The sequence below is a fragment of the Phascolarctos cinereus genome, unplaced genomic scaffold, assembly GCF_003287225.1.
Source record: "Phascolarctos cinereus isolate Bilbo 61053 unplaced genomic scaffold, phaCin_HiC Scaffold_5;HRSCAF=322, whole genome shotgun sequence".
Taxonomy (NCBI): Eukaryota; Metazoa; Chordata; class Mammalia; order Diprotodontia; family Phascolarctidae; genus Phascolarctos; species Phascolarctos cinereus.
This window is the reverse complement of record NW_027555958.1, coordinates 101,121,842-101,645,362: the sequence shown is the minus strand read 5'-3', so window position 1 is coordinate 101,645,362 and position 523,521 is coordinate 101,121,842. Positions and strand designations below refer to the sequence as shown.

The following is a 523,521-nucleotide window of genomic DNA, read 5'->3' as shown; positions in this document are numbered from 1 at the left end:
CCTTTTTTTCCAATGCAATTAAAAGGAGCAATCTCATTGGATGAGCCAAAAAATTTGATATGCCTTTGCAGGGTAATAAACAGCTAACTCCTCAAGGGGGTGCCAACCAGAAGTTCAAGTTTGGGGGCATGGAGGTGACTGCTATAGTGAGATTGGGAATGGGAGAGAGAGAGAAAGGGATTCCTCAATCCTCCCTCCCCCTCTCACTCCTACCAGCCCCTAGAAACTTGCCCAGAGGGAGATGTCCAATGGCTGACTGTTAGTCAGTTTGAGAGAAGTTGAGACATGATGGACTGGTCATGACCTCCAGACAGACACAAATACAGAGAGGCAGTCATTCAAGGAGGAAAGCAGCTTTGAAGAATGGGGTTCCTATGCACTCATGATAAAGCCCTAGCAATTCAGCAATTGACCTATGGAGAAGTGTAGACCTTAAGAGATTGTGTTAAGAAAACCCAGAATGACGAAAGTATCAGGGAGAAGAGGGTCACCAATAGTGTCAATGGCTGTAGAGAGGTCAAGAACAGTGAGAGAACTGAGAAAAGATAATTAGATTTGGTATTTAAGAGATCATTTGTAAGTTTGGAGAAGTAGTTTCAGTTGAATGATGAGGTTAGAAGCAGAATGTATAAAGTTAAAAAGGAAATGGGAAGAAAAGAACTGGTGGCACTGATTATAGATGTCCTTCTCCAGGAGTTTAGTCACAAAAGAGAGGATAGTGGAGATGGCTGGATCAGTAAGGGAGACGGCTATAGGGAAGCAGACAATAGATAAGGAAAGATTGAAGATAAGTGAGAAAGTGGGGATAAAAGAAGGGCAATTTATTGGAGAAGACCGAATACAATAGGATCATTTGTGCGTATTAAGGGGTTGGCCTTGGAAAGGAGAAGGGCCACCTTTTCATGTGAGATAGGGATAAAGGAAGAGATGGTAGTAAAAGGCATTTGATCAATGTGAGATAAGGAGAAAGGGAGAAAAGAGAGCTCTTGAGGAATGGCTTCAATTTTTTTCAGCGAAATATGAAGCAAGATTCTCTTCTGGAAGGAGAGAGGTTTGAGGAAGGATGAAAAGATTTAGAAAAGCTGCTGTGATGACAGACAGTGAGATAATTACAGAGATAGAAAAAGATTGCTTTGCCCCAGTGATGTAACATAATTTTGTAGTGGACTTAGCACAGTTTTGTGATTTTTCTCCCACTTTGTTCAGCCATATGCTCTTACACAGTAACATGTAAGAGCAAAGGTGGTGGATGGTGGGAGTAATCCAAGACTGAAGCCAGGTAGTGCAAGATCAGTAGTAGGATAAAGGGGTAAGTCACTCAAGAGAAGAGGACAGTGTTAGAGTTCCACTGGTTCACCAAGGGGTCGAAATGAGGAAAGGAGGTAAGTATGGGATTGGAGGTCATGATGAGGACAAGCAAGGGTTTATGGGTTGCCAAGCAGAGGGAGAGGTGGAATCAGATAAGGCAATTTCAGAGTTCACGAACATGGAAGTGGTGCATTTGTCTGATCAAGGGTATGACCATCTCTCAGTTTGACTGAGGAAGGGTAGAGGAGGAAGTCATGGGAAATGAGTAAGCTGAGGAAGTCAGAGATTAGAATATTTGAGGGAGTATTAATAGTACAAGGGTAAGAGTTGTGCAGAAGAGAAAGACTGTGAGCCAGGCACTGAACTCATTGAAGAAAGAAGGTGAGTGTCCTAGAGGTCTGTAGACCACAACTACCAGAATTTTGGTAGGGTGGAAGATATGGATTGCATGAACCTCAAAGAAAAAGAAGTTAATGAATGATTGTGGTGTAGGGAGTATCTAGAAATTGCAATGGGGAGTAAGGAGTATTCCAATGCCTCTACCTTGACCAATATACCAATGTGAAATTGCAAACGGTATTAGAAAGGGTAGTCAGGGAGTGTGAGTTAACAGGAGGGATCCAGGTCTCAGTGAGAGTCAAAAGATAGAAGGAATGATCATGGGAAATATTTAAAATGAAAGCAAGTTTGTTACCTATGGAACAGGCATTCTAGAGAGCACAGTGGAAGGTGTGAGTGGTTTTAGAGTGGGACGTGAAAGAAGGGGAGTATTGGAGTGGACATTGGGGGGATAGAAAATGAGGTTTGATTAATAACAGTTCAGAGTTCAGAATCTATGGGATGGGGAAGGTATGATAGGAAGGGAGTTTGCTAATCGTTGAGGAATGAGTTCTATTATCAATCAACCTCCCCAGGGGTTCAGCCTCAGGGTACAGTCTTCTCAGAATGTTAGGCAACAGTGTGTAGCTGGAAGGGGAGGGAATAGGCACTACTGTGAGGGTAGATCTGGCCAGGTGACAAATGGGGAATGCTTAACGGAGTACCAATACTTTTTTCCCAGTAGTCAGGCACAGGTAGGCCCAGAAAGGCAATGATGGAGGGAGGATGATGCAATGGTATTTCTCAACTTCCAGGCTGGCAGGCCAGGCCAGGTGACTCTTGGAGAGAGGGTGATAGAATGGCATTTCACCTTCTGGTGGAGATGATTTTCTTTTCAAATCATGCCACTATAATAGTGAATGCCTATCTCAATGCCTTTCCATCCAATTATCTGCTCAGAAACTACTACTGGCTCATATTCAGATAAACCCTGGTGAACATATTCTCTTTGTGAAGGGAAATTGCAAAAAAAAAAAGATTGATAACTATTCCTTTTAACTAGGAGTTATCAGTCAGAAGTCTCATTTTGGCAAATAAAATAGATGTAAATCTCTTTCCTTTTCTCTAAGTTCCCCATAATTCACTAAGTTGCATTCAAGCAATAACACACTTTTTTAAAAAAGCAAGTCACTGGCAATGCAGTTTTACATCTGCTGAAAATAATTTTTTATTTTTATTTTATTTATTTAGGTTAGGCAATGGGGTTAAGTGACTTGCCCAGGGTCACACAGCTAGTAACCTTGGCTCTTGATCAGAATAAATTTCAACAATATAGGATCTGCTTCCATTTGGCTTGTGTATTCTTTGTCCACATGGCCTTGGCTTCAAAGGTCCTGCCTCTGTATCTCTAGCTGCATTCCTTCTACCACTTCTAACTCCCCCAATCCAAGCATGGAGGGGGTCAGAACTTGTAAGTCAAAGTGAATCTCTTTACCAGTCTTAAAATCAGGGCAAAATGAGGAGGAAACTGGGAAATGCCTACCTGAACCATCAGGTTTCCATCTCTTGCATCCTACTCTTGATAACTCTAAGTGCTAAACTTTTAGCACCTTCCCTCTCAATTATTCCCTATTTATTCTGCATACAGTTTGTTTTTATGTATTTATTGCTTTCTGTCTCCTCCATTAGATTGTGAGCTCCTTGAGGTCAGGGACTGTCCTTTGCCTCTTTTTGTTTCCTCAGTGCACAGCACAGTGACTAGCACATAAATATCTATTGACTGACTGGTATATTTAAAACAAACAGGTTTTTAACAAGATGAACCAAAGTGAATTATTACTCCTTTATAACTACAGCCCCTTAAATAATGACAAAAAAAATCCAAATAGGAATCTGATGTGTCATTAAATATCCTTAAGAACTCTACAAAAGAAAAGATTTGTTTCCAGAAGTAATTGAAGTTTTAATAATAAGTTGTCAGCCATTATTTACATTCCCATTTACTAAGTGAGGAATCTGATGTTCAGCTCTCAGTGACTTGCCTCTTGTCAGTCACATGGCTAGTAAGTAATAGATAAACAAGGACTTGAACCCAGGTTTCTTTGACTTCACATCTGCTACATCACTTTAATTTTCTCCCAGTGTCTAGCTTCTTATGGAAGGGGAAACCTTCAGATTCAGATAGTAGGGCTTAGATGAGAAAATCAAGCCTGATCTTTCATGGAAATCCATTAGTTATATCACATTCCCTAGAGGGAACTCTCATTTCCATATAAATTATCTGAGCCCTGGAATTAACCACTATTATTCTGTGTCAGTCAACTATGTACACAAGGTAGTAAATGGAATTTTTGATGTCAGGATGCTATTTGATAGAGCTCCACTGACTTGTTTTTGCATCTTTTTCTCTTGATAGTTTTATAAAACTTATCATCAGAAGTTCTTGGTAGTCAGGAGCAGAGCAAGCAGGAAAAAGGCCAAAGTAAAGGGAAATTAACGCAAAAAATGAGTTGGTAGGAACATGCCAAGGGTTTGGGCACCAGAAGTCAAGGCAGAGGTGGAAAGGTGTAACTAGGTCTCAGTAATCACAGCAGACAAGGATATAACATCCAGGAGGTTGACTAGCTCAAGAGAGCTGCTCCAGCACAAGGAATATAGACATGAGCCGGGTTTTGGTGCAGATATGGCTTACCCTCTAACCACTTTCATATTTTTATATTTCCTGTTGAGTGCAGGTGGCTATGTGGTAGGAGTAATCAAAGCTGGCTGAGGAGTGGGAGCACTGAAGCTGATTGTGGCTCAGAGAGGCGGTAGGAGATATGGGACTGTGGTCAGAAACCCATTGTAGGGCATGCCAACAGCAGAAGTGCTACTCTTTGCTGCAACTGGAGTATCCTGACCAGAAAGAGCACAGACTGGTGATCAGACAAGGACATAGGAGTCAAGAGTTTGAGGCTCTTTTGTATAACTTAACCTGTGGTTTTGTCAACAGAAGCCATAGTTCAAAACACATTGAGGAAGAAACGATTGCTGCTATTGGTCAGCTGGTGTAATTATTCCCTTTGGTATTATTTTTGTAGAAGATGCTGAAATATGTGCTGGTTTCTATAAAGAATTGGGTTATATGACTCAAAGCCTTTGAAGTTTTCACTGTGGATATTAACATCAGATGGATATTATGTCATGCGTAAATAAATAATCCTATTGCCCAATTATTTCAGTGATGGCCTTGTTCTGGTAAATTATTTGCTTGACAGTAATGGCATTTGAATGAAAAAAAGCATTAACATGTGGTGTGGATAAAGTTCTTTTGTCCTAGGTTGTACCCTTATAATGTTTTATCTGATCAGACACGTGGATGGCAGCATCTCCCACATTCCAAGAATGGCAACATAGTTGTCTGTGAGCTGTCATATTCATTTACACAAAAGGCCACTTCAAACACAATGGATTTTTTGTCAGTTAACCTGGGTCCCATTGACTAGTAATGATCAAAAAGGACACATGCCAGTTATAAGAAAATTGGGGCAGTCCACAGACATGTCTCAGGTACTCCTGTTTGCTGGATTCTTTGAGTTAGAAGGGTTAGCTTAAATGGGTACTACTAAGGGTAATATAGTAACACAAACTGGGTATCATATTAGTTAGAACACTGGCTGCACTTCTGAAAGGAAATATCTTTGAAAGAAAAAAAAGCATATGTACAGAAAAATAACACTAATTATAGGTGTCACTAAGAGTTCATATAAGTCAGATTTGGGAGGAAAATGTGACTTGTGTTAGTACAGCATGCATATGTATGTCAACATATATGTATATTAGCATATATATATATATATATATATATATAATAGAGCATATATATGTATAATAGAGCATATATATGAAACTACCTCTTGTTGAATTAGTAGAAACACAATACAAAGTATTTGTGACTTCCTTGGAAGCGATGCTTGGTCCTACAAATCTAAAGCTGATATAGGGTACTGCATATAAATATTGGAGTTTATAGAGTTTTTGATACTCACCTTATAGACCACAAGGGCAGAGCCAGAGGAAGGGAATTACTACCACTTGGGAGATTGGGGATGAAGACACTGGGAACAAGTAATTTATAGAAGAGACTTAGAAGAGAAAAGAGAGCTCTTTTTAAACATTTGGAGGACTTTCATACGGAAGAAAAACTTCTTAAAACAGTATTTTATTTTTCCAATTACATGTAAAGGCAATTGTAAATACTCATTTTTTAAACAAAATTTTGACTTCAAAATTTTCTCCCTCCCTCCTTCTCCTCCTTCCATCCTTTCCCTCCTCCCTAAGATGGCAAGCAATTTGATATAGGTTATATATGTGCAATCATGTAAAACATATTTTCTTATTAGTCACATTGAGAAAGAAACAGAACAAAAGGGAAAAAACCTACAAAAAATAAAGAATGAAAATAGCATGCTTTGATCTGCATTCAGGCTCCATCAGTTCTTTCTCTGGATATGGGTAGCATTTTCCATCATGAATTTTTTGGAATTGTCTTGGATCATTGTATTGCTGAGAAGAGCTACGTCGATCACAGTTGATCATTGCAGGATGTTGCTGTTACTGTGTACAATGTTCTCCTGGTTCTGTTCACTTCATGTTGTAACAGTTCATGTTAGTCTTTCCAGGTTTTTCTGAAATCATCTTGCTTGTCATTTCCTATAGCACAATAGTATTCCATTACATTCATATACTGCAGCTTGTTTAGCCATTCCCCAATTGATGGACATGCCTTCAAATTCCAATTTTTTTCCACCACAAAAAGAGCTGCTAGAAATATTTTTGCACATGTAGGTCCTTTTCCTTTTTTATGATCTCTTTGGTATACAGACCCAATAGTTGGTGTTGCTCCATCAAAAGATATGAACAGTTTAATTGCCCTTTGGGCATAGTTCCAAAATGTTCTCCAGAATGGTTGGATCAGTTCACAACACCAACAACAAAGTATTAGTGTTCCAATTTTCCCACATCTTTTCCAACATTCATAATTTTTCTGTTTTGCCACATTTGCCAATCTGATACGTATAAGGTGGTATCTCAGAGTTGTTTTAATTTGCATTTCTCTAATCCACAGTGATTTAGAACTTTTTTTTATATGACTACAGATAATTTTGATTTGGAAGAAAAATTTTCTAACAGAGCCATGCAAAAGTGGAATAAACTGCCTCAGGAAACAAAATGTTTGCATTACAGTTTCAGGATTATGAAGCATTTCATACTTAATAGGCCTGTGATGAAAATAATGCAAATATAATTAATGGTGCTTTTGCAGATGATGAAATGGAGTTTCAGAGAGGTTCTGTGACAAGACTACACAGCTAGTATCAGATTCCAAGATTTCAACCACTATCATCTTGTCTTTAGGTTAAGTACGCTTTCCATTATACCTCACTGCCTCCCAAGTAGTAGAGTCTCTATTACTTGAGACTTTTGAAAAGAGACCAGAAGTACTAGTTAGGGCTTTTGTAGAAAGCTCCATTTTTGGGTGTAGACTAGGCATGGCTCTGTCAGAGAATCTCTGAGGGTCTTTCCAGTTTAGAGACCCGAAGTCTCTGGACTCCAGTGGAGGGGGTACACCTTTGATTCTCTGAATTTGGCAAGTGCTAAGTTGATGAAAGTTATCTGAGCCTTGGGCTCCCTAAAACATAAACGTTTACATCCAACATTCAAAGCTTGAGGCAGCAGGGACATTGTGGGTGAGGATCAGAAGGAAAATCAGTGTACTCAAAATAGCAGGGATTATGATAACAAGTTTTAACCCCTTAACTTTCTGCTTACATTTTAATTTCATATTTTTAAGTAAAATAAAGCAAAATTTAAAAATCCAACAATCACTCTACATCTAGAATTTAACGGTTAGCTCTTCTGAGTCAGTACAAGCTGGCTCCAATGGATCCTTGATTTTTGGTATTTTTGCCAAGACCGCAGGATCATAGGTCACAGATGTAGAACTGGAAGGTGGGGGAAGTAAGGGAAGTAAATATTTACTAAGTGCCTACTGTCTGCCAGGCACTATAATAAGCATTTAAAAAATATTATTTGATCAGTGATCATAGGGACATGAGAGGCCCTCTAGTCAAATCCACTCATTTTCAAATTAGGAAACAAGCCCTGAGAATTTAAGTGACTTGCCCAAGATCACAAGAATCTGAATTGTCATCTGACTCATATTAATCTGAAAATAATTTGTGCATATGTGCCAGGACTGCAGCAGTACGCACTTGTCTTTTGTATGTGGATTACGAACTTTGTTTCTTGATTGTCACATTTATTTGTAACTAAGTTGTTTTCACACACAGCTAAAAAGAGATTATTCAGCCTGTAAAGCCAATGGTACAATTTTCCTGAGTGATGTTTCATCAGGGAGAGATTTCTGGGCTAGATAGGCTGATGTGCCATCTATAAATGCTCATCACAGTTTGGTATGAACAAACATGGCTCAAGGATGAGCACACCAACTAAGAGCCAGGAGATCTGAATTCTACTCCTAGCCAGTTACAACCTCGGGCAAGTCATATATTCTATGATTCAGCAACACTAACCTTCTTACTGTGTTACATAAAATACTCCATTTCCCAACTCCATGACTTTTCACTGGATGTCCTTCAGCTCTGGAAGGTTCTCCCTCTTTGCCTCTGCCTCCTGGCTTCCTTGAAAGACTCAGCCCAATCCCTCATTCCCCTGTCTATTAATGCCTTCCCTTTGAGATTACCTCCCATTCTTAAGGGTACATTCTTAAGTCTGAGTGTTGTCATCCTCCACTAGAATGTAAGCTTCTTAAGGGCAGAGCCTGTGTTTTTGCCTTTCATCATATGCATTCATTGCCTTTCAGTTATATTTCATTGTATATATCCAGAAGTTAACACAGTGCCTGGCACATAGCAAGTGCTTAATAAATGTTTGACTGACTGAGCCTCAGTTTCCTCCTATGTCAAATGGGAATAGGAATATTTACACAAAGAGGTAATGTGGCATAATTTTAAGAGAACCCGCCCTGGAGTGAGGAAGACCTAGGTTCAAGTCCCATTTATTGACTGGGCAACTCTGAGCAAGTCATTTCAGAGCTGCAAATCATATTAAGACCACATTAAGACCATATTAAGATCAGCTAGTAATTTTCACTGACAGAGGGAATTTCCTATACTCTTGAAATCATTGGTTTAGATTCAATTCTCTCCCTCCCAAATCCACTCCAGGTACCTCACAAGGTTGTTTTTGAAGATAAAGTATGATAGAACACTTGAAAGAATTTGACTTTATACATATATTTCTATATATAATATATAGAGAGATATGATTCACACAAATATATATGCATGGAGGGGAGAAGGCTTTTAATTGTCTGAGCAGCACTTTTAATTGCTCATAAACAATCTTGTAATCGAAGAATGAGAAAGGGTGCTTTTGAACTAAAGACTCCTATCTTATTTTTTTCTCTCTATAGAGACTTTATATGAGGAGAAGCTGATAAACAAAAAATCTGGCTGGTCAAAGAATCAAAGTTGGGCATGGCTGGTTCAGGGAAAATAATGCTGGAAAGTCAACGTCCAAAAATAGGTGGTGTCTATTATTATGGTTGGAATAAGAATAGTAACTAACATTTTTATAGTTCTTTTAGTTTTACAAGGTACTTTATACATATTATCTTATTCATTCCTCACAATGATCCTGAGAAGTAGATGCTTTTATTATCCTTATTTTACAGATGGAGAAACTGGTGCTGAAAAAGTTTAGTGACTTGTCATACAGTTAGGAGAGATCTGAGGCAGGATTTAAACTCAGGTCTTCCTGACTCCATCTAGGCACTCTATCCACGGAGCCAATTCTGTAATACCAGATCTTAAAAAATGGATCCAGGACTACTGCCCCAGAAAGCCCCTCATCAAAAGGAAGGGGAGAGTACTTTAAAGTAACAGGCCCCTTTCCATTGCTAGTATGATTAAAAATGGATAAAGGCATCTTCTCTGAGTTTATTTTTTTATTTTGTTTTTTGCTTAGGGAGCTAGTATTTGTGCTTCTTCAGCTTGTGCATTAGTATTAGTGACCCAGAACTACGTTTGTTTCTGGCCAAACATTTCTCCCCGCTTCCTCTCATGTAAATGTCACATCAAACCACGTTATAAAAAATACTTACTGGATGGCATTCGGAAATGTTCTGTGCTTTCTCTCAACAAACAGTAACTATCAGAATACAGAAATGCTTCCTGAAGGCATGCCACCAGGGATTAAACAAAGTATTTAAGCTTTGTCCAGAAAAAAAATTTGGTTAATTGATTTTATTGTAGTAGGTTCTAAACCTGTGAGATAAATAAAACTGCAACTTACAATACCCTGAGAATCTGATATCTTCCATAGCTCATTAGGGATCATATTCTTTAGCTTTTCTTCCCAAACGGTAAGTTCTAATTTTTTTTTTTACTGCCCTATTTGTCTCTCATTGAATGTAATTCTACTTTATAATTAATGTGGCCTGGCTTTTCATTATTAACCAGAGCATTACAATAGGACAACTGACAGATCAGAGAGGAATCCATTTAGTTTTCAAAGTGATGCCAATATGTGAAACATTGAATAGTGAGGGGTATGGCTAGTTGACTTTTTCAAAGCTTTGATATGTGATCCATAAACTTTGAGCTTCCAAATTTGGATTCACTATCACAATATTTTTCTGATGGAGGAGCTTCCAGACAATGACATGGTGGCAGCAAAATTTCTTGAATAATTAAGAGCAGAATTGATAGGGGCAATGAATGAGACCATTGCAGGCCTGCCTCAGCTGTGAGGAGCTTCCAGACAATGACATGGTGGCAGCAAAATTTCTTGAATAATTAAGAGCAGAATTGATAGGGGCAATGAATGAGACCATTGCAAGCCTGCCTCAGCTGCCTCAGTGATTTTTCATACTTTGGGCAGCACTGCACGAATCTATCACATTCTACAGAGAATGATGCTGTCCTGTTAGTTTTTTCTGAACCCAAGTAGATTGCCCCATGCTTCTCTTTTTACAAAACTTTGATTTTTCTTCTCATGATGGGAAAGTTTCCAATAATTTAATTCTATCATAGAGATTTAAAATTGGTTTGGAAAAAATCCTTTAACCCATCCATCTATCCATTCATCCATTTAAAAGAGAGTTAAAGAGGAACTACTCATCCTGTTCTGAGTTCAGATGTCATTGTTTTCATCAGAAACATGAATCATGACTTTAAAGAATCATTGTTCTATTGAAAAGACATCATTTACCAAGTCAAACAACTTTAAATACACCTGTTTCCTAAAAAGAAGTTTTCAACCCTGCTATTTCACAGTAGACATTTTTGACCCCAGAGATGTATGTAAGTAGTAACTGGTAATTATGAAATATATTGGGTTCCAATTCTATTTTATAGATCCATACTCCTACCATTTTGTAAACATACTTAGTTCAAGTGATGAAATTTTTTTTGTAAAAATGAATCTGAAATTTTTCTATTAAGTAAGTTCATCCACATGGACTCTTTTTAGACTTCACACTGTATTTGTTTTTAAATAATTAAACCAGTTGAGTGATATTTTCTGCTTCACAGATATACTTTAATTTTTATTTTTTTTGGTAAAGACCTGTGAGGAAACTTTATCTACCAATGCTCATTAATAGCTGTTCTGCATCTAAATCTTAGAGAATTAGCTAGGGGGCATTGAGACATTCAATGACTTGCCCAGGGTCACCCAGCCACTACGAGTCACAAGAGGGATTTGAACACTGATTTTGCTGACTCATATCAATTCTCTATCCAGGGTGCAATGCTGTCTCTCCATTTTTAGTATACCAATTCAGATTTTATTCTTGTGACTTATTCCTGAATGCGAATCAATTAATCAGTATTTGTTAAACATCTATGGTGTGTATTGCTTAGTTAGCAGAGAAGATTCTGACCTATATTGGTTCTCTATTCCAATGAAATCACAAATCCAGTCCCTGTGTGCCAATTACTACAGTAGGTGCTGGAAACTCTCTCTCTCTCTCTCTCTCTCTCTCTCTCTCTCTCTCTCTCTCTCTCTCTCTCTCTCTCTCTTTCTCTCTTTCTCTCTTTCTGTCTCTGTCTCTCTCTCTTTCCATCTATCCATCCATCCATTTATTCTATCTATCTAATCTGTCATATCATATCAATCTAATCTGTCGTATCCATGTAATCTAACCTAATCTAGTTATCTCATTCTCCACAAAGATCTTAGAAAACCCCAGAGAGATTAATGTGATCTCCCATAGACAGAGTATAAGTCTTTATATGGACATGTTACAGCTGTAAAATGTCTCTTGGTGGAACAACTAGATGTGGACTTTGCTAAGGGTCTTGTCAAGAATTTTGCCAAAGTCTTTTGAGTATCATTTAATTTATGTGTGTTCTCTCCTGTTAGACTGACATTTCTTCGGGTCAGTGGTCATCATATTTTATACTTTGTTGTATCTCCTACAGCAACAAACACAATGCTGATGATAATAATGCTAAAATTAGGTAAGGACAACTTAAAATTTTTTCAGTAAAATAGGTTTTAGGAAAATTATTATAATTATTAATTATTATTAGTAATAACAGCATGCATTTATATTGCACTTTGGGGTTTACAAAACACTTTACACATATTATTTCATTTGTTCTTCATAACAACCTGTGAAGTAGGTGCTATTACTATCCCCATTTTACTTTTGAAGAAATTGAGGCTAAGGGAAATTAAATGACTTGCCTAGGGTCACACAACTAGTAAGTATCTGAAGCAAGATTCAAATTCAAGTCTTTCTGACTTCAAATATTTTATCCACTGTTCCCCATAGCTGCCCCCAATTAATTTGGATCTTCAGGGTTATTTTTCTATTTTTTAAGCTCCTGTAAATACTTAGCCAGAATTAACAATAGTCTAATGTCAAAATATTTTTTAGTAAACATACATTCATAAAAATTTTTTGATAAGTAAGTTCTCCCATGGCCATTTGTTGCCATTTCTGCTCACTACCTTGTCCTTTTCTGAACATCTGTGCCTTCCAAATCTTTTTTAAAGTAGGGAAAGTAGTCACTGCAAACTTCCATTTGCTGCATTCCACTAAAATGCTCTAATTACTGCCTATCCCTATTTCTTATAAAATGGCTCCTTTTTTCTCCCTCCCTACTTTCATTCCATTCTCTCTGCACACCATTATTTCCCTCAATCTCTACTTTCTTACAGTCAGAAAAGCTTACTTATTAATCTCCAGCTGGTTCCATTTTACATGCAAATCTTTCCCCATGTCTTGAATCCATTCTTTTCTTGCTGACTTTTTGGTCCTGTGTTCCTTCCTCCCCTTCCTTACTCCATCCCACCCACTTTTGGGTCTATTCTTTTTCAATGCTACTCTCTGCTGTCATATCTCCACACCATTATTCCCTTCTCTTTCTTCCCACTTTCATTCTTGCACAATCCATGAATGTATCTTGAAACAAAATAATGCTTCCCAACCCTCTTTCTTCAATTGTGGTTCCTTATCCTCTCCCCCCTTTAAGCTTCACATTTGCTTTTCTTTCTCTAATATTTTGAGCTTCTCTTTAGCTTGGCCTTTTTGCAGAATACCTTTAAAAGTAATATAAAGAAAATAACAAAAAATGAAATCTACCCTGCTGTCCTTTTCTGTTGGCTTTATTCTGTCTTTAAGATGTTGAATCTATTTTCTCTTGCTTTGCAGTCCTATCTCATTATGGAAAATCGAAAGATGAAAATCTTGTGTACAACTGAAGAAAAGAGAAGAGAAATATTTAATTAATTAAGCAAAGTTTTATTAAATATTTCTATGTTCGAAGCACTGTGCTAGGTATAGAGGATACAGAAATAAAACAGTCCCTGCTTTCAAGGAGCTAGGATTCCACTGGGGTAGGGGAGAATTATAAAACATATACACTGTTATATAAATACCAGGGAGGAAGCACTACTTATTGCAGACATCAAAAAAATTCTTCTTCTAGATTTTGACACTGGAGTCATAGCTGAAAGGAAGTTAAATTATGAGGAGTGAGTGTTTTCCAGATGTAGGGGACAGCCTATGGGCACAGAGACTAGAAAGGAAATTAGAATGTGGAGTTTGTCAGACAGCTAGTAGACCAGTTGGACAGAAATAAAGCATACATGAAAGTGAATAATAAGAGCTGAGTCAGATAGTAGAAAAGGACTCTAAATGCCTGAATGAAGAATTTGTATTTTATGCTAGAGATAACAGGAAGTCATGGGTGATGTTTGAGGAGGGCAGTGACACCATCAGAGGTTCATATCAGGAATATTATTTTATCAGCTGAGTTGGAGAGGAGAGGAAAGTGGAAGCAGGAAGACCAATATAGCAAAGTCTTGGTGAAGATCTGAATTAGGGAAGTGATCACCTTAGTGAAGAGGAGACAGATAAGACAGATGTGGGGGAGGTAGAATCAACAAAATTTGTCAACTGATTGGTTGGAGGAGAGTGGTAAGGAAGAGAGAGGGTCAAGGATGATTACACTTTAAATTTGTGGTGACTGTAAATATGGCAGTTTTTTATGGTAGATGATGGGTTTATGAAGGAAGATAATAGATTTTGCTTTGGACGTATTTTGTTTAAGATGCCAATAAATCATCCAGGTGAAATGTCTAGTAAGCAGTTGACAATATGGGCCTAGAGTTCAGGAATAAGATCTGGGCTGGATATATAGATTGGAGAGTTATATGAATTGAAATGATACTTGAAACCATGGGATCTCATGAGATCACTAAGGGAAAAAGTATAGTGATAAAGAATACAAGATGGCCTAGGGAGAGCATTATCACACTCCACGTAAAGGACAAGAGGTAGTGACTATCCTGCAAAGCAGACTGACAAAGAATAGTTAGCCAGGTAGGAGGAAAATTGGGAGAGAACAGTTACAGAGGAGACGAGAGAGAATAAATTATTTGGAAGGGGGGAGTGGACAGTAGTGTTAGTAGCAAGTAGGGTGAGGACTAGGGAAAAAAAACCTATTGGATTTAGCAGTCAGGAGATCACTCTTTACAAAGAAGAGAACAGTTTCTTTCAGTAGTGTTTGTGACTGAGAGGATAGAAAATGGAGGCAAAGAGTATAAATGACATTTCTAGGAATTTGGCTAAAAAAAGAAAGAAGAAACACAAGATGTTGTAGGCCAGAACTATCCATTGCTTTCAGTTTGGCAATGGAACTAAACAATATACTCATAGACCATCTAACAGTTGACAAATCTCAAGGATGCTTTTAATACTTTTAAAGGAAAAACTAGCTGATCCTACGTGACAAATATTATTTCTATTGTCACATAGGATAATCTCCTAAAGGGATAGATAAAATGAAAGCTGTTTTTGAGAATGGAGGTGATTTACTCATGTTTGTAAGCCTCAGGGAAAGATCCAACAGATAAAGAGATTGAAGATGAGAGGAGGAAAGGGAATGATAGAAGAGACAATCTCCTAGAGGAAATGGGAGGGGATAGAAATAAGGGCTTGATCAAAGGGTATGCATATTTTTATAGCCCTTTGGGCATAACTCCAAATTGCTCTCCAAAATGGTTGGATCATTTCACAACTCCACCAATGATGCATTAGTGTTCCAATTTTCCCACATCTTCTTCAACATTTATCATTTTCTTGTTTTGTCATCTTGGCCAATCTGATAGGTGTGATGTGGTACCTCAGAGTTGTTTTGATTTGCATTTCTCTAGTCAATAGTGATTTAGAGCATTTTTTCATGTGACTACGGATGGATTTAATTTCTTCATCTGAGAACTGACTGTTCATATCCTTTGACCATTTATCAATTGGGGAATGACTCATATTTTTATAAATTTGACTTAATTCTCTATATATTTTAGAAATGAGACTCTTATCAGAGACACTGGTTGTAAAAATTGTTTCCCAATTTTCTACCTTCCTTCTAAACTTGGTTGCATTGACTTTGTTTGTGCAAAAACTTTTCAATTTAATGTAATCAAAGTTGTTCATTTTGCTTTTCATAATGTTCTCTATCTCCTGTTGGGTCATGAATTCTTCTGTTCTCCATAGATCTGATAGGTAAACTATTCCTTGCTCTCCCAGTTTGCTTACAGTAGCAGCCATGATATCTAAACCATGGACCCATTTTGACTTTATTTTGGTGTGAGATTTCGATCAATGCCTAGTTTCTACCATACTCTTTTCCAGTTTTCCCAGCAGTTTTTGTCAAAGAGTGGGTTCTTATCCCAGAAGCTGGGGTCTTTTGGTTTATCAAATAGTAGATTACTATAGTTATTGACTACTGTGTCTTGCGTACTTAACCTATTCCACTGATCCACCTCCCTATTTCTTAGCCGGTACCAAGCAGTTTTGATGATTGTTGCTTTATAATACAGTTTAAGATCTGGAATAGATAGGCCACCTTCCCCTGTTTCTTTTCATTAGTTCCTTTGATATTCTGGACCTTTTGTTCTTCCCAATGAATCTTGTTATTATTTTTTCTAACTTCATAAAATAATTTTTGGTGGTTTGATTGGTATGGCACTGAATAAGTAAATTAGCTTAGGTAGAATTGTCATGTTTATTATATTAGCTCGGCCTACCCATGAGCAACTGATATTTTTCCAATTATTTAGATCTGATTTTATTTGTGTGAAAAGTGTTTTGTAATTTTGTTCATATAGTTCCTGGGTTTGTTTTGGGAGGTAGACTCCTAAATATTTTATAATGTCTACAGTAATTTTAAATGGAATTTCTCTTTCTATCTCTTACTGTTGGGCTTTATTGGTAATATATAGAAATGCCGATTATTTATGTAGGTTTATTTTATAGCCTGCAACTTTGCTAAAGTTGTTTATTATTTCAAGTAGTTTTTTACTTGGTTAGCTAGGATTCTCATCATGTCCTCTGCAAAGAGTGATGGCTTTGTCTCTTCTCTGCCTATTCTAATACCTTCAATAACACTTCTAGGGCTATATTCCAAAGAGATCATACAAATGGTAAAAGGACCCACATGTACAAAAATATTCATAGCAGCTCTTTTAGTGGTGGCAAAGAATTGGAAATTGAGAGGATGCCCATCAATTGGGGAATGGCTGAACAAGTTGTGGTATATGAATGTAATGGAATACTATTGTGCTATAAGAAATGATGAACAGACTGACTTCAGAAAAACCTGGAAAGATTTGTATGGTCTGATGCTGAACGTTGTACACAATAACAGCCACATTGTGTGATAATTAATACTGATAAACTTAACCCTTCCCAGCAATACAAGGATCTAAGACATCTCCAGAGGCCTCCCGATAGAAAATGCTATCCACATCCAAAGAAAGAACTATGGAATTTGAATGCAGATTGAAACATACTATTTGCTAGTTCTAATTCTTACTTACAACATCACTAATGTGAAAATATGTTTAGTAGGAATGTAAATGTATAGCCTATATCAGATTGTGCACCGTCTTGGGGAGCGTGGTGGGGAGGAAGGGGGAGAAAAATTTTAAACTCCAAAGCCTATGGAAGTGATTGTTGATAAATCAAGATAAATTAATAAAAGAAAGGAAATAAGGGCTTGAGGACAGGAGATGATTTTGGGAAGAAGGGCCACTTGTTTTTCACATAACGGAGCAAAGGAGGAGACAATGGAGAATTTTTAAGAGGAGTTGTGAAGGGTGGAGCAGTACAAAGGAGAGATTTCATTCAGATTACCAATATATTCTCAACAAAATAGGAGGTGAGGACCTCTGATGAGAATAACTTAGAGGAGGAGTTAGAATCTTGGGAAAAGTTTTGTAATAGTTGCTACAGGGGAGTGTAAAGAATGAAGAATGGGAGAATAAAGTGATCGCAAGCATGAGGACTCATTTGAGATATTCTATTAGATAACATAAGTTTATTGGGGGTCCAGTTGGATGGTTGTGTGGTTTTTTGGTGGAAGGGTGGAGAAGGCAGATGATAGGGAATACCAAAATCGGAGTTTGGCAAAGTGTGAGTGCTGACAGGGCAAGGGGACCAGGGATGCAAAGGTTGAGAATAGTTTGGATTTGGATGTGGCCAACTGAGAAAAGGTTAAAAGCTATTAAGGAAAATGAGGCCAAAGCAGGGGTGATGGGAAAGAAGAACAGGAAGAGCTAGAGGGAATGATAAGGACAAAGAATAGGTTTAACAGAAGGGAAGTAAAAGAAGAAAGGACGGACAGAGGTTGTGATCAAAGAGGGGCATTGTAAGGTTTGAAATTATGGAAACAGCATAGGTTGGGTGAGGGTGAGATAGAAGATGCATCTATCCCTGTGAGTAGTTGACCCACTCAGGGTGCATGAACTTGTAGAGTGAAGAGGATGTAGGCCATGGAGGATGAAGAAGTCGAATGAATTGAGAGACCAGAGTGTCTGAGGGTCAAGATACATCAATTTGTATTTTGAATGCCCTAAGGAGGAGCACCAGTGGGGTCTGGAGTGCAGAGGAACACTGATCCAGGTAGTGAACTCCTTGAGAAAAGAAGGAGAATGACTTTAAAGCTGTCACAAGGATCTAGACTAGGTGATATGGCTGTATAGAATAAGCCTGAAAACAGGAGAGATGGCTAAGTGAAAGTGGCAAAGGTAGAGGCCTGGAAATGGCAGTGACAATTGTTCAAGAAGCATTCCTACTTCCCCCTCTTAACTTCATGTGTTAGAATATGAGTGGAGAAGCACCTAGTAGTGGAGAGAAGAGTCAGTGATACAGTTTTTTTTTTTCAGAGGGATCTCAGTTTCCATGAGCATGAGAAGATGGAAAGAAAGCAAGAAGGAAGTCTAAGATGAAGAGAAGTTAGTTAAAGCTAGGGCACCATGAAGGGAAGAGTAGAGGAAAATGGGGCCTGAAGAGGTGGTAGGGCTAACGTGAATGGGGTTGAGACATTGGGGAGTAGTAAAGGAAGGTTCTTGTTTTGTTTTGTTTTTGTTTTTATCTCAGCAGGTGACTGAATCATAGGGATTAAGGGAGGAGGAGGTCTGCTAACTGTAGGAATAGAGAAGTGCCAACTGGCTGGTGCTTTCACACTTAAGGGACCCATGATGATAGAAGACAGCATCAGGGTATATACTTTGAAACACTAAGGAAGAAAGGGTTGGACCACGATGGTGATCAGGCTAGGCATCTGGTTCAGGAAATGCATGGTCAAGGCTGCTCTTGTTTCCTGGTTAGGGGTGGTGACTTAGACCTAGTCCTGGATATGCTATTGGTGTTGAGAGGTTTAGAATGACTGCTTGGCATAATTCATACAACTTGCTCATTCTAAAGCTAATTTATCAGACAATATTGTATGCTTAGTTCCAGAAAGGGCCATTTAAAAAGCAGCACATTCATAGATCAGTAGAAGTCTAAATCTTCGTTCTACTCCATCTTTGAGAGGACATGTCTCCAAAAATAGAAAACAGTATTTGCTATTAAGTCATGAATTCCTACTAAGTTATTGTTTGTTTTTCATGTGTGTGTGTTTAACAAAGCAATTTCATTTCATGAACAGTGCCTTCTATTTCCTTTTGTATGATTCCATGGTATATGTGTACTCTGTGGTTGATCCAGAAGACTGTGTCTACCCAGAAGCCTCAAAAGTGTTTGAAAGTGGAATGGTTGATTTTGACTTCAATTTTAGCCTTGATAGGATTGACCACTATTTTAAAAATCCAGAAACAGTAGATTTCAACCAAATTGATGGTGAAATTTGGTTGATTTTTTTCTCTTTTCCATTTCTCTCACTTACCAAGGGCTAAATGTCTTCATTAGCTTCCAAACTGGTGTGAGCTCACTGAGAGAGTTCTGCTAGGCCAAAGCTATGCAAACAACCCTAGTAGAATTGCTTTTGGCAAAAGTAATTAATGATTATGTAAATATAAGACTTAGGCTAAATACTGTGCTTGAACACAATGTTAAAATTTTTTTGGTAGCCTTTTTTTTTTTCAAAAATAATTCAGTTACTACTCAATATTATGGTCCAACTATCTGCCATCTTCCTTTATAAAAAAATAAAAAAATCTCAACCAAACCAACCTACCCAACTACCTGGTTGGACTAAATAATCTCCTTTCCAGATCTAAATACAATCAATGTGATAAAATAACCCATAATTCTGACCTGAATATTATTTTATGATGAAATTGGTTCAGGGTGCTACCATAGAATGTTCCCTGAATGATTTTGCAACTAGGAAACTTTTCTCCTTCTCAACCATGATGACCCATAAGGGAAGATGGTTTCTTCTTCAAAGATTGTCTCAGTTAACAATTTAAAGGACATTTCTCATTTCATTTGCTTCCATGGGTTCAAGGATCAACTCTATCCAGATGACTTCCAATTTGTATGTAGGTAGCCCTAATTTCTTTCTTGAACTTCAGTCATATATTGTAAATTGCCTGCTGGACATCTCCTGGATGTACCATAGCCATTTTGAATTCAGTAAGTCCAAACAAGACTCATTATCTTTCCCCTACAATTTATACTTCTTCCAATTTCCCTATTTTTATTGAGGGCATCAACTCCTTAGCCTGGCATTTAAGACTCTCTGCAAGGGCAACTATGTGGTCCAGTGGATGGATAGTGTGCAGGGGCTGGAGTCAGAAAGACCTGAGTTCAAATCTGGCCTCTGACACTTACTGATGGTGTGACCTTGGACAAGTCACTTAACCTTTGTCAGTTTCCTGATTGTAAAATGGGGATAATAATAGCACTTATATCCCAGGGTTATCTCAAAGGAGATAATATTTGTAAGGTATTTAATACAGTGCCTGGTACATAGTAGATGCTATATAAATGCTATCATGATTGTTAATTCTAGTTCTTACTTACCTTTCCAGCCTTATTTATGCTATTACACTTCATAAATCTAATGGTCCAGCCAAACTGGACTACTAGGTGTTTACTGAAATCGACATCCTATATTCTACCTCTATGAATTTGTACAGGCTATTTATTTGCCTGGATTGTACTCTTTCCTTATCTCTGAGCCTTACAATCTTAATGTCTCAGCTCAGGTGCCATCTTCACTGTGAAGTGTTCCTTGATATCCCCTTCCCATATCCCTCTCCCTTATTAATGAACTCTCCCTCCTCAATTTATCATTGCCATACTTATTTGTGTATTTATTATATCCCCCCAGAAGAATGTAAATTCCTTGCAATTAGGACCGATTTTACATTTCTCTTTACATTCTCAGATCCTTGCACATAATATGTCAGTAATACATGTTTATTTCATTTTATTTTTGAGTTTGAATATCATAAAATTTATTTGAAAATGAAACAATTCTAAACATACTTCATTTTCAAAGACACTTTGGAATCTTGTCTTGCTTTGGAGCAAGACAATCATTAGAAGTATGATTTTATACTTTTTTTAAACAATTAATTAATTATTTTTAATTTTCAACATTCATTTCCACAAGATTTTGAGTTCAAAATTTTCTCCCCATCTTGCCCTTCCCCTACCCCAAGACTCATGCATTCTGAATACTCCTTCCCCTAATCTGCCCTCCTTTCTATCACTTCCCTTCCGATTCTGTTATCCCCTTCCCTTTCTATTTTCCTGTAGGGCAGGATACATTTCTATACCTCACTGCCTGTATAATATCTATTTCTTGAATTGAAAATATAAAACCTTTCTTTCTGTCTCTGTCTTGTGTTGGGAACATGCCCAGTAGTGGGACTAAAGGGTTACAAAGTTTAGTGATTTCTTTCACATAATTCCAAGTCATTTTCCAGGATGATTAAACCTATTCAGAGTTCCACCAAAAGTGTATTGGTGTTCCTGTTTTTCCGCTGCACCTTTAAAGTTGACTATTTTTGTTTTAGTATCAAGTATTTAAGTCTAAATCTTCCCAGGATGGATTCAGTCATTTTTTAGCATGTTTATTTTCTTGGAAAATGTTTAGTTTTGTTTTTGTGATCTGGGGGGTGGTGGTGATGGTGGTCATACAATTGGGTAACCCAAAGAATTTTTGTTTAAAACATATGACTTGATAGCCTTGGGTAAAGATTCCCTCAATGTTTTTGATTCATGACTGCCATCAGTTGACATTTCTCTTTTTAAATCAATCATCAATCAGCCAATCAATTATTCTTGTTTTTTATTGTTCTTTATGACCCCCTTTTGGAGTTTTCTTGGCAAAGATACTGGAGTGGTTTGCCATTTCCTTCTCCAACTCATTTTATAGATGGGGAAACTAAGGCAAATGGGTTGAGTGATTTGCCCAGGGTCATACAGCTAGTAAATATCTGAGGCCAGATTTGAACTCAGGAAAGTGAGTCTTCCTGACTCCAGGGTTGGCACTTTATCCACTATACCACCTAGTTGCATGTAATAAATCATTCAACTTTTGCTTATTAAGTACCAGGAATGTGCCAGGAACATTGTTAATTTTTAGACATATAAACACAAAAGTGAGACAATCTTTGCCTTAAGGGAGCTTACATTTTAGTGGACCTGTTTACTTTCCATTTATAGAATTAGATACATAATATGGTTATAAAATATACCTACATACACATTTTCAAAGTCATTGTATGTCAACATGTTGGAAAAGTCCTTTATTTATTTATTAAAAAAAAAAACCCCAAACAAACCTGAGAATGCATGTATCTCTTCTTTGGTTGTGGCCATCATTCTTGGTCATTTTGCCTTTTCATTCCTGTGGCTGCAAGGAAGCTTTGCTCACAATGAACTTTGCCAGTTTTTGATGCTGTATACCAGTGATAGGATGGTCTGTTTGCCTATCATTCTTATGGGTTGTTGACTTTGTCACATTCCTTGAAATTGTGTTTATATTGCTTGGTTCATATTTTAGTCATATTTTATATTGATTTTTAAAAAAAATTAACATTTGAACTGGCTGCTAGATATTTATCCTGGTCACGTTCAAACAATATCCCAGAAATATGTAAGCTTCTGAAGAGCAGAGACAGTCTGTCTCACTTTTGTAGTTGTGTCCACATAGCTCAGTACAGTGCCTAGTACATTGTAAGACCTTAATTGTTGATTGTTCATTTTCCTCCCTTGCGTCTGCCACTCCCTCTACAGGTCAGATTATAATCCCTCCATGCTTTTGCAGATAATCTTTGTAAATTGCTGTGGCTGAAATAAATCATTACTTGGTGGCATAAATGTTTTTGTGTTTAGCTGGGCTGGTTCTAAGCAAATTTAGCCAGATGTTTCTTTAAACCCTTTCATCTTGGTAAAAACAGCCAGATTTCCCATTCCACTGAAATAATCTTCAAGAATCAGGTTTAGGGGAGGGAGCAGTAGAGCTGTCTTTATGTATTTAAAGAGTGGAAGAGGAATTCAGCCTGAGTTGCTTCACTCCATAGGGCAAAGTGAGTAATAACTGGCTGAATATCATAGAGATGCAAATTTTGGCTCCCTGTAAGGAAAACTTCTTAATATCCCAAAGAAGAACATGTTACATGGGAAGATAATGGAGGTCTTGAAAAAAGACAGTAAGTGACCTTTTGTTGTCAATGTTGATCAGGTCCAGATATTTTTTGGTCTCAGGATTCGCTTCCATTCTTAAGAGCTTTTGTTTATGTGGTTTATATCTATCAATGTTTACCATACTAGAAATTAAAATGTCTTAGTATTCTTATGAAATTAGTTTTGCCTTTGCAGGTTCTGGAAGGGATCTCAGGGATGCCCAGGGGTTCCCTCGTATTTTGAGTACTACTTGACTAGATGTTCTCCGAGGTCCTTTCCAACTCTGTGATTCTGTGAAAATTCTGGGTTACCTGCATAATCAAATTAATACTGCCATTGTTCTTGTGTCAATTGACTCCCTCCTAATGACTCCATTCTTTATTCCAGTGACCTCCCAGACCAAAATGCCCTTCTCTGGCTTACTGCTCCATGTCCCATATATGTCTATTAGAATGTAAACTTCTTTAGGGTAGGTACAATTTTACTTTGCTTTTGTATTCTTAGCACATAACACAGTGCTTGGCATAGAGTAAGATTTACATAAATATTTCTCATTCATTCATTCATTCATTCATTCATTCACTCATTCCACCATCAAATATCACTCTGATAGAGTAATATGATATAATAATATTAATTGGAGTTATTAATATTAAATGGAATAATGTGATATATTAATATAATGTGAATAAAATATGATATAATAATATAATATATTAGCATACTATATTAATATTAATTGGTTATCTTTGAAAATTTAACAAATCCTAAACCAATATGTAAAAGGCACTGTGGCATAGTAGATAGACATCAGGCTGAAGAGTCTAGTAGACCTGAGTTCAAATCTTGCCTTTGACACATATTGGTTATCTGACTGTGGACAAGTCACAAAACCTCTCTGTGTCCCAGGAAATACTCTGAGGCTATAAATTGCAGAGCAGATGCTGATTAGCATTGGTAGAGGGATTTTTTAATTGGGAGTTCCACTATATCAATGAAATTGTAGGTCTGGTTTCCCCCTTCACAAAAAATATGCACACAAATTTCATTTTCTTGACCTGGATTAATACATTTTCTTAATAAATGATATTGCTTAATTTGTGCTCACAAGGATGAAATAAACTCTTCTTTAGAGATTTTATGTCTGAGATTCTTCATAATAGAAACTGTTCTCACCCCTCTCTCCTTATTTCACTTGGGTACAACCCAATATCTAGATAATAAGCTTTATAAATATTACTTTTAAAAAAACAACAACCAAATTGTGATTTCACGAGCATAGGGAATACCTGGAGAGGAAGTTCCTCTTCTTTGAGATTCATGGCATTAGAATTGCCTGGGAAATTAAGAGGTCAAAATTTTTATAGATAGTTTCTCAGCTGAAGGTCTTATTTCTCAAATACATAAAGAAATTTGTCAAATCTATTGGAATATAAGTCATTCCCCAATTGATAAATGGTCAAAGAATACGAACAGGTATTTTTTTAATGAAGAAATCAAAACAATTTATAGTTATATGAGAAAATGCTGTAAATCATTATTGATTAGAGAAATGCAAATTAAAACAGCCTTGAGATATCATTTACACCTACCAGATTGGCTAACACGATTGAAGGGGAAAGTGACACATGTTGGAGGGCATGTGGAAAAATTGGGACACTAATTCATTGTTGGAATTGTGAACAGATCCAACCATTTTCAAGAGAAATCTGGAATTATGTCCAAAGAGTTATTAAACTGCCTATACCCTTTGACCCAGCAATACCATTATTAGATCTATTTCCAAAAATGATTAGGGAAAAAGGAAAAGAACCTTTATGTTCTAAAATGTTTATAGCAGCTCTCTTTATGGTGGCAAAGAACTAGAAATTACAGGGATGCCCATCAATTGGGGAATGGCTGAACAAATTGTGGGATGTGATTGTGATGGAATACTATTATGCTGTAAGAAATTATGAGCTCACTGATCTTAGAAAAATATAGAAAGACTTGCATGAAGTAATGAAGGAGAATGAGAAGAAGATAATGAAGAAGAAATGAGGAAAATCAAGAGAACACTATCTATTAACAGCAATATTATTTTAATATATTTTTACTTTGAGCAAATAAGTCATTTTGACTATTATAAATATCCAAATTAACTCTGAAGGACATATGAAGAAAGATACTATCTGCATCCAGAGAAAGAACTGATAGATAGAAATAGAAATAGTATACATATGTATACTATCTGTGTCTAATGTAGTTATCTCTGAGGGGGGGAAGGAAGAAAAAAAGGAAAAAAACAAGGAAATTTACATAATGACTTTGTTGTGTATGTAAAAGGAATAATGAGTTGTATATAGTGAATTTACAGTTTCATGTGCAATCATCTTTTTTTTTATTGTACTGTATTATAATGCTTGTTTTGTTCCATAAATTAAAAATACGTAAATAAATAAAAAAGAGGCCACGTGTCTTGCCCAGGATCAAATATCCGGTATGTGGCAGAGACAAGGCACCAACCAAGATCTTCCTAACTCCAGGCCAACTCTCTATCCACTATGCCACCCTGCTTTTCAAATTCTACCATAATGATCAAGTTGTATCATAATATTTGAAATATTTTCAAACTTTAGTGGGGTACACTGACCAAAGTTAATGCATTGCTTTGTCTTTGTGACTCTTCAATTTGATATTTGTTTCTTTCCTCTTTGGACTTGAGCATTTCTTTCTCCTTGAGGGATATATAGAGACTGGACCTATGATTTCTATCATTGCAACTTGGCATCTTTAGAACTTACGATCTTTAAAAAAAAATTTTTTTTTTTTAGGCAATTGGGGTTAAGTGACTTGCCCAAGGTCACACAGCTAGAAAATGTCAAGTATTTGGTTTGATGTCACACTTGAACTCAGGCCCTCCTGACTTTAGGGCTGGTGCTTTCTCCACTGCGCCATCTAGCGCCCCTACAACCTATGATCTTAAAGAATTGCACAGAGGACTAAAAAGTTAAGAGACTTTTCCAGAGTCACAGAGTCAGTGGTATCAAAGGTAGGACTTGAACTCAGGTCTTCCTGATTTCAAGGCCAGCTCTTTTCCCATTAATACATGTTGCTCTTCTTCAGAGAGCAAAACAAAACAAAACAACACAAAACAAAATTTCAAAATTTGTTTAATTTCTGAGCAGCATCTCTAATCCCATACAGTAGTTTGTTGAATGAATGGAACTGCTCCTATCTTGTGAATGGATAGAGGAAACAGCTGTTCAATGTGGTGTGATTTGAAAAACAGAGAGAGCCAGGCACAGCAAAATATCCTTGCTCTCACTGATCACAGTGCCTGAAATGGCAACATTCAATAATTTGGATCTTAAAGGCTCTTTTAGAGCCCACTATTAATATGCGAATAACTCTGAGAGAACAAATAACACCCCAAGCCTGTAATCTGGGGACACCTAAGTGTGGATTAGTTGACTCTGACAAACTCTTCGTGGCTTTTTTATGCACATTCTCAGGTGAATTGATTCATTGATGTGGGAAGTAGCATGCAATACCGTTTTATCCTTCACTTCTTGTCCATACCCTCCCATAAGTCCTGAACAGGGGGTCTACCTAATGGCCTAGAAGCCTTTCTCTAGGCCTTCTGTTATATGGATAGTAATGGAGAATGGGTATACTAGTCAGTAGTCTTATCTTTCTCTGGACAAATGACCAGTCCACCTTCTCTCATGCATCCTTTAATCAGGGCTTCTTAAACTTTTTCCACTTGTGACCCCTTTAGCACCACATTCAGATCTTATTTGGGGTCACGACCCACAGTTTAAGAAGGGCTGCATAGGTTCTCTTATGGAATTTCTGGTTGGCAAAGTGTTGCTACTTACTCACACTGGCATCTCCATGTCCTTTGGGTGTTTCTTAGCTTTAATGCTTTGTGGCATTCTATGATCACGTTCTACTACTCGTAGTATTTGCGTACATTCATCTTCCCTAAAGTATTTGAGGGAAGCAACCCTATATCTTTGTGTCAGCCTCAGACCTAACATAGTACATTTCCTCTAGAAGTCACTCAGTAAATCACAGTAGCATAGAATTTTGGACCTTGAAAGGGACTTGGAGATCATTAATGCAAATCCAACACCTTCACTTTACATTTGAGGAAACTGAGGCCCAGAAAGGCGAAGTGATTTGCCCAAGGTCCTGCAACTAATTAGTGAAAGATGTTGAATTAAATTGAATTGCCTAGGAAATGGGGTGTGAGGTGGTGGGGTGTGCAGGGGTGGTGGTAGTTGAAAGTGAAGGACCAAGCAAACAAAAGCTCTATGACATGGAGAAAGTGCTACTGAAAAGGTCAAAGGATACCAAAGTTAGAAATCATCTACTTAGCCTAGTTTGGCCCAAGGTCAGCTCTACTTTCGAGTTTGTCTTTAAAATTATGGACTTAACATTTGGAGAAGTCTTTACAGGCCTATACCTGTAGACAGTTGTATTCTAAAAGAGGTAAATGCATAGTTATAATGATGATATATACGTAATAAGCAATAAAATATATAATAGGTCTATTTGTACATATTTACATATTTGACTTAGATCTCTTCTTTGTCTTTGCCCTGTTCACTTGTATCACAGTTATTTAAGTACATGTCTTGCCCCCTCTTACATTATATCCTCCTTTTGAGATGTATCTATCTTCGTCTCAATCAATTGATACATAAATATTTATTAAGTGCTTAGAATGGGCCAGTCACTATGCTAGGCACTGGGGATCCAAACACAAAGAATGAAATAATCCCTATTCCTAATAAACTTGAATTCCAGTGGAGGAAACAATACATATGTATGTGTGTGTGTGTGTGTGTGTGTGTGTGTATGTATGTATACATACACACATATATTTGAATATTTGGCACAGATATAAAAATATAATAAATGCGTAGTTTGAGAAGGTCTAGCAGTTGGGGAGATCATGAAAAACTTCATGAAGAACATGGTGCTTGAGCCATATCTTAAAGAAAGAATATCCCCAGCACTTAGGGCTTCTCTTACAGCACTGTGAGGCAGGCTGTGAAAGTATACATAATAGAATAGGTTACATGGTTTATTATAGGATGTGGTCTAAGATGAATATATATATATGTATATGTATATGTATATGTATATGTATATGTATATGTATATGTATATGTATATGTATATGTATATGTATATGTATATGTATATGTGTGTGTATGTATATATGGTAACCATCTATGGTATATATAAATAGTTATTCCATAATTCATGCTTCTGAACCCTCAATATCCTGGGCAGTTGAAACAGGGTGGAAGGAATTTGAAGGCGAGGTTTTACTTTCACTGTCTTCTTTACCTACCATTATGTATTACAAGGTAAGTGGCTTCTGAAAGACCAGGACCTAGCCACAGAAAGTAAGGGGCTAATATGGAAGTTTTCAATTATAAAACACAGCAAAAAGTTACATGGAACTGGGATGGAGGAATCTGGGAAGCTGCCTCTTCTTTACCTTCCTACATCTTCTCCCTGTCTCAAAGGGATCTGGGTTCTTTGTTGAGATTTTTTAAGCTGAGATAGAATGGACTGATTTCAAGGGGTCTGTGATCTTGGATAGGAAAAAATGAAATCTTTTTTTCACTAGCCTCTAACTGAAATTTCACATGTCAATTATGAGTGAGAATATTATTTTAAGAATTTTCTGGACTGACTCTGGAATCATTCCATTGTCCTTTGAGAATTATGCAGAGGCTCGAGCAATCATTCCTTGTCCAACAGCAGTCTTCCTTTTCTAACTGACTCAAGAGACTTCAGAGGCATTGCAGAATAGTGGAAAGAGAGGCAAGTTGGTAGTCAAAGGACCTTGGGTCAAATCTCAGTTCTATTACTTATTACCTGTATACCCTTGAAATATTACTTAACCTCTCTGGGCCTTAGTTGCCTCATCTATTAAATGAACATTCTTCCTCACAACCCTAGTCTCCATGTTAATTACCTTCACAGCCTCATACAGACGAGGTAAATGGCACTCTACTGGCCAATTGCTATAGGGAAAACAGAAAAATATGAGACATACGCCTTGGTAATACATAGATGTCCTAGAAAGTCATGTAGAACTTATGTAGAAGAATTGGAACCATGGGACTGACCTAGACAGTTCACTACATTGGAGACTCCTTCCAAACCTCTCATACCCCTACTGCACCTCATTGTCATTGCAAAATGATGTTGACCAGTTTTGTAATACTAGCAACCTTTAGATGCTGACACTGGCCTTGGAGCAACCCCTGGTTGATGATTGACAACTGCCTCCCTTTTCCCTATCCTCCAGGGTCAGCATTCCCAGGTGCTATCCATCTTCTAGAGCAGGTCCATGAATAACTTAGGTCCGTGAACTTAAAAAATTTTTTTTTGATGACTGTATTTCAACATAATTGATTTCTTTTGTAATTCCTTGTCTTTCATTTTGTGCATTTAAAATCGTTATTTTTAGAAGTGGTCCATAAGCTTTACCAGGCTGCCAGAGAGGTCCATGTCACAGAAAGAATTAAGAACCCTTGCTCTAGAGTTAGCATTTGTACCCCATCAATCAGCCACTTAACTACATTTTGCTCACTTGAGCTCTTTTTGTTTTATCCTTCTTGACTTTTCAGAGGCATTTAATTCAGGGAATCAACCCTCCTCCATTTTGATATTCCATTCCACTGAACCGTCGTGGTTCTGCCCGGACCTTCCTATTTTGTTATCAGCCTCCTCCTACTTCTCTCTCTACCTTCTCTCCCTTGCCCATCTCATCATATCACACATATTCAGATGGTTCTCAGGTTGATATCTCCTCCCCCAGCATCACTTTTGAACTCTAGCCATACACTTCCGACATGCTAGATACTCCTACCCAGGTATCCTATTGGCCCCTCAAGTCCTACATGTCTCAAACTGAGCTCATTATATCTTCTCAATCTTACTCTTACCTCTAATTTATCTGTTTCTGCTAATGCTACCTTCATCTTGCAATTCATCTCACCTTTTCTCCTTGGAGTAATTTAATTTTTTCCCCCTATTGATCAACCTCTTCCATACCTGCTCCCTTCCTCTCAGTTTCCTATTGAACTGCTCTTCTTCAGGCCCTCATACTATCTTCCTGTCTCTAGTCCATCTATATCCTCTTTAGCCACCTGTCATGACACTGGCTGAGTTTTCTTCCTTATGCTATGCTCTGGTCTTGCCAGTCTTCTACTCAATAACCCTTCAGTCACACCCCCAAGTTGACCAAATAAAGCATAAACTTAGTTCTAATCTTGCCTTAGGTACTTGCTATCTGATGACATGGACAAGTAATTCAAGATCTCTCAGTCTATTTCCTCATTTATAAAATGGGAATAATAATAATGATAATTTCACAGAATTGTGAGAGTCAAATGTAAGTCCAAACCTTAAAGTACTAGCATCAATTTTTATTGTTTATTATTATTATATTAAGCCATTAAGCTTACTAAGTTGCGCTAAGACTTTTGGGTCCCTGCATTTATGTAAGTTTATATTTAAACTCCTGAATCCTAGCATTCAAGGCCTTTCATAACATGGTTTGAACCTATCCTCTTTCTACGAAAGAAATAGAAAGGGTCTTCATGTACTATTATGTTTCAGAAAACTGGACCAGCAGCAGCAGCAAAAACAACAAATATTTATACAATACTTTCAGGTTTGCAAAATGCTTTACATAGATTATCTCATTCAATCATTTGGCTACGCTCCATCCCCTATTCTTGTCCGATTCTCTCCAGGCTCCATATCTTTGCTAATGTGGTCTCCCATGTTTACAATGAACCCTCCCTACCACACTCTGTATCCCTCTACCCCACACCTAGTTAAAATGACTTTTTTTTAAAAGTCCAATTTAGATGCTAACCACTCCATGAAACATTTCTTGACCTTCTGCCTTCCCTGTAAAATGAAAGGGATCATTCTCTCTTTAAAAGTTCCATGGAGCTTTTCTGGATTTCTCCTTTTGTTGACTTGCTTCATTTGCCCATGCATCATTTTTGTGTGTCTTTCCTCTCTGTTGGATGATAAACACTTTGTCTCATGATAGACACAGAACAGCATGTTCTGTGCTGTAGCTCTCTCAGTAGCCTCTCAACACCTGGGGCATAATATTGAACATAATTAGGGCTTACTCAACCACTCAGTCAACAAGCTTGTGACAGGCACTGTGCTAAGCACTGGAGATACAAAGAAAGGTAAAAGACAGTTCCTGCTCTCAAGGAACTCATAGTCTTTGGGGGAAGTAGGGTGAGACAACATAAAAACAGTTAACTATGTGTAAATTTTTGTTATTGTTTTTAAATGGATCATAATGATCCAATTCAAATGGATCATTTGATCAAATGGATCAAATCATCATAACTGGAAGAGACTTTCAAGGTCATCTAATACAACCCCATCGTTTTACATTTGCAGAAACTGGTGCCCACTGAGGTTGTGATTTGTTCAAGGTCACACAGGTAGAAATGAGAGGAACTAGGATTTGAACCCATATCCTCTGACCACAAAATCTGCACTCTTTCCACTGTACTACCCTGCCTTGTTTTCTTCCTTCACAGGGTTATTTTGAGGATGTGAAAGCTATGTGAAAATACTTTGAAAAAGGATAGAATGCTGTATAAATGTAAAGTATTATTATTATTGCTATTTCAAAAGTGTCTAATAATAATAATATTATAAAATTTTCAAAACACTTAAAAATATTACCTTGTTTTATCCTCACAGCTCTGAGAGGTAGGTGCTATTGTTTCCCCCATTTAACAGATGAGGAAACTGAGACAGATAGTTAAGTGACTTGCTAAGGGTCATATAGCTAATAAGTGAGTCAAATTTGAACTCAGGTCATCCTGACTCCAGTGCCATATAGCTACAATTATATCATCTCTATCAGAGAGAGAGACAGAGAGAGAGACAGAGAGAGAGACACACAGAGAGAGAGAGAGAGAGAGAGAGAGAGAGAGAGAGAGAGAGAGAGACAGAGAGACAGAGAGACAGAGAGAGAAAGAGAGAGAGGCATACCTCAGATAGGAATCATTACAATTTGAGGTACAGGGTAAGGAAACATCACCATCTGAAAACAAGGATAACAACATAAAGTAGATGACAGGAATCATCTAAAGAAGTAGCCTACTGTAAGTTAAAAATTTTAAATGTATGAATGACAAAAATCACAGAATCACACAATTTTAGATACCCACAACATGCTGAATTAAATATCCCACACCATTCAACTAACTCCCTGTGTTCAGATTATTTTGCTCACCAAGTGACCTTCTGAGGACACATTAAATTCTTCAAAGTGGCTAGATGGCACAGTGGATAGAATACCGAATTTGGAGTCGGGAAGACCTGTGTTCAAATTTGACTTTAGACACTTGATAGCTGTGTGATCTTGGGCAAGTCATTTAATGAGTCTTTACCTTAATTACTACCTGTAAAATGAAGATAATAGTAGTGCCTAAATTGCAGGGTTGTGAGGATCAAGTGAGATAATAACATTTGTAAAAAGTACTTAGCACAGTGCTACTATGTAGTAGGCACTATGCTTATTACCCTCTCCTCTTTCCTTAATGTTGCAGTCGTTGGAAAGATATAGCCTTTATCATAAAGAATGACTTTCTTTTTCATATATCAATCTTTTGTGCCTTTGAATAGTATGAATTAATTATACCCCAATTGCTCCTGAGTAAACTGATAAACAGTTCTTGAAATTCATCGATTCATTCAACAAATTCTTATTAAACACCTATTATGTTTACTGTACTTTGCTAGCCACTGAGAAAGATATACACAAGAATAAAACATGTCCCTTTCCCTCAAGGAGATAATGATCCAGTGGAGGTGTTAAGACATGTACACAGACAAATAGGATACAAATCAAAGTATGATTAATTACATGAATGCAAAGTACTTTGAAATTCAGTGAAGAAGATAGCATTTCCAGATAGAGGGAGATTAGACAAGGCTTTCTGGAGGTGATAATATTTGAGCTGGGCCTTGTGGAATTGGGAGAATATCAATAAGAGAAGATGGGACTTGGCAGAGGTAGCAGTGATGGGGAATGGATTTCAGGCATAGTAAATGGTAAGAGCAGAGAGGTGGAGATAGAAAAGTACAGGACATGTTTGGAGGACAGAGAGTCATTTGGCTTGAGTGGATTGCACCCTGGATCTGTGAGAGCCCTCAGTCATGTCGAGTCTTCATAATCCCATTGGGGGTTTTCTTGGCAGGTGCTGGAGTGGTTTGCCATTTCCTTCTCCACTGGGTTAAGGCAAACAGAGATTAAATGATTTGCCCAGGGTCACACAGATACTAAATGTCTTGAGGCTGGATTTGAACTCAGATTTTCCTGACTCCAAGACAGGCATTCTATCTACTGTGCCACCTAGCTGCCTGTACCACAGGTGCAAACTACTCAGGAGGTCCTGCCTGAAATAGCCAGGAATCTGGGCTTTTTAACTATCTTAAATACGACCATGGCTACTGTTATTTTCACTAGGCCTTGTGAGCAAATTAGAAGTGGAAAACATGGAGAGGTGAGCTGGACTCAGCTTGAATTGGCTAATGAGATTATTCAGTTTTCGGTATGAATAGCTACACCTTAAAAATCTGCAAATGCTACAAATCAAGGCTTGATTTGCTGTTTAGTTGATTGTCTAGAGTAAGAAAGTAATGGGGAAAATCTTAATAGTGCAAATTAAAATTAAAAGTGTTTCATATGCACATTTTTTTGGAGGAAGAGAGCCAGTCCATTGTTAAACATTTACTAGCACACTCTGGAACATGGTTCCTGCCTTCAAGGAGCTTACAATCTATATTGCTATATTGCTAATTTTAAGAAGTTCTCCACCCCTGGTATAGTGAGTCCATAAAGCTAGAAAGATGTGGGTTCAAGTCCCACATGTGACACATATTAGTTGTGTGACTATGGGCTAGTCACTTAGCCTTTTGATGTCTCAGGTCATTCACTAAGATTAAGAGGGTGGTGAAGATGAACACGTGAGGGCGCGTTGTTTTATAGTTGTGATGATTGCATGGTTACGTAGGTATTATAACTTGCTAGCTGAAAAAAAAAAGGGGGGAGCAGTTAGATGGCAAAGTGGATACGGTGCTGGTCCTGGAGACAGGAAGACCTGAGTTCAAATCTAGACTCAGACACTTACTAGCTAGGTGACCCTGGGTGAGTCACTCAACATCTCTTTGCCTAAAAAAGCCCATCCTAGATCATTGCCTTGTGGTGGCAGAAAGGCTGGCATAGCTCAATGAAACTATGAGGTAGGCTATGCAGCTACTCAAAATGGACAAGTCATAGTGGAGAGCTCTGACCACAAAAAAAATAAAAAAAGATGATTCATTGGAGAAGGAAATGGCAAACCACTACAGTATCTTTGCCAAGGAAACCCCATGGAAAAATAGGCTTATGCAGAAAATAATTAGAGAGATTCCATAAAGGACTCTGCTATTTGTGCATTATGTTATAAATTAAAATCTAAGGTGATGTGGACAGTAGGAGTCTATCCTTATGGGTATGGACAGAACAGGAGGTCACCAATGTAAACACTCCAAGTTAAAATAGTTTAATTTCAAGGAAATACTTGAGGATGATATTTTCCATTGGCATATTCTTAGAACACATAGGTGCCTTTTGGGCATTGGCTCTGCTCTGGGAAGAGTCAATTTTCTAAGTCTTTGCTGTTGTTGTCATTCAGTCATTTCTGACTCTTTGTGACTCCATTTTGGGTTTTCTTGGCAAAGATACTGGAGTGCTTTGCCATTTTCTTCTCCAGCTCGTTTTACAGATGATGAAACTGAGGCAAACAGAGTTAAGGGACTTCCCCAGGATTACCCAGCTAATAAGTGTCTGGGGCAAGATTTGAACTCAGGAGGATGAATCTTCCTGACTTCACACCCAGTGCTCTATCCACTGCACCACCTATCTAACATTAGGCATTAGAGTAGCATATGAATGAATGGTCTTTACATAGTGTTTCCTGCTGCCCTTTGTGTATAATGCCTGATTTCCTTACCTATTAGACCATACTCTTCTTTAATGAGGAAATAATAATAATCTCAGCAAGTTGAGGCAAAGTGGTACAGTGGAAGGAGTACTGGTTCTCTAATAGAAGATTTGTTCAAATACTGCCTCTGCTGCATAATACCTGTTATGTCCTTGGGCAAACCACTTAACCTCTCAACTTCCTCTTCTGCAGAACCCGCAGGTTGAACCCTACATCCTCTGAGGTCCCTTCCAGTCCTGGATATATGGTACCATGATCCTAAGCATAAACTGAAGTCAAAAAGATTTAAATGGCAACAGAGAAAGTGAGGAGACATAAGCATACATAGATATTAAGAGATGCTGGAAAATTCAGGGCTCCAGTTACCAATAGATGGGATCGAATATAGAGTTGAGGACTTTTTAAATTTTTTTTGATTACTTGGAGAATTCTGGCCACCCTTCAGTAACAGCAACTAAACAGGAACATTGCCACTGAATTTATTTTCTCAAGTGAGTTAAATACGGGAGATATGGAAACATACAGATTATTAAGTTCCTGGCAGTGACAAGCAGTAGTTTTATTGACTTAAAAAATTATAATCTTGCAGTCAGTTTGGTAGCTTAATAAAATAAACAAACAAACCTATGGAGAAATAGCTATTTAAAATATCAAGTTTTGATAAGAAGAGGCCTGAGACAACATGTAAAGATATTATTTTTAGGCAGAAAAATCCTGGGCACAGATTGGTCTTTGACAAAGTGACCTGTCAAATCTCTGCTAGTCAGCCAATCTGATAAAGGTCAACTATTGAACACCCAAACAAATTCATACATGCAGCACCTGCCTGAATAAAGTAGTTAAATTATTTTTTTCTCAGTGCAAAACTGTCTTTTTTTTTTCCACTCTGGAAAAGAAATCATACATAATACTATTGGATATTTAATGTGGGATCTTTCCTTTTTACTCCAAAGATAAATAAATCCTTTTTGTCATGAAAACCCAGTGAAGAATTGTGCGACATATCTATTTTCCACTTTTTGACCTTGCATTCTAAACACTTGTGGTAACTCTACCACATGCGAATTTGCTGAGAAAAAGGGAAAGTACGACTGTAAATCATTCTGAAAATAACCTTGATTCAATAAAAAGAGGAATTAAAAGGTCTCTTAAAAATAACTAACACTTTGTTACAAAGTAATAATTGTTTCTTCTCTCCATTTCAATGCACTTAATTCCCCCCCCAATTACATGTAAAAACAGTTTTAGTGTTCATTTTTAAAAATTTTAATTACAAATTCTCTTCTTCCCTTCTCTCCCCGAGGCGGCAAGCAATTTGATATGTTATATGTGAATAGTCATGTAAAACATGCTTCATATTAGTCATGTTGTTGAAAAAAAAAGAGCAAAAAAAAAAACAGCAAACCACACACACAAAAAAGTAAACTATAGTATCCTTTGATCTGTAGTTAAATTCCACCAGTTCTTTCTCTCAATGCACTTCAAGGTTTAAAAAAATGCTTTCCCCACAAAAACTACTGCAAAGTAAAGTAGGCAATAAATACGTTATTACATCTATTTTATAGATGAGGAAATTGAGGCAGAGTGAGGTTAAGTAAGGTTATCCTATGGTCACGCTGATCTCCGACTGTGACAAATTCAGTTGAGCAGAGGTTAGAAAAACTTAACCTATTTAAATGTCCAAACTTTTATGACTAATACAATTTTATTTTTTGTAACATTGTCAAGTCAACGCCACGGAGGAAGGCCATAAGGCCCGGTCATTCTTAGAATCTCAGGAAAGGACCTCAGAAGTCATCAAATATATGTTAAGGCACAAATTCAATTTTTGTGAAAATTAAAATATTTAGTAGCCTGCATTCTAATTTCACATGGATCCAGCACAATTTCTTCAGTATCTTGGGCCTGTATTAATTTGTCTGGTTTGTATGACTTTTCCCCTTCCTATCCCTTCCCCTCACCTTCACAAATAAAGGAAATGAGGAAATGATTTACAGAAGTAGCCTTGGCAGGTAAACAATAGAGCCTGTACCTAAATCTTTCAAATCTAGTCCAGTGCTTTAGTCGTAAAGTTGATCTATTATACTATTTCAGTTTATTTTTGATTTTAGCACTAAACTGGCTCCATTATGATTATTATTTTAGAAAGGGAAGACAGTTGCAAAACTCAGTCCTAGAATTTCAGAGCTGGAAGAAACCCAAGTGATCATTTGGTCTCTCCTTTACCCCATCTTCTAGATGACAAAACTGAGGCCTAGAGAAGTTAATTGACAAACCCAAGGTCACCTGGCTAGTCAGTTGCCAAACAGAAATAAGACTTCTAACTCTTAGTCAAGTGCTCTCCTGTCAGACTACATATCCTTTCTTTAGAGTTCCCCTTTTTCTTCACCTTTCTCTGTGCTTAAATGGTTTCAACTACAAAAATGATTTCTAAATCACCTCAGACTGTTAACTTAAAATGTTTTTATCACATTTCTCAAAGTAAATTGGCATATTAAGAAATGATTCATTCTTATTCCATATTCTCCTTTAGGCTAGTAGTAGCATTTTCTCTGAATTATTACCCTGAGGACACAAAGACAGGAATTTTATAGCGTTCTAGTTCTCAAATCATAGTGGTTTCATTTTTTTTTTTGGTTAAATCTCTTGGGTAGTTATTTTCTTCTATATTTTTCTTGTATCACTTAAAAATTATATTGTATTTTTGTAAAGGTCTAAGGAATTACATTGAATAACCTAGGATTACAGATAAAATTCCATTACTACAACTACAGTGATCAGAAGAAATCGGCTAATTTCATTCTTTCAGCTTTTCATGGAAAATTGTTGAAATGTGTATGTTGTAAGTAACTGCCATTGTGAAACTGATGTAAAGCAGGGGTAGCGAAGAAAAACTACCCCGGAAGAAATAGAATTTCATTCCCGAGTCTCAAGGATTTTAAAAAGAATGTCCATAGAGTTCATAGAACATTGGCTATGGAATCTTTCTTTTTCCTTCCAGCAGTCAAGGGACTAAGAAAACACGCAGAACTGAGAGGGAAGGAGTGATAATCCTTCCCCTTTATTTTAACTATTATCAACCGCACAGCCTTTAAAATTAGATCTTATGTTCCTAATGCCAACCTGTGTCAGTAGTGATTTCACTGGCCTGGGCGTTATCAAGGGCCACCTAAAGGCTGCAGGTACACACTGCATGGACATCCGCAAAGGCCAGTTGCTCTGACATTTCAGGCAATGGCAGGAAGGGGGCGCTGCTGTAACATACACTGATCCTGCTGACTCAAAGTTCACAAGTGTAGCACCAGCATAGCATTTATGATATGACTTTATCTACATAGAACTCTGCCAGACTTAGTGTGCAATTTGTTCTAAAAGGAATGAAGGCTGCCTGAGAAGGGCTTATAGTCCAAAGTGCAGATGTCTCAGTAGTGGCAACTTAAAATGTCCCTATGGATTGCTGTAAGCTGGATCATAGATCCTCTAGACTAACCCCTTCATGTGATCCTCTAGACTAACCCCTTCATGTGACCCTATGGCATTGCATTGAGTATAATAGGTGCCTAATATATTTTTGTTGTTGTTGTCAAATGGATCGTAGACTTAGAAATGGAAGGGACCTTAAAGGTCATCTGGTCTAACCTACCCATCTTATTTAATTATTTTTGGTGATGCAATTGGGAATAAGTGACTTGCCTGGGGTCACACAGCTAGTAAGTGTCAAATGTGTGGTCTAAGATGGGATTTGAACTCAGGTCCTCCTGACTCCAGGGCTGGTGCTCTATCCACTGTGCCACCTAGCTGCTGCTAACCTACTCATCTTATATTTGAGGAAACATGCTCAGAGAAGTTACGTGACTTGCCCAAGGTCATCTGGTAAATGACAGAGTCAGAATTTAAGTTTAGCTCTTCTGATTCCCAATTAATTTCTCTTTCCATTCTACCATGTGACCTCCCTAGTGATTTAGAGTCTTTTGATTTATAACTCATGAGGAGGGCTTCGGGAAGGACTAGTAGAGCAAAGTAATGTTCAGTAAGATGGAGGTTGACATGATAAGATGGACATTCTGAGACCACCTATGTCTGTAAAGTGGTTTGTAAACCACAATACGCAACAGAAAGTGAGAATTTATTATTATGTTAATATAGTGTTAAAGTAGGATATTAGACAATTGTTATGGGAAAGTACATATGCCACCAAAAATTGGAGAAATCAGTCACAGACAAGGTTTGCCCTTGTAAAGTAATAATGGCCAAATTAGAGATAGAATGTCTAATTATGTTAGTCAGACTGGTGTGTGGTGATGGGTGGAGCTGGGGAGTTGGGTGATCAAGGTCCTGCTTATGCTGCTGCTAGTACTACAAGGCAGTCGCTTATGGGAACAGTGTCAGCTTACTTTTGTTCTCTTCCAGTTTTCTGTTATTGCTCCCGTGGGCTATCAAAAACTTGGAGACAACATGTGGTAGCATTGGAAAAAGGGCATTGGAATATGATCTCTTATCCTGCCTTTGCCGCTTATTAGCTGGGCAAGTCTCTGAATCTCAGTTTCCTCATCAATAAAATAAGCACAAGAATGCTTGTAATACATACCTTGTTGGGTTGCTCATCACATAGCTAGAATTTATATAACACTTTAACGTTTGGAAAGCAATGGACATATGCTATCTCATTTGATCATAAATTCATAGGCCTGGATTGGAAGGGGATTAGAAGTCATCTAGTCTAACTCTATCTTTTTACAGATGAGGAAATTGAGGTTCCAAGGTGAAGTGACTTGTCCATGGTTACACAGCTAGTAAGTGTCATAGTCAAGATTTCCCATGTCAGGAAAACTCCCGAATCTAGCCCTGATATCTTAATAATCATGTACTCATGCACGAAACTTTACACAAGCTCAACAAACTTCAGATATCAGCTTTCCAACTTCTGAAGAACAAATTCATTACAATGGATCCCCAAATGCCAAGGGCCTATCTAGTGTTTCTCAAGTTATTGAATTTTATTTCACTTGAATTGAGCCATCTTTGTCCTTTTCAAGGGGATATTGCCATAATATATCATTGTTCCTTCTCTTAAATGTGAGTTATTATTAGTCTTGTAAAGCAATTGAGTCAGGATGCTCTTCTTTTCTCTTGTTGCTTGCTCTAAGCTTAGAGTTTAAAGGTCTGTTGGGGACAAATGGAAACTATGGAGCTGTCCTTAGGCACACTTACCTCATTCTATCACTTCTACGCCTTCTTACTTTCCTTTGCTAGTCTTTCTCTGGGATCTGACCGCTATTGTTGAATTCAAAGGTTCAGATATTGGCTGTGCAGGAAAGAATAAGAATTTCATTATATCTGATTAAAATAGTGTAATATCACTCTATTGGGCTATTAGGCCAATTATACTTCATGTCTTTGAGACAACACATCTCAATCTTGAATTCATTTAGTTTGGAGTGTGACTCAAATTCGATTAAAACATAATTGGGAAATATTTAGCAAACTGAAGAAAAAATACAATAAAACATAGATACATTATATTTAAAAACTAAGTTAATATGTGACTCGCATAGATACTTATGCATGGATTACTGGCTTCCATTTCTATTTGAGATTGGTACCACTGATCTTGATGATCCATAAAAGCAATTTACTTAATGTACTTCCCAAGAGTTTACTTGAGTTTTTGATCTCCACGTGCTTGATGTTGGCTTTAGATTTCTAACCAAATATTCGGATTTTTTATGGTTCTGAGGCCACTATTTCCTTCTTCCTTTTCCTCATACATAGGGCTATATGGTTACTTGCTCCCTTGTTTCCCTTTTCACACACCTCTCCAAGAGAATATCAATATCTAGACACATGCCTATAAAATTGTATATATCTATATATTTGAGTGTGTGTACGTGTGTGTGATTTCGTGTGTGTGCATTTATCTCCTCCAACCATTTATCCATACGTAGCCCCTCCCTCTAATCGTATTTGAGTATTCAGATGTTTTCACTCATTCATTCAACAAGTGCTTATCAAATGCCTCTTATGCTACGGTGATAGTCAATTCCCAGTGAATTGACTTTTTAATGGAAATGCTTTTTAAAAGAAAAAGGATCATTTTATAGTTGTCACTGTTGTGGTTATGCAGTTCTGCTTGTACTTTTCCTTTGGGTCACTAGGAAGAAGTGAAACCCACAGGTTTCTTTCCTCCATCTTCTTCTTGAATCTTTTTTACGTTAGCTTGGGAAATGCTGAGGTTCAGCATGTTTGTTTACTCAGTAGGACATTATACTTGAAGTAGCGATGTGTGTGTGTGTGTGTGTGAGATCTTATGATGACTGTTGAATTGTTCTCAGCAGAACCAACACATCAGTTGTTTGGCAGCCTACTTCACTGAATTGAAGACCCTTTTTAAAAAAAAAATTTTACTGTTTATTTGTGCATTTTACAATTAGATATGCAACATACAGTTCAGTGCAAAATAAAGAACAATGTCTCACGGCAATTTGTTGCTTTAAACACGTAGTTTCATGCTTCATAGAATGATCAAAACAAGAAAAAATCTGAAGGTCAATAAAATGAATAAAAATATGTATTTTAAATGTTCCATTCCACAAAAAAAAAGGAAAATGGAGCCTAGCATTAGACACATAATCTCAATTTAGTTAAGGAGAGAGATCATAGTCCATCATAGTTTTATTGCATTGATGAAATGTCTAAGAGTCTTTAGAAGTACAACATCAATTAGAATTGTTAATTCACAAATACTTCCTAAAATAAATGCAATACACAAAAAAGTTCAGTATGTAGAACATAAATATTTGTAAATTTGGATACAAAATCATAGAGTGAGTATGAATTTTGCAAAAGAGCCACTGTTAGGGATTATTTCCTTTTATCTTCTCCAGCTGCTAACCCAGGGTCCTGGACTTAGTAAATGCTTTATGGATGCTTAATTGATTTCAGACCTCTTCATTCTTCCTTACAAAATCTTCTACAATGGCTTTTAAGAAAAAACTTAATTACAGAATAAGCTTATAAGCCTTACCCATAGCAGATGATGTGATTATTACTAGTTAGGTTATTTACTTTTTTGAAAACAAAAATTGTCATAACTCCTTCATTTTGATTGGCGTAACTAAGTGAATATAAAAATGTAAGTATGCACAGATACCCTGTAATCTATAGTCGGGTCTATAAGACCATCAATATCAGACATTGATTTTTTTTGGCAATTTATATGCACAGAACCTCTGGGAATACAACTTTCAAAATGTGAAAGTGTATTTTTAGAATTTCTATTACAATCAATTATAACATCTATTTTGCCAACACCTTCCTTGCTACAGAGCCATTTGCGTATTTGGGCAATGAGCTGCTAATTACATTCGTATAATGAATTTGACTGCAACCTTTTATTTGCATTTGAGAAACCAAAGGTTTATTTTTATGAAATCTCCATTTTTCAAGCACATTTAATACTTATAATTGTAGCTCATTATCTGTAACTTATAAGAAACCTGCATTTTACTTTACTTTTCACCATTCCCAATCTACTTTCCTCAACAACAGTGAAAGATGGTATATAGAGCAGATCTTTACTCAATTCCTCCAAGAGACCACAAAGGGCATTTTCCTTCCTCAGGCTAGCCATTCCAGTATTCCAAGAGTACGATTCCCATCTCATTCATCCTCATTCATCTGTAATTTTATATCCATAAGCAGCTAGTTGACCAGCCATATATTCTCCATCTGAATTATTGGGAGGACAACCCTACGTCCGTATCCAAATTTTCTGAATACCAGGAATAATACTATCGTTTGGTGGAGCATCTTCCTCTTGCAAACATTTCTGGGTATTACGTATTCACACTTTTGGAACAATGCTTTTTCTTGAAAAATATCTATCACGAGGCTTTGAATTGAAGACCCCTTTTGGAAGCCTCTCTGATATTCCCTTATTTTACTCCCAACTTGATTTACCTACAAAGACATGTTGCTTAGGATTATTATGTAGGTCAAATCTTATTACTATGGATATCATGGCAAAGAATAAAAAAAGACCAAGTTCCAAAATACTAATACTGATAATTAATGTTTACATAACACTTACTATGTGCCAGGCATTGTGCTAAATGCTTTACAATCATTATCTCATTTCATCTTCATAACAACCCTGGGAGGTAGGCAATATTATTATCACCATTTTACAGATGAGGAAACAGAGGCCAGATGATGTGCCCAGGGTCATACGGTTAGTAAGGGGCTGAGGCCTGATTTGAACTTCAGTCTTTCTGATTCTGGTTCTGGTGCTCTATCCACTGGGCCACCTACCTCCCCCTAATGGAACACAAGCTGCACTTAATTCAGGTTAACATTAGTAAAAACAAATCTCAATACTGTGAGAGACATTTAAACAGTCTCTTGAAGTTAATTGCAACAGCATGTCCCGCACATAAGGCAATTTAAAGAGAAAGGCAGAATATGGTAAAGAAAAGAAAGCGGAAGGGAAAAGAATTTCTTGAACAGGGGAAGGAAAATGAGGCTATTGTGCCACGAATAAATTATTGCTGCTGATGTGTTCTTGTGGGAAAATAGAAGGGAAAAATCTATGCTTAGCTGAAGGATTTTACTTATAACAACTTATGATTCCGAATACAAATATTCAAAATTTATCCTAGTACAGATACCAACAATTGGGAATCTTCTTTGAACTTTCCATCTTTGCCTATGGCAATACAACTGCCATAAAGTTGGGCCAGTTACTTAATTTCCTTTTTTTTGTTCCCCTTGGAAATTTAGTTTTCCAAGGTTTGTTTGTAATGCTTTTTTTAAAAATTGAAATGTAAGAAAAAAATATTACTGCCATTGCAAAGGTTTTCTAGGCAAGAAGGTCACTGTGAAGGAAGGCAAATGAATGAGAACATTTTTTGTTAATGTAGTTCAACATGTCCAGTAGCTCCTTGGGTGAATAAATGGATACCCAATAGATTTGTCTCCATTTTCATTGTTCTCTTTGGCTGTGTGTAAATCTTTGCAGTGATTACGTGGTGTTTATTTTCCATTGTTTGAAACCTTCTCTTGAAAAGCTGAATACATAACTTTTTTCCCTACTGTTTTTTGTTCTTTTCCACTTGGCAAAGGTTGATTGATTTTATTTTGCTTTTGGCCTGTGATTCTCAGCAGCTTGAAAAGAACGTGGCTTTTTTTTTGGGGGGGGGTTGTTGTTTACTTCTGTACCCACATTGTCAATAATAGAACTATCCTGGCAAAGGGGTTTGTAATTTAATTTCTACCGAGAAGTCAGCAAATGGAGGAGGGCTTCTTTGGTGTCTGTATTGTTTTAGCTGAAAATATCATTTTCTCAGATGCTAAGACTCTCTTGGGGACTTTTCTTTTTCACTAAAAAAGAAGTCTCTTAAAGAGCCATATTAAGCAGGTCAAAAGCAAATTTGCTGAAAAAAAATAGGAAAGAAAAGGGAAAAAATAGCAAGTAAATGCATATCATGTATATAAAGTGCTTTGTAAACCTTCAAATGCCATATAAATGTCAGCTATTGTAATTATGGGGCAGCTAGGTGGCCAGTGGATAGTGTGCCAGACCTGGAGTCGAGAAGGCTCATTTTCCTGAATTCAAATCTGGCCTCAGACATTTACTAGCTGGGTGATCCTGGGCAAGTCATTTACCCTTATTTGTCTCAGTTCTCATCTGTAAAATGAGCTGGAAAAGGAAATGGCTAAGCACTCCAGTATCTTTGCCAAGAAAACCTCAAATGGGATCACAAAGAGTTAGACAGGAATGAAAACAACTGAACAAATTATAATTACATATAATATTATCATATGATTATCATTACTACTACTACTACTGCAATGAGTACTACAACTACTATTGCTGCTACTACTACTACTATTTGGGAATATACTTTAATACAGAAAAATTAGTAGGGTGAATAGACTTTGTTAATCCAATGGCATCTTTGTTAGTAACTGTGTGTGTTTTTTTTTTGCATGGTTACGTGTACATATGAAAGGTGAAAGGAACTGGATACCTAAGAATGATCAGGAAAGGGAAGCTTAGCAGAGTCAAGTGCTTACAACTAGATTGTAAACTCCTTGAGAATGCAGACGTATTTCTTTATATCCCCTTTAAAGCCTAGCACAAAGCCTCTCATCTAGTGTGTATCAACATAGTCTTTTGAATTGACTTGATTTCTAATACCTCAGTTCTTTTGGCACTGACTCTTTTATTGAATAGGAAGTCATTGATTTAGGGTTTTTAGCCTCTTGTGGATTTACTTTCCCTCAGTAATATTTCTGTAATCAGCTGAAAAACATTCAGGACTTATGTCAGCAGGCACAATCAAAACACTAAATGAAACAAATGGTGAATTAAAATGAAAAAAAAAAATTCTTAGTTGAAAGAATAGGCTTTGTGAAATAAATCATTACCCTGGGAAAAGATGGAGGGGGCTCTCCCAGAATACAAAGATTCCTGTAACCTGCAAGCATGATGAATAGATAGAGCCATGGTCTTAGAGTCTAAATTCCTGGGTTTGAGTCTTGGTTTTGGTATTTACTAGTTGTGTGCCCTTGGACAAATAGCTCAACGTCTCCGAGGCTCACAGTAAAATGGTGCAGTCCACTTTGCCAGGTTATTGTGAGGAAGGTATTTTGTAAAAGTCTTAGAGTGTGATAATTAAGCCAAGCTTGATAGAAGGATTTAGCTCTGCTTGTCTCTTAGTGAGGTGTTTTTTTCAGAGCTTTTTCTCCGTTTCCCGTCCTTAAGCCTTGTGGTATTGGAAATTTCAAGTCAACAGCTCTGTGGTCACTTGTCTGTTTAAAAAACAAGTCGAACAGGACCACAGATCAAGAGGGAAACTGATTTGGCCACCTAAGTGTGCTACAAAAACAGTAAACAGCTTAAATGGAGAAAAGCAGGATAAATAGATATGACTATCTTCCTCCCCTTCCCCCCTTAATAATCCAAGCCAACCCATTCAATAAATTCCAGCATTTATGAGGTCCCTTGGTCTGAGGCCCTGACCAAAATCATATATTGCAATGATGTGATCTTTGTCTTTTGCCTTTTGGCATTAATTCTGAGAATTAGTGCTATGAAGTGAATACTGAGAATTTTTGTGTGTGGTTGTCTGCACTTAATCCTTTCCTAGGTTGGCAACAATACCAGGGGATGATACAGAGACAGAAAGGTAGGGTTGGCATTGATATTGCTGTGGAAATTTACGAGATACCTGATTTTACTAGGGAAAACTCTCCCTCCCCCATTCATCACTTTTCTCTCTCAATGAGCTATTTGTTTTTTTCCCTTAAAAGTACCAGCAGTAGGGCCAACTGCTCACATTCCCCTAAAGTCTTAATTGCTGCTCCTTCCTCAGATCAGCTTTACCTTTGCCCTTTCCACTCTGGCATCCTTGGCATCCCAGTTACTGGGGTTGAGGCATGCCTTTAAAACTTTAGAAGTTCCCTGCTAGAAGGCACATCGTTTATGTAAGTACTTTGTAAACTATAAAGTGCTATATAAAGGTCAGTCATTATTGTTATGATTACTACTACTAATGATAAATATCGTTTTTTTCCTTGGAGAATTAATACATTAACATGAATTAATTGATTGGACTGTTATCTATCAGAAGACAGGGTTCCAAGAGGATAGGATATAGGAAAAGCAAATTTTGATGAAGGAGAAGAATGAGGTAAATGTATAGACTATGTTTCCGTGCCCCAGAAAGGCAGACCCAGCTAGAAGCACTGTAGTGGGACACCAGAGACAACTAGAAAATACGAGATACTGAGAGCCTGGGGTGGTATAGGGATGGACATTCAAAACAGATTTTACTTATTTCATGTAGAGGTTGGCAGTCATTCAGTCAATAGGCAATTACTAAGTGCTTACTCAAGCAGCTAGGTGGAGAGATAGAACACTGGGCCTAGAATCAGGAAGATTCATCTTCCTGAGTTCAAATCTGGCTTCAGACACTTAGTAGCTGTGGGACCTTGGGCAAGTCACTTAACCCTGTTTGCCTCAGTTTCCTCATCTATAAAATGAGTTAGAGAAGAAAATGGCAAACCACTCGAGTATCTTTTGCCAAGAAAACCCCAAATGGAGTCACGAAGAGTTGGATGTTACTGAAAACAGATGACTTAAAAACTGTCTACTATGTGATAGACACTATGATAAAAACAGGGGATTGAAAGAAAGGGCAAATTCAGTCCCAGTTCTCAAGGAGCTCACAGTTGAATGGGTGAGACAACGTGACAAACAGCTATATACAAAGAAGATATTCTTGGGTCTCTGTCTTTGAGGTCTCCTGATCCTTGAAGCGGTGGTCATTTAATCTTTTTCTATAGGTCGAACTCCATTCTGGGATCTACTTGAGGAAGCCTAGGTATGCACCAATGGCTCAGTATTATCTACGTTGACTGTCTTGTTCTGGCCTTGGTAAACCAATGTTTGGGCTTCTGCTTTTTTCCCCTTTAACCAAACTTCTTGTTAGCAGCAGAAGGATCACTGGGGTTAGCAAACAGAAGTTCTGATCTTGACTTTGCCTCTTCTTAGCTATATAATCTTGGGGAAATCATTTAGCTTCTTTGGGTCTCATTTCCCTCAAGGGTAAAATCAAGGGCTAATCGAAATGATCCTCAAATTGTTTTCCAACTTCTAACATTCTATGAGGGTTTCTTTTTCCATAGAAGACCAAATCCCTGCCTGTTGCCTCAGTGACCCTCTGATTTTGGAATTAATTCTCAGATGTTTAATATTCTGCCCCTGAGCCTCAGCCTCCCTGTGACTGATAGGATAGATTATTTGATCTCCCTAGTGCTACTCAGCTGTTTAGTTCTTTTGCTTGTTTCCTGCTATTTGGACCTTTCTTGATCTCCTACCCTTTGAAATCAAACAAGGGAAAGGAAGAGAATAAGTATTTATATAGTATGTGTCATAGTATCTACAATATGCACGATTCCGATGGGCTGGCCACATTGCTAGAAAACCAAATGTAAGCTTGCCAAAAAGACTATTTCATGGAGAACTCACACAGGGCAAGCGCCTACATGGTGGTCAGAAAAAGTGATACAAGAACACTCTCAAGGGCTTTCTTAAGAACTTTGGGAATTGATTGTGTGACATGGGGGACACTCGACCGCCCAGTATAGCGTGCCCTCATCAGGGAAGGCGCCGTGCTCTACGAGCAAAGAATTGAAGTAGCTCAAAAGAAATATGAGATGCACAGATTTAGAGAATCCATCCCAATGGTTCACATGGACTATTTGTGCCTGTCCTGTGGTAGAGCCTTCTGAGCTCTTATTGGTCTGATCAGCCATGATGGGACACACTGTAACTTGACTCTAACATAGTGAAGTCATCTTGGTCCTTTTTGAGAACGAAGGGCAACACCCAAACAACTATGTGCCAGGTACTATGCTCATCACTTTACAAATATCTCATTTGTTCCTCACAACAACCTTGTGAGGTAGATAATATTCTTTCTTTCTTTCTTTCTTTTTTTTTTTGGCAAGGCAATTGGGGTTAAGTGACTTGCCCAGGGTCACACAGCTAGTGAGGATCATGTGTCTGAGGCCGGATTTGAACTCTAGCTTTGATAATTATGTACTTTGAACCTTGAGCTCAGTTTGGGTCTTTTGCTGCTTAGAGTCAGACATTCCTTAGCCTGTCCACTATGGACTCATCTCTTGGTTTCAAACCTCCCTTTGTACTCATATTCCCACATCTGAGTCACTAGAACGACAGCTCTCCTGCCTTGTTCCCAAATTCAGATACCTAGCCTTTGCCTGACTTAATGGAATCATCTCCCTACCACCTGAGCCCTAGTTGTGACACTTTTTCAATCATGCCTAGTTGTCGTCCTGGGCTGCAGTCTCAATCAAAAATGAACCCTTTCTATTGCACTGAAGTGTGAGAAGATAGAAAGACAGTTTGAATGATAAATGTGAAGTTTATTTTGAACAGGTTGTTGAGAATGATATGGCAAAAGTTTTCCATTCTCTTGATCTGTTGTAATTATAGTGAGGAGAGGGAAAACAAGATGTCCTTTTCATGCAGGTTTGAGAGCACAGATGATCTCTATTGGCTATTTCTCTTTCTGGTTTCTGTTTCTAAGACTCAAAGGCTTCTCTGTCTGTGAGGGAGTTTTGCACATCAGACCAACCCTGTGAATTAGGTTTTTCTTATTGATCTTATGATAAAGGAACCCTTGGGGGAAAAGGAGGCTGGTGGCTATGCCTGTATCCTTTCACAACATTGTACTTCTTGGGGAAAAAAAGCCTCTCTCTCTTCTTCCCCAGTATTACATAACTGAACATTCCCTCTTGTTAGTTGAAAGGAAGGACTTTTTTTGTGCCTGAATAAACAGAGAAAACAAACTCCTCAAGGAATAGTCCTTCTTCTGCTTTAGCTCTCTTGATGGCTCTAGCCACTTTGAGTGGTTTAGTGGGTGGCTACAATTCAAGCTGATTCCAGGCCTCTATTCATTCTGCAGGCCTTTATGGTAGCTTCTTCTGAGACTGGGGAATCTATCAACGCAACAGACAATTTTTTCCTTCAAAGCAAATGGCCAACATGCAGTCTTTAGTTGACAAAATTTGAAGAAAGCATAGAATGGCACTCTGGAATCTAGGGTCAGTCTAAGGTCTTTGCTTCCATCTCACAAAGGGTCAATGGGCTGGTCAAGTGGGTTGTATGGCAAGCAGCCATTGGAGGACAAGAACCAAAGATAGATGCCCCAGGATCAGCAGTTAGGGTGGAACCATCTAGGATGGTTTGTCAGAGCCCTAGAATGAACATAGGTCTGGATCCAGTTCTTAGAAGCCAAAGGACAAAAAGATGGATGAGGCAAGAGTGAATATACTATTTGAACAGACAGAGGACAGGCAAGACAACATTGGCACAGGAAGTCACAGATCAAAAGCCAGAGCCAGGCTTGCTGGGGGTCATTGTCTAAAGGTAAGGTCAGAATAACCTAGGATACTGGGGTCAGGTCATAGAGAAGGGAATGCGTGAGCAGTTAAGGCAGATAGATTGTTGTGATAAGGTCTGGAGTGACTCTGCCTCTTTTTGAAGAGTAGGATTTAAAGGCCCCTTCACAAAGGAAGAGAAGCTTTGGGAATCTTCACACCTTCGAAGGCCTTTCCTACTATAGAATCCCAAAGTCTCTGAATAGGGCTAAAAGTAAGAGACCTCAGAGGGCATCTAATCTAATCTTCTTATTTTACAGATGAAGACACTGAGTCCCGATTGAGGTTAAATGATTTGTCCAAATCACACAGATAGTAAGAATCTATAGTTCAACCACCATCCAATAATATTAATATAATACTTGTAGATGTGGTACTGAGGTGAGGTCAATTAAACAAAAAACCACAACAATTAAAAATAATCCAGAGTTAAAGGGCCCAACATCTGCTGTTGCCTGGGTGTGTTAACCTGGTTTTCATCTTTAGGCACATTGCTTCTCTCCTCTTAATCCTATCTCTTTTCTTAACCCTAATCTGAAGTTTTAGATCTATAATCCTATTCTAAACCCCAGTAATAGTACATATAGTGTAGGGTTATTTCATTTTCACAAAGATGAAGAATAGCTGTCACTGATTCAATCTTTAGTGTAAACACATTAGTCAATAAACAAGCATTTTTTAAGTCTCTGCTATGTGCTGGATACTGTGCTAAGCTCTGGAGATACAAAGAAAGGCAAAAACCAAGGAACTCTCCAAGTGACTGCAGGCCTGAATAGGAATTACAGAGCAGCTTACAGAGAACTGACAAGCTCATTTCTCTCTCTCTCTCTCTCTCTTCTCTCTCTCTCTCTCTCTCTCTCTCTCACCAACTGCATTCTTCCCCTCACACAGACATAGGGCATTGACCTCCACCAATGAGGAGAGAGTTCCATAGCCGTTGCAACTGGGGTTACACCTGCATCACTGAATTTAAAAAGACACCACGGTTAGAGACCTGCCTTGTGAGTGGATGTGGAGGGAGTAAGTTTTTATATGGTACCTGCTATGTGCCAGGCACCATGCTACGCACTTTACATATATTATCTCATTTGATTCTCACAATAATTCTGCCAGGTAGGTGCTGTTATTATCCTCATTTTATAGTTGAGGAAACTGAGGCAGACAATGGTTAAGTGACTTACCCAGGGTCACATAGCTGGTAAGTATCTGAGATCACATGTGAACTCAGGTCTTCTGACTCCAGACCTAGAACTCTATTAACTGTGCCACTAGCTTCCGGTAAAGAAACACAGGAAGATCTTGGTTAAGTTACCACCTTTGACACATTCTGACACATATTGACTATGTGACCCTAAGTGAGTCACTTAACCAGCCCTTAGCACAGTGCCTGGCTCCCAATAGGTACTTAATAAATGCTTATTTAGGGGGCAGCTAATTGGCTCAGTGGATAGAGCACCAGCCCCGAGGTCAGGAGGACCTGAGCTCAAATCCAGCCTCAGCCCAAACATTTGACACTTACTAGCTGTGTGACCCTGGGCAAGTCACTTAACCCCAATTGCCCCCTCCAAAAAAAAAAGCTTATTTACTGACTGACAACCTCAGAATGTCTAAGGCAACTTGATACGAATATGAATTACAGAGAAGCTACCCATATACATTGGTGGAAGGAGGTTCCTCTCCTGGTAGTTCCTTGTGCCAACAAAATCCAGCATAAATCTGGTCCTGATCTCACAGAAGTTCAGGTATAATCTTTATTAACATTGTTTCATGTCTTTTGATTTTCTCTTGTGCCAAAATTTCTTTTTGACCCTTTATGTGGGGCTGCAAACTTTATCAAGTGCTGACATTTACAATATAAAAGAAAGATCAAGATCTCTCTATCCATATTTTCTAGGGACTTTTTTTCTATGGACTTCAGTCCATAAATATGTTAACTGTAAGGTACAAAATACCTATCACTATTCATTTGGAGATTAGATGCAAAATGTTATCATCTTGTTAAATGGTGATAATTTTAGAAATAGGATTAAATACAGTTATTGATTTTTTGCATACAGCAATTCACAAAAATGGCAAAAAAGTATACGATGTATTAAATATGAATTTAAAAATAATTACCTTTTGATCTTTGATAATGGCTTGAGGACATCATTTCTGGCAAATAAAGACAAAGCTATTTTATGAAGTAGAATTTGAATTTTTCTTCTTTTTTTTGGTGGAGACTTGTGATTTTATCACAGCAGTGTCTGTTGTGGAAATCCCTTCCTCAAGGCAGATTGGCAACTTGTCTTTCACTCGAAAGTTTAATAACTTGCCCAGCTAGTGTCAGGACTTGAATCCTGGTTTTTCTGCTTCTGAGAGTAGTCAGCTATGCGCTACAACATGATTTCTCTCAGAATGGATGGAGGGGCTGCTAGGTGGCTCAGTGGATAGGGAAACTGGCCTTGGACTCAAGAAGACCTGAGTCCTCCAAATCCAGACTGAGATACTTATTAGCTGTGTGACCCTGGACAAATCACTTGACCCCAATTGCCTCCAAAAAACAAAACAAAACAAAACAAAAGTAAAAACAAAGACAAAACAGATGGAAATGGAATAAAGAAAATCACTAGAAACTATTATACGTAATTATATGCCACCAAAACTGTAAACTTTGTTAAGTATAATAATAAATTGAAAAGCAGCTTGGTATAGGAATTCCTTACTGGGAGCCCTTTATATGGATAAAGTCAAATATCCGATCCCCACAAAATAGTGTACTGAATAATATGTGCTGAACTTGGAGTTAGGAGATAGCTATAACCAGCATTCTGAGAACTGTTAAATATTAGTGGAGACAGTGAGTATCCACATTTTATCCTTGAACTTCTTGGGAAAGTTTCCAGTATTTCACCATTTCATGCAATGCAAACACTTGGCTTTAGATAGATAATTTGTCCTATTAAGGAAAAGGTTTTTATTCTTGAGCTTTTAAGCATTAAAATAAAAAAACAGCACAAATTGGTACTTTATTTTGTCAAAGGCCCTTCTTGAACTGATATCTATTTTTAAAAATGTTTTTGTTATTAATATGATTCAATGTTAATACATTGAGTTTGAATCATTCTTATGTTCCTAGTATAAATGCAATTTTGTTAATAATAAATAATTTAAAAATATTTGGCTATAGCCTCTCTACTAATACTTTACTATTTTCACCACTAATAATTAATGATATTGTCTACAATTTTTTTTGTGTGTTTTATATCTTTCTGGCTTGGGTCAGAGAATCATATCTGTGTCATAGAAAGAGTTTGGTAAAGTGCCTTCAATTTTTACTTTTATAACCAGTTTGTAGAATTTTTTGTTCTTTAAAAGCCTCCTAGCATGCACTTACAAATCCATATAGACCAAGTTTTCCCCTCCAATTTATGGCTAATTTTAGGTTTCTTTGAGAAGTCTGATGGTTTAGATCTGTATTTCCTGCTTTGTAAGCATGACATATTTATATATTTTAAAGCATTCATTTGCTTCATTAACATTTTGAGTTTTGTACGTATAATTAAGGTATGTCCAACTCTTAACTTATCAGATTCAATAAACTCTAGTGGTTCCCTGCTACCTCAGGGTGAAAAACAAAATCCAATTAAAGTCTTTTACAACCTTGCCCCTTCTTGTCTTTCTGGAAAAACACACAGTATTCCCCTTCCCTTCTGTAAGATACAGCAATACCAACCTACTTGTTGTTCCTTGAAAACAGAATATTCTATTTCCTGATGCTGAACATTTTGGTTGGCTCCTAAGCCTGGAATGCTCTCTTTTCTCATCTCTGCCTCCTAGTTTTCCTTACTTCCTTCAATAGATAGCTTAAATCCCACTTTCTGAAGGAAGACTCTCCTGGTCTTCTCCAATTGCTAGTGCTTTCTCCTCTGAGATTATTTCATTGTCTTCTCCTTTTTCTTCTCCTTCTCCTCCTCCTCCTCCTCTTCATTCTTCTCCTCCTCCTTTTCCTTCTTTTTCTTCATTTCCTTTTTCTTCCTCCTCCTCATCTTCCTTCTCTTCCTCTTCTCTCATATATGTATGTGTATATATGTATGTATATATGTATATACACACACATATGTATATATACACATATATACACACACATGCATACACACACATATGTATGTAGCATGTACACAGTTTGCCTGTTGTTTCCTCTATTAGGATATGAACTCCTTGAGCGCATGCACCTGTTTTCACTTTTCTTTTTGTATCTCTAGCACCTGGCACAAATTAGGTGATTGTTAGTTAATCAATTGAATAATAATTTCCTTTATTTCTTCTCTATTTATCTTGAGTATACCTTCTATTTCTTGATCTTGGTAATTTGGTTTACCTCTTTTTTTGAGTAAATCAGCTAATGATTTATTAATTTGGTTGGTCTTATCAAAAAGCTATTTTGTTATCCTTGCCTTTTTACATGTTGTATTCTACCCTGAGCTCCAGTAGAAAGGAAGCTCCTTCAGGGTAGGTATTGTTTTTCATTTTAATTTTGTACTCTTAGTGCCTAGCATTTTACCATGTACGTAGCACATACTTCAGACATACTTGTTGAATTGAAATCCTATCTCAGACACTTACTAGCTGTGTAATTATGGACAAATTACTTAATTTCTTCAAACAGTTTCCTCTTCTGAAAAATAGAAGAATCAAAAATGTACTCACTGCCTACCTCGCAATATTGTTGTGAGGAAATCATCGAGCAAACTTGAAATGTGATTTGTTTTTACAAAGTCATCAACAGTTTAACTGGTTTGGAAATAGTGCTATTGACAGAAGGCCATGCCAAGCAAGCTCCAATCTAATTTGCCAATTGTTACAATGTTTAAGCAAAGGTTTCAATACAATGACACAGTGACCACATACCCTGTTGTAGCCACTACCCAAATCACATTTATTCCTTCTGGAGATGGAGTTAGAGGACATTGGGCTTCAATTTTACAGATGAAGAAGTTGAGGTCCAGAGAAGTAACTCATCCGAGGTCAAACAACTTATCAGTGGCAGAGCCATGACTACAGCCCAGTTCTTGTAACTCTCACATTCAAATTTCTCTGTACTATTCCATGCAGATTGATACAATATTTAAGCAAAGGTTTAAATTTTTTTTTTTTTAGTAAAATGACATAGTGAAGAGATACCCTGTGGTGGCCACTATTCAAATTACCCTATAATGAATGACCAAATTATCCCTTTTTGTCACTCTTATGAGCTATATCAGATAGTTTACATTATGTATTATACTTTACTCATACATGATTTTCCATCATTCTTTAATTATTTCATGTGGTAGTCTTATCTCTCCAGTAGATTATAAACTCTTTAAGTGTTTTTTTTTTTGGTAGCCTCATAAATTCTGGAAGTCTTTATCTTAGGTCTCATTTGTACTGATAAATCAGGTCCAAAGAATGCACCTATGTCTCCTTAAGGGTTTAGGGCTAATCCTGGGGAGAGTATCTTTCTAATGCTTATGAATCCCCTTTCCTGTCAAAATTATAAGTTGATTATCAATCTGTCAGCCCGACAATTAGTTTTAGAAAGGGATATTTATTACAGCAGTAGAATTGGTACAAATCATCCCTAGAAAAGGTCTAAGACATTCTCCAGTAAGTACATACAGAATCCAGAAGAAAGTGAATTCAAGCTTAGAAAGCACACGTGTAGCAAAGGATAACACAGGTTCTAGAAAAACCTCTTGCTGGCCTCATAAAAATGTTCCTGTTGGGTATTGCTTAGATTTTCTACTGTGTTCTTTATAGAGCCTAGAACCTAAGTCTCGTTTGTCCTTGGCTCCTAATTTGGTCCTCCTAAGTTTGAGAGGTTCTTCTCCAGCTGGGAGTGGGGAGGAGGAGATGAGGGGACAGAGAAGACCAAGGCCCAGGGCTTTGCTTGCCTCTTCTGCATGAATTCTTTCTTAGGGATTTTGATGGAATGCTTTCCCCTCTCTACTTCTTCAAATCCCTCAGGACCCAAAGAGCTTGATATTTTATAGATTGTCCACATGACGTGACAATTTCCTCAGTTAATTGTAATTCCTGTGCAAAGTCACTCTAGGTGATCAAAGAAGGTTTTTTTTCTGTCCTCGGTCTAAAGCCCATGATTGATTGATTCAATAGAGAAGTGTTCCTACCCAGTTAAGATATTGGACTTTAGCTTCTCGACACTTTTCAAGGGATCTGAGATTTGATCAAGCTCCATTCTTTTATTTATATGATTTAAAAATAATTCTCAGTTCACATTATATCCAACCCAACAAGTATTTATTAAAACCTACTATATATCAGGTAGACTCTTAGAATACAAAGACCGAAGAAAAAAAGGTCCTGTCTTCAAGTAGCTTGCACTTTACCAGGACAGCTAAAAAATATTTGGTGATTTGTGTGCTTATCCACTGTCAGCAGTTTTGTACTGAAACTCCTTAGAAATAGTCCCATCCCTTATTTGTAGTCTGAAAAGCCATACCCACAGCAAAGTGTTGAGGGGAAAGCCCCAGATTATTGAGCCCCTGTATTTTCACTCTGCGTTTAGTGTTTTCAAGTGTCCCTTAAGGAACTTGGAAAGGACCTATTCATCTACTGTCTTCATTCATGGTATGTCCAAGCTGCTTCTGAAGACAAAGTGAAATATTAACAACTTTTGTTCTTTTGAAATGCTGTAATTGCTCAGGTATCTTACTTGTTTTGACAAACCAGTCATCCTGAAAGCAGGTTCTTGAGACATGAGTATACACACAACTCTTTTCCTCTTTAGAATGCTTACAGCTTTGATTTATTATTTCCTTTTATATATAGAATAAATGAAAAAAAACCCATTTATTAAGTGCTTGCAAACCATTTGTGATTTATACAGTGAGATTTGGCCAGTCTTTTAAAATTTAAAATTTAAATTTATGAGAAATATGAACTTTAATTGAATTTGTTGCTTTCTCTCCCACAATATTTTCTGGTTGACTGGGCTACTGAAGTAAACCTATACATTTTTTTTGAGACTTGAATTATCTTTAGCTGGCTGCTTTCTGAGTACCTTGAGATTTTAGTAAATGATACTGAAAGGTAAGTAGATAGTAGGTATTGAATGTATTACGACTTATGATTGTATTTTCAATAATCTCTACCCAGAGACTGGGCAGAACTATAATGCTGTGACTTTCCAGGTCTAGATCTTATACTTGAGAATGACATTCACCTTAGAAAACTCCCATAGGCTGGCTAATGTATATAGCTGGAGAGCAGCGCTTCATCTTAAGTTTATCATTTAACAAGAAAAGAAGCTCAGGGTTACTTGGGTACTATGATCAAGTCAAGGCAAAATTTTAAAGGGAATTCATTGGATGGATCTCAATTATTAGAGGCAGAGAGAAACAATCTATGGAATTCAAGTCTAAACTGTATCATTATCTGAGCCATTAGATGAAAAAAACGTCTGCTTTGGTCTGGATAAGTCAAACAAAGTAGAATTCTGCTTGAATGACCAAGTTATATTGCCTCATTTCTCTGATTTACTTTGCTAGTTGAGACCTGGCCTTTAGTGGGAACTTGTGTTACATTGGGGTACAATAATGGATGACAAGATGCCATAGTTCCATTGTCTTATAAAAGATTTCAAGGTGTTAGGTATAGTGTGGTCCTGGATGAACTATATGCTGAGCCTGATTTTTTTTTTAATTGCTAGAGCTAGCCCGGTTACAATTAAATACTTGCCCTTATTCGTCAGTTGAATAAGTTATATTGGAGAAGTAAATCTATGAGTAGTGGGATGGAAGCTCCCTGTAGTTAGGACCTTTTCATTTTGTCTTTGTATGAGCATGCCTAGCACAGTGCCTTAAACGTTGTAGGTGCTTAATAGATGTTCATTGAATTGAATTATATTGCATATAATTCAATGTTTTTCAATGGTAGTAATTACAAATTTGTCTTATGTTTTGACAGTTTGCTTTAAAATACTAATTTGCTTATTTCCTCATCATTTACTCCGTTTGTTGAGGATGAATTCCATTCGACTAAACAGTTACCAATTTTTGATAAAATAAGAGAGAATATATTTTTAAAAATCTTTCATTGAAGCTTTTTTTCCCCCCATAGTTATAATTTCCCAGGACCATTCTGCCAATGGTAGAACCTCCTCTTGCAACCACAGTTCAATTAAACAAACCAAAACAATGCACATGATAGTGCCACTTGATGGTGCCTGACAGCATATCCCTTATTCCTCACCTGTAATCTACCACTTCTCTACTGAGAGGAATAAGGGATATCTTACCATCAGTCCTCTGGAGTCAAGATTGCTCAGTGAATTAATCTAATTCGCACACTTTTAAGCCTTGTTTTCCTTTATATCATGGTCATTGTGGATATCGTTCTCTTGAGAGGGCACATGGAGAGTTATATATCTTTTCCAGAAACTAATAAGGGAAGAGAAAGGTGATGTATAATTAGAAAAACAGGGTGGTACAGTGAAAAGAATTTGAGTTTGAATTCTTGTTCTGCTACTTAGTAGCTGGGTCATTTTGGGCAAATTATTTGCTCTCTTTTAGCCTCCGTGCCATCGTGTGTAAAATGGGGGAATAATTTAACTTGCCCTATCTACCTCACAGGGTTCTTGGGTGGATCAAATGAGACTATGCATTCCCAGATGAGTATGTAAAGTAAATGTCAGTGGTTAGAACTTCACAGTAATTCACAGTACTTCCTACAGATCCCTCGGTCGATAAGGTACTGTTGTACCTTTAATCATATACTTATGTGCAGGTAGCCTCATATTGAGGCATATGAGTGATTCAAAAGATTTGGCAGTAACAGGCAGAAATCACTGCATGACTTGACTCAATAGTCTTTGTAAATCGTATAACTGAGTAATCTGATTAATATAGAAAAAGCTTTTATTGTTATTCTTAAACTTCAGTTCAAAGAATTGATTTATTGGATAATTTATCTTTTACTTGTCACTAATCTTAAAATTACAAAGAGGAGGGGCTTCCCTTTGAACCCTCCAACCTTCCCACTTGGGCAGCTCCCCTGGCTTTCCTTCCTTCCTTCCTTCCTTCCTTCCTTCCTTCCTTCCTTCCTTCCTTCCTTCCTTCCTTCCTTCCTTCCTTCCTTCCTTCTTTCCTTCTCTCCTTTTATTCCTTCCTCTCTCCTTCCCTTCATCCCTTCCTTCCTTCCTCCCTCCATCCCTCCCTTCCTCCCTTCTTTCCTTCCTCCCTTCCTACTTCCCTTACTTCTCCCTCCTTTCCTTCTTTCTTTCCCTCTCATTCTCTCTCTCTGTTTCTATCTCTCCTTTTCCCATTCTAAGGGGTCTATGCATTTAATAAATGGCAATTTGTTTAGGAATGTAGATATGAGATATGCCTTTCTTCCTAGCTACTCCTCTCCCTACCCAAAAATTCCATAATTTTTTTTTTTGCAGTAGAACAAAGTTCATTAACTAAGTTTTTTTAAGACCTTTAAGATACAAACTCTTAAATTACAAACAGGTTTCAAAAGCTCTTTAAATTTCCAGGTCCTTTTATTAGCTCATTTTCTACTTCAGAATGTTTATCTCTCGGGTCAGAGAGAAACTTAAATCACTGCAGGAAATGCCAGACAGTTTATAGGATGATCATATGACAGAGGGAAGGGCTTAAGAATCATGGAGAAGCTAAACTAGTCTAGGTTGACAATAGTCAAGTGTCCAAGTATTCAGTGTGAAGAAGGAAAATGGGTTGAGGGAATGGGTGAATGGGATGACTAGAATCCCTTTCACACAAGAGTTTTCATGTGGCTTTTAGCGGCAACTAATTTAGGCTCACCAAAATATATGTGCTGAACAAATGCTTTTTCCTAGTTAGATTCACCTCTGTCAAGACTTTATGCTTTATTACAGGCAGAAAATGCATCAGCTGGACTGTGTTAGTTTTGCTGGCAGATTAATGACACACACTCCACTTTTTGTCAAACCTCTGTCCTAGCTGAAGTGCTCAGAAAGTTAAAAAATCTGGCCTAGCGTGGAGAAAAGGCAGGCCTTCATTTTTTAAAAAGAGATTTTTCACTTCTAGTCAAATGGTGGTGCTATTTCTTCATTTTTGAGGCATTGCATTTCCTAATTTCTTGGTCATAACAACCTCCTGTGTATTGCCACAGAGCAGATTTCACCAAAACAGAGAATGCAAGGGCACATGCATAGAAGCTGTTTAATGGGCTAGAAAGGTTAATAGTCCTTCCTCCTGCATATTCTATAGTATAAGAAGACAGACAGGCTGTGAGGGGGATTCTTCTGTCCAAGTAGGTACTCCTATTTCTTTCCTCCCCTTTCTTTTTCTTTTCTTTTCCCCCCTCTTTTCTTTTAGGGGGAGGGAATCTGTGTGTATATGTATTTGTGTGTGTGCATGTTATTTACAAGCGTGTTGTAACTCTAGTGTTTACAGCCATTCACTTTCTTTTTCCATTATGGCTTGAGGCATATTTTGCAAAGTCCGTTGGCAAGAGTATTACTATGTTCAAGTGTTAAGTCTGAACTAAGTGCAATGGAAATTCACTTTTGGAATAATAATCAGCTGAGTCAGAGGGCAAGAAGGGTACTCTTTTCTTAGTGCAGTAGTGACGGACTTACTGATCCCAACAAAATATATTTTTTGGACACAGCTCTCTCTACGAAATCCACAGAAATATCCCACAATCACCTAAATCTCTCTATTTGGCCAACCGTGCACATTGATGAGATCTGATAGCGAATGCACTGCAGTTATCATGAACATATGGCAGCTGCCTGTTATGTTATAGTATAAATACAATAACTTTTGGCAGTTCCAACCAAATGTTTTGAGCAAGTTGTTTTCTAGAGGAAAGGAAGATTTCCAAAAAGCAGCCTAACCCAGTGATATCAGCCTAGGAAGAAGGACCTTGTCACTGATTTGCTTTGTAATCTCAAGCAAGTTGTTTCGACTCCTGACCTCAGTTTTCTTTTGTGTGAATAAGAAAAAAAAAATACTGATTTGTTTGTTTCAGCAGGCTGGTGTCCTCATTAATGACTATACCACCTATGACAGCATCACATGGTGCTAGTCCAGTAATGATGTGGCAAAAGCACACAGCAAGGACTGTACACTTTCATTTTGGTGTGAGGAAATCCACAAGTTTCAGGAAATGCTCGTTTTAGTTGTCAGTTTAACTCTGTAGTAAGAAGGGAACTAGCCTCCCCCCCCCCATAAGAGTTGATATAATTTAAAAAATACCTATGTATGCATATAGATGTAAGGGTTAGATTGTATCTGGACATTAAAACTCGGCATGGACTACCAAATCAAGGCACCAGATTTCACGTGGCTTCATGGGCAAGAGCGAATGGACTTGCAGAACAATTTTGAGAAGGAGCTTCCTGGGAAAGTAGTCTTGTTTGGGGTGTAATTTTTTTCTTTTAGTTGAATTGTACGCTAGCTTGGGTACAAGATGAGGATGATCATAGACTAACCATTCAAACCTCACTGAGTGTTTTTTTTTAAATAGGCACAAAGGACCAGAGCAGTTAAAGTTGCTGTTTTAAATCACTTTCTATTTGCTCATGAGTGATTTATTTGATTTCTTTTTACCTCCATTTTTCTATTTGCTAAATGGAAGCATAATTTGTGATAGTTTTTGTTGACAACACTTTTTGTTGTTGTTCAGACCTGTAATTTCATCAGCGTAGGGAGCTTGCAGGTGAGGAAATTGCCTCTATCAATGTGAATCCCCAACTTCCCTGTAATTTATAGTCTCACAGAAATGCCTGGCAGCAGTGATTCATCCAAGATCATGTCACCAGTAAGTGTCAGAGGTGGAACTGGAACCCAGATCTTCCCCTCTCTGGGTCCGAGTCTCAAACCACTATTCCATGTACCCTCTTTTTGTTTTATTTCATTAATATTTATTTTATTCCATGGATATCTTAAGGGTACCTACTAGGCCGTTGGACACATGAAGTATTACAGCAGAAGTTGTCATGGGGCTTTTAAGTGAAAAAAAAAAGATTAGTAGTTATCAATAGTTCAGATATGATTAATATTGAACGGGGAGCAAGAGGCTTAATTTTTAAAACAAAAATAACATTTATATAGTGCTTTAAGGTAAAAATATTTGTTAGTAGAATCTTTTTCTTACCAATGTGGGAATACATACATACATACATACATACATACATACATACATACGTACATACATATATATGTGTATATATATATATATATATATATATATATATACATATATTTGTGACAGGGAGAGGGACAGATCACATGTTTCTTGAATTAGCAACGAGGACGTAGTTGCATAACTGTCTTCTACTCACATTAACCCTATTTCCTAAAATTTAGCCTCAGCTCTACAACCTGATGTCTTGGGGGGAATTCGAGAGTGATAAGCAACATGCTTACTTTATACCCCTCAAATACAGTTACACTTGACATCTATATGCTAGAAATAATTTCTGATGGCTCCTCCATCATTTCGTTCATGTTATCTGTATGTCCTCTGTATATCTGTCCATAGCCAGTCTGCTCACTTAGTTAAAGTAGAGTTATAATGGGGCCAGGTCCTAAGTTTGAACCCATAGTGGGCTGCTCAGTTAACATTAAACAGAAATAATTCTGCTTTAGAGCCATAGATTGTATGTGCCTGATCCAGTCTAGTCACTTCATAGGTGCATACAATCGGTTAAGATTAGGCAAAGAGGGAGGTCATTTATTTAGCTTGGTGTAGCTTATTGTCATGGGAGGAAGAACAAAACTCAAAGCCTGTATATGATGGTGGATGGGCGAATGATGTCTTTCTCTAGGAAGGATGGACACACCTTGACTGTCTAACTTGTTATACATAGGATTTGGCATCATGCCCCATGTAAAATAAGTACTTTTAAAATTTACTTTTAATAATGCTGAGCGTAGTGGTGGTGGGGCACCTATGATTAGCCTTCTTGGAAATATCTCGGGAGAACTTGTAAGGCTGGGAAACTGCGCATACTTTGCATTGTCTATTTATTCTAGAATAGATAATTTAGTTGATTGCACTTCAGAAAGGCTGTAATTGCACTTTCCTAAGGCAGCATGATACAGTGGATAGAAAGCCAGCTTTGTTGTCAGGAAGACATGGATTCAAGTCCTCTGATACATATTGGTTATGTGATCTTGGCCAAGGTATTTGACCTCTCAGTACTGAACAAAAGCACCATATCATAACTGTATATATGTTAGAGCATTCCTTCCAACATTAACATTCTACGATTCTATATCCCTTTCCCTGAGAAGCTGCTATCCTAAAATATTGGACAAGTTAGGCAAAAGATATAAGCATAATTGTAAACTATAGTGCTAGACTTGGAGTCAGGAGGGCCTGAGTTCAAATCCTCCTTTACCCCATTGCTAGCTAGCTGTGACCTTGGTCAAGACATAACCTCTCTCAACCTCAATTTCCTCATTTGTAAAATGGAGACAATAAGAACATTTCCCTCACAGGGTCATTGGGAAGATATGATAGCATATGCAAAGCACTTTCTAAATCTCAAAGCACTTCATAAATGTGATGATGATGATGATTGATGATGATTACTAAAAAAGAATTCATACATCATGATTCCTTTGGTTCAGTATTCCAAATGGAAAGCTGGGCTTTGGCACCTACTCTTATAGCTGCCTAGAAATGTTCTTCACTTATGGGAATGGGGGAATAGAGTCCAGTGGTTTGAGGGTAAAGGAAAAGGAACAGCTTGTACTTTTTTCTCTTCTTCTCCTCTCTTCTCTTCCAAGGAGGGTGAGGGGTGATGGCAAATAACAAGCAAGGAAATACGGGGGACAGGAAGGCCAAACACAATACGTCATGTTGCCAAAAATCTGAAGTGATGATATTCTACTTGTGAGAGAATGTTCCATTTGAGAAACTCTAAGAATCCTTTTTGCCATAGTTGATTGGAGAAGAATTTTAGATGTTGATTGGCCAGTTTCTGGGAGGTGGTACTATCATAGGATTCTACACAGTTTTGATTGGGTTGAAGCTATCCTCCATACTATTTTGGCTTCATAAATCTAGCACTTAAAAATTTAGGTGCTTACAAATGTGGCTTATGAGTGAAACTTTTTTTTAAAATCTCTATGATATTTTTAGAGACAAAGCCTAGAAAGCAAAACATTTTATGGGCATATTCATATTATGAATTATTGACAAATAATCATGAACAAATATTAATGTATCTTACAATTGGCTGTTGTCATCAAGCATTTTTCAAGTGCCTAATATGTGCCAGAAACTGTTCCAAGCACTACAAAGAAAGAACACAAAACAGAACAGTCCCCTTTCTCAAGGAGTTTACTGTCTACCAATTCTTTAGTAGTTTTAGAATAGCTGAACCCTTTTCTTTGCTCTCTCCTTCTTCCCACTATTTGCATTTTGGCATTTTTATTGGTCCCTCAGCCCTTCCATTTTGTTAGGTCCCTAGAAGTCAATAAAGGTCAAATGAATCTGCCAGCTATTTCCTTGTTAGCAGCTTTAGTGATAGGTTTTGTGAGAAAGGAGAATGAAACTGTTAAGTAGGAAAGAGGTTTGGGGATTATTTTCGACTTAGATTTATTGATGTGATTCTTACCCATTATCACAGATACTTGGGTATTCACTGTCTTAGAGTATTTCAAAGCCTTCTTCCAGACCCGTAGGTAAAGTGAGCTGCATTTGAGTTCTTTATCTCACTCCAGAGTCCTAAATTTACTGCTAACTTATCGGGCTGTTTCTCAGAGGAGTGGTATTTAGTGTGGTCACAAGAAAACATCTGCAAGGCTTAGACCTTAGTGGCAGATTGCCAGTTAGAACATTTGGCCTACAAAGGGTAGATTTCAGAGGAGAAAAATTACTCCAGGGACCCTCAAAGCTCTTGAGAAGACAACCGAGGAAAAATGTCTTGTCACTGGCCAAATTGAAATACGGACTTCTGATTAATTAAGAATTCACAGAGTCTGGAACAAATCTGAGGAGTATCTTGTTATGACACAATTTGGAGTTGATGTCAATCCCTGTATTCAGGATTTGCAATAGATTATTCAGTGGAATATGGACTGCTAGGGAGATCAAAAGAGAACACTGACTGTCTTCATCAATCTTAAGTCAGGCCTACCCGGCTTTAATCCAAGTAGAGGGGTTGAGCAACTATCTGATGAAGTGGGTGGTGTAGACAGCCAAAACCAGATAATGCATAACCAAAAAGTTACTGGAGGGAAAATACAGGCTTAAAACAGAGGGTGAAATGTCAAGTCAATTTGGGTAGTCTCCAAAACCCAATTTCACTGGATAATTTCCAATTTTCTTTTGCTCTTAAGTTCTTTATTAGAACTGCCTAGGAGCCTGGGAGAAAAGAGAATCCACCCTGTTTGCTTCATATTTGTGCAGAATTGCTCTAACTCTATTAATTTTTTCTGCATGCCCAGTTTCGACTGTTTCCAGGAATAAGATTTCACCCTTGTTGGGGTAATCACTAAGTATGGATGAGCAAGTCCATTCCATGGCCTGATATGGCAGAAGCCTGGCACATAGTAAGAGCTTGTTGACTTCTTGGTAACTGGATTCAGCTATAGTTTAGTTGGGGATTGTGGCTACTTGGCCTTGTTTTCATGTCACATATTTAAAACTTCTTAATTTGAAAGCCTGTCATTTTCTTAATTGTATCTTCATCGAGCAGTTTCCTTTTCTCCAAGATTTTAAAGGGGAAAAATGGTAGAGTGGTTCAAATCCAAGAGAACAGACTTTATTTTGCACAGCTTTAGGCAATAATCACTAATGGTACTAGATGACTGGGGTGCTTTCTGCTCTTTGTGATATGGGCAACATAAACTACTTCTTTGGAGCAGCTGTTTCCCACTCCTAAAATATAGCTATCAGTGCATCACCCCCTGTAAATCCGTCAGTGCATACCTGCTAATTCCAAAGACTCCTAAATTCCATGTTAAATTTTCCATTTGTTTTTTTTTATTGAGAAAAAGGTTCATAAATTAGATCACTGTTGCCTTAAATTGGAAAAGACACAGACATACTAATGTTTCAGATGGAAAAAAACAAAGTTGAGGTTAAATAGTTTTTTTTTTACCCTCAGATGTTTTGTACATGAGAGTCCTTATACATGTAGCACCTGCTTCCCCCTCCCCACATGTAGGCTCCCAGAAAAACTATAGCGGGTTTGAAGAACACTGTGCCTTAGAGCAGTACCTACTCGAAACCACAGCACATGAGTTTCTAGCAATGTTTTTATATTTTTGGAAAACAGTAGCTCAAAGCAAAAAAACATGTTAATCATATTGCAAAATAATATAATGGCAAGAAAAGAATTTTCCTTGCATATGTGGGGTACACACCACCTCAAGTTATCATATCACCAGTGGGGGAAGATATTCACACAGAGGACGTATGTGACTAGTAAACATGCTTAGAGGGTACACGCACAGGGACACATGGGTCCAGGGTATGTGGATGGCAAGGGTAACTCATAGCTCTAATGTTACTGAGCTATCAGTATTCTCTACTGGATTCACATCTCTACTTTCCATTGTGTCATCAATGCTAGTATCTTTCCTTATCTTGTGTTTTTCAAGCTGCTCTCTGCTTGAGAGCATTTTTTGGGTTTTTGCTGGGTTTCAGCTACTTAGATGTTCAGGGCCATTTAGCCTCTTTAAGACTAACAGCTGCCATTTGCTACCATCTACTGGACTGGAGGGGCTAGAAAGCTACTTTAGGAAACAGGAGTTTTGAGCCACTGCATCTAACCAGGAAACCAAGAAAAGTCAGCAAAATATGATAGGCTAAGATTAAACCGTTATTTTAGCAGTATCTTGTTATTCACTCAAGGCTCTTGATCCCAGACAACTATCTGACTTGGAATTAGAAAATTCCTTTTAAGTTCTGTTAAATCCCTAATTATGAATCTGTATTCCCCTAAATGCATCCTGGGGTTTGCACCCCACTCCACAGAGGAAAGCTAACCCATAGAAGTTCTATAGAAGGTAGAATGAAAAGGCTCTCTTCTCTCCTAAGAATTTCCTTGATTGGCAAGCAAAAGAAATTATGAACAAGAACAGAGGATCAAGTGAAGCCATCAGGGAGGTTAGCTTCTTCTTCTGTTTCACATTTTTATCTTCATTATGTAGACCTGTCATTCACTTTTGTGACACATTTTAGCTAAGATAGGCCTTTGCTGTTCTCTCCACATACAGCATCATAAAAGGAAATATGGAGCTTTTTAATAGCAAAGAGTTGGGAATGAAATGACCACTAGAAATATATAATGAATATAGTTCAATCACTTTCATTACTTTTGGAGGCAAATCTGTGCACCAGAGGGAAACACAGAATGGATCCCCAGCCTGGATACTGCTCTTTTATAGCAAGATGAATATAGACACATTCTGTGATATAGGAGAAATTAATAAAGGGCTTTAGATACCAAATTTAGTAAATTTGGGAATTGAAGGAGCTGCTTTGTAAATCACTGAATTTAAATCCAGGAAGGACCCTAGAGCTCATTTAGTTTAACCCTCTCATTTTGTAGGTAAGGAAACTGAGCCCCATAGAAGTTTTTTTAAGGGGGAAAATTTTTATATTTTATTTTTCAATTTTATGTAAAAATTTTTAGCATTTATTGAAAGTTTTTTTGAGTTTCAAATTCCTACCTCCTTCCTCTCCCCCCTCCTTGAGAAGGCAAGCAATTTGATTTAAATTATACATGTGTAGTCATACAAAACATATTTCTATATTAACCATGTTGCAAAAGAAAACACAGACCATAAAAACCAAAAACAACCCCCCCCCCAAATTACTTTGATTTGCATCCAGACTCTATAAGTTATTTCTCTGGAGCTGGATAGCATTTTTCATCATAAGTCTTTTGTAATTGTCTTCGATCATTCTATTGCTGGAATAGCTAAGTCATTCACAGTTGATTGATGTATAATATTGCTGTTATCATATACGATGTTCTCCTGGTTCTGCTCACTTTACTTCACATCAGTTATATGTCTTCTCAGGTTTTTCTGATGGCATCCTGCTCATCACTTCTTATAGCACAATAGTATTCTATTACAATCATATACCACAACTTGTTCAGCCATTCCTCAATTGATGGGCATCTCTTCAATTCCTAATTCTTTGCCATCACAAGAAAAGCTACTATAAATAATTTTGTATATACAGGTATTTCCCCCTTTTCTTTGATCTTTTTGGGATATAAATCTAGTAGTAGTATTACTGGGTCAAAGAGTATGCACAGTTTTATAGTCTATTTGGCATAGTTTCAAATTGCTCTCTAGAAAGGTTGGATAAGCTCACAACTCTACCAACAGTGCATTAGTGCCCCAATTTTTCCACATTCCTTCCAATATTTATAATTTTCCTTTTCTGTCTTATTATCCAATCTGATAGGTGTAAAGTGGTACCTCAGAGTTATTTCAATTTTAATTTCTCTTATCAATAGTAACAGAGCATTTTTTCATGTGAATATAGATAGCTTTGCTTTCTTCTGAAAACTGCGTGTTCATATCCTTTAACCACTTATCAATTGAAGAATGACTCATATTCTTATAAATTTGACTTAGTTCTCTGTATATTTGATAAATGAGGCCTTTATCAGAGAAACTTGCTGTAAACCATCCCCTTCCAGTTTCCTGGTTTACTTCTAATCTTGACTTCATTTGTTTTATTTGTACAAAACTCTTTTAACTTGATGTCATCAAAATTATCCATTTTATATCCTGCAATGCTGTCTGTTATTTGTTCATAAATTCTTCCCTTATCTATAAATCTGACAGGTAAACATTTCCATGCTCCCATAATTTGCTTATGATATCACCCTTTATATCTAAATCACGTATCCATTTTGACCTTATTTTGGTTATGTGGTGTGAGATGTTGGTCTATATCTAGGTTTTGCCAAATTGCTTTCCAGTTTTTCCTGCAGTTTTTTTTTGTCAGATAGTGAGTTTTCGTCCCCAAAGCTGGGATCTTTGGGTTTATCAAACACTAAATTATTATGGTCATTACCAGCTGTGTATTATGTACCTAATCTATTTCACTGATCTACCACTCTATTTCTTAGCCAGTACTAGATTGTTTTGATGATTACTATTTTGTAAAACAGCTTGAGATCTGGTATTTCTAGGTTACCTTCCTTCACATTTCCTTCCTGTTACTCACTTGATATTCTTGAACTTTTGTTTTTCCAGATGAATTTTCTTACAAATTTTTTTAGTGCTATAAAATGTTTTTGGTAGTTTGGTATGGCACCAAATAAGTAAATTAATTTGAGTAGAATTGTCAATTTTATCATTTTGGCTCAGCCTATCCATGAGCAATTAAAATTTCTTCAATTGTTTAGATCTCCCATAGAGGTTAAATAAGTTTAAGAAAAGTTTATTAATTTTTTTTACATAGCTGTCATTTCCTAAAATGTTATTTTCCTTTCTGCCCCCCAAAACCCAGAATATAGTTAAGACAAATGTAACAACACATTGGCTATACTTTCTCTATTAAGTGGAAAGAAATATAGTTAGTCCTTTGGAATCACAATTAGTCACTGTATTGATCTCATTTCTGATGTCTTTTAGTTTTGTTTTCCTTTACATTGTTGTAGTCATTTTTTTCTTGGTTCTTCATTCTGCATCACTACATATAATTCTTCCCTAGTTTCTCAGAATTCCTAATTTTTGTTATTTCTTATAGGATAATAATCTTCCATTACATTGATAAATCTCAATTTGTCCACTCACTCCCTGACTGGTCAGCTAACCTCCTCCTCCTCCTCCTCCCCCTCCTTCTCTTCTTCCTCCTCTTCTCCTTTTTTCCTTTTCTTCTCTTCCTTCTCCTCTTCATCTTCTTTTCTCCTCTTCCTCTTCTTTTCTCCACCTCCTCTTCCTCTTCCTTCTCTTCTTGTTTTTCTTCCTCCTCCTCCTCCTCCCCTTCCTCTTTCTATAAACAGTGCTTTCTTTAATATATTGTTACATATAGGACCTTCCTTTCTGTCATTCAGCTCCATTCATGGAATTGTAGGGTCAGAGGGTGTGAACTGTTTAGTATCTTTTCTTGCATACTTACTAATTGCCTCTTAAATCAGTTGAACAAATTCTAACCTTTACAGGGTATTGATACATGTGCATTACCACAACCTCTCCAAAACTATTTCCATTTTAAAATAATTTTTGTAAATTTGATGGATGTGATGTGAGACTTTGAAATCTATTTATTTTATTATTAGTGATTTGGATTATTTTCCAGCATGGATTTTTAATCATTTGCATTTCTTTTGTTTTTTCATCACTTATCTAATGGACTGATTTTCCTAAGGTCCAATGCAGAGCCATGGAGAATTTGAATACAGAACCTTTCTTTAACTCCAAATCTAACATTCTTTCTTCTACACCATATACTAGTGTACACTACACTCAAGTTACTTGCTATAATTCTGTGTATGAAAGTGAAAGAAATCCTAACAAATCCCGTAAATTGATGGCTATTTTTCTACATATAGTGAACCAATTCTCTTTGATATTGGTAGCTGAATACTGATCACTTTAGCTGTGGTGCTAATGATCCTTTAGCCTTGTACATGACAATAGGATTTGCTCTGATGTCCCTCCTGAAAAAAATGCATTTAATGTATTGAGTAGGAAGAGATTTTCCTTTAAATGGCTCTACCTACCTACCTACCTACCTATTTATGAGTCTATCTATTTTTCTGTCTATCTATAAGGGAAGGGCTATGGTATTGCCATTTTTGTTTTTCCCATGTAAGTTATGTGTACCAACATAGATCTGTCTAAATGTGACTCACAGGGAGACAAGAATAGATATCTCTAACATTTCCTTCTATCACCCTTTTCCAAGGGAGACCTTGATTCCTACCAGGAGGGGAAACAGAAGGTTGGAGCCAGAAGTTGACCTCTTTGCTTTCCTTAGAGAGGAGGATGTGCCTGGAATTGTATCTATCTTCTTCAAATATTATTAGTCTAGCGGAATTAATTTTTAGATTCAAGCTGCACATCTGATCACTGTCTTAGGAGAGCCCCAACCTATATACAACATTTGACTCCTTCCCACCAAATGCCAATTCCTCAATGAACACTCATAAAAAATAGAAAATGAACTCATTTATCCAAACAGATAGAAAACAGAAATCAGAAAAAGTATACACATGGAATTATATACCAAATAAAAAAGACTGAAGAAGCTCTGCCTTTGAGAGTGAGATAACTCAGTTTAACTGAGACAGAGAGTCTTAGATTTCCCTCAAGGGGAAATTCCTTAAAGTTTGTAGTGTAGCAAGCTGGGACTAGGGATATGTTAGAGATTTTCATCACCTCAACATGCCCACTTCTTCTCAGAGTGTTTTTCCCTTTATGGACCTGAGGAGAGGTTGGCATCATGTTTTCTTTCTTGATGCTGAAAGCTTGAGGAGATCAGTTCTTTCTTCTTTCCAGCTCTCACCAATTTCACCCACCCCTCAAGCAAGTGTAGGGCATGGAGTAATTAATCTCCAACAATGAGGATCACTTGGTAATAACAATAAGATAATAATAAATATAATAAATTATCAAACAGGAGAGTAAAATCTATGAAATAGCACCATCTTCAAACTCACTGGAGTTGAAATGATACTATTCAGTATTCAAGATTCTAATGATATACCTACAGTTCTCAATTATAGATACAAATAACATAGAAGAAACAGATAATCAGTATGGGAAGATAATCAAAAGAAATCCCATTTCAGCCATTGGATTCAGTCTTCTCCCAAAAAGAAATTTCACCATGTCTACTAAAACACAACAGTTTTTTTTTCCTGACTTTATTTTTTTGTCTTCCTTATTTCCCTTGTAAGTTGTCTGGAGTGAATAAGAAAAACCATATTTAACCATCATTCTTTTGGTTCTGGGAAATATTGGGATGGAAACTCTATCCACTGATACAGACCTGGAACTCAGGCTCATTGGTACCAGGCACAAAGAGATTCAACAACTTGCTAGACACATGGCTAATATGTGTTAGAAATAGGACTTGAACCCAGGTCTTCCTGATTCCAAGGCCATCCCTCTATCCACTATACCATGTTGCCTCTCAACCCCAAGAAAGGATATCACTTTTAGATTATGGATCTGTTGCACATTTTATTTTAATTTTTACTTAAAAAATGAAATGGTACTTATATCCTCCATCACTCTAAAAATCGATTGCTGCATTTATTTATTGTCTCCTCAAAATACTTAGGGATATGTCTTCCCTTAAAAGTCACTTGGACAGACAAAAAGCCATTCTACTATATCACAACCATATGCTGATTAAAAGTTGCCATGCCAGTTCCTTGTTTTTTCTCTTTCAAAAACTGTCAAACAAAACATTGCTGGCAGGCAAAGATCTGTGGAAAAGCTTGGTTCCAAACTTTCGTACCGAAGATTAAAAAGCCCTTACGATGTGTACAGTATTCAAGATATTTGAGGGTAACCATAGATTTACATTTAGCTGACAAATGATAAGAAACATTTATCATTGTTACATAAGCTGCAGAGTCCACAAGGATGTGGCAGTGTCACAGAGACAAAGTAGTGTCAGTCAATCAGCAGGTATTTATTGAATGAATGGATGAGTAAAACATTTATTCAACACTTATATGCAAAGCCTTGTACCAAGCACTGGCAATGCAAACAGAAAAGTAGAGATAGTCCCTGCTATCAAGGAGCTCACATCCTAATGCACATAGGAAATGTCAGCTGCAAATCAGCTGGAAAGATCCCTTAGAAAAATCTCTTTGAATGCAGTAGCAAAGTAGATGGACAGGGAGAAGGAAACAAGTGCTTATTATGTGCTGGTCACTTTGCTAAATGCTTTACAAATTTTCATTCATTTGATCCTCACAATAACCCTGCGACATATTATTATCCCCATTTTAGAGAAGAAGAAACAGAGGCATACAAAGGTTATGCAACTTGCTCAGTGTCCCACAGGGCTTCCTGACTCCAGGTCCAGCACTCTCTTTCCACTGCGCTTCAGGGTAATGTTGTTGAGTCGTTTCACTCGTGTCCAATTCTTTGTGACCCCATTTGGAGTTTTCTTGGCAAAGATAGTGGAATGGTTTGCCATTTCCTTCTCCAGCTCATTTTTACAGATGAAGAAAGTGAAGTAAACAGCAATAAGTGATTTGCCCAGGTTCATACAGCTACTGAGTAAGTGTCTGATGATTTGAACTGAGGAAGATGAGTCTTCCTAATGTCCGACCTGGCACTCTCTCCACCTAGCTGCCCTCTTCATGGTAATGCATCTTCCTTAATGTCATTTCCTCTGATAAAAATCATATTGATTGCTGATATTGAACCATTTGACAGTTCCTAGGACTTTGGGTCAAAAATTTATCGAGTGGCTACTATGTGGTGTTATCTGTATTACAAACAAATACTTTATTTCAGGAATAGGTGCATATTAGCTTGGGTAGTAACTTCATAATTGCACAATGGAATTGTGAAATTCAACTCCAGTGAAATTCAACTCAATCATTTTGAACTTATATTGATTTTGCTTCCACTCTAGATAAGGCATTTCAATGAAATGAGAATAATTGATATTCATATAGCACTTCAAGATTTACAAATTACTTTGCCCACATTGTGTCATTTGAGCCCTGCATGGATCTTGTGAGAGAAGTACTGAAAATATATTCCGACCCCCATTTGACAGACAAGGAAACTGAAGCTAAGAGGTTTGGGAGGAAAGAGGCTTACACAGCTAATAAGCATTGACAGCAGGATTTGAATTGCAGGTCTTCTGGACTCCAAGTCTAGTGTTCTAGCCGTTATGCAATGCTGCTTCTAAAACTTCATGAAATCTCTGGTTGAAGCTAGGCTATTCTTCTGTAATAATGAGAGGAGGTTTCTAGGTTGGGTGTGTGTGGAGGGGAGAAGTTAATCACTGGCTAATCAAGATATCCAAAGCAGTTCGCCATAGCACGCTGCACCCTCATCTACGCACCTCATGGCTGGTGAGCAGGTCGAGCGAGTTGTGCCTGCGATGCAGCTCATAACTGTCGGTGCATAACTGAATTAGCTTTCAGCCTGTTGCATTGCAGCCTGGAGACTTTGACTGCACTCAAAAGAAGAAAAGCTGTGGGCTGTCCCCTCCTCCCAGCCTTGGAGATCTTAAAAAGGTACAATTGCTAATTCTAGGGTTTTTTGAGCTATGGAGAAAGGTAAATAACTTTGAAGTTAAACTATGGAGGAACTGACCAGGGCTTATTAATTCTGCGCACAGACTACCTGCAGTCGTATGCCAGGATGACGTAGGTAAATGTATGCCATTCCTCAGCCTTCATTAAGAAGAAATGAAGGAGAAAGGAGACATTTTAAAAGCAATTAGACCCAAAAAGAACAGGAATAGAGAGAAGGGTAAGAGAAGGAAGGAGGCAAGAGATACTGATGACAGCATCAGCAACATGAGTAGCAATGGTATTGAAGCCATTGGAGTGGTTTCTTTTTTTTCTCCAATTTTTAAACATTTTTATTTAAAGTTTTGCATTCCAAATTCTATCCCTCCCTCCCTCCCCTTGCCCCTCACAAGACAGTACGAATCTGATATAGGCTATACATGTGTCATTATGTAAAAAGTTTCCATATAAGTCATTTAGTATAAGAAGACTTGAATAAAAGAAAAATAAAGAAATAAATTGAAAAATAGCATGATTCTATATTCAAACAATATCAGTTCTTCCTCTGGCAAATAATTTGCCTCATCATTAGTCCTTTGGGATTGTCTTGGATCATCGTATTGCCGAGAATAGCTAAGCCATTCACAGTTTTTCATCAAACAATATTGCTGTTACTGTGTACAACATTTTCTTGGTTCTGTTCATTTCACTATGCATCTGTTCATGTAGATCTTTCCAGGTTTTTCTGAAATCATCCTGCTTGTCATTTCTTATAGCACAATAATATTCCATTACAGTCACATACCAGAGCTTGTTTAGCCATTTTCTAATTGATGGACATCCCTTTGACTTCCAATTCTTAGGCAACACAAAAAGAGCTGCTATAAGTGTTTTTGTAGAAATAGGTCGTTCCCCCCTTTTTGGGGAAGTCTTTGAGATACAGACCTAGCAGTGGTATTGCTAGATCAAAGGATATGCACAGTTTGATAGTCCTTTTGGACATAGTTCCAAATTGCTCTCCAGAATGGTTGGATCAGTTCACAACTCCACCAACAATGCATTAGTGTCCCACTTTCCCCACATGCCCTCCAAAATCCAATGTTTTCCTTTTTTGTCATGTTAGCTACTTTGATAGGTGTGAGGTAGTACCTCAGAGTTGTTTTAATTTGCATTTCTCTGATCAGTGGTAATTTAGAGCTTTTTTATATGACTATGGATAGCTTTGATTTCTTTATCTGAAAATAGCTTATTCATATCCTTTAACCATTTATAAACTGGGAAATGAGGCCATTATTGGAGAAACTTGTTGCAAAAAATTACCCCCAGTTTTCTGTTTTCCTTATAGTTTTGGTTATATTGGTTTTATTTATGCAACCTCTTTAATTTACATAATCAAAATGATGTATTTTACATTTTGTAATGCTCTCTATATCTTATTTGGTCCAAATTCTTCCCTTCTCTATAAATCTGACAGATAAACTATTCTGTGCTCTCCTAGTTTGCTTATGGTATTACCTTCTATATGTAAATCATGTACCTATCTTGACCTCATCTTGGTGCACAGTGTGAGGTGTTGGTCTAAATCTAGCTTCTGCTATACCATTTCCAGTCTTCCCAGTAGTTTTTGTTGAATAATGAGTTTTTGTTCTAAAAGCTTGGATCTTTAGGCTTATCTATCATATGCTAGATTCCTGTGGTCATGCACTATAATGAAATTTGTATCTAATCTATTTCACTGATCCACCACTCTTATTTCTTAACCAGTACCAGATTGTTTTGATAATTACTGCTTTATAATACAATTTGAGATCTGGTATGGCTAGACCACCTTTTTCACATTTCCCCCCCCCCCCACAATTGATTACCTTGATATTCCTGACCTTTTGTTCTTTCAGCTGAGCTTTGTTATTTTTTCTAGCTCTATAAAATAATTTTTTGATAGTTTGATAAGTACGACACTGAATAGATTAATTTAGGTAGAATTATCATTTTTATTATATTGGCTTGGCCTATCTATGAGCAATTGCTATTTTTCCAGTTGGATCTGACTTTATTTATGTGAAAAGTGTTTTATAGTTGTGTTCATAAAGTTCCTGGGTTTGTCTTAGCAAGTAGATCCCAAGTATTTTATATTGTATACAGTTATTTTAAATGGATTTTCTTTCTATCTCTTGCTGCTGGACTTTGTTGGTAATATCTAAAAATGGATGATTTTTATGGGCTTATTTTGTATCCCTCAACTTTGCTAAAATTATTCATAATTTCAAGTAGTTTTTCTGTTGGTTCTTCAGGATTTTCTAAGTACAATACCATATTGTCTGCAAAAAGTGATGGTTTTGTTTCCTCATTGCCTATTCTGATTCCTTTGATACCTTTTCTTCTCTTATTGCTATAGGTAACATTTCTAGTACAATATTAAATAATAGAGGTGATAATGGGCATCCTTGCTTCATCCCTGATTGTATTGGGAAGGCTTCTAGCTTATCCCCATTACAAATAATGCTTGCTGATGGTTTTAGACAAATATAACATCATTTTAAGGTAAGCTCTATGTATTTCTGTGATCGTTAGTGTTTTTAGTAGGAATGGGTGCTGTATTTCGTCAAAGGCTTTTTCTGCATCTATTGAGATAATCATCTGATTTCTGTTGGTTTTGTTATTGATATGGTCAATTATGCTGATAGTTTTTAAAAATATTGAACCAGCCCTGCATTCCTGGTATAAATTCCACCTGGTCATAGTGTATGATCCTTGTGATTTATTTCTGCAATCTCTTTGATAGTATTTTATTTTGAATTGTTGCATCAATATTCATTAGGGAAATTGGTCTATAATTTTCCTTCTCTGTTTTGACTCTTCCTGAGTTGGGTATTAACATCATATTTCTGTCATAAAAAGAAGTTGGTAGGACTCCTTTTCCTATTTTTCCAAATAGTTTATATAGTATTGAGATTAATTGTTCTTTAAATGTTTGGTACAATTTGCTTGTGAATCCATCTGGTCCTGAGGATTTTCCCCCCACTAACTAACTTCCCCTACTAGTATAGCTTTATTATCTATTTCCTCCTGTAACTCAACCAACTTCTTCAAAAATTTAGATGCTATACCATTTGGTGCATATATGTTTAGGATTGATATGACTTCACTGTCTGTGGTACCTTTCAGTAAGATACAGTTTCCTTACTTTTCTCTTTTAATTAGATCTGTTTTTGCTTTTGCTCTGTCTGAGATCAGGATTGCTCCCTCTGCTTTCTTTGCTTTAGCTGAAGCATAATAGATTCTGCTCCAGCCCCTTGCCTTTACCCTGTGTGTTTGTCTCTGCTTCAAATGTGTTTCTTGTAAACAACATATTGTAGGATTCTGGTTTGTAATCCATTCTGCTATCTGATTTTGTTTTATGGGTGAGTTCATCCCATTCACATTTATAGTTATGCTAACTAACTATGCATTTCCCTCCATGCTATTTTTTGCTTATTTATTCACCTCTAGGTCTTACCCTCCACCCTTTCACTCCTCACAAGTGTTTTACTTCTGATCACTACCCTCCCCAAAACACCCTCCCTTTTATCAGTCCCCCTCCCCCTTCTGTTATGCCCATCCCTTTTTAATTCCTTATTGGGTAAGCTAGATTTCTATATTCAACCCTGTGTTTGTTATTCCCTCTTTGAGCCAATTTTGATGACAGTAAGACTCATGCTTTGCCCACCCCAATCCCATCTTCCTTTTGATTATAGTAGGTTTTTCATACCTCTTTTATGTGAGATAATTTATCCCATTCAGTCTCTCCCCACTTTCTTCTTTGAGGGCAATTTTCTTTCTCATCCCTTTATTTTGTTTTTTGAGGTATCATCTCATCAAAGTCTTCTCATATCCACACCCTCTGTCTACATATACTCCTAATTGCTCTTATAGCAATTAAGTTGTTGAGAGCTACAAATGTTATCCTGCTATATAGAAATATAAAGTTTAACCTTCTTGAATTTCTTATGTTTCCTCTTGTTACTTTTTTACCTTTTTATGTTTCCCTTGAATCTTGTATTTGGAGATCAAAATTTGTATTCAGCTCTGGTCTTTCAATTAGAAATGCTTGAAAGTCCTCTCTATTTCATTAAATCTCCATTTTCCCCTGAAAGATTATATTCAGTTTTGCTGGGTAACTGATTCTTGGTTGCATTCCTAATTCCTTTGCCTTCCATTATATCATATTTCAAGCCCTCCAAAGTAAGCTGCCAAATCTTGTGTAATCCTGATTTTAGCTCCACGATATTTGAATTGTTTCTTTTTGGCTGCTTGCAAGACTTTCTCCTTGATCTGTGAGCTCTGGAATTTCAGGTGGTGGTCTGTGGACTCTTCCAATTTCTATTTTGTCCTCTGGTTCTAATATATCAGAGCAGTTTTCTTCGATAATTTCTTGAAAGATGTTTTCCAGGATTTTTCAAAATTGTGGCTTTCAGATAGTCCAACAATTCTAATATTATCTCTCCTGGATCTATTTTCTAGGTCAGCTGTTTTTCCAATAAGAAATTTCACATTTTCTTCATTTTTTAAAACTTTTTTTGATTTTGTTTTAATGTATCTTGATGTCTCATAGAGTCATTAGTTTCCACTTGTTCAATTCTAATTTTTAAGGAATTATTTTATTCAGTGAGCTTTTGTATTTCCCTTTCCATTTAGCCAATTCTATTTTATTTTCTAGGGAGTTATTTTCCTTGGGAAATTTTTGTATGACTTTTCCCATGCTATTGATTCTTTTTTTTTTTCATGATTCTCTTGCATTACTTTCATTTCTTTTCCCAATTTTTCTTCTACTCTGATTTGCTTTTTAAAATTCAAGATAATAATTTTCTGTAGTTAAGCTCTTTGTTTTGCTCAATTGTTCTGCCTTTTTTGGTGACTTGGTGTTTTTGTGAGAGTTGGACTCTGGTCCTGCATTGTCCCAAGCTTTTTGTGCTGGGGCTCTGGGTCTTACTGCTGGCTTTTGCTGGGCTTTAGGGCTTAGTTGCTTGCTTTCTCTGGAGGGTAAGCTTCCCTTCTTGCTTGTACTGGGCGGGGAGGGCCTCCCTGTTGGCCACACCTGGGTGTGGGGTTTAGCTGTTGGCCTGCTCCAGGGATGGGGGCCTTGCTTCTGGGTTGTCATGGTAACCGTGTCTTTCTGGTGGCTGGCCCTGGAGGAGGGATCTTGTTGGTGGTATGCCCCGGGATGGGGTCCTGCTGCTAGGTTACTGTGGAAGCAGGGTCTGTCTGCTGGTAGAGCCCAGGAACAGGGTCTCACTGTTAGCCAGACCCAGGATGCACCCTCACCCCTGATTAGCAATTTGGACCAGCCTGCCTGGTGTTTGTGCCAGGGGTGGGGTCGCTGAGGTGGGGCCTTGCTGTGCTGCATAGACTCCTCACTTGCCTAGGGTGCTGCTGGTTTATAGGAGGACAGGGTCTCACTCATGGATTGTCACAGGCTTGGAACCTTGCTGCAGACCCCATGCTGAAATTTTGGCTGCTGCTCTTGCTCTTAAATTTCTCTCCCCTCCCACCCGAGTGAGACAGACCCTTCCTGCCACGCTGATAAGCTGCTTCCCTTTTCCTAGATCAATTCTGAGGAGGTTTTCTAGTTGTTTGGGGGGGTGTATTTGGAAGGGCTTCAGAGGGTTCCTTCCTCATTCTGCCATCTTGGCACCAGAAGTCTGGAGTAGTTTCAAAGCCATACATGACTCTCTTAGTAGACCACTATCCTTTCTTCTTTCAGTCTCTGAGTTCCCCCTATAATCCTCCCTCCTAACTGAATTTAAATCAATAAGCATTTAAATATTTATTAAGTTCCAGCCAGATATAGGAAGTTTTTTCAGATGCTGACCATAAAAGATTTAAAAAAAGATAAAGATTCTACCCTCAAGAAGCCTGCAATCAAATGGGGAGGAGAATAAGATTCACATGAATAAGTGTAAGGGAGGGATATTTGGTCCTCTCTCTTTTTCCCTTGTGGTATAGAAAGTAAGGTGCAGGTAACAAAATGAATACCTGTAAAGATGCTTCCAATCCTAACACTGTATTCTTTCCAAAGTGTGAAATTTTTCTTCTTTGATTGGATTGAAAAAGGTAGCCAATGGCAGGGAAAGGATTGGGCATGCACCTAATAGTTGAGCTGATGAGCCAGGAGGAGATTTGTGGAGCATGATCCCTGTAGCTTGGAACGGAAGTTGGAGCTTATCTTAGTCCAATCATCCAGTGTGCAGATGAGGAAACATGTTGAATTGGATATTTCAGAGGATCCAGGTCAAGATGTCTAGAAGGCAGTTTGTAAATATGCGACTAGATCTCAGAAAAGAAACTGTGGTTGAATATATAGATTTGTAAGTTATCTTCATGAAGATCATTGAACCCATGGAAGTAGATGAGGTTACCGAAGCAGACAGTTAAAGAAGAAAGAAATGAGGGATAAGAAATAGCCATATTTTGTGGGGTAGGAAGGTGATATAAGGAAAGAAGACTGAGGAAGGATACTTAGACAGGTGGAAGACAGAAGTCTAAATTATTATGGAAGTCAAGAAAGGGGTAGTTTACATTTGATGCCTTTATTTCCTCACTATCCTATCAACCCTCAAGTCCTTGCAATCATGTTGCCAACCCTATAGCTTCTCAAACTAACCTCTCAAAAGGATATCAATAATTTCTTTATCACTAAATATAATGGAGTTTTCTCAGCCCTCATTCTTCTTGATCTTTATGTAGCTTTTTTTTTGGGGGGGGGCTAGGCAATGGGGTTAAGCGACTTGCCCAGGGTCACACAGCTAGTAAGTGCAATGTGTCTCAGTCCAGATTTGAACTCAGATCTTCCTGACTCCAGGGACGGTGCTCTATCTACTGCGCCACCTAGCTGCCCCTTTATGTAGCTTTTGACACTGTTAACCATCCCCTCCTCCAGGATACTCCGTCCTCCCTTGGCTACCTTGACATTGTTTTCTAATGGTTCTTCTCCTATTTGTCTTGTTTCTCCTTTTTACTCTCCTTTGCTGGTCCAGGACCCATCTTCTGCCCTTTGAGACTGGATGAATCCCAAATGCTGTCCTGTATCCTAACCTCTTCTCTCTTTTCCTCCATACCTTTTGCTGTAATGATCTCATCTGCTCTCAAGCCTTCTAACCATCTCCATTTTTTAAACTGTAACTCTTTTTAGGTGATTACCAAATATATTCAGTCTTAATTTTTCTTCTAAACTCTAATACCCCATCTCCACATACCTACTGGGCATTTTTACTCAAACATCCTGCAGACACTTAAAATACAAGAATCCTTGATTCTTACCTGTACTTACTCTTCGATTTCATCTTTAATCAGTTGCTAAGTCATACCAATTTTACCACTAAACATATCTCAAGTTCACCCTCTTCTCTCCATTTATACAATCACAATCCTTTCAGGCTCCTAATGTCTGTCACCTAGGTTATTTTAATAGGCTCTTAATAAATGCTCTGTTTTGCCTTCTTGCCTACCTTTATTCCAGATTTCAAACGGATGCTCAATTGTCTTGCTGAAGCACAACTTAAAAACCTTCAGGAGCTCCAACATTCTCTTAGGATAAAATACAAACTTCTTGGCCTGGAATTTCAGGCTTTCCACAATTTGCCTTCAACCTGCCTTTCTAGACTTATTTCATGTTATTTCCCTTCATGTACTCTTGTGTTCAAAGTCAAACTGGATGGCTAGCTTTTCCCTTACTTTGATATTCCATCTTCCACCTCTGTATTTCTACACAGACCATCCCTGATATCTGTAGTTAACTTTCTCCTTATCTTCTTCAGATTCAAGGCTCAGCTCAGGTGAGCTACTTATCTTTTCCTTCAATCAGACCTGCTGATAGAGTTCTCTACTTTCTAAAATATATTTATAGCATTTTTTCTATTTCCTCCTTCACCCACATCACTTTCATCCTTGTATTTTAATGATTTGCGTATTTATATCCCCCTAGTAGAATGTAAGCTTCTTGAGGGCAGGTACAATTTTTTTTTTGTGCCTTGTACCTTGTACCTAATGAATTTCCGATGAAGTGAATCTACAGTGTCACAGACTGCAGAAAGGTCAAGTGGGAGAACTGTGAAAATGTACATGGGACTTGACAAGTAAGAAGTCACTAGAGATCTCTGGAGAGAATTCTCAAAGTCCTAAAGATTTTACCATGAGACGGACTGCTTCATAGAGGACCATGACTTTTCTCCCTTTGGGAATTTGGATGAAGTCTGAAATAAATACTAATGAGGAGGCCCTCAGGATTTTAATAACTGGTGTAGGAATTAGGGATGCGGCCACAAGGTATGGATCTGACCTATAACAGAGAATCATAAAGGCAATAAGACAAGCCCATTCACAGAGACCAGACATGTTTGTCCTATTTTTCTAGTTATTATGTATGTAAAGAAGCCACACTCACCATTCTTTCTAAAGAGTTTTAGTCTCAGTGTTATCATATATTTAACATAAACCCATCACAGTACTTCTCATGTAATTATCATCTTGGAGTTAACCAATAGAAGATGGCAAAAAATGTAGAAAAAGCATAATTAGGGTTATGTTGTACCTACTTTTAAGTGCTTTGTGGTTTCAGAGTTCATATTCTCAGCTCTGAAGTTACAATCACAATTCCTCTTTCAAAGATGTTTATTTTTTTTAGGGTTTCCATTTTTTTTTTTTTGTAATCCTCTTTGTCCTCTCTCCTTGATTAAATTGAAGTGTCCTCTAGCCCTTACTGTGTGTAAAGCTCTATACTGAACAGCTGTGAAAAATAGAAAAGAAAGAGAAGACAAGATCTGGAAGTTTCCTTCTGACTCTAAGTCAATGCACCATTTTCTGACTCTTAATTCCAGTACTCTTTCCATTACATTTCAGTATGACTGAAAGATGAAGTCTAGTAAATTCAGTTTGCCTTGTGGTATGGCAATGACTTTTTTTTTATATATGTGGTGGAAAACCAGATGATGCAACTCTTTCTATTCTTTGTGTGGTTGTATTTCTGCAACACTTCAGCATTCAGATGAAAAGTGAAAACTACAGTCAACCCAGATGTTTGGTTCACAAGGTCAAATATCCCAGCACTCCAAACCCTAAACCAGCAGTGCACATCAAATCATGGATGATTTATGGCTATCAATGTAATCCCTTACTCACAAACATCTAAAAAGGGATTCTTAACCCAGGATCTGGGCAATTAGGTGGTGCAGTGGATAGAGTGCTGGGCCTGACATCAGGAAGACCTTTTCCTCCTGAGTTCAAATCTGGCCTCAGACACTTATAAGCTGTGTGACCCTGGGAAAGTCACTTAACCCTGTTTGTCTCAGTTTTCTCATCTATAAAATGAGCTGGAGAAAGAAATGGCAAGCCATTCCAATATCTTGCCAAGAAAAATTCCAGTGGGGTCACAAAGAGTTGGACACAATTGAAATGAGTGAACGACAACAACAAAATTGGGATCCACAAATTCGTTTGTAAAAATATCCTAATTATATTCCAGTATGATTGGTTTCTTCTGTCATCCTATGTGCTTTACTTTATTATTCTGAGTGAGAATCCGTAAGCTTTGCCAGACTGCCAAAGGGGTCTGTGACACCAAAAGATTGAGAACAATTGACCTAATAGCTGCCTGCTATATGCCAGGCACTGGGGATAAAAAGGGCTCTAACCATAAGGAGCTGATACTCTACTGCGGAAACAACATGTGTCTGTATAGATATACACAAAACAAGATTCAAGGCAATGGAGAGGGTGTGTTCTGCTAGTAGCTGGAAAGGATCTAGAAAGACCTTATGTAGACTATGACATTTAGGCTCAACCTTGAAAGATGCTAACTACTTATCATAGAATCACAGAATCATATTTCTAAAGATGGAACATACCTAAGGTCAGCTAGTTCAAACTACTTCATTTTATAATTGAGAAACTAAGGATACAGAGGTGAAGTGCCTATGAATGCTATTGCTTTTAATGTATATTAAATACTAGATATTTCCCCCTCTGACATCGTGTAAAAACAGCATTTTATCACTTAAAAAAGAAATGAAATAAAATTTCAGAATGCCTGTGTGCCTTCCCTTCCTGTCAAGGGTACAGGATGAATTTCTTTAGATTACCTTGGCAACAGGAGATTAGCTTACTCTGTACAACTCCACCTATGTGTCCCCCAGCTGTTTTTCTCAACAACGCTGGGCTCTGAGGAAAAAAAAAAAGGAGCTTGGAATCCTTGTTTGCTTCCTGACGCAAAAGTCCTTCTGAGGATTTATGCTTAAGTGGGAGGGACACAGCCTGTCTGAAAGGTTTTGATATTTGTCTTGGTAGCTCGTTGGGTCAATTTCATAAAGGTTTCCTGGGAGAAGGACAGATATTGTGGATTGTCCTTGCTGTGCCATTAAATCGTATTAGGTCCCCTCACTATAAGGTCATTTGCCTTACTACATAACTGTCCTTGACTTGCATATCATCCATAATCCTTTGCATTGGTGAGGAAGACTGTAGCAGAGAGCAAGGGAGACTGCAGCATTTCAGACATAAATCCAAAGGACGGAAATCTCTGATGGCCAGAAATCTAAGTGAACAAATGAAGAAATGTATCCAATAGAGATGATACATGGAACAACAACAGCGTTTCCTCTTCTTCCCTTCCTGCCCCCCACCTCGCCCCTGGCCAAGTGCAGCATCTTTGAAAAACTGTTTGCTTAAATGATGTAACCTTGGACTTGGGAGGTTTTTCTTTTTTTTTATTATGCTACTTCACTTATGCCGGACTGGCTGGACAGCTTGTTAATCTGGGAGTCTTTGAACCATGCCTCTATTTTTATCCTGTATACATGAGGCACATGTCTGAGTAACTCGTAGTTTTAACATTATTATTATTATTATTTTTAAGACTAAAAGAACATGAAACCAAGGCTGCTTTTATGACTACACAAAACTGCCAGCTGTATGCATGCATGAGTGTGCATGAATGACTATGTGTGGTTGTAGAAATTGTTCCTAGGCTAAAAGGATCACAGATTTGGAATAAGGAGGAACTTTAGAGGCTATTGGGCTCAAAGCCTTTTTATAGATAAGGAAAGTGAGCCCTAGAGAGGTTAAGTGACTGCCCAGGATAATTATGTGTCTGAAGCAAGATTCAAACCTGTTTTCCTAATTCCAAATCCAATGCCTTATCTATTATACCACATTGCCTTTTTTTCTTAGGCTTCTCTCTGCTATTAAAAAATTATATTTTCTTTTGTATTGTGAACTTAGCAACCACTAACAAACGTAAACTTTCCAATAGCAAAGAACAAGAAATAGGATTGTCTGAGAAACTGAGTTTATGTGGCTTTGTTTTGGAAAACATATGCATGTTAAATTTAACACAATAGTAGCCACATTGCTTTGTTTGGGTCTGCTGTCCTCTCTTCATTCCTCCACAAATCCAAGATGTAAATGGTCAGTTCCTTGCTCTGGTGTAGAACACAAAATAACTCTGATTCAGATCCCAGGCAATTCTTCTACAATTCACTGAAGATGTTGGTAGTAGGGTCCGCTTTGTCCTCCATAGCATTGTTTCTCTTTGCTCAGGCCTTTGATGATGACCAATGGCAGAAGGCAGCAGGTGGAAAAGACACCAATAAGTGGGGATGGGAGATAGTGTGTTGGTGCCAGCAGTATCTATTTCCTCATGCAGGTAACCCTAACGTACCTGAGTCTTTGGTGCTTGTAGGACTTAGTTTTAGAGCTGGAAGGGGACTCAGTGACCAATTAGTCCAACTCTTCCATTTTGTGGGTGAGGAAATTGAAGCCCAAGGGTGTTAAGTGACTTTCCTGAGGTCACACAGGTAGTTAGAAGAACAGCTAATTATTGAAGGTAGGTCCAATCCCAGTGCCTTTCTCTTGTTTTTTTTTCTTCCTATTCCTTGTTCTCCCCTGTCCCTTGCCCTAGAGATGGCTACAGTTAGCCACAAATTATTCTATACATACTTCTATTTATCAGCTCTTTCTCTGGATACAGATAGCATCTTTCTTTGTGTCCTTTATAGTTAATTTGGGTATTTATAATAGATAAAATAACTTATTCACTCAAAGTTGTTCTTAACTGTGTATGTGTCTCTCATTTTAAAATGTTACATGTTACATCCAACATATTGTTGGATTCTGATTTTTGTTTCAATTTTTTAAGCATTTTTATTTAAAATTTTGGGTTCCAAACTCTAGCCCTTCCTCTTTTCCTCTCCTCCCATGTCCCTGAGATGGTAAACAAATAGATATAGGTTATACATGTGAAATTATGTAAACCATTTCTATATTAGCCATTTGATACAAGAAGACGAATAAAAGAAAAAAAATGAAAGAAAGTGAGAAATAGCATGCTTAAGTCTGTATTTGAACAATATCAGTTCTTTCTCTGGAGGCAGATAGTAAGCTTTATTAATCCTTTGGAATTGTCTTGGATCATTGTGTTGCTGAGAAGAGGTAAGTCATTCACAGTTCTTCATCGAACAATATTGCTGTTACTGTGTACATTGTTTTCTTAGTTCTGTTCACTTCACTATGGATCAGTTAATGTAGGCCTTTCCAGGTTTTTCTGAAATCATCTTGCTCATCATTTCTTATAGCATAATAATATTCCATTACAGTCATATACCACAGCTTGTTTAGCCATTCCCCAATTGACGGGCATCCCTTTGATTTCTAATTCTTAGCTAGTATAGACAGTTGCTATAAATATTTTTGTACATATAGGTCAGTTTCCCCTTTTTGGGGATGTCTTTGGAATATAGATCTAGCAGTGGTATTGCTGGATCAAAGGGTATGCACAGTTTGATAACCCTTTGGACATAGTTCCAAATTGCTCTCCAGAGTGGTTGGATCAGTTCGCAACTCTATTGACAATGCGTTAGTATCCCAGTTTTCTCACATCCCCTCCATCATCCACCATTTTCCATTTTTTGTCATATTAGCCATTCTGATAGGTATGAGGTGGTACCTCAGAATTGTTTTTATTTGTATTTCTCTGATCAATAGTGATTTAGAGCATTTTTTCTTATTACTATAAATAGCTTTGATTTCTTTGTCTGAATATTGCCTGTTCATGTACTTTGACCATTTATCAACTGGGGAATGACTTGTATTTTTATAAATCTGAGTCAGTTCTCTATATATTTGAGAAATGAGGCCTTTGTCAGAGATACATGTTGCAAAAAAAAAAATTCCTCCAGTTTTCTGCTTTCCTTATAATTTTGATTGCATTGGTTTTGTTTGTGCAAAAAGTTTTTAATTTTATATCATCAAGATGATCTATTTTAAATTTTGTAATGCTGTTTATATTTTCTTTGGTCCTAGATTCTTCCATTGTCCATAAATCTGACAGATAAACTATTCCATGCTCTCTTAATTTGCTTATGGTATCACCCTCTGTGTTTAAATCATGTACCCATTTTGACCTTATTTTGGTATATGGTGTGAGATGCTGGTCCCTACCCAGTTTCTGCCATATTTTTTCCCAGGCTTCCTAGCAGTTTTTGTCAAACAATGAGTTTTTGTTCCAAAAGCTTGTATCTTTGGGTTTATCATATACCAGATTACTATAGTCATTTACTGTAATGTAATTTGTACCTAATCTATTCTACTGACCTACCACTCTGTTTCTTAGCCAGTACCAGATTGTTTTTATAATTGCCAGTTTATAATACAGTGTGAGATCTGGTATGGCTAGATCACCTTCTTTTGCATTTTTTTTTTATTGATTCCTTTGATATCCTTGAGCTTTTGTTCTTCTAGATGAATTTCATTATTTTTTTCTAGCTGTATAAAATAATTTTTGATAGTCTGATAGACTGTCACTTCTAACAATCTATCTGAACAATAGATTAATTTAAATAGAATTGTCATTTTTATTATATTGGCTTGGCCTAGCCATGAGCAATTAATATTTTTCCAATTGTTTAGATCTGACTTTATTTGTGTGAAAAGTGTCTCAGAGTTGTGTTCTTATAGTTCCTGGGTTTGTCTTGGCAGGTAGACTCCCAAGTATTTTAGATAGTCTACAATTATTTTAAATAGAATTTCTCTTTCTATCTCTTGCTGCTGGACTTTGTTGGTAATATACAGAAATGCTGAAGATTTATGAGGGTTTATTTTGTATCCTGCAACTTTGCTAAAGTTGTTAATAATTTTGAATAGTTTTTAAATTGGTTCTCTAGGATTTTCTAAGTATAACATCATATAATCTGCTAAGAATGATAGTTTTGTTTCCTCGTTGTCTATTCTAAATCCTTTAATTTCTTTTTCTTCTTTTATTGCTATAATTTCTAGTACAATATTAAATACCAGAGGTGATAATGGGCACCCTTGCTCCGCCCTTGATTATATTAGGAAGACTTCTCAGTTTATACCCATTACAGATAATGCTTGCTGATAAATATAACTTATCATTTTAAGATAAGCTCTATGTACTGCTATGATCTCTAGTGTTTTTAATAGGAATAGATGCTGTATTTTGTCACAGACTTTTTCTGCATCTATTGAGATAACCATCTGATTTCTCTTGGTTTTGTTATTGATATGATTAATTATGCTGATAGTTTTCCTAATTTTGAATCAGCCCTGCATTCCTGGTATAAATCCCACTTGGTCATAGTTTTCATATGTAACCTCTTTGCTAGTATTTTATTACAATTTTTTTAAACATCAATATTCATTAGGGAAATTAGTCTCTAATTTTCTTTCTCTGTTTCGGCTCTTCTTGATTTGGGTATTAGTATCATATTTGTGCCATAAAAGGAATTTGGTAGGACTTTTTCTTCTCCTAGTTTTTGCAAATAGTTTTTATAGTACTGGGATTAATTATTCTTTAAATATTTGGTGGAATTTGCCTGTGAATCCATCTGTCCCTGGGGATTTTTTCTTAGGAAGTTCATTGATGGCTTGTCAACTTCTTTTTCTGACATAGGATTATTTAAGTATTTTATTTCTTCTTCTGTTAATCTGGGTAATGTATTTGTAGATATTCATCCATTCCATTTAGATTGTCAAATCTATTGGCATATAATTGGGCAAAACAGCTCTTAACAATTGTCTTAATTTCTTCTTCCTTGGTGGTAAATTTACCCTTTTCATTTTTGATACTAGTAATTTGATTTTCTTCTTTCCTTTTTAAAATCAAATTGACCAATGGCTTTTCTATTTTTTTTTGTTTTTTTCATAAAGCCAGATTCTAGTTTTATTTATTAGTTCAATGATTTTCTTACTTTCAATTTTATTAATCTCTCTTTTGATTTTCAGGATTTCCAATTTGGTGCTTTAATTGGGATTTTTCATTTGTTCTTTTTCTAACTTTTTAGCTGCATGCCAAATTTATTTATCTGCTCTTTTCCCATTTTATTGGTATAAGCAATTAGAGATGTAAATTTTCCTCTAAATACTGCTTTGGCTGCATTCCATAAATTTTGGTATATTGTCTCATTGTTGTCATTTTCTTTATTAAAATTATTGATTGTTTCTATGATTTGCTCTTTGACCCACTTGATTTTTAGGATTTGATTATTTAATTTCCAATTAATTTTTTTTATCTCTCTTTCCATTGTCCATGATTGAATGTAATTTTTATTGCATCATGATCTGAAATGGATGTGTTTACTGCTTCTGCTTTTCTGCATTTGGTTGTCAGGTTTTTATGTCCTAATACATGATCAATTTTTGTGTAGGTGCCATGTACTGCTGAGACAAAGGCATATTTTTTCCATTCCCATTCAGTTTTCTCCAGGGATCTATTATGTTTGACTTTTCTAGAATTTTATTCACCTCCTTAACTTCTTTCTTGTTTATTTTTTGGTTAGATTTATCTAGTTCCAAGAGGGGAAAGTTGAGGTCACTCACTAGGATAGTTTTATTGCCTATTTCCTTCTGTAACTCATTCAACTTCTTCAAAAATTTAGATGCTATATCATTTGGTGCATATATATTTAGTATTGATATGACTTCATTGTCTATAGTAGCTTTCAGCAAGATATAGCTTCCTTTTTCTATCTCTTTTTATTAAATCTATTTTTCTTTTGCTTTGTCTGAGATCACAATGATCCCCCTGCTTTCTTTGCTTTAGCTGAAGCATGATGAATTTTGCTCCATCCCCTTACCTTTACCCTGTGTGTCTCTCTCTGCTTCAAATGTGTTTCTTGTAAACAACATATTGTAGGATTCTGGTTTTTAATCCATTCTGCTCTCTGCTTCTGTTTTATGGGTGAGTTCATCCCATTCACATTTATAGTTATGATAAATAACTGTGTATTTCCCTCCATGCTATTTTTTTGCTTGTGTATCTCCCTCTCTATCTTACCTCTAATCCCTTCCCTCCTCACAAGTGTTTTACTTATGATTACCACCTTCCCCAATATACCCTCCATTTTATCAGTCTCCCTTCCCACTTCTATCGTCCCCATTCCTTTTTATTCATATCAAATAAGATAAATTTCTACATCCAACAGAGTGTGTATGTTATTCCCTCTTTGAGCCAATTTTGATGATGTTAAGGTTTCAGCTTTGCCAGCCAACTCGCCCTCATCTTCCTTTCCACTATAATAGGTCTTTCATGCCTCTTTTATGTGAGATAATTTACCCCATTCAATTTCCCTTCACCTCCTTCCAGTGCAATTTTCTTTCTCACTCCTTTATTTAGTTTTTTTGGGTATTATCCCATCAAAGTCACCTTACATCCACACGTTCTGTCTATGTATACTCCTTCTAATTGCTCTTCTAGTAATAAAGTTGTTAAGAGTTATAAATATTATCTTGTCATATAGAAATATAAACAGTTTAACCTTATTGAATTTCTTATGTTTTCTCTTTGTTGTTTCCTTTTACCTTTTTATGTTTCCCTTGAGTCTTGCATTTGGAGGTCAGATTCATCTCTAGTCTTTTAAATTGAAATGCTGGATAGTCCTCTCTGTTTTGTTAAATATCCATTTTTTCCCTCCTGAAAGATTATATTCGGTTTTCCTTGGTAAGTGATTCTTGGTTGTAATCCTAATTCCTTTGCCTTCCGGTATATCATACTCCAAGCCCTCCGGTTCTTTAATGTGACATCTTCTGCCAAATCCTATATAATCCTGCCTGTAGCTCTATGATATTTGAATTGTTTCTTTTTGGCCTCTTGCAATACTTTCTCCTTGATCTGTAAGTTCTGGAGTTTGGCTATGATGTTCCTGGGAGTTTTCATTTTGTGATCTCTTTCAGGTGGTGCTCAGTGGATTCTTTCAATTTCTATTTTGCCTTCTGGTTCTAATATATCAGGGCAGTTTTCTTTGATAATACCCTGAAAGCTGTTTTCCATTTTTTTTTTATCATGGCTTTTCAGGTAGTCCAACAATTCTTATGTTATCTTTCCCAGATCTATTGTCTCTGTCAGTTGTCTTTCCAATAAGAAATTTCACATTTCCTTCAATTTTTTAAAACTTTTAAAAAAATTCGTTTTATTATATCTTGATGTCTCATAGAGTCATTAGTTTCCACTTGTTCAATCTTAATTTTAAAGGAGCTTCGTATTTCCTTTTCCATTTGGACAATTTTATTTTTTAGGGAGTTATTTTCTTTGGTAAATTTTTGTATATCTTTTCTTATGTTATAGACTCTTTTTTCATGATTCTCTTGCATTTCTTTTCTTTTCTTTTCTTTTTTTTTTTTTTACCAATTTTCTTCTACTTTTCTAATTTGCCTTTTAAAATCACTTTTAAGCTCTTCCAGGAATTCTTTTTGGGCCTGAGGCAAAATTACATTTTTTTTTTTTGGAAACTTCCCATGTAGCCATTTTGGCACTATTGTCCTCTTCTTACTTTATGCCTTGATTTCCCTATCACTAGAGTAATTTTCTATAGTTAAGTTCTTTTTTTTTTTTGTTCATTTTTTTCTTTTTTTTGTGACTCAGTGTTTTTGTGTGAGAGTTGAGCTCTGGTCTGCATTGTCCCTAGCTTTTTGTGCTGGGGCTCTGGGGTCTTACTGTTGGCTTTCACTGGGCTTCAGGGCTTAGCTGTTTGCTTACTCCAGAGGGTAAGCTTCCTTTCTTACTTGTACTAGGGGGTGAGGTTTCCTGATTGGCCACCCCTGGCTGTGGGTTTTAGCCGCCAGCTTGCCCAAGGGGTGGGTACTTGCTGCTGGGTTGCTATGGAAACAGGATCTCTCTGCTTGTCCCCTAGGATGGGGTATGGCTGTTGCCCAGCCATGGGTCTGGGCTTCACTGTTCAGCAATGGGGTCAAGACCTTACTTGTGGCTTGTGCTAGGGGTGGGGTCACACTGGGGTGGGGCCTTGCTGTGTTGCATAGACTGCTCTGTTGCCTAGAGGGCTCCTGGTTTATGGTAGGAGGGGGTCTCACTGGTGGATTGCTGGTGCCTTAGAACCTTTGTGCAGACCTCCTGCTGTGATGTTGGCTAGCTGTTGCTCTTGGACCTTATTCCCCTCCTATCTGAGTGAGATAGACCTTTCCTGCTGGGCTCTAAGCTGCTTCCCTGCTCCCAGTGGTGGGGAACCTGAGGCCTCAAGGCCACATGTGGCCTTCTAGGTCCTTGGGTGCAGCCTTTTGACTGAGCCCAAGTTTTACAGAACAAATCCTTTCATTAAGTGGATTTGTTCTGCGAAGTTTGGATTCAGTCGAAGGGCTGCACCTGAGGACCTAGAGAGCCACATGTGGCCTAGAGGCCATAGGTTCTCCACTCCTGTCCTAGACCAATTGTGAGGCAGTTTTCTAGTTGTTTAGAGGGAAATTTGGGAGGGTGTCAGAGGGTTCCTTCCTTACACTGCCAACTGGGCACCAGAATTTCAGTGCTTTTTTCCTACTGCATGTGATGCCACCCTATATGAGGCTTTATCATTTCCATTCTTGTGGAATCCTTCCTCAGTGAAACACCTTGAAAATCAATTACCGTTAAAATGATTGCCTCTAGAGCATTTTTCCTTTCCATGGCTTTGGTCAGGTCTACCCACTCTTCCTAACTCCAATTTCTTGAGAGCTTCTTCTGTTTTCTCCTTCAGCACTTTTGGTCCTGAGATGCTAGTTTCCAATTAAAGCATTTATTTAGTGCTTTTTGCATGTAAAACCCTAAGCTTTAGGGATACAAATGGAAAAGTATGACAGTCTCTGCTCTCAAGAAACTCACATTTATACGGAAGGTTTCAGCTGAAATTTTGATTGTCCTTAATGTACAATAGCAAAGCAGGAGTAATACCTCGTCTGTAATGTTGCTTCTACTGACAAAAAACACACTGGTTTCTGATGTTGAGCCATTTACAGTGCCAAGACCTTTGGTGACAAGCACTTTGTTTTCTGGGTCTTCAGTAAATCAGGCTGTAGCACCTTAAAGAGAAGCTTCCAGGCTGCATCTCCATAAGAACCACTTGCTTCTCAGGGTGATGGCTACAGATACTGGGCTGGAAGCATTGCTAATCCAAAGCTCTTGGTCTAAGGGGCCTGAGCTATCTCCATCAGGATCTGAGGAGAGGAGATGGTGGTGGCTTAACTTTATTGACACTTACTGTCTCCTGTCTCTCCTGAAGAATGCTTTGTTGATTCAGCAAGGCTGGCAGGTGTATGCTATGATTGACAGCTGGTTGATAGGAGGTAGGGATAGCTAGCCCTTTCTCCACAGGATTTGATGACTGTGAGTGCTGTTTTAGAAGCAGGACCAGTGGCCTGGCAGGACACTCTCCATCTCATGGCTCTTGTGCCTATCAGACTGATGATGACAGTTGCTGGTTATGGTGAAGAAGAGGGTTCCCTTCCCAACTCTACAATGGCATTTCTACCCACAACAATGGCTGCAGAAATTGGGCTGGAAAAAGGTCTTTGGTTTGGGAGACATTGTCATGCCTAAGGCTCTTGGATTCAAGACCCTGCACTGTCTCCATCAGGGTGTAAGGAAAGATGGTAGTCAAGGTGGCATTGACACTTTGACTTGCCTGGCTGCCTCCTTTTTCTTAGAATGCCCCAGTTCTTCAGCTAGGTTGACTTGCCTACCTTGTGAGGGGCACTTTGCTCCATAATGAAATAGCAAAGTAATACTTTTGTGAAATTTGGGAGTTACAACCTGGGAAAATGGTGAAAATTATTTCAAAGAGGACTTATTCATTCATTCTTGAAGAGCTCAGTAACTGAGCTCTTATTATATGCATAGTATATAAGAAGGTAGGATGTAGGGGTGTATTATGAAGGGGGAAGGATAATTAGGTATATAAAACATAGTCTTGGTCTTTATTTTCTAGGACCTTATAAACTCTCTGATTAACAAGAAGCTAAGAGACATGGGAAGTAAGTAATAATGCAAGGCAGTATGGGATTTAGTGGCAAAATGAAAGATACAGAAAATTATTGCTATAGTTGCTCAGAGAAAGGAAAAAGCCCAGTGTGGGCTGAGGCAACAGGGAAAAATCTTTTGGAGGATATTGGTTTTGAACTGGACCTTGAATGATTGATAGAGTTGGAATAGAATGGAGTTGTGGAGAGGGGGGAGAAACAACATTTCTTACTTCTTGGTGAGAAAGGATAGAATAAGAAAGGTACTGAGCATGTGTTCAGGGCACTCTGTGTAGATGAATTTGACTGGAGGGCTGAGTTTGTATCTAGGAGTATTGGAAGATAATATCGAATATGTGGGGCACTTTATTAGAACCTTAAATGCAGGGGTGAGTATTTGGAGTTTATTCTAGAGAGAGTCATGGGGTGGTGGTTATTGGATGTTTTTAAGAGGTATTTGTGTTAGTGTGAAGGTATGTTTGTGGAGAGACAATGAAAACAGTGTTTGGAGGATACAAGTCAAGCAGCGAGCTATGGAATAATGGAGGGGGAGAGGTAGGCAGGAAAGAAACCAATTAGAAGACAATTAAAGAAGTTCAGTGTGAAATCAAGAATGTCTAGAGGCAGGTGGTGGTAGAGGAAATGGAGGGAGCAGAGTGATATGAAAAATGTGAAAAAAGTTAATAAGACCTGGTGACTAAGTGAAGGAAAGGGTAGTGTGACCAACGGCTCCTAGATTTTAAGCCTGTGTGACTAGGAGACAGGTGTGCCTCAACCAGAAATAAAGTCAGAAGACAGAGGAAGAAGATGATGCTTTCAGTTTTGAACATGCTGACTTTGAGGTGACAGCAGGATGTCTACATGGAGACGTACCCTGAAAATCAACTAAGTGCATATTTTCCATTATAGTGGCAGTTTGTAGCTAATGCATCCAAATATTTACAAATCCTTCTATGCTGTTAAACTTCCACTGATTTAGAGATCGCTTCAGTTCTTCTCTGAAGCAGTGCCTTTCCATTTCAAAGAAATGCAGTAGGCATATATTCATCTATATTTCTGATTTATGTATTATTTATTTATAGATACAGACACTAAAATGAAACTTGGTTTGAAGTGAATTATCAAAACGAGTAGTTAGATCTGAGTTCAAATTCAGACTTAGACAATTCTGAGCTATGTGATCTTGGTCAAATCACTTAACCTCTGTCTGCCTCAGTTTCCTCAAATGTAAAATGTGGATAGCACTTATCTCCCAGGGTTGTTGTAAGGATCCAATGAGATAATATGTATAAAATCCTTAGCACAGTGCCTAAAACATAGTAGGTGTTGTACAAATGCTTGTTCCCTTCCCTGTTGTTAAAGTTACGTGTAAAAGAAGACATAAGGCCAAGATATGGCTGCTATAACAGGTAGGTGTCTCAGTGGATAGAGGGCTGGGTCTGGAGTCAGGAAGACTCATCTTCCTGAATTCAAATCCAGCTTCAGACACTTACTAGCTGTGTGACCCTGGGCAAGTCACTTAACCCCAATTGCCTAAAAATAAAAAAAAAGAAATCAATGTTTGCTAAAAAATTAAAATAAAATAAAAGAAGAAATCAATATCTGTGAGGCAGAAGGAAGCTGCTTACTATTAGTATGACTTTTCTTACATTCTGCCTCTCTGTTTCTCCACTTTCTCTTGTTCCAATTCTCTTTTCAGATTCAGAGTTTTAATACAGGTCAATGCAGGTTATTTGCTGCACTTGGGTTACAGTTCCATGATGCTGATGGAATTCTTCTAGATGCATTTTTCTCCTTAATCCTCGTCTTTTAGGAAGATTAGGAGAGCCATTAAACTAACTTCATCTTTTAAAAATTGGATTTTTGTTTTCTTAAGTGTTCATTCTTTATCTATATATGACAGGTAAAAGTGTGCATTGGTGAATATCAATGGTATTCACCATTGAGAGAAATGATTATTTCTCTCTTATATTAATAACTAATTATTGAATTAAGACTAAGGTTCCCCCCTTCTTGTTATAATAAATCCACCTCTCATTATCATACTTACTATCTCATTACTTGTTAACCAATCAGAGTTGATTTACACCTTCAGGTATACACCTTTTACAAAGTCTTTGTAAATATTCTAGGTACCCCATGTAAATCTCTGGTCACTGAGAGGAACAGCTGAGCTCATTTTATTGATTTTATTTCTAGCCAAATTAATAAAATTGATTATAATTTACCTAGAAACTCTGTTTCTTAGAAATTTTCACTCACCACATCATCATGCTAATTGGTTCTAATTTGTTTAATGCATTTTAAAAAACATACTTTTAATTCTCTGCTTCATGTTCCTGAACACAGAAAAATGTACATGCTGGAGACACAGAAGGGGAGAAAATCCTTTCCTCTGCCATCTGCAATTCAGGGGTCAGGCTTGATGAGATCATAGGTGTGGAGGGGACCTCAAAATCCATTTAGTCCAACTCCCCTTTACAGAAGAGGAAACTGGGGCCCAGGAAGATGAAAGGGCTTGCATTATGTTAAACATAGGTAGCAACCCTCCAAGGTAGAATTTGAACCCAGGTCTTCTGACACCAGGGCTAGTGTGTTTTTCATCATACCACACTTTCCCCAAAGATCTTCTGTTTCTCCTGCAATCCCATGAGGGGCTTCCCTCTGACAGTTGATTCAAATCCCATTTCTGACCACTTCTTGTAGAGCACAAAGATACTTCTTTGTGATCTTTCATTGAATCTGTAAATCAGTTTTCCAAGACAGTTTGTGTATTATTAAGTTTCTCTTTGTGTTGTTTCCTTGTTCTTTTGTTTGATGAACAAAATGCATTTTGATTCATGAGTTTTGGGGTTATCAGGAATGGAGGGAGAGTGTTTCTAATTATGACCCTCCTGCTATATAATACTGAGAACAAAAGATTTCATGAAAAGAGAGTACACTTATTTTGTTTGTTTGTTTCTCAAGAAATCTGAAGTCTATGTTCTTTGGTTTCAGATTTGGGGTTTTCTAGGTAAATTTTTTAATATTTCAAAGTTTTCTGAGTAAATTCTTAGAAATTGCTAAGACCCAGTTCCCAGGAATACTACTGGTTGTATTATTCTAATTAGTGGGAAAAAACTGTATAAAGGTCATAAATTTCTGAGCTTTTTTGGTCATTGAATATAATTGCTTTTGTAGTTAAATTGTCTTCTTATTCTTATCTATGAGTGGCACCACCATCTTACTTATATGAACAAATCAGATCAAATAAAAATCAAATCAACACATTTAACATGTCCACCGTGTGCAAGGCATTGTGTTTGATCTCATCAGGGATTCAAGGAACTATAGGACATTGTCCTGGTTTTTAAGGAGCTTCCAATCCTGTTGGGGAGACAAGATGTAAACATAAAGAAAGTAAAATGGGTGGAGGGAGGGAACAAGCATTTATTAGGTGCCTACTGTGTACCAGATATACTAAGCACTGTAGAAATATCTTTTTTTTTTCTTGGCAACAACCTTGAGAGCTTGGTGCTATTATTATCCCCATTTTATAGTTGAGGAAACTAAGGCAGACAGAGGCTAAGTGACTTGCCCAGTGTAAGTGTCTGAGGTCAGTAATATTTGAATTCAGGTTTTACTGACTCCTGGCCAAATACTTTATCCATTGCATTAGGAGATGTTGTTAAGGAGATTAATTGCTAACCGAATTAGATGACAACTTCTTTGAGGGGAAGGGAGCAGAAGCAGGGAAGAGAATAAGCATTTATTAAGAGCCTACTATGTGCCAGGTACTGTGCTAAGTGCTTTATAAATATTATCTCATTCAATCTTCTATATGAATTCAGAGAAAAGTGATTCTGAGACTGAGGTTGTTAAGAAAGGTTTTGTTTTGTTTTAAAGAAGAAGTTGAATTTAAGCTGGGTCTTGAAGAATGGGTGAGATCTGGAAAATTGAACAGAATGGGGATGATAGATGTGTGGAATGGCATGAGCAAAAGCTTGTAGGTGGGAAAGTAAGAGATATATTTACAGGTTAGTGAGTAAGCCAGTTGTTGAGAAGAAAACCTTAACCCTTCATAAATAACCTAGGGGTGTACTCCCCCCACCCCAAATTAACCCTAAGAACTTCTATAAAGCTCAATGACAGTATCTGAACAAGTTGGGGGTTTCCAGCTTACATGTAAACCAGCTTTATTTTTTTTTTTTTTGCTTTTCATGAATTGCCCTGGTGTAAGTAGTATACTGTGTCAGTACAGACTTCTTCATCAATGTTGTGAGCTCAGCATGTGGGTAAGGGAATTTCCTGGTTGCCCCCAAATAATCAGTAGACTGGGGACTAGTTGGGCACTCTGGAAATCTCAAGCAAGTTATTCAACAGGTAGGGCCAGCTGTAAGTAAAACTGTGACAATGATAACCTGCACTGTTGACCCATACTTGGTTTCCTCTTTTGTCATCCAACTCTTCCTTTTTAGTGGCTTCGCCAGCACCTTCATATTCCCTCTTGAGTGTCCTGAGCCTCTCACTATACTGTCCTCATCACTCTACCTGGGTATGCCCTCCTGTAGCAACTCCCCATTCTCCAGACCTTCCTCTTTCACTTTTTCCTATCAATACCCTTTTCTTCTTTAAGGGCCTTGATCTTTACTATCTAGTTTGATGAAATAATCAATTCAAATAAATAAATATTCATTAAGTATCTATTGTGTGTCAGGCATTCTGCTAGGTAAGTGAGGGTGAAAAGACAAAAAGGATATAATCCTCAGCTTTAATGAGCTTATGTATAAAGTGTGCATGTGTGCTCCTGTGTGCTGAGAGAGAGATAGAGACCACACACAGAAAAAAAAGAGAAAGAGAATGAGAGAGAGAGAGAGAGAAAGAGAGAAAATAGAGAGGGGGGAACAGAGACAGACAGACTGAGACAGACAGACAGAAAGAACACATACACAGAGAAAACACACACACAAATAGAACAGAAAAAGAGACACACACCCATAGAATTAGTAACTGGGGGTGGGGGTGGGGAATCAGGAAAGACCTCCTTTAAGAGGTGGGACCTGAGCTATGCTTTAAAGGAAGCCACCAATTCTAAGGAGAAGAGGTGAGGAGGAATTACATTCCAGACATGGAGGACTTAAGTCATTGACCCCTAGCAGGACAGTTTGATTGGAACTGAGAGTGCATGAAGGATGCTAATATGAAATGATCATTTGAATAGAATAAGTTGATCTTTTCAGAGAATGTGTTTTTCTTTTGACAGGGGTCTTCTGAAATTGACATCTTACCCAATGGAAAGACCTCAATAGAGGGCATTTCAGCCATGGTAACAGGACCAGTGGTGGGGATTTGTTGGATAGAGGGTCTGTGGTCATCCCTCAGATGGCACCATGGAGGTGGTTTCCCATATTACTTAGGTAATATGGCTACCAGAGTACAGCAGTCCACCATTGCTAGAGCAATGAAAAGTCTCTGATGAAAATGGCTCTACTACTACTGAAAGCACCCAACTCCCCATTGAAATGGGTTCAATCACCAAGATTACATCACAGTTCTTACCCTGGCATTTTCCTTCCCACTCTCAGTTTCCTTTAGCTTTATAGTTCTCATTAAATCCCAATACTGAAATTTATTCAAAAGTTGTCACTTTTTGCTCCTAAGTGTCTGGATGTTAATAGAAACTACCAACTGTGTGATTAGGCAGTTAAGTGGCTCAGTGCACTAGGCCTAGAGTCAGGAAGACCTGAGTTCAAATACAGCTTCAGACATTTCCTAATTGTATGACCTTGGGCAAGTCATTTAACCTCTATCTGACTCATTTTCCTCAATTGTAAAATGGGAATAATAGTAGACTCTACCTCCCAGGGTTATTTTGAGGATCAAATAAGATAATATTTGTAAATGGCCTAGCCTGGCACATAGTAGTTATTCAATAAATGTTTCCTTCCTTCCTACCCTTCCCAGATCTTTTTAACCCATCCCCTATCAAAGGTAGCCCTCAGGAAAGAATCTTACAGGTTTATTGAGAGTATCCAGGAAAAAATGTCCAATAACCCAGATATCTCTCTGGGATATTTATACTTTAATAGAGGACAAGAATTTATAAGTTAAAGGAATAAAACTCTAATTGTAGAATTTTTAAGTATCATTGAGCCTCTAAGGTAGATCTTTTTGGAGGGATGGGATAGAAGGTCTTCTCAATCAAGTTGACAATCAATCAACAGGATTATATTAAGCCTTACTATGTTCTGCAAATACGAAGACAAAAAATTAAATAGTTTCTACCTTAGGGACCTTACATTCTGTCAAGGTAGTCAACAACGCATAAAGTACATCTATCTATATATGCACATACATAGATGTCTCTCTGTCTATTTATCTATATTTAAATACAAGGTATTTTGGCAATGAAGGCTACTAGCAACTGAAGGAATTGGAAAAGGCCTCCTGCAGCAGGTGACATTTGATCTGAGCTTTGAAAAAAGGATTCTAAGAAAGAGAGCTGAGGAGGCAGAGCGTTCCAGGTAAAAGAAACAAGCTGTGAAAAGGGAGGGGGACCAGGAATAGAATTACAGATATGAGGAACATAAGAAGGCTTATTTGCTTGGACCATACAGTACATGAAAGGGTGTCATATAATAAGTTTAAATTTTATGCCATGTACATATGTACTCATTCCTCCTATGATTCACATATATCGTAGGACCATAGGATTCGGAGCTCACAGAGAGAGTAAGTAGCTTCATCTCCAAATTCCATGTCCAGTTATTATATTTGCATGTTTTTACAATTTAATCCCATTAACATGCCAAAGATGAACCAGAATTCTTCATAACATGAAAGAATTAAAAATTCATGTTTCTTTTATGGCATATGACATTTTCTTTAAGATTTTAGGCTGAGGCAGTTCCCAACTTACAAATGAGTTTTGGTCTAAAAAAATCATGTCAGTTGTTTTGAACCTGGAACACATTTTTCCTCATAAACAATATTAAAAATGGTAGCTAGTCACTCTTGCTAGCCTACAAAAAGCACGTGCAGCCCATAATGTGTACCCTTTTGTGCTATAATACCCATCTGAAAGAACCTAACCATTGTGAGTGACGATATTTCTTTCTGGAGAAATACATTGAGTTCCAATTTGAGATATCAAGAATGCATGCCAATCCTTAGACCCTCCCCCCTTTAAATGCCAACCCTAGGGAGCAGGGCTTCTCTCTGGATCTCTCTATCTCTGGGTCTCTCCTCAGCTTGACTCTACCCTCCTCCTTTCCCACCACCGTTCTCTTTCCCGCTTCCCAAGCAATGGAAGCCTGGACTGTACCGGTTTTGAAATGTTGGTGGTAGTTTTGTGGCCTGAGGCAGGGACTTCAGGCTCTTCAGGGTTAGAATGGGATGGAGATTCTGCAGTGAGAAGTAGGAAGGAGGAATGGGGAGGCTCTGAGGAATAGGGACAGAGTTTCCAGAATTAGAAGCAAGAAGAAGGAGGACCACAGCCTCTGGCTTGTGTAAACTCTTGGGGCCTTTCTAGGTCCTGGGCTGGCTCCACAGACACAATGTATTGCTTTCTTTTTTCCCCTCACTGGCCCCCACTGCCACCATGGATTAATTCTGACTGTGATTTTTCTCCTTCCCTGACTTACTGTAGAACAGAATATAGTCTCATAGCTCTTACCTGATAGACTGCCCTGAAGAAATCGCACAGCTCTTGGCAAATTTTCAATACATTTCAAGGAAATGTATTGCTGTTAACAAGTAAGAAATTACAAGGGAGCATGGTAAAGTCAGATGAACACCACATTGGGAATCAGAAAATTTAGGTTCATATCTCAGTCTTTTACTTACTAGCTGTGTGTCCTTAAACAAACCACAGTGCCTGGATCTCATTTTCTTCGTCTGTTTCTAAGATCTCTTCCAATTCAATGATACTATGATTCTTGGTCTCTCCCTTCCCATCCCCTCCCACCCACCCTATTCTCTTTCATTTAGATGCCCTGGATACTGCTATAGATACAACTAATAGGATTTTGGGATACACAAAGAACTGAATTAAAATTAGTCAATAAATAAATCAATAAGTATTCATTGAGCTTTTACTTCTTGTTAGACACTGTGATAAATATTGGAGAAACAAAGAAGCTAAAAACAGTTCCTGTCCTCAAGGAGCTCATGTTCTATAATAGGGAACTTAAAAGACAGAGGTGAGGGGGAAAGAACATTCTAGCATGGGAGATATCCAAAACAAAAAGGCAAAGTTAGAAGGTGGAATGTAAGAAGACTGAAAAAGTAGGAAGGAGTCAGATTATGAAAAGAGATTTAAATGCCAAACAGAAGACTTCATCTTTGACCTTGGAGGTAAAAGGCAGCCACTAGAACCAAAGGGGTTTGGATGGGGAAGGAGAGAGTGCTGACATGTTCAAACATGCTTTGGGAAAATCATTTTGGTAGCTGAGTAGAGGATGGATTGGAGTAGGGGTTAGATTTGAGTCAAGGAGACTAATTTGAAGGCTACCAAAATAGTATAAGGAAGAGGTGATGAGGGATGAAATAGAGTGTTTGCTATTTAAGTGGAGAGATGGGTATATATATGAGAGATGGTAGAAAAATTTGGCAAGAGATTGACTATGTGGGGTTAGTGAGAGAGCGTGAGGCATTAAATATGACACTAAGGTTGTGAGCCCATGGTACTATGAGAATGGTTGTGCCCTCACTAGTAATAGGGAAGTTCTGAAGGAGGGGGGTGATTTGAAGGGGAGATAATGAATTCTTTTTTGGAGATGTTGAATTTGAGATGCTTATAGGACATCCAGTTTGAGATGTCCAAAAAGGTATTTGGGTGATGCAAAACTGTAGCTCAGGAGAAAGATTAGGGCAGGATATATAGGAGAGAGTGGTAGAGAGTCCATTTTCTGAGTGACCATGTGTTAAATGTTGTTAAGAGGCTAAGAATGATGAAGTTTGAAAAAGGCCATTATATTTGGCAATTAAGAGATCATTAGTAACTTTGGAGAGACTAGTTTTAGTTGAATGAATGATGTGAGAATCCAGACTGCAGAAGGTTTAGAAAGAGTGAACAGGGAAGAAATGAAGGAACCTGATGTAGATTGCTTTCTTAAAGATTTTAGCCAAGAAAAAGAGCAAAGATACAGGATAATGGCTAATGAGTATGACAGGATCTGGTGAGGTTTTTATCTTTTTTAAGGATGGGGAATATATTAAGTTTGTAAGTAGCAAGAATGGAGCCAGAGAATAGGAAGAGATTTAAGACAAAAGAGCAGAGATGATAGTGGGGACAATCTGCTGGGGAACACAGGAGGAGATGGGATCAACATGCATATTGAGGGTTTGGCTTTGTTAAGGAAAAAAGCCATCACCATCCAAGACAGGAGTGAAGGAGGAGATAATGAGAAAAAAGAATAGAAGGAAGAAGAGAGGAAGGGAACAAGGAAGAAAGGGAGGGAAGGAGCAAGGAAGGAAGGAAGGAATGAAGGAATTAGCATGGAGATTGGCCACTCTACTGGATGAAACCAATAGATGAGACCAGCAATGAGGGGGTTATAATAGTCAAGAGGAAAGAACAGTCTTTGGACTTTACTCTTCCTTCCTACACGTCAGGGGACAAGAAGAGAAGCCCTATTGGGGTGGTAGAATAGGAAATAAGGGAGCTGATCTTAAACTTCCATTGGGGAAAGAGAAAAATGATGAGAGTAAAGTATATGAAGGAGATAGGAATCTCAAGGTGACAGGGGTAGAGAATGAGTGTATGGAAATGTGAAGGAAACAAAATCCCCAAAAGAAGTCATCATTAAACCCCATGGCATCAAAACTCTGTAGATAAATGTCCAAAACTTACGTAAAAATCAACCTGAATGTTTGGACACAAATTCAATTTCAGAGGTGTTACTGAGATCCAGTGACATTGGACTGGTGGTTAGAATAGGGGTCTGAAACAGTATGCCTTATCTAAAAGAAATAGGATAGGTAGAGGGGCCAGTTGGATGGAAGAATAATATTATATGTTATATATACATATAAACACGCATAGAAAAAATATATATACATACACATACATACATACATATAGTTATATGAAGAAATTCAGGGTCTGAAAGAGAAAACCCGGTAGAGAGTACTTGGGTGAAGATTCCTGGAAGGAGAAACAGAAATGATATCATCAGAGTACAGACTACCTGGAAGAGAGAAGAAATAAATAAAGAATTCGGGAAATAAACCACATCACTGGAATAGAGACTTATATACCATCTAGACATTTTCTGGAGTTTTCTTTTGACCAAAATCAAACCAGATAATATCATACTAATTTTCTTAATTGTAATTTCATTCTTCTAAAGGCAGAGGAAGCAACAAGGGGATCTGGCATTCTTACAATCAAGGTGGAACTGGTACCTGAAATAGAAAGGCTAGGAAGTGGGCGTGGTTGTACATATCTGTAATTTCAGTTACTGAGGAGGTTGAGGGTGGTGGATCACTTAAGCTAAGGAATTCTGAGCTGCAGTGTGCTAAACCAATTGGGTGTCCATACTAAATCTGGAACCAATATGGTGAGCCCCTGGCAGTGCAAGGCCGCCAGCTTGTTTAAGGAATTGGCTTAAGACAGAAAAGGAGCAAAGTCAGAGATTCCATGGTGATCAGTCATGGGACCAGGCCCATGAGCGAGTGATGTACTTTTAGCCCAAATAACATAGAGAGCCCCAGGCAGGAAGGAAGGAATGGAGAAGGAATGAAAAAAAGAGAGAAAGAAAGAAAGAAGAAAAGAAAGTAAGGAGAAAGAAAATGAAAGAAAGAAAGAAGGAGAGAAAGGAAAAAAGGAAGGAAAGAAGGAAGAAGAGAAATTGAAAAAAGAGATAGGTAGAAAGGAAGAAAAAGGAAAGAAAGAAAGGGAGGAAGAAAGACAAAAACGAATAATGAAAGGCTAGAAAGCTTGCTGAAAGTGACCAGCATTTGACTTAGCATTTGTGATAGATCCAGAAAAGCCAGGCATACATAACACATGCATCTTATATTTTGCAGAACAGGTTTCAAAGGCTTAGTAAATAGGATCAGTGTGATCCCATGGGTTAAAATTCTACAAGGGAAGTCAGCCCCAGAAGGGATAAAAAGAATGAAATTCTGAAGACATAAAGTTAAACGGTTCCAATGAGACAGAAAAGGGGAAGTTGTGTATAAACTAATAAGGATGTACAGAGAACTCTACGGCTAATTTCAATTTTTTTTTTCAGCCTACAGCACCTGGTATTCCCAGGTGGTCTCCTATCCAAGGCCTGCTTAGCCAGGCCTGAGATCGAGTGCACTCAGGGTGGTATGGCCATAGACAAAGCTAATTTCAATTTAAGAAAGATATGAACTATAGAAGATGTAAGCAAAGGCAGATGATAGAATAGAGATATATAAGAATGACAAGTTCCTGTGAGAATAGTTCCAAAGACACTGTATCTCAGATGTACTAAGGACAAGTAAAAGTTCTTTTTGTTTTTTACCTATACTAGAGAAAACAGAGGAAATAAATAAGGGATAGGGCCAATGCTAATGAGTAATGGAGAGAAAGTAGAATGACTCAACACATATTTTGCTTCTGTTATCTGCGTCAAGGATGTAGTATTTCGACTGGAAGGGAGAGAACAAACATGACTACTAAGGAGTGGGAAGCCAAGGTAAGTAGGGAGATAGTAAGAGTACCTGGCTGCCCTTGATGATTTCAAGTAGCCAGGATCTGGGGAACTCTCTTCTTGAGTACTGAAAGATCTGGCAGATGTGATTGCTAAGTTTTGAAAGGTTGGGAAGAATGGGAGAAGAGCTGTAGGACAGGAGAAGGGCAAATGGCCTGATTTTCAAAAAAGCTTTAGTTTTAGGGAGTTGCCTGGGAGCACTGTGAGATTGATTGACTTACCCATGATCACAGAACCAGTTGATGTGTCACAGGATAAAGTCTTTAAACTGTAGATTAGGGAGCTTGGCAACATTGCAAAACACAATATTAAAGGGAATGTTAGTGAACATTTAGAAAAGGAAGCCAGGATCACAAGAAGCCATGATGACTTCATCAAGAACAAGTCATGCCAGATAGTTGTGACTGCTCATTTCTGACATTGTTAGAGAGACAGATGAGGGACAAGTTATAGATGTGGTTTAACTCAATGTCAGTGAAGTACTTGACAAAGTCTCTGTTGGACAAGATGGCAACATGGACTCGATAACTGAGGAGTAAAGTGGGTTAATGTCAAGTTTGAAAGTCTCTAGTGAACTGCCTTTGTGATTTTTGTTTGATAATATGTTAATCAAGATTTTAATCAAGACTTGGATAAAGGTATAGATGGATGAATAAAGGTTTATCAAATTTGCTGACAAGACCAAGCTGGGAGGCATAGTTAGCATAGTGTCAAGATCCAAAATGATCTTGACCTGTTGGAACATTAGGCTGAGTCTATAAGAGATGATTTATTTTGGTGTGCTGTATTTGCTATTTTATTTGTGTAAGGAATTCCCAACAAAGAAAACCCCTTCAACCAATGTAAATCCATACCTGCTTTGCAACTTACACTCTTACAGAGTTGCCTGGTAGCACTGAGAAATTAAGTGACTTATCCATGGTCACAGAACCAGTATGTGATCAGAGACCATACTTGAACCCAGGGCTTCCAGAATCCAATGTCAGCTCTCTAACCACTAGATTTTCTCAAGGTGACATTTAATAGTGACAAAAGTAAAGTTCTATCTTTTTATGGGCTGAAAAGATCAATTACATAAGTAGAAGATGGAGAGATATGGCCAGACAATGGTTTGCTTGAAAGAGATCTTAGTGACTGCAAGGGAATTATGTCTATATCCTTACTATGATGACTAGCAGTTAAAGGATTTGGAGTATAGGCTGCAAAAATGGAGACCAAAAGAGGTAATATTCTTCCTGTGCTCTCCTTTGGTCAGAGCACATCTGGAATATGGTGTTTGGTTCTGGGAACCACATTTTAGGAATGATGTTGATAGACATTGAGGTCATGCCTTCAACTATTCCATGAAAGTATTGGGCACAGGAGATGGGCATGATTAGCTTAAGAAAAGAAGACTTTGGGCAGTGTGATAGGCATGTTTAATTACTTGAAGACCTGTCATGTAGAAAAGGAATCTGATTTGTTCTACCTGTCCTTAGAATTCAGAGCTAGGACCAGAGGATAGAAATTTCAAAGAAGCAAATTGAAGTTAGATGTGAAAAGAAAAGGAACTTTTTCTTCTTCTTCTTCTTCTTCTTCTTCTTCTTCTTCTTCTTCTTCTTCTTCTTCTTCTTCTTCTTCTTCTTCTTCTTCTTCTAGCAGTTGGGGTCAAGTGACTTGCCCAGGGTCACACAGTGAGGCTACATTTGAACTCAGCTCCTCCCGATTCCAGGGCTGGTGCTTTATCAACCTAGATGCTCCAAGAAAAACTTCTTAACATTCAGAACTTTCCAGAACCTGAATTCTGCTCCAAGAGGTAGTAGGTTCTTTCTCTTTCAAGTAAAAGTTGGAGGACCACTTGTCAGATATATGGTAGAGGGGATTCTTGTTCAGGTATGGTACAGATTAGATGGTCTCTGAGATCCCTTCCAACTCTGATTCTGGAGGATTCTGTAAGCCATCACAAAGCTCCCTGGGTGGGCTAGCTGTTATGATGTGGCCATTCAAATTAGAGCCATACACAAGATGGCCATACGTAAATCAGGGCTTATAGCCTGTACTTTTCCTTAATATTTTTTATTCAAAGCAGAGCAGCAATATCAAGATACATTTACTAGGACATTACAACCTTAGAAGTTGGCCTGAACCACTTCTACACAGCAGGCTGGGCAAATTCCCATGAGGTCACGCTTCTAGGCAGGGCATCAGGGGGCGGTTGTGCTTACAATTCTACTTTCTACCTTAAGAAAATGCAAGAAGTTCAGGTTACTCCCCCACCCCCCACCATGGCCTTGGAAAATGCCTGATTACCCTTTAGGGCAGTCCGACCCTGCTTGGAAAACATAGCAGAAAATGGCAACATAAGTGCTTATTCACTGAGAGGGCCAACTGGATTTTAATGAACAGAGATACTTCAAGTTCACATAAACTGTGGACTGAGATACTGAATGTGTTCCAGAAAAGGCCATGACAAAACAGTATATGTATATAAAAGCTCTTTCCTGCACTGTCTCCAAACTCCAATGCAGGTCCTTATTAGGCCAGCTGTGGTACATGGATCTATTTGTATTTCACCTCAATTCAACTCAATTCAGTGTGCATTTGGTTAGACATCAGCCTAAGGGCAGAACACCCTACTGGGAGCTGGATGAGGTACATAGTTTAGAAAAGATATGTCCTCATGGAGTTTATAGTCTAAAAGGGAATAATGGCATACATAAATAGCTACAGTAAAAAAAAAAACACATGAGAAATGCATCAGAATGGAGCAAAGAAATGCTATGTGATGTTTGAGGGGAAGGAGAGCATGACCAATTGAGGGCATCAGAGAATGCTTCCTGGAAGAAGACTTTAAGGAAATGGACTTTTAAAAATGGGTAGGAACCCAACAAGTGAAGAGGATGGTAGGGAAGGGCATTCCAGATATGGGGAATGGTGTGAGCAAAAGTATGGAAGCAGAAAAGTTTGGGACATGTATGAACAGTGACGAGAAGTCCAGTTTGGATGGAGCCTAAACTATATGGAAGAGGTGGTATGAAACAAGGCTGGACAAGTAAGATGAGAGCCAGGAATTGGAGGTTGATCTTTACTCAGCAGGTAATAGAGAGCCACTGAAGGCCTTTCATCAGAGGAGTCACATGACCAGATAGATGACTAAGGAAGAGAATTCTGATAGTGATGTGAAGCCTATTTTGGAAGGGACAGAGGTGTAAAAACCTACTAGGTGGCTGTTGAAATAGTTCAGACAAGGAGGAATGAGGGTTTATTTTAGCAACCCTAGTGGCAGTGGGAATAGAGGAGGGCATAGATTTGAGAGATACTGTGGATGTACAAGTAACAGGGCTTGCCAGTTGCATATGGGAGGTAAAGGAGAGAGAGGCACAAAAGAAAACACCAAGGTATTTTTCATGTTTTCTTAAAAAAATTTAAAACAGGAAATGTGATTTCATCAGTGAAATGAGCTTCCTCCCAATGCAAATGGGCACTTCTTTGCACTTAAGAGTTTTTTTTTTTTAAGCAACTTAAAGTCTTGGAGGGTTGCTCAGGCTCACAAAACAACATATCTCAGGGGTAGGACTTGAACCCAGGATTTTCTGGCTTTGAGACTGACTCCCTATCCACTATGACAAGGGTATTTCTCCTTAAACATGATAATTGGATGGGGCTGCCATTGACAGGAATAGAGCCATTAGAAGTGGGAGCAGGTTCTTGGGGAGAAGACAATCACATTAAATAGAGATGTCTTGTAGGTAATTAGAAATGTTGAACCTAGGAGAAAGATCAAGTCTACAAATATAGATGGGCTACACTTTTGTAGAAGTGATAGTTGCTACTATGTGGGAAGGAAGGTAATTCCTAAAGGAGAGAATGTAAAAAGAGAAAGGGAAGAGGACCAAGAACAGACCCTTGTGGACTATGCATCTTAAGAGAATCAAGAATTGGATGAAAAGCCAGAAAAGAAGGAGTGCTCACAGAGGGAAGGGGAGACCCAGGAGAATGTGATGTCTTATAAAACAAGGAAAGGAATAGTATACATTCAACAAACATTTATTAAGTACCTATGGTGGGCAAAACACTGCAGCAGATGCAGGAGGAAATACAAAGTTTTGATGAAATGTAGTTCTCATGTTTTCACATTAGGAATGAGATGCGACAGAAGCATTGTAATATATACCTTTACAAGATAAGAACATTAGAGAACTGTAAAACAAAGGCCAGAGGGAGAAGGTCATTACCAATAAAAGAAGTAAGGGATGGTTTAACGGAAGAGATAACTTTTGATTTGGACTTTAAAAGATGGGTAGGAATTCAGCCGGTGAAGAGAGGTTTGGAAGGCATTTTTGAATTAGGAAGCAATGTGAGCAGATGTTTGGAAATTGGGAAGGAATGAAGTATGAATAAATAAGTAGAAATCATTTATTAAGTGCCTACTCTTTTCCAGACGTTGTACTAGGATCTGGTGATACAAATATTGATGGGAGAGGGTTTCTTCCTTCAAAGGATTCTCATTCTTTAAAAAAAACTTTCTTTAATTTTTAAATCCTTTAAAAGTATTTAATTTTTATCTTTAATTTAATTTAAATTTTAATTTAACCAATTAAAATTTTTGAACTTTGCAAAATCATCAAAACATAAACATTCCATATACAAAGAATAAAAAAGAGGTTTATATATGAGAATTTAGGCAGAGAGTAGTCCAGTTCTTCTGGAATGCAGGGTTCAGGGATGAGAATAACATGAATTAAGGCTAGAAAGCAGAGTAGTACTTTATGGTGGTGGGCTTAAAATGCCAGAGTTTGACTTTTCTTTTAATTTTACTTTCTAACAACTGAAAAGTTATGAGCAGAAGAGTTTCGTGATAGGCACAGGAAACCATATTTTGGAAGTATTGAAGGTAGCAAGAGTTGAAGTGGGAAGGCCTGTTAGTGAGCTATCAAAAGAATCCAGGTAGATGCTATTAAGGTTCTTCAATAGAGCTGTGGCAGTGTGGATCCCAGAGATGTTGCAGAAGTAAAATGGACTGGATTTGGTAACTGAGGTAAGGGTGAGGGGAGACTCATAGAACTTAAAAGTGATGACCATCAGAGAGAAGGTGAAGGGTAATACCATGGACAGAAACAATATCTGAAAGGTGGGGTTGTGGATGCGGTCTAATGATGGCATGGGATTGAGTCAAGGAAAAAGGTCATTGGAGTTGAGAATGAGCAGTTGTGTACTAGTTGTGTGTGTGTGTGTGTGTGTGTTTAATATTAATATTACCCCTAATGGTAATTCAGGGGACTTGGTGGAGAAGATGGTGAGGCAGGTGCTAAAGTCATTGAGGGAACTAGGATAATTGTGTGGGGGCCAGTTAATGGAAACACCTGGGATGGGATGAAGGTTGTGATGAGGGGATTACTTATACTGCCACTTTGACGGCCCTTTGGGCTTTATCTTGACATCTCTTCTTTTCTCTTCCTTCATATAACATTCTTCCTCTCTCCCCTCCTCCTTTCTTTCAATTTTCTCATCTATGTAAGCTTTTCTCATGCCTACTTCTTTGATTCCTCAAATCTTTTAAATTTCACTTTTTCTCTCTCACTCCTTCTCATTGGTCATGTCTCTTTAACTCTTTGGGTCATTAGATATTACCTTATATAGAATCATACTCAAATGTACATGTTGTCTCTCCTGATAAAAAATAAACTCTTTGAGGGCAAGGACTGTTTTTTTTTTGTCTTGTATCCCCTGCACTTAACAAAATACCTGGTTCATAATCATTGCTTAATAAGTGTTTGCAAACTGATTGATCACACTTCTTAACTGCCTGTTTTGTTTTTCTCTTTTGGCATGATTTGAGCTCTACTATATGAATAATACTAAAACCAAGAAAACTTAGATCTCAAGATGAATGATTTCCTGTTTGGTGTTCACCTTTAGGAAGCTGATTCTGGTAGGTAGCAGTGTATCATGATGGCTATGACATGTCACAGAAAAGACCCAGGAGTCTGCTTATGTTTTATAGCATATGAATAAATTCTGCCAGGGTGTTGCTTATGTGACCTACTCAAATGAAGAGATTAGTGAGATGAGGACAAAGAAGTGCCTTTGTTTCTTTCTCCGTGAAATGTTTGACCTAATCATCCTTTCTATCTTTGAAATAACTTCCACTCCAGGAAGCTGAAACTCCTTATGAGTAATTAGAATTTTTATTTGCTCTTCTATTCAAGATGTTTGAACAGTATCATATGGTTAAAATCTTTGCGTAAGTCTAGTCATAAAATGAAAATATGTCATTTTCTTCTCCTCCCAGGGATTATTGCATATGTGGTAGACAAACATAATGGAGAGTCTCCTTCATAATCCTTCCTTCCTTTCCTCTACCTGTTCTTCTTCTTCTTCTTCTTCTTTTTTTTTTGGCTAGGCAGTGGGGTTAATGACTTGCCCAGGGTCACACAGCTAGTAAGTGTTACGTGTCTGAGGCCAGATTTGAACTTAGGTCCTCCTGAATCCAAGGCCGGTGCTCTATCCACTGCACCACCTAGCTGCCTCTACATTTTTTTCTAACCATGTTGTTTTGGGCTCCAACTCTTCTCTATGCTGCTCTCAGAGCAAAAAGAGACAGAAAGAAATGTTTTTCTGGGTATGAAGAAGTGGCTTTTCTTCTTTAGGGAAAATGCCCCAGGGAAGTACATTGTAGGAAACGGACCTAGGGCAATTCAGAAATAGAGCATGTACAGTTCTCCTCATACCATAGTGACTCCTTGATGGAATTATTAGTAACTGCATTTTGATTTTGATCCCAGTGTGACTCTGCTTCTGGGCAAGGAAGAGGGATGTTTTGTTTCTACCTCTCACCACATCTTTGGGGAAGCATGTGTCTCTGTCATTTAACCCCAAACCTGGCTTTTGAATTATGGCTTTGCCTTGGAACACTACCCAAGCCTTTTGCTGGCCTTAGGTAGTAGTAGTCTGGGTGATCCCAGTGAAATTAATTTGTGGATTCTTTATTGATCTCTAATGTTCGTGATAACATTATTTCTTTTGTTTTTATTCTCTCACCAGATGGTTGGGCTGGGTCAAGTCAAATTAACATGCATATATTAAGTGCTCATTATGTGCCAATGCTAAGCACTGAGGACACAAAGAAAGGCAAAAATGGTTTCTGTCCTCAAGAAGCTTATAATCTAACTAGAGAGCGACAACATTCATAGGTACCCATAAAGAGATTGTCTACCTTTTCTTCTCCATTTCAAAAGTGGAGAAATGGAATAAAGATGAAGTCTGGGTATACAAAAACAAGACAGTATTGATCACGTCTAGGAAATGGACGTTGCTTTAAAAAGGACATTGCTAAATCATTGTGTCATGTTAGGTCTAATGTGAAATGAGACAAGAAAAGGGGATGTATCAACTTTGGGGTAACAATGGCATATGCCTAAGTACTTTAAGACTAGGAAACTTCCTCTTCTCTTTGTATATCAAAACATTATTATTGCCTTTTGTACTGTACCTCATCCCCTGCTTCCTTGTGCTGTTTTTTTAAGGTAGCATTTCAAGACCCAAATCACTTCAGGTTACCATTGGTTGCTTTTGCTGATGGCCTTTGGTGGAGGAGAAGGGTGTTACAAGAAGGGGCAAGTAGCATTCCTTTTCTTCTGGACCAACTTTTATATTTCAGTCATAAAACTGCCACTATAAATAGCTTGCCTAACTTTACAGGATATTAGTCTCATCAGGTAGTTAATTTATATCATAAAAGTGGATGAGTTGATAAACCCAGACCTTCTGACTCACACTCCAGTATTCCTTTCACTACATCATGCCATTCGGTTTGTCATAAAAGAAATAAATAATCCTCCCCTCATTTAAAGAACTGATACATCTTTATATTTGTTCAAATAAGTCAGGTTGTGGGGAGGGGAAATTGTGGTTATTTCTCCACATTCTTAGATAAATAGTTAATTGTATTTTGTACTGTCAGAACTTATTTAGTACAGCCTATAGATCAAAGATTCATAGAATATTAGAGCTAGAAGGAACCTTAAAAATTGTCTAGTGCATCTCCCTCATTTCACAGATGTGGAAACTGAGATCTGGAAAAGTTAAATGACTTGACTAAGGTTTTTTTTTTTTATATAATACTAGTACAGTCTAGTTACATCTTCCTCAGGGATTAGGTTCCAAAGTCAGTGGGTGAGGTGAATGGGCATAGTCAAAATGACCTTTTTTCAAATCAGTTAAATTGTCCATAAAGAACAGCCTATGAGGCTCTATCTTTCAGGAATTAAAAAAGAGTTGAGTTCAGATCCCTGAATGTAGAGTTACTGGTAGTATAATTGCCAAGCTGAACCCATGCTAGAAAAAAAAGGTACATTAAGTCAGCAAGTCAGATAGATGCATTGCTTTGGGATAAGAATCAGACCTAAGGGCTCAGGCTGTCTTGCAGGAGCACAGGCGTATGGTTGCTGCCTTTCCATCACTCCTCTTCTTCTCACTTCTCAGTTCCAGTAACACTGGTGGCTTTGATGAGAGCCAGGCCCTTCCAGTGGATACCTCAGATATAGCAGGGCCTTTGGAAGCCCCACTCCTCAGTGTCTCTTGCAATTCTATTATAATAATAATGCCATAGCTCACTATACAAATGGGGGAAATATTATTAGTATTATTTTCAATCAAGAAGTAATTATTAAATACTTACACAGTACCTGGCATTGTACCAAGTGTTTCAGATGTAGTACATTGGATGATGTAATTTCAACTTACAAGGAGCTTACATTCCAATGAGGGAAACAGTTCCTATAAAATATATATAGCATAAATATGAAGTTAATAAATACAAATAAATATAAAGCAGTTGAAAACTAGGTAGCTTGGGAGGAAAGGTACTACTATTTGGGGAGATCAGAAAAGTCTTCAGGCAGAAGATGGTGCCTAATCTGCATCTCCAAAGGAAAGAGGGACTCTATGAGATAGAGGTAAGGAGTATTGCAGTCCAGGATTGGTGGAGCGGCCAGTGTAAAAGAGTGAAAATCGATATAAAGCATTATGGGTAAGGAACAGAAAGAAGGTCAATTTGGCCAGATCAGAGAGTGCATGAAGGGAAAGGAATGTCCAAAGAGGCTGGAAAGATACATTGGAATAGTTGTGTAGGGCTTTAAAATATAAACAGACAAGTTTTTATTTTATCCTTGAGGCAAAAGGAAGCCAGTGGAATCAACTGAATAAGGTAATCACATTGTTAGATATCCATTTAAGGAAAATTACTTTGGCAGCACTGTGTTGGTTTGAGGAGACACTTGGAATAGGCAGAACAACTGGGGCAACATAGAGGGAGAAGAAACTTAGGGAACACTCACAGTTAGGAGGTGCGATGTGGTTGATGAACGATCCAAGGATGCTGAAAAGGAATAGAAAGACAGATGGGAGGCAAATCAGAAAAGGAGAGGAAAGAGTATCCAGGAAGGAAAGGTGGTCAACAGTGTCAAATGCAGCCTATAGGTTGAGAAGAGTTAGGACTGAGAAAGACCATAGATTGAGATAGGAAGCAAATGAAGGTCTTTTTTTTTTTTAATATCACACAGTCACATTAGGTAGGATTGGATTTTTGGAGGCAGAAAAGAGGTAAAGGAGAAGTATGGCATGAACAGAAGGAGAATCAGAAGGAAGAAGAGGAGGAAGATGAAAGAAAAGTTAGACAAGGAGAGAAAAATAAATGAGACAATGGGCTTGAGATTCCTTTTCTTATTCAATAGGACAATAGTTAAATATTTTCCTGGATGTTGATAAAGGAAAAATCTGAGAATTGTAAGTCTTCCCCCTCCTAAAAGGAACACAGAATAGTTAGGTCAGGAGTTGTTAACTTTTCAGGAGTGGAATGACAAGTGATTGACCGGATTTTTTTCACTGGGGAGAAGTGAAGTATAACGCGGATGGCTGGAGTACACAAAGTGCCTTAGAAAAGCTTCCTTGACTAAAAAAAATCTTTCTTGACATAGTCTAACAATTACAAATTCACTTAGATTACCTTTAAGATGCAAGTAGCTCTGGGTAGCTTAAGCCTAGCAGGCATTCATAACTTAGTATAAATTAGACTCACAGGTGTTAGAATTGGAAAGGATACTAGATATAATCTAGTCCAATTCCCTCTAGGGCCTGGAAAGGTCAAATGATTTGGCTGCTCAAGAGTCTTCAGGGGCTCCCTATTGCCTTAGGATATGAAATACAAACTTGGCTTGGAATTTAAAGTCCTTCCTAATATAGTTACAGCCTATTTTTCTAGAGAGATTTCACATTACTCACCCTCACAGCCAACCTAGCCTAATTGCTATTTCCCATAAAGTACATCACATCTGGCATTTCTGTGTTTCTGCACAGTCTGTCCTCTATGCCTGGAATGTTCTGCCTTATCACCAAGACCTCTTGGAATCAGCTCCCTTCACACCTCCTACAGGAGCACTTTCCTCTAATCTCTACCAACGTTGCTTTTTATTTGCTGTTTATATATTTCATAATTACTTAGCTATAGACATATTGTTTCTTTCACCCTAGTAGAATGTAAGCTCCTTGAGGGTAAGGACTATATCCCTACTGCTTAGGACAGTGCTTGGGATGAAGTGTTTGTTGAATTGAACTGCATTGTCTAAGGACTTGACTTTAATCTGGGTATTTTCCTCATCTCGCTGGAGAAATGGTACTTCTGAGTTTGATTAGGATAAGGGTAAGGGTAATTTTGGAGTACTGAGTACTTTAGAAGAGAGCAAGTAGGCATGAATGGAGTGCTACATGTGGGACATTAGAAGGTCACATGACCCCATTAAGGGATTTGGCATGTATTGGAGAGTGCTAATGATAGCTAGTCCTGGCAGAGGGGCATAGAAAGGGAGGCAAAAGGGCTTCAGAGAAGTTTACCATGTTTGCAATTCAGTCTATGTTCAGGTTATTGACAACTGTTCAGACTAGTGCTAAAAGGCATTTCCCTTGTTGTTATTGGCACTGATGCTATACATTGCCATTGGCTTGTCTAAGCTCTTTGAATTTCTATGACAAAGAAAGACCTCGTGAGCACTTTGAAGGAATTATATACATGCTAGCTAATCAACTAGAGATTTGTTGGCACTTCTTTCCTTCACTCCTGTCACATCATAACTTTTTTTCAGGAACTGTGGCCAACTTCACAGCTGTTGCTAAGTGATTCAGACACCAATATGACAGGGATTGTAAGTATACTCTGCTCTCTATTTGGTTGTTCTGGACTTCATTAGGTGGACAGCCTTGTAGGCCTATATATAGGGTTACAGTCATGTAAATTTGCATTGCCTATAATTTGAATGAATATTTGGGTGATTAATAAGCACCCAAATAACAAGACATTTATAAAACTCTCAGATGATCAAGTATATGATCTTCTCTGTCCATGTCTTCATTGGGAAAGTGTACTGTCTTTGATGATTGTGTTATCGTTGGGATTGAAGATGTCTGAGACCAACCTATGATAGATACATTTTTCCCCATTATTTTTCTTGGCAAAATGCATAGTTCTGGGCCTGTTGATCTAGGGCTTGTAATTTCTGCCATGCCTACTTTATCAGTTTCCTGTTGTTATTGCAAATTTTTGAAGTGTTGGAATCCTAGCAACAGAATTCTTCTCTAAATGATGTGGTCCTAGTCATTAATCTCCAACAGTTTGGTAAAAGTTTTGTTCCTCTTCACATTGCCTTGTGAACATTCCTAGAGTTATTTCTCTGCATATTGTTTTCTCATTACTCCTTCTGGAAAAATAAGATTTGTTTTGGATGGCCGGCATCTGAGTAGCATGGCACTTCAAAGAAAGTTGGTGGCCAACCATGACTTCAATGTCTATATTTTATTTGCGTAAGAACACTAATATTAGAGTGAGTGTTTTTCAGTTTTATTAGATTGCTGGTGGTAAAAAGTTCTAATAGCATTCTCTCTCTTTTGAGTATAGTGTTCTTATGATCTGGTCCCCATATTTAGTACTGTTACTTTTATGTCCTTAGTATCACAAAATAGGGTGAAGGTAGTCAACTAGAATGTATTAAGCACCTACTATGGATAAGGAATTGTACTAAGTACTTAAAATATAAAGAAAAGACAGTCCTTGCTTTTGAAAAGCTCATAGTCTAATAGGAGAGACAACATGCAAATAATTATATGAAAATTAAATGTATACAGATTGGATGAGTGATAATCACAATAGGGAAGGAACTAGCATTAAGAAGGATTTGGAAAGTCTTCTTTTAAAAGAAAGGATTTTAGCTGGGACTTGAAGGAAGCCAGGCAAACCATGAAGCAGAAATGAAGAGGCAGAGAATTTCAGGTATGGGGGATAACCGGCAAAAATATGCAAATCCAGGAGATGGTGTGTATTGTGCAAAGAAGAGCAAGGAGAGTAGTGCCACTACATTGCATAGTGTGTGGAGTGGAAGAAGTAAGGTGTAAGTCAGGAAAGATAGGAGAGGGTCAAGTTATGGAGGGTCTTAAAAAGTTAAACAGAGGATTTTATTTTGATCTTGCAGGTGATAGGGAGCCAATGGAGTTCACTGAATAATAGGTCATATGTTTTGTTTTGTTTCTGAATGATTTTATAAGATAGCCAAATAATACTTGTGCATTTACTTATTTAAATTTATTTGCCGTAAAATTATAGAACTAAAAAAAATTAGAAAGAGATCTTCAAGGTTATTTCATCCAACTTTCCATAGAGTGCAAGAATACCAATCATTTAATATCTCTAGGCCTTAGTTTCCTCATCTGCAAAATGAAAGGGTTTGATTAAATAACATTTTTAATATTTTATTTTTTCTAATTACATGTAAAAATGATTTTAGTGTACATTTAAAAAAAATGTTGAGTTCCAAATCCTCTCTCTCCTTCCCTCTCTTGCTCATTGAGAAGACAAGCATTTCGATATAGGTTATATACCTGTGCAGTCATGCAAAACATATTTCCACATTAGTTATGTTGTAAAAGAAAACACAAACCAAAAAAACTCCACAAAAATAAAGTAAAAAATATACTTTGACCTGCATTCAGATTCCATCAGTTCTTTCCTGGAGGTAGATAGCATTTTTCATCATAAGTCCTTTGGAATTGTCTTAGATCTTCGTACTGTTGAGAATAGCCAAGTTGTTCACAGTTCATCATCATACAATATCGCTGTTACTGTGTACAGTGTTCTACTGGTTCTATTCACTTCACTTTGCACTAGTTCATTTAAGTCTTTCCAGGTTTTTCCGAAAACATTCTGTTCATCATTTCTTACAGCATAATACTATTCCATCACAATCATGTACCACAATTTGTTCAATTGTTCCCCAGTTGATGGTATCCCTTCAATTTTTAATATTTTGCCACCACAAAAGAGCTGCTATAAATATTTTTGTACATACAGGTCCTTTTCTTTTTTTAACTCTTTTTTGGGATATAAACCTAGTAGCGATGTTGCACAATGTTGCACTCAAAAATTTAAGTAGAATCCTGTCACACAATTTTATAGCCCCTCGGGCATAGTTCTAAGTTGCTCTCCAGAAGGACTGGATCACTTCATAACTCCATCAACAGTGTATCAGTGTCCCAATTTTCCCATATCCCCTCCAACATTTGTCATTTTCCTTTTTTGTCAACTAGCCACTCTGATAGGTGTGAGGAGGTACCTCAGAATTATTTTAATTTGCGTTTCTCTAATCAATAGTGATTTAGAGCATTTTTTTCATGACTATAGATAGTTTTGATTTCTTTATCTGAAAACTACTTGTTCATTTCCTTTGATCATTTATCAATTGAAGAATGACTCATATTCTTATAAATTTGACTTAGTTCTCTATATATTTGAGAAACAAGACCTTTATCAGAGAAACTTGTAAAATTCCCTCCCCTTCCCAATTCGCTGCTTTTCTTATAATCTTGGCTACATTTTTTTGTTTGTACAAAACCCTTTTAATTTAATTTAATCAAAATTATCGATTTTACATCCTGTAATGCTCTCTATCTCTTGTTTGGTCTTAAATTCTTCCCTTATCCATAAATCTGACAGGGAAATTATTCTATGCTCTCCTAATTTGCTTGTAATATCACCCTTTATATCTAAATCATGTACCCATTTTGACCTTATCTTAGTATATGGTGTGAGATAGTCTATACCTAGTTTCTGCTAAATTGCTTTCCAGTTTTCACAGCAGTTTTTGTCAGATAGTGAGTTTTTGTCCCAGAACCTGAGATCTGGGGTTTATCAAACACTAGATTATTATAGCCATTACCTACTGTGTATTATGTACCTTATCTACTTCACTGATCCACCAATCTATCTCTTAACTAGCAGCAGATTGTTTTGATGGTTACCACTTTGTAATGCAATTTGAGGTCTGGAATTGCTAGGCCACCTTCCTTTACATTCTGCCCCCCCCCCCATTAATTCCCTTGATATTCTTGACCTTTTTTTCCCTCCAGATGAATTTTATTATTATTTTTTTCTAGCTCTATAAAATACTTTTTTGGTCCTTCTATTGGTATGATACTGAATGAATAAAGTAATTTAGCTATAACTGTCACTTTTTTTATATTGGCTTAGCTTACCCATGAGCAGTTAATATTTTTACAGTTGTTAAGATCTGACTTTATGTGAAAAGTGTTATTTTTATAATTGTGTTCGTATATTTCTTGGGTTTGTCATGGCATTAGACTCCCCACTATTTTGTATTGCTTAATAGTTATTTTCAATGGAATTGATCTTTCTATCTCTTGCTGTTGGACTTTGTTGGTAATATATAGAAATGCTAATAGTTTATGTAGGTTTATTTTATACCCTGTTAATTATTTCAAGTAGCTTTTTAGTTGATTCTCTAGGATTCTCCAAGTATAGCATCATCTCTTCTGCAAAGAGTGAGTTTTATTTCTTCATTGCTTGTTATAATTCCTTCAATTTCTTTTCCCTCTCTTATTGCTATAGATAGCATTTTTAGTACAATATTAAATAATAGAGGTGATAATGGGCATCCTTGTTTCACCCCTGATCTTACTGGAAAGGCTTCTAGCTTCTCATTGTTACAGACAATGCTTGCTGATGGTTTTAGATAAATAGTACTTATATTTTAAGGAAAGCATTTATTTCTCTGCTTTTTAGTCTTTTTAATAGGAATGAGTGTTGCATTTTGTCAAAAACGTTTTCTACATCTATTGATATAATCATGTGATTTTTGTTGCTTTTGTCACTGATATGGTCAAATATGCTGATAATTTTCCTAATATTGAACCAGCCCTGCATTCCTGATATGAGTCCCGCCTGGTCATAGTGTATGATCTTTGTGATATATTGCTATAATCTTCTTGCTAGTATTTTATTTAAAGTTTTTGCATCAATATTCGTTAGGGAAATAGGTCTATTGTTTTCTTTCTCTTTTCTTTTCCTGATTTAGGTATCAGCACTATATTTGTGTCACAAAAGGAATTTGGTAGGACTCTTTCTTTAACCATTTCCCCAAATACTTTATATAATTTTGGAAATGTTTTTTAAATGTTTGGTAGAATTTTCTTATGAATTCAACTGGTCCTGGGGATTTTTTTCTTAGGGAGCTTATTGATGGTTTGTTCAATTTCTTTTTCTAAGATAAGGTTATTTAAGTATTCTATTTCTTCTACTGTTAATCTGAACAATTTACATGTTTGTAATATTCATCTATTTCACTCAGATTGTCAGATATATTGCCAAATAATTGGGCAAAATAGCTCCTAATAGTTGCTTTAATTTCATCTTCATTGGTGGTGAGTTCACCCTTTTCATTTTTGATTCTGGTAATTTAATTTTCTTCTTTCTTTTTAAAAAAATTAAATTAAATGATGGTTTATCTATTTTATTGCCTCCCCCCATAAAACCAGATCCTAGTCTTATTTATTAGTTAAATTGTTTTCTTACTTTCAATTTTATTGGTCTTTCCTTTGATTTTCAGGATTTCTAATTTGGTGATTAATTGGGAATTTAAAAATTATTCTTTTCCTAGTTTTTTTTAGTTGCATGCCCAATTCATTGATCTACTCTTTTTCAATTTTTATCAATGTAAGCATTTAAAGATATAACTTTTACCATAAGCACTGCTTTAGCTGCATTCCATTAATTTTGGTATGTTGTCTCATTGTTATTCTCTTTAAATATTAATTGATTCTATAATCTGTTCTTTAGCCCATTCATTCTTTAGGATTAAATTATTTAGTTTTCAATTATTTTTTAAATCTATGTTTCCATGGTACTTTATCAAATCTAATTTTTATTGCATTATGATATGAAACACATACATTTAATATTTCTACTTTTCTGCATTTGGTTGTGAGGTTTTTATCACCTGATACATGGTGAATTTTTGTGTAGGTGCCATGTATCTCTGATAAAAAGGTATATATTCTCTTCCATTTATATTCAATTTTCTCCAGAACTCTATCATCTCTAACTTTTCTAAAATGTTGTTCTTTACTCTTAACTTTATATTAATGTTGCACTCTGTTCCAGAGGTGTAGGGGGAATTGTCTCAAGCTTCGGGTTTTTTGTTCTGTTTTTTTTTTTTCAGAGCTAACTCTGGAGACCTGTAAGTTTTTAGTTCTTCCAAGGTGATGATCTAAACAGAGGTGTGGTCATTGCTGTCTTGACCTGTGCTGTGGTCTGTGAGCAATCACTAGCACTCTTTTCTGCTGCTCTAGCACTCATTTTGAGGTGCTATTTTAAAGCTGTTTAGAGGGGAATTTAAGAAAACTTTGTGAGTCCCTGCCTTTACTCCACAATCTTGGCTTTGCCTCCTTAGGTGAGTTTTAATAGATATTTTAGCTCTAAATTTATTTTTATTACTATAACATCCCTCACAGTTGTTTAGGGGATACAGCACTGGGCCTAAAGCCAGGAAGACCTGAGTTCAAATCTGGCCTCTGACATGTACTAGCTGTGTGACTTTGGGCAACTCACTTAACTCTGCCTCAGTTTCCTCATCTGTACAATAAGCTGGAGAAGGAAATGGCAAACCACTCCAATATCTTTGCCAAGCAAACCTCCAATGGGATCATGAAGAGTTGGACATGACTGAAACGACTAAACAACAATCAAGATGATCATATGATTTTGGATGTTTTACTTTTAATAAGATTATGTTGATTGTTTTCCTAGTGTTGAGTCATCCTTGCATTAATCCCACTTGGTCATAATAAACAATTTGACAGGGTTCTACTTAAATTTTTGAGTCAATATTTATTTAATGATATTGCCTACGATTTTCTTTCTGTATTTTATATTCCTCTGCTTTATTTGTTAGGACTATATGGTCTCTTAATGGATTCTAGGAGCGTGTTTCTTTCTCAACTTTTGAGAATAATTTGTGAAGGATAGTTCTTTAAAAGATTGATAGAATTCTCCTGTGAATCTATCAGGACTAAAAATTTTATTTTTTTCCCCTTGGTAGTTTGTTTAAAGCTAGAACTATTTCCTTTTCTGAGATTAGGCAATTTAAGATCTCTATCTGTTTTTCTCATCGCTTGGATATTGTTGGTATTCTTCTACTTTTGTATTCTCAGTTTTTAAGTACATAATTGTGCACAACATATTCTTATTATCTTTTTATTTCTTCTGGTTTTGTGATTTTACATTGTATGTTATTTTACTGATTTCATTTTCTGCCTTTTAAAAATCAGATTAACTAAAGGTTTATCAAGTTTCTTAGTTTTTTTTTCAAAACCCAGGTTTTAGTTTCATTATTTCTATGTTTTTTGCTTGCAATTTATCTATTTCTCCTCTAATTTTTAATGTTTTCTTTTTTGTGCTTATTTTAGGTCATTTATTTGTTGGCTTCCTAATTTTTAAAAACATATTCAAATCATTAGCCAATTATTTTTCTCTTTTGTTAATATATGTTAGTAGAGATACAATTTTTCTCCCTTAGTACTGCATTAGCTGCATCCCAGAAATTTTGATACGTTGTTTCATCATTATAATTATCTTCCACAATTATTGTTTCTATGATTTGTTCTTTGACCCACTCATTATTTAGGATTTCATTATTAAATCTTTGCTTGGGGCTGTCTTTTTTTGTGATCCGTGAATCAATGATTGTTTTTATTGCATTATGGACCATTAAGGATTTATTTATTATCTATGCCTTCTTGTATTTGTTTGCAAAAGTTTCATATAGTACTAAGAATTGTTTTTTATCCTTTTGCAATTTTGTTCAGAAGACAACATTAATCTTTTTACTTTAGTTTCTCCAGAAATTTGTTTGGATCCATATTTTCCCTTTTGTTTATCTTTCTGTTAGACTTATCCAAAACTGAGAGAAGGATATTGAACTTTCCTGTTGATGACTTCTTGTAGCTGATTTAATGTTTACTTAATGAATTTGTATGCTAAAGCATTTGAAGTGATTAAGTTTATTACTGATGGTGATTTGCTGTTTATAGTTCCTTTTAGCATAAGGTGATTTCCTTGTTTATTCCTTTTTTAAATCAATCAATTAATTTTAGCTTTATCCGATAAGAGTAATTGCAACTCCCTTTTTTGGATTTGCTTGATGCATAGAAAATTTTCCCCCATCCCATCAGTTTAATTTTGTGTATGTCTTTGTTTTTTGTTTTTGTTTTTTTAAATTTGTTTCTTGTAAGCAAAAGGTTGTAGCGTTTTGTTTTCTTATCTAGTTGGTCACGTTTTCACTTTATTGAATTGTTTAATTCATTTTGCATCTAAACCTATGAGAGTTAGGTTTATATTTTCCACCGTTTGTCTCTAATGTTGTTTTTTTTTTCAAGTTATGATTATTTCCCCACCTCTGCTGTAAACACAGTATTATATCTTTTCAGTTACTTTAGCTCAGGCCTGCACAACCTGTGGCCCACCAAAGGATTTCAGTGGCCCACCAAAAATGTAGAGTTTTCCTCTACATTTTCTATAGACTGCCAAAATCCTTTGATGGGCCGCAGATTGTGCAGAACTGCTTTAGCTTAATCTTTTTTTTAAGGTGGTTCTGCTTCCACTGGCTCCCTTCCCCTCACCCCAATGGCCCCAATCCCATTTGTTACCCCTTTCCCTTTGGAGTTTTGCTTATTAATTCCTCTTTCTTTCCTGGTTTTAATTCTCCCCCTTTGTTTTTCTCATCAGTTATTCAGGTTTGCCCTTCCTCACCTCTCCTTCAACTAGTCCTGTTCAGTAGCTTTTTAAAATTTCATTTTTTGTGCCACTGTCCAGAGATGATTTTTATCATTCTATTCATTATCTAACCGCTGTCTGTCTACTCTAGAGCCTCATTCTTTTTGCTTTGTGACTGCCGTAATTGTCTAGTCCTTCTCTATTCTCTGTATTTCTCATGGAATCAAAACTTCCAAGTTATCTATTTAAGGTTTTTCCCTCTGGGCAGTTTCTGTCACTGTCTTGTAGATCTTGGCTCAAGGGCTCTCCTTTTTCATTGTGCCTCACTCCTAGAACAGTGCCAATTCCTACAACTGACAGAAAGGATTCTGACCCAGGGTAGTACAGCCCTCTCCTCTGTCCATGTCCCTGATTATGTAGCTCATCATTGATCTATAACCTGCCCCTTTGATTACCTTCTTTCTCCATTTATCTTAAAATCTCCTCTCTGGGTCTACATCCTTCTAATTCCCCAGTGCCAGTTGCTCCCAGGAGTTTCAACAATTTACCCTTCCCTATTAGACTTAGGGTAGAACTAGTGATCTTTTCAAGCACACCTAGCACACAACACCTAGCACAAGATCCCCATCTCCCTTCACTGAACATATATCTTCACCCATGAATATTCCTTGGTGGAACCTTCTCTCATCACCAAAGCAAGACCTTCTTCTTTCCCCGTCTTTCAATCTTTTCCTCTTCCTCTTTACCCACTGTTTTGAAGGCTCTTCTTTTCCCGAGTGGCCATAGGTAGCCACCTTCCCCTCATTGATACCTCACAGTTTGACCTGGGCTCCTCGTACACTCTCCTCTATCCTCCTGCTTTCACTCACCCATGCATTTCATAGTGCAATTCCACAAAAAAAATATTGATTCATTTTTAAGCAAGATGTCTCAAGGTTCTGTTCATAATGCCATTGGCTTACCTTTTCTCTGTTATCTCCATCTAATTTCCACTTTCATCCCATCTCCTTGTGTACACTTAGAAAGAGGTCTCTTACTAGTTTCTCTGCTGTCATTCTGTTGCTGTCTCTGTCCTTGGCTGTTGTAGTAATTCAACCCTTCTGAGTTTTTGTTGGCTGGGGTTTCAAGAAGCAAAAAGTCTCTCCAGGTCTGCTTTAGAAACACCTTTTTATAAATGAATGTTCATCTTTTTTCATTTATGGTTAAGCTCAGATTTGCAGCATGGGTCAACCTAAGCTATATACTGAGCTCCAGTGCTCTTTGGAAAACATTATTCCATTTCCTCCTGTATTTTTTTTTGTGGGTGCAGAATAGTCTTGTGTTACATTTCCTTTCTTCTGTATTTGTATTTGTTGTTTCTGAAGTTAAATGTTAAATTTAACTGCTATATGTCTTAGAGTTTGCAGCCTTGAATTTTTTTCTAGAAGCAATCTATGAATTATTTTAATTGTATTTAATTTTCTGTTTGTAAATTCTGAGAATTTTGTTTTTTGTTGCATATTTCTGAGAGACCTATGATCTTTAGCTTGAGGCTATGCATTCTGTCTTTGAGATCAGTATGTTTTGCTTGGTTAGAGAACATATGTTCTTTTTTGTTTCTCTTCTTCTAGAATTCCTTCACTTCTGGGTATTTGTGCTCACAGTTCATTGTTCTCTCTTTTGTTTGTTTATTGAGATGTGCCATCACAAATTCAAGTTTTTCCATTCTGCCAATTATTTTTTCTGGACAGATAAGTAATTCTGCTCTTATAATCCTCATTTCCTTTTTGAACCATCCAGGAGTAGCATGATGTGGTCCTATGTTCTCCACATATTCCCCAGGGTCCTCTGTCTCATCAAATATTCTGTCATTTTCCTTTGTTTAGCAGTATTTATTCGTAGATGCATGAACTTATTTACTAGGTCTGGAGGCTATATTTCCTTTTGCTTTTAATATTTTCTGTTCAAGGTCTTTGAGGTTTTTTTTTTTTTGCCCTGAAATCTTTGGTAATTTCAGACTCCCCACCTTATTTTTCCATTCTGCTCACTTTCTGACTCTGCCTTCTGATGGTGGTTTCCTTGGGGGCAAGATCTCGAAGTGTCTCAGCTTCATCTCATTCTGGGTAATTCACAGTTTTCTAGCCTAGATCTTTGCCTCAGGTGACTTTGGAGGGGAAAGAAATAGATCCAGCTGGATCCCCTCAGGCTTAGTGATGTGTCTCACAGTTCTCCACCCATGGTGTCATGTCTCATTCCCTTTGATCCTTAGCTCTCTGGCTCAGCAGTTAGGCACTGTAACAATAGTGTCTTTGTGGGTGATTTATGTTATTTGGAGTTTTGATCTCCGAGGTTCTGGAAGGAAAGGGGCATGAGATATGTGGTTGAGTTCTATTTTGAGTCCAGACACATGTTCTGCTCCATTCTTTCTGTTCTTCAACTCTTTTGCTGAGATCTTTTGCAACCCAGAGCAAGTTGGGGTACTGATCACCAAAGCTCCAGCAAATGTCTATAGCCTGGAGCCCAGATCTCTTTGGCACTGGAAAGATGGAGAGAGGAAGGGTGTGGATTGGGTTTTGTTGCAAACCTATTGGTTGGATCATTGGTGGTTATCTATTTATCAATCAATCAATCAATCAATCAGTGAACATTTATTAAGCCTGCTATGTTCCCAGGTATTGTGTTAAATGCTAGCTAGTGCAACCTTGCTATTGGTAGCATGGTGGGTGGTGAGAGAGGGGATGTTGCATGAGCTCAGAATAGATGGGAATTCATGTTTTTTTTTCCAACATTTTGTGCTCTGGTTGTCCAAAACCATAGAGATGAATGAAGTAGACTTTTCTTTACTGTATAATTTCTGTTTGAGAGGTTGAGGGGACCAAAGAAAATTGCTAGTCCTCCATCTTGTTTGTCACATGACTAGAAATCTAAATAAATTCTTTTTGACTGACTGACCTTGTGTTGGACTTAATGAAGGACAAAGATAAGACTTGCAAATGGGCAAGCACTAATGGGTTGCAATCTGCATCCTTGGAAGCAAAATTTGCATCAGTGAGATCACAGATCTACTTGAATATTTGAGATTTTGAGTCAAGAAGGTTCCTGAATAATCAGAAAATGTACTGAAAACATTGAAATATATCATAGATATAAGTGAAGCATTAAATCTTTTACCTTATTCTCTTAACATATTCTCTGTCACAAACTGCCATTTGAATTCTGCCCTTGCTTATAATTACAGTATCTCAGTTTCCTTTACTGGAAGTAGATTATATTTTATTATAATTTATTATATGTTATATACAATATAATTTATTTATAACCAAGTTGTATTATGCATTATTTAGTATATTATTATGACTAAGTTAGTCAACTTCTAAATTTCCTTTATAATTAGAGTCACGAAGACTTGAGCTCAAATCTGGCCTCAGATACTTGCTGTATGAACCCTGCACAAGTCATTTAACCTGTCTTAGTCTAAATGCCCTTATCTGCAAAACGGGGATAAGAAAAGCACCTACCTACTTGGGTTGTTGCTGGGATAAAAGGAGGTAATATTTGTAAAGTGCTTTGTAAACCTTAAAGAACTATATAAATGCTAGCTGTAATTATAATTATTAGAGAGGCAGGGTGGTATAATGAATAATGTTGGACCTGACCTTAGGATGACCTGCATTTGAACCTTGATTACATCTCCATCTTGGAGCTACCTTCTTGAGCCTATATATAAGGATGGCAAACCAGGAAGAGTACTGATATTAGAAAGGAGTTCTGGCCTTGAATCTCATCTCTGACATCAATAGCTGAGTAGGCCACAGGGCAGTCACTTAAACTCTATCAGTCAAAGTTTCCTCAGTTAGAAAATGAGTACAATGGTACTCTTGGACCTTGCTTAAAAGGTTCCTTTGAGGATCAAATCAACAATGCACATGTAAAGTGGCATTAAAAACATTAGTAATTATCATTATTATCATTCACATACAGAAATCTTAATACTGGTTTGTATTGAATCCAAGTATCTCTTAGCAGGAGCTGTGGAGGGTGAGTATCCAGGCACTTCAAGTGCTAAAAAAAATTCAGTAGTGTTGTTTCCTTGTTGTGTAGGTTTGAATTAAGGCACTAGCCAAGGAAGCTCCTTTCTTTTGTCACTTTTAAGCTCATCTCTTCTCACCATTAATTTCTGTTCCAACGTTGCAGAACACCTCACTTGCTGTGTCCTTCACCAGCCTTTATGCTTTTTAAAATCCTGACTTTTCTTTTTTTTGGGCTTATTCTAGCATTGGGGATTTTGGACTCCAGCCAAATTTTTCAGAATGCATTCTCCAGCTTATTTTGAAGTAAACATTCACTGAAGGTCTCTCCACTATCAGCCACCTGTGAGCAAGCTATGTATTAGCCCCATTTGCTTACTCCCCTTAAATTCAGTACCAAAAAAAGTTACTCAACTTTTGGGTAACTTTTTTTTCCCTTGAAGGTAAAATGTCTTACTTTGCTTTGTGCTTGATTTTTTTTTTTACTAATTTTATTTAAATATTATTGGACCTTAAAAAAATACGTCAGGATGATAAAAAAAAAAACCAACCCAATAATGAAACATACCATATAGTGAAGAGCACTAAACTGAAAACCAAGAGGTTTGGGCTCAAATTCTAGTTCTGTCACTAACTAGTAGTGTGACCTTGGGCAATCAATCAACAATTTATTAAGCGTAGACTCAGGTGCCTATCTGGGCAAAAATAACACAGCGCCCTCAAAGAGCTCATATTTCATCAGGGAGACATGCACACATGTCAGGATATGTGATATACAAAGAATAAATAGAAGGCAATTTGCATGGAAGTGTAGTTTGTGTGGAGATAATAGAGAAGAGATTCACCAGTACTAGTAAGATCAAGAAAGGATTCATGAAGAAAGTAACACTTGGGGAATCTAGGCCCTGAACTCCAAACTTACCAAGTCCTGTGCTTTTTCCACTTTCGCTGCCTAAGTCATGGCTTCTCTTTGATAGCGTGGTTCCCCTATGGAATCAATGGTCCAGGTCATCTTCCAGAGCCTTTTCTCTGTTTTTGTTTCAGAATGTTAGAATTCCAGAAAAAAAATTCATTAAGTATATGCAGCTTTATGGTAAAGGAAACTGTTCTGGCTGCAAGGTAACTGCTGTTGTCTTGCTGTTGGTAGCAAGCTCTTCTGTCAGATGTGGCCACACATATGCCCCCCCACTTGTCTCTGGCCTTTCAGGGGTTCATTTGCTTTTTTTCTTCTCCTTTTTGACATTCTTCTCTATGGCATACACTAGATGGACTTTATCAACACCTAAGGACCAAGAGAATTAGAAACCCTTACTGATATGTGAGATTAAATGTGCATTTCACAAGTGTGTTTGAATTTCGGTCGATGGTACCATCTGCTAACACCCATGGTCAAGGCTCAAAGCTTTATTAACAAAACAAACCTATGTTTTTTTGTGTTTGAAGTCTTTGCATTTGAAATCTGCATAAGCAGCAGTTTTCTGTGTTAGGACCAACACAACTATGTGATTAATACAGAAGTATTTATGATTCATTAGAGTGGTTACTCCATTCTTAGGTATTTCAAGTAATGATTTATGCATTGTTGTGACTGAAAAGATTGAGCAACCCAAGACCAACGTTTTAAGTTAACAGCCTCTCTGCACTTAATAATATCTAGCCTCCATATGGTATTTTAAGGTTTGCAAAGTGCTGTTTTAAATATTATCTATTTGTCTTCACAACAACCCGAAGAAATAGATGTTATCATTATCTTCATTTTTACAGATGAGGAAACTGAGGCAGACAAAGGTTGAATGATTTGTCTAGGAGTACACAGCTAGTAAATGTTGGATTTAAACTCAGATTTTCCAGACTCTAGGTCCATTGTTTTTTTTTTTTTTAATCTACTGTACCACCTAGCTAGTTGGCTTAATTGGGGTGGTGCTTTCTTTCCTTAATGTAGGCATGCTTTTACTCATTTTTATTTTTATTTACCATCACATAGCTTGCAGGATGTATTCTACTCTGCTTCAATTTTTTCTTTTTTCTTTTTTTTTGTGGTAGAAGGCCCGAGGTTAAGAAAAGTGGGTCAGAAAATGATTAATTGACTTTATAAACAGGATGAATCCAATCCATTATTGTTGAGTTAATGTCTGTGTCTATACGGATCTAAAATATTGTTCAGTTCAGAGCAAAAAGAATCATTCAAATAAATGAAAAAACAAAGCCAAATGTAGCAGTTCATTTGTAGCAGCAAATGGAAATGGAAACAGTGGGTGCCTGTCATTAGGGAAATGGCTGGCCGATGAATATAATGGAATATTATTGTGATACAAGAAAACGAATATTGAAATTGAGAGAAATATGGAAAGACTCATATGTACTGGTGCAGAGTGAAGTAAGTGAAGTAAGCAGGACCAGAAAAATACAACACACAAAGAGTACAATATAATTAGAAAAAAAAATGAAACCGAACACTATAATTATAATGTCTAAGCTTGGCTCTGGAGAAGAGATAAGAAAATGAACCTTCTTCCTTTCACAATGAAGAGAATTATACAGGGAACTGTGAATTTCTATTACATACAGTTTGCTTTTCCTTTTAAGTATATTATAAATTCAACATATGAATTTCAAAGCTACACAATTTGCCTGTTTTTTTTATTCTAGCTTTTTTCTGCTCTTTTTTGTGTATTAAAAATTTTAAAAATTTGTGAATTAAAAACTTCTTTTAGGAGTCAACCCTATATCTATCCTCCCTCTTTCTCCCAACTCCTCCCTTCCCCATGAGGGAAAACAACCTTTGTAACAAATATGCGTAGTAAAGTAAAGTAAAATATATCCCCATATTTTTTGTATCTGAAAACGTATTCTCATTTTGCACCTTGAGTCATCTCTCTGTCCGGAGGTAAGTAGCATATTTCTCATAAGCCCTTTGCAATCATGGTTGGCCATTGCATTGAATGGAGCACTTAATTTTTTCAAAAAAATTTTTTTTGCAATATTGTTATTGCACAAAAAAAATTCAGGTTCTGCTTACTTCGCTCTGCATCACTTTATCCCAGGTTTCTCTGAATTCGTCTATTTCATCATTTTTTTTAATACTACAGTACTTCATTACATTCATATACTATAATGTGTTCAGCCATTCTCCTATTAATAGTCACCCCCTTAGTTTCCAGTTCTTTATTGTAACAAAAAGAGCTGTTGTAAACATACTCGTATATTGGGACCCTTTACCTGCATTTGATCTCTTTGAAATATAGGTATAGTAAAACTATTGCTAGGTTAAGGAGTATGTACAGTTTAGTGATTTTGTTTTGGGTATAATTCCAAATTGCTTTTCAGAATTGTTGGATTGATTCACCTGACAACAATGCATTAATGTAATTGTTTTCTTGCAGCTCCTCTAGCATTGCATTTCTTCCTTTGAGAATTTCGTGGCCATGTCCTTTGATAAGTTCTCATTGGGAATGGTTCTTGTTCTTATATATTTGAAATAGTTTTCTATATATATTAAATATTAGAGCTTTATCAGAGAAACTTGCTGTTAAAATTTTCCCAGTTAACCACTTCCCTTAGAATTTTAACTGCATTAGTTTTGTTTGAGCAAAAAAACTTTCAAAGTTTATGTAATCAAACCCATCCATTTTATCTTCTGTGATTCTGTAACTTGTTTGGTCATGCGTTATTCTTCTACCCATAGTTACAAAAGATATTCCCTTCTTTGTTCCTTTAATTTGTCTATGATATGACCTTTTATACTTATGTTATACATCCATTTAGAGCTTTTTTCCTAATACAGAATGAGTTTTGGTCTAAACCTAATTTCTTTCAGACTGGTTTCCTGTTTTCTCAACTTTTTTTTTTGGGTCAAATAATGAGTCCTTTCCTTAAAAGTTGGGTCCTTTGGTTTTGTTGAATACTGTGTGACTGTGTTTATATGTTTCTACATGTTGCATATCTGATTCTTCTCACTGGTCAATTTTTCAACCATTGCCAGATAATTTTCATGATTACTGTTTTGTAGTGTGATTTGAGACCTGCTACTGAGCCCCACTTCTTTTTCACTATTTTTAATCATGCCACTTGAGAGTATTAACCACTCGTTTCTCCAGATGAATTTTGTTGTTCTTTTCTCACTAAGTAGAACAAGAATAAGCTGTGATGCATTTATTAAGTAAATCAATGTAGTTAGTATTGTCATTTTTATTATCTTAGAATGGCCCAACCATGAGCAGTTAATATCTCTCCACTTATTTAAATCAGTCTTTATTTCTGCAAAGAGCATTTTGTAGTTGTGTTCACATAGTTCTTGTGTGCGCTTTGGTAGATGGATTCCTAAATATTTTATACATTCCATAGTTATTTTGAATATGATTTTCTTTCTATTTCTTCCCGCTAGCTTTTGATGGTAACATATACAAATGTTGACATTTTGTGTGGGTTTTTATATTCTATCATTTTACTGTAGTTGTTACTTGCTTAAATTAATTATTGAATCTCTAGTCTTCTTTAAGTTAGCTTAAAGGTCATATCATCTTCAGAAAGTGACTTTTTTTTACTTTTGCCTATGCTTATTCCCTCAGTTCTCTTTTCTTATTTCTCTAAAGTTAAGATTGTAGGAACATATCAAATAATAGATATGATGTTGTACTTTTTTACTTTAACCCAATATTTTTGGAAAAGCCTCTAGTTTATTTCCATTACATATAACACTGGCACTTGGTTTTAGATTAATATTAGTATTATATTGAGGAAAGGTCCATTTATTCCTTCACCTTATAGTTTAAAAAATGATAATGGGTTTTACATTTTGTCCAAAGTTTTCTCTGCATCTATTTATACAATAATATGATTTTATTGCTATTGTTATCAATATGTCTATTGACAAAGTCAGTTTTTTCTTATTGAACTAATTTTGCATTCTTGGTATTAATCCAACCTGGTCATATGTATGATCTTTTTGATACGTTATTGTAGCCTCTTTGTTTATATTTTACTTAAAATTTTTGTGTTGATATTCATTAGAAAAATTGGACTATAGTTTTCTTTGTTTTGTCTCTGCCGATTTTAGGTATCAAGATTATATTATAGAAGAAGCTTAGTAAGATCACGTGTTTTTTCAAATAGTTGTTGAAACTGGGAGGTCAAATAATGACCAAGATCACAATAGCAATAATTACCTGAGCTGGCTAGGCTTCATGCCCAAACTTGCATGCTATCCATTATATTCAATTGCCTCTATGGAGAACCAACTTTTTTTCACCTGCTATTGTTTTTTTTTTTTTAGTATTTTACTTTTCCCCAGTTACATGTAAAAATAATTTTTAACATTAGTTTTTAAAACTTTGAGAAGAACCAACTTTCTTAATAATAACTTTAAGGTAATAGCTTCACGGTTGGGCTTTTGTGTCCAGACCTCTTCCCTAGTACATGTAGGCTTCTATCTCTTTTTAGGGACATGGACTGAAAAAAATGTAGCAAGAAATCCTTGGATTTTTTTGATTATTGCTCAGTTTTGTGCTCTTTCTTAAAGGCCATATTGGAGTAGTTGTATTAGAGTTGAGCTATTCTGCTTCAATTCACTTTACCATCTGGAAGGGATGAAATTGATGGAATTGCCATCAATTGATAATAATCAAATTTTAAAAATATCTTTGGGTGAAAGATGGAAATGGAAAGAGTTCTGGCTTGAGAATCAGAGGACTTGAATTTGAATCCTAGCTCTGTCATTTATTACCTGTGTGACCTTGGAGAAGACCAAACCATCATTTGCCCTGAGGCCCTCCCTCCTGATTAGCTAGTTCCTAGCCCAGATCATCATTTCACGAGGGACCCTAGTCATGCACATTTTATTCTTGGCTCTTCTCACTTTCTGGACTTCATCTTTTCACTGGCAGCCTTGCTCCCTTATATCCTAGATTTTCAGCTCCCCTTTACGTGTTGTTTTCCTCCATTAAAATGTAAGTTCCTTGAAAGTAGGGACTATCTTGTTTACTTGTATTTGTATCCTTAGTGCTTAACATAGTGCATGGCACAAAGTAAGCACCTGATAAAGGTTTACTCACTCTGTTTGTCCATCCATCCATCTGTCCATCTATCCATCCAAGCTTGCTCTCTTTCCTCTCCTTCCTTCCTTCCTTCCTTCCTTCCTTCCTTCCTTCCTTCCTTCCTTCCTTCCTTCCTTCCTTCCTTCCTCTCTTTCTTCCTCTCTTCCTTCCTTCCTTCCTCTCTCTCTTTCTCTCTCCCTGTCTTCCTTTCTTCCTTCTTCCTTCTTCCTTCCTTCCTTCCTTCCTTCCTTCCTTCCTTCCTTCCTTCCTTCCTTCCTTCCTTCCTTCCTTCCTTCACATAATCAGTCTGTTCTGCAGTCATTTCTCCATAAATTGAGGGACTGAACCAGTTCGTCTGTATGGTACTTTCCAACTCAAAGTCTATTTTCCTATGATTCTAAGAAAAAAAAGCATTTGCTGGGTAGGGTGGGGGAGCAGGACAGATTGGAAAATGAATGTGATATACAACAAAAAGGACACACTAAATCTTTAAAAATAACAATTATCTTTTTGAAAGCTAGGTCAGTTGTTTGCCTTTGTGTAGATCCCATAATGAGTTGACTAGCTGAATTATTTACTTTTTAATGAGTTGTTTTGGTATTGTATAAATAAGTTTATTTGGCGAATTAGCACACTGATTTCTCCCAATTGTTCTGAACAAATTTTGCTGAATTTCTAATATTTTTCACAATAATTCTCTGCTTGACCACAAAAATTTTCCGACAGAAAATAAAACGGCAATTACATTTAAAGTATTATTACATTCTGATAAGTTTTATATATGTAATTTTAAAAAGTTAATCAGGTAAAAGAATACTAATGTGATAGAAACATTACTTCCACTGAATAAATGGGTTTAATTAAGGGGTTTGCTTTGGCCTGAGAATATTAATAAAGGTGCACATTCTTTTGTGGCTGTTTTGGTCAGCCATGGAGATTTAAGTAAGGAACAGGTTAAGATGACTAATTTTCTAGCATCGATCATGCGCTGAGTTTTTTTAAATTCCTTTTGGTTTTGGATTGGTACCATGTATCTGCATTATTCAAGAGGAAGTCAATACTGCCATCTATAAAAAAATTGGCATAGTTTTTATTTAATGTCTGTGAACATTATTGGATTAGTCAAATAAGTGGCTATTTTTCTTCCTGATAATTCAATATTCCATAAATAAAAAGTAGAATCTGTGGCACTAGATAGGTACTTAGGGCATTGTATATATCAGATACTCTTAAAACCTGAATGCAAAGGGAATATTAGGAAATTAAGTGAGTACATCTAACTATATTCTTGGTAAGTGTATGTCTTTAATGAATAAATAATTGACTAGACAGATGGGTTGTAGGAGGCAAACCCTTAGTTAAAAAAAAACATAACATGAAAACAAGTTTTTCTTTTACTAGAGAAATATTTCCCAGAGGTTTCTTCAAATTCTTCATACTCTTTTGGACCACAATCTTGACTCCAGGTTTTAATTGTGTTTTAATAATTGCATATTTTCCTTTTTGAAGAACCATTTGTCCTACTGGGTATTTTACAGTCCTGAAGAGTTGTAAGAAAGCTTTCCAGACATCTTCCTACAGATTGTTCATGGTAACAGGGAATGGATGTGGCAAGATAAATGGAGTGAATAACCCAGGGACCTCATTTTAGCCTGTAATTTTAACCTTCTCTCTCAACACAACTTTTATAAGAGACACCTTTCAAGAACTAAATTGACTGAACCAGATGTCACCTCTTTTACCCTTCTGGTTATCTTTTGTCAGAGGTACTAATGAATAGTGAAATGGTTAAACAGTAGAAGAAGCCTAAAACATTGCTAGTTGACAAACTGCATAAATGGCTTTGGAAAAACCAAGAGTTGACTAAGTTCCTTGATTTGAAGCTTAAAAACTGGAGGAAATGTGATATAATGGAAGAAGTTTGGGATTACAGGCAGACAGAAAGCCTGGATTTGATTCCCAGCTTTGTTACCTATTCTAGTATATGTCTGTCACTGTGGACAAGTCATTGAATTTCATTGGACTTCTGTTTCTTCAATTGAAAACTGAGGGTGGTAAACTAGACTAATGTTTCTTAAACATTTTTGATTATACACTCCTATCAGTAAAAAGAAAATTGAGCACATACCTCCAATACATGTTTGTTTACTTACTGATAAATTAGATATATGTACTGTTGTATTATAGGGCAGTTAGGTGGCACAGTGGATAGAAGGTTGGGTCTGGAGTCAGAAAAACTCATCTTCCTATGTTCAAATCTGGCCTCAGACACTTACTATCCATGTGATCCTGGACAAGTCACTTAACACTATTTGCCTCTGTTTCCTCAACTGCAAAATGAGCTGGAGAAGGAAACAACAAATCACTCCAGTGTCTTTGCCAAGAAAACCCTGAATAGGGTCATGAATTGTCAGACACAACTGAAAACATCTCCATAACAACAGTAACAACACGACATTAGTATTTATATACATTAGAAAACTTACACAAAATAGAAATGAAAATAGAATGAGATAACGATGGATTAATATTTCATCTTTGAGGCATTAGGGAATCACAGGAGTTTACTGAATTAGGGGAATGATGTGTGCTTGAGGAAAATCACTTTGGCATCTGTGGGGAGGATGGATAAAGATCACAGCCCATGTATACCTGCTTATCCTTTGAGATTCACTCCATTTCATACAAAATAAAGAGAGGAAGAGTAGTGTTCTTATTCACAGGTCATTGCTTCAGAGGACTCCAAAATGTAGCCACAAGACAATTTAGGGGTTAAGGAGTAGGTATGCTTGCGGTTGGCAATGTTTAATTTTCTCCATGGAATCTACATAGCTGCTACGTTGGTTGCCTAGTAGTAGTTAGGATTGCCCCTGAAGGGCTGATGCTGGGCTCACACTTGCACGGTGGAGATAGTAGGTGGAATGGGGAGTACGGAGGAATATTGGGTGCAGGATAGATATGGTTATATCAGAGTCAAGCTCCATGGTAGGCTATCATGGGGAAGGTGTGATGAGACTCATCTTTCTTCCCTCTGATTAGTTGATTTCACATCCACTGGAGTCAGACCTTGTTCCCACTTGGGAAACCACTGATCAGAACAACTTTTAAAATCTCTTTCATCTCCAACATTCTGTGACTCTATGATTGAAAGTTAAAAGGAAAACCAAACCAAACCAATATCCTGGTGGTCTGAAAGAGTTAATGCATGTATCTGGTGAACAGCTTACTTATTTGAAAGCCTATGGCTCAACTTCAATAAAGTATTTTGAGATATCCCAGAAACAAGACCCTATGTAAACACAAATGATGATGCATAAAAAAATCTAGTGTAAGTTGGTTTTCCTTATAAATGAAAACTTAATTTAGAATGTTTACAAAATCTGAACCAACCAATTGATATGACAGATGGGAGAGCAAGATAAAGAATGTGCTAATAAAGTTTCGTTATGTAACATAATAAAAATGTCACAGACCTGGAAACAAAGCCTGCCCACTTATTGTGAATAGTTACCTCATTTGAATACTATGTAAATGAAAATATTTATCTGCACTAAGAAGTCGTAGTCTGCCCTACATCACAGGAAGAAAATTCTTTAAGAGGGCTACTACCTATATGCATTGAAGGGAAAGGAGTTGCCTCCTTATTTTTGGTAGGCAAATTTTGCTGAAATGTTGCCTTAGCAGAAGAAAAGTAATATGTGAACCCTGTTACACTGGTAAGGCAGTTTTACTGCAAAAGCAAGCTTTTAGCAGCTACCAGATTTGCTAAAAGCAATGATGTCCAATTAGCAGTAAGTGCCATGCACCTGCAGTTACTAAGAATTCAACCTTTTTTTCTGAGGTTGAACCTCATTGTAGCTTAAAAAAAAAGCCTTATGCAAAATTTGCTCTAGGGAACAAAGAAAAATTAGTATTGGCAAAAAGTAAGCATTCCTGGGTTTGTTGTTATTGCTGGTTAAGAACATTTGGAAGAATTGCCAAACCAATGGATGTTTTAAAAACCAGCAACAAACCTGCAGGTCCTGCATTCTCCTTCCCTCCCTCCCTCCTAAATTGTGAATTTCATTTTCTGGGGTATGGATTATAGAAAAACAAAGACTGGCTCCAGTGACTTCTCTGACACATTTTGTTCATGTTTCTCTGTTTGTCTGTGCTAAGCCCTGTCCATGAAAGAAGGTAAAAATAGCAGTAACTGTAGAAATGGAACATTAACTTATCTATCCAACCCCCTCTTTAACATGTTTCACTCATCACAATGAAAACTGACATGCAATCAAAATGTTCTTTTCAAAAATACAGTTCAGTGTTTTAAATTGTTTTTGTCAGTGTTTTCCTCAAATATGTTAGTTCTCTGCTTTGTTTGTTTTTACAAATAAATTTGTTTGCTTTTAAAAACATGTAGGAGGAGTCTGGTTGGGGTGATATTTATTTCTTATATTTTCCTATTTTTCATCTTCTGAAGTAAATTATAGGAACAGGCCATCTGTTGATGCCAGTTTTTTTTTTATGCCAGTTGTTTGGTGTTTTAATGAGACTAAGAGACTAATGGTGTGGTCCCTGTCATTGCAATGGAAAGGGGAAAAATGGGGGTGTAGTGTCTGGTTAAGCCAGAAGTGGAACATAAGGTACTTTTTTATTTACATCTTCACATATTGAATATGATCACTATGGACAGATAAGTGTGACAGGAAGCTTCTTTTCTATTAATTTTTTTTGTTTATACATCAAAATAATTTCTGTTTATACTCTTCCACCTCTCCCACATTCAACAGAATTGAAATATTGCTCATAATAAAGAAAAACAGACAAAACCAAAACTGATAATGTCTGACAATGTATGTACCATTCTGTCCTAGTCCTCCACCTGTCTGCTGAGGGGAGGGAGGTATATTTCATTGTCAGTTCCTCAAGGCCATTACTGTTTTGTCTGTTACTCTGTTATGTTTCTGCTTTAATTTATATCTTGCTGCAGTCATTGTGTTCTGGCGTTTATTTCAGAGAGCATTAGTTCATATAAATCCTTCCATGTTTCCATGTTTGTAGCTTCTTTCTGTACAATAATATACCATTCCATTCATATACTACAGTTTGTTTATCCATTTCCCATTCAATGGACACCACTTTGTTTCCATTTCTTTGCTGCATCAAAAAATTGTGTTACGAGGTATCAGGCCCTTGTCCCCTCCCTTGTGTGCTGTTGGAAGAGCCTCATACTGTCTCCCTGTATGTACCTAGTCTCTTCTCTCTCAAATCTTATTATCCAATGATATTCTGAAAGCATACATCTGACTATATCACTCCTGTCCTCAAGAAGCTTTAATGGCTCTGTATGGCCCTTTGGATAAATACAAACTCCTCTTTTTGACACTTAAAGCCCTTTCCATTCTAGCTGGAGCTAGACCCTCTTGTCCCCAATTATGCACTCTTTGTTCCAGTGCATGACATTCCATCTCCTGTCTCCATATCTTTGCAGTCTATGCCCTCCTCTATGGGCTTCCTTAGCTTCTTTCAGGGCTTGGCTTGAGTACCATGTCCCTGAAGAGGCTTGTCTGATTCCTCTTGTTTCAGTGTTCTCCCTCTAAATCGTTGTGGATTTATTTTGTACATATCTCGTATTTACTTCTCTGTGAACATATGCATCCTAGAAGAGTGTAAGCTCCTTGAGGGGAGGGATTATTTCTCTTCCCTATTTGTATTTCTAGTACTGAAGCAGTCCCTGGCATACTGTAAGTACTTAGTAAATGCTTGTTGATCATTTGATAACTTGTTCTGTAAGGACTGGAGCATAAATACTTTGACAAGTTTGGGAGACAGGATAACTAGTGGAAAGAGTAATGGATTTGGAGCCAGAAGGCCTGAATTCAAAACCCAACTCTGATACTTTCTGGGGAACATCGGACTAGACATTTAACTTCACTGCACCTCAGTTTCTTCATCTGCAAAAAGAGGGAGTGGGATCCCTAACATGTCTTTCAGCTTTCTTGTCCCTAATGTTCCTCCTACTTCTCATCTTAAGATGATTATTATTAGCTATATTGATTGTTAAGCTAAGATGATTGTTAGCTATGTTAACAACATCATTAAGTCACCAAGCATTTATTAAAAGCTTCCTTTATTCTAAGCACAGGCAAAAACAAAACAAAATACCCTAGTAAGCCATTGTTCCTTTGATTTGTGGTGCCAGTTTTGGAGAGTTAGAATGTGTGTGTACAGGTTAATGATGTTTTGCTGTTGTTGTTGGAAAATGACTTTTAAGGCTTCTATAGTTCTTGGAGGATTTCCTCCACAATAACCTATGAGGTGGGGACTGTTATTCTGTTTTTACAGATGAGTAAAGTCAGGTTCAAGAACTGAGCTAGTGATTTGGAAAACTTTCTGAATGTTTTTACTTTTAAACTAAATTAATTTGCATGGCTATGCATGTATGTAAAATGTTGACATTTATTAGTTAAAAGTATGGAATTGCAAAGGGCAAAGTTTGCTGAGCCATTGCTAACATTATCATATGACAGATATCTCGAGTTATGGTTTCAATTCTGTATGTGGGAAATAATGGAAAAATTTATTTACCAACTGAAGCCTTACTCCTCTGAACTGATCCTTTTCTCCTTCTGCCTGCCGATTCTTAGAATTCATTTTCTGTCAGTGACATCAGGCTGTTGCTGTGGGAATGGCTAGATTTTTACAATATCTGAGTTCAAAATGGATTATGATATCTCAGTGAGAGGAGGGAAAAGCTGTGGTGGTGAAGGTGGAGTGATAGAGGATGGGGTGGAGGGAAGAAACAGTTGGCTCACTGACACAGAAAGAACCCCATCTTTAGGATTAGCAATCTGGAGAGAGAACTTGGAAAACAAAAACATAAATCTGCAAGGTAAACAGGGTTATCCTTACCTATTTTTCACAAAAGCTTTGGAAGGGGAACAAAATGGTTATTTTAATCCAATAAACTAAACACCTGTACCTCACTGGGTCTGTAAACTAGGGAGGCAATTGCTTTCAGGTTAAACTAAATCTGACTTTAACCCAATATTTTGATTTTGTGCTTTATTTATGTGTTTTGCTTTACATTACAAGCATTTCCAGATTACTTCCACTAAGCAAGAGGTCTCTTATAATAATGTAATACAGTTAAGCAAAAACTAATAATACAGTGAGTGTTTCTAAGAATACACATAACATTGCACATTGAGAGCCCCTTCCTATTTTTCAATTTTTTTAATGTAAAAAAACCCCTTTATTTTTGCTCCCTCCTTCTCTTGCTTCACTGAAAAAGAGAGAGAAAAGACAAATTCCTTTAAGAAATATGCATAGTCAAACAAAACAAAACCTCTCATTGAATGGATAAATAAACCCCAAACATATGTCTCACTCTGCACCTTAAATCTATCACCTTCTTCATTACTAGTTCTCTGAAATCATGGGTAATCATTATATTGATCATAGGTCTTACAGCTTTTAAAATTACTTATCTTTATGGAGTTGTTATTGTATAAATCGTTCTGCCAGCTCTGCTCATTTCCTTGATCATCAGTTTATAAAAATTTTCAAAATTATTTGTTTGTATAATATTGATATTATAATACAAATTATTCTTTTGGTCTTCAGTCTGCAACAGTTCATATGGTGAGAAATGTTAAAATTTAATTTGAGTTCTATTTGTGAACTGATAAAACAGCCACCTTTTCCCCTCCAAGGGACCAATAAGCAAAGTTCAGTCTCTCTAGTCACCAAAAGGACAATTAATGTTTGCAGATATTCAGACACTATAAAATGGACTGAAATCATTGACTTATTTCACTCAGGTCAATGACCCAATTACAGAAGCATTTAGTCTTCCTTGACCTCATTGGGAAAAGGTACTCTGTGTATGCAGGGCACAGCTTAGACAGAATCTCCTAGTATTCCACTTGGTTTTGCATAAAAAAAGGAGAAAGGTAAATATGACTTGGTTGGCATCTGAGCTAGGATTGGAGAGCAGAATGTGTTATTCTTACAACTCTGTGGATCTCCCAATAACTCCACAGATTTAGAGTTGTAAGGAATCTTAGATGCCCACCCTCACCTTTCACAGATGAAGTAGCAGAGGCACAGAGAAGTTAATTGGCCCAGGCTATGCAGGCAACAAGTTAGAACTGAAATTCAAACCCAGGCCTCCTGACTTCCTATCTACCACTCTTTGCTCTGATTCATGCCATCTCTTGAGCCAGATTCAACACTTTCTACAATATAGTCATCAAGCAGTACAGAGCATGGATTTTTACTAGGGATGAGACTATTTCAACTTTTCTCTTTTTTTCCCTTTCATTTAAATGCAAAAAAAGAGGCAGTATTCCTTTAACAGTGACCTTAGGATACTCCTAGTTTTATAACTGTTTAGCAAAAATGTGGAAAGGTTGAATATGTTTGCTGGCCCCAATCTTGCATTACTCATCTCTATAAAGAGGCTTTTAAGGACATATTAAAAAGTTTCCATCTCTCTTGTCTCTTGTTCTCTTTCTCATCTGTCCTCCCTTGCTTCCCAAATGGTGAAAGCAAAGTCCAGAGAATCCTAAAGAGACTGATCATGGTCACTGTTCAAGTCATGGTATAGTGGGGCTAGAACCCTGGCTCCCTGGCATTAGATGTACCCCTCAAGTGATTTTCTCCTAAAACAGAATTCTCCATTTCTCCCCTCCATGGATCCATCTAGTTGACATTTTATGTAGAAGTGATGGTTTCCCATTGCCCCCTTTACTTATCTAACTATCTTACAGCTGCCTCCTTGTATGGTACACAAAAAAGGATTACTGGAAAGAATTGGAAATGAATTTAGGAGTGCTGGGTTCAAATCCCAGTCCTGACACTTACTACCTAAGCTAGCATGGGTAAATGACTTTTCCTCTCTGAGCCTTGGTTTCCTCATCTGTAAAATAGAGCGAATAATAGTTTCACTACTCACCCCCACAGAGTTATCATAAAGAAATCTGTGAATCTTAAAACACTAGATAGATATGAATTATTATTATCGATAAGCAAGATACATAGCATAGACAGAGCCATGTCATATTTTATTTATCAGTATGTTCAAACTGTGAAAGCAGCCAGTGCTTTATAACTATTCAGAGTGAGTAATGACTTCACCAATTTCCTGTAACAAGGCAGGGATCTGACCTCTAGGAACCTACTCAAATGTACCTCCATACACCTCTTCTATTTCTAAATACTGGTTGAGGAATGGCATGTCTTTCCTTAACATAATCTGAAACAGCGTTAAGATTCTTTTTCATAAAACCTCCAATGTCTCCTGGAACTTTGAAATCTTTGTGTTTATATTGTATGATTCCTTTGTAGATTAGTGACTTAGATCAGTAGGATGCTTTAGGGGTAAAAATCAAAACAAAACCAAACAAAACCAAACCACCTTGCACAATATTTGGGAAGATTTCTGTGTGCTTTGGATGGTTTAGGGAGTAGGTTTTTGTTTTTAGTTTATTTTTTAAGGGTTTTTTTTTTGGTGTGTGAGATGCAGCCAAAGAATAGCTAAGTGGTAAAATGTTTTTTTTTTTTTATTATAGAGGTCTCAGGGGGCTCCTTTTTATCAATGAAGCTCATAGTACATTTGTCTCTTTATTTGATTTTATGCATCTGTTTATGGACCTTCCTTTTGGTTCTTAGGCTGCTTGTTCTGTAACAGAAACAATAAGAAAAACAATCTGCTTCCCAAAATATTCCTGAAACATTTTTTTCTGTGTGTTCTGGTCACAGGAGGAAATATCAAGTGCAATAAAAGTTGGAATAATTAAACCATCCAAAAAAAAAGACATCAATAAATCCTGTGAATTATCTAGAATTATAAAGACAAGCAAATGCATTGTAGTGGAGAAGAGCCATAACCTTGCTAGAATAGAGAAACCTGTGTTTGTAACTGAAACTTTCAGCCACATTAAATATGAAGAAGAGTATAATCTATGTTAATGTTAATAGCAAGATGAGGGCACTTGGAACGTTCTAAAGGGGATTAGTGCACCCCCTAGTGGTCAATATCTAGAATTTGGCAAGTCCTGGAAAGGTCTGAAAACTGGACAGAATTGCAATCAGGAAGAATGAACTTGGTAAATATTTGTTGCAAGCATCAAGGTTGTCATTACATGCATTTGTGCCAAAAGAGTAGACCCATTCAAAAAGTTATTAGGTCTGTTTTTCCCTTCTAAAAGTTGTAGTCAATGAAATCTGTTGTAGTCAATAATGTTTTTTAAACATCTACTATGTTGCCAGGTAAAGAGGCAAGAGACAGTCCCTACCTTCAAGGAGCTACAATCTAATGAACAGGGGTCTAAAAGTGCTCTACATTTGTTGTAAGATATTTCAGCTTCTACTCAATTTTTTTTCTTTTTTTTGGTTAGGCAATTGGGGTTAAGTGACTTGCCCAGAGTCACACAACTTGTATGCATTGTGTGTCTGAGGTCAGATTTGAACTCAGGTCCTCCTGATTTTAGGGCCAGTGTTCTAACCACTGCACCATCTAGCTGCCCCTTCAGCTTCTACTAGTACATAAGACATTATTGATGGGTTAATCATTGAAGATTTTCTTTCCTTCCTAGAATATCAGCACAGCATACTGGAATGGCAATAATATTCCATAAAATTAGTTTGTTACTTACTACTAGTGCTCTTTCTTCAAAGGAAAAAGGTCAGGTTCTTGCTATGTTTTTGACTCAAATGTATAAAAAAGATGTCTATAATTTTTTTCTTTTAGGAAATGTTTGTGATCTGAAGATGGTTTGTTCATCTCATATGTATCTCATGCAAGGCTATGTCTTTACATACTGCGAAAAGCAATGGAAATTAGTTGACTTGCCTAGGGCCATACAGCTAGTATGCGTCGGAGGCTAGATTTGAACTCAAGTTTTCCTAACTCCAGGCCTAGTGATCTATCCACTGTGCCACCTAACTGCCCAGTTGGATTATTACTCAATAGGAAACAGGGAGCCACTGAGGAATTTTAATCAAAGAACATGGTCAGTCACAATCTTGTCTCAATTCCTTTTTCCAGGCTCACCTCCTGTTACTGCCCTGTTTGTATCTGCCATTCAAGGCAGACTCCTCTATTGGCTGTTCCTTGAGCATGATGGGTTCCCTACTTCTGGATCTCAGTGTATGCTATGCCACCCCTTTCAGAGCCCTGCCGCAGGAATGCTACCATTCTGTTTACAATAAATTTAGTAGGTATTCAGTTGGTTGGTTAAATGATTTCTAGATAGCTCTGGAAGAAGATTAAAGTCTCACTTGATCCTTCTTTCAGAAATACTAAGAAAGAATTTTAAAATTACCTTAGTCGGAAGCCATTGGACTAATCTGAAAGAGAAATCTTGTAAGTTTTTAAGTATCACTCTCAAAATAATGTTCTTTTACCACTCTCTTTCCAGATCAGGCTAGGAAAGATTCATCCCTGAAGTGATTAGAATAGTGACAGATTACGGGACCCTTGACTGATTCATTTCCAAGAAGTACCTTTGACCAGATTTGGGTGATGATACACTTAAGACAAGAAGAAGTCTCTTTGATTCCATTGGTTCATGGAAGTACTTCTTGAGTTCACTCTTGACTATCTGGAAAAAAGAATCTTTAAAGGGAGTGGTGAAGGAGGGATTGAATGATGGTAGGAAAATGATTCTCCCAGGGTGGGCTAAAAGTTAAGTGACTATTGTTGTTTGATGAAGCAAAATTTTAACTGAGTTTTAGTCTGAGAACTGAATCTATGTTTTATCTCATGGGAGAATTTTGTCTATTGTCTGAGAATGCTTTAACTGTAACTCTGAAATGGGTTGGAAGAGAAAGATTTTGGAGTCATGGAGTGACTGTCCATCTTTCATTCTTTCTCTAAGCATAAATGTTTAGATAAAACAATCTGAATTAATAAAAATTGTTTCTGGCAGCCCTGTACCTAAAATACTGAGTACAAAATTTTCTTCCACATAGTGAGCTCTTGAGGCTACCTCTTCTTATTTTATGGAAGACCATGATATAGAATATTTTATTTCAAGGAAACATGTCTTTACAATTCTGTATTATATAGATATGCACTTGATGATAAATTTCATAGGTTGATGGAAAAAGATACTGTGAAAGCCGTCGACTATTTCCCTTCTCTGTAGATAAACATTAATGTGTGAAAAAGACTTTAAAATGTCTTTTTTATTGTGAATTTAATCATCAATAAACATATTTCAATATACAAAGAAGAGAAAAATCTGATATGTACACTTTTAAAAGTATATGTTAAATTTGATTAGGTAGTAACAAAATTGCCCTGTGTGTTCCTTTCTTTAATTTCATTTTGTTTTCTCTTTATTTTTAAATATTTTATAGTTGTTCTTTTCTCTCTTTTTTAATTACTTTAATTATCCCTACCCCATAGAAGCTTGCCTTTTTTTTTTTCAGGATTTTAATTTTTGACAAACATAATCAGTCCATATATAAAAGAAAAGAAAAAATAGGAATACATTCAAAAGAATGGATTTATATTACATACAACTTTTTTTAAAATATAAAAGGAATTCCACAGGTTAGTTTTGAAACTGTCCTGTCTTTCTATATCTCTGTACTTCCTCTGTTTTCTTCTTTCATTAAAAATGCTATTAACATCTTTTCTTTCTTTTCCTCTTCTTTGCATCATGGTCACTACTTTCCTCTTACACATCCCCCCTCTAAAAAAAGCTTCCCTTTTTAACAGGTAAGTATAATCAAGCAAAACAGACACACACACAGGACCAAGTTTGAAAATGCATATTTCTGCACACCTAGTCAATCACTTCTCTGCCAAGAGTCAAGAAGGATGCTTCATCATTAGTCAAGAAAACATTTTCAAAGTACTATCTATAAGTAACTCTATCAGTATATGAATATATGTATGTTTTTGCAGGACCACACTACTCTGTATGGGGCAGTAGAAAGGCTATTAGATTTGCAGTCAGAGGACCTGAGTTCATATAAGGATTCTGACAGTTACTAACTATGTAATCTCGCACAAATCTCTTGATCTCTGTGAACTCCAGTTTCCTCATTCGTAGAAGGGGTGATGGTGAGGAGGATTGGACTGTATGACCTTTAAGGACCTTTCCAGATCTAAATCTATGGTCATAAATATAAGCATTGCCTACATCCAAAAGAAACAAGATGGTGACTCAAGCTCATGGACAGACATTGAGACTGTTCCAACATGTCAAAAAAAACCCTCATGGAAACAAAAGTGGAATTATATTTGAAAAAACATGGAGAGCAGATTTGTATTTTAAAACTTGTAAGACTTGGCATATTGTTGGATCCTCAGTTTCCTCATCTGTAAAATTAGGAGATTAGATAAAAGACCCTCAACTTATGTGACACTGCTCCCTATTCTTACTTACATGGGTCTATTCTTAATAAATAAAAAGATATTTCTTCATCGATGTGTAGACTTGTGCAAAAATCCCCTTGCAGCATTTACTAATATCCTCAATTATTTAAAAAAAACCCCTCACTTATTAAGTGGACTTTAAATGCAAAGATGAAAAACAGCATAGCACAGTGGATAGAATAATAATATTTAGCATTTATATAGCCCTTGAAGGTTTGCAATGTGCTTTGTAGGTATTATCTCATTTTATCCTCACAACCTGAGAGGTGGGGACTATATTATTTCCCCCTTTTTACAAATGAGGCATATTATAAACTTTGGATTTAGAGAGGTTAAGTGACTTGCCTGGGGTCATACAACCAGTAGGTATCTAAGATAAGATTTAAACTCAGGTCTTTCTGAGTCCAGTTCCAACCATCTATTTTACCTTTAAAGGGATTTAACCTCCTAGCATTCCAGCTAATTTTCTAAGCCTAAGAGTTGCAGCCAAGGTGCCTATTTGTATCGATGAGGAGAGTTTCCACACTGGGATTTCACAACAACAGTGAAATCACCAGTTGGGAGGGGCTGGAAACGGACAAAACAAGTGCAGAGATAATTAGGACATGATGACTATCCTTCAATTAGAGTCTAGTCTATTATTCCAGTGATTATTAACAATGAGCTGCTGTTTCAGCCAGGCTTGATTAGACATAACTTGATACAGATGAAAAGTATCTCAGGCTTATTAGGTTCAGTGATAAATAATTCCAGCTGAAATGTTACTTGCTTCATTGATTAATGGTGTGGGCAGACTTCTCTTGCTTCTCAGAGTTTGGGTGTTACCTAGAATTTCATACTTTAATAGCATATTATTCTTCTTTTCATCTGTGACTTCACTTGCAAAGCTCTAGTTTTACTCAGTATGATGACAGTACACATCCTTCAGCAGTAGGATGGCAAAACTCTTTGCCTCCTGGACAGCAGGAACCAGGTCTCATAGTTCTTTTATATTTGTCTCAGTGCCTAGCACGGCACTCAGCATATTGATGGGCATGTAGTAGGTGTTTAATGAATGGCTTGTTGAAATGAAATGAAAGACCAACATTTTTGAGTCACTCTGAGGACTCTGGAGGAAAACACCAGTGGAAGCCAGAAAATGAAATTGAGGTGTTATGCTTCCAAGGTTAGTGGTGCACTATGACTGCCCAAATGCTAGAGGCTACAGGAGTCAGAGAGAACATTTTGGGGAGGAGATGTGTCCCTGTCTTCCCAAGCACAAGCTCCTCACAGAACCTCCATTTAAAAGAGGCGTCCGGGATAAGCATCTCTTCATTTCCCATTAAGCTACATTTCTCTATCATTCTCCAATTTCCTCTTCCATCTTTCAGCATTTCTTCAGCCACTTTTCCCTTCCATGACTTTCCTTTGCTACAGATAAACTGAAAGATGGCAGGCCCGTGACACTCTGGATTGGTTAGCAGCTCCCCGAAGCTCCTATTTCTACAGCACTTGAAGGTCTGAAGAGGGCTTTCTTTTGGCCATCTATCAAGCTAGCCCAAGTTTTATTTTGACAAAATGGCATTTTGTGGAATTGAAGAGATTTGCCAAAGGCATGTAAATGCAATGTGATGCAGCCCAAACTCAAACCCAGATCCTCTCCCTAACCAAATACTATTCCCTTTTCTCTTTCCTGTTTTAAGTGAATGCCAGTGATGGCCTTGAAACTGCATAGGGGATGAATGTTGGAGGCAGCATGATAATTTGAACAGAGCATTGGATTGGAGGTTGCAAATCATAGATTGAATCCTAGCTCTGACCTTTGGTAAGTCGAGTACACTCTCTGAATGCCAAAGAAAGACAGTCTCTGCCTCAAGGAGCTTACATTTTAATGGGGAAGACAATACATTCAAAAATGCTGAAAAGATAGAAGAGGAATTTGGAGAATGATAGAGAAATGTAGCTTAATGGGAAATGAAGAGGTGGTTATCCTGGATGCCTCTTTTAAATGGAGGTTCCGGGAGGAGCTATCCAATCAAAGAGAGGAGCATGAGGGGCAGAAGGTACTTCTGAGATATGAGTTCCAGGGCTGAAGTGAAATGATGAGTTGAACTAGATCATCTCTAAGTTACCTCTCCTAATGCTGCTTCTATCATCTATGCTTCAGATAGAGATCGGATTAAATGAAGCTTAAAGATTCTTCCACTTCTAAGATTTTATGAAACCATTGCTTCTTACGTGCATTTGTACGAGGTGGTGATTCTGTTGTCTGCATCAGAACTGATCAGAAATACAACCATGGGGATCAGTATTCAAAAATTTTTTTACACTGATGCTTTTGGTTTTATATCACATTCATTTCTGAATAGCTTCCTTCTTCCTACCTTCATTCAGTGAACCTTTTTTCATAACAAAGGTATAAAAGCTGGGTTATTATAATTACATGGCATTCAGTTTTATTTTGTTGTTATTTCCATTTAAATTGTGGTAGCCATGGCATATATTATTATGTTGGTTTTGTTGACTTTATTCTATATGAGTTCATGTGAGTCTTCTCATGTTTCTCTGAATTCCTCACATTTGTCATTTCTTATAGCATAATAATACTAACTATAACAGTAATGGCTAAATTTTTAATAACTATACCAATAATGATAGCTTAAAGTGGCTAAATAAATAAGCAATGATAGATACATTTATATAGCACTTACCATGTGTCAGGCAGTATGTTAAACACTTTTAAATTATTATCTTATTTGATCCTCCTAACAACCATGAGAAGTAGTTGTTATTATTATCTTCATTTTGTAGATGAGGAAACTGAGGTAAGGTAACTTGCCCAGGGTCGCATAGCCATTAATTATCTCAGCCTAGATTTAAAGTCAGGTCTTCCTGATTCCAGGCCTGGCAGTTTATCTACTGTGCTACCTAGCTGCCACTAATAATTCATTACATTCATGTACTGCAATTTGTTTAGCCATTCCTATCAATAGACATCTATTTTATTTCCGGTTCTGGGCTACTACGAAAAAAATGCTTGGTTTAATCTTTGCAAATATTTACATTTTGGCTCATACAATCTACGTCTTGTAGATTGAGTATAACATTGACTTTACATGATAATAATGATCATGAGTCTATAAGGCAAGTAAGTGGCCTTGTGTAAGTAGATTATTAGAGTCCTACTAATTTGTTCAATATCACAACCACCCAGTAAGGCTTCAGGGCATTTTATTTGAAAAATTGAAGAGGATAATTGAAGATGAGCATGGGAGCACAGCACTCCCTGATTTAGGTAGGTTATCTGTGACAGAGAAAGAGAAAGAGAAAGATTATTTCACTATAAGTGACATGGGATGGGGATGAGAAATTCTATGGCATTCACAGATTTGATTGACCAAAGTTTTAATGATTTATCATTGCTTATGGCTTTGCCAAACTCCAATTCTACATTATTCTCACCATCTGCCTCCACCCCTTCTACTCATGTTATATGAAATGGAACTGGAAGAAATCACACAAGGGTACTGACTGGGTAAACTACTAAGTTTTTATCTAATTTCAACCCGATGTCAATCTCATCTCTAATTGATTCTGTATCCCATTCTCCACAATGACCATTCCAAACTTGGTCTTTTTTTCTTCAAGCCTCACAGCACCCCCACGGCACCCCATCCAATCAGTTTAGGTACTTGACTCTTTCTTAACTAAAATAAAAAATGAGCGCATTCACCATAAGCTCCCTCTTTTCCTCTCTTTCTCCTCATCTCACAATTCCTCCTCTTTGACACCATCTTCCAGGATCTAATAAAGAGATTAATCTCCTCCTTTCTAGGGCTGACCCCTCCATGAGTTTCTTTGTTTCTGTTCATAGAGCCACCTGATGTCATAGAGGATAGAGTGCTGGACCTGGAGTTGGACAGCTCTGAGTTCAAATGTGACCTCAGACACTTACTAACTATAGTACCCTTGGCAAGTTACTTAATCTTTATTTGCCTTGGTTTCTTCAACAGTAAAACTGGGATATTGATAGCACCTACTTTAGAGAGTCATTGTGAGGATTAAATGAGATAACACTTGTAAGAAAGCACTTAAAACAGTGCATGGCAGTATTCAAATGCTCATTTCATTCTTCCTTTCTCTATTCCCTTCCATCTTCTTCCCAAAGTTGCTCCCACTATCATACTGCCGACTCTCTAATTTTCAGTCTCTCCATATCTACTTGTTCCTTCTCAGCTACTTACAAAAATGAACATTTATCCCATTTTTGAGAAGAGTTTACCAAGTCTCACCATCCCTGATAACCATTGCCCTATTTTTCTCCCTTTATCAGCCAAGATCTTTCAGAAATGCTATCTAAACTATTGTCTTCACCTCCTCTCCTCTCCTCTTACTTGCTTCTTAACCCCCACAATTTGGCTTCCACCCTTATAACTCAACTGAAACTGCTGTCTTCAATGCTACCAGTGAGTGCTTTAATTGTAAAATTTTATTTTTTCCCTCAGTCCTCCTCCTTCTTGACCTTTCTACATCACTTGACATTGTTGATCATCTTTTCCTACTCTTTCCTTTGTAGGTCTTTGTGACACTGCCCTCTCTTGGTTCTCCTCCTACCCTGCTTGACCAATCTTTTTCAGTCTGCCAATCCATCATCTCTATCATGCTGAGTAAGTGTGCTTCCCAAGGCTCTATCCTGGGCTTGCTTTTGTCTCTATACCTTATTACTTGATGGCTTCACTAGCTGTCACTGGTTTATTCATTATCTCTGTGCAGATTACTCCAAGATCTTTCTACACCTCTAGTCCTAATAGCTCTCCTGAAATCCAATCTCTTATTACAAACTGAATATTGAACATTTTAAACTGGATGTGCCTTGGTATTACAAATTCAACATGTCCAAAACACAACATAACCTTTTAACCCACCCCTCTTCCAAATTTCCCTGTTATCATTAAGGACGCCTTTCAGTCATCCAATCTTGCAATCATGGTGTCCTTCACTTGTAACTCTCACTCATCCTGAATATCCAAAGAATTGCCAAATTTTATTATTTCTATCTCTATAGCATTCTTATGTAAGTCCCCATTCTCCATTCATGCTAATAACACCCTGGTTCAGATCATCATCATATCTCACTGAGACTTTAATAATCTTCCCCATTTGTCTTTTTCCATTCCACTCTATCCTTCACACCACTGTCAAAGGACTTTTCCTGAAGTACAGGTCTGACCATGTTACTCTTTTACTCAATGAACTCTGATGGCTCCCTATTCCCTTTAGAATCAAATATAAATTCCTCTATTTGATATTTAAAATTTTTAAATCTGGCCTCTTTCTACTTTTCCAGTCTTCTTGCACATTGATCTTCTCAACATACTCAGTGATTCAGCCATACTGGCATACATCTTCAGTACACAGGATGCCTCATATACTTCTTATGTACCTTTGCATTGGCTGTTCTTCAGTCTATAATGCTTTACCTCCTCACTTCTGCCTCTTTTAATCCCTTACTTCCTTCAGAATGAACCTCAGTCCACTTTCTCCTCAAATTTCCTTGTGTATATTATTCATATACTTCTATATGTACAGGTTAGCTTCCACATTAGAACGTAAGTTCTTTGAGGACAGGAAGTGTTTCACTTTTTCTTTTGTGTCTCTAGTACTTAGGACAGTTCCTGGCACACAATTAGCTACCTCTTTTTTGGAGACTGGTTTCCCTATGTCACCCTATGTCACTGGAAGTGCAGTAGCCACTCACAGCTTGATCCCTACGCTGATTTGATTCAAGAAGCTTTGACTTACTCTGGTTTTCCAATGTGGCCCAGTTTGTCTCTCCTTGGGTAACCTGGTGGCCCTTCACTCCCAAGGGCTCACCATATTGGTGCTGACTCCCAATCAACTTTAGCCTTACTGCAGTTTAACACTCCTCAACTTAAGTGGATGGATAAGCAAGCCTCACCCTCTCTAGCAGAAAGGATTATAGGTGAGAATTACTACACCTGGATTAGTTATCGCTTAATAAATTCTTTTTGATTGGCTGACTTGAAAAAGGTCAAAAGGGGGCAGAAAACAGTGGAAAATAATGGAGGAAGTGGAAGTTTAATATATGTAGTATAGAGCAAAAATGCAGGGTTTGGACTAAGAAAACTTGGCCTTATAGCCTAACTCTGTTAGTACTACTTGTGTTACTTTGGACAAGTTTTTTTCGCCTTTTGGAACCTAATTTTCCTCATGGAAAATGAGAAAGTTTGAATTAGAAGACAGTTCTCCTTCAGGTCTCTTTCAATTCTCAGCCTATGATCTCTTGAAATTTTTTAAAGGTGTGTACTTATGTGGCTATTGCTGTATAGTCACTGGTTAAATTAACAAAATTTTGCTAACATCCTCTATTTTGGGCCACTTTTCCTTCCCTCACAGTGATTACCAACAAAGATTAGGATATAGTAACTTTTGTTTAAATAATGATAAGAACAATACATGCCCACATACATACTTGCCTTAAGATTTCCAAGAGCTTTTCCCCAAACCATCCTATGAGGCAGGTAGTGCTAGTATTGTTATCTCCATTATATACGTGTGCAAATGGAGGGTAAGATGGATAAAATGAATTGCATAAAGTTACAAGTTTAGGAAATATCATGTTTGAGATTTCAACCCCTGTTGTGATAGCAATGTTTTTCCTCTCAGAAGACCAGGAAGATAATGCCACAGATATTATTTTTCATACACACAAGGATAAGTACTTGCTAATCTGTTTTTCACTTTTATTTTTTGGGTCTGTCAGGAAAGCAAACTTATTTGAAACAAGTCTTCATGCAGAATTATAACCATGGAAAAACAGATAGTTTTTTGCTGCCTTTAAATGTTACGAAGTGCTGGGTACAAGAATGGAAAAGTGGGCTGATGAAACTTTTATTACCCCTTTTGCTGTTCTTTTGCTAACGTCTTTTTTAAAAAGCTAACCACACTCATACATCTAACTAATGGGCTATTTATAGCTTCAAGGGAAGATCAAAACCTAAACCAAGAAGTGTATCCATTATGAGTGACTTCGGAACATGAAATTCACAATCTCTGATTCATCGCATTTTCAGCAACCCTAACCACCATACTGTCTCTGGCAATGTAAAAATCATAACCCCATTCATCAAGATTTGTTACCAGAATTGAGAGGTGTTGTGAGGGTCCCTGGTCATAGCTTTCTCCTTGACCTTTGTGAAAGACAGATACGACAATCTTGCATTGGTTTCCATTTTCTTTTACATTTTCCCACCAAAACTGTTCACTTCCCCTGTAAAGTGAGCAAGTTGGATTAGATGTTCTATTAGGGTCCTTTCAGGGCTCCCATTTCCCATGAGTAGACGTTGATTCACTTGGAATTGGACAAATGACCATGGTCATTGGAGCTGTTAATTTCCTGTTTCTCCTTTAGGTGGCAGCACTTTCTTCCTGAAAATATTAATGGGGTTAGGGGTAGGATGGGGGAGGAAAGGAAGGAATTTGTTTCCCAGATTCCTGTGTTTTTTTCACAGAAAGAAAGGAAGCCAGAAAGAGATGTAGGTCTCTGGAAAATTCTTTGTTTGCAAAGTACTGCTCATCTTTAACCCTCTTCAGACAGCTGCAGACAACTGAAAGGCCAATATGCAAGCAAATTAAAAATACCTCAGTTGGGACTGTGTGAAAATAGTAAAAGGAGATTCCAGGAAGAAGAAGAAAAAGGAATCAGCTCATATCAAAATCCAGGGGGAAAATATGTCTTTTCATTTTCCCTCATTTCCATTTTGGACACAAAATATAGAAGGGGATGCCCAGTTGCTTTCTCAAGAAATCCTTGTGATATAGCAGATTTGAACTGGACACACCATAGTCATATTAATCTTTTCTCTCATTTCCCATTGGACTTTTTTATTTAATTCTTGGATCCCATAGGAAGGAGGCTAGCTTATTCTGCCTGCTGAAATCTAAAATACACACACATAATAGAATTTGTCAAATACTCAAAGTAGACATGGTAAAGATGGGGGTTGGGGAGGGAAGGTTGTTTTACATTCTAATTTTCTGAGAGCCTTCACCCACATCCTTTCAGGGATGAGTAGAATAGGGTATATGAGGAAGGTTACAAGAGAGAGAAAAGGGAGGGATTCAGGGGTGGGTGCTATGAAGTCCCAATGTAGATCTTTTGTGGCCTGCAAGAGCCCTCTGAGGCTCAATATCACGAACATAAGGTTTGGTTGCTTGGTTCTATTTGATTGATGGGTTTTTAATCATAGGCTCTTATTTCTTTAATTATTACTTAATCTCATTTCCTTAAATAGACTATCAAATGTTCTTTTTGAATTTTTATCATATTTTTGATTATCTTGGTTTTACAGTCAGGATGTTCATATTTCAGAAGAGATAATGTTGAAAATGTGAGTTTTCAGATTTGATCTAATCTTTCTCATAACATATTTTTATTTTAAAGAATTTTTTTTCTTAGTCTTCTAGAATGAAAGGTCTGATCTGCACGTAGAAATGGGCCTGAAAAGAGTTCAGTGAGGTAAAGAACATGTCACCATTAAAGGAGATTTCCATATAAGGAGAATGGGAGAGCCCTTTATAATGGCCAAAAAAGCCTCAGTGGTAGGGGCTATGCCATTTACTTCCTTTTTATTTCCCTGTTGTGCCTATGAAAGTGTTCAACAGAAGAATAAATTCAATTGGACAATTAGCTGTTCCACTTTCAGCTCGAGGCTGAATGGTCCTAAAGGTGGAGTCATTTCATAGAGCAGGTACAGAGCTGTCCTTCATGTTGCTGCTACCAGGGTAGCCCCTTTCTGTCCCCCAGACTAATCCCAACTTCCAAAGAGGCATAACTTGGTTATCTATGGTCAAAATCCAGACCACGCCATTTCTTTCCTGGTCTGGGAATGCCTTGTCTCTTTGAGGCATTGAACCACTAGACCCCATGTAATTAATCCGTGGAATACTTCCTCTAAGGGCAGAGAGCTATCTCCAAAGGGAGCTACAAAGTCTTATAAATTTTCCCCAGTGCTCCTAATGCATTCCCTTCTAAACTCTTGTCTCTTTAAATCTTTTTATCCCTTCAAGGTTCAAGCTTGCTTGCTATCACCTCCACCAAGCCCTCCCAGACACTTCCAGGCATTGGTGTACTGTCTTGCTCCTCAAATTACTGTTTATTCATTTATTTGTTTATGTGCTGTATTCTGTCTCTTAACTACCATTCCCCACCCAGAAGAATGTGGTTTTTTTAATCCCTAATGCCTAACATAACGCCTTGTACATGGTAGGTGCTCAACAAAAGGCAGAAAAGAATAAGCATTTACATAGCATCTACTATGTGCCAGGCACTGTGCTAAGAGCTTTACAAATATCTCATTTGATGTTCACAACAACCCTGCCAGGCTGTTATTATCCTCATTTTATAGCTGAGAAAACTGAGGCAAACGAGGTTGACTGCCTTGTCTGGAGTCACATAGCTAGTAAGTGTCTGAGTCTGAATTTGAATTCAGGTCTTCTCGACTCTAGGCTTAGTGATCTATCCACTGCGCCACCTAGCTGCTTACTAAATAGTAAACTTTGAATCATCTCCACCCTAATCCAAAGCACACTTCATTATCTTTCCCACAAATTGTACCTGTTTTCCATAACTTCCCTAGTTCTGTCAAGGATACCACTTTCCTTCCAGTCATCCAGATTTCCAAACCTGAAGTCATCTTTGCCTCCTTACTTTTCTTCACTCCATGTAACTAATCAGTTGCCAGATTTTAAAAATTCTATACCCCAAACATTTCCTACATCCACTCCCTTATTTCTAGCCACATGGCTAGCATGCTAATCCAGTCCTTTGTCATCCATTGCTGGACTATTGTAATAGCCTTCTAATTGGTCTGCTTCAAGTCTTCCTTCTCACCGATTCATTCTCCACACTTCTACCAAGGTAATAAGCTCCCATGGCTCCCTACTGCCTCTTGAATAAAAACACAGATGCCTCTGTTTGGCACTAAAAGCCCTTTACAATTTACCTTCAACCTATCTTTCTAGGATTATTATGTATTTTCCTTTTTACACTCTTTGTTCAGCTGAACTGACCTTGCCTCAATGCTTTGCACAGGTTGTGATACACACACACATATACACATATACATATATACACATACTTGCACATGTATATTTATCATCTATCTAACTATCTATCTATCTATCTATCTATCTATCTATCTATCTATCTATCTATCTATCTATCAATCAAATGTAAACTCTTTGAGAGCAGGAACTGTTTATTTTTTATCCTTGTATCCCCAGTGCCTAGCATAGTGCTAGGCACATGGTAGGTGCTTAATAAATGTTTGTTGATTGCTACTGAATCATATTGAATTGAATTTTTGTTGACTGAAAAACATCAGTGACTTTTCAAAAGAAAATCCATATTTGGTCTTTTTGTAGTGGACATTCATTTTTTGTTGTTCATTCATTTCAGATGTGTTCAACTTTGTGACTCTATTTGGGGTTTTCTTGGCAAAGATACTGGAGTGATTTGCCATTTCTTTCTCTAGCTCATTTTATAGATAAGGAAACTGAGGCAAACAGACTTAAGTGACTTGACTAGGGTTACATAGCTAGTAAGTGTTTGTGATCAGGGAGATGAGTCTTCTTGACTCTAGGCCGTGCTGTAGCTCTGGGTTTATTTTAGGTAGGCCTTGGAGAGAGCTAGGGTTCCTAGGTTAAACAAAACTCTAGGGAATCCACCAAGCAAACTCAAAACCCAGTATTAACCACAGAACTATCCTTTTTACCCCAAGTTTCTTAGCCTGGTGCTGATTATGAGTATATTCAGATGTGTAGGATCCATTCCATAGGCCCAACAGGGGAACTTCAGCACAAATTTAGGCATTACAATTGAATCAAAATTTAATTCAATGAGCTTTTTTCATTAAGTCCCTACTATATGTAGAACAAACCAATTTCTGGGAGATACATGATGTACATGTAGAAATATATATATATATACACATACACATACACACACAGACACGCACACACACACACAAAGTACATAAAAGATAATTTTGGGAGTTGTGGAAGTATACTCTACAAGCTTTGGCCTCACATGGTGCAAAAAAAATGAAGAGTCGAGGATGACTCCAAGGTTGGAAAACTCAATGACTAGAAGGACAGTGGTGATCTTGATGGAAAAAGGAAAGTTAGGAAGAGTGGTGTGTTTTGTAGGCAAAGATAGTGAGTTGTGATTTGGTCATACTGAGTTTGAGATGTCTATAAGACATCTAGTTTAAAATGTCCAATTGACTGTAGTTCAGAAAAATGACTGAATATATATATATATATATATATATATATATGTGTGTGTGTGTGTGTGTGTACATACACATAGATACACACATATGATATACACACAAATACATATACACATATATACACATACACACACATACATACATACAAACATATGTATATATATATTTATGTTTGTATGTATGTATGTGTGTGTGTGTGTACATACACATAGATACACACATATGATATACACACAAATACATATACACATATATACACATACACACACATACATACATACAAACATAAATATATATATACATATGTCTGGGAGTCATTGCCACAGAAATGGTAACTGAATCCATGAGAGCTGATGAGATCACTAAGAGTATAAAAAGAATTCCAAAGAGGACCTTGGAGGATACTTGTAATTAGGGGGCAGGACATAAATGATGATTCAGAAAAGAAGATCGCAGATAATGACTTTGCTCAGTGCTTCTTCTTGTCATTGTAGCATTTTAAAAGTTCAAGAGACATAGTTTCTGGATAATTTATTCATTTAATTAATAAGGCTAGTGTGCTTATTAATAAAGTGAGGTTAGTGATGCTCTTGAATGCCGCAGACCCTCATGGTGGTGGGCTCACAGTTTATATACCCCCAGAAGAGTAGATGTTCCTGAGGGTGACAATCAACTCTGGTTAACAATGAGAAAATGAATATTGCAGTGAGGGTCTGGGCTATATTTCAATGAGGGCCTTGAGGTATGTGACTTGGATCACCCAAATCTTGGTCAAATTCCATATCACCTGCCTGACAAAAGGAGGATCCACATTTTCCCAGACCTGTCTGAGTAAACACAATGATCAGGAATCCTCCCATTTGTCCAAACTTAGAATTTCTTTTACTGTCTGATTAGATTTTGGCCTGGGTAAATCTTTGAGAAAAATTTCTTACACTGGTTGATTTCTGGATGGGGAAGTGGGAAAGGGGAAAAACCTTGGTTCTGATTCAATAATTAGCTATTAATACAAGAGAAAAATAATCATTTATCTCATCATTTTGTGGTGGCCCAGCTCCCTCAGTTTATTCACTCTAAGGCTTTACAGAAGCCAAAGACATCTTTCAAAAGTCTAACCGTAAGTTTTATAATCTTATTTGGGCACATGAATTATAAGATTATTATTTTGACATTTTTAATGGCAAAATTCTGAAAAGTGGTCTCTGTGTTTGCTAGCACGATGTTAAACACGATGTGCATGTTTGTACGTGTGTGTGTTAGTAAATCATAAATATTTGCTGCTGAATCACAAGGAGAAAGAATTAATTTATTTGCCAAGTTGTATATCCAGAGATTGAATCAGAGCATGTAGAACCAGCCAGTTAATCAAATCATTAAGCTCTTTCTATGGGCAAAGTGCTGAACATACAAATGTGCGTATGGCGTTGTCCTCGTCCTCAAGAAGATATGATCTAGATGAAAAGATGGGATGTATACATTAAAATGATTATAAATTCAAGAATGACAAGTATCTTAGTGAGTGGCAACCAATCAAGAAGCAGGAAGTGTCCCCCATGTGCCAAGCACTGTGCTTTCCCTTTCCTCTTAATTCTAGTGCCTTCCTTTCACTAATTATTTCCTATTTCCTTGTATATAGCTCATTTGTGTGTATTTATTTGCCTGTTGTCTCCTCTATTAGTTTGTGAACTTTCTGAAGGCAAGAACTGTCTGTTGCTTTTGTTTGTATCCTCAGTGCTTATTACAGTTCCTGACATATAGTAGTCACTTAATTAATGCTTTGGAGGCAGCGAGGTGGCTAAATGGATAGAGTGTTGGGCCTGATGTCAGGAAGACCTGAGTTAAAATCTGGCCTCAGACACTAGCTGTGTGACTCTGGGCAAATCACTTAACCTTGTTTACCTCAGTTTCCTCATCTGTAAAATGAGCTGGAGAAGGAAATGGCAAAGCACTCCAGCATTTTTGCCAAGAAAACCCCAAATGGCTCATAAAGAGTCAGACACAGCTGAAAACACGACTGAACAACAAATACTTTTGACTGACTGGCTAGAGATATAAAAGCAAAAATGAAATGGTCCCTATCCTTAAAGAGTAACAAAGGCAAAATTAGTATGGGGTAAATGGGGCTTTGTCCCACGGTTCTTACATTTTTGGGGGGTGGGATGGAAGAGGATGCTTCCTCTCTGTGGTGACCTGCTTTATTCATACTTTACCATCTCTTTGAGTCCTGTGGCAACAACCTCCTTTGGATCACCACTCCCACCATCCTACCACTACGGTACCTTGCTCCAGAAGCCTATTTTCTCTCCTGACTCCAACAGAAGCACAGAACATTGCTTCTTCCAGTGAGGCTTTTCCTGTGATAGAACTGTCCCTTCTGTCCTCACCTTCTCTCCAATTGAATTTGTCTCAGGAACAATTATGGCTAGTTAGGGCTCTGGTTAGTGATACTGATAGTAAATACTATAGCAGTTTGGAGGAGGGAAACCACTGAGAGATGTGGCTGGAGAAGGAAGAGAAAGATTTAGGTAGGCCAAGTGGATGGGGGTGAGTCTTTCTGTTAGTTGTATTTGAGTAATCCTGAGTGGTTTCATCTGACTTTATTAATGAAGCTTATTTCTTCCCTTCTCTGGGAGAAAATGTGGAGGGTTCTGGTTGAGGAATGTTATTCTAAAGTTCCCGACTTTGGATCCTCATCCTACAACCCAAACTTTCACGAAGAGATAGTGTGTGAAGAATCCCACCCTGTGTGCACTCCTAAGAAATCCATCATTAGCTTCCTGAGTTGTTCCAGGCCATCAACTCACTTATTTAATCCTTAAAGTTTTATCCTCTTTTTTAACTAATTCAGACACTGGGCTCAGCTTGATCCTCTAGTAAAAGGTCAAGTCTATTTGAATTGTATAATACTATCTTTTTAACTTTATGTCATTTTATTTGTTTGTTTATTTTCATTGGGAGCTACAGACACAAATTGAAGGGAGCTGTTGAATGGATAACCCATGCCCCAGCCAAGAGAAGCTAATATTTTTTCCATTCTGTTAGCTCTTCACAGACCCAAGTAATAAGAGATGAGATTATGTCTGTATGATGCTTCAAGGTTTACAGAGTGCTTTTCTTACAACAATCTTCTAAGAAACATAATCAAATATTATAATCCCCATTTTTCCAATGAGGAAATTGAAGTATTGAGAGATTAAATGATGAGATCAGAGACACAGGATTCAGATCCCCAGTTCTTTTGCCCTCCAAATCAATATTCTCTCCACTGTATCATGTTCCTTCTTAATGGATACCCAACATCTGGTACAGATGACCCTCTTGACCACAAGGGCTGCTTGCCCTGTGAAGAGATTGAAGGTCTGTACTTAACAATCCAATTCTTTGGAATCCAGGAAAATCTCAGCTTAAAGTTCCTTCTCAAGAGAGTAATCAGATCAGACCCAAAGACAGATCAGGAAAACTACTAGAATAGTCCTGCTATTTCTTATGACATGACCCTCAGTTCTCTCACTATTTTGTTCATCTTCTGGATGTATTCTAGTTTGTTAATATCCTTCCTAAAATGTGGCATATAAAATTAAAGATAATTCCCTAGATTTTTTATGACCGGAGAAGAGTAGGACCATCACCTCCTTTTTTTCTGATCCTGTTAATATAGCTTAAGATTGTATTAGTTTGTTCTACCCTGTTGTTTTGTTGAATTATATTGTTTGCTGTCCACTAAGATCTTCATATCTTTTTCATTGATGATTTTCATTGATGATCATTAAAAAAATACAACACCTCAAGCATAGAATCTTATTCTTATTAGATTGTAAGTTTCTCTATTAAACTATAAATTCCTTGGGGGAAAAGACTGTCTTTTGTCTCTGTATTCCTAGCACTTAGAACAGTGCCTGGCATGTAGTAGACACTTAATAAATATTTATTTATTGATTGACATTACATTTAATCTCATTAGAACTTCTATGTTGTTGATTTTTTCTTTTGTATTTGGTCACCCAACATATTAGATATATTTTTTTTAAGCTTTTAATTACTCATAAATTTGGTAAGTATGCTATCTGTGCTATCATTTAAGTGATGATAAAAATGTTGACTAAAACAGAGACAAAGGCAGATCCTTGGATTATTTCACTGGAGACTTCCATCCAGATTAATATTGATCCATTAATCACTAGTAGTTGGGTGTAGTCATTTAATCAATTCCAAATCCACCCACCTATACTATTACCTAAGGTACATTTCTCTCTAAGAGACTGTCAAATGCTTTCAAATATGTTTTAGCTATAGTAGTCTTTTGCTTTATGTGTCTAGTAACAACTAAAAAGGGAAATGAAGTTAGTCTGGAATGATTTGTTCTTGAGGCATCTTGTTGTCACTATGGATAGAAAACTAGACCTGAAATCAGGAACACCTGAGTTCAAATCCAGTCTCAGACATTTATTTGCTACATGACCCTGGGCAAGTCACTAACCTCTACCTGCCTTAGTTTCCTCATATGTAAATGGGGATAATTGCACCTACCTCCCAGGGGTATGAGGATAGAATGAGGTAATATTTGTAAAGTACTTTGCAAATCTTAAAGCATTTTATAAATGCTAGCTATTATTTAGCTATTATGATGATTATTATGATTACAGCGATTATGCTGGCTCTTCGGGATCTTTGCTTCTCTTTCTAAATATTCAGAAACCTTCTTTTTCATAGTTTAGCCTAGAATTTTGCCTTGAATCAAAGGCAAGTGTTTCTGAATATGCCTGCCTTTTCCTCCCTCTTTGCTATGCTCTTGTTTCTTCTCCCTGGAATGTCTTACTTCAACATCTCCATCTCCTAATGTTGCTCAAGGCTTGTGTCGCCTTTTCCAAGAAACCTTTCCTGATATATAAAACTAGAAGTAATCTCTCCTCCCATTGAATTCCAATAGCATTTAGTTTGACAACACAGTTCATAAAGAGAATGCTAGGCTTTGACCAGGAAGACCTGGATTCAAATCCTGTCCCTGATACCTAATAGCTGTTTGACCCCATGCAAGTCATTTAACCTCTATGTACCCCAAGCAACTCCCTAAGACTTATCTACTCAATTATAGCTTGGTCGCTATCTGTATTGATCATAAGCTTACAGATTTAAAACTGGAAGAGACCTTGGAGGTCTCGTTCAACTGTCTCATTTTACATATGAAGAAACTGAGATCTAAGGAGACCAAATAAACTGCCTAGAATGGAGGGAGTTCCTCATACTGGCAGAATCGTATTTGTATGTTCGCATATTATGTTATAATACATATTATATATGTAAATATGTGAACATATACATACATATGCATATATGTGTATACACACATATATTTACGTGTGTGTATGTATATGTATGTGTATATGTATATGTGTGTATCTGTATCTATATCTTGTGTCTCTTACCAGATCATAAGCCTAATGAGAGCGAGGATTGTGTCTTACTCACATTTATATCCTTTGAGGCTCCAAGTGGAGTACATTGCATTTAATGGCATTCAGTAAATTTAATGAATGAATTTTCATTTTTTTAAGAGGGGCAGCCTGGTCTATATAAGAAGGACATGTTTCTCCCAGTCCAGGCTCAGTTTCCTGATAAGACCAATTTAATGTGCTTTAATGTACATGTACCTCTATTCCAACTATTCATTCAGTAATTATTGGTTGAATGGCTATTGTGTGTAAAGCACTGCACTAGGTTCAAGTATACGAAAGTATTATTTAAAGCTATTAATTTACACACAGATCCCTTAGGTGTCTGGAACCAATCTGATAGTTTCTGAACATTCTATTCTTTAAGTATCCATTAGCAGATGTAATTTTAGAGGGTTTAAATGTTGGAATTGGCAATGGCTCTGACAAGGCATTATGTTTAGGAAATTTGAATTGGGAAAACAGTTTCATAGAAACTTAGAGCTGGAAGAAATCACCTTGTGCAGCCTTTGGGCTGTCTCTTCAGGAAAAAAAAACCCTAAGTGTTTGAACCAAAAATATATCTATCAAAACTCATTTAGCATCACAATCTTATAATGTTAAATGGCAATTTTTAAAGTAAGGGACCAACATTTTATCAGGTCTTACTTGCATTTATTAACCCTAGGATGGATATTCAGGATTGTGATATAAATTGTCCTTTTCCTCAAAAACATTTGGACCTTGAGTCTCCCTCTAAATACAATTGGAATGGTGAGTTTATGGAGATATAGTGTGTATAGTTCAATGAGCATTTCTATTTTCTAAAAATGATTTATTGATGCTCTTCTAAAAATATCTCTCAGTTCCCAGTAACTCAACCTACTCCCCCAGCCCTTAGCTTTTCTTCTAACAAATCTGTACAGTTAAGCAAAACAGATCAGTAGTTGACCATGTCTGAAAAGCTGCTGGATTCCTCCCTTGTCTGCTGAGAGATAGGAAGCATGCTTAGTCCAGTGAGTATCTGATTGGTCATTGCCTTGGTCAGTGTTCTGAATACTTTTGATGTTTTTTTTTTTTAGTTACATCATTGCAGTCCTCATATAAATTGTTCTGGTTCTTTCTTTACTCTGTATCAATTCATTCTAGTCTTCATAAGTCTTTCTGAATTCTTCACATTCTCATTTCTTATAGTGCAATTCCTTTATATTCATATTGCTCAACCATTCCCCGATCAACGGGTACCCACTTTCCTTCCAGTTCTGTGATGCTGTAGAAGGTGCTGCTATAACTATTTTTGTATATGTGTGACCTTAACCTCAGACTTTGACCTTCTTGGGGTATATGTTTAGTAATGTTTTTGATGGGTCAAAGAATATGTATCATTTAATGGCTTCTTAGTATAATTCCAAATTGTTTTCCAGAAGGATGGGGCCAATTCACAGTTTCTCAACATATAAAAATAGTTAATAATAACAAAAATTATGTACCATTTACTATATGTCAGGTACTGTACTAAGTGCTTTATGATAATTATCTTATTTGATCCTCCCAAACAACTCTGGGAGGCAGGTCTTGTTATTATCCCCATTTTATAGATAGGGAAACTGAAGTAAACAGAAGTTAAGTGAGTTGCCCAGGGTCACACAGCTTTTAAGTATGTGAGGCTGGATTTGAACTCATGTTTCTCTGATTCCAGTCTAGCACATTCTTTCCACTGTGCCACCTCCCCTAGTGTGTCTGTCTTCAACAGCCCCCTTCAACATTTACCATTTTCACATTTCATCATCTTGTTTTAATTTGAATTTCTTTTATTATCAGTTATTTATACTGAGCATTCTTTCACATGGTTGTTGATAGCATGCATTTTTTCCCTGTTAAAAATTGCCTGTTCATATCTTTGAATGAGAATTCCTTTAATTTCTTAATTAACCTTCGGAAACCTAAGGCACCAATAGCACTTTACTCATGTTGTGTTTTGTGAAAGAAGATTCCCTTTTTATAGGCATACAGTAGACTGAAAACAACTTTGATTGTTCCTTTCTTGGGGAAATAGAATTTACCATTTTGTCTTTTGATTCAGTAGATTGCTAGAATCTCAAATAGTACCCTGGTAGAGCTATTAAGACCCCACCATAGGCAAACTTCAGTGGCAGCCACCCAAATGCTTTTAAACTTCAGCTCCTTTTATAAACAAGTTATCTTCTCCAAAACACCTTGTATTAAAATAGGTCCTATTAGAAGGTTTTGAACTTAATGTTTAGGCCTTGAGGCCACAGGTTCCCCACCCCTGGTGTAGGCCAATATGAAATGTGGATTTGGGAACATTATTGCCTATGAAATGACTTTTGGAAACAATTATAGAAGCACAAATCTCTGTTGATGAACAAACAAGATTAATTATCTCAATTATACAATGGTTTTATGATGGTCTTCCTATATTTTGTAGATTCCAGAGGACTCCCTCTTTGGGTAGCCAGTTCATATTGGATCAATCATTAAAAACTGAAAAAGATCCTAGGTGGATAACTCTTGCCACAAATGTTGAACAGGTTGTTCAGAATTTGGGTGAGACCTAATCCTTGCCAAACTTCAACTTGATGTAATGGATACAGAGCAGACCTTGGAGTACAGGGGATCTAGATTCAAACCTCTGGTGTTCCTCCTCTCACACTTCCTGGCTATGTTATTGTGGGCAAGTCATTTAGCTCCTTAGTGCCCCAAGCAGCTCTCTACAACTAATTTCAAGTATAGTTGCTTATCTGCATTGTGGGACTCCTTTTACTGCAAAATTGTAGGTTTGGACCTTCCCAGCTCAATAGGCATAGATCTCTCAGTATGGGATGCCACATCTTTAAAAAGGCTAATCTTCCCCTGATTTTCCACTGATTGTTCTGTTAGGCTTCCTATCAAAACTCTAGGCCAGGGTTTCTTAACCTTTTTTTTTTTTTGTCATGGACCCCATTAGCAGTCTGGTGAAGTCTATGGAATGCTTCTCAGAATACCGTTTTTAAATGTGTAAAATAAAATACATGAGATTACAGAGAAAACCAATTATATTGAAATAATGTAATCAAAATTTAAAAAAAATCATAGACTCCAGGTTAAGAAGCCATGCCTAGGTTAATTCAACATATTGTAAAACTAGATATTACAAGCAAGTATCTTATATAAGGTACAATGAGATTTCAGGCCTAGTTATTCTACTACTGCTCGTGTTCTATCCAGTTTTGCCTCATGTGGAAAATATTGAAGAATAACAAGGCTGTTTGCAACATTCATCAATCGCCTTTCGTTCCATAGATAGGAACCGTCAAAGGAAACCTTAAAATTTCAATATAGATCCCAAACTGTGAATGCTTCTTTGGAGCCTTTATAACAACATTCCTGCTAAAAACTGAATAAACAGGAGTAGTCTCAAGACAGGATGGAACTTTTATTTATGAAAAATGTCAAATGGGGTTGTGAGTCTTAGAGCCCCTTCTTTTTCATTTCTGTTGAAACAACTTGGACAACTATTAGGTGATGTATACCTTTTGGTATAAAAATTAGGAAGACAAATATCCTCCTGGTTACTGATGACATGGTTGGCCAGAAGGGGTCTTAAGAAGCATTTTATTTCATAAATTAAAAATAAAATAAAAAAAAAAGAACCTAAAAAATTAGCATGGGAACTAATTGGCATGGTAGCTTATTGGCTTATAAGCTCAATATTCATGACACTCAGAATAAAAATCATAGTATTTAGTTGGCATTCCTCAACATTTAAATGAATAAGCCCAAGTAACCCTGCCCAGCAGGTCAAATCGTCCTACTTAGGGATGCTTTGAGGTCAGCTCTCCTGAGGAGGACCATCACTATGTAGTTTTACTTTCAATCAGAAGTTGCATGGCCCCAGCAGAAGTTCTTTCAAGGACAAAGCAATTAGGCAGTAATATTGTCTTGAAAATATTTCAGGCAATAATTGCCTATTTTATGCAACATGATAGAGAACTCTGTGGGTCTTAACCAAGTACTTGTCCAAGTGCTTGAGAAGATTAAAAGCTTTTCTCTTCCCCACCTCATCCTCCTTCCAAATATTGATTCTACCTGCAGCCCCCTGGCTGCTCATGGGTTTTCTGAAGTGAGTCAGTCTTCCATCTGGGTAAGAATGTAAGTTGAGCTTTAAAGCTTTCACCCCAGAATAAAACTTTACTTCTCTCCCTTGGAGTATTGATAGTGAAAATTATTTATTGAGTGATTGATTAGTACCCAAAACCCTTGCCTCTCACCTTAGCTAACAATACAGAATATCTGTAGTCCAGTCACTTGTTAGTCACAAATTGATTGTGAAAAGACATCTGAGGTTTGAAAGAGGCAGTCTGATGGCCACGTTAACTTTCTATTTTTCCAGATTGTTCAAATTTTATCTCTGTGTCGCAGACCATCTGAAAGCATATTATTTCAACTTCCTCTCTCCTATTCTCTCTCCCCACCAAATTCCTTTACTGAGTTTCAATTTCATCTTATGTCCTCTCCCTTTATATAGAAAGCATCCATTTGAATAGCTTTCCCAAGTCTTTTGTAAATATGTGCTTAAGGACATTGCCCACTGTATAAGGTAGTATCCCTTTTACAGCAAGGATCTACACGATAATTTCCTTTAGGTGGTAAGTTCCAGGAAAAAGGTTTTGTGCAGATCATTTTGTGTGCTTTTTCTTCCAACTCATGAAAACCATATCATCTATCATATTTCCCTTTTTGGCCTAGCTTCCAGGAAACTCTGAGCCATAGTCTATCATAGTAATTAGTTCATTTCAGGTGCCTTCTAACATCTACCCCCTTTTTAGAATCTCTGTTCTTTTCCCATCCTTAATTGAGAATTATATTTAATTTTTAAAATCTGTTCTATATTTTTTATCTTTAAGCATTCTGTCTGGCATTGTGTTTATTTTTTTAACCTGTCTCCAATAATTTTGATGATAAATATCTCATAAATCTTTGATAGATTTAACTACATGGAGTTGTGGGTGGAGAGAATTCCAATAGGGGAATTAGAAAAAGAATTAGAAAGAATAGTCTTGGAGGTGGGACCAAATATTGCCCATTTAGGGGCTAGGCTAGTGGATAGATCATTTATCTGTTCTCCTCATGCTGTCTAATTAAAACACTGAAGATGATCCAGGTCTTTGAGATGAGTGCCTAGCTCTCCTATCTATATTGTATGGTTATCATCTCATTATGAAAGTTCTGAACATTCTATTATACAGTTAGTTATTTTTCCTATTCTGTCATAAATTTATACAATTACCTTAATGTAATATAGGTGTTTTGGCATTATAAAGATGCCACAGAATATCCTAGAGCCATCAGCATAAGCACTGATACTAAAAATGACTGAAGGGCCCACTGGAATGCTCTGCTGTATGGTTATTAAAGAGACTGAGAAGAGGTTTCTGAGACTTGGTTGTTTACAGCCAGACAGGCAATGCTGATTTAGTCCAGCAAATAAAAAGAGAGAGAGAAAGAGATTCATGCATTAATAAATATTGATGTGTATGAGCAGTGGTGCAATTGTATTTTGTGTGTTGGAGGAGGAAGACTCAAATCTGGGAATTGTGTGTTCAGACGGGGAAAGTCAGGGGAAATAAATATCTCCTTTCCAGTTGGATAGTAAAGGCTATGGGGAGGGGATGGGATTTCAGGAACTTTTTGAGACATGAAAAGGAGAGAGCCTGGTGAAATGGAAGGGAAAAGAAGGTTCCAGGAGGAGGGTGTGTTAGGAGAGAAGGCTTGGAGGCAAGAAGGGTGAAGGGAGCTAAGATTGAATTAGTCTCAAGTGGGCAAGCTCCAAGGCAGAAGGAGTTGAGTGGTATGAGGTGGTGAGTCAAAGAGAACGCTGAGGAGTGGGAGCTTTCAACTTGCTCAGATGGTTTGGGAGGTTCAGTTTGGCTCTGAGTTTCTTTGCCGTCCTGGGCAAGTCGTTTTGACATTCTGTGCTCTTGATTCCTCATTTGTAAAAGTGAAACTATACTAGGGTAAGTCAATGGCTGAGGTAAATTAAAGTATATTTTCAAGCTATTCTATTGGAGAAACATGAACACAAAGACTGACAACAAGGCTGCAGAAGCTACAAGGCAACTATGTATTGGGATATATTGATGAGGGTTTGTAGAAATGCATATGTCTAGCACTTCCTGCCCCTCTAAGGGGAAAAGTCTATTTAAAAAAAAGAAAAAACCAGCAGTTTTGAACAATTTGAAATAGTTTGTATAAAATGTCTTAGAAGCCAAGGAAAACAAGAGTAAAAAAAGTGTTATTTTGTGACTTTTTTCACGTGCCAATCAGTACTGGCAAAAATAAGAATTGAAATGAACCTTCAGTGGACAATGTACAGTGGATTGTCTCATCACTGAACTTAAATTGAATAGTGACTTGTGCCTGGCTCACTGCTGAAAAGATTTGTTTTAGTGGAAGGGAAAAGGTATAATGACTTCAGAGAGATATTTCATATCAAGGTCCTCCCTCATTCACACTCAGCTCTAGCCTCAAGGTAAATAGCAATGGAGAAGGAACTACAGTGTGGCTTTTGATAAGTTTGCTGATGGACATCAATTGTTTACAATCTAATATTAGCTCACACTGCTCTCCACCCCCCCCCCAAAAAAAAAGATTACATTCTAGGTAAATCGATGTTATTTTAAAAAAAATATCATTTTCCCCACGGAGTAGAATATATGTTAAAAATGACTTAGGATTTCTACTAGGGAATTTGATGTATTTATGATCACAAATCTTGATTTCCTTGGAAAAGTTCTAAAAAAAATTTCACATTTACTCTGCCTGGACTTATTCCCCAATATAATTAGTATTCTCTCATCCTACTTTACTCTATGCAACCCAGTGGTACTAAACCCTTGTATGCTAAAAATAACCCCATTTCTCCAAACTCCTGTTGTCTACTCCTTTATCTCCATTCACCACAATGCTATTCCCATAATGTTCCCCTCTAAATCTATACTCTTTCACTGTGCCCTATGGAACTGCTGCTATATAATTAACAAACTTTTCCTTTCTTTTTAAAACTTTTCTTCTCTTGCTCTTTGTATCTTCTGGAATTTATGGAGACCAGGCTTCCCTCAAATGACACTGTATCACTGTCCATCCTTTCTGTTAACAGTTGCACCTTCTTTATATTCCTAAATCACTGATCCTTGTGGGAAATACTTGGAATATTTTTTGCTCCCTATTTCCTCTTTCAGACTTCTGCTGTATGACCTTCCCTTCTTTAAGTTTCACTCTATTTGAATTTACTGATTCCAATCTTTATGGCTACAATTATCTACTTGCCCCCTGTACATTCTCCCTCCTTTCTCAATAAGTTTGGTGCCTGGCTCAGAGTTTCCCTGTTCAATCCAAATCTTGCTCTCATGCTAGGAAACATACATACACATGTGTAAAAATATGTATAAATATATACATATATGCACATACCCACATATAAAGTCTCTATATAATATATGCATATGAACATATATATGTACATATATAGTTATACACACACACACACACACACACACACACACACACACACGGGGATGGACATAAGTGTTCCACCTCCATATTCAAGAAATCAGAAATTCCTCTATCTGATCATTGTCTTCTACCCTTTAATCTTTCCTTGTGCCTTTCTACTCCTAAACTTATTCTTTGTCCTTACTGTGGGACTGTGACCTCCAGTCCCTTCACCCCTCAGTACTTTTCTGGACCATCACCTCTGCTCTGGTTATACTCTCCTCCCTTCCCAATCTCGACCTTTTAGTGAAAATTTTCAATTCTACTCTTTAATCTGCTTTCAAATCTCTTCGTCCCTGTCCTATTGCTGATTATACCTTGCTAAACTCCAACTCTAGATTAATCTTACTATCTGCCTCCCCTTCTTTGTTCCTACTTATGTGTTGCAGAACAAAATTAGAAGTTACAAAACTATGCTGACTGAGTCCATTAGAAATGTAAGTAACAACCGGGCCTTCATTGTAGCTAAACAATTGTTCTACTCCTAATTGATTCTCTATGCCACTCACAATGGTAGTTGCTTCCAGACCTTCCCTTCCCTTCCCTTCCCTTCCCTTCCCTTCCCTTCCCTTCCCTTCCCTTCCCTTCCCTTCCCTTCCCTCCCTTCCCTTCCCTTCCCTTCCCTCCCTTCCCTGCCCTTCCCTGCCCTTCCCTTCTTGCCCTTCCCTTCCTCCTGAAGACCTTGATCCGTACTTCACTGAAAAAATATAGGCCATTCAGTTCCCTCTTCCCACTTTTTCCTGATTTCACATGCCCCTCACAGCATCCCTCACTATCTTCTCCTTTGCTCCAGTCTCTGAGGAAAAGATGGTCCTTCTCCTCCATCAACATCAGCACCTTTGCATGTACCTTTGACCCCCTCCCCTTCCATTTTCTTTGGCAGACCATCTCTACTATCATCCTCTTCTATCTCTAATCTCCAATTTCTCATCATCTTCTGGTATCTTCACCAATGCCCACAAATACCTCTGAGTCTCTTCCATCCTTAAAAAAAAACCTCTCACTAGATCCCACTTTCTCCATCAGTTTTCATCTTATATCTTTCCTTTCCCTTCTTATCTCAACTTCTGGAAAAGCCATCTGCTTGGCACCTCAATGTCTTCTCATCTAACTTTTAAAGCCTATGCATTCTTGCTTGCAACTTCATCATTTAACAGAAATTGCCAGCATAATGGATAGAGTTCTGGGCTTGACAAAGACTTAAGTCTGAATTCTGCTTCAGAATCTTACTAGCTGTGTGAGATCCTGTGCAAGTCATATAATCTGTCTACCTCGGCTTCCTCATCTGTAGAATGGGGATAATTATAACCCCCATCTCCCAGGGTAGTTGTAAGAATAAAATGTGTAAAATATTTTTTAAACTTTAAAACACCATATAAGTATAAGATAGTGTTACTAATTTCTCTAATCTAATAGCATTTTCCAGTCATAATTTTTTACTTCTCTGCAGCATTTCCCACTGCTGACCACCTTTTCCTTCTGGGTATTCTCTCCTCTATTTAAAAATAATACTGATCTGTCTTGGTTCTGCCCCTGCCTGTCTGACCACTTCTCAATATTCTTTGCTGCATAATTTATATATATGCACACCCACTATGGGTGTTCCCCAAAGCTCTGTTCTAATCCATCATATCTATTCTGTCTACACTTTCTGGCTTGGTAAACTCCTGTGGGATTCAATTATCAGAACCATTAAGATGATTTCCAAATCTATATATCTAGGCATAGCTTTTCTTCTGAGCTCCAAACCCACATTATCAAATGCCTACTAGCCATCTCAAACTAAATGTCTTATAGGCATCTCAAACTCTGTATTTCAAAAAACAACTAATAATTTCCGTCCATACATACTCCTCTTCTGGATTCCCACCATCCTTCCAGTCATTCAGTTTTGCAATCTTTGTGTTATCCTTGGCTCCTCATTGTTACTTCCCTACATATTAAATCAGTTTCCAAATATTTTAATTTGGATTTCCAACATATCTCTCCATACATCCTCTCCTTTCTATGCACATGGCCACTGATCTAGTTCACCTTTTTCCTAGATTTTTGCAACAGTCTCCTAACTGGTCTTCCTGTATCATCTCTTTATCTTCCTACATAAACTAGCCAGTTGCCTAAAATGATTTTTCCTAAAGCGCAGGTTTGACTTTGTCACCTCCCCTACTCCCAATTCAACAATTCCAGTGGCCTCTAGGACCAAATATAAATGTTATTATTTGTCATTTAAAACACATCACAAACTATCCTTTTCCTATATTTCTAGATTGTTATACCTTCTTCCCCTCCATATACTCTACAGCCAAGCCATACTAGTCTATTTCTGTTCCTTACCCATAAAACACCACCTGCTATAGTTGTGTTTTTTCACCTGCCTGACATCCTATCTCAACTCACCTCTGCCTCCTAGATTCCTTGATTTCCTTCAACACCTTGCTCAAGTATAATCTCTTATAGGAGGTCTTTTCTACACAAGATCCTCCAGTTACTAGTGTTTTTCCCTCTAATAAAGTTACCTTATGTATCATGTATATACCTATATATTAACATGCTGTCTCCCTCTTTAAAATGTAAGCTCTTTGAGGTCCATGAATGTTTCAGTTTTTCCTTTTTATCTCCAGTACTTGGCACAGTTCCCAGCACTTAATAAACCTGTAATTTATTATTGATTGTTAGAGTAATTTAATTGGAATAAACTTTCTAGAAATATTTGTAACAGCATTTTAAAAATATGATCAGCATTAAGAAAACATGCATAATTTCAGCTATTGTATGAAAACAATATAACTACAAAGACAATACAATGAAATTGAAAACAATAGTGATTAAATCATCATAAGGATCATGGCATCACCATAGTGGGTAGTATAATAGGGAGGGAGGGAGTCAGGAAGACCTAAGTTCAAGTTTTACATTTGATACATTCTGGCTATGTAACCATGGGCAAGTCACTTAACCTTTCCATGCCAGAAACAACTCTCTAGGATAGGAGTCCTTAACCCTTTTTGTATATAGACCCCTTTGGCAGGTTGGTGAAAACTATGGATCCCTTCTCAGGATAATGTTTGTTGTCCACATTCATAATCAAAGGAAATGCTAAATTTCAGTTAGAAGTTAATGAAAATAAATATTTTCCCCCATAAATATTATTCCCATCCAAGGTAATGGACTCCCTTAAATCTATCTACAAACCCATTAGATTATTTGTGGACTCCAAATTAAGAAAACCTTCTTTAAAACTTAAATTTGTAGATCAGTTGCCAACCTATAGCTAATAAACCATAGTGATCGTTTCACTTCTTCTCTCTCCTCCCCCAAATCATGACATTACTAACATATGTTATAGCCACATGTGTAAAATGGAGATGCAAAACAATTATCTTCATAATTCAGGGCAAAAATATTTTTCACTTGAATTACCTAGATAAACCATTCAACTGAGTCTTCCATTTCAGTTTTTTTGAATGATCAAATAACTTTGCCATTGTGGATCAGACCTATGCTTTAAACAATGACAAACCATGACTCAACTAAGGCATTGTCAGGATAGGACAGGCAAAAGTGTTAGACAAGAGACCCACCTATGCTTTGAGTTGAGGTTTAGCTTGAGCATGTCAACTGTTTATGACTAGAGTGAAGATAATAATGTAATAACAATAGCTAACATTTATATAGTGTTAACTTTAAAGTGCTAAGTAACAATTGTCTCATTTGATCCTCACAACAACTCTAGCATGGAAATACAATTATTACCCTAGTTTTACACATAAGGAAATTGAAACTGAGGGAAGATATGTGATTTCCCCAGGGCTGTAGAGCTAGGAAGTATCTCAGGTTGGATTTGAACTTAAGTCTTCCTGACTCCTGGCCCAAGTATCCCCTGTGCCACCTAGCTGCCTAGACAGAGATAATGGAAGTGGGAAGAAGGGAGAGAAGGAAGAAAGGAGAAATCAGACATGGGCCTCTAGTATCCCATAGCTTTACAATGTTTCAGTAGTACTGTTAAGTCACTGATTTATAGCTTACAAGTTATTTGCTTAAAACTTTCCAAGGGTGTGCGTTGGCAGCATTTTACAGATGGAGGTGATCATTCTCCACCTTATTAGGAAGGCAGAGCTGTTTCTTTCTGTCCTGTTCCCTACCCGATGATATACTTTTTATTGCTCAAGAGCTATAGAATTGTGTCTATCTCTATTGTTGTCAGCCTGATGGGAATTCATGTAATTGAAAGCGTTTATCCTCTCTTAGTAGAAAAATTGGGCACTTGGAAGTAATGAAATCCTCCACCTTTGTCCATGGTACAGACAATACCATTCACTCAGCTTTGTTCTAAAGTTTCCACTGTTTCTGGTTTAGCCTATATTGAGAATTCAGCCTTGAGCAAGAGAGAAAGTGGGAATTTCTTGGGGATGATGCTAGCAACACATTCCCATGGAGTATAATTTTGGTTCAGACTTTACCAGTTCCTTAGGAAAAAACCAGACTCTTTTTTGAGGACAACATGAGGTAAGAAATTACTTGGAATGGAATTTAGTTTAAATAATTAATTTGCCAGGAATCTGCTTGGTTATTATTCTCCTTTGTTAAAATAAAACTCCCCTGCCTTTTTCAGGAGGTTGTCTTGAAAAGGTAAAGTGAACATTTCTAATGAAGTAAACAGCTCAACCTTCCCACCTCCGGCTTAAATTCTTCATTTCAGTTTTGTGAGTAATAAATGCTGCATGCAGATCTTTAAGGTAGATCAGAGAATGTGGGTGTTTAACAGGACGGTACCCCCTGCCAGGATGAATGGAAATGAGGCTTTTCAATAGTCCATTTGTTAAAGGAGAGCAAGAAGGGAGGATTTAAACAACAGGAAATGGGGTGCCAGTGGGGGCATTGTGACACAGCACCCCAAAATATTATTAAAGACTGGTGTTTTAAACTTTGCCACCTGTCTCCTAAGGTTCTTGACTACCAAAAGTAAAGGTGAAAAAAGAAAAAAAAACCAGCTGGAGTATAGACCATGTCTTCAGGAGATATGTGCTTAATGGGATCATGTTATAAATTCAGCTTGTGGTCATGGAAAGAGCACCTGACCAGAAGGTGAGGGGTTGTTCCTAGTTCTGGCACTTATTAGTGACCTATGGGTGACCTTGGGCAAGTCATGTCATTTCTTTGAATTCCAAGGTCACTATCTGTAAAATTTTGACTTCACAAGATTACCAGGAGAAAAATGCATTCTAAATTGTACAGTTGTATTAAATATGAGAGTAGAAACATGGCATCGTTGATGGAGGGCCAGACTCAGAGTCAGAAAGACCTGAGTTCAGGTCTTATCTCTGACACATGATAGCTGTGTGACTATAGGCAAGTCACTCCACGTTCCAGGCAACTCTCCAAGACTATAATTTATAGGGGAGTTGCCTATCGGCATTGGCTCAAGGAGTTTCCTACAATGGTGAAATCACTGGTCTAGACTAAATATCTCTCCCTCTCTCTCGTAAATGAGTAACTTTGCCCATGTGGATACATATACATATACATGGATATAGGTATTCATATATACATATATACACATATACACATACATACACATATATTATATATATGTACACACACGTTTATGTGGATATATACAGATAGTTGTGCAGAGGTGTGCTGGAGCCAGCTCTACCAGCTCTCAAGCTGTTTGTAAAATTTATATACACACATATACATATATACTCATACATATATACACATATACATACACATACATACATATACACACATAATGTGCATTGTATACTATTTCCATTTCTATCTCTGAACTTTTATTAAGAAAGATAGACTGGGTTGGGTTTTATGTACCCAAGAAAACTAAATGGACACAAAATTTCTAAGTTCTAAACCCTTTTTTTTTGCATGATTCTTGGAAAGGAATTGATTTTCTCTGGGATTTAATTTTGAGAGATAATAAATAAAAAATTCCTCCACCACTAACCAAACATATATAGGCACAAAAATATTCTGTTGCTCAGAAGATCCCTGTTTATGAAGGTGGATTTAGATTGATCCTAGATTGATTCGTGATACTGAAATAACTTTTATGAATAACTTGTAGGTATGAATACTGAACTTACTTATAGTAAGCTCTGTGAGGGTGGTGACTGAATATTTGTCTCTTTATCTCTTCCAGCACCTACTATAGTGAAATTGCATGTATTAACAAGTTTGTTTGAGTGAAGGAGTGAATTTAGAAGAAGGGTAAGATTTATTATTTTTGAGAGCAGAATGAGGATCAGATGAAGAATGAAGAAACTAACTTTCAAAGAAGTTATTCCCTTTCTGAATGTCTGAAAAGGAATTGGAAAGCAACCAGAGGACAGAGGAACAACTGTTGTTGTTGTTCAGTTGTTTCAGTTGTGTCTGACTCTTCATGACCCTATCTGGGATTTTCTTGGCGATGATACTAGAATGGTTTGCCATTTTCTTCTCAGGCTCACTTTATAAATGAAGAAACTGAGGCAAACAGGGTTAAGTGACTTGCCCAGGTCACACAGATAGTAAGTGTCTGAAGCCACACTTGAAGTCTTCCTGACTCCAGGCTTGGCTCTCTATCTACTGTGCCACCTAGCTGATCTGTAGGGAGAAATTACAGGGGGATAAATCTCAGCCCAGTATAAAGAAAAAACAGAATAGGGAGTTTTAATCTCAGATCATTTCAAGAGTTCTTTGAACTGGGATGGGAAAAAAATGGCATCTTAATTTTTGTTAACCTCTGACTGAATTTTAGCATTTCCTTCTCAATCAAGGGATCAAACATTATTCTGAGAATAAGTCCATAGGTTTCACCAGTCTGCCAAAGGGATCGGTGACTCAAAAAATATTAAGAAATGTGCTACTTTGATAGGCAATAAGAGTTCTGTCACTGGAGGACCTTAATCGGTCTGGGATGATTATTGGTGAGAAATGGTATTCAGACTCCAAACTTCTATATTTTGACATAGATAATATATTCTGTATAGGCGAATGGAAACCATCCTGATAGTGAACTATCTGTGAGTGGGTCATACTGACGAGGCAGTCTAGCATGGGAACCCAGACTATTCCCTTGGCTCTCAGACTGCCTCTTCCTCTGCCCTGATTACTCTTACAGCTACCCTTACTTTTTTTTTTTCTGCAAGGCAATCGGGATTAAGTGATTTGCCTAGGGTCACACAGCTAGTAAGTGTCAAGTGTCTGAAACCAGATTTGAACTTAGGTCCTCCTGGCACCAGGGCTGGTGCTCTAATCCATTGTGCCACCTAGCTGCCCCAACTCTTACTTTTGATAAAGAATAATGATTTCAGGTATAGTTAATTTTAAGAAGCAACAGTTGAAAGACATCTGCCCTTCTTCCAACTGGGGGCAGAGGTGCCAACCTGAGAGATTTGGCTCCTCTATCAAATCCATCAGGAGAACAAAGTAGACCTTTAGGAGGACAGCCCAGGTGACTCATTATATGGCTGAGATGTTTCCCGTTCTTCATGCATACTCCCTTTTGCACAAGCAAGAACTCCTGGCATCTTCTCTTTTTGACTGATTTATGGAGGAAACATGTTTACTGCAGAATACAAGAGAAAGCTTTCAGGTAGAGCTAAAGCCCCTGGGGGAAAAAATTCTTTATTTTATGCATGTCAATGGCTGGGCTTCAGTGGTTCAGATGGTAAAACTGATCCCTGAAGTCTGTTCCTCACTTCAGTTGCAATGCTTACCTTGGGGTTTAGATTGTTTTCTTTATTCCTATCTTGCTTAGATACATTTTACCTAAATCAACCTACCCAAATCTTAGTTTGATAAGAAAAATCTATAAAAGAAGCAAAAGCCAGGCCTGTGATGGGGTACCTCAAGAATAATATTGTATTGAGGAGCAAAGCAACTTTTTGCTAATGTTGCATCTATTCTAGTTCCTTTTGAAAGGGCTCTTGAGTCTTCTTGGATGGTTGTGTGGGTTACCAGGTAGTTGTTAAATTTTCAGTGTGAGCATTTATACCCCAGAAATCAGAAAATGCTATAAATCAGGGCTTGATTTATTGTTTTGTTGATTACTTAGAATAAGAAAGTGACAGGCAAGAAAATAATGCAGATTTAGTTGAAAAGGGTGCCCTGGGTACAACTTCCCCTTCAGAGAGCTGGTTGTTAAACATTTACCAGCACACTCCTGATTATGTGAGATGATAAATATGAGGTGCTTTGCAGTAGGCATAAGTTGTTTTTGTGAAATTCAACATGGAATAAATGAATGAAAAAGAATTTATTGAGTTCTTACTATGTGTCAGACATAAGCACCCTGGGCCAGCAGCCCTAGGTTTGCACCACAACTCTTCACTTCCTACCTCTGTGATCCTGAACAAGTTAGTTCACCTCTCTGAACCTCAGACTCCTCATCTGCAAAATGGGAATCATAATAATTGGCATTGGAAAGTGAATCATATTTCTTCCATGATTCCATTCATTCTTAAGTGGTTTATTTCACTATCAGCTCACCATTATACTCATTAACTTTCTATTTTACTTTCTTTACTACACCTGAGCTCTATATCTCAGAAAAATATTTGGTAGATCTGTGAGTTAATTAATTTGGATGGTCGCTAAAATGATGTAGACCATTACCCTTCCAACACTGCCCATCCTATATGAACCTCTTCCATGTTCTCCCAGAAGGTCACTACAGGGTGTCCATTTTCTCTTGATATCACCACATACCTAGCTCTCACCATTTGACAAGCCCATATTTTTTGCTCATACATTTCCTTGATGACATTCTTTCCCCCCCCCATAGGCAATGGAGTTCAGTGACTTGCCCAAGGTCACACAGCTAGTGTCAAGTATCTGAGGCCGGATTTGAACTCAGGTCCTCTTGCCTCCAGGGCCAGTGCTCTATCCACTGTGCCACCTTGCTGCCCCTGAGGACATTCTTTACAGCAGATTTCAAAGGTCTTTATTTTTCCACGTGACATGCTGTTTAGATCCACCATATATTGTTTCCATGTCCTCTCTGTCATGCTTATTTTTATTTCTTTAGAAACTATCGTTCTCTGTAGCTCACAGCCATACAACAACACAAGTCAGGATATCTGTACTTAAAAGATGGGTCTTTGTGTCTTGGAGAAGTTTGAGGTAATTAATGGAATCAAACAACATTCTCTTCCTCTTAATTCTGGGCTTGATTCACTGTCTGGTGGTACTATCTATCCCATGGATAAAATCTTTGAGAAAAGCAAGAATATTCCTTAAATTGAACTCCCCAATAATATTGGCTATTGAAGGTTGTCATGGGATCTGAAATGAGATTTTAAGCTCCTTAATAGACTTGACACCTCTATTTTATAACACTTGCTTCTGAAATTATGATTTTAACTTGATCAAGAATTAGTAAATGTCATTTCCTAGATGGCCGTGTTTTTTAAGGAAAACATAGCTCTTCCAAATAACATGTACAGTCATTATCCAGTAGCAATAACATCCAGTATTAGGATTGATTATTCCTCGCAGACTTCTATTTCAATAAAGCACTAACTTTGCTTCATTTGACTTTCTCCTCTTCAACCACCTCCTTCACAGCCTCTCACCTTCTTTATGAATACCATTCCCCAATTAGAATGCAAACTCCTTGAGGGCAAGGACTATCTTTACTTTTGAATTTGTATCTCTAGAACTTAACACAGTGTGTCACACATTTTATTATGGTTGTTCAGTCATCCAACTCTTTGTGACCACATTTGGGGTTTTCTTGGCAGAGATACTGGAGTGGTTTGCCATTTCCTTCTCCAGCTCATTTTACAGATGAAGAAAGTGAAGCCAACAGGGTTGAGTGGCTTGCCCAGGGTCACAGAACTAGTAAGTGTCTGAGGCTAGATTTGAACTCACAAAGATGAATCTTCCTGACTTCAGGTCTGGCATTCTATCCCCTGCACCACCTAGTAGCCCTTCAGAATTTCCTTCCTTCCTTCCTTCCTTCCTTCCTTCCTTTCTTCCTTCCTTCCTTCTTCCTTCCTTCCTTCCTTCTTCCTTCCTTCCTTCCTTCCTTCCTTCCTTCTTTTTTCTCTTTATTCCTTCCTTTCTTCCTTCCTTCCTTCCTTCCTTCCTTCCTTCCTTCCTTCCTTCCTTCCTTCCTTTCTTCCCTCCTTCCTTTTTTCCTTTATTCTTTTCCTTCTTTCTTCTTTCCTTTCTCATAGATAGTATTAGTTATAGCTATTCTAACCTTGATTTCTTCTAGACATGTAAAAGGCCACATTTCTTCTTCTATAAAATATTTTTATTGATATCTTTTGTTGTCATATAACTTGCATTTTCCATTGAACCCCTTTCCCCACCTCTCTCAGAGAGCCATTAATTATAATAAATAAATGAAAAACAGGAAGAAAAAAACCCCAAACTAACCAACATATCAAAAAAGTCTGGCTGGTCTGTGGGAATTATTGGAAGTATAAGAAAATAAAAATGACACAGTTCAGGTCACAAATGGAGATATTCTCTTTTTTCCTGAGAGTCACTCCCTAGACAAAACAGTTTTCTCTGAGACTGGTTGGACTCTTTTTGTAGGCAACTCTTTACATTAAAACACATAGGTTACATCAAGTCTAGTCATAGATATCTTATATTTTTTTCCTGTGAGGGAAAGCCTGATCATTAAAATATCACAGCACTAAGTTTTAACTGTTTTGTTACTGTTCATCCCATTATGTGTATTGTTTTCCTGGTTTGGCTTATTTTACTTTGCATTGGTTCAAGTAAGTGACTCCATGCTTCTCTGTATTTATCATATTCATTATTTCTTAAAGTACAGTAATATTCTATTTCATTTATATACCATAATTTGTTTAGCTAGTCCTCAGTCAATGAGAGCATATTTACTTTCTAGTACTTTCCTGCCTTAAAAAGTACTGCTATAAATATTTTGAGGGTACATAGGGACTTTCTTTTTATTATTGGAGTATATGTTTAGCAAGGGAATCTCTTGATCAAAGATATGGACATTTTAGTCACTTCACAACATTCCAAATTGCTTTCTAGAATGGTTAGGGCAATTCACAATTCCACTAAAATGCTTTAGCATGCCAATCTTTCTGCAACCCCTCCAACACCTTACTTTCTTACTACGCCACCTTAGTTAACATTCATTTTAAAAAGGTAATTAAATTTTGCACACTAATTGATATCAACTGATAATCACTGGAGGAAATTCACTGGTGGGGACTCATGACCTATAGTTTTATTAGCTATAGTTGTAGGAAACTGTATCTCTACCCAAATCCTCAAGGTCCCTAGAACCTGAGAGGGAAGTAGCTAGCTGAGATTTGGGGATCCTACCTGCCAGTGTTAATGGGGTTTGTAAACAATTTTCTGTATGCCTGTGCTACATTGATATAGTACCAAATATACAAATTTGCTTTAGTAATATTTCCATTTCTTTTATACTGGTATGGTCCAGAGATGAACCTTGACTATTTCTCTAATTAAGGTACTACTTATTTTTAAAGTAGTGTTTTATATTGTACTCATACAGTCATTGAATATGCTTTGGTGGATTATCTTCCAGATAGTTTATTCATTCTGTAGTTATCTTGAGTGGGAATTCATTTTTTTTTGTTATTGCTTTTGGGATTCTTTTATTGTCATGTAAAATGTTATTAACTTTTCTGGGTTTATTTTGTAATTTGCAACTTTATTGAAGCTATTGTCTCAATTAGTTTCATTGTGGATTTCCTAGGAAAGTCTAAGTAAACCCTCATGTCATTGTCAAATGGAGATAGCATTGCCTTGCTTATGCTTCTTTTGATGCATTTAATTTATTTCTCTTGTCTTAATATTATTGCTAGAATTTCTAAAGCAATGTCAAATAACTTAGGGAAAGGGGACAACCTTATTTTACTCCTGTCTCTGTTGAGAAAGTTTCTGGTATTTCCCATTACACATAATGTTCCAATTACACATAATGTTAGCTTTTGGTTTTAGACACTTTTTTACACATAAAAAAGATCCTTTTATGCTTATATTTTGTCAATTTTTAAAAGGATAAATGAGCATTGTACTTTGACAAAGACTTTTTCTACATCTATTGATTTAATAGATGTGAGTTTTGGACTTTTTAAAAATGAGACTACTTATGTTAATTGTTTTACTAATGTTGAACCATTTTTATATCTTAGGTATAAAATCAATTTTATCATAGTGAACAATTTTTTTTCAATAAATTGTTCTAATTTTTTTGGCCAGGATTTTATTTTAAAATTTTGATTAATACTCATTTTGACACTGATTTATAGCCCTGTTGCTTTGTTTTATCTTTTCCCCAGTTCAGGTAGCAAAAACAAATTTTATGTGTTTCATAAAGTGAGTTTGGTAGAGTGGTTTCTTTTTCAGCTTTTGAGAATAATTTGTGTGGTATTCACTTTAAATGTTTGATAGAATTCTCATGCAAATATGTTTGGACTAGGATTTGCCTACTTTCCCAACCCCTGCCTTAGTAGTTATTTTATAGCTATTTCAATTTCTTTTTCTGAGACTTCAATTATTTAGTATCTCTATTTGTTGCTCTGTTAATATGGGTGTTCTATGTTTTTCTAGGTAATAGTCTATTGTTTTTAATTCTCAGATTGGGTTTTTTTTGGTATATAACTATGTATAGTGGGTTCTGATAGTTATTTTTATTTCTTCTGGGTTTGTTGTGATTTTACCTTGATCATTTATATTTTGTTAATTTGATTTTTCCACTCTGACAAAATTGGTTAAAGGTTTATCATTTTTGTTGGCATTTTTAAGAACCAGCTTTAGTTTTTTTTATTAGTTTTATAATGTCTTTTGTTTGAAATTAATTTATTTCTTCTCTAATTTTTAAGATTTTTTTCTTTTGTGAATATTTTGGGTTTGTTTATTTGTTGGCCTTTTAATTTTCAAATTGCGTGCTCAATTCTTTAATCCACTTCTATCTTATTAGTATATTCTTAGAATATAATTTTCCCCTCACAATTGCTATAGCTTCATCCCAGAAATGTTGTCATGTTGTCTCATTATCACAGTCTCTCCTTTGTCATTTGTATTTTTAAAGAGTGCTTATGATTTCTTGACAATTTAGTACTCATCCTTCTTCTAGTTTTAGGATCCTCTATATTGATTTATATGCTTGCACTCTGAGGTTTTTATAGAATTTCTTGCAGTCTTTGATATTTCAGCCTTTATTTTATTCCCCCATTACTCAGTTTTTGATATATTTCCTTTTGCTGGTGGGTATACTCCTGATACTTGGTTGTAATGCTGTCTCAGTTTCTATTATGTTGGGAAATTTATTTCACTAGGCTTGGTCTCTACAACTTAGTAGACCTTGGAGGTACAAGACTGGTCCTAGATGACTTTCATTCCCTTTTGCTTCACTGGTGCCTTCCTTGTCTCTCCTTCCCTTCCCTAGTTGGGCAGAATCAGCATCTGCTCCTTTTCCATGGTTAAGGGAGGGGGGAGGGATAGTCTTGGGTGTTCCTAATTTAGGGATTGCCCAATGCAAAAGACATTATACTCTATTTTCCCTCCCTCTACAATGGGGCAATGTAGCACTTATTGTGAAGGTGTCATTAAGAGGAGAACTGTATGAGCAAAGTCTCATTAGCAGGATGTTATACCATTATGCGCCCCAGAATTTGGGTTGGTCTACACAGCTCTGCTAGGAAAATAGAGGCTAGTGGTTCCAGAGTGCTGAATTAACACTTGAAAGATTAGCATTCTCTGAACTTAATTTATGAGAAATTTATCTTTTTTTGGGGGGTGTCCTTTTTTCATCTAACAACTACTTCTTTTGGGGAATTTTTCAGTTATTGGGGAGTAGGGAAAATAACTAGTCTTCGATCTTGTCGGTAATGCAACTCAAGGACATAACATTTCAAACCAGTACATATTTGACACAAAATTTCATGATGTTTCTCTGCAGTTAGAGCTTTCATGGTGATTACCATTTTCACTGGTAGTTGATGCTTTGCAATTCTTTTAACTTGCTTCTTCCTCACTGTAATTGTATAAGACAAGATGTAGTAATAGAAGGAAAAATCCCATTAAAACATCTATTTAGTTACCACTTGACCCTGGTTATGAACCATTTTACCCTGTTTATCACTGAATGTAGAGACTGTCCTGTACTAGAGATGTTTCCTCTGAAAGCACTCCAATGAGTGAGTACTGAAATCTCAGATCAAAAGCCATGTTGAACATTACCATTTTGGGAAGTATGCCATCTTGGAAAAATCAACCTAGTGGAGGGGCATGCAGCTGGGGTGGAGTAGAAGGTACCTGGGTAGGGGGAAAGGTCATTGAAAAGAACAGAAAGGATTCTTAGAAATAATAAATAACTTTGACATTGTCTGATGTCAAGTTATGTCATTTGAGCTTTTCTGTCCCTGAACAAGGTAACATCTGTCAAGAGAGCAACAGTTTCTGGATCACCAAGGACCAATTAGTTACAGAACAGAGATGAAACTGCCTTGTGGTCTTCTTATAACATCTAAAAGCTTAAGCAGTCCGTGAAAGGCACTGGCCTTGCTCCAGCTGGGTTTCTTAGCACAAAGCTAGAGTGAGTTTCTTTTGACCGTCTCTCATCCACAGAAACCTTGAATACATGTCCTTCCTTCATGATGATTGATAGTGGTTAGAGATTCCTCAATTAGAAAATTCTCTGCTACACAAGGATGTCCTCAATCAACAGTCAGAAATTGGTAGGTGAAATTGGAGGAACAGGAAACCTCAGATGATCTAGAATCACATCTGCCTCTTTGCAGCAATAGGATTAGACAGTTGATAAAGGAAAGAAAACCTTTGCCTAATTTAAATCACCGTTAACCATTAAATAATTATCCTGCATTCTAATAACTTTTCTCTTGATTTGTCATTGATTTCATGTTAATTTCAGTCTTAATTGATTTATTTAAAACAATTTCACATTTATAAAGCGGCTTAAGGTTTGCAAAGTGTTTTGCATACGAACAGCCCTGTGAGCAGGAAGTAGTACAAGTATTCTCAAACCCATTTTACAGAGGAGAAACTCAAAGCTCAGAGAAGATAAATCCCCTACCCAAAATCTCCTGGCTAGTAAGTGACAGATTCTGGATTCGAATTTAGACCTTCTGAGTCTGGAGTACAATGTCCATTTTACCATACCCCATACCCTCCAAATTTTGTCAGTGATGGAATTGTAGGCTTGTAGCCCAGGAGGAGACTTGTGAGGTCATATAGTACATCATCCATCTGATTTCAGGCAGGCTCAAGCTCTCCATGGAGCCATTAGATCCCTAGATAAATGCTGAAGTGAGGAGATATGAGTTAGTAGAAGAAATAGGGAGATAATGCAAGAAGTAGAATGGTAAAAGATTCTCATGATGGACAAAAAATACATGAAACACCAGAAAACAATGTTTGCAGAGTAATAGTTCTCCCTGGGAGGCAGCTAAGTGGTGCTCCTATCACTCAACTCTAACCTGTGGCTCCAATAAGTCGTAGCACGTTCAGTGGCCACACACCAGTAAAGTCATCTTGGAAGGCAGGCTAAACCAGGTAACTGACAGGCCTCAAACCTATAGGTGAGTCAGGGGGATGTCTGCCCCATGCTTTCGGCGACTTCTCTGGCGGAATGGGCATGATATCTATTCTAGATATGTACTATTAGGCCATCATTTGCATTTATTAAGCATTTATTATGTCTCAGACATGTGCGAGGTGCTGGAGACACAAATACAAAGAATTAAATAATCCTTTCTCACAAGCACCTTGCATTCTAAGGGAGAAACAACAAATACATATATAAACATACAAAATAAATAAAGAGTATCCCAAAAGCCCAAGTTTTTTGAGTCACTTTGTATAAACAGAATAAATACATGGTGCTTAAATAGCAATTAGAAAGGGAAGACACTAGCAGATAAAGTGATCACCAAAGGTTTCCTGTAGAAGGTGAGGCCTGAGCTGTGTTTTGAAGGAAGAGAGGGGATCTAAGAGGCAGAGATGGGAACTGTGTGCATTCTAGACATGGGGGACAGTCAAGGGCAGCCCTTACCTTGACTCAAGGCTTAAGGCCTGGAGATAAAAGAAGAACTGCCATGTGTGAGGAACATAGAGAAAGCCAGTTTGGCTCAAGGCCAGAGTGTGGGAGGGGAAGTAGTGTGCAGTGAGGTCAGAAAGATGGGCTAAGGCCAAATTGTGAAGGTTTTTTTCTTTTTGGTTTGTGTTTTTGTGAGGCAATTGGGGTTAAGTAACTTGCCCGTGGTCACATAGCTAGCAAATGTCAAGTGTCTGGTCTGAGACTGGATTTGAACTCAAGTCCTCCTGACTCCAGGGCTGGTGCTCTATCCACTGTGCCACCTACTCACCCCTGTGAAGGATTTTAAAAGGTAAACAGAGAAATTATAGTTTCTTATAGAGGCAATAGTGAGCCATTGATGTTTACTGAGTAGGGGAATAAAAATGGTCAGGATGGTCAGTAAAATGGTTAGGAAAATCACTTTGTCAATTGTGTGTAGAATGGCCTGGGGTGGGAAGAGACAGGAGGCAAGAAGCCCTGAGTTAAAACCTGGCCTCAGATACTCCCTATCTATATGACCCTGGGCAAGTCACATAACCTCTATCTGCCTCAGTTTTCTGAGGTAATGTAAATGGTGATGATAATAACACCTACCTTCCAGGATTGTTGTGAGGGTAAAATGAGATAATATTTGTAAAGCACTGAGCACAATGTCTGACACTTAAGAAATGCTTATTCCCTTTCCCAGTTAAACATTTATGAAAGATATCATGTTAAGAAGAGCCTCCACGCCATAAAGTTGACACTACTTGGCACTACTGATTTGTCAGGGTGGATCTGGAGACTTTAATGCAGGGTTGGATCAAGATAGGCTCAGGTATGGGTTGGCCCTGGTGGGGCTGAAGATCCTTTAGAAGGGAGATTGCCTTGAGGTTCTAATCCATTTTGGTTTGGATGGGCTTTGGGAGACCTTGAGCAATCATTAACCCAGAATTCCAGGGTGGTCCTCACTCAAGAGACCAATGTCTGTATCCCAAGGCCTAAAGTTAGCCCTTAGAGCTGCAACAGACCAAGGCAGGTCCCCTGCTCCTCCACTCCCAGAGTTCTGACCAAGTCGAAGTGTTTGTAAACAGTTCCTCCACAACACACAAATAACAATTTGAAAAATTAATTCAAAAAATTAATTACTATTTGTAATTTAACATCATGTGAATGTACCTCACAAGTTCAGTAAGGATTCTTAATGCACTAGGTACTTAATGCACTAGGTATTTATGTATTTGAAGACCAGAGTTCAAATCTAGCCCTAAGGCTGTGTGATCTTGGGCAAGTCACTTAACTCGTTTCCTCATATGTAAATGAGCTGGAGAAAGAAAGGGCAAACCATTTCAATATCTTTGTCAAGAAAATCCCAAGTGGATCATGAAAAGTTGGATGCGACTGAACAACAAAAAGTATAAAGTATAATATGTGTGTATGTGCACAATATATATGCTGTTTTGCTTGAGAGAATTTAAGCTCCTTGAAGGCAGGGGCTGTTTCATTTTTTGTCTTTGTATGTCCAGTCGCAACACAAAGCAGGTGATAAATACTTTCTGATTTATAGATGGATTTGATAAGTTCAAATATGGCCTCAGACACTTACTAGCTGAATGACCCTTGGCAAGTCTCTTAACCTCTATCTGTTTCAGTTTCCTCTGCTGTAAAATGGGATAATAATATCAGCTACTTCCTATGGTTGTTGCGAGGATAAAAATGAGATAATAGTTGTAAAGTGTTTAGTACAGTGCCTGGCATGTAGTAAGTATTATATAAATGCTTGTTCAGTCATTTTTCAGTCATGTCTGACTCTTTGTGACCCCATTTGGGGTTTTCTTGGCAGTGATACTGGAGTGGTTCGGCATTTTCTTCTCCAATTTATTTTACAGATGAGGAAATTGAGGCAAACAGGGTTGAATGGCTCCCCAGGGTCACACAGCTAGTAATCTGAGACTAGATTTGAACTTTGATCTTCCTGACTCCAGGCCTGGCACTCTATCCACTTCATCACCTAGCTATCATTATATGATTGATTAGGCTGCTAGGTGAGTAGAGTGAGTAGAGTGCTGAGCCTGGAGCCAGTAAGACTAGATTTTAAACCGAGCTGTATGACTCCAGGCAAGTCCTTTAACCACACTCTGCCTCACATAGAGTGCAGGGCCCGAAATCAAGAAGACCTAACTTTGTGAGTTTATATCTGGCCTCAGACACTTATTACCTGTGTGATCCTGGGCAAGCCACTCAACCCTGAGTGCTTTAGTCTTCTCATCTGTAAAAATGAGCTGGAGAAGAAAATGCCAAGCCACTCCAATATCTCCGCCAAGAAAACCTCAAATGGGGTCCCACTGAATGGGACATGACTGAACACCAAACAACTTTTCTCAACCATCTCCTCCCTGACTTATCTGAGGACTTAGTAGACAATTAAGACTATCTCCTGGCTGCTCTTCTGTTTCACCTATTTGCTTTAACCATAACCTTTGCTAGGAATAGCCATAACTTTTAAGCACATAAATTACTAGCACCAGCAGAAGAAGATGAGATTCAATCCTGATGCCCTTAGGAAATTCTGAGACTTAAAGTAAGTAGCATTTAAGTGATTATCTCTAAATGCTTGCTTACCAGAATTCACTGAAATTTGGTACAAACCAGGGCTGCTTCTCCAGGAGTAAAAAAAAAATCACTGAGCACAATGACCACAAAGGTATAGAACAGCAGTGCAGGGGATAAGATGTTTAAAACAAAGAACAAAGTGCTTGAGTCTATTGTGCTTTTGAAGTTGAACCTTTAGATGCTTGTCACCATTGTAGCTGTCGTTGTTTTTGCATTCTGTAGTGTTTTTAAAACTACTGCAAACTACCCTACACTGCTCCCATTGAGACATTGCATGCCACAAGTAAATATCCATCATCGGGTTTTCAGCCTCAATAAATGAGGCAGAATGTTGGCATAATCATTGTTTTCAGGCATGAATGAAACTTCAACTTTTGCAAAAATAAAACAAAATGCTTTGAAACAGTCTGTCAACCATTAACTAATGAGCTACTTCAAGGAAGTAAATGCACTGGGACTCAATGTCAAATATGCTGCTGATATCATAAGGTAACAATTCATAGTACAGAAGCAGCTGGGAAGCAGAAAAACCTCCAATCCCTTGAAGCTTCCTTACCTATATTTCTAGTTGTCAGCAATAGAAGTCACCATTCATTGTAATCAGATGAGCATTGGATTTTGGACTTGTAAATCCTGTTGACCTGGGATTTATAGTGGCCCCTTTCTACTTAGGGGAAGGGAGCTTTTATATTTAGACTTCAATTGACTTCAGATCAAACGACCCTTTTTAAGCATCTATTCTGGCTGTGGCTATGTGGTGCAATGGATAGAGTGCTGGGCCTGAGGTCAGGAAGATTCAACAGACATTAAGTACCTACTGGGCCAGGTCCAGTGTTTGGTTCTGGGATTGCAAAGATGAAAATTAGACAAACTGGGGCTTTGTGGGGAAGAATATGATTGGAATTAGAATTAATTAAGATTTATTAAACATGTTTAAGGTACTTTGTTAAGCTCTGGGGATATGGGTAAGAAAAATAAAGATAGCCCCTGCCCTCAAGGATTTCTCAATCTAATGGGGGATGACAACACAAAAAGAAGCTGAAAAATTGTGTGTGTGTGTGTGTGTGTGTGTGTGTGTGTGTGTGTGTGCGTGTTGAGGCATGAGGAAATCCTACTTTGGAGTGGGAATGATCTGAGGAAGCAAGAGTTTCAGAGTTGATTTCATCTTGCAGAATGATGAGTTTCTGGAGGTCATGAAGTCCAGGAAAGTAGCCAGGTGAGAAATGATGAGGTGAATTCCCTGTATGCCCTCTTTAAAAGGAGGATCTGGGAGGAGAGGTGAGCCAAAGTTCTCTTTGGGGAGGGATTCTGGGGCAGGGAGTACTGAGGTGGTGTGAGTTTCAGAGCTGATTTCATCATGAGGAATGATGAATTTCTGGAGATCACGAACTCCAGATAAGTAGCCAAGTGGGAAATGATGATGTGAAGTTCCTTGGATGCCCTCTGTAAATGGTGGAAGATCTAGGAGGAAAAGAAAGCCAGTCAAAGTGCTCTAAAATGTTTGAGAAAGAGACATCTTTTCACATCTGGGGAAGATCATTGTGTATATGTATGTGTGTTGGGGTTTGGGTAGGTGGTTAGGGAAGTCTTCATATAGAGCAGGCATCTGAGATGAGTCTTGAAAAAAGTTGGAACTAGTTAAAGACAAATGCTACAATGGTGGCAGTTCAGATAGATGTTCCTGTCCACAAAATCTTTAACCTTAATTGGGTTAAACTTGGCAATTGACAGAGATAACAATGAGAACCAGTGTGGTCTCATGGCTAGAGAGCTGGTCTTAAAGCCAGGATGGCCTGGATTCTCATATTGCCTCTGACACATTCTGGCTGCGTGGCCTTGATTATTTTTAACCCCTTAGTGCTCTAGGCAGTTCTCTCTGAGACATGACTTGCAGAGAAGGTGCTGACCTGCATTGATACAGGGAATTTTTTCACCTGGATATTCTGTTTATCAATGAAAATCACAGGCCCATTACCTGTCACTAGTGATATTTGCAGTATGTTTTTTTTTGAGTCATTCTGAAAGGAAGTCTACCACATTTGAGATAGATGGTTTCATTTTTTTGCCTTTGCATACCAAAAATGTCGTAGGTGCTTAATAAATGCTTGTTGTTAATTGAGTTCCCTGAATAGGTCCAGAAAAATCAATATGACTCTCGACTAAAGCTTCTTGATCACTTTCCACGGAAAATTAGGTGCTTTTGGTGTATTATGCTTGGCATGGTTTGTAGTCCTTTATAGTCTTTTGAATATCAGAATCAGTTCCAGACCACCAGATATAGTTTCTAGATAATGCTTTAATTCAAACCGTTCAAAGAGGTGGTACTGTGCAGTGGGGCCAAGAGAATGCAATAGCCACCTCAGCAACAACAATATAAATTAATCATAAAAGATATCCTTTATGGGCAGTTAACTCATACTGATGGGCTGTGAACAGCTTAACCTTCTCAGGCAATTTCTTTGCTCACTCCCACCTTTACATCTGGTTTAAGACATGGGCAAATCTGTGATAGTACACAGTTCAATGTGACCATCTTAAAAACGTGGACCAAGGTTTCATTGGAGGTACAGTATGGGATAAATATGTCAGATAGCTTAGAGGGCCAGCTTTTAATATTGCTCACCCAGGTTCTAGGGCAGCAATGTAGTCAATAAATAAATGAGTAAAAGACTCCAGCCCAGCAGAGGCGGTGGCATAATTAAGATGTGGGCTTATCCTTAGAAAAAAGTAACACAAGAGGCTGGTGATCAGGGCAAATTGTAAATGCACAATCATAAAGGTAGTTATCAAACTTCTTGACTCCCACAATGCCAGTCAGGGTTTTGTCAATTTGTACTCAGTTCTGATCTGCAAATGACATTGTTTTTTTTCTTAACAAGTAATTGGGGCCTCAGAGCCTTTGCATTTTGTAAGTAAACACACCTCCAGGCCCATAAGACAAAGTATCAGTGCAGTGACTTAATGTGCCTTGTAATTTATTAGCATGTAGTCTGAAGTCAATAATTGCTTGACATTCCAGAAAATGTCCTCATGCCGGCAAGTCAACGCTGGGGAGTAACTCAGCAATGGCGGCCTTTTGTGGAATGAAAACTTGTGTCAAAATCGAGTGGCCCTGGGGGAACTTGAAACTCTTTCTTGATTTTTGGAGAAGGTACATCTTTAATGAATTTCAGGTGCTTTGCATTAGGTAGTGTCAGGACAAGAAAGTAGAATAGGAAATTTTGACTTCACATTTCTTTTTTTCTCACATGAATATCAAATGCATCAAAGTCACAGCACTTTACCCTCTGTCATTCTAATGATCAAGACATCATTAAACTATTTGATGTTCACTTCATTCTACAAATGCTTATTAAATGCCTATTGTGTGCTATGCGCTGTACTAGGTGCTGAGAGAGATCACAAAGATACATGAGGCCAATTGCTGTAACAAACTGAAGGTATAGCTGGGGAAATTTTGGTTGATTCTGTAGAGGAATTACACTAAAGATACAGTTGGACTAGAAGGGGATACTTTGTCCCTGAGAATATCCTGCGAGTTTGCTCCATAGAATTGTGAGGGGTGATGTACAGGAGACAGTAGATTGCTGAAAGAAGGGAACATGGAAATGCATCCCCCAAGAAGGAAGCATGTGATGCCCCCCCCCCCCATAGTGGTGCCTTTGGGCAAAGCTCCATTTGTCTCCACACTAGTTATAGATCTCAGTCTGTTCTTGATGATCCTGTAGGTACCATATTATGAAAAATGCTGAGGCAACAGTGCATCTTCCAAGTAAAATATACAACTTGGAATGTCAACTAATGATTGTTTGGGTATCTGTTGTAATATCATTGACTATCAGGTATTGATTAGTTTGAACAAAGTTGAATTTTACAAAGACCTTTCTCCCAGGAAAAACATCAAGGAGGTGATTGAATTAGGCACTAGCTGTGGGTGATGCATATATGTTAACCATGTACTCTCAGTCTCCATAAAATGTTACCTTACTTTAAAACTAGAAGAAAAGGTGGCTATAGCCCCCTGGACATATGTAACTGGTTGGAGGGATGATTGTTTGGTCAGATACTTAATCTCTTCCTCAATTTCTCTTTTAGAGTAAATAATACACTTTCAACTCTCAAGAAAATGTATTCATTGACTAGAACCAAATATGGCAGAGCTGCTTCAACCTTACAGACTACCAATAATTGAATGTACATCCTAGAAATTCTTTCCAGAAGAATCACAAAATCTGAGTTTGAAAGGACCCAAGAGGCCATCAGGTCCAGCCTATACCAGAATAAAACCTACCCTATATTACAAGTAGACACATAGCCTTTAATCCAATTACAACTTGCATTCATTGCTCCTTGTTCTACTCTCTGAAGCTAAGCAGAATAAATCTAATCCTTCTACATGACAGCCTTTCAAATACTTTTTTTAAAATTCATTTTATTAATTTGTTTTGATTTATCAACAATCACTTCCCTATGCTTTGGAGTTTAAAAATTTCTCCCCCTTCCTCCCCACCACCCTCCCCAAGACAGTGCACAATCTGATATATGCTATACATTTACATTCCTGTTAAACATATTTCCCCATTAGTGAAGTTGTAAGTACAAATTCTCATTAGTGTTTTGCTTTTGACCACCACCTCCCTCAGTCCCTCCCTCCCTTTCCCTTTTCTTCCCCTTTAGCTCTACTGCTTCTTCCCTCCCTTCTATTCCCCCCTCCCTTTTCTTTCCCCTTTTCCCTCCTACTGCCTATAGGGCAAGTTAGATTTCTATACCTAAATGATTATGTTATTCCCTTTTTGAGCCAAATCTGATGAGAGTAAGGTTCAAACAATGCTCACCCCTCTCCCTTCTTTCCCTCTGCTGTAATAGGATTTTCTGTCTTTTCCTGTAATGTAATTTACCCTTGTCTGCCTCCTCCTTTCTCAGTACATTTTCTAAGATCAGACTAATCCACTTACTTGGATCCATTTAACCCACTTGATTAGATTTTTTTTTATCATTACATCAAAGTCAACTAATATCCACCCCCTTTATGTATACTCCTTTAACATGGTGTAATAACAATACAGTTCTCAAGATGCAAGTGTCATCTTCCCTTGGGGATGTAAACAGTCCACCCTTATTAAAACATATTGTATCTTTCTGTCCCATTTACCTTTTATGTCTTTCTTGAATCTTGTACTTGAAGATCAAATTTTTTGTTGAGCTCTGGTCTTTTTATCAGGAAGGTTTGGAAGTCCCCTATTTGTTGAATATCCATTCCTCCCTTGAAAAATCATGCTCATTTTTGCAGGGTAGTTGATCCTTGGCTGTAATCCAAGCTCCTTTGCCTTAGGAATATCATGTTCCATGCCCTGTGGTCTTTTAATGTAGAAGCTGCAAGGTCCTGTGTAATCCTGACTGTGGTTTCATGATATTTAAATTGTTTCTGGCTGCTTGCAGCACCTTCTCTTTAATTTTGGAATTTTGCTATTATATTCCTTGGCATTGTCAATTTGAGATCTCTTTGAGGTGGTGACCAGTGTATTCTTTCTATGGCTATTTTACCTTCTGGTTCTAGGACTTCAGGGCAGTTTTCCTTTATGATTTCCTGAAAGATACTGTCCAGGCTCTTTTTTTCATCATGATTTTCAGGTAGTCCAATAATTTTTAAATTGTCTCTCCTGGATCGATTTTCCAGGTCGGTTGTTTTACTGATGAGGTATTTTATGTTTTCATCTATTTTTTCATTTTTTTGTTTCTGTTTGACTGATTCTTGCTCTCTATAGAGTCATTAGTTTCCATTTGTCCAATTCTAGTTTTTAACAGATTGTTTTCTTCTGTTAGTTTTTGTACTTCCTTCTCAATTGGCCAATTGTATTTTTAAGGGATTTGTTTTCTTCAGTGTACTTTTTTCCAGTTTGCCAATTGTGTTTTTTAGGGACTTGTTTTCTTCAGTGTACTTTTTTTCCAATTGGCCAATTGTATTTTTTAAGGACTCTTCTACCTCTCTCATTAGACTTTTAAAATCCTTCTTGAGCTCTTCTAAGAAGGCTTTTTGGGCTTCAGACCAGTTCATATTCCCTTTTGATTGTTGCAGATGCGGGTTTGTTGACAATGTTGTCTTCAGAATTTCTGTATTGATCTTCACTTTTCTCATAATATGAATCTATGGTACGTTTCTTTTTACTCATGGTACTTCTTTATTCCCTGGCCTTTAAAGAGTTTGAGCTCTTCTGCTGGGGAACAGAGGGCACTGACCCAAGCTTCTTGTGTTGGGAGCCTAGGTCTCGGTCACTGACTTTGTGTGCTTGGCCCTCTTATCTTGACAATTGGAGGCTGTAAAGTTCTGGCAGCTTACCTCATGTTGGGCTGGAATCAGCAAGGCTGGAACTTTCAGGGAATTCTAGGTTGCCTGCTTTTCCTTTCCTTTAGCTTTCTTTAGCTGCTTTTAGATGGGTGCTGCAGGGTGTTTATCTGCCTGGGGCCCCTTGCAGTGCTGACTCCCTTGTTTCTGCTAATGCACTGGAAGATTCCTTTGCAGTAGAGTACCAAGGCACCTGGTGGTTTTCTGAGCTGGTTTCCACTGGTTCCCCCAACCCTCACTGAGGCGCTCGGAGATCCCGGTGTTGGTGTTTGCCTGCTCTACCACCTGGGCTTCAGGATATCTTCCTGGAGGTTCTTTTTTTTTTTTTTGGAGGTTCTTTTTTTTTTTTTGACAGTTGGAGTTTGTGACAGCTTACCTGATGTTGGGCTGGAATCAGCAAGTCTCGGACTTTTGGAAGACTTTAGGTTGCTTTCTTCAGCTCCTTTCACATGAATGCTGCAGGGTGTCTATCTACCTGGGGCCCTTTGTAGTGCTGCTTGCCTTATTTTTGCTGAGGCACTGGGAGACCCATTTGCTGGACTGCTGTACAGAAGTTCCCCATCTTTCTTCTAGTTCGGCTGTTCCAGTTTTTTTTTTCTTCTTCTTTTTCTGGGGTGATATTTTCTGGGTTTTCAAAGGTTGATAGGAGGGTGAGAGTGACTACCTTTTTACCCAGCCATCTTGGCTCCCAGAAGCAGCCTTTCAAATACTTAAAGATGGCTATCACACCACCTTTAAATCTTATCTTCTCCAGGCTCAATAGCCTGAGTTTTTTTCAATTGATCCATCATACAGCACCACCTCGAGACCCTTCAATGTCCTGTCAGTTATTCCCTAGATACTCTTCAACTTATTAAATTAAATTTACTGTTGAAAAATGTGTGTACCATAAATACTTTCATACTTGTATATTATGAATATTTTCTTTTAAAAGAGAATTGTAAATTGCTGCACATGATAAACATTAAAAATTGATGGTATCCTGATAGAAGGAAAAATGCTTTTTTTCTCCCCAAATTTTACTAAAGCACTTGGTCTACATTTGTCCTTTGCCCATACATCATGCGCTATTTTATGTATATATTTACATATGTCCATGTCATATCCCTCCTCTCACTCTCCAAAAATAAAGAAAGCTACTTGGTGCCAAGATTCTTGTCATTAAAATAATCTTAGTATTCTGATTGCCTTACACATGGCAGCCAATTCCTAAGAGACGGCTTTTGAATGAAATATTTGCCACACCTTGGGAGTCATTTCAGAATTAGATGCCTGTGTGATTCAAGTAATCAACTGGTTAGAGGTAAGGGAAAAATCAATACCAAATGAGAAGATAAAGATGAAAACATGGCAGTATATGCCATCATAGGAGTTCTAAGTAGATTGTTTAAACAAGATATGGTCTACACAAAACGGAAAACAGACAAAAGCCAAGACATTGATTCTAATGACTGCCATTTCTCAGAGAAGTTTGCTTGTGTAAAACATTTGGCAGAATGAAGAGGTTCAAGAGTCCCAGAAGTTGCTTCACTTTAGAAACATTTGGTCTTTTTGCCAAATAGAGAGATAAGGCAGTCATAGACAATCTGGTATGTAGCACAAAAGCTTTTTGCCAAATATAATAATGAAGGAGTAGGATGAAAGATTATTAACATTGGCATCTACCAACCCATAAGTTTACTTTCCTCATCTCTTACTCATCTTCCTTTATGAGTATGGTCAATACATATATTGATAGTATTCATGAAAAGTTAAGAAGGGCAGAAGCAATTTTTTGCAAACAACTTTCTACAGCAAATAACACCATCATACAATTAACTGAGTCACAGAAAACATAAGACCCATCATTCCTATTGCTTGATGATTTCAAATAACTATGCCAATAGAATAAATAAAATGCAGCCTTGAACTATATTAAGACAAGGCACCTTCCATATATCTATTAAATCTATGCTCACAGACATAAATTTGCTCAAGCAAAAGTATATAACAGATACTTACCCAAATTTTTAGCAGTATCATGGAGGATTCTTTTTGGAGGTTGTGTCTCCACATGTATTTGCTTGGTGATAACACTGTGCTGGTTGATTGCATAAAACCCTAGAACACACCAAGTGAGATCCTTGGTTATTAAAAAACGTTGACAACTAGAAAAAATATGTAAGAAGAATGCATATGATTCAGATTATTATATGCATTTAGATGGCAGCCCACTGAGTTAGTTCATCAGACCGTATAACTTAAGTAGTTGTTGTAGTTGAAAAGTGAGTTGAGCTTAGAACTGTAGTAGAATGGGCTGATTAAATTTGGAAAATTGTATTATACTATTACAAAACCACATTTTTTATTTAAACCATGATATTCTTTTGGTGCCTCCACTGAAGTCCTAATCCAGTTCATCATAGTGGTAAGTGATCCTATTAGAAAAGTATAAGCAGTATGGAAATGTTTCAAGTATGGACCAAGAAATAGACTCTTCTGAGGGCCCAAGTTCAGTGAGGGTCAGGATCTATTTGGTTGAAGAGTGAGGATTCTAGGGCTACAATAATTTTTTTTGAAGTAATCTGGGTTAAATGACTTGCCCAGAGTCATATAGCTAGTAAGGGCCTGAGGCCAAATTTGAACTCAGGTCCTCCGACTCTGGGGCCAGTACTCTATCCAGTGCCACTTAGCTGCCCCTACAACAACTCTTAAATCCAATCAACTAAGTTGTAGAATGGTTTTGATCTGTGTCTTTGGAGGGGGCACCCACTGTAAAAAAGTCTATGCTATCAGTGATTCTACTGTGACTGTGAATCATAGGATACCATGATATCTGAAGAATTAAAATGGGAAGTATTCCAAAGGATATCAGAAAAGAGAAGGGTAGGAGATGTATGTCACATATTGCCAAAAGTATTTGCGTAAGGCAAGTGGGGTAAATGGTATAACAAAAGCTATGCCTGACCAAGAAAGGAGGAGTACTAATCACCTAGCAAGAGGAATAATAGATGGACAGACTGAATCCTCCACTAGCAGCACTGAAATAATCCAAGGGCCAAGATTGATAAGGAGACCTAGACAAGAGTCACAGCAGATGAGAAAACGTGGGTGGACTGTGATTAGTCCCTGAGTATGAAGCACCTACTCCAATGACATAATAGCAGTGAAGTGGAACTAAATCCAGTATGTATATTTTTCTTTACCTTTCTCTGTTTCAGTAGTAGATAAGAGCTATGGCTCTTGTTAAAAATGATGTTTTTGGAAATGAGCCAACTGTTTTGTCACCAGATCCATTTCAGTCATTTAGATTTTACAACACTGTCCCTGATGCTCTTTCTAATTCTTTGAAAAGGCTGTTGAATATTCAAGAAGACTTTTACCTTTAGTAATGAAGTAGTTTCTTTGATGTCAAGTTAACACGATAGCAGAATGAAAATAAGCTTTGCCCATCTCTGAAACTGGACTTGCCATCTAGCTTGAAATGGATCATATCCTTCACTTTTTACTCCCACCTCAATACGATCTTATCATTAATTTTAGTTGGGGTTGTCACATTTGCAAATTTGTGTCCTGTGGCAATTAAATGGAATGACTTAAAGTTTTTCTTTAACACTAGCTAAAAAACTTCGATCTCAAAAGAAGTCTGACCATAACAACTCATGAAGGCATGGAAGGGTTGTAATTTGCACTATTGCATGAGTAACCACACTGTGGAAGTCCTGAGTATTTGGATGTATAGGAAATTCTAAATATATGAGAACAAACAAGGCCTCTTTTGGTTAGCAATATGCCAGTAAAACATGCGTGCTATTAGGGCTTTCTGAATTAATATTTTCTAGTAGCTTCTCAATGGTTGCAAACATGTTTTCAAAATTCTCACGTGGTGCTGGAGTCCCACACATTTTCCCACATGCCTTACCCCATCTGCCCTCTTATTGGTTTGTCAGCGGCGAAGTAGAATAACAAGGACAATGATTGCAGAAGATCTCCAGCTGAAGGGACTGCAAAAGAAACTGCAGGACAAAGATGAACACACATGTCTTAGCATAAAAACACAAGTGCATTTTGATTGTCAAATTCAGTGTGACAAATTCAGATCACTTTTTCTCTTGCTTAAACCACTGAATGCCAAGTACTGAACCCTTTCAGCTTGAATTGCAGATCTTACTTCTTACTGGCCTTTTCTTATATTTCGTGATTGCTGTTTTTGTTCCTGATTCTACTTTGGATACCTCCCATTCCTCCTCTTCCCCTCCCCCTTTCCCATCATGCTCACCCACTCACTCCCACCCCCCCTACACCCACACCCACACCCCCCCCAAAACTAGCCCAACCCCCCCACCTCTGACACTCTATGTTCCATAATGGAAAATCACAGAATCATTAAATCTGAGAGTTGGAAGATGTCATCTAGTCCAAGCCAGCATAACATACTAGAAAGAGGTCAATCAGTATTTGCCTGAACACATTTAGAGAGTGTTTAGCTAGGCTCTGCCACCAGGTTCATACAAAGTCTTTCCAGCTTGGTGAAAATAGCCAGAATTGACAATCCACTGGAATAGGCATTAAGGACTCAGAGTCATCTCCATGTCACAATGAGACAACAGAAGAGGATTTTAGAGCAGGATTCATAATGTATAAGAATTAGATTATTAGCTTCTTGTGACACAGCCCTGGATAATAAGAAATAGGAGAGATAATTTTTGATGGGCTAGGAGGAGAACAAGAAAAGTCTGAGGAATGGGCCACTGCAAAGGCCAAGTGTGGTGTGAGTGGGGAGTAATGAAAAATCCTATCATGGGCTTTAGACTTCCATGAATTTGGCCAGCTTCCTAGGGCACCAAGCTCCTCCTTGGAACTGGTTCAGGAGACCTTTGCTTTCAGCCCTTAGGGTTTTTACTATTTTCTGAGGCTTTCTTGATCATTGAACCTCAAGGCATCAAGTCCCTTGACCTTTCTCAGTACCTGAGCAAGTTTAGCTCCTTGGATTCAGATATTTGTTGCTATGTACTCTAATGTTTCTTTTTGAAAGATGTTTAATTTTTTGTTATTCTAAACTTTAAAAACCTAACATTTCTACATGCAAAAAACCCAAACAAACCAGAAAAAGAAAATTGCATATGAATCAGCAAATTTCTTATGTTTCAGCTTCTTCTTGTTGTTTTTTTTTTGTCAGAGAATATTCTCATTTCAGCACTTTAGTTCCAAAGTTGTCTCGCTTGTCTGTGTTGCTCTAAACTTTCTTCTGATCTCTTGTGCATTTTCTTTAAATGTTTCATCGATGCTCTTTTTTTCCTTCCCTTTTTCAGCAAGTTGTTATCACTAGCTTCTCTATACTGTTCCCCTTACCCCCACCCATTCTCTACCCCTCCAAAATAAGCCCCTCCCCTTTTTTTAACAGGTTCTCATAGTCAAACAAAACAAATCCATAACTTGTCCATTCACATGTCTAAAAATATACGTCTCATTTGCACCTCTATTCCATCCCCTTTCTGTTAAGAGGTGGGAAGCATGATTCAGCATCAGTCCTCTGGAGTTATGTTTGGCCACTGAATCATGTAGAGTTCTACCACTTTCAAAGTTTTTTTCTTTCTTCTTCTTCAATGTTGTGGTCATTGTCGAAACTGTTCTGGTTCTTCTCTCTTCATTGCATCATTCCATACACATTTTCCAAGTTGTCTCTGAATTCATCCTCTTCTTCACTTCTAAAGATTCAGAATATTTCATTATATTGATATACTAAACTTTGTTTAGCCATTACCCAATTGGACATTCTATTACTTTACAATTCTTTTGGGGAAAAAAAAACAGTGTTCTATGAATATTTTTGTACATTCTCCTCTTTTTAAAAAATCTCTTTGGGATGTATGACTAGTGGTCTTATTTCTGGGTCACAGGGAATGCACAATTTGGTAATGTTTTGGGTATAGTTGCAAGAAATTGTTTTCCCAAATGGGTGGATCAATCAATAGATCACCCAACAGTTCATTAGCATATTTGTCATTTGCCATTTTTGGGGGGTCATGTTTGTCAATCTGATTGGTGAAGTAGAACCTTAGAGTTGTTTAAATTTGCAATTCTCCTATTATTAGTGGTTTGGAGCATTTTAAAATAGGATTGTTAATAGCTTACTTCTTTTAAGGATTGCTTTTTCATATTTTTGACTAACTAGTGCAGAATGGCTTTGGAGCTTATGTATGTGTATGTGTATATATGTATATATAACTGTATATATATATATATATATATATACATATACATACATATATATCAGTTGCCTGTAGTTCTTTGATATCATACCCTTATCAGACAATCTTGTTGCAAAAATGTATTCCTAACTAACCATTTCAATACTAATTTAAGCTCTGTCAACTTTAGTTATACAAAAGTTTCTCCATTTTGTGTAACTAAGTGTTCATTTTTTGTCTCTTCTGATCTTTTTTGGTCAAGAACCCTTTCCCTATTCATGTCTTTTTCCCTGCTCCTGTCATTTCTTTATGATGTGACTTTTTAAAATTTAGATCATGCTGGCTCAAACCTAGTTTCTGCCATACCACTTTCCAGTTTCGCAGAAGGTTTTGTCAAATCAAATATTATGCTATTATACTAGTTTGCTTCTGGGAGCTTATGTTCCTAATGTGTCCCACTGATCAACTTTTCTATTCTTAACCAATAACAAATAGATTTGAAGATTACTACTTTGTAGTATGGTTTGAAGTCTGGTAGTCGTAAGTTCGTTATACTTATTTGGGGTTTTTGATTCATTTATTTAGTACTTTTTTAGATTATTTAGTTGCCTGCCCAATTCATTGATCTGTTCTTTCTCCGTCAATGAAAGTGTTTAGCAACGTAAATTTTTACCTCAGGAACAGTTTGTTTCTATGTCATAAGTTTTGATGTATTGTCTCATTTCTTGAGATTTTCTTTTATGCAATTATTTATTATTTCTATAATTTATTCTTTTGCTCTCCAAATTTTTTAAAAGAATTTAATTATTTAATCACCATTTAAGTTTGAATTCTTTCTTTGGAAGCCACTTATTGATGCTAATTTTTATTTCATTATGTTCAGTAAACAAAATTCTAATATTTGATAATAGTTTAATATTTCTGATTTTTTGCATTTGTTTATGACCTTTTTACACCTTAATACATGGTATGTAGCTGCCATACACAGGTCATAAATATTTATTCCTTTCAATTTCCACTCAGTAATCACCAGAGATTTGTCATATCTAACTTTTCTAAAGTTCTATTTAGGTCCTTCCCATGTTTCTTTTTTCCTTAACTTTCTTTTGTTAGATTAATGTAGTTCTAAGAAAGGTACACTAAAGTTCCCAAGTCTTACAGTTTTGCTATTTCTCTCTTTAATTTTACTAAATTTACTTTTTAGTACTTTAATGCTATGTTATTCAGTGATTATGTATTAAGCATTGATATAATTTCATTGTTTATGCTGACTTTGAGCATAATTGTTCCTGTTGCTTCATTATAGGTTATGACTGTCATCCCTGTTTTTTGTTTGTCTGAAACTAATAAATACTGCACTTCCCCTCCCATTAACTCTATATGCGTTTTTATGTTTCAAATATGTATTGTTAGAGTCTGCTTTCTAATCCTTCCAGCTATGTTTTTTTGTTTTATGTGTGAGTCCATTCCATTCACATTCATGTTTATGATTGTTAATTTTGTGTTTCACTTCATTATATCCTCTTTGATTTTTTCCTCTCCATCTCCCATCTCCCTTTGTAAAGAAGAGAGTTGTAAAAGAGAAGCAATATGGTCAATAGCAGTGATTTGTAATTGAATCAAACAGCTCTCACTCTTCACTTTCCTCTCTTTCCCTCACTCAGACCCCAGTTGCTGTTTTCTTTTAATTGCCCCTTTGCAACCCACCCTCCAAAAATGATTTTTTTTGCCTATGACCCCTTTCCTTGTTTCTATTTCTCTGTTGTTGAATTTAATGTTATCCCTACATTGCAATACACCAAACTCTCACTCTCTCTCTCTCTCTCTCTCTCTTTCTGTGTGTGTATATATTTGTTTGTTCAACTCTCTTTTGTCTGGTTTAGATAAGAGTGGGGTTCCATGTGAATGAGGTTCCTTTTCTTCTATGGTATCTGCTTCTTTTTGCATGCACCAATGGTGGCACATAGAAAATTCTTTCATCTTAATTTCTTCCCTAGTAAGTTCCTTTTCCCCTTCCTTTTTCTTCTATTAAGACCATCAAAACAGAACAAAACCACTTTCAATACTTCTGTTTGTTTCACTTCATCCTTTCTGTGACCCTTGAAAACATTAGGATTTTGAACAGACATTTTTCTCTTCTTCCTCTACTAGAATGTAAGCACTTTGTTCTTGTTTAGCTCCTTCCAATCACTCAGCCTTTCTAGGCTTCTCTTGATTTTTATGTTTGCACTCTGTGGTTTCTATTCAGTTCTTGTCTATCAGGAATGCCTGAAAGTCATTTATCATTAAAGGAATAGTAGTAGTACTATTCTTAGTCTTTCAGTGTAAGCTGATCTTGCCTTTATCTTTATAGCAGTTGTGATCAAGTCTGGTGTGATTCTGACTGTGCTTCCTTGGTACTTGAATTCTATTGGCTGCTTGCAGTAATTATTCTTTTACCTGAAAGCTCCTATTTTGGTCATGACATTCCTTGGGGATTTTATTTTCAGGAAATGACTGGTAGATTCTATTTTCACTTGCTCTATGGTTCTAGTAAATCTGGGCAGTTTTCATTTACGCCTTCTTGAAATATGGTATCCAGAATTTTTGTTTTACTAAGATTTTTATAAAGAATTAAACAATTTAAAAATTCTCTCTCCTTAGCCTAGTTTCAGATTAGTCATTTTTGATAAGTAGATCCTTCACATTGTCTTCTATTTATTGAGATCTTTTGATTTTTGTGTTAACTTTTTTTCCGGTCTCATAAGTCATTTAGTTCTCTTCCCCCCCCCCCCAAAGTCTGTTACTTGGATAAGATTTTCTGCCTTCTGTTCTAAGCTATTTATTTTACTTGCAATTCTTTCCCGCAGAGTGCTTATTTCTTTTAAACTTTTTTTTTGTTTGTTTTCTTGCTTCATTTCTTCTAGGTCCTTTTATATTCCTTATGACCAAGGCATTTTTCTCTCTCAGGATTTGTTTCAGCCCCAACAACAACAGCAACAAAAAGAAGCTTGGAAAAGGGTTTGGGGGATAAAGAGTTCTAGTATTTTTAAATAATATTTTATTTTCTCTGATTATATGTTAAAACAATTTTTATTTACCTAAGATTACCTTTTGGGTATCTCAACTCACAATATTTCTTCATCATTTTTAGTATATTCTTTTGTTTACTCATTTCCAGCCTCAGTTGCTAATTTGAGATTTTATGTTAGGGCTAGGCTCCATTCTTTTCTATACTCTTGAATGGGGTAGTTATCCAGTTTTATCCTGACCTCAATTTCCTAGATTCTTGCTACTGGCTTCTCCTTCCCCTGACATATCTGTGTTCAGAGAGCTGTCAAGCTTCAATATCCCCATTCCAGGTGTTATTGCAGGCTTTCTTGCCATCTCCTTATTCCCTAATCTGTGTATTACTATTAGCTTTTAGACTCTTCACTTGATCTTATGTTGTTGGCTTTCAAAGTGTAATGAATTTGTTTTGGATTTGCTCTCCCAGAGCAAGGATGGTTCTATTGCCCTTCAGGGTTCTAGGGGTACCCTCTGGGGTTTGAGGGAAATTAATTCTTTAAAGCAATCATATTGATCCCCCATTGTTTTTTTTTTCTCCTGTTAGGTACCAGTGACTAGCACCTCAGTTCCTTTTAACCATCTAAATTTAATTTAGTTTAACCATTGAATCAATTAGCTTTTATGATGGGATTTTATTTTAAAAATGTAACAAGAACAAAAGTCAAATATTTCCCTCCAACACTTTGAGGGCATACTCTCCTCTACCCTATCTCTATCCCATGGAAGAGTGGGCTCAAACTTAACTTAGTTTGTACATAGTCTTAGTTTCAGGAAGTTCATGTCCAAATGAGGCATAGCAGCTCAATTAATCCTTGTCTCAGCTACTATTGGTTTAGGTCTAGGTCCTGAAGATCATACCTTATTTCCTGGTGCATCCATACTAAACTAGTTGCAAAAGCCTGGATGCTAGGATGCCAGGATGGGAAATGGAAAATGGAAAAGAATAAATGTGGAGGTAAGCAAAGAACCCAGGCCCTTATTTGTTTGTTTGTTTGTTTGTTTATTTGTGTGTGTGTGTTTATTCATCTATTTATTTACTTATTCATTCATTTACTTATTTATTCACTTATTCACTCATTTATTTATTTTCCTATTTATTCATTTATTTATTTTTCTATTTATTTGTTTGTTTATTTATTTATTAGTCTGGTGTGGGGACAGGGGTGGAAGTGGAGAAGATCCAAAGTAAGGCCTATGCACTTACAATGTTCATGCTCACTGGGTGCCATTAGAAGAGTTAAAACTCCATAGCTCAGCTAAAGAGAACAAGGGTACTAAAGTAAGCCTTTTTGAGAACACCCCCAGCTCTGGTTCTACAGGCCAATCGAAAAAGGCTTCTAACCATATGATTAGCAGACCTGAACCAGTTACAGAATGTCTACATATGTTCCACAGTCTCTCCAAGGCATTTATGTTCCATGTTCTCATTGACTTCTGACAGCAGACTCGTTAGTGTCTCTACATAAGGAAACACCTTCAGAGACACAATAAATTTATGCCAGACCCTTGTCATATTAACATGATATTTCTTCTGGCACTTGGATTTCTGACTGTTTTTCTGTGTAATCCTGAGCTAGATATGGCTTTCCAGTGCTTCTCTTTATATTTCTTTGCCTTTTTAAAGGTCATTACTGGAGTATATCTGGGAGATCTGGGCTCCTTTATGACTTTTCACACAACCATCTTAACTGGAAGTTTCTTAATTACCTTTCCATTTTTTTCTGTTGCTGTCATCATATTTTGCAGCTCAGTTCTACTTTTCAACATTCATTTAAACACTTTTTTTGAATTCTGAATTCTTTCCCTCCCCCTAGGCCCTCCCCTACTCATTGAGAACTCAAACAATATGATACTATTATGTATGTGAAGTCATGCAGAACAAATTTCAATATCATGCAAAACATTTCTATAAGCCCATTACTAGCACCTATTTTTTTTCTTACATTACTGTTATCCAACTCTAACTGGACCCTCACTGCAACGAAGTAATGCTTTTATTCTTCCCTGTCTCACTCTCCACAGAAATGACTCCAAACCTTCTCTCTTCTCCTCAAGCTTCCTATACTACCCTTACTCCCATCCTCTAAGTTTCAATAGACTTTACCCTTCTCTTAAGCTATCATGCTATGTCTCTCCTACCTTTGTCAGTTAGACTCCTAAAGAGAACTATATGCACTTCTTGCCTCCACTTTCTTTAGTCTCACCCATTCCTTAGCATTTTATCATTTCCTTCATCATTGTCTATGACACATTTCAAACTGGATGTCCCAGAGACATCTCAAAGTCAGCAAGTTCAAAACAGAACTCGCACTGTGATGTGCTATGAGAAATGATGAGCACGATGATTTCAGAAAAACCTGAGAAGACCTACGTGAGCTGATGCAAAATGAAGTGAGTAGAACCAGGAGAACATTGTATACAGTAACTGCAATATTGTAGAGGAAGAACTGTGAATAACTTAACTATTTGCAGCAATATAATGATGCAAGACAATCCTAAAGGACTCATGAGGGAACCTGCTATCCATCTCTAGAGAAAGAACTGGTGTTGTCTGATTACAGGCTAAAGCTAACTTCCTTCCTTCCTTCCTTCCTTCCTTCCTTCCTTCCTTCCTTCCTTCCTTCCTTCCTTCCTTCCTTCCTTCCTTCCTTCCTTCCTTCCTTTTTAAAATTTTTTGTTAGAGTCTTGTATAAAATGATTAATATGGAAATCTTTTACATGATTGCACATGTAGAACCTATATTGGATTACTTACCATCTCAGGGAGGGGGAAGGAGAGGGAGGGAGGAAGGGAGAGATAGAATTTGAAACTGAAAGCTTTAAAAAATGTTAAAAATTGTTTTTACATGAAATTGAAGAAAATAAAATATTATTAAAAAGCAGAACTCTTTATCCCCCAAACCCTCTTTCCCAAGCTTCTTTTTGTTGCTGTTGTTGGGGCTGAAGGCAACATCATTCTTCTAGCCTTCCAGGTTTGTAAGCTTGGAGTTTCCTCAATTCCTCCATCTCCCTCAGCCCACATGACTTATCAGTTGCCAAAATTTGTTCTTTCTACCTCTGCAACATCTCTTTAATCTAAACCCTTTTCTTCACTCATGTAGCCACTACCTTAGTTCAAGTTCTCAACACCTGTAGCCTATTTCAATTGCCCTTTAATTGGCCTTTCTTCTCAAGTCTCTCTGCATTCCAGTTCATCCTAAACACAGCTGCCAAAGTGATTTTCCTTAAGTGGAGATATGGCATTTCCTTAAGTGAGGATACTCAGTGACTTTGAGTGGTTCCATATTGCCTGTAGGACAAAATATAAACTCCCCTGTCTAGCTTTTAAAGTTCTCCTAATCTATCCCTTGATCTATCTTTATGGTCTCCTCTATCACTCTGCTCCATGCATTCCATCATCCAGCCAAATTGACCTTTTCTTTGTTTTTCACAAACACTATACTCTGTCTGATCTCTACTATGCTTTTGCACTGACCATCCCTTATGACCAGAATGAAATTTCTTATATAATCCCTCTCTTCCTTCAAGATTCAGCTCAAGCTCTACCCCCTAAATAAATATTCCTGGTCCCATGAACTATGAGTGCCTATCTTCTCTAACTCTCATGTTTAGTAGCCTTGTATTTATGGTGTACACTTCTAGGCTTTTCTCCCAACTAGCCATTTTCATTATTGAGTTGGATTTCCAGAAGTCAATTACTACTTGCCCAGATTCTATACAGAGCAGGGGTGGGGAACCTGTGGCCTCGAGGTTACATGTGGTCTTCTAGGTCCTCAAGTGTGGCTCTTTGACTGAATCAAAACTTCACTGAACAAATATCCTTAAAAAAAGGATTTGTTTTGTAAAACTTGGATTCAGTCAAAAGGCCACACCCAAGGACCTAGAAGGCCACATGTAACCTTAAGGCCACAAGTTCCCTACCCCTGACCTAGAGGGTACGCTGAGTGGCTACTCATAACTCTATGGCTTATAAGTCCTTGCCAGTGTACTTCTTAAATGGTTAGCTAGCATATATAATTAGCTCTTAGTGAAGGCATTAATTAAGATGGAAAAGTAAAAAAACAACAGTCACAAAATATTTTTCCTGTGAATCTGGGACACACACTTGCACAAATATACACAGTACCCATGGGAAGAATGGGAACAGATTATAATGGTAGTGAGACACATATTGAGGAAAGAAATATGATCAAGGCAACTCACTTCTCTAGTATTGCAGGGCCTGGATGTCCTTTCTCTTTGAAGACTCCTCTCTGTAGGATAGCTCTTGTTTACCAAGGCTAACTCTCTCTTAATTCTGTAGTCAGCTCATTCTACCCCTGTATTTGTTTCTGTCTGGACAAATTCAGTGTTTCTTACTGGTTGAGTAGCTCTACATTAAAGTGATCATTTTTTAGCGTGTGTGTGTGTGTGTGGGGGAAGTTTTTTCCTCTGTTTCTTGCTTGAACTGATGCACTAACTAATAAAATCTTGAACTGCTGGATGGAAGGTCTTCCTTTGGACAAGTTTCTGCTAGACACCATGACCATCAGAGGAGTAGGGAGAACATCTCCTCCTGCCCCACTTTAGGAGTCTCCTTGACAAAATGCTCTTTCTACCTCCTGAGCTCCTTAGCTTTGACTACTTAAATACTTCTAGGACTTATCTAATTTTTTGCTCAATCAAGTTATTCCCATCTGACTCAAACAGAATAGTGTGCTTACTTTGTAAAGGGATCTCTGTGTGTGGCCCCAATGTTATAGTTAGTCTAACACCTTCTTACCACATGAAAACTATTTTTTGTGACTATACTAATTGAATGTGTGTGTGTGTGTGTGTGTGTGTGTGTGTGTGGTGGGGGAAGGAATCATATCTCTTCCCTTACATTTATGTGTATTCATTTTCCTTACATTTATTCTGTATATTCATACTAATATAGTATGTTATATTTATAGAAATAGTATATATTACATTTATTCTACATTCTTGTCTTTACCATTAGATGTGAGCTCCTTGAGAGTAGGAACATATAAATGCTTGTTTATTGAATGACGGATGGATGAGGCAGAGTGACTGAAGGGTAAAAGCATTGTTTTGAGACTGAGAAGACCAAAGTAGTAGTTTCTGCTCTGACACTCTCTTGGTCAAATGACTGAACCTTTTGGGGCCTTAAGTTCTACATAATATTGACCACAACCTGTATAATCTCTAAGATCTTTCAACTCTACAAGTCTGTGAATCTAGGTATCATCTTAGAGTTCATAAAAGACAATCCAATTTCCTTACAAGGGCAGTTAGGGCCTTCTTGGAGAACAAGGAGTTTCATTTTTGTCTTTGTATCCCAAGAGCCTGGCAAAGTGACTGACACATAGTAGGTGCTGCATAAATACCTGTTAATTAGTTGGTTGACTGACAGTGAGCAGCATAAAGGAATTGGTGCCTGGAAGGTTAGGAAACTGAGGGAGAAGAAGGGAGAGAGAGAAAGACAGAGAAAGAGAGAGAGAGAGAGAGAGGAGAGAGAGGGAGGAGGGAGAGAAAGGGAGAGAGTGGGAGAGAGAGAGGGAAAGAAAGAGAAAAAGAAAGAGAGGAGGGGGAAGAAGAGGGAGAGGGAGAGAAAGCACTTACAGAGGCAAGGACCTAGAAGACTTTACTTCATACATTTCCTCAAGACTTGTGGATTTAGAAGTCACTTGTGATCATATTCTCTCATATATAGATCACTGAACACAGTATTGAGTACTCTACCAAAAAGTATTTGATTCAAGGGCAGAGAAGGTATTGTTGAGTTGTTTTTCAGTTGTGAAGTTTTCTTGGTTGGAGTGGTTTACCATTTCCTTCTCCAGCTCATTTTATAGATGAGGAACTGAGGCAACAGGGTTAAGTGACTTGACCAGGGTCACACAGCGAGTAAGTGTCTGAGGCTGGATTTGAACTCATGAAGATGAATTATCCTTTCTCCAAGGCTGGGCATTTTATCCACTGCGCCACCCTGCTACCCCAGAAAAAGTATAGAACATTTCAAATGCTTTCTGCCTGGAAGTAATGCCCCAAATAAAAATATAATTTCCTCAAACAGATAATTAGGAAAATGAGATAGAATAGAAAAGAATAGTAATATAAGCTAACAAATATGAATCTCTCTCCTTTCAAGTCTCTAGAACTATTGGACATTGAAATAATTAAAAATCCTTGTAACTTCTGGCACTGGAAGAGGAACTAGTTCATAAATGGCATTGAAATATGAGGTGACATAGCTAAATGATAAGATATGTGAAAGTCTGGGTTTAAGAACTGTGTCTGAAACTCACTAGCTATATGACTGCTCATCACTTTATGTTTCTGAGGCTTAGTTTCCTCATCTACAAAATGGGGAAAATAATATTTTCTCTATCAACTTTCATTCAATTCAACAAACATATGAAACGTCTGTCACATTCTAGGCACTGTGCTAAGCACTGAGGATACAAGAACAAAAACAAAAGAAACAGACTCTGCCCTTAAGTAGCTTACATTCTAATTTACAGAATTCTTATGAGAAAAGCATTTTGTAAACTGCAAATTGCTACAGAAAGTAACATAAGGGAAATAATATTTACAATATATTCACAAACATGTATGATACAAAAGATTAAATCTCATGCACATTATATGAACCTCATGAACATTCATGATTGACAATGATAACAGGAATTGGTTTATTGCTTGCTAACACAAATTTAGGTTGACTTTACCAATTCCTAAAATAAGAAGCCAGCAAGTTATTCTGTAGATCAAGATGTCTATCACAGAAGTATTAAAAAAGTAACAACGTGACTTAGGATCAATTAATTTGTTCTGTTTACATGCATTTTTTTTTGAGATGCAGAAAAACATCTTGTAAACTGACTTAAAAAACTAATAAATTCCTTTGATTCAGCACTATTTAAATACTTGCAACTTTAGCAATTTCATTAGTAAAATATCATATTAAAATCTTTTGAACTCGAGGGAGTATGATCACATCAAAATAGGTGGGGCTGACTCAAAGATGGCTCTGTGCCCCCTTTGGTGTTGATCCTGGTGTGGCTACACCCCCTTGCACCTGCCTAGTTATGTCACTGGTTAAAAATATAGCTAGTCTATTCAAAGTTGAAAATGATCTATTTCACATTCCGAGAAAATTAAAAATCTTCGTCCAGGGCAAAAATCTAGGAGCTATAGCAAAACCACTAAAAATAGAGGGTTATGACATATTTAGGAAATAGTACAAAGAACACAGAACCGAGGAAAAAAAAGCTTTATTATTCTTCCATTTTAGAGTAAAGTTGGTGATGTCAAAAAACATTCAAGAACCAGTTTAAGAATAAAGCATTTATATGCAATACCATAATCAACTTGAACAATGCCAAACCACCATGTGTGAGAGGGAAAGAACCAGTTATAATGGCTGTAAGAGCTCTTTTGAAGACATTACAAAACTCATTTAGTTTTGTCTTCTTGTAGAAGGGTAATGTTTTGTATTATTAAGAAGTTTCTAATGGATCTGGAAAAGAAATTCTGCCTGGCCATGATATTATCTGGCAACAAAGGAAAAATCCAGAGTTTTGCATATGAACCATGGTGTTGAGAACTGCAAGATTAATTCCCAAGTCTATATGCACTTGAACTTGAATCTGGATATAGTCAGTATGAACATATCAAGATAATCTTAGAAAAGTTATAGAGAAGCAGAAAATGTATCTCTTACTTGGAAAAGTTAGTTTTTAGAAATGGACATTAAAATAATTATAGGTAGTTTTTTTGGGCATAGATTCTTGTACCCTATTCTTATGAATGAGTAACTATGGTATCCAATGAAAGACATGGTTGTCTCTAAGATTCTAAAGAGGAGAAAATAATTTTCTAAAGAAATGGTTAGCATTGGAATGGAGATTTTGGGGGAGGGGTGAGGTGGACAGTGGGGGAAAGATAAAGAAAATGGCCTTTATTACATACACATCTTGGATTAACTTTGTTTTGCTTAAAAGACACAAAGACTATGACAAGATAGCTCACAACCTCCAATAAAAGCTTAATTTGAAAAGATTTTTCCTTTTCTTTTTTCCTTTTGAGAGGTCCCATTTTGGATAGGCTTTATGTTAGGGTAACCAACTTGAACAAAAATGAGTGCCAGAATTTGCCAATGGCATGTACTTGGCTTCAAACAATTATTTTTTACAATTTTTTTTTCAATTGATGGTTAAAGTGCCCTGGTGTGTCTCCACATTGTAATATTTTAGGGTTTTCCCAAGAGCATAATATTACTTGTAATCCTAGGATCATTATAATTCTCAATGATATTCTTCCCCTCTCCTTCACCCCCTCATGCTTTCAAGAACACCCACAAGGCTCTGAATAAGTGCTTAAAACTCTAGGGTTAAAGGTTAACCAGGGGTTGGTTTAGTGGGTCCTAATCCTAAGGAATATATCCTAAAGAACGACAGATGCCTTATAGCTCAGGATGGCAGTCAAATCCTGAAAACCTGAACATGGGACTAACAGGAGCTCTATTTATAGTTTTTCAATGCCATGGCCAAGTGAAATGTCAACCAGTAGGATGATCACTGAGGAGATATTCAGCAAAGAAAGAGACACCCTTAGTAGGACATAACACCAGTATCTTTTGCAGGCACAAAAGTGATTTACAACAGAAGTACTCACCTTGTCTAATCTTCTTACTCTGTGCCATTTATAAAATGCTCAGTATGTTGATAGAACACCATTAACTGAACTGTTAAGGAGCTTTAGGGGTCTGGCCAGGGAGATGGTGGAATTAAATTTCAGTAGAAAACATCTATATGATGCTCAAATATTTATTAAAACCTGGTTGGTTGGTACAACTGGAAACATAGTAAGAGGCTATCTGCTCTGAGATTTGGGGAAGGGGTATTTGATCCAAGAGTATATCATAAAGCTTTTGACGTTCAATCATATATTTTTTTGAAAACCCACCCTGTTTAAATTTTCCAAACTTGATATCTTTTTTCCCCCTCTTTTGAACTGACATTCTATTTAATCAGTAAGCCTGTGATTTATAGTAGGTCTGTTTTTGCTCTTCCTCTGGATAGCTTCACGAAGCACTGGCCGATTTTAGGTTCTGAGGGCATGGAGCAGGACCAGGAGTACTCTCAGGGGCCTGAGAGCTCCTGCTCAAAAGAGGCAGATTTACAATAGTGGCCCCATGTTGCTCTCTGTTGGCAGTAAAGGAACCTTAAACTCCCAACTGCCATTCATTCGGTTTTGTGCAGCAGCAGAGCTGCTGTGACTTACATACAGGAAGCTGCCAAGTGCCCTGCCTACTGGCTGCTTCATGAACCCCTGCAATTTCGCACACGCACACAGAGCCACATGCACATACACGCACATTCTTTCCTTCATTCTCACTCTCTCAGTCCTTGAGTTCTGCATATCCATGGAACATTTCAGGAAAGCCACTCTCTATCTCGTAGCAGGGTAAGATTGTTTTTGGTTTCTTTCTTTTATTTGTAGTCCCAGCCTGGTTTGAATGCATGCACCTTACCGTTTTGGTCAGTGTCTGCAGTTAGAAAGGAGAAGAGGATTTGCTGCTTGTGGTTTGGCATGTATGTTTTGAGCTCTCAAGACTTGCAGGATTTCTTTGTGTTATTCACTTAAATGTTGCAGGTCCAGATTTTTGAAGAAACTTAAAGATTTTTGCTTATACTCAGAAGTGCTTTTTAAAACAATGGAATTAGAATCCACTGGAGCTAAATAAATAATTTGTAGAAAAGTTGTTTTAAAAAGTAGTTGGAGTTAGGTATTTGGAGAAGCACCTGATTAACTTTATAGGTTTTTTAACCCTTGAATTGCCAATAGTCTGTATTTACTAAGTTCATTTTTGTGTTAATGAAAAAATTAATGAGACGTCATTTCATCCACAATTTTTTATGGAAGCTTAACTTTGAAAGCATGAATTGTAGTCTGTACAAATGTGTACTGATTTGATTAAAAAGCACATCTATTGTTGATGTTAAAAGAAACACATTTACATGTAATATTTACATATGCTAATATACTTATGTTAAGTGTTGGAGAAGACTAGAGAGAAGCATTAATGAGCTAACTGGAGTGTTCTAGCCTGGTGAAAATTTTTTTTAAAAATTAGAAGGAAAAAAAGAACCAGAAGAATGTGGATAAATGCTACAAAGTACTCACCACACCTTTGTTCCAACTACAGTTTCATTTGCTGAGTTTATAATCCAGTTTGCTTTTTCTATTTTTCTGTTTAGCTCAATTAATTTTATTTTTTTTTTAAATTGGGATGTTTGATTCTGAGAAGTACTGATAACTAGCTGAATGTCCTAGCCAGAGTGCACCGAGGAGAATCATTTGGAGAAATGGAGACAAGTATTATTGTATTTTCAAATTTTATTTATTTAGTCATTTATTCAGTATAGCACATTTGCTGCTACTCTGGCTAAGGGCCTGAGGTTTAATTTTGTGTAGAAATGCCATATTTTACATGCAATTTTGTGAAGTTTTGGTAACAGAGTCTCTTCAGAGGCACAAACACACAAGTGCATGTATTTGAACATTTGTGAATTGTCATTCACAAGAGAATCATTTGGGTAATGCTAGTGAGTACTATACTCCATGATACCAGATAAGGTTAGAGCTGAAAGAAACCTTACTGATCAAGTAGTCCAACTTCATTTTGTGGAGGAGGAAACTGAGTTCAAGTCTCAAGCAGTTATCATCACTTCCTAATATAAGTGACAACTAAGTGTATATATATATATATATATATTACATGTAGATATGTGTAGATATGTATGTATGTGTGCATGTGTGTATGTATGTATATGTTTCTCTCTCTTTTCTTCCCTACAAAGATTCCTCCTACCTCTTCTGCTGAGAGGCTAAATATAGTCTTGCCGTCTGTGGCTGGCTGCATAGGCAATCACACACCCATTTCTATCTGCCATATCTTGGTTACAGAATAAGCCTACCCAGGGTCATTTTCTGTACACACTACACAGTTCTAGAAAACATGAAAAGTGAATCAAACGGAGAGACAGATAAACAGAGATAGATTGGAGCCTAGTAGGGGGCAGAAGGCAATAAATGAGAAAAAGCTGACCACTAGATTTGTCTTCCCACTTTGATATAAAGTTCTGTTTTTTTCTTAGCTACCTTTGGGGAGTATTAGCGATTGTCCTCTCCCCTCCCTTGTAAAATTCAGACTCAATTAAACAACTAATACTAGTAAAGTTCAGGGAAGTAATTCTTTGGGTTCTCTCCAAAATGAGTTGTGCCTGGAGTGATGTTTAAGCCAATGTCAGTGCAAGGCAACAGTTTCTGGCCAGTTTCCAGTACCTTTGTAATGCATATTAGCTCAGATGAGGAGTAAGTACTTAAAGTTAGAGACTGAGTTTTTCTGAGCGCTGCCACCGTGCACTTTTGCTCCTGTTCAAGTGAGATAACAGGGGAGGGCCCAAATCGACATGCTCTGGGCTGGGACTCACTGCGTCTTGTCCTCTTTCTACAGGTGGCCCATCGGCTGCTGAGTCCACTGCAGCTCCGGGAAACAGTTATGCTCCTTGCTCGCTGTTACTGACCATGACCATGACCCTTCACACCAAATCGTCTGGAGTGGCCCTGCTCCACCAGATCCAAGGCAATGAGTTGGAGTCCCTGAATCGTCAGCAGCTGAAGATCCCTCTGGATCGACCCCTGGGCGAGATGTACGTGGACAGCAACAAGACAGGGGTCTACAGCTACCCAGAGGGGGCTGCCTACGACTTCAACACCGCCGCAGCGCCGGTCTACGGCTCGTCCAATCTCACTTATGCCCCCAACTCGGAGACATTCAGCTCCAACGGCCTGGGGGGGTTCCACTCTCTGAATAACGTGTCTCCGAGCCCGCTGGTCCTCTTGCACCCACCGCCCCAGCTCTCTCCTTTCTGCATCATCACAGTCAGCAGGTGCCCTATTACCTGGAGAACGAGCAGAGTGGCTATACCATGAGAGAGGCTGCCTCCCAGGCTTTCTACAGGTACCTAGAGCTGAGACATCGCGGGGGGGGAGGGGTACCCGCCTTCTCCCTGGATTAGTGTGTCTCTTGGGACGTGTGAGAGCGCGTGTGCGTTTGTGTGTGTGTGCGCGCGCGTGAGAGTGTGTGTGTGTGTGTGTGTGTGTGTGTGTGTGTGTGTGTATGTGTGTATGTGTGTGGGCGCGCGCCTCTGTACTTGAGGGAAGCGCTTCCTCCAGGCCGGGATCTAGAGTGGAAGGGACCAGGAGTTGCGGGGCAAGAGAGTTCATTAAGGGGCCTAGGGGAGAGGGCAGCTTCCTCCACAAGGTCTGCGGAGAGCTCACCAGCCGTTCTGGGTCAGAAAGGCCCCTCTAGGCGATGTTGGGCCCAAGCTAGAACATTTCCCGCCCTCCCGTTCCTCCCTCCCCCTACCTGAGCAGGTGAGGGTGAAACTTGTCCAGGCTCTTGGCTAGAGGAAGAAGGGAGAGAAGGAGGGAAGGACTGAAGGAGCTGCCTGGGGGGAGTCAGGCAGCACTGCTCTTGGGCTGAGAAAGAGAGAGAGACGGAAACCCAGACAGAAAGATAAAGAGAACAAGAGACACAGAGAGAAACCGACGGAGGCAGAGAGATAGAGACAGGTAGAGATAGAGAAAAAAGGACAGGAAGAAAGAATGGGACAGAGAGATAGAGAAAGAGAAAGAGACCGAGATATAGACACAGAGAGCAAGACAGAAACAAAGAGAGAACGAGACTCATAGAAAGGGACAGACAGAGAGAACAGAGAAAGAGAACACGCGCGCGCGCGCGCGCACACACACACACACACACACACACACACACACACAGAGACTGGAAGAGACAGAAGTTGGGTGGGTTGGGGGTAGTGGGAAGAGCAAGAAAAGAGCGGCTTATTTTCTTTTCCGGTCTTCTAAAGTCAGGTTCTCTCCCTTGTCTTCATTTTGATAATCGTATTCCCAGCCCATCTTTCCCTTCCCTGTCCCAACCTCTTCCCCGTGAGAAACAGGTCAGGAACCCCATGTGCTTTCTAACCAAACACATCCTTAAAAAACGGAACATACAGAGCCCTAGCTATCTGGGGAGTGGGGGTGGTGGCGGCGGCAAGTGGAGTGGGTTGGAGAACAAAACCCAAACAAACACCAGGAACTGTGAATTATTACACGTCCAACGCAGTTATTTGGGGTTGGAGGTGTTTGAGGTTAGTGACTACGTGGAACGTCTGAGGGTACAAACCTGAGAATTTCCCACTTTCCCCCTTCGCAGTTTCCCGCTTCACTGCTACACTCTACCCGCAGCCCACCCTACCACAAATTTCAGTATTTTCTTGGCAGTGTTGCCCCGATGGGAGAAATACAACAAAACAAAACGGAGAAATGGACAGAAGTTATACAGGTCTCAACAATTTGCTAGCTGCGAAGGTATCCGAGTCAATGTTGGAGCAGATGATGCCATGTGACATCTGACGGCAGGGAATTTATAGGTAGCGTGTAACCAGAAAAACATGCCCCACCAAGCTGTTCCTGATTTTATACTCTTTGCTGCCAGATAACTTAGATTTCTGTGAACGGTGAACCTCCAGCTTGCCTGCTAGAGAGAAAAAAAAAATACTCAAGAAAATGGCCCACGTGAAGATCGGCGCTATGTAGTCTAGCCATTTGCTGTTCAGTATAAATCTGAGGAATTTTTTTTTTTGACATTTTGGTGGCAATTTCTTTAATTTTCTTTCATTCCTTTTCTTTGGGAGATATTTCTACCTATACCTTTTCTAAATTCTTCTCCTTCCCCCATTCTCACCTCACTTTTTCTTCCTTTGCCCTGTCTCTAGTATATTCACCTGTCAGGTGAATGAATTTGTTTGAGGTCAGTCTGGGTCAGAATAACCCCTAAACATCACACTTTCAAGGAAGAATGAGCCAATGTCCTCGTTTCACTGCCAACCTCCTCTGCCCCTCCTCCCCTCCCTCCCCCCACCCCACAGGATTAATGATGGAGTGGTTCTTAGTGAACCTGGACAATTAGGTGTTGAATTTGGATTCCTTATGTGTTGGGATTCAGCACTAACTTCCTATACAAGTGCCTGGCCCAAGCACTATCCTAAATTGCAGCTCTTCGGTTCAGTATTTTATTCCCAGGGATATTTGTAGCTGAGGAAAGAGGGTTAAAAGGCAGGTGTTTCCCAATGGAAAAGCCAAGTTCTGGTATTTGGGATGGTAGGCCTTTGAGATGGTTTGGGTCCATACATCTAAAGCCAATTTCAAAGGGATTTAATGTCCTAGGTCTAATGAGAACCTGACAGTTGAAGGTACAACCTGTAGAGGTACCTTCTCTTCCCTCTTAATGACATGTAAACTTGCTCTAAGTATTCTAAGCCAGGGTTAAAATGGAAGAGGAAGTATTCTTCTATCCACTATTTCCACCCCACCCCACCGCCCTTTTCCAATAAGAGATTAAAATTAAGTGTAATCTCAAGGCATTTCACTTTCTTTGCTAGGTAGGCATTGATGTGAATTCCTCAACTTTATAGTGGACTTTAGAAACTTTTTTCATTTTTTTATGTCTTTTATTGCGAATTAAATGTCATTGAATTTCAATGGGCCCTAATGAGACTGTACTTTGGTAGATTATTTTGCTGCCTTGCTAATAATTGGAAACCAAACTTGTTCAAATCAAGAGGAATTCATCTTTTACTTAAAATGTCTGCGTCCTTCAGTGGCAAATATGAACACTGTATCTTAACCCTGCAGTATTCCCCATCTCCAAAGAACTTTGTCAGTGTTCTAAAGAGGTTCTAAAGCTGGGATCCATAACATTCAAAAAAATTGGATGGCTGCATTTTAATATATTTGATTTCCTTTGTAATTCTCTGTATTTAATTTATGCATTCAAAAACATTATTCTGAGAAGGGATCCAAAGGCTTCAATGGACTGCCAAAGGGGTCCATGACACAGAAGAGGTTAAGAACCTCTTAGAAATTCAGTCTAAGAAGCAAAATTGACAATTAATTTAAAAGAAAAATTTAAAAATTATACTTATTTGACAACGTGTGGAACCTTAGAATTTATTAGTCAAAGAATGGGGACTGTATATATGCATTGATATGAATGGATAAATGTAATTTAGGTTATGTTTTCTTTAAAAATATTTTCCTTCTGACCATTTTCCCATTTTTATTTTACATTGGTTAAAGTAATGGAATTGAGTTAAAACTTTATGTTTTTGCAAGTGGTAATGACAATTTTATGGTGTGGATGGAGTCACCACAGAAGCCAATTGAAAACAAAAAGTTCAGTCAATTGACTTGTGATTTCACCTATGTAAATCTCACAGCTGTTTTGATTGATCCTATGTAGGTCCTAAAAGATTTGACTAGATGTTTTATTACCAGTTAGACAAAGCCTGATAGTATTATCACCAGTCTAAAAACCTGATTTTTTCAAATATTGAAAACAAGGGATCTTATGTTGAGGTACTCTGGTGCTAGTTCATTTTTTTCTTTTATACAGCTATGAAATATATGTTACAGGATTTATAATCTACTCTGATTTATAATCTACTCTATAAACAGAGGGTTTATAATCTACTCTTTAGTCTGTGGTGGCTTAAATAGCAACACCAACATCACAGTAATAATGACAACAAGAATAACACTGATATTTATATAGCACTTTGCAGATCACAAATCACTTACCTCACAGCAATTCTGTGGCAGGTAGTGAAATATTATTATTATCTCCATTTTGCAGATGGAGAATCTGAGGAGCAGAGAGATGTGGCTTGCCTAAGATTCCATAGCTAGCAAACAATTGGGGTTGAAATGAAATGTTCTAATGTAAGTCCAATGATGAGAGCTGGCCTTATATATCAAAAATATTAGAAGATGGAATTAGTTTAGGAAAATTGTGAGTTTGTATTTTAAGGCTGTCATTTTATCTAAAATTTCATTAATGTTAAATGATTGAGGATAATTGTCAATCACATCGAGATGTCTAAAATAAAAATGAAGGAACTTTTTCTCCTTGAAATTAAAAAAAAACACACCAAAGAATCCTGAATTTGAAATTAAACGAACCATTGAAATAGCTAATTAGCCTTAACTACTTACTTGTATGTGATCTGTGAAGGTTTTTATAATTCTATGTTTCTTCAGGGCTAAACTTTTCTTCTCTTTCTTAGCAAACTTTGAAATCTGTAAACCAATCAAAATAGATTTACTGACCTAGGAATTTGTATTCCTGTTTTACGAATCTGAAGAGTGGATTGCTTTTTAAAGCAAAAACAAAACAAAACAAAACAAAACTTGCAAGTCCCCCCCCCCAAAAAAAAAACCCTGAAACCTTCTCTTTTCATGCTTTTTGAAATTGTACAAAATGTCTATTTGTAGTGAAAGTAGGGAAAAATTATGGGAAATGCCTGCAAGATAGCCTTCCCTTTCTTATGTGGAAGAATGTAACATTTATTCCTCTGTCACACCTTATTATTTATAAATTTTAAAAATGTATCTCTTTTTACGATTAGAATTTTCCAAGACCTGAAATTTGACAACAGCTGGCAATTCCTTTTGACAACTGATTGGTATAATTTTCTTATGAAAAACTTGAACTATTTTTTTTTTCAGTTTTGGACAGGGACTAACCTCTAGGAGAGGATTAGAATAATTTATTTGAATACTTTGCATTAATCCTTTTAGTAGTGAATTGAAATTTTACCCACCTTCTTCCCACCCTCATTCACATAAAAACGCCCCAAAACAGCCAAACCCTTCTTAGTCATTTTGCTCATTTAATTTTTTAAAATTATCTGATGCATTGTGTTGGTTTTTAAAAATGCAAACAAATCACATACAACATGTATATATTTTAGGAGGAAAACTGTATCAGATAATATCATCTTTTTATTCTTGATTTCATTTTTACCTATTGCATGTAACTTCCAGGTATGAATAGTAACAAGACCCTCATGCATAATTATTACTTTCTCTTGCCTTCTTTCTCCCGCTAATTTTTTAATTCCAAATTTTAAGTGCCTTCTCTTTGCTCTTGTGAATATATGCAGGATATGATAATCATGATTTGAAACAATTCAGATTTAGCGTCCTAGATTTATGTAAATAAATAAAATAAAGACCTAAGCAAGAAATTGAGTATAAAAGACACAGGAATCTGAAGGCAGAAGAATACTTCTTAGTATGTGAACCTCAGGGGCTGGACTCCAACTCCCCACTCATATCTATTGCTTGAATGAGCTTAGGGGTATGTGTGGGGATGCAGAAATCAGATGCAGAATGATTAGGTGCTCAGATTATTCAGAATAAAGAGTTTGGAGAAAATGAATAGAATAAAGAGAATGTGAAATCATTTTCCATGGAAGCAAAATTGAAGTTATAAAAACATTTCCCCAAGATATACAGTGTATGGATACTGTCTGGGGTTGCTCATCCATGCAATTCTACTGGTGTGAGCACTTCTTTATGTGAAATCTGTGATTGTGTAAATTGAAATTTAGAGGGAATATTTATGAATTTTTGTTACAAATTTTCTTTCCAAAGTCCACAGATGGCACAAAATAGCATGCAGTGACTTCTGCCTCTGCCTCCTGTGTTATTATTATTATTATTTTTAAATTTCACTTCTAAAAGAAACTGGTTGAGAGTATACAGAGTCAATAGCCTTCAGCTCTATTCTTAGGATCCATTGGACAGACCATCACATTACAGTAGTGCCTTGGTTTTCCCAACCATAAAAGGAAAAAATGATAGTCTCTAGCTAACTGCTTTAATTAATTAGAACCACTTTCCAAAATGAAAGTGTTTAAAAAGAGCCATTCTGTGTAAATGTAAAGCATATAGTTATTTTAAAAGAAAGTAACACAAACAGAAAATGCACAGTACAGGGTAGGGTGTTGGCTTACAGGCTGTGGTCCATCATAGACTCGGAGTAGTTTCATTTTATTCCACAAACTCTTTTACAGCATTCATACAAAGTATTCATAACTTCCGTTGGTTTTTAACATGTGTCTGCTCTGACACTCACTCTTCCTCACACAAAATGCCCACTCAACCAACGCATAGTGATACAGAGGGTAATGGCTCCAAGAAAAAGACCTTTGGGATGGTCTGGAATGAAGAAATCACAAAATTAGATAAGAATATCTTTTCTATATGATGATTCTCCTTTTGAAATGTTGAAAGATAAAATAGGGCAAATGTTTTGATTCTCTGTTAAAGAGATCCTCTACTAAGAATCTGAAGCTTAGCAAAATTTACTTGGATTGGATATAGACTTTATTTTCAAAACTCGTATGTCAACTTCTGACTTGGAAAATTACCTAGGACAAATACATTTGCACCTGTAAAACAGTACAGTTGTATGTATGTTTCTATTGGAACAATTAACACACACAAATTAGCATGTCATTAACTTTTGATTGCATATTTTGTGGAATTAATATGTTTGTGTATGCTTCTCTAATTTTGACAAATTAGTGCTCTCCTGCTACTCAATTTACCTTTTGTGTTATAACTGTAAAACAGAGTGCTTGGTCTAGATCCTCTCAACATGAGTGGAGTAAATGGTGCCCTGCAGCGACATTAACTCTTTTAGGAGATGAGGAAGTCATTTAGTTGGCTAGAAAAGGTAATGCACCTCGGGATCCAATATAATGTATTTTGTTCTTTCAAGTAGAATCATTAAATATATTCATTAAGTTACATAGACTATAATAAGGTTTGATTTATGACTACTTTCTGAGTAGCTGCTTTTGTAGGATAAACGTATGTGTTGAAACAATTCATTTAGACAGGCTTTGTTATTAGTGGTTGACACAGCAGTCTACACATCAAGACTCTGAAAGTCAATCCATAGAGCTGCTACAGAAATTCTTTGTCAGTTTAGGCAAGTTGCTTATTCTTTCTGCCCCTTAATTCAGTTCTCAATCATTATGAATGCTCCTGTATTTTGCAGAAGGTAAATACACCCATAACTAATTTTGCTGACTAATCTTTTTTTTTTTAATAAAGTTTAATATGCCTCTTTTAAATATTCACAAAGTGCAGCTACTAATGTTATTGTTGTTATGGCTAACTCTTGGAACATTGACTCAATTAGAAAACCATGTAGGCTTTTACTGCAACTAGAATGAACTTTGCCCCATTTGGGACAGAGACTATTAAAAAAAGAGTCCAATGACAAGATTAGTGCAGCAAGAAATTGACATGGGTAGTTGTAGCTGAAAAACATTACTTCTCTTTGAAGAAAAAGAAATAAGTTGATATGCATGAAAGGGAGACTATCAGTGTTGAAAAAACTGATGAGCTTACTACGGGCAAAGTAGAGGAAGAATGATGACTAATGAAGCTTTGGAAAATCCTAGGAAGGTAAATAATTAGGGTTAAGGCTGGAATTTAGGGACTAGCATTTTGACATGATGGTGAGGACTTTTCAAGGTGTATAACAGAAATGTCTCCATGATTTAGAAGAAAGGAGTGTTTTAGGAGTCTTTCAAATCAAGAAGATCCAACCACAGTAATGGGGTGAAAAACGGCAGCAACTTTTGGTATTGACTAGAGGGAAAAAAGTAGGAAGACTGGTGATGGAGAAATCAGAATGTGAAACACTGGAAGATATGAAGATAAAGCTAGGGAATACTGTGGCAAGGCCACTGGATATAGTAGGAGAGTATTATGGCGAGGCCCCATAGGGCCAAAGATAAGAATGCCAAACTAAATGACTTAGCATGATTTCTAGAATACTTATTCTGTACTAATTGGGAACAAAAGAAAAATGAATTTTGATTATCATCTGGATAATTAAGGACTCCTCAAACTCCTTTTTTAATTTATGAGAGTTTTTTTGCTTTTTTTGAAAATTGAAGTTTTGAAGGTGTTTTTCCCCTTTGAATTGTGCTAATAGTCTACATAACTCCTTATTTTACTGTGTTTTCATAGGTATGGCCTATGGATTTACTTATAGAACTCTAAAATTCAATAAGTTATCAAGATATTTTCAAAAGTTATACATATTTGCACATTATTTAAAAACATCAGGACAGTTAATTTTTTTGTAAGCATATGCTTGGCATCATTTTGATACAAACTTGTTTTGTTTTTAATTAGAAGGGCTAAACTACATAGTCGTTATGAGCATTGGATTACAGATTTAATGCTGGATAGAATCTTAAAAGTTATTTAGTCCATTCCTTTCATTTTGCAGATAAGAAAACTGAGGCCAAGAAGATTAAATGACTTATCTAAGGTCACATGAGTAGCAGAGTCAGAATTTGAACGCAGGTCCTCTCACTTCAGATCTAGCACTTTTTTTTTTTGGCTAGGCAGTGGGATTAAGTGACTTGTCCAAGGTCACACAGCTAGTAAGTGTTAAGTGCCTGAGGCCAGATTTGAACTCAGGTCCTCCTGACTCCAGGGCCGGTGCTCTATCCACTGCCTAGCAGTCTTTTTATAGTAATGATGATAGTTAACATTTATGTTGTGCTTTAAGGTTTACAAAGTTCTTATACGTTAACTCATTCTATTCTCACAATAACCCTGTGAGGTAGATGCTATTATTATCTCTATTTTATAGATGAAGAAACTGAGGCATATAGAAGTTAAGTAACTTGCCTAGAAACACACAGCTAGTAAGAGTTGAGGTGGGATTTGAACTCAGGTTTTCTTGATTCCAAGTCTTGCACTCTATTGGCTCTACCAGTTAGCTGCCTGTATCATTTGCCCCATTAACTAATTTCTATTTTAAAGTACTAAAATTATAATTACAGTACTATCACTAATATTTCTATAATACTATAATATTACTATATTACTACTAGTACTATCAGAAAGTACTAAAATCATGCATGCCATGATTTTAATTTTGTCCTGTACAAAAATTTATATTTTCAAAACTGATTTTTATTATTAATAATTACATCTGAAGCACAAAGAGGTTGTGTGATATTTGAGGATCGTGATCAAATGACATACTCTATGTAAACATTATATTAATATGTGAAGAAGTTCTTGTTCTTGTAAGGTTACATGGATAAATATTCTGGCCTCAGAATCAGGAAGACCAGGGTCCAAACCACCTGCTGGTCTTGTGACATTAGGGAAGTCAATTAACCTTTCGATGCCCAGGCAATTCTCTGAAACTATAAGATGCAGAACATTTACTGATCTATATTATTAGAAGGAGTTTCCTTTTTGGGTACTAATGAGAGAGGAGGAAGATTTCCTTAAATTGATGAAATCATAGGCACCCACAATCTATGTTTTTCTGAAGAAAGACAAATCAGAAACTGACAGCTTGACTTTAAAAATTTCAGAAAAAAAAATATGGGTCAATGTAGCTCATTGGGTTGGAAGTCAACGTTTGTCTCTTCTGGTGGCCAGGCTACTTGAATAACAGGTTCTAGGAATAAGACAAACAATGAAGGATTATAAACTTACTGGCCAAGGGCTATATCGATTTCTTTGTTTTTTGTTTTTGGTCTTCTTTAAGTAGAATCCATAATGAAGACCGATCAAACTAAAGTTGCTTTTCTGTAACAACTTCAATCTTCTATCCTGAGAAGGGCAGATCTGAGATCATGAAACGACGTAAACAAGATTGTCTTATGATACGTAGAAACATTCTTTCCTTACAGATTCTAGGATTGTCACTTACTAAACTCTGGTGCAACGTTTGGTTTAGACTTATTTTGTAGTTACTCAATCTGGAATGCTGCTTTTGTTCAAGAGTATCCTGACAGGATGGACTAAGAGGGAATACGGGAAATGAAGAAAGAAGTATAGTGATCCAGAATCCTAGAGAAAAAGTTACTAGAAGATTGGCTAGGCTCTTTTCTTTCATTGAGAAATGTAACTAGCATGTCATTATGTACTATGATAGCTATAGAATTTTATGGAATTAATGAGATTCATGGTTTTTATCCATGACAATAGCCTGAATTTGCAGGCTGGATTTACAAGGAATAATTGCTTTTAAGACACAAATTTAAGCTGCTTTCCACTAAGTTAAACCTGCCTTTAAGCCATTACTGCCTGTTAAAGAAGCCTCAAGTTGTAGACAGTTAAACCAAATCAAAGTATCCAATTTGACCTTACATCTGGTCTCACTGTCTTTGTAGATATATTTTACTGGTTAATGGCTACATTTCCATTTCATCAAATGATATAAATTCATGGACGCTGTCTGTGTTTAGCTTGTAGTTGTCTCAAGGATTTAATGGTATAGTAGAAAGCACAATGGACTTGGAATTAAAAAAAAAGTCTGGGTTCTAGTGCTGTCCTTGTGGTGTGAGCAAGTGACCTTGGCTCTGCTGTGTGACTTTGGGCAAGTCATCTAACCTTACTGAACCTTAGTTCTTCATCTGCAAATATCAAGAATAATAACTATTTATATAACATTCTAAGATCACATAATTCCACTTTATCCTTACAATCATTCCATGAGTTGGACGCTTCAGTATCATTATTTCCATTTTACAGATAAGTAGATTGAGTTTCACAGAGGTTAACCATACATTATCACTTAGTTATTGAATGTCAGAGATGGGAGATAATAGTCATGATAATTACTCTACAGGGCTTTTGTGAGGAATAAATGAGATTATGTGTGCAAAGAACTTTGCAATCATTAAATACTATATAAATAGCAATTATATTATTAGCATTATCATTAACCTGTGTTACCATCTCAGGTTTAGGTTGCTGATGGTGATTTTGTTTCTGTGGTTAGAGTTAATGTCTGTAGAGCTACACATATTTTTTTTCCCATTAACTTGCTAATGGTAATTGATCTTTTGTCCTTCATATCTGAAGGTTCCTATTCTTTTCTTCTATCACCTGAGGTTGAAGTCTAGAAGTTTACCAATTTTCTCTAAAGACTTACAACTACTACTTGTAGATTCCAGCTACAAATGATTGCAAATTTTCATCTATAACTCTAGTGTATATTTTACAGTATTAGGAAAGTTTGGAAGGATTTTGTTTTTCAAGGGTGGGTAGAAATGATTTGTCAGAACTACACACACACACACACACACACACACACACACACACACACGCAACACACACACTCGTACACATACACATAGAGTATTCAATGTATACTTGCACTGCTTATCCAAAGAAATTTCAATTCTTCCATACTCCAAAGATTAGTGATTCTTTTTTTTTTTAATGGATTCTTCCACCAGCAATGCTAATTACAAACCCTCTGTGATTTAGTAGATGGTATTCAAGAGTTTCTGTTGCTGTAAAAATCATCACACTGGAGGCAAGTTAAAGATGAGTCTCACTAAACAGTCATTCTCTCACTGGATCTATACTTGGTAGGACATGCCAGAGCAGGGGCTCCAGCGGTACTGAATGCCACCTCTCTGCCACAACGAGGCATCAAAGGAAGAGTTGTATGGAGGTTGCTACTGTCTGTCCTTTGTTCTCAAAGAGAACCATGACATCAGGGAGATGACACCATGACATACAAGTGAATTGGATTTGAGTGAAGGAGGGCTGTGCAAAGTCACCAGCCTCACTTTTTCCTCCTTCTGGCCAGATAGAAACACATTGAAGTAAAACTTTAGTTGCCTGGTCACTCATTCTAAAGAAACACCCTGTGTTCTTCGGAACTGGCTTATTGAACTTAATCACCATTGAGAGCATTTTGTTTGCTAATGTTTATTTCCCTTATATTTTAATATCTTTTTCCAGAAATGAATATAAATTTAATAGAAATGGCTACTGGGGGAACCATATGTTTTAAGTTTAATTGGATTGAGTGTCTATACCTTTGTGATGGTTGCTGAGCTAAACCAGAACATTTAGACAGGTCTTATTTTATAGCAACCTCTATTTTTTAAGGATAGCATGAACTAAATTACACTTTTTTAAAACTTCCAAGTACTTTAAAAAAAGCAATCAAATAAAAAAGAATATATTATCATTATAAGAATTAGTGGAACTCCTGACATTTAAAACAATATTAACATGCTTCTGTTTCATTATATGAAAAGAGCAGAGGATTGAAGATTGAATGGACTTTTAATAACATTTAATATGTTTTAATAACATTTTAGTGTGTTTTGGGGCAACTAGGTGGCACAGCAGATAGAATGCTGGGCCTGGAGTCAGGAAGACCTGAGTTGAAATCTGGCCTCAGATACTTATTAGTTGTGTGATCCTAAATAAATCACTTCACCCTGTTTGCCTCAGTTTTCTCACCTGTAAAATGAGCTGGAGAAGGAAATGGCAAACCAATTTATTATCTCTGCCAAGAAAACCTCGAATGAGGTCATGAAGAGTTGGACATGACTGAAAAATGACTAAACAACAACAGCAGCAGCAACAACTACAACAACAGTGTGTTTTATGTGTGCAAAAACAATTCAAAGGGGGCATGGCGAATGAAATGAACGTGGCCTCTTGGTTAAGCTCTTTTTGTGTAAGGGAAACATAGTGAACTAAAAGGAATTTCTATCTCTCTTGTATGCATCCCAAGTCTCCACTCAAAGTGAAAAAGCTGACCACTTAGAGGCTTAAAAAAAAACAGAAGAGCTATATTTTCAGTAACTTTTGCCTAGTATTTTGAATCCAGGCTATTTCTTGGAGATAGTAAAAAATATTGCCAAATCAATACTTTTGAGAGAGAAATTTTCATTCATTTATACAATGGACATTTATTATTCTATTATTTTCTCATGTATATCTCATACATATTTTTTCTGAGGCTGACACTTTCTAGTTGTATCTAGTTGCGTTATGGAGTCTGTCATCAGGTAGAAAGCAGAGTTCTCAGGATTTGTCTAATACAAAGTTATGATTGTTAGCCTTTTAACATTGCCTTGGTATTGTTTTACATGTTCCATATCTTTGTAAGTAAATATCAAATTGATTTACAATCCTGCATCAAACATGGATTATTTCAGTATTTATTATGGTGGTACTATAAACAAACACATGAGATAAATGAGTACATTAGACATGACTAATAATTCACTGAATGAATACAGACTAGATTTGCCCTTAGAGAACTGCTGCTTTTGCATTTAATTGTCAATAAACAATGGATCAACAAGCATTTATTAAGTGACGCTATGTGTCAGATACTGTGCTCAGGGGCTAGAGATTCAAATACATAGAATGAAATAATCCCTTACATTTTGTGGGGGAAGACAGTAAGTACATGTAAGTGTACATACAGCATAAATATAAAGTAGTTAAACACAAGATAGTTTTTTTGGGGGGAGAATATTAGCGTTTGATGGGATCAGGAAGAGCTTCCTGTAGAAGATAGTGCTTGGACTATATCTTGAAAGAAAAGAGGGATTCTATGGGCTACAAGTGAAAGTAATGGAGCAGGCAGAAAGTGGACAGCCAGTGCATGTGCATAGAGAGAAGAGGTAGAAGTTTCTTGTGTGGGGAACATAGAGAAGAACAATTTGGCTGATCACAGAGCATGGGAAGGAAGTCACATCCAATGAGGCTGGGTAGAGTGGGATCAAGTTGTGAGAACCTTCAAATGCTAAACAGTCGAATTTGTATTGTATGCTAGAAGCAGTAGGGAGAAATTAGAGTTGATTGACTGGGAGAGTGACATTGTGAGATTTGTGTTAATTTACATATCACTTATTTAGAAATTCTGGTCTGGCTGAGCTGTCACTTTACTGCCTGTGACTTAACTTGTGTAGATCTCAGTTTCCCTACCTGTAAAACAAGGGGATTGGATTACATGACTTCAGAGGTCCCTCTTTGTCTATGATCTGTTTATGGACTAGCAGCCTTTTGTATTTCTTAATAAAGTCACCTCATGGAGGTGTGGAGTTGATGGTCTTGAAACCCTAAGCCAATAAAGCGTGAGCTTTCATAGGATAATAGAGTACAGCCCTCTGACCCTAAATCCAGCATTCTTTCTACTGTACCACATTGTCTTTGGCAGATCTTATAAGCTAAAAAGGCTTTGAGTATGGACCTGGAGAGGGATCATATCTTTTTTGTCCAAGAGCCAGATTGAATTGGAAGAAATTTATTACTTGGTTGGCCAAAGGATGACAATTTTTTTCAGCTACAGCTACTCTCAGAGACAAAGTTAAAAAAGGGTTGCAACCTACATTGGTAAGAGTATCTGTATTAATGAAGCCAGTGAAATTTTTGCATATTTCCTCAAGTATTTCCATCAATTAAAAAAGAAAGTCTTTTTAATGCCAGGTTATCAGTTTTCTTTTTCATTTTTCTTCTTTGGATTAAGTATGAATTTTAATTATATAGACTATTCATTTTCTTTAAAAGTACATAACTCTGGATTTCATCCTGGGTACACGTACTGTATGTGGCATCTTTGCTTACGTGCCCCAAATACAGCCTAGGTAGCTGTGCCTTCACCTTCTCTAGCATATGCAGAGCTAGAACATTTAGTGACAAGCTGTTGCTAATGTGTCTTCCATCTATAGTGACTGGTGGGAAATTCTCTCTCTTCTTTTTAAAAAAAAATTATTCCTTTTAATTTTGATTTATGAAATAAAACAAGCATTTCCACAGCAAAGTAGAATAAAAATGATTGCACATGAAACTACAAATCTATTATGTACAACTTACTATTCCTTTTTTTCTCCCTTCCCACCCTAGGGAGGGCTACCATTAAAAACAAATATGTGTGTGTGTGTGTGTGTGTGTGTGTGTGTATATATACATACACATATATATGTATGTAAAATCATTCTATACATACTTCTATTTATCAGTTCTATTTATCAGATGCATCCTCTTTCACAGGTCCTTTTTTAAAGGCAGCTAGATGGCACAATGGATAGAGCAAGGGGATGTAGAGTTCAAATACCTCCAAAAAAAGGAGGATGATTAGTATGTCTGATGTAAAAACAAATAGGCCAATGCTTAACAGGTAGTGGAAACCCTCAGGTAGTCAGAACAACTACCACTCCTGGGTGCTGAGAGTAAAGACTGCTGGGAGTTCTACTTGGTTGACTCTATGAATTTTATTTCCTAACATTGCCCAATGGCCTTACTGATCCTTGCTCTGGCTCAAGGATTATCTTTCTTTATCTTTACCGTGCTACTGTGCTTTAAAGTGACTGATCCAGTTTAATGTTTAATCTCTTTTGTTCTATATAGGCACCCCTGAACCTGCTGACATCTCCATCAACACCACTAGTTGACTGACCAATATGTGGCATGTGGAAAGGTTGATAAAACATATTTATTGAAAGTCTGTATCTACTAAGTAGTGTACTAAGAACTGAATAACATAAAACCCTTTGAACTTATATAATGTTTTAGAGTTTTCAGTGCATTTTCAAATGCATTTTCTCATTTGATCTTTACAACAGAACTATTGAGGTAGGCAGGGTAGGTGGGCAGCTGTTATTGTTCTCTTTTTCAATTGAGAAAGGGGAGGGAGAGGCAGAGAGAGAGAGAGAGAGAGAGAGAGAGAGAGAGAGAGAGAGAGAGAGAGAGACAGAGAGACAGAGAGACAGAGAGAGACAGAGAGACTGAGAGACACAGAGAGAAAGAGACAGAGACATACACACAGAGCACACAGAGAGAGACACACAGATACACAGAGACAGAAAGAGACATACACAGTGACAGAGAGAAAGAGTGAGAGAGAGAGAGAGAGAGAGAGAGAGAGAGAGAGAGAGAAAGAATATGACTGGTTAGTGATTTAGAAGATTCTCAGAAATTGCTAGAGCCTATTCCATTTCTCTTTCTGTACCATTACCTTTATTTGTGGAGCATGTGGGGGTCATATAGACAAAGAAAGGTGCCTTCAGGTAGAGACCATCAATAACTATTTGTTAATGCTTTTATATCTCTAGGTATCTCAAGGAATGTAACACAATTCCCAAAACAAAAAAAAAGGTTTTAGTTCACTTTTATATTTATAAAGGCCTGCCTCTAACATATACTGGCTGTGTGAACCTGGGTAAATCATTCAACCTCTAAGTGCTTTAGACAGCTATCTAAATCTACAGGTTGCAAAGAAAATGTCAGCCTGCATTAAGAAAGGGGGTTTTCTCATTGGGTAGTTCCATATATTAATGAGATAACTGTAATTTCCTGTAAGTGTGTAGGAGGTATGTGCCATGGTTGAATTCGATTTTCCCAGATATCACCAGATTAAATTCCATTTGGATTATAGATTTAGAGCTGGACATGTCCTCATTTTATAGGGAAGGAAATTGAAACTCAGAGAGATAGAAGGTCAAATACAGAGTGCCCCAAAAGTCTTCGTGCAGTTTTGATCTTTAAGACCTTAAAATTGCATGAAGACTTTTGGGACACTCCATATAATTTACCTCATACACATACATATACAAACATACCATGTGCGTTTATATACAGACACACATTTAGGAAGCATATTTCAAGGTTGAATTTGGTTGGTCCAGGTGTTACAGGTTTTATAGGTAAGTATACTGAATAGCAAAATAACTTTTCCAAGTTCAAACAAATGGTAAGGAGCAGAGTCAGGAACCTAGGTCCATTTGACTCCAAACCCAGTGCTGAGCCTTGCTGCTTCCTGTGATCCTTATTTTACTTACCTTTGCCCATCCTGAAGAGATTAGAAGAAACTCACACTCTAGAACCTATCAGGAACAACCTCATCTTGATCTTTCGTTTGAGTTTTCACTTCTGTCTGGTTCTATACTTATTTTAAAGTAGAGAATATGACATGTCTTCCTTTTTATTCCTTTGAAACAGTATAAAAAGTAGCCTAAGTGCTAACCCCCCCCCAAAAAAAAACCAAAACAGAACCAAAGGTATATCTAGGTATTTACCTTGTCGTGGCCCTTGTCTGGTCATGGGGGAGTGTGGTCAGGCTGACAAATCCAGGTAATTTTTACATTAAAAATTAGGCTTTCAGGCCTAAGGGCCACAGTTGTCATTGTGTAGTTAATGTAGGCCTTAGGCAAGAGAGAACACTCAGCCTGATGTTGAAGGCCCTACACCGTCTAGATCCAACCATCCTTTTCAGTCTTATGGCTCTCCATGCACTCATTCCAGCCAAAGTAAACAACTAACTCTTCCCAGAAAGTGACATTCCACCTCCATTTGCAGGTCCCATCTCCTGGGCCACAGTACACTCAACTAAGGAGATATTTCTTAAGTGTGTATTGGGTTATAATACCTGACATTTATATGGTGCTTACTCCAAGACCATCACTGTGCTAAGTGCTTTACAATTATTATCTCATTTGGTCCACACAGCAACTTTGGGAGGTAGGTGCTATTATTATCCCCATTTTACAAATGAGGAAACTGAGGCAGACAGCAGTGAAGTGACTTGCCCAGAGCTATACAACTAGTGTCTGATACTGGATTTGATCTCAGGTCTTTCTACCTGCAGACAGGTACTCTATCCAGTTTGCCACCTACCTGGCTACCTCTGTAAAGCAAGAGGCAGCATGGAATGGCAGATGAAGAGCAGGCCTTAAAGTCAGAAAGATCTGAGTTCAAGTTTTGCCTCTGACAAATATTGGCGGTGTGACACTGGGAAAATCACTTCACCCCCCTAATGCCCAGACAATTGTCTAAGAGTCTTAGTTAAGACACAATTTTTTGAAAAGATAAAAATGATAGAGGCTCTGTTCTCATGATGTTTACAGTCTACTAGAGGGATACAACATATAGGATAGGGATACATAGCATAACAACATAGAGATACATAAATAATGTAATTTGAAGGTGGCAGTTAGATGGCCCAGTGGGTAGAGTGCTAGGCCTGGAGTCAGGAACATTCATCTTCCTGTTTGCCTCAGTTTCCTCATCTGTAAAATGAGCTGGAGAAGGAAATGGCAAACCACTCCAGTTTTTTGTCAAGAAAACCCCTAATGGAGTCATGAAGAGTTGGACACAACCGAAACAACTGAACAACAAAAAATTTGAAGAGGAAGAGTACATTTATTATTGCAGGGATCAGGAAAGGGTTCACATGTCAGGTGGCACCTGACCTTATCCTTGAAGGAAACTAGTAGTTATTAACAGTAGAGGTGAGGGAGGAGGGTGTTTCTGAACCTCCCTGAGTGAAAAAGAAAAGGCTGATTATAAATGGCTATGTTCCAATTTGACAGGAATGTAAAGTACAAAAAATCAAGAAGGGAAGGGAACAAGCATTTATTAAGTGCCTACTATTTTCTGGACATTGTGATAATTGTTTTAAGGAAAGGGAATAAGCATTTATGTAGCACCTACTATGTGCCAAGCATTTAAAATATTAATTCTTTTGATCCTCATAAACTAGGTGCTGTTATTACCCCTCATTTTATAGTTGAGGAAACTGAGGCAAACAGAGGTTAGGTGATTTGCCCAGGGTCACAGAACTAAATGAGTGTCTGAGGCCAAGGTCAGTACCACTGCATGTATCCCTTTGGCCACCAGATACTTCCACAAAATATTAACTCATTCGATGCTCATAACAACACTGGAAGGTGAGTGTTATTATTATCCCCACGAACCTCCAGGTTAAGAACTATTGTTCTAATATCTATGAGGACAGGGATGGTTTCACTTTTGTCTGTATTCATTGTGCCTAGTAGTATTTAATGTCTTCTAAAAATTTAGTGTCTTTTAATAAATGTTTAGTTGAATTAGTTCCAAAAGGAGGTCAGAGCTGGACAAGTCAGGGGCCAAGATGGAGGCAAGATGGGAGACAAGAATCCTTTCTGAAGCAGGCAAATCAAGCAGATGGAAAGGAGTTGTAGCTAGAAACAGACTAGGGGATGATAAGACTAGATGAAGATGTATTGGGTGGTATTACAGGGACAATGAATGGAAGGCTAGGGCTTAGACTGAAAGAAACAACCGGAATCTCTCCTAGGAGAGCAAGAATGTCTTTGTGAATTGGTGCCTTTTAACTGGTGGCTTTGGGTAAAGTATAGCCAATCCCATATTTTAAGAGGGCAGATTATCTCTGCTTTAAAGAGTGAATTGTAGTCTATTACAAAATGTCATTGACTCTCTTGTCCAAGAAATATTCTGCAACACAGTATGGACATGGCATTACATCCTAAGAGCTCATAGATTTGCTACATACTTCTGGTATAACCTTGGGCAGGTCAGTTAGAAATCATGGAAAAATAGATTTAGAGATATAGAGAACTTTAAAGGACACTTCTTCCATTTTATAGATGTGGAGACTGAAGTCCAGAGGAGAAGTGATTTGGCCAAGGTCACACAGGTATTAAGTGAGAGCTAGGATTAGAACCCATGTCTTTTGATTTCCAATCCATGCCTTTCCCACCTTAAAAAATGGCCTCTTTAATCTCTCTGGGCCTCAGTTTTCTCATCTACAAAATCAGGGTTTAAAATATATGAAACCTCTATGGTCCCTTCCAAGTAGATGATCCTATGCTCATTTGACCTATTAGAGGCCTAATATTCAAGGTCTTTGACGTGCAATTCCTTCCCTCAGTTTAGAACTGTAGAAACCATAATTTTATGTTTTCTCAGGGCCTTTAATAATATATATCATAATACATAACAAAATGTAGGTTGCAAAAACTCCAAGAAGACAGGGTAGAGTCACTTGCATCATAGGGTGATTCTAGGTTTTCTTTTAGGTAAGCAAACTCCTTCTTGTGTGGCAGCAGATACAAATTTGAAGGTTAGTCCCAAGTAAGCTTATACTTGGATGGACAGCAAAATGTGGGAACACTCATGCTGAGGTCTTAGTATTATTTCCATGATAAGCAGAGTATACAGACAACAGGACCTCCTGCTAGTGTAAACTCAGGGATACTTGAGTTCACTCTTTTCCTCTTTTCCATTGCCTTCAGGAACTGATTGGCCTTTTCACTTCCAGTTTCAATGCCATCACTCTATTTTTTGACCTTGTGCAGAAGTAGATGGAAGGTTTCATATCAAGAATGTTAGATCTGAAGTCAGAGGACCTGGGTTCAAATGTTAGTTCTTCCACTGAGAATCTTAGGTGTAGAGCTGGTGTAGTTCCAACTCATTCATTTGGTAGCTAGTGAGATTGTGTCCTAGAGAGGTTAATGACCGCACAAGTACTCACTATGTTCCAGACACCGTGGGTTAACAGAGCTGGGGCTCAAACGCACGTATGGTGACACCAAGTCCTTGTCATCTTTTCTATTGTACGAAACCACCTTTTATTACTACACCACATTTCCTGGATCACCTTTGTTACCTCGTGAAAGTTGCTTCATCTCTCTGGATCTACTGCAGTTTCCTCATCTGTAAAATGAGCATGTTGGACTAGAAGATTTTAAAGTTCCCTTCGAACTCTAACAGTCTATGATTCTACATAGTACTTTATGATTAAGTAATCCGGGGCTCAGATCTGAGGCTTTAGACTCACTTGAACTTAAATCAATTTTGAAGATTCCTCAAAAGCACTCCTTGGGTATCCCCTGAGAACATCAGAATTTAGAATATGCCTAAAAGGGTCCCTCAAACTCTTAATATTTATAATACTATCCTGATAGGTGGTTTCCTTTGCCTTGTCCGTAACCTGTTTATAAAAGAATTTGTTCCTAGGGAGTCCCGCAACTTTCCTCTCTGGCAGCTTTCACCTTCCTTCAGGTCTTTCTTACCTACATAGTACATGTGACTCACATTACCAGCAAAGGTAATAGGTCCATTTTTTCTCCCCCAAATCTTGACTATCTGCTATGCCCATCTACTTTCCCCTTTGGGTCTTTATGTGGTGGTGGTTCTGTCTTTTTGTCACCGAATCCCTGTCAGTCTGTTTCTTTATTTAACATTATTTCCTTCTCTCATGGAAAAAGCTCTTGGAAAGGACTTGTGGATGCACAATTCTCTCTTTGGGGGCTTCACTTAGTTCATGCCTTTGTGTAGTTCCTCTTTGCTTTTCTCTGTCCAATTTCCTTTATAATTTTAATCATTGTCAGAACAATGGGTGGGAGGGCAATTGAAAACTCAAGACAAGGAAAATATTTACATTTTTTCTAGGGAATTTACACCTGAAGAGACATATAGGAGTGGCTTCCCTCTTTCTTCCTAGGTCACATTTAGACATATTTTCTTATTATTTCTAGGTACTTTACACATAAATATCATTTATTTGATTTTCATGCCACCAATGTGCCACAGTGATTCTACTCCAGTTTTGTAGATGAAGGAATATAAGTGACTTGCCCAAGATCACTCAGCCATTACTTGGTCTTCTGCCCCCAACTGCATTGCTCTTTCTACTAAAAATGCTTCCTCTTAATCTACTTTCAGATTTTCTAAAGAAGAAAAAAATGTGAGACTACAGGGTAAAAATAACAATAGAAAATTTATCAATCATAAAATCCTATAGTGATAGTTTAGTAAATCTCAGAGTTGGAAAGACCTTAGGAGTCATCCAGTCCAATTTTTACAGGAACAAGAATCTGCTGTCTGAACCTTGGTTTCTTTAGCCTTAAAGTGGGGGTAATAATACTTTCCTACTTTTCTCTCAGTTATTGTGAGGTCCAAATGAAACATTTTCCACAAAACAATAAGGCACAATAAATATATTATATTATTATATATAATAATTATACATACAATTATTATCATGTTGTATATATTCGACCTCTTGCCTATTGTTGTTTTCTGCAAAAATGCCCCTGATCATCTGAAGTCACAACCAAAGAGCTCTTTTAAATCAGCTGAGTTTTCAGGTTCTAAATTGTTCATTTGTGCTGGCTTTTTCCAGCCTGTGTGCCCTATTGGCATTGGCACAGTGGATGAGGGAGGTTTATTTGGCCTGCACAGTTGCAGCGGTTGGTCCTTCTGATCCAGTTTCCACCTCCAGCATTCTTGAATAAGCTCAGTGAGCTTGGAATATGTCTAATATGCATAACCAGTTTTTCCTCTTTGCATTACCTCTTCCTCTTTCTGGCTTCCTTCAGCTTCCTCATCCCTCTCTTCTCAGACACCTCCTATTATGTGGGAAAGTTATATTGCTCATTAGAAGCACAATGGACAAAACATTGGCAGCTGCCTCAGTCAGAGGGCTCATTGTGGTCAGAATAGTACAGAACACTCCTAAAGTCTCCCTCCTTTCTTTCTCTTTCTCCTTTCCTTTATTCCACTCCTTCCTTCTCTCCTTTCCCCCCCCTCCTTCCTCTCCTTCCTTCTCTCTCTCCTTTCCTCTTTCCTTCCTTCTCTTGCTCTTTCCATTCCTTTCCTCACTCTCTCCTTCTCTTCCTTCATTCTCTCCCTCCCTTCTTTCCTTTTGTTCAATTTCTTCCTTCCTTCTTTTCCTTTTTTCCTTCCCTTCCTTCCTTTTCTCCCTCTTTTTTCTCCTCCTTTCATCTCTTTCTTCTTTCCTTTTCTTTCCTCTCTTCTTCCCTCCCCTAGAGAACATCTAATCCAATCCCACTGTCTTAAAGATGAAGAAATTGTGGCCCAGGTAAGTAAAAAAAATTTACCAAGGTACACATGTATTAAGTAGCTTAGGATAAATTAAAATCAAAATACTAGCTGTGTGACCCCGGGCAAGTCATTTAAGTTCTCTCTCCCTAGCCTTCGAAATAAGAGACTAAAACTTAATGGCCTCTAGGGTCTCCTTTGATCCCATGAGCCTCTGACACAAACCTAATATTCTTGCCATTGCACCACAGACTCAATGAAGAAATGATAGTTAGATATAGATGGGAAGTTTAGTCAAAATACAAAGTAGAATAAGTGAAGCATGGAAGGTTAGTGCTAGAAGGGATCTGAGAAGCCATTAAGTCCAACCATGCTTATTTTCTGGTATGGAATGGGAATCTCAAAGAAGCCCTCACTTACCCAGGCTTGTGCAAATGAAACAGGTTTTCTGGCTAAACAACCTAGGCTTCCCATCTACCAGGCCAGGGCTTTGTCTTCTATCATCACAGCCTCCATTTTCAATCTTGCACTTTCTAAAGTGGGTGTCTAGGTGGTGCAGTGGATAGAGTGATGGGCCTACAGTCAGAAAGACTCTTCTTCATGTGTTCGAATCTGGCCTCAGAAACTTACTAGCTGAGTGACCCTGGGCAAGTCACTTAACTCTGTTTGTCTCAGTTTCCTCATATGAAAAATGAGCTAGAAAAGGAAATGGCAAAGCCAAGGAAACCCCAAATGGGGTTGCAAAGAATTAGATATGACTGAAAAACAACTAAATTTTTTTTAAAATAGTATTTTTTCTGATTACATGTAAAGATCCTGTTCTTAGCCTTCAAAATGAGAGAGTCCTCATTCATGGCCTCCAGGGTCCCCTTTGATCCTATGAGCTTCTGACACAAATCTAACATTTTTCCCATTGCACCATAAACTCAATGAAGAAATGATAGCTAGATATAGATATATAGATAAAACATTCTTTTTTAAATAAAATTTTGAATTCCAAGTTTTCTCTCTTTCTTTATCTCTCACTTCCCTAAGGTGGTAAGCAATTTGATATAGCTTATATGTGCACAATTGTGTAAAACATATTTCATGAACAATATGAACACGAATAACAGCAACTTTCTAAAAATGATAGCTCTGTAATCTTCAGACTTCAGGCAGTTCCCCAAATAGTAACAACAAAGGCTAGTTTTTAATTTTTTTTCCAGCTAAGTTTGCATGGTCTTGATATATGATGAGCCTATCTTGTAACTACTTAGAATCCTCCATCAATACTACCAAAAATTGAACAGAGGACAGTGTTTAGAAAGGATTTCCTTTTGTGCATTCAACATTATTTAAAGTGTATAGGATTGAAAACAAAACCATGCCTTTTCCCTCACATAACAGTTATTTTTCACTCCCCATATTGAGTCTTCCTTGTGACATAGAAAAAGTAATTAAGTAAAAATATATGATAGAGAAAACCAGCTGGACTAGATGGTTTTCAGTGCTCATGGCCCTTCACCTCACTGCTACTGTGATTTCAGTTGTTTTTTGGTCATGTGTACCCATTTGGGGTTTTCTTGGCAAAGATACTGGAGTGGTTTGCCATTTCCTTTTCCAAGATCATTCTACAGATAAGAAATGGAGGCAAATAGTGTTAAGTGACACTTAAGTCACACAGCTAGTAAATGTCTGAGGCTAGATTTGAACTCAGGAAGATGAGTCTTCTTGGCTTTGGGCCTGGCACTCTATTCACTGTACCACCTAGGAGTTATGCTTTGATATCTCTCTTCCAGAATCTTCACTGCTTTTTCCATTACTCAGAATTCAACTTTCAGTCATCATATTCACTTATGTAGTTGTTATCATTGTGCATATTGGTATTTGGCTATACTTATTAATTGTATATTAGTTTAATGCACCTCTTTCCAAGTGCGTCTTAATTTCTCATGATTCATTTTTTTTTTTGCTGAAAGATAATCTTTCATTATGTTCATATAATAGCATTTTCAGCCATTCCAACAATTGATGGGCACCAAATTTGTTTTGAGTTGTTTAGGAGTCTTGTCCACAAACCCTTTTCTCATAGACATATATATTTCCAGAATAATATTCATCTAACATGTCATCCCCACTTAATAATTCTGCACATGTGCACATTTGTTATTCTTTAGTTTAATGTCATATTTTCCTGTTGAAATTAAGCTTTTAAATCTGTCCTCTAGTCAGACCTCTTTTTCACACAGGTGTGGTGTCAGAAACTATAAGTGTCTCCTGACTGGATTCTTTTCTGTCATCCACACTTTTTTTTTTCTTCCCACCTTTTGGTTTCACTGCTCATTAGCCCTTCCAGTATATGGGAAACAGAGGAAGAAGGACAGAGTGAAACTCAAGTGAGTCAACTATGTTGTTTATTAGGAGCTTTGAAATGAATTTAAAATTAAAAGCTAAAAGAAGTCTCTTTTTAGTTTATTCCATGTCATATTAGTCTTGCTTCCCATTAACTCATAAAATTAACATTTGGCTATGTCTTTTGGTGGAGCCATCTTTTTTTCAACTGAGCAGAAATTTCCAAACATTCTAATGAAAACATTAGCCTCTGGCTGATGTTGTCATGTTTAAAGGACTTCTGGCAGGGCAGTTGGAGCCAAACATGAATAACATCTTTTTCGATTAGCCTTTTAGTTGATGAATTAGTCAAATTTGACATTCATTTGTCATAATTTTAAAAGAAAATCAATACTTTCATTCAGTCATCTACATGAGTGACTGACAGAACCATTATTGACTTGATGACACCATACAGTGTTCAACTTTTAAACTAGAAAAGTTGTAGTGATAGTATTTTCTCTCAAAAATGGAGAGAAACCTTTTATGGATAGTATCATGAAGAATTATAGATTTCTGAAGGGAATTCACAGCTGCTAGTTCTGGACATTAGCTGAGGCTTCATAGGTTTTTCATTTGGTCTATAAAACATTTTCAGCTTTGAAGTTCTGAGGGTAGTCCCCAGAGGTTCATCTCTTTACACAGCCACTTTAACACTTTAGTACTAGCTCCCAGTTTGAAAGGATTCCCTTAACAAACACTAAACGAAAAGGTCAATTTTGCACAAAATTTCATAGATTTCCTGCACCCTCCTTTGCTTCTCCATCCTCCTCTCTGCCATCCAGCCGTAGGTTTATTTTTGCTAGACTGGAGAGGAATTGTGGATTTATTCAGTGGCTTATCTGATTGGGATTGGGGAAGGTAGAGAATCTATACTTTTGGCAGAACATGAAAGACCTGCTACCCCCTAGAAACTGCCTAGTTACTGAACATTATGGAAATGTGTAACGTCTGGTTTTTGGAGGTTGTCTCATCCTGACACAGGGTCTCCATTTACTTGGAGCAATAGGGCAAGCCATCCTTGCACTATGAGTAGGTTTGGATTGAATTTCTTTTTATATCTTAGTTTCCATCTTCAAAACATGGTTCAGGTCTTTTTCTCTCTGGGTTCTTCTATCTTATATGAGAAAAGATCATTGATATATGGAGAAATGGCAACCTAGTCTCTACTGATGAGCTGCAAAGCTCTGTAGTTATCCTTGTCTTATTCAGCAAAGAAAAGAGCCTGATAAATAGAATGTTTAGACCGTAAAGGGGTTTTAGAAATGATGTAATATATGTGTTTTAAATTTAAAAATAAAAGCTAGATTGAGGGAAATCAATTTATGTGCTTGGTAATTAGTGGTAGAACTAGGCCTAGAACCTTGAAAACTGATTCCTAGACCTAAGTTCTTTCTAGCACACCATATATTTTAATCAGTGATTTCCACAAACTTTTAGAAACATGCTTATATGGGCAGCTAGTGGTGCAGTGGATAGAACACTGTGCCTGGAGTCAGGAAGACCTTAGTTTAAATCTGACTTCAGATACTTCCTAGCTATGTGACACTGGACAATTAACTAAACCTCTATTTGCCTCAATTTCTTCAACTGTAAAATGGAGATAATAACAGCACCTACCTTCCAGGATTGTTATGAGGCTCAAATAAAATAATATTTGTAAAAAACAACAAAGAGAAGAATAACAGCAACCAAAAAACCAATTAGTGCTTAGCAAGATATCTTGCACATAGTTGTTTGGGCCCTGATTGACTCAGAGTGAAAACAGGAACTGTTTCTGTTTTAGCCAAAAACCCTGAGGGTCTTCCTCTCCTAGTTTGATTTTTTTTTTAATCTGGACTAGGTTAAAGAGGCCATTCTTTGCCTCATTTTTTTAAACCTCACCTTAATCAGTGGAATGGACATTGCCTCAGTCAAACTGAGACCTGCTAAAGACTTTAGCTTTAAAAGACCAAAGTTTTCCACCAGGTCTGGGGCCATCTCCAGTGGTTCTAATGTATATCTGGCCAATGGACCCAGATAGTTCTGGAGGAGAAAGTGAAGCTGGTGACTTTGTACAGCCCTTCCTCACTTAAATCCAGTTCACCTGCATGTCATGGCATCACCTTCATGACATCATGGTCCTCTTTGAGAACGAAGGACAAACAATAACAACAACAAATGCTTATTCCCATAAAAGGCTGAAATGATAAGCTAATACCATCAATAAGAGCTAAAATGATGGCGATCAATGTAAAGTCCTTCACTTAAATCCAAAAATATTAACCATGGTAGTATGCTATGAAGAATTTGGCTTCAAAACAGTTGATATGAAAAAATGTTTAGCAAATTTTATTGACTCCAAGGCTAATGTGAATCCTAGGGTAATTGATAAGAAAACTAATGCTGCATTAAGAGAGGTATAGTGTCCAGAACAAAGAAGGGATTGGCCCCACTGTACTATGCCCTGGTCACACCATATATGGAGTACTGTATTTAATTCTGGCCATTTCATTTAAATGAATAATCTGGAACTTGTCGAGAGAAGGGAAACCAAAATGGTGAAGGGTCTCCAATTATGTCATTTGAGGACTGCTTTGAGTTACTTTTGATGTTTAATCAGGAGAAGGGAAGACTTAAAGAAGAAATGATAACTGCTTTCAGATATTTAAAGGATTGTCATGTGGAATAGAGATTAAACTGTTATGCAACTTCCATGGCTGAGGCACTGTGTTAGATGCTAAGAGAGAGACAAAGACAGATAAGATACGATCCCTATCCTTAAAGAACTTATAATACAACTAGAGCACACTAAAGTTTACACAGAAGTAATCATTTAATAAAGGATAGGCTGTGATAGGAATCATAAGAAAAATACAAAGTGTTCAGAATAAGGAGAGATCACTTCTGTGCAGAAAGTCAGGGAGAATTTCATGAGGGAGATAACATTTGAGCTGTGACTTGAAGTATAGGTAGAATTTGGCCAGATGGAGATATGAAGGATGTATAAAATGAAGATCTTATCTGGATCTTGCCTCATGTATAATATCTCAGAAAAAATGTTCCGTTCCACACTTTCTGAAACATGGCAGCCTCCACAGACTCCAAAATACTAAGCCCATATATTTAAAAAGTCACAGCAACTTCCTACTGCTATGAATTATGCCAGCAAACAAACATTAAAAATTTAGAATTGGTAGTTTGGGGGACAGTACTGAGGTGAGGAAATGGAAAGCAGTGAGTAGCAAAGAATGAAAAAGAATATGGAATTCAAAACCAGCAGTCTCACTGGAACATTAAAAAAAGAACCCAAAGAAATCATATTTGAGGTTGCCAACTTGCAAGCATGTCATTCGTGATGGATTAAATAGAAAATGCCAGATTTACCTACTCCAAGGAGTCAGGATTTTATGAATTTCATCTGAATGGCTAATGCAATGTAGAGCTACAAAGAAAATTTGGTTGGCAGCATTGGGGGTAGTGGGGGGAATGTTTTGGAGAACTGGGACTGAAAAGAAATGCCACATTAGAGAACGAGTATATTAGTGAAGAGTTGCTGATGGACTTTGGGCTGAGAACTCAAGGAAGAAAGATGGCAAAATCGCCAAAGGAGTAGAGGGGAAGACAAAGTATTTACAGCTGAGGAATTAATTCTTTTTACTTTATGAACATGAGTTATTTATAAAATCATATTGTAGAGCTATAGAATATCTGGAAAGAACCAATATTATCCTAAGAGATGATAATCAGTTCCCTAGCTCCTCCCATCATTTAAAAAAGGTTACAGGGAGGAAAAAGTATCACATTTCTACTTGAGAAACCCAAAAGAGGCTTGAAATAATTATACTGGGCTTGTGTTGGTACACTATCAGTTAGTTAAAAAATTGAGGGATTTTTTTTTTTAAGGAAAACATTGAAGGTTACCATGGCAGAGGGAGCCCATGTCTAGGCCTTGGATTTAGAGTTGTCCTATGAGTAGATTGATTTTTTATTTATTTTTGTATCTTAGTTTTCATACCTCTCAAATGAAGCCAAAAATTCTAACTCGTTCTGATCAGAGAGCAAAGAGGGAAATCGGTTTTTAGAATACAAGACTGTAAGCCATGAGTTGAATGGTGTGTTCCTTAGAATAGGCAATGGATGAGGGGCTCCTGAAAGTATTGTTATGTCTCTCTGGGGGCACTCAAAACTCAAGAAGTTGATGTCCCTGTTGTGACCATAAGAGATAGTATACATATCATTTTGATAAATATGAGTGAACTGAGACTGAAATGTATATTCAGAAAGGTAACGATAGTGTATGTATCAACCAATATGTGTAGCTTCCTTCTGTCAGTGTAGTTTTGACCCTTTTTGAACAAAACAATAGCCTGCAATTAAAAAGCCTTCAAATGCTATAGAAAATGTAAATGTTTGATAAATTGTGAAAAGGAGCATTAAGCACAGAAAACATCATTCTTGAATTAACATTTAAATGGAGTTTCTTGGTAATATTATATTCCACAAACAAATTGCCACCTAGAAAATGAAGAAATTCTCTTGTATTTGAGGACCACCTATGTTATTATGGTCTTAGAAACCTATAGGTTGGAATTAGAAATTAAGAGCATATATAAATATGGAGCCATAGCAATATGAAAATTATGAATTTCTTAGATCAAATATAAAGTGTAATAAAGCAACTTTGATAACTTGAACTTATAAATAAGAATGTTTTTTCTTTTCCCTTGTGACGAAAAGCAGAATAATGTTACTAAATGAATGTGGAAGTCTTTGACAGATATGTGACTATGTGTATGTTTGTATTTACATATATTCACCCCTCATCCTTTTCATTTTAAAATAATATTGTAGTATATGTGTTCAAATAAAAAAAGTTTGATCCACAGTCTTTTCTATATATACACTACTTTTGATGGTTAGTCTATGTTGGTACCAATAGAGAAGGGATAAGTTTTTTGTTAGCCATTTGTCAGGTCTTTTTCTGATTACAAGAACTCCCCATGGACTTTTGAAAGGGTAAACATTACCTGCTTTTTGAAAAAAAATCTTAATTTCATAAATAAAATCCTTTAAAGAGTTTCATTAGTATTATCATGTTTGTACATTACCATAGGACCACAGATTCAGGGCTGAAAGAGGCTTTAGAAGTTATCTAATCTAACCCCTTCATTTTACAGATAAGGAAAGTTCAGACTCAGAAAAATTGATGGATTGCCCAAAGTCACAGAGGTAGTAAGTACTAGGATTTGAACCCATGTATTCTGAATCCAAATCCAATATGCTTTCTACTACACTGTTATCATTCATAAGAATACAACAGAATCTTATTTCCTTAAGTAGCAACTACAATTCAGAGGCAGAGAAAGTGACTCTACTCTTACTATTGTCTATCTATGACATACCTTACTGTGACAGTCTGATTTCACAATATCAACTTTGTATGTTTGAACAATGATGTTGCAAGCAGTTAAGTATACAGGATAGCTTTGGCCAATTAGAATCACAAGAGTGAAAGAAGTTTAGAGCTGGAAGCAACCTTAGAGGTAATCCAGGAAACTTTTTTCACTTCACAGATGAGAAGTTAGTTTACACCTTCTTGATATCCAAGTTTATCTGATGGCAAAAGGACTTTTAATTTATAGTACCCTGGTTCCACACCAGTTCAACTTCTCCAAATTCCAAATGCTACTGCTGTTTTCTGCTCTGCCTTGGTCTTCCCTAAGGCCCTGGTGTGGCCTAGAATTAGAATGTGCATTAGTTTCTAATGATTCTGAATTAATTGTGAATCTCTGAGAAAAATCTAAAAGTCAATTAGAAGCCGGTATGTTTCCTTTTTTTCTGTGAGTAAAGAATTAGTTAATATATTCTGATGCAGGGAATCAGCTTTCCTAGCAGGTTCCTAATAAACAATTTTCCCTCAAGGTTAATATAATAGGCAAACACCTTTTGCTGCAGCAGACGGCAAGAGCTAATGAAAGATTAGCTTGCATTATGACTCATTATTTCAAAATGTCAGAATAAGGTGGATTTGTCATGGGTTTTCTTCTTCTTCTTCTTCTCTTCATTCTTAAGTACAGAATGAAAATATTGCTTTCCTAATGTTAGTGGATTTACTCTGTGCTTGTTTTCCAGGCCATGTTCAGACAACAGGCGCCAGAATGGTAGGGAAAGATTGGCCAGTGCTGGTGACAAGGGGACCCTGGCCATGGAATCTACCAAGGAGACTCGCTACTGTGCGGTGTGCAATGATTATGCTTCAGGCTACCACTATGGTGTCTGGTCCTGCGAGGGCTGTAAGGCTTTCTTCAAAAGAAGCATTCAAGGTAATAGTGTGTTGAAAACAATTAATCAACATGTTTATTTCTCAGAGAAAAATATATGTGATTAAAAAGGAAGGAATATCATAGACAGTTCATTTAATATATGCATTCATAGTTGGTGGGACCATCTTGGATTTTTTAAAAGATATATTAGGCTACAAATTGTATCTCTACTCTCCCAAGCACTTGATGCGTGTTCGTTGAATTGAACTGGGGAAAGGCAAGGTGTATAGCATCATGAATTTAGAGCTGGGAGCAACCTTACAGGTCACCTAATCTAATCCCCACATTTTACAAATGAGATAATTAAGGCCCAGAGAAGTAACATGAATTTCACAAGGTCACACAGATGGTAAATGGCAGAACTGAAAATTGATCCGAGGTCCTCAGACTCCAAATTGAGTGATTTTACCCCCCACTAGACTACGTTGCTTCTCAAAGACCATCAGGAAAAAAGGGCTAGCTGATATTAGGGTAGATATTGCTGAGTTCTTTAGCATCTGCTGTGAATTTTGAAGTCTCTTATTTTAAGGGTGGAGGAAGAGAGAAAGAAGATGATAGAAAGGAGAGAGAGTCATTTCCTTCTCCAGTGGATTAAAAGAAAGAGAGGTAGCGGAAAGATACCTTGCCAATGTGCAAAGTTGAGGGATAATAGAGCAAGACGTGTCATATCTTTTACAAATTTTTATTAATGCCTTTTGTTTTTGGGGCAGTCACCTCCAGATCTAGCCTTCCTCCCCTTCCTCTCAGCCCAATGAGCCTTCTATTATAACCAAGAAAACTCTCTTAAGCACAGAATCCAATTAGTTCAATGAATGTCTCTGATGGCATATGTAATATTTCTCCTCTGTAGCCCCATCACAATCTTAAATTTTATCATTTAGTTCAGTTTAGAAAACTACCAGTTCAGTGGCTGGTGACTTTAGTAGTGAGGGAGCTATCATCAACATTAAATAACATTTGATGAGTGTTCCCCTATAAAATTTGTCTTCTCTTCCTGCCCATTCTTTCCCCAAATACAGTTCTCTTAAGCCAGCTGGCTTTTATCTCTAGCCCATGGGGGTGAATACCGTGTCTATTATGTTAATTGCTTTGGAAGGAGAGATACAGTTTATTTCTCAGATGGTTGCACTAAAGAAGTATTTGAGAGATCCTAAGAAGTTCTTGGCTCACTAGCTCCATTTGTTCGGAATGGTGACATATTCAAAGTCCTCATTGCCTAGGTTTTTGAGCACCTCAGATGTTCCCTGGCTGGCAATATTCCCCTGTGATACTATTTAAATGTTCCCTGTGTGCTTTTCTCTTAGGGATCTTAGGCTTAATAAAGCTTATTGAGAGCCAACGCCTATGAAATTATTAGGAGATGCTTGTGGAACTGGTCTTCACTGGTTGCATGTTAACACTTTTCATTGCATGGAATAGCTTGGAAATTGGGAGATGGTACTCATGATCCATTTCCCCTTGCATCATCAATAGCATGATTTTGGACAACTGTTACTATTTTTCATAGAGTTTTCAGAGAGGTCAATCTGGTCCAGTTTAAAAGCATTTTCTGTAGCACTTTATGCTTTCAACATCCTTCATAACATGCTATTATTATATGACTTATAATTGGCTTTTTTGCAATGGTATTTCTGTAAAATTGATGACATTCTAAAAAATCTGATCTTTATTTTTAAAATGTTTGTAGGCAGAGGGACTGGTGCTTATCAGTTAATGATGACAGATCTTATTTCAGAAAAAAAATATTAACACTTTGCTAGTTTAGTGTGTACCTACCTATACTTATTATTATTATTTTTTTTGGTAATGCCCCTGTCTTTTTTTTTTCTTCGTGATTTCATTTTATGTTTAGTCTGATCAAATCTTAATTATTAGTGTTTCAATAAAACAAATAGCATAGTAGAGTGGAATGAACTGGGGCCTGGAAGTTGGGAGATCTGGGTTCTAGACCTAGCTCTTTCTCTTCTCATTAAGTAGGTCTAAAATCCCATATAAATTGTTCAACCTCCTGGCCCCCGCCTTTTTTCTTTTTGCCTAAATTTAGGACATTGATCTAGATGAATTCTAAAAAAGTTACAAAGTTATAAGATTCTAAGTATTTAGAATGCCCACTTGTGCGCTATGCTAGGTTTTTTTTTAAAATTAGCTTATTTTTAGTTTTCAACATTCACTTCCCCAAGCTTTTGAGTTTTAGATTTTCTCCCTCCTTCTCCCCCACCTCCCTCTCCAAGAAGGCATGCAATCTCATATAGTATGCTAGGTTTTTTGAAGGATCTAAAAGAAGACTATATCTGTGCTACAGAGAACTTTGTCTAAGTGGGGTGACAAAAATACCATTGTGGTATAATGACACAATAACTGAATGCAAAATTAAGTACCAATTATGTATTAAAACTAACAAGTATACCAGAGGAGCTAAAAAGGAAAAGGTGGAGAATTAAATATTTAAATAAAAATCAGAATACTTTGCTTAAGTTAGGTTTTTTTTTGAGAAACAATAAAAAAAACTTCATTTATTATTGTCCCTTTCTTAGTTTAGTAGTTAGTATTTAGGTTCCACATATTATGTGGAACATATTAGGTTCCACAATATGCATTTCTATTGAATCTGATGCTTTCTTTAATAGGCATTATGCCTACAGAAGACAAAAACAAAACACACATTCCATGGTGAAACGGTGGAGGAAAAATGAGCCTGTCTTGTCATATGTTTTATATCTATAGATTCATTTATTGGAATGACTAACAATTCAATTCTGGATGCTCCCTAGTGTGAAACAATATCTTGTGAAGGGCTCCCTTACTTTATGCTAAAATTACTTTATGTTAAAAATTAGACCCTCTTCTCCTTGAAAACAGGATATTTAGAGCAAGATTTTGCTGGATAACTGCAAATAAATGTAATGTTTATAGAGCCATTGCAATCTTAGACAACTTTTTGTAAAGCTAATGAGTTTATTTTCAGATTACAGAATTTAACCTTGTGAACCACTGACCTAGTTGTCACAAAATACAATATTTTACAAAGCCAAATAGAAAAGAAGTTTTCTCCATCCTTTTTTTTGCTTCTTTTTTTTTTTGGTGGGGCAATCAGGAGTTAAGTGACTTGCCCATGGTCACACAGCTAATAAGTGTCAAGTGTCTGAGGTCACATTTGAACTCAGGTCCTTCTGACTCCAAGGCCGGAGCTCTATCATTTCTATTCATTTTCTTCTCTTCTCCCCCTTTTCATCTTTCTCCTTTATTTCTCTTTTTAAAAAATCTCAGTTAACAATTTTCAATGTTCCATTAAACTCTTTATCCACAAACAGGTACTTTGTCCACACCTCCCTCCCCCCAAAATTATTTTGTTCCTGAGGAAGACTTTTGTTGTTGTTGTTGTTGTTGTTTTTAAATCAAGACCAAAATGTATCACAAAAAGGTAAAAGAGTGCCACAAAATAATATGTCTGAGAACAATGTTCTCCATTATGAGAATTCAACAATGAATTCTCAACTTTGTAACTGATTGATAGTTGTAACAATTTTTGTGGTTTTATCACCTAAAGCAGTTTTCATTTCAATCTAATAAATATTTTAAAAGTATCCACTATGTGCAAGGCGCTGTGAAACTACTGGCCATACAAAGCTGAAACAAAGAGTACATCCCTTGCCCTCAAGGAGCTTAAAATCTAATAAGGCAATGAGGTATATAAGATAGCTATAGTAGAAGATAGACAAATGAAAAGAAGTCAAACAGATTAGAGCTGGAGTGGGGAACTTGTGACCTCAAGGCCACATGTAGCCCTCAAGGTCCTCAAGCGTCACCCTTTGACTGAATCCAAACTTCACAGAACAAATCCTCTTAATAAAAGGATTTGTTCTGTAAAACTTGGACTAAGTCAAAAGGCCACACTAAAGGACCTTAATCCCCTACTCCTGTGTCCAACCTCTTTCTCCTGGATGAGGGAACTGAGACCCAAGGAAGTGACATAATTTGCCTAAGGTCATACAGCTAGTAAGTGTATTTGAACCAAGGTCTTCTGACTCCAAATCCATTACTCTGTCTGTTTTCCCACACTTTCCATTTTAGGTTTGCCTCCTTTTAGGCATTTTGGGATTTGGATATTAAAATAGCTCTTAAATACTTGTGCACGGCTTTTCTGAAGCTCATCTAAGGGGTCATAGAGAATGATCTATATTATTTTAATTATTGACATTGTTACTATTATTATATTTTATACTTGTAAAGTTTGCCAAGTACCTTCACCACAATGATATATTGAAAGCAAAGTATGAATTAATCAGAACCTTGAAAGGGACAAATAAAATTATAGAAGGAAGGAATTTTAAAGATCACTTGTTTCAAAAACCTTATTTGTACAGTTGGTGAATAAACTAAAGTAATATCTATAATGTACTTTACAAACTTTAAAACACTATATAAATTCTAATCATTATTTTTAAACGAATTTGCTAACATATCCAGATAGAAGATGAAGATATGGAGTCATCTCTGAATTGAATACTGTATGGTTTAGCACTATGTGCAAAACTTATTTTTTTTCTATATTAACTATATTTTGGGATTTTAGATGGATGTTTGTGAATCTGAAGGGAGATACTAGGCTAAGTCATAAGGGTTTTGATTCTCACGTTGCCATCATAAACTTGATAGTTTACAACTGAAAAGCGTTATGGGAAAAAAAGCCTTTGCCTCTTTGTCAGTTACACTGACTCCTCTCCCCCACTCAACATGGTGGAAGGGAAAATGAAAAATCTGAGATGTAGGTAGAGAGTGGTGAAGATGGTAGGGCTATTTTAGTTTTCCCCATTGCTTATGAGATGGGAATCTCTGTCTCCTTATTGGAGTGTAGTGGATCCTTTAACTGAAGAGGCAGTGCACTTGATGGGAAAGCACCCAGGTTTGAATCTACTGTTGCTTCTTATAAACAAATATCAAACTTGTTGTGCAAACTTAATTACTCAGGAACTTGTGGAACAACCTCAAGTTAAGCATATCTTGTTTTTTTTTTTTTAAACAACTAAGGATGCCATGTGTAGGCAGAGGTGGCTTCTAGACATTAGAAATCACTAATATTGTGGACTAAAGATGCATGTTTGCAGGAATTTTCTGAAATGGTTTAAAGATCAGGCTTTGATATAATGGCCAGCTTGCTTTTCTCCCTACAGTAATTCAAATAATAATGGGCTCTGGGGTAGGTTGCTAGGTGGTGTTCTGGACTAACAAGGTTACTTGGCTTCTTCATATTTATAATAAAAATGTCTCTCCCCAGCCACATGTGTATACAATATATTGCCTATTTCCCTGTAACTAGAAAAAGCAGTAGATGCTATAGACAGACAGACAGACAGACACACACACACACACACACACACACAGAAAATCCTTTTTATTCATGGCTTCAGGATTGTCCATATCTAGCCTGGTGCCTCTTCATCCCCACCTGTTAAACCTCTTTTTGCTGTATGTAGACTATGAAAAACCTAGGGAACACCCTTTCATTAAATGAATATTGGCAGATATTAAAGAGCACAAACATTTGTCAAACTTTCTGATGCAATTAGAGTGATTAAAAGAGCATTAAAACTGGCAGAGCTTTGGAAAGAAAGTAGGAAGTAGCTAGGGGTGGTGGTTGTTCAGTTGTTCAGTCATGTCTGACTCTTCATGATCTCATGGTCCAACTGTCCATGCAGTTTTTTTTTTTGGCAAAGGTACTGGAGTGGTTTGCCATTTCCTTCTCCGATGGATCAACTTTTGTCAGAATTCCCCATTATGACCTGTCCGTCTTGGATAACCCTGCTTGGCATGGTTCATAATTTCATTGAGTTATATAAGCCCCTCTGACAAGATGGTGATCCAGGAGGGGTGGTAGTACATACTTACAATGCTTTTTGTTGGATAAGGTTGAGTCTGTGGATCACTTGAGCTCTGGAGTTCTAAGCTGCAGTATGGCTAAAGGTGATTGGGTGTTCACATTACCAGCACTAATGCAGTACTGAAGTCACTAGGAACGGAGGGTCACAAGGCTGCCTGAGGAGGGGTGAGCTGGTCCAGGTTGGAAAACAGAACAAGTCAAAGCTTCCTGGGGCAATCACTATTAGGATCAGGCCTGTGAGTAGCTGTTGCACTTCCAGTCTGGGTGAGAGACCAAGACAGTCTCAAAAAAAAGTGGAAAGTTGTCTGAAATATGTTATGCTGGTAACAAACATTTGCCTAAGGGAAATCATATCAGTGCTAGAAGAGTTCTTAGACATTATGGCAATCAACCTCCTCATTTTATGAATGAGGAAACCAGGACATAGAGACTTGCCCAGTTAGGAAATAGCAGAGTTGAGATTTGAATCAAAGCCTTCTTACTTGTACATCCACTGATCTTTCTTCTATACCATGCTGAGGAGAGTAGCCTTATATAGTATATATTTCTTTATATACTTATCTGCCGAAGACTATCATTCTTATTTCAATGAATAACATCTGATTACTATGCTTCTTACTTTGAGTATTCCCTCCCCAGATGATTAATTCACTAGAAACAAAAGTTATGGAGCAAAATCTGCGCTGACCCAATGCAGTACTTTTGGTGTTAGGAAGAAGGTAGTGATTTGACTGGCTAATTCTTAAAAAAGTACGTATCATTCAATGGTATAAATTTGCATGGAGATGCATACATATAAGATCTCTGAATTTTCCATATGAACAGACAAATTGGCTAGCAAGATGTCCATTGAAATATGTAGAGAATTTGTCAACATTTGAAAAAAATATTATTGGCCATACCAATTCTTAAAACCACTACTGATACATTCCTACACTTTTGACATTATCAGAGTCCTTTGGAGATAACCAGTGATTTTGAACACTGTGGACTTCCTTCAAGGCATTTGGATGATCAAAATTATTCCTAGGGAAATGTGAGATTAGGGGAAATCACAATGTGATTTTCCCTAATAGTTTTAAATGGAAGAGAGAAGACTTAAAGGACAAAAATGGTTACAACTGGAAACAGGCAGCCCTAGGAACTTTTGTGTGTGAAGGCTTTGCCTTGCTCATGATGAAGACTTTAATGGACTAATTATACACATTATATTTGAGTCAATCAAATACCATTCTTCTGTTTAAGTAAGAAGAATGATCTGAGGTAAACTGTAGTTAGTGATGCATCAAATTTTCATAGTTTCTTTTTTCTAATGAACTCAAACCACATAACAATATTTTACCTTTTGTTGGAGGATTGTGAATGTTAACTATAGACCAATGAAATATCTTTTAAGCAAGTATTATGCATATGGCACTATGTAAGATACAAAAAAAATATGGAAGAAACAGTTCCATTGAGGCAGATACTAGGTACACAAGTTGGAGCAGGTAGCTGGTTAGGGGTTAGTTGGAGATAGGCATGATAAAGCTTGGGACTGATGGATGATTTCAGGAGTAGTTGAAGTCAGGAGGATAGGATTGAAGAAAGGCAGAGGTAGTTAAGTACCCTGGATAGCTCCTGGGAAGATTATGAAAACTGTAACTTTAACAGATGTTTATAACTTCTTTTACCTATTATAACCATACATACAGAGCACTGTGCTAACTGTTGGGTGAAATAATCAGATTAACTAAAACATATACCCTGTTCTCTTGCCCAGTCAAGGAATTAGATGATGTGATCAGTGCATTAAAGTTCTCACAAACTAAGTGTTCTGTGACATTCCAGAAGAGTGGGATTTTTATTGATGTGGAAGATCAGTAGAGATTTCATGGAGGGAATTAGAGCTAGACCTTAAAGGACAGGTTAAATTTCAACAGATGAATATGGCAGATATCAGGGAGGGGGAAAGGAACTGAGGGAATAAGGAATTTTTGGTAAATGAAACAATGTGAGCAAAAGGCATGAAGACTAGACGATGCATGATACGTGACAAGGATGGAGATTCCTCCATTTTAGTTGAATTTATTTCACATGTAATAAAAGGAGTGTGAGTCAAGGGTGGATAGGTAAGATGATGCCACATTGTGGAAGGTCTTAAATGGGAGGCTAAGGAGTTTGAACTTTACACAGTGCATAACAAGGAGCAATGAAAGAGTTGTGAGGAGAGAACTCATTGCATGATAATAGACATATAAAGAAGATAATTTAGTAGTTCATTTCAACAGTTAAGGTGGATAGTAACAAGGGTTAGGGGAGGGACAATGGGAAGCGAGAGAGGATAGGACAATGCAAAAGTTAATGCCAAATTAGAATTAACAAGACTTGGTAAATGATTGGATATGTGAGATGAATGAGAAAGAAAAATGAAAGATATCTTAGTTTAAAGCATGGTAGTATAGCTAAGAGAAGTATAGCAATGGTAGTATAGCTAAGAGAAAAAACAAAATTCAAAGTAGAAACCAACTTTTTTCTTTGGAAGGAAGGAGATAATGAATTTTGTTTTAGACATGCTGAGTTTGAGATGATGGCAGGAAATCTAGATGGAGATGTTCTATAGCCAGTTTGAGAAATGAATTTAAAATTCAGGAGGCATAGACTAGTTAGGATTGTCTGGTTAAGTATAGAAATATAATTTTGGAACTATCTATATAGACATAGGCAAATGTCAATTTGTAGACAAGTTTTAGCAAAGTGTCCCAGGAATATGTTCTGGGTCAGGTACTGCTTAAAATTTTAATAAATTACTTGGACAAGGCATAAATGGCATGCTTATTAAATTCCAAGATAGCACAAATATGGAAGGAATGAAAATCAGAATACAAAAGATCTCAAACCAATAAGATGAAATTTAATAGGGGTAAATGTCAAGTTTCATACTTGGGTTCAAAAAGTCATTCTTATAAGTACATGGTGGGATAGCATTTTGACTGAGCAGCATTGATATCTTAGGACAGTGCCTGGTACATAGTAGGCACTTAGTTAACATTTATTGGATTAGATTAAAAAAAAAGATTTCTGGACTACATCTCAAATATAGGCAATAATATTTTATGGCATTAAAAAAGGCTAATCCACCAGAGTAGAGGGAAAACAATACTGGCTGTGGAGTCAGAGGTCCTGGGGTCAAATCTGACCTCTGATATTTACTACATACCACCTTTAGGACATCACCTAATTTCCATAGGTTTTGGTTTCCTCATCTGTAAAATAATAGAATTGGACTAAATGACCTCTGAGTTTTCTTCAGCACAAAATTTATGATCCTATGATCTTTAGCTGCATCAGTAGAGCCATAGAGAATGATAGTTCTGCTACTGGCCCTTATCAGACCACATGTGAAGCATTGCATTTAATTTTGCACACCATGTTTTAGAAAGTTGAAGAGATTCAGAGGAGGGCAACCATGATGGTGAAGAGCCTCAAGACTATGTTAGGAAATAATCTATTGAAGAAATTTAGATTTTTTAGCTTAGAGTGACTAGGCTAAATTTGCTTGACTACTGAGGATGGTACTAGGAGTAATGAGTAGAAGTTTCAAAGAAGCAGACTTCAGCTTTATGTAAAGAAAAATTCTCAACATAGCTATGTAAAAGTAGAATGTGTTGTCTTGGGAGGTAGTAAGTTTTCCTCACTGGAGGTTTTCAAAATTGTACCACTAATCCTTGGGGATGATAGAAAGGGAGGTCTAGATGGGAGAGGTGTCTAAGGCCTCTTTCAGTCAACAGTAAACAAGCATTTATTTAGCCATTAGTATGTGTCAAGCACTGTGCTAGATGCTAGGAATATGAATACAAGTAGAAGGAAACCTGGTCCCTGCACTCAAAAAGCTTATATTCTAATGGAGCAAGATAACACATAAAAGGGAGCTAAAACGATGGGAGAAGGGAACAACAGAGGGTACCTGGCTGGAGGTATGGTAGAGAAAGTCCTATAGAGATAAGGACTGAAGAGGAATGAAGCCTGGAGAGGAATGAAGATGTGTTTGGTCTAGGCCTTCTTCTTAAACTGGAGGTTCTGGGAGACACTAACCAGTCAGCAGGTAAGTCCTCTGGGGCAGAGAGTACTTATAATGTGAGTAGTCCAAAGAGGGATTGAGCTTTGAGGGTGAAGGATTTTCTATGGTAGTTGGACAAAGTCTTGTGGAGATTTTTCCAATTCTGAGATTCTGTGATTCAGTAGAATAATGGATCACCCAAGAGTATTTCAGATAATGAATGAAGCCAAAGAAAATTAAGAACCAAGAGAGTCATGTCTTGGAAGCCAATGGAGGAAAGTGTATTCAGAAGAGACAAGTGGTCAACAGTGTCAATAATTCCAGGTAGTTTAAGAAAGAGGAAGACTGAAAAGTCTGTTAGATATTTCAATAAGGAGGTCTTTGGTCACCTTTGAAAGAGCAATTTTTGTAAAGTGATGGGGGCAGTGTCCAGATGGTAAGTGGCTAAGGAGTAAGTGAATCATGAGGAAGTTGAGGCTTCTCAGTTCATAAAGGGTCCTTTCTATTCTCAAAGCACCACACCTACTCATTTGACCTGGCTCTTTCTCTGGTTTTTCTGTTCCTATGGAGATGGAAAATCATGCTTACCTAAGAACTTCTAGTTTCTGCATCAGATGGAAAGACCATATTCTCTGGAAGGACTGAGCTTCCACTGAAAGGGTGCTTCAATTCTCAGAGGGTTGAGAGACTGCTCAAGTATGCTGAAGATTAGGTTTTTAATAACATATAACCAAAACTATAATTAACAAGATGTCAATGTCGTTATGGTTTGGGAAAGGTAAAACTAACTTGGGATTGGCATGCTTGGAGAAGACTTTACAAAGGAATGCACATTCCTTGAGGGCAGGGACTGCTCTATTTTTTGGGTTTTTTGCCCTTTTTTGTGTGTCTTCAGTCCTTATCACAGTCTCTATCACATAGGAAGTGCTTAATAAATGCTTGTTGACTGACAGGCTGACTAAGAGGGGCTAGGACTTGAGCTGGGTTTTGAAGGATTGGTAGATTTTGGGTTAGTGGTGAGTAGTGGGGAAGCATAGGCATAAGCAACATTAGGGACATAATAACTACACTAACTAGGCTGTTTCCTTTTCTAGTTCTTCTTCTTTATCCTACTCCTTAAATGAGGAATACCCTAAGATTCTATCCTAAATCTTATTTTATACTTTCCCAACAATTGCCCCTTTTGGGACATCCATTCCTAGAGTTCTAACTTTCTCCGGTATATGAATGACTCCCAAATCTATGACTCTAGCACTGCCCTTTCTCCTAGGTTTTGGTCTGCCATTTTCAACAACTTGCTAGATACCTCTATCTGGCACTCAGCCATTTAGCACCTCAAACTCAACGAGGACAAAACCAAGCTCACAATCTTCCCTGGAAAATCACTTATTCCTTCTGGGTTTTTTTGTTTCTTTTTATAGCACCATCATGTCCCCAGTAACTCAAGACTTGAAGAGTTGGAGTCATTTTTCACTCCTTCCTTTACTTCATCCCCCACATTTGCTCAGTCACCAAGTCATGTCTATTCTACCTCAGAAACTCTTCTAACATCATAGTTAAGACCCTTATTATCTCTTTCCTTGATTATTACAATAGCCTCCTAATAGGCCTCCATACTTGCAGGTTCTCCTCACTCCTATCATCTTTGCACACTGTCATCCAGTTTTAGTCTTCATAGAGAACAAATGTGGTACTAAATTTCATGAAGGCAGAGATAATTTTTATTCTTCTTTACATCCCTCTTAGAGCCCAGTTGGGGTACATTACATATAGCAGACACTCTCTATTTTTAAAAGAAATGAAGGACTGAGTGGCAGACTGAGGCCAGATTGTGAAGGCCCTTGAATGCAAGGCTAAGGATTTTGGACTTTTTCCAGCAGACAATAGGAAGCCATTAAAGGTTTTTTAAGCTAGAGAGTGACATGATGAAAACAGTATTTAAAGAAAATTGGTCTGGCAGCTGCATGCAGGATGGATTAGATGGGGAAGAGAATAGAAGCAGGGAGAATAATTAGTTAGCTATTGCAATAATCTACATGTGAGCTGAGAAGTGCCTGAACTTAGCTGGTGGCAGTGGAAATAGAAAGAAAAATTCAGTTGTGAGAGACAATATAAAGGAAAAATTTATAGGCCTTAATGACTGAGTAGAATTTTAATTTTCATGGCCTCAGAGGATAGAACAAGGACTGAAGAATAGTGAAGTAATATTTCATATTAACATAAAAAGTGTTTTTTTTTAAATTAGAGCTGTACCCAAGTGGTAGGTAATGTGCTCTCAGTCACTGGAAATCTTCAGGTGGAGGCTGAGTAATCTCTTGTTCAGAATGTTTACACAGATTATTTGCTTCAGATATTAGTTGGACTACATGTCTTTTACTTCTGAGATTCTATGATCCTCTTATATGAATATGAAGGGTCAAGATTAGGGAAGAAACAAGTATCAGGTCTGAGTAACATGGAAAATAATGATATCAAAAGGAGGAAGGCAGGTTTGAGGAGATCAGGAACTCAATTTCAGGACAGTTTCAATTTGAGGTTTTAGAGGGATATTTAGAAATGTCCATTATTCACTTGGAGGTTGGAATTAACACCCAGGATACAGGGTACCTTGGGAATTATGTACTCCAGTTAATTGTAAAGAAAACTTGAAAGGAAACCTTCAAAGACTTGCTAATCATTTAAAATTGCTAATAATAGAACAGTGCTTACAGTGACTGTAACATATGTCCTCTTCCATTAAAATTCTCTTCCTTCAAGGTATAGCTCAGATGTCATCTCCTCAATGAAATTCAAGCCTTTGAACAGAGAACTTCAGCAAACAGAAACATGGAGGGGTCTATTGTTTCTATTTGTTGAAGTTCTCCATTCAAAGGCCTGAATTTCATTGAGGAGATGATTATTATACCATAAACAAAGCCACAGAGATAGGAAAGGACAGGATGAAACTAAGGAACAAAGCAGCCCAGAATGACTGTAGAACACATTCATTCAATTTAATTTAACTAGCAGCTAATAAGCACCAATCATAGGCAAGACATCATGTTCAGTGCTTGAATTACAAAGACTAAAAGAAAAACAGTCCTTGCCCTTGAAAGACTTATAGTTTTCTCTAGGTGCTGATCTGTACGCTTATAGGTGACTATAAGATAATTTGATGAGAGAGAAAGCACTACCAACTAGGCTGAATAGGAAAGACTTCCTGTAGAAGGTGGCACCTGAGTTGGCCCATGAAGGAAGCCAAAGATTTTTAAGAGGTAGGAGTGAATTCCAGGACTAGGAGGCAGTCTATGCAAAGACATGGAGGCAGGAAATAGTTTGGTAAAGAGAAGGTAGGCCAGTAGGTAGAATGCAAGGTGAATAAAGAGTAATGTGAAATAAATCTGGAAAGGAAGGCTAGAGCCAGGCTTTAAAGGATTTTAAATAACAAACAGCAGAATCAGAATTTTATCTAGGAAGCAGCAGGGATCCACCAAAGATTCTCAAGCCCAGCAGAGGCATGGCCAGACTTGTGTGTTAGGAAAATTGTTTTTGCAGTTGTGTGGCTGGATTGGAATGGAGTGACTGTAAGCATGGAGAATAATTAAGAGGTTATTGAAATGTGCCTGGCAAGAGGCAGTAAGGACCAAAACTAACATGGTGGACGTGTGAGTGGCAAGCAGTGTAATGAAGGTAGAATACATATGACTTGGCCACTGAATGGTTAAGGATGGTGAGGAAGAATAAAGAATTTCATATCACTCTGAGATCTTGAACCTAGGTGACTTAAAGGATTGGGAGGTTTTTTTTTTTAATCAGGGGAGGGATAATAATCAGTTCCATCTTGGACAAGGAAAGTTGTAAATACTTAATAAATACTTGTTGACTTACTAACTCTTATTTCAAATAAAGCTGGACAGGTGAGAGTTATAGTGTTGATGTCCTTGAATGCCAATATTAGGAATTTGTACTTTATTCCTTAGCTAATGAGGGAGCATGGAAAGTTTTTGAAGAGAAGGACAAGCAGTATATCAGGAAGATTACTCAAGCAGAAGTATGAAGATGGATTTGAAAAAGGGTAGTTTAGAGGAAGGACAAACAGTTAAGAGAATATTACAATGCTCTAAGAAGAAATTGGGCCTCTTCAAATTTTCTTAGAATGCTGCCTGAATTCACTTGTTTACTCTCTCAACAATAACTTTTGCATCAAGAGATAAAGGTAGGTAGAATGTCCTTTCATGGACTGAGCCTGGAATAGTTAGGCTCTAAATCTCCCATGAATGATGGGAGATATGTTGCAGGTATATTGCAGAGGGAATTCATGCTTCAAATGAAATAATGGGCTGGTTGAGCTCCCTATGGGTTTTACAGAAAGAAGAGACTTTAGAAATCATTGATTCCAACATCTCCATTTTACAGATGAGTGGTTGTAGCCCAGAGAGGGGAAAAGACTTGCCTAGGGCCACACAAATAGGAAATGGCAGAGTTACTATTTTGAATTGAATTGAAATTAGACTGCCTTGTGATTCCACTATTAATATTTCACTGGGTATCATGGTGAAAGTATTTCTTTAAAGAAATAAAAACTTTGTTTTCATCAAAAGCGTTCTTTATTCCTTGTCCATCTGAATGACAGAGTTCAAAGCACTAGTTTACCCTTCCATCCCCTACTCCAGTTCTTGTCTGAATTTTATCTGTAATAGATCCAACAATAGCTTGTTGAAAGAAATCCTGATAGATGAATTATAACACCTAACTCAGTGGCCTCCATGCCCTACTATCCTTTACTCTCTAGTGTCCCACTTAGCTGGCCCATTCCACTTTTCTGTTGCTGTAATAATTAGGAAGTTTCTTCCTTGTGTTGGGTTGAAACTGGCCTCTTTCAACACTTGGCAAATAGTAAGCACTTAATAAATGTTTGCTTGTTGATTTGTATCCATTTTTCCTAAGTTTCTCAAGAATCAAGAGCAAGTGGCCTGTCATCCATGTGACAAGCCTTCAAATACTTGAAGATGACTGTTACAGTCCCCTCAAGATGTGCCCTCTCTAGGGTAAGTCCTTGTTTGGAATCCTTTCTTGTCTTCTGACTACCCCAGTCACCCTTTGTTGGACATATTCCAAGAGTAAAAATCTTAAGATTTAGAGAGATAACAATGGCAGGAAGGACAAAATGCTAATTTAAGAAACTACATTGAATTGTACATGTAGGTTTAATTGTGGAGAACACCGAACAGTTCAAGAACCCCAGGAATTCTTTTTGCTGTATTTTTTTTTTCTTTTTTGAGTCTTCTGCTTTGACACTTGCTTCTCATCTTGAAGAATCATGCATGCTACACAATGGAACAAGAACATTGACAAGGCCAGAGCAATTCAAGAGGGCACACTTGGAGATTATCATGTAGTAATCAGATGAAAAACTCTTATAGAAAAGGCTTAAAACAGATCTTTTTCATCTGTGTAACCTCCAGGTACTTGGGTGCTGTTAATTGATGAAAGAAAGAAACTGCAATTTTTAAAGATAAGACTTGAAAACTTCACCCTTTACAATAATACAATCCCACTAACCCTTTCATTATGGGCATTGCTGTTAAATGTAGCCAAGGGGAGGAAATAATGGGGTGTGTATGTGTGTGTGTGTGTGTGCGTGCACGTGCATGTGTATGTGTGTGCACACACATATATGTCCATTCATGGGTGAGAATAGGTGTATTAGCATGGGAATACGTGTTTATTTCAAGATAGAAAAATTGTGTTATTCTTACTGGATATTTTTCCTACAGGATATGTTTCAAGGGTGGAGAAATGGAATAGGTATGTCTTACCTGGGAGATAACTCAAAAATATATCTGACAAATAAATACAGTATAGGTAGGCCCCCTTATTTCTTGGCAACTCTCATGGTCACAGCTGAAGCTTTTAGAGCTCTTTAAAAACCATGGCAACAAATATCTTTGAAGGATAAAGGAAGGATCCAAATGTTTTGATCCAAAGTGTTTTCATGCTACCTCTTCAAATATTCTTCTTGATTTTTTTTTTGTTTCATCAAAATTAAACTTTCAATTTCTCCAATAAGTGATTCTCTCTTGGCAATAGCATCAGTGGTTAATGTTAAAATGGCAGATTGTGTGGTTAAGCTCAGATAGTAGTTAAGCTCATCAACAATTCCATTAAGAAACACATGTCTATAAGTGGTCATAATTTAGTGCAAAATTTCAGGTAGGCTTTAATGGGCACATTTGCTAAGGCTATCAACTAGCTCTCAAAATTATGTGCCAGAATTGGTTCTTATAAACCTGACAATGGTGGATTACTGCTCTATTTCACATCTCTCTGTTTCCACACATATATGCCACCCTCCACATATGAAAAACTTCTGTTGATCTCTGTAAAATGCTGCATCCCTTAAAAAGGAAGTCCTTTCATATACCCTCCAGTATTCCTTCAGGTAAAGGCATACTGTGAGAGGCAAGCACCCTACTCCCAAGCCATATGTACCATAACTCAAATGCTCATAGTTAGACTTGAACAAATATATGTGAAAAATTACTTTTGCTAAACTAGCAGCCACTTTGTGAAGAATGGTCCTTTGTTATTATGTGAAGTCTTAGTATACTTGTGAATTTCAGAGCATACTGAATTTTCATTTTACTGAAATTTCATTTCAGTCATACTGAATTCTTGACTCAAAAAGATTGTAGTGGGGAAAGTCTCCTGAAATTATTTCCTACTTTCCTATGCTCCTAAAGCTGAAAATGTTGTATTTCAGCTGAACTGTGACAAAGAACAAAAAGAAAAATGGTTCAATTGTTTCAGTTAGAAAATCTCTATTTAAAAGGCCTTTATTTTCTTTGGCTTCTTAGAGAAATTGTATATTGATTTTAAATCTGATCCAAATCAATAGTATCTGGATTGGGCTTAATTAAACAGGTTGAAGCTAATTTTTTTTTTATGAAGGCAGGACTAAGTAGGGCACAGGTGGGTGGATATAGGTATTTCACTCATCCTTCTGGATAGCTATATTGAAAATTTTATAAATATAGGATGATATGATATGTTGAATCAGTAGTGCAATAACTTAAAAAAGTGATTACATTCTTTGATTAAATATTATGCCTCTTAACACAGATTTCTAGACACTTTCACTCCATGTATTAAATTGCATGAAAGATAAATGCAATCCTCAATGCTGGAAAAATTTCATAATTATGTTGTCTGTGACATTTCAAAGTTATTAATAATGAAATTCATTTTATAGGGTTAGAGGCATATTTTGCCACTGATATTTCAGGAGATTCTTTTATTGGTATATTATAAATCTTTGTAGAGGTATTTTCTCTTATTTTTGTCCTTTAGTAAATGCCATAAAATTCTTTCTGAGTCTAATTTCCAATGTGTTGTACAACTCTTGGCCAATATCTTAAGCAAAGTATGTTCAAGAGTAGATACTGTATTGCTCTATACAAATTCCATACTCTAGGAGGTCTAGGTCAATGAGAGGCAGGGAGGAGGAACCATTACAGAAGAGCTTTGTTAGCACTCCATCTACTTCTTCATTGTAGGGCTTGGATGACAGGACATGAAAGCGTAGTAGCAGGACAGGATAATGATGAGAGCTAGGGAACACACATCCACATTCGGTTCGTGTTACCCTTCCTAGCAGCTGATATCCTATGAATTTGCAATAGATACCCAGAGTACCAGCCTTCAACCAGAGGTTAGAAAGAAAATAGGAGGAAGAAGAGAGACTTTCTATCACAAATTCTGCAAACACACTAATAAAACCCAGACAAACCATTTCATTCTTTTCCTAAATTCTGCATCAGGATAACAAATTGGCCAAACAAATTGGAATCTAGTTGTACCACACTCTGGTGCTTCAGTTTCCACTAATAGGTTCTTCTGATAATATAGTTTATATGAACTCCTTAGAAACACAAGTCACTAATAAACCATTCCTAGCCCTCTATGAGGACCGTAAAGGACTAGAAATAGCAAATCAAATCAAAATAGTTAAAGACAGTAAACCCAGTAATGTTGATCTCATGTAAGAAATCCCTCTGAGATCAATTGACTTTTGTGCAATGAACACATATGTAATAAGAAATACCAATTATCACCAACCATCTCATCTGTAGTTATAGTACTAATTACTGAGCAATGTATCAGAGAATTACTATAACTCCTATGATTTCCAATAAAGTAGCAATCAGTGGCCAAAATGTCCGCATCTTTCATTCTGGAAATAAGTATAAGGATCTTTAATCTTCAAGTATCTAAAGCTGCTTTTTTAAAAAAAACAATAATCTTGTCTCTTCTTCCAAGAAGCATTGTTTAGGTCTCTTTTGTTGGGGACAGAAGAAACCTTAGACTACTCTAAAACCTCACGTTTATAGTTCTAAAGTACTTAAAATATGAATTAGCCCAGGTGTTCTACTTATAAGCATGTATTATACATCTGCCCAGAAACTATATCCTAGAGTGGTGGCCAAGGCTAGAGGATTGGGGGAGAGAGGGAAGGATACCATCTCAAGTGAGTGGCTAGGGTAGCCTTCCCTGACTACTCCAGCCCATTACTACTTAGCCTTACCCTGGACTCTTAGTATTTATTGTTTGTACCACCCATTTGGCTCCATGCTATTTTTTGGCCCTATTGGTGGTATTGCCATGTAGTATTATTTAATGCCTGTATTGTTATTTCATTTTTTTAAAAATAAGCACATATATCTTGTTTATATACCTAGATTAAAAACCCTTGTGAGAGCAGAACATGTTCTAATTTTTTATATACCTCCATAGCTCTAAACTGTAGCATGACTCTCAATAAACATATGTTGAATGTAAGAGAAAAAAAAGAAGGAAAGATTGTCAACTCAATAAGCCTAAAATCTGTTGGGGGGGCGGTGAAACCATGAAGTGTCTTAAGAACATTACCAGTGAATATCAATAAATGCAGAGACTGAGCACAATATGCTAAGGAAGACAAAAGCACACCCATTTTCTGGAATCCAAGGACCTATATTTGTATCCTGGCTCCGATGTTTACCCTGCTTTGTGACCTTAATCAAGTTACTGCATTTTCTTGAGCCTCAGGTTCTTTTTCTGTAAAATGAGGAAGTTGGCCTAGATGGACTGTGAAGCATTTTCTGGCTCTGGCCCTATGAGTCCAGATGAGTCTTGAATCTCTTTCAGGTCTAGAGTTATTTGCCATCAACAAGAAGCACTCCGTGCTCCCTTCAAGCTTTAGATCTCTGTTCCTATGTACTAGTTGAGTTCTGAAGACTCCTCTAGCTCTAGATCTGTGGTTCTATGGACTAGATGAGCTCTGATATCCTTCCAGGCTCTAAAGCTATGGTCCAAATGGACGACTTGAGTTCTGATGTCTCTTCTACCTCTAGATTCATGGCTCTAATACTCTGTAGTTCTATGATCATATGAATCAGATGAAGAATGAGAGTTTCTTTCAGCCTCCAAGCATAGGACAAAGATGCAGTCTTTGTTGGAGAGCATTAATCAGGGAAACATCCTAGAAGAAATAGGATTTGAAATAGATTTGAAGGTGAAAAGGTAAGGAATATGGATTGGTACAGAGGACTAGGAAGGCATCCCAGTTACTGAGGATAGTCTGTACAAGGGGGAAGAAAGGAACAAATCCTATGGGGAATGGGGCAGTAAATATATTAAATAAATTAGCTTGCCTAGAGCAGATAGGTTGAGCTGGAGACAATGTACTATGAAAATGCAGAGGGTGGGAATGAGGAAAGATTCATTCAAGAATCTTGAGTTTCTAGGATTTTATGGCAAGAGGAAACACTACATGGGGGACAGGATATGACAGGAAAGTAAATAAGTATATGAGGTTAGAACATTTTGTGGAATTTAACAGAAGGAAAAAAGAACAAAAGGATAAAGCAAACCTCTATGAAGTACAGAGGGTACATCACTAAAATACTAGTGATGGTGAAAATATTCCTTTAAGCTATTTAAACTGAATGTTATAGACAGTATAATGATGAAATTTTGGCAGTTTCATCTGGCATTTTATCTTTCATGCAGTCTAATATATAGAGTGAGAATATATTGAAATCTGGTTCTTATTTAGCCATCATTTAATGGAGCTATTTTAAAGTTATTGATTCATTATATCATACAATTATTTATACAGTTTAAAATATAGCTACTCACCCTTTGCTGATAAATTTTGCTTCTGAAACCCATTGATTCTTGCATGGGGAATCCAAACTTTTTCCAGACAAAACATTCATTTTTCTTTTTTAAGCATTTACTTTGGAGGCACTATTATCTGAAGGCATTAGAGGACAACTGGATTCTTGATCTGCAGATTTTTATAATGGGACAGGACTTTTTATATTCCAGCATAGTTGCTCATTACTCACTAGCATTCCAGTTGTATTACCCGAAACCTGAATATTGTTGTAACATTCAATTTATTTGTATCACCTCCAAACTTTCTGCATTTGATTCTTTTTTTTCTTCCTATAACTGTAAGGGAATAGTTTCCTATTATTGGTTATGAGGCAGAGCCTGTAAGGTAAATTCATATCAGTAAGAAGCTAGGTAGCTGAGGCTAGAAATTTTATTTCACTCCAAGCCTTAAACTCTTGAAAAACTTTCTTAGTACATTAGTTTTTTTTTTAAGTAAAGACACCCAAGAGTCTGGATTTTTATAATAGTTGGTTGGACCAACAAGGATGGAATAGTTCTATCCATGCAGTGGAAAAAGGATTGTTTGTAACAGTCGAAAGTTTTAGAAAGAGATGTGGTGATCAGGAATGTTTGTTTCTCATTTGTTAATTTTATTTATAGAGTACCAAGACTGTAACACCATTAAATGAACAATTTCATTTTCATGAAATTTAATTTTCAAATTGAAAATTTTTACTTTGTTCCATGTTCTAAAATCCTATTTCTGAAAAGTCTTCCTGCTTCATATTCACCAAGGACATTTGTTACATATCAAAGGGATTTAAAAAAATCTAACCACTCAAGTGAATCAGTTTTAGTAGTGTGATATTATTCATTAAACTTGAAGATAACAGAATAATGGAGACTCCTGGTACCTTATTTTTGCACAAGTTATTAAGCCGATAGATCAAAGGAATGCTACATAGCATTTAATAAATTTAATAAAGTTCTTCCTTCTATTCTTGATCAGAGGTGCATTTAAATAAAAATACAACAGAACATAGATAATATTGATATATGGTTTTCTAAGCCAATATACCTCCACAAAGATCGTTATGTATGATTATTGGTCCCCATTTCTCTTTGAGTTTGACACCATTGGTCTAGATGGCAATAGTTAAATTGCATTTAAAGAGCAATCATTAATGTTTCAAAGCGAGCTTGAAATGAGGACTCCAATAAAATGCCTTGGCTCTGTGTTTAATCTTGTATCATTTAATATTTCAGTCAACAGCCTGAGTAAAAGCAGTGATGGTTCAGTTATCAACTTTACAGATAACATAAAGTTTAGAGGGTTAGCTAAAAGCTGAATGATAGGTCAAAATCCAAAAAAAGTGTGTTAGATTAGAACAATGGGCTAAATCTAATAAGATTAAACTTAGTAGGGATAAATAAAAAAGTTTTGCACATCAGGTGAAAAAAATTAATTTCATAAGTATAAGCATTGGAAGGCATGGATAGATAGTAATTTATCTGAGGAAGATCTGGAGAATTTAGTAGACTGTAAGCCAAATGTGCTAATATCTAACAGGGTGAGATAGCCAAAAACAAACAAATGAACAAATGAAAACAACTAAAGTGCCCTTGGGCTGCATTAAGAGGGAGATGGGAAGACAAAACTTCCAGAAAATAAGAATTTCAGTTATACTGTGCCCTGATCAATTCAAATCTAGAGTATTGTGTCCAATTCTGAATGCCACAGTTTCAGGAGGATGTTGATTCTAGGGATAGTATGCAGAGAAGGACAGTGAGAATGGTGAATAATCTTGAATTCATGACATTTGAAGATTGGTTGAAGGAAATGGGAATGTTTAGTCTGTAAAAGAGAAGACTTAGGGTTGAAATGGTAGCAATCTTGAAATATTCAAAGGAATGTAATGTGGCAGAGAAATTAGATATCTCCTTGACTCCAGAGGCAGAATAAGGATCCATTGGTAGAAGTCACAAAGAGGTATGTTTGATGTCAGGAAAAACTTCTGAACAAATGAAGTTGTCTCAAAATTAAATGGACTGACTGGGTGGGTGGTAGGTTTTTCCCTTATTGGATGTCTTCAAGAGAAGGCTGAACAGCAACATATCAGTTGTGTTGTGGTGGGAATTCTTTTTCACTTTTATGTTGAACTTAGTGGTCACTGAAGTCACTTTCAGCTCTGAAATTCTGTGATTCTGCGCATACATAATCCATGCCTTCCTATGCCAAGATTACTTGTCAGGTACATGGTTCATATGCTTCCTTCTCTATTCTGATGCTATCTTATAAATGATGGATTCTACTTTTCTCCACTTTGTACCTAAGAATGGATATCCTAAGCCTTTGGGTAAGGAGGGGATATGTGTTGTTGTGAGTAATCTGTGATATTCTCTTCTCCACTTACAGCCAGATCTTCAAGGAGGTGAGAATGCCATCAGTCACTGAAGTGTCTGATTTCACAACAAAATTGCTTTGAAAAGAGTACAAATCACACTAAACTTTTGTTCTATAGTGAGGATAGTTGGATAGTATTGCAAAATATCTTATGATGTGAGGTCACTGTGGGCTAGCCAGGCTTAGCTATGTGATGATATAAACATGAAGGATTCTCACCTATACATGGAGGAGGAACTATTCCCTGGCCTTCATTTGGGTGCCTTTATGAGCTTTTTTCTTGTCCAAGAATAGTAGCAGGTGCCTCATCTAGTTCTGGTAAATATATCTGTTAAATCCTATGAGTTTCTACATGTAGGAAACCAGATTCCCCTAGTTGGTTGTCAACATATTAGGACCATTTGCACAAATTAATTTTAAATTGGCTGTTCCGGTTATTCTCAACATACTTTAATTTTTGGCTTTAATTAGGAAGCTTTGTAGCATTTTTATATTAGTTTGGACCATTAGTGTGCTGCATGCTCTTAGTTATTAGGTTATATTGTTGGCTTCTGGAAAGTTTATGTATTCCCAAACAATAATTCTTGGATAGACTCGCAAAAACCAAATATGTGGACCTTCTAGACATCTTGCATAAAAGCATAGGCTTGCAAGGAACCTTGAGAGTTTACTTCTGTTTCTTGGGATCATTCTTTTCTGCTAGCTAGATGGCATGCATTCCCCAGTGGTCTGACGTTATGTCCATGAACTCTAGCACCTTTATTGAGTTAATTTTCTTAGGGAGTTTAATCTTCTATTGAAAAGGGAGAGTTACTTAAAATCACACCTATTCTGGCTGTTGCCTAGACCCATCTTCTTTCTGAAAACAGTAACTGTATTAGAGACTAATGGGTTGGGGTATACATAGTGCGAAGTCTGTGAAGCGTATAATAGCTGGCAAAATGAAATAAATATAGGAAACTGAATCATTAAGAAGAACCACCAGATCAGGTTGTATTATCTCTATGAGGTAGTAGCAAGCCTACTCTTTGTTCCTTTCATCAAAAGATGTTTTGTTTCAATTGCCAATTAAGTGAAATGAACAGATAACAAAAGAAGTGTGAGCTGGGTTACAGCTGGATTCTTCACTATGAAAAACATTTATATTGGCCAGCAATAACACAACTATGCACCTTCTATATGTAGATATGTCAACAGATATCCAAAGGCCAGAACAAATAATAGATAAGTTTTAAAAAATAAGCAGAAATGTGCCACTGAATTCTCTGTCTTTTATTTATGGCTGTCTTCAACCCTTCACTGGCTGATCCCCTGTGGTAAATCTCTCAAATCTACTCTCTATTTCCTATTTCTTTGTTCATTTGTATCTATAGGATGCTTGTTTTAGGTTGCCTTCTGATTGGTTGAAGCTAAAGGGCAGCAAGGAATTTAAACTATTATTTTTCTCTCCCAAAGCAACTTTTAATTTTCTATATTTTTAACTTCCTTTCAAAAACAGCATTATTTTTCCTTATGTTTCTAGCAAGCACTTTGACATTTGTTTTGTTCCTTCCTACCTTTTCCTATCCTGCAACATGATGTTAAATACTATTTTTTATGCCTCTGACCTCTGTTCATTCTGTTCACTTTTACTGCTACAACTTCTATGGAAATAAAATCTGAATTATTGAAAATTTCTCTTCAGCTATTTTGCTTCAAAAGGTAGTTTTTCTTTCTTTAGTAAAATGAAAACATTAAGTTCCTTGAAAAGGAATGTGCCCTATATGCCTTTACATCTCCTGCAATGTCTAGAGTATGATATTATGAAAATACTTATTAGACACTCAGTAAATATTGATTAAATAAATGAATAGATCTTCCTATTTCCTTTGCAATCACTATTTTAATAACTTTCAAGTTTTTCTGCTAATCTATCCTTGATTGCTTAAAATTTGTATTTAGGGTATGTAGAAGACTTTCATGTTAAAGTAAGACCAAAAAAATGTATAAGACATTAAAATGGAATTGGGATAGAAGATTTTTAAAAATTAACTCTGTTAACTGAGTTATTAATGGAATTAATCAAGTAACAAATTCTATGGTTCTCAGATTTTGCTTTTGTGAATTTTAAGAACACAATAAATGACAAAAACCACAGAAATTCAGAGCTACAAAGGACCTCCAAAACCATTTAGACTAGTTCATACTTGAAGAAGTGTCTCTTCTACAATATATTTGACAAATGGTCATCCCAGCTTTGACTTGAATACCTCTAACATGGCGATACGTTGCATTACCTTCTAAAGTAGCCCCATTCCAATTTTGGACATCTCTGATTATTAGGAAACTTTCCCTTTACATCAAGCCTTAATCTGCCTCCTTACAACTTCCACTCATTACTTTTTGTTCTGTCTTCTGTGGCCAAACAGAAAATGTTAACCCCTCTTGTGCGTGATAGGTTTTTTAAGTACTTGAAGAGAGTTCTCATCCCTCCCCTCTTTCCACATAAGTCTTGAGACTTCTTTTTGTCAGACTAAACATCCCATCCTGGTCACTCTCCTCTGGATGTTCTCCAATGTATTTATCTTATCAATATATTTCCTAAAATTCAGTGTCATAAACTGAACACAATACTCCAAATATAGGCTGACCTGGGCTTAGTGTATCAAATCTATTACCTCCCCAGTCCTGGACTCTATGTATTATGTTTCTCTTAATGTAGTTTATAGTATACTGATACACCTATACTTCATATGAATTAATGTTACCCCCTTTATTTTGTACTTGGGAAGTTGATTTTTGGAACTTAAGTGTAAGACTTTATATTTACTTCTTTCAAATTTTGTCTCATTAGATTTAGTCCAGTTTGTCAAGATCTTTTTATGTCCTGAATGCCATCCAGCCTGCTAGCTAGCTTTCATATCTTTGAGTTATCTGCAAATATAATAAGCATGTCATCTATCTCTTTCTTCAAATAATTGATAAAAATGTTAGATAGCACTGAGACAAGTTCTGGGGCATTCCAATAAAGCTCTCCTTTCACGTTAATGATTGATTACTCGATGTACTGGCCACATGGTGAAAATGAAGGATAATCATTTCACAGCCCGTATGTTCCTTGGAAGACTTCTAATATAAAGAGAAATCAAGAAGGGCCAATCTCTGTACCTTCCCATTCCCCCACATGTTGGGTTGACCCGCTATGGTAAATCTGTGTGAACAGATGAACAAAAATTGTATAGAATGAGTAGGCATGGATAAGTTGCAATCTGCATTGCTGGAGGGAGAGTACCTACATTGATAAGATCATAGACCATACATTCAAATTCATCTAACTACTGTCTAGAGTACATTTAAAAAAACTTGTTGCCAAGAATAACATGCTATGCTTTCCCAATGATTTACTGAAGTCTAGTTTAACTTATCTATCCTTAATCTGTGAGTCTAGTTACTATATCCTTTCAAAAAAGAAATATAGGTTAGCCTGGCACAATCTATTCTTGATAAAAGGATATTAGCTTTAACATATTAAAACATTATATATGTATATATATGTATAAAATAAATTGCAAAGTAAATCAATTATATTGAAATACAATTACCAAAATATTTTTTTAAAAAGTCCATGAACTTCAAGATAAGAACCCCTGGATTAATTGTTTTTTGAGGTATTGTAGACAAAAATAGTCCTTTAGTTCAATAGCAGAATGACTCTGAGAGCCCAGGAATAAATTTTTGGTCTGGCAGAGAGTGCTTGTAAAGAGATGTTTTGGCTTTCCATATTCCTGGACTCTATCCCTGTCACATTCCTGTTTCTTATTACTGAGGTTGGTGGGCATACAATGTAAAAGAAAGTTATAATAAGTTAGGATCACTATCATATTTCTTGCTTTTTCAAGTTTTAGAATACTCCTTCAGCTCAGTCAGTTAGCCTTATGTCAAGAATAAGGAAGTTGAGATGAAAGAAGGGTGTAGTTCTTATTCTTAGTTTATTTATACTTAGCTTTGTGTTAGTCTAACCTATCAAGTTCTACACGTTGAGAATTACTTAAGCAGCAAGCGACAATTATTTAAATATTCAAATAAATAATGAAAATGTTCATTAACATTTCATGAAAAGGAAAGGTTAGCATAGATTCATCTGTATCATTGTTGAAGTTCTGACTTTATAAAATCAGAAACAACATATTCCCTTTTCTGAGTGTCATGTTTCTGTAATACTCAGCATAACTAAATGCTTTTGCATAGTTATTATGGAACATTTAACTTCTGTCCCAAATACCAAACATCTTATACCTTTTTGTATTCTATCCCACTTATTACTGGCTCCTCAGAGAGGTATCCAGGAAAAGCATTAATAGGAAACACTAGAAAGAGTACCGAGCAGAGGTGGCAATCAGTCCACATAGAATAAAGAATCAGAAGAAAAGATTAATAGTGGGGTTAGGAAAGAGAAGACTCAGAGATAAAGGACAATAGAAGGTGGGATGAAGTTGTACCCTGCTAAAGAAAATCCATCAAAGAAATAGTCAATAAATGTTACTCTTCCCTGGACATTTTCACTTGTTCTTACTTCTTTTCAGGTACTCCCTTAGGTACAGATAACAAAAGACTGGGGTTGGGACTTTGATTTTTTTAAAAAAAATTAAATTTAGTTTTAAAAAAAATTAAAATAAATTTTTGCTGTGGCTCCCATTGAAAAAAAAACAAAAACCAAAATAGGGTAGGGACTTTGTTAGGAATAAGGTGATTAGAAACTTGAGGCCTATGGAGACCCTGGGAAAAGGAAATGGGAACTGAAGGAGAGATGGAAAAAGTTGAAATATAGAATGTTAGCCCTAGAAAGAAATTTAGAGATAATTTACATATAAATAGATCATAAGACTTCAAATTGGAACAGACCTGAATCTGAAGTCAGAGAATATTGGTTTGAATCCTAGATAAACTGCTTACCATTTGTATGATATTTGACATTTGAGGATCTGAGTGATTAAGCGATTTGTCCAAGGTTGTGCAACTGTTTACTGGCAGAGCAGGATTTGACTCTAATTCTTCTGATTTGAAATTTAATTCTCAAGACATGGCATTTTGGAAGGTCCCAGTCTAGTAGAGTAGGTTAAACACCTATAAAAAATAACTACAACACACTATAGAAAAATTAGAGCCATAAGAAAGATATCTATATCTATCTATATCTATATCTATATCTATATCTATATCTATATCTATATCTATATCTATATCTATATCTATATCTATATCTATATCTATATCTATATCTATATCTATATCTATATCTATATCTATATCTGTATCTATACACACATATGTATATATATGTATGCTATGGTTATACAGAAGAGGTTACTTCTTTATGGTAGAATCAGGGAAATGTGCATGGAGTAAGCTGCATTTGAACTATGCCTTGGAGGATGAGTAGGACTTGGAAAGGCAGAAATGAGAGGAAGGAAACTTGAGGTGAAGGGGACATTGTGATCAAAGGTACTGAGATGGGAAAGCTGGGGAATAGTAGCAGGGTGGGTAGTAGTCCAGTTTGGCTAGAGCATCGGATGTGTGAAGCAGAGGAGAAGGAGAGAACTATTTTTATAAATTTGTGCTTTAGTAGGCAATAAATAATGACTGGTGATAAGAAAAGAACACAATCAGAACTGTGCTTTATAAAGATTGCTCTAGCAGTAGTGTTTAAGGTAAATTAGGTAAGGACTAGATTTTGGAGGCAGTCAGGAGACTATTTAAAAGGTCTATTTGAGAGGTAATGTCTGTCTTATGGTAGAAGAGGGAATGAAAAAAGGTGATAGGTGCGACAGAGATTAATTACTCAGATATAACAATTGTTGGGGAGCCAGTGTGAGGGAGGAAAATATATTTCCATATTAGCCATGTTGTAAAAGAAAATACACATACACACATACAGAAAACCAAGAAAAATAAATTAACTAAAAAGAGTATACTTCATAAATTCTCTCTCTGGAGAAGGGTAGCGTTTTTCATCATGGGTCCTTTGGAATTGTCTTGATCACAGTAGCTAGCTAAGTCTTTCACACTTGATTACACTTGATCATCCTTACAATATTGCTATGACTGTGTACAATTTTCTGTTTCCACTCACTTCACTTTTAACCACTTCATATAAGTCACCTTAGGTTTTTCTGAAACCATTTGTGCTCCTCATTTCTTATAGCACAGTAGGATGCCATCATAATTGTATGCTAAAACTTATTTAATCATTCCCCGGTTGATGGACATCCCCTCAATTTCCATTTTTTGCCACCACAAAAAGAGTTGATATAAATACTTTTGTACAAATAAGTCAAATACAATACAAATACAGACCTCATAGTGGTATTTCTGGGTCAGAGGGTAAGGAGAATTTTATAGTCTTTTGAGCATAGTTCCAAATTGTTCTCTAGAGTGGTTGGACTACTGAGGAAGATCATTCAACAAATTCAAATTTAAGACATTTATGAAACACCTAGGTGTAATGCTACGCACTGGGAAAGATATAAAGTTGAGATAAGACATGGTTTTTACTTTCTACAATCTAATTGCTTATGAATTTGATTTTGGGTCTGTTAAGTTTGAGATGTTTGAAGGTTATCATTATCCAGATGGAGATATCTAGTAGAGCTTTTTAAATACTGGTCTGTAGCTTGAGAAAATGATGGAGTTAGAGAGAGAGAGATTTAGCGATTATTGACATTGGGATGATAGCTGATGAGATTGCCAAGGTGGAGTGTAAAGAGAGAGAGGAGAGAAGGATAAGAGTAGAATCTTGGAGGATTAAGAAGGTAGGAGGATGAAAAGAATCCAATGAAAGATTATCCTTAACCCTCTCCCCTTCCCCAACTTCCTTGTTACTGTTCACCATCCTCCCAGTTATTCAGGCTTGTAACTTAGCTTTATCTTCAACTGCTCATGCTCTCTCTCTCTCTCTCTCTCTCTCTCTCTCTCTCTCTCTCTCTCTCTCACACACACACACACACATATATATGTGTCTATATATATATATCTATATATATATATCTATCTATCTATATATATATATCTTATGGCTCTAATTTTTCTATAGTGTGTTGTAGTTATTTTTTATAGGTGTTTAATCTCCTCTACTAGTTATTTCTACCTTCACAATATCTTGCATAAATACCTCCTCTCTCTTTTGATACTGCCACTTCCCTGGTATTGGCCCTCATCCCTATGGACTACTGTAATAAACTGCTAGTTGTTCTTCCTGACTTAAGTCTCTCTCCACTTCAATCCAGCCTCACTCAACTGTCAAACTGATATTCTTAAAGCACAGGTTTGATATCACACCCCCATGTAATTAACTCCATTGGCTCTCTGCTGCCTCCATGATCAATTATAAAATCCACCATTTCCATTCTAAAGCCCTTTGTAACCTGACCCCCTTTCTTCTTTCCAATTTTCTTATATCTTATTCCCTGTACTCTGTGATCCAATGATACTGGTCTCCTTCCTATTGCTTGTGCATGACATTCCATGTCCTGACTCTCAACATTTTTACCGGCTGTCTCCCATCCTTGGAACATTATCCCTCCTCATTTCTTCCTCTACCTTTTCTGGCTTGCTTCAAGTCTCAGCTAAAGTCCCCCCTTCTGCAAGAAGCACTTATTCCTCTTAATGTTAATGCCTTCCTCCAAGTTATCCTGTACATATCTTGTTTGCATATGGTTGATTTTGTACTGTCTGCCCCATTAAACTGTGAGTTCCTTGTGAACAGGCACTAGGTTTGTTTGTTTGTTTCTTTTTTTTTTGTATGTCCAGCACTTAGCATGATGCTAGTTGACTGACTGTAGGAGACCAAGAAGAACTAAGCAGAGAGATAAAAGGAAAATTAATAAAGTGCCATATTACAGAAGCCAAGGGAAGAGCATATTTCAAGAAGGAAGTAGTTCATATTGTTAAGTATTCCCTGAGTTTATGGAGGATGAAGAGTGAGAAAAGGTCATTCAATTTGACAAATGAGAGTTACTAATGGCCTTTTGAAGAGGAGTCTTAGTAGAGTTCTGGGGACAGAAATTAGTTTGCCAAAAGTTGAGCAGTAATAAAGAAATGGAGCCAGGTAGTATATACTGGTTCTGCTCCTGAGTACTCATTCATTCAAAAAGTATTTATTGATTGTTTGATATATACATGTGGCTTTAGTTGACCTACAAGTGATATGAAACTATATGGAAAACCTCTGTCCTTAAGGAGATTACAAAGTAGGATACTGTGTATAAATTTAGGTTGTGTTGACTTGGTTAGCAAAAATTTATCAGGTTTCCTAAAAAACAAACAAAACAACAAAAACCAAACCAAAACAAAAAACCATCACCACCAACAAAAAACAAACCCCAGCAAGCTAGGACTTCCCTTCCCAAAGATAAAATGGATGAAATCAACATATGCTTCCTCTTGTTTGGTGCAAATGTTGTTCGTTCTATGAAAGTAGATTAGTATTGATTTCCAAGTCTGACTTCAATTATCCATTCAAGCAAATTTATAATGAGCGTCAACTACATGCAAGGTTCTATGTCAGGCTCTAGGACTCATTGTCTTTCTCTTTCCTTATTTTTTCAAGCAAATACAACAACATATACTTATTTTTAGGACTAAATTCAGAAATGCATATAAATTGTCTTGAAGCTTGAGAGTTTTGTATGTGCTGCAGATGTTTCCTGACCACAAGTAAGCTGCTGACTTAGCTTCCATACAAAGTTCTGCTCATCTTGTACCTCCTACAGGAACCCTTTCCTGATCCCCTAGTTGCTAATCTTCCCTTTGTTCTCTGAATATCTTGAATGTACTTTGTCTGTGTACATACTGTATCTCTATGGAATGATGTAGAATGGAGTAGAATAAAATAATACAAAATAAAAGTCTTAGGGCCATCTTAAGCTTTAATAGCTTGAAACATATAGTGCTTTAAAGGTGGATCCAGAATAAATACAGTGCCATAATGTGTATATGTGTGTGTGTATACATACATACACACATATATATATATATAGTATATCTGTATATACATATATATGTGTATGTGTGTATACACCCACATACATACACATACACATTATACACACACACACACACATATGTAATTTACTATGGCATTCAATAAGTGCTCACTGAAATGTATTGACTCTTTTTTCTATCATCATTCACTTGGGTGATTAAAACAACTGTCCAGAGAGGACATTAAATTGGAGGAACATTAAATTTGGGCTGGATCACCAGAAAGTAGTTAGGAGATTGAAGAGTGACCATTTGATATATTGACCTATATTCTAGGTCCACAGTAGTCTTGGTGAGATATCTTTCCACTCCTAGAAGCATAGAATTACCATTCATCTTAGGGATCTAGACCTATCAGAACAGTTCTGATCTTATTCTTTGATTGCCCTGCCTTTGCCATGATCACCAGACCATTTTTCTCCCTTACTATTCTTCAGAATAAGAACAGATTGAAATTGTTTTCCTCTGGCTTTGACTGTCAATGCTTGGATTTTCAATGGGATTAGGTGGAAAGAGTTTTTAGAACTCTCGTAACAATTGAACAGTTGACAGAAGCTGTACCTGGATGTTGGGCTAACTGGTTGGTTGGGTATTGAGCTAATCATATAAGTTGTCACACCTCTCCTCTCTTTGTTTGATGATTATCTAATGTTACAGAAGGCAGTAATTTCAGAAAGTCCTCTACTGTGGTGTAGAACAGCACTTGCTTATTTGTTGATCCACAAGAAGCATTATTGAAAATGGCTCATTGTCTCAGGACAATGAGATGGTGGTTACTGATTTCATTATGCTTTCCTTTGTTGAAGTTGTTGGTTTGATCATATGCCAGATGCTGAAAACAATTGTGATTATTTTGCTGATGGGAAGTGGGGTGGGATTCTTAACCAGTCAGATTTCTCAATAAGATTTGCAATTGCCACAGCCAAACTATATTGACAGTTTTCTTTTTAAAAGTTTATTTTCATTTGGAAAAAAATCCTTACTAACAGATTCTTTTCTCTAAAAATGAATAAATTTCCATTTTAGAAAAAGATTGAGTGTAGAAATAATATATGTTTCATACATTCTCTGAATTAAAAGTGAAATATTGATTGAGGTTTGTCAGTCACTGACAGGATATTCTAAAGGGAATAGATGTAAAAAATGTTATAATATTTCTTCAGGTAGAATTTTATCTCTTGCATTGCATTCTATTCTACACAAATGGGATTGTGAAACAGCTTGCTTACAGCATATTTAGGGCTCTCAGGAGATTTTTAAGGAATGTTGAAATTTACTGGAACAGATAACTCCACTTTGCTTTAGTTTGTCCTTTGTGATGGTTCTAAGTCAGAAAGTATTCTCTTTAACATCTCACACAACCTGTGAGTAGTCTGAGGTGCTTGAATAGGGACCCAACTGGCCAGTTCCAGTTGGGCAACTCATCCCCTCTTTCATTCACTCTCTCTCTCTCTCTCTCTCTCTCTCTCCTCCCTCTCCTTCTCTCTCTCTCTCTCTCTTCTCCCTCTCCCTTTCCCTTTCCCTTACCCTCTCTCTCTCCTTCTCCCTCTCCCTGGTTTACTGGCTATATTTCTTTCTCAAAGACTAAGTCTTAAACCCAATTCACTCTGAATTTCATAGATTGGACAATAGGTCCTTGCCCAAGCACCATTTAATGGTTATTTTTTTGGGTCTTCCTGGATCAGAGTGAATGTAAATAGTAACTGTTTGTCCCAGTTTGATTTTTTTTTTATTAAAAGGGCCATCCCTTGACTCACTTCTTAAAGAGGCCTGTTCACTGAAGGGGCATTAACTTACTCAAAGTGAGAACCTGAAAAGACCTTTGCTTAAAAGGGCCAGGGTTTCCCATTGTGTCCTAGGCCATCTCCAGTTATCCTGATCAATATCTGGCCACTGGACCCAGATGGCTCTGGAGGAGAAAGTGAGGCTGGTGACCTTATACAGCCCTCACTCACTCAAATCAAAGTCAATTGCAAGTTATGTTATCATCTCCCTGATGTCATGGTCATCTTCGAGATGAAGAACAACCAGAACAGCAAAATTTTCTCCCAGACATATTACCCTAGTTGTTTTTGTTCTTAAGATATACTTTTCTTATTACTTTCCTTAATGATTTTTCTTTGCTTTTTAAAAATTATCCTGATGTGTATGTTGGATGCCCTAGAAAAAAAGAAAATTTAACATTAGGGTCTAATAATGGGTTTTTGATACAGGGCCAAGTTTCTGTAATCTTTAAGTATGGCCCTATTAAGATCTCAGAGTCCATTGGTACATAGAATAAAAATTCATACCATTAAAACATTTTAACATTTGAAACTACTACAGTTGGTGAATACAGAATAATGGGTAGCATTTACTTATGAACTGTTCCAGGAATACAGTATAGTAATGACATAACATTCCTAATGGAGATAAAAATTGGACTCGTGATTTCAAAGTTGTAGGGAGTGCCTGTTGAGAAATTTCTACCAATGCAGTTTGCTACCTTTTCTTCAACATATTAATAAATGACTATCTTCAGTAATATAGATAAATCCTTAGCCTAGGAATTTCTGGATTGCAATTTTTATTTCTGCAACCTTTTCCTACTGAGCTTCTCAGCTCAAGCCTCACAATCTGGTGTATTGCTAACAGCTAATCTCTCATTGTTGCTTTTAGTACAAATCTCTAAAGCCATTTTTGTTACTTGGTGTATAAAAGCTGAGTTCATCCTCCTCCAGTTCAAAGCATTTCATAAACCACTTTTGACCACTTCATTTTGCGTAATGCTGCTTTCTTCTCTGCCGCCTATTTTCTATGTCCGGTTCCTTCCCTAGTAGTGCTGTATGCACATAGAGGACTAGCACCTCTGGTGTGAGGGCTTACTGAGCCCTTTTCAGGGCTGCCCATCCTTTGATGTCCACCTGTCACCCAACTCTCACCTGTGGCTCCAAGTAGCTGATGCATGTGCAGTGGCTACACCCCAGTAAAACCATCTTGGCAGATGGGCTAAACCAGGTTGAGGGTAACCAACAGGCCTCAAACCCATAGATATTTAGGTAGACATGGGACAGAATGGGAAAATGAGAACAATTTTTCCAATGGCCGTGAAGGTGTCTGAAGAAGGTGTTGTGGAGCACTTAGAGCTTGATCAGACATTGAAGGTGCCAAGGTTATCCACTGCATCCTGAGCCATCACCTGACTTTTGTCCTGTCACTGGACACTCTGAGGATGATAACTGTGTAACTCTGCCTCACTTAAATCCAATTCACATGCAAGTCAGGACATAACTCATCATCCACTATTTTACCCCAACATCATGATGTCATTGGTCATCTTCCAAAATGAAAGATCAACAACAGCAAGTACCATAAGCCTACCCATTCCTCTACATGTCAGTCCTAGTCCTCTTCCTCACTCCAATGTCCTTTGAAGTCCCACCTCCATCAACTAAATGGAGAAGATTTTCACCCTTTGCTATTCTTGAAAGACTAACTCAGGTATCTAATTCCTTCCCACCTTACTTAACCTACAGTTCAGCATATTGTATTTAGAAGACCTAGATTCTAATTTCAACTTTGCCATTAACTTGCTTATAACTATATACAAGTTAATTGAATTTTCTGGACTTGTATTCTGGATTTGTATTTATTTTGCATATTCGTGTAACTGTGCCCTGGTGGTCTCTCTCTGATGGGTTGATTTCTCCCAGAACCCCATTTAAGGAGGACACCTAGGTCATCCATGTCTCATTCCTCTTCAGGCTACCCTCAGGACTAGACTTCCTCTATTATGTCTTCTTGCCAGGTACTTTTGTCTCCTCCTACCTCCTCCTTCTCAGCTTCCTTTTATGTGTTGTCTTCTCCCATTAGAATGTAAGCAAGGAGCATATTTCTACTTGTATATGTACTAAATTTCATGAGTTCAGGATCTATGTTTTATTCACCTACATATCTCCCACCAAGTGCCTACTAAAGCACATTGCCCGTAGTTGGCACAGTGGTTATATATTATACGTTTAGTAATATAAAGGGTATATATAGATGTATATCTATCTATCTATATATAATACACACACACACATATATGCATGTGTGCACACACACATACATATGTATACTATTTTTGCATATAGTTAGCACATAGTAAGTACTTAATAAATACTTTTTGACTTACTGATTACTTTTAGGGGCAAAGATTATCTAGTTTTCTTCTTTATATCCCCATGACCATCACAGGCCCCTACAAATATAGGCACTTTGTAAGTCATTATTGAATTGAATTGAATGGTCAGGCTGTATTTTATCTCTGTTCTAAAATTCTATGAAGGTAACTTTCTAACCTTTGATTGCCTTTCTAGTGATTGCAAGTCAGGGGTGTCATTGGACCCCTGCCTCAATCAACTTAACTTTTTCGGACTTTGAAGTTTTTAGGAAGTACATTGATACTTCAGTGTTACCTCATTGATATTCCCTCATGATTATTCCCTCCAAGAGGGAGATTGAAATCTACTCATGCCTGATTGTCAATATCATCCCATAAATCCTCCACAGGTTGCCCACCCAACATTCTAGGGATTTCCTCTGGCTTTCCTGTGCATCAGTGGAACAAACGGGCTGTCCTTCTGTTATTTCCCCTCACTCTTGCTACATAACTGGCCCACCTCCTTTTCTGGTGGCATATATCACTGATGATATCTTTATGTGATTTCTGGTGTACAGTTATTTCTTGATAACATACTGTAACTGATCTATGCCTACCATGCATCTTTTTCATTGACGTTAGGGCACCATACAATCCTAAATATATCTTCCTATCATTTCTTGTTTCTTAGTCAATGATCATATTTTCCTATTAGCATTTCAATATAAGAAAACATGTCACTAGATTCTAAGCCTTCATGTTTAGGTAGCTTAAGAATTTTCAAAACATCATAACTGTTTTCAGGAGCCAGCATCTGATGGCCTGAACAGGAACTTCCACCTGATATTTCTGCCACTCATCATACTGCTTCATTCCCTAGCATTTGATTAGGCAGGGAATCTCATAAAGTTGCCTTTTTTGGTCATTCCCTCAAGTGGAGAAATTGACCCTCCACTGTGGAAGGCACAGTGGGCAGTGCCCAGAATGGGAAACTTCCCTAATCCTACACAGCAATAAAAATTTCAGTAACAATGGTAGGATTCTCTGTTATTGGTGGCCACAGACTTTTGGCTGTAGGAAAGTTTGGTTATAGGTTAAAATGGAGTCAATGCCATTGTCTTCCATTGAATAAACCCACTGATCAGCAAGATAAATTCTAAGACCAAATCAACATTTACTTTCTAGGGCAATAAATCTCAGTTTTCATCAGAGGGTTCAAACACATGCAACCTAACTCTTCTCCACATGATTTGTAGCAGCATAAATATACACAACCCTTGAACACACAAGGTGGGAAATGTTTGCTTGATCTGTTTCCAACTCCCGTCTTATATCCTTGGCTCAGAGAGCTGTTTCCTGGCAATACTATACCATGCGTCATTTAAATGCATCACAGGATCATAGAGTTAGGGTAAGAGTTCCTAAGAGCCCTTGGAGATCATCTAGTGAAGGAGTGATGAACGTGTTGTTTATTAATTTTTTAAAAAACTATACTTTGACAACTGCATTTCGATATAATTGGTTTCTTTTGAAGCACATGTATTTTATTTTATACATTTAAAAACAGAGGTTCATAGATTTCACTGAATTGCCAAAGAGGTCCATTATACCAAAATGTTTTTAAGAGCCCTTAATCCAATGAAAGCCATTCATTTTACGGGTAAAGATGCCAATCTCCACAGAGCTATAAAAATTCTAAGGACATACGGGTAGTAGGTAGCAGAGCCAGTATGAGAAACCAGGTCTTATGACACCAAATTCAGTTTTCTCACTATTGTCCTGTCATAGGAAATGTTATGGGGAGGAGCAATGTGCATCCAGTGGGATTTCAGGACGTGCACTAGCCATTTCCTCCAAAGACAGAAATGGCTTTCATTTTGTTTGTGAATGCTTTAGAGGGTGGAAAACAAATTTATCTTTAATTTGAGTATTATACATTGTCTAAGAAATCAGATATGATCTGCCTGATAAATACCAATAATGGATTGATGAAAAATTTTGTTAGATCCATTCTTTGGTGATGTGTAGTCAAATTTGATTTTTGATTTTTTGCCCATCCTTGTGAAGACTGTGCTTGTCATTAGTGTATTGCTAAAGTTTGTATCTCTTTAGTCAGCTCATTTATAATAATTATGATAAAAGGCTGACATCATGTTTGTTACAGTCTATTAGTTTATTATAGAACATTATAGTCTGATGGTTTATTTTAGAATTCCATTTCTTAGGTGCTCTGTAATCCCGTGGTGTTCTTTGAAGTTTGTTGGTGAATTGTGTAGATAGAGATGGATAGACATACAGATTTCAAATGTATTGTTCAATTCAATAAGAATTAATTAATTTTCTTATTCATTTAGCAAACTTTTCTTATGTGCCTAGCGTGGGTAAAACATTGTTATAATCACTGGAGGAAAATAAAAAGATAAATAATCTGTTCCCTCAAGGACTTTATGTTTTAGTAGAATGAGATGACATGTTCACAGATAAATATGATCAAAATAGAATCTAAGTGCAGAAGAGGAATATTAACCATGACAAGACAAATGAAAAACAACAATAACAACAAAGGATGATCATAAGATCATTGATATAGAGCTGGAAGTGACCTTGAGAGGCAATCAGATCCAACTCTGATTATATGTGATTTGTAACACAGGGGTACATGAAGCTGATGGATTAATCTTTAGCTTGATATAATATATTATTCAAGAAAACTATTTCAATTAATACTTCAAGCAATAAACCTGTGGTGGAGCATTGTGTACCTTAGCTTCTCTTCCCACATAATATGCAAGTCATTAAATGGTTAAAATTTTCTATTGTAAGTGAAACAACTTTGACCAGGATGTACCATCTCTTCTACTAAGTGCTTTGTCCTTACTAATGACACTTGTGTGAAAGTTTTTATTTTCCGGTCAAAACAATGAAATAGACCAGCCACTCCCATGGTGAAACCTATAAATTTTTTGGAGCAGAAGAGAATTGATAAAATTATTAATGCCTGTTATTAAGCCATCCTTTGGAAAGACTAAGTAGAAATTCATTTGAATTAAAACATCTCAAGGAATGGTGAAAAGATAGTAGTAGAATTAACCCTATCTAACTGCGTAGCTAACCGCCTGAAGGAATAGTAGTGCCAAATTTGGAAACATTTCTAGGCATAGTAAATATTTTTGGAAAAAAGTTATTAGTCATGATTAGTGTGAATCATAAAGTATATTAACATTATTAAAGCAGCAAGTCATCAAAACATAACAGTGATTGAAGATATTAGTAGAGATTAAATGATATTAATTAGCATTTACTAAGCACTTAATGTTTGCATGGCACTTAACGTTTCCAAGCACTTTACAGAAAATTTGTAAGCAGTAATATACAGACTCATAAATATCAGCCTTGAGAATAATTTTTGAAAATTATTAGGCTTATAAAAATGATTTTGGCCCACAGAATTTGCATTAGTTCCACTGATATGCCAACACAATCTAGTCTCTTCTTCCTACCTAAAGGGATAGGTTAGGTTTGGGATGAGGACTCTACATATTTCTGTTGCCAAAAAAACATTTACTGTTTCTTGACATAAACATATTTCTATTAAGACACAGTGAAAAGAATGTCAAAAAAGAGGCATTGATTATTGCTCTTTTTACCCCATTATCTTATTCTGACCAATTCTTCTTGGGCCTCTCCTGGTTTCTTAGGATCATTGACTTAATAACCAAAAGGAATCTTAGAGGATCTCTTGGCCAACCCAGTCATTTAAGAAAACTGGAGCCCAGAGAATTTAGGTGATTTGCCCACACAGGAAGCAATTTGGTATGATACACAAAAAGTTACTAAATAGTGTGTATCATTTGACTGACCTATACCACTGCTAACCCTAAATCCAAAACAGATCAAAGAAATAAGAAAAGATCCCACATGTAGAAAAATATTCATAGCAACTTTTTTTATGATGGCAACTCTCCCCCACCCCTGACTCAAATTGGAAACTAGAGTGATGCCAATCAACTGAGGGGAGGCTAAACAAGTTTTGGAATATTAATGTGATGGAATACGATTGTGTAATAAGAAATTAGGAAATAGAAGATTTCAAAGAAGCATGGACAGAACTGATACATACTGAAGTAAGCAGAACCAGAATAATCCATACTCTAACACCAGTTACATAAAAAAGGGATAAAATCTGAAGGTTTTTTATAAACTAATGAGATTTGAAATGAGTAGAATGGGAGAACAGGTTATACAATATCAACTTTGTAGAGACAACTTTGAGAGATTATCAGTACAATGAACATCTTTGATTCCAGAAGATTGATGAGGAAACATGCTCTCTATTTCCTGTCAGAGAAGGGACAGATTTGATGTGCAGAATAAGAGCTGGATATTTTTGTATGCAGGGGCAGCTAGGTGTCACAGTGGATAAAGTTCTGGGCCCAAAGTCAGGAGGACTCATCTTCATGAGTTCAAATCTGGACTCAGACACTTATTAGCTGTGTGACCCTGGGCAAGTCACTTAACTGTGTTTGTCTTCGTTCCTCTTTTATAAAATGAGCTGGAGAAGGAAATGGCAAATCACTCCAGTATCTCTGCCAACAAAAACCTCACTCAAATGGGGTCACGATGAGTTGGACATGACTGAACAAAATTTTGCATGCAGCAATGAGGGAATTTGCTTTGCTTGACTATGCATATTTATTACAAGGCATTTTCTTTTATTTTCTCTCTTTTTAAATTTTCAACGAGGTAGGGAGAGAGAGGAAATAAATTTCTTTGAATGAAATAAAAAAAATAGAGAGGGAGGATAGAGTTCACTTCTGGGAACCAAGATGGTGGAATAAGCAGTAAATCACTGTAACTCTCCCATATTCACCTCTAAACAACCATAAAATAGTGCCCCAAAACAAACCTTGGGAACAGCAGAACAAGAAAAAAGATGGATGAAGCAATCTTTTAGCCCAAGAAACTTGGAAGATCAGTAGGAAAGATCTGCCTCACTTGGGTAAAAGGGAAACATAGTCTGAGACAGGAAGCATCCCAGTAAGCCAGTAGCAAGCTCCACCTCAGCAAACCAATAGGAGATCCTGAGCCCCAGTGTGGTGGAGCAGGCAAACACCAACACCAGGACCCACCATGTGCCTCAGCATAGCCAGGGGAATGAGTAGCTTTGAGAACTGCCACGTGGTTCAGTGTATGTAGCTGGGACAAATAGGCAACCTCCAGGGGCCAGACTTCCATGTGCTACAGTGTAGCTCCAGGTAAACAGGTAGACACTTGCAGCCAGGACTCCAAGTGTTTCAGTGTATCCCCAGGAAATGTAGAAATATCTTATCGACCTCAGCACATGCCTTTTCATTTGTTTCTTCTTTCACAACTGTGACAAATATGGATGTATGTTTTACGTGATAGTACATGTATAACCTATATCAAATTGCCTACCATTTTAATCAAAGGGGAGAGAAGAGAGGGAGGAAAAAACATTTCGAACTTAATATCTTGTAAAAATGAAAGCTAAAAATTGTCTTGACATGTAATTGGGAAGAAAATATAAAATACTATTAAATCCCACAAAAAAAGAAGATAGAACAAAGATGGACATTATATATGCAATTCAATACAAAACTATCTATTGAGGAACTATTATATAGAAGGACCTGTGAAATAAAAATATGAAAATGAATAAAAATAGAGAGATAAGGGTTGCTGCAGATGTGGAAAATAGCATGTACTTTCAGATTAAGTCAGTGTATTGTTAGTTTTGCTTAATTTTTTTGCTTGGTTTTAAGAGACCCCTTTGGAATGGAGGTAATCTGTAGATTTTTGTAATGTAAAAACAAAATACATCAATAAAACAAACAAAAAAGGAAGTAAATAGCAGGGTTTGGCTACCAATTCAAGTTTTCTGATTCTAGGGCTAACTAAAGGCAGTAGCTTTCCATTGTACCTTGTTGTCTCTTTTAGACCCTGTGGTATTACTTTCATTACATACAGACAAATATCTTCCCTGGGTAAGAGGAGGGAAAATTGCTCCCTCTTCCCCCAGCAAATACACACCTTCTGCTTCCTGCTGGTGGTTTATCTTCCCAGTGCTTCCAGATTCAGAGTAAATGAATATCAGAGAGGAAGAAGAGAGACAAGAGAAGGCATGCTAGAAATAAGCTGGGTTTAAACTCATCTCTTATCAAAACATCCAAAGGAAAGCTAGTTGATTCCAAGGGCCCAATAGTAAAACTCCTAAGCCTCTCTGTTTTGTGGGTGCCCTGTGGTCTCTCCTTCTGTTCATCTAATTCAGGATCTAGATTCCAAGAGTGCTTGCAGAGAGAAAACATTTAGAACTCCTCACAACCATGGTATGAATTTCAAATCACTGTCTCTGCCTTGGGGTTTGTGATCTAATACTGGACAAGCTGAGTGGAGAAATAGAAGGCAGCTTTGTAGGGCTCCTTCTGATGTGCAAATGCAGTTTGTTCTGCCTCCAGTGATATAAATCCTGTAGATTTCATTAACATTTACCTCATGATTTTTTTAAAAAGAACTTTACCTCAATGGGAGTTTTCCTAATGCATAATGCTTGATATAATTATTCAGACATTTTTTTTTACCAGATCAAGAAATAAAGCTTACAATGGATTTCTTCTCAAAGGCTCTAACCACTTTAACAGCATAGATATAGCAAATTGTTTTAGTAGGTGTTTTATTTTTCCTTTTTTAATGCAAGATTCCATAATGCTTATTAAAACATACTGTACTTACTTGCTCTTTCTTGTATTTTATTACAAGAAACAAATAGTTGTTAATAGGTATTGAGTTTAAAGAGTCTGTCTTAATGGCATGACTCAATTATTTGATTTTAATGAGTTTTTTCTTGATGGTTTATCAGTTATCCATTTTCATAGATGTTAAAAGAAAAAAAATACACAGCTTTGTGACGAAAGCATTGTATTATCCTGCCATGGGTTGGACTTTTGTTAACTTTAGAGAATTAATTCAATTGCACCAAACCCAACCATTGTCCATGCTAAACAAGACCGTTCAGGAATTTCACTTCAGCCCTATAAAGATATATATCTAAAATGGGTTAGCTGTTTGTATGGCCAACTTAAACAAGAGGCTCAGCCAATATCCCTCTTGCCTAATTCAGGGCTCCCATCTTTTAGCTTGCAAAATGCAGGGTATTTGGGGAGAAAGTCCACAGTATTTTTCCCTCCATACATAGTTACAGCTAATTATTTTTGAGTATGACTGTGTGTAGTTACTACATCTTTTTAGGAATTGACTGTTCTTTTTCTAAATTGTAGGCTTTTTGAAAAAAAAAGTGAAGTGTTTGGGGTTTGATGCAGAATGACATGCACTGTGTAATAGCTAACTGAACACAAAAATAGTGTATTTTAGGTGTGGGTAGAGTAATTACACAACTCTTTTTGCTCACTCAGAGTTGGAATTTGGCCAAATAGAATTAGTTTCTGGTTCTATTACTTCCTTAATCTGTCCCCATTAATAAGGACAATTCTAAAAATAACCCTGTTGGCTGTATGTTTGAGGCAGTGTGTGGTCTATCACCACGGTTACACATTTATAATTCAGCTGACTCTTTGGTTCCTATTCTGCAACACAAGAATGCAGATGTTAATTTGATCTGAAGCCTGTTTATACACTGTATTTTATAATGTATATCTAAGGATAGAGGATCAAGTTTTATGAGACTAGGATTTTTGTCAAGTTCCCACTCCACCCTGCTCTAATTGGGGCTGACCCCAGAGCTCAATAAAGAACAAAGAGTTCTGCAACTAAAGTACTCCATGGCATGTCATATCTTGCCCTCAGTAAATTGGAAAATTTATAACTTTATCCAGTAAGTTTGTGTTAAATAGTGCAACTCATCTCCTAAATTCTTCATAAATGGAAGACACATTAAGGGAAAAAAAAACTAAAAAAAAAAATCCCCTGATCACAAATCCCAAACACTTTCCCAAGAATTTAATTTTAACCAAAAGTAATTTCTCTTTGGCATACTGATGAGAACATATTCATCACCTGGTCTTTGATGACTACTTTTTAGCAGACCTGAACCAAGCCTCCTCTGCATAAAGAAAGACATCAAGGTAGCCCACGTTATTACAGCAATTTGTTCAAGGTTAAAAAGGGAGTTAGTAGTGCTGCTGGGGTTAGCATGCACAGGCACTAATTTACTTAATTTCTAATCTGGTGTTGTATTCAGTGACTGTCCAGAGCTGTGGCTGGGTCCTTTTTAAGAACGATAACAATAATAATAAACTAGAAATTACACAATGCTTTAAGGTTTATGAAATGCTTTATATACACACATACACATATAAACTCATTTTCTTCTCAAAATCTTATAAAACTAAATGTTGAAAACTTTCTTTACATGTCACTGGAAAAAGTAAAATGCTATTAAGTGGAAAAACCCCTCAAAAACATGGATTCATAGAATCAGAATGTCTTGAATTCCATTTTTCTCAAATTATAGTTTGATAAGCAATTCTAGACAAATTTATTATTGTCAATACTTTTTAGGAAGAGATTCTTTAATTTTTGTCAGTTACCTGTTCTAGTGATAATGAATCCTTACATACAGGAAATTTTTCCTTGAGTCAATATGGATTCAAATACTAGTTCTGCTACTTTCTACTACTTCTATGTGCCCTTGGGCAAATGTAACCATTTCTGGGCCTCAGTTGCAGTAGATGAACTCAGGATCCTTGCCACTCTAAACCTGAGGTCTTTAACCCTTCAGTATAATTTAGCAATATATTTTCTAGTTCAGAATTCAATATAAATGAGAAACAATGCCTAGGAATATTCTCTCTTATAACTTCCACTTATAATTCTATTAAAGAGCTCTAGTATTTATTGAGTTCTGGAAGTGACTCTGGGTTCTTGAAGTCAGAGTGTTTGTAAACTTTGACAAGTCTTAACATACTAGAAAGTTTTCAAGTACAAGGGCTAGTGATGTGTCTTGTTTGAGGACAAGCCTAGCTGAGTTCAGAGAAGTGTATTACCAGATTTTCCATAGGACAAGAATGTTATTGGCCACACACAAAAAAGATAATGTACAAACCATAGAGGGTTGCTATTTGCATCAGTAGAGGGAGTATGCACATGGACAAAGACACAGATATACATTCTGTGCAATGAGCTTGTACAGATTTGAAGATAGCTCACATTTATATAGTAGTTTAAGTCTTTTAAAATACTCCACTCATATTATTTCATTTGACCCACACAAAAGCCTTGTAAGGTAGATACTATTATTAACTCCCTTTTATAGAAGACAAAACAGGCTCAGAGAGACTGTGACTTATCTACAGTCAACACAACTAGTAGGTTTATGAAGTATGATTTTAACCAGGTCTTTCGATTCTGAGTCCAGAGCTCTATTCACCTCAAGCTTGTCTTTCAGACTCATAGGGTGGATTTTGTGATTTTCAAAATTAAAAGTGAAATTTTAGGAGGATATAAATAGGTATAACAAATTTTAAAATGTTTTCTGGAATCTAACCAATTCCATATTATTTTGAGACAGCAGAGGCCTGGATTTGGATTCTAATTCTAAGATTTACAATCTGTGTGACTGTGAGCCAGCAATTCAACTCTGTGAGTTCAATTTTCTCAACTCCAAAATGGCCCTTTACAAATCTCATAGGATTGTTGCAAGTATCAAATGAAATTATACATATGTATATATATATATATGTGTGTGTGTGTGTATATATGTATATGTAACTATGTAGTACTCAAAGCACTATATAAAAACCAGCTATTACTATTATTGATAGTAGCAGGCAACTAGGTGGTGCAGTAAATAGAGTCCTGGACCTGGAATCAGGAAGATCTAAGTTAAAATCTGGCCTCAGAGACTTAGTAGCTGTGTGACCCTGAGCTAGTAAGTTAACCTCTGTCTGCCTTAGTTTCCTCAGCTGTAAAATGGGGATAGTAATAGCATCTACCTTACAGGTTCATAATGAGGATAAATTGTATAATATTTATAAAGGGTTTTTTATAAACCTTAAAGTACTATATAAATGGTAGTTATTATTGTTACTATTGAGGGCAGCCAGGTGGTACAATGGATAAAGGGCTGGCCTGGAGTCAGGAAGACCTGAGTTCAAATTTGACCTCAGACACTTTCTAGCTGTGTAACCCTGGGCACTTAATCCTGTTTGCCTCAGTTTCCTCATCTGTAAAATGATCTGGAGAAGGAAATGGCAGACTACTCTAGTATCTTTGACAAGAGAAACCCAAAATGTTTAAAGAGTTCCAGGACTAGAAATGACTAAACAACAAAAACTATTATCATTAGTGAAAATAATAATAAAAATAGGTTTTGAATGCCTCTTAGTTCCACTTAATTAGATTAAATAAGACTATTTTAATGGTGTAGATCAATAACAATAAATAACATTGTTCCTCACCCTTTACAATTATGTATTATGTATACAGCTGTAGGTGTGACTAGGAATTACAAGCTATAAAGTATGACAAAAAGGTTGGCCTTGTTTTCAAGGAAAAGAAGAATCATAATGAAATCAACAAACAAATGAAATGAATAACACGAAACACACGTAGCTACAAGATGAACTGAAGACCTTGTTCAGAGATAGGATAGAATGTGACAGCGCTTAACATAAGAGAGTAAGACAGGTGTCAATTGACCTCAGAGAGGAAGGAGACCAGCCTCAGAGTAAAATCCTTGGGGGAAAATCGCAATAAGAGTTCTGTTTCAGCATGCTGTTTTATGTGTTAACGTGTTACAAGCAGACTTTTCTACTTTGAAAAACATCACAAGTAGGCATGCATCCAGGGACTCTGACATTGCTGAAGAAGGAAGGGACAGGGTTAGCATACCATCACTGGAAAAGAACCTATTTTCGGTAAAGACTTTGTGTGAGACAAACTTTTTTGTATTTTGTATTTTGTATGGCTTTGTATTACTGTTTCTATGGCATTATCTAAATGACCTCCTCTCTCTCAGTTTTTAAATACTGCTCCAACTCTATTTTACAACTTTTGTGTAATAAGCTGAATTTGTGGGCACCAAAAAACACTTTTTGTTGATCATATAGTGGCATTCTGGTTATCTTTTCAGATAATCACTGAGACCACACTCTCCCTTCCCACCCACTAATTATATTCTGTTCATTTGTTTTTCTCAGTTGCCCCTGATCAGGTAAACCCCTCTCTGAAAGGAAGTAACTGCTTAAAAAATACTTAAATACTTTGAAGCCTTTTGTTTGCCATTTCACCATGTCTAAACAGTTATAGAACAAGAAAGGACATCATAGAAAAAGGAAGACCCTGGGGATGCATCCATACTTTATCATATCTAGTTCATGTATTATTCTTGACTCTATCTTGCTCACTTCTTTATATATATATATATAATATATATAGTGTGTGCGTATGTATATATGTATATACATGTACATATGTATATACATATATATGTATGTGTGTGTCTATGTATATGTGTGTGTATATATATATGTGTACATGAGATTCACAGATTCCAGTTTATCTTACCACTGTATCATCTCTTGCATTGTTCAATTTTTACAATTCCCTCAGGCACAACTATAATATAGGCACTCATTAATGCATGCGTGGACTATTATAGTAGGCCACTACTTCACTTTCTTCTTCAACCTATGTTTCATACTACCAAAGATTAATTTTACTCAAGCAAAGATCCATTCATATCATTTCTTGGCTCAAGAATCTTCATTGAATTGTGAAATGATCCAACCATTTTGGAGGGCAATATGGGGTTATGCCCAAAAAGTTATTAAACTACCTATACCTTTTGACCCAGCAATACCACTACTTGGTCTATTTCCAAAGATAATTAAGGAAAAAAGAAAAGAATCTATATATTCTAAAATATGTATAGCAGCTCCCTTTGTGAAGGCAAAGAAATGCAAATTGCAGGAATGCCCTTTAATTGAGAAATGGCTGAACAAGCTCTGGTATATGATTGCAATGTAATACTACTGTGCTATACGAAATAATGAACTCAATGATTTTAGAAAAAAAACCATGAAATAATGAAGAGCAAAATGATCAGAACCAAGAGAACATTGTATATAATAACAGCAATATTGGTTTAAGAATGACTGAGCAAATAAGTTATTTTGTCTATTATAAATACTGAAATTAGGTATAAAGGGTGTATGAAGAAAGATGCTATCTACATCCAGAGAAAGAACTGATGAATAAAAATATGTATAGAATAATTTGACATGTATATACTTAGGTCTATATCTATATCTACATATACCTATAGCTACATATATATAACTATCTGTATCTATTTGTACCTATTTGTGTCTAATGGTAGCCATCTCTAGGCTGGGGGGAGGGGCAGAGATAAAAAGAAGAATTTTCACTGGCTTCTTAATGCCTACTAAGTATCATAAAGTGTCATAGCCTCATAAAATCTAAGAATTGGAAGGGAACTCAGAGCCATTTAGCTTAACATATGACTCAGGATCTGTGTAAGTTCACACTTTTTTCTGATACTCAAGGCCTTCCATTATCTGAATTTTACCACTGCAAGAAACCTCTACTCTAGGGCCTTTCTTTCCTCATTGGTGACTCTCTGTCTAGGACCACTGTTTAAGAAGAACTCCAGCCGTATTTCACCTCACTCATGTCCAGAACCTCTCTAGTGTCCTCCTCTTTCTCCTTTCAATGCCCTTCATAACCAACCTCTTACTTTTCCAGACGTTTTACACTTTACTCCCCACCATGTACTCTTTGATCAAATGACACTGACCTCTTAGTTGTTCCATGAGCAAGATAATTCATTTCTTGGCTCTAGGAATTTTCTCTGGCTAGCTTCTGTACCTGGAGTGCTCTCTGCACTCATTTTCACCTACTAACTTCTGTGACTTCCTTTAAGTTGCAACTAAAATCTCTTTTAACCAAAAAAAAAGCCTTTCCCAACCCCTCTTAATTCTAGTGCCCTCCCTCTGTTAATTATATCCTATCTTGTATAGAGCTTATTTGTATATACTTATCAACATGTTAATTCTACCATTAGACTGTGAGCTTCTTGAGGGTAAGGACTATCTTTTTGCCTCTTTTGTATCCTCAGCCTTTAGCACAGTGCCTGATACATAGTAGGTGCTTAATAAATGTTAATTGATTGATTGAATATTTTCCCTTTTTCCCTCCTGAATTCCTCTCCATCCATGATTTAACTTTGCTTCCACTTTCTGCATGATTACCTGATCTCATCTATCTCTAATGACCTCACAAAGCACTCAATCAATCCACTCAGTGGGACAGCTAGGTGGTGAAGTGGATAGAGCACCTGGCCTGGAGTTAGGAAGTCTCATCTTCCTGAGTTCAAATCCAGCCTCAGATAATCATTGGCTGTGTGACTGTGGGCAAGTCACTCAACCCTGTTTGCCTCAGTTTCCTCATCTGTAAAGTGAGCTAGAGAGGGAAACAGCAAACCACTGTAATATTGTTGCCAAGAAAACCCCAAATGGGTTCACAAAGAGTTGTACACGACTGAAAAAAAATACTAAAAAACAAACAATAGAAAATAATAGGGAACAATTAATAAAGGCAAGGCACTAAAATTAGGGGGGATTAGGAGAGGCTTTTTGTTGAGGGTGGGAACTTGAAGAAAGTTAACTGAAACTTGAAGGAAGCCAGGGAAGGAAACTAGATGGGGAAGATAAGAAGGGAGAACATTTCAGATATGGAATTTTCAGTCCCGGAAGTACACAAAATAGCTAGGGAAATAGAGAGTGAGGCTGCTAAGCTGAAATTTGCTTTCACTAACTTTCTCAAAGGATCCACTGAGGAAATGGCTAACACAGAAATCAAGTCTAAATGATTGGCTTCTGACTAGGTTAAAATGATGCTTATGTGACAATCACTTAAACTGGTTTGGGTGGCAGGAGTAACCACATTATTAGCTAAGTGTCATGGAGTCTCATGAAAACAACTCCACTGTGTTTAAACTGATCTGCTCTAGATCCCAGAAATCATATTCTTTGTCTCCTCTTGCTTTGAACAGGGCATAATGACTACATGTGTCCTGCAACCAACCAATGCACCATTGACAAGAACAGGAGAAAGAGTTGCCAGGCCTGTCGACTGCGAAAATGCTATGAAGTTGGCATGATGAAAGGTGGTAAGTACTATCTGGCAAGGACCACACATTATACACTGTGTTACCATGTTATCTTGTATTTGTTCAGCATCAGTGGTATCAATGGGATGAATTTTAACCATCATTTTTTTACTTCAGTTTTCTGTGTGAATGTTATTACTAAAAGAGCACCACAATTCACCCCCTATAGATATTCACATATGTACATGTATACAGACATACATATGAAAGCAGAACTGAAATTCCCTACATGATTATTTCATGTTCCTTCAATGTGCTTTAAGACAAAGGTGTGGATATCACATTGCAAAAGGAAGGGACTATTTTAAAAATAATCTTAAAAATCTTTCTGTTACTGTCTGCTGTTGTTTGGGGCTGGGAAATTATCCCTAAAAATTCCTTGTACTTCTCAAAATCAAGTCTTGTAAGTGTAAAAACAAGGTGCTTATGCCTTAGGTCAACCTAGGTGTTTACCAAAATAACTGGAAATCATTCTGTCAATCAGATTATATTCATTCTTACAATTTGTAACCCAGTACTAGGGATAAAATACCTATTAAAAATGGAATATTCTCAAGTTACATAGGAATGTAAATGTGTTCTTCATCTCTGCTATTACACTGCCTTCTAATTTCTTTGTATCCTGCCTACAAAGCCTAGCCAGACTGCCCTGCTCACAGTAGGCATGGAAGAATTGTGTGATTGAGTATACACAGCTGGAGGCTTATCTTGGCCCATCTACTTTCTATTCTAATAAGCCTATGATATGATACTTCACTGGTACTTTTAGGATTTAATCTGTGTGGGCATAAGTGGCACTCATGTATATTATAATCCCTCCATGCCTGAGTAGCTGATTTGGTGAGTTAATGGAACAAAACAAATTCAGGTCATAGGACCAAAGAGCTAGAGCTAGAAGGAACTTCAGAGATTGTTTGGTTCAAACCCCCTTTCTTACAGATGAAGAAACTGAAATCCAGAGATGGGAAATGACTTGCCCAAGGCTATATGGGTACTAAGTAGAAGAGCCAGGATTTGAACTCATTACCTTGTGGCCAACCTTCTAGTAAAAGGCCTTTCTAAACTCAACTAGATTGATCTTCAGATGACAGAGAGATATAGTCCGTCACTGGCCTCATACATTTTCAGTATAGTAGGATCTGCCAGGACTTTGCTCCACTCTTATAGCCTTTGAGAATACAGGGTCACTTCCATACAGCAATGAGAGATCAGGTTAGGGTTTTACCAGAAATTACAGTATAGCTGTGGGGACAAATATACAGTTAACATTAATAAAATGTACAGTTAACGTTAATATACACAGATGGAGAGGAAGCCTGAAGAATCATGAAGACCTGGGTTTAAATCCTACCTTTGACATCTACTGGCCCTAGGCAAATCACTGTATTTCTCAGTGATCTAAACAACTCTCCAAGACCATTAATTGCAGAGTCTGCATTGGGAGAGAGAGTTCCCTTTTGCAATAAAATCACAGGACTAATCTCTATTGCTATGTCTATATGCAGATAGATACAACACATGCAGGAGTGCATTCAGGATAGGAATAGGACAAGAATTTTGTTTGGTATTCGTGTTAGTAGGAAAAAAGTGTACTAACGGAGGTATTAAATTGCGGTTTTGAAAAAGGGTAATATGGAAAACAGGCTTGAGCTTCTGATTTGACAAGAGTTAGCTGGCTGCTTAAAACATTCATGAGGACTTGAACAAAGGAAGAAGGAGAGGGAGGAAGAGCCAAGTGTGGGAATCGATGAAAAGATAAACCTGGATAGGACTGAGGGTGTGGGCTGATGGAGGAGCAGTGAGAAAATCTTCTGCCCATGGTCAGCTCTGGGGCTCTGTAGCTGGTTGCTGAATACAACATTTGAAGTAAATTTTGCATGATGCATAGATGAATTGTTTGATTTACACATTGGGTGAACTATGGCTACATGTCAAGTATATAAAAAAGCAGCTTTAATTCAAAGTGTAATTAATTCCAAGAATTTTACTGCTGTATTCAGAAAATGACACTTTGAGTCATAAACAGATTAAATATTTAAGGAATTCATCTCTCTCTGAGTGGTTAGAGAATTAGTAAGACTTAATTAAACTCACAAAAAGCTGCTTAAGGTAACTTTATGTGTGACAAGAATTTAACAGTTATGTGAAAGAGCTGAAATTTGAAACAGTAAAAGTCCAAGTCAAATTGCTCTGCTTTCCAAGATCCTAGTTTCAAAACAGCTGTTTAAATTCCCCAAATTCCCCCAGAAAGTCAAAAGTGTCCACTTGTTGAGTCAGACTAGCTTTTTTTCTTTGAGGAGGCCCAAATGAGAGTGATATTCTCATATGACTTCTGCTTTTCTAAAATAGTCTATATTATGTGTGTGTATGCATCTTGGTTGAACTTAACACACTTCCTAAATAGAACAAAGTAGAACAAAAACCATCACCACCATTTTTTAAAAAAAAGTAAGAAAACATATATACAGCTTAACTGATTGCTTCTTTCTTCACAGTTTTTCATACACCTATATTAAAGGGTGTCCTCAAAAACTTAGTTCACTTTTAAGCTGTAATAGCTTAGATTTTGGGGATACCATATATATATATACACATCTATGTTTTAAAAAATGTTTATTGATATGATAGCTCGGTGGCACAGTGGATGGAGAGCTGTCCCTGGTATCAAGAAGACTTGAGTTCAACTATAACCTCACATACTTACTAGTTATGTGACCTTGGATGAATCATTGAACATATCTGCCTCAGTTTCCTCATCTACAAAATGGAATAATAATAGCACTTACCTCCCAGGGCTGTTGTGAGAATCAAACAAAATAATATTTGCAAAGTGTTTTGCAAATCTTAAAGCACTATATGAATGCTAACTATTCTTTTTGTTTTTTACACATTTTCATTTACTGATATATTCCACCTTCTATCTTTTCTTCCCCTAGTACCATCTCTTAAAATAAAGAAAAAATAAAGGAGAAAAATAAGCATTCAGCAAAACTCACATATCAGCCTAGTCCAAAATTATACATACTGTTCCATATTCATAATCTCCCACCTCTATAAAAGAAGTAGGGGAAGAGTAGGGGAAAGAAGACATTCTCTTCTATCTCTTAGTGGAAGCCAAGCTTACTCAGTACAATTTCACATCAATCATTTTCAGTTTTAGCTTTTGTTGTTTTTTTCCATTTATATTGTTATGGTCATTGTGTGTATGTGTTATACACACAGAGATACCCACACAGATACACACCCATTCCCATTTCCCACCTTATTTTACTTTGCACTAGATCATACAGTACTGATTGTATTCATTGTTTCTTATAGTCAAATCTATGATGATAAATGATTAATAACCAGCTCTACCCCCCCAAAAAAGGTAGCATGACATACTCATAAGTTTAATCTGCATTATTAACATTTTTCCAACACTTTCTTAGCTTAAATACAAAATGAGAAAAGAAAAAAATATTGCTATGTATACAGCAAACCATAAATGAGGATTCAGTATAAAACAATTAATTTGCATTTCAGGAAAACCTATATAATAAATACTACACATTGTTTTCAAAGCTGCCCAGCTTTTCTTTGCTTCCTTGTTGGTTTTCTTTTGTTCTCTGCTATGCACTTTTGACTTTATTTTTTCCCCCTTCCTTCCCCCCTATCACCCTAAGGAAGGCTACACTAAAGCGTGGCTGTATACATACACACACACACACACACACACACACACACACACACACATACATACATATACATAGATACACATATATATCTATAAACATAACACATACATACTCATACACACATATGTAAGACCATACTATGCTTATTTCTGCCAATCATCTCTTTCTCTGAAGATGGATAGCATCTTCCTCATAAGTCCTAGTCTTCCATGTTTTTCTAAATCAATCTCTTCATCATTTCCTATACCACAATAATATTATAACCCAATCACATCCTATCAGAGATTGTCTGTGAAAGTTTTTTTTCCTCCATTTTTTGCATTCCTTCTATTTTTTGGCTACATGGGTTTTATTTATGTGAGAAAATTTTAATTTAAAATAATCAAAATTATCCTTTTTACATTTCAACATTGCTCTCATCTCATAATTAGTTTAAGGTCTGATACTGCTAAATCTACTTCCTTTACATTTTCCCCCTGGTTTCTTTGAGGTTCTTGACCTTTTGTTCTTCCAAATGAACTTTGTTATTATTTTTTCCAGCTTAGTAAAATAATTTCTAGCAATTTAATTGGGATGACATTGAATAAATAGATTATTTAGGTAAAAATTATCATTTAAAAATTATATTGCTTTTACATACCTATGAACAATAAATATTACTTCACTTATTTAGATCTGAGTTTATTAGCATAAAAGTATTTTATATTTATATTCATACAGTTCCTGTGTCTGTTTTGGCAGGTATATGCTCGGTATTTTATACTGTCTAGGTATTTTAAATGGTCTTCAACACTTTCTCAAGTCTAGACAATTTCAAAACAACAATTCAGGTCCTGATTTGTAGTGCTTGCCATTTTCCAGTGGAAATGCTCATTGAACATTCAACAATTGGCTGTCCTGAACTGGTACTTAGAACTGGCTCCAACACTCCTCTGCTGCAGTGCAATAACATTCAATTGTGTTCATGGGCCATAGTCTCTTTACCTATTTTCCATTTGATCGGGTTGTTTTCAGTTCTTAGCTAATGCTTTGTTCTGAGTACTCTGCTACTACAAAAAGTATTGCTATGTACATTTTGGTACACATGTATATTTATGTGACTCAAAAATGGATGTTTCTTAGTGCTCAGATATTTTTTGTTGAGTGTTTATCCATGCGCTGATAAGTGTGAATTTGGGTAGCTCTTTGGCAAATCCACGCTTATGAGTTGTAAAATTGTAAGCCATGAAAGCATAGAACATAAATTGCATAAAATATTTGCCATAAAACTGTATAGTTTATTATATTTCCCACAATATTTGATATAACTGATGCAATAGATCCCAGTCATCAACCTCTTAAAACCCACTGTGAAAATTCATTCAGCTGACAACTGGAAATATGATTAAATATAAACTTCAAAATTAGTTGTAAAACAGAGTTATGGCAGAATGGATCTTGATGACAATTTAAAGTAAGTTAGCTGGGCTTCTCATACATCATTTCCCCCCCTTCTGGTAAAAAAGCAAAAGCAAAACTATTAGAGGTTCTTGGTGCAGTAGGCAAAGCACTGAACTGAGTCACAGTACCCTAGTTCAAATCCCACTTCTGCCACTGACTATCTGTGAGATCTTCTTTGTTCCTAGGTAAAATAAGGAAGGTGAACTATATGATCTTCAAGGTCCTTTCCAGTTCTAGAGTGTGATCCTATCATTTTATTTGATAGATATTATCCTTTATACAACTTTGGAGATTAAACTTTAAGAGTTTTTTGTTTATATGAAGAAAGGATATTTAAATTTGAACAAATGAAAGATAATTATATATATACACACACATATATATATATGTGTACATGTGTGTACACACAGACACACACACACATATATCCTCTCCCATACATCTATCTATAAGGGTTTACTTTACTTCTATGTAGTAATTTTTAGAATGTAGTTCTATGTAGTAACATTTAATAGCTACTCTATCATATTTGTTGTCAACCTCTATTAGAATATTATGTCCTTGAAGGCAAAGACTTTTAGGTTTTCTGTTTTTATCCCCAATCTTTACCCAGAGTTAAGAGTCCAAGAGTCCCAAGCACAACATTCGAAGGATCCTCCTCCCCCAGGCCACTGGTCCTGCTTCCAGAACCCAGTCACATTCTTTACCCTCCCAGCATCTAAGGAAGCAATTGCTGTGTAAATGGCCTGTGACCAATACTCCTCACCCAAAAACCACTAAGAAGCAGGCAACCCACTCTAGCTGAGTCAGCAAGGTGCCTGTAGGGAGATACAGTAAGCTGTATAATCAAGAGCCAAATCACCACCACCACCTCTCCTCAGAACTTAGGGAGGCTTCCTCATGTAGCAGCTAAGAACCTCTGGAACAGAAATGCCCCTAGGTCAGTCAGTAAGCATTATTAAATACCTATTGTGTTCTATATATAATTCTTAACCACTGGGATTACTAAGTAAGGCAAAAAGCAGTCTCTGCTCTCAGTAGTTCATGCTCTAATGGGGGAGACCACATCCAAACAACTGTATATAAATAAAATATATACGGGATAAGTTGGAGATATTCACAGAAGAGGCATGAAGATTAAGTAGGATTGGGAAAGAGATGAGAAGTAGATATGGAAGGAAAATTCCAGGCATGGGTAACAACCAGTGAGAATGTCTGGAGTTGGAGGATTGAGTATTTACTTGAGAGGAATAACAAGGAGGTCAGCTTCGCTGGACATGTTGGGATGGGGATAGGGAGTAAGATGTAAGAGAACTTGAAAAGTAGAAAGGGCCAGGTTTTGAAGGACTTAGTAATAGTAACAGAGAGCCACTGATTTATCAACTAGGGAGATGTCATGGTTAGATCTGTGCTTTAAGAAGATGACTATGACAGTTGAATGGAGAATGGACTACAGTGGAGGGAGACTTGTGCCAGAGAGATCAACCAATGGGCAGATGTGGTCGGGGTGATGATGGCCTGAACCAGGGTTCTGGCAGTACCAGAGGAGAATAGGGAGTATATATGAGAGATGTCCTTAAGGTCTAAATGAGTGTGCTACTATTGGAATAGGGACATCAGGATGAGGAGAGTTGTGCTTTGAGTATGGGGTCTCACAGCCATCACTGAGAGGAATGACCCCAGAAACTTACTCTCCCTACCCTGTAGACTCCATCTCCTCAGCAGCAAAGCTACTGAAAATCTGAAAGAAAATTCTTGCTACCAACATCCTTGTCACTGTCAAATGGTCCAACTTCAGAAACTGATACTGTTTTACCAATCAAAATGACACCAAAGAAGGTGTAGGTACATCAACCTTACCTTCTCTCTACTCTAGTTATTGTATTTGCCCTGCCACTGTACTCTAAAGATCACTGAAGTTTTTCACCCTCCCTGCAGCTGAGTCCTCCTAATAAGTGTTGTTGCTTCCTATTAGAAAGTGAATTTGAGAGCAAGGACTCTTGTTTTCTTTAATTTTATTTTTTAATTTGCATTCCTGGTGCTTAGCACAGAGATCTGTAATAGCAAATGTTTTAATAAATGCTTCATTCATTCATTGGCAATATGGTAGCAAGCATTTGATAAATGCTTTTTCATTCATTCATTCATTCATTCATTCAATACTGTTGAATGAACAATATAGCTTTCACAGGCAGCTATTTTCCTGCAAGTGAGGTTGAGGTCTCAAAATATTGTACCCCAAATAAGAGACTGATTCTTGTCTCAGAACACTGCTTGGATAGAGTCCTCACTAAAAGAAGATCATATCCCTAGGACCTTCAACTCCCAAGTACACATATAGTCAGTACAGCCCAACAGAAGACTCCTACTCTCCGAGGGATACTGATTACCCTCTCATGAGCCACTGACCAAGATTCTGCTGATAAGGGAAATTATAGAGGGTGTCTGATAGCTGTAGGGACAGTGATGCTAGAATGTGTGTCCAGTCATTGGAGACCTTCAATAAACTGCAATGGCCAATTATATGGTGAGGATAACCACTAATGGGAGTGACCACTTTCGTTGGATAGAGGCTGTATTGACAGGTAGAGCTATTCTGCTGGTACCCCTTCTTTTAGGTTGTTTATTGGCAACAGCTACCACAGTTGAGGGAGTTTCCTATTTCTTATAGTGAGCAGGTGATTAACTAGTGAAACTGTAAGAGCCAGAGCCTGGTGTCTATAGATCTGCTGAGCCTGTCCCTGCCTGAGCAGAAAAAGCACTTGAAATGCTGATAATCACTAGTTTCATTTTCTGTTTGACATCTAATAATTATAGTTTTAGATCTAGGAGACATAAACCATCAAAATACCACAAGAAATAATACTTAAATATATGAACAAAACCAGTTAATATTGAACTCATTTAGCCTATATTTCATTGAGTCCAATATTTCCTTATATCACTTTTTTGGAAGTCAGCAATACTTAACCTCAATCTTATCTGCTTGTATCTTGCTGACAGATGCTCTGTAGATGTCTTTCTTACCTTTCAAAATCTTATTATATTTACATAGGCATAGAAATTGATGTAACAGGCCATAGGGAAATAGTACAAAAATAGCATGGGAATAGAAACAGAAAGAGCTAGATCTTAAGACAAAGAACAATTGAGCTGAGAATAGAGAAGCTTGGGTTGTTTGGTTGGATATCATTGAATTCTCAGGTGTTTCCTGTCTATTTATTCCTAGTTATGAGGATAAATGGAAAAGTACCATTAATCCATTTTGAGATGCTTACTAGAGGTCTATCAAAGATACTCCAGTAATTAAAAAGTGAGCCTATGATCTCACTGATGTGGGTTCTCTCACCAACAAAGTAAATGGTAACCCATCCCTATCTGATACCTGCCTCTCTTGTGCAATTTGTCCATGTCCTCTTAAACCACTCGGGGTCCACTCAATGTATGGAGGAGTTGAGAATTCTTCACATTTTGGCATTACATAGATATCAATGGATCATGTTGGCTAACCACTATTGTCTTCCATTCTTATATTCTTCTTTAGTCATACCTTTTTCTGATAACATCATTTATACCACCTTTCTTGCTCAATTGCTCATTTGTGATGTGTTGCAGCCTGTTCATCTCTTCCTCTTTTTGACCCTGATTTACTTCTCTCTTGCCCTCTGTGTGATCCTCAACTACAAGTCTTCAGAGACTATAGTATTCTGTGACTCTCAGCCTTGTAACCTCCCTGGAAAACTATCAATATGAAAAAGATAGCTTTTTGTTTCAGGGAGAAGACTGAGATGAATTCTATGCTTTCTCAAAGGCAACCTGGCTTACTTTTTTCTTTCTGTTCAATTCTGGGCCTCCTGTTCATTATTAGCAGTGTTTGTCTAAGAGATGTGAATTGGTGGATGGGCTCTATGGGATTTCATCCAATTACTTGTCATAGGTTAGAGAATACAATAATTATTTTAATCAAAGGAATCATCAATGAGGTCCATCTACTGTGAATTCAGCATGTACATTGTTCTCATTAAAGCAGTCATTTGTCGAGAGTCACATTAGAATTGGATAGGAACACTTAACCTACAACCAGGATTAGGTTACCTTCTGAGAGTAGTCTGGACTACTTTTCATAGTATAGGCAATGATATATGATTTGATACATTCCCCTCCTCCACATAATATCGACTAGTTCTCTTTTACTTAGCTCATTTCTCTTATTCCTTCACTTTAACCATCTTTATCTTATACATTTCAAAGAGGTCTTTTTACTCTTTAATCACTTGCTTCTTCCCCTCAAATTAATTTCTCCTTTTGGGCCCACTGGATTTGTTAGTCAAGATTCCCATGTGGCTTTCAGATTTCTGGGTGATTAAAATAAGAAAGTTGCTGGAAAAACTGGGAAGCAGATTGGTGCTGGACTAGAAGTAGGTTTGAAGAAGCCGCCAAGAGGGATTGGGCCAGAAGCCCAACAGACCAGGAGACATTTGTCCAAATGCCCATGGGATCATTCCAACTTAGTCTATAATTCAGACTTGTGGACTCTTTTGTGTTTATACAATGTCTATGACCACATTATATAAATGCTTATATAGTGTTTGTATACATGTATTAGCTACCTCTAAGATATCTTGTCAGGTTGGAGATCTCTAATATTTTTCAACCAGGGAGTGAAATGACTAAACATTCATTACTCATACAGGGTGTCAAAGCCTGATTGTTTTTGTCTGTTTTTTTTTTTTTATAGTAATGAAATCAAAGGGCAGGCATTATTTCTTTCCTTCTTTTGAACTGTATTTTCATGTAATGTTCATGAACCCCAGATACTGAAGAATCATAAATGAGGTATAGTATTGTTCATTATATTGTATAATTCTTGGTTTTTAACATGTTGACTTAAAAAAATACTGCATGAAAGATTTGTAAAAAGGTCTATGGTATCTTTTCTATCGTGCAAATGAGGAAATTGACACAGATAATTATTTGATTTCTTTTAGGACAAATGGAGAGTTAGTGGTAGGATTTCCTAATACCATTTAAGGGACACCTATGATGAAGCGGCTATCCTTGACTAATCATTTACCTTTGGTGAGTCTAGTGACAATCATATGGCTTACAATTTACCGGTATTACAAAACTAGAAATTATAAGAACTTTCAAGTAGCTTTAAAATAATTAGCCACATTATTTAAAATTAAGAACATAGTTTCCTAATAACCTAGAAAAGCTAATGAGCCTGTTTGGCCAGAAGTCTCAAAGGAAAGTGCCATGTGAAATTTTACTGAACTGCCCAAATTAGTATGCATTGCCAGGAATTTCTCCCCTTTGCCATTTCAGTTAAATGAGCTCCCATCTGAATCATCTCCAATATTCTGATACCTTTTGTTAGTGTTATCTGGCTATTCTCTATAAGTACTATAAACTATAAAAAAATTATCTATAAACAGATCATTAATACTAATAGCAACAAAGTCAAACAAATCATAAAGAGGGTAGAAGTGAATTACTGGTGTGGGATAATCCAAATATGGGAGTGGATTGTGACTTACAAGAAATCCAAGATGCTTCAGAAGGGAGGGTTGAGAGTTAATGTTAAGAGTTTGACTTTAAAAAGTCAGAGAAAAGGTAAAATCAAATACTTAATGAGAATTTTAAAAATGCCTACCTGTGCCAGGTACTGTTCATTGGAGAAACAAAGACAAAAAACTAAACATTCCCTGCTCTCAAGGAGCTTATATTTTATTAGAGGAGCTTTTTTTTTTTTAAACTCTGGAGCAATCTATAACTTTATGGGATGTTATGCTAATTTGTAGTATTAGGTATTGAAACTGACAAATACCTATTTCTATATTTTTTAATATTAGTTTTGAAACAAAGACCATTCTACTCAGAATCCTTCTCTTCCTTCAAAGTTTAGTTCAAGTGCTACCTTCTATGTGGAATAAAAATATCCTTACGTTTAGTTGAGGTTTTTATTAATTGTAAACCATTGTAACACCCATTGTAACAATCTTCTGTCTCTTTGCTAAAAAAAAATGCCTGTATCAGAAGATTTTGTATGGACTCTACCATCTATAGAAAATTTTATTTTTTGAATTAAATATTCACTATGTATGTATTTATATACATATACACACCCACTTATAATATGATGTTTTTAAGAGAACAAAGAAAGACATAAAATCAGGGCACTACTAAAAAGTTTCCCAGAAATAGAAGCAACCAATATTTAATGCAACAAATGGATTTTTTCCAGACATGCAAGATTCATGCAATTATCTCCTGATACAAGCTATTTATTTATTTTTTTTGGTGGTGGTAGTGGTTGTTAGAATTTCCAGTGAATGAACCAGAAAAATAACTCTGAGTAAATGGATGGATATTTTTGTGTTCAGCTTGAAATCCACTGTGAGATTTTCTAAGCAAATGCATTGTACTTATATTGTACTTATAGATTAAGGCACAGGTGAAAGAAATAATTACAGATATTATGTATCTTTTATGTGGGTAAAATGTGATTAATTTTTTGAAAAGGGAATTTTAATCCACCTTTCCAAGGAATTTTATAAAATCAGAAGAAATTTTGATGGTGATGTGAGTATTTCAGCTTATCAAAAAAAATCAGAAAGAATCCCTCTTGCCTGTGACCTTTGCTGACTGGAAAATAAATGGTTATATACGGATTCATTTTAGAGGTCCCCTGCAATGTAAGACTACATCTGTAGTATTGATTCATATAAAACTTGATTATAATGTCAAATTGCTAGTTGCAGATTCTATAAGTCTCAAAAGCTTAAAAGTCCCCAAGCTCATTTCATGTTTTTAATGGATATGATTAGAGAAGGCAGACATTAAATAGCAACAGAGAATAGAACAAGGGACAGCATGCTGGACTTGGAGCCAGGAAGACCTGAGTTCAAATCTAGCCTCTGACATTTAGAAGCTATGTAGCCAGGGACAAGTCACTTCACCTCTCTAGGCTTTATCCTTACCTCTTCTGTAAAGTGTGGACAGCAGCGTCTATTTCACAAGATTGTTGTGAGGATCAAATAAGTATATACAGGATCTTTCAAATTTTAAAGTACTATGTTAATGTCAGTTATTATATGGTAAACTCATCATAAAAGGTGTCACAGTACTGAAGTGAGAATCTTAGTGTCACCTGCGGCAAATAATGATGAAGCAACAGGGAAGTTTTCTTCTGCACTCCATATACCTAACACTCACACAATTAGTATGAATAATTGCTTTCAATAGGACTGTTCTACAAATCAGGTTTTTGACATAGGCATGTGTTGTTTTTTCTTTTTTTCTGAGACTGAACTAAGCATAATATTTTGCCATTTTTCTTGCCAGGAGGCATGCCTTATGTGCTTATTCACATGTACCTTATAGTGCCTACCACATAGACACAAATGCCTATGTGGTCATATAAAGGATATACATAAGTATGCAAACATATACATGTATATATAACTATATATAGCTATGTTCTAGTCACTGTGGGGGCTATGGCTCTCTCTGTCTCCATATATACACATGCATACATAAGCATATATTAGTTGCTCAACGAATATTGCATTGTTGGTGACTTTTAGGTGCAAAAGCACTATAGAAATGTGTTATGATGATGATAAAGAAAAATGGCAAAATATTATGCTCAGTTCAGTCTCAGAAAAAAGAAAAAACAACACACACCTATGTCAAAAACCTATTCTAATCACAAAGTTGCAGTGGTATAGGTTCAGCAAGGACTGTGGACATCTATCTTATGAAGATAGAATCTTCAAATCTGAATGAATATATAAAATGCTTTCCCTGCCCCCCCCTTTTAGAACACCTAGTTTCTTTCCTTCAAAGCTTAGCTGACCTCCACTTCCTGAAGGAAGCATTTATTGATTCTAGCACCTGCTCTTGTCTCTCCTCCCTTGTCCCCATGCCCAACTCCAATTAATTTGTATTTATTTTGTTTATTTTCCATATAGACTCACTGAGTGTATGTTGTCTTCCTCTTTAGAATGGAAACCTTGTGACATCAGAGGTTGTTTTGTTTTGGTCTTTATACCCAGTGTCTGGCACATTATAGATGTTTAATAAATGTTTATTGATTGATTGATTAAGTGATGCCAACAAATGTTACAGTTACTCTAACACTAACAAAATCAAACCAAACCAGGCATGGAGTCCCAACCAATACCAGTAAAATGTTTCAGAAACTGAGACGGTAAAGATAATGACGCCCAACTAGTCCCAGAGACACAGGGAAGACTCCAATGCATTGGAAGCCTTTGTAAAAAAAAAAATTATGTACATGTGGTTCATATTTCCTACATAAATTTGTTTTTGACGAGTTTTACATTTACATTCTTAACATTATATGGCAACCCAATTTTATGAAACATTTTGTAGATTGTATGCATTTATGCTTAGTTGGAGTACTATAGTATGGCATATGCATGTCTCTAGCTTAAGAGCCCCCTCCCTCAGGAAGACTTCTGGTATTATTCCGAGCTGGGACTTATCTCTCCTTTTTCAGTTCTCTTAAAGATTTTTTTCCCACATCCCTCTTATTAGCATGTTTTACTTTTTAATATAGATATTTATATCTCTGTCTTATTGCCTTTACTATAGCTTAAAACTCTCCTGGCAAGTCTTATTTAATATTTTCTCTAGATGGCACCTAGCACAGTGTTTGGTACCTCATGGGCATTACTGTTTATTGAATAAATATGTATATAGGAAGCATGGTATAACTTTCTCTGTTATAGGGAAAATAATCAGATATATGTGTATATATGTGTGTATGTTCATATGTATGTATGTGTGTGTATGTATATACATATGGCACATCTAGCTTAAATTCCATCAAAATTGTCCAATTCCTAATTGTAGCTGTGGCTCATTAGGCAGAATGGGAAGATATCTTTAGTCAAATCAGTGAAAGATACTGAACAAGGTTGCTGAGTAAAGTAAGCTCATCTTTAATCCTCTGCTTTGCATGTCTTCCTATTGTTACTTCCCATGTAGACTGTGATTTAGCCCTTCTTCTATACATTTGCCAATGAGGTCAATCTGTCTGCTAAAATTAATGGACAAACCTTCAGGCTTCCCTTCTCCACCCTGTGAATTTGGGATTGATTTCTGGTTATTTTGGTCCCCAGATCTAAATAGTGACAAATTCCAGCTATTTCTCTTGGGTATTTTTGGGATCTTGCTTCTCCAGTCTCCCCAGTCCTCTTGCAGAACTCTGTGGTTCATCCAGCCCTTTCATGGAGAAAAGCTGGTTTGGAGTGAGTGAGATGGGTTTGGAAAGTAGCAGAAAATTTTAGAAATAAGGTAATATCACTTTAAGGCAATCTGACACCCTCTACAATTCATCATCTATAGTGAGGTCCACTAGCATGAATTATGACCAAAAGTTTTATAGTCTTTCTATAGAGCAGATAAGAGGAGATAACAGGTTCCAGAATTCAATGTGTGTTTAACTTTTCGTTTCCAAACCTGTATTTGATTCCATGTCAAGTCCATGGCTCATTGATCTGGAGTTTGAAGGGAACTCAGAAGTCATCTGGTTCAGTCTTCCTCATAAAGAGGAAACTGAGATTGGATAGTTGAAATGATTTACCCAAAGTCATACCCAGTAAGTATGTGGTGGATCTGGGATTCCAGTGAGACCCTTCTTCTGACTCTAAATTCAATTCTCTTTTATTGATTTATTATAAGCCATTAGTAAAGGAAAACCTTTTGGCATCTCAAAATAAGCATTTGAAATTTCACAATTCTGCATTTTATATCAAGGAGTTAAGATCATTCAACACTTTCAGTTGCTGATATCTCATTGAGACATGACTGTTCAAGTTCCAGGCCTCACAAGCACAGCTAAGGTAGGAGTACAGCAGATTTCTCTTCTTTTTAATTTATTCTTAATGTAACAAACACCTAATAAAATTAGCATTTCCATATATATAGTAGAACAGTAAATAACTAATAAAATTAGAATTTCCATATATAAAGGAGAACAGAAAAAAGGGGATTATCTATGAAATCACAAATCTATTGTGGACTGCTTGTCTTTCTCTTTAAGAATATAGTACACAAAACATGTGACTTTAAAAGTAGTCCTCCTTGTTTGTGGGTAGAGCAGAAATTGTGATCATTTCTACCCATTGATACAGGTTGAGTGGAGAATGTCATCATTAATGGTCAAAAATTTGGGGAGCCCAAATCAGTTAGACAAATAGTTAGCTTGCTGATCCATCTTGTAACTGACTCTTGATCCTGTACTGATCTCCCCAGTTTGAGCCCTTAGCTCCTAAAACTAGCAGCTCCTTCTGCATTAGCCACTTGGATTTCAGAGTTTTAGAGAAATTGAATTTTAGCATCCAGTCTTAATTCCTGTGTGACTTATGGGCAAGTCTCATAAATTCTCTGGGTCTTGGTTTCCTCACCTCTAAAATGAAGGTATTGGAGTGCTTTAAGCACCTCTGAGGCCTAAATCTATGATTCTAGGATCCCAGTTCAGACTACTTGGTAATGGTCCTAATTACTGACATACAATCAGTCAAATGCGGGGATGTAACAGTACTGTACGATTCCCTAAATAGAAAACATACAAAAACAGAAAGCAAGGAAAAAAAAACCCACCACTTAATTGACATGAACAATGGCTAAGGCCCAGGTCAGTGGTTCTGAAGCTTCTTTTGCACATAGCATAGTATTTTTCTTTCTTATGTAGAACCAGGTCACCCTATGGGAGAGTCAACTGACTCCCACATGCGATTGCAAATTGTAAGTCGTGCACAATTCCTAGTATACTTGGGTAAGCACCCACTATACTACAATGCTATAGCATACCCTTTGAGAATTATTACCCTTCATGGGGGCTCCAGGGAGAGCTGAACTGTAGTTCAGACTGAAGATGCAGCAATACCACCCTGTTGAAAGTTAACTCCTGCCTTAAACAGTTGTTGAAATGCTGCCTTGTCTTCTGGAACAGATCGCCCTTCTATCATCCCCACTCTCACTAACCTCCCTCTTTCCCCTTCTCAGCTGAAAACCTTGCCTTGTACTTCACTGAGAAATTGAAGCTGTTCTCCAACACCTTTCTCTTTTCCTCTCATATCTCTCTTTTTCTCTCATCTCTCACATTTCTCAGCTGCCTTCTGCTTCTATCTCCTTTTCCATCCCTGTTTTACATGAAGAGGTGGCTCTACTCCTTGCCAAGGCAAATTTCTCTATATGTACAATCGATCCTATTTCACCCTGTCTCCTCCAGATTTCCCCCTCTATCAGTATCCCTACCCTATCACTAATCTTCCATCTCTCCTTGTCTCCTAGCTGCTTCTGTATCACCTCCAAACATGTCTATGTCTCCCTTATCCTAAATAAACCCTTATTAGATCTGCCCATCTCTGCCAGCTAACTATCATCCCATGTCTCTACTCCCTTTTGTGGTTAAACTCAAGTTTAAGAGAAGGTCATCTACAATTGATTTCTCCACTTCTTTTCTTCTCAATCTCTTCTTAACTTTCTTTAGTCTGGCTTCTGACTCGCTAATCAATGAAGGCTACACTCTCCAAAGTTACCAATGATCACTTCATTTCCAAATCTAACAGCCTTTTCTCAGTCCTTGTCCTTCAGGACCATTCTGCAGCCTTGACACTGTTGATCACTGTCTTCTCCTTGATACTCTCTTATCTCTAGGTTTTTGGGACACTGCTCACTCTCTACTGGTTCTCCTCCTACCTGTGTGATCAATCCTCAGGCTCCTTTGCTGGATCTTTATCCAGGTCATGCCTGCTAATCACATGTATCTCCCAAAGATCTGTCCTGGGTTCTATTATCTTCTCCCTCCATGTTCTTTTACCTGGCCCTATAATTAGCTCCTATGGATTTAATTAACATTTCTAGGCAGGGGATATGCTAGCCATGATTATTAAATTACCTAACCTTGAATCCAGCCCCAACTCAACTGAAGGCAATCTAGCTATTATAATTGAAAACACAAACTTGTAATGTCTGTGATTTGAACTCCTTTCAGGGCCCACAGGACAGAATCTTTAATTAAGACTAGATTGTAAGTTTCTTGAAGGGAGATATTGAGCCTTACCTTCAAATCCCCTTAGTTCCTAGCATAGATCTCTTGAATTTTGAATTGCATGAGAGCTCCTGATTCTAGGATAAGTCTAGACCAGTAAATTATTTCTTGATAATAAATATGTTATTCTTGCCTCAGGACAGCAAGTTGCTGTTTATTCAACTGTGTCATCCAAGCCCTTAAAAGAAATCAATGAAGAGTTAATTCACATCACATGTTGAAACAGTTTACTCCCAAAGAACAGGGCTTGTTTCCTGCCCACAATGGGGGTAATGGGCTAGTAGAGTGTTTATAAACTAACTTAACTGGAAGCATACTCCTCTGACCTATTTATAACTCTTTTTATATTATACATGACCACCAGGATCAGAGCCAAAAAGCTTTTAGTCACATTACCCTTTGGGTCCATAAGTTAATGTTATTTGCTAAGAACTTCTAGAGTCATCCTGTGCCACAGATCTCTTCACTTTTTCCTTCTCAATAAATGAATACATGAAACATCTATGAGTTAATCAGCATGGGGAATTCCCACTATAGTAGCTACTTGGACTGATGTAGGTAACAACCTATATATAAAACTCAGGATTATAGGATCATGGAATTAGAGCTGGCAGAGATCTCAGGGGTAGTTCCCGGGCCTAAAGTTAAGAAGACCTGAGTTCAAATCTGGATTCAGAAACTTACTAGCTTGTGATCCTGGACAAATCCCTTAACTCCTGTCTGCCTCACTTTCTTCAGCTGTAAAACAAGGATAACAACAGCATTTACCTCCCAGGGTTATTGTGAGGATCAAATTACTAATATTTGTCAACTACTTAGCACAGTTCCTGGCATATCATAGGTGATTAATAAATGCCTGATCTCATTTTGCCTCTCCCCCTTCCCATCTAATCCAAACCAGATGAGGAAACAGAAGCTAATGTAGGTTAAGTGACTTGTTCAAAGTCACATAGGCAGTGAGGATTTGAATTCAGGTCCTTCAATGCTCTATATCATGGCAATCAAGTGATACTCGAAATTACAGTTTGCAAGTATCAGAGATGGGATTTGACTCCAAGCCCAACACTCACTCACTCACTCACTCACTCATCAACAAACATTACTTTTGAGTACATTATTCATGCCAGTTATTCTCTACACCCAATAGTTGGACTTTTTGTATCGGTGAAATGAAGGTAATACCTTTCAGTTGTGGAAACCTGCTACACTGCTCGCTAGGCCCAGGCAGGACCTGGAGGTGTTATAATAGCTATATTTATTTACATTTTATGAAAATAAATAGCTGGGGGGCAGCATACGAGAGCACTTAGCAAGAACATTCAGAATAGGAATAATGCTGCTGAAAATGGAATCTGAGTCATGTGGTGTCCAATTTTATTTCTTTACACATCTTCTGCAGGTCAAGAGAAAGAAGCAGTGTGGATAAATTGATGAATTCTATCAGGAAATGATCATGTGGGATTATTGACATAGTCCATGTTCAGCTGGGGCTGCTATCTAGCATTGATAGTAGTATAACTTTGCTCTTCATAGAAGGAAATCTCCCTGTTCTGGTGGAAAATGGCTCCTGGACAGCCTATAATGAGTTTATAACGTAGATTGGGTTGCATACCAACAATTCAGAGTTTAATGTACAGCCACTGAAATGAATGATCTTGGTCTTGAAAATTCACTTCTCCTGGAAGGAGCAGTTTATATTTATCTACCTTATTTGTGGAAAACTGACTCTAAGATGGCCCTTTTTTTCTCTTTAACTGTCTCTACCTGAGTTTCAGTGTTGAAATGAACCAGACAGCTTCCTTTTATAAATGCACACTGATTTTATTTTATATCTGGCTGGTGAATTTTCTGACTTGAATAATTTTATTCCCCTCGAGGTAGTTTTTCTAATACTTAACAACCATCTTCTGCTTCAGAAACAGCATTAATTGCTGGTGAAGTGCTTTCTTGTGTATTATTAAATCTGTAGGATGTATTTGTGCTTTTGGGGACATTGGAGTACAGCCACCACTGAGGAAAGAGGGAAAAAACAGCTACCTGAGTCTTCAGTCCCCTCCAGGTTGTTAAAACTGTAGTAACAGCAGTTTGGTAAGATTCAGCAAGGAGTTACTGAAACTCCAAGGAAATAAGTTCATTTTTCAGCACTTTTATTAAGGGTTTTTCAACTTATACTTTGAATTCAGGTAGAATAACACAAAATAACAAGCAAAAGAAGAAACCAAAAAACTTTGTTTCCAAAACTTTCTAACTTCAATTGGGGGAAAAAAGATCACTGTGGAGTCAATAACTGATGGTCTTATGTTTTTTTTTTTAAATTAACTTTCTTGAGACAGAAACTGGCTAAAAGCTACAAGATTTTGTGTTTAAAGAAACTGTTTTCCCAGAATGGCTACCTTCTCTCTTCAAGTTTTTATTGGAAAGAATGCTATAACTTTGTAGCAGATATGCCATGTAACATTTGCATTGTCTTCTCCTCATGTGTTGGGAGTACATGCTTTTCTGTAAATCTCAATGATCGATTATTTTATTTAGCAACTTTAGCAATCAAGCTAATGCATTTTATATTCAGATAGTAAAATGGAAAAAAGGGCAAACCAATCTGTTACCTCGAGTTTTTTTCTGTATTTCTGAAACATTTGGTCTAGTTGGAACAGTTGATTAGAACCAGTTATAGATGAAGCCAACCACGATCATGGGATCCATTCCCTGTACAGGGAATGTTCACAGGTGTACAGGTCAGTTCAAATTCATATAGAAGAAAAAAATCTTTTCAGTTGCCATATATTGAACATTACACATCTTGGTAAAAGAATATAGCCATACCATGGGTGATGGGTTACTCTAATTTATCCAGGTATGACTGCTACCCTTTCTTCACTTCTTTTTTAGCAGCATTATTCTTATGTCAGATTCTCTACTCCTGTGACTTTAAAAAAATATTTCTCCCTGCTTTAGTATATCTTCCCCCCTTACTTTATTGTTTTTTTTTTCTGCCTCTCCTGCCTCCCAGACCCAAGGTGCTAGTTTCTAAGTATAATTTAAAGTTTGATGGTAAAATTAGGCTATGGCACTGGTTGACGCATCATTCCTGCCATCTAGGAGTAGGATGGAAAGTTACAGTGTCAACGGACAAGATTTATTTTTTTTTATATACAATTAATCTTTCCCCAACACCCTTTATAGAATAAACATTCCAACCATTTACTTTAAAGTCAATTTCTGTTTAGGTGAGTTCCATTTTCCAATTGACTTTGATTATAAACCCAGTTTCATTTTGTTAGAAAAAATTCTGGATATGACAATCACATTTAAAAATTTGACATTGTCTAAAAAAATAAAGTTTACTTTATGATAATTTTAATCATATTTAGTAGTATTACTCAGAACATCAAGAAAAATACTGTGTACTCAGGTCACAAAGTCAAAATCTGGTGTGATAACAGAAACCCTGAGTATGATTATTTTTCTTCCTTTGCCTCATATATTGTTCCTGTGCTCAGGTAGCAACCCACAAAGCTTCAGCAATTGTATTAAGTTTTTATTAGTCTTAGGTTATCTTAACTTCTAGCTTTATGTTCAAGATAATGTCTTTTCTTTTCTCTTTTCTTCCTTTCCTCCCTCCCTCCTTTGCTCCTTTTCTTCCTCCCTCCCTTCATCCTTCCTTCCTTCCTTCCTTCCTTCCTTCCTTCCTTCCTTCCTTCTTTCCTTCCTTTCTTCTTAACTTCTTTCCTTCCTTTTTTCTTTCCTCTCTCCCCCTCCTTTCTCTGGCCATCATTTATACTTAACTGGTTTCTTTCTAGATCTTATGTTGGAATTGGAAGAAGGTAAGATCTGGGTTCAAAATTCACCTCTGATACTTATTATTTGTGTGATCGCAGGCAAGTCACTTTACCTCTCTGAGCACTGGTTTCTTTATATGTAAAATTGGGATAATAACATCCATAGTAACTACCTCACGGGGCTGCTAATGTGGATCAAATAAGATAATGTATATAAAACACTTTGTAATTACATAGTCATTTATTATTTTGCATAATTCTTATCAAAGTCAAATGAGCATAATGAATTCCCTTAATGGATTAACGTGTTCTGTTTACATATGGGGGAGGGACTTAATAAAAATGCTCTAAAAGAGAGGATGGAATATGAAGCATTAGGTTCAGGTTATAATTACAAATAAGTATGTATTATAGTTAATATATAATTGTCAGCTATTACTGCTATGATTCTCTTTATAATTCCATATATAGCTTTTTTAATAGTCTTTTTGTGCAGGAGGAATTTATAAAGCTGATGAATGAAACATTTAATCTTTGTTCAGTAATAGTCACTGAAATGTCTACTGAGACATGTAGTTACCCTACAATTTGGCTTCTGTCTAATGAGGAGTTCAATTCAATTTAATTCAACGAGCATTTAAGTGTCTGCTATATACCAGACATGCTGGGGTTACTTGGAGAAAAAAGAAAAAAAAGCAACAAAAAAGTCCCTGCCCAAAAGGAGCTTCTATTCCACTGGAGTTGTAAGTTCTATCATGAGCGTTGACCATTATGTTCCTGAGCTAATGGTTTGCTTGTTTAATAATAACGAATATGAAAAAGTGCTTATCATTTGCTAGAAAATATTACTCAGTCACAGGTCTAATTGTCCTACTGAGGAAAAACAGATACTGGAAGGGAGGAGAGGTTGTATCAGCGATAAGACTGTTGTTGAAAGAAAGGACTCCTTAATTCCTTATGTTTTGTGGGTGCCATAATTTACAGTGAATTTATAATCCACAATTCATTAAGTGAGAAATGATTGCTTTTAATCTGAAATGGTGTTTGACTTGCTTCTGTTCTTTCAATATCATTTCTACATTAACATCTTTCTTAATATTTCTTAAATTTTTTTAGAAGAATGTGCCAATAATTTTTATTTTTCTTTCCCAAAGTGTTCTAAGTGGTCCTTCTTGGTCATATTTGTGATCTCCAGAATACATATTGTTTTGTTTAAATAGGTGAACAGCTGGCAAAAATAGTCCCAAGGTTTTTAATCCTACTAATGGAAAACATGGTGCCAGGGTTCAGTAACTGCTAAGTACCATGACATTTGTGAAATCTAAAATGGTGATGAGAATAAAACACTGATAATATATCAATATCAACATCTTTCTAAAATGATGTTGGAAAGCCTTGGGAAAGATAAGAGTGCAGGAACAATGACTATGATACCATTTAATTTGCCAAAAAAGCTTAAAATGAAAATCGTACATTCTTTTAACTACTGAATATTTGTTGACTACTAGTGATAAACAGTTTCTCAGACAACCTGGATGCTGTCTCCATGATATGGTCCACACATAGAATTTTTCAGGTCCTTATCCATACCTAGCACTTAGATGCCCTCTTGGTATTTAGGACACTTTTATTAAGTCCCTCCCCCACATGTAAACAGAACACATTGGTACATTTAGGGAACTCATTACTCTCATTTGTCTTTGCTAAGAACTATTGAAAATGATCACAAATGACTATGTAATTATAATTAGGATTTTTAAATGCATACAATTTATTTTTTAACAAGTTCATTCTTTTAAGTTTCACCTATTTAGGAGACTGGCATTCACTGGCACAAAGCAGAATTATTAAAATGACAGGTTAACTCATATCTTTGGCAGGCATGCCAGTTATTGTGTTTAATCATTGGAATTATTAGTTCCTAATATGTGGATATTAACTCTAAGGGATTTGGTCTATCACTTGAACATGTATGAAAAGAGAGTGGACCAATTTATCTAATGGATTTAATCTGATAGCACTTGTTTACTACAGAGAAATTTTCATTTCAGCCCAAATCTCTTCAATTTTAATTTCATACTGAAATAATACTAAGTCTTGCACAGGGTAATATTTCAGCTTTTACCCATTGTAATGTTATTAAGAGAAATAACATTCAGTCAGCCCCCATCCTGGACTTCAAATGATAAGCATCACAAAAGGACCAAGAAATCCTTGTTGTAAGAATCAATTTTAGCTCAGAAATGATTGCATTTTAAGAGTTTCTGGTAATCTGGTAATTTTAGAAGTAGCATCTATAGAAACTTTTTCATTATTCTTCTTGTTTCCATTCAGGGCATTTCATCAAAACTTAAATTTGTCTTGCCTTTGCTCTACTTGGTCTTTATGTGCTCTCTACTTGAGAAATAAGATCTTTAGTTTCAGTAGCTCTATGTCCTATTACTTTACTTTAAAGACATGGGAAAAATAACTGTCATTTCCTTATCCCCGTCTCCACTTCCCTCTTATCATTTTCAGGGGGGCAATTTTCTCCTTTCTCTCCTATCTACCGTGAGGAACTTTTTACTCTGCACTGTTCTCTGTAATTCAAGGCTCACAATTTCTTAGAGCTTCTCGGATTATCTTTTGTACTTGCTTCTACTTTTTGATTAAAAAAAAACCTGCTCCAATTTTCTTTCTGTTCTATTTATCTGTATATTGCATGTATTTAAAAACTGTATCTGCTTATTTACTGAACCAAACTTTCTATCCCTGTTTAATCTTGCAGATCTCTTTTAAATATGTAACTTTGGGATGAATTAAACACTGCATATAACACTATAGAATACACCATGGATTTATGTGGAATGTCAATTTATAGTGAATGTTTACACTGAAAAAACACCAGGGAAAATCTGAGTATAGAGTTAAATTCCCCTGGGTCAATAGCCCATTAACTAAACTGACTTATTGATCAGGAGTACAAAAAATTCTCACCCTAGAAATATTAAAGTTGATATTTATTGTCCCAAAGACCCCAAGGGTAGGTTCAGGAGTCTTTGAAGCCTATTTGTTGATAATGGGATGTTGCTATTCTTGAATGCAGTGGAAAGAAAGATAAACTGCTTTGGGCTCTCTGTTGGCAGCATGGCGTAATGGATTTGGTCCTTGAGTCCACCGCTCATTAGTCATATCACCTTGCATAAATCACCTAACCCTTCTGAATATTAGTTTTCTTATCTGCAAAATGGGTACAATAATGCTTCTATTACCTAACTTGTAAGGTTGTTGTAAGTATCAGCATACACTATATAACATTTTACAACATCATCAATCATGCAATTAATATGAGGTTGTAGTCCATATGGTATTCTCCTAATATCAATAATGTAGTTAATGTTTAAAATACATTAGTAATTATAGCCAGAACTATCCTAAATTGAGAAACTCCTCCATAACATAATTCTTGTAATACCTTAAAATTAACCCAGTTTGAGTTTTTCTTTAGCTCCTTCCTCTAGGTGTTTTGTTCTTTCCCCTCTCTGCTCTAGGTGAAGGCTGTTGATTCTTGCTCCCTGCAAATGGCCCTATTTGCTACTTCTGTTATGAAACAGAAACACACAGGCCTCTTGAAGAATACATCTTGCAGGGCTACAGCACCAAAGATAACTTAAGAAAGCTACCAGGGAGGTTACAAATGAGATTTCAAGCACTTCTACAAAGAGTTCCCTTGAAACTTGACTGCCTTTACATAATCCTTTCAGTAAATAGAGGTCATAACAAAGATGTATAGAGTTAATCTACCACCTTGTGATTTCCATCAGTCAGTCAGTTAACAAGAATTTATTAAGTACCTACTGTGGTCAGACACTATACTAAGCACTGAGGATATGAAACAAAAACAAACAATGAAAAACTGGATCCTGTTCTGAAGGACCCCACATTCTAATGGGAGAGACAACTTGTGAAACAAATATGTACAAATAAGATGTTTACAGGGTAAACTGGAGGTAACCTTACAGGCAAATCACTAAGATTAAGGAATGGGAAAGGTTTATTGCAGAAGGTAGGAGTTTCACTGAGAATATAAAGCAAAAAAAAGGAATAGAAACACCCCCCCCCCAAACAAGCTTGATGCATTTTTAAAGTTTTAAACAGTCTTCAAGTCCTTGGCTCACAGGCTCCCCAATATCTGTGATTACTCCAAGGTTTTCAAATTCAAAGCTACTAGCCTATCGATTGCCCTGTTCCTCCTGAGATGGAAGTGAGTATTTTTTGCTGTTGTTTAGTAATTCAATCACGTCTCATTTTTTGTGACACTATTGGAGTTTAATTGGCAAAGATACTGGAGTGTTTTGCTATTTCCTTTGTTTCACAGATGAGGAAACTGAGGCAAACATAGTTAAGTGGCTTGCCCAGGGTCACACAAGTGCCTGAGGCCAGATTTGAACTCAGATGAGTCTTCCTTACTCCAGGCCCAGTACTGTGTCCACTGCACCCCCTAGTTGCCTGGGTATGAGTGTTTGGGGAGGCTCCAGTTCTAATCATTTACCCTCCCCTATCCCATTGAGTTCTTATGTTCCTATGTGATGAAAGATTATACTTTCTCCATTTGCTAAAAATTGTATGTTCTCTCTCTCTCTCTCTCTCTCTCTCTCTCTCTCTCTCTCTCTCTCTCTCTCTCTCTCTTTCTCTCTCTCTCTCTCTCTGTCTGTCTCTCTCTGTCTCTGTCTCTCTCTCTGTCTCCCCCCCCCCCGATTTCTCTTAATTCATCTAAGAATTGTCATCTGTATTTTGATCTTAAAGCAGAAGTTAGGAGATTCCTCAGAAGGGAATCAGAGCTAGAAATACTCTTAGTCATCTAGTCCACTGTTCTACAAAGAGAGCACCTGCAGCCTGACTCCAAGGGGTTTGTGATCAATCATTTAGAGAGTGGGAAGATGGGGCACCCACCACAATAAGTCATGAGACTTATCTGCCAATACAATTGAATCTATCTCCTAACGGTCCCCTACAGCACACTTCCTTCCACTGCTCAAATTCCTTATCCCTCTTTGTAGCTTTGACAGTTTGTTGGGGGTAGTGGCTGGTGAGTTACCCACATTCATTTTTGGGAAGAGGGGTGAAGTGACTCTCACAGGACAAGCAAGCATTACCTTCCCTCCGAAATGACTACTCTTAAGAACTTTCCTATTTCTGTTGAGGGTACCACAATCCTTCTGGGGCACCCTGTTCCACAACCTCATTGTGACTACTCTCTCTGTCTCTGTCTCTTGGTTTCTGTCTTTCTGTCTCTGTCTCTGTCTCCTTCTCTAACACTCTTCTTTGTCAGTTTGTGTCTAATTCAGTTTACGTGTACAATCAATTGCCTAATCTTATTTTCTATCTCCATATTTATCTTGCCCATCCCTAGTTCAAAGAGCCACCACTCTTATTCAGACCTTTAGCATTTTTAACCAGTAAGATTGCATTGTTGACTCTTTGTGACCCCATTTGGGATTTTCTTGGTAAAGATATTGGAATGGTTTGCCATTACCTTTTCCAACTCATTTTACAGATGAGGAAATTGAGGCAAATGGGCTAAGTAACACATACTAGCTACATGATTTTGGTCTTTCTAGTGCAAATTTGATAAATTCAATTTATAACATCGTTGCTATGGAATTAACTGTCCTTTGCAACATCCTTTAACCTAATAGTGTATTGTCATGGGATAAAGAAGAAGAGAGAAGAGAAATAGGTCAAATACTTGTTTATCCATATGACTGAGTGGCTCAGAATGTTAGTTCTGGCCTCCTAGATAGACAGAGAAATGTCTACCAAGAAATTCATTTATAATAACTAATCAAGTGTTTCCTTGCTGGAGTTCTATTGTTGTAGTTTTGCATTTAATAAAATATTATATTTTATGTCTCATTGACTATATTGCTTTTTTTGGTCAGGTTATGACTAAAGACTAAGAGGCTTTCCTCTGACACTAGAGAGGAAAAGTTTTCTTTCTTTTTCATACTGAGATACCTTCTTTTTCATTTTGATTCCCAATTTTTCAATATAAGTATTTCTGATTTCTTCTTAACATGCTCAAAATAAACAACCAGACTTGATTTTAGGTAATAGCATATGTGGGCTGGCATCTCCCAGAGAAGCTCTATTATCTTCACAAACTGTCACAACTTCAAAGAATCAGACTTACTGAAATGGACCTCACACCACAGGCCCTCTTTAGGATAGCATCCATGTCCCAAAGCTGTTTCTTTATCAACCTCATTACAAGTATGTTAATGTAAAGCTTTAATTATTTGCTTGGTCATTAGTTTTATGGAGGTTACAAATGAATATTCTAGCCCGGGCTTATGACAATTATTCTGGTTATTTTGTTGTGGTGTTTCTGTTGACATTATCCAGGTTAATTATTATAGTTTAGGCAGCTAGGTGATATAGCAGGTAGAGTGTGGGACTGGAGTCAGGAAGACCTGAGCTTATATTCAGCATCAGATATTTACTACCTGTGTTACCTGAGCAAGCTTTTCTATATTCCACTTGCCTCCTCTGTAAAATGGGGACAATAATGGCACCTACCTCTCAGGGCTGTTGTGAGGGTCAAATGAGTCAACATATGTAAAGTGCTTTGCATGCCTAAAAGCACTATATAACTTCTGTTATTTATTTTTAATAAGAATAATTACTGTTACTATTATAGGATATCCAAGTCAGTTTTTGAATTTTGGCTGAAGGCTTCCTTCTCTGATTTTTTCCCCTCTTGCAGTAAAGTTTATATTTAATAGCAAACTAGTAGTTATGTTAGGTTGCTGAGAATGTATCCAGTGAAGGACAAGTATTCTGGAGCAGCATATATTTAGCATTTGACATTTGATAAACAAGCCTGTTTAAGACATTCTCAATACAGTTTCTACTCAGCAGTTGTAAGCATTTGTGTTTTGTGAAGTAAATGGATGTGTACATATCAATTGCATCAAGATTCAGTAGCTTTTTTCAAGGGGGGAGAGGAAGAAGGAGATGAGAAGTGGTTTAGAACTTATGAGAATACCTAATGAAATTCATATTATCTAGAGAGTTGTAGCTGATACTTAGAAGTAAAATGTGGCTTAATAAATGAGCGTCTTTGTTTCAATGAATGGGAATATGTTAGTGCTACATCGTGATTTGGCAGCTAAGTGGTGCAGTGGATAAAATGCCTAGCCTGGAGCCAGGAAGACTCATGTTCCTAAGTTCAAATGTAGCCTCAGACACTTACTAGCTGTGTGACCTTAGGAAAGACACTTAGCCTTGTTTGCCTCAGTTTCCTCATCTGTAAAATGAGCTGGAGAAAGAAATGGCAAACTACTCGAGTATCTTTGCCAAGAAAACCCCAAATAGGGTCACAAAGAGTCAGACACAACTGAAATGACTCAACAACCAGAACAATAAATCGTGATAGGAGGAAGAAAATGAAGATTTTTTTAAAGATGAGAATTGTTCATTTGTTGTCACCAGTGTCCTCTCATTTGGAGTTGAGCATTATGTTTGATCCCCTCTCTACCTGGAAGGCCCAAAGGTTCTGAGCCACCCCAGCCAACTATATATGGACAACTACTTGATCTATTTCTCTTTTTCACTCCATGAAAACAATGCACTGGTGGTGGAGAAAAGCACAGTCAGGAGAAAGACATGCTCTGACACTTCTCTCACTTATTCAGCCAGTATGAATGAAAAGGACCCTTGAAATTGGAGAAAGTGATAATGGTGGCTGGAGCAGGAGATGTGCAGAGTGGTTAGAGCAGAAGTCCCTGTACTCTCAGTAATATGGACAACAAAGAGATGACCATGATCTTATGGCTTTTTGCTATGACTTCCAATGCCTATGATTTGAGATAGAAAAGCATTTTTACTAATGTAGGTTCATATAAACCAGGAGCTTTAAATGATGACAAATAAAAGGATAATTCCTTGTCCTCCCTGCAAAAAAAAAATGCAGATCAATGAGACAAATACCCTTGGAGTGTTTTATGTCAAGCATTGACTGAGGTATAGTGAGGATATAAATGAATTTTGTCCTTGACCTCAATGAACTTAGAATTTCCTGATAGAATAATAAATGAATGAATAAAACATTTATTAAGCACTTACTATATGCAAAGCACCACACTAAGCACTGAGAACAAATATAGGAAAGATAGTCCCTGCTCTAAAGGACCTTGAATTCTGATGGGGAAAACAACAAATATGGATGGATTAAAGTTACATTAGTTTCTAATGTTGAACTGTTTGACAGTGCTGTGGGCTTCAATGGCAAGAACTTTCCTTTTAGGGTCTTTAGTTGCTATGAGAACATCTCTTTAAAAAATGGATGAGAACATCTCTTCAAAAAAAAAAAGAAAACTTTTTGACTCTCAGAAAGGCATGATAAACACTCCATGATGTCATTAGTTCAGGATGTGATAGGAAGCCAGCTGGAGCAAGGTTGACTTAGAGTAGACTAGTTGTAAGATTGTTGTAGGATGACTGTCGCACTGGCAGGCACACCATAACCAAGAAGCACAAAGATTCCATTAAGCTTTGGTGACTGAGGCAAAGTTAGCAATGTTCATCCTTAAGAGGATGGATCATAGTTACTGACTTAAAATTAATCAGCACAAGCCAAAGGAAGGTACCATCAGGAACTGGGAAGACAGAATGTGTGTGCTTTTCAGACTTGGAGATGAAAAATTGCAAGTCTGAATTGTAGACCTGCTTTGGAATGGTGGGGGGAGAGAGAGAGAGAGAGAGAGAGAGAGAGAGAGAGAGAGAGAGAGAGAGAGGGAGGGAGGGAGGAGAGAGAGAGGGAGGAGGGAGGAGAGAGAGAGGGAGGAGGGAGGGAGGAGAGAGAGGGAGGGAGGGAGGGGAGGGAGGGAGAGAGAGAGAGAGAGAGAGAAAGAGAGAGAGAGGAGAGAGAGAGAGAGAGAAAGAGAGAGAGAGGGAGGGAGGGAGAGAGAGAGAGAGAGGGAGGGAGGAGAGGGAGGGAGAGAGAGAAAGAGGAGAGGGATGAGAGGGAGGGGAGAGAGAGAGAGAGAGAGAGAAGAGAGAGAGAGGGAGAGAGAGAGAGAGAGAGGGAGGGAGGGAGGGAGGGAGAGAGAGAGGGAGGGAGGGAGAGAGAGAGAGAGAGAGAGAGAGAGAGAGAGAGAGAGAGAGAGAGAGAGAGAGAGAGAAAGAGAGAGAGAAATCTTCTGAGTTCTGGTATTTTATTTATTTCTCTTGGCTACAGAATGACTGCCAGCAGGAGACTCATCACTAAGATATTACAGGGAAAGGAAGCCAGGCAAGGAAAATATGTATTGCCTTACTCCTCACCCCATAAATTTGTCATTAATAAATCAAATTTTTATAGAATAATGTGCTACAGCTATCTTGAAAAGAAAGACTTTATTATCAGCCTTTCTATTAAAATGCACAGTAGTTTGAAGAAGCAAACATATTTCTAACTAAAAAAATGGCAGTGTTAAGGACTATGAGTTAGCCTGCTTTCGCTGGTTTAACTCTTGGCTCATAGGATCTCTGTCACTGGGAGAAGACAACAAGGTTTGACATCCCATAAAAGGTATGACAGTCAGTGACAGTTTTCTCTTTCATGATGATTGCTGCCTAGTTTATGGAAAAATTTCACTGAAAATTTTTAACAATTAAGTTCTTATACTAGACACATGTTTATCAATCACTTCAAAGTGTCAGGCTTGGCCTTTAGAGAAGTGCAACAAGTTATGGCATAAAGTGTGGGATACCATATTGAATTGAAATTGAAACCAATTTTGTGGAGCTAAATGAAAGTTTCCAGTTATATTATGTTAATGGAATGTGCTTTTGCACTAAAGAAGACATGATTCTTATGGAGAGTGGTCTTGTTTTCTCCAATCCATGTGTAAAGTAAGAAGATTGGGTTACTTTAGATGTATGGACATATATCCTCCAATGGGGTATGGTCAGCTCAACTAGGTGTTTTCTTCTTCTTTCAAGAACTAATGCTCCACTTTACCACTCCAACATGGCAGCTATACTGCTGGAAAAAAATCCCATTCAAGGGGAGAATCTGGAGATGGGCAAGTGAGAATTTTGTTCAACCAAGAGAGCACATTGTTTGCTCCCTCTAAAACTTAAGGAGAGAGAGAATTCATATAAATTTAATAAACATTTACTGAGTGCCTACTCTGTGTAGGGAATAAAAAGGAAAAACCACATAGTCTCTGCCCTCAAGAAGTTTGCCATCTACTTAATGAGACAGATAAATATGATAACATGTGGAGCTTGATGGAGGAAAAAAGAAAGTCAGACAAAATAGCCTAGGGAAATTTGAAAATGGAGCAAAACTTTCACTTGGAGAGGAGAGGATCAATTGAAAATTTCATGAAGACAGTCATACTCTGCTTAACCTTGAAGGCTGGGAAAGATTTTGAAAGGCACAGGATAGGAAGAAGTATTTCAGGTATGGAGGATGCCAGTCTTGAAGGCACAAAGGTGGGTAATGGATAATAAGTTGAGATTAGTGAATAGATAGGAGTTTAATTAGATTGCAATATAGAGTGTGTGAAGGACAACAATGTGAGATAAAGATGGAAAGGCTGGTTAATTCAATATTGAAGGTAGAATTAGACTCATTCCTAATTAGTTCCTACCATCAAGTATGCTTGTGCTTATTGTCTTAATACTGTGATAACATTCTCAGTCAATCAATAAGCATTTATAAAGTGCCTACTGTTTATCAGGTATTGTGTTAAGTGCTGGAGATACAAAGACAAAATGTTTTAATTCCATGCCCTTATGTTCAAATAAAGGCAATAACATGGCATATGTAAGTATATACACAGTATGCACAAAATAACTATAAGGTAGTTTAGGATGGAGGAGGAAGTGGACTAGCTGCTGTGAAGAGGGGATTAGCCAGTCCCCCAAATTGTGGGATCATAATGGAGTGCTAATAATAAAAAAGATGGCAAAGCCCTTAGCACATTGTAGTGCTTAGTACTGGTGCTCGCTGACCTCCAGCAGATCTGAAAACTGAGCTGGCACAGAGAGCTAGACTGATATGGAGGGGAAAATACCTGAGGAAGGCCTAGAGGATCTGTCACTACAGAATGTACTGCACTCAATAAGTGGAGATGAAACTCTTATCACTATGGAGCCATGGTATCTATGACCCAGCCAATTTCTGATAACCCCTTCAGTTTTTCTCCTCTTATCCATCTGTTTCTGAGCACACCATGACAGACTTGTTATATGATTACTTTGTAATTCTTTTGGCCTGATTCAGCTATGGTCCTTCCATGCAGCACCATACTTGTTGGATGCCAGCTATTCCCAACAATGAATCAAGAGCAAGATATTACTAGATTTTATGGTTTGGCACTTTTACTTCCTTTGGGATTTGCTACCATTTTATTATCTCTGCCTTCCAATGATACTGTGAGACAGATGTCATTGATGGTCCCAGGGTTTTCCCCCCTAATATAAGTCCTTGCTAACTACTCTGCTGAGTCAAAGGATTAGAGATGATAGTTCTGAGAGGTACTGTCAGAGTTGTCCAGTAAAGGTTCAGAGTGTATATGTGTGTGTGTGTGTGTGTGTGTGTGTGTATGTACATGCATATATGTATGTAGAAATAACTGTTGTCTTCTCATCTTTTAATTACATTTCTAGATTGGATTAAAAAAATAAAGGACCAAAGAAGTGAAAAAAAATCAAGGGATGATAATAGTTATTACAAAGCAAGACAATTACTCTGGGGTGGGGGAAAAGATGGCAGTTAGTGCTATTAATAATCCTAATGAGAGCAGAAGCCTCCTTCCCTCCCTGAGGATGCTTAGGCAGTATATAAAAATATATGGGGGGATCCAGGACCTCTTGGTTAGTGCTTAGACTGGACTACTTACAGAGCTGACTATTTGACAAAGGAAGAAAAAAGGTCAAGCCTTCTCCGTGACATAGTGGTTTGGTTCTGCAGGTTTAGTGTCCTTCGGTAGTCTTCTGTATGTGTGTTTCTTATTTGTGGTGGGGTGTGGGGTGTGTGTGTGTGTGTGTGTGTGTGTGTGTGTGTGTGTATGCTACAAGCTCCATGAGGTCTTGGGCACAGAGAGCATTGACACGAGAATAATTCTGTCACAAGGCCACAAGACCTATGTGAGTTGTGTTCTATATAATACCTTCTGAGACATTCTCTTTTCTTCTAGACAAGCCTGTGTCAGAACTCTTGAGACTCTGTTGCCTATTGTAGAATACTAAGAAATCAGGTTCCCCATCCCATGTCATGTTGGATTATTTGATAGATACAAAGCTCTGTGGTACAGTTGATGCTAGACTAGGTATAGATTGCAAAGATCATAGGTCAGTAGGCATGGCCCTGTGAGGTTAAACCTTGAATTCTTCTCCTGCCTTTTATAACAGTAGGTCTGTTACCACTTGGGCATAGGATTATATCCTTATTCTTTTTCCAGGGATGATGGGAAGGTACATTAGCTTTCTTTTGGTAGTTTCAACTGGTTATTTTTCACCTATCTCATCCTTTTTCATCAGAAATTATTATCATCATTAATAATAATAATAGCAGCTTAAGCATTTTATAAAGCGTTTTATAAAAATTATTTTATTTTTTCTCATAGCAATGCTGGGAGATAGGTGACATTATTATTCCAATTTTACAGATGATGAAACTGAGGCAGAGGTCAAATGACTTGCCCTGTGTTACAGAGGTAGTGTGCATCTGAGGCTGGATTTGAACTCGGGTCTTCCTGACTCCAGGTCCAGTGCTCTATCCATTGTGCCACCTAGCTGCCTAGATATGAATTGTGTTTAATGTAGAGAAATTGGGAGTGATGGCATAACAGTGGGAGATATTCTTGATGGAAGAGAATTGTCTTCTTATAGGGGATATAGTTGGTGGAAATTTCCCAAGACTGGTAAAATGAGGAGTTCAAGGACTTCTTGGTGGAGCTCTCTCTCTCAAGATTACTTAGGTATTTTATGTATAAGCTTGTCCACTCAAAGAACAACTATATGACCAGAAAAGAAGTGATCTGGAACTTCACACATCTCCCTATTTTATGCCTCATTTGATATTTAATATTAAAGGCTGACTAAACAGGGTAAAGATGCAGTTCATAATTGAATACTCATCATGGAAGTTTGCTTCTTTCCTTTTAGAGCCCTAATAGAGGATACCCATGATTTATATATAGATTATTCTCATAAAGATTTTTGTATCGATGGGAAAGTAAGTATATAGCCTGGTGGTTGTTAATGTTCTCTTGGCTGAGTTATTTTTGGTAGGAATAAGGTCTGAGATTTTTTTCCTCATGACTTTCATATCTAATCTTTTTTCAAGAGGAAGCTACCTTGTCTACCAGTATCTCAATCCCTCACACTTGTTTCACCTCTTTCACAACTGTAATTGTACACTTTGATTCAATCCAGCTGATTTTCCATCTTTGTTCTTGTTAGTATCATTTCTACCCATAAACACTTCTGGGGCTGAAATGTTGTGGTGCAAGTCTGATGATTCCACTGTCTTTGACGGTGAGTTCATAGGAAAACAGATTTTGAGTCAGAGGGAACCCTTTTACATATGAGAAAACTAAGGCCCAGAGAGGTTAAGTGATTTATCCATGGTTACACAGATAGAAAGTATTGGATGCAAGATTCTTATACAGCTCTTCCTGATTCTCTACTATATCATGCTGCTTCTGTTTTAATTTTTTACTTCTCTTACTATTTTATTTTGGAGTATATTCTCATATAGCCATTTGTAGTTTGAAATTATTTTGAAAACTATTTTTTCATAACCTTTGACCATTTATCTATTGGAGAATGACTCTTAGTATTTGCTTGTAGGGATAGGGATAGACATATGAACTGGACTGTGTTGGAAACTCTAAGATGAGGAAACTCCTTCTACCAATGCAGAGTAGCACCTTTTCTATAACTTCTAGTCTGAGAGAATTTCCTAGAACACTGAGAGGCTAAGGGACTCCTCAAGCGCCTGGACTGCCTGATGTTGCCATTATGGGTCAATCAGGAGGAACTCAAACCCAGGTCTTGGCTCCATGTTCAGTTTTCTCTACTGTACTATATACCATGCTCCTTCTCTATTTTCTAAAATATTTTTACAAATAAATAACAGATATTTATTTGTTAAATTGAAAAATTAAATTAAATTGTCCCTGTTCTGTTTAGGAAGAAAATATCTAGAGTGTTTAGTTGGAAATTTGTGCATGGTTAGGACACAATAATATACTCTGCTAATTTTCATTTCTAGTCTTGGAATGAGACTTGGATTCATTATCAAAACAATTTTAGTTTCTGAGTTGAGATAATGAGTATTCAGTGGAATTTAGTTATGTTCATTGAAGGATAGATGGCCTTGTGAATGGGTAAAACAGGCAATTGCCTATGTAATAAAAATCATGTCATTTTAGATGTAAAAAAGACCTCAGTAATCATCTATTCCAACCTTCTTCTCTTAAGGAATAAGAAAGAGAAGCCTAAAAAGGTTCTGACTTGCCCAGTGCAGAAAGAATAAGCCTTCTTGGTGGGGGGTAATTTAAGGGCATGAGGCTAGAAAGGCTGTGCCCAGTGTAACTGAGCACAGATAGAGGGGTGTAGGGAGAGGGTGTTAACTACAAGTTCTACTTACCACCTACTTAACAATTCTGCCTAGACTGGCCCTTCATCTATGACTCAGTCTGAAAACTTTATAATAAATAAACTGGAAACAGGAAGCAAAACCCTGTGTATAAAAGTATCTACTCAAAGAGGAGGAAAAAGAGATTTGAATGGAAGTATTTGATGCAGAAGGAGGAAGAAATCATTATTATCAATAATAATGGATTATGCATGAATTCTTTTATTCACATGCTAGATTACCTGAGAACAATTGCATGTTATTTAGTCCTTTACCTTAGATTTAGCTCTACAGCTCTTGGCAGGGGTGGGGGGGAGGGCAACATTTATTTTTAGCATACTGATGCTAGTGATCAGGATTTATTTTTACTTGTTTCATCTTCCAGATTTAAATAATCTAAAGTTACAGTAACAGTTTAATATCTTTTGTTGAACATTTAAATTCCATATATACATATATGTAAATCCTGTATATGTGCATGTATGTGTGTAAATATATGTGTGAATGTGTGTCTGCACACACACACCAGATTAGACTGAGAACATTAATAGAATTATTTTACTTTTACAAAGCTCAGCTATAGGAGTTATAGCCGTAGAATTTAAATGAACTGGTTTCAATGAACAAGCTAAAAAAAAGGCCTTTATTAAATACCTATGATATACAAAGTGCTATACTATATTCTGTGGAAATATTATGCAAATAAGAACTCAGTCTACCCCCTCTAAACCTCATTTTCTTCATCCATTGTTTTAGGGAGAAACTTGGCATTATTTAAAAAAAATAAAACATTATAGTTTCCCTAAAATAATCTAGCCTATTCTCTTTCTCCTGTTTCATTGTGAAACCATCCCATTGTCCATGCATAGTGTATGTCCAAAATGCTATACTGTGAAATAAACTATAGGTTGTCCATTGATCTGCATTTCACCATCTGGGTTGATGGTTGTTTTCTCCTCTGTGGATAGTGAGGCTAAACTCTTTTGAGTGCTGATGGATTTCAGTTGGGAAGTTCAGAACAATGTCACTACCAACAGGAGCATCTGGAGAGTCTTAGCATGTCTAGGAAATCACTCTTCAACATGAAATCTCCACTGGATCTTTTCCATGACAATAGGAAACAATCTTCAGCAAGCATATATTTCCCTGTTTTGCCCTTCACTTGATATTAATGGCCAGAAGGTTAACAAAGTTATTTCTGCAAGGCTTTTTAAATAATTAAAAGTTTCTCCCTAAAACAAATACCCATATTTTAACACGAATATTCTGATTATGTTGTGTGGCTGTGAATTATGGAATAATACTGTCACTAAAGAAGTAAAGCAGAGGATAACCCAAAGGACAATGGAATAGACTGTATTTATTCATTCACTATTTATAAAACACCTATAACAATGGAGAGATACCTACATGGTAAACATTTTGTTGGAGGAAAGTCTTAATGCAGCCTTTTATTCTACCAAAACATGTAATTTTTAGAGTCAACAAAGAATAAATATACTGGTATCTTATAATCTCTATGTTTCAGTTAATTGTATTCTAATATGAAATATCACTTGAGAAAACTCATCTGTTCTCTCCTAATCCTCTCATCAAAGAAGCTCTTGTTGCATGTATAGTTCATTCTCATAAATTTTTACATGCAGTAGATGGTAAAAGTATGCATAAGGTATTATAGTTATTCATGTTTTTTCACTAGGAAGGAAACAAGAATTTCGTAAACATCTACTATGTGCCAGGCACTGTACTAAGCACTTTACATTTTATCTCATTTTATCTTCAACAACCCTGGTATGTAGATGCTTATTATTATCCCCATTTTATAGTTTAGGAAGCTAAGGCAGACAGAAGTGAAATGTCTTGTCAAAGACAACACAGCTAGCAAGTGTCTGAGGCCAGATTTGAACTCAGGTCTCCCCGACTCAGGCATAGTGCTCAATTCACTGTGCCACCTCACTGTCTATCTCAGGTGTCTTTGGTAGTTGTTAATAATAAAGTCCGTGATTTCCCCCCATGCCTTGGCATCTTCTTCTCCTTTAGATACCTTGAGAATCAATTCCCAAACACTCTCTAAACTGTCAGCTCCAGTGGAGACATCCTCTGTCTGTACATGGTCTACTTTGGCTGCTTTTCCATGTCTTGTTTTCTTCAGTGCTGTTTCCACTTCCCCCAGTAGCATCTCCAGAGCTCTGATTCTTCAGTCCAGATGTGGTTGATTCCCCATCCTGGTTGTTGAAAAGAGCTCATTATAAAACTTTTACAGATATTTGCCATCTTTTGTCTACTTGCTATCCTCCTTCCATTTTCATATTGAAATGACCTTGGGCTGACTTTGCTTAGTTGAGCGCCTCACCAAAGTTTCTTTAAACTTGTTTATTCTTCCACTGCTTTTCACTGTTTTGTGAGGAGATATTGCTCATAATCTTCCATCATACTTCTCTGTAAGATTTTACAAACAAGTTTATATTTTAAACCAGTGTTGACCTTGGCTGCTTCATCTCTGCACTTGGCAAGGAGATAAACTATTTCCTGACTAAGGCAATTTTGGGACTCTTGGTCTCCTGTGATACTCATTATGGCAATTGGTTTACATTGGTTAAACTTCTATGAAACTTACAATCCATGTTAATGTCCTTTCTTCTGTCTGCTTCCCATTTTTTGGCATCAATAACTTGCTTAAATAGATTAGATGGAATTGTTCTATTTATATGACAACTTTTTTTTAATCATAATTCTTCTAGTTTTGTATTCGTTTCAGTTCTTGCTGTAGCAAATTAGTGTTAAATTATTGTTAATACGGCATTCTAATTCTTCTGTGTTGTTAGGTGGACTTTCTCCCCCACTCCCTGCCCCAATCTGACGTTTCAGAATATTTCAAAAAAAAAAAAATAGCCAAATGATCTTTAAATAAGACCATTTAGGCAACCATGCTTAATTTTTATGGTAATTTGAGAGCATATTTATGCTAAGATCCTGATATTAGAGATGAGTATTTCTTTTTACTTGTTCTTTTAGGTTATATTATGTGCTCATTTTTGAGCAAGAAGAGTATTATATACACATTTTTGGAGAAGAACTTTGTAAACTGTAAAGTTTATAAAAATGAGCTATCATATTTCTGAATTAGTTTGAACTTTGATATGTAACTTAAAAAAGGGAAAATTTCATTGTTACTTAACATATCATGAGAACATTATTTCGGGTAGGGTAGGAGCTGTGTTTTCTCCATCTTTACATCTTAATATCACCTATCGGATCAATAGATATTTATTGAATTTTTGAACAATTGCATCCTGTGAATCATAGAGAGCTGATGAAAGATCTTGATTATAGGATTGTTTGTGAAATTTGTGTTTTAGGAAGATTCTCTGGGCAGGGGTAGTGCAGAACAAATTGGAGAAGGGATGACAGAGAACTAGTTTAGGGGCTACTACAATTACTTAAGTAGTAATAGATAAAGAGGAGAGATAAAATGGATGAAATGGTGATAGTGGGAATGGAAAGAAGGATGTGTAAGAAAATAAAAAGGAAGGATTGACAGGATTTGACATTTTATCTGAGGGTGAGAGAGAGAGAGAGAGAGAGAGAGAGAGAGAGAGAGAGAGAGAGAGAGAGAGAGAAAGTTAAGTTTTAGAGACCTGGGCTAGTTTTAGTTTATAAGGTTAGGTCTTATTTGTCCATTACATTTCTTTTTAAACCTGACCTGTAATCACATTGGTGCAGGGAACTCCTTGTGAGGCCATTTCCTATATCAATTCATATTGGAACTTGCTCTGCAATTTAAAGTCTTGGAGAGTTACCTGGAATCACTGAGAGTTTAAGTGACTTGCCCAGGGCATCACTGCCATTAGGTGTCAGAGATAGAACTTGAAACCAGGTCTTTCTAATTCCAAGGCTGGGTGTCTAGCCATTAATTTGCTTTTCTATTAAATATAGCCATGGGAATAGTACCTGAATTACTGGATAAAAGAACAAGGAAAAAGAGCAATATTTAATAAAGCCATTTGCTTCTTGGGTCCATGAGAGTAAAAACTGCATTATTTGGTCAGCTGAAAAGCTAAAAAAATCCCCAACAAGCGGGCATTTCAAATACTTTTGATATAGATTTTCTATTTCGTAAATCAAATAATGCCAAAGCTGATCAGGATCAATGTTGAAGTAGACCCGCACCCAATATATTATTTTGGAGGACGAGATCATAGTAACATCTTCTAAACTTGACAGTCTGCAAAGAGCTTTCATTTGAAAAATCTCATTTCATGATAACAATTTGCATTTATATGACATATGAAAGCTTCTAAAGCATTTTCCTGGCAATAAATAACTTTGTCATTTATATCCGATGAAGGCAACATAGTGTAGCAGAGAGAGGGCTAGACCTGGAATCAGGAAGCCCTGAATTCCATTTTTACTTCAGACACTGACTGAATAACCCTGGGGAAATGACAGCCTTTCTGAGCTTTAGTTTCCTCATTTGCAAAAACAGGGGCCTAACTTGACCTGGAAACTCCTTTGTAATTTGAGTCCCAAGATGCCTTTTTAAAGTGGAGAAAACTGAGGCTGAGAATGGTTTTGTGACTTGCCCAAGTTCACAGGGCTCATAAATCTCTGAGACAGGATTTGAACTCAGGTCTCTTGATTCTAGGTCTGGAATTCTTTCTTTCTTTTAAAAAATTAATTAATTATTAATTTTCACCATACACTTTTATAAGATTTTGAGTTCTAAATTCCCCCCCCCTTGATTCCCCCTTCCTCAAGATGGCATGCAATTTAATATAGACTATACATGTATGATCATATTAAACATATTTCCACATTAGTCATGTTGTAAAAGAAAAATCAGAACAAAAGGGAAAAACCATGAGAAAGAAAAAACAAAAAACAACAACAAAAAAAGGAGAAAATGGTATGCTTTGATCTGCATTCAGACTCCATAGTTCTTTCTCTGAATGTGGATAGCATTTTCCATCATGAGTCTTTTGGAATTGTCTTAGACCATTGCATTGCTCAGAAGATCTAAGTCTAACAAAATCCGTCGTCACACAGCATGACTGTTACTGTGTGTAGTGTTCTCCTGGTTCTGCTCACTTCACTCAGCATCAGTTCACACAAGCCTTTCCGGGTTTTTCTGAAGTCCACCTGCTCACCATTTGTTATGGAACAATAGTGTTCCATTACATTTATATACCAGAGCTTCTTCAGCCATCCCCCAATTGATGGGTATCCCCTCAATTTCCAATTCTTGGCTACCACAAAAAGAGCTGCTATAAATATTTTTGTACATGTGGATACGTTTCCCTTTTTTGTGATCTCTTTGGGATATAGACCTAGCAGTAGTATTGCTGGATCAAAGAATATGCATGGTTTTATAACTCTTTGCACATAGTTCCAAATTGTTCTCCAGAATGGTTGGATCAGTTCACAACTCCACCAACAATGGTCTGGAATGCTTTCTACTTTCCTATATCATATTGCTTCTTCTCACAACAATCTTGTGAGCTAATCATGGCAGAGGTTATTAGGTTTTTTTTTATTCTTCTGCTCTTTCTAAAATACCCTGGCCATGTTGGTCCTGTTCCATTTTCTAGGATCATAGATTTAGACTAGGAAGGGATTTCAAATGCTATTGAGTCCAGTTCCCTCCTTTTATAGATGAAAAAGCTGATGCAATGGAGAGGTTAAGTGAATTGTCCAGAGTCACACAGTAAGTGTCTGAGACAGGATTCAAACTCTTCTCTTTCTTGTGCTACCTAGGTGCCATCATAGCTCTATCACATTTGGGTAAGCTATCTCTCAAAGCTCTCTTTCAAGAGCATTTTTGCCATAAACACCAATAGATTTGTTTTCAAAGTTCGCATTTTAATTTTGGAGTAAAATTTTATTTTTCATCCAGTTGGTTTGGGTGGATATTTTAATAGTTTGAGTTTGGGTAGCTTCATGTTGGCACATGAAATGGACTTTGTTTGGCTGCCAGGTCATCTTCCTTCTTAGAGCCTTCCTGGCTCACTGCCCTCACACTAATAACCCCTTCTGTTCATTGCCATTTAAAGGGACTACTGGAGTTTGGGGCTTTGGGCTGTGGACTGGAAGCTGGTACAGTCTAGATTTTTTGAGGGAAATAAAAATCAATTCAGAAGGACCTTGTCTGTTGAATTAACTGTTAGTTAAATGGATTTTTAACATTACTTAGTACTCCACATTTTCCTAACAGGTTAAGTAATTTTAAACCCTTTTGCTCTTTTTCTTTGTCTTTTGAATTAAAATGAGCAATGTGGACTTATTGAGAAACAGAAGAGAAGTTATCATATTTTATATATTTGATTATATTTAAAAGCAGTCTTTAGGTAGCTGTGAGACTAACCTTACATATAAGACTTCGCTGGAGGTATACAACGTTAAGCAAAAGAAAAGATCATTTAAAAAGTCTGTGTTAAAAAAAAACCACCAGACATTGAATTAAAGTGGAATAATAGATTGAATTCTATCATTAATGAATTTTCACCTCGTTCTTTAGCTTTTGTTGAGACACAAATGGCGAGCTAAGAAATTCAAGGAAGAATGAAAAATGAGCAGTTAATAACAACCTTGTATAATTAGAAATAGGCTTTCTAATACAATGATCCAAGACAATTCCAAAAGACTCATGATGAAAATGCCATCCACATCCAGAGAAAGAACTATGGAGTCTGAATGCAGATTGAAGCATACTATTTTCACTTTTTTGGGGTTTTTTTCTTTCTCATGGTTTTTCCTTTTGTTCTGATTCTTCTTTCACAACATGACTAAAGTGGAAATATATTTAATATGATTGTACATTTATAACCTGTATCAGATTGCTTGCTGTCTTGGAGAGAGGAGCAAGGAGCGAGGGAGGGAGAGAGAAAAATTTGCAAATCAAAATCTTATAAAAGTGAATGTTGAAAACTATCTGTACTGCAATTGGGAAAAAATACTATTAAGTGGGGAAAAAATAGGCTTTCAACGTTGCAGGCTTGACATAGGAGGTTCCTGGGACAAATCTCTGATAACACAATGTTATGGGCAAGTCTATATTTTAAAGTAGTTTTCTTTTATGGTTTTCTGTTTTCCCAATTTCTATCTCCCTTTCCCCTTTCAACCTCTCCACTTCACATCCCATCCACCTACTCTTGCCCTAGCAAATATCTTTAGGGTGCTCTTGGCCTTCCAGCACCTTCTGATGACAGCATCTTCTTCTTGTAAGGCCTCTCATTTCGAACCTATTTCTCCTTCCTAGGAGAGGTCTATAACCTTGGACAAATGAGGGCAAGTGCACCAGCATAAGTCTGGAACCTTTTCATAATGCTATTGAACTATTTTGCTTTATTATCCTGATTTGTTTTGAGTGGCATCTATTTTAAATTAGATGAAAGCAAATCTTATTTGTGTGCTATTAAAATTGTGCACAATGTTTGCAAACAGACTGATATATATTTTACAGACAATTTTTATTGTCATATCTAATTTTTTTAGTTATCCAAACCAATTGTTTGTCTTTCTCATTTCTGCGGCCTGGCACATTGGTCATTTGGCCATTTTACCAAATCGGATTTTTTTTTTTTTGCTACTTAGAAATAGTCCTTATGGGCACAAGTAGAACAGGTCTCATCTCTTTCCCACATGGCAGCCCATAAAATATTGAAAGATAGTACTCGTGTATCTTTCCCTACAATGAGAAGACTTATACAACCCTAACCTAAACATTTGTAGTTCCTTCAACTCTTTTTCTTTTCACATGATTTCAAGTCCCCTCAGCAGCTATACATTTTTTGCATGATATCCCTTATGTTACTTCTTATTTATAAGGCATAGGGCATCATTAAACATGTGTTGCAGCCTATTTATACCCATCATTCATCTCTCTATTGGTTTTTGGGTCATTTCTATTTTTTTTTTTTGAGATTCACAAAACTACCCAACAAATCAACAAAATCAGACAACATATGAGATACTCTATACCTATACTTCCACATATCTTCTAAGAAGGAAAGGAGATATACTTTCTCATCTTTTTTCTGGTGCTAACTGTGCTTATTATAATTAAGTAGTTTGGATTTCTTCATCTTCTTTTCCTTCACCACCACCACTACCACCATCATCATCATCTTCTTCTTCTGTCACGATGTTCCAGTCATGTATATTGTGTTCTTGATTCTTCTTACTTCTTTCTATCAGTTGTTGTTTTCATATATTTCAATAAATTCTTTATATTCACCATCTCTTACATTACAGTAACAATGTATTACAACAATATGCCACAATGTGATTAGTCATTCTCTCAACTAATAGACATTTACTTTATTTCTAGTTCTTCAATATTAAAAAAAAGTGCTGCTATAAATATTTTAGTCTATGTGAGACCTTTCTTTCTGTACTTGACATCCTTGGGGGATACTTAGCAGTGGTATCTCTGGGTCGAAGGGTATAGATACATTGACCACTTTTCAAAAAACAAAAGCAAAACAAAATTGCTTTCCATAATGCTTTCCAGAACCAAAGGATAGATTCACCAATTATGTTTTACTGTGCCTGTCTTTCCATAATTTCAATTGACTATTTCTACCTTTTGTCATCTTTGCCAATTTGCTGTATATGAGGTGAAAGTTAAGAGTTGTTTAGATTTGCATTTTTCTCATTACTAATGATTTAGAGGTTTGCTTATGTTCTTTCTCAAACTAAATTTCAACTTACTTATAAAGCTTAAGAGGTGGAAATAAACAGAGTTTTAATATTGATTGGTTCTACCCATCACTTTTGTTAGCTGGTAGGCAATTTTATAAGTATTAGACTGCCTGCTTTTCTACTTCACAACCAAATTCAATTCATTTTGCCTCAGAATTTACCAAGTGAATCGTACTTTCATGAGACTTTAAGGGAGGGTGAGTCAATTCCACTATGTTACACAGTACCCTCAAAACCATCTGATTTGTGTGAATAACTACACTAATTTCAAATACTTCTAAGGAACAAGAGTTCATAGCCTGCTTTATTACTATGCCAGCATTTAACAATCATCTCTGTCAGTCCTTGGGTCTAATCTCAATCTCTTATTCTTCAGTTGAAGCCAATGAACTCTTGCTTTGACTTTAGTGAAGTTAATGACATTCCTCAACCTTCTCTTCTTTAATTGAGTCACTTCTTCATTCCTGGTAAGTTCTATTCTCTAAATTTTAGTTACCTTACTAACCCTCTGAAGTTGTGCACTCAAGGACTAAACAATATTTCAGGAAGAGGCTTAATAACATGGAGAAAAAATTCATCCTCATAAATCTAAGTGAAATTGTAATTGAATTTTGTCAGCTGCTACAGGACTCAAGTATCTAGCTGTGGATTGCCCTTAAAAATGCTTTCAATGCTCTTTAAAAAAAAATCTTCTGTTCTGAAGCCTTATCATATTCTTGCATATTCTACTGCTCTTGTTCAAGACATTTGGCAATGAAGTAATTTAGCTTCAAATGCCTAAACAGTCAACTAACAAAAAAAATTCTTTTTCTTTGTAAATAGTATTTTATTTTTTCCAGTTACATGTATAGATAGTTTTCAACATTCATTTTTTTAAATAAGATTTTGAGTTTTGGATTTTTTTCTTCCTCCTTCCTTCCCATCCCCCCTTCCCAAGATGGCAAGCAATCTAATACAGGTAATGCATGTGTAATCATGTAAACACATGCATGTTTACATGTAAACATGCAATCATGTAAACATGTAACCAAAACAAAAGGGAAAAACCACAAAAGATGAAAAAAACCCCAAAGTGAAAATATTATGCTTTGATCTGCATTCAGACTCCATAGTTCTTTCTCTAGATGTAGATAGCATTTTTCATCATTAATCTTTTGGAATTGTCTGGGATCGTTTGTATTGCTGAGAAGAGCTAAGTCAATTATAGTTGATCATTGTAAAATGTTGCTATTACTATGTACAATGTTCTCTTGGTTCTGCTTGCTTCACTCAGCATCAGTTCATGTAAATTTTTCTATTTTTTTTCTGAAATCTGCCTGCCCATCATTTCTTATAACACAATAGTATTCTATTACATTCATATACCACAACTTGCTTAGCCATTCCCCAATTGACTGGAATTCTCTAATTTCCAATTCTTTGCCACCACAAAAAGAGCTGCTATAAATATTTTTGTACATGTGGGTCCTTTTTGCTTTTTTATGATCTTTTTTGGGATACAGATCCAGTAGTGGTATTGCTGGATCAAAGGGTATGCACAGTTTGATTGCCCCTTGGGCATAGTTTCAAATTGCTCTCCAGAATGGTTGGATCAGTTCACAACTCCATTAGCAACACTTAGTGTCCTAATTTTTTCACATCTGCAACATTTATCATTTTCTGTTTCTGCCATATAAGCCAATCTGATAGGTGTGAAGTGCTGCCTCAGAGTTGTTTCAATTTTCATTTCTCTATATCAACAGTGATTTAGAGCATTAAAAAAAGTACATTTCTTAAGCACCCAATATGTGATAGAGACTTTGATAGGCGCTGGGGATGTATACAGAGATAAAAGGGAAACACTTTTTGTCCTCAAGGAACTTGCATTCTAATGGAAGTAAGGATGATACACATATAAATACATAAAAGTAGATACAAGGTAATGGGGCAGGAAGGAGGCATAGCAATTTAATAATAATAATAGCTAGCCTTTATGTAGTACTTTAGGTTTTGCCAAGTGCTTTACTTGTAAAAGATTATTTCAGCCTCATAACAACCCTCCAAGGTAGATGTTATCATTATCCCCATTTAAGAGATGAGGAAACTGAGACTAAAAAAGGTTAAATGACTTACCCAGGGTCATATAGCTAGTAAATGTCAGGGCAGGGTTTGAAGGTCTGCCAGATATCAAGTCTAGCACCCTGTGCATTGTGCCACCTGACTGTACTAACACCTTGGGGAAAACTGGATTTGTGTAGAAGATGATGCTTTAGCTAAATATTGAAAGAAATGGAGGATTCCAGGAAGCAGAGATGAGGACATATTATGGCCAGGCATAGGGGACAGCCAGTGTGCAAAGATACAAAGACAGTAGATAGAATGTTATGTGTGAAGAATTGCAAAAATGTCATTTTGGTTGAACTGAACTGTGCTTGGAGGGAAGTAAGGTGTAGTGAGGTAAGAAAGACAGAGTTTTAAGGAACTTTAAATGTCAAAAAGAGGAGCTGAAATTCAGTTCTAGGGAGTCACTGGAATTTGTTGAGTGGGGAAATGGTTTAGGAAAATCACTCAAGTGGCTCTTTGGGGAATGGCTTGGAGTAGGGAAAGATTTGAGGGAGGAAGATCAATTAGGAGATTTTCGTGACAGTTCAGGTGAAGGGATGAAGGTTAGCTCAGTGTTGAAACAAATACTGTTGTCAGTCTTCTCAAGTTATTTTACAAATACATTTTCTTCAAACGTATCAACTCTCTACATTATGTGATGGCTAAAATTTAAACTACAAATGGAAAATTATCTGGTTAATTTGACTATTAAGTAGAGGTTTGTGTAATTATAACCTTATAGGATTATAGAGTCAGAATAATGACAATAATAAAAATAGTAAAAGTAATAATAGCTAGCATGTATATAGTGCTTTAAGGTTCGCAAAGTGATGCACACATAGGACTTCATTTGATTCTCACAACAATGCTGGGGTGCTATTATTATCCTCATTTTATAGATGAGGAAACTGAGAACAATGGATGTTAAATGGCTTTCCCAGGGTCCCGGTGCCTGAGGTGAGATTGAAATTCAGGTCTTTCTCTCTTCAAGTCAGCACTCTATCTACTCTGCCACCTACCTGAAAAAGATTGCAGCTGCCATCTATTCTGAACTCCTCATTATACAGATGAGGAAGCTGAGCAGAGAGCTTTAAAGGATTTGCCCAAGGTCACGCAGGTAGTAAGCATCAGAGGTAGGAGAGAAAACCAGGCCCTCTACCTCTACAATCTGTTCTCTTTCCAGAACATGTTATAGCACAGTATAGACCCTGCTGGACATCGATCTGGGAAGATCTGGATACGCAATAACTTTTTTCACTAATGCAAACACTCTTGTAAGCTGAGCTTTATAACACTTGCAATTTTGCTAGATGTAGTAAAGTTAAAGGCTTTTTAGTGGCTATGATAATCTTCATCTTTCATTTGTTCCTACTTAATTGCAAGCCTGTTCTTAATTTAGTAGTGCTGCCTTTTGTGGACTAAGATATAACCCAAAAAGGCAGTTTGAAAGAGATGGAATATGTCCCCATAATTTTGTGAGTGAGAACCACAGCTGAGCATAGGTTTAGCCAAAAAATAATAATAAACTGTTTGGAAACTTTTATGATGGGAAAATAGAAGAACACTTGTGAAAAACAAGAGCTCAGCAAAATTCTTGAACCTGAGTGATAGCTATTTGTTCAGCAAAGGAGAGAACATCACGAATGATGAAGCGTCAGTTTTGTTAGTCAAACCTCCTTTGTCACATAAGGCATAGTTAGCAGTCACCCTGGGCAAGTCATTGTACCTTAGTCATCTCTATGAAGTGGTTTACTTTGAAAATATGGAGGATTTAGTGTTTTTATCCAAGACTTTGGTTATCCCTATTTTAAAGATTTTGCCATTTTGAAATTTAGTCAATTCCTAAGAATAATTGATTATTGGCCAATTTAATATTTTATTATCTTTCTAGTGTTTATAATGGAATTTTAAAAAATAAACAGACCTATAGTGGTGATTTCAGTTTAGAAGTGTAAAGTTAAAGCAGAGGCAACTAACTAATTTGTTTTTGCCCTCCCAGGAATCCGGAAGGACCGACGAGGTGGGCGTATGTTGAAGCATAAGCGCCAAAGAGATGATCAGGATGGGAGAAATGAAGCAGGTCCCTCAACTGACATGAGAGCTTCTACCCTTTGGCCAAGCCCTCTCTTGATAAAACATACCAAGAAGAACAGCCCGGCCTTGTCCCTGACAGCTGACCAAATGGTCAATGCCTTGCTGGAAGCCGAGCCACCGATACTCTATTCTGAATATGATCCAAATAAACCTTTCAGTGAAACTTCAATGATGACTTTATTGACCAACCTAGCAGACAGGGAGCTCGTTCATGTGATCAACTGGGCAAAGAGGGTGCCAGGTAAGGATGCTAAGTCTGAGACTTTGTGGTAACAGCATAAAACTTTTTGCAGATTGATGGGAGAACCAGTGAAAACAACAACTTTTCATCTACTTAGTTTCCAGATAATCTCCAAAATAATTGATATTAACTGATAGATATTTCTCCTAAAGTTTCAGGATTAACATATCAGAATTCCCTTGAAAATTAGGCAAAGATTTTAAAGTGTTGTTGAGACAATAAAATTCTGACAAATTCACTGAACAGTAATGGAGGAGGACAAGGCTAAGCATTAAAAAATGATCGATGTGCTACGAAATCTTTCATGTTCAAGATTATTATTAAAACACTTATATTATTAGTAAATGCCTCTGCTTTTAAAAAATCATCTCATGTTGCTATTGTCAGTGGACTAATAAGATCCCAACAGAAGATTATAAATCAACAATTATTTATAGAGTGTTGATTTTTTTCCCCCAGTGTTAGTCAAGGTTGTGTTGGATAGGTATGCAGGACAAGTGTAAAACAGGTTCCCTACCCTCAAGGAGTTTCCAAGAAGACAGATTTTCAAAAGAGAGAATCAAGGGCTAAATTGTACTCTTTGGGCCCCATAGTTGGTCTATTTCTGTCAAAATTGGTGTGCTGATCCTGAGAAGCAAGTTTTATTGTAGGTCTTTGTGTCATCCCCTTTTCCACACTTACATCTACATTCATGAACTAATGCAGATTAAGACAAAGAGACATGAAGCTTTTGTTTTCTGAGGTGACACGGCAAGTCACTGGTAGAGCTGTATAGAGATACTCTACTTTTTGCTTTTTTAAAAAAAATTAGACAAGAACTGTTATTATCTAAGTAAAATTAATTTTTATGTAGTACAAAAGTGTAATTATTTGTAGTTCTATACTTGATCTAAAGTCACATTTCACCCCCATGAAATACAGTTGTACTATGTTTAGAAAATATCATATATATTATCAACAAGTAAAGACAATTATTCTCTGAGTATGAAGACAGCGTGGCCATGATCCACATTCAATAGACCACATCCTTAAAGGTTTATTTTATTATTATTATTTTAAGTATTGGATTTGTACTGATTCAACCAAACATTTTCCATTAGTTCTTCTTGCCTTACTTCTCTGTCACTTTCAAATTGGTATCAATAAATGACCAGCAGAATTAGCAGTAAGATGACTAGGGTTAAGAGTAGTCTGTAGCTATGGAACAGAAAAGGTCTAACTGGCCCATTTCTGAATCAAATTCATGAATTTGTGCTGATTAGCATCATGTTCTAATTAGTTGAACTAGTAACTAGATTAATGTTTATACAAGGGAAGTGCAATTAGCAAATTCAAATGATGGTCTTATTTACATTTTTAGTATTAATGCTAACTGTGTTTGAGCTTCTACATCTTTGTTTGTTAGCTATGTCTATCACTGAATAATAATCATTTGAAATTCAACAAATATGTTTGAATTTCACATATCTTTTTTGGCTGGAACCAAGTTTCAGTCAATATATTTTCATATTGACAAGGAATAAAGTCTTACTTGGGCTAAGACCTGTTTGTTCTTCATAATGCTGCCATGACTAAAGGCCCATTTCATGATTAGCTAATTGTTCTTCCTTGCTGAAGTGATACATCAAGACTTTTGGAACATATTTTCAGTTCAATAGCCCCCTCCCTTCACCATATCCAATCAGTTGTAATATCCTGTCATTTCTGCCTTTGAAACATCTCTCATGTATGACCCCTTCTCTTCTCTGACACTGCCACCACCCACTGGCACAGGCTGTTGTCACATCGTGCCTAGACTTTTGTTATAGCCTACAGGTTTTTCTTCCTGCCTCAAGTCTCTCCCCATTCTGATCCATTTTCTATTCATCTGTCATATTGATCTTTCTAAAACAAAGGTACGGCCATATCACTTCTTTATTAAATAAACCCACGTGGTTCCCTATTACCTCTAGGATAAAATATAAAATCCTCTGTTTGGCCTTTTAAAGCCATTCATAACTTGGCCCCTTCCTACCTTCCCGATATTCTTACATTTTACTCCTCACCACATCCTTGTTTCTTGAGCATACTCCTCCATCTGCTGACTCAGTATTTTCACTGGCTGTCCCCCCTTGCTGGAATTCTCTCTGTCCTCATCTTAGCCTCTTGGCTTCCCTAGCTTCCTTCAAGTCTTAGCTAAAGTACCACCTTCTACAAGAAGCTTTCCCAGTATTCCTTAATCTTAGTGCCTTCCCTCTAATACCATCCCCAGTTGATCCTGTATATATTTTATTTGTAACCTGGCATGTTGTCTCCCCCATTGGACTATGAGCTCCTTGAGGTGAGTGACTGAGCTTTTCATTTCTCTTTTTCCTTTCTTGGTATTCCCATTGCTTAGCACAGTGCTTAGCACATTGTAGGCATTGAATAAATGTTAGTTGACTGACATAAGCTAATGGATTTTAGAGCATTTGTAAATAGAAAGCACTACCTCAATGAGACTATGATCTTTAGCACAAAATATTGATAAAAGTCTTTTGAATTAAAGAACTCAAAATTATATAATAGAGTTATAGCTCTTGAAATAATCTTGAGAAGTCATCACTAACTAATCCAAACCTCAGTTCTTGTTGTAGATCCATTTAAACCTTCCCATAAATAATATACTTGTGTAATACTCTTGAAAATCTTACAGCACCACTTGAAAGCATTAGTCAAAGAGGTTGGTCCTCACATGTTTAATCCAGCTGAGGATGGAATGAAAATTTAGGACTTTTTAGTTTCTAGCTCTACAGTTATTGCCTTTTCTTTCTTTCTTTCTTTCTTTCTTTCTTTCTTTCTTTCTTTCTTTCTTTCTTTCTTTCTTTCTTTCTTTCTTTCTTTCTTTCTTTTTTTTTGTATATTCACAATACTTTATATTGTATAGAAAGAAGTTAGAGGAAAATAGAAGAAGCTTGGCTACTCTCTCTGGCACACATGCCTTTCTTTCTAGTGACCTTATGTGTGTACAGTCAGTTTTAAAGACATGAAAGGATGTAATTTTAGAGATATCTTCCTTAGATAGCTGCCATATCTCTGGACTTAGATTGTCCAGGTTCTGACCTCTAGTATAGGCCACCTGGGAGTGGGGGTTTTATTTTGTGTCTCCACATCTCTAAGCTCTCTTACATGTAGTGATCTAGGAGACTAGACAAAAGAAACCCAAAGTAGTATGATGGTTGGCTTTGCTTCCATTTGCATCTAAAGATATTTCTTTCCTCAATTTGAAAGATGAAAAAGTTGATATCAATATTACTGATTACTCATTCCTTCCATCTGTGAACTTGAACAACTGTTGGTTCTTCAGGTATAGTCCTTTGATCCAGTAATATATTTCCCCTCTACCTAAGGAATTCTGGACTAATTTAAAGAATCCAATATATCCCTTTCTTTTACCCTTTTCAATTAATAGCTATCATTACATTTTTTCTTGTAGAAAAAAAGGGAAATTTGAAAAGCATCTAAAAGAGCTGATATAAAGTTCAACTCTTATTGATAAGCATAGATGAATCATACATAGATATCTCAACCCAGAAATAGAGAATGGATCAAATGGAGCTGAAAAATATTAGGCCCTCCCTTAGGTGTTTTACCCACAACCATACAAGTTTATAATAATGGAATATCTAGGGTTTGTGAATATCTGCTCTGTGACTTGATTGCTATTTTTAAGACCCAAGTAATTCTTTAAACCTGAGACCAAAATATATCTTGTTACTTGAATTTTAAAACAAACAGACCCAAACAAAATGTATTTTTTTATGAAATTTCATCCCCACAGCTGTTAAAAATCAGAATTGTACTTGTCTGACCATGCAGAAAATAAAAATAGCTATGGACTTAAGAAAGGCAAAGAAATGAAGTTTTCTGAGGCAGGAAAAAGTATTTAAAGTTGATTTACAAGTTTTTGAGAAGGAGTTACAAAGGCAAAATTCTGAAAACATCTTTTGCCTGAATGTCATCTGTCTCCATTTAAAGCTCTATCCCATCTTGAAAATTCCAGTGTAACAAAATTATAATTTTCTGCTAATAAAGGGGACCACTGGCCCAAATAATTAAATAATAGACAATACTTCAACCTAGTAGTAAGATAAACTTGGGCAGCCTACTTCTTGGAGTATAGTGGGATGCACAGAGGAACCTCTGAATTGGATGAATGATAGTGAAATCATCCAGGAAACATATATAATTCTCAATGTGCATATTCTAAGTGCATGCTTGATGCTAACACTCCCCTGCTCAATAAATTCCCCTATGACCTCTAGAATTAAATAGAAATTCCTGTCCTTGGCATTTAAGGACTTTCACAATCTGGTTTCAACCTACCCTTTAAATCTTATTACATACTACTCCTCTTTATGTCTTTGTTGGTCCAGTCAAGTTAGTCTTCTTTGCCATTTCACACTTGAGTTTTTTGCCTTCCATCTCCATACTTTGCAGCAGCTGCCTCCAATGCATGGAATATACTAGCTTCTCACCTCTGCCTCTTAGATTGCCTAGCTTTTTTTTTTTTCCAAAAATCAATCCAAATGGAACCTCTTACAAGAGGCCTTTGTTGATCAACTTCCTTTTCTTTGAACTCCTCTTCTCCAACATTACTTTACATTTATTTTTATTTATCTGTATGGGTACATGGTACACATATTGACTTATAGAATTTCCTCAAAGGAGAATCAAGAAGTTCCTTGAAGACAGGGATTTTCATTTTTGTCTTTGTAACTCTGGTGCTTAACATAGTACTTGATAAGTTTTTGATAAAATGTTTTGGTTGATTGATGATTGGAATGATGGGAAAAATAATTGCCTGAATATTTTTAGAAACTGTATTCTGTTAACATCATAAGATCTGATGCATTTTGAATGGGCTTGTTGTTATTTTAATCTCTTGAAGGTTTAGAAGAGGCAACTTGGATTTTAATAAGGCATTCTAATGAGTCAGGATATCCTTGTGGACTTGATTCTTTGCTGTCCTGAGTAGTGTTTCTAAGTCTTGCATTTTAAAGGGATGTGAAGAAAGACAGTTTGAAGGATTTTTTTTAATCTAAAGAGGAGTTGGGGGGGGGGGTCATCCAGTACAAGCTTAGCTAATAATTCACTCCTTAATAGTTTTCTTTTCTGAAAATAATACATCAGGCCAACTTGCTTTGAAGTTTTTTAGATCATTCACAATGTGTAGAACTTTAACAGTTTCATGAAACTAAAAGGTAAATATTTTGTACAAGATTCTTTTAAGTTCCAGAAGGTTTTTCTTTAGGCTGTTTTCTCTAGTTGACCTTCCAAACTTAGCTGCTTGTTAAGAACACTTTGTGAAGGGCTTCAAAATCCATCATTTCATGGGTCTTCTTCCTGACCCTGAAATCAGAAATGAAAAGTGATATGTTATTTATTTGAAAGCTTTTTTTTCTTTTATTATTCCTTTTTCTTTTACAAGTTATGAAGTGTGTAGAATGGCTACTACTGTGTAACCATGTGTAGTAATGTTTATTAACACAACTTTTGGCTAATTGTGAAAATGAGAAGAAAGATCATGGCATATGGTATATCATTAATATGATCAATGCTAGCTGAAATGTCATTGGGGTACATCCTCACTCACAGAATGCATGTTAGCTTTAATGTGGCCAAAGCAGTATCAAGGCTTATAAGTCTTTTTCCTGTAGATATCTCTAATACATTGGTCATTGGCCTTGAACGATTCTTCTACACCAGAGGTTTTTAACCAAGGGTCTGTGAACTTGTTTTAAAAATACAAATATATAATATGTATGTATGTATATATATATATATATATATAATATGTACACGTGTATGTATATGCTTATTTATATCTATATATGGAGGGAGTGGGGAGAAAGAGAGACACAGAGAGAGGGAGGGAGGGGGAGAGAGAGAGAGAAAATATTTTGATATTATTGGTTTCCTTTATAATCCTGTGCATTTAAAACACTGTCCTAAGAAGGGCTCCATAGGCTGCTTGACCTTTCCAAGAGAGAAGGTAATCTCTTGAAGAGTTAATACAGTCTCAGTATATAAATTACTACTTCTTAATTACTGATTTCCTCCCATTTCTCTCCCTCTCCACTCATTTATTTCTTCAGGCACAAATACTCAACTAAGTTTTTGCCTTCTATTTTCAAATTCTAGAAGGGTAACACTGCTTGACTATTATAATATCAATATCTTTAAAATGTCTCTCCACTTCCCCAAAGCAGTTTCCCCAGCGAAATTTGCTTATTACTGTTGATGCCTCCTTGATTTTTTTCATCCTTGAATATTGGAACTTTAGTGCCATCTTTATTGTCTTCTTTGTCCTTTAAATAGTCACTAAATTCCTCCTGCAAGTTCTTTCTTTGAAGTATTTCTAGCTTTGTTCCTTACTCTTCATACTCATTGATATCACTTAGTACAGTGCCTTGCATATAGTAGGCACTTAATAAATATTTATTGACTGACTGACATCACCTTTATGTCCAACTGCTTCGAATTAGCAGGATATAATGTATAATATCACAGAGGCAATACTAGATTTGGCATCTAAGGACTTGTCTATAACTCTTGGCTCTTTTACTCATTCTTTTTTGTGACCTTTGATAAGTTGTGGTTCCTTTTTGGGTCTCAGTTTTCATATTTGTAAAATTGGGTAGTTAGACTATTTGGTTTCTAGGATTCCTTCTTGGTCTGAATCTTTACTCCTATGTTCCTACTGCCATAGCCCTCTGCTTATACTTCCTGCCTATAGTTACTCCTCCTTCCAATCCATCCAGCATGTTATTGCCAGATGAATCTTCCTAAATCTCATCTTTCACATGCTACTCCCAGCATGTTAGTGCTTCATTTTTAACACAAAACAAGCAATAAGATCTTGCTTTCAGGCATTAATCTCTCAGACTAAGCTTTAAGATGCCACATTAAGTGAACCTTCTCTCCAGCCTTTCTGGCTTTAACGTCCAACAAAATTGTTCATTTTGGTCATACTGGTGTCCTTGCTCTTCCCCATTCACCCCGCTCCCAAACCATTCTTATTCCTGTTTGAGGGTTTTTGCTCATGATGTGTCCCTGTACTTGGAATGTCTTTACTTTAATTACTTTGAATAAATATTTATTAAGCACTTCGAATGTTGCAAGTGCTATGCTAGAAACTGGGGGTACAAAACCAAAAATAAAATGGTCCCTGACCTCAAAGAACTTAAATTTTTACAACCCCCTCCTCCTTTGTCTGAATAGATCCTACACTTAAGATCTGTCCCAAGGCCTTCCTCCCTCAGGAAGTTGTCTTGTACTACTTTGGCTTCAACTGATCTTATACCTGAGTTTGACTTCACAATGGGTAAACAGCTTTCTCCATTTTCCTTAGTTCTATGGTAGGCTGATTTGATGATGGATCTGATTCAGGACAGCTAATTTTATGTTATGTCCTTATCATATAATATTGGCTTTGCCATTGGATGATTCTTTTCTATTCCTGGGAACAACTTTTTTTCTCCACATAATAGAAAAATGTTAGGTGATAGGGTCTGCATTTTCTGCAGGGTACTTGGTCATCAAAAAAGTCTCTAGCAATAGATATTCCTTGTGTTAAGCATTATATATGTTCTTAAAATTATGTAAATTAAAAATTTGCAAACCACATAATTTTTTAAATATATAAAATATTTCTATTTAAGGAAATCCTATGGCAAATGGTTCCTAATTGAATAAGCATTTGGCAAAATTAATAATATGCTCTTCCAATCCTTTAAAAGTATTTTAATTTTCTTCCATTAAATTTACTTGGTATGATATACACAAGCATTAGGAAAACTCAACAGAGTTGCTCCTTATTAAGACTATTCTACCTCACTGGCCTAGAATTAGCTGGGTTAGATTTAGGTTTCTATCATATCACAGGATATCATGCTATTTTTATGGGTAACTGGAAGAGTTTCCATTTTTATGGGGGTGAAGTGCATAGAGAAGAAATCACTAACAGTTAATGAGATCAAGGGAAGAGAAGCATTTGCAAGCTCTTAGGAATGGTGAGCTCCTGGTGAGAACTTTGTTATTTGGAAAATAAAAAAAAGAATTGTCATAACTTAAATTGAATTAGAAGATAGGAGGAAAAATCTGCCCTTCTCCTACCTCTCCCCCCCCATAAGCAGTATCAGTTCATCTAATAGATGATGGATACACAGATATAGATAAAGCTGATATATTCTTGGAGAAAACTCACAAAATGATTCAAATTTAATTTGTACCAGGACTGTGGTGGTACCTTTTCTCTCAAGGACAGGAGGATTTGAACCAAAGAACCCCATTAGTTAATTAGATGGGTCTATGTGATAGGATCAGTTGCAGATTATCCTTAATCCTTCTAGGAAAATTGGTCCATATTTGTAATTACTGTTAGAAGCACTTGAAGGACAATGCTTAATACTCAGACAACTGCCAAAATGTCATTTTAAGTATCTTTCTAGACTGTGTGAAAATGTAGCAGCTACTGTTTCAAGTTAACATCACAGGCTGCATCAGGCTAATCCCTGAAGAAAAAACAGTGAGAAAGATCATTATAGCACAGATCATAGGATTTAGTATTAAAAGGGACTCTTTTTGCATCTGAGGCAACTGAGGCCTAGAAAGAGGAGAAGTCTTGACTAAGGTCAAAACAGCTATTACAAAGGGGATACAATCAGGGTTCGGCCCTAGGGCACCAAATATAGAGAGTACCAATAACCCTTGTAGTCCTCAGCATAGAAACAGGAGAGCTTAGCACCTGGTTAGCACGAATAAGCAGTTAAAATATAAAGCTATTAGAGACTGGCATTGGTGTGACTCCCTTCCTTGATCCAAGGTCAGAAACGTGTCTCCTGAGGCAGCTGCCTCAGACCAGTGTCCTAGACTCACTGTTTCCATACTACTGGGTGGTCTTCCCTTTTAGCTGAAGGTACAATACCTCCTCTTGAGAGTTCTTGGTGCTTGTTCCAAATGCATCATTTCCTGGTTATGGCCATGGCCAATATACAATGGGAATATTGTTTATATCTCCCAAATCAAATGTTTTACTTGACTAGAGTCAAGAGTGTAGTCACCTTAAAGCCATCCACAACTGAAAAAGAAAGGTATCCATAGGTAGATATACCACTGTGCCTAATGGAAGAAATAGCATAGAGCAGGCACAAAGGTAAAACTTCGTTAAGATTTTGTAATGTTCTCATGGAGGAGATGCAGCCTTGGAGTTGTTTATATTTAGGGCGTTTTTTGTTTTTTTTTAAATCTCACCTGAGGTCACAGCATGCTGCCTGGTGCTCTGTTCACCGGCTTCAGGATGAGTGACTTAATTCAGTGTTTCTGGTTAGGAACCCTTGGTTCCAGGGAATCTAAATGTTTCAGTACTGTTGCCTAGGTTACTAAGCTCTTCCCTGTAGTTTGGTGAACTTTTAATGGGAGCTTCTCTTTGGAACTATCTTCCCTTATGAGCAACCTGCTTGATATGCTAAAATTCAAGAAAGGCATTTAAAAATACTTGAGGTGAATGATGCCTGATTGAATCAGGACAAATGAGATTCATCGTGGTCTAATTTTCAAAATCAAAAGGAGGCAGGTATTTTTTCAGATTAGAATTTATTACTCAGTTTTCAGATACCCAGCATAATGTCCAGGCAGGATTCAGTGAGCACTCAATAACATGTTTGTTGCTGATGATGACTGATGATAATAATCCAATTTTTCTGTACTAATGTAATACTGGAATAGCAAATGATGATATTTAGAATTATCTCTGAGAGTCAAACTTTGTCATATGACAACGTGTGTATTTGTAAGAGAGAAAGAGAGAGAGAGAGAGAGAGAGAGAGGAGAGACAGAGAGACAGAGAGAGAGAGAGAGAAAGAGAGAGAGAGAGACAGAGAGAGAGAGAGACAGAGAGAGAGAGACAGAGAGAAAGAGAGACAGAGAGAGGAGAGACAGAGAGAGAGAGAGAGAGAGAGAGAGAGAGAGAGAGAGAGAGAGAGAGGCCTAATAAGATTCTGGAATGATAATATTTTAATTATTTGAGGGCTACTTTGGTGAAGTATTAACATTTAAAAATCCATAAAACATTGCATCATTTTCAAAGTGATGAAAATCCATATGTTTGGAAGGTTGACAATTTTCAAGGGTTCTCTTGTTAGCAAATCCCTTCATTGATTATTTTCTTTGGGAAGGAAGTAATTGAGGGATAATGTGAATGGAAAATAGAAGTTTGGTGTCACTTTCTCGGGAAAAACAGTTAAGATAAAATGTCTATAGACTTATAGAACTAGAATACTATTCTAAGGGAGAGGGAAAACAAGAATTTGATAATTGTAGTTGTGTTAAATACAAATGATTGTATTTGTAAATAATATGAAAAATGATGGCCTATATCTTCCCTGAAGGGAATCAAAACTGTGTGTGCTCTATAAATTTAAAACGCATCTCTTGTCTGGTCAAAATGCTTGCTTCAGATTTCTCTGGGTATTTGAAATGCATGCTTTTAATCTAGGAAGTAAGTGATATGAATTCCATTTTGTTCCTACTATGAGACCTTGAGTTATTGATGGGAAATTTTCTGAAGCATGCATTGCACATGTTGGTCCTTTTTATCCTTGTATAGGGAGAGGCAGAAAGTGGGAGGCAATCATATTCTATTTTTCTCCAATGCTGACCCCAGACTTTGTTTTTTATGTACTTTCAGAGACAGGACATGAAATATAGATCAAAGTACTGTAAAGACTGCCTTCCAATCAGTGTGTTTGCCTTTAGTTTTGAGTGTGAGTACTGGAAAACTCCATTAAGATTAGCAAGAAAGGTTTCAAATGAAAAATCAAATTATGTATAGCTCAAATAATTTTTAATCAAATTGGAATTTGTTAATGTTAATGTTAAAGCATGTCCTGGTAAAGAAATTAGCCACTTCTGTTTCAAATCTTTAATTATCTTGCCTACTAAATAACAGGTCATTTTTCCAGATTCTACAATAGTCAAAATGGTTATTATAGGAAAATGGTTATTACATTCCCAGGCAACTAACTTCAAATTTAGTATACACATGACTATTTTGATAAGTGGCATGAACGTTTATGGATGTGGTCTGAAAAATTACACTAATAAGTAATGGATAGAAAAAAATACTTCAAGTACATGAAAGAAACAACAGTTGTTATGTAAGTACAAATTTAAATAGATGAAAAGTGGTACTGTACTTCAAAGGAACAATAAGCAATACACTATAAGGTCCCATAATTGATAGTGAAAATGTAAATAGTAGTGACAATGACCTCTTTCTTTTAGATAGAGCTTTTCAGAGAAAGATTAGGAAATGTTTTCATAGGTACTAGCCCATTTACCCACCTGGTAGGTGAATATAATTATTATCATGCTAATTTTATAGATAAAGAAATCAAAGCACAAAAAGTTTAAGGGTTATGTCTGCAAATTCATATATCAAAGTCCTAAGAAATAAACAATTGTTAATTTCCCTTTATGAACTTTATGAAAGAAAAAAAAAACACTTTAGGTTAGCAAATAGAAACATTCGAGGCTTCTTTCAAATCCCCAGCTAATATCTCACCTTCTACAGGAAGCCTTTCCCAATCCTTCTTAATCCTAGTGACTTGATTATCTACAATTTGTCCTCTATATATCTTGTTTGTACATAATTTGTAGAATGTTGTCTCCATCATTAGACTGTGAAGAGCTGGAAAGTAGAGGCTGCTTTTGTCTTTCTTTATTCTCCTAGTGCTTAGCAGAGTACCTGGCACATAGCAGGTGCTTTATAAATGTTTACTGACTGATCAATTGAATCCTTATTCCATATTCTACATAGTTTTATTTTTTAACTTCCTCATCCTCTCAGAAGTAATAAATCAATTATAATTAAGGTCCATTAATCTAGTATGCTCAAGCACTGGGCTTGGTGCTAAGGTTACAAGTACAAAGAATGAAGCAATCCCTACTCTAGAAGAATTTACATGCCAAATTACACACACACACACACACACACACACACACACACACACACACACGTATATATTCCTACAATTAAAATGCATAATCATTGTGTTCAAATGTTTATTTTTGTTGTTGAATTACATTTATTTCGAAAAATCTTAAGAATGTCCCAGGCTTCCCATGAAATCTGGTAGAGTTAGCTCTTGGGAGCTTTTTTACAAGAGGAAGATTGTATTTAGCAATTCAACAAATAATTAAGTACCTACTATGTGTCTAAGATACCATGATTCTATCCCTATTTGACATTTTTATGTTTCATTTTCCATCAAATGAACAATTTCTACTTTCCTATCTTTCCTTTATCATTTGTTTTGATTCTATTCTACATTTGTTTTCCTTTTGCTTTGTTGCTACAACAACAATAAACAAGATTTGAGGTTTATTAACTCTTGCCAATTTTCTGGGTTGGCATTGAACCTAGATTTTGGCTGCAATGGAATATTTAAAATTTTTTGGTGTGTTTAAAGCATTTGAAATCAGAATGTTTCATTAAAATTAGAAGAATATAGAGATTAAAAACCAGCATCTGGGATGCTACAATTGTTATTCTACCTAAGACACACTAAAACCCAATCTATCTAAATCATTTGGAAAATAGAGTGTTTTGAATTGAATATTCTAGTAAGTTAGGAGCACTTATACCACAAATAACTCATTTTTTGTTCAGATCTATAATGTCATATCTCTAGGAAACTCCTCGTATGAAAAATCCTTTCACTGATATAGATACTAAAGAAGTCTGCAATTTATGATTTTAGATGCTGAGGGCAATTAGAGGCTAAATGACTTGCCATGATTCCATAGATAGTATGTATCAGAAACAGGATTTACCCTAGATCTTCTTGACTTCAATGCTCACTCTCTACTATACCATATTGCTTTTGCGTTGATTTAAAAAACAGAAATGAATTCATTATTCAATTGGCAGTGTGGTATTGGAGTGGAGTATTGGATTTGACATCAGGAAGACCTGGATCTGAATTTTACCTTAAGCACCATGGATAAGTCATTTAGTATATCTAAGATTCAGTTTTCTCATGTGCAAAATGAGGATAATCATGGGATTATTGTGAGGGTAGAGTGAGATAACATATGTAAAGAATAGTGTAAATCATTAAGAAATACATAAATATTACTATATCATTATTTTTAATTCATTTTTTAAAAGCACCTACTCTCTGCAAGGCACTGTGCTGGCACTTTCTGTATGCTCTCAAGGAGCAATCAAAAAAATACAATCCATACTTAAACTTTATTGGGCATAATCTATATGTTTTCATAATTCTGTACAAAAATTTTTGACAACTTTTTAAAAGTTTTGATGCTGAATTTTTTAAAAACTAGGTTTATTTTTGGATTTTACGAGTCTAATATTCAAAACTCATAAATACACTGAAAGTAGACCTTTGACTATAGTAAGAGAATTTCTTCTAAGTATAGGGAATGTGGAACTATCATTTAAGTCGGTGGTACATTGATGATATACAGAAATCATCAAAAGGTGCTATTATCCCGAGATCTAGTCTACCATCAAAGGTGATCTCAGTGAGGCACCTTGCATTGAAGCTACCCAGTGGTTGCTACCTATGCCTCTCCTTGGGCTTTAGGAGTAGTGAATTTGAAGGAGATGAGTCCTCTCCATACATCACAAAATGCAGGGCCATGCCACCATTGCGAGATAGCAGGCCTTGCTTACCAAAGTAGTATACCAACTGCTATTTGAAATTGCTGTGGCAAATTCTACCAAGTATATGAACTATTTCTTCAGGGGTGAAACTTCCAAGAGTGCAACTTCATTTCTTCTATGTTGAGAGTAACTGTAGGTGTTGCACCAAAAGCTCTGCTCATTTCATCATTGTTTTAATAATTTCATTAATTAGCCTTAGTGAAAGAGCACTTAGTCCTTTTCAAAGCATGTAAACTATTCATTGTCAGGAACCACTGGCACAGCCCACATTTTCCTACAGGTGAAGATACTTAAACTATGCTTTTCTGTTTTCTCCTTCATTTACTCAATTTTTCTTTACTCTGTATTTATATCCTATTCCACCTTATATTCACTTCAGGGCAGTCTCATGCTGTTGGAATTATAGAATCACAGCATATTAGAGCTGGAAGAGCCTTCAAAGGTCACCTGGGTCAGCCCCACTATCTACAGAATTGAAGTCAATGGTATAAAGTGACTTGAACTGGTATCCTAGGAACCTGTACTTTCAGGAAGCTTTTGGAATACCCATTATGGGGAGAGAGAACACTCAGAGAGGGAGAGGGAGAATAGCTTCACATAGGGGATTCTCTTGGAGAGCCCAAATCTGTTACCAAGGGTGATACAGAGCAGGGTTAATTCCCAAGTAGAACAGGAAACAGGACCAGGGAAGTCTGAGATTGCCCAGGGGCTCTAGTGAGCCCCAAGTTTGGCATGCACACTGTGGGGCCTTACCAGAATGACTAAGTCATAATCATACAGTTCCTTTCATGCCTTTTTTGTGCTTGTTGTGTGTGTGTGTGTGTGTGTGTGTGTGTGTGTGTGTGTGTGTGTATGTGTAAGGGGGGGTGAGGGTAGAGTCCCTGGATATAAAACATAGCATATCATGTTAGATTTTTCCAATGTATTGATTCATTTGATTAAATTTTTTTCTCTTTTTTTTTCTTTAAAAACAATAGTATCTATTAAAGGGATGGCTTTCTTTTGGGAGGAAGTTTAGAGGTACAGGGGGGAAATCTAGATGATGTAAAAATAAAACATTTCAATAAAATCTATTTTTCAAAAAACAGTCATGATTGAAGAATTATAAAGCTGAAAAGAACCTTAGAGATTACATAGTCCTACTTCTTTATCTTATAGATTGGTTAAATGAGAGCCATGGAAATGATTTGTCCAGGATCACATTGAGAATTTAGTAGCAAAACTGGGACTCAAAACTGGTTGTCTTGATTCTCAGTCCAGGGATTTTTTGCTGTGCCATACTGTAATCTTGCAGAGGCCAGTATGGATGGTAGGGGAACTTACATTAGTAGAAACTCAATGATGGCTGTTGTAGACTGAAGTGGCTGTTTTCTACCCCTTCTGGTACAAGCCTTCCCCAACCTGGGAGGCCTCAGGGGACTGAAGTGCCAAAAGAGACCAGTAATATCCCATCCCTTTTTTATCTTCGTTGACAGTACTCCATGGCCTTTAGCATGTACCTGAAGTCATTGAATCCCTCCTGATATACCCAGATATAGTAGTAGTTCTTCAGTTAGATTCTGTTCTGTTCAAATAACACAGATAATAGAATATGAATTTTATAAATTTTTAAAAAATGAAGTTCTTATATACTACCAGGAGCCCTTGAAGTGCTCTGGAAGAGATTGAGAGTCCTCCATTTTGTGAAGAGAAGCACTTAAATTTTCTTACAAATAAAGATCCCACTGCTTACGGGAATCCAGGCTGTTATGAATGTTAAATCATTGTCTCCTTAAATCAGTACTCATTCTATGCAGGAGACTACTTCAGATCATAAGGACCTATTATTACGGAGCATAAGAAGTGATGTCAAATTGACTAATGTAAATGAAGTAACATGCTGTTTTTGTACAGGAGGAGAAGTGGAGAGATGGGAATGCCCTCTCAGAGATTTACTTTTACCTATTAGCAAGAATAAAAGTGTGTGCAGATCACCTCATTTTGCTAATTTTTGTCACTAGGTAGGCCATTAAAATATGAGTTAATAGAGCTGACTGATACCATTGCAAGGAAACAACAGCATTCAGGCTAGAGAAAGCACTCTCTGAATTGGGTATAGAACTTTAGGAGCCCCACTAGCCACATGGTTTCCTTAATTCCTTGGGGTGGCGAATCTCAATACAGATAAAATGGTCAGTGGTATTAAATGTGGCAACACTGAAACAATTCATTGGTATTTTCTGCATTAGTTTATAGTTTATTCTTTTTTATTAAAAAAAGTAATAAAATTTGCTCATTTAAAAGTATTGTCATGTACAAAATGACTAATATGGAAATGTTCTATATGCTTGCACACTTAAAACCTATTTCAGATTGCTTAAGGTCTAAGGCAGAGGGAAGGGGAAGGGAGGGAGGGAAGCAGGAATAGAATTTGGAACTCAAAACTTTTAAAACAATGTTAAAAATTGTTTTTATTTTTTATTCATTCATTCATTCATTCATCCATTTATTTATTTATTTATTTATTTATTTATTCATTCATTTATCTATCTATCTATCTATCTATCTATCTATCTATCTATCTATCTATCATCTATTTATTTATCTTTTGCGACACAATTGGGATTAAGTGACTTGCCCAGGGTCACACAGCTAGCATCAAGTGTCTGGTCTGAGACCGCATTTGAACTCAGGTCCTCCTGACTCCAAGGCCAGTGCTCTATCTACTGTGCCACCTAGCTGCCCCCTAAAAATTGTTTTTAACGTGTAATTGGAGAAAAATAAAATATTATGTAAAAAGGAAAAAAAAGAATATAGCTATAGAAATAATACTGAAAGAATCATGTGTTAGTAAGGTGCATTGAATAACAAGTCAAGGTCCAGAAGAGCTTTTTATCTCTTTTTACCAATCTTAAATTCTGTGAGGTTTTAAAAAATATTTTTTATCTAATTTGGCTATAATCTAATTACATTTTTTTGGTAAGCAGTTTCTGTCAAAAGGTAACAAGATTTAGATTTACAAGGAAGCTACAACATTACTCAAATAAGCTTACGTGGTCACTATTGCAAATTTTAAGCACATATGTAACAAAGAGAGGGAGAGCCAGGCACAGTTTAGCTAAAATGATCAAGAAGCTTTTCTGATTAGGAAAAAGACAATTAGGGCCTTTAGCAAAGGGAGCTTAAATGCACATCATACATCCTAATCTCTCTCTTTCCTGACATATGTCAAAGTTTTGTGACAGAAAAAAAAATTCTGAAGAAAACAGATCTAAAATGTCTGGGATGTGTTTTTAGTAGCTGTCCTTGAGGGACAGAATCCCTTGGAGTGCTATGGAGGGAGGAGGCTTCTGGGTCCTTTTCCTTTCTTGAAATTTCTTCTGTGTACCAGTGGACAACTGCCAGAGTGAAGGAAGCAATTTAACTTTTCTTGCAAGATTTAGGGAATTGGGTACCTAGGGGTATTGTGACAATGAAGCAAGTGGGTGGTAGGAGATTCATAGGATTAACAGAGGGCTTGGCATATAGTAGATGTTTAATAAATGCTTGTTGACTGACTTTGAGCTGAATGAGGATTTAGCGATCATCTGTGGTAAAGTGCCCTATTTTTACAGTTTAGAAATTAGGGGTTCACAGAGGAGGAGTGATTTTTCTAACTTTTAATTCTGAAGATTTGAACCCAGGTCAACTAATTCTACATCTTTTGCTCCATTCTTTACACCACAACATAAAAGTTTTTCTCTTTTTATAAAATTGAATAAATGTTTTTTAACACAGCAGACTGCATAAGCAAACACAGATAAATCCCAAATAAAGTTTACTTTCCCTAATCAGATAAGCAAAAGAGTGGTTGTGACTGATTTTCTCATCCCTCTATATATTTCATAACTTGATATTTGGTTAAAAAAAAAGAAAAAAGTTGATTGTGCCCTTTAACAAGGCAGCACCAATTATATACATTGCGTTTGACCCATTTTGCCTTCATTTACATGGTTGCAATTGGTATGTATAGTGCTCTTTTGGGTCTGCTGTCTCTATCAGTTCATATAAAGATTCTCATTTTACTTGGAATTCTTCATATTCACTATTCCTTATGGCATAAGAATGTAATATAAGTAGTGTGTGGTGCCTAGATGATAGACCTTGATGTGGAATCCTGCATTGTCACTCATATGTGATATGAAGATTTTTTTCTTTTGCTGGTCAGTATCATTTCTTCTTTTAACTTCAGTATTTTTATTTGTGCAAAACTTTATTTTTATAAAAAGACTCATATAATATAGCTGGTTGTGTATTTTTCACCTTCCATAACTATAAAAGATAGGTTCTAATTATTAAAGATTGGTGAAGTTTCAATCTTACATACTTTAGTGTTCTTTATATTGTAATCATTTATCCGTTTGAAATTTTTTGGGATATACTACTAATGTGTTAAATGTTGGTTTAAATGAATTTTCCACTAAGATAATACTTCAAAGAAACAACAGCCTTTCTGCTTCTGAAAGCATGTAAATATTGTGTCATCACTTAGTAATTCTTTGTTTTAAAAACTTAAAAACCTTTTAAAAGTTCTACTTTCTCATCTATTTAAATGTCAAAAGCCTTGCTTAGAGTTGGCTTTTTTCTTTTGTTTTTATTTGCCTGTTTTTGAAGGATTTTTGCAATTATTTGCTTCTATTTAAAACCCATTCTTTATTATAAGGGAATATGCTTTTTTTTTTTTTTGCCTGGAGGACAATTTTTAAATGGTTAAGATTTCCCTTGCTTTTTGCCATACTGCATTTCAATCTTTATTCATTATTCTTAATGAGACATATTACACTCCTTGAAATTATACTCATTGAAAAGTGCATTTCCTTTTGCATAAGATTTTCTTTCTCTCACCGAAACTAGATTTGGTGACCAAATTCCATTGCTTTGTTTTCTGTTTTTAGTACTCCCAGGAAATTTTCTCTAGCTGAAATATGATTTTCATGTTATTTGATCTTCTTGTTACTTTTATAGGAGACCAATAATTCTCAGCTTGTCTCAACAATCTATGTTCTCTATTCTTTTGCCTTCATTTGTGGGCTCTCAGTTTTCTAGTTGTGCTGTGTTTTATTTTGTTTCAGTGTCTTTTTTCAATTTTTTTCCCCATGAACGAGGTCATTCTGTTCCTCAGAATTCACTCATTTAAGTTAAGTGGTTGAGTTTTGTACTACCATTTTTCCTATTCTTTCATTGATGTTATATCCATTTTTATATTTTTAGCTTCCTTTATTTCTTGTATTGGACATATTATGTTCTCTGAAGGTTTTTGCAGTTAGATTCTGCATAGGTAGTTGTTGGCAAATTGTTCCTTTCTTCTAAAGACTTCTCAATTTCCTTTACTCTGTAATATTTACTTATTGAATTAAGACTTCTAAGATTTTACTAATATTTCAGTTACTTCCTTTTTCTTTGAAATTATTTTCCCTGTGATTTTTTTCTTTTTGGGGGAGGAGGAGGGTTTGTTCTCCTTGGCCCACTTCTTTGACACCTTTATTATTGCTTGGAGGTGATGAAGAGAGGTGGACCTAGTTATTACCATCTCTGACTCAGCCATATCTGCTGGAACTCCAGGTTTCTTTCATTAAAAGCAAGAAGGGAAAAAAGAGAAAGGATTAGGATGAATCAGAATTGAAGAATTATAAGAAAGGTACCTAACTTTATTTTCATTATTATCTAAATCTATAGTTATACCTTCTTCTAAAAAATGATCGATCCTGTTTAGTTGTATGCTTAGTTATTTTAATAGTTATTTTTTCATGGGGAAGAAAGCATAATTATGTGGAAAATCATGCCACTTCCTTTCATTCTGGCTGTGGGAAACCTGAAAGTTTGGATCGTAATGCTAGCCATTACCACCATTTTCCAATTGGTGACTGCATATGTTAATTTAAAGCAAAGTTTCAGAGAGACCATAGCTACCTAAGTGCTATCCTGGTAAACTCAAACCAAATAAATATCAGTAAACCCTACAAGTGTGAATGGCATGCTGAGGCATACATCCAGAGGAGTTAGCCCTTTGCTTAATTGTTAGACAAAGGGGACATTTGCTTTAGGGAAATTTGAAGAAAGGGATTACTTCCAGCTGGTGGGATCTGGGAGGCTTTATGAGAGAAGCAATATCAAGATTGGGTCTGAAGAAAGAGAAGGATTTCAACAGATGAAAATATGGAGGGAGTTCTAGGCACTGAATTAGGGGCGGCAAGGAGTGATAAGGAGTGATACTTTGCATGCATGAATACAAAGAAATGAACAAATATAGGGAAATTTGAATGACTAGTAAGTAGGCCAGTTTGTTTGGTGGAGAGTAGAGTAAAATAAACTGTAGGCAGATTGTAGAAGACTTTAAATATTAGAGTCAATAGTTTGTATTCTGTCCCATATTCAATAAAGATCCACTGAAATCTTTTGATTAATTATAGTAAGAGCTGTTCATTAGGAAGAATGCTTTATTATCTCTTTTAAAAAGCCCCCAGACAACCCTGTGAAGTAAGTAGGGGAGGAATTGCTAGTCTCTTTTTACAGATGAGCAAACTGAGAACCAAAGAAATTCTGACCACAAATCTACTTAGCAGAATAAGGAATAGAATCCAGATGCCCTGATTTCTGCTCTGGTATACTGTCCAGCAGATCATGATACTTCAGAAATAAAAATCACTGGATCTCAGATGCTATGAAACATATTATATGTTCATTATTATTACACATCCAAGAGGATTTTGTTGCAAAATCTTAGTAGGCAGTAGTACAAGAGGTGCTTTGCATTAGCTGTACAACATCAGTCTGGTATAGTTTTGGTTTGCAATCTCTGATAAGTGCTGCCTAAAGAAAGAAAAGGAAACTCTGAGGTTAGGTTTTGCAATTTGGCAAAACAAAGATATGACCTTGGTTGACCCTTTTTCTCCCCCCACCTTGGTTTCTTGAGTAAGGCTCTAGTGCTGCCTTCATTAAGCTTTCAGGAAGATAGAATTTCACTATATTAATTATCCAGCCAAGAAGTATGATATCTTAGTTACTCACTTAGAAGCATTCAATTGACATTACTAGACCAGTGACCTTATTAACTTCTTTCTAGCTCATGGATGGGATGGCTTTCGCAAGAAACTGTTGTATATTCCCTGTCCACTAGAGGGCACTAAGTCTACAGAGGCTCCCATAATCATGCTCATGCTTCTAAATCAAAACTAAAATAGTTTGGATTAAGCCCCACTGGCTAGGTCAAACATTAACCTAGTGGATAAATGCAATATTACTCAAAACACTTAAATATAAAATCTGTGGTTGAAACCTAGTTTATGAGTCTTAATCCCATCTGGGTTCACCTGTGACAATTCAAGATCCCCTGCATATAAAGATTCAGAGACAGTATATTTTGATCATGTAGTTTATGGTATATTGCCTACAGTGGAAAAGCAACAGATAAAGCACTCTTATATGGAGGCATTTTCCTTTAGCCATCTCCTAAACCTCCTCCAAGTTGTCCTCTAAGATCTTCAGATTTGGGTAAGGAAACTCTCAAGCACAAGGACATGTAAAAGAGTAAGATGAGGAGGGCATTTACATTCCATTTCATGACTGGCAAAAACCAAGGGAAAACAGTTCATATGATAAGCAGTTCATATGATAAGGAAAACCAGTCTTCTCCAAATACTAGATCACCAGTCCAACATAACTCACAATAAATGGTAGTTTTAGCAATTTTGAATCTCCTCTCCTCATGTCTCCAAGTCTCCGCTCCAAGATAAAGATCTCTTCCAACATTTTAGCCTCTAGATATCTAACTCTCCACAAGTTATATCTTCAGGTTAGTACTCATCACAGTCTCTGCACTTCTCCATATGGCACCAATCAGTGGTTTCTTGCTTTTATCAGATTAATGATGATCTGACTAGAAAAAAAAATGGAAAGAAGAGCAGAAGTCATTCCTGGACTTCATAAAAAACATATCACCACCTCATTTCTGTTGCACAGATTTTGTTCAAGAATCCGTTAAAGACATGGTAGTTTCAATTGTATTCTTTCTGTCCTAGAGAAGTTTGGTATAATCTTCCTTCCTGTTGTTTCTTGCAAATTCTGCTGAATCTTTCTTCCTCTGTGTTAATTTCCTGGGCTTCTGGGGCTCCACAGAGATGAAAAGATGATGAAGAAGCATTGGCCATGATGATAAATTTTACTGCTCACATGTTCCATCAAATGAATTGTGATAGCCAAAGAGTTAATGTGTAAAAAGGAATTTGCATTCCCTTTGGAAAAATAATTTTGTAATGACAAAGCATTTTAATTATTCACTTCATAATTATTTTAGAAAAATCAAAGAGGCCTTTTGAGTCACTGTGATTGTTATTGTTTCTGCTTCCTTTTTTTTGTTGGAAAGAAAGACACATGAGTAAGACTTGCATTAGGTCAAGAAGGAGTAAAGATTCTCATTCAACCTTAATATTTCTTCTTTTAATTTCAAATTAAGTGTTCCTTTAAAAAAATCTACTTTTATTTGCTTACTATGAGGCTTCGATGGATCCATGGGGTCTTTGATCTGAGCACTCCTCTTAACAGTACAGATCGCAACCTATCCATATTTTTCTAATCCTTCTCCATGTCTTCCCATAAATCTCTTTCCAGAGTATCCATTCAATGTGATGGGAGCCTTCTTCTAGATCTTTTGACATTGAGTGAATACAGTTGGAACTTGTGGGCTCTTTATTTGTTATTACTTACTCTTGCTATCTCCTTTTCCAATCATAGATCTCTTTAATGATGTGTTTTATTCCATTTTTAGCGTATAATTCTTTGTCAGCAATACACTGGTGTACCACTGCACACTTCTCCATTGCTCTTGGGTGAGCCAAAACTTTGATTCTTCAGAGATCTTGCTATTCTATGACTTCCAGCCATACAGTATTACTGAGGAAATATTGACATTAAAATGTGGGCCTTTGTTTCAAGTTGGAGCTTGAGGTCATGAAAAGTGAGGTAAAGTTCCTCAAAGGTAGTCCAATCCTCTTTCTTCCTTCTATTTTGGGCCTAGTTTGATATCTGCTGTGTCTATCCAACTTTCTTGAACCAGTAGATAAGTTTTATTAGTTATCTATCCAGCTATACATCAATATCCCGACAATAGGCTTTCTTGATTTTTCCTGTGTGGATAGTTAGGCTTCTGAATAATTATAGATCTAATTTAGGAGGCTCTGCAATCTGCTAAGGGATGTATTGCAACCAACATGATATTATCCACAAACAAGATCATCTGGAGGGCCTTACCATGCAGAGAGACTCCTCTTTCAATTTGGACTCTAAGCTTTCCCTCCTCTGTGACAGCAGCAAATACTTTTTAGCAAGCGTATATCTCCCTATATGATGCTTTGCTTGAATTAATAACCAGAGAATTTTCAAACATTTACCTCTGTGACATCTTTTAAAGATTCTTTCACAATTTTATCATATACATGAGAAATACCTTGTTATATCAGTCTTTAAGTAGTGTTTTGTCCTAAGTTGTTTTTTTTTTTTAAATTAAAACTACAAATTACAGTTGACTATTATTTAGGCCTGACTTTCTAAACTACTTACTACTTCTTCCTACCATATATTGCCCTTTGTCATTTCACCACCAATTTACACCTTTACCTTGGGGAAATAAGAATAGCTAATATTTATGTAGTACATATGTAGTATTATAAAACACTTCATATTCACATATCTCATTTGCACTTAAAAATCCTTTCCAGGTTCCTAATATGGTTATTTTTATCACCATGTTGTATATAAGTAAATGGAAGCCCCAAGGAGTTAGGTAACTTGCTCAAGTTCACACAAGAAAATGGCCAAGCCAACACTTAAGCCTATCTGGATCCTTGCCCAAATTGGCATCAGGAGAAGGCACAGAAGCCCTGAATATGGCCACATTGGTATGCCTCAATGAGGGAAGGAGACAAAGAATACAAACTGTTGGAATAAAAGGCCAAATCAACAGAGTCCTATGGATACTCTGACTCTCCTAATACCCCCTGTACTTTACCTACTAATTTGCTCTTCACCTCCCCAGCCGTAATATCTCATCCTACAATAAAATCCTATCTTCCATCTTAACCCCTTGAATTTTGAAGCTCTGAAAAAAAAAACCCCAACAACAACAAAACCCTGGCAACAATTCAGACTGGACATTTGGCTTATGTTAACTTAGATCCTGATTTGGAACCACACAATTCCCAAACCTTGGTGCTTGCCCTAGGCACTTTTACTGTTCGACTTCCTGAAATAAGTAGTAAGAGTTTGTTAGCCATAGGGGTATTAGTGGGTGACTTAATAATGCTGACAGTCTTAAAGGGATATTGCTTCACGGTAAGAGTAAGGGGCAGGAGAAAACACAAATTTTCTGACATGAAGTCCAGTGACTGAGTCAGTGACAATGTTGCCTGTCTAATGAAATTAAGTGAAATAAACATCTTTTTGGTTTGTCCATCAATTAATATTAAGTACTTACATTAACTAGATACTATGCTAGGTACTAGGGATATATATATATACAAAAAACAGAAACAATCCCTACTCTCAAGGAACATAATGGAAAACAAAAAAAAAACCCAGAAAGATAGGCAATAGAGACTGAATTGGGGATTTCATTGATACTAGGAATTCCCTGATACAGAAACTGTCTCTACTAATGTAGTTCTATACATTCTCTGCAATTCATAGTCTTAAGGAATCACCTAGAATGCTGAGAAAGGTGGGAGGCCTGAGTAGAGAAGTTTTGGAATGGCTTTTGAGATAAAAACTCAATTACAGAGGGTTTAAAGATTGTTTTGCTTCAGGTAGACCTGGCTGTAGTTGGATAACACAAATATGGTATACCCAGTCTGCAAACCCCACCTCAGCAAATCAGCAGGAGATGCTGAGCCCCAGTGTGGTGGAGCAGGCAAACACCAATGCCAGGACCCCCCATGTGCCTTAGTATAGCCAGGAGAATGGAAGACTCCAGCTCTGAGAATTGCCAGTGCCTCAGCCCAGTGTCCTGGGCAAACAGTCAACCTCCAGTGGCCAGACCACCATGTGGTTAAGGGTATCCCCTTGGAAACAGAGAAACACCCCATTAGCTTCAGCACGCTCCAGACATCCCCCACGAAAAACTCCAAAGGAAAATGGGAAGTGGTCTGAAGCCCAGAAAGAACTCATGGAAGAGCTCAAAAAAAGAGCTCTCATAGAAGAGAGGTAGAAGAAAGATTGGGAAAAGAAATGAGTGATGCAAGAGAATTATGAAAAAAGGGTCAACAGCTTGAAAAAAGAAAACAACTGCTTAAAAAGAATTGGCCAAATGGAAAAGGAGGTACAAAAATCCAATGAAGAAAGCAATTCTTTAAAACGTAAAATTGGCCAAATGGAAAAGGAAGTACAAAAGCTAACTGAGGAAAACAAGTTCTTAAAAATTAGAATTGGGTAAGTGGAAGCTAATGACTTTTTGGGACATCAAGAATCAATCAAACAAATTTGAAAGAATGAAAAAATAGAAGCAAATGTAAAATACCTCATGAGATAAACAACTGACCTGGAAAATAGGTCCAGGAGAGACAATGTCAGAATCACTAGACTACCTGAAAGCCATAATCAAAAGTAGCACGTGGACAGCATCTTTCAAGTAATTATCAAGGAAAACTGCCCTGATATCCTGGAACTAGAGGGCAAAGTAGGCATTGAAAGAATCCACTGATCATCTCAGGAAAGAGATCCCAAAATAAAAACTCCAAGGAACATTATAGCCAAATTACAGAACTATCAGGTCAAGGAAAAAATACTGCAAGTGGCCAGAAAGAAACAATTCATTTATTGGGGAGCCACAATCAGAATTACACAGACTTAGCAACTGTAATATTAAAGGATTAGAGGTCATGGAATGTGATATTCTGGAAGGCAAAGGAGCTAGGTCTACAACTAAGAATCACTTACCCAGTGAAATTAAGCATAATAATTCAAGGGGAAAAAGTGGCCATTCAATGAAATAGAAGGATTTCAAGTTTTTATAAGGAGAAGACCAGAATTGAACCAAAAAAGTGATCTCCAATATCAAGACATAAGAGAAGCCTAAAAAGGTAAAAAAGGAAAAAGAAAACATAAGGGATTCAATGGAACTGCACTGTTTACATCCCTACATGGGAAGATGAATCTTGTAATTCTTAAAAATTGTACCACTAATAATACATAGAGAGAGGGTACAAGTATAAGATGAATGTGAGGTAATGGCAAAAAATAATTAAAGGATGAGAAAAAGGAGTACACTTGGTGCAGAAGGAAGGGAGAGGTAGAATGGGGGTAAATTGTTTCACATAAAGAGGTGTGAAAAACCTATTATAGTGGAGAAAAGATGGGGAGGTGGGTGATGGGCATCGCTTGAACCTTACTTTCTTCAGTATTGGTTCAAAGAAGGAATAATATATACAATCAGTTGAATGCAGAAATCTATCTTACCCAACAGGAAAGTAGGAGGGGAGGGCATTTTGTGTGTGTGTGTGTGTGTGTGTGTGTATGTGGGGTGGCTGATAGAAGAGAAAGCAGACCTGGGGAGGCAGCAGACAGAAGCAAAACACTGTGGAGGAGGGAAACGGTGAAAGGAGAGAGGATAAACAGGAGGAAAAATAGAATGTAGGGAAATACACAGTAATCATAACTGTAAATGTGAATGGGATGAATTATTCCATAAAATGGAAGCTGATAGCAGGGTGGACCAAAAACTAGAATCCTACAATATGTTGTTTACAAGAAATAAACTTGAAGCAGAGAGACACACACAGAGTAAAGGTAAAGGGCTGGAGCAGAATCTATTATGCTTCAGCTGAAGTTAAAAAAAAAAAGCAGGGGTGGCAATCCTGACCTCAGACAAAGCAAAATCAAAAATAGATCTAATTAAAAGAGATAAGGAAGGAAATTGCATCTTGCTAAAAGGCACCATGGATAATGAAGTAATATCAATACTAAACATATATGCACCAAATGGTATAGCATCCAAATTCTTAAAGGAGAAGTTAAGTGAGTTACAGGCTCATGACCAAACAAAAGATAGAGAGCATTACAAAATGTAAAATAGATAATTTTCATCATATTAAATTAAAAAGCTTTTACATAAACAAAAACAATGCAACCAAGATTAGAAGGAAAGCAGAAAGCTGGGAAACAATCTTTACCACAAGTATCTCTGATGAAGGCCTCATTTCTCACATATGTAGAGAATTAAGTCAAATTTAGAAGGATATAAGCCATTCCCCAATTGATAAATGGTCAAAGGATATGAACAAGCAGTTTTCAGATGAAGAAATGAAAGTTATCTATAGGTATATGAAGAAGTGAACTAAATCATTTTTGATTAGAAAAATGCAAATTGGGGCAGCTAGAGAGCGCAGTGGATAGAGCACCAGCCCTGAAGTCAAGAGGACTTCAGTTCAAAACCAGCCTCAGACCCTACACTTGACACTATCTGTGTGACCCTGGGCAAGACACTTAACCCCAATTCCCTAAAAAAAAAAAAGAAAAAGAAAAGAAAAATGCAAATTAAAACAACTCCGAGGTACCATCTCACACTTATCAGATTGGTTAATATGACAAAAAAGGAAAATAATAAATGTTGGAGAGGATGTGGGAAAATTTGGGCACTAATACACTATGGGTGGAGTTGCAACCTAATCCAACCATTCTGGAGAGCAATTTGGAACTATGCCCAAAGAGCAACCAAATTGTGCATACCCTTTGGTCCAGTAATACCACTACTTGGTCTTTATCCCAAATACATCATAAAAATGGGAAAAGGACCTATGTGTGCAAAAATACTTATAACAGCCCTTTTAGTGGTGGTAACATATTAGAAATCAAGGAGATGCCAATCAGTTGCAGAATGGTTAAACAAGTTGTGGTATGTGAATGTAACAGAATACTATTGTGCAATAAGAAATGATGAGCAGGCAGATTTCAGGAAAACCTGGAAAGACTTGTACAAACTGATGCAAAGTGAAATGAGCAGAACCAGGAAACGTTGTACACAGTAAGAGCAACATTGACTGATGATTGACTATGAATGATTCTCCTCAGCATCACAATTATCCAAGACAAGTACAAAGGACTCACAAAGGAAAATACCATCCACATCTAGATAAAGAACTGATGGACTCTGAATGCAGGTCGAAGCATAATATTTTCACTTACTTTATTCTTTTTCATGGTTGTGCAGCATCACATCAGCTTATTAGGAAGCGGGATGGTGTTTGAGTTCTCACTGATATAAGACAATTTTTAAAAAATCAACCAAATGCAGTGACCAATTTCTAGAATCACTCAAGACAATAGCATTCATTGAACTATCAGAACTCTCTTCTTCTGCTATGTGTTTGATTTCAATTCTGATAGCAAGCTATTGAGTAACAGGGTCAAATACTAGCTCTGACTTAAAATTACTATGAAAAACCTCTAGTATTTATTTACAATGCTACAGGAAAATGAGATGTGTTGTCCCTTGGAGTGCGAGGACAAAAAGTCTGAAAGCAGAAGTGAAAAATCTACCAAAGCCATAACAGGAGTTTTTTTGTTTCCCTCTGGGAATCCAAAGGAAGCAATGCATGACAAAAATTGATCCCTACAATTAGAGGCCAGTTCTTCACTGAAGAAGAAGGGTTTTTAAACAGATTCCATCCCAAAACTTTCACTCCAAATGTTCTAAGAGTTGTAAAAAATAGCCAAGATTAAAGTTTAAGACTGGAAGCAATCCTTGATTTCCATGGACACAGAATGTGACCTCTTCACATTTTAATATATGACTATCATGAGTTACTGTGGTCAAAGGAAGGCTAATGGCCAGACTTAAAAAAAATTAAACGGTATTTTATTTTTCCCAAATTACATGTCTAGACAATTTTTAGCCTTCATGTTTACACGATTTTGAGTTTTGAATTTTTTCTCCCTATCTCCCTCTCCTCCCTCTTTCCTAAAATGGTAGGCAATTTGATATAGGTTATAATGTGCTATCATGTAAAACATATTTCCATATTAGTAGCAGTTGTGAAAGAAGAAACAGATGAAAAGGGAAAAAAACGTGGAGAAGAATAAAGTAAGTGGAAAAAAAGTGGAAAAAAAAGTGTTCAGAGTCCATCAGTTCTTTATCTGGATGTGTATAGCATTTTCCTTCATAAGTCCTTTGTACTTGTCTTGGATCATTGTGATGCTGAGGAGAGCTGAGTTATTCATAGTCAATCATCACACAACATTGCTGATACTATGTACAATGTTCTCCTGGCTCTGCTCATTTCACTTTGCATCAGTTTGTACAAGTCTTTTCAGATTTTTCTGAAATCTGCCTGCTCATCATTTCTTATAGCACAATAGTACTCCATTACATTCATATACCACAACTTGTTTGGCCATTCCCCAGTTGATGGGCATCCCCTCAATTACAAATCACACCTTTGGTACCAGTCAGTGACCATGAGCAGGTCAATTAAACTCTTTGAACCTTAGTTTCATCATCTGCAAAAGGGGATAATAGAAGGACCTTCTCAATAGGGATATTGTGAGGCTTAAATGAGATGATGTATGAACTTTCATGAACTTTAAAGTGCTATATAAAAGACAAACAATTCTTATTCTTTCTATTATCATAACACTTCTTTCATCTGTTATTTCTAGCATCCTAATTTGGTGGACTATTACTTCATTTCAGTAGCCTTTCCTTCCTACTGTCTACCCTACAATTTTGTCAAACTGATCTTCCCAGTGAACGGTTCTGCTCTGCTCACATCACTCTCTTAATCTGGAGCCTCCAAGGGCTTTCTATTATTTATCCCAAAGAAGCCAATCTCCTTAGCCTGTTCTTCGATGACCCTCAAGGCTAGCTCCCAACTACCTTCCTAACCTCATTAAGTGAAGTAATGCTCCAAGCAGTTGGTCCACCTGCTGTCTCCTAAATATGTGCCTCATCTTCCTTCGTCCACGCCAGGGCTCACTTGTTTCCCCAGTGCATATAAAAGTTATGCTTACATAATATTGTAATATTAAGTGTGCAATAGCATTATGTCTAAAACATTTGCATACCTTAATTTAAAAATACTTTCTTGCTACAAAATGCTAACTACCATCTGAGCCTTCAGTGAGTTGTGATCTTTTTGCTGGTGGATGGTCTTGCCTAGATGTTGATGGCTGCTAATTCATAAGAATGGTGGTTGCTGGAGGTTGGAGTAGCTATGACAATTTCTCAGAGTAAGACAACAATGAAGCTTGCACACTGTTTGAATCTTCCTTTCACTTGAACACTTAGAGGCCATTGTAGGATTATTAACTGGCCTAATTTCAATGAATATTGTTGTGTCTTAGGGAATAGGATGCCTGAGGAGAAGGAAAGAGATGAGGAAGGACAGGCCACTCAGTACCCTTGCAACACTTGTTGATTAAGTTTATCCTCTCATGTGGATGTTGTTCAGGGAGCCTCAAAATAATTCCAATAGTAACATCAAAGATCACTGTTCATAGCTCACCATAGCAGATATACTAGTAATGAAAATGTTTGAAATATTGTGAGAATTACCAAAATGTGATACAGAGACATGATGTGAACACAATGCAGTTGGAAAAATGGCGCCAATAGACTTGCTTGACACAGGGTTGCCACAAACCATCAATTTGTAAAATAATGCCATATTTGCAAAGCTCAATAAAATGAAGCACAATAAAATGAGGCATGCCCATATTTGAATTTGGTATAGGGAAAAGACAATGGACACGAGGAAAACAACAACCTGTGCTGGAAAAAAAAATCAGCTTCAGAAATGGTTTTTGAAAATTTTGACCATTTATAAGTCAAGGTATGTATCTAGATAGATCTCTGCCCAGAGACGGAGGGAGGGGCATTAACTGATTAAGTGAGATGGAGCTTCAATGACTTCCCCCTTTCCAACATAATCTGAAATGCTGGATTTTCACACACATTCATGCTTTGGAGCAGCCATTTTCATAACCTGAAGAAAATATGAGTTCAGTAGGAATTCATTATATCTCTACTACCCTGTGCTCATCCTTCAAACAGTAACAGAATTAGCAGTAGTGGCAGAATAAAAACATAAGCTATCTGACTGACTCAGTCTTCTCCTGTTTGAAGCTGCAAAGTTTCTAGTCACTTTACCATTTTATTTAGGATAACTGATCCAGGTAAATCTTGGTCTCACCTGTGTTATCTGGAAACAGCTCTGTTTTTAGTGGAAAGGTCTCAATTTTTCAAGAGAAACTTTTCTAGAAAATACAATAAAACAAACCCACAAAAACATTGAAAGGAGTACTCATTCCTGTCTCTGTACAGTGCAAATTAATGATGCTTATTTTAACTAAACATCAGAGTCAAAAATTAACCTCTGGGACCAGCCCTGGGGCCCTTTTCCTGGCTTTTGCCTAATGTTTATTAGGTAGCTTGTCTAAGTAAAATAATTTCGCTGTTGCCCATCATCTTTAAGAAAAGATGGGAGGGGAACAAGCTGGTGGACGTTTCCCTCTTGGGTATTTTTCTTACATTATTGTACTTAACAATTTCCACTTATTTCTAAGCTCATTTCTATTTTGTGTAATACCAACTAAATGGGCAATTAAATCTATATGAAGAATCTTTATATATAGTCAATATCTAGAAATTTGAATTGGAAAAAACATCGCATTTTAAAATTGCAATAAACAAATCAAATAGTCTCCTTTAGCTTAGTAGTAAGTCAAGTAGTGCTGCTAATTTCTTGGCAGTATTTAAGATATTACAATTCACTTATCAACATAAGGAATTTCCTGCAATTGGTTCCAAGCATATAATCCTGAACTGATGAATTGAAGATTAACAGTGAATGTCAGAAATGCATAAAACTGAGGATGTTTTTTGACCAGGAAGGTCAAAGTCATGAGAGAATTTTCCTTTCAGTTTAAGTTTCTGGTATTTTTATCAATGATATGAGTCACAGTTTTAAAAAGTCTAAAATAATTTGATATATTGCATCTTTGTTATCTTCCCAACCTGGTCTTTGGCCCAGAGATGCTGCTCTACTTACATGAAATTTTGTGCATACTTACATGGTGCCTGAAGTTGACTGGAAAGTGTAAATTTGTAAAGCCTGTCCTCTTTTCACCGTTCAAGCACCCTGAATTTATCCTAAGCACTTATTATAAGTTTCCTCAGATATGTAAAATGTCAGGGTCCCACAGCATCTGATTACAGGATTTACCAGATCTCTATCACTGACATTTATTTCAATTCATCAAACATTTATTTACTATGTGCAAAATGCTGTAATAGACCCTGGGGACACAGAGACAAAAAATTTATACCCTGTCCTCAAAGAATTTACATTCTACCAGAGGGAGGGAGCAGGACACACAACATATTGACAGATAAGTAAATGTAAGAGAATTTGAGTAGGGAAAGAGCATTAATAGCTGAGAGGATCTGGAAGGTCTCACCTGAGGAGGTAGCACCTGGGCTGAATATTGAATGAATAGGAAGATTCTGAAAAGCATCAGTGGGAAAGTAGTGCATTTCAGGCATGGGATACAGTGTGTGCAAAAGTATGGGGGTTGGAGATAAAATCCTAAGTTTGGAGAATAGGTAATTGTCCAGTTTGCCTGGAACATAGAATTAATGAAGGGAAGTACTAAAAAATAAAGCTGGAAAGGTACATTGGATTGTTCAGAGCCTTAAATGCCATGTAGAGAAATTGGTATTTTATTTTAGAGGCAATAGAGAACTGTTAAGGATTTCTGATGAGACCTGCGTCTTAGGAAGTTTGCTTTGGTAGCTACACAAAAAATGTATTGGCAAATCAAGAGATTGGAAGCAGGAAAACTAATTAGAAGGCTATTAAAATGGTCCAGGCAAATGGAGAGGAGTCCACTTTGAACCAGCCTGGAGAAAAGGGAAGGGAAAAAAAAAGAAAAGGGAATGGATGTGAGAGATATTATGGTAGTAGACTTGGCAAGACATGGCAACAGGTTGAACATAGGGGGAGTAGTAGGAGTAAAGTAGAGGAAAGAGTTAAGGATAACTGAATTTACCAACCTGGATGACTGGGAGAATGGTAATACCAATAATAGAACTAGGAAATTTAGAGGAACAGAAGCTTCAAGGTGAAATATGAATTCCACTTTAGACATGTATTTGAGATGCCAAAGGAACACCTTGGTGGAGACATTCATCAGGCAGTTAACATTGTGGGAGTGGGGTTCAGGAGAGCGATTAGGCCTGAATATATCAATTTGGAAGTCATTTGTATAGAGATAATAACTGAACCTTTGTTGAAGTCATGACAAGAACTATCATGAAATTACTAAGGGAGAGAGTGTAAAGGGAAAAAAAAAAAGCTAGGGGCCAGAACAAAGTATGCGACAGATACACATAACAAGTGGGAAGTAGACAGTGAATTAGCAAAGGATGTGCCGTATGAGGCCTTGAATAATTGTGCGTCAGGCATCAGATCAAAGGTATATGGATGGGTCATCCTTGACAAAAGGAAGGGCTTCTTTGCTCAGAGACTGGAGCAAAGAAAGAAAGTCTAGGTAAATATGTAGAGGGGATTCGAGGTAGAATAGGAAAAGTGAAGGCGGGGATAGTTCAGAAGGATCTTGTAATTTAGAATCTCAGAGCTGGAAGAGACCCCAGAAGTTATGTAGTTCAAACTACAACTAAGCAGGCATCTTTTCTAAAACATTTCCTGCTTTACCTTCCTTAGCTTTTAGAGTCCAACTCCCAAGACTTCCATGTTAATACACAGAGTGTGTGAGAAATGCTTCTAGAGGAACATAGAAAAAGATATTCAGGAACAAGGGGAGGTAGGTGCTGTTATTAGCCTCGTTTTACACATAAGGAAATGAACAAACAGAGGTTAAGTGACTTGTCCAGGATCACACAACTGGTACCCCTAGAGTTCCTCTCTCTCCTCCCAAACTACTTTGAAACAGCTATTTTGTATATATTATTATTTGTTAACTGTGTGTTTGTTCTGTACATATTTTTATAGGAACCTGTTGTCTCCCTCTTTAGAATATAAACTCATTGAGAATTAGGGATTTTTTTCTTCTTTGTACTTACGTCTTTGGTGCCTATCCTAGTGTCTGGCACATTGTAGATGCTTAATAGATTCCTGTTGACTTGATTGAAATCTTCTTCAGAGTGTGTTCATGCCTTTTCTAGCTCTTTTTAAAAAGGCAGAAAATCTTAGCCCTAGGGTTAGCATAAAACTTCTCCTGTCTTATTTCCTCAGAGTCTAAGCTACCTAAGCCAGCATATCTCCAGCAGGAGCTTCTTAGCCCCAAGTGCCAAACTCTCTAGAAAAAAAGCAGGTCCCTCCCAGCTAACTAATACTCTCAGGCTTAGTCATTTTCTAATTCTGAGAAGTTAGGTCTTTCAGTCAGAACTGTCTAGCTTATGGTGGGTATATCATATTCTTCCCTATTTTTAATTTCTAAAGGCTAGCTTATAAACTAGGCAATGTCTTATTAACTACCAAACAGCTTTGGAGATTGGAATTCCTCACTTTTTTTAACCTTAATCCTTTTCCTTCTGAATGGAGAAAGGCACAGAAAAACAATGATCAAAGCCCAGAGGAGAAAGTCATTGTCTCTGCTACTTAGTTTAGCTATGTTCCTGGTACCTTCATAATGTAAATGTGACTGAATTCTATGAGAGGATTAGCCATATACACATATCTCATTACAGTGAAATCCCATTTTTAAAAACAGAATGGGTTGGGATCAAAGTAATTTTAGGAAAACATAACCTGGAAATTTACTATTAAAAATGTATAGAAAATGTGTGAATAAAACACAATATTGAGAAATAAAACATTTCATACAAAAGATGTCCTTTTAATGCAATTTAAAAGACATAAAAATTAAATAAGAATGCACAGAGTTCAGAAGCAGTATTCCAATCTTTTCCTGTGATTTTCATTTTGTAAAACTGACATTTCTGCTCAAATGACATCCCATTAAATTGAATTTTATTGCACTTTAAAGTATATATCATAACTATTTATATAAATAGACTGAGAATATAGAATAGTCCTTTTGATGAATAGATAAGAATGATCAATAATTAGCATTTCAGTTATAAAAATCCTTGCAAACAATGTTTTGTGAATTATAGTAAACATTAGTTTTCTCTGCCATTTTGTTTACGCTACTGATTTTCTTAGCAGATTCTTTTACCATAGGTAATAGAAAAGTAAAACCGTCCATATGCTCTCTGATTTATTCAATTATTTATACAATTTCAAATCAGGGTCTTGCCTATAGTAGGAGCCTAACAAAGTTTATTGAATTTAATTGAATTGCATAATGGTAATATCTGATCTAGAAGCCTAGTTACATTATCTAGTAATTGATTTTTGGTAGAATAGGTAGAGAATTAATTCAGTACATACATAATGGAATTGATATGTGTACTGTACAGGACATTGGAAAGAAGATTGTCTTAGCATAATACCATAGCCCGACTACAGGCACATATTTACTCTATCTGGAATGCATTTTATTAAATATTTGATTTTCTGAAATTGGCAGAACATTGATGAAGACTGTACAGTTAATAGGTCTCACATTTTAGAATAAACTAATTCTGGGAAAACCAAAACCCCCCTAATTTATTAGGAGATGGGTTTTCTTGGAACATACTGCTTGTTAATAGACAAGAAAATAAATTCAAATGATCAGCTACATTCCAACTTATTATCTCCCTAGAAGCCAGCCCCCTTTGCTGTTCTGGATTCTGACACTCCCCCACAACAGCTAAAGCACTCATGTCATTATAGTACTCACAGGAAATTGTAGCAATTAATTTTGCTGTCTGCTCTCCCTTTGATGTGTCATCTGAGGCCTCAAATAATTTTATATCTGGCATTTTTTCCAGGGTTGTTGTTTGATTGTGTAGGGATGGGGGGAGGGAAATGAGCTAAGAAAAAAGGTTTTTTTTTCCTGAATAGGTGAATGAAAGACATCTAATTGTCATCTAAGTTTCAGTGATCTAAAATCAAGGTATTTCTTGGATTTGGCAACAGGATGCACACTTTTAAGGTAAGACCTAGGCATGGTGATACTTCACAACCAGGATGTCTAGGTTATCTTGCCCAAAAGAAACTCAGATAGCGGAGCTTTCAAAATTTAAGCCAGCTGAAGATTTAACATGGCTGCAGGTGTCTTGGTAGGAGACTAATTTATTTTCTAATGACTATAAAGAATGACCAGACCATGAACTCTAAGGTTATGCTTTACTTCTTATGGGCAGCACGGTATGTTCTGAGCAGTTTCTATTTGTAGTCATGATGTAGTTGTAGGTTTCATGCTCATTCTATGCTTGTGACATTTTTTCATGTTCAGATTATTTCTTTTCCCATCATTCTCTATAAGCATCCTTTAGTCCCTCTTACATTACCATTCTTGAAAGAATGGCTTATTTTCAGAGATAAGTAAGAAAGATGCTCCAAAATTTTATATCTGCAAGGTTTTTTTCCCCTCTGGTCCTGATGTGTGAAATAACATTTTTTAACTGAGGGTTAACTTTTCTGCATTCCCCTTTTGATGTATTGGCCATTTTTCTTCCCCCCTCCTCCAGTTTGTATGTGTGTGTGTGTGTGTGTGTGTGTGTGTGAGGGTGTGTTTGAAAACCATATTTAAAGGTCAAGGAATGGCCAGGGGAAATTGTTTGCCACAAGGACAACCTCCAATGAGATTCATTGAGTACAGGGTTTAGAATACTATTGGGTTTATAGTGTGCACAAATGTATGAAAATCTAATTTGTTCAGATAAGTGACTACTGTCAACGTTGGGTGCTTATAATGATGTAGGCATTGTAGAAAACACGCGCACGTGCACACACACACACACACACACACACACACACACACACACACTGAGTATGAAGGCAACCTGGAATGCTACATATGGCTCTCCATTGATCACCAGGATTCATTCAGCAAAAAAATGTGAAAGTCTTTTCTCCTTGTGTCATGTGTATCCTTCCTAAAGCCTTTCATTGGTCAAAAACAGCAGGCTTCTTCAAGGTAAGAATGACTCTAATGACTTTTTGATCAAGTGATGCCACTTACCTTCTAGGAAGCAAACAATTACAAACAAGCTGTATATAGGATAAATTGGAAAAGAATAAGAGATGGGAGAATTAAGAGGGTTTGGGGAAGGCTTCCTATAGAAGTTGGGGTTTTAGTTGGAATGTAAAGGAAGCCAAGAAAATCAGTAGTCAAGAGTGGAGGAGGAAGAGTGTTTTAGGCACGTGGGACAGCTAGAGAAAATGCCCAGAGCCATTAGATGGAGTGTCTTTTTTCATGCAACATGCCTGTTTTATCAGTGGCTTTCTACTCTTTGTGGAGCCCAACTTCATGCTTGCCTTCAGTCCTTCTCTTTGAATACCCATACAGTCATACCCAACTCTTCATTAATTGATGGAATTGTTCATCCTCATTCCATTCCTCTGGACAATTGGCTTTGATGGTGGGACAAGTTCAAAATTATTTAGATTCTGAAGTCCCATCAACTAGATCAGATGAAATCCTCTGTCAGGGCAGTTGTTTAGTGGTCCTGAGTTTTTAGTAAAGCTCAGATAAGTTCCACAATTGGGAGTGTTTATTCAATTTGCCCTATGATCTTTTTGAATCATGCCTATTTTCCTTTTTTTTTTTCTCTAGTTGTTCCAGAGAACCCTATAAAGAATCATGAAAAGCATAAACTGATAAAGCTAACAGGGATCTTAAGTCAGTTTTCTACCATTGGACAGGCCTAAATTCAATCTAGCTTTGAAAAATAGTTTTCCCCTTTATATTGTTGTTAAAGATATCCTAGGAGATTTTGTAGTTTTCTTTGGTTATTCATTCATCAACCAATCAGTCAACCAAACTTCATTTGATCCTATATCTCTTCTTTCTTTCTCAACTAAATTTCTTGAAAAAGCTATTTATACTTACTGCCTCTATTTCTTCTCCCCTCAATCTTTTCTGAACCCTCTCCAATCTGTCTTCTATCTCATCATTCAACTGGAACGGTTTACTCCAAAGTCACCAAGTGATCTCTTAATCGCCAAATCTAATGGTATTTTCTCAATCCTCATCCTTGACTTCTTGAGCCTTCGACTTTGTTGATCACTTTCTTCTCCTTGATACTCTCTTCTCTATAGATTTTCATGACAATGTTTTCTCCTTCCTTCTGCATAACCAGTCCTTCTCTGTCTCCTTTGCTGAATCTTTATCCAGGTTTTAGCCACTAACCATGGGTGTCCCCTAAAGCTCTGTCCTCTGTTATTTCATTTGGCGATTTCATCAGCTTCTTCTGTAGGTTCATCTCTCTCTCTCTCTCTCTCTCTCTCTCTCTCTCTCTGTCACACACACACACACACACACACACACACACACACATCCTTAATGTTCCTTCTGACTTCCAATCTCACAATACCGATTGTCTTTTGGACATCTCAAATTGGATGTCCTATAGGTATCTCAAACTGAACGTGGCTAAAACATATTTTTCTCAAAACCCTCCCATTTCTCAAATTTCTCTGTTATTACTGAGAGCACCAGCACCCATCCCAGTCATTCAGGCTCCCAACCTTGGTGCATTCTTGATTCCTTTCCCATATTCCATGTATCCATATATCCTGTTGTCTGTACCTTCCTGATATCTCTCACATATATCCTTCTTGCCACTCCCACAGTCACCATCCTAGTCTAGGCTTTCATCACTTTCCATCTAGGCTGTTGCAATACTTTTATATTCTGCCTGCCTAAAGTCTTTCTCTACTCTGCTGCTAAAATGATGTTACCAAATCACAGGTTTGTCAAATTCATACTCAAAACTCTTTAGTAGTTCTCTATTACCTCCATGATCAGATATAAAATCCTCTAGCATTTAAAGCCCTTTATTACCTGGCCTCTTCCTACCTTTTCTTCTTCTTATACTCTTCTCCATGTAGTGTACAGTCCATTGACACTGGTTTACTTACCAGTTACATGGGACACTCTCTCTCCCTCCTCTGTCTTTTTGCAAGCTGTCTCCATGCCTGTAATGCTCTTCCTCCTCACTGTTTCCTCCTGACTTCCCTCAAGACAGTTTAAATCCCATCTTCTGCAGGAGGCCTTTCTTATTCCTCCCCATTGCTGCCCTGTTTCCTCTGGAGATATCTTGAACCAAAATGGTTTCTTGTATGCTATTTCTTCCTTTATAATATGAGTTCCTTAAGGGCAGGGTTCACGTTTTTGCCTTTCTTTTTACCTCCAGGATTTAGCATAATGCTTGGCACATAATAAACATAGTAAATACATGTTGACTGATTGAAATGCTTGACTGACTGACACATGCGGGTGGGGTAACAGTGAGAGCAAAAGAAAAATGCACAGTTCATATAGAACATGAAGATGAATTCAATTTGGCTAAAGCATATTGCATGTGGAAGGGATTATATATGTATATATATATGTATATGTATATGTGAATACACACACACACACACACACACACACACACACACACACACACATGGAAATATAAGGTAGAACTGCAGTAAGTAGTAGGGAGCCAGTATAAGATTTTTGAGGAGTGTTTCTGAGATGATCTGGCAGCAGTATAAATTCTGGATTAAAGAATAAGAGAGAATAAAGGCTATTGCAATCATTCAAGTAGTTATTAATAAGGCCTGAACTGGTGTGGTATCAATAGGAACAGAAAGAGTACAGATTTGAGAGAAATTGAAGATGAAGAAATTAAAAAAAATAACTGTAGGTGTGATGAAGAAAAACATTAATTAAAATGTTGCCTTAAGAAAAATTAAGATATATCTTTGGCAAAAAAAAAAATAATCACTGTTATAGTCTAGGGCAGTGGACATTCAAAACTCTCCTGGAGAACATTAAACTGTCTAAATTCTCTACTGTGAATACTATATATTCTCCATCTTCTACAACACAATACATTGCTTCTTAGTAGCTTATAGGTCAGGGATTAGCCAGAAGTGGGATGCAGAAAGAAGGAAAATGAATCAGTTTTTAAATTTGCCAAGTTAGTAAAACTTTTATGGACTAGTAAGAAATTGCCACAGACTGGTGTAGATTGTAGGTCAGAATTCAGCAAATACTAAACTTGGTCTGTAGAAAGAATCTAACACAGGGTTAAAAGGTACACAGCATCTGTTGAACATGAATGTGCAGCATCATCACAATCTACTTGCAATTGGTGCTGGCCCTTCCAAATGCTGGAGCAATGTTTCAACTTAGCTACAGGCAAGCAAGACATACTGGGACAGGAATAGGAAGGAAGGGAGAGCAAAGACATAACCTACTTGTCACTTCGTTTCCTGGCTGCCTTCCAATGATGGGCAGGGTACCAACGGAGCATACTACCACACCCAGAAAAAGGCAGACAGAAAGATCAGAAAACCCATTTCCTTCACCCTCACACCTTAAGTATGATCAGCTCTACCCTTGCAAAATGGTGATGGACCTGCCTACAAACATTAGCAGTACATACTTCCTCTTAGCCTCTATTTCTTGGCTGAAGGCAGCATTCTTTGGGGCTGTTGGCCATAGCTAATGCTCAGATGCACTTTCTTTCTCATTATGTTAATACAAATGCTTTATTTCAAATGTGTATACATATATATACATATATACACACATGTAAGTGTGTGTATATATGTATATATGTATTTGCTGCTAGGAGTATAGTACATAAAGTGCTAGATTTGAAGTCAGGAAGACCTGAGTTAAAGTCCTGCCTCAGATACTTAGCTGTATGACCCTAGGCAAGTCCTTTTACATCTCTCAGCCTCAGTTTCCTCAACTGTAAGATAGGGATAAGAATAGCACCTAATTTATTGGGTTGTTGTAAGGATCAAATGAGATTATATGTTTGTGTGTGTGCTTTGCTAAGTTTAAAGTGCTATATAAATGTTAGCTAGCATATCTATATGTATATTTACATCTATATCTATATAACAAACAGGGTGTCCCAAAAGACGTGGCTATCACAGTTTAAAACTGAATTGAAGGGGCAGCATGGTGGTGCAGTGGATAGAGCTCTGGCCTTGGAATCAGGAGGACCTAAGTTCAAATCTGGCCTCAGATATTTGAAACTTACTAGCTATGTGACCCTGGACAAGTCACTTAACCCCAACTGCTTCACCAAAAAGGAAAAAAAAACAAAAAACAACCAAAAAACAACAGCAACAAAACCCAACCAAAATTGCATTAAGAGGTTTGGGATACCCTGTATATAACATAACATAACATAACATAACATAACATAACATAACATAACATAACATAACATAACATAACATGACACGATATGATACAATATAATATAATATCTATCTATAGAATATATCTGTACATATATACATATACAAATATGTACCCATATATCTGATTTGGGGGTCACAACTGATAATTTTGTTCAGGTTCTACTAGTTCGTGATAGAAGTGAGATTAGAACACAAATCTTATGATTTCTAATGCTCAGATATACTCTCAAAATTTTTTTTTCTTCCCTAGTATCCTAATTTATATACTTTGCTGGATTTTAGAATAAGAAAATTCATGAAGTGTGTGTTTATGAATTGGGAATCCTTCCTTTTAATAATTATTGGGTTAAATGTGAAGACAGTAATTGTTAACTGAAGGTATAGGGTCTTATTTAATGATAACAGCTAAAAGGCACTATGGCAAGTGCTTTATTCTGGGAGCTAAGTATTATTATTCCCATTTTACAGATGAGGAAACTGAGGCAGACGGATTGCGTGACTAGCTCAGGGTCACACCACCTCTAGTTCTGCTTGGTTTCAATTTCACAGATCAAGATATGTGGCCTCCTCCTTCCTCCACCCGTTCCAGCTTCCTTTTGCGTGTTATCTTCTCCCGTTAGATTGTAAACTCCTTGAGGGCAGGGACTATTTTTTTTTTCTTATTTGGATCCCCAGCACTTAGCACATTGCCTGGCACAGAACAGGTGCTTAACAATTTTTTTTTGAATTAAAAAACTGAAGTGCCAGAAGTCTGATTTGAATTCAGGTCTTTCTGACTCTGGGCCCAGCTCTCTATCTACCACGGCACTTAGCTGCCTTTGATTGCTAGTTATCCAGATTTCTCAAGTTCTTTGGAGTTGAGACCCAGCCAGGAGATTTAGCATCCACATTAAACTATCTCTTTCATCTGCAAATATTGCCTATTTAATTAACATATTTAAATGATTTGTTTTATGTGGGAAGAAACACAGATGAGGTAGTTCAATTTTAATGAATGCTTTCGTGATAACTCAGACTATGTAATTTTCCTTACTATTGTTTTCCTATGATGTTCCAACATGTTTTTCTTGCATTGACTGGAAAAATATAATAGTAATGCTCATGCTGTGCCTGGCATTTTAGGCTCTTGTGCACCTGAAAAACACTAATTAATTCCTCCAATATCCTTGTAAAATCATTATATTTAACTCATTGTAAAGATGAAGAAATAGAGATTCAGTGGGGTTGAAATGACTAAGAGGGCAACAGAATAAGCCAGAAGTGAACACAGAATTAGCTCTCGTTTTTTTGACTATCAACATTTTTCTAAGATGGCTGATTTTTGTAGACAATCTTGTTTAGTGCCACTATCCACAGATACAAGATCATGCTAGCCTTTAACTTGACTTCATTCTTATGTTATGAATCTACAATCCTAGACCAAGGGTGCGGAACCTGTGGCCTCAAGGCCGCATGTGGTCTTCAGGTCCTCAAGTGTGGCCTTTTGTGGCCTCAAAGCCTCAGGTTCCCCTCTTCTGTCTTAGACCCACCAGGATTTTGCACAGAATGCATAATTTTGTGCATACAGAGACCACACTAACTTTATTTAGTCTCCAACCTTTTTTATAACCATGTATAACATGTATTTAGATATTACTTCTGCTATTAAAATTTAAATGACTTTATGGCTAACTGTGATAATAAAAATAATTTTAAGTGCCCCAGGCAACTCTCTAAACTAAAGAGAAGGTACCAATTTTCAATGCTAGAGGAAGCTTCTACATCAGGGAACTCCCTCTGTTAATAAAATCACATATCCCCCAAACCAAATATTTTAGGTAATCATAAAACATGAACCCTGTGAATAACATGAACTCTTGACTTTCCTACTTTTATACTGAATTAGGTAATCTTTATGTAAGGGAAGTCTGGATAAGAGAGATCCCTAGGAGCTTAGAAATCTGAGCCTGGAGTTAAGAAGACAAGTACAAATCCAGCCTTAGATACTTACTATGTGACTCTGGGCACATCACTAATGCCTGCCTCAGTTTCTTCAACTGTAAATTGGAGAAAATAATAGCACCTACTCATAGTAACACACCCTATCACCATTCACTCCTGTTCACCTTTGCAGCCCAATCTAACTTTCTCACCATATATTTCAGTGTCCTGTTTTACCTGAACTTTATCAGTCCAGAGGGTATGGGGAGGTGGGGGGCAGGGGAGTGAAAGGGGAATTTCCAATGTGTGAATTCCAGGGCTGGTTTATATGGGATGGTAGAGAAAGTCTGGAGAGGAATGAAAAGCAGGTGACCTGACTCCAAACTCCCCCATTTCTCCTCCTTCTAAATCTCAAAACCCTGCTATGTTTTTTACCTACCTTTTCCTGAATAGGTATGGCCTTCCAACATGCCAAGTTTAATTCTTCTGTTTTTACTTTGGATCCCATCCCTGGGGGACCTTGCTGTAGCCATCATTCTTGTTATGTCTTTTTTGTCCTACACTCTCTCTTGATTATCTCATCCACTGCCATGGCTTCACCTCTAACCTATATATCCAGTCCCAGTTTCTTCTCTGACATCTAATCTCAATCTCCAACATCTTTTTTCTAATGCCTACCTCGACCTGCACCTTTAATTCAACACTGAATCATCTTCCCCCCTCTCACAGTTTGCCTCTTCCCAATTTCTCTATTTTTGTTAATTTCATCTTTGGCTACATTAGTTTCAATAGTTTAGTTATATTCAACTTTGCCCTCTTTCTATCTCTCTTTCCCCTCTGGCAATTTCCAAATGCTGACCAAGGCCTTTTGGTTCACCTTTGGTAATGCCTCTTACATTCATTGTCTCCTCCTCACTCATACTCCTATGTCCATCACTCCTATGAATCTTTCTGGTAGCCTCTTAACTAATCTCCTTTGAGTCTCCTCTCCAATACATCTTTCACACAATTGTCAAAACAATATCTCAGATAAACTGGTTTTACCATATCATTCCCTTGCTGAGGAACCTATAATGATTCTCCATTGCCTACACAATATGATATAAGAAGGGTTATTAGGCTGGTAGATCAAAAGAATGCTGTAAAGCATGCATGCTATACTTTGATTTTTAGCAAGGCCTTTGACAAAGTTGTTTACTTGAGGACAAGTTGAGTTTCTTTGGAATGTAGAGTTTATTAATTCAGGAATTACCTGAAAAAGTGGATTTGATGCAGCTTGTAGAAGACCTTAAATGCTGTGTGTAGGTAATGGGGAGCAATTGAAGGTTTTTTGTGTTCAGTCCTGTGTGTTAGGAAGATGAATTTGAAAGCTGTCAGAAAGCTAAATTAGAGAAGGGAGAGGTTAGGTATAGGTTATGAGGCTATTTCTGAACAGCAATCCAAGCAAGAAGCAGAGAGGTATTGAACATTGCTAGCAATGAAAGTAGAAATGAGGGTATAATAGTTCTTGCAGAGGTGAAATTGACGTGGTAAGGAAATAGGTTTTTATCATTCTTTTTCTTTAGCAGACATAAAGTATTCTACCAGACTATCAGACAGCCTATTAAAGTACACCTTCATTAACAAATACTTCTTACAACATAACACTTCCAGAGATGCTAATAAAAAAAGGCCTAGTTAAGTGAATTCATTTTTCTCTTTAGTTGGGTTACTTATATGTGTGAGTTTATAAGTGGAAAGATTAATTGATTCATATTTCAGTGCAGGTCCTCTACTTTCACTTAAAATATATATCTTTTTTTTAACACTTCAAACTTATTTCTTTCTTTTTTGAGGTTTTATGAAATATCAAAGGGAGTAGGATTTATAATCACAAGTCCTTTCTTCTTCTAAATGGAGATAGTAAATAAAGAAGCTAATTTTTTCCATGTAGAGCTAGGGTTCTCAACCCAGGATCTGTGAATGTCTTTTTAAAAATACATGGATTGGGGCAGCTAGGTGGCGCAGTGGATAGAGCTCTGGTCTTGGAGTCCTAAGTTCAAATTTGGCCTCAGACACTTGACACTTACTAGCTGTGTGACCCTGGGCAAGTCACTTAACCCCCTCCCCCCCGATTGCCTCACCGAAAAGCAAAAACAAACAAACAAAAAAACAAAAAACATAGTTGTATTTCAATATAATTAGAATCCTTTGTAATCCTACTCTTTTATTTGATGCATTCAAAAACATTATTCTGTGAAGGTTTGACTAGAATGCCAATGGGCACATGACACAAAGAAGTTGATGAGTCCCTGAAATACAGGGAGGAAGTATGTTAAACATTTTCTGAACTTGCAGGAGAGATTTGGACTTAAAATATGGTTTTAATGAATGAGGTTCAGTTATTTACAAGGAGATTTTGACTAATGTACTTGGCCAGTATTTCTGGTTTTAAATAAGTACCTGAAGTTAGAATTTTTAGTTTCTACTCGATGAATGGAATAATATTTATTCTGCCATATTATTTTTTTAAATCCGTGTGGGTAAGAATGGCTGCAGAAGTCATTCAACATCAAAAAAATCAAAATTCTTACAATTCTGAATTTATATTCTTCTAAAATAATCTACTTTTAAATTTATGTATTTCCTTTCATGAAAGACCTTCATCTATAAAGCATATTGACAATTTTTCAAAAGTACTTTCTGTTTTTGCTAGTTATAGTATAATGAAAGAATAATTATTATCATTTTAACACTAAGAACTTATTACTTTATTCTTACATTACTTACTATAAGTATCTCCTAACTGCTTTCCTCACCTTCTGTCTATACCTCCCCACCCCAATGTCATGCTGTACACTGCTGCCATGTTATTTCTCTAAATCATTCATTTTTATCAAGTCAATCTACTGCTTAAAAGCCTCCAGTAGTTCAGAATCAAGTCTGAACCACTCAATCTGGCATTCTAAACCCTATGCAAAGTAGCCCCACCCTATCCAACAATCAATCAGTCACTCAACAGGCATTATTAAATATGGAATTGTGCTAAGAGCTGGAGATGCAAAGACAAAGAAAAACAAAAACAGTTACTGCCCCCAAAGAATCAACAAATCATATCTAATAAATTTGTAGTGGTCATCATAAGTGTACTCTGTAATATAAATTTATGTCCTTTTACATAACATAAATCAAAACTTCAACCTAGTTAGTCCTCATTACCACAGGAATATAAATTTTCCCCATCTCTTGTAGTGCCCTATATCTCTCTTCTGAATTTTCACATCACTTAATAAAACTCTACTACCCACTTGAACAAATCAGATACTTCCCTTGTATTGTTACTTAACTGTTTCATGTGTATTTGTTTTACTTTTCTTTCTATTTAGTCTAAATCATTGCTTGGATTATCTCATATTTCTTTGTATGTTCTTAAGTAGCACTCAACATAGCAGACCCAACAACTACTATTTGTAGAATGAATGAATTAGTGACTGGGTGTGTGAATGTATTCAGTTTAAGATATTATAAGAAAACAATTACCTATGAGAAGCACTCTGGGGAATGACAATTGTTGATGAAAGTTTGGGGAAGTTAAAAAACACATTGCCTTTTAAGATATTACCCGTTCTTGTCAGTGATTATTCTTACATGGAGATAAAACTGAATGTAAATTTATCTTAATGCTGGAGAATTGGAAATGCATTCTATGTGTATGCATATCCTTTTTTCTTAGGAGGTGGGAATCTAGACCTATAATTTCATTGATGTGGTGAACTCTCTCCATGTGGAAGCTCTCTCCATTGATATAAACCAGCAAATTATTTTCAGCTTAAAGTCTTAGAGAATCTCCTGGGGGCAAGGAGAAATTGTGATTTGGCCATGGGACAAATACCCAGGTCTCCTAGATTCCAAGGCTTGTACTTTTATCATATATATGAAATGTACACACACACACACACACACACACACACACACACACACACACACACACACACGCGCGTAAATATGAGTGTGTTATGTGTACATGTATATAGATGTGTGTGTGTGTGTGTGTTTGTGTGTGTGTATATGTTTCCATCATGAGTGAATGAATGAAAGAAAAAGCATCTATTAGGCACTTACTATATGCAAAGCACTGTGCTTGGTATACAAATAAAAGGGCATGGCCATCCCTGCACTCAAGGAGCTCGCAGCCTTATGGGGAAGGACGACACATATGGGAAGTTTCAGCTGTAAGTCATATGAAAAGACCTTAGCGCTCAGCAGCAAAGCCGGCGGTAATACAACTTTAATGCAGTTTCCATATATAAAAACTATACGTATTTCTGCTGTTGAACTCTTTTAAAGTACCCAGGACTTTGGTGGTAAGAGCTTTCTTTTCCAGGTCTCCAGTGGTCTTGGCAGCTAGGAAGACAGGGACTGTAGCACCTACAGAGGTAGTTGACAGGTGGCATCTCTACAAAGGCTGCTCCCACGGATGATAGCCATGGGGGCCAGAATGGAGGAAGGCCTGACAGTCTATGGAAGGTCACTGCTATTCCCAGAGCTCTTGGACATCTCCTTCCTGTCAGTAGCAGTTAGTCTCTGTTAGTGGTAGTGGTGGTGGAGTCTTTTTGTTACTAGATTTTCCCTCCTTGATGACAGCTGTTAGGTGTGGGCTGGAAGCAGGTTTAGCGGCCTAGGGGGTCATTTTTGTCCCCTGGCTTCTTGGGCTCTGAGTACTGGGCCTTCACCATCAAAGTCTGAAGAAGGGAGGTTGTGGTTGAGGTTGGCAGTGTTTTGACCCACCTGAGACTCGGTACCTCTCATCTCTCCTTCAGTGAGCCTTGCTGCCTCAGCTAGGCTGGCTGGTTGCCTCATATGATGTCTCATTTTGACAAAAAAAAAGTCATTCCTTTGTTATCAAAGGCTATACCAGAGGAATGTCAGTTCTGGGAGAACTTAGGAATGCTTCAAGTGAACACCATCCCTGATTATCATCCCTCCTGTGTTAGTATCATAGATGTACAGCTAGAAGAGATCTTAAGGTCATATAATCCTATTCTTTTTATAGACAAGGGGAAAAAGCTTAGAGAGGTTAAATATCTTATCTGAAATTGCAAAATCAATCATTTAGTTGGCATGTATATACCAGGGACTGTGCTAAAACACTGTGATCTGAAATCAGGTCTTCTAACTCCAAACAAGTACCCTTTCCAATCTACCAAACTGCCTCCCAAACAATACAAATCAGAATCTCTGACATACAGAATTTCTCTTTGCCTTCCATGTATAGAAAGGAATGGTGCTTGAGGTATCCATCTCAACCCTAGTTGCCTTGCTAAGGAGTGGAGTTGGCAAAAGGCATGTATCCTATTCTCTTCTATGCGTAAAATTCCACAGTCCTGGTTTGTTAGGTTTGCCCCCATTTGTAGCACGAAGATTAATATCTTGATCTGAATGCTACCTGAGGATAACACTAAAGGAGTGGTTTTCGGATCTTCCTGTAAGACATGCCTTGAAGTGCATATGTATCCACGTGTGCTATTCCTAGAGTTAAATAATCTTTCCCCAGGGATTTTATGAAAGATGGAACAACCACACTTTTTTATAGTTCTATTAAAGACAAAAAGAAAAAAGAATGCTCCCCTCTACTTTGTGAAAAAATGAGGTCTGGGAATATTACATCAAGCATGTGTCCCAGACTGTTAACAATATAGCTGCAGGAGCTTCAAATGGACAAGTATTGTCAATTTCCAGCAGAGAATTGTTAATACTGATACAGCAAGGAAAACTCCATTCTGAGAAGCACTGTGTAGAATAGCTCTGATTGCTGAAAGCCAGGGAGGTCTAAAGACCCATGTTATCTTTCAACAAACTGCCTTTCCATTTTCTTCAGTTTTCTTGGCATAGACTATGCTTTCAAGATGGACCAAAATGAATGAAAATGTCCCTTTGGGCCAGAGTTTCAAATCACATTCAGCTCACTCAGAGCTGACTAGATATTGTAAAAAAAGGAGTAAGACAGAGGGATGATAGAAGGATAAATAAAAAGAAGACTAGAAGGATGATAGAGATGTCAGAATAAAAAAAAAATAGGTGTGCCAAAAAAAGCTAATAGAGGGAAGAGTCACTAAGATATTCCTTAATTCTCCTTCTTGCTGTTTATGTGACCTTAGACAAACTATTTAAATGATCTGTGCATTAGTTTTCTCATATGTAAAAATAAGGATAATGCTATTTTCACCATCCATCTCAGAATTGTTGTCAGGATCAAGTTAAGTTTGTAAAGAGCTTTTTGAAAACATAAAGTATTGTATATATTTTGGCTATTATCATCATTAATTTGGAAGCAACTCAGGTACACATCAGTTCTGTCCCTGACTGTCTGAAATTCTACAACTATCACAACAACAATAATGATAATTAATAAAGAAGTAGTAGCAGCAATAGCAATAATGGTTGTAATATTAATAGAATAATGAGAATGACGATAAAATCTGGGACTGATCAAAAGAGAAATGCTAGTTCTGGTTATATTTCAATGGGCTTTATCAGTCCAAACCTTTAATCTAGTTTGGTATTTTAAAATTCTTTCCCCTTGTTGCATGTTGTGCGTTCACTATAGCACCATCTCATAGTTTCCATTTTTCCTTTCTTCAAACTAAATGTCCTTCTCGGTCTTGTTGCCAGCGGGATTTGATCCATATAAAAAGTTCAGTGCAAATTGTCTCGGGTAATCCATTTTTACAATCATAGTTAGCACCCCAACCAATTCTTAATGACCTATTTACAGATCATGCAAGAGCCACAAGTCTAATATCAAAAACATTTAATTTAAACATATAAGTATTGTAAATAGCAAGAATGAATCATAATAAAAATACTCTCTTCCCCCATCAAGGATAGGTGCATCTCTTCCCAGGCTCCAAGACAATTATATCCAGTAGTGCCCCAGACTGTTGGTGGTAGGGCATAGTTATCTCTGACATTATGACCAAGAGGTAAAAACTTAGGGTTCCATGCCCAGTGCTTCATGGATTTCTGCTGAAGTCTTTTGAAGCAGGCTAGGGAGCTGCTCCAAACTTTCTCAATTTGATTCTGAGGTCATCAGCATCTTGCTGACACTCCTGGGTTTTAGGGATGCCACAAGAATACACTATGCTTCAATCTTTGCATTTTGGCCACTAAGCATTGCTTCCCTTACCCATCTCTGTTTATAACCACTTATGTTAGCCCTGATTTTTAAACCAGAAGACTCCTTACCAACCAGAAGTTTTTCTCAATAATACTACCACCTCAGAATAATTATTCCCCAACCCTTTCTATCCAGTAGTTTTACTATACTGATTATTTTGAAGCCTTGGCTCAGTAGATCCAATGGTGAACCTAGCTTCAAAGACTGCCTGCCTGCCAGTCAACTGTCCTTCCTCTCCTGGTTTAAGAGCTAGAGCTAATTTTAATGTACTATGAAGAAACACAAACATTCTTTGGAGTGTCCAAACCCTAAAATATTTCTGTTTTACAAAAAAAAAATAGCTCTAAGCATTCAAAATGGACAAAGTGATTTTTTGTTTCATTTTCCTCAAATTTGGTTCCAGGCTGGCACCTTGCTTGCCAGCTTTGTAAGAAGAACATTTTCCAACCAGCTCTGCCCAGTGCTCTAGGGAGAGGGAGCTTCTGGAAAGCTCCCAAGGCCCACGCACAGGTGGAGAGGCTCAGCTGGGTTCTCCCTGCTTTGGCTCTAAGGAGGAGGGGATTGGGGAAGAAGGCATAGCTCAAGGTGTGTGGAGGGAGGGGTGATGGCTACATAGCTAAGAGAATTCTTTGTGGAGGCTGCTGATACTACCTGACAGGGCTTTTGGTTCACCCACTGTGTTGGGAGTAACAAAACTCCTGCCTGCAGCTGTGTTAGGCTTTTTGGCAGCTAGGGCCTTTCTCTCCCTCAGAGTTTTTCCTGGATGCTCAGGGGAAGAATTGAACTGATTTTGTTGTGTTAATCCTCCAAATCAAGGAAAAGTGGAAGTGATGCAAACCTCAACCAGTGACTTTTTGTTGTTGTTTGTTTTTAATAAGGGATGCATTTTAATCTCTGCCTCTGAATGAATTATTTCCATTAAAAATATTTTTGTTAACATACATTAATCACTAATTCAGCATCAATTATGTCCCAAACACTTTACTAAATTTTAGGAATACAAAGACCAAAATGAACTGTCTCTGCCCTCAAGGAGCTTACATTCTATTAGGAGAGGAAATATGTACACACACCAGTAACTATATATTACATATATATATATATATATATATATATAATATATATATATAATATATATATATATATATATAGAGAGAGAGAGAGTACATGTGTATGAACAGATACATATGTGTGTATATATATATATATACAATGTATACACACTGATGTATACATATATTATATTCTCATAGGTGTGTATATCTGCTATATACATGCCATACATAGTTACATATGTGTATAAAATATGTACACACATCAGTAACTATGTATAATTATTCTGTCACTATGTATAGTTACTGATGTATGTACATGTTTTTGTATACATATGTAGTTATATATACAATATATATAATATACAGATTGTATTACACATTGCATATATATAACCATATATAGTTACTGACATGTGTACATATTGTATATATTATGTAAACATAAATGTTTATGTATAGTGTGTATTATATATACAGTTACTGACGTATATATTGCTTCACCATATATACATTACACAAGCAGAATATATAACATGCATACATTTACATGTGTATATATATGTTGCATATGTGTGTATATGTATATATATGTTGCACAATACTATGGGGTAAAGGAATGTGCTAGCAGCTCTGGGCATCAGGAAGAACTGAATGGAGGAGGGGTATATCATCTGAGCTTCAAAGGAAGCTGGAGAATCTAAGAGCTGAATGAGTAAGCAATGCCTTAAAATCATGGAGGAAAGCCTGCGCACAAGTTGTAAAATGGAATGTACGTAGCAAACTGTAGTAGACTAGTATGGCCTGATTTTTGAGTTCAGAATATGAAAGGAAGTTTTATATATATATATACACATACATGTATGTAATAAGCTTGGAAAGGTAGTCTAGATCCAGATTGTTAAGGACTTCAGACTCTCAGAGTGGATTGCATTTTATCCTAAAGGAAAGCCCCTAGTGTTTTTGAGCAACGAAATAACCTAGTTAGAGCCATGCTTCAGGAATATCACTACTGAGAGGTCTAGACTAGAGGCAGGCATGCCAGTTAGGAGGCTATTGCAACAGTCTGTCAAGAGGCCTCAAGGGCCAGAGCAAGGGGTGCTGGCCATGTGAGTAGAGAAAATGGCATAGATGCAAGTTATGTTGTGAAGATAGAATAGACAAACTTTGGTAACTAATTGCTATGAGGAGAGTAAAGGGTTGAAGATGGCATCAGGGTGGCAAACTTGAATGATGAAGGACAGTGGTACCTTCTCAAAAATAGTTAAATTAGAAGAGTAGAGGGTGTAGGGGCAAAAGATAATGAATTCTCTTTTGTATATATTGAGTTTGAGTGGCTATGGAATATAAAGTTGAAAATTCCAATAAGTCGTTGGTGATGTGAGAATGAAGTTCAGGAGAGAGACTAGGATTGGATGTATAGATCTGGGAATGATATTCCTAGAAATGATCATTGAACCCATGGGAGCTAAAAAGTTTGCAAAGACAGAGACTTGAGGTAACACTTGTGCATAGGTAGTGGGACATAGATGATGATCTAGCAAAGGAGGTTGAGACAGAATAGCCAGACATGTCAGAGGAAAGCTAAGAAAGAACAAGGTCATGAAAACCCAGAGAGGAGATAGTATCTAGGAAGACAGAGTGATCAACGGTGTCAAATGATGCAGAGGTCAGCAAGTATGAGGATGGTGAAAAGGCCATTGAGTTGACAACTAAGAGATAAGAGATAAAAGTTAAGTAACAGATGCTAATCTTTTTCTTTGCTTTTATGTTTATCTAATAATGTGGGAACAAATGAGTACAGAGATGTGGTTTTTTTTAGCCCCTAGTACAGCTCCATGCTGCATATCTTTTATCTTAGAATTTCCTATTGAAAAAAAAAAGATGTTTATTTTCAGTTGTTATTTTCAACTCTGAAAAATGTTTGCTATTTATATACGGAGCTTCTTTTCATTGTTAATATCAGATTAAGAAATGAATGAAAATAATATAGTATTCAGCTCATGTCATCATCAGTCTCTGAGTTAAACCCAAAAGAAAACCCAGAAGATACAAAAGTGATTGGGTTTGAGACTATCTAGTGGCATCATTTAATGCCTATTATTGCTCTGACTTAATAGAAACTTAATTAATATGTCCTCAAATTCTAATGAGAACTAATAGTGCTTCCCTGAACAGGTGTTTATTATCTTTGATTTATGAGAAAAGTATGTCCATAGATTTTCTAGTCAACATCTTTCCTAACCAATCCAACTCCCCCTTTTGATTTCCTTATTCTCCTCAATGGGACTACCATTTTCCCATGTGCCCAAGCTCAATCCTAGGAGTCATCCTTGCTTTCCATATTTGGAGCCTGTAGCATGGAAGGCAGGGCATTGAGGGCAGGAACTGTTTTAAAATTCTTCATATCCCTAGTGCCTAGCCCCGAACTTCACAATAGTAGGCACTTAATAAATATATTTTGGAAATAGATGTGAACTCATGTAGCATTTTGCTTGTATCTCTTCTACACTGACAGGATCAGAGGATGTAGAACTGGAAGGAATCTTATGTATCATCTAATCCAATCCACTAATTTTACAGATGAGGAAACTGATGCCCAGAGAGGTTACTAAGGTTACATAATTAGTAAGTTACAGACTTGGGATTTGAACCCAGAATTTTAGATCAGGCTCCTGGCATTGCAGCAGTGCTTCTAGTTATCACGTATGTGGCGTTCTAGTCATTTGTGTGTTCATTAGATGTTTCCTATAACTCTTTCCCCAAATAAACTCTTAGTTCCATGAGAACAGGGACCATCTTTTCTAATTTCTTTTTTTTTTTGATCTCCCCATACGCATAATAGCCATTTAATAAGTGTTTGTTGAATTGAATTGAGGAGAATCAGGTTAGGGCTACACACATAGATCTACTGCTATTATAGTCTTATTAAGCTGAACTGTTCTTGCTTGTGGTTTACTAATCTAACAATTCCCTAAGCTTGTCTGTCCTGGCCACCATTGCTAGAAATCCAGGAAGACACCAGAAAATTCCCTTTTAGGGATATAGTGGACAGGATTCACGCTTTGAGTAAAGGTCTGACTCCTAAATTCAGTAATTCATTGATTGTGTCTTTAAGTGAAGCTGTTTACTCTGCAGATAGGCATTGCTGTGGATGGACTTTTTTATTTCTTCCGGTAATACCCACTGATTCCAAATCAAACCTACACATTTAAAAATAACATTTAAACCTACATATTTAAAAATAACAATAATGTGTCCCTCTCATCTCATTCTACTTTTTGTGACTTCATTCTGTCCAATCTAAATGCTGAGAATAAAGAGATTGTGCAGGTCCCCATTGCTACCAGACCATGTTTCCCACCAATTCCCTAGCTCTGGATTTGCTGACTCAGTTATATGACAAATGTCACCTAGTTGCCCTGCTTTTTCTCTGCAGGTCAGTGTAACACAGAGGAAACTTTACCTCTCCTACTTACTGTCAGGAAACCTTGACAATTAGTCGATTAGTTGTCAGCAATTGCTTTTTCCATCTTAAAACATATGTTGAAGTAATACTTTAAAAAAATCTTGAATAAAAATGCCATTTCTTTCCAAAGTGTGTGTGTCAGAGAGCAGCACAAAGGGGGAGAATTAAACGAATATAAACCATACATAGACTGTTAAACTTCTTGAGTATGGCAGTATGCTGAGGTTAGTTTTTTTCCTCCTCACTAGAATTTATTTCTAAAATTATAAAGGGAGCCAATTAGAATATGCTGTTTCAGCATAGCACAAAACATTTTAGGTATACTTCTGATGCATAAAATGAGATGAAGCTACTCTGAGATTGGTTCTTTCCATAGTATCCAGGTTGCTGCAGCTCCTGTATGTATCCCAGCATCTGATGCAGAGAAGCTGCATCTCAGACTAAAGCATGAACCCTTACAGGGCTAATCAGAGAACAGTTTTTGAATAAGTGAAGTGCAAATACTACTGATACCAAAGTTCTTAATGTGAGTCTTTTTTTTTTTTTTTGGCAAGGTAATCAGGGTTAAATGACTTGCCCAGGGTAAAACAGCTACTAAGTGTCAAATGTCTCAGGCTTGATTTGAACTTAGATCCTCCTGACTCCAGGGCCAATGCTCTATCCACTGTGCCACCCAGCTGCCACTCAGTCTTTTCTTACAATTAAATTCATCATTAGCATTAGTGCCTCACCTAACTCTATTGGTTAAAACACATTTCCCCTCCCCCATTTTGAGATAGTTTGGTTCTTTTCATAATGAAAAAAAACTGTTTTTTAACTTCATTCAAATTAGAATAAGCTGTATGATGCATGTATGGTACTCTTTGCCCTCTCCTTTCTCAACCCACATACTCAATCAATTATGAATTCTTGTCACTAGTATCTTCAACACTTCTTGTATCTACATCATCCCCTCTGGGAGCTAGCTCCCAACTCAAACTTTCATTCATGAGTTGGGTCTACTGAAGGTATAACAGCACAATTGGATTCAAGGGTAATTTGCATATACATATTCCTAAAACCACAGCCCATGAGCCCATATTGGTGTCTTTACTTTCAATAACTGGCCAATAGACACAGTTAAGGCAGCTAGGTGGTGTAGTGATTAGAACACTGGGCCTGGAGTCAGGTAGACCTGAGTTCAAATCCAGCATTAGACATTTACAAGCTGTGTGACCCTGGTCAAGTCACTTAACCCTGTTTGCCTCAGTTTCCTCATCTGTAAAGTGAGCTGGAGAAGTAAATGGCAAACCTCTCTAGTATCTTTGTCAAGAAAATCCCAAATGGGTTCATGACCAAAAACAACTGAACAACAAGAAAGATAGCTCAAAACAGGTATTTTTTAGATGAAATAGTAAGAGCAATAGCTATAAAACATTCCTGCCATAAACCTGGAGCACACTCTCCCTCAAATATGCACAGAGGCCATGGGAAGAGTGGACCCAAACTTAGAGTACACTGATAATGAGGCACACATAGAAACAACATGGCTGAGGTAACTCATGCCTCTAGTATTGCAGGACCCCAAAGTCCTTTCTCTTCTCATGTCATCCTCATGGTGCCCGTGAACCCTGAGTTTGGCATATGTGCTATGCAGGTCACTTGGCTGAATTTTCCCGACCTGTTCTTCTCTATAGCTTACTCTCAATGTCCAGGACTAATTCCTTCTTGAATCCATGGACTAGGAGCCAGAGGTCATGCTTCTTGAAACTACTTCCTCTCCTCTCTGAATTCGGTATGTGCACCCTCAGGAAGTACCCAGTTTTTTTTAAAGACCACCGGGGACATGACCTATCCTTAGGCAGCCAATAGCTAGACATTCTCTAATTTCATCTACTTTTTACACTTTACAAAGAGATGATTATCTTGTATACATGTCTATACTTCCTTTGCTACATATGTCTCTCATTGTTATTTGCCCCTTATTTTCCGTGATTGCATAGGCTAGGCTCTTGTTGGGGTGGGGGAGAGGAGGAGGAGGAACTAACTTCCCTTATCCCATACATACCACACACCTAAAACAATGCTTCATTTATTATTTTTGAGCCATACAGTCTGAGTGACTTGTTGTCACCTCTCATGACCCTCTGTGCTGGTTATTACAACTGGGCTGCCCCCTACTTCAGGTTATTGGTAAGACAGGAGTGCTTTGGTTGCCATTATAGCAATATCAGGATTTCTCCAGACTGTAAGCTTTTTGCAATTAAATGCATTTCCTTAAAAAAAGTATAAATTGCTCATAGATTTGTAGGATCATAACATTTAGAACTAGAAGAGATGTTAGAGATATTTGTCTCAACTCCTCATTTTCCATAAAGAAGCCAAGGCCTTGACAGTCAGGTGCATTTTCCAAGGTCCCCCAAGTAATACACAGAATAAGGGAAAAAGTACTAAGTTTGAAGACAGAGGAAGTGGGTTCAAACCCTAGTTATGCCAGTTGCTTATTATGTGGTTATGGAGAAGTTACTTAATTTCTCTGAACCTCATCTGTGAAATGGGAATATTAATAATACATAGATATAATTATAAAAATACATGGGAATAATAAGATATAGGGTAATTGCAAAAAATGATCTTGTTAACCTTTAAGTGCATAGAAATATGAGTTTTATAGGTGTCTCAGCTTACCATAAGGTCCTTGAGAGAAGAGGCTGTGTTGTGCCTTTTTGAATACACATTTTGCTTTGCTTACAGTGGGTACTCAGTGAATATTGGTTCATGACAATGATAATTAATAAAATATGAAATATTCCTACTTTAGTTTCTTTATTAAGAGGATTTGGATTTTCCCCTATCAAGACAGTAAGGGATTCTAACCAGCATGCTAGAATTCAATATTAATTGCTTTGTGGTATACAAACTCAGCTGCATCTCCCTTGTTGCTTTTTTCTTTCCTTTTCTTAAATAAATGACTCCTTATTGCATCCCCCTAGTGGTAGTTAAGTGGTTCAGTAAATAGAGCATCTGTCCTGGAGTCAGGAAGACCTGAGTTCAATCTGGCTTCCCCACTTACTAGCTATGTGACACTGGGCAAGTCACTTAACCCATATTTCCCTGAGTTCCTCATCTGTAAAATGGGGACACTGTGAAGAAGGAAATGGCAAACCACTCCATTATCTTTGCCAAGAAAACCCCATGGTCAAAGTACATGAGGTCATGTAGAGTCAGACACAACTGAACAATTAAACAACAATTGCATTCCCCACAGTAACTGTTCAACTTCCTCATTGCAGATGATTTATTTATCTTTCTATTCCACGAAGGAGACTGAAACTTACAAAGAGTTCCCTTCTCTTTTCAACACCTCTCATTATCATCAGTCATTCTCTGTCACTCCCTCCTCTGAGGAAGATTTAGTCTGACCTGTAAGGTTCACCTCCCTACGGGCTGATCCACCTCCTCAAAGAATTCACTCCAACAATCTTCCTCTTTCAGGAATTTTTGATCTTTCCTTTCCACTGAATCTGTACTGTTTGCCTACAAAAATTCTTAGACTTTCCTAGACCTTTACTTTTCTTAAACTCTGCCTCTTTGCTTTTATGGCCAAACTTATTTTAAAAAGTTATTTCTTTTACACAGTAATCATAACTGTGAAAATAAATTGACATCAAGTTTCTCCAATAAAGGCCTAATTTCTCAGATATGTAGAGAACTGAGTCAAATTTATATGAATACAAATCACTCCTCAATTGTTAAATGGTCAAAGGATATGAACAGACAGTTTTCATATGAAGAAATCAAAGCTATCTGTTGTCATGAAAAAATGTTCTAAATCACTATTGATTAGAGAAATGCAAATTAAAACAATTCTGAAGTACCACTTCATACCTATCAGATTGGCTAATATGACAGAAATGGAAAACGACAAATATTGGAGGGGATGTGAGAAAATTGGGACACTAATGCACTATTGGTGGAGGCATCAATTGATCCAACCATTCTGAAGAGGAATTCGGAACTATGCCCAAAGGGCAATGAATCAAATTGTGCATACTCTTTGATCCAGCAATACCACTGCTAGGTCTGTATCCCAAAGAGATCATAAAAAGGGGAAAAGACCCACATGTACAAAAATATTTATGACGGCTCTTTTTAAAGAATTAGAAAGCAAGGAGATGTCCATCAATTGGGTAATGGCTGAATAAGTTGTGGTAAATGATTGTAATGGCATATTATTATTCTATAAGAAATAACAAGCCTAATATATTTAGAAAAACCCAGAAAGACTTACATGAACTGACGTGAAGTGAACTGAGCAGAGCCAGGAGAATATTGTACATAGTAATAGCAATACTATACGATGATCAACTGTGAACGACTTAGCTATTCTGATCAATACAAAGATCTGAGACAATTCTGAAGGACTTATGATGCTATCACCTCCAGAGAGAACTGATAGAGTCTGAATGTAGATGGAACCATTCTTTTTTTTTTAACTTTCTTTATTTTTCTTGGGTTCTGTATTTTTCAGTCTGTGTTTTCTTTCATAACATGACTAATATGGAAATATGTTTTACATGACCATATACATATAACCTATATCAAACTGCTTGCCTTCTCAATGAGGGGGAAAGGAGGGAAGGAGAGAATTTAAAACTGAATTTTAAAAAAATGAATGTTAAAATGATTTGGAATTGGAAAAAATAAATTGGAAAATTTGGAAAAAATAAAAGATTTAAAGCACTCAATATTAAAAAGAAAGTTATTTATACTCCCTGCCACCATTTCTTAACCTTTTGCAATAGTGATTCCACCCCTACCACTCTGCTGAAATAGTTTTCTTCAAGGTATCATTGGATAACCTTATAATTACCTATTTTTAGATCTTTTTCTTGAATTCCCGGTAATACTTTACCCTGTTGCCCACCTTTTTCTTCTGGGTACTCTTTCTTCCACTTAGAATGTGCCCAAAGAACAGAAGTACTGTCTTGTGATTTCAGAGCGGTTCTTATGCCTGTAGTAGTATCTTTGGCTCAGAGATCTCAAACTGGAAGGAACCATGGCATAATGGATAGAGTGATAGACTTGGGGTCAGAAAGATCTGAATTCAAATCCTGCCCCAGATACTTATTAGCTTTGTGACCCTGGGTCACATAACCTTTCTCAGACTCAGTTTCCATATCTGCAATATGGGCATAATGAAAGCCTCAAACTCATACAGGAGGGTGGGGATCAGATGAGATAAGTAAAGCCTTTTTATAAATCTTAAACCACTATATAAGTGTTATTTTTATTGTTGTTGTTGTACTGAGGTTCAGAGAGTTTGTGACATGCTCAAACTTCCACAGATGGCATCAGAGGTAGGATTTGAACCCATGGCCTCTGCCTCTAGAAGCAGTGCTTTCTGCTTTACCTCAAAGATCAGATTAAATTGGGAGGTAGGGGTGGAGTCAAATTGCAAAGTAATTCTTGAGAACTCTTGAATGGAAGGCTCTCTCCAATGCTGAAGTTAGTATTGGAGATCACAGGAAGAGGGAGCACTAAAGGAAACATAATCTACCTCATCTAAATCCCTGATATGCCCCAGCCTATATGGAAAGAAGTGTATAAGTCAGCTAACCTCAGTCTCCCTTCTATCCGTCCACAACAAAACAGCAGAGATTATTCTCTCAATTCATTGAAAGTTTCTTTATCTGATTTAGCCCTGAACTTTTTGGTTGCTTTAGCGACACCTCTTGGCCCCTACTTGCCTTATTTAAAAAAAAAAAGTCCCAACTGCAACTTTTTAATGTTTAAGGAAGATGATGGCAGAGCGCAACAAGGACTTTCTCCCCTTTTGTTTTCTCTACATACAGCTGGCCTTCCTCCACACTGCTGACAACAGATTTCTTTCTATAATAGATCCTTCCTTTAAAATCAGATGTCTTCTCTGGATACTAGAAAAGCACCCCTCCCCACCCCAAACTGTAAGGCAATTAGCCAGTTAGTTATCTGTTGCTCAGAGAATCTTTGTAGAGGCAGCTGGGAAGGTGGCAAGGATTTCCATTCATTTGGTTTGTCAACTTTGTCCCTCACGGCTTTTGTGTGAGCAGACTTCCCAGGGGTTTATAGGGAGCACATAGTATCAGAAAATATCTGCTGACAATAAGTGAACCTTGTGTGTGTGTGTGTGTCCATGTGTGCCATGTCTCCAGGAGTGTAGGAAGGAATAAATGCCGTTCCAAGGTACAAGTGCTTGTTGACTTTTAGAATACAGGCAGTCAGTGCTCTTTGTCAGGAGGTTCAGAATTGCTCTGGGGTTGCAAGCCCTTTCTGCCCATTTGACAAACTCTTAAAAAGAACAGTTATAAGTATGTTTTTATAGTTTATTAATTTCCCCTCCTCTATTTCAGCTTGCAACTTATTCTGAGAAGTGGGAGGGTCATTTCTTTCTTTTTTGTCCCTTCTCATTTAGCCAACGTTGATTTCCCCTCCAGGCACATCAAAGAAAGTTACATTGTGTACGTTAGACTGGTTTTGTGGACTTCAAAATGAAGACTAGTTTACCTTCATGTGGAACTGCTTGCAGCTAATGGATTCTCTGCCTTGCTTAGATGAATTTCACTTTCTGAAATGATGAAATGCTCTGTCCTTAGGGGTACAGTGCCATTTTTGCATTGTTTGGGAGCAGGGAGAACAGCAGGAGAAGAGACACTCCTGTATCCATCAGCTTCTCCCGCCCAACTCTTCTCAAATGCTTATTGTCATGACAACCATCTCTTCATAAACCAAAGCTCAGAGTGTAATCCAGACGGGGCTGGTAATGAGGTAGCATTGCCATCTGCTTAATTTTAGCTGAGGGATATGTTTTTCTGATCCCTAAGTCTGGTCCTCAGGGCTACAAGGTCTTCCTCTTGTTTTCTTCTTCGCTTCTGATCTGGCTGTTAGGTTTACCATTTCCCAGGTGTGGTGGTAAGCTTTTCCAGGGTTTCTGATCCTAATGCATTACTTGTTGATCTGTGGAGAAAAGGTGGATGTATACTCCCGATATCTAAAGTGAGTATATGCTAGGATCAGAGCTATGGATGGTCTCAGCTTCTAAAAAGAAGAGAATGAGTAGCTAGAAGCTGATGTGTGGCCAACTAATAAAAAAGATAAACTAAAGCCTAAGAATACCATTTTTCTCAAATTAGTATTTGGAATCCAACGGATGATTCCTTTTTATACCATTTTAGGTACACTGTGGTCTGTAATTCTAAATTTTGTCAGACACTATGATACAGCAGACAAGGAATCTAAGGCAATCTTGGGTCACAGTAAGGGCAGAATGATATCCAAGGTTGGAGGGAAGTGGAGATCATAGCACTAAACAATCATAGATCCCAGCAGGTATCTTTATTTCACATATGGACTAACTGAGGTCTTGAGAGCTAAAAGACTTTCCTAAGGTCATGCAGGTAGCCAGGAGTACATCTGGGATTCAGACACAGGTCCCTTGATTTCAAATTCAGTGCTCTTTCCATTATTCGATGTTGTCTCTTTTATGATTAGTCTCATTACAGCCCTACCCTCAGACATACTATATATGAAGTATTGTATTTAGTTCACGGCATCACCTTTAAAAAAGACTTGGATAAACTGGAGAATACCTAGAGGAAGACATCTGGAATGGTGAAGGGAGCCCCATATCAAGTCACACGAAGATCCTTGCAAGAACTTGGCATGCTTAGGCTAGAGAAGGAAAGACTTGTGGGAAAATATTAATTAGTTTTATTTAAGAAGGATTAGACTTGTTCTGCTTGGCCCCCGAGGGCAAAATTAGGAGCAGTGGTAGCCACACTTAGGTTAGATAGGAGGAAAAAATTCTTAGCCATTACAACTATCCAAAATTGGAAAGGGCTGCCATGGAAAGTAATGGGATCTAATCCTCTGGAAGTCTTAAAGTAAAGATGAGGACTTTTAAAGGTATTAAACAGACGGAATTATTTTCAGGGAAGAGTTGGATGAGATGGCTTTTGTGGTTTCTTCCAACTTGGAGATTCTGTGACTTTGTAATAGGAAATAAAGATATCTGTAGCCATATCTACACGTATCTAGATACACTTAATTCATTTCCTATTCCAAGAGTATAGCAATTTTGAGATGCTTTCTAATACCTGCTGTGCTTTACGGAGAAAATTTCATTTTCTTAATCTATGTTTGTTGTACCATATGTGTGTATGAAAACACAGTTTAATGCTACTGGATGTGTTAATTGTAAGTGCAATACATTGTACAGACACATACACAGTAGCTAAAACTGAATATACACTAATGTCTATAGGAGGACAAATCAATTAACAGATTAATCAATCTAGATCTTACATATACTTCTGTTGTCAACTCCATTAATCTCTATGAAGTGAAAGGAGAAACTTTAATTGAAGACATTAGTAATGATCATTTATAGAAGGGAATCAGGCTCAGGTAATATTTTCCCCACATTAATACTTACAGACAAGGTACAAGGTTTTATTTAAGATACAAAAATGGTTTTGAGAAGGAGCATGGCATAGTTGATAGAGAACCAGCTTCAGGGTCATGAAGGTATGAGTTCAAGACCCGTTTCTGACACACACTAGTTGTGTGGCTCTAAGACATGTCATTTAACCCAAGAAACTCTCTAAGAGGATAAATTGTGCCAATATGCCTTGGTAGAGGGTGTTTCTGACTAAGAGTTCTTTTTAACAATGAAATCACAGGTCCTATCTTCAAAACAAAACAAAACAAAACGAAAAACGGACAAAACAAAAAACCCAAATAGCTACTTTTTGCATTACAACTGTAAAGAACCTTGGTCCAGCAACTTCCTCTGCCCTTCCTAACTGCAAATGTTAGCTGCTAATGTTCATTGTCTACCACAAAATATAATTAACAAATTGTTGATAGTTTGGAAAGTTACAACCCTAAATCTTTACCCTGCAACCAACTTAATCATGAGTCACTGCTCTTCTCTAGGCTAGTCCTCAGGTGCCAGATAAACAGTTGGTCACTGAGTCCATCCTTGAAACTTTTATGACTTGGTGAAACTTTCCAGACCTTGCAGCTTTTGAGATCTCAAAGGCACTTTCATAATATGATGAAGAAATGGTTGGAATAGGACTTGGGTGAAGGGCGTTAATACAGATGCACAAATAAATATATTACATATAAGTTATATATATGCATAAATACATATAAACATATTTGCACATATAATTACACACATATATGTACATATATAAACCTTTGTATACTGTATGATCTTTGGTGGGTCTGTAAAAAGATAAAGGCACGCCTTTTCAATCTGTCATTTATAAACATTTATTAAGTGACTATTGTGTGTCTGGCACTGTACTAAGTGTGTACTGAGAACACAAAGGAAGGAGAAACACAGTCCCTGCCTTCATGTATGAGTGTGAGTGTGCACATAAATACAAGACATCTATGTATATATGCATGTGCACATGTAATACAAACACGTATATATGTGTGCACAATTGTCACATAGAGAAATTTACACCCAGAATTGCATGTCATAAAGCTGATCATACCATTTTTTACTAGTGATTTTTAGAGGGTTTGGCTATCTTATATAGGACGCTAAAATGCTTTTCCCTACATAAAAATACACAGAAACCATACATCTGCATTAGAGCTGTTTAACTCAGGGTCTGCACACCACATGTGGTTCACTGTGCTCCCAAGCATGGCTCAAACCAGATTAAAATGTAACTGGGCCATATTTAACAAAATAAATAAGAATACAATAAAACATAGATAACGTTAACATATGGTTTTCTAAGTCAATGTGCATCCCCTGATGTATGTATGTTTTAGCGGCTCCCTGGTTGTATATGAGTTTGATATTGCTGGTCTATATGACTCTAATAATAAAGTTAAAATCCAAGCCCTAGCTATGATATAGAGCCAAGGTGAGATCCAACTAATATTAATTCTCATGAATTAATAGTTGTATGACTGAGACTTTTTAAAGCCCTGTCAATAAACAAATCTCAGTTCTTTGCAAGTTTTAGCATTAGCTAGACTTGTCTTGCCTGTGTTCTGATGTTAGCATTATCTAGAGTTTGGGATGTGTATGGTGGGGGTCAAGGGAGAAGGGATCTGGAGCTATGATTTGATTAGTGTGAGGAACTGCCAAAATGGAGATTCTGTCCACTGATGCAAATTTGATCACTTATCTATAATTTAGTGTTGCCATGGAAATTGATAGGTTAAGTGACCTGACTGTGGCGGCACAACTAATATGTTCCAAGGGCAGGACTTAAACCCAGGTCCTCCTGTCTCCAAGGCTGGCCTCAGTATTCATTGTATACTATTTCTCTTGATATGACTTTATACTTTAAAAATTCTAGGAATACATATGAATTAGACTGGGACTTAATAAAAAGCTATTGTCGTTCACTTGTTTCAGTCATGTCCATCTCTTCATGACCTCATTTAGGGCTTGGTAAAGATACCATAGTGATCTGCGATTTCCTTCTCCAGCTCACTTTAGAGATGAGGAAACTGAGGCAAACAGGGTTAAGTGACCTGCCCAGAGTCACATGACTAGTAAGTGTCTGAAGCTGGATTTGAATTCAAGGAGAAGAGTCTTCCTGACTCCAGGCTTGGCACTCTATCCACTGCTCCCCCTAGTTGTTGCATTAAGTTTTGTCATAATGATTGTGCTTTTTGGTGTTCAGAAAGGATTAGTAGTGAATGAAGTATTTCAAGAATTTATCATTTTATCAGTGTGGATATTCCATTGCTCCCCCCTCAAAAAAAAAAGCTCCTCATCTCATGGCAAGTCTACCAGTGATAAACTGTGTTGAACTTAGCCTATCCTAGTCTTATGTGGACAGATGGAAGGGCCATTCTCAGAGCCTTTCCAGACTGGTAGAGCTCCTCAGAACTGGTATTCCATTGACGTAGCCTTTGAGAACCAAGATTGTTTCCTGAGCAGCAATGAAACTTTAGATGGTGAAATGATCTCATATATGACATTAATATGATCTCTTGTGAAATAATATGTTGTAAAACTGTCAGGACTGCCCAGCCATTGCAAATTTGTACCATTGTAGCAAGGTCAAGTAGTCTAGAGCACTACTAACATCCTTAACAGGGAAATGTTTCAAGAGATTGTCAGCTCATTCATGACCTAGCACTTGGGATTACCAGGGTCATCAGTTTACTGTTCTGCCATTTTAGACACACACACACTACAGGGGAAAAAGTAGGGCTGACATGTGTTTTATTATTTTTTAGGTAGAATTCTTCAATCTTTGCTCAAACTAAATTGTTTAGCCATTACACAGATGATTAATTACAAATATATTTATATATCTAAATCATTATGTATGATTGCCAACTTATTCTTGCTTTATAAACTTTCACAACTGCTTTGAGACCACTACTTCATTTCCCAGACCAAGAACTCGCCAGAGGTTAACAAATTTTATTCTCTGCACTCCAGTGTAAAATCAGACTGAATAAGCTCCAAGTGAAACATGGGTGAGCACAATAGCAGAGCACTGACCGTTCATTTGAGGGATGGATGAGCACAGCTGCATTCAGGATTTGCTAAACATCTTGAAATGCTTCAAGGGCAATAAAACTCAAAATGTGCTTTCTTGACCACTTTTCTAAGATTTTTTTCATTCCTATGTATTTTAAGGGAAATATAACCCACATGTTCTTGTTCCCTCACTTACTAAATCATGAAAATGTTGTTTTGTAAGAGCTGTTTGATGTCCAGGAAGTCTTTTATCTCTTTTTTATTAATATTTTTATATTTAAGGAAAGAAAAAATAAACAGAAAAAGACAACATGACATCATGGTTTGCTTTAAGCAAAAATACTGAAATATAAAGTATTGCATTTTAGGGCTCTAAACCCCAAATGTGAAAGCTTTTGTACATAGCTTTGTGAAACTGCTATTTCTTTCTCAGGGCAGAATATGTAAGCCTATTAGAAGGACTGTTTATTTAGCTGAAAGAAGCAAGTTAGGCAGGAATACTTCACCTAAACAAAGAGAAAGCCTGGAATCATGGGTCGAGGGCTAGAAGAGTCCACAGAAGTCATTTAGTCCAAATTCCTCAATTTAGGGAGGAAAAATCCTCTCTAAATGCCTTCTCCATGGTCATACAAGTAATAAGTAGCAGAGAAGGGATTCACCCCCGAGTCTTCCGGTTTTGAGGCAGTGTGGAATAATGGACATGGTGCTGGATTTGGTGTCAGGAAAAAACAGTGTTAAAATCCCACTTTAGACACATTCTAATGGTGTGATTCTAGCAAGCCACTTAATCGCTCAGCCCCAGTTACCTTGTCTGTAAAATGGGAACAATAAATAGCACCTATCTTACAGGATTGGTGTGAGAATCAAATGATATTATAAATGAATGTATGTTGTAGAATCACAACAGTAATGACAGCCAATATTCATTTAATGCTTTGAAGTTTGCAAAGTGCTTTACAAATATCTAATTTTATCCTCCCAACAATCCTGAGGGTGGTGCTATTTTTACCCTGTTTTAAAGATGAAGAAACTGAGGTAGACAAAGGTTAAGTGACTTGCCCAGGGTCACAAAGCTAGTAAGTGTCTGAATGGATTTGAATGCTTCCTGCTTTGCCACAGTCCCTTAAAGACCACTGGGCCTTTCTGTCTGATTTCAAGCTGAAACCTCCATATGTTATCTCTTATTAGTGTGTGAGTTTCTTAAAACCAGGACCTCTTCTGCTTCTCTGTTTGTATCTCCAGTACTTAGCTGCCAGAGAGAGAGAGAGAGACAGACAGACAGACACACACACACACACACACACACACAGATAGAGAGACAGAGACAGAGGGAGACAGAGAGAAAGGGAGAGAGATAGACAGAGGGAGAGACAGGGAACGAGAAAGAGAGAGACACAGAAAGAGGGAAGGGGGAAGGAGAGAAAAAGAAAGAGAGAGAGAGATGTAACACTTTTTCATTCATATATAGATGTATATATATTCATAGAGCACTTTGTAAAACTTAAGGCACCATATAAATGCTAATTATTATTATTATTAGATGGAAATTATTTAGTCTTGTGAAAAACTATCTTTGTGTATACATATGCACACATACACACATATGTATACATATTTCTGTATATAGAGAGAGACAGAGACAGACAGAGACAGAGAGGCAGAGACATACAAGGGAGGGCATTCACCAATCAAGCTGATGCAGACCTAAAATTTTTGGATGAAAAACTACCAGCATCAAGAACCCTGATGGACTTTAGTACGACTCATAAAGAATAGTCTGAAGATCTTTTGTTTCTTTGGCAAAACAAACAAACAAACAAAAACCCTAAATAGTTAAAGCTTTGAGACAATCTAATATAAAATGAAAGGGATGAAAGGTGCCTTTGGCAAGAAACAGTGTTACTATAGAGCAACGGCACCTAGGAGATAAGAGATAACATTTGTATGATGCTTTAAGGATTATAAAGAACTTTATGTATCACAGTACATTAAAAGTGTATTGCAAGCCTTTATATTACCTATTATTTTTCTGCTCAGCTTTTCCAGGGCCCTCAAGCTATTGCCTTCAGTACTTGTTTTCCTTATCCAAACTACCAAATGAGCCTCATTTTCTCAAAGATTGTCTCAAAAACATCAACTCTTCACTTTTTCTTTCCCAAAGAAGGAAGAGACCTTTGGAATCAATATTTTACATGGATTTTTATCAAAGTTCATCAGACCTTTGATTCTGGTGATTTTTTTCAACCAAAAATATAACATCTGGGCCCCTTGATTAGAGATTCATGCTCTACACTGCCCTGTATTGATTCACAAAGCAGTTCACCAGGAGTAGATTAACCCAAGTTAATCAAACACGAATAGCACTGAGGATCTCAGAACCAATTTGGTGTAGAGACTGGGACCCACTTACATCTGGAGGACATAGTTTGTCCTATCAACATTGTTTATTATGGAGCCTTGGATTTGAAGTCAGAATCTAGGTTCAAATCTTGACTCTTCTATTTACTAGATAAGCAAGTTACTTACATTCTCTGGATCTCGGTCTATTTGTCTGAAAAATAAGGACTAGAGCATTTCCATCTAATAACAGTAATAGCTAGCATTTATATGGTGCTTATAGTATATAAAATGCCTTACAAATATTATTTCATTTTATTTTCACAACAATCCATTTCACAGATGATTAAACTGAGGCAGATGGAAGTGGAATCATTTGCCCAGATTCCTGCAGGTATTAAGTATCTGAGGCTGGATATCCAGTGTTCTGTGTACTGTGCCACCTAACTGCCTTTATGTTTCTATGATCTGCTCTGCTCTTGGCCCATGTAAAGCTTGGAGATCCAATAATTATGGGTCACATCCATATGGCACTTCATAGTGTATAGTATGTTTACCATAGTGAAGTGAGATAGGAAGGATATGCAGATATTATTATTCCCATTTTACAGATGAGTACACAGAGGCTCAGAAGAGTTAAACGACTTGTCCAAGAGCCCACAGTTAGAAAGTATTGGAGCCAAACTTCAAACCCAGTTCTTATGACTCCAGGTCCAAGTTCAGTTCTACTACACCATGCTTTCAAGTTGATGTATTGTTATGAAAGTAAGTGTAAGCTCCTGATATTCCCTGATGGTTCTGGAATATTCTGGAAGACAAGATTCAGGAGTCCAAATAAAATTTAAACCCTTTCAGATATTCCAGAAAAGAACCTATTTTGTAGTTAGCACTTTTAATAATAAAAAATAACTTTGTTAACTGCATTATATCATAGGCGGGAGAATGTCTAGGAAAGCCAAAAATGGACTACTTCTGCCTCAAGGAAGAGCCAACCAAGCATTCATTTCAGTCTGGAGTTTTTTTTTTTTTTTAATCAGGGGTGATGGTTGTAATGTATGTAGGATATTCATTATGGCTACAGAAAGTGGAAACCTCCTTGAAGCCATATAGGAAATATATAGGGAGGACCTAGACACACTAACACAAACTTGAAACCTTTTTTCTCCCTCAATAATGACCCTTGGTTATCATTGTCTTGACAATTCTACTCCCCTCTAAAAGTACAGCATGCCATAGAGGTATATTTTGATCATTTAATTAAACCAAATTTTCCTTTGGAAATTTTATGACTGCACTTGAGATGATTAGAAACACCTAGAGCTGACAGGAAGCCAGGATTAAGGGGAAATGCTTTGGAAAGCCAAGGCTAGAATACTTTATCAATATTCAAAGGCAGCTGCAGACTGTAGAAGGAGGCTGTTCATGTTACTCTAAATGAGACACAGTAAGGACCTAAACTGGAGTGGCCTCCATCTACGAAGAAAAGAGGATGGGTGTGAGAGTGATCTTGGACGTACAAATGACAAGAGTTAGAAACTGATTTAACATGTGGAATGAACAAAGAGACAAAGATGACACCCAATTTGAGAACTTGGGGAATTGGGAGTATATTAACACTCAACAGAAAAAGACAAGTTTAGAAGAGAGAGGGGGTTTTTGGGAGAAAGATGTTATATTCTCTTTGGGAAAAGAGGAACCCACTACTTGCTGCGAGTCAACCTATTCCATTTTTGGATGGCTTTTATAGGACTGATGCCTTTCTATTGTACCTTTATTTACTTTTCTGAAATGTCTAATTTTTGCTCCTAGTTTTTCCTCCTTCAAAACTAGTCTAATGTGTCACCTGCTTGATAGGGATAAAGACCAGACCTGTGATTTCACTGATGTGAGTAATTTCTGCATTTGGAAACTCTCTATATCAGTTCAGGTCATCTCTGCAATTTATAGTCTTAAGAGAGATTCACAGAGGACCGAGAGACCAGAGTTAAATAACTTGCCCATAGTCACGTCAGAAGTGAGACTGGAACCCAAGTCTTCCTGGCTTCAACACCAGCTTTCTATCCACTGTGTAACATTGTATCCCACTTGAATGTCCTTCAAATATGTTGGAACAACTAATATATCACCATAAATCTCACCTTTTCAAAACTAAACATTCCCAGTTCTTTATTACTTCATGCTTGGTTTGGTCTGAAGCCAAGGCCTTCACCAACTTTGTTGTTCTCTTCTGGATGCACTCCAGCTTGTCAATACCATTGCTAAAATGGGCTGCCAATAAATGAATACAGTAATTCAGGTGGGGTCTGACTAGTGCAGAGAAGAATAATAGCACCTCCCACCCTTAATGCCCTCTAAGTTCTCATTAGCTTCCCCCCCCCCACACACACACACATCACACTATGGACTCACTTTGAGTTTGTAATCTGTTAAAACCCTCAGACCTTTTCCTTGTAAACTGTTGTTTAATCATACTTCCCTTCCCTTACAAAGTTGATTTTTTGAAACTGTGTTAAACTTTATTCCTGTGAAATATCAAATTATTAGACTACCTTCTCAAGATCATATATAGAGATAAATGAAATAAGTATACATTGGGTTTGAGCCAAAAAGACGGCAGCTGTGGTTTAATGAACAGAATACTTACTTATGAGCAGTAGACTGCACCTTTTGTCTCTGTTCTGCCAGTAATTTACTCTGTAACTGTGGACAAATTACTTTACCTTTCTGGGCCACAATTTATCTTTTATAAAATGAGGGGGGCTGGGCTAGATGATCTTTGAGATCTCTTCAAGCCCTAAGCATTCTCTGTCTTTCTATTTAGGTTTTTTTTCTGAGGCTAATGGGATTGCTGCCAGTTTCTTCCTGGGAAAGTCTGAATCCATATCCTTGCTTTACCACCATCTCTCATTTACTATTTCTCCCCACTTTTCCACCTTATTCCACTTTTCTCTGAGTCTTTGGCATTGAAGGGGAAATAAATGAGTTATTCAAATCTTTACTCATTGAGTAATAAGGCAGAATTGAAAAAAAATGCCAGCAGCAATTTCATAACTGACATTTTGGAGTACATCAGGGTCATCACATCAGTAAGAACATGATTAATTTTTTTTCCCTGAAGGTCAAAGAACCAATATTTTCTCAGTTGATTTATTTAGGGACACAACCACCTGGTTTCTGACTTTATACACATAGCTCCCCAGCGAATAGTTACCTTCACTTTCCAATGGATTCTTTACCATTGATTTGATTGACTGCAGATTTATGCCTCATGAAAATAAGGAAAATGTTTAATCTTGCATGTTATTTTTTCTTGGCTTGAATTTTCCTGCAACCATTGTGAATTTATCCCTTTAGATATTTCAAGGTAGACTTTTACTAGAATTAATATTATACTTCATTTATCTAAGGATGTCAGGGTGCTTTTTACAACAATTTGATTACAAGTCTTACCATCATGACTAAGGAAGGGAGAGGGCAAACAGGGCCAAGTCTTATTTTATTTGAGGTGAAATTAATAGCACCTTAGGAGGCAAATTAGGAAAAATACCCTAAATCCCTGGGAAAGTGCTGAATCTACACTGTATTCTTTACATTCTTTTGGAGGTTGCCAGGAACCTGTGACAGAAGGGAATGCTTGGGGGATCCTTGGAAAGAGGATTAACAGATACAGAGTTTGCCAGAGAGCTCCCATTTTCAAGTTGGTGATAACTTTCTCAAGGTTCCCAAAATGAATGCAAATCTGCTCTCTTGAATTCCTCTAGGGAACTTATTGTGGAACATTTGAAAATGTACTTTGACTCATTCTTGATGCCTTGGGGATGAAATTGCTGTACACAGATGCAGATAAGATACCCTGAGAAGAATCACTACCTGAAATTTATGGATATTTTGTGAAATATATTGGCTATTTGGTGACTGAAGAAATAGGCTATGTCCCACATGAATTCTCTTCCCTACTGGGTTATACATGTAAATATTCTATTTAATTGTCCAAAGTAAATGAGGCTATCTTGAGAAATGGAAGTTGCCCACTCATGAGAGGTCTTCAGGCAATGGATGAACAACAATCTACTGGGTGGGTAGTGAGGATTCTTTAGGGGATATGGGTTGAGGAAGAAAGCCTCTAAAACCCTTTCTAACTGATGAAGTATACATTACTGTATTAGATAGTAGTGATAAAAATGTTCATGCTAAGTCTTTGTCTTAGGAGAGGAATTATTCCATCCATGAGTTCTCATATCTAGCAGTTTGGTTCCCATTCTCCCCTCTATCCCCATTAGACCTGCTGAAAGTGCTGTACAAAATAGATTAGTTCTTGTCTACAGGCAATGCTTACAGCTGCAAATGATAATTAAATAGGTCATTTCATTTTGAAAAACCAATGGCATTTCAACACAAGGACCTAGCAAATCTACTGGACTTCGAATAAAAACCATTACAAACAGGCATTCTTCAGACACACATGTTTCATAATCATCCTGCTTATTTAGTACAAATGGTTATGATGATCTTTTTTGGCTCCCCAAAGACCTTTAAAACTGTCAGTCTTTAGCAATGCTGTACTTACGGTGTGAAAATTAAAAAGTGTTATTATTTCAAATACATAGAATTACCTTCCAAAATCACTCCTTACGTTCTTTAAAATGGAGACATTATCTGGTTAACAGCAGATCATTGATGTCTAAACCATAGTGGCTACTGCAGGTCCACCTCAATCTCATTCCATATAGTTTTTAGAGGTTTTTTAGAAGGAATGAATAATCTGGTACAGGTTATATAGTAAATGACTTAATATTATGTGATTGTGCATTTCACAAATAGCAATGACTCAGGAGGGAAGAGTAAAAGCCTTCCTTTCAAATGTTAACCTTTATGAAAGTGAATGTCATTTGCAAGGAAGTTTATGGTAATATTTTAAATTTTCTAAAAACGAATTAAAGTTAAGTCGTACGGGTTTAAAATTCATTTTTGATCTTTCATTTTAAATGGTATGTATTGGACTTGATTCTCCGCCAACTGCTTTGTGTGTGTGTGTGTGTGTGTGTGTGTGTGTGTGTGTGTGTGTTGCCTGATAAATGACTGCTGAATTGCATTGAGTATTGTGGGGAGAGGAGCTTCCTTCTGACCTAAGCCAGGTTAGTCTGCCAGAATCCCTCATTTAACTCATGTAGCTATCAGGACAGTGCAATAGACATCAGTACACTCCTTTTTGAGATTTAATTCAATTCCATTAGGCCATGACCAAGTGCCCTTATGGGCAAGGCTCCTCATTGTGGCATGGAAATAATCCTGGAGTTTTGAAGGCTACTCCAATGGAACACAAGCTCTGACAGGTTCTACCATGTTGTAAAATCTCAGGTGTGGGCCAATCCCAGATTTAGAATGCTTTCCAAGGACCAGCATTCATAAATACAGAGTCTCACTACCTGAAGACTGGCTACCTAGTGATGTATGGGGAAGGTGCTAACAATCATACAGTTTGGAGGCTTCCTATAAACTTTACCTTAACTACTTAGTATTCTAAATGTGAGGCCTTTTTCCAGTGGCCAATGAATAGAGTACTACTGGAACAAGTATATTGTATCAATATTAACATTCTCAACATAAAACTAGAAGAAAGAAGGAAGTTGTGATTCATGGGAAGAGTGGTTCATAGATTCTCTTTGAAAAGCTAAATGAAAGAATTGATGTAATTATTTTATTGTAGCCAAAAGTAACAAAAACATCATTTCAGGGGACATTTGGTCATCATGTACTTCCATTTCTATGATAAATACTTGCAACAAGGTGATCTTGAAAATAAGTTCTCTGCATGAACATTTATAGATGATGAAGAGGTAAAAAAAATTATATAAAGAACCACACAAGAGCCTTCAAATAACATCAGTATGGCACAGACTATAATAATAATTTCATTTGGAAGTTTAACTAATACAAATCCATTTCCATTACAAGAAGAGCAAAAGAGAACCTTAGATTGACTTATTTGCCAAGGAGAAAGATGTAGCAGCCAAATAATGGATGCCACTGGGGAAATGTATAATCCAAAAAAGAAGACTGACTGGTTATATGACAAGAGCAAGAGAAAACAGATGGATGGATCAAGTGCTCAACTGATAACCTCCAGATGTTGAGAGAAAGTAAAGAAGGCCTTTGGCACATGGGGTGGACCCTCTGAGGCTAACACGGGATGACATGGACAAGAACTCCACATATTAGCTCTGCAGTCCTCAGCAAGTCACTTCATTACCCTGAGCCTAGTAGGCACTTAATAAATATTGATTGATTGAACCTCAGTTTCCTTATCTGTAAAATCAGGAACAGATGGCCTCTAAAAGTCTTCCCTTCTAACTCTAAAATTAAGATTTTACTGTTGTCTGATTTCTTTAAGTTATTCATCCCTCAAGTACATCTTAATTGTTGTCTTTATTGTGTTATTTTGTGGATGGGGAAGTTTTATCTATGAACCAACCACTAGGAAACAGAGATATATTACTGTAGTTAATTTCATGCGAAAACTTTTTACCCTCATATTTTATAGAGGGTGTACCCAAATTCTTAGTGTGGTTTTAAGCTTTATTATCTTCAGACTACATTTAGACTTTTGGGACACCCTGTATCTATATTATGACATAAGTTTTACCATCGTGCAGTCTTAAGAGATAGAACAGGTTGGTGACTAAGCAGAAGCTTAGTTACCAGAGCTTAAATACTGACTGGGCTCCTAGTCCCTGTGTATCTTCCAGACTTAAAGAAAATCCTTGAACTTCCTTATACTTTATGTTTTCTCTTCCGTAAAAAGGGATCAGTACAGAGTTCAACAAATTTGCTTTGCATATAGGAGCGAGTCCAAGATTTTAAGAGACAGGGAAATATATTCAATCAGTCACATTCCAGAGTGCTTTCAAATGGTTGAGCATATTTTGATCCATTTTTATTTTTAACCATTTATTCATGTGGTTAAGGGAGTAAGGTTGTAGCATAGCAACCTGACCCACAACTGAATCTCACCAAACACTTGGCTTTTCCTTATATTTAGTGGGTAACATTTTCTCTCCAAACTAATGGAGACCTGAAGGGCTCCAGGTAAGAAAGGATAGGAACCAAGTTGCTCTTCTGTCTTTTTCCTAAAGAGCTTGGGAAAAGGGTATTGAAGAGAGGGAAGTATGCATCCCTCATCCCATACCAGAAATGGTCCTGAACCATAAGAGTAACATGTTTTGGGAAGCAGGATTTGAGAGACTGATCTAGGGTTGGGAGCTTGCAAAGGGTCAAAAGATGAGATATTGCTTGTAACAGGCCTTAGCAAAGTCATGGTAGTGAGAAACTACATTCCATCCTTTGCCTTCCTCTGCTCCCTACCCACCATTTACCCTGTCTATTGCTTGTCACAATCCACAACCTTCCTATTTACTTTTTTAGGGGGAGGTATTTACTTTTCCGTGTATGTGTGTAGTTCTCACCTCTGACACCAAGTGGAATGTAAGTTCCTTGAGAAGAGCAATTTCTTTGAGCTGTCCATACCACTATTATCTTTTTTTTTTTTTGGTGAGGGCAATTGGGGTTAAGTGACTTGTCCAGAGTCACACAGCTAATGAGTGTTATGTGTCTGAGGCTGAATTTGAACTCAGGTTCTCCTGACTTCAGGACTGGTGCTCTATCCACCGTGCCACCTAGCTGCCCCATCCCACTATTATCTTATATCTCTCCTCTGCTGTTGTCCTATATCTCTTCTCCTTTTTGTGGCTAAACTCCTTGAGAAGGACATTTATAATTGGTACTTCTACTTCCTTTCCTCTTATTCTCTTGCTAACTCTTTGTAGTCTGGCTTCCAACCTCATCATTCAATTAAAACTGTTCTCTTCAAATTTATCAATGATCTCTTAATGGCCAGATCTGATGGCTTTTTTTTTTTTTAGCTCTTATCCTTCTTGAGCTCTTTGCAGGCTTTGACTCTGTTGATCACCCACTTCTCCATAATTCTCTCTTCTCTCTAGGTTTTTATGAAATTACTTTCTTCTGTTTCTCTTTCTGATTACTACTCAGACTTCTTTGTTTGGATATTCATCAAGTTTGCATCCACTCTGCATGAAGAGGCCCTACATCTCTGTCCTGGGCCTTTTTGTCTTCTTCCTTTATACTATTTGGTTTGTTATGTCATAAGTTTCATGCAGGTCTGACTGGTCTCCAAATTCCTGCGTACCTTCAGGATTTTAGAATAAGTTTCTCATCTAATGAGCTTTAAAAATTTTTTATAGCTATTTCAATAAAATTAATTTCCTTTGCATTCCTATGTATTTTATTTTATGCATTTAAAAACATTATTCTCAGAAGTGTCCCGTAGGCTTCATCAGATACTACCAAAGGGGGCCATGATGCAAAAAAGATTAAGAACTTCTGCTTTACATTTTCTCATCAGTAAAAAGGGATTGATACCAGATTCAACAAATTTGTCTTTTTTTTTTTTGCTTTTGTCTTATCTTTATATCCATAGTGTCTTGCCTAGTACCTGGTATACTGAGTTAATAAATACTTAATCCGTGTTTTTCAAATTGAATTGGAATCTGCATATGAAGGGAGGGAAAGAATAGCAGGATGAAAGGAAGGAGTTCTGAAGCGGGAGGAGGGAAGCTGGAAAGGTTTTTGTAGAAGATGAGACTTTGACTGAAGCTTGATGAAAGCCAGGGAATGTAGGAGGAGGAGATGAGGAAGGAGAACATTCCAGGCATTTGAGACAGCTGGTGAAAATGCCCAGAGGAACACCAAGAATGCTAGTGTCACTGATTGTAGAAAGCGTGTGTGAAAAAAAAGTGTGTCTGTATATGTGTGTGTGTGTGTGTGTGTGTGTGGTGGGAGGAAGGGGAGGGCACTGAGGGGGTTTAAAGTGTAAGAAGACTGGAAAAGTAGGAGGAGATCTTGTAGAGAGATTTGAAAGTGTTTATTATGTTCCCACTATCTCACTGTGCCAGGTGCTGAAGATGCAAATTTTAAAAGTGAGGCAATCCCACCCAACCCAATGGGAGCTTATATTTTACTGTATTAGCATGATTGAAGCACTAAATGAGAACCACTCCTTTGAATTTATTCTTGACTCTTATTTTGTTTCAGGTTTCCTGGATTTGACACTCCATGATCAGGTCCATCTGCTGGAATGTGCCTGGTTAGAGATCCTCATGATTGGCCTTGTCTGGCGCTCAATGGAACATCCAGGAAAACTTTTGTTTGCTCCTAACCTACTGCTGGACAGGTGAGTATATTGGCTGCTTTACACTGGTTCTGTAGCCTCCCTTCTCATCATCAGACTTTGCTCGTGAACACTCCAGACAAGCCAAGAAACTTTATTGAGCTGTTTTGTTCCTTTTATAAATGGACAAACTGAAATGATGTGGCTTGTTCAAGTTTATACAAGAAGCTAATGACCAAAGACAGACTTTTAAAGAAAGCTACTAGGCATCTAAATCATACTGATCACTAAGCCAGCATACTTTTGTGAAGTCTTCTGCCTCCAGAGCCATGTGGTCTCTTATTCAGATGATGAATCACCTTCTGCTTAATTCAAATAAGTTTTAGCTTTTCATGGGTCCAAACCATTAAAATCTCTGTTTTCTCTCTCTAGTTTCCTGGACAGTTGGACTCTGAGGTTCCTTGCAGTTCTAAGATTCTATGAATCCCTCTGTTTCTTTTAGAACATTCAAAATTATATTTCAATAACCCTCAGTGAGCTAGCTGGTTTGATAGGTATAAACCCCTAATTCAGAAACAGGTTGTCTCTGATTAATTTATCACCAGGTTTCCCATGAAATTGCAGCCCATGACAGGTGAAAAATGATAGCCTTTCTGACTCTTTCTGGCCCCTTAGAGATGAATGTCCCTTTGCCCTGGCTCATGCCTGGGACCCAAATATTGCCCCTCTCCCCCTGCAGAGGAGAAGACGGAATAGGAAAGGGTGACTACTACCTGAGTTCAACCTATGTCCTGACCACTGCTATAACATTAGAATCAAGGAGAATCCTTCTGTAGACATCCACAGGTAGGATCTTCAACCTGTCCTTAGCCAGGTCTGCCACTGTTTCCTTGCAGTTTGGAGATGATATCTAGGCCAGTGGAATAGAAGTCCTGGTAGACTTTACCAAGCTGGAAAGATGGCTAGTCCATCCCTAGAGATGGGCTGCCTAGCTGTTGTCTGAGCATCAGCCTAGCTAAGTCAGAAAAACTTATCAGGCTGATCACAGGGAAATGAATTTTTTTTTTCTGCCAGAGCAACTTCTAAAGATCTTCTCTTCATTTGTAGAAAGACTATAAATATAATTAATTGAAGGAGTACTTATACTGATGAAGGCAAAGATCTTTGTGGTACCAAAGTAGAAGGTTTTCTTGAGTATATTAATTTGTTTCATATTACCAAGGGTAGCGTGGTATAAGGAATAGAGAGCCAAGAAGAACTGGATACAAGTGCAGTCTCTGACATTCTGGCTGCATGACCTGGCAAGTCCCTTAACATTTCTGGGCCCCAGGAGGTTCTCTAAGACTATGTTATTATTCAGTTGTTTTCATTCGTGTCTGACTCTTCATGACCTCATTTCGGATTTTGTTGGTGAAGGTACTGGAATGGTTTACCATTTCCTTCTCCAGCTCATTCTACAGATGAGGAAACTGAGGCAAACAGGTTAAGTGACCTGCTCAGGATCACACAACTACTAAGGTGCTTTATCCACTGCACCACCTAACTGCCTGGCAATAGGTAATACATGAACTGATTTGGCCTCAGTTCTTCCATAGTTATTCCCATCGTCATATAATGCCTTTAACTACTTAAAAAAACCATCCATATATATAGTAAAAGTTTACTCCTAATGATAGCAAACATTTATATAGAACTTTAAAGTTTGTAAAACACTTTACAAATATTGTCTCACTTGATCCTCACAACAGTCCTGGACAGTAGGTGCTGTAATTATCTCCATTTTCCAGATGAGGAAATTGAGGCTGAAAGAAATTAACTTACTTGTCCAGAGTCACACAGACAGAAAGTTTCTGAGGCAGGATTTGAACTCCAGATTTCCTAACTTCAATTCTAACATGCTATGCACTGTATCACCTAGCTACCTACAAAATTATGCATAAAGGTTTCCCATTGTATTTCATAATGCTGGTAATGACATTTCTTTCAAAGCTATACAAATCAGTGTCCTTATAAGCCTGGGGAAGAGTTAGTGGAAGTATTCTTATTATCTCCATGAGGAAATTGCGATTTTAAATGATCACATAGCTAGTCTATTGAGATTTGGGAATCCTGATGATCACTTAGGATACGTTGTTCATCCTCATTCCATGTCATCTACAAATTTGATAAACATGCCATCTATGCCTTTATTCAAATCATTGAGAAAAATGCTCTACATCACAGGGCTAAGCACACGTCTTGGGAATGATAAATGAACATGCTATCGTTAATGACTTACTCTTTGTGCTGGGCCATTTAAACAGTTTTAAGTCCACTTAATTGCCCTATCGTTTTGTCCACATTTTTCCATCTTTTCCACCAGAAACATGAGAGACTATCAAATGGTTTGCTAACATTTATATTAATTATATGGGATTATCTGATTCGCCAGCCCAGTGACTTTGTAAAAAAAAAAAAAGAGACTCAGTTCAATTTCAGAAGACATACTCTTAATTAAGTCATGCTGGTTCTTTGTGATCATTGATTCCTTTTCTAGATGGTTACTAGCTAGCCCTTTAAGAACACATTTTAGAATCTTGATGGGAATAAAAGGCAAGCTCACTAGCATATGATTTTCAGTTTCCATTCTTTTCCTTTTTTGGGGAAGGGGTTCATTTGCCTTTTGCTAATTCTACAGGAACTATCTTGTTTTTCAAGATCATTCACACATCAATGACTCAGCAAAACATCTACCAGTTTATTTAGTACCCTAGGATGTATTTCGTCTGGGCTCCTTGACTTGAACTCAATAAGGACAGCTAAGTTCTCCCTTCCTATTTTCTTACTTAGCTTGAATATCAGTTCACTATTGGCCATTTTTGTTCTATTCTTTCTAGTCTAAATAATTCTCTTTAACAAAGAAAACAAAAACTAAATGAGAAATGAGCAGCTCAATCTTCTCTCCATTATCGATTTATTTCATCCTATCTACCCCAATCAGTGGCCCTATCTATTCCTTCTTTCCTTCTCCTTTCCCTGCTCAATATTGCTAAAAAATAAAACCAAAAAAAAAACAAAAAAAGAAATTTTTAAAAAAAATTTTCCTTAGTTTCTCCTGCCAACCTCAGCTCATTTTTAGATTAAGTAGTCTTGACATTATTTTTGCAGTGCCATGACACAGGTTTGTATCCATGCTCCATTATGTAAACTTGCTTCTGTCTTCTGTATGTCTTTTTTAATTTTAAAAATTCATTTTATTAATTTTTTTTGTCTTAAAGTCACAGTGTTCCCCTCCCAGATTAAACCCAACCATATGACAAAGAAAAATGATTGACCAAACAGATGACTCAGAAACAACTAACAACGTATACACTGTTGTATCCTAGTATCCCCTACTTTTCTGCCATAAGGGAGGAATTGTATTTCATTATCTCTTCACCAAGACCTTCACTGTTTTTTTTTAAATTACTTAAACCTCAACTTGCTCTAAAAATATTTTCCTTTACACTATTCCAGTAATTTCACTTATTACTTTTTTTAGCTCTGGTCTCCATCATTTCAAACAAAATCTCAAATTTTCTGAATTCCTCATATTCATCTCCATAGAAAAGGGAGAATGGACTACAGAATGAGATATATCAGAGTGCATCTGATGTATGTTGAAAGCATATCAAATAAATGCAAACCAAGGGATATTGTGAGATACGTTTCAATCCTAACTGCTCTCACTCACACTATTTGTTGTTGTTGTTGAGTCATTTTGATGTGGTTTAAGGGCTCAGGGATCCTGGGACCCCAAAATCACAACACACAGGTCCTGCCCAAAAGAATTTGACCCAAGCCTTCTTTCAGCCAAAGACAAGGTTTATTAGAACATTGTCATATTGGGCAGACTCTTAAGGAGTCTGAACATGAGTAAGCAGTGGCCAGATTATAAAAATATAAGCAGTGGCTAGATTTTAAGAATCCCAGCATCTTAATGGAGACAAGATGGACCTTATATGCAGAAAGCCTGTGGGAGGGATCTAGGAGTGGCCAAATACTTTGGGGTGACAGGAGGAGGGGCCTAAGGAAGATCTGAATGGGAGTGGCCAGTAAGCTGGGGTGAACAGAACTCCTGGGACCTGGACAATGGAGCCTAGTTAGGATTAAGTGTGGGAAATGGAGGGAAGATTGGGTGTAGACACAATGAAAGGCCAGTTGATGGGATTATAGCCTCAGATGAATACCAGAGATTTGGCCAGTGGGAAAGTCCAGTGCTTTTCCTTTTTGGGGTCTTGATCCCATCCTCATCAATTTTGGTCATGTCTAAGTCTTTGTGACCCCATTTGGGGTTTTCTTGGCAAAGATACTAGAGTAGTTTGCCATTTCCTCCTCCAGCTCATTTTACAGATGAGGAAACTAAGGCAAGCTGGGTTAAGTGACTTGCCCAGAGTCACACAGCTAGTAAATGTCACCAGAGGCTGGATTTGAACTCAAGTAGATGAGTCCTCCTGTCTCCAGGCCCAACACTCTACTGTGCCACCTAGCTGCCTATCATACTGACTATAGTATACTGACAAGCAGTACGACATAATGCATAGGGAGCCATAGTCTGAATCAGGAAGATCTCTGAATTCAAAATGGCTATGTGATACTAGGTAATGCTCTGATTGGAAATTACAGAATAATTGCTGATCTGCATTGGTAGAGAGGGTTTCTTCACCAAGAGTACTTGATAACAATGAAATCACAGGTCTGAGCATAAGTAGAGCCCATTTTCTGAAATGAACTATTAGTGGCTGACCATGAACTTCTATAGCATCCTTCTTAAAAAAAAAAGAATGATACTGAATTAGACCTACTTGTTCTCTATTTTTCTCTTTTATTCTCTGAGTATCTGGTTTGATAGGGAGAGCATGCCCTTCCTGACATATTAGGGCTAAAGGCTCCAATTTTACTCAGGCTGAAGTATATCAGTAAGCTAGAATGTTCAGTTTTCTGCTTTTCTTCCAAAAATATTTATAAACTTGTAACTTTGAAATCTCATGGCATTTCCTTGACTTTATTTTAAGGGAACTGTTATACAGAAGTCCCCCCTTAAAACTCCCAGCATGTTTGCTATGAAGTCAAGGGTTTTCACACTCTTTCAGGCTTGGATGTTGCTTTGAACACTGAAAGAGAGTCCAGATATCACCTCCTCTTGATAGGAGGACTTACAATTGCTTAGGAATGAGGAAATGTGGGAGGCAGATGGAAACTCTAGCACTCTCTTAACCAGGTTTACATTCCTTATGGAAACTGCTGTCTCAATGATTGTGATCCCCTTGAGGGCAAAGACTAGTTTATTATTTTGTGCTGGTATCCACTATAACAAGCACGGTGTCTTGCATACATAGGTGCATATCAAATCCTTCTTAGACTGAATTGAGCTAAAAGGTTCTACTTCAGAAGCAAATAAAGTTTCCTTTGGAGTTCAGTCTGCTGGTTCAGTTTCCTTTTAACCTCCTATTATATACATCATCAGTTGCTCATCACAAGGCCATGAGAGGGAAGAGTTTATTCTCTCATCTCAGCTTGGAATCACTAAAGTGAGAAGATTGACAGATGAGTTTTAATGACATAGAAAATATAGCATCTGATGAGTATTCCTTCCTCCTATGCAAGTTCCCTGAGGGCAGGAGTTATACAGTACCCAGCCTAGTACCAAGCACCTAGTAGTCAAATTTGTTTGTTGAATGATCAATAAATAATGTAAGTCATTAACATTGATTTTCTTTTTCTTTTCCTTGTACTCATTAAAGTTTCCGTCTGATGCGTTTCACAGTTAACTACTCATAGGATCACAGGTTTAATTCTAAAAGGGACCTTAAAGGCCAGCTAGTACTTGTTTTAGAAATTAAGTGAGACCTAGAAAGGTTAAGTGACTTAGTCAAGGTCACACAGACAATATTAGCAGAGACAAGATTCAAACCTCTAATTCCAAAGCCATGTAGTCTTGAACTACACTAACTTTCTTGGTAAACATTCTATAGTATAATTTTATACAATGAGTTTCACTGTTTTTTTTTATTATGCATAGCCTACTTATAATTTTTTGGCCTTCCTTACATCTTATAACAATGAGTTATGAGCATTTAGTGCATCCATGAATTTCTTTCAAAACCAAGGAATGGGGGGTGGGGGTCATTGTGAAGTATAAATTAAGGACTTTATTCGTTGTATGTGTGGGTATTTGTATTTGTGTGTAAGAGTGGAGTTGAAACCCTCACATTTTGCTCTGCTGTCTTGACTAGATGAAAAGACTTTTTGGTTGAATCAAATAATCAGACCTGAATGTGAACAGGGCCTATACACCTCCTTGAATCATTAAAAAGTTTTGATACCCAGTCAAGGTTACAGAGTCAAATGGAGTGGTTTCTACCCCACACTTAGATGTGTTAATATGAAGAAAACACAGGATAAAAAGAATCCATGTGAAATTAATCAGGAAAAGAAGAAAAATAATTTTGAGTTAGTAAAATCCCTATTCAGCCTACCTCTTAACACTAACCTTTAATTGTTTGGTGTACTTTGGCACTAGAAAACACAAAATATTTTCTCTGCATAGTCTAGGAATGCATCTCCTCACTCCGATTTGCCTGAATGCCCATGATGGAAAAATATAGGAGGAAACAGAACAGAAGTGTTCATGATGTCTCTTTTCTTGTGGGATCTCCTAGCTGCTGCAGAAATAAAATTTATGGTGGCTGGAAGGCAAATGCCATTTTTGAGGAAACCATCTAAATGCCTGTTCAGTTCATCCAATTTCCAAGGGACTGTCTCATTCTGCACTGCTGGCACCACCAGCACTAACAAATTCAGAGAAATATTTATGGATTGCCCAATGGAGCCAAAACCTCTCTCTAGGCTGCCCTTTACTCTCAGAGGAAACACTGTTCCTCCAATCAAAAAGCAGACACCAATTTGACAAGCAGAATGTTCTCTCCACCACAGTCTCTGGCCAGAATGTTGTTAATGTAGCTCTTTTCACAGCCCTCCCCAACATGAGGCAAGTTCCTGGGCTCTGCCTGCAGGAAATACTGTTGGACAACAGAAACCTCTTTTACTTGTAAGAATGGAATAGTAATAAGTTTCTGCCTTAGGAAAAAAAAAACAGGTTGTTGTAGCTGGGAGAACATTTTGGCTCTTCCAAATAATATTCTTTTTTCTGATAACAAATTCATTTTTTAACTAGAAAGTAATATATTTCCTAGAAATACGAGCATTTTTACTTAAAGTTTGCTTTTTGGGGAGGAATATTTCCTGAGGCATTAAAGAGCAAAAATTTTCAAATGATAGAATTCTTCAGCAACACTTTGTTTCATTAAACTTTCAATCCCTGATGAGTCTAACATTCTTTTTTATATATGAAAGAAATATATGTGGATTATTGTTCAGATTTACAGCAGGAAGGTCAAAAGCTATAGCTTTGATAATTTAGTTCATGGGGCAGCTAGGTGGCACAATAGATGGTGCTCTAGGCCTGGAGTCAGGAAGTCGAGAGTTTATATTTGACCTCAAACACTTACTAGCTGTGTAACCCTGGGCAAGTCACTTAAGAATTTTTGCCTTAGTTTCCTCATCTATAAAATGAGCTGGAGAAGGAAATGGCAAACCACTCTTGTATCTCTACCAAGAAAACCCCAAATAGATTCATGAAGAGTACGACATGATTGAAACAACTGAACAACAAAATCAGTTCATGAATTCAGGGTAAAATAAAGCAGCATTTACTAAGTTCTTACTATGTGACAGGGTAAAATGAATAAGCATTTATTAAGCTCTAATATGTGCTAGGCTCTGTGGTAGAAGTGGACAAAACAATGACAAAAGTACAATATTCCTGGTCCTGGTGTCTGGAATATGTAAGTATGTAAAATTGTGTGTGTGTGTGTGTGTGTGTGTGTGTATACATATAAAATATATTCTGAGTCCAGTCAATAAGCATTCTTAAACACCTGCTATATGCCAGATACTAAACTAAGTGCCAGAGAACCAAAGAAAGGCAAAAACTTGGGCTTTCAATTATATTCAAAGATCTCACAATTTAATGGGAGAGACAATATGAAAACAACTGTATACAAATAAGATATGTATGAGATAAATAAAAATGGATGAATGTAGAAGGTGGTACTTGAGCTAAATTTTAAAAGGAACTGAGATATTCTAAGAGGTAAGAGGTGAAGGTAAGAATGGGGTGAGGTTATGAAGGGTTTTAAAAGCCAAACAAATGATTTGATATTTGATCTTGGAGATAATAGGGACTCACTGGAGTTTATTGAATGGAGTTGGAAGGGTGACATAAATTTGATAGTTGAGTGGAAGATGGGAGTGAGAAGAGAGTTGAGGCAGGGAGACCAATGAGAAGGCTATTACAATAGTGTGGAAGCAAGGTGATGAGGGTGGTGGTCCTAAAACAGAAAGGGAGCTATAGGAGACATGTTGCAAAGATAGAAGTAATAGGATTTGACAACAGTTTGGAAATGTGGAGTGAGTGTGAGAGAGGAATTGAAAATGAGACCTAAGTATATGTTGTTGGTATATGAATATATATATATATATATATATATATATATGTATGTGTGTATATATACACACACACATCCATATATTTATTCATATACATACACATAAATATGAGATAATTAATTGGAGAGCTAAAGGGAGGGGAGAAGTTGAAGAAACATTTTTTTTATAGGAGGTGGTACTTAAACTGAAACTTTAAGGAAATAAAGGATTTTTAGAAGTTGAGATGAGAAAGATGTGAATTTCAGACATAAGAAACAGCCAGGGCAAAGGCTCAGAGACAGGTGATGGAATGAGTGTCATCTGTTAGAAATAAGAAAAGAAAGCCAGTGAGCAGGGCAAGAAAAGGAGTAAGGTATAAAAAACCCAGAAAAAGAGATTGGGGACAGGTTGTGAATGGTCTTAAACGGCTAATAGAAGTTTATATGTGATTTTGCAGGCAATAGGGAACCGCTGGGATTTGTTAAGTAGGAAAATGACATGGTCAGAGCTGTAGAAGAAAATCAGGGACCTCACTAGCCTGTCTACTGGCTCCCACTCTGGGCAGTATCAAAGTTTTGGTTTTTTCACAATACTGTTCTGGAAACATATTTTAAAATTGAGTCATCCATGTCCATTGGGTTTACTGTCCCAGCATATGATTCAGGACAGGGAATGACCTAGGTAAGTTTTGAAATTATGTCTCCCTGTGTTTGCAAATTAAACCCTTTTGTATACTATCATACATTGGAATATAACTCCTATGTCAAAGCCTATTGGTATATGACTCTTGCTTTATTGCTGGAGATGAAGGGACAAGGCCTCTTCCACTCCCATCAACTCCACCCTGTCCCTCATGCAGAGTAGGGCATTCTTTACAGGAATAAGCAGAGTCCCACTTTGGGAGAGGGGTTATAGGAGGATTCACACCTTCGCTGTAATGCGTCAAGCACAGGACAAAATAAATACCTACATGCTATGACAAATGGTATTTTCTGAAACTGAAAGTATGTGCAGTTGAACAAAGCATGGAAGCATCCTTTAAATGCATTCCTCCTGCCCCACCCCCCAAGTACCCTCTGTGTCTTTTCCTGGTCTCTGCTCTGCTTTCCCAGTTCAGTGAATATGAAACAAGAGATTGAAAAGGAACGGAATGATGGTGGAAAGAGGAGAAATAGGCACAAATGCTTAATTGAAGTTATCACTGTATTAGTCATGAAGTAAATTACTATAGGAGTTTCAGGAAAAGTTAGTTTGAGTAATAAACAAATCAGGTTGATTTGTTTATATGAGTCCCCTGTTTGATGACAAATAAGTATTTGGAAAGAGGTAGTTCATTTTTTTAAAGAGTTTTCTTCACAACAAGTCTTAAAATTTAGTCCACAGTACACTTGATATAAATCTCCTAAAGAATAAAAGACATTATTCCAGCCGAAAAATTAATCTTACCTAGGAGGTTAATTGGATTTTTCTTATATTTTAATATATTACTTATTTCTATATTTGCCCTTTCCTGTATATCAATTGAACATTAATTAAATCGATCTAGCTAAAATATAGGCTAAATAAGACAGCAAAGCTTAACTTAAGAACATCTTAATGTATATGAATTAGCATACTACTCAGAGACAACTAAATCTACTTCTGCCATCCCATCACCTCTATTTTATCTGTTTTGAACAGAGCTATCTACCTTCTAGGTAATATTAGTATAGTAATCATTTATTTTTGGTCTAACAAGCAAGGAAGTGGCCATTCCTTCTATACAGGCAGAGCCTATATAATACTTCTCTGACCATTGTTTGAAAATATGGTCATTAAGGCACTACAACTCTACTAGAACATTTCATTTCCCACACTATAATTTCATAGGAAGAGCCATTCAACCCAGCACTAACTTTCTGGCTCCTTACACAGCTCTCCTTGGTCTCCCCTCTCTCCCCCTCCAATTCTCCTCCTCCCCACAACCCCAGCTCAGCCTCTACTCCCCACCAGGACTACTCAGTGCTTACCTCTGAGTTACTCTGCTGAGTTCAGCTCAGTGCGTTCTGCACTCCCACCTGGTTTCCCTCAGCTCTATTCCTATGGACTTTACTGTAATGTTATTTTGTCTAACATCATGTTTTCCTGGAAACAATGAACAAAGTTAGTCGGGGTGTATCTGTACCTCACTTCATGAATTTTTCAAGGTAATATCCAGTCTGTGCTGATTTGGATAGGCATCTGTTGCTTTTGGATACAGCTACATGCTGATTTGCCAGATTTATTCTACATTGTCCATTTTTATTTTATCTTTCATTTTCTGGCAGGAGAGGAGCTCTGTTTGAAGACTTACACCTGCTTCATACTCAGCATTTACATATTGGGAATGAACCTTTGCCACTAAACTATTGTGTTTAATTTGTCTCCCAAAAAGAAGTTTCTAAAATATGTGATTCTAAAAATCAGAGCATTTGGCTCATCAGTACCACAGGGAAATCATCAAAGAGATTAGCACACACACTAGATTCGCAAAAAGAAAATTCTAGACTTTGAAACATTGCTTATACTAGGAGCTCATCTTATATAGTCATTTCCCCATTACCACAATTCTTTATTTTATGAGGGGATGGAAGGTTGGTTTGAATGAAATGAAGTCAATATGTTTATTTGCTTTGCCTACTACAAGTTAAAATTGTCTTTTAGCATCATGGCTATATGATCCTGTGGTCTGGAATTAAGTACTCATTCCTACTCTGGTGTGACTGGTTTGTTTCCTCTTAAGCTCTGTGCATTATATCAATTCTTCTCTCCTTCACAGAGGGAATAATAGGCAGGTCAAAAATCCATGCAATTGCAACAATTGTCTTTATGTTATAAGGGACAATATTTCCCTCTTCTCAGCATAAATCCTGTGACTCTTTCTTACCAGTACCATTGCAGGGAGGGGAGCTGTAGTAATTAGATCCCTGGCAGCAACTTGAAATGAAAACTCAGAAATCTCATTTATAGCTATATCTCTCAAAGAGGTCAAAGGAAAAAAAGGTCCAATGTACTTTAAAATATATATAGTGACATTTTTGCTGTAGCAAAACACAATAAACAAAGTATGCCACATGAATGGAGAATGGCTAAATCCATCAACCAAAAAATAAGGATTGAATGAGCATTGCTATGTGCCTGTCACTGTGCTAAAAATTGGATGAATTTTGGTACATGAATGTGATGGGATACTATTTGGTCATAAGTGTTCAGAGAAACATAGAAAGAATTTTTTAACTGATGCAGAGTGAATTAAGCAGAACAAGGAAAATGATATACGTGGCTACAGTAATATAAACAACAAAGAACACTAAAACAAATCCTGTATAACTGTAATAACCAGTTTTGGTTCTGGATAAGAAATGAAGAAACACTCCTTTCATTGGAGTTGTGGGAGATTCAGGGTGGTGAATATTGAACAAACTATCAGATGCATTTTCTGGGGCAGTTAGGTTCATTTACTGCTTTTCTTTTTAACACAGGAAGGTTCATTGGGTAGTGGTAAGTGGTGGGTACAGGGAGTATATCTGCAAATGACTATGATTTTTTTTTGAGAAGCACTAATAAAATTTAAAAGTAGACATTGGAGTTTAGGAGACCATCTGGGCAAACCAAAGCCATAGGGTCCTGGAAGGGAGTTCCAAGGGAAAGTGCTCATTTGGCCTTCTTTAAGTCCATGCTTATGGGAAATTGTTTCTGGCTATTGAGGGCTACACATGTTTTTCAATGGGGGAATCATCTCATTCTGGATGCTGCTAAACTGCCCTGGGAAATTGGGGAGGTAGGTGAAATGAGGCTTTTTAAAAATTCCATTTCTGAGGAAAATTCAGAAGAACCAATTTAAGGGAAGTTCAAGATGGAAAATACTAAGGATTATTCTGTTAATTTAATTATATGATAGAACCTCCCTATAAAATTATTTACTCAACAGTTAATTTTTTTATGAAGCAAGTTTATCTTGGATTTCATCCAAAGGTAGTTTTTGAAGTACCAAAGGACCCATTATAAAGCTGTCACATGGCATGAGGTGGACTAGAGATGGTCAAGTAGAGAATAAAATTGAGGAAGATGAGGAGCTCACTTATTTTAAAAATGATATCTTTTAGTTTTACATTATATTCATTTCAAATATATCTCTTCCATCTCCTACCACCAAGGCCATCCCTTGTTAAAAATAAGTAAAAGGATTTAGAAAGAAAGAAAAAGGAAAAAAAATACAAATTGGGAAAAATCAGTAAACACACCAAATATTCCTGACAGTATCAGTGATATTCTACATACATAGTTTCCCCACATCTGCAATGAATGTATGGAAGTAAATTTAAAAAAAAACAACCTCTTCTCCATTGTCAAGCTTCATTACAATTTCATGCATTGAGTTTTATTTTATTGTTCTTTCTTCCCATTTATATTATTATAGCTATTGTTTATATTGTTTCCTAGCTCCGCCTACTTCATTCCATACCTATTCATATAAGCCTTTCCTTGCTTCTCAAAATTTTTCATATTTATCTTTTCTTACGGGTCAGCAATATTCTATTATCTCAATGTACCACCATCTGTTCTGCCATTTATCAATCAATCAACATCTACTTTGTTTTTAGTTCTTTGTTCCCACAGGGAAGAACAAGTGCTGTTATGAATATTTTGTTATATATGGAACTTTACGTCTTTAATATCCTTGGGGAACACACCCAACAATAGAATCTTTGAGTAAAGAGAAGAGACATATTAATTATCTTGTTGGCATAATTCCAAATTGCTTCCCAGAATGGTTGAATCAATTCATAGCTCTACTAAAAGTATTATATAGCATTATAGTACCTGTTTTTTCACAATCCCTCCAGCATTGAATCTTCCCATCTTTTGTCAATCACCTATTTTAAGATAAAACCTCAGAATTGCTTTGATTTGTATTTCTCTTAATATTAGTGATTTAGAGCAACAGTTCACATGGTTTGTTAATCATTTGCAGTTTTTATTTTGAAAACTTTTTGTCCCTATCCTTTGATCCATTGGACAATAGGTGTTGATCTTAAGCATTTGTGTTAGTTTCCTGTAGTTTTTAGGATCAGACTTTTATTAGTATTATTTGATGTAAAGATTTTCCCCAGTTGACAGCTTTCCTTCTTAACCCAGTCACCTTGCTTTCTTTACATCTTTCAAATGTATTTTGTAGTGTATTTCCATATCTTGAGTGTATCTTGGTAAATTGTGCCCCAGATTTAAAAAAATGTAGAGTCATTTTGAATGAAATTATTCTCTACTATACCTTCCTGGAATTTGTTTTGGTTATATGGAAAGAATAATTTTTAAAATTAATTAATTAATATGTTTTTAGTTTTCAACATTCAATTTTTTAATATTTTGAGTTACAAATTTTTCCCCTTCCTCCCCTTCACCCTCCCCAAGATGGCATGCAGTCTGATATAGGCTACACATATACAATCATATTAAACATATTTCTACATTAATCATGTTGGGAAAGAACAAAATGAAAAAACCGCAAGAAAGAAAAAACAAAAACAAAGCAAAAAGAAAATGGTATGCTTTGATCTGCATTCAAACTCCATAGGTCTTTTTCTGGATATAGATAGCATTTTCCATCATGAGTCTTTTAGAATTGTCTTAGATCATTGCATTGCTCAGAAGAGCTAAATCTATCAAAATCAGTCATTGCACAATGGTGCTGCTACTGTGTACAATGTTCTGCTCATTTCATTCAGCATAAATTTGTGCAAGTCTTTTTAGGTTTTTTTTTTTTGAAACCTGCCTGCTCTTCATTTCTTATGGAACAATAGTATTCCATTACATCCATAGTCATTGCCCAATTGATGGACATCCCTTCAATTTCCAGTTCTTTGCCACCACAAAAAGAGCTGCTATAAATATTTTTGTACATGTGGGTCCTTTTCCATTTTTATGATCTCTTTGGGATACAGACTTCATAGTGGTATTGTTGAATCAAAGGGTATGCACAGTTTTATAGCCCTTTGGGCATAAATACTAATGATTTTTGTGGATTTTGTGGATTTTTATGCTGCTATTGTATACTGAGGCTATTACATTCTCAGTTCCTTTATTTGTTCTCTGGGGTTTTCCAAGCAAATCAGAATGTCATATGCAAATGGGAATAATTTTGTCTCCTATTTTCAAATATTTATGCCTTTAATTTTTTATCTTCTCTTATTAATATCACTAACATTTAAAAATTATGTCAAATAATAACACATTTCTGTACTTATTTGTAAAACTTCTAGATTTTCCCCATTTCAAATAATGCTAGCTTTTGGTTTCATTTATATATATATATATATATATATATTGTTGTATTAAAAATGACTCTTCTGTGACTGGGCTTTTCAGGGCTTTTTAGGATAAATGACTAAGTTGTACTTTTCAAGCAATCAGCCAATTTACCAGAGTTTCCTAGGAGTTAAGAAAATCAGGAAAGGCCACAAGGAGATGGTGTTTGAACCAAGCTTTGATAAATATTTTAAGAAGTGGAGAAAGTTAATTTCAAACATGGGAGATGATCAGTGCAAAGATACTGATATTAGAGATGGAATGTCTTAGACATTCACAAGAAGGCCTGCTTGGCTGAACTTTAGTGTGTGGAAAGAGGAATAATGTATAACAAGGCTCTAAAGGTAGTTTGGGAGGAGGTTGTGAAGAGCTTGAAATGACAAACTGAAATTTATGTGTGATTCTAGAGATAAAAAGAAACTACTAAAGTTTCTTGGGAAAGTTAGGGATGTGGTCAGACTCTCTGCTTTAGGAAAATCGCTTTCATAACTGTGGGGAGGGTGGATTGGCCAGGGGAAGACTTGAGGCAGAGAAGCCAATTAATAGGCTACCATAATAGTCAAGTGAGAAGTGATAAAGGCCTAAAGCAGCATGATATCTAGGTGAGTAGAAAAAAGAAGACAGAGTCAAGAGATCTTGTGGAAGCAGAAGACTTGGTAATAAGAGAGAGAGAGAGAGAGAGAGAGAGAGAGAGAGAGAGAGAGAGAGAGAGAGAGAGAGAGAGAGAGAGAATGAATAAGAATTTGAGACTAACTCCAAACTTGAGAATTTTGATGACCAGCAGAATGGTGCCTCTTTCAGTAGATGTAGGGAAGTTTGGAAGAGGAAGGGGTGTTGGAGGAAAGATAATGAGGTCTATTTGAGATATGTATAGATTTTGAATGGCCTACTAGACATCCAGGTCAAAATTTTCAGTAGGAGCTGGATTTATACATCTGGGAGTTATCAGCAATGAGGATATTCAAACCTATTGGAGCTGATGACATTAGTTAAGAGAGAGGTGGGGTAGAGGATAAAGAAAGAAACAGACAAACAGACAGACATAGACACAGAGAAAGAGAAAGACAGGGAGCAGAGAGGAAGAAGCCCCAGCACTGACCCTTAGAGTATACCCAGAGTTATGGGTGATGATCCACCATGCTTTTTTCTCCATCTATTAATATAATCATGTGGTGTTATTTTTAATTGTTTTCCTAATGATGAACTAACTTCATATTCCGGAATATATCAAACTTAATTATGTTGAGAAATGGATATCAATATGTTGTTGTAGTCTTTCTTGGTACCATATTATTAAAAATGTTTGTGTCAGTATTCACTGATGCCATTGGTCCAAGTTCTCTTTTTTTCCTTTTTTCCTCCCTGTTTTAGCCATAAGGACCATCTTTTCTTTTCTTTTTCTTTTTAATCTTTTTTTTTTTTATTTTTAGGCAGTTGGGGTTACGTGACTTGCCCAGGGTCACATAGCTAGTAAGTGTCAAGTGTTTGGTCTGAGGCCGTATTTGAACTCAGGTCCTTCTGACTTCAGGGCCTGTGCTCTATCCACTGAGCCACCTAGCTGCCCCAGGACTATCTTTTGTCACATAAAAGAAGCCTGGTAGACTATCATCTTTCTTATTTTTTTTTAAGAATAACTTGTGTATTATATAAAATATGTGTATATATAAATATAATTTTAATTACTTTTTGGTATTTGATTGGGGCAGCACAGGTGGTACAATGTATAGAGTGCTGGGTCTAGAGTCAGGAAGACTCATCTTCCTGAGTTCAAATCTGGCCTCAGACACTTTCTAGCTGTGTGACCCTGGGCAAATAACTTAACCCTGTTTGCCTCAGTTTCCTCATCTATGAAAAAAGGAAATGGCAAATCACTCCAGTATCTTTGCCAAGAAAACCTCCAAATAAGTCATGAAGAGTCAGACATGACTGAAATGACTAAAGAACATGTTCTTGATTGAATTCCCCTGGAACTACATCTGGACCAGGTTTTTTCCCCTTATTCAAAGGTTCTTTCTAATTTAATTGATTTCATTTTCAAATTTGGATTATGATCTCTTTTACATGGTTTCTTAACATGGGAATTTTCTACTTTTGTAGGTAATAATGAATTTCTTCTGATTTCAATCTGTTCTTTTTTCTTAAGTTAATTCTTCTTTTGTCTTTCACTCTCATCTGCCTACACACATGTATTTTTGTTAGCTAAAGCGTTTGTTTCAATTTAGAAGTAGCTCAATGTAATAGGATTATCTTTGCTTTATGATCCTAGAGGCTAATTGTTGTTGTTTTTCTACAGCCCTATGATTTTATTAATGTAGGGAAGTCCTAAATGCCTAAATTCCCTTTATAAAATTCAGGTGAGCAATTGTTATAGAACTCAAAGTTTTAGGGCAGGGATGGGCAAACTAAGGCCCAAGGGCTGCTTCTGTATGGCACCCAACCTAAGAATGATCTTTACATTTTTAAATAGATGAAAAAAATCTAAAGAAGAATATTTTACTTACAGGTGGTAATTATATGAAATGCAAATTTCATTGTCCATAAAGAAGGTTTTATTGGACCACAGCCATGATATCTCATTTACATATGGCCTATTGATGCTTTCTCATTATGATAGCAGAGTTGAGTAGCTGTGACAGAGACTGTATGTGGCATGGTGCGATCATTGCTTTCAATTGCTGCTTAAAAATCAGTGACACAGTTAAAACTGGACAGCATTTCAAGTGCCATGTATCATGACATTTAAAAAAAATCACCAGTACATACCCATCATTTCAAAAAAAAAAGGTGAACTTCAAATGTCACTTTTTTATTGCTGTCTTTTGCTTTTACATTATCAGTCAATAAGCATTTGTTAAGCACCTACTATGTGCCAGGCTCTGTGCTGAGCTTGGGGACATAAAGGCAGTCCCTGCTCTTGAGATTTGTTGACAGTCAAATGGGAGAGACAGAAAAACACATATTTACACATGACATATAAAGGCTAAGTGGGAGATAATTAATGAGGGAAGACACTAGAATTAAGTGAGGATCAGAAAAGACTTCTCATAGAAGGTGGAATTTTAGTTGGGACTTGAAGGAAAGTCTGCAAGTAGAGATGAGGAAGGAGAGAATTCAAGGGATGGGGGATAGGGAGTAAAAACCTCAGAGGCAAGAGATGGAGTGTCTTGCTCAAGGAATAGTAAGGAAGCCAATGTCATTGGATCTCAGAGTATGTGAAAGGGAGTGAGAGGGTAGTAAGGTGTAAGAAGAGTGTAAATGTAAGAGAGGGCTAGGTTGCAAAAAGTTTTGAATGTCAAATGGGATTTTATGTTTGATCATGGAAGTGGAAAGGAGCTACCAGTTTAGTGAATGGGGAGAGAGGTGTCAAATGTTGTTCTTTTAAGTCACAGTGGAACATGGATTATTTCGTTATTGAATTGGGTGAAAAACATTGTATTTATTATGCAATGACACTGTAGCTGTGCTAAAAGATACAATATACGTCAACATTACTGGACTTAGCACTCATCACAATTTTCCCAACTCACAGGAAAACAATGGTCAGAAAAATTAGAAAATTAAAAATGGAATGTCTCATCACAGGAGAATTTCTTGACAAAAATATAAACTAAAAAAAAAAAGGCTGGAATCAAAGTAAGTTTCCAAGTGACTTATTTGCTAGCCAAGCAGAGAAAACCTTACTGAAGATGAATTAATTAAATTGTATTTGATTGCAGCAGAAATGTGTACAGAGAAATTAAACTTGTTTAAATTTATTAGAATTTTTTTCAAGTAAAATCATATGTTCATGGATTTGTAGCCATATTTGGCAGTACCTATCTTTGTGAAAAGACATTCTCAAAGATGAAATATGTAAAATTTAATTTTACATCATCATTAACAGATGAACACTTAAAATTGATTTTGAACATAGAGAATAATAATTTGGACCTCAAACGAGCAAAATGTTATTTACTCCAAAAAAGAATTCCATTCTCCTCATTTGTAGACTTGTATTACAAAAAATTATACTCAATTTTATTATCATATTTTTGATTTCATCAATAAAAATTTTTGTAGAAACTTGTTTTTTTTCTCTTGTTATGTAAGTACCTACATAATATCCTTGATTTTTGCCTCAGCCTGAAAAGCCTAACATTTTTACTTTCTGGCTCTTTACAGAAAAACTTTTGCCAACCCTTGTCTTAGACAGTTACCCAGAGCCCAGAAAAGTTTAACGACCTGCCCAGGGGCACATAGCCAGTATGTGTCAGAGGTAGAACTGCCTTACTTGAAAACAAGGCTTTCTCTCTGTTGTACTTCCATGTCTCTCAGGTTAATTTGATCACATTTAAATGTATAATCACTGCTAGTAACATTTTTGATAAATACCTTTAGAACTTGGAAAACAATTTGCTGCTTCCACAGATAAACTTTTAGGACTATTGGCATAAACAGCAAATTATTTATTTTCAAAACTCAGCTTAACTTTATTATTTTCTAAGTTTATATTATGTTTGAATTTAGTTTTTCAAATTTCTCCTACCTCTAATTGCCTATAAAAATTTCATTTTTTTATGTCTCTTATGATACTATGATTTCATCTTGTATTTTGATTGTTGGCTATGTCTTATCTCCCTTTCAGAAAGTAAGTTTAAAACAAAGTCCCATACCAATGGACTTTGGGACTTAAGTTATAGGTTACATGAATAGTAATAGTTAGCATTTATATAGTGCTTTAAGGTTTTCAGAGCCTTTTACATGTATTTTTCATTTGATCCTCCAAACAACCTTATGAAATAGATACCATTTTCTCATTTTACAAGTGAGAAAACTGAGGGTCATACAGGTTTTAAGTGTCTGAAGTAGAATTTGAGCTTAGATCTTCCAAGCTCCAAGTCCAACACTATCTGCTCTGTTACCTACCTGCTCTCAAAATAAGTGGCTATGTCATATTAGTCTCTGTTTATACTATAGCACCTAATAAAATGTCTTATTGAGCCTCCTTAAATGATGACTATAATCACTAAAAAATAAATTAATAAATGAAAATCAGCGTAAGTATCTACACCAGAGAAGCAAATTGAATGGAAGATACCTATTGTGGAGACTGTGCTATGCAGTTGGATGCCCATCCCACAAAACTGGTCCTTTAGTATATATATCTTGGACAGACACTGGTGATGGACAATGAGCTAGTCTCAGAATTAAGTAGGAAGAATAGTTAACTGTGTATTGCATTTAGGAAATTGCATAGTGCTTTTAATGATCCTGTTTCTTTCTGAAACAAAAAAACCCATTTTTTAAAACATGAGTAATTTTCCAATTATGGTATATTGCTATAAATTGTTAGATTATACCATCTCTGAAAAATCAAAATTGCTTATCATCTGAAACATAATGTGGAAAAATATACTCAAATAATCAAATGGATCTGTGATTTCAAGTTAAAAGTTCCATACAACAATCCAGATCCTGACTCATTCTTGTCTTTCTATTCTGTGAAATTTTTTTCTGTATTTTTCTATATGTTTACTCGATGATCTAGAGACCTTCCATGCTTTCTCTTGATATTTCAGGGGTACAATATCTACTTGATCTGCCATTCCTCCCCCTTGCCACGCGACCAAGTCATCTTCTTTTATCATACTGTTTCTCAATTACATCTTTTACACCATCACTGGTTTTATGTTATTGTCTATGACAACTGCCTCTCCATTCACCCTTGTGTGAGACCCATCTTTATTTCTTCAGCATCTACTGTATCCCATGCCTTTCTGCCACATAGCAAGAACAATAGAATGTTTGCATTCAAAAGATAGGCTTTGTTTTCATGCAAAACTTGGAGTGATTGAAGAAGATTTAAAATTTCCCAAACACAGTCCATCCTGCTCTTCTTATCCCATTCAATTCTGGTCCTATCTTGTTGTTCATCTGTATTATTTGTCCCAGGGAACAAGTAGAATTTCACAAAAAATATTCAATAATTCAACAATTTTACAATTAACTGACAGATATAGGGAATAGCCTATCAAGTTTATTGGTAACCATTGTTCCTCCAACATAAGGAAACTCATAAAGAAAAGAGCATAGGTCTCCCACTCTATAATTCTTTAGAAATAAGAGTGCTTTTAAGTGTGTCTTGAGCATTTAAGATAGTTATCTTAAGATATTTAACTGCAAGAATGAATTTAAAGGTATTACAAAATTGAATATGTGATAACTAATGAACAGAACTACTTTGAAAGTACAACGTATTATTAACAGGCCTAGTTACAGAGCAATAAAAGTGAAACTACCCAAATGCAGACAAGAAGCCAAGTTTCTGTTGTTGTACCAAGATATAAACTCAGAGCCTCTTTATAAACAAGCAGCAGATAATGACACTACCTCCTTGCCCATCGCCAACTAAGCCAGCATCCTGCCTTGCCTTAAGTTTTCTCAATTGTGAAATGGAGATACTTGTTGAGGGTAAGGGCACTCACTGCTGCATTTAGAGATTGTATGTTCAAGTAAATAGAATTGAAATCTTTCAGTAAGAGTCATGGGCCCAATCCTTGAAATGGATGTTTTTCGAGTTTTCTATGGAATGTAATTGCAATGCAGTAATAATACTCAAAAACATTTCAATAAAGTAACAGGCCCAAGAGAAGCTTGGCATTTCAAGAGCTTCATTAGCTCTCTGAAGACTGATGCACTCCATGAAGTTAAAGTAGAAGCCTTGTTTACCTTATTTCAGAATTACTTCTGAAGTTTAGGGTTTTTTTTTTCCTAAGTGCAACATGGAACCCTCAGGAATAGACCAGAGAGAAGTTGAGAGGGAGAGAAAAATATTTTTCTAAAAGCCTACCATTGGGTTTAATTTGTACTTATGGACTTGTTTCCTTGGCAATAAATATGAAGTACCAATCGCTGATGAAATAGTAGGATTCCATCTCAGTCCCCTTTATTTTTGCTTCTCAAATAAGCCATTGGTAAATTAGCACAATTACTTCATTCTATGCCATACTTTTTGCCATCTTACTCTTTTAATTTATTGTCAGAGTATCTAGAAATGCCATGAACTGAAATCTTGGAACTATTTAATAAATACAGAGAGAAAGGTACCAAAAACATTGCCCTTTAAAATTAGGACAATCAAGGAGGTCTATTTTCCAGAAGAAAAAAAAACCAGGTAGCTGAAATATCTTTTATTTTCTCATTTGACATAAAAGCCAACACATGAAACCATAATGGCTAAAATATTCCCAGGTCGGACAAGGGTAAATCCTAAACAACTAATTGAAAGTCACATGGACACCATTGAAACTTCATTTGCAATGGTAACTAGTAAATAATTCATTTTCTTCATTTAGTTTTTATTTTGCATTTTCTAACAAATACTTATAAGCACCCAAATTCTCCAGGGTTAGAGAGTGAGGATAAAAGACAAAACAAGGCACTGTATTTTTTAAAAAAAACACATACCATTGTAAAAATTATATTGTGTACCTTTTGCAAGGCACTGTGGCAGGTGCTGAATCTCTGAAATATATATATATGTACGTATATATATATGTATGTATATATATATATATATATATATATATATATATATATAAGGTGTGGTCTCTGCCTTCACAGATAAGATAGGGAGCTCCTTTCACAGGGGAAATAGGATATGGATATATATAGATATAGATATATAGATAGATAGATATATCTATCTATCTATCTATCTATATATCTATATCTATATATATATGTAGCAAGGCAGCATATTAATGGTTTTTGTAATGTAATATAATTACCATTGTAATGGTAATTACACTAAATGCTATTGGAACTCAAAAGAAGGAGAGATCACTATGCTAAAGCTCAAGCATGATGACTATGGCTTTCCTGCTATCTATGAACAAATGAATTGCATTGTGGTACAGTGGAAGGGGCAGCTAAATGCCTTGGTGGGTAGAGAGCTGAGCTTGGAGTCAGGAAGATTTGAGTTAAAATTTGGACTTAGACATTTACTAGCTGTGTGACCCTGGACAAGTCATTTAACCTCTATTTTGCCTAAATTCACTGGAGAAGGAAATGGTAAACCACTGCAGTTGCTGTTGTTGTTTGTCTTTCATTCTGCAAGAGGACCATGATATCAGGAAGGTGATGCCATGATTTGCAAGTGTACTGGATTTAAATGAGGGAGGGCTGTGCAGAGTCACCAGCCTCACTTTCTCCTCCAGAGTCATCTGGGTCCAGTGGCAAGATATAAATCAGGATGCCTAGAGATGACCATCTTTGATAGAAAACCCCATGGACAGTATTGACCTGCTATGTGTGGTCCATGGAGTTAGGAAGAGTCAGACACAAATGAACAACAGTGGAAAGAGTATATTAGCTTTAGAGCCAGAGGGCATAGGTTTAAATCTTGGCTCTATACAGTGTTACCAGTGTGACCTCAGGCAAGTGATTTACTTGCTCTGGGCCTCAGTTTCCTCATATAAAAAAGGAAGGGGATTAGAGGACTTCTAGTGTCCCTGACCATTCTAAATTTATGTCCCTATGATTCTTGTGTCTGTAGAACCCTCCCTTAGTTGTTCTTTGTCTAAGCTATACAAAACCTATCTTTTGAATGCATAAGTATACTGGAAAGCCTACTCTTCACTGGATATCTTCAAGTATGGGCTGGATACGCTTCCCAGGGATTCCTGTTTAAGTATTGATATGATACAATAACCCTTAAGGTCCATTTCAGTGCTGATATCCCAGAATTCTCACAGCCTTATCAGAAGCCCTGTTCTAAGGCAAAGGAGTATGAAAAGAAGCCTGAAACTTTGGTTTAAACAACATGTTTGATTTGTATCTCACAATTTCTCTAGGGCTTTCAATGCTCTTTGCCAGCATTCAGCATTGTTGTTAATCCTCTTAGTATCCTGGTGAGGCAAGGAAGTAGCAAATATCAGGATTCACAAGGATTTTAGAAACCAGAATCAAAGACAAGGAACAATGAATGATTCTTCATGCCCCAAATGACGTAAAAGCAACAATGCAGATCAATTCAATTCATCAGATATTGATTGTGCAATTACTGTTTGGAAAGCACTGTGCTAGGTGCTGGAGATAGATAAGATACTATCCAGCTTTTAAGGAGCTTTCAACCTAATAGGATGGAAAAGACGCATATGCAAATACAGCAACTTTGGGAAAAGGGAGAGTTTCATGAATGCAAATGAAAGGTCTAGGCATTGTGCTATAGACATTTGAGGAGGGCTAGGTCAGGTAGTTTGGTACTATAGAGAGTTCATTGGCTCTGGAGTCACAGCAATGGGCTTCAAAACCTGCTGGTGATGCTTCTTACCTGGATGACCTTGGTAAGTCACAATAGCCTCTGAAATCCCTTGTAGCTCTAGATAAATGAATGGCTCTTCATTAAGGGGAAATGGATATCAGGGAAGATTTCATGGAAGAAGTTGTATCTGAGTTGACCCTTAAAGGAGTGGAAGAGAGTCTTTAACAGAAAGAAAATAAGAGGGAGAAATCTAAACATAAAGGGTAGCATGGGGAAAGGTATAGCAGAAAGGGAAGAGTGAAAATGGAAGAAGAATAGTTCACTTTGGCAGCAGCATAGAATATGTGAAGGCAAATTGTGAATTCAATGGAAGGGCGAAGGTAGACCCTGATTGTGGAAGTCAGAGTCAGGAAGATATATTTTAGTTAGTAAATAAATAAATAAATTGAGTGGAGGAACAAGGAAGACTTTTTAGTAGTATAGTGACATGAACTCAGGAGTCCATTAGCAAGATTCTGCAGTATAGAAAAGGAAGAGGAGGAGGAGGAGGAAGAGGAGGAGGAGGAGGAGGAGAAGGAGATGAAGTAGAAGAAGAAGAAGAAGAAGAAGAAGAAGAAGAAGAAGAAGGAGAAGAAGAAGAAGAAGACATGGTTATTTCTTTCAAGCTTTCAATCTAGTTGTAGTGACAAGCCATCCATAAAAATAATTAGGGAACAATAGAAAGCAGTATGTAATTAAATTCTAAGTTGAATTGTATAGTATAAACTAGATTGCTTTAGGAATTTAGTGTATAGACAGAGATTTGTGGCCTGGAAAAGTTGGAGGGCAGTTGGGTGGCGCAGTGGATGGAGTGCCTGGCCTGGAGTCAGGAAGATCTGAGTTCATATCCAGCCTCAGACACTTATTAGCTGTGCGACCTTGGGAAGGTCACTTAATCCTGTTTGCTTCAGTTTTCTCATTTGTAAAGTGAGCTGGAGAAGGAAATGGCAAACTACTCTGGTATGTTTTCCAAGGAATCCACAAATGGAGTCACAAGGAGTCAGACATGACTAAAACAACTGAACAACAACAAAAAGTTGAAGACAGTTTCCTGGAAGCAAAATGAGTAGGGTATGTGTGTGTGTGTGTGTGTGTGTGGTGTGTGTGTGTGTGTGTGAGAGAGAGAGAGAGAGAGAGGGAGAGAGAGAGGGGGGCAGGGATCACAAGATTTAGAGCTGAAAGAACTTAGAGACCATGTATTCCAACTTCTTCATTGTACAAAAGAATCAACTGAGACCTAGAGAGGGTGAGGGACTCAACCAAGGTCACACAAATAGTGAAGATTACATTTGAATCTGGCTCCTTTGATTCCAAATTAAGTGTTCTTTTGGGTTAGGGAAAAGTGGTCTGCATATGAAGATACTAGAGAGTTAGTGTGGTCACAAATATCTTTTAAAGAGCTGAGTCAGTGAGAAGAATGGTCAATATCGAATAAGTAAAAATCTGTTAAGACTTTTGCTTAGAAGGCCTAGGAAACAACATCTTGCAAGACAGAGAAACTGAGAGCGAGGACCATTTATTATCAATTTTTATCACTTCAGAGCTATTACGTGTTAAGATCTCTAGTCATGCTTAGGCCCTGGAAGTCAAGAACAGCAGAGATGCTGTCTGTCATTAATTGTGCATGACATGTCCCTAAATGCATTGACACGTCATGGTGTGGGTTAAAGCTGGAGACTTGGACAATAAAAACTACTCACAATTAGTACCTTATGATTTCCAGATGTCTTTCATACAACAAATCTGTGATGCAGGAAGTGTAAGCATTTTCTCTATTCCTTAGATGAGGAAAAGGAGACCCAAAGAATTTGTAGCAATTTGTGTGTGATGGCACAGCTTTTGAGGGGGCCAAGCTGCAATTGTGGACCTAGACCCACTGACTACAAGCTAAATATTCTTTCCTCTAGGCCAGAATCCATTCTACGCAGCAGACCTTACTGTTCATTCAGTATACTACTTGCGTTCCTCATTGTGCAACCCCCCCCAAATCCGCCACAATTTATTAGCTTTTAACTTGTGATTAAAAAAAAATAAGCCAGAAAACAACTACAGACCTTCCCACAGAAGGGATGATAATAAAAAGAGATTGCAACTTTGTGTCCCCTCAAAGAATTTTTTGCATTGTCAAGGGTGACTTAAAAGAATCATGAACAGAAATCTGTTACACAAAATGTGCAGGCTTCCTATTAGTTTCCTTGTATGTAAAATTAAAGGATGTTCGAGTTTTCTTCTTTCTCTAAAATTGAATGATTCCATGATTCAGATACCTTCCTGAAATAAAGATACTCATATCCTTGGTATCCCTGTGACATACAGCCTTGTGATCTTACTAGTGAAAAGAAATGAAATTGGTTTGGCATAACTTACTATCACTATGCCTTTACTGGATCATAATGACCACTTTCTTTTTCTCATGTCTACAAACCATTGATTTTAAAAAAATAACATAAAAATTTTGTTGGGGGCCATTATCAGACTCACTACCATGCTGATGGAATCTACCTTTTTCCTTTTTTTTTTGAAAATTATAACATTTTACTTATCTTCAGTCTTCTGGTTTTTCCCATTCTCTGTGGTATTTCAAAGGTTACTGACAAACCTTCTGTGATCATGTCTGCAAATTTTTCCAATATCTTAGGTTGCCATAAACCTAAGCCTTGAGACCTGAACTACTTTAAAGCAGCCCAGTGCTTCCTTACTATCTCCTCATCTATCTTTCCTCTTAATAAACATTATTCTAACCTTCACAGTTGGAAAATCATTGTCCTTGAGAGAATATAGAAGCTGCACAGAAGTGGAATTGTTTTGTTTCCTTTCTACAGATTCTATGTGGAAAGATCACTGAAAGAGAAGCCAAAGATTCGGGGCTTACTCCCAGCTCTGCCCCTAGCTGTGGGGACATGGGAAAGCATGTTGCCTCTCCAGTCCTTGGTTTCTCATCTTTAAAATAAAGAATAAGGGATTAAATCATTTCTAAGGTTGCTTACCACATTTACAATTCAATGACTCTCTTAAGATGTCATCAGTTTCAAGTCTATTGAATTTGTCTCTTCCCTTTTTAATTTCTCTTTCTCCTTCCTAACAAATGAGCTAACAAAACTTTATTGAATTCTACATGGAAAGTCATTTTTTAAAAAAAATTATATTACAGTAAATTTTATTGAAAAATGGGGAGAGAAATCAACTTTTAAAAAATACACTCATGTTGAAACCAAGTAAGCCAGCCAAACCAGGTACAGGTGATCGCAACTGGGGAAAATTGAATATCACTCCAAGCATGCAATAGTCCTTAGTGTTTAACTAGTCCTTAGTGTTATCCTCAGCATTCTTTGCAAACCTCAACTTCTTCTGAGCTTTGGCCTTGCTTATTTGTTTATATCCTATCTTCTAATTTGGTGTTCATTTTGCCCTTTGCTCTAACCCTTCTGAAGATCTAAATACACAGGGATAGATGTTTTTAAAATGACTCCAAAGTCAGTAACCAGTATGTTAAGATATTATCAATTTCTTTGTGTTGTGGTTTTGCTTTGTCTACTGTCTTCTGAATTTCTTTTTGAAGATATTCATGAGCATTATGAGACATTTATAAGCCTTTCCCTGCTTTCTTTTCCTAACCTTGAGTAGTTTTCTATCATTTTTTCTTTCTTTACTTTAAAATTGAAGTTATCTGAATGTAAAGTATCTGTGGACTTGGTTTGGAAGCGCTTACTGAGTTTTAACAAAATTTCTCTATTCGTAACAGAAATTATTGCATAAACTGAATGTATTTTCTTTTTGAACCCCTTGCCTATGGGTAATGTTGAGCAATGCAAGGCAGGATGACCAAATCTCCCTTGAAAATGTCTTTTGTTATTATGGGTAAACAATGTATCAATTAATCTAACTCTTTTAGTTTCTTCTCCATTATAAGCAAGAATGTCAATGTGAATGAGGTTCCATTTTTTCCCAAGAGTTTATTATTTTATTAGTTATTGGATGGGGAGCTTCAAAAGTGGCAATCATTTGGAGTATGAAAAGTTTAAATTAATTCTCATAGATGGTCTAGAGCTGTATAATTCTTAGCACCTTCTGTCTCCCTTTTATGCTACTTAGCCATTGTCACTTCAGAAGTAGAATGAGACTACATAAGACTGAGTAGCATTTTCTATTTCTGTCTATTTCATGGATTGCATTGAAAAGGTCTATTTATATTCATAATGAATCTGTAGAGGTGGGGATAGGAATAAGGACTATGCCTCTGACATAGTCAATGTTCAGTTAATGTTGGGAACTCCTGGTTTAGAAAATTCCTTCCACCCATGCAGGTCAATACCATCCTTGAAACTTATAGCTATTAAAGAGTTGCCTAAAGCCCTGGGAAATTAAATGACTTGTCCAGGACCACAGAGCTAGTAAGTGTAAAAAACAGGCCTTGAACAAGGTCTTTCTGGCTTTGAGACTGGCTCTCTATCATGCTAACTCATCATTCTGTAGAGGTGACCCTATTTTAGCTAAGATTATTCCAGAAGAACACAAGTTCTGTAGGTTTTAGAAGAAGCTAGGTGTCACAGTGGAAAGTACAGAGCCTTGAATAAGGAAGATCTGAATTCAAATCTGTCCTGAACTTGATGTGTGACTATAGGTAAGTCATTTTACTTCTGTCTAATTCAGTTTCCTCAACTGTAAAATGGGGATAATAATAGCACCAATCTCCTAGGGTTGTTGTGAGGTTTTAATGAGATATTTCTAAAGCATTTAGCATAGCCCCTGGCACATCATAGGAGCTTAATAAATGCTTTTTTCTTCCTTTCTTTCTCTTTCTTCCTTCTTTCCTTCCTCTCTCCCTTTCTCTATCAGTCTCTCTCTTCTCTTTCTCTCTCCTTCTTCCTTCCTTCCTTTCTCTCTTTTTTTTTCTTTTCCTTCCTTTCTTCATCCAATAAAGGTAGAATTACTTTAAGTTTTTGGTTGTGGTGACATATTGTTTAAGGACTAACCTAGCTAAGTACAAATAGCCTCATCACCAGCAGGTTAGCCTTTAGATCATGAGTTCTTTGAAGATCTATGACAGTCCTTGCTTATTTTGAATGCAAAATGTTATGGATACTTTCCCTCAAGGTTCTTGATGTGTATGCTTCACTAATCAGTTCTCTATTAAATTCATAATTGAATTAAGTTAATAATAATTGTACCCCTCATCCATTATTTTCTCAAACTCCTGTGAGATGATATTAATAAAAAAGCAAGTTCCATGATCTGCTATTAACAGTGTGTTTTTCCTTAGATTCTCAGTGTTTAATATCATTATCATATTACGAATAAACTTCTGTACCAGTTTTGTAATCTGTATTAGTAAACCATTATTCATGCCTTCTGTCAGACCAGGCCATCTGTAATACACTCTTATAACCATATTACTACTGCTTTTCTTTCTATATCGTCAAGGCCTTTACAAGGCCTTTACCGTGTAGATACCTTTTTAATTTACTTTGACCTATACACATCCCCTAATTTGAATCTGTTTTAGAACAAACTATTCCCTGCCTTTGGTATTTTGCAAAATAATTTCATTTTACCAAAACTTTGTAATACTTGTGAATTCATAATTATTTCTTTGGATTAAATTTCAAACACATTTGTTTGTTATTTATAGTCTGCTCATTAGTATATAGACTCTAAGGTCATAAGTCACTGAGAAGAAAGTCATTTGTAGAATGGAATATTAGTTGGAGGATAGGAGTTGAAGGACTAGTGAACTTAGTGTAAGCAAGCCTAATATCTGGATTAATAAAGAGGGTATAAAGACAAGGATATAAGATGTGGTCTAGACACAGTAGACTGTGCAATGTACAGGGAATAATGATAAGTTGGGTGATAAGGAAGTTCTTGGAGCCTAGTGGTTACTATATAAAGGAACAGAAAATAGAGTTTGAGGGTTTACAGATGCTATAAATTTGTTAAAGAATTGTTAAAATTGTTAAAGAAAAATCAATTGAGGTGGCCGTGTTAGACAGTGAGGATCAGTATAAAGCAAGTTCAAGTGGCTAGATTCAGCTCTCCTCTTGTCACTCTTAGAAGAAGGGAGAAATGTTAGGAATTTTAGGGTGTTTAGGTCACCCAAAACTATTTCTCCTCCCACCATGGATCTCTTCTATACCAGCAAAATGGAGATCTCCATAAGTGTGAACAGCTGTAGTCTGGTAGACCTATTCAGCAACAAAGGAGAAGCTCAAGCCCAAGTGTCCTCATCCCATGATTCCCTCCCTCTGTCCTTGAACAACCAAGTATGCCCTTTTTGGGCATACTTGCCCTCTCTTTTCTAGTATTCTTACACCTAGTTCAGGCCATAAGTACATCTCGTTTGGTCTATTATAATACTCTTCCAATTGTCTTCCATGACCTCCTTTACCCAGCTGCAAAATGGTCTCCCAAAAGAACATGTAAGTCAGTCAAAAAGATTTACTAAGTGCCTACTATGTGCAGTAGGTATACAAAGTAAGGCAGATCCCTGCTCCTGAGGAGCTCATAACCTAATGGGGGAGATAACAAGCAAGCAAATGTACACAAATGAGCTATACACAGGATAAATAGGAAATGATTCACAGAGGAAAGGCATTGGAATTGAGAGGCATTGGGAAATGCTTCCTGTAGAAGATGAAATTTTAGTTGGGACTTTAAGGAAACCAGGGAGCCAGAAGGCAGAGATAAGGAAAGAGGGAATTCCAGGCATGGAAGACGACCAGAGAAAATGATCATAGCAGAGAGATGGAAGGTTTTGTTTGAGGCACAAGAAGGAGATCAGTGTCACTGGATTGAAGAGCATGGGGTAGGGAGTTAGGTATAAAAAGACAAGATATGTAGAAGGGCACTAGGTTATGAAGGACTTCAGATGCCAAACAGGATTTTGAATTTGATCCAGGAGGGAGCTCCTGGCATTATTGACTAAAGGGGTGACATAGTAAAATCTGCACTTTAGGGAAAATGGTTTGGTGGATGCATGGAGAATGGACTGGAGTGGGGTGAGACTTGAGGCTGGCAGCTCACCAGCAGGTTACAGTCCAGGCATGAGATCATAAGGCCATGCACTAGAGAGGTGATTGTGCCAGAAGGTAGATGTGGTGGAGGAAAGGGTATTCAAGAGGTGTGGCAAAGATGAAATCAACCAGCCCTGACCACAAATTGCATATGGAGAGGTGAGAGATAGTGAGGAGTGGAAAATGATACCTAGATTGTGAGTTTGAGGATTTGGGAAGGTGGTGTCATTCTCTACAGTAATACGGAAAGTTAATGAGTTCGGGTTAGGATCATATTGAGTTTATATGTCTCCTGGACATCTAGTTTGAGATGTCTGAAAGACAGTTGGAGATGTGAGAATGGAAGTCACCAGAAAGGTTATAACTGAACACATAGATTTGATCATCAGCACAGAGTTGATAATTAAATTCATAGGAGGTGATAAATGAAGCAGTATAGAGAGAGAAAAGAAGAGGGCTCTGGACAGAGCCATATGGGACACCCTATATTAGTGGTCATGATTTGCATGAAGATCCAATAAAGGAGAATAATGAGCGCTCAGATAGGTAAGAGGAGAACTAGGAAAGAATGGTGTCTAGAGACCTAAGAGAAAGGAGAGTGATAAGGGTGATTGACAGTGTCAAATGCTGTAGAGGGACTGAGAGAAATGAGAACTGAGAAAAAGACATTGGATTTGGCAATTAAGAGATCATAGGTAATTTGGAGAGAGTAGTTTTGGTTAAATGATGAGATTGGAAACTAGGGGAGTTAAAATAAAGAGTAAGAGGAAAAGTTTTTTTTTTTCAAGAGAAATTGAATTTTCAATTTCATTTTTATTTATAAAAATCTTATGAAACATGAAAAAACCTGTAGCTTAGCTGCAGAACAATATTTTAATCTGATGGAGATTGAGCCATGTTAAATTCTGAAAGTTAATATAGATGTGCACAGTTCTAAGCATTTTATCTCTATGTGGATGGCCATAGGAGATATGGATGATAGTTAATGGAGATGGAAGGATCAGGTGAGTTTGCCGAGGATGGAGTACACAGAATATTTGTAGGCAGTAGGGAAGGAGGCAGTAGATGGGGAAAGACTGAAGATGAGTGAGAGTGGGAAACAGAAGGGGAAAAATAGTAGAAGAGATGAGGCGGAATAGGATCACTTGTGCAGTTAGAGGGGTTTGCCTTGGCAAGGTAGGGCCACCTCTTCACTCGAGATAGGAGTGAAAGAGGAGATAGTGTCAGAAGCTATTGAGTGATATGAAATGAGGAGGTAGGGGAGAGAGATAACTAAGTGCATGTCTTCAGGTTTTTAGTAAAAGATGAGCCAAGGGTTGGGGGAAACAAGAGCCTTGAGAAGTTAGAGGAGGGATGGAAAGGTTTTGAAGAACTGCTGTGGAGAGTGAGACAATGAGCTGATATGGGAGGTCTAGAAGGATTGCCTAGCATCAGTGAGTGCCCAGTTAGGTTGTGTAACATAAATTTGTCATGATTTTCTCCACCTTCACTCAGAAGCACCTATATAGGAGCATAAATAGTAGATGATGGGAGTGAGACAAGGCTAAGACTTAAAAAGGCATCATCAGTGATAAATAAAGCAGGGACCTGAGAGAAAAGAACAGTTAAACTGGCTCACTAAGGGGTCAAGATGGAGAAAATAGGAATTAGTGACTAATGTAAGGAAAATGACCTGGGAGAGAACTGAGAGGTCAAGGGATTGGAGATTTGATATGAGAAGGAAGAGGTAGAGATGAAAAGCCAATAGATTATGGTCAGATGAGGGGATAAGATGGAGGCGGTGCTTTTGTGGGTGATTTCAAGGTCATAGGTTAGACCATGTTTGTATGTCATTGAGATAGGTTGGAGGAATAGATCATGGGAAGTGAGTAGGTTGAAGAGCTGAGCATGTTTGAGGGAGCCTGTATATATGTTGAACTCCTCTAGTATGAGGGGAAAAGTTGGAGAGGAGAGAAAGATTGTAAGGCAGGTACTGAACTCATTGAGGAAAGGAGGATGTCCTGGAAGTCTGTAGACAACAACTATCAAAATTTTGATTGAATGGAAGATGTGGACTGTATAGACCTTAAAGAGAAAGAGGTTATTGGGGCAGCTAGGTGGTGCAGTGGATAGAACACCGGCTCTGGATTCAGGAGGACCTGAGTTCAAATCCAGCCTCAGACACATAACACTTACTAGCTGTGTGACCCTGGGCAAGTCACTTAACCCATTGCCTAACTAAAAAAAAAGAGAGAGAGAGAGAGAGAGAGAGAGAGAGAGAGAGAGAGAGAGAGAGAGAGGGAGAGAGGTTACTGAGTAATTATGGTAGGGAGAGAAACTGAAAGTGGCAATTACAGGTTCTCTTGGCTTGTAGGTGTGATTGACTCATCCTGTAGTTCAAAAATCTTCAGAGGCTCCCTATTACCTCTGGGATAAAATGTCACCTCCTAAGATGGCATGTTAAGGCCATCCACAATCCAGCTTCAATCTACCTTTCTTTATTATTCCTACACACATCTTATACACTATTATATTTTCATATACATTAGATTGTAAGCTCCTTGAGGGCATATATTATCTTTTGTCTTCTTTTGTATCCCCAGTGTTTAGCAAAATGTCTGACACATAGTAGGTGCTTAAATTCTTATTGATTGATTGACTTTGTGTTCAGATAAGCTGTTCTACTAACTGACATCCGAATTTGATATTCAGTTTTCTTCAATTGTATAAACTTTCTCCTATACTGTCTTCATCTTTACTTTTTTAGAGTCATTCATCAACTTTAAAGTGCCAGCTCAGATGCTATTTCTTCTTAAAGTTTTTCTTTGATTCGCTTCCATACCCTAGTTGTTTGTGCTTTCTCCTACCTCGTTTTCTTTGTCTGATCTCTCCACTCCCACTTTCACTCAAATCCATGATTTTACCCGACTTTGAACCTTTTTAAAAAAAATACCTCCAGTAGAACATAAGCTCCTTGAGGACAAGGATTATTTCTCTGATATCTTTTCATAGAACAGGTACTTAAAAAATATTTCCCTAGTTGGACTGAATTGAGTTACAGTATGAAATAATGTATAAAAAATGTAAACACCAAGAAAAGACACCTTTCCAGGAAAAGAGAAGAAAGAAAGGAGAAAGATAGTAAAAATGTGAACAGCAAGAAAGGACATCTTTCCAAGAAAAGAGAAGAAAAATAAGTCATGGAGAAAGGAATGGAAATGATAGCCAAAGATGACGAATTCAGAAGAAAAAAAAAGAACTAGATTGCCCCATAATTCAAGCTAAGAATTATAGAGTTATTTTTAGTTGAGTCATTTCTCATGGAATAGCTTAACAACTGGCTACAGAATGAAAAATGGCATGTACAGTGTATCTTATTCCAGCCTGATATAAAGGGAAGCGCTCCTGGGACACAGGAGGAAGGTAGTGTTCGTGTTATTTCCACTTCCATTTTGCTGTCTTGAGTAACTGATGGCTTGGCACAGGACTGTGTCAGCTGGTATTCCCTATTGGGTTTCAAAGCTTAAAAAGCTTTTCCAACCACAGTAATCAATCATCCCAATAAGGAGAAACATATATTTATTACTTAGAAGCTAAATACATTTACAACTCCTTTAATTAAAAAAAATAAAAAGAAAACAAGGATTTCTAGGTTTGCTAATATTCCCATGTTGCAATGTAAGGGATTAAAATAGCATATCTTGGCCCTACCCGTAGAGAATCCTGAATATTATTCATTTACAAGGAAGAAACAAACCCCTTTATTTTTCTTCAAACATTTCTAAAGCCATTGTTGCTACATTTTAAGAGTAAGCAGTCTCTCACTTTCCCTCTCCTCCTGTTTCTCCTTCTCCCCTTTTCCTTGTACTCCTCATCTTTCACCTTCTTCCTCTTCCCTTTCTTACTCCTCTTTCCTCTCCTATCCTTTCTCCTGTTCTACTTTTCCTTCTCCCTCCTCTTCTCATCCCCTTTATCCCCCTTTTCTGTCTTTCTTTTCATTCCCCTTATATGATTTTGCATGTTGTCTTTGTTTCTGCTTCTATCCTTCCTGTATCTGTCTCTCTGTTTCTGTCAATGTTTTCCTCTCACTGTGAGTTTGTACATAAGAAAAATTTTGGTATCTAGAATTATTAAGAAATAAATAAAGGACTTTTGTTTATTTCCTTTTCATTTCAGCTAGGAGTCTATTGCCCTTGATAATAGCTAATACTATTTTCTCCTGGAGGTTTAATTAACTTTTTTTGTTATTAGATGGTTTATGAAAGATGGATATAAGAGCTTCATTGACCATTATTGTCTTTTGTTTGTTTGTTTGTTTTAATATAGATCAATTCCCTTTAAAAATTATTTTATTTTCAATAGAGGAAGAATTTACTTTTTTAGAATTTATGTTTTTAATGGAGGAAAGACTAAACTATAACTACATCTTTTCAATGACCAAATATCTAGATGAAAAGTAAGATTCATTCGTTGTTCTCCTTTCAATTACCTAGTCCAGCCAAGCATCAGGATACTTTGAAACATCTGGAGATGACTAGCTGATTTTTTTTCCCATTATGCATTTGGACAGTTTAGCGTTCTGTAGGCAATTTCTCACACAGCCATTAGTCCATTTTTCTCCCTGGGAATTACAGGAAGGTGGATTCTACTCTGAAATTTTAGTCATATAAATTGAACAAAGAAGTAAACTCTTTGTGACAATGCAGAATTCCCTCTATCTTTGGCAAAGGATTCTAACTCAGGAGAAGTTTGTGTTTTGCACATTCTGAGAGAAGTTGCTATGGCATTGAACTCTAACCTTTTTTCTTGACACTAGCAGAGAAAAGTACAGGACAAGAACATGGGTTAAGGTATACTCCTTCTATTTGAAAACATTCTTTGGCTAGCCAGATCTTTTGACCATTACTCTCCTGATGTGAGAAAAATAGGCAGTAGGGATTCCCTAGATTGGCTCCTGTTTTCCCAGTGGTTTGCAATGTGATCTGTAGACTCATAAAGGTAATCTAATATCATGTGACCCTGTGTTTGGAACCAAAACCCAGAAGTTCTTTCAGGTAAGGTCAAAGCAATGTTCCCTGTGTAATTCTTGCTACAACCATCTGTACCAGCAGGAACAAATAAGGCCAAAAGTCCTTCTGGAGTTAGCAGTAGATTTATCCATGAATCCTTCTTTATAATTCCTTTGCTAGAAAGAAGGCTTATAGCAACCCCTGAGGGGCAAAGGGCTATGTCATGCCTGTGACTATTTGCAGTTGAATGGGAGAGGAATAGAAAGAAAATGTCTTTGAAATGAGTGGTGTACCTTTGTAGAGGAGGGGTTCATGGGCTAGAATGGGATTGGAGTAGGAATAGGCACGAAAATACCCCCGAAATTGATGTGTACCAGCTTCAACACATTTCTAGGCTGAGGAGGTCCATGAAGCAAAGGGATTTTTCTTTTAGTGACGATATGTTTTATTTTTGTAACATTCTTCAGTTTAGAAAATGATTTTATGCCTCTTACCTCATTTGATCCTCAGAACATTAGAATTATTTCATGCGCAGCACCTTCCCAGTGAAGTAGATAGGGCTGATATTTCCCTTATTTTCTAGATGTGGAGTACAGAGAGTTAAACCTAGTCAAAAAACCATGGTTAGGTATCAGTTCTGATAAGTACTAATGAAGAAAAGAAAGGGAAAAAAAACAAAACAACCTGTCCCTTCTAATCAGGGAGACAAACAACATGTAAACAACCATGTAATGTATGTACACACACATGCAGATGCATATGTGCATGTATATTACATACAAACACACATATACCCAAATACACACACATATACACAGATATACATATATGTATACCATATACTTGTATGCATGCATGTATACATGTATGTATATATAAACACACACATATATACCCACTGAGGCACCACCATTAAGATGGATCAGGAAAGGCTTCCCCCAGAAAGTGAGCTTTTGGGTGAGACTTAAAGAAATCCAGAGAAACCAGGAGTCAGAGAGATGAGAAGGGAACACATTCCTGACATGAGGGACATATCTGGAGGGCAGTCTAGTGCAATGGAAAGAGACAAAATACCTGATGATGTATTAGCTGGATGACTGTGGTGGGCTAGCTACTTTCCTTCTGTAGGTCTCAGACTTTTTATCTCATCTAATTTTAGATTCTATAATCTAATTATGTGCCCAGGATCATACACATATTCCCAATGTGAGGAACTGCCCATAGGAAGTCTTCTTTTCTCACTGCTCAGCAAACAAATGTTATTTCATTCAGAGAAGACACTCAAGCTGGACATCATTTGCACTGTTTCTTATATTAAAAAGTCAATTTAAAGGGAGACTTCATTCTTTAATACATTCCATGATGTTGCTAAACCACGACAAGAAAGAAACATTAATTCCCATAGGTGTATTCTACCCAAGCTCTTCAATAAGGTCTCCTTGACTTGGAATGTGCCTTCTGAGAACTTTACATTTCTAAAATACTGCTTAAATTGCTCAGTACATTTACTCCCCAAACTCTTAATACAGATAGCACTGGTTTCATTGTCACTGCCAATCTCTTCTGGGTAATGGACCAAAAGTCTTTTCTACTTGACTACATTTCCTTCTTCTAAATCAATCACACAACTTGATTTTTAAATCTTTTTTTTCTCAGAATAAGTGGTCTCAGAATATACTATAAATGGTACTCCTGGCATTTTCTTAAAATCTTTCATTTTGGGATAAAATCTTCCATCTTGTCCTCTGCTTCCCTATCTACTAATACTAATACTAATACTAATACTAATACCAATACTGCTAATATGATTATTATATTGGGAGAGCAATGTTACTGGTTACTTTGTTTTCTTTTGACCACCTCACTTGTCTTATGCTAACTGAATATCACGTCCCCCCAATATGTAAAGCTTGGAGTTCCACACTCCTGCTTCTCACTGGGGATTTGTTACAAATAGGCAAGAAACAGCAGTATAGGAGAAGGTTGGGAACCAAAGAAAAATAGCTTCCATTGTTGGACTGAACCATTCTGGAAAATCCTCTAACATCAAGTTCATGGTTGTTACATTCACCAATATCTCTCTTAAACTTCAAAAATCCTGACAATATTAGGGTGTCATTTAGAATAATATTCCTGGAGGAAAGGACTTTTAAAGTTCAGTGTGAGAAGGAAGAACCCAATGTACCCAATTTCATTTATTTATCTAAGCAATTGACCTAGTTATTCACTCTTCATTGGACTTGATCACAAATCATCTACTGTTACTTTAAATGAAGTCACACCAGGGCAGAGCACAGTTTCTATTACAGGTACTATCACTTCCTTCATTGTACCTTTTTTCAATTCAGCCTAAAGTCATATTAGTTTCACCACTACCAGATTACATTGTTGAATCATATTGAAATTTCAGCTCATTAAAGCCCATAGATTTTTTTTTTTTAGAAATGTCATCCAGTCACATACCTCCGTGTTGTACTTGCGAAAAGATGGCAGTGCAGGCCAGTGGAAAGGGCATGGCCTTTAGAATGAGAGAAATTGATTTTGGATCCAAGCTCTTCCACTTACTGCTGGCAAGTCACTCCACCTCACTGGGTCTCATTTTCCTCATCAGTAAAATGAGGGAGTTGGACTCAATGACCATTAAAAAGCTTTAAATCTCTGAGCCTGAGGGTTTTTTTTAACCCAAATATAAGACTTTACATTTCTTCCTATTTTATTTCATTTTATTAAATTTGGAACTATGGTTTAGCCTGTCCTTTAGGATGCTGACTTTTGTCATCCAATATATTAACTATTTCTTCCAACTCTGTGTCATTTGCAATTTCATCATTTATGCATTCACTGAAATCATTGATTAAAAATATCTAATAACACAAGGCTGGGAACAAATCCCTGGGAGAGTAGACTAGGGATCTTCCTCCAGCTTGATGTTAATAGGGCTCTTTAGGTGCCATCATTCAACCAGTTCCAAATGTGTTTAATTGTTTTGGGCCACATCTGCATCTGATTCACAGTGATAGCAAGAGAGACTATTTAAAAGTTTCGTTAAAATCTAGATGAATTATACCTACGTCATCCCCCTGATCTAAAAAGCCAGCCTGAAAAGGTAACTGTCATTACCTATTCCATGATGCTTCAATATGATAATTACTTCTTTTTCACATGTTTACTAATCATCTCTTTAATGTGGACCCAATGTTACCCAGTATTATGTACTATTTGATTTAGAATTCCAAGGTCCTCATTCTGACAAATCTTATTTCTCACTTATCCTACTATTTTGTACCTACTCCACCTACTCTTCATCCTCATTAGGACCATAAGGCCTCCATCCTCCTCTATTCTCCCAATTCACCTGGAATCTTCTGACTTCACTCTCTAACCTACTCAATCTAGACCCAATGGCCATTTATTTCATGTGACTATACTATGTACCCTCATCTCTTTGCCTTTCACCATGTTTACCATGTTAATCCCATCTCTATACTTGTTCTGCTTCTTTTCCCAGAAGACCCTTTACTGCTAGATAAATCAACACAGCCATGTGATCTACCACAGTTTCATATTATCTGACTTAAATTTGGTCCTCCCTGCTGCTTTACAATTTGGATATTCATTTTTTATTAATCTATATTATTATAATCTATTATTAATATTAATCTATAGAGATTAATTCCCTATAGATATTCCTATGATGTTTGTTGATAGCTTTTTCTAACCTCCTCAAACCTATATAGTCACATACTCACCCTCCTTCAATCTTGGCAAATGATCTCATCTCAAAACAACTGTATACATCAAGACACTCACAGCTCTTCTAAATTACCAAGCTTTTACCTATTCTCTCTTAATTTCTTCATGTACCAGAGGAAGGAGTTTCCTCCGTCTTTTCTAAAGGTAATTTCTACGTGTGCTCTTGATCTTCTCCCCTCCTACCTCCTCCAGAAGCTACTTTTTCCACTGTCCTCTTTTTCTCATTCTTCCCCTCATGTTCACTTTCTCTCTTCTTGCACTGACTTCTCCCTCAAAACATGATCAGGTTTCCTCTATCCTAAAAAGAAAAGAAAAGAAACTGCACTTGAGTTAGAGAAGACCACATTTATATAATCCTTTAAAGTTTATTGATTGTTTTCCTTATAACAATCTTGAGATGAATGAAGTACAAACATTATTAGAACCATTTTATAGATGAGGAAATGGAGGCTGAGAGTAATTGCCGCTTACCTGAGTAAGTAAAGCTACTAAGTATTGGAGTTAATGATTGGGCCCAAATCTTGTGTTTCTAAGACCTATAGTCTTTCTACTATACCGCACCTGCAAGTACAGTCCTGTTACCTTGTTCTCTTAGCCAAGACCTAAGATTTCTTTACTGGCCATTTTACATTAAGATGTATTTTACAAGTTGTGTAAGAAGTGCAATCTTCACGTCCTTCTTAGAGCTTTTGATAACTCATACAGAATAATAGGGAGCTGAATAATTCTAAAAAAAAAAACAAGACAAATTGACTTGCTCTCTCTAGAGGAGAAACTTTTTGTAGGTGCCAAGAACAGGTAAGTCTGAGATTTCAGGGCTTGGCACTTGATAAATACTTATTGATGAACTAGCTGACTAGGTGGTTGCTCCCTGGCATAATTCCAGAAAGGCTTCAGCAACAGTAGCTGCTTGGCTACATTGAGTATAGTGAAGTGATCTAGGTGGCAGAAGCCCCTACTCTTATAGCATCTCTCTTCCTCAAGCTACCCACTAAAGCCATAGGGATCAGTGTAAGAAGAAAGAGTTACACAGAAAGCTCATGATCAGTTGGCTTCTCCTCTATAGCCTTCACAAACAGCTTCTCTCTCGTAAGTGACTCTGGGTTCTCCATGGCTACATCAGAAGAGTGTAACTCCTGGTAGATTTCACCATTTTGGAAAGGCCTGGGGTATGGGATGACCATTTGTCTGCCACCTGAGACGAGCCTGGATAAGTTTTGAGAAGCTTGTCAACAAATGACTGGTTTCAGGTTATCCTTTTTTTTTTTTAAACAAGTGAAGTCAACAGGTATTTAATAGGCACTAACTGTGTACCAATCACTTAACCACAGCGAGGCTTGAAATTGGTTACAAGTGGGTGAAGGGATTATGATAGAGGTACTAAAACTGATGAAATTGAGACTAGCTTTAAACTACAGCTATTTAAATTTGGCAACCTGTAATAATACATTGTATTATAGGGTTACTCTCATTTTAATTAAATCATGGAGAATTTACAGACTAGTAAAAAAAATAGGGTGTTGGACTTGGGTTCAGGAAGAATTGAGTTGAAACTATTTCAGCTGTGTGACTCTGGGTTTAACTCTCTGTGTCTATTTCCTTATCCATAAAGTAAGGGATTGGACTTGATGACCTCTAAAGTATAAATAGATGTCCCCACGATTTGTTCTGCCATACTATCCTCTTTTCTATGCTTCTTTGTCTGAATAGAAGTATAAGATACCAGAATATCATCCATAACCCTGATTTTATAGAGAGAAAAACTGAAGCCTAGAGAGGTTAAGTAACTTGCTGAAAGTCACATAGCTAATATTATATTTCAGCAAGCTATATATGTAATTCTTTTAATCATGCAACTATTTATGATACCATTATTTATTAATGGTAGTGATAGGGAGGAATAAGAATGGAGAAGGGTGAAGTGTTTGCTCCAAAGAGCTGGTAGCCTTGAAAATGGGTAGATTTTATATAGCACCATAACCACAAATATTTGCAGCATTTTTTTAATTCAGATTGTATAAGTTGTCTAGCTTCTCAGTTTTTCTCATCCTCCTGTTTACTAAATTCCTTTTACACAAAGAATTGATGTCTAATGTCCTCATTTATCTTTTTGTAAGATACATTTTCCAAGAGACATAAGTACAGGTGTCATCCGCAAACCCTTTCTGGAGCTTTTGATATTCCATACAGAGTAATAGGTACCTGAGTGCTTCTGAAAAACAGACACACTGACTTGCTTTCTGTAGAGGAGAAACTTTTAGTACGTGCCAAGAGGGAATGATCCTTCAAATTCTGTTCTTTGGGTGTTCTACCTTCACTTAAGGACAAATCAACTACATTTGAGAGCATAAGTAGTAGAACAAGATTCCCCCACAAGGGGATTTTGAGAGTCTCTGAAAACCAGACTGATAAAATACTTGGACGAGTTAATCATTCCAGACTGTCACGTCTCACAGTAGGAGTTAGAGGCTGGGGCTGCTTGGTAAACCTCTGTTCTTCTGATCTATGACTGAAACTGTGTTTCCTTCAAAAATAAATCTTGTTTTTTTGGTCCCCATGTGTTTCACAGCCTCAGAAGCACCTCCTAAGTTGAGACAGATCTAGTCTTCTTATAGTATTGTTATCTCAAGTTCCTCAGTAATCGCCTCCTTTCCAACGCTCTTGATTAAATCATTTTATCTAACACCCTGTTAAATACTTTATTCTTATTTGAGTCTTGTAATGGAGGTTGGATATTAAATCAGTGGATTTTCGAAAAAAGGAAGTTCTGGCTGCTGTAATATATATTTTCTAGGTACCTCGGTAGAGCTAGGCAATTTTGCTGTATCAAACAGGTATTTATTGAGCCCTCCAAAGGTGCATGGCTCTCTACAAGACAGGTTAAGTGTATCAGCCTCTCACAGGCTTACATATCCATTTTTTTTATCACTTTGTGTGTCAAGCATCCCCAGAGATGATGGAGAAGGGCCTGCAGGCGCTATTCAGTGGAACCACTTGACTCAGCAAGGCTACTAATGGTTGAACACTAAGATGACTCGTATCTTTAGAGTATATCCCTTTTAGAGAAGGAAAACACCTTGGAGAGAAGACAAGGACTTGGTTGGTTGGGTCTTTTACTCATTTGGAACTTTGCCTAGTGATATAGTGGGTCTAATTTAAGAAGCAGAGATGAAATGGTTTATCTACCATTATCACTCATAACGCCTAACATATAGGTCTTATTATGTGCCATGCCCTGTCCTATGGTAAGTTATTTTATTTGACCCTCACAACAACCCTGCAAGGTAGGTGCTATTATTATCTCCATTCTACAGTTGAGGAAACAACTAGAAGTTAAGTGACTTGCCATGGTCACACAGCTGGTCAGTGACTATGGTCACATTTGAACTCAGGTCTCCTAGATTCCAGGACTAGAACTTTATCCATTGCACCATATAGCTGCTTTTAAGCTATTGTGACAATTTAGCAAATTATGGCTCCAAGGCACTGAATGCTATTCTCAAGACCCACAGATTTTCTAAATCCATGGATAGCTTTCTTCAAATTTTTAAAAAGTTTTAAAATTCATTTTAAACTTAAGCAAAATGAGAAAAAAAATTCCCATGTATGCAGCACAACATAAAGAGAAGACTGAATATAAAACAGTAAATTTCTATTTTGAACGGTTTCCTTTTTTTGAAAACCTGTATAATAAATATTACACATTGTTTTCAAAACTACCCAGCTTTTCTTCCAAGTTTTCTTTTGTTCTCTGCTGTGTACTTTATAATTGTTTTCTCCTTCCCACCCCACCCTGCCCTAGAGAAGCCTACAATTAAACATACATATATATGTATATGTGTGTATGTGTATATACATACATATGCATATATACATGTATCTATGTCTATCTATACACACATACAGATATATAAGACCATACTATACATATTTCTATTTGTCAACTCTTTTTCTGGAGGTGGATAGCATCTTCCTTGGTTAAGTACACTATTTGCTGAACTATAGTGACCATGAGTAGATTGAAGGGACCAGAGGACAACTGGGATTCAAGTCTTGGTTCTGCTGGGATTGGCTTGTGTGACCTTTGACAAGTCATTTTAGTTCTCCAGGCCTAAATTCCTCACCTGTAAAATGAGGGGATTGGTCTATATGGTGTTTCAGTTCCATTCCGGGTCTGGATCCATGATACTGTGTGTACTCATCCCTCCAAATAGAAGTGACCCCACCCTCTCCATCTCCCATTCCTCTCTTTTTGACCTCTCTGCACACTTGGTGAATTCTAACTGAAATAATAGTCATATGTGTATCTGTCTAACATTCTCCTCCCCCATTCCACTATATTGCAAACTCTCTAAAGACAAGGACTATGTTATTTTTTTTTACCTTTGTATCCCAAGCTTCTACCACAGATGTACAGCACATGGCAGATTTTAAGAAGTCTTTGTTCAAGTCATTGAAATACTTGGGGACAATAGAACAAGGGATAAGGCCAGAGCCCAGAGCCCAGAGGTTTTAGCATGGAGACATGCTTCAGAGCACAGACTACTTGCCCTTTTCATGTGTTTCAAAAGATTTCTTTTCACTGTGGGTACTTAACATGTGCCAAACCTTCTTAGAAATAAATCCTATGAAAAACAAAAAGGAAGAAGACTTGGGAAAACCAACTTGTTAGAAGAAAATGAAAGAAAATAGCTTCTCATGGGGAAAATGACAAAATATTCAAAAGGGATCAGAAGAAAGGATGGTTATTAAGATACTACTTTCTCAGTTTCTAAACTGAACTTTTGCTCACAGCAGGTGAATGATGGTTTCCTCCTACACTTAAACTCCCTCGCCTGCCGGTGTACAGTCTGTTAAGTAAACAGAGACTTTATACTGAGAAAGGAACATTTCTCTATTTTGGCTATGAGTTGTTATTTTTAAAGCTTCATTCTCCAAACATTTTCTCCATCCTTGTTTATTTTTTGTCCACTAGAAAGAAAAATTGATACTTAAAAAAAATCAGCTTTGTTGTTTGATCTCTCAACACAAAAGGCCACTATTCAGAGTGACCATCTTTACTGAGTGACCATCTATTGGATATTTTCTTACATTGCTCAGCATATCAGTGCCTCAGAGATTCACCCCTCCTCCCCCCTTTTAATGCATGCATTCAGCTTTATAGTCAAGACAAAATGCAGAGTTAAGAAACTTTTTTGGCAATTTCAGGGAAGAAACCACACCTAGACTGAATTACCTGGAAAAAATTTAGTACTTAAAAATCTAAATTTTAAAAATTGAAGGCAAAAATGGATTGATATGCACTACACACTGAAATCGCTGGTTCAAGACATCTAGAACTGGGCTATGAGAAGCAAACCAAATCTTCCTAGTACAATCCTTTCTTCTTAAGCCATAAACATTTTTATTAGCTATAGTTTAAGGAAAGCTAGTATTCTATTGTTTTTGTATAATTTTTGGTGGTGTATCATTCTCTTTTATGGACCAAATCTGTAATTTTCATTGGTATAGAGGAACTCTCAAGGTGGAAACTTTTTTTTAAAACCAATGCAGATCAAAACCTACTCAGCAATTTATAATCTCAGGTGCTTGGGGAAACTGAGGTGATCTTTTTACACCTCCCCAATTAATTCACTATTCCATTCACCACATCAGCCTTAACAAACCTTTGCATCCCTCCTCAAACCTTCTATGCCTTTCTCTACCCCATCTCTCAATGAGAACCTCATTTCATATTATACTGAAAAATTAAGGCCATTTGCCAAGAGCTCCCTCTTCTCCTCTCACACACTTCTCATATATTTTCTGCCTCTATATCTTCCTTCATTCCCATCTCATATGAAAAAGTCACTATCCTCTTGCCAAGACATGAACAAATGACCCCATTTTGTCCTTTCTTCTCCAGAAGACTACTCACCCTATCACCTCTATTTTCTCACTACTTTTCAACCTTTCCCTTTCTACTGGTTGTTTCACTATTGCCCAAAAACATTTCCATGTCTCCCTCATCCTCCAAAAAACCCTCATTTTATCTGTCCATCTCTGCTAGCTAATGCTGCATGTCTCTCCTCCGTTTTGTGGCTAAACTCCTTGAGAAAGTCATGTACAATTAGTGCCTCAACCTCCTTTCTTCTTATTCTCTTAACTCTGCAGTTTAATTTCTGATCTCATTGTTCAATTGAAAATCCTCTCTCCAAAATTATCAATAATTTTCAAAGCTAATGACCTCTTCTTAATCATCATCTTTCCTGATCTCTCTGTGTCCATTGACACCATTGATCATCCTCTTCTTGATACATTCTTGTCTCTAGGTTTTCATGACACTGCACTCTCTCCTGATTCTCCTCCAACCTGTCTGCCTGCTTCTTTACAGTCTCCTTTGCTGTGTCTTCATCCAGGTCACACTCCTTGTCTCCCTAGGCTCTGTCCTGGATCCTCTTCATTTTTCCTTTCTATTCTATTTCATTCACTTCACTCTATACTATTTTACCAACTCACATGGATTACCATCCCTATGCTAATGATTCCCATATCCATTTATCCAGCCCTAACCTTTCTCCTAACCTCTAGTCTTGTGTCTCCAACTACCTATTGGACAACTCAAACTATATGTCCCCAAAACATCTCAAACTCAGCATGTCTAAAACTGAACTCACTCTCTTTCCCTTCAAGCTATCCCCCTCTTCCTAACTTCCCTATTACTGTTGAGAGCACTATGTTCCCCCAGTCACACAGGCTTGCAACCTCTGTGTCATCTTCCACTTCTTACTCTTTATCACAAACCTCTCCCTACAATCCAATCTGTTGCCAAGTCCTGTCAATCCTATCTTCAGAGTATGTTTTGTATAGATCCTGCCTCCCTTTTATGGTATTGCCAACACCCTAGCACTGAGCCTTATCACCGAACACATTCTAGTTCACCTCCCAGACTCAAATCTGAGCTTTTTCTACTCCATCTTCCACTGAGGTCAAATCAATCTTCTTAAACCACAGGTCTGTCACATCCCAATGCCCATCTCAGTAAACTTCAGTGACTTCCTGTTACCTCTAAGATCAAATATAAAATCTTTCGTTTGACTTTTAAATTCCTTCCTAACCTGGCCTCTTCCTGCCTTCCCAGTCTTCTGACACCTTATTATCCTTCATGCTCTCTATGATCCAGTGATGCTGTCCTCCTTGCTGTGCCTTGTAGAAGACATACTTCATTCTCTCCATCCTTGGCTTTTTCACTGACTGTCCCTCATTCCTGGAATTCTCTCCTCCCTCATCTCCATCTCCAGGCTTCTCTGATTTCTTTTAGGTCTCAGCTAAAATCCCACCTTTTGTATGGAGACTTTCCTCATCCCCATCAATGCACATGCCTTTCCTCTAAATTTATCTCATTTATCATAATCTAAATTTCCTCTAAATTTATCTCATTTATCAATGTCTCTTTTTTTGCACATACACATTTTTGTTGTCTCCCCCATTAGACCACACGTTCCTTGAGAGGACAGACTGTCTTTTTGCCTTTCTTTGAATCCCTAACACTTAGCACAATGCTTGGCACATGATAGCCACTTTGTTGGTTTTTCTTACTCATGATCACACAGCTTGCCTGTTTTTACAACTTACTATCTGTGTGACCTTGGACAAGGTAGTTACTAAGCTGTATAATGCTGGGCAAATCACTTAACATCTCTGGGCCCCAGTTTCCTCATCTATGAAATGAGGGGATTGGACTCAATGGCCTCTAAAATTGTAGTTTAAGAAAAAAAATGTCATCGTCTCCATCTCTAAGACTGTGTGTGAGTGTATGTCTCCTATGGCATTGGTGCTCTGTCCTAAGACAATACTGCTAATGTATAGAGAGAAATCTCTTCTTCCTCTTGTATTTGGAGAGCAGCATGAGGAAAATGGTGAAGAGGAAGTCCTTCAAAGCTCCATACTTTAGTCCTACATCTGACTGACCCAGAGTGGGACCAGTAGGTTCTTTATTTAGGCCATAAGTTGCAGGACTGATCATTAGTTACCTATATCCTATGGTCAATGGCTTGTAATATTAGCAAATTGTACACACTCTTACCAGGTTATTTTCTATAACTCCATTGTTCTCTCTTATTTTGTTTAGGAAAGATCCCTAATTCAAACAAGGGTTGTTGTAACTCACCTCCTTTATACTCTCCCTTACATTAATATTTTTCTAAGATTTGAATATATATAATATATATATATATATATACATACGTACATACACATATATACATATACATACACACACACACATACATGGCAAGAAGATTTGTAGGTGCTTTGCCTTCTTTTACTCAAATGATTTATACTTAGGAAAGAAATGGATCAAAGACTCCTATCACAGGTTTGAATTCAGTTCACTTCTGTGTATATAGACCCATCCATTAGCTCTATTTTTGTTTTCACAGGAACCAGGGGAAATGTGTGGAAGGGATAGTGGAGATCTTTGACATGTTGCTGGCTACATCCTCTCGCTTTCGAAAGATGAATCTCCAGGAGGAAGAGTTTGTGTGCCTCAAGTCCATCATCTTACTTAATTCTGGTGAGTTGATGACATTGGAATAGAGAATGAAAAGTTTCAGGATGACAGTTGTCTTTGTTGGATTTTTCAACCAGACATAGTACTTGAAGGGGGAAAGTGGTACAAATTGAAAGAAGCAGCCAACTGCTTCTTATTCTAATTTACTCAAAGAAATTGAAGTTGTACTGGTCAGATCCAAGTTGTCAAATAGGTATTGAAGTACCAAAGAAAACAGATTCCTTTTTTTTTTTTTTCAGAAAGATTGCTGCCTTTTTCAACCATCAACAAATGTTTTTATGGGTACACATCACATATACTTTTGCAAAGTGCAGAGTTGATGATCCCATTAGGAGATGATGGACCATTGCTAGCTCTCAGTCATAAAGAGAGGAGCATATTTGAGAGTGACAACACTCTTGCTCCAAAATGACAGGATGAGAAGCATAGCTGGACTAGAAACAGAAGGAAACTAGAAGGAACCAGAGCCTAAAACACTGGAATGCAGTAAATTGGTCCAGCTAAAAGGAGTGTTTTTCATTTTGTCCATGGAGTCTAATTCCATTTTCCCCTCCTATTTATTCATTTTAGAAAGCTTAGCTAAGAGTGGCATCTGTTTTTTTTAATTTTTTAAATTTTTTTTTTTTTAATGCTGAGACTGGCTGATATATAAAGAGTCACTCTAGGTAACACAAATGGAATCTACAGCTCAGCCCAAATTAGTGTCTAGGCTCCTCTCAAATCCTGATCTTTGGATGTAAGCACTAGGAAGAATGACAACCTCTAGAATATGAAAATCAACCATTAGTTATAAAGTTTAACATAAAAAAAAGTCTATTGGTTATGCATGTATTCTACCCCCCCGAACACCTCAGTAATTTTTTGCTTTGGGTTTCCTAAATCCTAAATCAACTAATTTTTTGCCCTATTTGCCAAAGTCTATGTATCTGGTATGATCTCATTCATAAAGCCATAAAGAATGTACATCTAGTTCTCTCCAACTTGACATCTTTTGTCATGTTTTATATCTTTCCGATCAATATCAATCCCTTCCCATCTCCCGTGAGCCGTTTTAGAATGGAAACAAAATAATTTTCCACTTCTCACCGCCAATTCTAGTAGCCTGCATTACTCAATGGTTATCATGGTAATCACATTCACTTATCAACTGATAAATGAAATCTGTACTATTACCTTAGCTAAGGCATGAAATACTGGACCAAAGTTACTTGGGTAAAAAAAAAAATCTAGTCTATACTAAGGAAGTGATTACCATTTGATTCAAGTTTCTGGTTCCACTCACATACATTGTGCTTTTCATTTTGATCATTTGTCCTGCATAGTGAAGGGTCCAGATCCCACAATTGCTTTTTAGTGGGATGAGAGTTCTGGGAGCAGTGCCATTCGGCTAGACAGTGCCAGGTCTTGAACCTGCTCCTTCTTAGATGGAGAGCCTGGCAAATACTGATGGGTTCTGAGTGGGCAATCTGGCTAACTTCAGTGAAAGCAGGTTTTTTTTCAAGTGTTGGGCTTTCTCTCTCCCTTCCCCTCCTTAACCAGGAAATAATACTCAGATAGGAAGTGAAATTAGCTGCGACTGGATAATCAATGGTAGCTTATATTCTGATCTTGGGGAATCAAAAAGAATGGATCAAAATCAGTCTTGTCTTTTGCCTACACTGATGTTTTGTTTGCATGAAAGGTTTTCCTTTCATTTTATTCTAATGGTGAGTAAGAAAATAAGTCATTTGTAATCAGCAGATCAAATTGTATTGGTTTTGGAACCACAGAAAGTCTAGATTTTTAAAAAAGCAATCCTTTGCCTTTTATTTTTTAAAAAAGGCCCATGTCAAAGAAAAAGGTCTGGTAAACTCAGAATCAGTGCCCATAACCAGATCTGGAGTTAATTCTGCTGTCTTCGCATACCAGTTAAGCTTTCTTCATTCTTGCTAGAGCTTTACCCAGTTATCTAGTCATTGCTCTTATGTTTGATGCCACTCAGTAAAAGTTGTACCACCTATGAGCTCCCCTTGCAGTCCTCCAGGGGGATTGAAAGCCTGCTTTTGAGATACATTGACATGATTAAAAAAAAAATCCCTGAAGTACCAAGGCGATGGCTTGTCTCCCCTATCAAGGACAGTGCTGCAGTTTCACTAGCTCAATAACAAAACAGTATCTGTCTCTCTAGCCCTGTAGAAAATTAAGTAAACTTCACCAGTACAAAATCGAGCTGTGACTTCAAAGAGCAGATTTTCTACCCAGAACTGTTCTGAGTGCCTTATGCTGTTCCTTGAAAACAGAGGTCACGGAGAATAAGTATCTGAATCACACAGGCAACTACATGGTGTAGGACCCCTTTGCAGAGGAAAGAAAGCCAGTCAATGAAAGGTTGGGATAATCATGTCAACACTGATTTTCTCACCTGCAGAAATGGAAAATTACAAAACCAACCAAACAAAGCCAGGCATTTGTTTTGATGAGGTCAGTGGTCTGAGGAGGTCAGGGGTCTGATCCAGGAACACTAAAGAATGGAACCCGAGATGGATCTGAGTAGCCAGTGGTTCCTATAGGCATACCTGTAAGAAACCACAAGGGAGAGGAAGAAAACAGGAAATTAGGGCCTGAACATGCTGCTCAACCACCCACGCACTCAAAATGTAACAGGCTCCGATTTCTCCTTGAGTTGCCACTGTCTGAGAATTTCGTTTTGCTTTATTTACGTTGGCTCTCAGTTTAGGTCAGAGGAGAAGAGATCTCCTCAAATAGCTTCCCAGAAAGGCAAGCAGATCCTTCAAATCCCACCGCAGTGGGGCTGGGTTTAGCAGTCAGGGTAAGAACCCATGATATTCATCACGACTTGAATGTGCTATAGGGAAAATAATTTAATTCATTACCCCACTCTCAAAAATCTAAGTTTTGCCCACAGAGTGACCCAACCCTTCACTTTTCCACCTCATTACTAAAGACAAAGTTTTTCCTGATTAGGTCTGAGGTATGTTCACTGACTTCCAGTAAGTAAGAAATTAACCCCTCCTAAAATGGCCTAGATATTTTTAGATAGCTGTACTTGTTAGAAAGTCAGTAAGTCAATTAATTAACAAGCATTTATTAAAGTGCTACTGTGTGTGAAGTGCTAGATGCAAAGACAAAAGTGAAATAGGCCCTGCCTTCAAGATGCTTACATTCTATCAAGGAAGACAACATATACTTTCACCAGTATATATGAGAGATGTAAAATTTTAAAGGAAGAAGGTACTAGCTGCCGGGAGGATGAGGAAAGATCTTTTGTAGAAGGTGGTACTTCAGCTAGATTTTGAAGGGAAATAGGGATTTTAGTAGGTGGAGGAGAGGAGGAAGCATATTTTTCACATGGGGGATGGAGCAGAAAAAGCACAGAGATGGAATGTTACGTCTGAGAAATAGCAAGAATGTTTGTTAGTCTATACTATAAGGTGTATGAAGCAGAGAGATACATAAAATGAGGGGAAGGGAAATTGGAGCCAAACTGTGAAGGGCTTTAAATATCAAATAAGTGAGTTTCTATATGACCCTAGATATAATAGGAAACCACTGAAGCCTATTCTAATGGCACCCCTAAATTGATCCCTTTGAATCTTCTGTATATTGTTTCCAGTTATTCATTATATCCTCATATGGCATGACTTTGAGCCTCCTAACCATCCTTTTCACCCCCCCCCAGATACTTTCCAGATTATCAATGTCTCTCTTAAAATCAGTATCTAGCACTACAACAGTGGTCTGATCAGATCAGAAACCAGTGGGACTCTCATTACCTCCCCAATCCTTAGTACCTCTGCCAGAAACAGACTAAGGTTATGTTAACTTTTTCTTTTGGCTGCAATATCACACTGTTGACTTATTTGATTTCACACTTCCCTACAATCTCTACATGTTTTTCAGATAAACTTCTATCAAGCTAAGCTTCTCCTATTGTGTCCTTGTGAGGTTGATTTTTTGAATCTGAAAATGATTTTACTTTTCTTTCTTTTATGGCTTACTATGGTAAAAAAAAAAGTTCAATACCAGAAGGTCAGCTTATTGATGGGCCTGCCTCCTAGTGATGAGCCCCTCCATAATTCTAGGATGGTCCCTTGGAAAACAGACTTAATCAGGCATGACTGGGTTGTGATGTGTATTGTTAGATGGAGTTTCCAAATCTGTGGATCACTGATCCATTTGAGTATGAGACCTTTTTCTAAAACTACATGGAAGCACTGAATCTCAGAGTTGGAAGGGACCTCAGAGGATACCTAGTTTAACATGCAATTGAACAAAATTTCTCTGTACAACTTACTTGATAAGGGATCTTTCAGCCTTTGTGAAACACTATTTCCCAAGGCAGCCCAAGTCTACCATGGAACTGCTGTACTTGCTGGGTTGTTGCTGATATCAAGAGTAAAATTTCCTCTTTGCCACTTTTACCACTTGCTCCTGGTTCTGCCCACAGAGGTCATGTAGAACAAAACAACTCCACTTCCATGTTTTAGTCCTTTAAATTTGAAGAGAACTATCCTGCTTCTCTCCCCAAGTCTTTTCTTCTCCAAGCTAAATCCCTCTGGTTCTTTCAAACAATCCTAATGTGGCATGATCTCAAGGTTCTTTATCATCTGGATAGTCTCAGTGTATCAGTGTTCCTATCAAAAGGTGGTACCTAGAATCTAATATAGTATTTTAGAAGTTATCTGACTAGGGTTGAATATAGTGAGACTCTCATCTGCCTAGTTCTGGACATTGCTATTTCCTTTAGGTGACCTAAGACCACCAGTCCTTAGCACAGTGCCTGGCACATAACAGATACATAATAAATGTTAGTTGACTGATATTAGCTCTGAGGGCTATTCTATCCCAGTAAGCATGATGTCTCATGCTTGCCAGAGACATTATATTCTTCTTTCCTAGATTTCTGCTCTCCATTTATTCTTCTATTGCATAAGCCTGAAAATTATTCTGATGATTTGGAAAGGGAGGTGCAATTATTTAGAAGCCCTTGGCTTCATCAAGGTCAAATCAGGCAAAACTAACCTTATTTTTGAAGTAGCATTTTTGGAATGTTGGATCATAGGGCTGCCTTAGATCTAGAACACCCAGTTTTTAGGAAGGGAGTTGAGTCTTTCTTTGTGAACAAAATGGTGTAGACAAAATGGGCTGGATAACAATGCAAAATGTGTGTGTGTGTGTGTGTGTATACATGTATGCATGCATGAGAGGGGTATTATCAGGAAATGATAGCTATCTTCAAGTATTTGAAAAGCTGTTATATGAAAGAACTTGTTCTGCCTAGTCTCAAAGGGCAGAACTAGGAGCAATGAGTAAAGTGGCAATAAGTAGTAGCTTCAGACTGAGAAAAATCGCCTAACAACTGGAGCTTTCTAAAAGTGGAATGGACTAACACAAGATGTGATTTTTTCTTTATCAACTGAAAGTCTTCATCCAGAGGCTGGATGGCTGTGTTTCAGGGATATCATAAAGGGAATTCCTATTCCTGTATGGATGTCATGATCACAAAAATTCCTTCCAATTCACAGATTTTGTGATTCTGTTTGATGAATCTCAATCTCTCTCTCTCTCTCTCTCTCTCTCTCTCTCTCTCTCTCTCTCTCTCTCTCTCTCTCTCCCTCTCTCTCTCTCTCTTTCTCTCTCCTTTTTCTTCCTCCCTCTCTCACCCCTCTCTCTTCTCTTCTCTATATAATGGTAAATATAGTAGTGAGAAAAAAGATCGTAGGCATATTTCCATATCTAGAAAATGAGGACATTCCTTAGTACGGCATCCTACAAATAGACACAACAGATGGCTACTAGCCAATAGCTAGGACTCAGGGAAAGACCAGACCTTCCTGGAGCTGAGCAGCCATGGTCTGAGCTGAAAAAAGAAAATGTAAACTGAAAAGCCAGTCCAGGTCCCCAGCAGCATGCCAAGATTGAAAGGCTGAGATGGGCAAGAAGCCGTGGATTCCGGGCAAAGATTCAGAGCTGAAAGAGTTTGGATGAGACTAAGAAGCCAGGGAGTTGATCATACATCTGATGCAACCTGATTTCTCCAAGCTTTGGTCTTTTTATTACAGCAACTTGTTTTCCCTGAGAAGAACTGCAAAGCCACCTTTAGACTCAGCCACCTCCATTAAGCCATTGGCATGTCCACCATTCTTCCCCTTTTATATCACCTCCCTCTGCCTTGGGTCCATGGGGAAAGATTTACCAATTCTGGGGCATAAACAGTATATGCTAACTCCTGCGTCCTCTTCAAAGTTCCAAACCACAATCATTCTACAAAATATTAGAATTACTCTTATCATATCCATAAGTCAGAGGTAGCCTAAAAAAAACTTCTTGTTTTTCTGTGATAGTGGATAGAGGTTCTGGTCTTGAGTTTATTGCTGGAAAACCTGATAGAATATGGAATAAATATTAAATAAAGTGGACAGGTCCAGCTGGTAAGCCAATAGATGGAGACTGCGTCTATTGCCATATCTGCCAATTCTAGGAATGTTTTTTGGTATGGAAACAATAAGAGAAAAGTTGAACTTGGACCTCAGTTTACAAGGGTTCCTTGAAGCAAAAATGATGTTTAGACACCATGTTTGTATTATACTCTGTGGCTTGTAGAGTGAGGCACAAGTTATCCTGGTATTCTCTCAGTTATTCAATGATTACCTGGAAACTGCAGTGTATAGGGTGATTGAAGGAAAACTCCTTGTTTGGAATCCATCATTCATATAAAAGAGTGAATTCCAGGTAGTGGGGCAGCCTAATCAGCTTAATAGCAGGTGGTATAGCCCAGAGATAATGTTCCTGGATTCAATTTGTGTACTCTTTATGCCTATCCCCTGAACTTTCTTCTGTTCTCCTTCTGTATTATTTCACTTGGTGATCTCATCAGCTTCCATGGATTTAAATACCATCTCTTTGCTGATAATTCTCAAATCTATCTTGCTGCTTCAATCTCTCTGCTGACCTCCAAACTCACATCTCCAACTGCCTTTCACACATCTCAAATTGAACGTCTCACAGACATCATAAACTCAATATGTCCAAAAGAGAATTAATTGTCTTTCCTCCTAAACCCTCACCCCCTCCTACCTTCCCTATTACTGTAGAGGTCAACAGCATCATCCCAGTCCAGCAGACTCTCAACCTAGGAGTCATCCTGGATTCTTTACTCTTTTTCATTCCTTACCTTATATCTAAGCTGTTGCCAAAGCCCACCAATTTTGCCTTTGCAACATCTCTCAAATATACCTCCTTGTCTTCTCTGACACTGCTGCCACTTTAGTGCAGGACCTCATCACCCTTGACTATTTCAAGAGCTTGCTGGTAGGTCAGCCTGCCTTAAGTCTTTCCCACTTGAATTTATTCTTCATTCAGCCACTAAAGTGATTTCTCTCAAATGCAGGTCTGATTATGTCATTCCACTCCCAACCCCTACTCAGTAAACTCCAATGGCTCCCTATTGCTCCAAGATCAAATACAAAATGCTCTGTTTAGCATTCAAAGCCTTCATAAACTCCCTCCTACCTTTCCAGTCTTCTTATACCTTACTCCCCAATACATACTCTTTGATCCAGTGACTCAGGCCTCAGGCTAGTCCACAAATAAGACACTCCATCTCTTGGCTCCAGGCATTTTTTCTGGCTATCACCCATACCTGGAACTCTCCCTCCTCCACTCTGGCTACACATCTCCCTGGCTTCCTTTAAGTCCTAACTAAAATCCTACCTTCTAGAAGAAGCCATCCCTAAACCCCTCTTAATTCCAGTGCTTTCCGTCTTTTTTTCCTATTTATAAATAAATTTTGTAAATATAAATTTCCTATTTATCCTACATATAGCTTGCATTGTATATATTGTTTATGTGTTGTCTCTCCCATTAGATTGTAGGCTTCTTAAGGACAGGAATGGCCTTTTGCCTCTTTTTGTAATCTCATTGAATAAATGATTGATTAAAGGAATAGTGTATCTGTATTTGAAAGGCCATATATAATAAAGTCAAGAAGTGTGAAATAGACTGTGTAGCCCAATCAGAAGCAAGAGACAAAAGATGGTGAAGCCATAAAGGTCCTTCAGGAATAGATTAGTTAACCTTGGTCTTTGTTGGGAGTTCCAGCACATAAGAAGAAGTAGTTAAGCCACCACCAAGATGGCGTCATTGGATAGGGGAAAGTTTAAGATGAAATCTAGTGTTGGCCTCATCCAGGATCAGAGGGAAGTTGGTAGAGATTACAGCAGGCCTGCTTGTTAGACCATTCAGTCTTGGCTAACACACTTCACGTGACTGGACATATTTGTTGCAGACTCAAAAAGTCATGGTTGACTCTTTGTAAGGCCTTGAGCAAGCTTTTGTTAACCAGCGCTGGGCTGTTTTGGTGCAGATAGAAAGCTACCTATCACAATTTGCTAGGAGGGAGGCATAGATAGCATAATAGATGTGAGAGTTTATCTGAGACCAACACTTTCTTGAGTGCAGGCATCTTCACCATTTGAAAGGTAATTGGTGGAACTTGAGTGTAGCATCTTGCTTTTATATTAGCTCTATAATTTCATAGTGGGCTTAGTGACTGAAAAGTTCGTGAGAGGGAAGTCCAGGGTGGCTGCTACATTAGATGTCATCATTCAGATTTTAGAAGCAGTGCATCTGTGCCCAAATTATTTTGTCCAGGAGCATAGAGAGGGACTAGTGGAAAGAGCAATGGCTTTGGAGTCAGAGGGTTCAGGTTGCTTTGCCATTTGTATCTGTGTGACCTTGGACAAGTCACTTAACCTCTATGGACCTCAGTTTTCTCATATGTAAAATGAAAGTGTTGGACTAGATGGGCAGTGTTTCCTTCTAGTTTTAGAGCTACAATCCTTTAATACTATAAATAATAACAGAGTTGAACCTCATGAAAAATACTGCTCAGTACATCTGGTGTTGATTGAGCTGCCAAGTACTTTGAGAGTATTCTAGATTCTTAGAGTCAGAGTAGATAATAAAGAACACTACTAAGCAGCCAGGTGGTGGTGTAGTAGATAGAGTGCTGGTTTTAGAGTCAGGAAATCTTGAGTTTGAATATTGTCTCAGACTAGTTGGATGACCCTGGCCAAGTCACTCAACTCCTCAGTCTCATTTTCTTCGTATGTGGAATGTGGACTATAATAGCACTTACCTTGGTTGTCCTTGGAAAGCAAACAAGGGTGACTTGGAGATTCAGATGGAGGTGGCTGTTGAATGTGGAGACTCAAAGGTTGAAACAATTATGAATAGTGGATTCTAGGGAACAGATTCAGAACTAGATGAGTCTAAATGAGATTCAGAAGCTGAAATATAGGTAATGCAAGGGATAAAGTTTATGTTAAAATATAACAACAACAACAGTAATTTTTATACAGTGCTTTTTGGTTTGAAAAGTGCTTTGCAAACATTTTAACATCTAACTGAGAGCAACTTAGGTTTGTTGAAAGCACTGTATATTGTACCCATTACAACGAGTAAAATCCTGCCTACTTTCCTTCTCCTATTCAGTTCTGGACCTGATTTTTTGTCCATATAAGTAGTGTAAGTAACTATCCGAGATATATGTATTGATAAATTAACTCAGTGGGATAATTCCATCCAATTACAGATTATGGGCAATAAACATTCTTCGTCCACTTGGTTTTTCCTGTGTAGATGTCTGATCTTTTTTGAATGAATTTGGATCTCAGTGATGGAGTCCTGCAGTGACTTCTGGACCTCAATTCAATCAGTGCAATGTTTGCTGTAGACAGGTGCATCTTAAGAGATTCTGTTTTACTTTGGATTTTGGGCCAAACATTCTTTAGGACAATTAAAAAAAAAGTCTTTGGCAAGCATGTGTTTCATATCTTTCTTGGTGTTAATAATCAGCCACTCATTGAACATATTTATCTTCATGATTATTTGTGCATATATATATATGTGTATATATATATACATATATATATATACACACACACACATATATATATATATATATATATATATATATATATATATATATATATATATATATATATATATATATCTTGATTTATATATGTATATGTCTTAGCATTTACATGGAGACATCTTGTTTCAGAAGAGCCTCTAGGGAGATGACCAAAGGACTCCATTGTGATTGCTGATGAGAATAAATAACCATAAAACGCCAGCTAATTTGCTTCTTTTCATATCTATTTGTTGGCCTTCTCTTAGTTTCATGGCCATGAATAATTTTCATACCCCAAAGCTGGGGCCATGTTCTGTTAACTCATGGTAAATGCAGTTCTCAATGAATGAAGTGGCAGTTCTTAGACTTATATGCGTTTTCCCATTTCCCTTTACTAACAGAGCCAATCATGTCATCTTGCTACCTGGCTGAAAACATGAGATACTGGGCTGATAAAATCTATTTTTGGTTTTTATTCATGTTCATGACAGGCCAGATTCTGGCAAAAAGCAGCATTGTGTTTATTGTTTAATTATAACCAGCTTTCATCACAAAGAATATTTCCTCTCTCCAAAGTTGTACTTTTTGCCCTCCCTCTGCATTATTAGACCAATTACTTAGAGCATTTATATTTTTGAGCTTTTGTAATAAGGCAATGATTCAAAATGCCCCTATATTTAGACCAAAGAACATTTTTTAAAGCACACTGACTATAAACATGGTTCAGCTGCGGCTCATCATCGCTCATGGAGGATGGTTAATTCTCATCAGTTTGAGACTTCTAGCAGGAGCAGGGCTTACTTAGAACTTGCAAATGGACACATTGTCAGCTTGGACTGCTATTGTCCAAGTGGAGAAATTTTTTTAATGTTGTTATCACTTGAGCTTTTTGTCACACCAAACTTCCTCTCCAAGGACAGAACTTCTTGTCATTATTTTCTATTTAAATGGCACTTCATATTTATTCAACACTTGACAATCGTTTTATTCCTCCTCCATGGCACAGCTCTGTAAGAATTAAACCAGATACTCAAATCTTTGCTTTGACAATTTGCTCCATGATCTTAATCAAATCCTTGCCTTCAATTCTCAACCTAACAGTCTTAACTTAGTTTCCTTCTCCAGAAACTCACTATGAGAAACACAATCTGATTTAGAATTAAGGTTAAAAATAAAATGGTTTGAATGAGGTCTGCTAGTGCCTGTAGTGACTTGATGGTTGATGGTTAACGAGGCCCCTCGCAACTCTGAAGTTCTGTCATTCTGAAATTCTTTACTACCAACAGTATGGCAGCCAGGCTTGAATTTGGGAGATGATCCTGACTCCCCCCATACCTTCTCTCTGAACTCCTTTAGTGTTGCTAAGGAATTTGGAAAGCCTTGGATATGGCCTCAGATGCCCTGGATCATATTAGGTAGCTATTGCTTCCTGGAGGGATATTTTGGGGAAAGTGGTTAAAGCAAGAAGCTCATCACTTCTGAAAGGTTTGAAAATCTCTTTCACCTTGCTCAAATGAAAGGAAACTCCATACTGTGAGATTAATAACTGGGATTTTTTCTTCAACCTAGAGAACATTAATTTAAGTGCTTGGCACTTTAATGCTATAGAAGGTAGTGTTGGGTTTTGTGAATACAAAGGTAAAATAAGACATTTTCTGTCCCCAGGAAACTTACAGTCTAATGAGGAATTTATAATCTAGCATAGAATATAAGCTCCTTGTTTCATTCTTCATTTTTGTATCCTTGATGTCTAGTATAACACCTGGTACATAGTAGATGTTTAATTAGTGCTTGTTGATTAATCAATTGGTTTTGATCAATTAGTTAAGTGTGTTTCTGGGAGCAGAACTACTGAAACTATGCTGAGTGGTTTCCAAATAGTATCAGGTTCCTTATTCTCCCCATATCTAGATTTAAAGGACCACTTGGCTAACTTCATGCTAGGCCATTCTCTCATGGTATTAGATTAATATTAGCTCTGTTTTTAAATTATAGAAGAAAAGTTAAGTATCCTAAGGCTTTACTCTACTTTGGGAGTCAAAGTACAGAATGGTCACAAAGTTCACTGTCTTATGCCTTAAACCAGGCATGCATATATCCTCTTATCCACAGACTGGGATCAGCTGACTGTCAGTGGCAAATGTTTTTCCATATACTGGTCCACCTGTCCTCTGATAGAAAATCGGTTACTTCAGAACTGAATGGAACTGAGCCATGAGCCAAAACCCAGAATGAACTGCACTGTTTTCCTCAACCCTGATCTTAACTGAAACTAAATATTACTTTTTATGAGATTCCCCACCCAAAAACAAGCAGCAAATCACTCCAAACCAGAACAGAACATACATTTTCTAAAGCTACCAAAATGGTACATAAAAATAGCCTAAAGTATTTTCTATAACATCAAAATCATTACCAAGCTAGGTCTGAAAGCTTATTTTATTGGCAACAGAGACTCCAAAGTCTCTGTTGCTGTTATGACTCTCAGCCTCACAGGCAACCTATCTCCACATTTTTGAAACTGTGGTTCCCGGGAGTAGTTACCAGTGGGCAACAGAAGGCAGAGGAGGAAGCAAAGAACCTGACTTTCCCATCCTCTGTTTCCTCCCTTCCTCTACAGTAGCTCCATTGCACACAAACCTCAACTTTTTTTCTCAGTCTAACTTCTCCCTCAGGGAGTTGGTGACTAGTCGATTAATTTTTAATTAATTTTCAAGCCACCTTGAGTCACAATTTCTCCCAGCTTCTGCTTTGTGTCTGCATTTTAGGTGTTATTTTCCCAACCCTCTTAGTGATGTCCTGACAGATCAAGTGATTTCACCCAAGTGATATCCTTCCATTCACCCCTAGATTTTACTCTGAATACAAAAGCAAAGTGTAGATTCAAAATAAATTTCCTTTTTAGTGAAGATTATATTAGATAGCAAGAGAGTATGTTGTTGTGCTGTTTTATCAGTCTGTGAGCAGTTTTCAGAGGCAGAAGCATGAAAGGGGAATCTTTATAAGGTTATTATGCTGCCAAAACATACATAAAATCACTTGCACACAAATCATGAAGGTTCTACTGTTAGTCATTTCTAAGTCACCCTGTTAGAGGGGCCATTTGCTTTCCACCAATGGTTTATGAATATTTCAAGTTTTACGAGTGCTGTGGTGGTCATAACGTAGTGTCTGCATTTGAGTCCTTAAGCAATGTTCACAGGGATCGTGTTTTATTACCTCGGCGCCAGTTCTTCCTTGATATGATTTTTATAATGACTTTTTTTTACAAAAGGAAAGAAAAAAGAAGCTTATAGTTTAAACGACTAAAAGTGCATATGTCCTTAAGCTTTATTTAGGATAGGATAGCTTGGATCTTCAGGTTGCCCTTGGGATTTGGGTGGTTCTAATTCAGTAATGATCTTTTTTGAAATAATTAAATAACTTCTTTTTACTTCTTTTTAACATTTTTTTTAAATTTTGAGTTCTGATCAGTAATGGTCTAAGAAGAAGCTTTATGTGCCCCTCAATAAAGATCAAGCAGTGTCCGTGTCTGCTTCCAAATATGATGGTTAAAAGTCTTTAAGGTTATAGATATAATATTTGATTCATTTTCCCATAACAACTCAAAACAAAACAAATGCTGATAGAATCAAAACACCATATTACTGGTGTGCAGCTGGGGTCCAAAGGTACACTACTCAGTGACAATCTCAGTAAGCCATTGGCTATGACCATTTGCAGGTTCTTCTAAACCTGCAACTAACAATTTCAGCAAAAGCAAAAGCAAGGGACCTCAGAAACTCAGAAAGCAAAATCAGTCAGCTTCTTCACAGGTGAGACTTTATGCCCTATCATTTGGCTTTGGAAATGTGTGATTCTAATGGCATGTCCTATGGGTCTTCCCATGGCTCTGTGTTGGTCAACATTTCTCTGAATATCTTGAATGAAATTATAAATTCCACTGAAATATTGAGTCCCTTAGTTTCTTTATTTTCCTTCATGGTCTCCCTTTGTATTTTGCTCAAACATCAGTCTTTCTTTTTTAAAAAAAATTATAAATAGTATCCTATAAACCTAAAATAATTAGCTTCATTTCTTAGGCTTTTCTTGTTAACTTCACTTATTTACCTTCCTTGTGATACTGTTTAGGGGTATTTTCAAGACAAATTCATGTGAAAGAACAAAAGGTCAAAAATATCAAGGGAATCAATGAAAAAAAATGTGAAAAAGCCATACCAGATTCTGAGCTATATTACAAAGCAGTAGTCATCAAAACAATCTGGTACTGGTGAAGAAATACAGTAGTAGATCAGTGGAATAGATAGGTACACAATACACAGGATAAATAACCAAAATAATCTAGTATTTGATAAACCCAAAGATCCAAGCTTTTGGGACAAGAACTCATTATTTGACAAAAATTGCTAAGAAAACATTAAAACAGTTTGACAGAAATTATCTGTAGACCAACACTGCATACTGTATACCAGGATAAGGTCAGAATGGGTACATGACTTAGTCATAAAGGGTGACATCATAAGCAAATTAAGGGAGCATGGAAAATTTTGCCAGTCAGATCTACAGATAAGGGAAAATTTTATGACCAAATAAGAGATAGAGAGGATCTCAGAACTAAAATGAATAATTTTTATAACATGAAATTAAAAAGGTTTTACACAAACAAACCCAATATAGCCAAGATTAGAAGGAAAGCAAAAAACTGAGAACATATTGTTACGGCAAGTTTCTTTAATAAAGGCCTTGTTTCTCAAATACATAGGAAAATGAGACTAATTTATAGAAATATGAGTCATCCCCCCCCCACTGGTAAATGCTCAGAGGATATAAACAGTTTTCAGAAGAAATCAAAGCTAACTATAGTCGTGTGAAAAAATGCTTCAAATCACTGTCGATTAGAGAAATGCAAATTAAAACAACTCTGAGGTACACCTCACATCTATCAGATTGGCTAATATGACAGAGAAGGAAAATGACACATATTGTAGGGGATGTGGGAAAATTAGGATGCTAATGCACAGTTGGTAGAGTTGTGAACTGATCCAATCATTCTGGAAAACAATTTGAAACTATGTGCAAAGGGTTATAAAACCATGCATACCCCTAGACAGACCACTCCTAGGTCTATATCCCAAATAAATCAAGGAAAAAAATGGATCTATACATAACAAAAAAAATTATAGCAGCTCTTTTTGTAGTGTCAAAGAATTGGAAAAGGGGGAGATGCCCATCAATTGGATAATGACTAAACAAGTTATGGTATATAATCTCAATGGTATACTATTGTGCTATAAGAAATGATGAGCAGAATGGTTTGAGAAAAACCTGGGAAAACTTACATAAATTGATACAAAGTGAAGTAAGCACAGCCAGGACAATACTGTACGCATTAATAGCAATGTTGTACAATGGTCAACAGTGAATGCCTTAGCTTTTTTGATCAATACAATGATCCAAGACAATTCTGAAGACTTATGATGAAAAATCCTATCTACCTCCAGAGAGAGAACTGATGGAGTCTAAGTAATTATTGAAGTATAATTTTTTTTGCACTTTTTTCTTGCTTTTTTCCCCAAATGGCAAATACAGAAATATATTTTGCATGATTTCACATCTATAATTGATATCACATTTCGTGTCTTCTTAATGGATGGGGGAGGGGCAGGAGAGAGAAGAGAATTTGGAACTCAAAATTAAAAAAAAAATGTTACTCCATAGTACTGCCAAGTGCCTGAACATTTTTGAAGTGTTAACAGCATTACAGATGGCAGTGGTATTATGAGAAAAGTAACTGTGATGATATCACTTCAACAATACTACTCCTTTGTATATAATTTCACCATATACCTCTATTTTTATAGATTCAACAATCAATAAAATATTAGTAGTTATAAGAATGGAAATGAGATTGAGAGGTCATGCAGATATTCTCCCCTCCCCTCCAAACTTGTCAGTTCTAGAATCTAGGGGAAAGAACATCTAAAGTTTTTCTTTAATATCTCTTTAATATCTTTAATAACCTTTCTTTGACAATGCATTTTACTATTTCACAAACTTTTTGGTTGGAAGTTCTTCTTGGGGTCTGTGTTAAATACCTCAATCCTACCTCCTGCACGATTCTGTGCTCAGGGTGGATTGAGAGGAGCTAGTCACCACCAGTCAGTCTATGTGATACTTCTTTTAATTTGTTTAAAAAGTTATAGCTAATGTTACAGGAGACCTATCTTTTTTTTTTTTACTTTTGTTATTTTTTATTTACTATATTATTTTCCTCAGTTACATATAAAAACAATTTTAACATTCATTTTTAAAACTTTGAGTTCCAAATTCTCTTCCTTCCTCCCTCACACCCTGCCCCCTCTGCATTGAGAAGGCAAGCAATTCAATGTAGGTTATACATGTATAGTCATGCAAAACACATCCATAATAGTCATGTTGTGAAAGAAAACATAGACAAAAACAACCTCAAGAAAAATAAAGTAAAATAAAAAACATATGCTTCAATCTGTATTCAGACACTATCAGTTCTTTCTCTGGGGATGGATAGCATTTTTTGTCATAAGTCCTTCAGAGTTGTCTTGGATAGTTGTATTGCTACAGCAGACGTATCTTAAGAAAATTTGTTATCTTGGTCCCCACTTATCTTTAGGACATGGGACTTATTTTTTATTATTATCTTAGGCATAACAAGGGAACATTATTATCCTTACTATATCCATGCAACAAAAAAAAAAAACAAGAGTCCTGGGATAATGTGGCCCTAGAAGTGAATACAAAGGATATAAGGACCATTAGAGGAGGACCTGCCTGTCTCTTTCATCACCAACTATTACTTATTGATTATAATCAGTTAACATAAACAGACCCCCACTAGTGCAAAGTGAAGGGGTTTTATTCAGTTGGGTCAAATTTAAATTTTCTACCCTTCTTCTTAGGGAAGGGAAAAGAACAGGCAAATGCTTATGTAGGAGTTTAAGAAAGAGCTAGAAGGGAAACAATTTGGTTTTCCTTTCCACGTAGAAATAGGAAACACCATTCAATGGCTTTATGCTGGATCCAGATAAATACTCTTCAGATGCACCAAGTTGTGCAATTGGTAGCTGCCTTCCAACTATTTATCTTCTGTAGAAATGACTCAAATTTCCAAATGTCTCAGCTAGCCATGAAGAAACCAAGGAAGGCCAAAGAAAGAGGATTTCCCTCCCACTTTGCTTAAGTCATGCAGAGAAGCATTTGGACAGGATTTGTCCATGTTAATTTAATTGTTTTGCCCATTAAGATCATAAGGCAAAATTCCTTTATGTATGACAGATTTCAACCATGTGCTTGAACAGAAAATAACAAGCTAAGATTTATTATTAGATAAATTGCTGCTGCTTAAAGGTGGTAGTAGTGGCAGTGATGGGCAAGAACATTTAGGTGTCTTTTCAGGATTATCAGCTCACTTCATTAGCAAATGAGACCAATATGGAGATGTGTCTTCTGAGTCAATTGGAGTTTAAAAAAATGTATTATTTGGCTCTTAGAACATTCAATTGCTTTCATGAAAAATTATTACAAATATAAATGTCACTGAATCAGAAGCATATGGTTTTGCAAACAATCTGTGCAAGGAGGATTTCAGGGGATAAGTAATGGTGCCGGGCTGAACAGCATGATCACGTCCCAGTGTTGCATTGTGGTAACAGAACTAATCTCTGATTTGAATCTCTATAGCTTTAAGATGACTTAAAAGAGAGCCTAGAGCTCCGATGAACAAAAACAACAATTCGGCAATAGCTCATCTTCTAGACTTAAGGCTGGGTTCAAAGGTGGCTGCTTCACATTTCAGGTGAAGAGTTGCAAGGAAACCCAAGTGTTGAAATCTTCCCCCCAGCTCCTTCTTTCTTTACTCATCCACCAACCCATTCAGAGGATAAACAAATCAATTCCTGAATGGCATGGCAATTTCTCTGTATCACGTAGAAATATTTGGATATGTGTTTTTGGATAACAGAAAACTGAACTATTCAGATGGCTCTGGTCTTGTCTTTTTGTCCTTTAAACTCATGGTTTATTTATAAGTCATCTAGTGTTCTGAAATGAAAGATTAGCAAACCAAGAGATGATTGAGTAGTCTCTAGATCATGGTTCCTATGAGAAAAAATCTAGTATTATTGGCTTTTGGGGAGGGGAAAACATTTCAGAAATAAATTACACATATGGCCTTAGATCATCTCAAGCTAAAAAAAAAAAAAGGTAATGTAGTAGATAAGAGTGCTGGACCTGGGGTCAGGAAGATTCATTTTCCTGAGTTCAAATCTGGCCTCAAACATTTACCAGCTGTGTCACCCTGGGCAAGTCACTTAACCTTGTTTGCCTCAGTTTCCTCATCTGTAAAACAAGCTGGGAGAAGGAAATGGCAAACTCCTCCAGCATCTTTGCCAAGAAAACCTAAATGGGGTCACAAAGAGTTGGATATGACTGAAAATGACTGAACAAAGATGTTTGGTAGAAGTAGTCAGACTTAAAAATATTCTCCACCTTTTCACTTCTGTCAGCTAAGTGGCACAATGGGTAATGTACTGAGTTCAAATGCAGACTCAGACACATATTAGCTGGGTTACTGTGGACAAATCATTTAATCTCTATTTGCCTCAATTTTTCCTTCTGTAAAATGATAACACCTATCTCCCAGGGTTTTTGTGAGGACGGCATGAGTTAATAATTATAAAGTACTTAGCACAATGCCTGGCACAAAGTAAGTACAATATAAATGTTATTGCTATTATTATTATTATGACTACAGAGGCAAAAAATGTAGGCCTAAAATTTTATCAGATAAGAACATGATATCTGATGTGGCAGGGTTGTTTTAATAGTATATGAAGGTTTTTTTTTCAGAGATGCATGCATGGAAAGTCCTCAATTTAATACTGGAGTCATAAACTACTTGGATTCAATGAGGAAGAAATATGGCTCCATCCATTTTTCTCTCCAGTTACCCTTTAATGCTTACTCTGTGGGGTGGGGAACCTGTAGCCTTGAGGCCACAAGTGACCCTCTAGGTCCTCAAGTGCAGCTTTGCACCCTGCCTAGTTCCTTAGCTTTCATCAAGCTAACAATCCATCTCCATTACTTCTTCTTGCCACTGCTCTTTTCAGGTGTCAATATTTTCTTAGAATGAGACTATCTGAGCCATATGCCTCAGGGCTAGCTAGACGGCACATATTTAGCTCTGTATTTAATTTACTTTGGGGCTTCTGCCTACCAGAAAAGGAAAAAGTGCCTTTAAGGAAGTGATAAGACTTTGTTTCCTCATCTTTCCTAATTGAAGATTCTCAGACATCATTACTAATAGAATTAGTGCCAATGCACTCCTCTTAGCTCTTCCCTGCCTCAGGTAGAAGCTATAGGCTTCTTACCTGGTCAGCATGACCTACTGAGGATTGGTATAAATAAATAGCTTTCTGTGTGCCTTCTCAACTCTTATTTACTCCCAGTAACTAGAAAATTGTTTTGAAGCTTCTGTGGGTCTCAGAAAAGCATTAGAAGCACTTGGCGGGGGGCGGGGAGGGAAAGGGGCTAGATGCTTTTTCTGGCATTCCTATTGTAATGTCAAAGGTCAGGTCCCAAGATCCTTGTAAAATACTTGGTAAACTTTGAAGTATATATGATTGCTCTATGTCTATTTAGTTTAGGCATATATTATGTCAAGTGGAAGGTATCTAGAGAAAGAAGCCAAGGAGGCAGATTAGTAGATATAAAGAGTAATATATGGGGAAATTTGCTGTTCATTCATTTAAGTCACGTGTGATGCTTTGTGACACCATTTGGGGTTTTCTTGGCAAAGATATTAGTGTGGCTTGCCATTTCCTTCTCCAGTTCATTTTATAGATAAGGAAACTGAGGCAAACAGGGTTAAGTAACTTGAACAGGATCACACAGCTAATAAGTGTCTGAGCCCAGGTTTGAACTCGGATCTTCTTAACTCCAGGCCAAGCACTCTATCCACTGAGCCACCTAGCTGCTTGAGGGATGGGGAAATATCCTGGTAGAGATCTCAAAGATCTTTCAAAGAGTTTTGTAGAACTCCCTCTTGATTAGACAACTTCCCAACAGCCTTTATCTTGCTCAGATATTTACTATCCATGTCTAAAACAACCACTGCCTAGACCCCAGCATTCCTTTTGCAATTCAAACATATCTTTCAACGTTAAATGCCCTGTAGGTTGAGGAATACCCCTTAATTAAAGTAGCACCAAAATCCTGTACAGGGCATTCTCCAAGATAGTGGTTAAAAAATCTTTTATGAGGATGTCTTGCTGTGGGATAGTAGTTACTGATATCCTTTTTCTTGCTTTATAATATCATCTGCTATTTTTTCCCTCATTTTTTGGTCTCTTTTCCTTCTGCTCCTTCTTACTGATTTTTGTTGTTTTTTTTAAACTGATGATACTTTAATCTTATGCCATCCTTCTCCATAACGTTTTACAAATGAGTTTGTATTCTAAATCAATACTGTCGTTGGCTGTTTCTAAACTTGGCAAGAACTAGTGTTTGCTGGCTAAGGCTTTTTCTGTATTCTTTTGGTGTGCTTATTTTCTTGGCTGCTTTACACAATAATAACACATTTACATAGAGTTATAAAGTTTGCAAACATATCTTACAACAAATGAGGTAGGTAGTACAAGTAATATTATACCCATTTTGAAGATGGGGAAGCTAAAGTTCTGAGAGGACTAAGAATTTCCCTAAGGTCACAGAGCTAACAGGTATCTGAGGTGGGATTTGAACCCTAGTCTAGTAATACCAGCTAGCAGCAGCTAGGTGGCTCAGTAAATAGAGTGCTGGAGCTGGAGTCAGGAAGACTCATCTTTCCAAGTTCAAATCCAGCTTCAGATACTTACTAGCTGTGTGACCATGTGCAAGTCACTTACCCCTGCTTGCCTCAGTTTCCTTAATTTGTAAAATGAGCTGGGAGAAGGAAGTGTAAACTACTCTAATACCTTTGCCACAAAAACCTAAAATGGGGTCCTGAAAAGTTGGACACAACTGAAAAATACTGAACAACAATTAGTGACACTTCTCACATACGTTAATCTCCCATGAAAATAATGATAATCAGAATTATTGTCAGGATGTCCCAAAAGTCTTAGTACAGCCTTATATTTTAATAACTGCCAATGTATAAATACCACAAATTTACAAAAAAAAATTGAAAAGTTAGTTAATATTAAAATATTGTTGCTTATTTAAAGTTACATATAAACATCATCTTATATTATTACATCCCTCTCGCTTGTCAATTTTTGAACTTTGTAAAATTTTTCATCAGTTGCTGCTCAGTGATTGAAAAGATTGCATTTGTGAATCCTAGCCTTCAGATCATCCCAAGAACGGGGTTTTGATGCATTCACAACAGTATTGACACGACAGTACAAGAAAAAGCCTAATGGAGATAGATCAGGTGATTGAGCTAACCAAGCAGGAGGACCTCCTCTATCAATCCATTGGTCTGAGAAAATGACATCCAGAAATTGTTGTACATACAATGAATATTGCTAGTGTGCCTGTGTTGTTAAAATTGAAAATAGGTTCCTCAAAATTCATAAAATTAAATAAGTGTAAACAAAATTTAAGTCCCAAAGCTTAAAACTATGCCAAGAATTTTGGGTTATCAGATATATCTATATATACTTTTTCTATTTATGTTTTCCACCATCAGTGGCTTTTTAATAGGTTATGTTGATGCTGTTGCCATTGTAGATAGCATGATCTTCTTTACTTTATTCTTTCATTTTATTTGACTTTGATTTTTACTTTTGTGCATTAACTAACATCAATGGTCTGATTGTGCATGTAACTAATTCTGATATGATTTCCACATAAGGAACCAGTTGCTACCTAAGCATTACAGAAAGGTCAATTTCTTCTATGTGCGTGTGCGTGTGTGTGTGTGTGTGTGTGTGTGTGTGTGTATGTGAGTGCTGGGGTGGGGTGGGGTGAGGGTGATGTAATTTAGTGCCTGTTATGCTCAGAACTTTCCAACATATTTTTTTAAATATGTAGAGCATGAAGTTTTGGTATAGTCTATAATAAATCAGCAAGCATTTATTAAACACTGTGCCAGTCAGTATTCTAGATGCTAGAGTTTAAAAAAAAAAAGGAAAGAAAATGACTTAGTCCCTGCATGTAAGGAATATGCATTACTTCAGAAAACACACGCACACACACACACACACACATATGCACAGACATGCATATAGAGGAAATTGACCTTTCTTTAATGCTTAGGTAGCAACTGGTTCCTTATGTGGAAATCATATCAGAATTAGTTACCATGCACAATCAAACCATTGATGTTAGTTAATGCACAAAAGTAAAAATCAAAGTCAAATAAAATGAAAGAATAAAGTTAAGAAGATCATGCTATCTACAATGGCAACAGCATCAACATGATCTATTAAAAAGCCACTGATGGTGAAAAACATAAATAGAAAAAAATATATATATCTGATAACCCAAAATTCTTAGTGTAGTTTTAAGCTTTGGGACTTAAATTTTGTTTACACTTATTTAATTTTATGAATTTTGAGGGACACACACACACACACACACACACACACACACACATGCAAATATGAAGTATATTTAAATACAAGGTAATTTTGGTGGGAGGAATACTCTAGCAACCAAAGAATCAGGTCAGGCTATTGATGGAGTTAAACACTGGCGCTGAGCTCCAGAGGGAACTGGAGACTGATTGTAAGAGGTTTTGGAGGAGATGAAGTGAATTACAAGATTGGAGGACAAACCTGTGGAAAAGCTCAGAAGTGGACTGTGGAATGTTGTATATGAGGTCAATAGAATATAACATGATATAATATTATATCATATTATAAAGTAGGCTAATTTGGTTGGAACATAGAATATGTTAATAGACAGAATGTTGAATAAGCCTGGAAATGAAGGCTGAATCCAGATTGTTAAGGGTTTTATCTCTTTCATTTCTAATACTTGAACCATATTGTCCAACACACTTTCTGTTACCCTTTCCTGTGCCCACCTTAGAATGTCAGAATCACAGTTTATCAGCTTTGATTTAGACGACTTCATCAAGTTCTTCATAGAAGGTCTTTATCTCTTTACCTTCTGCAACAGAAGTTGACATATAAGCCACAGAGATCTTCATAGTCATCTTTTTATTTTTGCTCATCATGTACACCATAAGATGAGATGACCAATGTCCTATGAAATACGAAAACATTTTGACCTAATGTGCACCATAAAACAGATACTACCCATTCCTTTTTTTAGCCTCCTAGTGAAGAATCTATTAGTCACCCTTCCACTTTGCTGAAACCTCCTTTAATTTCCTGGTTTCATTTATCACAAGAATGTCCATATTGATGTGGTTCAATTGTTCCATTAATATTTCACTGTTTTTGTCTTTGGAAACAATGTCACATTGGTTGTACCAAATAAGAAGTTAATATTCATTGAACTGTATGATTTTTAGTGCCCACTGATCCCTTTCCCACCACTTTACCATTGGCTTTGAGTCATAACAGACTAACTAACCTCATTTCCTTTTGTGACATCTCTTGTTGAGTACTATAGTTTAGAGGAATGGAGATATTTGCCTAGATGGCTTTCATGCTATTATTTTGGATTAGACAGAGAAAGTGGGCTAGGTAATGATACAGTTAGTTGGATTCAGAACTAGCCGAAGAGCTTGGCCCAATGAAAAATCACTGGTGGCTCAATGTCATCATGGAAAAAGGTTTCTAAGCAGAGGATCAGAGAAATGACCCTGGTCTGGTACTATTTACTAGTTTTACCAGTGATTTAGATAGAGGGATAGGTGACATGCTTATCAGATTTCTAGGTGGCACAAAGCCACCTAGCCACAAAGCAAAGAAAGATAGCTAAAACATTAAATGATAGGATTTACAATTTCTTGATGATTTCAAATGTTGGGCCAACCTGACTTTTGAGCAAACTCCTCAATCTCTGTGGGTCTAATTTTCTTTATTTGTAAGATAAGGGAGTTGGGCTAGATGAATTTGAATAAGAGTAAATGTAAGGAATTACACTTAGTTTCAACAAATCAGCTTTACAAGGATGAGATTGGGAGACATTGTTAGATGGGAGTTGATCTGAAAAAGATCTGGTGGTATCACTGCACTGGAAGCTCAAAATAAGTAAAGAACGTGATAACTCAACAAAAACAACCTAGTGAAATTTTAAACAGAATTAAAAGACATATAATGTACAAAACAGGAAGGGAATAATTCTATTATGACCTATTCTGGTCAGCCCACATCTGAAGCATTATGTTCCATTCAGGTAACCACATTTTAGGAAGGACACTGAAAAGCTGATGAGAGTCAGAGAAAGTGACCAGGATGACAAAGTGCCTCAAGTTCACATTATACATATCTTATACAAGGATTGTTTGAAGGAACTGGGGATATTTGAACTAGGAGAGAGAGTACTTAGGAGTATGAAAGATTATTTCAAGTATTTGATGTAGGTGATATATGGAGGGATTAGATTTTCATTCCTTGGTCCCAGAAGATAGTACCAGGAAGAAAGAGTGGGCATTGCAGAGTGGTAGAATTAGACTTGTTGTAAGGAGAAAAAAAAAACTTCTTCCTAATATTTATGGTGACAGAAAAGTAGAATTGCTGACTTTGGATGTTAATGAGTAGTTACCCATCACTAGAAGTCTTCCAAAAGCCTAGACCACTTGTCAGGTGTTTTATAGAAGGGATTCTTGATTAGGTATTACTTGGACCAGATAATCTCTGAGGTCACTACCAATTCTGAGATTCTGTGAATCTGTGAAGTAGAAGAGTGTCATTTTAAGACTTTTTTTTCTTTTGTTGTTTAATAGGTTACCATAGCCAGAAAACAATAAAGACCTAATTTCCAACTTACTTGTCGATGATTCTCTCCATATTTAGCTTGGTTGGGCTTCATACAACAAACTCAATCTGGTGCTAGAATCATAACTTTGTAGCTTAGAAGATCTTGCCAGAGTTTATGCTGCCATAACCTTTGAGAATCTAGTTAGGGTCACCTCCACACCAACAATAGGAATCACAGTAGGATTTTTATGGAGAGTAATTAAGTACTTTATCAGTTTCACAACCATCCCACTATCCAAGTGTAATATATACATTTCCCCCACCTCCTTGTGCCTTTAGACTTCGAGTAAAAATTCTGCTGTCTTTAAAGGTTCAGAAAGGAGAGAGAAAGCAAGAGACTGGGATCATTTCCATTTGGGAGGTCCATGTGGTTTCACTCTGTGTTAATGTCCACCACTGGGCCTTTTCCTCTAGAGCTAACAGATCGTTTCTAAATCTCTCCACTTTGGCTGCAATATTCAAGATATGTCAAAGCTCGAGCATGTCAGCAATAGTTCAAAAGTGGATAATGACATGCAGATTTTTTATCTCCTGCTTTAGAACTTGAGCATCCTTCTAAGTTGCCAAAGCTGGCTTTGTTGCTTGAATATTTCTTAAGGCACTCACTGTCTAAGGGCTGGCAACAGTGCTAGAGAGAATAATGGTGTAAGGATCCAGGGTAGGTGAAACATCTGAAGCATGGAAATTGCCAGAAGCCTATTTTGCTTTTATTCATTAGCACTGGCAGACAGGGTACCTGTAGCATTCTGGGAATTTGGATGTTTTGATTGTTTCTTTAAAATGGCTCTGTGGGATTGAGGGTGGTTAGAGGGGCACAACTAGTTAGCTTCTTTTTGCCAGACAGCTAAAAATGTGATGACTGCTTTCAACAAGAGTAAAGAAGGTAGATTTTAAGTATATTTATGAGGCATGGAAATATCTTCTGATAAGAGCAAATTGATAATAATCTCAACTATTTCTATAGCATTTAAGTTTGCAAAGCACTTTACATATATTATCTCTTGATCCTCACAATGACCTTGTGAGGTTGAGAAGCTATACTTGTGCCAGACTGGGACGGCATTCCTGAGAATGTCTGAATTTGATGAGTCGGTGATGAAAGTCTATTTTTTTCCAAAATGCAGAGGCTGTTCCTTAAACAATGTCACTTAAAAATAAACATGAAAAGACAAATGGATAGGGAGGTAATAAACATACTATTGCCATAGATGGATGGAAACATAAATGAATGAATGAATGGATAGTTGGAGGAATGGAGGGGTAGACAAAGAGACCAAGAGAGAAACAGACTAAGTAAGCTTTGTGGCCCGGGGAGGATAAGGCTCATCTGCACAAGAGAAAACTCCAGTGTCAGAAAGAGCAGTGCCAAATCTTGCACTTCCATTGAAAGGAAGTACTATGAGATGTTAGCACTCAGAATGTTCAAGTCAGTACCATGGGCTACAAAGTACTCAGATTGTGAGTAAACAAATAGAAGGAACCACTTCCAACAGCTTCTAAGCAATTTTATGTGAGTAAAACAGCCCTGGACTGGTTTCAGATTCTGCTTTTTCCACTATCTAGCTATCATTTGGCAAACCACTTTTAACTCTGACTCTCAGTTTTCTCATTTGTAAAAATCAGTTCAACAAAGCTTATATTAAACACCAACTCTGAGCAAAGCATGATGAAACAATAGCTCAGAATAATAGACTATGTCAGATATAAAGGTGGAAAATGGGAGACAAAGGTAAAAAGTTATGCAGATCCTGAATTCAACTGAACTAACAATATTGGGGTTAGTATATCATGTGCAAATAAATAAATGGACAAATAAATAAATGAGACTCCTCCTAGGGTGTGATAGGAGCAGAGAAAGTCAGCATTGTATTATGAATAGAGTGTTGGTATTAGCCTAAGGAAGACCTGAATTTAAATCTCACCTTAACCATTAATTAGTTGTGTCACCATGAGCAAGTCATAACATCTCTGAGCCTTAGTTTTGTCATCTATAAAATAGATATGATAATCAGTGGAGATTATATCTACCCTCACTGTTTCCTACCATTCCCTCCTCCTTTTCATATCCAAACTTTTAAAAAAAGGTTGCTTGCACACATTGTCTCCATTTCCTTTCCTCTTATCCACTTCTCAACCTTTTGAAATCTGGCTTCTGACTACATGTCATTACTCAACTGAAGCTGCTCTCTCCAAAGTTACCAGTAATCTTTTACTTGCCAAATCCAATAGCCTTCTTGACTATGCCATTAACCTCCATCCCCTTATGGATAATGTCTTGTCCCTGGCTTTTCACGATGACACTGTTCTCTTTTGGCTCTTCTCCTTTCTGGCTGGTGATTCCTCAGTCTCTTTGGCTGGTTCATCATCCCTAGCATATTCCACTTGTAGGTGTACACCAAAGCCCTGTCCTCAGCCCTTTTCTCTTATCTCCCTCCATTTTCTTTTCATCACCTTATTAGCAGAATTTCTATGCAAATTACTCCCAAATCTAAATATCCAGTAAAAACTCTCTTTTGTACTCCAGTCATGTATTGCCATTTACCTACTGGTAATACTACCGTACATGTCAAAATGGATGTCCTGTATGCATCTCAAGCTCAACATTTCTGAAATAAAACATATTGTCTTTCCCAACAAACCTTACCTTCTTCCAAACTTCTCTTTTTCTATCCTCTATTCTATCTTTCCAACCATCCAGGTTCTCATCTTTCGCATTAGTTTCAATTCCTTACCTTCTCTCACTCCACATATCCAATCAGTTGCTGTATATTGTCATTGATGACTCTTGTTTATTCACATAGCCACCACCTTGGTTGAGGCCTTAATCACCTCTCAGAATTTTTAGTCAGTTTTGATTATTGCTGTAGTCTTCTAATTGCCATCCATGCCTTGTTTCTCCCCATTCTGACCCAACCTCCAAACAGAGGGCCCTCAACAGTGTTAAAAGTTTCAGAGACTCTAAGAAGGATACATATTAAGAAAAAAGTTATGAGATTTCACAATTAGACCTTTGGTACCATTGGAGAGAGCAGTTTCAGTTGAGTGGTGAGGTTGGAAGCCAGACTACAAAGGGTTGAGGAGTAAACAGGAGGAGAGGAAATAGAAGGAGAGGGTGTAGACTTTTTCTAGGAATCTAGCTGTGAAAGGCAGCAGTTATAGGAATATAGAGTCCTATTTTAGTCAATTATTCTCGTTAACTAGGTATTACTTAGGTCAAGTATGGTTGGGTCATGTCCCTCCCAGATGCTCTTTTCTCCCCATCTGCCTATCCCTTTCTATCAACACCATTAGCATTCCAGGAAGATCTTTCCCCCCACAATCATGACAATACTGAGTGAGACCTGGTCTCAAGTAAGAGATGGGAAAGGGCTAGTACCTTCCAATGAGAGGGGAAAATCGTGGGAACACACCTAGAGAATTCACCCAAACCAGGCATATCTGACTGTGGCCCACCTTGGAGGGAGGGAAGAGAAGTTATTGACAGGCAGAATACTACTCTGCTCTGCGTGCATTCTCCTATCCCATATTTGTAAGGCTTCAGACATAGCCAACTGTTTCCTCTTCCTGACTTGAGTATAACGAAACAGAGTACAAGGGAAAAGGTTTGAAGCTAAGCTAAGTACCATAGGAAGGGGTGAGAGTTTATTATGATGGTTGTTCCTAAAGCCAATAGGACAGGTCTTCTTACCCTACAGGTTAAACAGGGGTACTACTGATTCCAGTACCAGAGGTCTCACTCCCAGGAAGCCCTATCAGGAATTCCTTTTCAATTCTGGGGAAGCTGTCCAAAGAAGACTGACAGATATCCAAGAGTCTACCAGTACCTCCACTCTGTTGCTTGGAGATGGAAAAATTCCATTCTCATGCTCCCTGTGCCACTTGTCCCCAGGTATTCGTCCCCAATTCAGTTCAAAGGCATTTATTAAGAGCTAGACACTGGATTATTGTTGTTTTAGAATGGGGAGATATGAGCACATTTGTAACCAACAGGATGCAGCCAGTCGAGTGGGAGAGGATGAAGATGCATGAGAAAAAGGGGAAGAGTAAAAGAACATGAGCAATAAGAAGGTGGGAAGGCATGAGGTTGAGGGGACAAGTGGAGGACCATAACTCTTCAACCAAACCTAGTAATCAAACAGGTTGTGGATGGGACAAGTTTTAGGGAGGAATTAGCTTTGGCACAGGAATACACTACTAGGAAGAAAGCAGAGATGAATTTGAACATAAAAGGTTTGGTGGTTGGGAGAGGAAGAGATGAAAGAGCTCATTAGGGATGGGAAAAGTTACTCCCTGCATTGTTTTGGTCATCACCTGCCATAATGTATGTAAATGAATAGGGATTGGTCACTGAGCATGGACCTATTTATTTATTTATTTATTTTTAACAGTAGGCTAAATCTGATCAAAACTCTTTCTCCATAAACTGAATCAGAAAGTTCCAGTCAATTCCTTTGTCTCCCAACACCTGCCAAATGCTTACTCATAGATTTTATAAAGGTGATATGGATAGTGGATGGACTGCTGGACTTGGAAGCAGAAAGACTTGAATTAAAATTTTGCCATATATATGTATGCTAATATTTATATGCACACATACAAATATAATGCACACATGTATAAACAGATCTATACATGCATATACATGCTTATACATATGTGTAAATGAACATACAGGTATATGTATGTTAATACGTATATGTATGCACACATGTATATATGTTTATAACATGTATATAAATCTATATACATATGTATATACATATAAATATATCTATATCTATTTTTATCTATCTCTATCTCTATCATCTATACCTGTATTTCTTTCTCTTTCTGTGTCTCTCTCTGTCTCTCTCCCTCTCTACTAGCCATGTGACCCTGGGCAAAAGATTTAACTTTTCTGGACCTCAGTTTTCTCATTTGTAAAATGGATATAATAATAGCAGCTACTGTACCTCACAGGGTTGTTGTATGACTCAAATCAGATAATGTATATTAAGTTCACTGTATAAATGTTAGATATTATTATTATTTTAGGTTATAGGACCTTTGTGTACCAAATGAAAAGCATATCAGTCTTGGACCACTGCACTTGAAGTCACAGGACATACATTCTAACACTTGCTTCATCACTTCCTACCTGTGTGACTAGGGCAAGTCATTAGACCTCTATTGCTCTCAGTTTCTTCATTTGTAAAATGAGGGGTTTTACTAGATCAGTCATACCTATGCTGTCTGACGGTTTTCCCTGCTTTCTTCAATTTGTCTGAATTTTGCAATAGAAGCTCATTATCTGAGCCAAAGTCACCTCCAGGTCTTGTTCTAACTGACAATATAGAGCTTCTCCATCTTTGGCTGCAAAGTATATAAGCATTATGATTTCTACATTGACCATCTGGTGATGCCTTTGCTTAGGGTTGCTTTTGGGGTTGTTGAAAAAGAATGTTTGTTATGACCAGTGAGTTATCTTGACAAAACTGCATTGGTCCCTGCCCTATTTCATTTTGTACTGTAAGACCAAACTTGCCTATTATTCCAATTATCTTTTGATTTCCTTCATTAGCATTCCAATCCCCTATGATACACCTTTTTGGTGTTATTTCTAGAGATGTTGTAGAACTGATCAACTCTGACCTCTGGCATTAGTGGTTAGAGAATAGACTTGTATTACTGTGATGTTTTAATAATTTCCTTTAGATTCAAAAAGGGATCATTCTGTCATTTTGGAGATTATATTCCGCCCTTTTATTGGCCGTGAGGGCTGCTACATTTCTTCTAAAGGACTCTTTAATTGTTGGGTGAATTTAATTGAAGTGATCACTGCATATGCTACTGTGGACAAGAGTCCTTTAGAAGAAATGTAGCAGCCCTCACGGTCAATAAAAGGGCAAGAAAAGCAGTACTGGAATATAATCTCCAAAATGACAGAATGATCCCTTTTTGAATCTAAAGGAAATTATTAAACATCACAGTAATACAAGTCTACAAGTCTACTGCCCACCACCTGAAAGAGATCCCAAATTGACAACGCCAAGGAATATAATAGCAAAATTCCAAAATTACCAGATGAGAGAGAAGGTGCTAAAAGCAGTCAGAAAGAAATAATTTAAATATCATGGAACCACAGTCAGGATTACACAGGACCTTGCAGCTTCTACAGTAAAAGACCACAGGGCATGGAACATGATATTCCATAAGGCAAAGGAGCTTGGATTGCAGCCAAGGATCAACTACCCTGCAAAAATGAGCATGATTTTTCAGGTGAGGAGATGGATATTCAATGAAATAGGGGACTTCCAAATCTTCCTGATAAAAAGACCAGAGCTCAACAAAAAATTTGATCTTCAAGTACAAGATTCAAGAAAGACATAAAAAGGTATATGCGACAGAAAGATACAAAATGTTGTTAATAAGGGCAGACTGTTTACATCCCTACAAGGGAAGATGACACTTGCAACTCTTGAGAACTGTATTGTTATTACACTGTTGAAGGAGTATACATAAAGGGGTGGATATTAGTTGACTTTGATGTAATGATAAAAAAAAAAATCTAATCAGGTGGGTTAAATGGATCCAAGGAAGTGGATTAGTCTGATCTTAGAAAATGTACTGAGAAAGGAGGAGGCAGACAAGGGTAAATTACATTACAGGAAAAGACAGAAAATCCTATTACATCAGAGGGAAAGAAGGGAAGGGGGTGAGCATTGTTTGAACCTTACTCTCATCAGACTTGGTTCAAGAAGGGAATAACATAATCAGTTAGGTATAGAAATCTAAATTGCCCTATAGGCAGTAGGAGGGAAAAGGGGAAAGAAAAGGGAGGGGGAAAGGGAGGGAGGGAAAAAGCAGTAAGGGCAAAGGGGAAGAAAAGGGAAAGAGATAATAGAAGGGAGGAGAGAATGAAGGAGGTAGTGGTCAAAAGCAAAACACTAGTGAGGGGGGGAAAGGAGAAAGAAAAGCATAAATGTGGGGAAAAAAGAATGGAAAAAAAGACACAGACAATAATCATAACTGTGAAAGTTGAATCGCTACCTTTTTTTTCTCTCTTCTGTTGAGTTTTGTTTCCTTTTTCTCAACTTCACTAATGTGAAAATATGTTTAATAGGAATGTAAATGTATAGCCTATATCAGATTGTGTGCCATCTTGGGCAGAGTGGTGGGGAGGAAGGGGGAGAAAAATTTTAAACTCAAAAGCATATGAAAGTGATTGTTGATAAATCAAAATAAATTAATAAAATAAATTTTAAAAATAAATAAAATAAAAAAAGGAAAAAATGTATGGCTGTGAGTTGGACTATGAGGAAAGCTGAGTGTCACAGAATCAATGCTTTTGAGTTGTGGTTCTGTAAAAGACTTTTGGGAGTCCCTTGGATAGCAAGGAAATCAAATCAGCCAGTACTTAAATTAATTCAGATCATTCACTGGAAGATCAAATCCTGCAGTTGAAGCTTAAATACTTTGGCTACATAATGAGAAGACAGGACTTATTGGAAAATACCTTGATGTTGGGAAAGATTGAAGGAAAAAAGGGAAAAGGACAGCAGAAGATGAGATGGATAGATAGTGTCATGGAAACAACAAGCATGAACTTGGACAAACTTAAAGAGACAGTAGAGGATAGAAGTACCTGATATGACTGCACAACCTATTAGATCAGTGGTGTCAGACTCAAATAGAAATTAATCCTTGTGGCAGGCTGCATATTGACTTAGAAAACAATAAATTAATGTTATCATTGTTTTATTGCATTTTTACTTACATTTTAATCTGGTTCAGGGACCTTGAGAGTTTTACTGTCACATGGTCCACAGGTAAGGAGTTTGACACTTCTGTCCTAGATGACCCCAGAGGTCTTTTCCAGTTCTAACTTTATGATCCCACAATTCTTTTTTTTTTTGATGAGGCAGTTGGGGTGCCCAGAGTCACACAGCTAATGAGTGTTATGTGTCTGAGGCCAGATATGAATTTAGGTCCTCCTGACTCCAAGGCTGGAGTTCTGTCCACTGCGCCACCTAGCTGCCCCTGTATCTTATAATTCTAAGGACGTGTTATTCTACTGACCTTAGAGATCTTCATTGTGCATGTGGTAGTTGGTGGGGGATTTTTTTTCAAGGTCAATTTTCATTTTAGGCAATTTTACTTTATTTACTATGGACTCCTCTCTAGAGAGTAGATATATTTTTCCATTTTCCTGACCTACAGGTTATGTGCAGTATAACCAACTGCAGTTACAAAACAAGTGGTAGAGAAGGCAGGCTTGAGTGGAGAGCTAATGTCTATCATGTAATAGGTACCCATAAATGTTTGCTGATTGAATAATTGATTAAATAAAGGAGGAAAGTAGATTCCTTGAGGCTCATACTTTGGAGAGAAACGTAAGTGTTTCCCAACATCCTTCCCTACAGTAAATACTATATATACATCAGATATAGTGGGTGTCTTGTGGGGTTCACAGGCCCACCTATCATCCAAGTAGTCTTTTGCAAGTCTTGGGGATCTTAAAGAGGAAGCAGCCGCATGAGACCGTTTAGGAAGACACAGTATCTTGGCTTCCTACTGATTTGAAATTGTAGCTAATTTGTAAGGAATCAGCGTACTTCTACACAGCAAGGAATGACACATCCCTACCCTTTTCACCTCCCCCCCCAAAAACTAGGGGTACGCACTGACTTGTCATAGAGAATCCATTGTGGAGGATATAGGCCTCAAGTGGTTGCTTAAAAGGACTGTCAAAACATTGCCATGTTTTGATAAATTCCAAGAGCAAAGCTTTTCCTGTAAGCAGAACATATATGAACCTATACAAGTTTTGGAGGAGGAAGAAAATAAGAACTTCTTGACTAAAGTAGAGGGTGTATGCTGGGGTATGATAAGAAATGAGAACCATTAAGTAGGATGGACTAGTTCAAGCAGGGCTTATATGAGCATTCCTGCTACCCTTGGATTGCATCTATCCTGCTCTCAACAGATGACTTTCTGTCTTCCCTAACACCTTCCTACATGTCTATCAGATCATACATGACCTGTATGATTTTATAGTCTTAAAGTATATGGTTTACCAAAGGAAACTTGCTTGTGATCTTTGGGATTTTCTAGTATAATTAGTGGCATTTACATTCCCTCTTGGAGATTTTTCAATAGAAGTTTTCATTTTCAACTCTGGTTCATTTAGAAGGACCTCTAAGCTTTCTTGTTTCTGTGCAGGGGGGAAGAGCTCTGATAATGCTACTTCCTTTGTTTCCCCCTCCCTAATAAGATACTTCAAAACTCTTTGAAAATCTTAAGATAACCTTGTTATTTGAGGGTGGGGTGGGAGAAAGAGAAGGCAAATCTTAGTTTGAAAGTAAAATTAAATGGAATTAAAAAAAATTTTTTTTAATTATTTATTATTTTGTTTTTCCTCAGTTACATGTAAAAACAGTTTTAACATCCATTTTTAAAACTTTGAATTCCAAATTCTCTCCTCTCCTCCCTCCCCAGCCCACCCTCATTGAGAAAGCAAGCAATGTGATATAGGTTATACATGTGTAGTCATGCAAAGCACTTCCATAATAGTCATGTTGTGAATGAAAACTTAGACAAAAAAAAAACCTCAAGAAAAGATAAAGTAAAAAAAAAAGTATGCTTCAATCTGTATTCAGACACCATCAGTTCTTTGTCTGGGGATTGATAGCATTTTTTATCATAAGTCCTTCAGAGCTGTCTTGGATTATTGTTTTGCTGAAAATAGCTAAGTCATTCACAGCTACAATATTACTGTTACTTTGTCCTCATTACATTTCACTTTACATCAGCTCATATAAGTCTTTCTGGGTTTCTCTGAGAGCATCTAAAAGGTTTCTTTTTCAAAAAGGACCAGAATTCTGATCAACTTGAGTAACAATTATGATTTCAGAGGACTAATGGAGAAGCATGGTTCCCATATTATGGCAGAGAGGTGGTGGATTATAGGTGTAGGATGAGGCACATACTTTCAGATATGGCCAACACATTGATTTATTTTGTTTGACTGTATTTATTTGTTAGAAAGGAGAATTCTTTTAGTGGGTGGAAAGTCACTGGGAAATGAGAGTAATGAAAAAAATTATAAATAAAAACTTGAAAAAAAGGAAAAAGGAAAATCTTAAAACATAGAACTGTCTACTACTGATTTTTGAATATTCAGCTATTCTGAGAGCCTGTGTATCATAGTGGATAGAAAGCCAGGAAAACCAGGGTACATGTCCGACCCCTGATGCATACTAGCTGAGTGACCCTGAGTAAGTCATTTCACCACAAGTCACAGTATCCTAAACAACTCTAAGATGATAAGTTGCAGCAAAAGAGTTTCCACACCTAGGAGTTCCCTATGCCAATGAAATCACAGGTCCAATTTCTAGCCTATTTAATTATCTATATTTAATCTCTCCATTAAAGTCTTATTGTGATTCTACCTTGTGGAATGGAGCTGTCCTTGGGTTGCTGAAGGTTATGTAGTCCAAATACAAGCTCCTAGTGAACTCGCCAATGCAGGATGTCTTTGAGTACAGGCCCAACAATGGACTGTATGTATTTTGTCATAGGGCCACTAGCGTAGTACAGAAAGGCTCAATCACCAGAAAGGTTGGTCACCAGGTGACACTTTTTTTTCTCTCCAGACATAGCAACTGAAAAAGACTGTTAGAATAGTGTGGATGGTGGGCTGGGTTTGAGGCAAAGGACCTGGGTTTGAATCTCAGACCTGCAATTTATAATCTGTGACATTTATTAGCTATCTGGCAAGTTAGACTGAGCAAGTCATTTCATCTCTCTTTACCTCAATTTCCTCACGTATAAAATGAGGGGCTTGGACTCCATGACCTCTAAGTTCATTTCTAGCTTGGACCCAATGATGCTATATGATCTTAAGTAACTTATTCTTTCTGAGCCTCAGTTTCCTTATCTCTAAAATGATAGGACTTGGTGACCATTAAGGTTACTTCTACTTCTAGATCTAATAAGGTATGGAGTGGTTGCATCCACACCAGTAAAATCACGAAGACATAAAATACTAATGGAACAATGACTACCAAAATGTAAAATGGAAAGGACAAAAATAACAAAATGAAACTGATCCCAGTATAATTATAACGATCAAGCTTGGGCACAGACAAGTGATAAACAAATGTACCTTCCTCACTTTTTTGCAGAATTGGAGGGCTATGGGGATGGAACTTTGAGGATACTGTCACACTCTGTTCATGTGTTGATTAGTTTTGCTAATAAGCTGCATTGTTTCCCCCCCTCTCTTTTTTCCAGTGATGGCTTACTGAGTAGGGGAGGGAGGAGGGATATATTTGGAAATGAAGGTGATATAAAAAGAAATTAACACAGTTTTTAAATAAAGCCTTGATGTAAGTACATTTAACCAACCCTAGAGCTCACATTCTATTGGATTTCTCTCTCTCTCTTTTTAGGAGTGTATACATTTCTCTCCAGCACTTTGAAGTCGTTGGAAGAAAAAGACCACATTCACCGAGTCCTAGATAAGATCACGGATACTTTGATTCACCTGATGGCCAAAGCCGGTCTTTCTTTGCAACAACAGCACCGGCGTCTGGCTCAGCTCCTCCTGATTCTTTCCCACATCAGGCACATGAGGTAGGACACCTTGGTGGGCTGTAGTTCACTGCACTGGTACTAGTTGCAGAAATAAAATCTTCCCTACACTTTTTCCCTTGACAAAAGGCCATTACTGACATGAGAGAACTGGTCTCACTATGATCTGTCTTTGCTGGTCCCACATGCTGAGCTGCATACAGTTGGAATTGTAGGCAGATATCCTGTATTTCCATATCTTCCTTTGTATTGAAGTACGCCCAATATCATAGTGAAGTCAGTCATTCAATGATCATTTATTAAGAGTTTACTATGAGCACTGGGGATACAAAAAAAAGGTTAAAAAAAATCCAACAAAACATGTTCCCTCAACTCAAGGAACATCACATTTCAAATCCAGCCTCAGGCCGTGTGACACTGGATAAGTCATATAACCTTTGTCTGCCTTAATTTCTTCATCTGTGCAATGAGGATAATAACACCCACCTCACACTACTGTTGTGAAGATAAAATGAGATATTTGTACAATACTTTGTGAACCATAAAGCTCTATAAAATGCCATTATTATTATTATTGTTATCATTATTATTATTATCCTAATGGGTAAGAGAATATGCAAATGTGTATATAAAAGACACATACAGTTTTACTAGAAGACCTACAAGTAGGGAATAAGTGCCTTTCTTTTTAAAAAGCAGACTTGTGATTTCATTGTTATAAGAGGCTCTAGGAGAGGAAACTCCTTTATCAGTACAGTTCAACAGCTCTCTAACTTTGAAGTCTTGGAGAGCTGCCTGGACACTGAGCAGTTAATTGACTTGTTCATGGTCACACAGCTAGCACGTGTTAGGGACAAGTTCTTCCTGATTCCAAGGTCAGCTATCTAAGCACTATAATGCGTTATCTCCCAATTATCTCTAAGGTCAAATATAAGCCCCTTGTTGATAGTTGAAGTACTTCACAACCTAGATCCAACCTACATTTTTAGATTTATTCTATATTTCTCCTTTTCAAGCACTCAACTCTCCAGCATTCCCTCCTCTCCTCTTCCTTGTACAATCTCTAATTTCCTTCATTATGCATAACTTTCTACATGAAGCCTTTTGATCCTACAAGTTAGCAGTGCCTTTCTCTACCACAATTTTTCCATTTTCTCTCTTTTTTTTCTTTTGCATATTTTTTCATGATAGAATGAAAGTTCCTTGATGGGAGAGACTGTTTTGTTTATACCTTTGTATCTCTAGTGCCAAACACAGTGCTGGTCATATAGTAGGCACTTAGTAAATATTTTATGATTGATCCTGGATATGGCAGCCAATAAAGCTGCCAAGCCTGATGCTAGCCAGATACCCATTAGCTGACCCATTAGGTCCATGCAACTGGTGGAAGCACACTCTTCTTCCCTACACTTTGACCACACATTTGCCCCTTTCTCCTCTTTTCACCACTTACATTTGGCTTTTGTCTTTCAGAAAGTCCTAGAATGGTTAGTCACTCCACTGACATCAATATTGGCAGAGGGAAACCCCATCTCAATAGAATAAAGTATATACTATATCAGAAAGTGGCAGTAGCCTGTTCTAAGCCCTAGGTCCAAAAAGTCTTCCTCTTACAGTACCCAGGGACTGGATGAGATACAACTACAATCACTGAAGATTGCAACTGGTCACAAATAAGGGGGGTATTTTAATTCTTCATTACAGACTCTAGAAAAACTAGAGAAGCTGAGCAGTGATGGAGATATAAGGTAGATAAACACATTTGGGTAGAATATTTTATATGCATTGTTGGATCACTAGGAGAAGAGTATCCTAGAATCATAACTTCTTTTCCACTTTCCAGAAACTCTGTAGAAAAGGGCAAAAACTTGTCTGTTTGACTGTCCTGGAAAAGAGACAAAACATTATTAAGGCCTCACCTTTCAGTATCCCTAATGGCAATTAGATCGTTAGGTTCTTGAGGGCAGACTGTGTTGTAAACATCTTTGTAAGCTCCATAGTGCCTAACTTAGTACTTTGCATATGATAGGGGCTCAAATAATCGATGTTAAGTAAATAACAGTCCACTTGAACCCTGAGGAACTTTCCTGAGCTGTGACTTAAGGAAAAAATGGAATGTACCACCAATACTTTCTATTATGCAGTGGGGAAAGAACCTCTTTTGATTCCTAAAGAATTTCTAGAGAAGGAAGAGCCAGCTGAAATCCAAGAGGTGAAAGTAATCAGTCATAATAAGCTCACACTTACATAAATGGTTTCTTCATAACAATGATGGAGGGAAGTTGCTGCAAGCATTATTAGCCCTTGTTTATTGATTCAACAGAGGCTCAGAAGGGGACTTAACCACATCTAAGGTAATGTGTTTAGTTCTGGTAACCACATTTTTAGGAAGATCATTGACAAGCTGGAGTGTATCCAAAGGAGGATAACAAAGATGTGAGATCAGAGCCAATGCTATTTAAGGATTAGTTGAAAGAAACTAATACGAAACTAATGAAAAAGATAATTAGCCTAAAGACTAAGGAGGGGCAAAATGGCAGTCTTCAAGTGTTGCCACATGCCATGTTGCCATTGCCACAATAAAAGAGGGAATATTATTATTATTATTATTAAGAGTTTATTCCATTTGGCCTCAGGGAACAAGAATACTTACAGTAGGTGGAAATTTCAGAGAGCAGTTTCAGATTGACATAGCAATCCCTAATAAGTAGAAATATTGAAAAGTGGAATAAGCCATCTCAGAAGGCAGTGGGTTCCACCTCGCTGGAGGTTTTCAAGCAAACCACTTATTAGGAATATTGCAGAGGTGATTGCTGTTGACTCCAACCAGTTTGAATATGAGGACTCCTCTTTAACATCAAAAAAATTCACAGCCCTCCAATAATAAGAACTGCATTATTAGTATTTGTTGACTGAGAAAATGTATAATGGCAAAAAGCACCATAAATTTAGTAAGATTTTGAAATGAACGTGCACTTTATTTTTAATCAAAATAGCATCTACATAGATTTGAAAAAGAGTGATACACATATATGCTAGGCTTGTGTAGTCCAGAATATCTGCTTTTTAATATATTCATCATACAAACAGATGCTCCTTCAACTGTAAAAAGAGGGGTTAAACCAGATGGCTTTGAAGTCCCTTCCACTTCTTAGCCCATGAGGCTGTGATTTGCAGGCCCACAGTCCCCAAGTCTGCATTCAACAGCCTGGAGACTACAGGATTAAATGACCTCTGAGGTCCCTTTTAATTCTAAGGGAATGCCTATGGGCTGGAATCAGGAAGACTCATCTTTCTGAGTTCAAATCTGGCCTCAGACATTGTGTGACCCTCAGCAAATCATTTAACTCCATTTACCTCAGTTTCCTCCTCTGCAAAATGAGCTGGAGGAGGAAATGGCAAACCACCCAAGGGCTGTTTTCTTCAGCACAAATTTCTACTCTGGTGAATCCCAGCTTATTTTCCTTCTCTTGATAAGGGGTACTGGATAGGGATGAAGTAGGTGGCAGAAGGAGGATTATAATTAAATGTTTTTTCCAAAATATACCTTTTGAGACATTGACCTCAGCTTTGAAAGAAGTCATTTTTTTTTCTTCTTTACACCAGAATAGGAATATGGTAGAAATCATGCAGATAGTTCCTGTTTGTTTCCTGGAAGGACAGCTTCAATACTATTAATACCTTTCTGGAACTTTTAGAGTTAGGAATTAAACTTGTGTCTTCTTTGGTATAGGTAACTATTAGAAGAGAAAATTTCCTTTACCAGAAGAGGTTGGCATCTTTTCCTCTACCACTAGCCTTAGAGAGTTGCCTGGGATTCAGAAGTTAAGTAACTTGGCCAGGCTCACATAGCCAGTATGTGTCAGAGGCAGAACTGGAATCCATCTTCTTGGCTCCATGCTGTTTCTCTGGCCTTTTTGTCATTGGTCAGTAATTTCAGTAGTGTCCAACTCTTTTGACCCCATTTGGGGTTTTCTTGGCAAAGATCCTGGGGTGGTTTGCCATTTCCTTCACTAACTCATTCTGCAGATGAGGAAACTGAGGCAAACAGGGTTAAGTGACTTGCCCAGTTTCACACATTGTCTAAGGCCAGATTTGAACTTGGGAAGATGAGTCTTACTTACTCCAGGCCAGGAGTCATCCCATCTAGCTGTCCATTCTGGCTCTTCTAAAAGATGCCTAATTAGTTAATTACATGATGTAGATCTGTACTCTAAATACAACTTTTGTTCATTCCAAATACAGTTTATAAGTAAGGGGATTATGGGAGTCGGGAAATAAGGGTTTAAGAATTTTTTGCCAGGATTCTATGAGAAGCCACAAACAACCAGCACTTACAGAAATGTTTAAAGCCTTATATGTTATGATATGAAAGAAAATGAAATAGTATTTTGATGACCATCTATCCTACAAATTATATTGGGTTGCAACTGACCCCTATCATATGCAGTTTCTCAAAAGGCTTATACTAAATATAACTTGACTGTGAATGGGATTCATTAGCTTCTACCAGGAAGAAAGTTGCAAGGCCCAGAAGGCATTTGACAATACTTTAATTAAAATGACAAACACAACAATTTAGGAAAATGAATTTTAGCTGATGTGGTGATAACACTTGGGTTCTACTTTTCAAAGGCACTTCTACAATTCTTTGCCAGATATTTTGACAACTAATAATACTTTCTGCTCTATTTTGTTGTTGTTCAGTCATTTCAGTTGTAACCTACTCTTTGTAACCCCATTGGAGTTTTCTTTGGGGTTTGGATGGTTTGCCATTTCCTTTTCCAGCCCATTTTACAGATGAGGAAACTCAGGCAAACAGGGGTTAGTGGCTTGCCCAGGGGTCACACAGCTGAGGTCTTCCTAACTCCAGGCCTGGCATTCTACTCACTGTACCACCTCGATGCTCTGTTATCCTGATGCAATTTGCCACTGAGACCTCTAAAGATTAGCTATAGAAGTTTCTTGGTTGGACTTCTTTTGTGAGGAAAGAGCTAGTGTTGGGGAGCAGAAAAGGCTGGCAATTTATTGATTATTCAAGATTCTTCAGTTCTCTTTCTCAGCAATTTACTGATGGAATGGCATGAAGTTAAAAAAAACCTTTGTTATGCTGTTACTACATACAAGTATTGTGTTAAGGACTGGGAATACATACAAAAAAGCTGGATCGTTACTGCTCTCAAAAGACTCATATTCTAATTATGGGAAACTATATATAGTGAAGGAAATGGCAAACCACTCCATTATCTTTGCCAAGAAAACTCCAAACGGGATCACAAAGAGTTGGACACAACTGACGTTACTAACCGGACAAATAAAAAACACATATAGAAGATGAAAAGAGCTCACTCGTAATGCCCTGACTCCCGGAATAAACTCAGGGTTTCATATGGTGAGAAATGTGGTTCAGCAACTCACTTCTCCCCTAGAAACATACCATGCAGAGTTCCGTCCTCCCTTAAGAAACAAAACTTAAACTGCAGTAAACAAAGAGACATTTATTTATTCACGGTTCTTGCGAAAGAACCGGATGTGCGATACCCCCCCAAAAAAGAAAAAGACACACACACACACACACACACACACACACACACACACACACACACACACACACACACACACACAGACACCAGAGCAAGCCTTTCATGTAGTTAGTTCCTTGTCCCTCCCTTCAGAGCCGGGATTGGTCCCTGTCTTCCCGGTTACAATCTTCCTGATACTCCCACTTCATAACATGTCCCTCCTCCCACCAACAAAAGAATTCTCTGCTATTGCTCCCCTCTGGGCGGAGAAGTTAGTATTAATGAGTCATTACGCATGCCCACTCTAAGTAAAGTTTAATCTTTGTCCTACTTGAAGCCTCTTTAACCAAACAACCAGTTTCATTCATTTTCAGCTGGTTCTAGAACCTCTGAGCTACTTTTTCTCTCAATTTCCTTATATGGAAACATAATTGTTTCTTACCTCTCACAATATGGAAGTGGATTATCAGTTATAGCAGCTGCAGAAGTCATTGTGGGCCTTGTCCCTCTTTAAAACAACAACACCACAATGCAGAAGGATGGTTAAGTCTGACTCTTGGTTACAAGGATGGCTCCTACAACTTTTTCCGTCATAGTTAACAGGAGGGAAATTTAGATCTCCAGGCACTGTGGGGTGAGAAAGAAATGGCACATAGATAAGCCATAGACCAAAAATCTTGGAATCTCTGGACAACCTTCCTCAATCTACTTGTAGTAGAGATGATCTGACAGACAGGGAGGGAGAGAGTGAGAGAGAGGAAGGAGGAAAGGAGAAAGAGACAGAGACAGAGAGATACAGAAAGAGAGACACAGAGAGAAAGAGACAGAGAGGGAGAGCGGCAGAGACAGAGCAGGGGGGGAGAGAGAGAGAATGAATAAAGCACGTATTGAATATTTACTATGAGCCAGGTTCTAGTTAAATTCTGAGAATACAAATACAAACAAAAAGAAAGATAATCCCTTCACTCAAGGATCTTAAATTCTAATGAGCAAAGAAAATACTTAAAGGAGATTTGAAAAGGTGGGTTGTAGAGGAATCAAAAGAGATGGTACCTAGAAGGTCAAGGTGAAAAAGTCTGAGGAATTAAGGCTGGGCCAGGTTTAAGATAGGCTATTAAAGGTAACTTTGGCTTTCCTTTTTCTATTCTTGGCTAGATGCTCTATTTAGCAGACACTAAATATATGCTTGTTGGTTCATTGATTAATTGATCTGGATGGTTACTGGGCTAAAGTCATAATCATCGATTTGTTTTCCTTTGAAACCACAGCAACAAAGGAATGGAGCACCTGTACAGCATGAAGTGCAAGAATGTGTTCCCACTCTATGACCTGCTCCTGGAGATGCTGGATGCTCACCGTTTACATGTACCAGCAAACAGAGGGGGTGCCCCTATGGAGGAAGACAAGCAGAACCGGCTAGCAACTGCATCAACTTCATCGCATTCCTTGCAAACCTATTATATCACAGGGGATGAAGAGAGTTTCCCCAGCACAATCTAAGAGCTCCTGAGTCCCAGATCCCAGGAGGTCCTGAGAATCCCAGCAGCATAATACCTACTTCATGCATCACTTAAGCTAAATAATGTCACATATACACACTCCAGTATGCATCCATCACCAGTGATTTTGAATATGAGTGGCCATTCATTTGCTTGCTACCATTCTCAACAGCAAACATTCAGTTGTTGCAAATAGCCAATAGGGATTCCAGGACCAAGTTACTCGTAATTTTTTGCGATGGCTCTTTTTACCCCCTCTGCTGCATTAATTAGCTTAAGGATTCCTGTAGCTCTTCATGACTGAGCTCAGCCTAAGAGTTGGGTCTCAATTGGCCCTTTGCTTTAAAGCCATGTTGAAGCCCTGACCTAGGAGGGAGGAAGGTAACAGTTCTGTTAAGCACATGTCTTTTGATGACTGTCTCTAAGAAAGAGCCACTCACACAAATTTCAATGAAGTTCTTTAACTGCTGGCTTAGGAAAGGATAGGTCACGGGTTAATTATAGCCTACTCTTGTATTCCTATAGAAATATATCGTTTTTATTACAGTCATATTCTACAGCTTTTGCTCTATTGCATGGTGATAGTAAGATGTTTCTGTGATTATCTGTTTGTTTCCTCTGTAGCAATACCAGATGCATCCAGTCTTATATGTTCATCCTCTTTGCCAAAGCTCTGTGGGCTTAATGCATCAGATGCTAGGGCTTGCTGAGAACTGCATCATTGAAGACAGTGTTCTAGAGGATATATGCTTTGCATTTGAGGTAGTGGTCTCTGGTTAATTCATGTTTGCCATTGCTGATAGTTACAGGCAAGTTTGTCCCTGTTGAACATGCTATTCATATACTAAACTGCCCCTCCCACTTTTTTTTTTTGAGTAGTCCAAGCCTTCTTAATGAATTTTAATAAAACTGGTGGTAGGTTGGCCTCAGGACCTGCCCTATCATGCAGTCTCATTTACTGGCCAAAGAGCTCCATATGAACAATTTGGATTTTTATGAATAACAAAAGTCTCTTCTCATGTAGATTATCTCCTGAAAGTATGTGAGACCCCATGGAAGGTACAGTGACTCACTAGGCAAGAGACAGCTAGCTAACTATTCACAAAATGCTATTTCCAGGCATTAAAAGGTTCCAGGAGAGAGACGGGGGAGAAATAGACAAAGAAGGAAGAGGATAAAGCTGAACAACTGTACCTGTGTGGCAATCTTCAGCCATACATGGGATGGTTTTCTGAATTCAAACCCAGCACTATGGTTACCCAGTCACCAGAGAGCAAGTTCATCATCCCTTACATTTCTTCAACATTTTCCTTAGGCAGGCTCAGCTTGGGGCTTAATGGTCTTGTCTCATCAAGAAAGGCAGTACTAGCCTTGCTGTGTCCCCAGAACACAGCCTGTAAGGACTGTTTATTAAGTTAGTGCTTCTGGAGTGGGGATGTAGTCTGGCTGAAGGCTTAGATGCCTTAGGTTAGATCATTCGGAAAATAATGGGAGGGCATGGCCAAAACTTTATCAATTGTATTTCCTTGGTTTTTTCCCCAGAATTCAGCCTAGAAAAAGTCTTCTCCATAGCCCACTTTGTTTCATAAGCCAAGAATGAGAAGTTAGCCCAGGGCCACAGGAATCCTTCTAATTAAATTAAAAAAGAAATTTCTCCCAACCTTAGGACAGCCCTTACAGGAACTGTTCCCTTGTCAGATTGCAGCAAGAGGGATTTTCATTTCACAACAAATAGGACACATTTGGACCTAGGGCATTAAGAAAAACATTTGCTGTTAACCACCTTCCTCCCTGATAGGCCCATAGTCTAAGATTCAAAACAGAACTGAGAGATTACTTGGCAAATCATAACTAGGATCAGCTGCTTGGGATTCTCATCATACATGTAATATGTAAAGCAAATTAAAATATGTTTATTTCCAGGCACCCAGTGTGAGCCATGATGGAAGTGTTGGAAAATGGGAAGGGACAAAACAATGTTGATTTCTGGTATATGTATGTGCATTTAACTTTCTGGGCAATTTTACTTGTCTACATCACTAATTTGTTCACAAAATATATTTTTTTCTTTTTTTGTCATTTTGTGGTGGGAAAAGCACCTTATATAATGTAATATATTTTTAAAATTACATCACTTGCTTATCAGACGATTGAATGTAGCGATTATGTTCTAGATTTTGGTTGACTAGGTTACCATGCAAAAAACCAACCAACAAAATGTTTAGCTCTTAGATACTCTTCAAGCTACCTTATCATGTATACCATCATTTAAGGCCTGTTGATTGTTCATTTACATGAAAATCACATTTCATATCAATTTTTATATCCATAATAGACAAAAGCAGCATGAATCTCGGTGCCTATTGCTAGATGTTGGAAGATGGTCAATCTCATGTAGCAGAGCCTAGACCTGAGAAGGAAGACTATTCAGGGCAGCTCATTTTGCTTTTACCAAAATATTAGTAATGATATTTCTGGACAGTAGCCATTAGGATGGTGGATTCTTTTTAATGTTTATACTTGGATTTCCTTTTTAAAAAAAAAACAAACAAAAAACCAAAAAAACAAAAACAAATAAAAAGCCACCCTAGGACTATAGATGACTTAATTCCAGCTGTAACCAAACAGAAATAGAGTGGAGGATTTTACTTAGCTGATCCAAAGAGTTTGTATTCATGTCAATATCCCACTAAGCTCAAGACAGGAAGAAAAAATTGGGTGGACTCAATATTAGCCTGCTATATCTGAGTCTTGAACAATTTTAGAAATTTCTTCCTGGCCTTAACTGAAATGGCAACTAGTGAGTGAATGACAGTTAGCTTCGGCTGCTCTTCCTTACTCAGGCATGTACTGGAGATCCATCGTTAGTAGTTTTCTTTCTGGGGAAATTTATAGGTGGAAAGGTAGGATTTACTTCTTCATTTTCTTTTGGGGGACGATACAATGATTGTCAATTGCTTAATGCTTTCTGGTGCAGGTTAGTAAAACGTATGTTAAGGGTTTGCCATCAAAACTGGGCCCCATAAACTACATTCAGATAACTTGCTCAAATGGACAATCACTTAGAAAAAGGTAGTTTTAGGGCTTTTAGAAATAGGGAAGGAAAAACAGGACTTGCTTTAGGCCCAATCAGGCAAGACATTTTCTGGAGAAATAAAGCTAACTTGAGAGCTGGACTGCATTTTCTCTTAACCACAGTCTAGCTATGGACTTAATGGAGTGATAGTTTAGTGATATCATAGAGTAATGAGAGGGTGTAAAAAAACAAAACAAAACAACAAATCTAATACCCAACATTCATTGCTAAAGACAGCCCCTGAGGAAAAGCAGTCTTGGATTTGATTTGCCTCATCCACTTTGAAGCAAAGTTAAAGCTCGTGTCCTTATGAGAGAGAGGAAATACACACACACACACACACACACACACACACACACACACACACACATGCATATTTATAATTCAGCTTTAAATACACCAATATGACATTGTTCCCCCCCCCCCATTTTATTTCCTTTGGGAAGAGTTGGTTTGTGGGGAGGACAGCTCTTATACTGAAATTGGTATTCATTAGAATGACTATACTATAAACCATTGGTCTAAAGTACTAAATGAAATGTATTTATTTAGGATTTATACTATGCCCACTTCCAAAAAGGATTTGAGGCAGCATCACTTGAGAGGAAACAATTCAAAACAATTTTCCATTCATAATGTCTTTCCCAACTCTGAGATGTCTATTTCCAGGACCTGACCATTCTCAAAAAAAAAAATGAGATTAGATAGCTAAGGATGCTGTGATCATGTTTTATCTATCCACTGGCAAATTTGCAAAGGGAAACCATCCTTTTTAAAAAAAAATCAGTCTGGTCGTTATATGCCTTGACTCATTGATCATTGTTCTATTTTGAGCAAGTCCTGGGAGTTGGACGCATATCTTACTGCGTACTTTTCTTTGCCAGTATCCCAGAAATTTAATATATTTTCAACTGGAGTCAAATGAATTAAATTGTGAGTACCAAATATCCATCTTTCCATTATTGCAATTTTCTTCTGTTTCTAGCTGTATTTCTCTGTCTTAATTAAAAATGTGGGCTATTTTTAAGTCATTGGAGATTATTTTATAAGTGATTGCTGCCTTTATTAAGCATTTCAATTTTGCACTCTTTCAGAGATTAAAGAAAAAAAATTTCTATTATCTTTTTTGCATCCAAATGTGCCTGAACTTTTAAAATATGTAAATGCTGCCATGTTCCAAGCCCATCCTCAGCGTGTATGTGCTGCACAGAAGGGTACCTGGAAAACCAACACACAATCCCCACTAGAAACCAGGTGCCACCAACAACTGACCCCTCTGTGAATGAAGAGAGGTCCTTGGTCACAGAGACTTGAATTAACAAGCGACTTTACGCCAGTCTATGTCTCTCACAGCTTCAGATAATGATGCTTTTTTTTGGTATACTCTACACAGTCTTTCCATGTAGAGTCTTTGTTTTATGGGAGGAGGCTCAGCTGCCATGATGTGCTGGCTGGATTATTCTGCTTTTTCGCTGATGCATACTGTTTTTTGACGTAATTTTGTTTCGTTGCTGCCTTGCGTTGTTAAATGAAACACACATGTAAACCTCTTTTGCACCTTTAAGAAGTAAAGAATTTGGTGGGATACCCAAGAACCTGTAGACAATTTTCTCAACCTCTTTGATGTTCAAATAAACAATTAAACAGAAGCAGCTCAGTTTGGTTTGCACTTGTTCTCTTTCTTGCTAATAGCTCAAACTTACCCCTCCTTCTTGCTCGCAACATAGTTACACGGATATACCGAGACCTAACTCTAGTTCCTAATGAGTGAGAATTACTAGTTGTCCCAGCGCTGCACGGTGTGATGGGACTTGGGAAGAGAGCTCTGGATTATTGCAATCTGGTGAGGCAGTGGGTCGTGGGGGGATGTAAGGAACAAGTGGTCTAGTCCGTAAACTTCTCTGTCATAATCCTCTTTCACAACCTTTCTTCCATATAGACTTATCAAGCTTCAGGTTACCTTTTTGTGACTTCTTTTCAGAACTCCCTTTTATAGTCATTTTATTGACTTAATTTAAATTCATTAACTTAAATTTTATATTCTCCCAGATATTAATAGCTAACTTTATATAACACTTTAAGTTTTGAAAGTGTTTTCCACATATTATTTCATTTGAGCCTCACATCAACCATATAGGGTAGGTGCTTATTATTATACTCATTTTACAGATGAGGAAACTGAGGCCAAAAGGGAGGAATTGACTTGCCCAGGATTACATAACTGGTAAATATCTGAGGCTGGATTCAACCTCAAGTCTTCTATTGTGCTTCCCCTGTCTCCAC

The 523,521-nt window shown here is 37.1% G+C and overlaps 1 protein-coding gene across 1 annotated transcript; it reads left to right on the top strand.

Moving 5' to 3' along the window:
- The first annotated feature begins 216,427 nt into the window (after window positions 1-216,427).
- On the top strand, window positions 216,428-522,895 carry ESR1 (estrogen receptor 1). Its single transcript, XM_020986619.2, is given in 10 exon segments — window positions 216,428-216,644; window positions 218,698-219,108; window positions 219,111-219,204; window positions 250,020-250,210; window positions 299,863-299,979; window positions 348,365-348,700; window positions 426,241-426,379; window positions 474,603-474,736; window positions 511,000-511,183; window positions 517,932-522,895. Coding segments are annotated over 9 exon segments (1,767 nt in total). The 5' UTR covers window positions 216,428-216,644; window positions 218,698-218,768; the 3' UTR covers window positions 518,164-522,895.
- The last annotated feature ends 626 nt before the right edge of the window (window positions 522,896-523,521 follow it).